The 576716-nt window shown below is 37.2% G+C and overlaps 1 protein-coding gene, 2 long non-coding RNA genes and 1 pseudogene across 17 annotated transcripts; 2 read left to right on the forward strand and 2 right to left on the reverse strand.

Moving 5' to 3' along the window:
* Positions 1–32981: 32981 nt before the first annotated feature.
* On the forward strand, positions 32982–65615 carry LOC122229328 (annotated as a pseudogene).
* Positions 65616–74809: 9194 nt separating this feature from the next.
* Positions 74810–279351, reverse strand: MBNL1 (muscleblind like splicing regulator 1). 13 transcript variants are annotated; one of them, XM_042903553.1, is made up of 12 exons: positions 255353–255522; positions 188770–188889; positions 185311–185864; positions 117029–117199; positions 106870–107070; positions 94431–94688; positions 93189–93242; positions 92131–92284; positions 84497–84532; positions 83713–83807; positions 80676–80750; positions 74810–78228 (listed from the first exon to the last, which is right to left on the reverse strand). In XM_042903553.1, exons 4-11 carry the CDS (start codon positions 117095–117097, stop codon positions 80694–80696), a joined length of 924 nt encoding a protein of 307 aa, XP_042759487.1. In that variant the 5' UTR covers positions 117098–117199; positions 185311–185864; positions 188770–188889; positions 255353–255522; the 3' UTR covers positions 74810–78228; positions 80676–80693. The 13 variants fall into 13 exon arrangements, with proteins under 13 accessions (XP_042759487.1, XP_042759478.1, XP_042759485.1 ...); XM_042903544.1 differs by lacking the exons at positions 185311–185864; positions 188770–188889; positions 255353–255522 and adding exons at positions 222962–224009; positions 279267–279351; XM_042903551.1 differs by lacking the exons at positions 185311–185864; positions 255353–255522 and adding an exon at positions 279267–279312.
* Positions 161451–172013, reverse strand: LOC122198770. Its single transcript, XR_006193157.1, has 2 exons — positions 166212–172013; positions 161451–164451 (listed from the first exon to the last, which is right to left on the reverse strand). It is a non-coding gene; the product is annotated as an uncharacterized LOC122198770 (long non-coding RNA).
* A 108575-nt stretch (positions 279352–387926) lies between the features above and the next one.
* Positions 387927–477085, forward strand: LOC122229454. Of its 3 annotated transcripts, XR_006206995.1 has the most exons (6): positions 387927–388234; positions 425883–425975; positions 426078–426193; positions 426519–426568; positions 447402–447589; positions 476754–477085. It is a non-coding gene; the product is annotated as an uncharacterized LOC122229454 (long non-coding RNA). The 3 variants fall into 3 exon arrangements; XR_006206994.1 differs by lacking the exons at positions 447402–447589; positions 476754–477085 and adding an exon at positions 430780–436347 and having other exon boundaries at positions 387936–388234; XR_006206996.1 differs by lacking the exons at positions 387927–388234; positions 447402–447589; positions 476754–477085 and adding exons at positions 420059–422673; positions 430780–436347.
* Positions 477086–576716: the final 99631 nt, after the last annotated feature.

Below are 576716 nucleotides of genomic sequence, written 5' to 3' on the forward strand. Positions count from 1 at the left end.
CACTTGTCACATTTCAAGCACTGTATAGGCACATGTGGCTATTGATACAAATCACTTCCAGCATCTCAAAAAATTCTGTCTATTTCCATATACCAGTTTACCTTCTCCTCCATACCAAGTGAACAAGTATATTGTGTAGTACTTGTAGCTCTGACCACTGTGAAAATTCTCCTTCACCACTATGGAGGTTGCTGACATGGTAGTCTGGACCACCCATTTATACAGTATTTGTGATTTCTGTTCCTGTTTTGCAAACCTATTTCTATTATACAATTAATTGCTGATATCCCTTGCCACCTGATGACTCCTTGGATTTGATAATATTCAATTTAGGGTATAAGCAGCTCAACTTTCATAATCACGTTTTACCCCTGGTATCATATGCTTAATCTCTATCAATGTCCATTAGTTTTTTTTTTTTGTTTTTTTTTTTTTAGGTTTTTTTTTTTTAAGTTTAGTTCTTTATTTTGGGAGCAGGGGGAGAAAGAGAGAGAGAAAGAGAGACAACATGTGAGAGCAGGGGAGGGGTAGAAAGAGGGGGAGAGCGAGAATCCCAAGCAGACTCCATGCTGTCATTGCAGAGCCTGACATGGGGCTCAATCCCACAAACCATGAGATCATGAACTGAGCCAAAATCAAGAGTCAGAAGCTTACACAATTGAGCCATCCAGGTGCCCCAAGGTCCATTAGTTTCTAAGGAACTGTTTTTTAAGCAGAATTAGCTCTAGAAACCTACAGGTCTGTCTACACTGTTACTTTCCTACTGGTGTTTGCCAGATACTCCAAATATCTACCATCTACCACTCTAGCACCATCAGATCTGCAGGATTTCATGGCCAAGTGTCAGAGAAGATTGTACCACAGCGGACTTGGATGCAGTGTCTCCAATCCGAACCCTAAACAAAATTGTAACATTCTCCCATAATCCAATAAATGGATGAGAGTCCGTATTCCCAAGTACAGGATAAGCTGACTCAAAAAAATCAAATAGGCCCAACCAAATACTATGCCTCTTTCTTAATGGAGGTCCAAGATGCAAAACTGTGTTATTCACTTTAGGAATCTCCTGACATATCACAGATCATTGATTCACTAAATGAAGTTTAATGTTTCAGGACCTCTGGTATATATGTATGTGACTAGAGTATCTAAGGTAATTGCTACATCCTGCTCACCAAGTCCAGATAGCATAACAACATCAAAATAGTGGACCAATATGACATTCCAGGAAAAGTCAAGACAATAAAGAGTCCTCTAGACTATATTACAACAAAGAGTGTTAGCATTCAGTTTAATTTGGAACCTTGAATCAAAATAGTGAATATATGCCACCCTGCTGTATGAAGTGAGCTCTCTTGTGTGCTTCCGTATTTAAGGGATGGAAAAGAATTCTTTGTCCAACAGCAGCCATAGGCTATGGTGACCTTTGCTTCAACAAAGATACCACATCTGGCAAAACAGCTGCAATTGGTCCACTGTCTGATTAAATTTGGCCATTCCTCCCATTACAGTACTTTTTCTATGAGACAAGGAAATGAATGTGAGGGTTGATTGCAAAGTGTTTCTTCCAATTATACATTCTAGAGCTGGGGAAACAACCACAAGTTGAGCCCATAGACCCACTGAACCTCCAGTGGAATGGACCTGAGACCACTCTCCATTTGCTACCAGGCATCGATGAGTCCTCATTCTGACCTGACAACCATGATGACAGCATCAGTCCATACCTGACATCCTTGAAGCATAGGTCTAGTCCCCTTTCTAGAGTGTGCTATTACCCTGCCAACACCAAAGGAACAGTGCAAGCAGTCATGAGCAAGGCAAGTGCACTGTATCAAGTAAGCTGAATTTTTCAATGATTTATTTTAAAACTCTCTATATTCTGTGGGTTTATCTATATCTCTACAAATGCCACAGTGTCTTAATTGCTACAGCTTTAGTAATATTTTGTTATCTGTTAGAGCAGTTTGCTCCTTTGGAAATGTCTTAAACCTTCTTGACCTTTTGCTCTTTCACTGAAATTTCAAAATCAGCTTGTTGATTTCCATGAGAACTTCTATTGTGATTTGGAATAAATCTGACTTCAGGAGGTCCATCATTTATATATGGGATAGCAGTTTGACATTATTGGTAGCTACAGAATAGATATTACCATGAGAGCAGGGGTGAATAAAAACCGAAGAGAGTATCTGAGAATGCTTTTCTGGCAACTGATATCTGTCACTACTAAATCTTTACTGTTTTATAATGCAATATAAACTCTTGTAATATACAGATCTTTTGAGAAGCCAAGTGGTAAACAGGAGGAATCAGAGAGGAATATACCTTGAAAATTAGACATGAAGGTTGAAGCAATCTATTTTGGGGGTTTATTTGCTATTGAGCTAGCAAAATTTGAAGTACTTATAGTTTCAAAAAAAAAAAAAGAGTAGAAAGATGGAGAGCAAAGACTAAAGAGAGAACATGACTGAGGTAGCAACAGCCCATGGTATAGGGGAGAATAAGAATATAGTCGGTCTCTTTCCTCTCTTGCGTGCGCGAGTGTGTACACGTGTTTCTGTACATGGTATATTACGTTCAGAAAACAGAATTTCAAGAATTCACAATATTAAAGAGGAAAAAATTCCAACAAAAATCATCTCCAAAGAGCGCCTTTATATGTGGTTGTTTTAATAAAATGGAGGAAAATCATTAGATTCGAGATTGAGGGACCATAGGAACAAAAGATTGTTATAGGCAACATGACCCATTTTAAGGGAAAACCCTAAAAAGAAAAATTAGATGTGACTTGAGAATTAATAGATCTGACTCTAGAGAGCATTCTGAGTTAATATTTCCTGCCAGTTTTATGATTCTTATATAATTCCATAAGAGCTATTAAGATTTCTCTGTATAGCTATAATTTTACCCATCTTATTTAGGAGAAAATTTCTCTACTCCAGAAGTCAAGAGAACACTTTACTGAAGTAAACCCTGGTTTTTCTTCCCGGAAAAAATAGAACTGAATGGAAAAAGCATTTTAACATCAAATCACTTTTTGTACAAATGCACACATACTTTTTGGAAAGTTTAAAATATGATAATGAAAGCAAGTTTTACAATCAAATGATGCAACAGAAATTCAACAATGAAAATACTAAAAATTCAATGGTGCTTTTAGTTTTCTTGAAAGAATGTTCAATTTTAGAAGCATAATTTAAGTTTCTGATCTAGCCAATAGTTTTAAGGTTATTGCTTATGCTTTAATCTAATTCTTACCCACTATACCTGAGAAAGAGCATGTATGATTCCATAGCTTATAAAATTATTTTAACAATGTAAACTGATTAAAGTAAGAATATGAGAGAATGTGTTTTCTTCCATGTTACTAAAAAAATCTGCCAATGGAAATGGTATGAACATTAATAATTCTACGAAGTGTTACACATAACTGCAGAAATATCAATTCTTCCTCCTATCTCTTCAATCATATTTGTTTTTAAATGGCCATATATGGTTTTGCTTTTGTTTTATTTTGAGGGGTTTTTTGGGGGGGTGGTGGTTTCACACTCCCACTTTTGTACACATAAACACTCCTTAATGATTTTGTAGCTCTCGGAAAAACGTAAACAGGTTAGAATTAGAACAGAGCTAATAGTTTAAAATCAGAACATAACTAGTTTGCTCGCTGTATGCCAGAGAGATGGAATAATTTTCTTTAATCCATTAGTGCTCTACTTAGACATTATGGTTCCAATATGAAGTATGACATTGGTGACTTGAGGGAGTAACAAATTTTAACACATACGGCATCTTGCTCACTCAACCAGATCTAATTCAGTGGCCAACTAAATTTTACAAAGTGTGAAAAAGACAAATGGATGCCGATTCCTAGATTTTATTATTTAATGTGCAAGTGGGGAGTTTGAGACAGAGTTATTTGCCATAAGAAGTCTGATGTCGTTCAATAACAAAGTTCCAGAGCTGAAATTAGTGTTAAGAGCTCTTAACTCTACCTGTTACACTCTAATCAACTGGTTGAATTTGTCTGGGTTAAAATAGAACCATAGATACAGCTTACAGTGTGGCAGTGTGAGGACCCAGCAGAACAACCACAAATAATTAAAAAATTTTTAAGAAGCAATACTTGAGGTGCACCTGCATGGCTCAGTCAGTTAAGCATTCGATTCTTGATTTCAGCCCAGGTCATGATCTCATGGTCGTGGGATCGAACTCCACACTGTGCATGGAGCCTGCTTGGAATTCTCTTTCTCCCTCTGCCCCTCCCCACGACATGCATGCATGCATGCTCTCTCTCGCTCTCAAAAAAAAAAAAAAAAAAAAAAAAAAAAAAAAAAAAAAAAAAAAAAAGCAATACTTGAAGACTCTGGAAACTGTTCTAATGAAATAGAGAAAATGGTAAAATATTCATCTAAGAAAATATACTAAGTCCTTTTAAGGACATCCAGAGTTGGTCACAATTTTGAGCCACAATCCACCTCCCTTCACTGCCCCCTCACTTCATCATCATGGAAACTCCTCTTCTGATGAGTGCATCAAGAAAACAGGGCTCCCTCTCCACCTGCCCCCCAGTCTGTGGCAATGGTATCTGTCCAGGAGGAGTAGGTGCCAGCAATACTAGAAGCTCCTGGCTTCTAGTTGTAGAAACTCTATTCCAGGAAAGGGCAGCTGAGGGATGTGGAGGTCCCTTCCTCTACCCAGCTCCCATGTGTAGGGTGGAAACACTAAACCTGTCATAACAGGCCAGGAATACTAGGCCCCAGTCACTCTTGTCCCAATTTGCTCCTAGGGTAGAGGTTTCATGCTGGGACAGTCAAGACCAGAAGACCAGAGATCACCAACATTACCCGGCATTTCACTTGTATGGCAAAGTTGTCAGAGAGAAGCTTGCCATTACCCCAATCTCTGATTCCTAACAACAGCAAAGAGGTCTTGCAATGGGTAGTGAAGCAGGTCATAAGAACAGATAGTTCCATAGGTCTCCCCAATGGAGCTGACTTTATCTGGAACAGATCTGGGGAAATTTAAGCTTATGGGCACTGTTGAACAATGGAGATTTTGGTGATAAGCAACTCAAAGTAGACTGGTAGCTCCTTGAGAACAATAAGCAAAACCATGGACCAGCTAGAAGTTCAACAGATAGAATCAGAAAGAAGAAGCTAAGAAGAGTCCTCTAGGGGTCAGAATAAGCCACAGTTTTAATTGAATGAAATCCAATATCCAAGGGCCTGAATTTAATCGAATTAAACTGAAGAGCAATTTATGTCCCAGGGTATTGCTGGAAACAATAAAGCAATCAGCTAGCAATTAGTGGAGGTTAGAGAGGGGCATATAACAACAGAGAAAAAACAGAGTTCAGAGAAAGAGATAAAGAGGGCCCTGAATATTAAAAAAAAAAAAAAAGATATAAAATAAATGTTGTCCTGAGTGTCTGTGTGTATACCCAAGACTGAGCCCTGTGAGGACTCTTATCAGAGGACACATGCTATGGGGAAATAGATTTCACTAAAATTAGGAGATATAAAGAAACAGGAGAGTATGATCTATATACAGAAAAAAGATTGTAGACAATAGAAACGGACTTTGAGAGGGCTCAGTGATCAAATTCTGCAGACCAAGATTCTAAAGCAGTTGCTATAAATATATTCAAATAACTGAATAAAAACATGCATAAAGAAGTAAAAGCAGGTATTATGACAATGTCTCATCAAATAGAAAATGTCAAAAATGAAATGCCAACCATAGAAGAACACTAAATGGAAATTCTGGAGCTGAAAAGTAAATTAACGGAAACAAAAATTTACTAGAAGCACTCACAGTAAATTTTAGCTGACCAAAGTGAGAGTCCGTAAACATGAAGATGATTGATATACTTTATGCAATGTGAATACACAGAAAAAAAAAGTGAGGAAAATGAACAGAGCTTCAGAGAACACAACATACCAAAACTAATGGAACGCAGCTAGAGCAGTGCTTAGAGAGAAATTTACAGCATAAGGACTTTGTTTTTTATTTTTTTTAATGTTTATTATTTTTGAGAGAGAGAGAGAGAGAGAGAGAGAGAGCGCACAAGTGGGAGAGGGGCAGAGAGAAAGGGAGACACAGCATCCACAACAGGCTCCAGGCTCTGAGCTGTCAGCACAGAGCCTGACGTGGGACTTGAACCCACGAACCACAAGATCATGACCTGAGTCAAAGTTGGATGCTTAACTGACTGCGCCATCCAGGTTCCCCTACAGCATAAATACTTTAAACGAATGACTATCTTAAATCAATAATCTAACCTTTCACCTCAAAATACTGGAGGAACACCTGGGTGGCTTAGTCAGTTAAGTGACCAACTCTTGGTTTCAGCTCAGATCATGATCTCGCAGTTCGAGGGCTCGAGCCCCACATCAGGCTCCATGCTGGAAGCCTGGGATTCTCTCTCTCCCTCTCTCTTTGTCCCTCGCCTGCTCGTGCATACTCTCTCTCAAAATAAATAATAAACTTAAAAAAAAAAAACGCTGGAAAAAGAAGAGCACACTAACCCTAAAACAAACAGAAGAAAGGAAACAAAAATTAGAATGGAGATTAATGAAATAAAGGATAGAAAAAAAAAACAGAAAAAAAAAAACAATGGAACAAGATGGTAAAATCATCAACATAACTGACAAATCATTAGCTAGTTGAGAAAAAAAGATTTTATATGAATAAAGAAGGAACCATAACTACTAAACTTATAGAAGTAAGAAGGATTTTAAAGTAATACTATAAGCAATTGCATATGAACAAATCTGGTAATTTAGATGAAATGAACAAATTCCCAGAAGGAAGTAAACTATCAAAACTGACAAAAGAAATAGATGTGACTAGACCTGCAATAAATAAAAAGAATGAATTCATTCATCAAAAACTTCCCACAAAAAAAAAGAGCCTGGGACCAGACGGCTTCACTGGTAAACTCTACAAAATATTTTAAAGAAAAATAAACACCAATTCTTCACAAACTCTTTCAAAAAATAGAACAATTCTCAACTTATTTTATGAAGCCAGTGTTTACTGACATACGAAAATAGGACAAAAGCATCACAAGAAGTGTATGGACCAATATCCCTCATGAATATAAACACAAAGATCTTCAACAAGATATAGCAAATTGAAATTAGCAGTGTATAAAGGATCATACACTTAAATGACACAGGACAATTTATTTCAGGATGGCAAAGTTGGTTTGACATACAAAAAACACTTAAGGTAATACACTACAACAATAGATGAAAGGCTGAAAAGTATGGGACTATCTCAGATGCAGAAATAGCATCTTTCTGATAAAAAAAAAGCACTCTGAACTAGAAACAGAAAGGGACTTCATTAGCCCTAAAGGAAGCTTCTATATAAAAACCTACAGCTAACACCACACACTATAGTGAAAATCCGAATGTCTTCCCAGTATCAGAAACAAGACAAAGGTGTTTACCTTCACCTTTTCTATAGCCAAAAGATTCTTGAAGAAAAAGAACAAAGGTGTAGGATCCACACTTCCCGGGGTTAAAACTTAGTACAGTCATCAAGAGAATGTGGTGCTGGCATGAGGGTAGACCTAGAGATCAGCGGAATAGAATGGAGAATCCAAAAATACACCCTAACATTTATGATCAATTGATTTGACAAGAGGGCCAAGACAATTCAATGAACAATAGTCTTTTCTACGTATGACACTGGGACACTGGATTCCCTCAGGAAGAACTAAGCTGTACCCCTTCCATATGTACCATACACAAAAAATAATTCCCAGAAGATAGGTATAGATGAAGAGCTAATTCCAGAAAACCCACTGAAAAAAACCACAAGATTAACTTTCATAACTTTGACAGGCACACACTCTCAGGTATGCCACCAAAAGCATAAGCAACAGAAGGAAAAGTAAGTCTGAGGTCACCAGAATAAAAAATATTTGTGTTTGAAATGATGGCATCAAGAGAGTGAAAAGACAATCTACAAAATGGAAAATGAATTATACCTCAGTAAAGAAGGGGAGCCTCGGTGGCTTAGGCAGTTAAGCACCTGACTCTTCATATGGGCTCAGGTCATGATCTCACGGTTCATGGGTTCGAGTCCCGCATCGGGCTCTGCACTGGCAACAGAGAGCCTGCCTGGGATTTTTTTCCTCTCTTTCCCTCTGTCCCTCCCCGACGGGCGCTCTCTTTCTCTAAAAAGAAATAAACATTTTTTTAAAAAATTAAGGGGTGTCCGGGTGGCTCAGTCGGTTAAGCATCTGACTTGCTACTTCAGCTCAGGTCTTGATCCCATGGTTTGTGGCTTCGAGCCTCACGCTGGGGTCTGTGCTGACAGCGTGGAGCCCACTTGAGATTCTGTCTCCCTCTCTCTCTGCCCCTCCCAAGCTTGCTTTCCCTCTCCCAAAAAATAAATTTAAAAAGCAAAAATAAATAAATAAATAAATAAATAAATAAATAAATAAATAAATAAATAAATAAGAAGAAAGAAAATAACTTTTTAAGAGAGAATGATCCAGGAGCTGTGGTGCATTTTGTATGGGATCTCAGATCCTTTAGCGTCAAGTCGTGGTCTCACTTTCCTCATTGATTCTGATACTTCGACCTCTCTCTATCGGTATAGTGGGAGAACAATGATGAAAGAGGAGAAACCAAGAGTATCTGCTTTTCTAGTAAACTTTAATGGGGAATATCTGTTTAGATCTTGAGAAAAATTACAAGAGTCCTAACTCAGAATGTTACTAGGTCTGGAAGAACAGCCTATCCATATAGCCTATTTTTTATACAAATCAAAATTACTTTACCTGGCTATGGTTGATAATTCCCTAAGACTTACAACAAATACATGTAAAAACATGCGTATTAAATTATGTCAAATTTTAGTAAGGACTCTCACCTATCAGTTCCTCCAAGAAAAATTTTGTAAAATTTTTTTTTCAATTTATTTCTTGGAGCTGCATTAGATGGTCTTGGGTAAATAAGATATACCTTGCAAAACAGTGCCTCCCAATGATAGCCAAACTGTGTTTTGGAAGTTAATATACATATTTTTTTATCGAGAGATAGTTAACACACAATGTTCCGTTAGTTTCAGATATACGACATAGTGATAGGACCATTTTATAGGTTATTGTAATAACGATACTGTCATCGTGTTACATGTTATGCTGGCTACCATCTGCCCCCACACATTGGAGAATATTATTCATCACCTACAGTCCTCATGCTACTTTTATTTCAGAGGCTTATTCACTGGAAGCTTGTGACCTCTACTTTCCTTCCCCCCCTTTTTATCCATCCCCTCTTCCCTCTGGCAACCACCAGTTTGTTCCCTGTATTCATGGGTCTGTTTATGGGCCTGTTTAAAACAGAATATTTTAATAAATTACTCACCTCGGAGTACCTAGCCTGTTGGCTTTTAAGTAGATTTCAAATTTAAATGATCCCTTAAATTCTTTCACCAGAATTACTAGTATTCCCTAAAGAACTATTCACTTCCTAACTTGTTCACTTTCATTACTTAGTATACTACTGGGAATACTTCATCTTGGGCCATGTCTAGACATACAGATGGTTTTGATAAATTTGAAAAAGAGGCTGAGTTCAGGAAAATGGCTAATTATTTTTTTTTCAACTAAACATTTTCTTTTAAAGAATTCCACAGAATCATCTTGATTGAATTATTCCTATTTCAACTGGTTATTTTGTCGATAGGTAGTTCAGAAGCTCCACTTTGGGAGTTTAATGGTGGGAATTTAATATTTAGCACAGAGATATACTAGTCCCCCCACTCCCCTCTCCATGGTTTCACTTTCCACTGTTTCAATTACCCACGGTCATCTGCAATCTGGAAGCAGATGGTCCTCTTTCTGACATATTGTTAGAAGGTCAATAGTAGCCTAACATGAAGTATGTCACAATGCCCATGTCATTCACTTGACTTCATCTCACCACATAGGCATTTTATCATCACACACCATCACAAGAAGCATGAGTACAATACAGTATTTTGAGAGAGAGACAGAGGCCACAGTTCCCTAACTTTCATTAAGATATAATGTTATAATTGTTCTATTTTATTAGTTATCATGGTTAATCTCTTACGATGCCTAATTTGTAAGTTAAACTTTATCATAGGGATGTATACGTATAGAAGAAAAACACCATCTATATAGGGTTCAGAACTATCTGTGGTTTCAGGCATTTACTGGGGGGTCTTGAAACATACTCCCCTTGGAGAAGGGTCTGAGATTACTGTACTTCACAGAGACATGCCTTTTGGAGCAGAGGACAGGGAGGCATGCTTTTAAGGACTACCAAGATAAATAATGCCAAGTAATATATGTTCAACATTTTCACAAGTAAAATCATATCCAAAATCTGAGGAACATTCTTATAAGGAAAAGAGATATTGCTGAGAACACCCAAGAATTACTCTTTGAACTATATACTGAAAAACATCTTCAACTCAGGACAAGAATAAAAAGGATGACCAAAGATGCAATTTTCCCACATGGAAGAAAGTAATGTTTTATTTACAACAGCCCAAAGATAAGGGTCAGAACCTAAGACTCACTGCTACCTCTTGACGGATACAGAAATGATTATCTCTGGTTTACCCTGTCAGACATCTTCTTGGATTCTAAATTGAGGAATCGGTGAGTACTGATCACTCATTAGGATTGTAGACTCAAGGTCACGATTGCTCCTTTATTCCTTCATTTATTCAACAAATGTGGGAATAAATACTTGTTGGGCATCTACCATACAGTAGTTCTAAATTAGCTAAACAATATATACAAGCCTTATATAATTCTCAGAGTAATTCTATGGCATGGAAAATGGGGGCCCAATGAAATTAAGCAGTTTATCCAAAGCCATACACAGAAGAGCCAGGACAGACAGTCCCTGCAGACCATAAGGATATTTGTTTTCTACTTTGCTGATTTCTTTAAAGACATTCTTTTAATCACAACATAGCTTATATATTTAAAAATAATAAAAATAACTTGGCATCCAACAACCAGATTTAAGAGAAGTTAACACTTCATGCTTTCGCTTCAGATTTTGTGTGTGTGTGTGTGTGTGTTACAGATCCAGGCATAACTCTAACTCCATTCCTTCCCTTCCTGATTGCCTAGGAATATCCACTACCCTAAAGATGCTTTATGTCACTGCTATGCATGTTATGGTATCTAGTGTCTATGTATTTACATGCAGTAATGCTTTATAGATTTAAACTTAAATAAATGCTATTATTCTACGCATCTGCAAGTTCCTTTGTCATTTGGTAGTGTATCTATTAGACTATTTTGATATGTGAATATTTATTCTTTAACCAATACATTAATATGCATTTTTAAATTTCCAAATGCCTATACTCTGTTGGTATCTCATTGTACCACCACTACTTATGCCTATTTTTGTTGACAGTTTGTGGTCCATGCATTTTCATTTTTAAAAGTATTTCATGTGCTTAAAAAAATGTGTTCTCTAATTTTTTTAATGCACATTCCATGTACAGCTATTATGTCAAGCTTATAAACTGTACTGTTCAAATCCTCTATATTGGTACTAAGTTTTTGTTGGCTCAAGCAACTCTTTTTAAAAATTATATTAAGTAAAATTATAAATCTTTATAATTGCCTATTTGTAAGTTTCTATTTCTAATTTTTGCTTCATGTATATTAAAGACATGTTAAGGTCCTACATTATCAAAATCACAATAACTTATGATGTAATACCCTATTTTTCATTATAATGTATTTAACTCAAAATCTATTTTGTTTGATAATGATCTTTCTGGAACACTGTTATTAGTGTGTTTCTTATAAACAAGGTATTGCTGAATGTTGGAGTTTGTGTAGAAAACAGAAAATTTCTATCTTTAACCCTGTGATTTCTGTGTGTGTATTGTGGTTCCTTATGTTAAATGTATTACCTTAAGGTACATGTATTCCTATCATATTATTATGTGCTGTTAACATTTTTCCTTTCCTTAGCATTTTCCTTTTTTCCTTGATTCTATTAAATGGCTGAATGTCCTTATTTCTATGTTTTTAAGTTTTAAAAAAATATGCATACTTGACCAAGCTCTAAATTAATAATTGCACACATCTACTGAATAATAAGGACTTCTGATTGCTTTCTGATTATACTCTTTTCCCATTGCTCAGATTGACCACAAACCATCATTTGGACTCTAAGTCAATACTCTAAGTGAAAAGACATGTGAAATAGTTCTGCAAAGATCCAATGAAGACAGAATCCAGACGGTGTTCTAGTCTACAGTTCTATTAATTCCTGAGTTCCTCAGATGCAATGAATTCTCTTCTTTGGCTCCATAAAAATTACTATCTTATGATAAATTCTGCTCCTTGACTAGATAGAGCAGGATATGAGTCACCTGGAACTAAAGGAGGTTTCTTTCAACTTATAAACTAAAACAGAGTAAAACAAAAGCAAGAAATAATACAAAATTAAAACTTTGATGCCACGCACAATTCCTGAAGATCTTCCCAAATTTAGCTCTATTGTTTCTTGGTGCTGGAATAAAGAAGAAAGCTAGATCATTTTAAATATGTATTAAGGCCTACAACATAAAACATAGTAGTTACTCGGGAAAAAGAATGCAGGTTCTCTCGTTACTAAGCCCTGGAAGAAAATTTTCTGTAGATCACAAACCAAGTGCCATGTGATGTGGTGAACTTTATAAACAACAACCTCTCTACAAATACCTCTGAGTTGTTACTTTGATCATTTGTGTGAAGTTAATGTGGTAATGTCTTAATGTGATCCGCATCAAGTGAAGTTAAGACTTAGAGGAAGAGGTCAACTGTTCTCGTACTGGAGTCTGCTACATTTGAAAAGACATTTGAGGTTATAATCGTAAAAAATATAAAGGCATAATTATGAGGTTGATGAACAAACAACATTGCAAAGTTTGAGTTCTGTCAGTAAAAAGTGAAATGTTTCATCAGGACACACTGCTTAATAAAAGAAAGCTAATTTTTATTTTTTTTTTTAGAAACAATTTTTTGGTCATACTAATACGCAGACAAAATGTGTGATTAGGGTTCCTAGCTTCTATTCCAATGAGCAAGTTCTCACAGGATTTAAAAACATGGGAATCTTTAACAAATCTGTCACCGGCGTGCCTGGGTGGCTCAGTTGGTTGAGCGTCTGACTTTGGCTCAGGTCCAGATCTCGCGGTCTGTGAGTTCGAGCCCCGCATCGGGCTCTGTGCTGACAGCTCAGAGCCTGGAGCCTGTTTCCGATTCTGTGTCTCCCTCTCTTTCTGACCCTCCCCTGTTCATGCTCTGTCTCTCTGTCTCAAAAATAAACAAACGTTAAAAAATTAAAAAAACACACACACCAATCTGTCACCTATCTACCTACTTACCATCAATCTGTATACGGCACAAGACCGTGTAGAGAAAAAAAACAGAGAGGGGAAATAATTTTAAAGTTTAAACACAAGTACTCATTTAAGATTATAAGAAAAATATTAGAATCTGTGTGAAAAGGCTAAAACAATGTTAGGAGGAGAATCCATAGCCTTAAATGATACTAATACATATTAGCAAAGAATGAGATTAGTTATGACTTCAACATTATTAAAACTGCTTCCAGGCACAGAAAAGGAATGAAAAAATTTAGATTTTTTACTAAAAGCTAGTGGAACATTTATTTCAAACTCCAATAAAAATAGTACTTAAATAGGAAAAGTGCAGACCAATCTCAAATATTACATCAAATAATGCACTAATTTATTAAAAATAATATATATCACATAAATCAAGTTTATTCTATCAGTGTAAAGATGATTAATTTCTAAGAAATCTATTGCTATAACTTTATACTAAATAAAATTTAGAATGACAATATCCAAAAATATTGAAACTTGACAAAATTCTATGTATTTTGAAGTTAATTGTTCAACAGAGGATATGGGGATATAGGTATCCCTTATGCATATATTCATAGGAATATACATTTGTATATAAATGTATATATGGAGAGAAATGAACACATATTCATCACTCTCCCATATGTACACAATTACCAACAGAAAAGCAACTACCTCTCAATCTGAAATGGGAAATTGTGCCATTCAGGTGCCCAAACATAATTAAGAACATTGGCATAGAGAGTGAAAATTCTCCAAGATTACCATAATATAACTGGATCTAAATAGATCATCTGAGCCTGGCAGAAAGTGCATTATTGCAGAAACAAATCCAATTTAACTTGTGTTATGGCTAAATGTCTGCCTCCCTCACCCACCCACCCAGCCTCCATCAAATTCATATGCTGAAATCCAAATCCTCAATGTTTTGGCATTAGGAGGTGGGGCCTTTGGAAGGTAATTAGGGTTAGAGGAGTTCAGGAGGATGGAGCCCCATGATGGGATTAGTGTCCTTCTGCAAAGAGGACAGAGAACTAGCACTTTGCCATGTGTGGATACAGTGAGAAAATAGCAGTCGGTAAACCAGGAAGAGGTCCCTTACCAAGAAACTAGTCTGCCAATATGTTGATCTTGGACTTCCCAGCCTCCAGAACTGTGAGAAATGCTGTTGAAGGCGCCAAGTCTATGGTAATTTACTGTAGCAACCTGGGCAGACCAAATCAGAAACGAAGTAAAAGATTCTAACCATAGATTCCAGGGAACTCAAAGTTTTTGTCGTCAAGAACTTTTTTGTGTCCCTTTCCCTCAGTAACTCAGACACTTAACCCAGACCAGCTGGTAGAATTCTGGATGGCCAGCCCACCAGCCCACCCTTATATTTGCCAAAATGTTTCCTTTTAGACCTGGAGAAGAGAATAATTATAAAATTACAAAGAAATCAGTGTTTAAGCCCTGATGTCTTCTTTCGCCATGGGAAGCCCATTACTTTGATCACTAGTGTCACTGGGTTTTCATTTTCTCTAATCAAGGATGAGATCTCCCCTATCCATTTTTTTATTCTAATAAAAGTTTTCTTTCCCATTTTTAATAGATCTTCCATTCATGATGGAACAGACAAGAAATTGTGAAATATTTGCTAAATACTTTGTTCTGACCCTAAAATACTGCACTAGTCAGAGTAATTAACACTAACTGCCAAAGCAAACAAACAAAAATCAACACCTCGAGGACTTGAAGATTTATTTCTCGCCTATGTCACAGTCATGGTCCAATGTCTATCAGGTAGTCTTTCTCGTTAGTATGGCTATTTTTATGTAAATTATCTATCTGTATTCATTATGATTATAAATTATATAAAAGGTATCAACTATATAAAATATAAGTACATATTATATGCATTATATATTGTTATGTATTATATATTTATTATACTACATTATATTTATATTAGCCTTATTATACCACTGGGAATACAAAGTCCCTGTGACAAGGGAGGAGGAAAATGTTGGTATCACACTGGCTCTTCATTTCCTTTGTCTGGAAGAATACATGTCACTTACAGATCCATCACTGAAGAGCCAGTCATGTGGACAAACCCCAACTGAACTTTGGGGGTAGATATTGAGGATATAATGGGTGTTTGGTGAACAGTACTGCAGTCTCAGTCTCCTACAGATCTACTCTTGGTTTAAAAGATGAAACTGACTTTGAGTGCCTTTCCAGCTTGTTAATCATCTGATAAGTTATCCTCAGAAGTCAGTGTTGACTTCTGTGGAGTAAATGGCAGTGTCTTCCTCTCGTCAGTAGTCTTCTCAACATTTAAACGTGAAAGTTTCTACCTTAAAAAAAATTAAACTCTCTCTCCAACCACTTAGTTCTCCAGTTACTGTCCCACCTACACCAGTGGGATATAATTAGCTAAGACATTTAATCTCATTATCAACTAAGGCGAAGGATTGCCTATTATGTGAGTTTTCAATTGTGCGTTCAACAAATATTTTTATATCCATTTTGTAAATAAATAAAGGCTTAGAATTTTAATCAATAACCCAGATGGACTACAGAACCAACACATGGAGGTCTTTTGACTTCAATTCCTAGCCTTCTACCATCAACATAGCATAGTAGGTAAATGGTCTATGCTATTATCTTTTTAACATTTATTTATTTTTGACAGAGACAGAGCACAATCAAGTGAGGGGCAGAGAGAGAGGGAGACACAGAATCCAAAGCAGGCTCCAGGCTCTGAGCTGTCAGCACAGAGCCTGACATGGGGCTCGAACTCACAGACTGCAAGATCATGACCTGAGCCAAAGTCAGACACTTTACCAACTGAGCCACCCAGGTGTCCCAAAAAGGTGATTTTAAATTTATTTTTTAACCTTTATTTATTTTTGAGACAGAGAGAGACAGAGCATGAACGGGGGAGGGTCAGAGAGAGGGAGACACAGAATCTGAAACAGGCTCCAGGCTCTGAGCTGTCAGCACAGAGCCCGATGCGGGGCTCGAACTCACAGACCGCGAGATCATGACTCGAGCCGAAGTCACCTGGCCACCCACGTGTCCCCATCTCTCTATGCTCTTAATGCCTTCAAATTTTCCCCTTTCACCTGGGTTCCTCTAGGGGTTCAATACTAGAGAGAGAGAGGTGCCTCACACTGGGCACTTCCTTTCATACCTGCCCTACCCTATAGTGCCCCATAGTCAGGAATAGCTATCTACTCTGACTAATCAAAATTTTCTGTCCATGTTCCTCTTCCAAAGAGCACTGATGTGAATAAGACACAACAAATACCAGTGCACTAACAAAAGCGTAATACAGTCAGTCATTTTCAAGAGCAAATTTCACTTTAAGAAACACTGACTCGACATTCTTACAGAGTAGAATTTGGCTTTATAACAGTGTGATAATTTGAGCAACCTACAAATCCTACTAGGTAAGCAGTTATCGGTGCTCTCTCTTTAGAGGGCATACCCTGAATATTAATGATTATCATATTCCCATTAAATAATTATACTACCTAACCCTCATATTACAGTAATTATTCTTAGATTATATAATGAACATGAGTATTAACATTTTAAATATTTTCCTATGAGGAAATTAAATTCGTGAAACATTTAAATGTACAAAAATTAATTACAAAGCTATCAAATATTTAGATTTTTAATTCATGGTAAACTCAAATTAACTAACCTGTGTATTTAGATTTTTCCAACGTAATTTAAAAACATGGTTGAAGTTATAAAAAATAATTTTCTCATGTTAATAATTTTTTCAAGTTTATTTATTTATTTTGAGTGAGAGAGAGAGAGAAGTGCACACCCGCTGAAGGAGCAGAGAGAGAGAGGATCCCAAGCAGGCTCTGCGCTGATGCGGGGCTCAAACTCACAAACCATTAGATCATTACCTGAGCACAAATCAAGAGTCGGTGGCTTAATCGACTGAGCCACCCAGGTGCCCCAATTTTATCATGTTAAATTATGCTTTTATTATAACAGAAGTAGCATCACGCAAAAATTCATTAGAACTGTTATTAACGGCAGGTATTAACGTGAGGTATAAAATTTTTCCAAGTCCTGTAATTATCTAATGATGCATTCCTGATGTTAATACATGTTTCCATATTTATCACTGACAAATTTTTAAATTTGTCATATTAAACTGATTTAATTTGCATATTAAACAGATACTATTTTTACATAGTCTAATGGGCTGCCAAAGTCCAGATGCAGGAAATAAAAACCCACTGCAGTTTGCATTGCCACCATTAGATGGCAATAGTTGTTTCTCCATTATCCACAAAAGAGTTTGTTTACTTGGAACACTTTCGCTTCTGTAGTGTGGAAAGGATATGCATCAATTCCCTTCAAAAGTCATTCTGTTTTAATGGCAGCTTGCAAAAAGAAAAGCAAAGGTGTTAAGTAGTTGATTCCAACCAAGATCGACTGGATTAGGGTTTTTAGAAGCCCCAAGTCACTGAAAACATTGTGGTGCGCTCAGTTTTCTGCCCATACTAAATACAAAGTCACAACAGTTAAATAAGACTTAGATGCACAGAGATAGTAAAACTTTCTTAGATTGTGTTTTCCAAATCCTGGTAAATTCTCTGATGCTAAATCAATCTCAATCTCTCCTATTTATCTATTTATTTGTGTCCCCCCTCCCAAGTTTTGATTTCAATTCCAGCAAATTATCATACAATGCAACATTAGTTTCAGAATTTAGTGACTCATCACTTATCAAACACTCGGTGCTCATCACAAGTGCCTGCCTTAGTCCCTATCACCCATTTAACCCATCCCCCTGCCTACCTCTCCTCTGGTAACCATCAGTTTGTTCTCTCTAGTTAAGAGTCTGTTTCTTGGGATTGGTTTATATCTTAGTGTTCCCTCTTTGTTCATGCCCAGAGCACATACTCACTCTGACAACTGGATAACTCTGTTCCAACCTAAAGAGACACACTATGGAAGGATAAGACAACTTAGTAATTCAAGGCTTACTCGTTTTTAATTCTTTCGTGGTTAATGTTACTCTTTAACCAAAGATTTTTTTTCTCAACGCTAAGCATGTGCATCACACACACAATTTCTTATTCCTTTTTAAATAGTAACTGCAAATAAAAATGTCACGGTACTTGATTATAGTTAGCAAAAAATTATTTTCACTGTGACTACATCCCAAAACACATCGTATGCAATGTAGAACAGTATTACTAATGTTACTAACTAGTATTGATCATACTAATAACATAGATAAGAACTTTATTTGATATAAGAAAAAAAAAACATAGGATCTCAGACTCTGGTACAAACTTGAGCTCTTATTCTGAAGGGTAGAGACTATGTCTGCCTTGTTCACCGTTATATCCCGTATGGTTAGCACTGTGCCTGGCACACAGTAGGCCCCCAATATGGGACTATCTGAATGGGAATCTATCAGGCTCCTGGTTTCCAGAACAGTGTGGAATTTAGTGAATATAGTCTTCGAACTCAAATGGAATGACATTTGAAACCCTAGCTTGAGACTAGCTGTATTAAACAATAAACTGACAACAGTTAGTATTTACATTTTAAAATTTATTCCTATTAGCATTAATTTAACTTAAATTTCCTCGTAGGGAAAACTGGAAAAGGATGTGTATAGAGCCCCTGATATAACAGGCATTCAAGAGGTGACTATTGTTATTTCTTACTCACACCATAATTTTTTTTCTGAATCCTGATAAAAAGAATTCATTTAGACAACTTTTTTTTCCCCCCTTGAAAGGCAGCATACTAGGACCCTTCAGCATTATTTTAACCCCCAGGTAAATTCACTGTATCCCTCAATTCTGATTCTACAAATCCAAGTTTAAAGTCCTGTTTTAACCACCACGAAGGCCCAAATTGCGGTAGGAAAACCTTGGGGATAATAGCAGCTGGACACATCAGAATCTGGGCTGATATTATACTTCAGTGCATTCACAGCTCAAGTTAAATACACCTTCTGCAACCCCTACTCTCATAATAGCCAGTAAATGGCGTGGCAGGCAGAATTCTAAAATGGCACCAACACTCCCACATCAGTGTGTACAGCCCTGTATAATCCTTACCCTTCAAGTGTGGGCAGGACCTATGAATGTGAAGGGTAGCCAGGCCTTTGTTTAGATTAAGTTACACAAGACTCTGTTGTGACAGACGGGAGAGAGCTATTCCAAGCAGCAGCAGATGCTGCTTGAAGAAACAAAGTACCATCTTGTGGAAAGAGCCACATGGCAGGGAATGGTAGGCAGGCTTTAGGAGCCCGGGCCTTGGTCCTACAAGCCTAAGGGACCAGACTCTGCAACAACCAGTGAGCTATGAAGAGGATCCCCTGAGCTTCCGAGGAGACACCTTGATTTCAACATAGTGATCTGAGCCTAAGTCCTTACTCCACCATACCTGGCTTCCGGCAAAACAGAGACTGCAAGATGGTAAATTTGTGCTGTTTTAACCACTTCAGTTGTTATGCAGTAATAGTCAACTAGCACAGATACATAAACAAAAAGTAGTTATCCATCTAGAAATTCAGAGTAATGGTAGAAAATACATGACGGCATTAACAAGTTTAACCTGGACAAAGTATCATTAACATGCAAAAGAAACAATGTTTAGCTAAGGCCAAATAGTAAAACAACAATAAAAACCCTACACTTAAACTTGATGCGTTGGCTTCCAATGCTGATGAATAGTTAAGAAAAGTCTCGTTATATTCTCTACCGCGGACAAGGAAGGTAGTGACGTGGCTGAACATCACCCAACTTACTGCGTTCAGAAGAAGTACTTTGCAAACTGAACATTCTGTTCGAATTTGGCTTCAGTATACATCAGTGTTCTGGGAGGAAATTATGGTCAAGTCTGGTATTTTGGTTTATTTGATAATTAGTCGTATTTTTCATTATAAAAGAATAAATTAGAATTCTCTGAAAGCCAAGCCTTCTCTCTGCAGATATTACCAAAGGATTTCATTCAGTTGCAATTTTAAATAAAGTCACAATGTGGTTTAAGAAACAAAGCACACATTTTATTTTCTTGTCCAGGATATGCACTTCCCCAATACTAATATACAATATTTGGCAAACTGTGCAATGTAATTTTTCTAAGCAGGTTTTTATCAGGTGATATGTAGGCCAAGGGCCAAACACTTCCATAAGGCAACAATATTGATCTTTTTGTTCTGATATTTCAGCATAGTTTGAGCAAAGTATGCCTGACAAGCCAATGTTTTGCAAGTCAATGTGTAATAATTGTCAAACAGTAGTATCTTCTGGCAATATATTAGAACCTTCTGTCCTCTTGGTGATTAGGTTTTGGGCTTTAAGTCCATAAATGGACTTATGTGTTTGAAATATAAGAACTGAAAAATGATCAGCAAGGTTAAAATCTCAACCTAAGATAACACGGACTGATTTTTCCATGTGTCAGGTGCTATGGAAAGCATTTTCTATGGAATTGTTTGCTTACTCCCCCAAACAACTTTATGATCTTAGCCATTAAATGGAAGAGGAAACCAAGGAATAGAGAGATTCACTAACCTGCCCAAATTTGTAGAGCTAAAAAACCATGGAGCCAGGAGTCAAATCTAAGCAAATATATCCCAGCTACAAAATACACCAGACATGCTAGATATTATATTGATTAAATGTATGATACATAATGTATAATCAATAAGTAAGGTGGTATCTATTGTCTAATGAAGGGATTTGACTATTTTTTTAAGTTTATTTTGATAGAGAGAGAGAAAGAGAGAACACAAGCAGGGGAGGGGCAAAGAGGAGAGAGAGAATCCCAAGAAGGCTCTGCACGGTCAGCATGGAGCCTGATGTGGGGCTCGATCTCACAAACCCTTGAAATCGTGACCAAGAGTTGGATGCTCAACTGACTGAGCCACCCAGGTGCCCCAGGAATTAGCCTATTTTTTAATGAACCAGGTTTATAAAATTGAACTAACATATTCACATGACTGAAAATAGCAGGCTGTACTCCAGCTCCCCCAAATTCATTGTTTCCTCCCTATCATGCGTATTCCCACATGAATATTCTGTGCACATATAAACAAGGATGTGTTCTATATATTCCTTTACACAATGGGGCATTTACACACTGTCTGCATCTTGAGTTTTCTTACTTACCAGTGTGTCTGAAAAAGTGCTTCATATCAGCACAATAGATCGAGGTTTATCTGTCTTTACTTACAAACTTATTAACTTATCACCATGAGAACCAGCAGAATTCTTAGAAGTAGCAGCCCCTTCTTTTCAGACTGCCAAAGAAAATAAGAGGAAAAAATTTTCTCCCTTTCCCACAGTATGGGTTTTAAATTTTCATTTTTCAGAGAGAATGATGAGGCCAGGAAACCCATGAGACTAGGTAGAAGTCTTATTTCTTACATTGAAATTATTTCTGAGGGATAATATTCCAATTTTTAGTTTTAAAGACTTCCATTTGTTTTATGAACATGTTGCTTTTTTATCCTTCACTTAGGACATTAAAAAGGCACATTCCTATCAGTCACCAGAAGGGTAAATAACAAATATTCCCTTTATCCTGTCGGCAACAAATCAAAAACTGGAGGGGACCTGGATTGCTCAGTCTGTTAACTGTCTGACTTTGGCTCAGGTCATGATCTTGCAGTTCATGAGTTTGAGCCCCTGGTCGGGCTCTGGGCTGACAGCTCAGAGCTGAGAGCCTGCTTCGGATTCTGTGTCTCCCCCTCTCTCTTCCCCTCCCCTGTTCATGCTCCCTTTCTAAATAAATAAATGCTAAAAAATTTTTTAAAAATTGGAATGCCAAGCTCAGCACCAATCTTCCGGAAATCTTAAACACAATGTATTATTTTGTATCCAATAACTGTGTGTGTATGTGTGTGTGTGTGTGTGTGTGTGTGTAGGTGTGTGTGAGTGAGTGAGAGAGAAAGAGAGAGAGAGAGAGAGGCAGGGAGAGAGAGAGATTGATTCTATACCCCAAAATTTAAATAACTAAGGCCATGTGGGAACAAATTAGACTGTTTCTTGGTTTCACTGGCTCTTGCTTGTTAGAAACTATTTCTCATACATTTTGTAATTTTTGGATCATGGACTCATGTTGAATGACCAGGCTTTGTAAGTGTAATTCAATGAGACCTCTGATAACTGGGCATCTCTCCACAGGATTTCCTTTTGCTACCAATCTGGAACTACATAACAGTTACTTGCATAATTTGGAGTTCCCTAGACCACGCAGGCAAGTGAAAAACGAATCCCAATCCCCCAATTACTTCTACCTAGAGCCTGCAATAAGACAGATGAATTTCCTTAGTTTTTTCTCTTAGCTGATAAGTGGATTTTACAAACCTATCATTCTCTGGGAATGCGGCCTTTCTTGGCTTTCAGGTTTATATGGAGTTTCAATTCAAAATCTGTTTTGAGTGCCCTCAGAGCTAATTTCCTGTCCCATGCATAGCTGTAAAAAGCTAAGGCTTCGGGAAACAGACATCAGACAAATTTGACAGGGATGATTTCAGCTGTTAGAGTCTTTTGCTTTCTTTTCCATTCCCTAGACTTGTACTTCTCCATCTCCTGAGCCAAGCTTTGCATTTAAAAAGAAGCATGTTATATTTTGCACCACATATGTAAGGGATTTTAGAGTGGGGAAAAATTTTAAAGTAATACAGTTACATAACATGCCTAGAAATATAAGATTCAAAAAGTCTCCAGTCTGCTTTTTGCATGAATCTGTTGAGTTCTGGGTATCAGATGAAGCTTTGAACATACCATCTTACTGTGCTCCTTGAAAGGAAGAATGATAAATAATCAATACTGTATACTAAACAATGGGGGGTAGGGAATATGAGAGTGTTCAGCAACTGAAGAAGAATTTCATGTATGGTATTGAGGAAGAATTAGAATTTGAAGTCAGAAGGCTCCCCAAGTTTGCATTCTCACTTCACCATGGCCTTCAGACCATTTAACCTTCGAATGGGGACAACAGATCTTAATCCATAACATTAAGAACTAAATGGAATATATTTTAATATTTATTTATCTTTGGGGGGGGAGGGGCAGAGAGAGAGGGAGATGGAATCTGAAGCAGGTTCCAGGCTCTGAGCTGTCAGCACAGAGCCCAACCCAGGGCTCGAACTTACAAACTACAAGATCATGACCTGAGCCAAAGTTGGATGCTTAACTGACTGAGCCACCCAGTCACCCCTAAATTGAGTAATTTATGAAAAATTATCTGAATACAAGCTACTCACTTATATGAAACTGAGCTAATAGTTCTTCATGTGTGAGCACACTGTGACGAATCAGAGGGCTAATAGAGGGGGGAAAAACACAACCATGAGATGGCAGTGATACAGTAGTAGCTTTAGTGGGTGGTGTTTGACAGGGTGCATAAGAGGCAAAGTCTTTCACAGAAGTGGACTGTCCAAAGAAAGGACGGAGTCATCACCCAGAGGGAAGAAGGCAACTAAATCCCTGGGGAAAGGAATCGCGTGGGCAGGATGGGGGGTGCTCACATGTCCAGGTGAGGCCATTCAGCCCCAAGGTGGGTGACCTCTTGGTGAGAAAGTTGCAAGGGGCAGCCAGCACTTGCAGTCTCCTACAGCCCCAAAGTCTGTCCGTCTATGGCTAGCAGATGATGGGTGCATTTTCCCAAGGCATACAAAGCAGGCAGTCACTGAACAGCTAAAACTATGCTCCCTTGGTCTATATTGAGAACAACTGTATGTGTAAACATTGGAGTCTGATGCTGGCAGGATTTGAGCTAATGATCCTGGCTTGCCATAAAGAAATCAACAACCCAGGGGCCAATATCCAGGTGCCATTTTTAACTCATTTACGTAACACATGGGAGTGGACCTACACACATGGCCAAGAGGCAAATGGTCATCCTGATATCCCATACAGGTTATTTTTCATTTGTTACCTAGATTCGTTTTTCTCCCTTCCCAGCCTTCCTTTGTCTTCCAAGAAGTTGACCGCACACTCCCCTAGGCTTCCTGGTTCGAGCTTCTGTTTGGTACTATCAGGAGAGTAGGGTGGAAAACCAGGAAGGTTGGGATATGGATTCTTCTAGTTCCTCATGGCCCCACTGTTTTTGGTAGTAGCTGCTTTGCGTGACAGCTCTTGCCCCTGCTATGCCTTCATGACAACTTTGCCCTATCTGCCCTTCTCTTGTGACCTAGCAGTGGTTCTGTCATCCTGTGTTTGCTAGTCCCTGAGTACCTCGCTCTCCTACACTGATTCCCTGAAATCAACACATCTCTACATATGTGTTGTAGATATGTACAACTCACTGAACTCCCTCACTGAACTCTCCTCCCCTAAACCTTTGAGTGAGCCATCTCAAAGCTAGAACTCGGTCTCAATATCGGGTTGAATAAGGTCTCTGCTGACAAAGGGCAAGCTTCTGATTCTTTAAGCACTGTATGCTGCATATACAGTTGAGTCGATTTTTAAAAAAATTTAAATAGAGAGTATGTTCGCATGGCTCAAAAAATGAGTAACTGTAAACATTAAAAAGTAAAGAAGTTCTTTTCCTTCCAACACTGTCCCTCATCTAGCCAGAACCTCCCTCCCTTCCACATATACATGTTTATTCTTAGATTCTATGGATCTTTCCAGAGTCATGCATATTCAAGATCTAAATTTAGATTTTTATTTTCACGTATTTTACACCAAAGGTATATTACATACACTGCTCAGATACATTTTCCCCACTATGTAATTCCTAGGAGTATTTTGTAACAGACACATAGAACACCACTATAAAAATAAGTCATAATTTATTCAGCCACTCTTTATCGGACTTTGAGTTGATTCTAACCATTTGCTAGGATATGAAAATGTTACAATGAATAAATTTGAACCTACAGCACTTAACATATGTACAAGTGTATCTGTAGAATATATTCCGGGAAGTAAAATTGCTGGGTCAAAGGCTATATGCATTTTCAATTTTGATAAGTATTGCCAAATTGTCCTTCATAAATGTCATATTAACTCACACTCCCCTCAGCAATAAAGAGTGTCCCTACAGAACCGCCCAAGAAGTAGGGTGTGAACTGCTTTCCCCTATAGATCTCTCCGGTACCATCTCAAACTCCGGACAGTGGGGCGGGTGGTTTGCACCCAATTGTAGAGAGCAAAAGTAAAAGCACCCAAGGTGAAAATGCAAAATTAGCTTTAATAGGCCTAACTTAAATGCCAGGTGTAGAAAAGGAGTCATAAATCACCCTTTTGAATGGTCCCCACATCATCTCTTGAATTTTCTGCTCAGCGTTGCATCTTTATTCCCCCAAAATGTCTAACTTTTTATTCCCTCCAAAGAGTGACAATCAGTGAGGCAGAATTTTTTTTTAAGTGCCTTTTTCTTTTCTGATGAGCATTCCAGGCTCAAAGGGACATAAACAAAATTATTAGTCCTTGCGGAAACATCGAACCATTCCTTTCCTTGCTTATCTCTCCAAGAGACTGGTCACTAAAGCTTCATTTTTCTAGCTCAGAGCTGAAGTTCCTGGCTGGAGTACAGGTGGTCCCCTGACAGTTGTCACAAGGCAAGAACAGATAAAGAGCAATTCCTTCCTTCTTCTAATGTGTTCACTAGTTAACCTTCTGGATGTGATTAAAACGTTAGCAAGGCATACTGAATTTGTCCCTATCCTGATTTCTTTGCTGGTCAGCATTAATATAGCTAACTCTTAAAAATATTTTAGTTACTAAAAGGCAGAAGTGTGCTCCTAAATGTTGACAACCTACTCTCCAGACAAAAGGGCCCACATTTTAGTATTTGTCAATTACCCTCCACGACCAGTTGTAAGCCACCAATGTGACGTCACTAAATGGGAACTGAGAAGAATGTACACCAGGAACTCAATATACAAGTTTCCATCAGATGATATTTTTATCATATGGATACATTAGATGTACATAACTTCAAGGGTGAGAATAATAGCAAATTATAGCAAATTAAGGACTTACCGGTTTTCATTATTTACTATTTTTGTTTCTAATACAATTTATTCAATTCTGTTTACATTATTTAATTTTTAGGTGTGTATATTGAATTACCAGCTTGTGAAATTCTTGAAAACTTACCAGTTGGCTCTTTGTAAGCTGGTATAAGCTGCCTTCACCACATTGCTGAATGGAAACATTACAGACACACAGAGAAGCAAACTACTGGAAAAGGACTCATTTATTCGTGGACCTGCCAATAATTATGATCATCATAAGAGTGTGAAAGACAGTCGCCTATCCTAGCCTTTCCTTCCTTTCTTAAGGACAGAATTTTGATTCTATTAGGTTTGGTAATGTATCCGGTAAAAATACATTATACATCTTCCCTGAAGGAAAAGGGCAGGCATGTGACTGGGTTCAGGACGATGACATCTGAGCAAAAGTTCTTGGCTGGGACTCTGGAAAGATTTCATTGAAATGGCAGATATTTCAATTGGCCTTCACCATTCTGCAAATTCTATTTTTCTTTTCTACCTGTATGTGACAGGTAGGATTATGGCAGCCATATTGTAAGCATTAGGTGTTCTGAGGATGTAAGCTTCTGCTAAGGATAGCAAAGCAGAAAAGAAAAGTATGCTACGATACTGGTAATATGAAAGAGCCAATATGCCAGCCCCTAACAGCCTATCTCTGGACCCCATTGTACATGAGACAAAAGTTCATGTATTTTTAAGCCATTAATTTTTTTGGTCTTTGAAACTCACAATCATATACCACTTCTAAATAATATAGTTAAGATGTATTGAGTGTCTGTCATGTGTTAGATACCATTCTACGTAATAAATGTTACTCCCAAAAAGATTAACACCTTTCTGTGCATTCGACATACCTAGTTTGTGATTTTTATAGTTTTGTTTGTCCTAGGAAGGATTAAATTTATAAATATCCATACCTTCCCTTCAGCAGAAAATAGTTCTAAGAGGGTTATCTTTTCATGCAATAAGGGGTACTAACTCCATTTCTGCTCAAAGAAGTATCAACAATATAATTAAGAGTGGTATATTTGAATTTTACATGCTAAATACCCAATTCCCTATTTGCAACAGTAAATATCTATTAACAATGACAAGAAGTAAAGTGAATATAGGAGCGCCTGTGTGGCACTCGGTTGAGCATCTGATTTCAGCTCAATTCTTGATCTCACAGTTGGAGGGTTCGAGCCCCTCATCTGGCTCTCTGCTGTCAGGATGGAGCCCGCTTCAGATCTTCAGTCCCCATCTCTCTCTGCCCCTCCCCCACTCGTGCCGGGCACGCTTTCTCTCTCAAAAATGAATATTTACTTTAAAAAAAAAAAAAAAACTTTTTAGTATTTATTTTGAGGCAGAGAGAGGCAGAGAGAGGCAGAGAGAGGCAGAGAGAGGCAGAGAGAGGCAGAGAGAGGCAGAGAGAGGCAGAGAGAGGCAGAGAGAGGCAGAGAGAGGCAGAGAGAGGTGAGAAAATCTGAGGCAGGCTTCTGGTTGTTAGCACAGAGCCCAACATGGGGCTCAAACTCACAAACTGTGAGATCATGACCTGAGCCGATATCGGAGGCTTAAACGACTGATCCACCCAGGTGCCCCCAAAATAAACATTAAGAAAAAAGAGAAGTGAATTTACAAAGTACTGCTTTGATGTTTTATAGTTTCCCATGAAGATTTAGCTGAGGTGACTGTTCCATTTTTCCAGTTTCACAAACTTCTAAAAATTTTATTAAATTAGACATAATATTCCAACATGGAATCCCTGAAAATGTAGACATAAGACACTTACATTTCTAGTTCTAGTTCCTTCCTAGGAGTCTATGACAGCACCTCAAAATATAACAACTCATTGAAACTGGCTCCTGGGAAGAACATTCTATAATCAGAAGAATGAAGCCCTTGGCATGCCTGTCAATCATTTCTATTGTTGCATCCTGTGAAGGAGGGTAATCAATTCTGAATAGTACCTCCTAAGAAGAAAACCTGCTTTTATTATAATAAGGCTTTCCCCTAAATAGAATTTGTGAAAAACATCTTAATTGTTCTTTTCTGAAATACTCAGAGCGCCCTTTTTGGATTGTTCAGGCTATAGTCCATCTCTTATTTTTTTAACTCTAAAATGAAAATGGAAGGATTTTGGGGTTTGCTCAGTCTGGGTTTTTAAGTCCTCAGAATGGAGCCAATGATCGTTATTGGCACCCATCAGCCTTCCCCAAATTATTCCTGACCTCTTCACCTTCATTCAGCACCATCTCTCGATTTTATAGCAGTGATCAAAGTATCCTGAACCAAGCCAGAATTTCTGCAGAAGATGTTAGGGACATGTTCCGAGACTCACACCCCACCCCACCCTTTTTTGGGGGACTACCATGAAATGTATTTTGAAGATAATCTTTCCTAAAGAACATCCATTTATTCCTCAGTGTATTATAATTAAAGGGGGAAAAAATCTGAGTTTATTGCACATTTTTCTCCTCTGTATTTCCCCCCCCTCACTGAACTGTTAGAACTTTAAGGAAATAATACCCATGTACACACAAGGATTTAGGCTATGAGGTTTTGTTGGTGGTGATAAAAAATTTCCAAGTTCTAGATATGTGGGAGTTAACTACTTTTAAAACGAACCGATATTATACACAATGGAATACTATTCAGCCACTCAAAAGAATGAAATCTTGCCTTTGGAACAACACGGATGGAGCTACAGAGTATTATGCTAAGCAAATCAGTCGGATAAAGACAAACATGAGAGGAATATATGTGTACTGAAGAAACAAAACAAAGGGAAAAAAGAAATCAAAAAACAGACTCACCTATGGAGTACAAACTTATGGTTACCAGAGAGCAGGTGTGGGGAATGGATGAAATGGGTTAAGGGGATTAAGAGTGCATTTACCACGATGAGCACCGAGTGATGCAGAGCATTGCTCAATCACTATATTGTACACCTGAAACTCACGTAATACTATTAATCTCACTGAGCTTAAGAAAACACAAATAAAGTGAACGGCTCCATTTCTGCCATCAATGACAGATAAGGTGTATTGAGTCTTGATTCCAGGCGCTGTGCTGAGCAGTTGAACGGATGTGACTTCACGCAGACCTCACAATAAACCTAAGGGCTGGTCATCGTCATTATCCTTGTTCCGAGGGTGAAGCAACAAAATGGCAAAACCTGAGGATCAGCTTTGTCTGCCTCCAGGGTCTGGGAACTTTCACCTCGGTGCCACCATGTGAACCTCAGCAGATGCTCAGTGCAGGCATGAAGATTTCATAGGGGAGCTAACAGCCTGCCATGCACACGTCCCTTTCTAAGTACTCTGGCTCAAAATTATTTCCCCTTAGTCCATTAATTGCAGCTGAACTGAACTCATCAAACCTCACGTAGCACTGCTTGAGACCTTTACCCTGAGAGTGAATTACTTTCATCTGTTGGTTTCCTACCTGCAAAAGATAAGCACCTCAAGGTCCTAGCTGTGTTGATCTTAGGGAAAAGAAGAAAGTGAGTGAAAAATGGAAGAATTTAGAGTAGCATCGGCTCTGCAATGGCAGGCCTACACTGAGCTGTGAGATAGCCCAGAGGCACTGAGGGATTCAGAAGAGAAAGCCAGAAGGCATTGAAAGGATATTTATTTTACTTTGTAAACGTGCCTGAGGCCCTTTTGGCTGAAACAGACCCACAGGCCACTGCTTGTCACATCTGGCTTTTCAGCAAACACATTACTAATATTTGTTCCGGGCCTTGATGCAAAGGATTAGTTAAAATAATTAAAATGCAGTGATAACCCTGTATATGCTCAACAAGACGCAGTGCTGAAGATCCTATTTTGAAGTCGATTCAAAAAGCCCTTTCAGATCTTGCTTGGAAACCAAAGTCACCATTCCAGAAATCCAGAAAGTCATTCTCGTTACACATGCTTTTGGTTGTGTGCAGAGCCTCAAAACTGCACAACAGAAGGACAGGGAAGCAATCCCACTGCACATCTTCTGCAGGACAATGCTACTCTAGACACTGACATTTGTGCATAGTGACACAAGAGCCCTTCTCGCAGGCCTCTTTCTGTCAGAGGCAACGTCAACAGCTCCACGGATGCTGTACTGCTTTCCTGTTGCCCCCATTACACACGACCGCAAACGCAGGGGTTTAAAACGACACAAATTTATAACCAGCTCTGTAAGTCAGAAGACTGACACGGGTTTCAGTGAGTTAAAGTCAAAATATCTGCAGGGCTGCTTTCTTTCCTAGGAGCTCTAGATGGAAACCCATTTCCTTACCTTTCCCAGCTTCTAGAGGTCCCCACATTTCTTGGCTCATGGCCCCCTTCCACTTTCTTCAAAGACTATCACGCTGCATCCCTCCAGCCTGTCTTCCGTCCCGACATTCTCTGACTGTAGTGGAGAAATGTGCTCGGCTTTTAATGACACTTGATTAGATTGGACCCACCTGGATAACCTCCCCATCTTAAGGCAGTTAACATCACACCTGAAAAGTCTCTTTTTGCCGAGTAAGGGGACATACTCGTAGATTCCATATATTAGGGCATTGGCATCTTTGGGGGCCATTATTCTTTCATAGATGGCCGAACTGGAACTATTTTGAGTAGCATTGCAATGGCCATTCCCCTTGGGGCAACCAAGGAAGGTCATCGCAGAGACAGCCTGGCAGGGCCTCACCTCAGAGTGACTCAAAGATTAATCCTCTCATAACAGCCTCAGTGATATCAAGTTCAAAAACAATTAAAACTTGCCGGTAGACTCTAGCTGGGAGCAATTTTTCTAGCACTGAGAGGGATAAAATTGGACAAAGTGGCTTTGATTCAACAGGAATATCTTCCAGTATAAATTTAAAACAGTCCTGACTCGAGGGGAGGGGTATATACAAATAAGCCATCAATTCCATTCCAGAATGAGAATGAGACATCACCTTTATTGTCCAATGCCGTAGTCGTCTCTGCAAAGCTTCTGACCAATGAATGATATCTAAGCATAGCAGAGGATGGTAATTCACTGCTCATTTGAATTTTGCACAGTTGTAATGGTTTGAAAGTTCTTCCCACCACTATGCTGAGATAAGCCCATCTGTCATGTTCACATATGGCTCTCCGTTCTCCTTTTTGGAACCACACAAGCAAAATTTTAATTCAGCTCCTACTTGCTGAATGGCTTTTGAGGGAGGCATTTAGAGCCATTCTAGACCACCATATAGAAGAGTTAAAGGAACCAATAAAATTTTCCTATTTTAAAATTAGAATCAAGAAAATGAAAAAAAAAAAACAATTGAGCTGATGCAGTAAGGAATCATTTGTAAGAACAGTTAGGAGAGATATGACATCATAGGTGCATTAAGTTGCTTTTAATCTATTATAATCTCCTTAGTCAGATTTGTTACAAGGGAAAATAATTCCACAGGAGACTTTCAGCCAGGCAGATTAAACTTGAAATTTATCTCCAAAATATTAAAAATCACCTCAATTGCTCACTTTCTTTATGAAATATAATTTAAAATTACAATATTTTGCCTTAGTTTTTAACTCACCTTAAAATCATCTAAATAACATTGCCTTTATTTTCTCTTAAGATATAATTTTACTCTATCAGCAAAAAGAACTTTAAGGTTGAAATTCTAAAGGAACAGAAGAGATACGGGTCGGCGATTCCAAGGTGGCTGTTAAACAGATGCTTCTGAATTCATAGATATGATTCTTGAAAAGCCATTAAGTAATGAGTTTTCTAGTATATCTCTCATTTTTCATCATGCTTTCCTCCTGTATTTCAAAACTTTTTTAAATCAATAAATATACACTAAAAGCTAAAAAATTTTACTCAACAAATAGAAGTATTAAACTGGCTTTTCTGCTTCAAGATTTAAAAAGAAACATTCTTTCTGATTCTTACAGTTTACTGGTTTAAAGCAAATAAATAAAAGAGACCGTTTATTAGTGTTTAAAATAAATAATACTGAAAAACACAGGAAGTTAGGGGGAGAGATTTTTAAGTGAGGGGATGATCTTAATCACAGAAATGTCAACTTTTTGACATGATGAAAAGCAACGTGTTCAAGCATTTGATTGACAGATGATAATCTGCACAAAAGCTTTGAGAGTTAGATCCCGGTCTTTTGTGAAGTTTTTGAATTACAAAAATAATGAACATACCATGTTGTTCTGAGGTATTTTTGCAATTTAAGTCTTATTCAGTTCCATTTTTTTCCTGTTTTTGTTAAATATAATTGCTATTAGAATGTCCTAAAACATGCTCTATGGTTTAATCTAAAATTTAACTTTAAAATGGAATGCAAGGCAAATGAAATACGTATTTGCCATTAGACTCTGATTCTACCTAGATGAACAGTAGTTGAAAAAATTCTAATTAATTGAATTAATTAATTGAATGCTCTTCTTTAGTGTTGTTGGAGAGTTACATTAAGTTATGTAAATAACACCAAATTCCATTGGATCATAGTAGGTCTATTACTTTAAAAAAAATTAAATCTTTATTCATGAATATTCACTTTGGTGAGACACTTGTGGCTTAAGGTGGGCTTCATAAAAAATAGATTCTGAGATGGATATTTGGGTGTCAGGTTTATTAGGGAATGCCCTCAGGAATACTGCTAGGGAGTAATGTGATGCACGTGTGCAAATTTTCTCAGATTGAGGCAAAGGATCCAGGCCTTATTACCCTTCCTTCACTGACCAGCCCACCGGATGTGAGCTGCCCACAGCGGAGAGGATGTGCAAGGCAGCCTCCTTCAAAGGAAGAGCAGTTCCCCAAGTATGATGCAACTGTGAGCTCTAACCACCCAATGCTCCAAAGCAGTGCAGAAATAACTACCTCCCTCCTGAAGGTGGTGGGTACACAACAGTAAGTGCTACAAATTTAAAAAAAAAAAAAAAAAAAAAAAAAGTCTTCCAGTATACCATTGGCATTCTGACCATGATATCATTAATACTGAAATTGAGACCTGAAAAGAATATAGGTCATCATCAAGCACCAACCCTCTCGGAGCATTAAGGGGGAAACCACACAGATACACTCTACAAATCAAACAACTTTGAAAGACACTGGACTAATGCCGTTCAGCTCAATTTCAACTCCTGTTTATCCATATTCTATATATTCCTCCTCAGGTTCCTCACTTGGATGCCTAAATGGCATATTAAAATAAAAATCAACCATTTGACTTTCCCTGCATAAGTGTGCTTCTCTCCCAAGACACCTCGCTTCAGCAAGCGGTACAGTCATTCTTCCAGGTGCTCAAATTAAAATCATCTGACTCAGTATACCTCACTCCCTGTTGTGCATCCAATGCATTAGTACATCATGTAGGCTCCTCCTACAAACACAAGTAGAATCCGAGCACGAACACAGTCACTCCTTTAGCATAAGCCTCTATCTCTGCTTGACTATTGCAGCAGCTTCCTAAGTGGTCTCTCCACCTCTCCCTTGCCTTGTAATCAATTTTCCACATATCAGAGTGATTCTTTTACAACTGAGAAAGACCATGTCACTCCTTTGCATAAAATATTCCAAACACTTCGTAATTCCCACACAGCCCCACTTACTATCTATCTTAACCACCTGCCAAATTCCCCTCATTCCCTTTGCCCTGCCTACACTAGTCGTGCTATTCCTAGAACACACCCACCAAACTCATGTCCGACCCCAACGGCCTTTTTCACTTGGCTTGCTCTGCCTTGAACTCTGGGCAGAGAGTTAGATATCTGCATGGATGTTTCCCTCACTTCTGTGGTTCACTGGTGATCTTTTCACAGCTTTTGTGATCTTGAAATTCAACTTTGTTCTAATATGGCTGTTAGTATTGATGGTAGCTTACTTTGTTGAAATACCTAGCACATAAGCAACGAGCACAGTAGAAAAATAGAAAAGGTAAAGATGATGATGGAGAAAGTAATTTTGCAGTTTTGCTCAAAAAAAGAATGTTCTAACAATTACTGCCATATGAAGGGGACTGACACAAAGGTGGTCTCCAATGTCCAAAGGGGGTCCACAAGGTGCTAGAGAATCACCTGCTGGTGATTATATTCATGGGCTTGGATTACGGATTGGCCAAATGAATCTCAGGTTATCTTACACATCTGAGTTCATATGATTTTATTAGAATTTTAAAGACCTTTTTGTTTTTTTACTATTTTTTGAACCCCAAGATATTTTAATTCATGGTCAGATTTCACTAGACAATCTATCTCAACATGCTCATGGTTTGCCATTAAGATGACTCTTTTGTAAATAAGGTAAAAAGCAGCAGACTTTTTTGAAGCATTCATTATGCATATGAGTACTTGATTAGAAATATGGCAACGGGAAATAAATAATCTCTTGAAAGTTCATTACTGAATGATGCTATCATGTTCTAAATAAGCACAGTGTGAATTTCAGACTGGCTCATTAATCATTAGAAGACAACTCTAATCAGTGGAATGTGACTCTAACTTTACTTTGGGGCAATTGTACTTGATTGAAAATAACAGCCAATTAAGAAAAAAAAGTACAAATGATTGGCAAGAAGGAAAGAGAGAACTTTAAAATCTTAGACATAATGACTCCATTGATTGCTAAAAATTGAGTTGTTTAAAACTTTCAGTTTGTTATAGTTGCCCTGAATTGATCCTGCACTATGGAGACTAAGAGAGTAATTTCTAAATATACTATACAGCATTCATTCTCTCCTTCCTTAGTTTAGAACCCCAATTATATCTGACACTACAATGCACACATGGAATGGGCCACATTTCTAGCGATCTGCCTTTATGGTTAGGTGACAAAATTCTGGAGAATGGGTTGTAACTTAAAGTGATGGGGAACTTCTGAGGAGAAGGGGCTATATTTTCTGACTGTTTTTCAAGAGTTGACTCAGCAGAGAGATATGTTATTTTGCCTTCTCCCTTCCTCCTGCCTGAAGATCAAATTTGATGGATGATGCTACAGAAGTCATCTTAAATGTGATTCTAAAGAGGGTAGCCAGTTAATGGTGGAATGGCCCTGGACAACTACCTCTCTTATGTGAGAAGGAAATAAACTTCAATCTTGCCATTGTTTTGACTTTTCAGAAACAGACAGCCAAACTGAAGAGGATAATGCTCTGATGCATGACATTATACTGAGTCCAGTGGACTTACTCTCTAGAGCACAACAAAGAAAAAATGCAGTGAGTACAGTAGTTAACGGTTATCTGTCATAATCTTTTGCCCAGCATTGCTTCCTCTGCTATAACAGTATCTCAGCTTTTGTAGAGCCATCTCTCCATCATTGGAAATTATTCTGCTGAGACTGTAGAACAAGATATCCTCTCTCCTGAGCAGGAGGTAGATCCATTAGCCAACCTTGAATGATTGGATTCCATATGCCCTAATCTTGAACCTTGAGCGACATAGAAGATGGACTTGGGAGCAGATTCTTCCACCATCATCCCAAAGGGGCAACTCTTGGTTTCTAGCCAACTAGACACTGTCCTTTATTAACTGTCCTAATATTAACTGTCCTTTATTAGTGTCCTAATCACTGTCCTTTATTAACTCTAGTTATATGTCTTTTTCTTCAATACAGTAGTCCTCCCTTATCCAAGGAGGATATATTCTAAGACCTTCAGTTGATGCCTGAAATCATGGATAGTACCAAACCCTGCATAGTATGGTTTTTTTCTATGTATACCTATGATAAAGTTTAATTTATAAATTAGGCACAGTAAGAGATTAAACATAACTAAGAAAATAATTATAATAATGTATTATCATTAAAGTTATGTGAATGTGGTCTCTCTCAAAATATCATATTGTACTGTACTCACCCTTCTTGTCATGATGTGAGATGATAAAGTGCCTATGTGATAAAATGGAGTGAGGCCAATGACACAGGCATTGTCATAGCAGCATTAGGCTACTATTAACATTCTGACAATACATCTGAGGGAGGATCATCCTCTTCTGGACCACCATTGACACAGGTAACTGAAACTGCACATAAAGCAGGGAGAGTACTGTAAATTATGAGCTACTAATACCATTTCAACATTCTTATTTCATCTTTGCTTTCTTTAAGGGAAGGGGCTATATTTTCTTTTCTTTTTGCTTATGTAAACAAAAATGGGTTTTTTTATTCCAAATTGTACCTAACATATGACTAAAGTTGGCCCAATACTTGGTATTAATTAAACTCAGAGCTCATGCCCATTGAGGTTGTCATATTTTATACAATTTTTAGACAGTGCTGACATCAGCTAATTCCTAGGACTTCTGAGATTCAGCATTGGTTCTACACCTGAATGGGATCTTAGGTCACTACTACTTAATGCAACTGGTTACAGTAGAGGTTTAATAAGATCAGTATAATAAGGCCACTTACATTTCTCTAGTTTATGACTCTGGAATGTACCCTTAGTTAAGCTAGCCATATTATAGATAATGCCACTGACCACCAGCAACATTTGGAGTGCATAAATTAATCTTCACTCCTGGAATAGCAAATCAAGGATAACATGTATGCTAACTTAGTAGAATTTGAACACATTTAGTACAACCCCAGTTGAGTACCATAGAACATGATCAACGTATACTGTACGTATTACTGTAGCAGAGACTGGTCTAGAATACTAAGCAGACTGACTCTTGTTTCTATGCTCTTTCCCCATGCATAATTGTGAGGTACAAGCTTTAGCTCTGGATTCAGGGAACTGGATTAGCGTCTACATTTTCTAATTTGATCAGCATAATTTATATAAACTAAGACTCTGTTTTCTCACTTCTCATCTGTAAAATGAAAATGATTGAATTAATGAATACATTGAGCTTGGAACAATACCTTGTACTTGGAAATGATATAATACTATAAATGTTGGGTATAATTATTAAGATTAGCAATAATTATTTTAATAATACAAAAGAATTTTATATGTTACTCATTTTATTTTCCACTGATCAATGCAGGATTTAGCATCAAAATTTATAAAGGAAAATAAACACAAAAACAAAACATAGTAGAAAGGTTTTGACTTACCTCCTTTAACTATGAAATATCAAGTGGATAAAAAAAATTGAATTTTTTTTTCATCTCTCAAGTTCTTAGAATATCAAACTTTTTCTTAGAATATCAAACTTTTAATCAAATATTTGGTTGAGAAAAGGTCACTTATTACTATGGTATACTGTCTAAAGCTGCACTCAGAGGAAGTTTCACAGTTTTAAATACGTACATAGGCCAAGATGAAAAAATAAAAATAAACTTGTAGAAATGCAAGAAACTGGAAAATTGCCAAATTCAATATAAGTAAAAAAAAATAAGAGAATTTAATTAAGACAGAAATTAATGAAGTAAGAAAATGAAAAAGTACTTGAAGTAATAACTAAGTTAAATAGCTGTTTAATTGAAAAAGTTATAACTTTTATTTAATCCAAAGGGAAGAAGAAAAAGAAATGAGAAAATGAAAAATAAATATGGGGAAATAATCACAGATATTGGAAAAAATTAAAATCATCAAAATGTACCACTTGATCAAACTACATGAAAATATAGTAATTAATTTCCTAGAAAGATATGTATTACTCAAAGTGACCTCTACAGTGGGAAGTTGTTTTTAATTGAATAACCATAGAAGTAATTTGTCAAAGAGCTATTTCCTTAAAATAATTTAGTAAGCAGAGTGGGTTTGTGTAAGTAAAACCATTCTGTTACACGGACCCTCCAGGAGAGGAAATGCTGACCAGTCACATTAGGCAACCCAGGGTGGGGGTGGGGTCCAGCAGACTGACTTGCTGTGTCATTCTTCTTCCTGACTCAGTCCTGACCAAATGACACAGTGACACCTGCTGGGAGTTGAGCTTTCCTCTGAGACTTTCCTCAATTTCTTTACCGTGGGTCTTCAGTTTTTCACAGGGATAAAGCTCACTCTGGACCTCAGGGTTTCATTGTCCAGTTAGCTTCTGCTCTCTGTGATTTCCCATCGTCTTTCTGATGTGCAGAAACAAAGTGAAATTTCTCATAAATGATGACTTCTCTCGACCCTAATCTCCACAATTCTTTTTTTTCTCTCTTTCTCTTTTAGGGAGAGAGAGTGAGCGCACAAGTGGGGGAGGGGAAGAGAGAGAAAGAATCCCAAGCACGCTCCAGGCTCAGGCTGGAGCCCCAGGTAGGGCTAAATCCCGAGACCCTGGGATCATGATCTGAGCTGAAATGCAGAGTCGGACGTTCAACTGACTGAGCTACCCAGGCACCCTCACAATTTTTTTTTCTATTATATGAGTTTATGTTTATTCACACATCTTTCTTCCTTTCGTTCAGCAAAATCTTAAGGGGCAGAGGGGCAAATGCACACACCTGTTCTGTCACCTTTAACAGAAAGAATTTGTATCATTGCTCAGAAGAGGTCAGAATGTAAGTATTGAAAGTACAGCATATACTTTTGAAATAAACAATTCCATGAAAGCATTTTACTGAGATATTTATACTTACAGAGGCAGTGAAATAGCCTCAAGCTGTAGCAATATAGTCATCAGATCTATTTAATGTCAACATAGTGGGTATCAATATACTTTAGCACACTACTTATTATTGATAAGAGTAAAGATCAAAAATATAAAAGGTGACTTGACTGAAATATATACACTATGTAAGTGTAGACTACATATCAGTTATATGTTTTAAAAAACACCTACACTTTCTCACTAAAAAAATACATCTCTTTTCCTCATTTCCCACTTTATTCTGCTGTATTGAAATTCTTATCTCTTTTTTTTATCCTCACCATTAGGGAAAAAAAAAAAAAGGATTGGATGATAGGAACTTTGAAAGACAGTCTTGGATTCTGCTTAGCTTTCAGCCTGATACTCATAACTATCAAATAGGTAAGCCATCCTTTAACAAAATTCTAACATTCGTGGGGTACCTCGATGGCTCAGTCGGTTAAGTGTCTGACTTTGGCTCAGGGAATGGTCTCACAGTTAGTGAGTTCAAGCCCACATCAGGCTCTCTACTGTCAACACAGAGCCTGCTTCAGATCCTCTGTCTGCCTCTCTCTCTGCCCCTCCCCAGATCACTCTCTCTCTCTCTCTCTCTCTGTCTCACAATAAGCAAATAAACATAAATAAATAAACTCCAACATTCTCATATTTCGTATTAAATCGAACTACAATACCTACTTATAATATCTGAGGATTTAAGTAATTTCTATAAAATTTTTTATGTGAGACTTAGCATTTATTTTGTTTTTAAATCTAGCTTCAGAAATATGGCATCGCCAAAAATCAAAGTGTTCTAGAATAAGTGCTAACAGGAAACCAACTTGTAAGATTTTTTCCAACAAGCTAATTTGAAAGACATCATTTACTTTATGAGACAGAGTAATCTGTCTAAATAAATGTTCTCAATTCTTTAATGAGTTGATCACAGATTCACACACAATGTAACTGTATATGTGAAAACTTCATGTGTATTAATTTCAATGTCTATAACAAATAAACTCAGGTGAGCAAGTTTTAAGAGACTCGGTATATCAATTTTATATTAATTGGATTAATATATTCTGGTTGTGTACTTCATAAATGACAAGAAAATGCATTATGGTGTTGACTTCCTGATAACACATTAAAACAATTGGTTTCTTAACATAAGGGTGAAAGGTGACCTCAGACCTAACTCTTGTTTGAACCGTCACACTGAGAAGTATTTCTTTCATAATGTAATAGGCTTATAACAATTTCATTAGAAATAATTTGGTTAATTCAGTGGGAAAAATAGAAAAACAAATTATTTGACATTCTCTGATCTTTCCTTTCCTGCTTCATCTCCCATACTGTCACCTTTAAAAGATGCTGACACTTGAATTACCTAGTTCTGCTCTCTGTGCGGTAGCTTACCGAGACTCTGAATGTCATGGCCACTGTCAACTCCAAGTACAGCTTTTCATCATCCTACGGCTTTGGGTGGCAACAATGAACAGGGGAGACTCTTTTGTTCCCTGCTCAATGGCATATGGTAGTAATTTTAAAAATATTTGATAAATAAGTAACTGAATGAAAATATAATGAATGCAGTAAGCACAGCAGACTTAACAAGATAAACAAAAATAAAAGATAAATAAAGGTAACTAAAACTACTATTTGTAGGAGACTTTGGGGGAAGAACTCTTCCTATCCTTTGTTCACCTTGTTATTTGCAATTTCTTGCTAACATCTGACATCTTATTGACATGTTTCTTATTTTGTTGACTTTGTCATTCAGAAGAGAAAATACAGCTCAGCATCCCTCTTTTGAATTGCAGAGAGTGAAAACACTCTGGGCCAAGACAACCAGGCAACTGGATATAAAAATCCTGAAAAGGAATTGGAAGTTAGACTTGAGTGACAGCAGATATACTAAGAAAGGGAGAAAAGTGACAGCAAACAGGAAGAAGAAAACAAAAGACCACTCTGGTAGGGAAATTAGAAAATGTTGCAAAATTCACCTTGAGAGTAACGTCTATGGACTATTTTGGTATTGAAATTGAAACAGGATTTAGAAAGCCACAGAGATAATAGATAAAATGTTTCATTTAACTATCAAGAACATTCCATTTGACCAGTGGCTTATTTTCTGGGAAAATGCAAACAGAAGGAAAATAGTTTACACAATCACTATGCCTATAAATTAGTAGAGGTCTTATTTACTTTTTGACCACAGAGGGGAAACAGAACTTTACTGTCAGAAGTACTGTGCATCTCATTCAATTCCTTAAGAGTCCAAGGAAAAAGTGACAATGCACAGCAGAGTCAAGCCACCTGCCCAAGTTAAGTGAAACTAGAACCTGTACCTACTGACTTCTAGAGAGATGGTCTTTTCAAGATTTATTTGATGGTGTTTTTTTTTGTTTGTTTTTTTTTTAATGATTGGACTTCCAGCTTCAATACCATTATGGTAGAGAAAGGCAAGGGCGGCCAGGGAAACCTGCCCACAAAGGAAGTGCAGATCAATGGACTGGGATGGGCATGGACAGATTTCTGAAATGGTAGCAAATGATGTCATATGAATCTTCCCAAAGATTCATTAAACAAACAAACAAACAAACAAACATTTGGGGCACCTGAGTGACTCAGTGAGTTAAGTGTCCGGCTTCAGCTCCAGTCATGATCTCACAGTTCACGAGTTTGAGCCCCATGTCAGGCTCTGTGCTGACAGCTCAGAGCCTGGAGCCTGCTTTGGATTCTCTGTCTCCCTCTCTCTCTCTGCCCCTCCCCACTAGTGTGCATTTGCTCTCCCTTTCTGAAAATTAAATTAACATTAAAATAAAACCACAACTGTTTCTTTTAATGTTTATTTTTGAGAGAGAGAGAGAGAGAGAGAGAGAGAGAGAGCGCAATGGGGGTTGGGCAGACAGAAAGTGAGACACAGAAACTGAAGCAGGCTCCAGGCTCTGAGTTGTCAGCAAAGAACCTGATGAGGGGCTTGAACCCAAGACCAGGAGATCATGACCTGAGCTGAAGTCAGATGCTTAACTGACTGAGCCACCAGGTGCCCCCCAAACCACAATTATTTAAAGGTACTAAGGAACTATGTAAGTGCAAACAAAAGACAAGGGAAATTGTCATCTCAAAAACTTGTCATTCAGGTTAAGAAATGCCTGAATATGCTCCAAAGAGCATCTATAGAGAAAACATTCAGCCTATCCAGCTCAGAAATGCAGAGAAAAGTGCTCAGCATTAGAGTCACAGCTAAGAATGTAAAAGGCAAATCTGTGAGAGAACTGCAGAAGTGCGAAGACCCAATATTTGCACATTAAATTCTGCAGAGGTCCCTCACCGCCCACTAAACTATAAATGTGCAAAGCAGAGCCCTGGGTATCTGGCAAAGAAAGCAGGGAGAGGCCAAATAGAAATAAAGTGCGAAAGACAGATTTATCAGGTGAGATCTGTGAGTTTGCTGCTTTCTTAACCAACTGCATTCCCCGACTCACCTGCCAATCAGGCTTACTGATTTGAAACATCAAAGAAAAGAGTCTGATGCTGGCAAAATATCGGAGTCTTCAGAAGCAGAGTAGCCATGATAGGTGAGTCTAAAAATGTGAAATATGTTTTGCCTGAGTCGGCAGCTTATCACTATGCCATCCCAGTGAAAACCTTCAGGGAATTAGGCTTAAAAAAAAAAAAAAAAAAAAAAAAGCAGCAGCTGTTTGCTGTGAGGAATAAGAAGGATTATCAGCTGCTTCATTTCCAATGGAAAGAACGAAGTTACAGTTTGAATCCAAGAAAATTAACCGACTGCTGTGACAACAAATTCCCAGAAGAAGACAACAGAGTCCAGAGTTGCTGCAACTTATTATCTACAATGTCCGCTTTTCACCAAACATTATTAAATACACAAAGAAAGAGGAAAGTGTCATCGATAATCTGAAAAAAATACATAACACAAGGCAAAGTGTTACTTTCAGTTGGCCAGATGATGGCTCTGTTAGACAGCTACTTCAGAGCAGCTTTTATGTGTTCAAAAATTAAGAAAAAATATTTTAAAAGAATTAAAGGGAAAAAAAGGTCTAAAAGAGTGAATGGAAAAGATATCTCAACAGAGAAGTGGAAAATATATAAAAATAGAAATTCTAGACTATAAACATTGAAACGAAAAATTCACTAGATGGGACTGGGGAGCCTGAGTGAGTCAGTCAGTTGATTCTTGATTTTGGATCAGGTCATGATCTCACAGTTTGTAGGTTCGAGCTCCACATTGGGCTCTGCACTGACAACAGAGCCTGTTTTGGATTCTCTCTCTCTCTCCCTCTCCCTCTCCCCTTCCCCCCTCTCTCTCTTTCTCAAAATAAATAAATAAACATTAAAAAAATTCACTAGATGGATCAACATCAGATTGAAAGTGGCAGAAGAAATAACTGGTGAGATGTATAAGAAGATGAATAGAAATTGCTCAGTCCCAAGAACGGGGGGGGGGGGGGGAGGGAGAAAAGTACTAAAAAAAATAAATAGAAAAATAAAATAGAAAAATAATAGTAAAATAACCCCTGGGATAATACCAAGCAGCCTAACACACAAGTAAGTAAAGTTCCAGAAGGAGAGGGGAGAGAGAGACAGGTATAGAAAAATATTTTAAGAAATTATGCCTAAGCACTTCACAGACTGGTAGACAATCTTAACTTTCAGATCAACAAATCAAAACAAATACTACACATATACATAAAGGATAAATATAAAGAAAACCACACTGAGTCAAACTGCTGAAAAAATTAAAAAAAAAAAAATCTTGAAAGCACCTGGAGAGAAAGAACACAAAACATATACAAGAAAAATGATACAATTAGTAGCTGGCTTTTTACCATAGTAAAAGGAGTCCAGAAACATATTCAAAGTGCTGAAGAATTTTTTTCCAGAAAAATTTCCTTAAAAAATAAACGGTGGATATTTTCAGATAAACCCACCATGAGGAAATTCATCTCCAGCTGATCTCCTCTATAAAAGAAAAAAAAAAAAGTGTTAAAGGAAGTTCTATAGGCTAAAGGAATTGTTCTCTGACTGCAAGATAATGAAATTACAAATGAATACAATACATCTAGAAAAGCCCCAAAGATACATAAATTAAACAAGTCAGCTCTACACAAGCTAGGGGTCAAAGAAGAAATCACAAAAGAAGTTAGAAATTCATTTGAACCAAATGATACCGAAAACTTTACAGGAGAGTGGGGTTCTTGGGCCCCACACCATGAAAGGAGTGCCAAAGGTCAAAGGCACAGGCAAAGTGTTAGATCTAGACTACAGGTCTAGCTGAAGGCAGACACAGTGTTAACAGAGTAGTTACTCAAACCCTCAAAAGAGAGCTCTGCTTAAGTGGAGAAAGCTCCAGCCCGGGTTCCCACTCTGGTCTAATACGTTAATGAGGGAAAGGGAGGAAAAAAAATACTCCATCCTGATTGGTTGGAAGGGCCTCATGCTGACTGACCAATATTGGCAGGTAATTCAGGCAGCTCTTTGACACTTTTCGGAGCATGAGTCCTCTGTTTTAAGTCCTGTTTGTCTATGGGGCCACATTCTGGTTCCGCTTTGTAAGAGAAATCAGTTTAGGGGCGCCTTGGTGGCTCGGTCAGTTAAGCGTCCCACTTCGGCTCAGGTCATGATCTCACGGTTTATGAGGTCGAGCCCCGCGGGGGGGCTCTGTGCTGACAGCTCAGAACCTGAAGCCTGCTTCAGATTCTGTTGTCTCCTTTTCTCTCTCTGCCCCTCCCCCACTTGTGCTCCGTGTCTCTCTCTCTCTCTCTCTCTCTTTAAAAAAAATAATAATAAATGTAAATAAAGGGGGGGAAAGGCAGTGTAATGATAACATCCAACAGAAAGTGCCCCCTTGCATAATGTTTTTTCACTTTGGGCTTGTTCCCTGTCTCAAAAACAGCAAATCAGGGGTGCCTGGGTGGCTTGGTCGGTTAAGCGTCCGACTTCAGCTCAGGTCATGATCTCACGGTCTGTGAGTTCGAGCCCTGCGTCGGGCTCTGTGCTGACAGCTCAGAGCCTGGAGCCTGTTTCGGATTCTGTGTCTCCCTCTCTCTCTGCTCCTCCCCTGTTCATGCTCTGTCTCTCTCTGTCTCAAAAATAAATAACATTAAAAAAAAATTTTTTTTTTAAACCGGCAAATCAACTATGTGGAATTCAACGGAAATAGGGAAAACAATATATGTTTCTATTACAAAAGAAAAAGGTCTAAAACCAAAAATCTAAGTGTCCACCTCAGGAAGATAGTAAATGTAGAACAAAATTAAGCAGAGGAAAGGAAAGAAGGAAGAAAGGGTGGAGGGGAAGAAGAAAGGAAGGAAGGTTGGTTATAATCGCTTTCAAGTCCAACCTCTGGTTCATTTCAGAGTTTCCATCTGTTGATCTTTTGATTATTTTCCCTTGAGGATTTCTCATGGTGTCCTGTCTCTTTGCATAGTGAATATTTGGGGATTGTATCATGGATATTTTGAAAATTACATTGTGAGACATGAGACATGGAGTCCTGTAACAATCCACTAGAGAATATTGATTGGTGGTGGTGGTGGTTTCAGAAGGCCGTTTACCTAGTTGAGTTCAAACCTGAACTTCTAGCTTCTCTTCCATGGATAGAGTTCCAATGTCAGCTGAACTTTCAAAGCCTTTGCCATGTTGCTTTTAGTGTTTCCTACAGATGCACAGCTCCAGCGAAGCCAGGACTTGTGTCAACTGATAGGCACACTTGGAGCCTCCCCCACCTTCCCTTCTCTCCTCTCTGCAAATTGCCACATATTCTCTGACTCCCAGGCTTCCCTTTTCCTATTCCTCTGGCTTGAACGTTGTCTTGTTTGGTTTTATGTTTTGGTTTTTGTTTTGTTTTGCTTTGCTTTTGGAGTTTTAGCTCCTTGCACCGGGCACTTGTGCGCAATTGGAGTCGCCCTTGGAGCAAAGAAGGGCTCCTTTTCCTGTTCCTCCGACTAGGGTTTCTCTCTGAAATTTTCTCCCTGCACCAACTGCACAGTTTCACAGTGAAGCTGCCTTTGATCAGGGCACAAAGGTAAAAGAGGGGGAAATAATCAGGAAACTCAACATTGTAAGGGTCATTTCTCCGGTTTGGTCTTTCTCCCCCGATTTATTTGCTGTTGTTAATTTTCCGAGTTCTCAGGTAGTTGTTTGGTTTTGGCATTCTGTCCAAAGTATTTGGCTGTAATTGCTGAGGAAGATAAAGAATAGTGGGCTAACTTCATGCTGATTAGCCCCAGAAATCTAGGGGTGATCTTGTTCATCTGCCCCTTTTTCCAAATTTTCTGTGATAAGCACAAGCATTACTTATATATTTAGGAACAAACATAAAACAATACAAAAAGTCTATGCATTAAGTTTTCTAAAGCTGCTTGTAATAGGAGTTGTTTTACAGAATTTCAGCCCAGCATAATTGAAAGAAATGGAATACTGTCACTTCTGTAGGATTCTGTTGTTTATATGTATTTGCCTTCTTACTAGAACATATGCCTGTTGTTAGAAACTGTCTCTTACCCATCTTTGTTTCTGTCCACCGTGCTCAGCACTGCATATAACCCACAGTAGATGTTAAATTGCTCTGGATTAGATTATCTGTTATCATAGCTCAGAACTTCCTCTGTTTATGTGAAGTGAAGTCCTCTCTGGCTATCTGCTGTAAATAGCTATGTGCTTTGTTTCTCCCTTCTTCCACCCCCACCCTTCACTATTTAATTCAAAATCCTATAGTGACTTACAGAGGAGCTGAGTTGAAAACAAAAGACTCTAAATATTTAATAATAACAGCTTTAAGAAGAAAAATTACTTCTGTCAATTGTATGTCAAATGGACTTAAAAATTATTTTTGCAAGAAAATAGCAAGATTCCTATTGTTACTGACCCTTCTAAAGGACCTTTCCAAAAACAAGAGATTATGTCTAGACCTTGAGAAAACAAATGACCAATGTCCATAGATATATGAAATTAAAGATATTGATCATTTGGGATAAATTTTAACATATCAAAAGACTGATACAATGATACCTTGCATATAATTAGTCCTAGATCACATATCTGACTCATTTTCAGAAAGTACTTATTTGATCAAAAATTTTTCTAAAAATAATGAGCAAAAATCAATGAAGAGATGAATTTTATTTTTTGTTTGTTTTATTAGTATGAAAACAGTAATAAATCAGGTTCTGAACTCAGATAATTGAATTAGAATTGCTAATATTACGTAATAATGAGGACAGTCACCATTCTACTGCATCACTCACACTGGTTTAATAAAATTATTTTTTCTAATATGCAATTAATATTGAAATTATAATTTTTTTAAATGTTTATTTTTGAGAGAGAGAGAGACAGAGTGCAAGCCAGGGAGGGGCAGAGAGAGAGGAAGACACAGAAACTGAAGCAGGCTCCAAGCTCTGAGTGATCAGCACAGACCCGGACATGGGGTTCGAACCCACGAGCCGTGAGATCATGACCTGAGCCAAAGTTGGCTGCTTAACCAAATGAACCACCCCAGGGCCCCTGAAATTATAATTCTTAAAAAGAGTACCATGATCTCAAATTCTGCCATCTTAACACAACTATGAACATTTTCAATTTTCTTGAAATCATTTTTTTTTCTGGGCATCTGTTTCTCATTTAGCTTTAACGAGTCTACACAATTTATACCACACTTTCCCTTTTTCTAAGCCTTACTACAATGCCGTATTGTCTTCATCACCTTAATTTTCACTGGTACTTAATATGCTAAAAAGAGATGGCACCATGGCTGTTGCAAACAGTTTTTTGGTAGGTAATTAAGCCCATCCCACTTTTTACTTAATTAAATTATACTGTTAGAGGGGCACCTGGGTGGCTCAGTCGGGTAAGCGTCCAACTCTTGATTTTGCCTCAGGTCGTGATCTCTAGGTTTGTGAGCTCCAGCTCCAGCCCAGGGTTGGGCTCTGTTAGCATGGAGCCCAACAGAGCCTGCTGGGATTCCCTCCCTCCCTCTCTCTCTGCCCCTTCCCCACATGTGCACGTGCGCATGCTCTCCCTCTCTCTCAAAATAAATAAACTTTAAAAAATAATACTGTTTTAAAATTGTATCCAATGTGATTTTCTATTTTTTGATGTTTTTCTTAGTGGGAATTCTCAGAAGTAGAATTGATGGTTTAAAATTAAAATTATTTTTTTATATTTCTGAAAATTGTTATTTAATTGGTGTTCCAAAATGTTTTCTTTTATCAGCAATATATAAATTTACTTCCTTTTTACTTTAATTTTTTTAATGTTTATTTATTTTTGAGAGAGAGAGAGAGAGAGACAGAGGGCAAGTGGGGAAGGGGCAGAGAGAGGGAGACACAGAATCTGAAGCAGGCTCCAGGCTCTGAGCTGTCAGCACAGAGCCCAACGCGGGGCTCAAACTCACGAACTATGAAATCATGACCTGAGCTGAAATTGGATGCTTAATGGACTGAGCCACCCAGGTGTCCCTAAAATTACTCTCTTTACTGTACTTTTTAAATCATTTAGTGGTATCTTTCCTTTTATTTTTTTTTAAGTTTATTCATTTTGAGAGAGAGAGAGAGGGAGCATGAGCAGGGGAAGGACAGAGAGAGGGAGAGAGAGAATCTCAAGCAGATTCTGCACTGTCAGCCTACAGCTCAATGCAGGGCTGAAACTCACAAACCGTGAGATCAGGACCTGAGTGGAAACCAAGAGTCAAACACTTAACTGACTGAGCCACCCAGGCGCCCCAAGTGGTATCTTTTTGAGGGTGATTGACTCAACAAATAATGGCATGCTGGTGTTATTGTGCACTTCTTTGATTACTAATTAGGCTTAAATGTTTTCATGTTTTTATTGTATTATCTTTTGAAGATTGTTTTTATGCCCTTTGTTTTTAGGAACGAGCTTCTTATAGATCTCTCTGATGCTAAGCAACAAGGAAATGTTTGTAATCATTTTTTAATAATCAAGGGAACAACGTTCTAAAGCCTTTGTAATCTCATTTTCACCAATGCTACTTTTGGCTCATGGAAACCAGTTTTTTTTTAAATTTTTTTTAATGTTTATTTATTATCGAGAGACAGAGAGACAGAGAGCGTGAGCAGGGGAGGGGTAGAGAAAGGGGTAAACACAGAATCTGAAGTAGGCTCCAGGCTCTGAGCTGTCAGCACAGAGTCCGACGCGGGGCTCGAACTCACAAACTGCGAGATCATGACCTGAGCTGAAGTTGGTCACTTAACCAACTGAGCCACCCGGGCGCCCCTGGAAACCAGTTTTTAATACGTCTAGTTGCTGAACATGAACTGAGCATATAATAGAGACTAGACTCTTTACACTTACTATCTCATTTAAATATTTTTGTCCGACCAGTGAGGTGGGTACTATTATTTACTGTCAGTTTAGAAGTGACTGGAGAGATTTTTAGAGAGGGTAAATTACCAACTATCACACAGCTGGCTACTGCTGAAGTCAAAACTAGACCCATACCCCACATACTTTAACCACCACAAGCCACCAAATAGAGGATGTGTTTTTGACACATCCTGTCGCACAGACGCTGTCAGAGAATGATCTGATGCATACTGTGGCATTTCTGAGCTCTCGCCTTAGCCTTGTAACCAGAAAATATGCAAATAATGGTATATAGTTTACCCCTCAGCATGACCAAAGAGCTGGAATTGCAGAGATATTTTCATCATTATCTGTGTGAGTTGAGGGGACCAGGATGGAATAAAACCTTGGCCTTCCACTAATCCTCAGTCTTCCATTAGCCCATTGAGTGACCCCAGGAGGTTATTTAAGTTCTCGAGTCACAATGGTCTCATCTTTAAAAACATCATTCACAAAGATTTCCTTGGATTAAATGAGATTATATATGTAATGGACCTGACAGAATGCTTGGTACATGATAGGTGCTCAGTAGACAGGTTTTTGTTTTTGTTTTTGTTTTTGTTTTTTTTTGTGTGTGTGTGTGCTTAGTTTGCAAGACTTGATTTGGGTGTGCAGTGTGTCAAATGACTCCAAATGATTTTCTCAGACTCTATCTTTCCTGAGAGTTACTAAACTACTTAATTCTTGCGAAGACTTTAATCGGAAGAAACTGATCCATTTTAGAACTTCTAACAAGTACTTACACATTGGAAACTTTCCAGCATAGACTAACTTAGCACATTGCTGGACAATTTCATGTCCTCCAGAATCTCTGTACCTTGACTATTCATCATGTAAATTCCTGAAATAGGTTTAAATAATTGATTGAGGGAAAGAATAAAGAACCTCATACCGTTAACAAGATTTAATTCTGACTCCCACAAGCCTAATTACCTCCCTGAAAAGTACTCTTCTGTACTGTGGCTCCTGTCTCTTAAAACAATTAGCCACGGTCTTGATTTCTGTTTCTGTTCATTACCTATAGTCTTTATCTTCGAAGTAGGTGTGGATAGTGGATCACTACTTTTTTTTTTTGTTAATATTTATTTATTTTGAGACAGAAAGAGAGAGCATGAGCAGGGAAGGGGCAGAGAGAGAGGGAGACACAGAATCCGGAGCAGGCTCCAGGCTCTGAGCTGTCAGCAGGGCTTGAACCCACCAGCCGTGAGATCATGACCTGAGCTGAAGTCGGACGCTCAACCGACTGAGCCACCCAGGCGCCCCATGATCACTACTTTTTAATCCAACACTGATATAGGCACCACTCTAAGATATCAGTACTTCTTTGGAAGCAATTTATTTTGTAGAGCCTTTTATAATCTAATTGTTCCTGATTCATGATTTAGTTTAAGGAGATTCTCAGTGAAACATGCTCTATTCTTCTGTTTGCTCATATCATATTGCTTTCTGCAGGGGGATGGTAAGCTATTTGGCCTTTCTCACACGATCACAGTCTTTCTCTTGGAATAACTAGGGTTATTGGCTTTATTAAATTCAAGAGAAGTACAATTTCCAAAGTATGTCTCACTTAGGAGCTGGGGCCACTGTATCTAATTTCCTTCACTCAGTAAAGACGGTGGAAAGAATATTTGGAGTATGCAGAGAATAAATAGGTTAGCTAGATATTTAAGTCTGACTGTGAATGACACAAAGGTTTCATTGTTTTAAACTGCTTTGCAGTACCTCCTATATTATAATTATTGTCTGTTTGGGCTTTAACAATCCAGTGCTCACCTAATTAAAATGACACTGTTAACTCTTATTCAGGCTGCGTGGTATTTCTATTCCTACTATGATGGATAAATCATTTGGAGGACATAACCCTTCACAACCTTTATCAAGACCTCACACTGTAATCTGTCAGAACTAATCCCTGAATACAGTTATTCTTTCTTCTGCTGCTGAACATTTATATAGCAATGAAATGTTAATAACTCCTAAGAGAGTTGGCTGGATTGTACTATATTTTAGAAGGAACAATTATTTCTCAGAGGCCCCAAGATTTAAATTGGATAGTCTATCCAGGGTCTTCAACCTCAGAGACTTCTCTAGAAGTAGAATGATCCAGAAAAGCCATTTTGGATAGGCTTTGAAAATTTCATCTTTTCTAAAGAAATTGTATTGAGGCCAATAACATAAATATGGTTGGAATATGGTTGGAATATTCCTTTCTTGACTGCCATATATTAAACGTTTGACTTCCCTGAATTTCCTCACTTACCACTTCACAAAATACATGACTCTTCTCTTGGCCATGGTATGATTAAATGCCATTCAGCACATCTGATCATAATATTTTGCACATAAAAACCTAGCTACTATGCACCAGAGTTGACAGGGGTAATCCTTACAATTTCTATGTAATAATGCCAAGTTCCCTTTCTGTGTATAGTTCACATTTGGTTTATCTATTTCTGTTCTTGATTTGATTCTGGCCAGAGCCATGCAAATGTAAGAACTTATATTAATCTACATCTCTGCCTGCCACAGTCATCTAAGTTTCCACTTTATCCTCTGTAACTATGGGTAGGGTTTTAAAATCTCACTGACATTTAGAAGAAATTTTAGAAGAAAAATGTGTGTGCTGGGTGGTGCTTTAATAGTGATTCTCTCTCTTTTCAGAAGCTCCTTAATTCCTAAAATGACTTTTTAGTGGCTTGACTATGTACTGTTCACTCAGCGTATGTTTTGAACATGGATGTTGGACAAATATTTGCATGGCTCAGTTTTATTCTTTCCTTCTGTGAGTTTTGACATTTCTTTCTGATAGTAAGTTTACAAGAAATTCAATCTCAATCTAAAATCTAATTATATGTATATCAAATGTACATGCATATTTGTTTTGGTCACTCCACAGAAGGAGATGAACCTATACCCAGCATTTGGTTTAAATGTTAAGACTGCTGGGCCGCCTGGGTGGCTCAGTCAGTAGAGCGTCCGACCCTTGATTTCAGCTCAGGTCATGATGTCACAGTTTATGAGATCAAGCCCCACACCAGGCTCTGCACTGACAGCTCAGAGACTGCTTAGGATTCTCTCTCTCCCTCTCTCTCTGCCCCTCCCCACTTGCATGCGAACACGCTTTCTCTCCCTCAATCTCAAAATAAAGAAATAAACATTAAAAAAAAAATGTTAAGACTCCTGAAGCCACACACACCAAGAGAGTAGGAAAAGGTTTGTTATATAATGAGGCTTTTGGAGGGAGCAGGCTGCCTCCTCAGCAGGTCCAAAAGTGATTTGGGAGAGCAGGGAAAGGAGACTAGTTCAGGGTTGGGGCTTTTTATTCTATTTAGGGCTGGGGCTGCAGCGAGGCTCCTGCATGTGGCTTGAACTTCCTGCGTGAGCCCAAGGAGGAAGTACCAGCCTTTCTTATCAGCTTGCCCAGATGTGGGGAAAAGAAGCAGAGAGGTTTAAAAACTATCAGTAAACAAGTATCAAAAACCAGAGTCAGACTCTCAATACAATACCACACCTGAATACACCCACCTACCCATGCTGCCTCCTTTATCAAATCTTCCAATAAGACTTCTGTGCAAGGACTTAGGTTCCTTGTCACCCCCGCTCCTAATTCCTGCTCCTTTGTGACTCTCACTTGCATTTCATCTCCCAAGGGGGCTTGTGTCTTTGCATTTGGGTTGATCAACATGCAGAATTCAGTCCTGGTACGTGACTGAAAAATCAACTAAAACAAAAATATCTCACTTACACAAGACACTTGTATTTGTGGCAGGCTACTCTAAATGTTTGATCACCCAAGGGGAGAGCGCAATAGGGAGATTATTATCCCCAACGACAGGAATTTGCCACATCTCTTAGAAGGCAGAAGTGCCTACTTAAGTTTGAACTTTAAATAATTAGAAGTGTTTTTTTTTTTTATTTATGACATAAATAAAGCCATTCCCCTGTGATTACATAAGATTTTAAATCTAAGTAATCTAGCAAGTGTGCATGTGTGAGCACTGACACACACACACACACACACACACACACCCCTACCCAATGCAAAAGAATGCTGATATGTGGTTTGTTGATCTCGGTGACTCCCTTGATACTGAATGAGGAAACTTCACACAAACTTGTCCTAGACTCAGGAGACTCAGAAATTCTGATATTCCCTCTGGAAAATGAAACTGAAGATCACAAAAGAGCTTTTAAATCAAATTGTATCATTTGTATAAAATTCATAAAGTGGAGTTCTTACAGAAAGTATCCAAATTCATTTTTCCTCTTTTTCTTCCACTGAAAATATTCCTCAGAAAAAAAAAAGGACTAGAACCACTTCTGTTTCTTCCTAAGATATATAGTCACACCTCACCTCCCCTAATGAAATGTGGGACTAGAGGTGAATTACTTTGAGGGTCAACTTGGCATCATGAGTTGAATTTGTGTGTGAACGTCAAGGCTCTTTTGCTCGCTTGTAATGACGTCACGGTATTTCCTGAGAGAGTTGGGTCTGCAAGCTACCGTGGGCTGCTTCCTTCCCAATCGAACCCCCAGCAAGATTCCTCCTCGAGAGGACAATCTGATGAATGTACTGGCTTGATCTTTGTATTAGAATACGAATAATTTGGATGATTCAAATATAAATTTCAAGGTGTATTTTTCCCCAGTTCTGGGACATATAGTTTTAGAAACAGTTTATCCATCTTTTATGGAAGCAAATCAATATTTTGCATAATGAAGAGTTCCATAGGGCTACCCAATACTAGAAAATATTCAAGATTAAGAGACGCTTGCCTCACCCAAATTTGCTAAAATATTAGGAGGTGATTTTATAGGGGAAAAATTACACATGTTCAGTTCTACATATGTCAAATATAAAAATCAAAACTATTACGTTAAGCTTATGATATTAGATACCTACAATTAATAATGTACCTATTTTCTCATTCAATTATTTTTTTTGCAAGTAATTTTCTTGATTGATATAATTCAAATGACTCAAAGTGGTTTCTTATAAAATGTTCTCAAGGATCCAAATGAATCAATGAATCTTTATACTTAAACATTTCACTTGCTTTCTCTCTAAAACAGAGAAATTGGTTTTAAAACAGATGATACATCCTGATATAGCCTTTGGCCCAAACTAATGCTGACTGAGGAAATCAGCTGTATAATTTCTATAATCTATTTTTGGATTTAAATCTTTGTGAACAAATTTATATTAATAATCAAACAGTTTTAAATCAGGCTAATTAGAATTTGAAAGTGATCAAGACCAGTGATATTTCTCTTGAAAATACCAAGGTTTTACCAAGCTCTCTGGAGCCAGAAAAGCCTCATTTGAGTTCTCAGTTAACTAATCATGTTGTTTTTGGCAAGGCACTTGTCCTCTTTGTGCCTCAGTTTCTGCATCTTCCAAATGGAGATAAAACTACCTGCCTCAATAGGCTAGTTGTGAGAACTGATGTAAATGAAATGCTTTTCAGAAAAAAAGCAGAGCCTGGGGACTTGTTCAGAGTGGCACCTAGGATTAGAGTAACTAATTTCATACTGCATATTCCGAATATTTTTTTCTTCCCTTCTGAAAATATATATTCCTCTGAACTAGTATGTCAGCTCCACAGCAAGGTGAGTTTTAAGTCTGTTTGGCCTGTGCATGTCTCAAGTGTATCATTTATACTTGCTCAGGTGCACATGATACAAAGAAACTGTCATACACACACACACACACACACACACACACACGGAAAATTATCTCTCTTCTTCCTGTTCTGAAGATGTTTATACTGCAGGAAATACAATATTGTATGAAGACTTTCTTTTATGTATAAAATACAAAGCTTTTATCCCAAGCTTTCTGCCAAATACAATTGAGCTGAAGAAAGCTTCCTTCTTACAAAAGCACCTGCAAATGTTTAACTGGCTAATGTGACAGAGGTTATTCTTACAACTTCACCGGTTTCTAGGCCCATTTTTTTAAAAAAAATAATGTGATGGGATAATAATTTGAGATGCTCTTTTGGGCTAAGAGATATGAGCTATCTTGCTCAGCAAAGAGGCGTCAGAGAAAGAGGAGAGATAAAAGATAGAAACTTCCTAGATTTTTTTTTAAGTTTATTTATTTGTTTGAGAGAGCCAGACAAAGCTTGAGTGGGGAGAGAGGCAGGGAGAGAGTGAGAGAGAGAATCCCAAGCAGGCTCCTCACTGCGAACACAGAGTCCGATGCAAGCCTTGAACCCACAAACGAGGAGATCATGACCTGAGCTAAAACCAAGAGTCAGATGCTTAACTGACTGAGCCACCCAGGTGCCCCAGAAACTTCTTAGCTTTTTGATTCAACCCACCATCAAGGTTTAAGACAGGGTAATTTAGGAGTGATCAGTTAGCCAGAACTAGTTTTTCCTACTTCCACTCAGCTCCAAACCAGGTAAACCTCCTATAAATTCAGGGAGCGAACTGAGAGTATCTCGGCATTGGTTTTTCTCTGTCCTGTATCTTACCTTCACCCCACAATGCATCTGGGTGGACTTTGGAGTAACAGTAGAACTCCTCAGAACAATTTTGAGGATGGTTCAGGAACGGAGAAGACCACCAGCCCCTCTGTATTCCAGTGATTACCAGCCTTGCTGAGGTCCTCCCACCAAATGGTGTGAAAGCTAGCCTCAAAAAGCCTGTAGGGGGTGTTAGAAACATGAATTGTAGCTTCTAGGCACCATAGAGGGCTGTGCAAGGGCAGCCAAGACTTCTCACTGTCCAAAAGAAAGGGTACAGAATTTGGATGAGAGAGGGAATGGTTAGGGCAAGCCTGGAGTTGGTTCCTTCAGCTGAGACGAGCAACAAATGTGGCAACAGATGTGCTGCTCTGTCCTTGCCCGAGGGCTGGTTGTGAATGCAGTTCCTTGGTGAGACAAAATTTCTCTTTGGTAAAAACTTGGATTTCTTTGAGAGACTGATATGTTTCTCTCTCTCTCTAAGTTTATTTTTGAGAGAGAGAGAGAGTGAGCAGGGGGAGAAGCAGACAGAGAGGGAGAGAATCTCCAGCAGGCTCTACTCTGTCAGCATGGAGCCTGATGTGGGGCTCGAACCCACAAACCATGAGATCATGATCTGAGCTGAAACCAAGAGTCAGACGCTTAACCAAGTGAGCCACCCAGGTGGCTTGATGTTTCTCTTGCTTTTTAAGACTTGAATTCTTTAGCGCAGTTGGAGGTTCACAACAAAATTGAGAGAAAGGTACAGAGATTCCCCATATGCCCTCTACCCCACACATGCCTCGCCTTCCCATTATCAACCTTATTTACCAGAGAGTGTTACATTTGTTACTATAGATGAACCCACAATGACACATCACAATCACCAAAGTCCAGAGTTTATTTGAGGGCTCACTCTTGATGTTATATATTCTTTGGGTTTGGACAAATGTATAATGGCAAGTATCCATCATTAAATGTTATGCAGAGTATTTTCGCTGCTCTAAAGAAATCCTCTGTGCTCTGCTTATCCATCCTTCCCCACAGTCCATCCCTGGTAATCACTGAACTTTTTATTATCTTCGTACTTTTGCCTTTTCCATAATGTCATGTATTGGAATAATATAGTATGTAGCCTTTTCAGATTGGCTTCTTTTACTAGTAATGTCTTCTTTGACTTTTCGTGGCTCGATAGCTCATTTATTTTTCATGTTGAATAATATTCTAATGTATGGATGTACCACAGTTTATTTACCCCTTCACCTCCTGAAGGACACCTTGGTTGCTTTGGAGTTTTGGCAATTTTGAGCAAAGCCATATACATCCGTGTGCAGGTGTTTGTGTGGATATAAGTTTGTCATTTCATTTTGGATAAATACCAAGAGACATGATCACTGGATCATATAGTAAGGGTATAGTTAGTTTTGTAAGAAACCTCCAAACCATCTTCCAAAATGTACAGATGTAACATTTTGCAGTCCCATCAGCAGTGTATGGGAGTTGCTGTTGTTCCATAGCCTCAATAGAATTTGGTGTTGTCACCTTTCTGGACTTTGGGCACTCTTTTTTTTTTTTTTTTAACTTTTTAATGTTTATTTACTTTTGAGAGAGGGAGAGAGAGAGAAAGAGAGAGAGAGAGAATCCAAAATCCAAAGCAGGCTCCAGGCATCACAGAGCCTGACATGGGGTTCGAACCCACAAACTGTGAGATCATGACCTGAGCCGAAGTTAGATGCTCAACCAACTGAGCCACCCAGGCGCCCTATTTCTAGGTGTTTTATGGTTTCATATCTTATATTTAGGTTTATGATCCATCTTTAGTTAATTTTTGTGGAGGGTATAAGCTCTGTGCCTAGATTTTTTTTTTTTTTTTGCATGTAGATGTCCAGTTTCAGTGCCACTTATTGACGAAATTATCTTTGCTCCATTGTATTACCAAGGGCCACTTGGCTATATTTATGTGGGCCTATGTCTGGGCTCTCTATCCTCTTCCATTGGTCTATTTCTCTGTCTTGACTGTAGCTTCATGGTAAGTCTTGAAGTTGGGCAGCACCAGTCTTCCACCTTGCTCTTCTCCTCCAATCTCATGCTGGCAATTCTGGGATGTTTGTTTCTCCATAAAACTTTAAATCAGGTTGTCAATATATATTTCTCTTTTCATGTGAGAGGTTCAACTCAGTCAATGTTTTCTCACTTTGGCTCCCTGCAAAATCAGTGTGAGATGTATCTGCCCAGGCACTGGAATGCTGTTCGTGCTTATAGTTGGGAATTTTTATTTTCTTTCTCTTTTTTAAGTATTTCTTTATTTTGAGAGAGAGAAAGAAAGACAGCAAGTGAGGGAGAAGTGGAAAGAGAGGGAGAGAGAGAATCCCAGGCAGGCTCTGCCCTGTCAGGGCTCAAATTCATGAACCGTGACATCATGACCTAAGCCAAAGTCAGTTGGTTAAACAACTGAGCAACCCAGGTGCCCCAAATTTGATTCTCTTTTTTAAGTCTTGTTTTCTCCACTTTTCTTTAATTTCATCTTCTGAATCATATCCCTTGGATAAAGTAAATCTAAACATGAACCATTCATAAACAGTCAATCCAAATTGAATGAGCCCACCATTCACCTGCCTCACAGAGATGGAGATCTCGTCAATAAATCTGGAAGATAAGGATATCATTCCCATTCTCTCTTCCAACTAATGCATTTCATTCTTAGTTGTGACTAATGAAACAAGTCATGATTCTTCATAGGACAAGAGGGAAAGCAGACTGCTGGGTGATCAGACTTTCACGTAGAATGTTGGCTTCCAAGATCCTATTGACAAAGTCCTCAATAACCCTGATTTTCTCTGCTTGAGCACAGTTGTTGCACTGAAGAGATTTCTCATGTTCTGCTCTTTAAGCCTGTCTTTTTCTGGGTGTGCTCTTGAACCTGAGTAGGTCCTTCACTGACAGCATGTGAATATGATCCAAAACCACACAGCAAGACGTGCAGAACAAATGCTTAAAGTGCCTGTCTCGATGTGATCTCTTTCTTAAAGGACAGAGCAAATTCGGCATAAATACCAAACACTGGTGAACTATCGGTTAAAAAAATGGTTGGTTCACGTATTTTCCTCATTAAAATCTGAGGACCTCTACTCAGTGTCAACTTTCTTGAATGTTTCTTCATGATTCCTAATGAGATAAAATAGCTATAAATAATAGCTATCATTTTGAGTACTTACTATGCACCACACACCATACTAAGCACTTTATATTTATTTCACTTAGTCTTCTTGACAATCTTATAAAGTCTTGATGTCGTTTCCATCTCCTTTTCAGATAAAGAAACTGATGCACAAGAAAATTACTTTTTTCCCCCCATATCAGGATCTAATAATTGGAAAGCAAGAATTTGAATCTAGGTAGAATCTAAACTCTGTGTTTTTAACTACTTTGTAAATGGCCTCCAGTCTCAAACTATTAAATACTTGAATATACTTCAAGTAGCCTCCAAAGAATCAGGACTATGATCTAAAATAACTTGTATGGAAGTTATCGGCACGAACAGCATTCGTCAGGATTTTGCACATCATTTCATTTCTTCATTTCTGAAGCACATATTCATCCTTCAAGGCTCCAGATCCCTTCTTCAATGAAGTCTACCTCTCTCCTCTAGGCAGTATTTGTTACCCTGTCTTCTGTCCTCTCTTAATAACTTGTTCATATCTTGTGATAGAACTTACTGCCATAATTAAAAGTCTTCCTTCAAGCCAGCTAGAATGTTCTATTTCCTGGGTACCTGGTAGGTGCTAAATATATTTTTCTGAGACAAACACATTGAAATTCCTCAAGCCAAAAAATCATCATTCTGGGAAGAAATTCAGAGAGAGAAATAGATAGCAAATATCCTTTTTGGAGCAAGAGGAAGAATAAATTCATACAATTTATGTACAACTAGAACAAGCTAAGTCTGAAAGAGATGGACAAATCTGTCGAAACTCTATTTCCCAACTCACAGCAATAGACTTCTGAAGAAAATATCCTGCAAAAGAACAGAATTCTCTATCTTTCCACACTTCACAAGAAGTGAGGATCTGCACAGAACCCTGTTCATCCTCAAGTAGGGCCCCCGGTTTGAGGCCTTCCTAGATCACATCAAACGCCAACACTGACATCTGCTGGAAATGCACACTGGCCACATTTTCTGCACTTGGTTAAAAAGGGGAAAAAAAAAAGTGCAAGATGATAAGAAACTACCTAAAAACTATTTCTGAGCCCAAACCAAGAACTAATATATCAAGGGAATGTGAGCTTGAGCAATCCGGGGCATTTCTTTCATTGAGAATATAATCTTGGCAAACAATATCATGCTTTTGGTGATAAGCATGGCCATAGATTTAGGATTCTGAATCACTAATTCTTTTGTAAGTAACCCTTAGCATGGCCCCCAAAATATATTTGCTGCTTTTTAAAAGCAAAATAAGATACGTATCTCTGTATATGAGGGATTCAGTTAATCTCTACTGCACATTTCATAAATAGCATGGGTTGTGCTCTCTGGTTTTTAGAAACCACTAACTCATTTTTGGGCTGCAGTTTTTACGGGTATGAAGAACAGAGTCTTGACAAATGAAATGGTGTGTTTCTGTGACTTGTATTCTCCCATTTTCCTATGTTTACCTTCTGCTGTCTCACTTGTGATACTACTTAGGTATTTGGGAAATAGTCAAACTGAAGAATATACTTTCCTCCATTTGTTTATTTATAAATGTTAAGGATAATCAGATGTAAAATATATTTTCTACATTTATTTCTCCTAGTTACTGAAACTTTTGGTAAAAGAGAAAAATTCTGTGACTCACGGAAACTATTTTATTTTTTAAAACAAATCTACCGAACTTGTATATTTAAAATTGTTATTTTTAGGGGTACTGAGTCACTTGGGTGACTCAGTCTGCTGAGCGTCTGACTTCGGCTCAGGTCATGATCTCACAGTGAGTTCCAGCCCCGCATCAGGCTCTGCACTGACAGTGAACGGCCTGCTTCAAATCCTTTGTCTCCCTCTCTCTGCTCCTCCCCTGCTTGCACTCTGTCCCTCTCTCAAAAATAAATAAACATTAAAAAATTAAAAATAAAATAATAATAAAATAAAATTTTTACCTGTAAACATCAGCTCCTACCTTCCTATCGTAACTCTTCATTTGTTAAGAGATGTTCCTATTTTCTTCTAAACTTACCTCATAAGTTTTCTTTCTTGAAGAAATAAGGTATTTATGGTTTTCTCTTTTTGCTTTTCAGTTTTTTATCTTTATTGTTAAACACAACAAGTAAGCAGAAAAGTAGACATATACCTCGGAGGTTTTGTAGGTTTTGTTCGAGCACACTGAAATAAAGCATATATCACAATAAAGTGAGTCAAATGAATTCTTTGCTTTCCCAGTGCACATAAAAATTATGTTTATACAATACTGTAGGTCAAGGAGTATGCAATAGCATTATATCTAAAAACACAATGTGTATATCTTAATTTTAAAGTGTTGCTAAAAAATACTCACCATCACCTGAGTTTTCAATGAGTCATAATCGCTGACCATAGATGACTGTAACAAATGCGATAATCATGAAGAAGTTTGACATATTATGAAAATTACCCAAAAGGTGACATAAAGACACAAAGTGAGCAGATACTTTTGGAAAAATGGCATTGATTGATAAACCTGTTTCATGCAGGCTTATTACAAAAAGTCAGTTTGTTAAAAAAAATAAATAAATAAAAAGTATCCGTGAAGTACAATAAAATGTGGCATGCCTATATCTCAAACACAAATGGACAGCTTAATGTATTTTAATAACACGAGCACCATGTTATAACCGCCACTCAGATCGAGAAAGAAAACACGGCAGGCGTGCTCACAAAAGCCCTCGTTGCTCATTCTCAGTGACAATCCACACCCTTGCTTTCCTTGCATTTTAACCTGTAAGTATACATATCGAAATACTATAGTGTTGTGGAATTTTAATTTTAGATCGATGGGATCATAGTGCATGTTTTCTTTTAGATTTGGCTTCATTCAGTAACCATTCTGTACGTTTTGTCTGTGTTGTTACTTGTAGCTGTGACTTATCTTCACTGATCAATATTATTCCATTTTATGAATATATCACCATTTGTTCATCTGATCTATCACTGATGGCTATTCAGGTCACTTCCAGTCTTGTGCTGTTTATAGTTCTAATGCTTCTACAAGCATTCTGTGCATGTCTTCTGGCACATTTACAGGCATTTCTGTTAGATATAAGCTCACACTGGGCCATCAGTTATATGGGCTTTCAAGGTCACCAACCTTGTCATGACGAGGTTGTACCAATTGTACTCTCTGCAGTCCTATGTGAGTGTTTCATTTACTTCACATCCTTGCCAACACCTGGTATGGTCACACTTTTTCATTTCAGCAAATGGGGTGGATTTGTGGTAATATCTCATTGTGTTTTTATCTTGCATTGAATATCCTCTTTTATAAGGTACCCAAGAAAGTCACTTGCTCATTTTCCTAATGGGTTGTCAGTCTTTTTCTTATTAATTTCTAAAATTAAAAAAAAATCCATGTATCTGACTTTTTTGAGCTTGCCTATTCAGTTTCTTAATATTATCTTTTGTTGAACAGAATTGCTTTAATACAGTTTTATAAAGTTGCATTACATAAATGACTTCAGACTGAAAGGGTTTTTTTTATTAAAAATTTTTTTTTTAATTTTTAGAGAGAGGAGAGAGCACACAAACAGGGGGAAAGGCAGAGGGAGAGAGAAAGAATCCCAGCAGGAGAGAGAGAGAGAGAGAGAGATTCCCATGCAGTTTCCACGCTCAGCACAGATCCAGATGCAGCACTGGGTCCCATGACCCCAGCCAGAATCATGACCTGAGCTGAAATCAAGAGTTGGCCACTCAACAACCACCTGAGCCACTCAGACACCCCAGACTGAATGCTTGTTAAATCTGATATTCTGGGAAGCAAATAGCTTCATCTTTATGGGCATCTGTATATATAATATATATATACATATACATATATATATATATACATGTATACATATATATGTATATGTACACACACACACACACACACATATATATACATATATATATACACATAAATAGAGAGAGAGACAGAGACAGAGATTTGAGGATGAGAATAAACATAAGGCCCATTGGGAACCCATGTGTCTTCAGACATATTTTCCCAGTTGTGTCCACATAGATATTCCATAAACACTTAAGATTCAATCTGATAAGGCGTTTATCTCCATCCCTATTAAATACCCCATTCTTTTGCCATCAATTGTATTGTTTTGCACTAGGTCGCACGGAAACTTCAGAGCCACCCTGAGTCCTTCCTCTTTTTCTTTTCCTTCCATATCCAATCACAAACCACACTTCTCCAGACTTCTATACTTTATATGTTCTTTCCTATCCCTGTAGCAGCCATGAATATGTACCTCTTAGATCTCCAGCTGTGCAGGTATCACAGTTGCCTGACAATCCTAGTTTCTTCCCCTCTCAATCCCCTGCCGCATTCATGCCAAGGCTATGTTTCCTCTGAGCTTCTTCACTTTTTTGGGGAACCACAGACTAATGGGAAAATAAAGATCTTTTAATTTTTATTCTTTTTATCACTGTTTTTAATGGAGATATAATTGACATATAACATTAGTTTCAGATGAACAACATAATGATTCAACATTTGCATACAATGTAAAGTGATCACCATAACAAATCTAGTTACCATCCATCACCACACAGAATTATATTTTTTCGTGTTATAAGAACTTTTAAGATCTACTCTTTAACTTTCAAAAATATGCATTAGAACTATAAACAGCACAAGACTAGAAGTGACCTCAATAGCCATCAGTGATAGGTCAGATGAACAAATGGTGATATATTCATAAAACGGAATAATATTGATCAGTGAAGTTAAGTCATAGCCACAAGTAACAACACAGGCAAAATTTACAGAATGGTTACTGGCTATTAACCATAGTCACTGTGTTGTACATTGTCTCCCCAGGATTTATTTTTTTTATAAGTGGAAGTTTCTATCTTTTGACCACCTTCACTCATTTTGCTATATTGTGTGGTAGTTCTATTTTCAATTTTTTCAGGAAACTCCATACTGTTTTCTGCAGGGGTTGTGCCAATTTGTACCCTCAGCAGCAGGGCACAACGATTCCCTTTCCTCCACATCCTCACAACGTTTGTTATTCCTTCTCTTTTTGATAATAGCCATCGTAACACCTGTGTGATGTTATCTCCCTGTGGTCTTGATTTGCATTTCCCTGATGACTAGTGATGTTGGGCACCTTTTCATGTACCTGTTGGCCATCTGTGCTTTCTTTGGAAGCATGCCTATTCAGATCCTCTGCTCACTTTTTAGCTGGATTTTTTTGTCAAGTTGTATGGGTTCTTTATGTATTTCTGGATATGAATTAACCCCTTATCTAACGGCATCTTGACACTTGAGGACTTCAAGATGCTGAGGAGGGTGGAAGATGTAAAGTGACAGAGGGCAAGGAGGAGGAGGAGGAGGGGGATGGGAGGGGCAGGGGAAGGGGGGCACAAAGACCAGTAGGATAAGAAGACCTGAGCAAATTACCACCATTCCGGTTCCTGGGCAGCCCCCTCTGGAGGAGGCTTATCAGACCCTGGCCCCAACTGGAGAGTTCCTGGTCACACTGGAGCCTGAGCCCAAGCCCAACTTGGCCTGGAGGAATGCCTGGACATCCTGGGGAATCTGCTATTTAGGAAGCAGACATTGGTCCCAGGCCCACCCTGCTGGAGCCACCCAGCCAAGGGCCCAGTCACTGCAACTGCAGCCCTCACTGGAGAACAGCAGGCAGGTTCAGGAGGAGCCAGAGCTGGTGTTAACCTGAGCTCTTATGATGTCATCGAGGCCCTCGACCACAGTGTACAAGTCATGGATGTGGGAGAGATGGTTATGGTCACTGCGGACTCCAAGTGGTCACTGGGACTCCAAGGCCTCAGACACCATCCTCCACAACCGTTCCCCCCAAAGTGGCCCTGTGCCTAGAGATAATCCTGAGGATTCCATTGTCAAGCCTGACCCAGAGATGCTCACGGAGCAGCGCGTCGCCCTGGCAAACTGGAAGAAGAGGAGCGATGTCAACTACCTACAGGCCAACTTGGTGCTGGCAGCCAACTCTTATGACCCCACCATCAAGGCCATCACCTCCAGTGCCAAAGTAGATGTGACATTTGAGGAGGAAGAACAGCTCTTGCAGCTCGGGGTGAAGCGTATGAACAAACTGGCAGCTTGGCATCTGAGGGTGGTCTCAAAGCCGGAGCGTTCCAACAGGACAGTGAACAGAGAGTCCTCCAGGCTGAGGAAGAAGCACATGGACCAGCAGAGCTCGGAGACTGCCCTGTGCTGGAAAATGCTGCCCCCTCCCCAGCCCAGTGCCCAGTGAATGCCTTGCAGGGGTGCCCGGCCCATCTGCTGGAAGTGGCCGTTTGGGGCCCTGCGGGTGCCCTGGGAGGTGTGGCTCTGTCTGTGGTCTTCGCTTCCAGGAACCAACTGCCCAGGTGGCTGCCACCTTCTCCACACCTTGGGTCCTACCCTGTGCTCCCTAACTTCCCTAGGCTCCCTGTCCACTGCCTTCACATGCCTAGCCCTCTCCTCTGCAATAGGGCACGAAGGTTTGGAGTCCATAGGGCCCAGGGAGCAGGCAGGATTGAGGTCCTGTAAGGGGAAAATGAGGCAGGGCCAGGGCCTCATGTCCAGCCTGGAGACAGGGTGGCCCCTCATTCCTCCAGGCCCAATTCCCATCCCCACCTCTCTAGGTAGGTCTCAGTAGGGGCTGGCCTCAGTTTCTCTTCCCAACAGGCCCTGAGGCAGCCCTTCCCCTGCCCAGTCCCAGTATAAATGCCAATCCCTCCTGGGTCTCCTTCTACCTTCTGACCAGGTTCCCCCACCCGACCCCACCCCCACCAAATAGTAAAATAAAGCCTCTCTCTCCCACACTCCCTGCCCCCCACACAAAATGCAGATGCATAATAGCAAAATACGGGGCTTCTTTAATAGGTCCCTTTGGTTTGGAGTCTCTTGGTTAACCTGGCTGAAACTTTCCAGTAACTGTGCTGTAGTCTGAAACTCTTCTTACCCTCTCCCCTTCCCTCCCCTTTTTCTCCACAGGTGTCAGATAACAGAACAATCTGTGGGCCTACCCACCTTCTCTAGCTTTCTCCCCACACGTTTTTTTGCAGGTTTCATCCATCAAGGCATCTGCTTTTGCAGGTTTCGTCTATCATGGCATCTGCTTCCTGGAAGGCCCTAACTGCTCTTTACCCTAATTCTGATCATCACGTTTTATAACTAAGAACTGGGTTTCCTGCTTCTAGTTTTACCTTCACAAATCCTCTGCCAGTGGCAACCAGAATATTCCATCTGTCTAGAGCTGGCCTCTGAATGTATACTGAGACCCATGAGGTCTCTATGTTCCCATTCCAGCCTATCCAGTTTTCCCATTTACTGCTCATCCAGTTGGCACTCCTCCAGGAGAGCTTCCTGAATCACCCCAAGTGAGATTTGGTGTCCGACCCCACCAATCACCCTGTCGCCTAGATGCTTCTAGGTCCTATATGTTATACCTTTGTACCTTTCTTCCCAACAGAACTACGATCTCCATCAGGGCAGGATCAGTGCCTATTTGTCTCAGCTCCATATCATTCAACAAATATTTGTTTTTAAGTTGAAAGTGTTAGATTCTAGTACTTCGTTAATTTACTATCTTTAAAAACTCTCAGAGTACAAAATAATTGATTAGTTTGTTCAAGTGTTTTTGCAATTATGAGAGGACAGGCTTGTAATTCGGGAATTAACAAGGCAAAGAAGCAACTGTCCAGACTTTCCTTCATTTCAGGATTCCGAGAACCTCCATCCAGAGGGTAGACAAGAGAAGAAAAATAAGACCAACTTAGAACCAATCCATTTTCTATTGATAACAGCGTTTGAGGAAACATCAAAATGTTAATACTAGTGACTAAATTGAGGTCTAAATTTTGTGGTGCTCTAGTTTACTCATTCAACCTTTAATATTCATATTTGAAATAAGACTGATAAAGAAGTCCGGTATTTTGGGGTTTTTGTAAAAAATGCAATGAGGTAAGCATTTTAATAATTTCTTTTATTTCTATTTAAAAATATTGTAACCATTTACCCGTACAGGTGGTGGGGATGTACTTCCTTCTGGCAAATCAGAGAATTTAAAAAGATATCCACATTAGGCCAACACACCAATCAATTCAAGTTAAAGAAACAGTATCATCGGATTTTGTGGGGCCCAAACTCAGGTGATTGTCACATCTTTGACTTAACAAACTTAAGGCTTGGATATTGTGCAACTACAGAAGGCAAATAATACTTTCTTTATCATAGGAGCATGATAAAGATTTTAGAAAGTTGCATGACACTGAAAACCACTGGGAAACCTGTAAAGTTGAGGACATTTGCATTGCACAGACTCATCTTCTGGCTCTTTCTTCTTCATTGCTCCCTAGGAATCAGGGATCTTTCTCTTTCTTTTCCATAGCAGTTTGCATGGTCTTCTAGGATTTCAGTTATTCATTTGAATTGCAGCTATTTGTTGACATCTATCTTTCCAACTTTTCTTTTTGTCCTTTGAGAATAAAAACTGATTCAGATTAATGATATTGTCCTCAGTGTCTATCACAGTGCATGGCACAGATTAGAATTCTCTAAATTCTTGGAAGAGAGAATAGGAAAAAGAAAAAAAAAAGAGTCAAGAAACAGTGGGAGAGAGGGATGAAGAGAGAGGAAGAAAGAAAGAAAGAAAGAAAGAAAGAAAGAGAAAAGCAAAAAGAAAGAAGGAAGGAAGGAAGAAGAAAGAAAAAGGAAGGAAGGAAGGAGGGAAGGAAGGAAAAAAGGAGGGAAGGAAAGAGAAGGAAATGAATTTAAGTCATTTTCCCATGAAGTCTCCTAAAGTATTTAAATCTCATTAAGTATAAAATGAAAAATTTCATCTCTTATTCAGAGGTTGTTAATTAGCAGTGAACAGGTGGGAAAATTGAATGTAGTGGCGTTCCAGACCCTTTCAAGTCACATCAGATGAAATAATATTTCAATACACCTTTTCATAGGAGAGTTCTGCTGGAAGCCGAGGAGCCAAAAATAATGATCAGAGCTCAGAGCCTTGTGAAATAATATAAAGGGAACAGGATGGAAGAAAAATAAACCAACTAATTAAAACAAGATAAAGATATTAAAAGCATTCAGACTGTAGGTGTATATTCTGCACAGATCAATTTCTGCTGCAATTCTTATAATTTGTTCACAAATAAGTGACTTATGTTCCTCTGATGCTCCGCTACTGATGCTAATTAACACAGGCTTGAGGAGCCTGGGAAAAGGAATACATAAATAAAAACAGTTCAGCAGATGATAGGGAAAGACATTTGCATGCAAGGAAACAGACTCTCACTCTCAGACTTAGAACTGTAAAGGCTTGTTCTCTCACCACAGACTCCTTATGAGAATATGTTCATGAGGTACACCACACATACTAGAATATTCCTTCCTACATTCTCCTCTCCATAGATAATGAGTTTGACAATCACGGTTTTTATTCAAGAAGGGAGGGAAGTTTTAATTAAGCACATTCTAAATTACTCTATTTAGTGGTACAGTTAAAGAGGTTCAGAGTGGGTTGCAGGTTGAATACCAGTTCTTTCCTCCAGACCATTTTTCAAAACAATGGAAGACACTGAGATTCTGTCAATCTTTTTAGATTCTCAGTGGTTGCATTGTTTTCCCGGCCCAAAGAGCTGAGGTGATAGAATGCTCCTGCTCTCCATTTTCGATTGAAGCTACGAGATAGACTTAATTAAAATGCAAGCAAATGAACACACTCAACCAGTGCCTCCCAAGTACAAAACGTGGTGCAATGCACTGAGTGCCCCAGTGGTGAGTAAGATTGGCTTTTCCCTCCTGGTAGAAAAGTACCCTTCTTTGGGGAGATGCAGATTTGTAAATAATAAACCTGTAATACCAGGAAGAAGGAAAGAAAGTGTTAAAATAGAGGGAAAAGCCCTGAGGAAATAGAGCAAGGAATAACAAATGTCCCCTTCATCGTGTCAGGAGGGGAGAAAAGAATGTTTCTGGATGCAGCGGCATTTACTGGAGCAGAAAGGATGGGTCAGCATTCACCAGGAAAGACTTCCGGGAAAGGCACGCCACCAAGGTAATGTCATGCCTCCTTAAGTCACTCAGGTCTGCTCAAATGCCACATCCTTGGAGAGCAGTACGTTGCCCTCATCTCCCCGGTTAATGTAGTTACCCTGCTAGCAGATTTCCCTAAGTAGAAGGATCCTTAAGACACTTAGCTCTTTTTTCAATAAAATAATATATGTTAACCAATTTTGATGAATTAGGGTGTCTTTTGGAGAACAGAAGAGTGAGGAGGTAACTACCCAGATAGACAAATCGACTGATTTGAAACAGAAATTTGTGTTATACATAAAATGGAAATCGGGGATGATAGAATCACGGAGACTAGTTGGAGTTTTAGAGCATTGTGACCCAAGATTGTACTAACAGGGGTTTTATTAGTATTCTTTTACTACTCTCCCTAAAACAGCATACATATTTTACTCACTTGGCAAGATATTTTATGTAATTTTCAACTAACAGTGATAGGTAAAGTGCGTGTTTTGTAAGACACGTTAATATTCTGGATTTGGCAAATTGAATCACTTAAATGGGTGGATGGTTTAAAAAACAATGTAAGTGATTCAAAGTAAAAACTAAAGGAAAAATATAGGAGGTAATTTAAGTAAAAAACAAATGTTTACTAAAACAGAGATTTTTAAACCCAATTTAAAAAGCCTCCTATAATCCTCCCACTAAAATCACTTTCCCATATAATTAAATCATTTTTGAAAAATGCTTTTCATTTTATTTTTCTAAATAGACTCCAGCCCAGCACGGAGCCCAATGTGGGGCTTGAACTCACGACCCTGAGATCAAGTTCTGAGGGGAGATCAAGAGTCAGATGCTTAACCCACTGAGCCATGCAGGTGCTCTGAAAAATGCTTTTTAACTATCTAACACTCCATTATACTTCACTTAGTCATTTTCTAACTACTGAAACAAAGACTGTTCTTTGGTTTTGCCATTATAAAAAAATGCTATAATTAGCATAATCAACCATACATAATTTTTCAATATTCAGATTACTTCTTAGGGATAAAAAGAATTGGGTAATGAGGAGAGCAGTCATATTATTCAAAAAGAGTAATTTTCATTTAATTTTATTCTAAATTACTTTGTGTTACAGTTAAAGGGCTCAGGACAGTTGTGGGAGAAGAGAAGTAAGAGATCAGGGTGTATTCAGTATCCTATACATCGTATTTTAGTTATTACACTGTGAACTTGTTGCCAATCAATCTAGTATCTCAGAGCCTCGCACAGTGCCTTGGCACATAGTTAGATTCTAACTATAGTGTGTGTTCACAGAGCTGAGCCAGTGCTAATGTAAGCATCTAAAATAAACCTGCAATGAAAAATGATATGGAAATACATTAGGGTCACTCAGATGTAATTGGAAATACTATTTTGATAAATATAACAAAATATTTTAAATGCATTGTTTAAAGGCACACTTTTTATGACAATTAATGCATCCATTCTGTTATTTGCTCTTGAGCACAATTTTAATACAGGGAAAATTCAAATAGTTAAGCTTAGATAGATATGTCTAAACTGTCACTTTCAAATTGACACGACTTAGGTACAATCTATGGTCATATCATGCTGGAAAATGACATACGAATTTTCAGAATGAGTCAGAAAGTACTTGATTCTAGTTTTGAAATATCCGCTGTATGTGCAGCAACAAACAGGAGCTGTGGTGAATTAAAGGAAGATAAAGTTTCACTAAACAGGGAAGACAGAACTGTAGATAACACAAATACATACAGCGTGTGCATGGTTCCTTGAAAAAAGGGCTGTGTGACCTAAGAACTAGGACAGAAAGTGAAAGATCATGTGTAGCAATTTGCAAAATTGATACTAATAAAATAGTGATCATAGTTAACATGTATCAAGTGCTTGCTATATGTTCAGGTGCTGTTCTATGCACTTTTTGTATATTAACCCAATAATTGCCTTCACAGCAATTAAATCAGAAGGTCTAGAGGTAGGAACCAAGCCTGAATACCTTTTAAAGATCCCCCAGGAAATTCCAAACTGCAGAAAAGTCTGGGAACAACTCCATGACCCTGCAAGGTAAAAATTCTTTTTATGACTTCTGTCTTATTAAGGTGATTTCTGTCTTATTTTGATTTCTCTCTTATTAAGGAGTCACAGAGAGGTAAAGGAACTCGAAGGGTTAGAAAGTTGAGAGATGGATCCCTGTGGTCTTGTACCAGAGCCCTTGACCACTGCTGAGCCACCCCAGTGCTCACTGCCATTTCCAATACATAGCTTTGACTTTTATGAATTTAAGGAAATTTTCAATGCATGTCCTAAAAATAGTCATTTTAGGCGATTATAACCTATTCCTACGTGCTATGTTTCCTACTAGCATCTGTGATGCTCTTCTCCCTGGCTAGGACCTATCTTCACCATGCACAAGGATGTGCCCCAATTCCTTAAACTCCTCCCACCCTCAGATGTGACACTTCAGAGCCCACTGAAGTCCGCAGGTGGGAACTGGTTGCATGTATGAAAAGAAAGGGGCCCAGGAGTAAAACAAAGCAGGGCATACACTACAGTTCTTCTTGTTACTAAGACCCTTTTCAGGGCCCAGATTTTGACTGTTAATTTGTTAGATGCTAATTCCTAAGGCTTCTTTTGTTCAGCCTCCCCTGCAGCCTTGAAGTTCCTCTTTCATCCTAAACCTAAAGTGATGTTATATTATGGGACTTCGGGGGTGGGGATGGGATCGAAGTTTTCTGCTTAACTTTGCTACTCTCACTATATGACTTCAGGCAAGAGACTTATGTCTTCCAGACCAGTGCACTGTGTGCCATTCTAAATGGACTTTGGAGATCCGCTTGGCTAAATTTTTGGTTCTCTGGCACTTCATGGCTCTAAATTTAAGTTCAAGTATGCTCGTCTGCGGACTGCTCACTGATTTCCAGACCTTCAGAGTCACCATGACCACTGGTTTCTATCACGAACTTGGGGTTCTCCTGTGAATAGATCCTGTCTACCCGGGCAATCTTGGTGGTAGCTATCCTGGTCCAAGCAAGTGCCTTTCAGTTACAACATGGGTGGTATAATTCAGTATTTAATACTCCCATAGTTGTGTATCTAGGGCCAGAACAGATTTAATAAACCAGGCACTTGGGCCTAAGGACTCACACCGATGTGGAACCCTCCTCCTACATTTTCTTCCATGGCTGCTTTTCTATGTCCTAGGAGATCTATTCATGACTGTGGCCCAGGCAATGGTTGCAACAGCTAAAATCTTCCTCTAGGGAAAATGCACCCATCTCGGTGGAGTCACAGAAGCCCACCTGAAGCTGTTTGACCCCCTTCATGGAGCTCTTCTAAGTTCCAAGGTCAGGGATTCCACCTAGAGGCAAATGGGACGGAGAGTAGTGGTTAGAATTTACACAAGGACCTGGTGGCTCCCAACCACCACGAATAAACCTCCTGGATTATCCCCTGTTAAAAAATAAATTCTACACTTTGTCCTTATGAAACCCAATCAGAGAGAAAGGAACTGGTCGCTCTCGCTTCGTTTGGTAAGTCGTTTTCTGAAAGACTGTTATCAGGTCACTAATAGTAATAGGTTTTATCTGTGTTCTACACTGCCACTGTTATTTGTTCCTAAAAAGGTGAATTCCAGGGGAGGCTATATTTTGTTCTATTTCCCAACATTTCATTAGCAAAAAAAATCCCCAAAAAACAAAAACAAAAACGAAACTACATGAGCACACTAAAAGCTCATGCAGCAAAAAGAAAATTGGGGGTCAGATTCCTTAAAATACACAAAGGGGTAGGCTCTGCCTTTGTTTGCCTGGGACCCTTGGCAGGGATGGGGGAAGGATGGGGTAGCTGAAGATGACAGGCATCCAGCGCAAGGGTTGACAACTCTGAGGAAGCGTGCCAGTAGGCCTTGGAAGAAGGAGAGTTCCAGAGCCCCAAGCCCAGGTCAAGCACAGCACACATCTGGATCTTGCTTTTCTGAAGGTCCTGGGAAAACCTGGAGTCTAACTCCCAAGAGGTTTGGAAGGGTAGCTGTGGCCCAGCGTGGCCTCCCACAGCCACAGTCTGAAGGAAGCTTCAGATTTACCACCCGTTCCAAGTGCTGGTGGGGCCAAGGCCCCTTCTAGGGATGGCTGGGCCCAATGCTGGCAATGGCCAAGGGTTTCTTTAAAGTCATTTCAATGAGGCCCGATGTTGTTTTGATAGATCAAGAGACAAATGTCAAAAACAAATCACTTGACATTTAAATCTCTCTGTTGCACATTTGTGGACCTCCATGATATTAATACAGTTCAAGTAGGTATCTTCTACCTACAGAGATACACAGGTATCTCTGTGTTTTCCAGAACACAGAGGACCTCAAGTATTTTTTTTATGAAATGTATTGCCAAATTAGTTTCCATACAAGTATTAAATTGACTGCCTCAAACTCATTAGGAAGTGGAGTGAAAATAAGTTAAAAAATAACAAAATTTTGTTGCCGAGTGTCCTACAGGTTTGCTTACAATGTTAAGTGACTATTTCTTATATGAAGGAAACTACTGGTCTGAGTGTGCCTCAGTGACATTATAGATTGCTACGCATCACTTACCTCCAGAGTAATTCCCAAGTGTAAACTCTGTGTCAAGGCTCTGTAATGAAAGAATGGCTCTAGCAAATGATTTTGTTCCCCAAAAAAGAAAGAAGTAACTAATGACTTCTAAGACAGGGTCCCATCCTGTGAGCTGAGGACCCCTAGTGGTCCTTGTCGTCAAAGATCCTTCTGAATAATAAGTGTTGTCTGGAAAATAACAAATATCTCAAAAACTATTTTTCTGTTGTGATTAATAAAACACAGCATCACTTAAAGGGCTGAATACTGTTGTGATTAATAAAATACAGCATCACTTAAAGGGCTGAAAACTTACAATGGCTGTTCATTATTGAAATTCTTTTTCAATTAAAAGATACCCAAAATACCAACACTAATTGCAGACAGTTGGATGTTTTCACGTTACTCAAAAATATTATAAACTCCTGCTTTATATAATCATCTCCGGGACAGCTACTCTAATTTTGATTAAGTGGCACCTCGAATAGTTGGATCCACTGAGAATAACAGGAATGTTCTATAGAACTCAACCAGTGGCAGAACTGTATTAATTATAAATAACGCACTTACTTTCGTTGTAGTAAGTTCTAGAGAAAAAAGCACCGATGCACAAAGAAAAATTTGCAGGCTTTGACCCAATATGGAGTGTGGCACCGTCACATAAAGCAGCACTAAAGGAACCAATGAGTTAATTTCTTCACTTTGGAACTTTGGCTTTCACTGGCTATTTGTGGAAACTGCAAAATGGGAAGCTGTATGGGATGCCAGACCTCACTGTAGCCAAATTTTTAACTTCTCATTTACAAAATTCACACACACACACACACACACACACGAGTTATGGCATGGCCTGGCTCAGCTGCCTATGTGTAATCTCTTTTATCCCGCTGAATCAAATGTCATCATTATTTCATTACTGAAATATTCACTTAGAATGCCTGATTTCCAGGTCTAGCCTCCCGAAGAAGCCAAAGAGAATTTCTTTAATAGACAGCGCTCTAGAACTGATAAGAGATTTTTTTTTCCTCCCTTATGGTTTTCCTCCTCTATACTCAAAATAGTATCCAACAGCAAGCACTCGAAGTGTCAAGGTAAGAGAGGGCAAGATGTTTCAGAAAATACAGGGCGATGCATCACAATTGAGATTCTCAAGGTTGGTATCAAAGGACAGTTGGTGAGAAGAACAGTGAGTGCCTTCCTTGCAATCAGTTAAAACCAGATAATGAATTTTCATATCAGTACGTTCCTTAAGACAGACAGGCATGAATACTCGAAACGCGCACAAATAATTTACTCTTCAGTCTCAGATACACAAATATACTTAAGAAAGAGAAGTTTTATTAGGGCAATTTCACTTTATTTTTCCATACAGCAAAGTCAACTACTGCAGTAATAATAAAATAAGCATAAAACAAATTGCAGCCCAAGACAAAATACATAATTTTAAGCAACTACAAGCAGAAAGTAAGTTGTGATTACATAATAGTAAAACCAAGCACATCTGTCCTTTCAGCAGATGAAAGCTGTAGGGTTGCTGATAAGTGCAGCCAGCGGGAGTGAAGGCTGGATACACGAATTCATTAAACAAGTGCCCATGATCACCTTTGCTTTTTTGAGTGTTTCTGAGTTGAAAATTAAAACCGTGAAATTTGAACTGCGTTTTATTTTTTCACCTGCTGAAAGAACAGGATCCTACAGCAATTAAAAAACAATCACATAACAACTATAGCTACGGTGTGCTGTTTGGTTTGCCTGTTTATGGTTTAAATTTTGTGAGAGTCAATACTTGTTTTGAAGATTTTTTTTTTTGTGAACAATAAACCACTGAAATTGGCAGAAACTGATTTGTATAATATATGTCCTTAGTATAGTTCTTTCTCTTTTTTTTTTTTCGTTGAAGTTTTAAACATGCAGTAGTTTTGAAAAATGTAAGGAATATTTGATCCATGATTTCACCTTAATGGTTGAAGTACCTGCTATTTTTGGTAATGATCTTCAGGCAGATTTGGCCCAATGGAGTTTTTGTCAGTCATGAGATCTCGGAAGGATGGCATATCTTTCCAGCTGAAAAAATCCTGGCAAACTACAAGCTGTCCACAATAAAGCAAAGCAACATGTTTGAAGGGGTATGGAGTGCTAACTCTGTGCCACTTTTGCAAGCAATTTTGCTCAGTCTGTCATTTTATTAGCCTTAACAAAACTCCTTGTAATTATAGACGTTTTTATTCAAAATAAGATCTTACTATTATACAGGTTTCTCTCTTTTGACTATATACAGAAGTGCAAAAAGTCAACCTTCTCTCTAGACGTTCCAACATGCTAAATTGCAGCATAATCAACCCTCAAGAGTTTGCACACACGCTATAATTCTCATTACGTAAACTTTGAGTATTTGGATTATCAACAAAAAAGTCCCTTGTTCTATTTATTGATTATGCAGCTTATTTATAACAAGGCCTGATATTCAGGGATTTCAAAAATATTAAACAATACTTTAACATTTGAAATGGATACAGTAGAAAATAAATTTTATTCTAATATCTAGGATCTAGATCTTCTTATAATAACTAATTACAAACAAAATAAATCATCAAAATATTACTCAATTGTCTGCCAGGATTGTTGCGATAGCAACAACTTAACTTCTTACTTAGCAATGATTATATATTTATAAGATATCCATATAAAAGATCTTTGTTCTTTTAATGAAAACTAGACAAGAACTAACAATGACTGACATTCTTACACTTTAATATTAAATCAGTAAAATATAAATCATTTAGTTAACAATAATACGAATATTCGTATGACACTACATGTAATTCAAAACTGAGTATGTTATGAAGGAAAAACTACTTTAATTTTTTTTTTGTATTTTGAAAAATTCATCGGTAAAATCTAATAAAACAAGAGTCTATAAACTGAAATGGTATTCAATTGTTAATAGAAAATGAAATCTAATAAATGTAGGAAATGAAAAACTACATTTTAACAAGAAAAATAAGTAATATTCTATAATGTAACTAACTACAATAACATGTGAAGTCACCATTACTCTCTTAACATGATTGAAATTACATTGGTATGGGTTCCAACCCGTAATGTAATAATCTAAGGCTTTAATAGATGTACAGTACAATCAGTAAAATCAACACATCAGTCTTATATTAGAAAGCATCTCTCTCAAGCATAAAAACTTGCAGTAAACTTGGAAGTATGGAAAGTTCTATAACTGAACTTTCGCTTCTCCCATTCCACACTATAACTACCAGTGACCTGGCCCCGACGTCAGCAATTTTTAGAACTGCCAATCAGAGCAAAAATATCCTTTACTAGCTGCAACATCCAAACCACAAAAAAGGAATTCCTTTGGATGAATCCATTCTTAAAAACTGAATGCACATCTATTTTTTTTTAATTTTGTAAAAGGCTTTCTAAGGCTATAAGCAGTTAATCTGAACAAAACAAAACAAAACAAATCACATATAAAATTCACCCATGTACTTAACCCACCCAATTACTAGGTTAATTAAACATTTCCCATTTTCATATTTTGGTTTATCATGCATCTGATGACAGTGCTGCTTTCTTCTTTGTTTAGAGTCACTATTTTAAACGTGACTGTGGTGAAGCATTTAAGCAAATGTGAAACCATTTTTGCAAAGCATTTATAGTCGTTTGACTTTTGACAGAGCTATAAATAGAAGCAAAATAATTTCCTCAAACATTTTTTTTTGTTATCGTGTCTCAGAAATGGCATATCCCTTTTGAATAACATGTTACACAGTATAGTATGCATAAATATTACACTACAATGCATTAAAATAATTTTATATATATATCTATTATATATATCTCCAGTATGTGTGAGTTTATCGGTATTGAGAGAGTTTGTGTTGTGCTGTCTATTGTTACTGTAGAGTTAAATTGGCCATTTCTGAGACAGCTTTGGTTTCCAAAAAAAAAAAAAAAAAGGAAAAAAGAATGGTGCCCTTTGACTGATTAGTACTAGCAAATAAGCAACAAAATGTGGCTCTGAAAACAATAACACTGAAGAAATAATACTCTAATTTGATGTACAGTCTATGGCACTTCATGAGAATCCTTAACAACATGGTACTTAAAGCCATGATGTGCTTTAAAAGATACACAGTTGTGGTTTTGCTTGGCACATTCATCTCTGTCAGATCCCTCCCTCACCACATCTTAAAATCTATTACATTAAAAATATTACTCTTAAACAAAAATGACTGTGCATGCACGCTCTCGTCTATAATGGCGATTTTAAATACAAGGTGCACCTTTGTTATTTGTAAACCTTGAAAGAAATAAACTTATTTTTAAAAAATTATACCTTGGTCTACAGACGTACCAATACATAATAGAATCATGGTTACACCATAGTCTGTCTTTTCAAGATGGCATGAATATATAGGAAACTAATTAGGTATGCATCTTTTAATGCAGAACTCTGTGCTAGAAAAGAAAGACAATGTTGTTCTTCTTTCAGACAGGAATATCACCTCAGCACAAATATCAATTAAATGTACAAAGTGTATAGGCAACAGTGTGCAGTGGATTTCCATGTTGTCTCTTCTTCTGGTTAACATGCAATATGTGGATGTCTTGTGGCTGAGGGGTTTTTGTGTGTGTTGCTTGACGGTATTTACAATATGGCTAATGACCTCGTCCTTTACGCTAACCAAGCACACTGTCCTTTCCTCTTTAGTATGATCTACAAGGGAAAAAGAGACAATCTTGGTTAAAACAGAGAGAAAGTCTAAAAAGAGAAGATGTTGGTTAAAACAAGGCAATTTCCAATAACTACTTCATCTGAAAACCGTATTGCTTGGTTTAAAGAGTAAAATACACGTATGTTGTTACATCTTCATATAGAAACAAAAACCACTCCCCAAGTACAAGTGGACCTAAATTTACAACTCTATGAGAATAAAATGACATGCACAGCCTAATAAAATTATGGGCTCTGCTCAAATATTACCCAATACTCAGCTAAAAGTATAAAATATGTTTGCAGAATCAAGGGGCATAATATAGTAGAGCTCTTTTTTTAGCACTATCATTGTGGGGCAGCATTTAAGCTCACTTTAATTCCTCTCTCCTGTAGTTTAATGGGTTGCAAGAATACTGGTTTGGCCCTACAAAATTAAAATCCAAGCAACAGTAAGTCCTATTAAACATGACTCACCATATATGGGTGCTTGATTAGCATAGCATATGTTTGGAAAAAATTTATACTTTAAATAACTGTTTTGGTTAATTTAAAGTTTGGGTTTTTTTTCCCCCCTAAAGCCAAGGGAAAGAAAAATCCCTTATGCTCCTGACAAATTAAGGTGGAAAAGATATTACAATGTACTTGTGAATTAATACTTTCAGTTTTTACATGAACTTTGTTCTCATCAGAGAATCTTTACATATTAAACGTATGCTTTACAGTACAACCTCGAGCATGAAAGAAGTCACCATTTTGCTCCACTCAAAAAGCAGTTTAATTATTGCAACTACGCATGAAAATGGGCAATCAGTTGTTAAACAGAACATTAAGAGCCTAAGATTCAATACACATAAGTCCACTGGTTTGCTAATTGATGAACTTACAGCCGTTTGGTATTATTTGTTTTCAACCTGGATTATCGCTCAGAAATAGAACATAGTTATATACACACCAAACATACCCAATTGACTACAAAAGCTTGAAGCAGGGTTTTAGAATCTGTCAAAAGGAGAACTTTTCATCCAAACCTACATATTAAAAGGAATGTGCTTATTAAAAAATGTGACTCCTGTTCAGGAGAATTTATTACCAGATTATTGAGAAAGCTTATGAAATAGACAAAAATCACTTTCAAGAATTTAATCCGTGATTGTAGCATGTCTTTGGTACTACTTCCTGGACTGCTCTCAAATTTTGTCTATCCTCTTGTCCTGCATGGGCTCAGCCTTTGTCCAGCTCTTGCTATAGATTATTATCGCAAGGGTCTCAGAACTGGTTCTCTGCCACCGTCTCCTCACTTGACACACTCACAGTCCCTTCTGAAAGGCCCTTACTCCTCCCTTCTCTTGAGCACAGCCCTCACTGCCCCAAGTCACTATTTTCTGACTCTGTTGGAAAAAGTTGTTCCTTCATCTTTGCTCCAAGAGAAATTTGTTCAAACCTCTCATTTTATTAGAGTGCGCTGAAATTAACATCTTTATCTCGTCTGTTCATCTTTATCTCATTGGCACGGTAACACACGGTAACACATAGCACCAAAAAATCATTTGCAAATGTGTTATTGAAAGGAAGCAGCAAGAAGGATCACCCATCTTATTTACGAGAGTCAGTTTCAAATACAGAGGCTCGTTTTAAATATAAAACTATAAACATGAAACAAATATCCTGAGCATATATGATAGCTTGAATGTGTACATACTGAATAAAGCATAGCCTCTGAGGATGAAAAATGGCCAGCTTTCCCAAGTGTCTAAGTCAAGGTGTTTGAAGGAAAATCACAAGACTTTCAAATTATTTTTCAACAATGACATTTTCAGAATTATACAATCTTCTAAGGTTGACTACTTTGAAGTACCTAAAGTTGGATATGTGGATATATGCATATGTATGTATGTGAGTGTGTGTATACATTGATTTAAAGCCCGACTCTTTATATCTGAATAACCCTGTGTGTGGTGAATCATGAGGTGAAGGGGGTACGTGTTCTCACATATAGGATTCAGCAAAACATTAAAAAATAAAACAAATGATGACCTACACTGGAGCTCAGCAAACTACTAGCTGTGAGCCAATCAGACCTGCCACCTAATTTAAACATATATTATAAATTTTTATAATAATATTCCTTACAACCCACCTAAGATAAAAACAGGAGACCTTTCTTACCTCCTCTCAAAACCTTCAGCACTGAAGCATACTCTCGGTTATAAATGTACTCATTTGTCTAAGCTTTAATTTGCTTGTACATTCTACTTCTAGAACTGTGCCAGTCACAAGGCAGCTGTTCAATAAATATTTGATGACGTTCAATTTAAAAATAATAAAAATAAAAGAAAATATATAAATATTTTCTCTGAAATTCTGCAAAACTTCCTGAAGTACATCATACAAATGGTAGCTCAAAAAAACACTACAAGTACACACTATATATTACAGAAGGAACTTACTGTTTAGTGATGAAAATTCTACATCTGGGTAACATACTTGTGGCTAGTCAGATGTTCGGCAGATATTATGGGTATCTAGCAAATAAAAAATTATTTAATGAATGATCCATGCAAGCAAGCCAACAACCAAGAGATGAAAACATTTTAATATTATTTTTTTTTTTTTTTTTAAGAAAAGTGAAATTCAGCTGTGAGGTGACAGTCCTTATCTGGCCAACATAACAGTAAGTTAATGTAAACTTAATGTCAAAGGAGCAACTCATTTTTAAAAATCTTTGTGTTAAATACTAGTCTATAAATGTTATCAGTTTTTAGGAAGTAAGAGAAGTAAAACTATCCAAAATTCATGCACAGCAGTAATTGAAAGAAGCCCTTTTTGTTGGCCTACACACACACACACCTGTGGTTTCAGTTATTTACTAACCCATAAATCAAAGTAGAAAATGCCTATTTTTGTGCAACCAATTTCTAACATTTTCGTTCAACTTATGGTTTCTAACTTTTTTTCCCCCAAATTAAACGTACCAGTTAAGAATTTTAAGAGAGTATTTCAAAAGAACCAGATAAGAGCTTAAGTTTATTTCGGAACATAGTCCTGAATCCTGATTGCACATTTGACTGTATTATAAATGGGCAAGAGCTTTAAAAAACTTGAGAGACAATACAATAAGAAATCAATATAGAGGTGACTTATTTCAATGGTCCCCAAAGCTATGAACTTCCAATTTGTAGCCTGACTCTCCTCCATGCCAGAATTTTTGCTGCTAACCTGGGAGAGGCAGTGCGGTAGACTGAGCCAGTCCAAGGACTGCAAGCACAGGTTCTCACGCTAGTGCATCCATTTCCTGGTGGCGCAAATTTGAGCCAAGCACTTAATTACTCCATGGCTAAGTTTCTTCATCTATAAAATGGCACTAGTCCCACCTCAGCAAGGTTGATGGGAGAAGAGTGAAATCACATACATGAAGGCATTTTGTTGTTCTTTCAATTTAGATGTCCTAGACTAATGCAACATATTACAATCCACAGTCTGGAGTGTAAATGAATATGTCTCTATTTTATTTCCATTTCTCAGCTGACATCTTTACACAATTTTACAGCATTGGCAAATGGCACGAAAATGTGCTCCAAGCATAATGAAGCTTCTCATACCATTTTTCCTGCTGCTGCAGGACAGGATGTTGCACCCAACAGTGTAGAAGCATCAAGGATGGGGCTGTCGAAACATACCAAGGACCTTCAACACCAATCGATGCAGATGAAGGGCCAGCTATAAACTTCTGCATGCATGCAGGCTGCATTTTGTGGCATCAGCTATTTCCAGCATTGCTAATATACTGTAGGCATATACATATGTATGTATATGTAGATATAATATATGTGTGTATATATATATCCATTTCCCTTTTCTTTCTTTTGGTTGTAAAACAGTATGAAGACCCAAGATTATGCATGAAATGGTCACAGCACAATGCAAAAAGTAAAGTGTCCCCTACAACCCAGGTGGCCCAGGGCATGTTGGAATTTGCTTTGCTATAGTTCTGCTTACACCAGCAATTCTGTCGTCATACATGGTACACAGAGAGCTCAGCATCATTGATTTGCCTCATAAATGGATTACGGTGAATCCATTAAGAAATTTCTGCCATAGATTACTTACTAACATGCCACATATGCACAATCTAGTATTCTTGTAAATGAGTCTGATGTGTTAGCATAAATCTGGGGCTATTTTGACAAGCTTCAGAAAAACTAATGGTTCTTTGCCAAGAAATGTTTAAAGCTTGTCTGAAACTTTAAAATACATCCATTTTGGCATGCTGCTTATGAAAGTTTTTAATGGCTACACTAATAGCTTGCAGTTCTTCAACAGTACATGATGTACTGTGGAGACAAGGGTGGTTACTTCTCACAGCAGTATCTACAAAGTCAGATGGCGCTTAACTGGCCTTCTCTTCCCAAGGGGCAATACGCTGATTCTCATCTCTTAGAGATTTTTTCACGTCATTTGGCTACATTTAACCTTAGTCTGTGGGTTATCTGAACTTTGATTTGGCTCCAAATGTTTTCACATGCTATTAACCTTACTGAACTTTGCTTTCATAACAAATATACTTATACATTAAGGCCAAAACCCACTTTACATAAATTTGACTTTGATTCAACCATTATTTTCCAGAATATAATTTAAAATAGGATCAGAGAATGTTGGCTGAATCAATGTCGATTTTTAAATTTTAAATATTTTAATAATCATTTTCTTTTAAATAGTCATTCTTGCATATCATAAAATTTCAAATTTCTGAAACAGATCCCATTTACTTAAGAGTAATCTGTGAAATTGTTACTCCATAAACTTCTATGGAACCCAGAATGACTCAATTTACCATATTTGATGTCTTTTTTCCCTTCATAACTCTCTAAAATCTATGCTGGGTAACTATAGAAATATGAGCACTTAGGGTTTTTGTTTCTGTGTTTGCTTTTCATTTAAAGCAGTGAGAATCAAACCTTGGACACCAATTTATTTTTAATGTACAATCTGCTTATCAAACAAAACTATAATGAATTTATAAAAACTCTATTTACAAGAGTGGTCATTTGTGGCATCTATAACATATTTAAACATCTCGCTTTTTATTAAGAATTTAGGAAAGAACTAAGAAATTGTACATACCAAATGTTTATCATAAAAACCTTAAAATCGCCTGCAGTTTTGATTGGTCAAAACACCTGAAGGATTGAGACCAAATGAGAATTGCTTGTGTAAATATCATTTTAGTAGCTTTAGAAATGGAGCCGCGACAACTTTGGAGCACTTATAAATGGCATAAAAGCATTCTGCTGCTCATCATAGAGAGAATGTGTAGGCCAACAAGAGGTATCTTTGAAACCCCATGCTATTAAAGCACCCTCTACAGCCCTCACGTACACACGATTCCCACTGACCTCAATGGGAAAGCCACGTGCGTAAGGGCTGTTGGATTGAGCCCTATTAGAGTTGGTTTTTAAGAAACAAAGCTGTAAATTAGCAAACCTGGTTGGCTGTGGCTGTTGCAGCGAAGGGAACACTTGTGGCAGATGTTGTTGCTGCGGACACAGTGGCTGGCGTAGCACCGTGCACCATGGGAACTTTCGGAGGGAAAATCATATAAGCAAACATACAGAAGAGTGTAGCAATATGGAAACCATGGCAACATGGAGGAGATAATTGGGCATGGTATTTATCACAGCAATAAGCCATGTGACGGGACATCATCACCAGCGAGTGACATGCAATCACAGCGCAAAGCAGGACAACATTCCAAGGAGAGAAGGGGAAGGGAGATGAAAGAGAAAAAAAAGGGGAAAAAAAGCTTGTTACCATCAAATCAAGAAAATTGACACAAACAGGCTTAATTTGCTACGTCAAAAACAAGAATTTTATATAGTGTTCACAGTCAGACATTCAAAATCTAAGTCAAAATACAGGTATTTACTTCATATATACAGTTATTTGTTTGAATGAAAGTATTTTTCTCTTATTTATTATTATAAAAATATACAATATATTACTTTTATGATATAGTTTTTTTTTTTACACACCAGAACTCATAGTCCAATCAAAATCCACCAAAGGTGACTAAAGGAAACTTGTGTGTAAAGAAAACATTTATGTGAGTCCATGTCAATTAAATAGAAAATGGCATTTAATTGACAGGTGTTAGTAAAAGGGAAATGGACTTGCCCAATAGATACAAGTTAAACTTAGCAGTGGATTTTGAGGGGCTGTGAGGTGCACCATAGGTTTAAGATAATCAAGAAACAAAGCTGGCACCTACCAACACTTGTAGCGGGTGTCATGCACAATATTGAGCCTGCCCATCATGCATTGCAACAGGAAGGTGGATTTGAAAAGGGAAAAGAATTAAAACATCCCATCACACGTGTAATTAGGAAATTCATTTGAACAAAGAAGAAAAATTGTTATTATGGGAACAGTGGCATGTAACTGTCAGCACAATCAAATCATACAATAGCACAGTGATCAATTAGAACTAGTCTCAAGTGAAGAATAAAAGCCAGTTTAACTGTGTGCTGGTACACTTTGTTTCTCCTGATTGCTGCCTATAAGTAAAAGTATTTTGGGAAAAGTTTAAACTCGCCTAATTCTTTTAAAAATAATATTGTAATTTGTTTTGTTTTAATCTGGTTACTAGCCATCTGGCGGCTTTGCTATTTCTGACTTTAACATATGAATGTATTAACATTTTCCTTATATTGAGCACATGTTAAATAATTAGAGAAATTACTTATTATTAAAATGGTAGGTAATCCAATGCACAAAACTGGCTTAACAATGTAATAAAACCAAAACATTCATTTTCATTCCCTTGGTTTTTATTTCTCTGTTCACTGTAGCAGCAACCACACAGACATGGAAGGGGTTGTGATCATCCATCCATACAGGAATTTTATTTGGAAGGATACCAAGAAATAAATTATGCATAAGGAGAAAGTGAAACTTCTGCATTGCCTTTGTTTGGAATTTAAATGTAGGCAAACATTTAGAGAAGATATACTTTTAAGTCCTGAATTGGTTTAATTAACAGGGATCTGGGGAAACAGACTGGTTTTCACTGCTGGTTTAGACCTTCAGGACTTCTTGGAATAGCAAATGTTCTCAAATATTTCATATAGAAAAAAAAAGTTAATTATATATATATATATGTATGTATATATTACACATGGGGTGTTGGCACTGATGTTTTCAATGTTCAACCATGATGCTAAAATATTATGTATGTAGTACCTGTTCTCTTTTACATATAAATATTGCAACATACAATTTTATGTTTTTTTCTTTTTACCGAGTACAGGGCACTTTCCCACATAAAGAACTACTGTTCTTTCTATGAGATTATTTTAGATTTCTAGGTTTTAAAATATCAAATGATTTTATATTTCTATCTAAATCTTGGCACATCCTATTTAAACACTAGCAGCATCTGGGATGAACATTTGTTAGACAAATATCTGCCAATTGAGTCTTGTCAGAGATGGCCCTACGAAACAAAGCTGCCATTGAGAAACAAGGATTACTGAACTGGCGTCCCTGGAACAGCTGCAATTAGTCTGTTATCACAATTAGACTGTGGGCACAATGATCAGTGATTAAACTTGGTAATGGAGCTAGGGAGGCATCCGCCCAGGTGGCATAATATTACCCTGACAGTCATTTGTTAAGATGCTTGAAGATCTCTATCATTTGCTACTACTACAGAGTCAGACTTGGGAAAGAGAAGAACAAAAACAGACCACTAATAACAAAGACGTTAATGTGAGACAGTAGAGCAAGCGAAATTTAATCCTGGGTCTAGATCCTGTGAAATCGTTATCCTCTCAAGGTGGGGCAAGAGGACTGACTGGGAAAGAGAGGATGAAAAGATGAAGGAAAAGCAATAATGTGGTATTCAAGGAATAGGAAAGCCGGTTTAAATACTGTATGGGTAGTAGGTTTTCAATTTACCATTCATTATTATGCTGTAATTTGCCTATTATATTTCATCCCATACATAATTTAGCCTGCACATGCGGAAAATGAATTAACCATCCTATCTGTCTAAAAGCCTAAAGCTTCTATGATTGGAATTTTAGTTTGAATTATCTTCCTCATTACCATTATAACCAGTGCACACAGTTTTGAGAGGGATTTGCAGCAAATAAACATAAGGCAGCAATGAAAATACTAGCCAGGTGCAATAATTCACAAAAACAAAGACATTATGCTGTAGGACCCACTTACCGAGACCAAAAATCACTTTGAAATGACCATAATATCCATCTTTACAACAATGGGTTGATTTACTAATAATGATGCACAAATTGCCAATTGAAATTTTTTTCCTTAATTTTCAACACAAAGAAATGTTTCAGTGAATGCATTTGTCAATTTCAAATTTCCCCTATGAAGATATTTGCATAGCAGAATGAAGTGTTTCTGAGGAATGCGTTCCTATTTGAAGATGCAGGAAAAACAAGTAGGAAGGTAATTTGTAAATGCGTTGTATGCACAGTTAAAACTACTTCAAGGAGAAGGGAAAGAAGTAGAAGAGAGAGAAAGTGATAATGGATATTTGGTTGGAGGTCTGAACTTGGATGTGGTAATTCAAGCCTACTGATTTAGCAGTATTAAGCTGATTTAAGATCTTCTAAAATTTGTATCATTTGGGACTAAAAGTACACAATCAATTGAAATTATTTTCGAAATTGATATCTGAAACAGCAACAGCTTCAGTTTATTTCTATCTGATGTTTTGAATTCTATTCCATTGCAGTACTGAATTTAAGAAATGACAAATAAAACCTAGTGCCTACTACATTCCAGGCTTTATCCTAAACGCTTAGACCTGCCTATGATAGTGCTTTAAGAGAATGTTTTATGAAACTATGTTTAAAACTCATTTAAATGTAACCTTATGAAATAATCACATTATCTACATTTTATAGGTGAAAAATAAAAGGGATACAGAGATTATAACTTGTGGTGGATCTGGATTTAAACTTCCAAGCCTGATTTATAATCCTATGCTAAGATGAAAGTAAACTGCATTAATTTCATTAATTATAATAAAAGTGACAAGCTGGGAATTTTTGTTTTTGTTTTTTTCTGTAAAAACACCCCCATCCCCTTGCCACCTCCCTTCTCACTCCTCCCCCTCCAGGAAAATTTCCTGGCCTTCTGTTTCTTTATGTCTGGTAAGTTGCAACACAAGCCAAAGCCAAAGTTGCTTAAAGCAAACTTATTTTTAGGTTTTTAAAAAAATCATCAGCCCACACTGAGGGCAATATGCTAGGAAGAGGGAAGAGAGGTGTGCTTCTGAGGGTAGAAAGCAGGCAAAAATGGTGAGGGAGAAAGGAGAGGAAAGAGGCAGGGAGTCTGCAGGGTCCGTGAGTAGTTGGGTATGTAGTCTATTCTTCCACCATAGCTCCATGGGCACAGGCTGCCAAGGGAGCGTATGCTGCTTATGAGGCTAAGGAGCTCAGACAAGCATGCCTGGACCTGAGGCAGTCACAGGAACCCTGGAGGGTGTAGCTTGCTGAGACCTTGTAAGCATGGGCCATGATCATACCAGCAGTGACCAGTGCTGACTGAAGAATGGAGAATGGGCATCTTATCTACCCTACTGGACGGCACAGGCCCTCACCTTGGGTGGGGGGTGGGGGGTGGGATGGGAGGGAAGAGAAGATGTGAGAAGGGGGTCCTGAATCCCGGTAATTAGACCCCAGTAAGGGAGCCTAATCTCCCAGTGAGATTAGAGTTTAGAGTTGGACTTCATTTGAATTCAAGAAAATGAAGTGATGTAAATACAAATGGTACTTCTTATTCCAATGTCAAGGGTGAACTCCATACCTACAATGTAAGTAGACCCTAGATTATACATAAACTGTATGAATAATTAATTGAGTTTTAAAGGGCGAAGATTTTTTAAAAAGTAGTATATCTCTAAAATTTAAAAAAGAAGCTTGGATATGAATTTACTCCAGTAATTGTATTTATTTTTAAACGAGATGGAGGGTATAAAAGCACCAATCATGGAGTCAGGGTATCAGTAAGGCCTAGTTCATTTTTTGGGCCAAATCATTTTTAAGGACTTGATATAAAGAGCTCACAGATTTTGAGAGACTGAGTCAAACCCACCTGACCTGATTTCAAGTTCTGTCTAAACCTTACATACAAGCCATGCAACTTGGAGCAAATCATTGGACCTGACTAGGCCCCAAATTACTCATTAGTAAAATGGGACTATTAATGCCAACCTTTTGGGGTCGTTGTGAGAAAATATGAGATAATGTATATAAAGTATCCAGTGCAGTATGGCACAGAGCAAATATTCAATAAAGGCAGCTGTTTTGAACACAATGTGTGAAACAACTGGGCCTGAAACCATTAGGGAGTTGTGGGGCTTGGATTGGACAGAATGCACACCTTGTAAAGGATTTACATTTTGATTTTATTTAAACATTCTTAGACACTTCTGGATTCTAGATTTAACCCTTGGGTCATAAATTTGCAATCTCCAATATGAATACTGGCATACCATGTGGCATACAATAGATGTGTGCTGATTCAATGAATGGATGGACATGGGTGGATGGGTGGATAGATGGATGGATGGGGAGACAGGTGGATGGATGGATCAATGAATGGGTGGATAGGTAGATGGATGGAGAGAAAACTGGGAAGGACAGAGGAAGGAAAAGAAGGAAGGGAAGGAAGATAAGAGGGAAGAAGAGATAGGTGGTTGGAAGGACAGATGGATAAATGATTGGATGAGTGCACAGATAGACAGGTGGATGCCACATAAACCTAATTTTGTTATTAAAAGTTATATATGTAATAATTGTTTTTAGCTAGTTACCTGGCTTGCCACTGAACCTTGATCTTTTGCCAGCAACCCAGTCTATATACATAGTTACCTCCTCAAATGACTTAACTATGCTTCACTGTAACTTCAATGTAATAGACCCACAGACATACCCCTTAAGTTATTACTGAAGCAAGAGACTACAGAGCTCTAAAACTCTAAGTTGCAAAGAATAAATAACTTCTATTTTCTTTTGAGTTCCAAAAGAGCCTTCAGAATATACCTTCCAAATCATTATATTGTGGGCAGATGGGAGGTTCTAATCAAGTAAGTCATCTGCAGAATAACACAGTCTTTGGAAAATGAACTTCCTTTTTCCCAGGTATTATATATGAGATTACACAGATGTGTGGTAGGATGGATTTCCTGTAGTTTTCAAAGGGCATTTAAAAAATTGAATTAGCTGTAAATTTTTTTTTTTTTAAATAGAGAAATTTCACATGCAACCATCCAAATGAGGTAAATATCTGGGAAAAAATCAAAAAGACCTGCAATACTGGACATCAGGGCCATTACATTAGATTGTGCAGGTCTGCACAACTAACCACGGGAAGCAGAGACACAACTACCCTAAAATGTAAATGGAGCCACAAAGGATGTGCAGTTTACAACAGGTACAACAAGCCAGGCAGATATTTCTCTGAGGCAATAGAAGCCTAAGTCAAAACACTCACCATCCTCTTTAGATTGGGCCTGTGCTCCCCAGTGCCTTCCAGACCTCACAGCTCCTAATTTATTTCTTGCTCCATTTGTTTATATATCCTTCCTGGCCCCTAAGGCATTTTAGTTTACATTCTTTGCATCAGATTTCTTTCTTTTCTGGCTGTCTGACAAAGTGGTTTGGCAGAAGTAAAGACGGGCTATCCATTTTAACCTTTTAATGTCATAGAGCCAAATTTTTGGACACAGGCACTTATGACAAATAACGACAATATTTTAAAAGAATGATGAAGGTATTATCTACTTCTGATTATGTGACTCATAAAGGTTAAGCCCTTTAAAAGTGGCTTACAAATAAATGTAATTTTATATTATTGTAATAATTTCATATCATATTGATTAGAAATATCAAGAATAGAATATAGACTATCTCTGATGCAAAATTCATCATAAAAACGCAAATATTTCTTAACCTTTTTAGCACATTGCAATATATTGTGACACATTTTATTTACATTAAGAACACTTCGTTTCTAGAAGAGAGAAGTGTGATTTTGAATTGCAAATGTGTTTGTTTTTCCCACACTTGATCCTTACCTAGAATCTTTTGCTGTCTTATCCACAGACTAAAAGCCTTTCTAGGGAGAGATTAGTGTCAGAAATATCAAGCAATTAATGGTTATGTTTATTTAGAAACGGCCTTAGTCATCTGAATATTGTTGGAGAAACTAACGTAAATCCCATTTAATAAGACTGAACTGTTAGGTTTCCCTAAATAATATATGGAGAGAGTTAGATGTTTTTATTTTTAGATTTTAAATAATGAAATTCACTTCTAATGACACTGTTTTACTGAATGAAATAAGCTGACAAAAATAATCTTTGGTTTCTTCAAAGAGACTATGGTAGTTACCCACAATCTCTTAAAACTTTGTTTAGTGATCTGACTATAGAAAACTTGATATATTTGCTGAAGACGGCATAAATCTAGGGGCATGGCAATTTATATAAAAGCATAAAGATTACATTCTGGAAATCTCTGAAAACCTGTATGTGTTGAGAAAAAAGTTTCAACCTTATAAAGTGTAAGAGAAATGTGATTTGCCTCAGAATGCAATAAACATGCTACAGATCAAAATGATGTAATTTGTATTCTAAAATGGACAAACTGCAAATGCACAGAGACTATTTTGTAAGTACAAATACTTTATCCATGGTGCCTAAGGCGTATGCATTGTAAGTCATGTAATATTCCACATACTCCAGTCCACCGAATCTTGTTACATATTCTACATACGGATGGCCAGCTTTCAGAGATGCACTGTATAGAAGCTGTGCTTGGCATTAAAAACTAATGTGAACATAACTTATTCTTTTGTTCGCTATTCAAAAATAAATTCTCACATTCTCTCGTGGCATTACGAACCTAACGCATTTAAGTACTGTCAATATAGCATAATATACTAATGGTGCTGGACCTCTGACATACATACCTCATCATTAATTAATTTAATTAGTGATAAAATTATTTTATTAAATAAATCTCTGAACCCATGGTAATTATCTTAGAAAGGTTAAGAGGTAAAGAGGAAAACAGGATTAGAGTCTCTGGTTAGTTGAATTCCAGACTATACGAAGTTTAACATGGATTTCCTGAAGTCAATGAAGGGTGCATAAAAATAATAAATTTTCAGGTAATTAAATGACTGATTAATGTTTCTAAATTTTATACCCTTGCAGATAGTTCTACAGTATGTTTATGTGACTAAATTGAAATCCACTGAAACGACAAATGTATAACTCAACAGTAGATGTAAACTTGTACTTCTATTAGCTCAAGAGAAAATAATGATTTTAAGCAATGTACTGATTGGCACACTTTTTAAGTGCTCTGGAACACAGAGTCAGCATTTGTTTTTTTGTGTTTTTTTTTTGTTTGTTTTTTTATTCTCCACCTCAAAAACAAAAAGGCTGAAAAATAAAAATCAAAACTGAAAGTGTCATTTCATAGAATTCAAATTTACTCTGGAATCATGAAGGCAAAGGGGTCTTACAGCAGAAGAGTGTCATAAAATAGCTTGACAGACATAAAACAGTGTTGAGGAAAGAGAAAAAAAAAAGAGAACTACATTTCAATTCCGAATTACACACACCAAAATAAATCTATAAAATACCACAATGATCTTTGATCCATTTCTCATTACACTAAGATTCTTAGTTTTTAAGGAGAACCACATGAGATACCTCAGTTCATCTGCTACTGCTGACCACCTTACCTTCCAACTATCTATGGCTAACGGCAAACTGGGGGCCTGGCTTATCTGCTCTACCAGCGTATCTATCTGCGGCTCCCCAGATTCGTTCATGAATAAGCTCAGACCCCTTACCTGGTGGGAGAAATGCCGTATGTTGTTGCAACTGCATGTTGGCTAGAGCCTGTTGGTATTGGAAAATACCAGTGTTAAAGACTGCGGTGGCACCGTTGGTTTTTTCAAGAGCAGGCCTCTTTGGTAATGGGGGAAGTACAGCTTGAGGAATTCCCTGTTTAGTGAATGAGTATAAAAAACAAATACCAGTAAAAAGAGAAAAAGAAAAAAGAAAAATCAGTTGAAGGCTAAAATTGTTAGGAAGCATGAGCAAGCAAGCAGCAGAGCACTGAACTACCCGGGGGGTGGGGTGGGATTCCAATCAACAAAAATTAAAGGGGATCAAAAAAAAAAAAAAAAAAGCAAGATAAAAGCTTTAAAGGAAGCATTATTTTTGTCCAAAACAAAACAAAACAAAACAAAACAAAAAAACAACCCACTAGGACGAGAGCACATGTTATAATGTGTTAAAGTGTTTTAAGTCCCATAATGCTTCAGGCTTTCTGTGAGAAGCCACTGATTTGGGGCAAGAAGAAAAGCTGCACTGCGAGCTCCATGAGGACTGACAAGTATAAGCAATGTTAATAGTTAATCGTACAGAGTGACCAGAACAGGTAAAATAAAAACTCATCCCACTCATCTCCTCCCCACCAGACCTACCTACACATGCAAATGTCCCAGAGCATGCAAGTTTTTTTTTCTTAAACACTGAACTATAAATATTAAAAAAAATAAATAATTCTATCACTAAAGCCATGCTAACCAAACAGGTACATAAATATACAGTCAAAAATACATTTTTAATGTCCTTAAAGTATTTCACTAGAACATTCTACAATGTAGTTAAACTGAATGTGGGCTGCTGGGCTTTCGGAATCTTTCATTGTATGATATCCGTCCAGGTACTCACAGTAGAGTCTTTCCACTAATTTTGTCAGGAAACCACACTCAGTTTTTCATTGTACTTTACAATTTTATAACAGAAAAAGGAATATATATTTTTAAATTGATAAAAAAAAAAAAAACTTGTATCTACAATAAAGCTACATGCCAAGCTAAAAGGTGAAAGGTCATAGTACCAGGTCAAAGGTTGCCTCGAGGGGTCGCTTCAGTGATTTGACAGCCGACTGAGTCTTAATTAGCAGGCAGCGAGCACATGATGGCAATGGGCCAGTGGGGTTCAAGCGCATTAACATAAACAGCAAGCAGAGGTGCATCATGGGGGCAGCAGTGCATTTTTGGGTAGGTGAGAAAAAACAAATAAAAAAACAAATCATCGGAATGCCATATACAACGAATAACAAGACTAAGCATGCACAATAAAGGCACTACTGAGTTGTTATTGGGAGGATAACTCCTCTTTGTAGTTAATTACAAACAAGATACTCTAACAGAAAAAAAAAAAGAGTGAAAGGTAGAGAGGAGGAGAGAGTCTGCCTTCTGTATTTTTGCTCAAGTATCCATAAACAAACACAGAAAAGACCTCTCTCGTGATTATTTTACTGTGCTGTGAAAACCACACAGTGTTTTTTATGACTATTTTCATGATTAAGTCTTTTATATATTTATGTAAAAAAAAGGACAACATTAAAACAGCTAAGCAAAGAACAAAGAATGGACTCATTAAAATCAGCTATTAGATCACATTAAAATTTACCTTCAGAATATAGGTGTTTCTGTTCTAAATGATCCAATTTCTTCCTTGAGTACTGCTGTCTTTCTCCTTTCTATGTAATGGCATAGTCAAGGTTCTCTAGCGTTACAATTATATTTATGCCACAATATTATTTAAGATGATCTAGATAGCACACTGTTCAAAATCTGGTAGCTAATCCTAAAAACAATTTTGTTTCAGCAACTTTCCTAAACAGTTCTAGATTATGTTATTGTTAAAAGCAAGATATATGTAGAGAAGAGCCTTGATGTGCAAAAGAACACACCGAAGGAGAACAATGGCTGATTAGATGGCACACAGAAAAATAAGAGGACTGAAAATGGCAGTATCGTTAAATTGGAGAGGAGACAGGTGTTCTTTACAAAGCAGAAATTTTAGAAACCCTATATCCAGAATAAGACAGAGTATTAAGAGTTAGGCCAAGGGTAGGAGCAATCTGAACCATTTGAGGAGTTACCCTCACTTCTGTGAACGGTAACTTCATTATGTATTGTCTGGGATACCTGAACAAACATATCTTCAGCAAAAAAATAAAAATAAAAATAAAAAAATTTAAGGTTAATAAATGAATAGCTTGTAGTCAGATCTAGTCATTCAGTTTGCTGTACTGACTGCTAACAAAGAGAGAGCTGATGTCTCTACTCACCATGGCAGCTGCGGTGGCTGCTGCCTGAGCGGCTGCAGCCTGGTTGACCTGGTATTGGGCAGCCTTGATCTTGGCTTGCAGATGCGCAGGAGGATGAAAGTATTTGCACTTTTCCCGTGAGCATCTCCCTTTGATGTAATCCATACACACGGTCACTGTGTTGTCATTGGTGTCAATCATTGTGCTGTCAGCGGGATGAGCAAACCGGCAATCGTTTTCTCCTCTGTTGCAGTTGCCACGCTGGTACTCTCGACACACCTAGGAGGTCATTAAGTGCATGGGACTTGGTCAACAACGTGGACAAATGCGATCTTTCTGGAGAGTTTAACTTAAAGGTGGTAGAGGGCTACACGCGAAAGGGGAAAAGACCATTTGCAAAAAAAAAAAAAAAAGCACAAAATAACTTGAAGAGTTCCTCCTTCGGTGCACAAGTTATAGCCCCATTTCAGTAAAATTTCTGTGAGAAAGAAAATACTAATACTAATTTAATACTAATTATGGTAAAGCATCTAATTTATACTAGGTTGATGTATTTATTAATTACCGAGAGAAAAAGAGTAACTTTACAGTGAAGCCACCACTTTAAGCAAGTGATCAACATGAAGATCACCAGTAAGAAGACATAATGGCATTGTGTATCTACTGATTGGTAGGACACACTGGAAAAAAAGGTCACCGCATCACTTTCATTGTATCGTGGCCGAGAATGCATAACCGGCATTTAATCACGTATGTTTTCGCTCTTATGTGGATCCTGAGAAACTTAACAGAAGACCATGGGGGAGGGGAAGGAAAAAAAAAAGTTAGGGAGGGAGGGAGCCAAACCATAAGAGACTTTTAGAAACTGAGAACAAACTGAGGGTTGATGGGGGGTTGGAGGGAGAGGAGGGTGGATGATGGGCATTGAGCACTGCTGGGATGAGCTCTGGGTGTTGTATGGAAACCAATTTGACAATCAATTTCATCTTAAGGCAAAAATCATGAGGAAATATTGGACAAACTGAAATGGAAGAATGTTTTACAAAAGAACTGATCAGTCCTCTTCCCAAGTGTCAAGGCCATGAAAGGCAAATAACGATGATAAACTGTCAGAGACTGAACGATCCCGGGGTCAGAGAGAGGAGGTTTGTAGGACAACTGGTGAAATTTGACGGCGGTCTCTAAATTGGTTAAGAGCAGAATATCAGTACTAATTTGTTTTGTAAGCGAGAACATGGCCATTCAAGTTGTTAATATTTGGGTAAGAAGGATAGGCAGGAACTCATGGTTCTGTTTTTGCAACTGCTGTGAGAATCTGAAATTATTTACAAGTATAAAAAGTAAAATCTTATAGCTTTGTAGTCAAATGTTTCCAAGAATTTTTTTTTTTAACCCTTAGAGATCCTTGGTAGCTATATAAAGCAGATGGAAAAAGATTCTTGTTTATTTGCTTTATACCTATTAATTTTGGATGGAGTCCCTGGGGAAAGGATGCAAATGGATTATTTCTCATGTGTTTGCTCCATTTTGACTCTTATTATTAAAGTTTGTCATGAGGGCTGCTCCAAGCAGGAGTCTGCCAGCGCTGTCTTCATCTGGGATAGTGTGACCTTTTTACCACAAGAGGGCCATCTAAAACACAGAATGTCCTTTTTACTATTTTCATGTTCCTACTTCTTGTTTCACACAAACAGTTTTTATTTTTCATGTTATCTCCTCACAAACAGAAAATACACAGATCCCAAGCATTTTATTTTGCAGTACAGCAAGGAAGTGAAATGGGAACCCTGTTATGATTTAAAAGGCACAGGTTTTCTTGGATATGTGTACATAAAATGATCCCATTTAATTCTAGGTAATTTTCTCTATTATATTCATATCCCATTACTGAGCAAAGAGCTTCTTTTAAAAAATACCACTATAATTTGTATCATGCCACATCTTAAAACAGCATTATAAATGACATCTTGCACTATTTTTAGACCTCAAGCTAGCTGAAGCTTTGTATTCCACATACACAGCAATGAGCCAACTTTATTCATCATCTCATTCACTTTCTTCAATTAAAAAAAATTACTGAATAAATGCTATAGGCCGGACACTCTGAGAGAAATTAAGACTACAAAAATGACTTAGGAGGTTACAGAAGAGCCTTTTTCTTCTTCTTCTTCTTTTTTTTTTTTTTTTCTCATTGCATTTGTCTTCTTAAACATAAGAAAACAAGGATAACCAGGAGTTGATAATTTGAAAGTGATTAAGCCGTTATCCAGAACTATTGTCCTCCACGCTGGCTGGGCACCAGTGTCAGTGGCAAAGCTTTCTACACCATAAATCCCCAGTCCCTAACCAACACTTACTGAATTAGGCTCATCAAAATAGACTGGAATAGTGACACACTTAAATGAGGATAAAAACTTTTCACGTATGTATATGAAATTGATGCTAAATTTAGACTATCGCATGAACAAAAAGGCTGTTTTTCCACATAAGCAAATCTACGTCAGTGTAGTCTCATGCAATAGAAAACTGTATGTGACTGCACACTTCTGGGGTGAGTTCTCCGGTAATTCCTGCTTTCTCGAACGTACTTACAAAGAACCTGGCAGCAGGTGAACTAACACCCTGTCTTTCAATTTATCTTACTCTGTGCCACACCGACAAGAAAGATCCAAAGGTGAGCTTTTTCAGACCTATTAAAATCTAAGATTTGTTATTTTCCCAAAACAAGTAGGCTTAGGCATGCCTGTGCCAGAAATTTGAGCGTCATTCTCCCAAAATAACAACCTGGGTGCTGGGCTGATTTTGACTTTTTATTTCTCTTTCTGTCTCAACATTATTTTTATTTTCAGTGATATAAACTTACATTCAGATTGCATACAAATGGTCTTCATTTAATGTTTTTATTTATTTAGGAGAGAGAGAGAGAAAGAGAGAGCACAAGGTGGGGAGGGGCAGAGAAAGAACGAGACACAGAATCCGAAGCAGGCTCCAGGCTCCAGGCTCCAAGCTGTCAGCACAGAGCCCGATGCAGGGCTCAAACTCATGAACTGAGAGATTATGACCTGAGCTGAAGTTGGAGGTCTAACCGACTGAGCCACCCACGTGCTTCTACAAATGGTCTTTCTAATACACCTTCTCATTCCTGTCCATCTGCTTTATACGTGTGTGTGGTTCCTACAGGTTAAGGAGTGGTTTCTTATCATTTTCTACTCTTTGTATCTTGCAAGATGCAATTCAGGAGAACTTTAAGTCTATCTAAGAAGAATTGATAGTTAGCATTCCACTTAGAATTTGTCCTAAAACTAACCTTTTCAAAGTTTCAAAGAATGTAGTCAACTGCTTTTGTACGATACACATTTTTTTTACTTGTTTTTATTTTTTTCTCACTTAAAGTGCTCCTGACATGAGAAATGGAACAGAAGAAATATACTGAGATAGCTGTTCTCCCATTATTTTTGCCCTTGAAAAAATAAAGAAAAAAGATGGAAAATCTCCTGTGAAAACTTGTACCGCTGAGAGTTGTATACCAGAGGGGCCAGAGGGGTTTGCCAAGTGCTGGATGTGTGTCTATATCATTGGTACCTACCTGAACAGAACAAACTTCCCAGCGCTTTGAAAACACCTTTTTCTCTAATAATCATCACCAATAAAACAGGATCCATCCCTGGACTGCTGAATTTGAGTTTGGCCTGGTTTCTCTGAGGAACTCAAGAAAACTTTAGACTATACTGATCTTCAAAAGAAATATCTTAGGTGTGGTTTCATATTAGCAAATTATAACTGGCGGACAAGCTTCAATAAACTTAATCTCGGAATTCAAATCAGGATAAGAAATTGTAGGATTTACCATATGGAGAATTTAAAACATAACAGGTAAAATTAAGTTTGAAAATCCTTAACAACATTGTGGTTCTTTTTGCTTTTCCAATCCAGTCTTCTGCATGCACACATTTTTCGAATAGTTATAATTATGGTATAGCTACTACTTGGTGACCTGTTTTTGTTCAACAGTGCATGTAAGCATTTTTTTAATTTTACTAAAATATAGTGTCTAGAGTGATCATTTTTGATGGCTGCATTGAATTCCATCAAACAGATGTGCAGAATATAGGTAACTCTAGCAGAGATCATCTAGATTATTTCCAATATTCTCATATTACAGATAACATTGCAAGGGATATATTTATGAACATAGGCATTTAAAAATCATTTTCTAAAGTTACATCTGCAGAAATGGCATTAGCGAGTCAAAAAATATAAGCACTTTTTATAGTTTGGTAAATGGTTTTCAAACAGATTAAAATAATTCCAGCTATTTAGCTAAACACATAATGTGTTTCAATCAAAAAAATGTTGAATCTTTTACTCTACAAACATTAAGGCAGGATTTGTCTTATAAATCAGATAAGTTTTATAAATTTTCATACGAAATAGGTAAGAGGTTGTGTTTACATTAAAAGCCATCATTTTAATGAAGATATTCACTGAACACTTTTATTTTTTTAATTATTTTTTTTAACATTTATTCATTTTTGAAACACACAGACAGAGAGAGTGTAAGTGGAGGAGGCCAGAGAAAGAGAGGGAGACACAGAATCTGAAGCAGGTTCCAGGATCTCAGCTGTCAACACAGAGCCCGACGCAGGGTTCAAACTCATGGACCAGGAGACCATGACCTGAGCTGAAGTCAGACACTTAATCAACTGAGCCACCCACGTACCCCTCACTGAACACTTATAAATATTAAAATCCATTTCCAGAACCATCTATTCCATAATTATGGAAAATTAAAAGTACTTAGAAAATCAAAAAAATCAAAAGTACTTAGAAAAATTCCCAAAGGAATATGACTTAATTCTATGTTAACTTTTTTTTTTGTTTTGTTAATTAAACAGCAGTGGTATAATGAAAAGAAAATAGAGTTTAGAATCAGAAATTGTGGGTTCTACTTAGTTCCTACATTTACCAGCTATGGAATCATGAATACCAAGAAAGATAATGTATAGATTAGCTGAAAACACACAATACAAATCTGGTTAAAATAAATAGTTCTGTTATTTGACCTCTAAGTTTTTTTATGAATGTGACAAACCTATTTCAAAATGGTCAGAATAATAACAGGTTTTATAACTATTATTAAATTCAGCAATGTTCTGCAAGTTAAGGCATTGAGCTTCTAAAGACATTAATCCCAATGTCTGAACTTATTCAAGGTGCGACAGTCATTTGCATGTTCGTTAAAGAAAGATCTGTTTGAAGTAGTATGTTTTGTGCTCGCCATATTTAAGGCAGTCATTTTTAGAAAACAACTTTCAAAAGCAGGAACAGAGAGCTTATTACAATAGGGAACAGGGACTATTTTAATATTTTGGGAAGTCAATTTAAAACGTAATGACAAATATGAAGGAGCTTATACATATAATATCATATAACATACAACACTGTATATAAATATATATTAATACTTAAGGAGCTTCCATATATATGTACCTATTGTTCAACAATAAGCATCACAGACTTTATTTTTCACGAAGCTTGAGCTATATGAAACTTTAAAAAAGGAGGGGTGCCTTGGTGGCTCAGTCGGTTAAGCGGCTGACTTCGGCTCAGGTCATGATCTCGCGGTCCGTGAGTTCGAGCCCCGCGTCGGGCTCTGTGCTGACAGCTCAGAGCCTGGAGCCTGTTTCAGATTCTGTGTCTCCCTCTCTCTGACCCTCCCCTGTTCATACTCTGTCTCTTCCTGTCTCAAAAATAAATAAAAAACGTTAAAAAAATTTTAAAAAGGAATACTGGATAAACAATGATTTTATCAAAGTACCACAGCATTAATGGTCATGAGTATATAATCTAATGCCAAAAAATTATCCGTATTTTTACCTCAAAAAGGATTATAATCTTCACATTTTAAAATTCTGGTGATTATGGACAATGATCTCAGTAGATTGTATAATTAAATTCCCAAGAAAGAAATCTGATGATGTGATACCTACTTTCAATGTTATCTAATAATTGTACAAAGTTGGCCCATCTGAACTTCATTTTCCTCCTTCTAAAAAAAATGAAAAAAAAAAAAAAAAAAAGACACCTACGTCAGCTACCTCAGAGGATTTCTGTTAAGATCAAATGGGAGATGTCTTTGAAATCTAAAGGGCAGAATCCCTCGTTATACCATTAGGGCAGAGAACACAAGCATATTTCTACAGATAATACAGCTCAGAATTTATCACTTTACCCCATGTAATTAAAAAAAAAATCAAACTGACCAAGTAAAAAAATCCTTCCATTTTCAGGTTTTCATTTATTCATTCCTATGAGAAACACGTAAACCAACAGGACAGGAAAATACAACTCTGAAACAAGGTCATCAATGTGTCAAAATGCTCAAGTCAACAGTTACTTTTACCACTGTTGCTAAATAAATGAAACCAGAGAAATGCTAGATTTAATTTGGAGGAAGCAATTAGTAGACGAACAGCAAAAGTGAGTGGTTAAGCTTAGGGAGTTAACGTATTTTAAACAACTTACAACTTCTTCATCTCCCAAACAAAACTCAAACTAGTCACAGAGAGTAACTGACAGACTAGATGTTTTAAATGGGGATATGACTACATTGTAAGGAGCCATTCTACAGCCTTAGTACAGATTTAAAAACAAAACAAAACAAAACAAAACTCCTTAGACCTGTGTGCACAAAACTCTCAATATTTCTTAGTAATTTTCTAGAGAAGTTAAAAAGTCATACAAGCAGCAGCCAAACACCCTCCACAAAAATACAAAATTAAAAGAATCCTACCAATAAGCTTCTCTTATTAAAAAAGTATCTGCTTTTCTAATCTTATTTTGAATCGAAGGTCTTCTATATGCAATGGATCATGCCAAATCCATTAAACACCTATAAAAATCTCAATCAAGGCATCACTTCCACTAATACTTGACCTTCATTTAGCTCTAAATGCTCTTTTTTTATATGTAGTCAATAGGTACCATATTGTCTTATGCCTGTATGAAAAAAGTCACTGGACTCTTCTGGGTCAATAAGTAGTAGAAGCTTTCAGCACCCAGTGGCCTGAATTAGACACTCACGTCATGATTCTGTCACTAGAATAAAACTTTCAGCACAAGAATAATCTATTTGAAAATACTTTTTGTAATGTTTATTTATTTATTTTAATTTTTTTTTTTAACATTTATTTATTTTTGAGACAGAGAGAGACAGAGCATGAACAGGGGAGGGGCAGAGAGAGAGGGAGACACAGAATCCGAAGCAGGCTCCAGGCTCTGAGCCATCAGCCCAGAGCCTGACGTGGGGCTTGAACTCACGGACCGCGAGATGGTGACCTGAGCTGAAGTCGGACGCTCAACCGACTGAGCCACCCAGGCGCCCTGTAATGTTTATTTTTGAGAGACAGAGAGAGAGAGAGAGAGAGAGAGAGAGAGAGAAAGCACACACGTGAGCGAGCGAGCATGAATGGGGGGAGGGCAAGGGGCAGAAAGAGAGGGAGACACAGAACCTGAGGCTCCAAGCTGTCAGCAACAGAGCCTGACGCGGGGCTCGAACTCACAGATTGCAAGATCAGCTAAAGTTGGACACCCAAGCGAATGAGCCACCCAGGCGCCCCAAGAATAATCTATTCTAGAACAAACAAATTCCAGCTGAAAAATATCAGAAGCCAAGGGGTGTGCCCATCTTTCCTGGAATATAGACTGTTGATATAGAACTGATGCCATAACCAAATAGCAATCTAATATCTTTGTCAGCCTCTGAAATGTAAGGTCAGTGGATTAGTTTTTTGTTTGATTAATACTAGTAGGTGGTATAAACAACCTTAATCATTATCAGTTTACTTGAACTATTTCATTATGTGCACTGCGTTCTTAGCAACCTAACAAAATGTAGAATGTTAAGTGTTTTGGAGGAGGAAGGTTTTTAATTCTGAGTCACAAATAACTGTACATAAGGTAAATGATGAAAAGCTAAGCCTTAAATAACAGGTGCTGGCATCCTGTTGAGTAAGTATTTTACAGACTATTTGTGTTTAAGATCACCTGGCTGATTTGTGAAAAAGACTCCCCCAGTGAAGGAAGACCTACGGAATCAGTCTATGGGGATGAGGCCCTGCATTTTTAGCGATCATCCCATGTGACTCTAATCCCATTAAAACTTGGAAACCACGGCTCTAGGACTAAGGGCAAGAACAAGATGCCATGTTTTGTAGCTGGAATGCTCAAAATGTAAACATGTTCCCAAGGAGAATGTTAACAAATGTTAAAAATTTATCCTGTGTTATCTTCTCTGTTGGATTACACTAAACTCTGAATAAGGGCATGTATCTTTTTGTGATTAATTAATTAACTGGTTGACTGGCTCATTTATTCATTTAACAAGTTATTGGGTTATCATTTGTGAGTATGGCAATATTCTGATGTGGATCTTTTCTTGCTATTGGTAGCCGTTGAAAGGTTTCAAAGGTATTCCTCACAAGTATTTTTTTACTTGAAAGATGTTCAGTAGTTCTTTGGATATTGTTGAATAAACGAGGGAATGAATGCATTCATGGATCCTTTTTGCACCATAAAAATTACTGTGTTATCATGAAAATAAGTCGAACAATAATTTCTTAATTACCAACTCTTGATAATAAAGTAAGGATATGACTGAAAACCTCAGTCCTGTCTAGTACCTGTAAATTTTAACAATTTCTTTTTTTTTAATTTTTGTTTATTTTTGAGAGAGAAAGAGAGCACGTGGAGGATGGGCAGAGAGAGAGGGAGACAGAATCCAAAGCAAGCTCCAGGCTCTGAGCTGTCAGCACAGAGTCCAACGTGGGACCGGAACCCACGAACAGTGAGATCATGACCTGAGCCAAAGTTGGATGCTTAACCAACTGAGCCACTCAGGCGTCCCAACAATTTCTTAAAACAAGCATTGAAAATAAACTGCTGCTTGCAAATTACAAAAAAGTATCCCAAAGTTAAAAATGTAATTTTAAAAGCCTCATTTCAGTGACCAATATTTAAGAGATTTGCTCCTCTTTAGAGAAAACCATGAATACCGAATTTTACAGTATAGAAAGTATACCGCTACAAAGTCTCTTAAAAGGTATCCAACAAAGATAGATAATATGGATATTGATATAAAGTTGATGTGTGTTTTACATCTATATATTTAATAAAACATGTAATATACATTTGTATATTTAAACTAATTTAATGTATTTAAATATGCTTATTTGAATGTTATATTTAAATAAAATTTTCAGTAACTTGTGGCTGGCATTAAAAACAAAAAGACAACTTAAATGTCTTCTAGAATATTCTAACTGGAGGTGATCTTACAGATTATCTGGTACAATCCCCTAATTTTATATGTGTGGAATATGAAGTTCAGAAAAGATCAGAAACTTGACCCAAGCTTACTCATCTAATTAGCAAAACTGCTAACACTAATTCTTGGATTCCTGTTGTTCGACTTAACATTTTTTGTAGTATCACAGTGAGTGCTGTAAATATGTGTCAGTTCTCCCAAACAGAAGAACCAGAAGGCTGATAATCTATGGTATTTTTAATTTCCTTATGGTCTAACAATTTGGAGCAGAAAGAGAGAAAGAAGTGGCAAGAACAGTTGGCCAATATTTAAACTGATTTAAACTTTTTTCACCTTAAAAGGAACTCAAAATTCAAACACGCACTTCAGAGTTCCAAGAGGCAAAAACAAGAGCATATAGATTTAAACCGAAATAACTACACATGTGGCGAACTGGTAAATAAGTGTGTGCACTTACTGCCATGTCTTTTGGATTGCGATATGTTGTGCAGTTAGCGTGAGAGGAAATAACCCGAAGACAGGAGTGTCTAAAATCACAGCACCAAGCAGAACGACATGCCCCTTAGCTTCACAGTGCAATATGCTAACAGACTGTAACTGTGACAGGGCAGCAGCTCCTGTTAACCAGAATAAGACAGGACGCTGCCCTACCACTATCAAGCACTGAGATAAGAGGAATTTGGGTTAAAAGGAAATGACAGTCATGTCACAGCAGCCAACTGCTGTCACTGTAGCAGAAGACAGACAAAATACACAAAGTAGCTCCTCACAAGAAAACTCCAGAACTAATAATAAAAGTACTTATTTTATTGTTTAAAAGTGTTTATTTATTTTTGAGACAGAGCGAGCAAGCACAAGTGGGGGAGGGGCAGAGAGAGAGGGAGACAGAATCCGAAGCAGGCTCCAGGCTCTGAGCTGTCAGCACAGAGCCCGACGATGGGGCTTGAACCCATGAACTGTGAGATCATGACCTGACCTGAAGTCAGATGCTTAACTGACTGAGCCACCCAGGTGCCCCAAAAGTACTTATTTTAAATTAAATACTAATCAAAATATAACCAATTACAGACTACCTAAAACTATGGTCGGATTAGTTTATAAGAGTTCGGACCACACAGCTCAGCCTTTAAGGAGATTTAAAGAGAGATTTTTAAGCTTCTTAAATATCATCTCCTATCAATAACTAATTCATTAAAGGTCATCCCAGACTGCCTACTTGGTTCCCATCAATCAACAATTATGCATTATGAACCGAGGGTTTGCTTGAGAAAGATCAGGGGAGGGGGAAGGTGACTCACACGTTAAGCATCGAGTGATTTTTTAAATATTTAAAATTCCTAAATTGCCTCCTAAGTTACCTGAAAACAGCATTAGTTAAATAATGAGCAAGTGCAACTGCACAACGACCAAGCACCCACAAGTCAAAGTGTGTCTCTAGCACACAGCCGTCCTTGGTCCACAGAGGGCACGCAACTAGGTCTCCACGTCCTTTCGGAGTTGTCCTTATGGGACCGGCTTCATCAGTAGCTTTTCCCAAAATTTTCGTGAAAGGTAAACGTGCAAACAAACAATACACTCTAAAGAACATACGGGCGCCAAAATGTCTTGCTTCCTCTCTGTACTATCACTTGTATGGAATGAGAGATTTAAACAGTGTTTAAAAATGGAGCTCTGAGCTCACACCCAACCGGAGCATCCTTTCCATGACCTTGAGGAAGTTTTGCCACAGCTTTCCCCTAAATCTCTTGCCCTATAAGATGGAGTTAACAGTATCTTCCTCAGCAGATTGTTTTGAAGGTTAACGATGCAATGCATGTGATGGGTTGATGCTGTGTTTGGTAGACTAAATCCCCAGTAAATACCAACTACTGTTACCACCATCAAAAAAGGTGGTGGCGGTTCCCACTACCTTGAAATCTGAGATCTTTTGCAATGAATGCAGTAAAGCCCTACCAACGAGAAACTGGTGCTTATTAAATAAATTCCTGCTAAACTGATTTAGGGTCAATTAGGGTCACACAACAGCCTTATTTTGCCTCTTTCTTAGTAACTAGTAACTTCTTCTAGTAACCAAAACTTCTCGGCCCCAACTACCTACTGCCTCATCCTAACCAGAGGAAAAGGAAAAAGTCACTTTGTTCCTTAGTTGAACATGAATGCCGGGTTTTAGAGCTTCAATGTACAATAATGTTGCCATTTTGTTTTCTTCATCTGAAGTTTACCAAATCCATTAATTTATAGCCATGCTCCAATTCTGAAACAACCACTTCAATGTAAGATTTACTTCTTTAATTTCTTTTTCATGCAGCAACAGCAAAGCATATAGATCTGATCATCCTCGACTCTGAGACTTGGAGCATCATACGCTTTCCAATTTAAACCATTTTTATAAGAGCACATTTCACAAACAAAGCTGCCTTGCTATTATTCCAACCAAAATACTGTGAGGCCTATGAGGAAATTCCCAATAATAAATTCTAAAATGCTTTATAGATAGTAGCTGAGCAAATCGTTATGAGAACAAAGTGTCAGGGGATGAACAGAATTGGTTGTTCTTTTTTTTCTTTAAAGATTTGAGACACAGAGAGAGACCAAGCACGAGCAGGAGAGAGGCAGAAAGAGGGAGACACAGAATCTAAAGCAGGCTCCAGGCTCTGAGCCAACAGCACAGAGCCTGACGTGGGGCTCCAACCTAGGAACCATGAGATCATGACCTGAGCCAAAGTCTGATGCTTAATGGACTGAGCCAGCCAGGCGCCCCTTGGTGGTTCTAACTAGCAACAACAACAACCAACATTTAGCAGGCATTTGCCGTGTGTCAGACACTCCTGGAGGTAAGGGCCATTATTATCTCCATGTTAAGGATGAGGAAACTGAGGTCCAATGAAGTAACGAGTGGTCTAACCCGAGAGTCCAAGTTCCTATCCGCTATTATACATACAGATGCTGTGGCTCTCGTAATCATTTCACTGGTCAAACATGGCATACCTAAATTCTCGCAAAATGCTCCAAACACCAAACCAAGATCTCTGCTTCAAATATTGTTTAACCTTTATGGCCGTGGAAGAAGTAAACAAGCAGCACACTCTGAAAATCAGAACGGAGTACATAAAGGAACCAGTGAAGCATTCCTACCTCAAGTCTGTCTGTCCGCATTAATTTCTGTGCAGCAGCCGCAGCAGCTGCAGGCACGGGGACCCCAGGATTCCCTGTGACCAACATTGGTGCGGTCGGCAAGATCTCTGCTGGAACCAGGCTTGGGGAAACAGGTCCCAGGTAGGGATTAAAGGCTGCTGATGCATTGGTGGCTAAGCTTGGTGCAACTGAAAACATTGGCTGAAAAATAAAATAAAAAGCAAAATTTAATATACAGGTCTTGGGTCAAATTTGATATTCTACATTATATAATCTATCCCTCATCCATCCATCCATCCATAATCCATCCTTCCTTTCCGCCCTCCCTCTTTTCATTTAATTCTATGTTTATTTACTCTCATTCAGGATAAGAATGTTTCTTGAATAAGCATTCCTCAAATCAATGCTTTTCTAGAATACAATAGGTAATTTACCCATTAAATTTTCTGCTGGGATTTTGAAACTTGGTGTCCATAATGCTTGTAATTTCTTTTTGAATAATAGATCAATTATTCAATACAGAAACTTCCTGGGGTCACCTAATCTCCATTTTTATCCTGATAAAATCCTAGAAACTTGTCTAAGAAATACATTTCATAATTGCTATGTCAGATGAACTTGAGAGATCTGTTTACAACTGTTAATGGGTTGCAAGTGTCCTATTATCTGGAATAAATAAAGCAGAACTCCCAGCGGATAACAGAGTTTCACAGTCAATATAAACTGGAAATAAATCTCATGGGACGTGTGAAAGATGATGATGACACCATTTCTCTTGAACACACGAGGTAAACTATTTGGCATATTCACTTGTTGCAGGTTCTTCCAAAGAAACTGTAAATATTCCAACAGTTTATCATCCTCCTGTGAAACATTTAACGAAGAATTTACCTTACTAGGGAGAAGCCATTCTGAATGTCTGAAAGTCTGAAACAGAAAACTTCTAAAGAAATGCTACACGGTTTAAAAAAAATACACATGGTATTTTGTGACAAGATAGAATTTCTGCCAGAAATGCTTTAATGGATATAGGAGAATGTGATATGAAGATCTGCATATCAGAAAATATATCTGTTCTTAAGTAGAATTAAATAATTTACTTGAAATCTACTTTAGTGATTTGCTTTTCCAGTTTTTAAAGCATAATCTAGCTCAACAATTTTCTGCCCGTGGGTGGTATCTTTTAGCTTCCTAATTCAATAGATTTTCAATTCTTGAAGTTTGATACTTTGTGTAATAATAACGTTTGTCTCCAAAATACAAAAACTCACGGACAAAATGGATCCTGTTTTTTAAGGGACTTTTTTTTAACAATTAATTTTCTTTACCCTGTGGTATAAGGAACAGAATCGTGGACAAATTATTTAGAATGAAGGGGACATTAGAATGTAGCTAATTCTTCCCTCCTATAGAAATAAGTTAGATGAACGCTGAGTTTACATAGTATTCAAGAGAGTTTTGGAATAAAGTCTTATATAATTAAGATGTAAGGATAATTCCCATAGCTCAAAAGAAATGTTTAAAATACACACACACACACACACACACACACACACACACACACCCTTATTTAGGCTGGCCCTGACTTGCCCCATATTTAGAAGGGTAAAATGGAACTCAAGAATTCTCTTTTTCTTAGGGCAGTGGTTCTCAATTACGTAGGTGATTTTGCCTTGTAGGGCACATTTGGCAATGTCTGGAGACATTTTTGATTGTCACAGCTTGGGGGCGCTGTTGCGTCTCATGCGTGGAAGCGAGGGATGCTGCTAAGTGGCCTGCAACACACAGGACAGTCCTCACAACACAGAAGGATCCAGCCCCAATGTCAGTAGTGTTTAGGTTGAAAATCCCTGTCCTACGGGATACACTTTTTTCTCGACTTCACAAATTGTTTTAGGACAGAATTTTTGCAGCTACTGTACACGTTCTTATTAAGACCATGGAAAACAGAATATTTCATACATAATTTGATTCACTAGGAAGAAGAAACAATATACCATACATTCCACTCATATTTTCAAGTTGTAATTATGCTTCCAAACGTGTTGGTTTGAATGCCATGGTTAGCTGCCCTGCCAGGTCGCTGCCTCCTGCCTAATGAAGTGGCCTAAAGTAATACCTCTGATCCTCAGCCCCGTCCCTGCCCAAAGCACTGACAACAGGAAACCACCTGAGCATTCCAGATATAAACAATCAATAATCTGTCAGAAACTGGGGCCCAGAGCAATCTCTCTCCATCAACAGTTACTTGAATAGCAGCTGATTTTATACTGCTCCACTGTCTACTGGCTGCTAAGGCAGTGCCAGGACGAGGGTTGACCTGTACAGTGAGTATGTGTTGAACTTGGACTTCTACTCAGAAATATCCAGGTTAAACATACGCTGTTACATATACACTGAATGTAATTTCAATGAGACCAACACTCTAATTTCCTATTAGGTATTTAAGAATTATAAGCAACCAAGCACAGAAGACCAGAAGACCTGTTTAAAATACGGACAACAGTCTGTATCATTCCTCTTTGTATTCTATTGCTATGAATTAACGTGTATTTTTCAGGTAGAACCTTCTTAATGAATGCATACTTTGGAAAGTTACTGAGATGTTTATGTCCCTGTACACAATCTACTAGAATTATTTAGAAGCAGAGGTCAAATTTACAAAGCTATTTGGAGGCAAGAAAAATCATTTATTTTTAAGAAAAGCATTCTTACTTGAAGAGAATAAGACCAGGGACGAATAAAATTCAGCTCTGTTAAATCTCACTGAATAAATTTATAATCCACAATGCATATAATGCAACAGTTACATATTACAGATGAACGAATACTTCTAACTAAAAATATTGATCTTATTAACTGGCAACAATTTTCCTGCTGGATTGTTTCTATTGAGTTGTCATGTGAATGGATTTTCTGACTGAATTCAGCAGAGCAAATTCAAATCTGAAGAATTTTAGGGCACTGTCCCCATGCGAAATCTAGCAGCTTTAAAAATCTGAAACAGGGGCGCCTGGGTGGCTCAGTTGGTTAAGCAACCGACTTCGGCTCAGGTCATGATCTCACAGCTCGTGGGTTCGAGCCCTGTGTTGGGCTCTGTGTTGACAGCTCAGAGCCTGGAGCCTGCTTTGGATTCTGTGTCTCCCTCTCTCTCTGCCCCTCCTTCGGATTCTGTGTCTCCCTCTCTTTCTGCCCCTCCCCTGCTCATGCTCTGTCTCTGTATCAAAAATAAATATTCAAAAAATTCTTTTTAAAATTCTGAAACATCAACTATTCAGCAAGCGTTCTCTCTAACTGTTCTCTCTCCAGATAAGTAGAGCTATTTGCTAAACAGGTAGCCGATCGATGATAATAATAGCTCTATACTGTGAAACTTGATTCCAAAGGCTGCTCCCAAAAAGTGCAACATTCCTTCCGTTATTTTGAGGTTTTACACATTTGTTACATTCCTTTTTCAAAGAGCACCTTGCTGGAGGTAGGTCACTGCTTGGCCTTATCAGTGCCCTAATCAGATTAGTCAAGCTGGGGAACTGCTTCACTGCCAATTCTCCATTCCCAAAGCCATCCTGCAGACAGTTCAGCAGAGTCGCAGGGATGGATATTAATGCTATGGTATTATCAAGTGCACCCTATTTTCTCTTAAATCTCCACAGGATAACATATAACTATGTAATTGGTGCATATGATACTGACTACATTCTTGTAATAATGATTTACGGGTATCTTTGTTCCTGGAAGGCATAAGGAAGGTTGACTTATGATTGCCTTTTGCCAGTGAACACCCTCAGCAGAGAAAAAACAAACTGCAATCTTATAACGTCGGTGCATTTATGGGCTAATCACTTGTTTGTTTTAAATGAGATATTTTGATTCCATTAAAGTAATCAGGCTTTATTATAAATTAAAATGTTATTCAATTTCACATTATGACCCTAGTTAAATGTGAGCAAACATGATTATTACTAGACTTCCCTCTATTTATTGTGTGCCAGGCATTGTGCTAAGTGCTTTACCTATGTTATTATATTTAATTCTCATAAGAGTAAAATATAAACGACATAGGGCAAAGGAAAAAAAAACCCTCCATTGTTTCTGTTTGGAGTTGGGGGAGGGGGGTGGGTGGCGCAGATATCTGTAGAGTTCACTGCCAAATCCCCAGAATCTAGCTAGCTGCCTAGAACATAGTAAGTACTCAATAAATATACACTGAATGAATGAGTGAATGAAAGAATATGTGGATGAATTAAATTATAGTCTTGTGGGGGGGGGTGGTTTCATTACTCCCTCCCATTCTGCAGACAAGGAAAAGTGCTCACACAGATTATGTGTCCATAATCATAAATGAGTGTGTGTAAGACTTAGGATTTGGACACAGGTGTGTCTGATTTCAGGTGATTCTGAAACCTGAGGTTCTCAGTGCTGGCTGGCCATTAGAATCCTCTGGAGAGCTTCAACCCCCGAATGCCCTGGCACTCCCCACTCATCACATTCTCTGCAGTACTTTTCAAATCTCTTGGGTAATTTCAATTCCATACATTATGTGGTCTTCTACCATTTAAACACAGAAATAGATTCAGACTTCTGATTCTGCCTAAGGTCTCTAGGGAGACACGTTCTCTTACGGCTTCCTTCTTAACATGGTTTTTCCCTCTACATTGAAGGTTGCTCCTGCCCAGTCCACTTGTTTAATTCCTAATCATGCTTCAAGAATCACGACTCTTTCTCTTGAAGCTTCCCCTGATCCACCCACATCTCCAACTCTGACGAGGTTTCTCCTACCCTCTGTTACCACAGAACTCCTCGGCACTGGAATTTGGCAATGATCACCACATGTGTTTACTTAACCATCTCTTCTACCCTGCAGGCACTCAGACTGCTGCCTTATGCAATGTGCTGCCTTCATTCTGCATCCAGCCTGTGACTGCAATCTACGTAGGTCCCCTACACACATTTGACTACACACAATGACTGTATTAATGGGTTTACTAACTGGTTTCTCCAGCACACAAACTAATCAGCAAATGCATTAAATGTTTTCTAGTATAGATGTTTGAACATTAAAAAAAAAAGATTTCATATTACTTCCTCCACACCTGAAAATTTAATCATTAATTTATCTCGTATGCTTGTTTGAAAAGTATGATTTATTTTTTTATGCTGAGCTAAGTTTTTTTCAGTAATATATTATTACCATGCTGTAATGTTGCAAATAGCATAGGGGCCCTAACTTATTTTAATACATGATGTGAATCACTGTTTATTTTGCATATAACGTTTGTGACTTTTAACAAAAAGTTAATGGAGTGCAAATAATAAATAATATCTAATCAGTGTCTGTTGCAATTTACAGAAGACAAATTTTGTCAGATTTTTCTCAATTTTACTTGTGCGTGCATGTGTGTGTGTGTGTGTGTGTCTTTGTAAAGGTTGATCCTGCAAGCAGTAAAAGAATAAACCTTTATTTTTACTCGACAGCACACAATCAAGGTGTATAAAACCATGTTTCTGGGTATACACAATCCTATACAGGAGCTACAGAAGTCTCTGTAAACAATTGTTTTGCATATAAATGGCCAAAAGCTAATGGAAATTCTCAACAAATTCACATTGCGATGTCTTTTTTTTTTTTTTTTTATAAGAAGGCAACATATGACTGGAATTAAAATAAGAAATACTACGTAAAGTCCGCTTCTAGACTGACTCGCTGACTGGGCAAATCACAATGACCACCTGGCTTTACTTTTAATTTTACCTTACCCTTCAATCAGTTTTAATGAAGTAATAACACTTAAAGAAGACTGACATCTGGCCCATCAAGTAAAAAGGTATCACCACATACTGCCTGGTCCCTAAGATTTGGGCCAATGTCAAGATGCTCCAGGAAGCACAGACTCCTTGACCGAAACAGCCACTGGAAGTGCAGGTGGAGGGAGCACGACTCAGGATGACGGCCGTGGAAAACATTTTACCAGAAACACTTGGTCATGAAGTGGCCTTATCTCAATCACTAGCTGAATACACTGGAAGGTAAAGCACTAAGAGCCAATTTAAGAACTCTAGGTGTTCCTGGACATGTAACAAATGATGACTTCAAAGCTTTCAGCACTCAACTGCCAGCTGCTGTGACAAAGAAACACCGTGACAGCAAAGGTGAGGCGACGGGAACTGCAAGGAAGCTTCCAAGATTTTGGCTAAGTGCAGTAACTCTGAATTTCTTTATCCCTAGACTACTTCAAATTCATGAAATGCACAGTAATTCAACTTGAGTTATGTACCTCAAGGCGGCTAGGTGTGTGTACCTGAAGGGAAGCTGCCATTGGAAATTATGGATGGCCAACGTTATCCCTGGAGAGCACAGAGAAAGGCAGATGAGGTCACTGCTGGTGGGACTCCAGAGCTCAGATACAGCTCTCCATAACCACTACTTATGCAGAGTTCTTCAAGGGCAATGACAGCTGGAATCAACAGAATTTCTGAAGACACCTTTCTGGGATGGACCAAAGAAATATACCAGATGCTTCCGAGTTGTGAGCCACAAGATACGGTCTATATTTGGTTAGGTTGTTTGGTTTTCTTGTTGGATTATCTTTACATCAGACAGTGCATGGCAATGCAATCATTTTTTAAAGTAGTAGTTAGAAAAAAATACAAATACTTAATTTTTAAAATTTGGGTAATCAAGTACTACAGGTCTTCCATTTATCTTCAAATATCAATATAATAAGGAGAAATGTGATCTTTTGACATTTTTATTAGGGGCTTAGAAATGATAATAGAATTAATGGCAGTTAATCATTTATTATGCAAATTTTAGGGAGGAGACAGAGATAAATTCAATTTGTTATTTTCAACTACTTATTTTCTCATCTTACAAAATGGGAACAATTGTGTTAGAAGATTGTTAGGAACTTGCAGAAAATATATTTTAAATGTTCACTGTATGTTGAAGAAGGCCAGAGATTTCCAATGAATCAACCACGGACTCAGAGCTGTGGTTGGTGGATGTCTCCCACTAGTGTTTCTACAGCATGGATGCCAGAACCTGAACAGCTTGGGATAAAATCCTTGTCCTGCTACACACGAGCCATGTACCTTATGCAAATTATTTAACCTTTCAGAACCTCTGTATCTTTATTGCTGAAGTTGAGATAATAATATCTACTTTATAGGACGGTTGTGAGGATTTTTGATACAAAAAGTAGTGAGTGCAGTAAATGCCCTTAGAGTGTTGTCTTTGCTCCCAAAATGTTAAGCCCTCTTTCTGGTTCTTGGCTTGGTGCATTTCATAACAACATCATAAAGTCCACAAAAACAGGAAACTCTCCTATAAATCCCTGAATTCCCCAAGTCAGCCCAAGGTCATATTCTGAAGATCTTAAATTGAGAGACCCGGTCTCTGAAAATTTATGAAAAGAGGAAAACCCAATTGAGGGACATAGTAGCTATTGCCTGGTCTCAGCGGTACTCTCACCAAGCCCCTGGCTGCCTCTGCTAACACATATCCGACCATATGCCCCATTCCATGCCACAGTCTCTATAATTGGGCTTGTACTCTGGCTCCTGCTCATGATTCCTTTGGAATCACAGGGGCAGGTAAACTAACACAAACCTCTGCTCTCTTCCTTGTATTTGGGGAAGGAAACTCCTTACTTTATTCTTTCACTCATCAAGAAATTTTTGATCTCTGTTATATGCCAGGCACGATAGGAGATGCTTCTGGATTTGATTAGAGCTTCCCAGCTCCTTCTCTTTGTGGTCCTTCAGGCTATGGTTTGGGGGCCAAACTGGTTAGCCCTAGAAAACTAAGATGCTTCACCTACTTGACTACAAATCCTGAAACTACTCAGACATTCCTACTCCTCCTGCTATTAAGGATGTGCTCACAGTATCATCTTTGATAGAACCACTACCTGGGTTGGATCCACATTTGTGCTCTGTCTTCAAACACTAACATCTGTCCTAGCAGCCATCCTGGCTGCTTCCAACCCTGTTATAATCCCTATTTGTAGACCCAGCATTAAAGTTCCAGTAAGCAGCTGGTTATGACCATCTCATTTATTTCCGAATCTCTGTATCATGACCCTCATCAAAACAGGGCTGACTACACAAAGAATCGAAAGTCTCAGGTGAGGTTTTGAAGGCAAATTTCCTGGATTAAAGCCTTCTCCACAGTCATTAAAGCCCCAAATACTTTAAAATTGAATAATTAAAACGACTTCTATATTTATTACCAAAAAAGTCACCCTGAACAGAGTCTATTTTTAGACTGTGATCTCAGGATGCCTGTAGCAGAAGGGTAATTCCACATTCAAATCTAGTCATATCAGGGAAAACTAACGCAAAGCCTGAATGTGCTCACAACTAATATAAATAAATGTTTTGTCGAAGCAGCGAACTTTCCACCAAAACCACCAGAAAATGTGATTTTTCTGATGGTTTCAGAAACTGTGATTTCGTGATTTCATAAACACCACGTTTGTTACTGTATTTCACAGACATGAGCATAAACATTGTTCACGGTTCGTCCCAGGATTACCCACGTGATGACCCTGGAATGGCCTTGAGGGTAGAGCTCAAGGACTAACTCAGGAGATGGGCCAAGGCTTCACAGTGAGCTGCTCACTGCCATGGCCAGCACTGGTTTCCACCGCGTGGGAATTACACTTGTTGACCTCGAGGTGCTCCCGGTCACAGAGAGGATAGAGACTGGTGCTAAGCAGGCTTTAAATGTTTAAGTGGAACAAAGTGTCTCACATCAATGAGAGATCTTCTATCAGCTAAAGTAGTAGCCACCCCAAGGATTTATCAGATCTTTGAAACTGTGCGAGAGAGCCAGTTGCAAAAGAGAGCTCTTATCCTATATTTTATGCTACCAAGAATGATCATAACTAAACTTCTTTAACCAAATCTTCATGCTATCCCAGTACAGATATAATATTAGCAGATATCACAAAAATAAATTTAAGATATCATATTTTTAACTGAGTTCCCAATAATGGAAAAAAAATCAGGTTAAAACAGACACAGAATTATAATATTCTCTCACCTCAACTGCATAGTACTGATAATTGGTATCACTGCCGATGTGATATGGAGATCCCTCCCACCTCGAAATGCAATCCCCCCCTCTTTTTTGGAATGATTGGTGCATTAAGTTCTAAGAGAGAATAATAATTACATTGAGTTCAGGTGTTAAAATGTATTTGGAAAAAAATTAGCACACATGCTTACAATTAGCATATCAGAAAACCAAGGGTCTTCACATTTCCATAACCCTCTAATACTGCATATAAGTTAGTGACATAATTACTGACAGATATATTCTCATCATTTCAGATTTTAACATGCATTTAAATACAGAATTACTAGATCACAATTAATATCAGGACACCTTTTGCAATCTAAAATTACTTAGGATATTAACCTTACATTTTTATGAGTAAATGTGGGTAAAGGTTATTAAAGTCATTTATCATATATATACTCCCCCGAACCCCAAGTAAATAAATATGTGCTCAGAATCAAAAGTTATTCACATATCCTGCTCAGGAAACATTAAATCTCTATGATCACCTACAGTTTAGAATATTTAGCTCTTTGCTTAAAAGCCCTGGGAGTTTCTTTCTCTCCCGATTAGTTCTCTTTTAATGAGACTTGCAAGTGTATGATATTGTTTCACCGCTATTAGAATTCCGCTAGCATTTGTAACTACAAAATAATTGCAATCTGAGTTTAAAAGAATCACAAGCTATGCAACAGATACTCTTCAAGGAAAGAAGGAAAGGAAGATTCTTCTCAAAATTAAAGATGATCTATACCAAATTTTAAAATTATTATTGCCGTTATAGTCTGCAAATGCACAGACTATACTGGTGAGTCTGATGACCATTTTAATACCTGCCAATCATAAGATTTAACGTAAAGAGAGTTTTAGGGGGAAAGCATGCTCTAATGTAAATTTCCACATGACTTGGCCACAAGATGAGTAACTTCACAGTGTGAAAACTGGTTCCGGGTTTGCTTGATAATTTTGCTAGAAAATGCTGGAGAACTGACACTGTTACCTATGTTCACTTGATGAAGTGCAGTCATTACTTTATACTGAAATTGAACACTTGGAATTACAAACCTAATGAATGAGAACTGAAAACATGCTTACCACAGGTTGTAATGGGGCACCAGGCATCATGGCATTGGCTAGTTGCATTTGCTGGGCCAACATGGCCATGTTCTTCTGCTGAATCAAGTTATTGCGCCCATTTATCTCCAATTGCGTTTTTAAGTGTGGGGGTGGATGAAGATATTTGCAGTTCTCCCTGGAGCAACGACCCTAAAAAACAAAAGCGGAAAATACCATCTTAAAAAAAAAGATTACAATGACACATCTTAAAAAATAAAAATTATGCAAACCTACCACTTGGATCTACCATGGGTTTCTAACACACTGCACTGTCCATATCAATTTATAGTACATCTGGAATAAGTAATGAATTCACCCAAATGTATTATCAAAATGAGGTGTTAGGACACTTGAAAAAGTTTTGAAGCTTACAGGAAATTATTTTAATATTAGCCCTGATATTTCTAGATTGGAGTTTAAAAATCTAAAACTGCCAGGGTAATATTAAAATAAAGAATATCAAATAAAGAATATTAGCTCTTTGCAAATCTTCTGGTTAATTTTAACGAACCCAAAAGAATCATGAAGTTTGAACATCTATTTTTACTCATATTGAGTTCCAAAGAAATGAACTGGGAGGATTCAAGGCACACTGACTCTTCAGTTAAATACCTTTACAAGTATCTGATAACCAAATTAAATTACTACTAAGCTTTACAAGCCCATATATTAAGAAACTTACAGGTGAAAAGAAAAAAATTCCCACATATTCTCACTGTATATACAGATGGCTAAGTACAATGAAACACTGGTGAAAATATAGCCTGTTTAACCTTTCAAAGTCTTGTCTCCACTGCCCAAGAACTAAACAACAATAAGAAATAGACATATTTACCCTCCAAAAGATTTACAAAGTAAAATGGACAGACAAAATAAGTTGCTATAAAGTAAGAAATGTGAAAAAACCCTTCCTTTGGGGATGATTCTTCTCATTGGAAATACGTATAAAATTGGGGCGCCTGGTTGGCTCAGTTGGTTAAGCATCTGACTTTGACTCAGGTCACGGTCTCATGGTTCATGGGTTTGAGCCCCACATCGGGCTCTCCGCTGACAGCTCAGAGCCTGGAACCTCTTCAGATTCTGTGTCTCCCTCCCTTTCTGCCCCTCTGCTGCTCCCACTCTGTCGCTTGTCTCACTCTCAAAAATAAATAGACATTACAAAAAATTTTTAAAAAAGAAAATATATATTAAAGTCTATAATATGCAATACTGTGAGGGATTTGTTTCCTATCATTTCAATACTATCCTCATTTCACTCTTTCCGTATTATTTCAATATGTTGTCAAGTCTTTATAGTAACAGGTCTCATCAATTATTACCTTGACAACTTCTCTCACCAATAAATCTAATTGGAACTGTTTGTGAGTGTCAAAGCATTATTTAACTGCAGCCGTCAACCACCTTGCTGAGCCTTCTTTGATTTTTCTAAGAAAAATCCATTTACCATAATTTGATCTTCAACTGTACACTGACTCAGCATGCTTATGTTTGTGATAAAAATCTGTTACAACCCTAATTTGAATGACCTATTTCTGGCTTGTTTTGATTCAGGTTTTTAGGAGTAAGTTTCTGCACAGGGCTAATGTCATAGGATACTGCTTCATGTTTTAACAAGCTTTATGGAATAAAGCATCACTAATAATACTTTTTAAACCAGAAGGCAGTAGAGGACAGTAATTGATACCAAGGAACGTACAGTTCTCAAGACTTGGGGTAGAGGCCGAGGTCTCTTACACATCAGCAGTACGAATTGCACAAAAAACTTTCTTTAAGTCTCAGGCTTTTCATCCATTTCAAAATTGCTACATAAGCTACACCACAGGTTTATTATGAAGACCAGAGAAGATAACGCATACGTCATGCCCTTGGTACTGCATGGCACTCTGTGAGCTAGGTAAAGGTCAGGAGGTGCTATTGCCATCCGCACCCCCACACTTTTAACTGTATATCCAACAAAAGAAAAACAACGTATTGACATGAAGGTCATTTTTATAATATCTCTTCGTTATGCACATTGATATGTTCACAAAGGAACATTTATAGATCTATGACTTATTCTGTATGAAATCATGCTTGATTGAGATCACAAGTATATTATCAGCTTGAAAGCATTTACACAAAAAATAACTTTTACAAAAAAAAACCAAAACAAACAAACAAAAAACTACCCAAAAACACACTGAGTCACAAGACCGACCACAGAGAATGACTGGCCAACATAAATCAGTTCATGGATAACAAACACTTAATTGATTTCAGGGCTCTCCAGGTGAGGTGTTCTAGAGAAAACCCGCTTTTTCAGGACAAAGAACAGCTTGGCTCGAGGGGAAATTCTGGTTCTCAGTATCTCCAAGTCATATTTCTTACTAATATTGGATCTTTACAAGTGAAAATAAGCAGAGTTATCTTCACCCTGAGGATTTAGTTATTGTCAATTCACTCAGATCAGTTTCTATAGCTCCATAAAAAGCACAGAGGGAGCCCTGGGCCTTGAATCAGGCCTTGCCAATACTAACACTAATCTTCATAAACTCTTCATTTTGAGCGCCTCCCTTAACACAAACCACCCAGCCCCTTCTACCTCTAAACACAGCACAGATTGAAATAATGAAGGAGAGAAATCGTATGGGCTTTATATATATTCCATGTCAGTAGAGGTCAAACCTTTTAAAAGAAGCTCAGACCTGTGGTTTGCATTTTGGTATTTACTACATTCAGGAAAAATGTCATTCTATTGCATTTCTTACATATGCTACCTTTCTATGCACAGCTTGATTCGATTGCACTAAAACCTCACTTTCAAAAAGCTATGTTCCTAAGAGTCAACTGAGGATATTTTGTGAAAAAGTATGCAGACAAGCAAGCCTCTTCCAGAGTCTGTGGCAACAGACCTAGGGGGCCTAGGGATCTGCATTTTAATAGTATTCCAAGTTATTCTGATGTAGCAAAAACAAAAACAAAAATACCAAACAACAACAACAAAAACCACTACAAAACACAATTCTGCAAAGCCACATGAATTTTTCATTGACATGTGTGGAAAAAAAAACAGAGTAGTCTCTGCAATTGACATTAGATAAACTCAGCTTCCTAGAGAGTTCAAAACGTGTTTAATGCTGACTGGGCTGCTGCATAATTGTGGTTTGACAAATAAAAAGGTCAAGAAAAAGTTAGAATAAACATCCTCTTCTAGAGGATTGCCTAAAACTCTGGAGAACATCACCAGCATTTCTGGTGAAATGAATTTTTGGAGAAAGAAATCTTTCGTTAAGATTTAAGACAGGGAAAAAATGGGGGGGGGGTACCTGGGTGCCTCAGTCGGTTAAGTGACCAACTCTTGGTTTTGGCTCAGGTCGTGATCTTGTGGTTTGAGTTTGAGCCCTGCATCAGTCACTGTCAGCCGTCAGCACAGAGCTCACTTGGGATTCTCTTTCTCTCCCTCTCCCTCTGCCCCTCCCCTGCTTGTGCTCGCTCTCTCTCTCTCTCTCTCTCTCTCTCTCAAAATAAATAAAATAGACCTTAAAAAAATCTTTAATAAAGAGTTAAGGTAGGGGCATCTGAATGGCACAGTTGGTTAAGCATCTGACTCTTGACCTCAACTGGGGTCATGATGTCACAGTTGAAGAATTAGAGCCTCGCCTCAGGCTCTGTGCTGATAATACAAAGCCTACTTGGGATTCTGTCTCCTTCTCTCTGCCCCTCCTCAGCTTGTGCTCGCTCTCTCTCTCTCTCTCTCTCTCCTCCTAAATAAATAAATAAACTTTAAAATATTTTAAAAAAAGAATTAAGGTAAGTACACCATGGGTACCTCTCCAGATTCATCTGAGTTCCCAGCAACAGACCTCAATAAGTATTTACAAAAGAATGAATGAACACTTCTTAATAAATCCTTAAAGGTGAATTCTACTCTAACTCAATTCTGGGACAATGAAAATAACAGAATGAAAACTAACTCTAACACCAAACTGATTCTTAGCTGCACTAATTTAATGATGCTTTTATTCAGAGGCCAGTAATTTCAACACCCCATAAAGCTTGCCACAATAAAGGGACAAAAGGTAATAGAAGGTTTATAAGTTTCACCAGAGATGAAACAAGATTTGTGTAGAGATTCCATGTATTTAGTGTCTAAAATCTATACAGTGACAATACATTCTAAAAATCTAAGAACAGAAATTTAATCCGCATCTAGCCCTCACACATGCAAATTTTTATAAAGGAACTATATTCTAAGTCATCAAGAGATTTCACCTCAAGATACATTAAATTGGGCTGCTAGGATTAATGCCAACATATAAATATAAAGTAGATTTTATTCCATTTTGATTGCTCTATGCAGTTTCACCTATTGCCATATAATTGTACATTTTATCCAACATAGCTTGGTTCAAAGAGCAGAAGAGCAGCTTTGTTAATTACGTGCTGTGTGACCCTGTGGGAGTTAAATTCTCTGAGTGGCCATACCTTTCCGGTGGAATTGCAACAATACCATTGATTTCATTGGTGATACATAAGGATCGAGCAAGACGGTGGGCCAACTTCATACGTGGTTCCTGATTTAACAGGCTGTCAATAAATGTTAATTATTTTTCTCTCTTTTTTAAAGTTCTCAAGCTAATAACAAACAGCAGTTGCTTAATTTCGCACTGTCTCCATTAAAAGTACTAAAAAATAATGCAAATAGCACAACCCAGTGACAATGCCTGTCAATCATCAATAATACAATATTAGCCTGGCCCTTAATGATCATTCTATATTTGCCACATCCAGTACGGAAAAAAAGCCATTCTAATACATTTCTTACACTGTTACGTCCCTGTGGTTTGCTTTTGTTGACTACACGGACACTTTATTTTCAGTAAGCTGTCCAGCTGGCTAGCAGGCCACTTTATAGAGTCCATGCCATAAATACCTTAGACGCCGTTCAAAGAGGCTTTTTATAGGTTAACTAAACACAGATTTCAAAGACATCATTGTAATGCATATATGGTATATTTTAAGGGAACAGAGGAAGTTCAGTAAAATATCGATTCAGATTGAGTCCATTTTTCTCCAATAATTTTTCTACATCTTTAAATTAAAAGTAATCTTCCCAAAAAAGTTAAAAATTTCCCCTTGTAATCTTAAAAGCCTGTATGATGAGATCGATAATGATCATTCAAGAGATCAATTCCTCAAGTCTTTAATATCTGAAGTTATAAACTGTTCAATTGTGAATTTAAGGATTTTCTCACTAGCTTTTGAAATAGGCACAATTTTGTGATTAATAACAAAGAAAGCCTATGTTTAGATTAACTGTGTGAGCTTCAAAATAAGTGCCTGATTAAACATTAGAGTTTAATAATATGTGCACTTTTAAATAATTAATAGTATGAGCATATATGGTACATACCTAAACTGATATGAATGTATATATACTATATGCTGCATATATTGAGATATAAAAATAGAATGGAAGAATAAATATAAAATTGAATGAAACTACAGATGGCAATTCAAATATGAGAAAACTATCAGCTATTTTTAATATTTAAGAAGTAGCTAACAACAAAAAAATGAAACATCTTACTTAAAAGCTGGCTAAACTTAAAACAAAAAAATCAAAATTCTATTTGAAAACTAGAACTAATTTTCTATTTTTAACTATACTTCTTCAATCTAAAATAAAAGGAATACTGTGATTTATGAGGTCAGAATGTAAAAAGACATCTTTTAAGCTGCCAAACGGTAACTATGTGGTAGAATTAAAATTATTGGGTCATATTTGGGTAGACTCTGGAAATAAAGGGGCAATGAAAAAATTATAGGAGTACCAGCTAATACACATAAGTCTTTTTCCAAATTTCACTGGAAATACTATTGGTTTCCAGGAAAAACTGTTCAAACTGTAACCATTTATTTCAATTGTTAAAACAAAATCAGTATTTCCTTTGGACAAACGATTTTTACCAATGTATCTGAAGCACTTTCCAGAGATATTCATTGCTCAGATATTGGCCAGAAACTCTGGCAAAGGAATTTGGTAGCTTCCTATTGAAAATTTTTACTGTTTTTTTTTTTTTTTTTTCAGTTAAGATGATACAAATATCTCACAAAAATTTTGCCAAAGGAGAAAAAATTGGCAGTCAAGAAATATCATTTCATGCATTTCCAAAAATGTTTCTTATGATTCTACCATGCTAATTTGTAATTATCAATCCTAATGCAAGGTGAATAAATTTACATATATAATATTTATTTTAAAATTACAAGCCTCTGATGGTAGGAAATTTATGGCAGTTTATTTATTTTCAATATTTATTTATTTTGGAAAGAGAGAGAGAGCACACACAAGCAGGGGAGAGGCAGAGAGAGGGGGAGAATCCCAAACAGGCTCCATGCTGTTAGCACAGAGCCCCATGTGGGGGCCTTGATCCCACAACCATGAGATCATGACCTGATCTGAAATCAAGAGTCAGATACTTAACCAACTGAGCCACCCAAGCGCCTGTACGTCAGTTTACAACATGATTAAGTTTTGAGAGAAAATTATACACACACACACACATGCATGTACACCCATATACACTGTTTTGTTTTCATTTAGGTGAATATGAGTTTAACTCTAGAAATGAATTTACTGGCTTGAAAATATTGAAAATAAGATAACTGTACTTAACACACAGGTATGTTGTGTTGGTCTTGGATGTATGTTTCCTTACAATCTACTTGCCTCCATAAAGGACTTGCTCTAGCTTACAGGAACAAATACAGAAACAAATACATCCTAAAAGGAATCTCAAGGTCTCCAAATCTCAGCACTATTGACATTTTGGATCATATAGGCTTTGTTGTGGAGCTGTTCTGTACATTGTAGGATGCTTAGCAGCATGCCTGGCTTGCTAGATGCCTGTCACACTCCCGTCCTCAGTTATGACAATGAAAATGGTCTCTAAATACTGCCAATGTTCCTGGGGGGTGAGGGAAAGGCAAAATCATCTCCAGTAAAAAGTCAACCACTGTTTTATACCTAATGGAATTTAATGGGGGCTATATTAGTCTGCTTTGGCTGTAACAACAAAATACCATAGATCAACTGAATTAAACAAGAGGAATTTATTTTCTCACAGTTTCTTGTAAGAGTGCTTTCTGGCTTGCAGACAGCTATCGTCTTGCTATTCTAATCGTACAGCCTTTCCTTGATGCACGCACAAGAAGAGAAAGTTTGTTCCCTGGCATCTCTTACAAGGACATTAATCCTATCAGATCAGAGTCCCACTCTTCTGACTTTAACCTTAATTATTTCCTTAGAAGCCCCATCTTCAAATATAGCCACAGGGGAAACAGAGCTTCAACATAAGAATTTTAAGGGGGCACAAACATTCAGTCCAGAAAAGGAACACACATAATTAAAACTGCCAACCCAAAGCTATTTGTAATTAGCTTTAAATATCTTCATACTTACATGTAAGTGTCTGGAAGCTTTCTCAAACATAAGATAATAGATTTTTACTATAAAACTGGACTCAAAAAGAGTGGGTGGCTGACCAGTTATTCCTTCTAATTTTGCCAAATTCTAATAGCTGCAGCTTCTAAAAATTCTCAAGGTATGAATATGTGAATTTCAGTGTTTATTTGTCTTTTATTTGAAATGGAAGCAAATACAGACTGTGGTATACAAAAAAAAAAGTAAATAATTATATTCCAAAATCATACTAATAGTGTCATTCACCTGTTAACTACAATACCAGATATGCTGACGTATATTTTTTAAAGTTTTACTTCCCTACAGAAAGTCCTTTCAGGATAAATGAAAGTGAGACATATATCCCTTACTTTGAAAAAGAAGCTACTGAGGAAGATAGATTAAGTAGCCAGATAACTCAGAAAAATAATTAACAATTTCTGACCACCACCTGAATTCTGGTGGACCCAGTGCTTAATGTTGTTTTTAGTCCTATGCAAATGTATACACATGTATGTAAATCATTATGTATATACACACACATATATACTCACTGCAATTATGTACCTATTTCTAAGAGCAGCATATGTATTACAAACTGGCAATTCTGCTCTTGTTGCAAATTTAAGAAACATAGAATATTAGATTTAAAATTTGTATTTCATGTTTTACTTGGAAAAACACATAAGGACTTTTAAATTTTTTTTTAAAGTTTATTTATTTTTGAGACAGGGAGAGACAGAGCATGAACAGGGGTGGGTCAGAGAGAGGGAGACACAGAATCTGAAACAGGTTCCAGGCTCTGAGCTGTCAGCACAGAGCCCGACGCGGGGCTAGAACTCACGGACCGTGAGATCATGACCTGAGCCGAAGTCAGCCGCTTAACCGACTGAGCCACCCAGGCGCCCCCACATAAGGACTTTTAGAAAGTGACAGAATAAAACCTAAAGGGACACTTAACTATCATTTGTATAAATTCCTAATGTAGTCGAAAGGATATTTTCATTGTTTTTCTTAGAATGTCTCCATGAAGATTTTTACTGATTTTATGTTATTGTTTTATTGTGTTGTGTTTCATAGAGAGTATACTATACTATATTATAAACACACATAGTATATATACTCTTAATAAACCAATATTATGTTTTACTATATTTAAGTAGTATATTTTAAATAGTAAATATATAATATTCACATATTAACAGTAATTTTCCTATTCACTTTTTATTCTCAAATATTATCATGCTTTAATCCAGAAAACAAAATGGGATTTTTTTTCACCCTGTATCTATTTCAGATTTTATCATGTGGAAAGGCAAGAAAATATTCTTAAGCCAAACACTATTTCTCCTGTTTGAATTTCCTCATTGGACTTTCAAGTAACACCAGGAACAAATGCTTAGAATTCTCAGAGAACATGAAAAAAGGAGTCAATTCTCCCTTTATTTTCCTAGGTATTTAATCAGTAGTCTTCTAAACTTAACATGAAGTAAACAGCACAACACTAATCAATATTTGAAGCTTAACTTTCTACATTCATCCAATCAACATAAGGCCAAATGCTTTGAGCTCAGGTCAACACAAGAGCTGGGAAAAATTTCTCTTATCAGTGAGAGAGAAAAACAGAAATTTATGCATGTATTTTTACTGAAATATTCTCAATTTCTTTTAAGTTATTTTACCCCATATACAACATATTTTCAAATGAAACACAACAGAAAGCCAACTTAAATTTTTCCCTTTTTTTTTTAATTGTTTTTTTTTTTTAACATTTTATTTATTTTTGAGACAGGGAGAGACAGAGCATGAACAGGGGAGGGTCAGAGAGAGGGAGACATAGAATCTGAAACAGGCTCCAGGCTCTGAGCCGTCAGCACAGAGCCCGACGCGGGGCTCGAACTCATGGACCGTGAGATCATGACCTGGGCCGAAGTCGGCCGCTTAACCGACTGAGCCACCCAGGCGCCCCAAATTTTTCCCTTTCTTGATCCCAGTGAAAGCTCATGTTCACATACACACTGACTGTGGCTTAACAACGTTTGAGACTGCCAGAACAAGAAAGAAAGAAAAATACAAACACAGGTACATACACAATCTATTGAGTTTAAATCTGTCATTTTGCCATGGCCTCAAAGAACGTGAAAGAATGTTAACAGACTGTTTCACTTGTGTTAAACACCTTTTCATCAAAGTCTAATGTGAACTCAAAGCAGCAATTTTAGGTTAGACACTTCTAGCTCATGTTCAGAGGGTGTGCTAGGCACTACTTCATAGAACATTCCTAAGTGTGATGCTGAAGATGCCTGGACATTAAAACCAATAGTGACATTTACAATATCCCAAAATATCCTGAATGCTGACGCAAACTCCGTGCACTCTAACTCAAACATCGGGATACTATGACTTTTTTCCCAGAGAACTTACGAGCTTTAATTGCACAACTCCCATTAATCATCTTGAAAACGGCCTAACTGAAACTCTACACATCTAGAGAAGTATTACGTAATGCCTAGGAGCCAGAGGAGGCAGAAAAGGGGAAAAAGGAAACAAAATCACACACATTCTTGTTACAAAAACACCACTCCTTTCTCCAAGCAGCTTTTGTCAGTGAGAGATCACGTATACGTACAACAGTGACAGCAACAGTATGACGAGCACACAGTGTTAGCAGATAGTCCTCTGGAGAAACTTCAGCCTCCCCAGTGAGGGCCCACAAAGATCTCATGTGAAGAAATGCTTACGGCAGCATGCCAGAAGAAGAAATGGGCTCACTTCTTCATTCTACCCGGGGCCTCCTCCACCTCACAGACTCCCACAAAAGTGTGTAACTTACTGCATGAAGTGCTATGAAGGGTTTAATTGGCACCTACTGTCTCCACCTATTCCACGGTCTTCCTGCGTTCCCAACATGGGTCTGGCCAACCTCCCTGAGTCAAACCAGAGTCTCCATGACCTTGTGAAAGCCCAGTGACATTTGGTAGGTGCCAGCATCATTAAACAGTCCAACATATCTTGGCTGCTTTTTTATGGCATCATAAAATTGGAAATGCCAGATCACTATGTTTCTATTATTTTTTCAATTGCTTCATTATTTTCTCCGTGCAGCAACTGTCAGACTTCTAAACTATTTGTAGCAGAAACACTTCTGAAGTTTTACAGCCTCCAAATCAGACACTCTCCAATCTTGGCTGATAATTAAAAACTCTAGCATTTACATAATAAAATTTAGTGCTCTATTTGTAGTGCATGCCTTTCAATTGAGAAACATAAAATGTTTTACAAATAGTACCCAATTCATCATACCATTGTTATGTGGATTACAACATGACAGTATGTATTTATTACATTTCTACGGACTTCCTGAGGGTTAAAAAAAAGGTAAATTTCTTAGGTCAAATGCCTAGACTTTTTCCTTAACAATCTGTTGGAAAACTTGTCTGAGCAGTCCTTTATAGACCTATTCCAGTTCCTGGTACACTGGCAAAGCAGAAGTTCCCATCTTTAAATACCCCTCCAAAGGTGTGTGGGTTGGGGGGGCGGTTCCTTGTCCAAGGGCACATAACTAGACGGAGGCAGTCTAACCACAGAGTTGGCACTCTTCACCACTATGCTGGAAGTATGCTTTCATACTGATGACCACTTTGACACGCTCAAGTACGTACGTATGTGCGTATGTATGTTTTTCGAATCACGCTGACACTAAAACATAGATGACTCTAACCAGAATAAGTCAGAACTGAAGGAATGCTTCAAACCCCTTTGAGTTCTACAAAGGAAAAGTTGTTTCACAGTATAAACCACTAATTTCTGAGAAGACGAATCCATGCAGTATTTCCAACGTGTAATGGAAACCAGGAGATTCCCTTATAAATTTCAGTTCATCTGTCATTCATTTTTTTTTTTCTCCCTCAGCAGGACTTACAGAATCAATAGTAGTAAACAACTGAACACCAAACAAGTTAAAATTTTACTTCACGCTATCCACTTCATTTAGACACCTAGAGAGGCAAGAGATTCTTGGATTATCTATGGAGTCCCCTGATGGGTCTCTGTGATTTGGATACATCGCAAATGGATATTTGGGTATATCAATGGATATACCAATGGATATTGGATATATCACAAATAAAGAAAAGGTGATTTCAATAAATTTTTAGTGTTTATTTTTTTGAGAGGAGAGAGAGAGAGAGAGCACATGCGAGAGCAGGGGACGGGCAGAGAGAGAGGGAGACACAGAATCCAAAGCAGGCTCCAGGCTCTGAGCTGTCAGCACACAGCCTGACATGGGGCTCGAATTCACAGACTGCAAGATCATGACCTGAGCCAAAGTCAGACACTTTACCAACCAAGCCACCCAGGTGACCCGAAAAGGTGATTTTAAATTTATTTTTTAACCTTTATTTATTTTTGAGACAGAGAGAGACAGAGCATGAACGGGGGAGGGTCAGAGAGAGGGAGACACAGAATCTGAAACAGGCTCCAGGCTCTGAGCTATCAGCACAGAGCCCGACGCGGGGCTGGAACCCACAGACCGCGAGATCACGACCTGAGCTGAAGTCGGACACTTAACCGACTGAGCCACCCAGGCGGCCCAACAAAAAGGTGATTTTATATATAGAAAAAAGGTATATATTCTTTATATACATATAAACATGTATAAATACATATTAATATAAATGCATAAATGTATATTTATACAAACATAAATGTATAAACATGTAAATACATATTTACATAATATGCATAAATATATATATTTATATATACACATATATACATAAATATATATATTTACATATACACACATATAAATGTATATTTATATAAATATACCTTTAAATATATAAATGTATATTTAAACATATATAGCTGTACACATATATTTTTATATATATAAATTATTTACATATATATAAAATGAAAAACATAAGTGATATTGAAAGGATGGCAGGTTTTAAGGGGCAAGTCTTCTTATTCAGCAGTATAACAGAAACTAAAGGAAATCAAAGAGGCAAAACATTTTGGTGAAGTCAGCTCAAGAATAACAACAACACTACCTTGTATTTATGAGGCATTTGCTGTATTTGTACTTTCTAGATATACGTGCCTACAAATATATTTTTACATATCTAAAATAAGCTATGTAAAAATATGTAAATATATTTTTACATATCTAAAATATTTATTAGCTATGATAAACTTTAAAGAATAATATCACGCGATATTTTCAAAGTCCCATTTCAACATTTCCTTTGCAAATCTTTCATCCATGTCCACTAGTTGGGAGAGTATATACTACGCATATGAGGAGTGCTTAAATAATTCTCTCAACTGTAACAGATGTCCAAAATTTTGTTTGTCAATTACATGCAGAAATTATTGCACTATACTGTTTTCTAATCTTTCAGAGATGTCATTGTCTTTGCCAAATATCAGACACCTTTTCTCTCCCCAGTTTTTCATTCAGACTCCTCTGTAACCTCTGGGATTCCCTAACTGAAAATGAATGCTGTCGTTTGCTGACCTCACAGATTTGGTTTCAAGTCCAGCGATTAAATGCTATTTCTTCACATAAACAACAATGACAGAGCAACGAAGAAAAGGTGAGGCGACAAAGGTCCTTACCACTGCTGACCACTGTCTCCTTCAGACAGATCAACTTTGTACTTGAACAAAATGTGCTCAATGACACTGGCTCTGTTCCTGTGGGTGAAGCACACCCCTCCCCCCACGTCCCCATGACAATTTGCTAAAATTGTGCACAGCCATCAGCCCTCTCTCAGACTTCAGGCTGCAGCGAGGAGAAAGACAATTGGCTCACGAGCCCAAAACACATCTCTATTGGATGCTGACTGCAGCAGCATAGGCAGGAAGGGCGAAAAAAAAATCTTGAATAAAAAAAGCAGTATCACCACACAGGTGATCTGAGCCTGTCTTCTTCTATCACCCTACTTCTACCCCCACCGAATTCCACTGGCTTTCTAAGGCAGGTCCCCAAATATCTACAAAGAAACGGCACTCAACAAAAGTTCCTTAAAAATTGCCACTGGGGATAAAATGGGAGAGAATTATGAGAAAGAATTTTGAGAGGGAATTCATGTTCTAGTATCCTTTGGTAGCTTTGTGAGAACGGATCCATGTTACCAATAAACAAACAAGTGAAAAGAGATGTCTGGGAACTATGGAACTCTTACAAACGTCTATAAGATGACTCTTTAAGACAGAAGGGTACTGAAGTCATCACTTAAACGCAGGCCCTTGAAAAAGCTTAATCATCACAAGGTTGCTCTGTTTTAAAAGGCGATCGGAGGCTGCAAAGCGTATTCTTAAGTGTTTATTTAAGATGCAAAGTATGGAGATGTTGGGCCTCCCAGGAATGTCAGCCATGGCAACACTGGTTTTTAATAAGCCAGAATGTGAACCTAAGAGGGAAAAGCACAGGCTGCTGTCACATGATGTTTTTCTCTTGCTATCATATCAACAACATTTAGGCCGAAAGCCCAGATCTGCTAAACTCCAGGCTTGGGTGCAGTGGAGTGGGTAAAGCAACGAATGCACGGATTTTACGCACCACCCCTGGCTAAAGCAAGTGGTGGTTGGTAGCAATGGTTGTTTACCTTCCTTGGCACTTCGTACATGCCTCTCTCCTAACAGCATCACACGGCTTTACTGTGCATTTTTACACACCTTCTTCCCATGCCCACTGCCTCCAGAAGGCAATGTCCTGACTCAACCTTGTGCTCACCAGCTAGGCCAGGCCAATAAGCCCAACAACTGTTTGCCAAGTGAATGAGTCCTGCCTATATTTCAGAATAGAAGATAATCTGTCCAATAACGTTCTCAAAGATTTCTTCTGCATCTTCTCCAGGACCTCTCTCAACTCACAAACTACAGTCCCATTTTCTCTTCATCAATTTATATTTCCCTTTTTCCCTAGTCTCCTCCCATCTGTTCCTTTTTCAGGTAACTTCTTACTACCGTTACCAAACCACATCTTTGTACTCTGCTCCCACCCAGATAAGATATTGCACTTGTTGGATTTATCTTTGTCCTTAGCTCGTTAGGCATAAGCTTCTCATCTACAGGCCTTAGAGATCTGCACACAGGAAATGTCCCAGGACTTGACATAAAAAAAGCAATTGAGCCCCGGCTCAATGGTTAACATCACATGAGCTGGAAATCACAGAGTTGTTTGTTCAAATGTCAACTTTGATATTTATTAGCAGTGAGATTTTGCATTAACTATTCAACCTCACTAAACCTCAACTTCCTCTTCTATAAAAATGAAGATAAGAATACCATCCTAGGCATGTTGTAAGTATTAAAGGAGAGAATGTACACAAGGGCCTCGACTATGTTCTGGTACTCAGGAAATAGAAATTACTTTCTCACTCTCCTAGCACGTTCTTTACAACCTTGCAGCCCCTGCTTCCTGTTATTCAGCCCATATCTCTGGACACGCTCGAAAACATCCTTTCTCTTCCCTCAACCTCCTCTTTTCCATACTCCGTCAGCTCACCATCGAGACAGAATCTCTTCTAAAGAACTCACACTAAGCCTCTCACGGCTGAAGATGGCAAATGTATAGTCCAGCCCAAAAACATCCAGGGGAGCCAGGGAGACCTGGATTCACTGGACCTCCCCACCCACTAGCTATGTGACCTCATGCAGGTACTCAACTTCCCGCCCAAACAGCGCCTTCATGTGTGAAACTGTATCCAACTAACATAACTCCTGGGTGGTTATGAGAAAGCTTTCCCAATGCCCAAGGTAAGATTCAACTACTGCTCATTTCTCTTACCATTAGGAGACTGGGCATCTGCATTTTAAAAGGAGTAGATAATAACAGCGAATCATTTTCCTAAGTTAAATTTAATTATGAGAGGTGACCCTTTCAAATGTCACTTCCTGGGGACATTTTCTCTCTCACTGTCCTTTCCTTCCTCCTCTTTACTTTCCTGCCAGATAGAATAAACTCAGTGTAGTGAATTCAGCACCTGTCAAATTGTATTACAGGTAATTTCTACAAGTCTGTTTACCCCTTTAGATTAAGAACTTGTTAAAGACAGGGCTAAATCTAACTTAGCAACCTAAGCATTTTTAGTAAATGTTTGTAGAATGAATAAGCAATTTAAGACACGGGAGGGCATTTTCGATGTCCCAGCTATCATCTCACTGCGACAATACTGTAAGGCCTAGGCCATTGGTCCTCAATCATGGCTGCACGTTATAAATAATAAATTTCTATACCCAGCATCCATCCCCAGAAATTCTGACTTAATTGATCTTGGCTGGATCCCAGGCAAGCTCTCAGATGATTCTAATGATTGCTACTCTCAGGACCATTGGTTAGTCTATATATACCAATCTGCATTCTCATATACACATCAATTACAACCTTTTCCATAGTTCTTGTAAAACCGGTATTGGCCAATAACTCCAGGACAACTGCTAATGTTATCTGACTATTCCTTAATTGACATTTCTGTCTCTAGACTGTTTTCTTCACAGCTCCTTTCCTATTCAGTGGTAGAAAGGACAAGGGACTGCACCAAAGGAGCTGCTGTCTTTTGTTCCCTTGGGCATAGGGTCGTAGGACGATGCCTCAAACCAGCACCACCTGTTTCTGAACACCTTGTTCACAGGAAGCAAAGAGCTCATAAGAAAAAGAGGCTCAAAGGGATCCACATCATCAATGTAACCATGAGAGCAGCCCTTAAGTATTATTCTCAACATTGATGGTACACTAAGGAAAGAGTGTACCAAAGATATTGATTGCATGGTCCTAGACATTTCCTTTCATTCTCATCCTTTGGAGGCTAGAGGTCTTAGGCGGCTCCTATGTTATCTGGACAGTATCGCTTTTGTGACTCAATTATAAGTCGCCTATGCTAAAGTTAAAGTTTTTATAGCTGCAGTAAAGGTTTATGAAGGTAAACTAGTATGTCATAAATTTTCAAATAAGAAGATAAGAGGTCTCCACAGGATTACTGCATTTTGCTTTGGAAGACCATTACAATGGATAGAATCCTTTCTCTAAGGGTGACCTCCTCTGTGTCCTATTCAGGGGTAATTCAGGGGTCTGTTGTTAACTTTCATAATAATACCCATCATTTACCCTCAAGGCAATCCCAAAAGTGATTCTTCTTAGCCTCCTATGACAAATGAGGAAACGGAAGCTCTCAGAGGTTAAATATCCCATGTAAGGCCCCACCAATGTGAAGTGGTGAAGTTAGGAAGTACTAGACGCGTCAGAGTTAGCATGCATCCGCCCAATGGGTAGGCGGGATGTAGACAATCTAGGGCCTGGGGGCAACTTTAATTTGTTGTTGCTGTTTGCCTGCAGATACAACACATGATTTTACTATAATCCAGGGATAGAAACTGGAAATTAATATGTGCTGCCCCCATTAGAAATTATCAAAAGTTAAACAGAAGGGTTTGTGTTTCTTGCAAACATAACAGAGCATAGAAGGACTATGAAATTGTTCTAAAAGAACTAGATTTATATCTTGATAAGAAATATAGTTCATGTTCACAGACACACATATGTGGACACAAATGAAAGGGAAAGCAGAAAAGAAGAACTGATCATTGTCACCTAATCAAACTGAAGAGTAAGCTAGAAGATAGGAAATGAATGGAGAAGGAAGGAAGGAAGGAAGGAAGGAAGGAAGGAAGGAAGGAAGGGCAAGCTGTTGCCTTGTCAAGTGTTATCAAAGTGTTACTTTGAATATACTTCATATTAAATCTTAATATCTTCTAGAATAACTCATTTAAACATTTATTCACCATCTATTTGCTGACAGCTCTCATATGTTCCATGCTATGGGCCAGCGGAGACAATAAATGAATCAGACATATTCCATGAAGGGACATAAGACATGTATGTAAACAACTAGGTAAGGATAGAAGGCAGAAAGGGTGATAAGGAACATTCAGATAAAGAGTTCTCATAACTTGAGGGAAAAAAAAGACAATGCTTCCATTTAGAAGAATCAGATAACAGCTTTGAAGAACAGGTGGAACTTAAACATGAAGCATTAGAAAAGATATCCAGGTAGAGGAAATAGTCTGAAGCATCAATGACAAATAATACATGCATTATCAAGTGAGAAATAAGTATGAAAAGTAGTCTGACTCTAGTTTGAGGACAGTTTTTAAAACTGAGTTACAGATTGTCTACTTCCTTTTACGGGCCAAGCAGAGCCACTGACGGGCCAGGGGTATCATCAGCGCATCAGCAAAGCTGTACTTCATGAATCCATCAGACAGGAGTCCAAGGGCTCCTGAAGTGGCCGAGGAGGGGACACCAATTAAGTAATTATTTTGACAGTCCAGGCAAGACTTGACACAGAACTGACCATTCTCCAGATAATCTCCCAGACTCATTTTTTTTCACAATCTCCCACCCCACTCCTATTCTAATGCGTGCCAACTCCCCCCCACCCCCTCCCAGCCACAGTAAACTGAACTGAGTTCAGTGACTGTCACAGGACATCACTTTGACCATGCAGATTCAGCTATTAAAATACTCTGCCCTTCCAGGTTTTTTTGGACTGGCTAACTTCTAGTTATAGAGTTAAGAGTCTCCAGTTAATGTCACTTCCTTCAGGAAATGTTTCTTTTTTCTTTATTTATTTTTATTTTTTTTAATTTTTTTTGCTTTTTTCTTTTTTAACTTCATCTTTGTTTAATGTTCTGGCTGATTCCACAGCATTCATTACACTTTATCACAATTAAATGTCAGCTGCCTCTTTCCTTCACCAGACCAGGCTCAATGAAGGTAAAACCAAGACTTTATCTTCCAAGTTGCATTCCCAAAATAAGAATACCTAGAATAGTGTCAGGCTCATAATAGGTGTTAAGTCAGATAGGAGTCTTACAAAGCAAAATATATATTACATAATATACATACAATACATGCTTAATAGACATAATATAAATACATGTAACATACCTTATCTATATGTCTAACTTCCAAACACAGCTAGAACAGTGCTTTTTTCAACATCTGGTAATGTTTTGAAAATTGCTTATTGACCAACTGCCAAATCAAGCTTTCTTATTTTACAATTTCTTGCAGCTTAATAGCAAATTTCTGGTTCAATCATTAGCCCATCATTCTGTTTCACTGTTTTGTTGTACCAAGATAAAAACTGGACTCCACACTACAATCACATCAGGAAAGAGTAAACAGTAATTACTCAGATTGGAAAGGTCACGTAGAAGTGTCAATTTGGTAGGTAGCTTGACGAAAATTCTGAAGCACTGCTCAAGAGATACACCAATAAAATGAAACTACATTTTTTTTCCCTGTTATAGTATTTCTTGTTGGAATAACCATTTTACATTTTTCCTGATTTTGTAAGAAACAAAGCAACAAAAAACAAAGTTCACGTTTGCCTCATTTTATTCTCCCAGTAGCTGATATTGATAACTTTAATGTAGGTTTTCTGAATGTGCCATATTCATCTTTAATATTTTAAAATAACAATCATGCTACCCACTCTAAGAGAATTTTACAATATCACAAAACCAAATATGAAAGCCTTTTGAAAATTAGAAGGAATTTTTCTAAATCAGTGTAGTAAACGCACTAACATAAAAAGAATAATCAGTATATATGCCTACCTTCTACACAATTTTTCTTTTTAAAATTTTTTTTTTAATGTTTATTTTTGAGACAGAGAGAGACAGAGCATGAACAGGGGAGGGGCAGAGAGAGAGGGAGACACAGAATCGGAAGCAGGCTCCAGGCTCTGAGCCATCAGCCCAGAGCCCCACGCGGGGCTCGAACTCACGGACCGCGAGATCGTGACCTGAGCTGAAGTCAGACGCTCAACCGACTGAGCCACCCAGGCGCCCCTTACAATTTTTCTGAAACTATTCCAGTGAGTCATAATCATGTGATTAAGTTTCAAATTATCCAAAATAAGTTTAAGTCTCTACATGCAACTATTTTTAGTTCTTTCTGAGATTACGTTTTGTTTTATTTCATTTCATTGTTAGCACTTACCTAAAAGTCAAAATAATTTCAGATTTCACTTAAAAAGTTGTGGTTCCCAATTTATAATAAATTTCTCTTGTACTGTAATTAGGGCAACTGTTTTTGGTTTGTTTTGATTATATTTTAAATAAATTGTGCTCTGACAAAGACCATTTAGCAAGGGAGGTTTTGTTGTTTTTTTTTTAATATTACTCTCTGGAAAAGAGTAAAATTGATAATCAAGTGGACTGATTATACAAACAAAAACTAATTCTATTTGCAATCCATATTCTACATTATAAACTGCCAGGGTTTTGCTGAAGTATACTAGCTTACATGGGGCAGGGGGTAGGTTCCCCTGCCCCCACCACCATGAGGGAGTGATGAAATTACTGGAGCCCACGCAGCACACAGCAGGAAAAGATTGATAATGTATCTGTCAATGGAGTTATTTTAAGGAAAGATTAAACAGAGCACCATGAAAGGACCAAAAAATACCTTAAAACAATTCAAGTAAAATTTTACAAATTATCAACAGTCTTATTTATGTTTACAACATTTTATCAATCATTTGAGATTGACCAGCTCTCAGAATGACAACGTTCTTGGGGCACCTGGGTGGCTCAGGAAGTTAAGCATCCGACTCTTGATTTTGGTTCAGGTCATAATCTCATGGTTCGTGAGTTTGAGCCATATGGCCATACGTCGCGCTCCATGCTGACAGCACAGATCCTGCTTGGGATGCTCTCTCTCCCTTCTTCTCTGCCCCTCCCCCCTCGTACTTGCTCTCCAGCTCTCTCTCTCTCTCAAAATAAATAAATTAAAAATAAATAAAAATAAAAACGAATGGCAATGTTCTCATCTGCCGGATTTTCTAAAGTTGGGGAAACTTTCAGATGAGATCATCCATTTTTAACAGTACATCACATACTATATTACATGGGCTTAACAGCACTGTCTGACTATATTTCCTCCTTGTATAGTCCTGCCAGCTCACTATTTATTGTGGGAAACTTTCTGTCATTTCTCCTTTTGTTGTCTTTCCAATGATACATTTATTAACATGTTATACCCCTCCCCATTCTCCACGCTTTTCTTCAATATATTTCTATGTGTCCACTAACGCAAAAACATCTGTCAATTTACCATAATTCATTTCTTATACCTCAGTTTTCATAAATAAAACACTGCTCACACGAATGAACAGATGGTTCATTTAAATAAACAGGTAATCCCCAAACTTTCTTTCTGAGAATTTTAATCCACTTCTCTCTCTTTTACCTGACGGCCTACCCAAAAACCCAAAAATCAAATGTGAAATTCGTATGGTAAGAAAAGGTGGGGTGGGCCAGACCATAAAGCCTAACACAAGGTAAACATCAGAGAACAGATGATCAATACTATGAAGTGTCCTTCATACTGTGAAGTGAACTGAAGTGGACAACGTGCAGAGGAAAACACTCTGGGAATCATTTCCACATGCTTTTTCAATTAACTTCACAATGATCAAACGAGTAGCTAAGTACTTAAGGCTCCCAAAGAGAGGTGAAATGACTTGCCCAAGATCACAGAAGTAGCAAAAAAAGTTTAAGTCTCAAATTCAGGTCTGATACCAAGCTGGAGGATTATTTCCTCTGTAACACAGGCGGCTTCCCAGTAATCCAAACAGCCAGAGGGTCTAAGTGGTAAAATAGCACACGGGTGGGATTTCAGGCCATTCAGCAGCCAGTGGCTAAACAGCCACTCTCTCACTGGCCTAAGAGAGATGAATGCTTTATTCAGGGGAGGTATATTCACAGAGAGTTCAGGCTGTGAATGTGAGAAAAGGAAACCTCATCCAAAATGGAGTCGGGAAGCCATTAAGGGGGAGCTCTCCTGCACTGTCACCTGGCCAGCCTGCATATTTCAGGAGGCAGAAGGAAGATTTCCTCTCAGCCTGGCAACAGTAAGCTGCCCTCGCCTGCTGCCAATGAGAAGCCGTCATCATTAGGAACTCTCATGTTCCTCCAATAAACTTTTGTTCAAAACAACGCCTCCCAGCTTCCTCCTTCCCTCTATAAAGGGATGCTCTCCTCCTTTTGTTCTCCAGACTTGCCAACGGTTCGCCAGAGTTTGCCTATTTTGAATTGAAATTCCTTTGCTATTTCCAAATAAACTAAATTGCTGCTCAGTAACCTTCATTGTTTAATTTTTAAGGTTGACAAAGCAAAGTAAGTGGAAGTAATCTAAACGCCTAGTTTGGAAATCTACTTTATAAGCAAGGTTAATCCATTCACTGGATGTCTTTGCTGAGGACTAGTTGAATTTCAGGAAGACACTCATGGTAAAGATGACCTAAGTCATAAGGGTATAGAAAGATCTGCACTCATTAAACAAATTCAAGAGTAATGGCGGTTCCTGTGGTTTTATGGTACCTAACAATCCAAGACAAAACAGTAGCACTAATCTGTTCAAGCGGGTTAAAGGTAAGCTAGCACACCAATGTGCTCCGTGAAATGCATTATATACCAAAAGGGCAGAGAAGAAAAACAGACTTCAACAACAATCAGGACTGCCATATGATACCTGAGTTTACAATAATTCATATTACCCTGTGAAGAGATGAAAATGTACCTACTCACTCTTATTAACCCTGGAGCATTAAATATCTGCTTGGAAATCTTAGATTTATAAAACAAAATAAAAGCTACCCATCCATAGTTTTTGTTTTATAAATTACGAACACAATGGTTACAAAGAAAGTAAGAAATAAACTGTGGATGATAAAGGGAAAAGACAGTATCATTCATTGTCTATGTGCTTCCAGACTGAGAAGTAGATAGAATCCACTCAGCTAAAGTCCTCCCAGAACCAGACTCCATCGGACTACTGCTCCTGTGTATTTCCCTCAGAGCACTGGTCATCCTGTTGTTATGGTGCTTATTTATATGTTTTCTTACTGACTGAATGATTCCACTAGGGATATAAGATCCATGAGGGTAAAGCCTGGTTTCCCCCAACACTGAGCCAAAGTGTTAAATAAATACTGTTACCCTCTTCTCCCATTTGCTGACAAGAATTCTGAGAGCCTGTGAAATTAAGTAATTTGTACAAAGTCACAGAATAATTAAAACAATGGAGACTCATCAGCCTGATTTCTACGTACTGTATAAACAAACTTGGCAGGCTGTATTTAGAACAAAGATAGTATCAAGTTGAAATTCAAATAGCCAGTAGTGTTTAAAATGCATCAGTTAAAAAAATAATCTCTGAGGACCCTTTTCACTATATATAAACACAGTCAGACTTCTCATAGCTGTCGCCACAATACACATTATGTTACACTATGGATTTCACATGAATTCACTATGTCAGTTGTTAATTGTATATCAATATGTCATAGTCAATTCGTGTGAAATCCATAAACAAAGTTGTCTTTGTTACCCTTTGGGAAAAAAAAAAAAACAACTCAATTTTGCCCCAAGGTATTAGTGTTGCCACTATAAAAATAAGAGCAGATGTCAATGGTTCTCACTTTGGATGATGTTGTGAAGAAAATCTGATACTCTTGATTTTAAAAGCTATATGTTCATCTTAGAAAACCATGTAGGATGAACTGGATGTTAGTAATAAAAACAGATTCATACTAAACTGGTTACTCTCAGTAACTGTTAAAGCTCTATAAATTAGGCACCATTTTTCAGAGAGGTTCTTAGGTAAAGCAATATTTGAAATCATTTTATGCCTCCTACTACGAGTGGTATTTATAAGAATTGAGGCCAAAAAAAAAAACAAAAAAAAAAACGATTCTTTTGAGAAAACAATTTCTACAAATAACTGATGTTTCTTTGCAAGTAACATTCAAATTTACTGCACCAACTGTTGCACATACATAGAAAAAAGGAAACTAGACCTACAATTTTGCTAATACCTTGTTTTTGCATCTATTAATGAATATATATTCATTGCCTATTAGCCTATCACTATGCTGGGTGACAGAAGATAGAAAAAGAAACACAAAATGCAATTTCCACTGGTAAAGAGATCAGATGTGGGAGTCATCAGTGGCATCTCACTTCATGAGAAACTTACTCAAAAAGAGGAAGGGATAGGGGCACATGGGTGGCTCAGTCAGTGAGCATCCGACTCTTGACTTTGACTCAGTTCATGATCCCAGGGTCATGGGATTAAGCCCCACATCAGGCTCCACACGTGGAGCCTACTTGGGATTCTCTCTCTCCCTCTGCCCCTCTCCCTAGTCGTTCTCTCTAAATAAATAAATAAATAAATAAATAGGAATGGTTAAAAAATTAAAAAAAAAAAAGGGGGGGGGGATGAATAAAGTTGGACTCAAATAGTTAAAGGAAATTTTTTCAGATCTGGAGAGGATTTTGTATTCCACCCAACCATTCATTCTCTTGAAAAAGAAAATAAGTCGGTGGCTTTCTTACCTAGTAGTCCAGTATGGTTCTCGAGACTTCTAGCTATTTGTTGCCATTCTGTGGTAGGTTCAACCCTAAGAAAATGAAAGGACTAGAATAATCATGCCCCTTAAAAATGTTCTGGAACCTGGGATCAGCCTTGGATCAAACAATCCACTAGGATAGAGTCCAGCTGCAAGATAACGTGCGTTTGTGATCTATGTCACTGATTTACAAGTCATTCAATGTCCAGGAGCCCCTTCTATACCTACTTTACTGGGAATATGATGTCACTGCTTGGTAGGATCTCAGAGCTATCAAGAAAACAGGCTCACATGAAGCGGATTTGAGGAAGGAATGACACAGGACAGGGAGACAGCCCAGTAAGAGCTGGGTTGGAAGGACAGCCTCATTTATTACATACAGGACTTTGGTCACCCTCCTCTGACATCTAGGCAAGGCATCCTGGACTCCTTTTAGGAGGTACCTCAAAGAGACAAGATAACAGCACTCTAGAAACTTAGAATCTCAGGCAACAAATTGTATATCACAGTAAAATGCTGGAAAATTCAACAGGCCATCTGCACAGGCATGTTTCCTGGTAAAAGCAGACAAAGGGCCTTGGGATTTTCTACTCGGATGAATTATCAGGCATACTTTTGCCTCTTATATGAAGTTTCCTTTACGTTACTGCAAAAAGCGGGAGCAGCTAACCTTTCAGAAGAATGTGACAGTATTGGTGGAACGCTGAAATATTCTGAAAGGCTACTTTGGTAATATATGTTCCTTCTTGCTGTGTATCTTATGTAATTTTGCCAAAAACAGAAAGGGACTGGGTAAGAATAAATGTTCAAGCAAACATACATTAGTCACAAATTAAAGATTAACACTTTGAATGCTTTGTATTTCTTGCTGCTGCTTAACAAAAGCAGAAATTCTAGGGTGGTTGTTTATTCAAAGAGGCAAAGTAGGTGTAAGTCTGGTTGGTTTTCAAAAGCATTCCATTCGTTTTCTGAGTTTTGAAATAGCACAAAATGTAAATATGTACAATGGACTCAATGAGTTCAACTCTGCCCCCATTAACACCACTGCACTAGATCTATATCAAGTACGGCTCTCAATTTTTGTCTCAGAAAGAAGCTCTGAAAGGTTTAATAGAAACATTCTGCAGCAGTAAGAAGGGAACTACTTATTAATATGGATACAGCATTACCTAAGGAGGGAACCATATCCTAAAAAATAAGGCCCATCTTTAAAGACCTCTTGTTGATATTTCTATCACACAGTGTCGCTACTTGCTATTTACAATGTAAACATACTTTCTTTTTAACCAAATGAAGGGACTTACTGATGCTCCCTATATTTGTAACCCATGCTCAGTGAAAGAAACTCTGAAGAACCATTTGCAATTCATTCAGATGATAAAAGCTAAGAGAATGCCAATCCTTTATTACCAATTCCCTGCAAATTTAGCCTTTCTACCCAAAATAGAATCAGAATTCATCAGAATTTTAAAAATATGCTTCCCTGTGAGTTGGGGATGGAAAAGGGATAGACAAACTGATTCAGCACGCCTGAGGCAATTGTATGCTACTTCTCACTGCTTCCAATTAGGATGTCAGCACTTGGCCGATCAAATCCGATTTTTCTTCCCTCAGATATACCCTGTTTTTCATCGTGAATTATGCCAAGGTGTTTTATATAGGAACACCACTGAAATAATGCCTGGTGTATGTTTAGCAGAATGCTAAACCAAACTATGTCAGGCAGGAGCTAAATGCCCGGGGAATAAAAAACATGCAAAATTACGCCCCCAAATACTATCAACTTTCAAAAGTCTTCTAGAGCTGTAAGAAGCATTGCCAGTTCATGTGTGATTTTTGGGAAAGTTGTATGAACCAAGTTTTCAAATGCAGATGATAGATAAGGTCAGAAGGATGAAGGTTTACAGGTATGAGGATCTGGAAGGAAAAAATGGGGATGTGGCAAGGAGGTCAGGAGTTTGAAGGGTAATGTCAGAAACCTGTGAACAGAAGCTTACACCGTTACGTAACACATTTGCTCCTAGAAGTGACGACTTCGTGTTTCAAATTTGGGACCATCATTATCCATTCTAGGAAATTCTTTAATTTCTCCAAGAAAGATTTCCTGTATGTGTAAAACGCTGCAAAATTCCTCCACAGTACTTAGATAGTGGGTGCTCAAAAAGCAGAAAGATACATTCGGGTTCAAATCCCACTCTGTCACTTACCAACCCTCGTTGGTGACCTCGTGAATACTTCATAAACCTGTGAATACTTCATGTGTGACCTCGTGAATACTTCATAAACCTCAGGGCCTCAGTTTCCTCATCAATCAAATGGGAATAACTATACTATCTACCTGCTATGTGATTTATGAGGAGTTAAATGTAAGTTTGTATAAAGCCAATTCCTAGCACCTAGAAAACACCAGTAGAATATAATTGTTCTTATTATAAGTTTATCTGGATGTGTTAGGTGAAAGTTTTCCAGTCTCTCTCTTACATAAGTGCATTTTGACGGCCTTGGTTTATTGTTCTGGTAAGTGGCAGTGGGGGAGGGGGGGTGGTGGCGGGGAGGTGGTTTTCCACAGTCACAGCTCATGCACTGCTGTTCCACAGCACCAATACAAGAAAGAAGGCAAAATGCCTAATTTCCACTCAGACCAAGTTACCAGAGGACTATCACCCATTTACATCCATTTATACGTATGTGTCTGTGTGAGTGTGTCTGTGTGTGTGCAGAGAGCGAGACGTGGACGTTTGTGTACGTATGTGTACACAAAGAGATCAATTCACAGAGATAAATAAAGGGCGGAAATTAATCCCCACTCAAGGTCTATAAAATATTTCATGTGAACTCGGAAGGATAAATGAAAGTGAATTAGGCTCTAAACCACAAAAGGTTTATTATTAATCTTTATTAAGGTCTACGTTCATATTTTCCAGTAACTCAGAAACGACTCCATTATCACCAAATTTTCCTCCCTTCCCTCATTTTAGAGCATGATTCACGAAGTAAAGATACTGTTTCCATTAGTTCATTTACCTATATACCTATGTGAGTAATATACATGTAGACTGTGAGATGTGCTAAAGTGAATACCTCCCAAACACTGTCAGTGAAACGTTTCCAGATTTCCGGCTTTAACTTTTAACTGCTAGGTCTCTGAACCAGAATCACTGGCCATTTCCCACAAAATTCTACGCCCCCTTCAGCCCCACCTTTTTCTCATAGGGTGTCTAGTCATACATCTTCAAAGACATAAACCCCGGACTGGATGCAGGTGGGTAGACATAAGACCTGAACTGGGAATCGGAAGCACCCGTGACCTAGACGGATGCTCTCAGTATAGGAACTGAGAGTAGAAAGTAGATAGAAGGAACGTGGTTCCACTCAATTACAAGACTGGGACTTCTAGGATTATGAAAGCTGAATCTAAAAGCCTTAACTAATCTTTGCTAATTTTTTTTTTTTCATTTTTCAAATCCTGTTTGTATAGTACTGGTATGAAAAGATCCTTGATATGTTAAAATTTTATGTCCCCCAGGCCTTTGGAAGTGCCCCCTTCATCAGACTTGCTGTTTATGTGAACAGTCAACAAGCATGTACTGAGGTGGGTGGCCAGTTAGGTGCCCTCCCTAGCTGAGTCACCAAGCCTACTCAGAGCACAGGGCTTTAGTTTCCTCCCAAGCAGCAACACAATCAAATACAGGGATTGTTCCTGAATATCCAAAAACTACATGAATGTATAGAGTCTAGGGAAATCCCGTTAGCCTATAAAACAATATTGAATGCCAACAGCTCAGAGAATGGAGCTCAGAGAATTAGGCAGCTATAGGCCACTTAATCTCTATTCTTACTGTTAACTTCTCTCATGCATTTCGGGAATGGCCCTGGCAAGTTGATTTACCAGTCTTTAAATAGATTAATAGTAACCTTTAATCAGCTTTCTGAGGCTACGGGAGACAAACGAGCAGGTATATGCATATACCTATTACACACACGGATAGCAAGTATTCATTATTTGTTTCCTATATATACTTAATTTTACTATTAGGAGAATCAGAATTGCACAGGAAACATATGTGGATTAGAAGGGTACAATGGTACTTTACCAAGGTGAGGCTGAACTATTCAGACATAAATGCTTTCTGTGACTTCTGATGAAACAACACAGTCATTTGTTAATGAAAAATGCAAGGAGAACACTTTTAGGAGACAAAGAGCAAGTACGAGAAAGGAACACTTTTACTGAAAATCTGCAACAAGAGAATAATTAAAAGGGGGTGACTAAACATATCATAGTGCCTGACTATATGAAATCACGACTTTTGAAGGAGGAAACATACACTGTCATTTACTCTTTTCATATTTTAATTTTTTGAAGACAAATTTAATTTTAATATTGCGAGTCTTCAATGTAGACAATTCCCTTCTTTCCAAGGATCTGCTTTCTTAGCTTTCGTTTAATAACAGTTTTACATTCGACACCAACTGCAATGCTGTCTTGTGCTTGGTGCAGGGTTATGCTACTGCAGTGATATAAAAATAGCAAAGGCAAAAAAAAAAAAAATACACAGCAGACCGGAATAGTAGACCAGAATAGCTTAAAAATTGAAGCTTTCAGATAAAGCTCTCTGAAAGAATTATAATAGTTACAACACCTGATTCCATGCTGTAAAAATCATTCTTCTTTCATTATATAATATTAAAATTACATTGGGGATTCATATTTCTTTCTCCCCAGACCGATACACTATTAAAGTTATACTGGGTCTCAGAAGAGTTCAAAATCCAAGCTGCACTGGCCTGCTGTGTCTGTTTACTTAATCTATTTTTATAACACTGCGGTAGCTGAAACCAACATACCAAATACCTGCTTCGACATTCTGTACCGCATTGATTCAAGAGATAAAATTTATGAGAAACAGGCAGCAAACTATGTTTGTTTTTAATAAATCAATCTACTCTATAGTATTAAAGTCAGGGCCATAAGGAACCACAGCTATACTGTTTTAAACGTCTGAAATACAGCCCAAAAAGATCTTAATTTTTTTTTTTTTCCAACTCTGTTCCTTCTGCCAGGTGAGACAGTTGCCTACTTCACCTCTGCGAAATAACACAAGTTGCAAGTCGAGTGTCTGCATCAATCCTCCCCAGGTTTCTTGATACACAACAGGCTCTCCGGATAGATGTATCATCTCTACAGCAACCTAGCACAAGAACATACTATAGCTAAATTATTAAACAAAATACACCCTTGACTGTGAACACCTTTCTTGCCAAAGAACAATGCCAAATCTAACTTGTACTTTGTGAAGCATTTCTAACAATTCAGTGTACCCAAGAAAAATAAGCTTGAGAGTAGTGACAGAATGGGATTTGCCAATTAAAAGTTGTTGCCATAGAAACAGGCTTTAATATGTTCTATGAAAAATATGAACATGTCATGCTTTCTCTTTAGTCATTTACATTTGAACATAAAATGTGAAAAACACAATTATAGAGAGGAGTGTAGCTCCCTAAGGGAGCATCAAACACATTCTCTTGTTCGTAAAAAAAGAAAAGTTCCTTTTCTCAACCAAAAATGAACACATACGCTGTTTTCTCAAAATTTTTTATAGATTATTTGAGTAATATATCACTTCAGTGTATGGTGTGATTTTTTTTTCCTAAAACTCAGCTCTTTTTTCCCCCCAAAGTACTCTCCTAGATTTATATTTTCTGAAAGTCTTCAAACACTGTGCTCTTTGAAAAATAACTTTAAAAATAGCTTTTGAATTACTCAAGGGGAAGATCATTACAAAGGATCCTTTGACATTCTAAACACTCTAAATACCACATGTTAAAAAGTATTTTAAGTACATCATTGAATGTTCCTGACTGTTGACTCAAGGGATTAATATGGGTTAGACTCTAGCCAGATGACCATAACCAGCCACAGGATATAAAATAGTGAACTACTTTATCACTTTTATTACTGTTTTACTAACATAGCCCATGACAAGAATTCTGGACATAGTGCTATCAGTCTTCAGGTGGTGACCCAGAAGATAAATATTAATGTTTTGTAGAAATTCTATCATGCAGTTCCCAGATTGTACTCATTTCAATATCACTGCACAAAAAGCAAGTGACACATTGAAAATTTGTCTTTTGAAAGGCTCAATCTATTATGATGTGACTTGATTCATTATGTATAAAATGAAGTCATCCTATGACTGATGAAAATTAAAAATTATTTATTCCTTCATCAGTTGAGCACAGAATTACCCATTCATGGGGGAAAGGAGCTGATAGAATACTTAATTAATACATTAATATTGTATGCCATTGATTATTCAGCAATGGTATGATTATTTATAACAGATTTTAATTGAGTTTTAGATGAAAGAGAGTAGTTAGGAAAGAGGAGCTTAAGTTTTTTAATCATAGAAGATCACCTGAATTAAAATATTACAAGGTATGTGAGAGTTCCAGGCCTATAAATTCTTCTCTGTCTTCCCTTTGTGAGTATATTCTCCCGCACCAAAGAGGGCTAGAGACGACTTTATTTCCTTAAGGCAACAACGGCTCTTGGAAGATTTAACCTGAGAAAAACCTAAATACAAGAAGAAATATTCTTGAAAAAAAAAGGCATTTATTTTAAAATACCTTACAAATTCATTTTTTAAAAAGCCTTAAGCTATTTACCTTTCCAATTAGAGTAAAGATGCAAATCACATCTTGAAACTAAGTACTGCCTGCTGCGAACCAGGAAGAGTTCTCTTTCTGAGATTCTCCTAGAGATGTATAACCTCTCTTGCGTTACATTAAAAAAGTATTAAGTAATTCTTAAAACTACACGATCGCTCTTTGGTCTTCCTTTCAGGCCTAAAGAGTAGATAACAACTAACTAAATAAGCTGTATGAGAACATGCCCACCAAAGAATCAAATCTGCAAGCGATACTCAGATAAACAATTGGGCAACTCCGGAAACAGCCTATCTACTGGTACAAAGTTCAGAATTATGAACACCGGACAGTATGGGCTTATACAATTAGACATTTCCCAAGCAACACAAAAGAATGTCTGTTTTATCGTGCAAGAAGGTCCTCCCTCTACAGATTTAGATTTCAAGTTTTAAAATGAAAAGTTGGAAAGCAAACATCATATAAAGTCTGCACCTGCCCGTGAGCGTTGAAAACAACCTGCTTCAGTGCCTGCCTGATGTGGTTCAACAACCAGCACTATGCCAGGCTGCCTGAAAGGATGTTAAACACTCAGGCTGTAATCTACTGGTTATTTAGTTTCTTTTTTCTAAGATGTGTTGCTTGTAGAGTACCGTCATTACTGTCATTCAGTTTAATGGGTTTTAAATTGACAATGAAAGGTAATTTTAAAAAAGGTAACTTCTAAAACTCATTTGAACTTAGTTCGTATGCTTTTCAAATCATATACATTTTGTCTTCGATTATTTTTCTATAACTCTCTAGCCAGGCAAAACAACAACAACAACAACAAACAAACAAACAAACAAAAAAACCTGGGAGCAATGCTCTTTGGGGATAAAGGGTTATTTTACATATGAAAGGTAATTTTTTAAAGTTTTTACTATACCCTGATATATGGACAAAATGTACCATGACTGGTAGCTACCCCACTAAGAAGCATTTTCTCTGGACAGAGTTTGCTAGCGCGGACCTCCATCCACCTCCCCCTCTCAAGTGTAACTGTTCCTAAAATAAAACATTATAAACTTCTCTTGCACACTAAGCATATGGTGTCTATAGTAATTCAAATATAAATGACGTACGTTTTACATTTTTAAAAGTGATATGAAAATGTTTGTCACTTTGTTTCCCAAATAACTAACACAGGCTGCAAAGTCCAATTCTCATTTAATCTAACGAAATGATAAATCTTAATAAATAATAAATCTAAACCGCCCTTTAATGGCCTGGATTTACTCAGGTGCTATGAGTGCAATACACATGTGCTCGACGGCCGTCACATAAAAAGGGAATCTGAAGGAAGTGAAGGTAAAATCGCTTTCTCTTAGTCACCAATTAAAGGTACACCCTCTAAATCATTTTCGTTCATGTGACTTTTCCCAACGTGACAGCAAGAGTCTTCAAGGTAAAAGAACCCCGATGTGTATCATACCACATCTGCAAACTAAAAATTTAGCATTCATCTTCCAGCCTCTGCATGAGTACAGTGCAAAACCGCCCAGAGGATTCCTCCAAAAACAACTCGGGAGTGGTCACTCGGGAATTAGTCCCGTGGCAGCTATTCCACAGGGATAACAAACCTTTGTTGATCTCGTTACAATGGATCCTTTACACCAGCTCATCTAATTTCATCTAATGTATTCTCTATTCATGAAACAGTATTCCTCTATAACCAAAAGTTTTCAGATCTATGCTATTTTCAGAATACTCTCTGGCTCTATACATCACATGTAAACAGCTCTTAAGCTGTGGAGGGTCACAGACACCTCTCTGTGCCATGCACTCAGTGTCCAGAAAACTGTGCATGTGCAATTAAAATAAAACATTGGGGCCTTTCGATATGTGCACCGAAATCAAGAACTTCTTTAGGAGTTCTGTGAACTCCAAAAGAATCCCCAGGTTAAGGAGGAATGCCACGCTGTACCCCGTTGCAGTGGGTGTTGCAGAAAGTGGGGCTTGTCTAAGCAGCCAAAAGCAAGTTGGTTTGTACAGAATCATTATTTGTGTTGTTTTGAGAGAGAGAGAGAGAGAGAGAGAGAGAGAGAGAGAAAGAATGCATGAGCATGGGGGAGGGGAGAGAGAGAGGAACAGGAGATGAAAGGGAGAGACAGAGACAGAATCCCAAGCAGGCTCCACACTGTCAGCGCAGAGCCCGATGCAGGACTCAGTCCCACAAACCAGGAGATCACGACCTGAACTGAAATCAGGAGTTGGACGCTCAACCTACTGAGCCACCCAGGTGCCCTACAAAATTATTATGTATAAGTAGTCTGAGGGAGAGGCTTTTAGTGGATAACAGGAAGAGATTTTAGAGAAATTTGGTAGAAACTTGCACTGAAACAGAACACTGATACCACCTGACAGGAAAGTCTTGTTACACGGGCTTCTAGAATCCAGAGGTGGCATCATGCAGGTCTTCCTTTCTGAGTGTGATCGGAAGGGTGGCCCGACTGTCTCTCAGGTGAGAACCACTCCTTGAAGGAGAGGTTACTGGGAGACTCAGTACCGTGCAGAAATCGAAGAAATCGAAGAGACATAACTCACTCTGCATAACTGCCTGGGATACATATCCAGTAACGTTCACGGACAAAAGAAGTGGTATAAAAATAAAAATGAGCCTCCAGAAAAACAGTTTTCCTGTTATTTTTGGATTTTTAAAGTTCCAATTCCTCTTTCACATTTCAAATTACTTGAAGCTTCAAAGAAGGTACAGTAAAGTCTTACTTCCATCATCTCTCTAGAGATCCTCTCACTAACACAATTTACTTTCTCCAGCTTTTGTCATCCCTGTTTTAAAATTGTATGGCAAGGGGCAAGGATTCTATCATAGATTCATAATGTGCTCTTACATTCATAAGTTCACATTATGATTTTAGGAAAGAAAAATGTTTCCTTGCCCTTAATAAATCATTGTCTTGAGTGGCATTCAGCTTAACTACTGCGTAAGACAAGCAGGGGAAGAATGGTCAGCTAGTTTTCCATTTGGCTCTTTCTACTGCCAAGTGGGTTTAAAGGCAAACTGTGTCATACTTATATTGCTTACTTGATTAAACATTACCACCTCTGCTTACTAAACAAGTCTAAATATACCTTCCTTGGGGTAACTAGGGAGTATGTTATGACTACTTCGTTACACTAAAGTGGTTTCTAAATCAACTGACAAATACACCAAATGCTTAATGTGTCCCTAGCCTCAAAAAAATATGATCCCCGTCCTGAAGCAGGTTAGGGTATCAAAGAGCAGTTGGAAACTAAAGTAGTAATAAGTCAATCAAACAATTATTTGACATCAAATAACTCAACCCTTCAAACTCTGACTGGGTTGATCACTTTGAAATAAAGTTAAGCATTTTAGAGAAACACGGATTTGAGTCTTTTCTCATTCTACTAAGTTACAAAGCGAAACTAGATCACACTTTAAATCAAAGAGATGAAAACACACCTCTCATAGAAACACATGTGGAAATTATCATCTGTGAAAGGAAAAAAAAATATCACTTGCCCAATGAATTAAGACACATTTTCATTAAAATATGAATGTAGAAAAATGAAATGAAATAAAATTTTGCTAACTACTGAATAAGCTAAATCAACAACACCAAAATGAATTTTCTGATAAGTGATTTTCCAGTAAATAGCCCATCATGTCTTCCCCTCTTCTGCTATAAAATTCCAATAAGTAACCAATCAAAATGTATCCATAGTTTTACATAGTATCAAAATTTTAAATATCCCAACTATCAGCAGGAATTTTTCTTAAAGCAATAGTGTGCATGTACAGGCAGGGTTTTTTATTTTTATTTTCTGGCAAGTAAGGATACATACTAATTCAACATGCCCTGGGATTTTTCTACACCCTGCCTAAAATATGTCAATGTAGTTGAACAAGGAAACCTATAAACTTCTGCCACCTTCCCATATACCCGTATTTGTATATATTTCCACAAATGTAGATGTGTTCATCTTTCAGTCCAGGCTTTGTAACAAATAATTTTGGGGGTGCCTGGGTGGCTCAGTGGGTTAAGCGTCCAACTTTGGCTTAGATCATGATCTTGCAGTTTGTGAGTTTGAGCCCCGCGTCAGGCTCTGTGCTGACAGCTCGGGGCCTGGAGCCTGCTTCGGATTCTGTCTCTCTCTCTCTGTCCCTGCCCTGCTTGCACTCTGCCTCTCTCAAAAATAAATAAACAATAAAAAAATAATTTTGAATGTGGGCAGAGTTTAGAGCTGTAAAACCTGTTACGATGAAAACATCTATTATGAAATCTTAGTTTGGGAAAAGATGTATGATTTCTGCCATTTGGATATGTCAAAAAGCAGGGAAACATTTTCTGATACAAAGCCACTTTAGTCTATCTTACCTCTACCCCTGTTTTATTTACTGTGTACTTCTTAAGTGCTATGGCATCAGAACTTGCTATAATATCTACATCTATCTATATATCTCTCTCTATATTTTTAAAAACTTGAAATTGGTTTATGAATATTTGACTATTCAAAGAATCTTCCTGTGTAATGCCAAACAAAAACATATCAATGTTCAAAGGGAAAAACAGTGGTACCTCAATGCTGGGAGCAAATGAGCAGGAGAATACATACACATCTGAAGGGCATAAACACTCATAAATGACTTAAAAAAAAAACCTCAAAACAGGAAAATGTGTAAAAGCCATATGAAAATACAGCATATGAAAATGTAGTAACTCCCATATGAAGAAGGGCTTAATATAATATTAGTAAGGTATTAGAAACAGTGCTTATTGTGCATACATTTAGCCAAGCCTTTGGGGCAAGGATGATGAGACAAAGCTATAAAACCTCTTTCAAAACCTCTTTAGAGGCTTACACCTAGTAATCAATTAATAATCTGAAAGGTCCCCCATGCACACTCTTGTTTTCCTGTTCATTTCCCTTATCTTCTTTCTCTCATCTGTTCTATCTGGCTCAGTGTCACTTAGACCTCAAGATAAACTTTGAATTTAGATGCAAGGAAAAAGTCCAATTTGAGCAATTTGCAAGATAAGGAGAGTGTCAAATTCTCAAATTATCCCACTTTCTTTCTTCCTCTGATCATTTCAGGCACTGTATTTTAGGTATTCAAGGACCAATATGTTCTACAACTGTTAATGCTGGATTTTGTGGGCACTTCCTATTTTTATACTTTATGACACATCTTTTAAACTTCAAGTGTGTAACAAAAGGAATCTTCTCAAACACAGAGAACATAGTAAGCGATGGATAGTGAAGGAATCTCTTCATCTCAAAGTTACACAACATATGTGCCACTGACCGATAGTATAAAAATCTTCACACCTAGAAATCTTTAAGACGAGTTCATTATTGTTTAGAATTAATATTAACTCACCCTGTCTGGGAATAAAAACCAGTCTGTGGTTTTTACGCTCTGTTTCCTTTTAGAAATGACACCTATTTAGAAGGTCTTTAATTCCCTTATAACGTAAGCATCCTATGTCATTAGCTTCAGTCTATCTCAAGGAAATTAGGGACCTTTACCAATTCAAATGGAGCAGAGGCAAGATACTTAGCCATCTTCGTCTGAATCTTTGACCAAAACAATTAACAACAACAAAAAGCCAAAATAAAACAAATTTTAAAACCTCAAAACAATAAAAAAGAAAGAAAGAAAGAAAGAAAGAAAGAAAGAAAGAAAGAAAGAAAGAAAGAAAGAAAGAAGCAAAAGCCCTAACAACCTTATTACAACCTCCTGGTTCTCTGTCACTTATTTGCAGCAATTATTAAAATGTCATTTAGAAAAATCTGTGTTCCGGTAAATTTAATGAAGACAACTCTGAGCAATTTGGAATGGGCCCAGGAAAGGAAAAGGCATCTTGCCAAAAAATATAAAGTACAATCAAAACAATAGTTTGAAGGAAAAGCTGAAATGATTAAATACTTAAGCTTCTAAGAAAAGCCACGATGCATCCACAGGTGGTTGGTTTGGGAAGGGAAAATGATGTAATTACTCGATATTAATGATCGCTAGTTGGCCAAGATGACACATTTTGATAAAATATTTCAGAAATAACCATATCCTACATGTATAGGAATTCCTGCTTCAGTGTATATTCTGCACATTTCCTAGTGTCTTCGATCAAAAAGTAACCCTCAAAGTTAATTATCAGAAATGTCAGCAGTACCCACTTACACAAGTCTTTACATTTAACTATCATCGTTTTCAACCCACATTAAGATGTTCAGTATATGTTACACATGACGAATAATCACATTATAAACCAAAATATAGTTGATACACTAGTCAGTCTCCTACAAGCATACATTTTTAAAACTCCTAATAATGATGTAACATAGTATAGGGTCTGATTTCTTGGTATTATCAGAATTATAAAAAGCTTTGAACATCCTTAAAGAGGAAATCTTTCATAAGCACATTTAACAACACTTTTCCAAAAAAACTCTCGTTATTATCTAAATATCAGGTGGGAATACATTTAAACAAATTCAGAGACGCTACAGCATTGAAAACACGTTTACATTATTTTATACCTAGTATATATCTTATGTCTATGTCATAGTAATAAAATATGAACTTAGCTCAACTAAAGTACAAAATATTATAATACATAATATACTATAAAACATATTATTTATAATATATAATTTTATGATAGTAAATAAATATTATAGGAACATGTCCACTACCACCTCATTTAAAAAGCAAGAACAGATGAAATATTCTTAATACTCTGTTCTTGTGCCCCTGCACTTAAAAACTGTGCATTTTATTGAACAATAAATTAATGTATAGTTCTCTCAAAATTTATGACAATTTTGATTATAAAAGAAATGTAGGGTACTATAGAAGATAGTTTACTCAATGTTAAAGATTTCTAAACAAGTAACTGCCAAAGATTCTGAATCATGAATGTGAAATCCAAATATCTGGGGTGTCATAGCACCATAGGTTTTTTGTTTGTTTTTAAGTTTATTTATTGAGGGGAGTGGATAGGAGGGGCAAGGAGAGGGAGAGAGAGAATCCCAAGCAGGCTTTGCTCTGCTCAGCCCAGAGTCCAATGCAGGGTTCAAACCCACACACCGTGAGATCAGGACTTGAGCCAAAATCAAGAGTTGGACACTTAACTGACTGGGCCACCCATGCGTCCTAAGCGTAGGTTTTAATTCTATCAATCTTCTATCTTAATTCTATCAATTACAAAAGGTGTAATGCTTCTGCCTTTTTCACAAAAAACTCTTGTTTGTAAAAACACACCGTTTCCCAATAAAATGTTACTTTAGATTCCTTGGGCTTTGACACTCCTCTCAGCTAGATCTAATATACGATCATCTGCATAACAATTTGACAAATGGAAAGTTTCCAACAACTATTAGTCAGCAAGTCGCATCTGCCATAAACATTTCTTTCTGCTCCTAAAACAGCTTCATATTTCAGGTATAAACCACAAATAACAATGGCACTCTCAAAGAATCTCTAATTTAAGAGATTCCAACTAGGAAGACAGAGCTGTATCGGGGCATTAAACAGAAGATTGAAACAGTTGATATGAACAATTTAGGTACAGTTCAGTTTATATCCTTTCAAGACAATATCCTTTCAAGACAATATGTGAGAACATTTGAGTCAAATATCTGTATACAGTCTTAAAAAAGGGCCTACATTTTTACTTTTACATTTTCAGTCATGAATTTAAACAGTGTTGCTGAAATAAATTAAAAAAAAACCCTTCTTTTGTAAACTGTAATTCCAAATTATACTTAAAACTATTAATTTATGGGGCCTCCTGGATGGTTCAGTCGGTAAAGTGTCTGACTTCAGCTCAGGTCATGATCTCGCGGTTGTGAGTTCGAGCCTCGCATTGGGCTCTGTGCTGACAGCTCGGAGCCTGGAGCCTGCTTCGAATTCTGTGTCTCCCTCTCTCTCTGCCCCTCCCTCTCTCCCTCTCTCTCTCTCTCTCTCTCTCAAAAACAATAAACTTAAAAAAATTTTACTATTAATTTATGAATATATTGATGTGTCCTATAGCAAGAATATAAAAATATGGAGAAATTTCTCCAGGAAACAAAGGGTTAATATCTAAACTTGGATTTTCAGTCTAAAGCGAAGTAAATGTGGCTAACATTGCATTTCAAAATACTTCTTAACCCTTGTTAAATTATATAATAGCATTAACTAGTTGGAAATTCCTCTAAGGATTTGAGAAATATATGGGAACTTAAGTACAAGGTCTCTATTATTATAATTATTATTTATTTTTATGAATTCATTACCCAAAATGTTGTAAATATTTGTATGCATAATTCAACAGTAATCAGTGGTGTTTATCTTGACTAACTGATAATCTACAGACTGCAATGCATTTATGATTTCAATGGAATTAATCTTCAATTCTCTACACTTCATTGTGAAAAGAGCTATAAACAGTTTGCCAAGAGGAGCCTTTTAGCACCGAGGCTTTATTTGCAGGAGGAAAAAAAAAAAAAAAAGTCCTCTTGGGCAAACCCATCTTTATTCACTGCAATATATAACTATTCTCAAAAGGAGCTAACAGTCTTAACTCCTTGTAATGTACATGTTTCAAAGATATCTTCTTTGCCATATAAGATATAAGAATAACAGACGTATTTCAAGAAGCAACACACGATGAAGTCGGTTTTTCCCTGTCCATGGGAAAAATAATGACAAGTCCTTTTCTGACCTATGAGAGTGCAGAGGATCTGTGGGCTGGAGGCAGGAGACGACAGGGTGGCAATCTGCCTTGTTAACAATTCCAGCATCCCTAAAGTCCTCCTCTGTTTTTTCAACTATCTTTCCATGTTCAGATATACACTGAACACTTCATTCCTGCTTGGCAAATTTTATTTAGATTATTCCACAAGTAATACATCAATTTCACTTTCCTGGCAATCACATCCTGCCCATTTTCAGTTGGCTTCCTTCGACGCCCAGTTGACACCCTTGCTTGAATGGTCACGGCGTGTCAGGGAAATGCCAAGGCCGATCTGTCAGCTCTATGGGTTTCAGCCACTGTAGTGGGGCTACTTAACGATTTATAATAGAGCTGGGAAGTGACCACTGGCAGTGCTGCTGGGAGACACTGGTGGCTGACACCGATTACAGAAAGCAGTACAGATGTTTTCCCAGCGAAGATGCCCCAAGCATCTCATTTCATCGCGTCATTGCATGTGCCCGCTATGCAAAAAATGAAGATGGATATTCAACCCCCTCTGCTTGCAAAAACAAAAACAAACAAACAAACAAAAAAAGCTAGCAACAAAACTAACCATGTCTTCGGTTGGGCTTTTAAAAATCGGAGAATTTTCAAACAATAAAGGAAAGAACGTGGTTTATAATAAAGAGGTGACTTTTATAAGTGCTCCTTCTATAGTCGGGCTACTCTTTTCTCCTAATTCATAGTTATCTTTTTTTTTTAAATTTTTTTAACGTTTATTTATTTTTGAGACAGAGAGAGACAGAGCATGAACGGGGGAGGGGCAGAGAGAGAGGGAGACACAGAATCTGAAACAGGGTCCAGGCTCTGAGCTGTCAGCACAGAGCCCGACGTGGGGCTGGAACTCACGGACCATGAGATCATGACCTGAGCCGAAGTCGGACGCTCAACCGACTGAGCCACCCAGGCGCCCCCATAGTTATCTTTCAACTTAAATGTTTCTAAAGAAGAAAAGATAAAGGAGATCCTTATTTTTAAAAAATTCTTTATATGTAGAAGAGACATATTAAATAATTTACACGAGATATGCCATTTAGGATTTGCTTTAAAATACTTGAGCCTATAGTGCCCCACACCCCAAAAAGTGGGATGATAGAAGCAACTAGATTAACAAATACCAAAAACTGTCAACACTGGATCGTGGTACATTATGGCATTCTCTCCACTTGTTTGAAAATCCTCATTTAAAAAACTTAGGAACCTATAAACATGGAGTTTCGCATTAAGTCACTACTTTCCCTAAATTAACCAAACCAATTGAGAGTCAAATATAAATTATGTCTAATGTTTTTTTCCCTGAGAATAAAGGCTTTAATTAATTTAAATAAATACACAATACATTCTCAATTTCATTATAAAATTAGGGACACTATTACTCAGGCTATCTTTGCTACATCCAACTCTTAATGTCTAATATTCTGCGAAGTATTTCTTGACTGTTAATTAAGGGCAAATGAGATGGTACCTTAAGAAGATCTGTGTTAATTCACCATCTAAACTGACATTAGTAAGCAATTATTTTGATGTCCCTCATTTTCATAATGAATAGTAAAACAACAAAGAATGACAATGACATTCAATTGCTTGCTCACTTTCCTAGTTGGCTCCCATGTTTGTCTTTTCATTATGCCTACATATTTAAATTTCAGCCCTGCAACTTGTCACAGTCTACCCTCCCAAAGCATCAGACTGCCGCATGTCTAAAATATAACAATAAACTGTTACAATTCTTTCATTAATCTTCCAACATGGACCACTTAAAAGTAAGTGAGGCATTATAGCCTAATTCAGTTACATTTTCCATAGCATCTACATTCAAATGGAAATGTATCTGCCAGCTTATTAGGTGCTGAGGATATTACATTATACTCTGTAAAGTTCAGCGAGATGACTCACACAGCAAAATAAAAAGAAAAATGGATTGAAATGGAATAAAATTAAGTGCTATAAAAATCAACTGGTAAAAATTACATGTGATAAAGATTTGTACTTTCCTTGAAAATTACATCTTGAAATCAGAGATATATTGGTCTTTCAGACCAGAATAAGACACTTCTGATGGTAATGAAATTCAAGTTTGGAAAGTTGTTACTCAATATTCAAACAACAACAAACCCTCCGGCTAGGATTACAGACCCAGTTAACAGCCTTTTAGCTCCACCGTGATCACTGAGACTACTGGTTTCTTCCCCCCACCCTCCCCAATTTTAATTTGGCAGTTAATAAATTATGGAATCTTAAGAGTTGAAAGAGAATTTGTTTTTTAAAGTGTTTTAAAAGTTTGTATTTATTTATTTTGAGAGAGAGAGCGAGCATGAGCAGGGGAGGGCAGAGAGAGGGAGAATCCCAAGCAGGCTCCACAACTGTCAGTGCAGAACCCGATGCTGGGCTCGAACTCACAAACTGTGAGATCATGACCTGAGCTGAAACCAAGAACCAACGCTTAACCTTCTGAGCCACCCCGGCGCCTGAGATGGAAGAGGATTTAGAAACAGTGTTTGGCCAACCACCTAATTTTGTAGATCAAGAATGAAGGCTCATGGAAGGTCATTCTTGCCGTCCTCCTAGGTTATAGCAAACTTAGCATTCCTCGACATGTCGGTCTTGACACAGGCTGCCTTGTTTGAGCTTTTGAAAGATTCCTTTATATCTCCGAGTCTAAAAATTTATCTTCCCTCTCCCTACCCACTACTATATATATACACACATACACAAAGATTTATATGTGTATGTGTATATATAAGAGAGGTATCTCTTAAGCTGACAGAATATCTCTGAAGAGAGAAAGTCCCTTGAAACTATCTTGGAACTTTCAGGGGGAAAAATAAAACACATAGACTTTCAGCCTTGTAAAAGGTGTTTAACAGAATTGCATAATTAAAATAATTTAGTCCTGTTGCCCTGTTACACCAAACTCAAGGCTATATCAATTGTTAAGAAACTGCTATTAAGACAAAGTAAAATTAAGCAAAAGCTTCTTAATTTTATTTTCAGAAGCTGTATTTAAAAGGAAAAAATTAACTACCTAACATCGCCAACATAAACTCTAATACATCTTTTTGGCAATCTCCATATTAGGGAAGATAAACTGAGCTGAAAGGTTCAGTTACATCCATCCGATTTGAGATCTCAAAATTTGAAAAAGGCTTTACGACTTCACACAGAGAACAAAAGATGACAATATTAATGTGCGAGCTATCTTGCCTCGTAGTGAAGCAAGGTGGGAACCGCGAACATTCAACCATTTTATCTCTTTGTTTGCTGGGACCTGAAGAGTTAAGTCATGTGCTACTTTCGCTTAGCTAATTACGTAACAAAAGAGACTTCAGAACTATAAAAAGTAATAGAAAATTATTTAGGCCACATATACATTTCCATTTCAAAACTTACACCCTGCTAAACAACACACTTTTGGGATTACTCTTTGGAAAATTTATTTCAACACATATTTGATAGGTTTTAAGATCACTGGTGATATGACACCCAGGTATTTCAAATTTCGAACATACTTAAGTGCTTGCTACCTAAGCCACCTGCCACCATCCTATGTGTGGCGGTGCATACGGTAAGTGACTGCTATCCTCTGAAGAACTTCCCAAAAGAATCACCAGTTATAAAAGGTTAACCTCAGTGTGACAGAAGACACTGCAGCATTCAGGCAAAGCAGTCCACTCCCGAGGAGCTTCTAGTACATTTGTAACCAAGGTCCTAACAAGGCCTGTCCTAGACCTTTCTTTAAACCTCAAAAGTGGTTACGCCTAGCCAAAGGCAGGACAAGTCAAAAAAATAACAAATTGGATTCATTTGCACCTTTGTAATAACAGATCTACTGTCTACTCGTCTGCAATCTCTCACGAGGCCTGACTTCTTTTTTTTTTTTTTCCCAGGTTGGAGGTTTCCGTCAAAACCTGAATACTTTAAAATATTTTATGAGAAGCTAAATCATGTTGGCAGGATCGGGTTTGGAAAAGAGTCTGAAGTTATAAATATGTTCCAAATAAAATGTTTAAGATATTTAGATTTTTACTTTCAAATTAAATCTGGTCGCTAAGTGGTCAATTTAGGCCATAAATATATAGTGCAGTTAAAGCTTCCGTTTTACAGTTCAGGGGACTTATCTGATTACTACATCATCTGGGATGTCAGACGGGTTTCAGCTTCCACATCAACTCTGATGCGAGGTGGATTTCTGGAGGGATGGCTGGCACATAATGAATTTATCCTTCCTGACCTCCGCCATGCTGTACATATGCTGGACATGTAAAAACAGTGTTTTACTAGAAATCACAAAGAATGCATTGTCCCCGGCAAGTGATCTCTTGCTGAGATAACAAAAACACAAAGTTATTGTAAGTCACACTATAGTTACATTGTACACAGATGTCTCTTGTCTTAAGGCATTTTAAATATAAAAGATGCAGGCACTACTAAACAAGGATGGTATTATTGTCTCTATCAGTTACATAACTTTGATCAAATCACAGAAAGAAGCAACTCTATTCCAGAAGTTCTGTGTGAAGAATAGGGGCATCTTGAATTTATAATGTACTGTGGGAGCAAAAAATTCACCTGACAGATATTCTCTTTACAGAACGATTTTGATGGAACATGGCTACTGTATCAACACAGGTTATGTTCCCTGGGGCTATCAGCTGCGTGAATGATGGATCTCATTCTCGATTATGGGAGAAAAAAAGCATGAAAAAGAATGAAGTGTGAGAGTGATCTGCTGAGGACTATTATCCACAAAAGGGCAAGACTTGACGTATGTGTTCTGCATTGCAAACTACCCGCTACCTTGTAGGTGCTTGGTGAATAGATACAGTGAAGAAAGGATGGTAACATTTAGGCCCAATCTCTGGTGCTGAAATTAACCAATTACATGACATGTACTTAAGCATGTAACGTTTAGTGTTCTGGAAAGCTGAACTATCAATACCTGCCTCAGTGGGCTGTTTACAGAACAAATAAAATCGCGTAAGTGGAAGCACATGGCCAGTCACCACAATGTCTGACGTATAGTCAATGTTTGGTAAAAGCTTATTGAAAAAAAAAATGCTAGTTTAATACTGGGCTAAGACAGAAATTAATTTCATTGGGCTTATTCCTTTATCTACCACTGTTATCCTACTCCTCTTTGAAACTTATTGATCTATGAATTTAGCTGGAAGAGTTCTAACACTTCTATTTAACTTAATGATACTATTATATCCCAACTAAATCCTTACTGCAACACCCTTTATCCTGGTATCTTGTGCCTCAATCTATAAAATTAACAATTGAGTTGTTAACATTTTTGAATAAAGATTGGGCTCTTTGGTGTGTAAGGTATGTATAAGTTACAGTTACTATTTAAATCTGTAGCTCTCAATGCTACCTTCAGATGCTAGTAATAACATACCAGAAGTAAAAAAGACATTAAATTTTTAGATGCAAATGAAATTCTAAATCAAATGCATAGTTCCACTATTAGAAACATGGCTGAAAAGGACTATCTTTTATCATGTTCTTACAAAGTTAGTCCTAATTCTGCTATTAATATGCAAAAATTTGGAATTTTTCATGGAACTTTACCTACTTTATTCGATATACATTTCTGTGATGCAGTTTCCTTTCCACCAAAAATATGGAAACTTCACAAATATTTAGACAATTCCACAGGTATTTCATACCTGTTCCTTCTGTAAAATAGTTTGTAAATCCGAGCATTCAGCAAAGTACCAAAAACATTATCTACTTCTTTTCTATATCTATATAAATACATAGATTTTTTTTTGAGGAATGAATACATGCAATTAGCTCATGGAAAGGTTAACTGAACTACTATTTTTGTTTTATTTTAACCCGTAAAAGTCTAACCCATAGTTCTGAGGAAGGGGTAATTTTGCTCACCAGGGGACATTTGACAACATCTGGAGACAAGTTTGGTTGTAAGAACGAAAGGCTGAGAAAAAAAGTGCTCCTGGCATCTAGTGGGTAGAGGTCAGGGATGCTGCTGAGCGTCCTATACTATACAGGACAGCCCCCAACAACAAATAACTATGAGGTCCAAAATGTCAATAGTGCTGAGGCTGAGCAACCCTAGTCCACATCAAAGTCAATGTAATAGCATGCCCTTCAGAAACTGACATATGCTTTTGTGGCATTAACCTTAAAGTAAGAACTATGCTATCTGTAGGAGTGGAAGACAAACACAAGGTGATATTTTAAAGTAATATGGCTAAGAAAGTTTTTTGAATCTACATCACAGACTTTACACATCTGCATCAGTGACCCCTCTCATTGCCATCTCTGACACAATCCTGCCAGTGGATCTCACTGCACTGGGAACAGAGAATTGGAATGTGGGCAGTGGGTGCTTTGTTAGAGCTGTTGCAATCTGCAAGTCAATCAGGCTTAATTGGCCCAATAAACAAAAACATTACATCAATTATAAAATCTCCAAAACCACTGTCATGTTTTCATTGATTAATTCCTACTCATTTACTCAACAGAAAGAGTTTTGCAGCAAAAAATAAAATGCTTTAAATCACATCCAGTACACTGCAAAGCCAGGTGTCTAATTAGAGCAACCCCTCCTCTCTTTCTCCTTCTGCTTCTCTGTCTCTCTCACTTCTTCTTGGGAGCAGTATTAGCTGCAGAGACTACTAACTCCTTACTGTGAGCTACATTTTAAAATTTTACTTGTCAGTTATCTTAGGAGAAAATGTCTGAATGAAAATAAAGTCGGTTCTTGGGTAAGAGGCATTGGTGGAGGTATCAGTAATTTGGTTAATGTATCAAATGCATAATAATTAGCCAACCCTGCCATTAGATCACTTTTATTCTTTGAGTTAATTCTTCTGTTACAGCAATAGTTGGCTTCCCCAACTTAAAAATACAAATATTTATCCATTTCCCTATTGTTTTCAGGCCGGGCTTACTAAAACACAAATCTGGTAGCTATCACTACCCCACCTGAACAATTCAATGGTTTCCCATAGCTTTTAGGTAAGCATTCAACTCTTCAGTTGAACTCACAAAGACCCTCACAATGTGGGCCTTAGCTTCCAGCCCTGTGCCTTCCCTTTTTTTCATAACTGCCCCCTAACAAATGCCATTCCAGTCACACGAAACTGCTAGCAGTTCCTCAGCCATTCCATACTTTTGCAATGCTTAACTTGAAAGGTACTAATGTTTCATCTCAAATGTGCTTTTATCTCTTTTTGTCTGCCTGGTTTACGCCGTCATCCTTGGGCTTGCTATCCAAATATCACTGGAACTACTCAGGCGGCCTGCCCTGCCTTCTCTCTCCTCTGTTTCCATAGTATCCTGGGGACCTCCATCAACGAACATATTCCAAAACGTGCTCTGATGACCTTCTGTGTCTCGTATGTGAGACTGAATCTTTAAAGCTAAGAAGCCTCAACTGTGAAGTCTCAGAGCCCCTGGAAGTACCTGGTATCGAACAGATTCTAAACATTGGTGACTGAATGACCGAATCATAAATCAACGAATGATGGTACTTTCATAGGTCTGGGCATATGGGTTATTTTCTCCCTTTACAGTGGTAACATTTTATCCTCTCCTTATGATCTAACCATCCTCAATTACATACATATTCTATAGTCAAGCTATCTACTCCCTGAAGCCTTCAAGGTTCAGCCTCAGTGTCTGTTACATAGTGGCTATTTAATAAATATGTGAGGAATGAACAAATCAAGAAATAAATCCTTAAAAAGTTATTGAGTATAACTAATCCAAGGACAGAAGCATCTCAGTCAGGGCTGACTAGCAAAAGGAGTGGATACGTGCAACTTATTTCCCTCTGGATTCAGGAAAAAAAAATGTACATTAACACATAAATATACTTGGCAAATCCACTTGAATGGTATATGCATATTTATAATACCAGTGTTGCAATTTTGCTGTGTTTGAAAGTTTCCAGAATAAAATTTGGGGAGGAAAATACCATATCAGTTGTAATAAATGCAGAGGTACTTACAGAAGGGTCAACAGAGTGGTATGGGATCCCCGAGAAGAAGAATGAGAGGAATCCCTACTCAGGTCTGGGAGCAGAGGAGGCCAATTTGGGAAGATGTCATAGCAAGGGTGATTCCTGAGATGAATCTTGAAGGAGAGGGGTAAGGAAAAGGAGAAGGGAAGGAGATCTGGGGATGAGTGAATGATTTAAATGGCAAAAGCAGGGAAGAAGTGTTTTATCATTGTGCTCTATCAATTAAAAAAACTGACTGTGAGTTAATATTACTACAGATGATTACTGAATGGTTGTACAATTTTTAGGTACCACTGACCTTAACCAACAGGGTGTGGGATATGGGCGTGGGGCTTAGAGTTTTATTATGTGACAATATAATACGGGGGCTGTCTTTGCTTCAAACAAATATGAAAAATCAATTGGAGGAGGGGAGAAGTAGTAGAATACTAATCTGACTATAAGCACAAGCCAAGGATCTATTTGAGAAGTGTCAGGGTGAAGATACTTTTAAAAATGACAGGAGAAGCATATCAGAAACTAGAGATAATTAAACATTTGGAAATCATTAGGGCCCTGGGCCAAGATACTTGGTTGCCATGACAAAGCCAAAAGAAGCTACTGAAAACTTGACAAGCAGGTATCCTGGGAGAAGTTGAACAAAGAGAGAAAAGGCCAACGTTTTCAAGAGGCAATAAGATTATAATTTTCTAACTCTCTCTTGGGAATATGCTGTGGGTACTACTCTGTCTTGAGTTTTACAACATGAGTCCAGTCTGACTGCAAGTGATGCAAAGGTAGGTACTGTACAACAAGGGTATTTTACTTAATGTCTGAACCTTCTTCTGGCTTTTTTAATTTGCCATGAATCACTAAAGAATTTGCTCTTTGGATCTCAGAAGGGACCTGGAGCACAGAGCTCTGCTCACAGAGAGCACTCATATTCACCATCTGGTAGAGGTCTCTAAAAGCATTGTTTATCTTGTACTCCATGCCTCTCTCAAACCCTAGAATGGAAATTTAGGGATTTGGAAATGCTGACCCCTTCAGGGAGGGCTAGAGCTAGAGCATGAGCTGATTATGGGAATCTCCTCTCAACCCCACTTTCAGTGACCTCATATTGATAGCTTGAAATTAGTCATGATACTACAAAAATCAGCAAACATGACAGACCAAGATGGTTCTTTCTTTCTCCTCCAAGAGCAGCTTGTTAAACAGTTACCAGCATACCACTAGATCCATCCCATGCAGACAGTTAGAGACCAACTACATGATAAATGATAGTTAACTAAAAATACTCAGCAACCTGTTAGTAAGCCAATCAGTTTGGGTCCCTCTTGTAAATCAGACGATTTGAAGTTTGCATTGTCATTTGTCCTGCTCAAGCGTCTAGATCCAAAAATATAGGTCCTGCTAATGTCAACCAAGAAGGAAGCAAAAACCATTTCTCACTGATACATGTAGTTGAAGCCAAATGACAAAACGGGTAGACAAATTTAAACTGTGTTATTCTTGGGATAGAAGACTGTGATCTCCAGGAGAATAACCCAGCTTTGTTCGTAAGTTCCAATTGTTAATTTTTGAGATTCAAAGTGTTTTCCCTCTTTTGAGCGACTGATCTCTTTCTATACCATATGTATGTGTTCGTTTAAAAAGCCAGATGATACCGGGACGCCAGAGTGGCTTGCTCCGGTGAGCGTCCGACTTCGGCTCAGGTCATGATCTCACAGTTCGTGAGTTCGAGCCCCGCGTTGGGCTATGTGTTGACAGCTCAGAGCCTGGAGCCTGCTTCAGATTCTGTGTCTCCCTCTCTGCCCAACCCTGCTTGTGCTCTGTCTCTCTGTCTTTCAAAAATGAATAAACATAAAAAATTTTTTTTAAAAGCAGATGATACCTTTTATAATTTGGAGACTAACCAGTGTGGATCGCTCAATTCTTTTGACGGAAAGGACAGCTAAACGAGTTCAGTCTTAGGCAATCCATAGTCAGGAAAAACAGTAAAATATGCTCTATCAGTGTCAATAAAAGGAAAAATGAAAGAACAAAAATGCCATCACTTGGATATCTCAGTTCATTCTCTTCATCCCTAAGAGCAAAGGAAAGACACCTATTTACTAAGGAGGAAACTAACAGAACATGGATATTTAAAAGTGAATGAGACACATATTTTTTTCAAATAGCTTTTAAGGTCTTTTCTATCCTTTATTCTAATGAGTCACTTAAATCCCAAAAGGTAATTTTCCACCCTACTTTTCTCCTCAATCATTTGTCTCTCCCCCCACTTTACGTCAGGCATACAATTCTCAACATTATGCTTACAATCTTCATCAACACGTGTTTAAATGTGAATAAATGACAAGTATCTTTAATCAAACATATTGGTAATCAGAGACAAGGACATATTTATAAGTAGTGAATAAACTTGTATACGATTTTTTAGGTTTTCATTTAAATTCTAGTTAGTTAATGAATATTAGTTTCAGTAGAATTCAGTGATTCATCACTTCTGTACAACATCCAACCCTCATCACAATATAAACTTGTATAGGACTCTGAAGCTCCTTGAATCACAATCTTTTTTAGAGTTTTATAATTCTTCCTTGAGGCACATTTTAACTTTTCACGGGATGCCAGAAGCCATCCTCACTGATGTGGCAGATGAAGTTGAATATTCTAAGCTAACAAATCCTTTTTTTTAAGTCCAGCCTACCAAAATTCTCCTTCCTTAATTTACACACATACAAACACACCTCTTTAAGAAGAAAGCTAATTGAACATGGACAACTTCTTATTTTTAACTTCTCAGGTGTTTTCATGGACCCTCCCTGCATCTCCATATTTCTAATTCCAACAGAAGCTCTCTTAGCTCCTCAGTCACCATCCCTACATGTCCTGCCATGGGCCAAGCTTATTTCTAACTCTTTGCATCTCATTGCTTTGATCACTTTTTGTTATCTAAATGAAGCTCAGCTTTCCCTGATCAGTAATGTCACTCTCGTTCAAACGTCAGCCTATAATCAGGATCCTATGGGAACAGTAACATAAAGAAGCAGGAATGAGAAGGTTAAATGAAAGACACCACTGAGATTCAATTTCTCTGACACTGTTTTCCACATATCCTTTCTCCTGTTCCACACCCCGCCCCCTGCAAATAGAGCACCACACAGCCTCCCAGAACCCTAATTATCACATTACTGAAACAAAAGTCGTCTTTAAGCATTCCTCCCACATGAGAGCAGGGTGACTCCCCTCCTCCTCTGAGACTCCCTCTCAGGGGTGGGAACTTAGCACCAGACAGAGCGTGTGAAAACTACCACTGTTTACGCTTACCTAACACATTATTATTTTCTATAACCCTCACAACAGTCATTTGAAGTCATCCAAGCAGATGCTGTGCTCTATTTCAGAGGTAAGGAAACCAGCTTTGAGATGTGAAATGGCTCCCCAGGAGCAAAGGTCTTAACCATAACCAGGTCTGCTGACCCCTTCCGGTGTTGCTTGTAAGGATAGTAAATGATGTAACTAATCCCAGATACCACTCCTGAGAGCCTCTGTGGGCAAAGCACTGTCCTGGGCTCTCTACAATCCCATTCTCCCAGCAGCCTGGACAGACAGACAAGGCATACTTTGTAATTCAGGACTGTATTATCTCCGCTTAGAAAACGTGGAAAGTAAAAGCCAGAAGCACATCAATAGTACGTGGTAAATTTGGGGCCAGACCAGGTCTTCTCTTTTCCTGGCTGTCTCCCTACCACACAACTTTCTATTTGGGACTATAAGCATAGTAATATCAAAGGGGAAATGTAGGAGTTTGTGTTAAAATGTATTTGGGGAACTGTAAGAACAAACACTTACATGCACACACACACACACAACACACACACACACACACACACACACCTCCTTTGGGATAAACAAAAAAATAACTGTATTTTTATAATTTTAAAAACTAAAAAGAAAATCGTTTCTATAATAAATCCCGTGTTCCGAAAAATACAGTAACATTATTTTATTCCATATAATAATTTCATTTTTCCAGGTAGCCATGCTGGAGGGCTCCACTTCTCCTAGACCAGATACCATGATCAGTTGAACTTCTAATCCTTAAAAATTACAGAACAAAAGGGGAGAGGTATCTGTAGAATATCTAAAACTAGGACATCTTCTAAAGGTGTCTGGCAAACCTTTGGGTTACTAAAATTTTCTTGCCTCGATGCACATTCTAGGATTCAGCTGTTTCTTTTAAGGAGCAGATATACCAGTCAAGATATTTTATAAAGGGGCAACAGGCTTAACGCACAACAGCTTAATGTGGCAGTGGCACAAGAGTAAGAAGGGCACTAACTGACCTCAGAGAAGAGCAGAGTAATAAATTCTTCAGGGAGTATGTATACATAAAAAGTATGCTGGAATATCTGTTTTAGTATGAGACTATAAAAATTGTATCTGTGCATAATAAAACATAATTCTCAGAGACTGTTGTCTTTCTTAGCACACGTTTTAATGAATCAAAAAGAAGGTTCCATCAAACCGTGAAAACAGGTGCTTGCCTCATGGTGATCAACCCATGCCGTTCTGCCCCACCAGATTACAAGGTGCATAACAAACGGAAGCAGAGCCTTTCCACTTCATACCATTCTGGAATTCTTGCTTCTTCCCATGAGAAACAACGTGATATGAAATTGAGGCCCCAAAGCAGTTCTGTGTATACTTAGGGGAAAAAACAAATGAGACCCAGGCAGGCTCTGCTCTTTGAGCTTTGGTGAGCTGCATAACCATCATGGCTAGTCCTATCATTGCTGTTAATCAATTCACTTTGACAAGTGGTAGGCTAAAGGGACAACCTCCATGGTGACTCCCTCATGCTCTGGAATGGCTCAAGCCAACACACGGCAAAAATACATGACGCCTTGTGAGGTTTCTCCCCTCTGTGCCTTTAATGAAGTGTATGTGAATACTGGACCCGACCAGAAAGGGATTAAAGAATTCTTGGAAAAGAAGTCACATTTGGTGGATAATTTTCTTTTTTAATGTTTGTTTATTTTGAGAGAGAGGGTGGGGAGAGGCAGAGAGGGAGGGAGAGAGAATCCCAAGCAAGCTCCAGGCTGTGAGCACAGAGTCCCAGGCGGGGCTTAATCTCGCAAACCATGCCATCACAACCTGAGCTGAAATCAAGAGTCAGAGGCTTAACTGACTGAGCTACCCAGGCACCCCTAGTGGGGTAATTTTCATCTTAAATTGGTTTTGAAATACACAGTCTTTAATAGAACAATAGGGGAATACTCATTTTCAGTATAACAGTCTAAATTTTGGCCTATATCTAATAACATAGCTCACCTAGCAGGACCACAACCTCCGTGATAATCACTAATAAATTATTTTTCTGACTGAATGCTCATCTAACAATGGAAGAAAATAAAATTTGGAAGAAAAGGTTAATTCTATCATCTCATAAAGTTTAAATGTTTTAAAACTTCATACTATCTCGAATAATGCACACTTAAATATTTCATGCTAAAGCTAAAATGTAAATTTAGTTTGAATTTCCAGGACTATCAAATGCATAGTAATAAGCCACATTTAAAAATATTTTGCTTCCTCTTATTCAGTCAATGTCAAATTATACTCACTCCGATTTCTTATATTAATCAAAAATTTTAAATATTAATGCGCTAATTACATAATCTTTGGGGACTTGAATTTAACTTTGTAAAGCACAATTAAGATGGACAGGCATGGACTCATTTAATGCTCACATAAACATTATAAAATAGGAAATGTCATTGTCAAGTTCCTTGATGCAGGAGATGGAGCTGGTAGGTGAACCAAGAAAGCTGGGCTCTGATATCCTCATTCCAACCCTGATGCTGTCTGGTATCTCAACAGTTGGCCCAGGGTGCCATTCTTTGTTTTGTTGACATACATACTTTCAGTTAGTTATCTGCTCACTCCTCCACTCAACGAGCATATACTGAGTACCCCAGTAAGTGCCAGGGTCTGGGGGGAATAATGATAAGTAAGAGAGAAGTTATGCTTTTTAGCATGTTCCAAGTCTGGTGGCAGCAGAGAATTTGATGAAATAATTAAATCCTTGTGACAAAACTGCTGAAATGATGGGCAAAAATTCCTATAGAAGCAAAGGCTTGGGGATCGTCATTTAAAAACTCTGAATCTCAACGACCTCAACTGTAAAACAGGCACAAACAACGAGTATTAATTCTGAAGAGAAATAATTCTAAAACCATGATTAAATTACATGTCAACTTAGTATCAACGTCTTTTATACGTATAAAATATGCCCTGTTTCACTCCATCAATGAAGGGCTATGGGCAGATACTTATTTTTCATATGGTAAAAAATGTAAAATTAGAGTGAAGTCATTAAGAATATAAAACTCTAATCTAAGAGCTATGCTTTATAATTTTAAAGAATAAAGGGAACTTGAGTACAGAGATGACTTATGGAGGTATCTTATAGTCTTTTCATTAATCTGTATGATCTTCCAACTGAATACATACCTGAAGTATATGCTTTCATAGCAAAGCAATGACTTCTTCTGCGGTGCAACAATTTAAACAATGAAAACTTTAATTCACTTACCATTAAAGCTTCCTACTGTACAGACTGGCAAAGATACTATGAATAAAAGCTATTGTGCATCCCTCAAGCAGCTGCCTCTCAATTATGCTTTTCATCAACAATTTTGTCTATTGTTTACATCTCTCTCATCAAATGACTCTATATCTAGGTAGCAACCAAATCACTTCTTTCACTCAAATTGGGGACTGAAGGTTTAATTTTAAAAGATCCCTAATGTTCACCCAGAGGTGGCTAAAATTTATTCCTTGCTGAGGTCTCATCTTCTCCAATACTTCCTATCTATATAGCATAGGCCAGGTACTCTTAATACTGACAGGGCTATGATGGGTGGGCTGCAGAGATTTTGTAAACCCCTGAATCTGCCTGCCAGATTTCAGGGTTAGTGCTCATATGCACTGTATTTCGGAAATTCTATCAGATTTTCAACATGAACCATAAGCTAAAAAAGATTAGAATGTATTTGGATAGAATCTTCTTCAGGAATTAATACACAGAAGATATAACAAGGACTCAGTAAAGAGCTATGGAATTAATATTTTCCACTTGAATTCACCTAGAGGCATCTACCTCTCACCCATCTACCTGTCTCATCGCGCCCCCCCCCCTCAAAAAAAAAAACACAAGAACATAAAAGGCAAAGCAAAGTACACAATGGTTTGGTCAATTTCTGTGCACTGTTCTGTGTAAATACCCTGGAAGCTTCCTTTTCTAGCCTCTGTTGTGATTAAGTTGGCCCTAATAATTAAGTTGATGCTAAGAATAATAACTAATTCCAGCCTAGGGACCCTGAGTCGTTTAGCTCCTGAGAAAAAAATTACCGGAAGTCAATGTCCCCTCCCTCCCCATCTCTCTCTGTCATAGCTTCAACTACCTCAGAAGTCACATGTTGGAAGAAAATGGAGAAACCTTAAATCCCTGAGTCACTCAATAAAGGAGTGTACCACTGAATTTGCAAGAACGAGGTGTAAATCTTTACTGGAATAAGCTGCCAAAATTGAGGGATAAGAGGACTGTTAGTAATACTGGCCTATCCTGATATCCTCAAATTGAAAATTAAAAAATATATATCTATATACCCATAGATATCTATCTATATATATGTAATAATATCTAATAATAAGCAATATATATATATATATGCAATATATATATATATATATATATATATATATATATTTCTCAAAGTTGAAATCTGCGCTAATTAAAAGGGGGGCTGCTTACTACAAGTACTATTTTTATATTTTTGTAAACTATTCATTACAAATTAAGCTAGTTGAGGGGCGCCTGGGTGGCTCAGTCGGTTAAGCACCCGACTTCAGCTCAGGTCACGATCTCACGGTCCGTGAGTTCGAGCCCCGCGTCGGGCTCTGGGCTGATGGCTCAGAGCCTGGAGCCTGCTTCCGATTCTGTGTCTCCTTCTCTCTCTGCCCCTCCCCCGTTCATGCTCTGTCTCTCTCTGTCTCAAAAATAAATAAAACGTTAAATTTTTTTAAAAATAAAAAAAAAAACAAATTGATTTAGTGACATACTACATAATGCAAGAATTGTATGTCCACGCACCTCCCTAATAAATAAAGATAAAACCTAGATTAACATCCAAAACAGGACAGATATGTGTGCATGCAGTCATGCAAGCCACACTAAAGAGCGTTTTCATGATGGTGCCAGCCACTGTGGATACGGAGCCAAGGGTCATGGTCCTGCTGCATCCCTGAGGACTCAAATCAGTAAACAATTATAGTAGCAGCCAGCGTGGGGTGCTATGGTGACATCTCCCACAGCCTGGGGGACAAAAGGACCAAAGGAGGCTCCCCAGAGGAGCTATAACTGGTATTGAGCCTAAAAGGACAGGCAGTGGTTAATTAAGAAAAGAAGGGTGGCACAGTTTTTGTTTTTGTTTTTTTGTTTTTGTTTTTGTTTTTTGTTGTTTTTTTTTTTATGAGAAGATAGAATGATGGGAAGGCACGAATGTGAGGCCGTTGAGATGTGTGTGAAAAACTCCAGGGACGCTGGAAAGGAGAGTCTAAACTGAAGAGTGAGTGGTTCAAGGTGGCCCTAGCGAGGTGGGCTAGGGCAAAACGGTGCTTCGACTTAGAAGTCCAATGTAACGGAAGGACCTTCTCATGCTTTCCTGGGTGCTTCTAGAAGACAGTAAGATGTCTGTGCAACTGCATGATAGTCATGATCAATCAGTGTGTTACAAAGTTTGGGACAATAATAAAAACACGAAAAGATGAATACATGAAATTTGCCATTCGCTACATTTTACTCACTTAGATCTGTTTTCTCACCCTTCAATTTTTCCTTCTTCATTTATCTTGAAGAGATATAAAATGAAATATTTCCAGGAGGAATTAAAATCAAGTGGCTTACATTATAAACTTTACAGCTTTACATAATTTGAAAATTTAAATAGAAATAATATTTTACTTTCAGGCTAATATGGAGTCTAAAACCATGAAAATCGTAAATCATAAACCAGTTCATAATCTTTCTGTATCTCTGGAGCTCTACTGTAAAAAATAAGTGGATCACTGATTATTTATGTAAAAGGTAAAGAAAGTTGATTAGTAGTTACTATAAAACAAATAGTAACGTACCATAAGCAAACAAAAACATGTACTCTGTTTTTTAAACGAGAGGCAAAGACAATCTTTCATTTTTTTGCTTCTGCTTAGAATTATTTTTGTTAAGAAAGAATCAAAAACATAATTTGACTATTATAATTAAGGGATCTGTGCCTAGAGTGTGGATCAGAACAAAGTTAAAGACATAAACCTAATCTTACTTGGTTGATACAAACAGCTGTATAAACCACAGCACTTAGCAAACATTTGCTTTGCAAATTTTTGTCTTTTCAAATTGTTTATCTGTCAAAGGCTTCCACTTTCTATAATAAAGCATGGTTAAAAATGTTGTCTGCCTTTATAAAGTATCCACTTTTGAGCTCTAAGCTACATTTTGTTACATTGTAACTTTCCCAACCAGGAAAAAAGAAAGCCTGATATAATAACCCGTCCCCTTCATTTAAAATTAAGAATTTGTTTTAGAAACTGTTTTTGAGGTTCACAAAGATAGCTAATTATAGCCTTCAGCCTTGTACTTTGATGGAAGGCCAGGCTGCAAGACCTTTCCTGATAGCACGGGTTGGTGGGGTTACTGAAACACATTAGGGGATCACATGGAATGGGGTCACATTAAGTAAGCAACGTATATGCTTACTTATACATGAATAAAACATGTTCCCACCCTCACTTAACATATAGTCAAGGTGGGACTATAGGGGAAGTAAAGTTAAACTAATGAATTTAAAAAGCAATATACAAAAGAGTGCAGACACAAGGCAGTGAGCCACCCACACAGCAAACAAGATGGACTGAAGGCACCGGGGAGGACCTTCTTCAATGTGACCAAAGGAAGTGTTTGGTTCATCTTCCTTAAGTCAGCATCTTTACCCACTTTTTTGACCCCTTCTCAACGTCTCTGACATAGGGTACCCTCCATTATCCCTACTTTAAGGAACCTTCATTCCTTTCCTCTCCAATGACTCCTGCACCTTCCTTTAGTGGAACAAAACATGGTTCCATTGGAAGAACACCTCTAGTCTTCTATAACAACCCTCTCTTCTCTGCTCATTTCCCCGACACCAACTTCTCTTCTTTGTGTTACTGAATCTCTTTATAGAGTTGTCTAAACTTGTTGAGTCCTCATGCATGTCTTCCAACTTACGAGTGACTCATCTTCTTGGAATCTGGTTTGCACTGAGGACTCTGCCTTCTCCCTTCCAATTCTACTCAAATTGCTTTCTCAAAGGTTACTGCTGTCCTCTTCACTGCCAGTCAGCGTATCATTTCTGGTTTCTTGTCCCCTCTGTAGCATCTGCAGCATTAACTATTTCCTTCTTTTCTCTTTTGCCCTTCTTGTGCCCTGTCACTTTCTTTGACTTGTCTCTTTTCTGCCTGCTGATTATAGAGAGATGCACTAGAATTTATCATTGCATCCTTTCTTCTCTGTCCATTGTCTCTCTGAATATAACACAGCACTATCTTACAACACAGCACTAACAGTGCTGAGGGAATGGCTTTCAGATGCTTTTTTGTAAATTCAACTACCCAACCAAATCCGTTATCTGCTCCCTGCTTATTCCTTCTCCAAAGAGAGAGAACACATCAAACGTTAGCAAATGGCAATGCCCCCTCCCTGATCATCCAAACTATGAACCTCAAAGTCATTTTCAGCAAACTTCTCTAGCTTTCCTGTTGATAAATGAGGGATAAAACAGCACAGTACAAAACATTTACGGTGCACACATCTTCTTTTTTTTAATTTTTAATGTTTACTTACTTCTGAGACAGAGAGAGAGAGAGAGAGAGAGAGAGAGAGAGAGAGAATGAGTGGGGGAGGGGCAGAGAATGAAGGAGACACAGATCTGAAGCACACTCCAGGCTCTGAGCTGTAAGCACCAAGCCCAACACAGGGCTCGAACCCACGAGCCATGAGATCATGACCTGAGCCGAAGTCGGACCCTTAATTGACTGAGCCACCCAGGCGCCCCATACGGTGCACACTTTTTAAGTACTATTTTTTTTCAAAGCATCACATCAATTTTCCTGAAATATCTTTGAGTGGGCTATATGATTTTATTGTTCAAGATGGGCTACTATGAAATAGGAACTGAATAATTTCCTATTATTAGGCTGACTAACAGATTAGTCAGAAACGATATTCAGCTTTTCTAGTTCAGTAATTGCCTCTAGGCTTTGTAGCAATAGTAAAAACCTTCTAGAGGCAAGCTCAGATAAAAATCGAAAGCCAGTGTTTTGATAAGCTGTTCATTCAGACGTGCAAGTGTCCATTCTTTTTCTTTTCATTTCTTAACATGCCATAGATATAACATTACATTCAGCGGTTCACTTACAAAATAATAAGAAACAAGTTGCCAGTTGTTTGACTCACTTAACAAAGCCACTGATGTTTGCATTTTTCTTAAATAGTGCTTGTGTACTTTTCCAAATTATGAAACAAGACACTGTGGGTAACTCAAGTCAAAAACTAGCTCTATAAATTAGTACCAAGACAAGTAAATGCAACAGCTAGCAATAATTAGATAGCAAGCCCTGAAGAACTGTTATTGGAGTATTTTCAAAAGCCTACAGTGTCTGTTTACATAAGTACTCTATTTAGCACAAGGGATACATTCCTGGGGAATGAGCCCCACGAGAGGGCATGATGGCCAGTACTTGGGCTGATGCGAGCTTGCTTCTCTGTCAGCAAGGCTCTTCCTTTTCTTCAAATTCCCACCCCTTTATTTCTGTAACCCCTCTTTCTGTTACCAGGCTGTAGTAAGGTGTATTATGTTCTCCATAATGTCCCAAGATTTCCAAAAAGCCTCATTTCCATGCTGATATTTAACCTGTTCCCTTAAACTTTTTCTTCAGCAGTTAAAAATCTGCCACAACAATGTCAAGTGCAGAGCTTTTTTAATACAGCAAAGACACCCAATATACTTCTGGGTGTTGCTGCTGCTGGCTGAAGGGTTCAAAATATGTAGTGTGTGCTCCTTTAAGAACAATTGCCATAAAATCCAAATGAAAATAGGGATAGAAAACACACTAAATTCTTCGAAGCCACTATAATTTTCTTAATCCATTTCTATTTATTTTATTTAGAATGCGATTACACGGATCAATGTTTATTTTTAGAAGAGTACTAACTGCCCTTTTGCTTATGATTTGTGTTTTCTCATCTACTGATTCCCCAAAGCTCTATAAATGTAGGGTAATTCAAACTACAAAAACAGTATCTTATAACCTAGAAAGTTCTCATGCTCCTGTAACAACTGGCTGTTACCACAAAAGAAAATGAGGAATTTCACCCAGTTGCTGTCAATGGATTCTTTGTAGTATTTCAAAAAAGTATTTTTCCCTAAAAATAATAAATAGGAAGAATGTGTTACCAATAAGCCTATGCATTCACTCATCCACTCGCTCTTTGATTTTCACCAACACTCATTTATTCAATAAATACACATTGGCTTATCCAGCTGTTTGGTGAAATACTATACTTTGTTGATACAGCAAATTCTATATTCTCTAGTGTTGAAAATACATTTTCTCCTCAGGGGAAGGTGCTTGTTTTCTGTACCTTTCCTTTCTTCCCATTACATGTGCTTTCTCTCCTGGAAAACTTTTTGGGCAACTGAAAGCAGTCTCAAAATTATAGAATAAATTTTAAATAGGACCTTGACTTTTATAATTTATGATTATCTGGGAGAAAAAGTAGAGTTTGGACTCTTCCCCACCCCTACCCTCAACCCCACTATTCTTTTAAGTAGATTAAAATTTATACAATTGTTATACTATAGAAACAAGAATTTTACTTTAGTGTTCATGAAAGCCCTACAGAAGTGTGTGATCGGTGGGCAGGATTCTGGAAAACACCTACTTTTCACAGTTAAGTTTTAAACTTGGATTTATAGTACTTTCTGGATAAATGAATTACTTCAGAAACAAGAAGAAGCAGAGTTTACAAACCATGCTGTGCTGTGCATTATCTCCATTAGATATCATTCAGTCCAGGGGGGCAGAATGGTGGGCATGGTCTGGAGGACAGAGGACACACAGAGTACGAAGGGCACTCCATGCAGACCTGTTTCAGGACACTAAACCAAGTCAAAGTCCAGCGCCTTGTCCACAGCCTTCTTACGTCATCTTTACTCTTGTAAAGCTCCTGACTCCCATCCAAAGTGCCCAGAACATTACAAACCTTAAGTAGAAACTGACCTGATTCCCTAAGAATTGGTGGATTTGAGTGATAGGTAGAAAAATGGCCCAGTTGGAGGCCTTAAAAATGAAATCTAACTTTAAAATATCTCTGAAATGGAACATTATTACTTAAAATTAAACGATAATTTTAACTCCATTTGAGGTTCTGTTACTAAAGTATCAATTCAATCAGTATTTTTTAAATAATTTACTTTCAATCTGTTACTTTTCAATCCACTGAAGGTACTTAAAAACAATTCTGGTTCTTTAATGAACCTAAAATCAAAGTTTCCTCTGAGTTGAGATGTCCTTTTTAAAGGGCTCTACTTCCTTGCAGCAACCTTATTTTTTTTTAACTTTTTTTTAAATTTTTTAACGTTTATTTATTTTTGAGACAGAGAGAGACAGAGCATGAACAGGGCAGGGGCAGAGAGAGAGGGAGACACAGAATCTGAAACAGGCTCCAGGCTCTGAGCTGTCAGCACAGAGCCTGACGCGGGGCTCAAACTCACAGACCGTGAGATCATGACCTGAGCCGAAGTCAGACGCTTAACCGACCAAGCCACCCAGGCGCCCCATTTTTAACTTTTTTTTAATGTTTATTATTTGAGAGAGAGAGAGAGAGAGAGAGAGACAGAGAGAGAGAGAGACAGAGAGAGAGAGAGAAAGAAAGCAGGGGAGGGGCAGAGAGAGATGTAAACAGAGGATCTGAAGCAGGCTCCGTGCTGACAGCACACAGCCCGATGTGGGGCTCAAACTCCTGAACCGTGAGACCATGGCCTGAGCTGAAATTGGACCCTGAACCAACACAGTCACCCAGGCGCCCCATGCAGCAATCTTAATATGGTACAATTAGGTAGGTACTCCTTTGTCATCTGAGAGTTTATTAAATTTTTGTTTGCAAATTTATCAACACAGTTTCAAAATTAAAATTACCATAAAAGAAAGTATAAGTGCAATTCCTCAATCCTGGACTCTAAAAGTAAAATTTGGATTACTTAAAGTCTTAAAGTCATTTTATTTAAATATTTGGTGTGGGGTCTAAAACAGAGTTTACCTTAACTATTGTGATAATTGCTAGATGTGAGGTTTCCAGACAGTTAATCAAGAATGGTGACAATGATTAAACACCACTCACTTTATTTAGAACATTTTCTCTCTTATTAGCGCTGACACTGTTATTTCCAATGACAAAATTCTCCTCAGGGAGAGATTGCACGGATTTTATTTGTACCACTGCCTTTTATGTTTTTAAAAGGGTAAAACAGAACAGATTAAAACTGCCAAGAGCATATCCGGGGCAAGGCTGAGGAGAAGAAAAACTGGTATTCAAGTATCTAAGTTATTTCATGTGTACAGCACTTTATGGGGAGTTGAATTTTTGCTGGTTAATACATACTGCTTCAATAATGTCTCTAGCTTATTACTTAATCAAAACTCACATGATGAATTGCCGAAATAAACTAAAATCAGGCATCAGGAAATACCAGGAAAAGAAAATAAAAGCACCTGCCACAGTTTTTCACACACAAAAAGTATGCTAGACCCACCATATAACTCAGGGACACAAAGCCATAAAAGCAACTGGTTAGAAAGGGTTATAAGGAGTTAATATCATCCAATTCCTGGTTCTGGTGTAAATCCTTTATGGTAAAAGCAAAAGCCTGTGTGTGTGCATTTCCATCTCTACACGTGTGTGTGTGTGTGTGTGTGTGTGTGTGTGTGTGTGTGCGCGCGCGCGCGCGCGCGCGCGCGCGCGCACAGAGAGCGGGAAGGGAGGGAGAACAAGAGGGAGAGGGCAAGTTTACAGACACACTGGAAAAGAAACACACAGAAAGACCCCGCTTTCTATAAAATACACGATGTATGTCAGTGTGATTTTGCCATTGTGTACTCCATTTTTTGTTTAGCTTCATATCAATGAGTACTTTGCCAAGCAAAAATGTTTTAATATGTAATGACTTAGCACTTGATTTAAGAGTCCGTTCTTGAGATACCAGGGACGGCTCCCCACTATCTTAACATTAGAGAAGCACGACTGTAGCACATGGTCTTTTTCAAATTAAGGAGACAAAAATGCTCATGGAAACATGTGGTGTGATGTTAACTCCCACTTAGGAGTTTTGTCACTTTGTTTTGTTTTATTTTGTTTTGTTTTAGGCTTCACACCAGCAAGGAGCCCACCACGGGGCTCGAACTCACAACCCTGAGATCAAGACCTGAGCTGAGATCAAGAGTCTGACACAACCTACTGAGCCACCCGGGCACCCTGCTCACTTGAGGTTTACCAAACAGCTATCTTTCAGGTGCCAGCACACAATATCCTTGTCCTTAAAGACAAGGAGCTAATGTATCTGGCCATACACTATGCAAAGTAATTGGAATTCTTATTTGGATTATCTAAAAAAACCTTTATGGCAACTTAAATTTTAACAAAAATGGTTAGGTGTAACAATAAGCATAGCTAGTTTTTTTAGTAAGTTTTGTGTTTTTAATATATACTTTGATTGAAAGATATGTTCATCTTATTATTTTAGGGAATACGCATCAAAAGAGTAGCAAAAATTTGTAACGAAAAAGCCTCAAAGTTTTACCCATCGTCCCCCACAAATATTCAGCTTTTAGAATGACACTGACTTCCCACATCATCTGCATAAACTCTTCGTTTTCTGACCATGTACTACAAATTACAACTTTACAATATGACATATTGAAAACCATATTTTGATAATTTCCTAATATAAGGTTTTATATATATCAACGATGTTATTTACAGATACATTTTTCCTCAAATCTCTGGCACCAAAGTTGAATTTTTAAAGCCAGAAACATCATTTTTAACTGCATGAGAAACCAATGTAAATGGATTCTAATAGATTTTGATTCTTTAAACTCTAGGTCCTCTGCCTGCAAAGTTTTAAAAACTTGGAATACTTTATGCCTACATCAATTAATCAGACTACACTGACAGTTTCAATTCCGCCATGTCCCTAAACCAGTCATTACAAAGACTATGTACATTCAGGTCCCTGGCCCACCCCTACATCTGCCTCAACTCTTCCCTCTGTCCCAGAGGGAGCCCCAAGGCATCCTGTTCTTCCTGCACTGTAGCCCTGCTTTCCAATCCCTTGGTTGGCCATGATACCCTTAAATGAGTTCTCCCTTTTTTCATTATCAAGCATGTATCAAGTGCCCACTGTTTCCTACACCCTATGTGAGGCACTGCCAACAACTAAGATGAACATCTCTGACTTCAAGAAGTTTGAGAATTTAGGAAGGAAAGTCCCTGGTCTTACTAGCATTCAAGGCTAACCCGTGATACTCAGCTTAGCCCAGGTTAACTCACTCTCCCCAGAATTGAGCCCCAGCTGCTGGTCTGGGTTCTGCTTCAAAAAAGAAAGAAAATAATCCCACCACATCTGCTTAACCAGGACTATTGTCATCACCTGGTTACTCTGATGCCACTCACTGACATCAACCCAGATAGAGAGTTCACCCACCTTCTGGATGGTACAACCACTCTATATTTGGGTCAATTCTGACCTTTGATGCCTTCTCCCCCTTTCTGCACTGGTCTGCCACTGGGAAAATAGCTTTGACAAGGAAAGCATATGGATTCTTGGAGAATGGAAAGTCATCTAATCACCGAGATCCTATCCATTTTTAACATTTTATGGGGTTCTGATTTTCATAAACCATGCATTTCATTTTGTGGACATGCTATTGTTTTTAAAGAAACATTTACATCTCTATCAATTATAATAAAAGTCACTTATTGGAGGTGCTCTTTAATTTCTATCACTTACTGTCTACAATAATGTGATATAATAGACACTATTATGTGATTCATACACAAAGAACCCTAGAGAGGTATGCAATTTACTTAATACCACACAGTTCCTATGAGGCAGGGCTGAAATTCTAATCCTTGGAAGACTTACTCCTAGAGTTTTCTCTAAACCACTGAACTATGCAACTTTCCCCATCAGCATACATGACATCATGATTTATGCATCATAAAAGGTATGAGTAGGTCATATGAGTAGGTATGAGAAGCAGTGTCAGAGTTCAGAGACAAGCATGAGTTTTTGCTTTGTGGTTCTTGATGCTATTGCTTATGGAAAGAGTGTATGTATTCCTGTTTCATTTGGTTTTCCCATCAGACAGACTTGGGTCTGAATCACTTTCTAGTTATAAAATCTTGGGAAAATTACATAACAACAACAATTTATTGGTTGTTTTCTACATGCTAGCCACTGTGCTAAGTGCTTGGCATACACTTTCTCATTAAATTAAATTAAATATTCATAAAAATCCTGACAAAGAGATTATATTCTTCATATTTTAGAGTAGGTAAGACTACAACTGACAAAGTAAGTAGCCTTTCCAAGGTCCAATAGCCAAGGAGTAAACAGACTGCAGTGGAAGGAGACTTAGGCAGAACCATCTTGATGGCACTATGCCATGAAAAGGTTAGGACTGAATTTGGGAACTAGCACTTACGGCCAGGTGTTACAACTAGTAAGGACCTGTGCTCATTGTCCACCAGTCCAGATGGTTCTCATTCTCTCCAAGAAAGGATAAAGAATACACAGGAAAGAGCGAACAGTGGAAATTGAGAGGTACCAGTCTTATGAGTTGAGTGACGGCAGAAATACTCAGGGATCATTATGACTGGGGTTAAGAACCTTATTTTGAGAACTGGCCTAAGACTTCAAGACTAAACTTTCAGTGAGTAAGTACTTCACATCTTTTCCAAAATAAGTGTTATAAATCTCTATTCCAAAAGTACTCCAGCTAGTTTTCAAACTGAACTTCCTAAAAAGAGCATTCAGAGTTTTCATTCTTAGTTTTGCACACATTTTACTCTCAGGTCCATCCATATTGGGCCTTAAGTCCATCTTGGGCATCATTCAAGGGGAATGGATTATAGTTACACCTCCCAAAAAATCGCATAAAGGGAGCCTGGGCATGGCCCCATTAAATGATGATAGATATTCAGTAAAGTCAGGGAGAATTTGGATTTTGAGGTAATAATTCTAAGTCAGGCAACCAGAAAGCATTTAAATTAACAAACATGTCAAATAATTCCACTTACATATAATTATTATAGCACAGAGAATGTGCACCCATTCACTTTTATGATATCACACATAAACAGATACCTTTAAAGATGCAAGCTGAGGAATTTTTCAACTTTGGAAATAGTGGAAGTCAATTAAAAATTTTCTGCTTAGAAACAGAAAATGAACTGCCACATACATACACACACACACATAGGTGTAATCTTTTCAATTTTAAGAACTTAAATTTTCAGAAAACTGCCAAATTTATAGGATCACACACTGAAATAAATGGCATGCCAGAAGTTTAATAGTCCATCCGAACAAAAATATTTTAATGATTCTTGCACTGTACTTTTGAAAATCCTAATATAAGTAAGGTAAGCCACATTACACGAGGCAGAAATAAAAAGGAAATTCGAAAGGCCACAATCAGGCTACACTGCAGAAGTGAGCTCACATTTATCAGCCGTGATCAGACACACTTGATACTGAGGAAAATCACTTTAACTCCTAGACTCCATTCTTTGCTCTGCAAACACTGGCAGGCTGAAATGTAAGGCAACTTCAGTAAACAGCATTGCCTAGAGTCAAGTGCCCTGGGTTAGAATTCAGTGATTTGTATTCTGGTCTTGGCTCTAGGCTTAAAAATTGTGAATTATCAGCCCTCTGTTCCCTTATCTGCAAAAGGGTCATCCTATTATTTATTCAATAGATTTTTTCTATTCAGGTAGTTGCTAAGATCTTTATGGCACCAATACTTTATATGATGTACTTTTTCTGTACATCCTAAAAAAGAAATCACTTAGGTCTTACTGTACTGAGTTCAGCTTATGTGAAGTTACTTTGTCCATTAAACATTAAATGCAGTGAATACCACTAACTCATTATGTTCCATTCAAAATATTGTAAGTATTTTTAAAGTTTTAAAGTAATTTTATAAATGTTTACAATAATTTCACTCACTCTATCTTAATGTTTAATATTTAATGATAATATTTTATTTATTATTAAATATTATAAATACTATTTTATTTATTAAACATTATAAATAACATTTTATGTATTAATAATTTAATATTTAATATAATCTATAATACAATTTATAACATAATATATAATGATAATTAAGTACATACATTGTTTCAATTCTTGTCCTAGAAGATTATAAGAATTCTAAATAAATAGAAAAAGGAAAATGTACTTCAGAAGCCAACCTGAGAATAATGCAACCTCCCGGCTTGAGACTGTGCCTTATATTTTCAAAAACTATAAACTCATTATAAATGTTAAGAATTAAAGCATTACAATTGTCCTCTTCTGTTTTTACACATGAAATCAATTACCCGATTTAATGCACTAGAAAGACTTCCATTCACTTATACTTTTGAGGTCTCGAGGAAATAAAACTGGGTTATTTTCAAGTGTAAATAAAATACTTTGTTGAACATCTTTTAGTTTAAAAAAAACAAGCATTCTAAATAAGCACTATCAAAGAGAAACCTTGCTTCATTTTGTATGGCTATTAGTAAATACTCTTTTTCATTTTTAAAACCTCAGTTACACATTCAGTTATTGAGATGAAGGAGTTTCAATGTGACAGCTAATAGCCTTGATTCCAACTACAGGGCATCAATTAACAGATTGAGTCCACATTGAAAAGAAAACAAAGGACAAAAAAGAGATGAATGAAAAGTAAGGCCACTGAGGATCTCATACTAGAAGAGCTGTCTTAATATCACTTCACAGATTACTGCTTACGAATGGAGGCAGGGCAAAGAATAAAAGTTGTAAATAATGCTGAAGAGATAGGTGACTGTGCTGTTCACGCCAAGATGCTGCTGATCTCTCTCTCCCTCTCCCCCTCGCCCCCGCTTCATCCAGGTTATTTACACCCATATGGAGTGATTTTTTTTCCCAAAAATTAGGGGCGGGGAATGATTCCCCTTTAAAAAACTGAAAATCAAGCCCTAAAAGAAGAGGAAATGCTACATTTAGAATGCTAAGCAGTAATGTTTGACAAAGGACAATATTGTACCCTTGAAGTACCACGATCTGAACACCTCTTCCCATTCCTTTTGAATTAATTACGGCTTTAGAAATTTGAGTGTAAATAAATTAAGGAAATAGTAATTTAATATTTCTAGTTTTAAACATTAACAGAAGTAAACAAAATACAGGCATTTGGAAACAAATAACTTCTACTTTATTTTTTACTGTTTTAACTGTTTTAATTCTCAAGATTTCTCTTACTGAATACACAATGTAGACTGTGAAAGAGAAAAGAGTGCTTCATAGATTCCAATTCAAAGAATGGAAAAAACATTTTTTTAATCTATTCAATGCCAAGTTTAATATAAATAAAATAGATTAGAAATGCTATCATACCAAATTCCCAAAAGAGGCATTTTAATACGTAGTTACCCAACCGAAGACTCATATTCTGGCTCTATCATCAAGCACAGAGTTCCCCAAGGATATTCTTTAGCTATTTAGTCTACATTAAATCCATGGCTGTAGGTTTTCAGCTTCTAGAACAGCTTCCTAGAGAAATCAGAATCTTACCTTTACATATCTTCTGCAGACGTTTCTTGGTGCTTTGAAAAGTCCTGAGGTCTATGTCAAACGGCCATTCTCTTGCTCCCAGGGTCTTAGGGGCTTGGAGAAATCCCAACACCTGCTGCTACCACTGAGTGTCGATGCTAGAAAAGCTTCAGGGTTTTGACAGCAGGATCACTGAGCCACAGCCAAAGCTTGGGAAGCCTTAACAACTGAAAGCAAGTGTAGAGGGCAATGTGGTACCCAGCACGGGCTCAATTGTAGCAGCAGGGGAAGGAATACTCCCGCCCTCACAAGGGTATAGAGGCAGCCATCAGGGAACCCAGGCTCTGTCGATGGACAGGGCGGAGGAAGTGGAGACATGACCACACAGCACAAGACCCTGGGGGAACGGAACAACTAGCACAGAGCTCAGGTAGCGCTTGAAAAGAATCACCAAAATTCCCCGACAGAACACAAGAAGCAATGGCGAAATGCAACAAAATACATGGAGACAGGCCATTCTAGCATCCCATAAGAGAGCCAAAAACACAGTTGAGGGGGAGATATGGAGCTCTAGTCTAGAAAGAAAAGTAAGGAAGACATATTACAGTATGCCTACTGTGTTTTAGCTTAACAATCTAGTAAGTGACATAAAATTCCTAAATCCTATCGTTCTAACATTCATATTAAGAAAACTCACAAATACAAAAAATCACAGGGTGCTAATCCACAAGGCAGCAGAAATTAAAAGGCAAAGCTGTCCATTATCAGAGGACAAAATGTAACCGAAGTTTAAACTGAACTTGATTTTAACTTGAGAAATAAAATTGCTTTTTAAATAAGAACAACAAATGTTTTATCAAATATACCACCTCCTATCCTGATGAGATGAGGAAGGCTGAAGGAGGAATTCAATGAGATGAGAGAAAAAGAATATGAAGAAAAAGAAGTGGACACAGAGTGTTCAGAAATTAAAAGAAGAAGGCACAGAAGAAGAGGGAGGAAGAAAAGAGGAGGAAGACAGGAAAGTGTGATTAATGTGCTAGGTGTTAATGCATGGTCACATAAACCGCTCGCTAAGACTCTCCAGAAGCTGGACTTGATAATGTTCTGTTTTCCAGAGAGCTCCTTCTAGCTTGTTAACCACTTTTCACAGCTCTTCAATGATTCGCAAGCCCTCAGGAGCTCATGCAAAGGAGCCCGCTGAATATTAAATATCAAAAAGGTACAAGAGACAGACCCTAAGACAATTCTGCTTCGAGGAGCTGGATAAAATCAAGTAAGGAATGAAATATAAACTCTGACAGGACTTTAATAATTCCTAATATGTGTCAAAATAAAAATAATCGGGTTAATTTAGGAACTATCATTTTTTCAAGACTAGAAACAAATTAACCATGGGTGCCGTTTTATGCTTGTTTCAGAAATAAATAAGAAGAAAATCTGCTGCTTGATGGCGGTTACATGTATGCAATTCTTGACTTCACATATTGACTTACCTATGTTTTTAAATTCAAGTTAGCCAAAATATTAATAATAATCTTTTACCTGGGTATCAAGTAGCTGAAATCATGCTGTTTTAGGAAAGGCTGATTTCCATGCCTCACCATATAGATACAGACATATAGTTAATAACACACACAATAAAAGCAGCTCTTGTTGGGCAAATTTACTTACATCCCTTACATCACTAAGGGTCCACCACTTTTATAAAATGAAATAATCCTTAGGCTACATAATACTAAGTACTGCCCAGGCAGCTAGTACTTTAAATTTGAGAGAATTGAGAATTTATGACGGAAAAGGATGGAGAATCTGAATTTCCCCCTAAAAATATTTTTTATTGTATAAACAGTGCCTCTAAGTTCAGATGTTGGTGTGAACTAAAACTTAATATTTTAAAACATAATATTTTCAGTATGATAGCTTTGGATAAGGAAAGACTGAGTGAGCCATAATGGTGGAAACCAAAGGGAAGTGGACTTTTAAAAAAATGTATAGTCTGACTTTGAACAAATATAAAACATCAATTACAGTTTGTTTTTCTGACCTATGTTGTCAACCCCACTCATGAAAATCAGTTTCAACAATCTAGCCAACAATAACTAAAACAAAAAAATGTGAACGAGTAAATGTTGCCAAATGCAAAATGGCAACATGGATTCATTTGCAAAACTCTTTAGATTACATGGTATGTCAGGATTATTTTCAGTGGAAATAGAAAAATCAGTACTAGCCATTTAAAAATATACATTCTATTGCTACTGAAGTATCTTACTAAAGTAATAAGATCAAATCATCTAAACCTGTGTTTTCCCTGCTGTTAAGCATCAGAAGGTGAGAAATTTTTGACAAATGTGCTCACAATTGTATCCCTGTACCTAGTTAGCCTGGAAACACAGCAGGTGCTCAATAACGATTCATTGGCTGAATGGTGGTACCACATGTGAAAAGGCACTAATCAAAAATGTGGCAGGAGGAGGGCACTTAGGAGGACTGTGATCAAGAAAATTTCTTAATAAACAGTTATCTTCCTACATGGCTTGTCAGAGCCTTTATAATGCTACTATAAATTCCTAAACTTAACTGTCTACTTTTTTTTAATGGAAAACCTATTAAACATAGATTAACTATTCTAGGAAAATTTGGCCTTCACCTTTGGAAAACTTCTTTCTATATCTTCCAATTGTTTAATGAAAGACATAGGTAAACTATTAATTGGCATATATTCATGTGTGTTCTAAATTATAAGATGGAAGAGAAATATATGTATTTTAAGTCATGTAGTAGCTTTTGGCAAAATGGGAAAAGAAAATTTTAGAGTGAGAAAAAGTGAGATACCTCACTCAAATTATTCACTTTACTAACAGAGAAACTTACTCAAAGAAACTACCTTGTATTGGTACATGGATACATTAGCAATGTTAAAGACTAATCTTGTGCAACTATCTGACTAATATAGCCAATAGCTTACTAATTTGCTTACATAATTATCTTGAATTGAAAAGAATATTCCTGGCAAGAATTATGCATACTAATTTCTTAAGTTAAAATTCTATAGTCTACTGCTGTTAAAAAAGGAAGTGCTCCTTTAGAATTGAAAGGAGGAAAACTTGCTTTCACATACTAAAAAGTCATTTTTTTTTAAGTCACTGTGGGTCAAGAGAAAAACAAGAGCAAAAATAAAATAGTGGAAATTACACTGGAAACCATGTTCCATGTACAGAGGTATCTAACAAACCTCAGGATTAGTATCTTCAAGTAGTAAAGCTAGGAACAAATAAGAACTTCATTTATGGAATGGATATAAGGTCACAGATCAGGTCACCAGTGGTAGAACTATGATTCCCTTCTAAAACAACATTCTGGTGTTCAGATTATTTGAGGCCACTTTCCAATGGGCGCCATGTCAGTCCTCGAGAGATCAGCCCTTCCCAAAAGAGATCTTTGCGAACTGGCTCCCCATTTGCCTTATTCACTCACCAGCATCCATTAGCCAACTCCATGCTTTATCTTCAATAGATAAGATACGGCTTCTTCTCGCCATGGTGCCATGAAAAGGATCCAGAAGGTTCCCCTTAAACAACATTTCCTGAGTGACTGCTGCAGCACCAAGAGTAAAGGATATGCCAGGTCAGCCACTTTTCCTTCCCAGCAGTATTAGCAGCAGCAGCAGCAGCAGAAGCAGGAGCAGACCATTTAGACCCAGCTCCTTGCAGGATGCTAGCCAAAGCACTCTTGTTTACTCTACACCTAGACAGAGTTTGCCCGTATGTTTGCACCTTTCCCAGAGTGTCAAAACAGGTGTTTTCCTGTGATCATGCTTAAAAATCTGCTCCCCAAACAAGGTGATAAATACACTGTTACTATGAAATTCTAAGTTTCTAATTCTATGGAAAACATGTTCTTAAAGGTTTACTTTATTATGAGGAAGCCTTGATGAATCCTTTTAAGAATTCGTTCACCCTCCTCGCTCCTAATAAGCAAGTGGATTGCCCTAAAATTTCCTGTTAATGAAAGAAAGGATGTTACTATATAAAATAAATGCCATCATGCAATTTTGGTCATTTCTTTCCTAATGTTCTATCTGCCTTCCTGGCATAGAATCGCTTTTTGCAAACGCTATGTTTTCATAATCTTTACAACCCTCCCAACAGATGGGGAAATATCGGGTCTTATGCTCTTTATTTTACAGAAGGAACAATGACTTCTCTTTGCTTCTATATTTCATTCCCATTTGGATGTTACTGATGAGCTGTTTTTCCTACCAGTACTGTTCAACTTAACGAGTGGCTAGAATACAGCTGCACAACAGAGTCAAGCAGATAACATCATTAACAAAGCATTTACTTTACTAAACTGATTTATCCAGAGCCAAAATCCTATAGATAGAAAAAGCACCTAGAGATCTTTAAAAAATTTAAATAGCTCAACCAAGGATAAGTGTAAAACAGATGATTATTTTCTTAGTAAGTAAATGCTATTTACTTACTAAGTAAATAATACTTATAAAGTATTATCATAAAGTATAAAAGTAAAATAAAAATACTTTACTTACTAAGTAAATGCTATTTACGTATTAAGAAAATAATCATCAATTAAAGAGTCATAAATACGAGAATACAGAAGCATTGTTCTCTGCACAGTAGAGAGTACAAATTCTCAGTGGCAAAAGTGAAACCCTACATTCACAGGATCTTAGTATATGTTTCTTGTCATATTACTACTTCACGTGTTCACCTTATCCTCAAAGCAATAGCAGGAACAATCACTAACACTTACTGAATGCTCCAGGAGTGCCAGGCACTGTTCTTAGTGCTTTACAAGAGTTATCCCATTTAACCTTCCAAACCACTACAGATCAGATGTAATCACCACCCCATTTTGCAAATGAGGAAAGGGAGGCTCAGCCAGGTGCCATCACATGTTCGAAGTCACAGAGCTCACAACTGACTTGAACCCAGGGTCGCCCAGTTCCAGAAGTGGGGCCCTTAAACAGTTTGCTAAAATCCAACATTCATTTTTGTTTTCACAGTTTTTTCTGTACTGCAAATGTACCTTTAATACGATAGACACTAGAACATGTTTACACAAAATTATAATTTGATAATAGTTAACATGCATGATGGTAGATATTATGGGCCATGAAAATTCCATTAAGTCCTTGACCTGTATTATTAGGTTCACAACACCCCAAAGAGGCAGATATGCTCCCATTTAGCAGGGTACTCTGGAAGATTTAGGGGCGTAGAGTGCTAAGGAAGTTGCCAAACTCATATGACTACTATGGAACAAATGTCAACTCTGGATCCAGGGAAGGCAGCTCCTGAAGTTGTGGTTTCCCCCTTATACCTACCCTCCACTGCCTCTCAAAAGCTGATGTCATGTTATCCTTAAAGAAAGGGAGTAAGAAACGTCAGGGCTGGCCAGAACCCTGGTGGGAGGACGTTTGGCTATTTCTGTCTCTTCTGAAAAACTTAATAATGCATCAAGTACGTCAGCTCATATGATACACAAGTCCACATTCACTTCTCTTAATGGTGTTTACTAACTTAAGGAATTAAATGCAACCTGCGATTCTCACATTTTAATAAAAGTCAAGGACAGGGGCACTTGGGTAGCTCAGTTAGTCGGGTGTCCAACTTCAGCTCAGGTCATGATCTCACAGTTCATGAGTTCGAGCCCCGGGTCAGGCTCTGGGCTGACAGCTCAGAGCCTGGAGCCTGCTTAAGATTCTGTGTCTCCCTCTCTCTCTGCTCCTCTCCCACTTTCTCTCTCTCTCTCTCTCTCTCTCTCTCTCTATCAAAAATGAACAAACATCTAAATTTTTTTAAAAAAAAAAAGGAGAGGACAAATTCAGTTTTCACATTTTTTCCCAAGTATATCTTATCTTCAGAAGCACTAACAGGGCAGTAACATTATCATCATCACAGTACTGGTCATCGTGTTTGGGGGATTACCATTGCTGGCAGCCATACTTCTATTTTATTCGCATCATTTAATTATACATTTAATTGTATGCAGGACCAAGATAATAATTGTGAGATCAGAGGAAGCTTCAGAAATCTGAGGATCATCCCTTGAGATATGGGCTGAACCAACCTTGGACCAAGGTACTTCCTTGAATATTCAGCAGCTGAAATGACCGTCTTTGAATGAGCTCTTGAGGACACAAAGCCATCTGGGTAATCGCAGACAGCTCAAATCGAGCACCTACAGTCGCAAATATAAGACTGCGAAACCAATGGAGAATATGGAAACCAATCTCTCTCTTTAATTTGGCAGCAGGCCCAACCCTCTGGACAAAGTTTGGCTAGCTTCAGCTTTTTCAGTTTTAACCTAATATAAATTAGCACAAGAAACTATGAAAACTTCAGAGAGAAAATACAGTTATGGTGAAGTCATATACCCTCTGTCAGAATTTAGCCATAAGCTGTAAGAAATACAGCCATTTGGTGGCATTTAGCAAGAAGAAATTTAGGTGCCCATGTGGCACAGCCTGAGGTGATACATTAGAGTCTATTTACTCTCGATTATTTTTGAAATCAAAAGTTTCCAAAGAAGGAAGGTAACAATTCTTTACCCAATTTCTAGACAATTATCTTCTCTGCAGAGTTCCTTGAGTGGTGGCATTATACATCGTACCCACATAAGCTTGATTCACTCTTTGGCTGACAACAAGATTTAAATTTATCTGTCTTCAATGTTAACACTAAATTAACACAAAAGTTATTCAAAAATTCTAAAAAAAAAACAACACATTCTGACATCTTTTGGATGAGGAAAACAAAGTAACCTCATAGGCTTTTACATAAGACAGATCATAACAAATGATTTCTATGACCTTGGCACTACTAAGTGATAGACTAGGAAGATCATGACTCATTTATGCAGTCATCCAGATATCTATATATCTTCCAAATATCTATATATCTCTATCTAAAAATATATATTCAAATATCTATATATAGATATTTCTAGATATCTAGATACAGAAAAAATACAGATATATATCTACATATAGAGATATACAGATATTTAATATTAAATATTTAGATATTTAATAGATTAGATATTTAATATTAAATATCTGTATATCTCTATCTCTAGATACATAGATACAGATACATAGATATTTGAATATATATATTTTTTGACTGTTTAAGTTATCTACTGCAGCAACAATTATTATTTCTTGCTGATGTTAATGACAGTGCAATTAAAAACAGAGAAATATAAGTTTGGGTCATTTTAAGACTTTACTTTAGAAAGATATCAAACAACAGAAGTCATATCTGTAGATGAATACATTAGCAGCTTTTTATTCATCAGCTTTTACTGGGTATACTCTCTTTTATTTAATTCCTTGAACTTGGCTTTATCTGGAAAGAAAGGGATTGATAAGCACCAACTCTAGGCCACACTTTGATCAAAACAGGTAAGGCTGCAGTGAGTTCCCCAGGTTGTCCTGAAAGTAAACAACACACTATTACCAATTCTTAACTAACACGAAGTCAGCCAAATATAAAATGGTGACCTAAAAGTGAAAAGCTCTAATTGTGCATTACAAACCCCTGAGTCATTCTGTCCTCACAACTTTATGCTTTAAATAAACCTAAATGCTAGCTAAAGAAAATCTACAAGCAACTCAGTGTGACTTAGTGTTTCCAAACCAGGAAAAGGAAGGACTTTCAGTGTTCGAGATAACATTTGTTTCCTTTAGTCTGGAAAATAAACATTTCCTATGCAGGTTATGCCCAGGGACTGTGTGTGTGTGTGTGTGTGTCAGTGTGCGTGTGTGTGTGTGTGTGTGTGTGTGTGTGTGTGTGTGTGTGTATCAGTATGTGTGGGTAAAGACAGAAAGGGGAGAGAAAGAGAGGACGAGGAGAGAGAAACAGGAAGATTTTTTAGTAGTATTTGGTGTTCAGACAATACCAAATTTTGTCCTGGAGTTAGAATTTATCTCAGCAAGTTATGTGCACATGAGCTATGAAAGAACTGGAATTTGTCATAAAATCAACAGGAAATGCTTTCCTGATTATATATCACATTTCTATTAATTCAATAACACAGGATGACATATTACATATAGTTACATAAAATAACAGAAGTCTTGGGTCTCTAAATTTGATTAATTTATCTTTATTTCAATATACATTAAGCCATTTTCTACATTTCAATAATACTAGTGTATCTTTCCTAATAGAGGAATAAGCAGATTTTGTCCTGATATCGTGCTTATATAACACTAGAGAGATCTACTTTAATACATTTATGCAGTTCATTGTTTACTGGAGTTAGTAAGCAATGGCCAAGAGAAATAATTCATTTACATTTGTCAAGTATGGATACATATGTAACCTATCAAATAACAGCTTAAGTTGTCAAGGGCATGAGTAAGAGCCTCTCCTGCACCGGTCCAACTTCTCATGTGTTAGCTGGAAATGCATCATACAAGCCTGTGTTCCATGCCTTGGGGACAAGATTATAAATTAAAAGAACAAAACGCCACCTCCGTGTTAGGTATATGAGTATGTCTACTAGTTCGGTTAATCCTCATTGCACAACTTTAAGGCAGGCATATTATTGTTCCCATCTGACAGATGAGAACACTCAGAGCAGTTGGAAAATGTGCCCAGCCAAATCTGTTCCACAAATGCCCCTGCTACCTGGGTAGAAACTAGGGACTAATGGGATTACACACACACACACACACACACACACACACACACACACACACACTTGTGAAGTTTACTTTCTTGTTTTCTGTTATAAGGATTGTTATATATTTTTTAAGATACATAGTGAGTTGCAATTTATATTTTTTGAGGATTTCCAGAAATAATTCTTAAAATGCTCGGGAGACTGCTACTCCTTCAGTAGTCAGATAAGGAAATGTGTAAGTGAGAATTATGTCAAGCCAAATAGCACACGTATTTTAAAATGTCCAGGATGCTTTCATTTTATCCAACCCCTGAAAAGAGTAGGACATGAAGTGTGTTTTCAAAGAAATACATTTTCTTTATGCGCATTTGGCATTGCTGGCTGACCTCAGCCAAGGCAAATAGGCTAAGAAGTAAACATCATTCTTTTACTACTTTTACAGGGTTCTCTCAGTTACCAACAGAAAATGGTCCCCGTTTTTATTTTTATTTGTTCGTATAAACTTTATATTGCATGATGAAATGTGACCAGTATTTTTCCTTTTTTAGGCTCCGTTTCACTCCTAAATTAGCTCCTATCTGTCTCTTCGCACTAGCACTTCCAGTTCTGCATTCCTGTTTAAAATATTTCTTCCCCCTCTCTCCACCTTTTTTTTTTCCCTTCCAGAAATGACTAATCTTCCTGTTATTCTACTCTTGTCAGTTTTTCCCCTGGTATTCTTTTCATGTTGCGTAACATTTACTTTTCAACAACTCCTTTTAGAATTTTACTACTGTATCCTTGATGCTAGCCTTCCGTTTTCAACAGATTAAAACAGTCAATATTTAGATATTAGTCTACTTTTTCGGGTCAGCTTTTGTGCTATACAGATTAAGCTATCTCCTCACGCCAAAAATGCAACTCTTCTTTCAATCGACATAATATAAATGCCCATTTGTTGATCTTCAAAGCTAAATTCAGTCTAATCCTCAGTTACCAGACATCACAATTAAAGGGCTTAGCTTTTTGTCTCCTTTCAAATTTCCTGATAAGTGCTAGCAAAGCAAACGTAATGCCACTTCTCTTAAAATTCTCTTGCTTCCCAGCACTTCTCCATAACATCATAAAACATGTTAGCATAGACTTACAAGCAGAATGTAAAGTTTTCCCAGCTACTGATTTTCAATTGCAAAAATTATTTTAATTACATGCCCAGAATTTGACTTCTACCCTAATTTTAAACAATCATAACAACTATATAGCTATATACTATCTGAACAGAAGTAGAGTTTTTATCTCAGAGAAAACCTCTGAGAAGCGTTTTAAAATTACAATGATTATTTAATATACCCAAAGTTTATAAGCTAATATGGCATGCCTAACAAAATATTAATCATAACCTCAGATTTACATAATCCACTTTTTGGTGAATCCAATATTATATTATCTCATAGTCATAGGATCCCATAGAGAGAGCAGTACCTTACTACTCCTATTTACACTGGCTATTCACACAAGAAAATGTTCACAAGGGTCTCCAGAATTGTACATTCCCTAAAATCCAAAAACATCTTTAAAAACCTGACAAAACAGACTTCAATTACAGGAGATAAATACATCCCTAAAATGTCACCTTCACTTTCTTAAAATAAAAGTCAAATAAAGTTCAAGTATATTTGCTTAAGATAAAATAGCAGAAGAGCTTCCCATTTACTTTCAGTTTTTTTTTTTTTGGGGGGGGGGAATCCCCATCATTCCCTCTTCTTACTTTTTCAAATAACAAAAATTAAAATTTCCTGGCTTGTCGCATACAATGCCCTATATGGAGACATGTCATTTTTCTTTGGGTCAGCACCAACAACTTAACTTTAAACCTCTTTATTATCCCTATTTTGGACTCTACGCCCAGGAACTCTAAAGTCAGTTAAAGCATTCTTGGTTCATATTTATAATATAGGACATCAAATATTATAGTAACCAAAACCAGATTCATATACATATTTTTCTTAATCACATCACATTATACATGGAAAATAAATCCAAACTATATAACTCTATGAAAAAGGCAGGGCTTGTGTCCATATGCCCAGCGACTCGCACAGTGCTTACCTGTCTTCCCCCCAAAAAAACATGCTCAATGAGTATCTTCTAAGTGGATAAATTCAATCATATAGAGGTATATTATGGTAAACACAAAAGGAAGGAGAAGAGACTTCCTGTCACCACAAGGGAAGGAATATTCTCAAAATGTAATAATCAACAAAAGAGGATTAAGAGAAATAACTCAAAGAATATCCCCAAGGGAAATTTTATCAAAATTTGTTAGAATACTTTGAATGTATCTATATTTGGGTCATGTATTAAGAAATTATATTCTGGAATAGATAAATAAAACTCATGCATTTTTCTCCACCTTTCTAATATAAACTATATGATGAAGGTGCCAATTAGTTACCAAAAAAAGTTCTCTATAGAAAAATTATAGGTAATGAATGCAGCAGGAATGATAGAATGAAAAAGGTCATCATTTGGCAATCCCTAAAAGAAATCATGAAGCTATGCAATAAGGAACAATGAGATGAAACACTAATCCAAGTCTGATAAAGAACTTTATAGGATTGGCCTAGGCTGGCCTGAACTTATTGATAGATTTTAGCATCATTAAATGTGAGTACAACAGAAATTATGCCCCTTTGGTGAGATGCAACTGAAAGTACACAGCACCATCCAGGAGGCATTCACACCAAATAATAAATAGCATTACAACTGAACTCAATGATAGCTTTAATTTCTAGTCTCCAGAAAACCAGGGAGATGGAAGAACATGGTCAACAATACACAGGGAAACAACTAGCTACATTCAGAATCTCAAATCTTCTTCAGGACAGTGACTAAAGTCTTCAACAGATAAAGGCATGGGAAGAAAAAAGGAGCAGAAACTATCACAGACTAAAAGAATCTCAAAAGACCTCACTTCCAAATGGAATGTGTAAATCTTGTTTAGATGCTCACCTGATCACTCCACCTGTAAAAATAGATCTTGCTCTGACAACAGGGGGAAATTAAACATAACGTGGGTACTAAGTAATACAATGAAATTATTGTCAGTTTTGATAGATTTGGAAACAGCATTATATTTAAAAGAAGTTCTAATCTGTCACAGACAGATGCATACTAAAGAATTTATAGGTAAACTAATAGGATGTCCGAATTTGTTTTAAAATACATCAGGGATAAAAGGTATGTGTGAGGTAAGAAACAAAACAAAATGGGCAAAATGTTGACTGATGCACATATGGATACATGCATACAAAATGCTGATTCATACATACATAGAGGTTGCTACAATATTTTCTCTAATTTTTGTATATGTTTGAAAATTGCCATAATAATTTTTAAAAGCTAAACAAAACAAAACTAAAACAAAACAAAACCACACCACAAACAGAAAGCAAAAGAGAAACAGTTACTACCTGGAAGAATAACTGAACTTCGTATTATATTTTTGAACCAAAGTCACAAAACCTACTTGACAAGCTAGACTTTGCTTCTAACCATCTGATCTGGCTGACCTAACAATTCATTTATATCTGTGAACATAAATATCTATATCTGTAACAGAAACACAACTGACTTAAACCTACTTACAAAAATCATCTATATCTGAAAATAAATTATAAACTTAAAAAACCTAAAAACATAGATACCATTATTAAAATGCTTTCTTGTTCACCTTCATTCCCCATGTATATGTATTACCTCTTCAACCAAGTAATAAGGTCTTTATGAGCAAAGTCCGTCTTATTTCTTCAGTCAACAATGAGTGAACATGTGTTCTAGTTGGTGTACTACATATCCAGTATTTCACTAAACGGTAAGAACACAAAGTGGTAAGTCACAAGCCATGTGCTCAAATTGAGAGAGGGAGAGAGGTACATAATTACAATTCTTCTGCCGAAGACAGACAGAGATGAATGGGGCATACCACAGACACAAGGAGACAGGACAATAACATGGCCAGGGCTGGGGTGAGGATAAGGTTATATGGAAAAAGTACACAAAACTATTTTAGGGGAGGAAAAAAATTCTAAGCCAAAAGACAGAAAGGACAAAAGACATTAGGTTGGAATAGCAAAAGAGGAAGTGTTTTGCAATAGGGCACTATCACTAATACTCACTGTTACAGGCATTGGGCCTCAATCAATAACCCAGTGGACTCAACAAAATGCTAAGTATTTAGTATGGGATCAATAAATATCTATTAGTTAAGGTACAGAGAGACAAGTTCAGGTAGTATTATTGGAGTGCTCATATCATGGAGTGCCTGTGCATCAGGCATTTTGCTAGTATACTGAGATAAATGTATTTCTCATTCAACCTCACATCAATCCCGAGGTAGGTACTATTATTATCCCTAACATAGACATCAGGACACTGGGACACGGAAGGCCTAAGTAACTTGCTCAGTCACTCAGTTAGCAAGTGGTATGCTGAGAAATGTTCTGAGTGTCGCAAAAAATGTGGGGAAAAATATTTGGAAATAAAATTCTACATGGTCAAATGATTTAAAGAAGAAGAGATGACACTAAAACAGCGGGTGCTGCTAAGTGCCTAAGTGGCTCTCTGGAGAGGGAAGGACCCTGAGTTGTCAATTTCCATGGTGTAAATACTCCTACCATGGCCAATTTCAAGATGCCAACATGACATCACTTAACCTGGAGTTGGAAAGAAGTCTTATGTGAGCCAGCTCCTGCATACCACTGGCCATAGCCTTCAATAAGCTATTCAGATAGAGAAATAACAGCCTGATTATATGGTCAAGAAGATAACAGGAAAATCAAAGAAAAGGTACACCTGCTATCTCTGATTACAAGACTCTGTACTTGAGTAATAGCCAATTTGTATGTGCAATTCATGAACACCTAAGGAATATAATATAATGTATGAAAGGCAATGAGGACAAACTAATTCATCGAGATTCCACAAGGAAACATACGTTTTCTAGGAGTGAAGAGTTGACATTTAAAAAAGTATTCTTTCTATGTGATTAATGAACTGTGATTAGTAAGTGATTTCCTGCTAAACTATTCCTCCCTCAGGTAACACATAAGAGGATTTATTTCAAACTGGAAAAGTTAAAAATGAAAATACAGTTGAAGGAAATTACTTGATGTGGGTCAGCAACAGACACTTCGACTAAAAAAAGGGAGATTACTTTTGCGTACCCTGTGTTTTATAGACTTCCTGACATATACAAGGTGTTGAATGATACTGATCAGAAGGAAGGAGAGGAAAAAAAAGCCAATAATAAAACTGGATTTATATATATGTATGTCTTATTTATATTTAAAGAATATGCAGGGTTGCCTGGGAGGCTCAGTTGGTTCAGCATCTGACTTTGGCTCAGGTCATGATCTTGTGGTTCATGAGTTCAAGTCCAGCACCGGGCTCTGTGTTGACACATCAGAGCCTGGAGCCTGCTTTGGATTCTGCTGCCCCTCCCCACTTGTGCGCTCTCTCTCTCTCTCTCTCTCTCTCTCTCTCTCTCTGTCACACACACACACACACACACACACACACACACACACACACACACACAAACATTAAAAAAATTAAAGAATATGCAGATATATGTATATAAAATGGAGTTCAAATGATTAATATGTGTATATTTACACCATTGCTTTAAAAAAATTCCTTTGAGTTACTCATTTAACAATAGCATGGAATGAATAAGCATAGTTAGATGAATTTTATATGTGCATAAAAGAGAGTTAGAATTATTAATATTACCATATTGATCCTATCTCTTTATGAAGTCCCTTTACCATTTAACAACAGTGTCTGATAAATAAATATATCTAGATAAAATCTTAATGAAATATTAAATCTATTTTTCACATAGAATGCAAATATAATGCTGAGGAGAAGCAAGTAGTGATCAGCAAAGCAAAAAAAGCCAAATTACATACAAATTTCTTGAGAGGTCTAGCAACCTTAAACCAGATGCCTCCATTTTTGGCATGTGGGAAGTCTGTTGCTGACCTGTTGCTGACTCTGGCTCTAAGGAACCTGCAGCCTATCCATTAGTTAACAGAATCCTGGCTTAAACAGACTCCAAAGAAAAAAAAATGCAATTCATTAGCACCGTGGATGCTATTTAATACATATGCAAAACAAATGCAAAAGATGCTTCTGAGCCTTGTTAGAGTCTGTATACTTTGTCTCCTGATGTTCTTGTCTCAACAGTAAGTCCCAGACATCTTTTATTGGGTCAATTTAACTATTGATTTTTTACTCATAATGCTTACCAATGGCAGAAAAATACCACTTTTTCAGTCTAATGCCATAGGGGAGAAAAATTCACAGAATACATATTCAAAGATGAAAAAATCAATCAACAACACTGTTTTCTAGTACATAAAATATTTTGACCAACCAATATTGTTACTTAACTAAACTGACATTTTTTCCAGTCCAGTTATCAGACTTAGATGAGAGTCCAGATGTATATTTTTATCTTTTTGATATCACAATTAGTTGAGAAGTGAAAATCCAAGTAAAATAATTCTAGTGTTCTGTACACAATGCTATTTTTCATTTCCTTGAATGAAAGAGGACTTTTAAAGAGGTGACTGTGTCAACTTGTGATGAAATGTATGGTCTAATTTATAACTGTAACATGTTAATTAGTTTAATAGTTTCTTTGTAAAGTTTGGAAGTAAGGTTAAGAAGGTTATGGCATAAATTAGGAGCTAAGATTTCAACTGGTATTCCACATTTTGTTCCATTTTCATAATAGTAAAGCAATATAATATTTATTGGAAGTCTACCACATGTTAGACCTATGGGCAGGCACCAAAGATTCATAGATGACCAAGGCACAACCTCTGCTTTTTAAAAGCTTCCAGACAGGGAACACAGCAGTTAAAACTAACTACAATGGTCTATGCCAGGAGTATGGTAGAATTCTAATGTGCGTCTACGGTCACTGCATTTTCATGCAGTAAAATAACCTTGTAACTAATGTATGAGTTTTCATATTTCTATATAATAGTAATATTACCTAACTTATTAGAAGCATATGAGTGACTAGGCTTTGGGTTAGTGATTAAAAGACTGCCTTAGGTGAAAAGTGATCTGTCCAGATTAAACAAACAAACAACAAAGCAAAACAAAAAAGTCAAGAGAAAACAAATATCACTATCTCTTCCAGTTAGTTTCCAAGTGGATCTGAAAATAACATTTTGAAATTAACATGTTTTGAAGTTAACATGTTACTAACTAGCTATACAAATAGGAAGCCTAACCTGAAAAAATAGATACGCAGTTACTGATGTAATACTCCTTGCAATTTGCACGATGAAGAATGGCATACCCGGCTCAATTTGCTATTTCTGGAACATTTTAATTATTTCCCAACTTGCAAGATTAGAAAATCAGACTAGCCTCATAATCATCAGCAAACAAAATAAATGCTGCACGAAGGTCTTCTCTAAATTCCTCTCTTTTGAGCAACGTATGAAGAGGCTCCCTGTTCCAGACAGTAAGTACTGCTTCATGCCAAGGGGAGAAACTCTATACAGCCCGTATCTCTTTAAGATTATTTTCAAGACCTTACCTTTTCTGAAAACACTCTGCAGAAAAGCATGCCAAATCTAAAATAATGGATCAGCAGAATTTATTCTCAAAGTAGATGACATTTACAAAATCATGAAGCTCCTTGAAGAGGGCCAATAAGTCTCAAGGAGTAATATATCTTAATGTTCAAGTGGAGATTGAAGCATTTGTTAACAGCTACATAATTACTCCACTCTAACCCTTAATGAGCCTAAAGTACTAAATTTTTAATCCCCCCTGATGACCCTCTTCGCAGTGGATAAATATAGGTTTCTTCTCAAACATTTAATTGCTAGGACTATTGATATCAACACATAATCCAAATCATTTTTGACCCTCTAGAACTTTTCATTTCTTTCTAAAACAGCTTATATCATACAGCTCCTAAAATAACTACTGGAGGGGAAAAGTAATGAGCAGGTTAACAAGAGGCAGGGCGTAGGCATTGATACTTTTCAGAAGCAAAGATGGTCTTTTCTGCTTCAGATTGAAGATCTACAATACTGTAAAGTTTTCAACACTCGGAAGACAAAACTTTTTTTTTCTTCTAAAATTAGTGTCGAAATTTAAGTGCAACAGAGATACAGAGATCTCCCTATAAAAATCTTTGCTACTATTAGTTCCATAATATAACAACTATTATAGTTGCTACAGTTGCAGTCTGGTTCCCAGGAAATTCCTCTCACAATAAGCATGAACACTAATCAAGATTCCTCTCAATATTCTCAATAGAGTTAAAAAAAAAGAAGGAAGGAAGGAAAGAAAGAAAGAAAGAAAGAGAAAGAAAGAAAGAAAGAAAAAGAAAGGAAGGAAGGAAGGAAGGAAGAAGAAAAGGAAGGAAGGAAGGAAGGAAGGAAGGAAGGAAGGAAAAGAAAGAAAGAAACAAACAAACAAACAAAGAAAAAGAAAGAAAAGAAAAGAAAAAAGAAAGAAAGAAAGAAAAGACTGATAATGTTGCTATCCTGGTAATACCACTTCTCCTGTGCAACTTTTGAAGGGTAAATATTCTACATAAACTTGACACTTTCCTAACAAAGCACTTTACTAACAGAGAGCTAATATTGTTAGAAAAATAACTGTATTGTGCCACTGCACCAACCAATTATCATTCTCCATTAGGGACATGGGCTGTATATACAGCCATGTTTCAGGAAGCCTGAGCAGTTCCCTATGTTCTGCATGTACAAGATAACATACAAAACATGGCATGAGGGCAAATAAAGGCCTGTTTCAGAAATTTACAAGAGAACACAAACAATCCACTATAATGCCAGAGCAACTTAACTGTTTGAGTCCCACCATAAATGAAGGATTCCTTACAGAAACAGTGTATATGTTGCTATCCAACAAACGTCCCATTCCAAGAAAAAAAATTCTCTAAAGTTGAATTTAAAAGCACATAAAGTCTGCTCAAAATTATTGGTCATGGTCAGGAAGAAACATTGCTTTCAATTCATGAAACCCTTAACAAATGCCAAGGCTATACCGAACACCATACGTACAGAGGTGATTAATGTAAGCTTCCCATGCCTAAAGAGCTTATAAGCTAGTGGGGAAAAAAAGAAACATGAACAAATGAACTGTAAAATCAGGTACAATGTGATTCATTCTATGATATGTAGAATGCTAGGGAAAAGTAGAGAAGAAGAGTTAGTCGTTTCATAGAGTATGTCTCTTTTGATAATTACTGTACAATGAGAGCCTCTTAGAAGTAAGAGCACAGAGGAAGAATTAAATTAACCTGTCAACTGCAACCACAGGTTGGGTACAGATGCAAGAGGTTAGCAAACAAACAAAAAGCGTCTGGAAGAATCCACTGGCTATTGTAGAATTTAAAACATAGAGTATTATATATGTTACTATAATTTTAAACCATGTCCTGTATATCCTTTTATTAGTTTTAGAACAAACTTGGGTATATACATACATACTTTTTTTTTTTCAAGATCCTGCTATTAAACAGCAAACACGGTAAACCTTTAATGACACCAGTCATCAAGGCATCAGAATAGTCAAGAAAGTAATCCACCTTAATAGCAGTAAAAAGCAGTGACCTGACCTGAATAGCAGTTTTCATCAATCAGGTGTGTCAGTAAGGCCATTTGAGAGAAATGGAAGACAAGATATTCCAGTTTTTGCTCTGACCTATTGACTAGTCATATTTAAAAGTTCCTGATGAGCTTAGGATCTTTATGACTATAATTGAGCCCTAACCTCACTGATGGCTCCTCAGTTTCCAAATCAGTAAAAAAAAAAAAAAATGAATTGTATGACATTGTTTCTAAAGACTCTTCTAACTGCAATCCTAAGAATCTAGGCATCACTAGAGTTCAATAGCGAAAATGACAAAGGAAAAAAAAAGCTTACCTCTAAATATCAAGCAAAATCCTTGAACATTATTACATAAACAATCCTTTAAAATGAAAAAAAATCTTAAATTTAGGCAACAAAAATGTCAGGTTTTCCATGGAAAAACCTAGCACCTGAGGTTTTCATTCTTAAAATTTTTATAAAGCTTCACTTGCAGTGGAGTCTTGACTACAGAGTGATTTGCCTTCACATAGCTTCTCTGGTCAAAACTTACTCTACGTGGAACTAAGGCTAAATCTCAATTTTCTTTCAAGTTACTTCAAAAATACTAGAAACACTTCCAACAGTACACATAAAAATGAGATTAGCAGGTTAAATGCCAAATTTTAAACATTAACCTCATATTGAAAAATGACAATAATCAAGGGTACTTAACTAGCCAGGATATTATAATTTGCAAGCTGGCTGCAGTCTGTGAATGACTGCAGAGTGTCTTTTATTTTTTTAATCTGTATTGATTTTATTTCTATTCTTCAAATTGACATAAGAGCTAGTCATGGCTTAGAAACCAGATTTGCAGCCTGTCCTTTCAAAGATCTATGCAGTAATGATAAACCCCGTGGTTGGAATCCATTCAAGCTCACACTGAGCCCTGTCACCCGGTGAAGACTTGCTGTTGGACAATGCATCTTTTCAAACCACCTAGAAGAGTGATTTTCCATAGATCAAGCCCTATTTTCATTCAAATATAGTTTAAAACCACATGGTGGAATAAATTTGCAGTAATTTTATTAACCTAAAACATTTGATCTTTAAGTTTATGATGATGCGGTGTTATTTGTGCTACTAGAATAAAAAAAACAACCGTTCAAGAAATAGAATGGCCAATGTTCTGCCACGATGGTTGAGCTAAAATGTACAATGATGTCGCATCATTTCTTGTTGACTTTCAAGATAATATTCATTAAATAATTGGAAATGTATGAAGCAGTATCCTTTTAAGGAGTTTTGTCATAAGAGAAACACATTTTAGTGATCAAATCACTTTCAGAATGTTGATAACTTGAGATTTCATTTTTCTTCCAACGATGACCTGTTTTTCTCTAGAACAGTTACTCAGAAAAATATTTTCAGCCAGTCATAAGAATAACTTCCTTAGAAGCCCTTTCCTTTGTACTATTAAACAGTCTGGAAAATTGCTTGCTTGACTCATTCATGCTGTCAAAATATACTACAGGCTAAGGCTGACCATCCATTTTCCATTTCCTACAACAACACATGCAATTTATGTATGAAGTTCCAAAGCTACAGCATTTGGGGTCTCAGTACCATTTTCATGCATTGTTAATTTGTAAAACTACATCCACACAGAACATATTTGCTATGTCTGAGGACTACCACTTATGCAAGAAAAGTTTCAGACATTTAAATCCATTTTACTCAAAGGTAAAAGGTCAAATGAACAAAAGAAGGTCCCTAAGTGATAACAGACTATCATCGCTTTTAACTTCAGTGCTATAAATAATTATCAATCAGAAATTCGAAGAGAACATAGAAGAGTTATTTGGAGATTACTCTGTTTGGAGTTATTTGCAGATAATAAATAAAATACGTAAGAAATACAAAATTCTGTACCAAAAAAAGGTTATGAAGTCAACCATGTGATCACTGAAACTCCACATTTGTGGACAAACATTACAAGGCTTAAAACTAACACTTTTTTTTTTTTTTTAACCAAGTGGTTATTATAAAAGACATAGCAACATGAAAAACACACAACATATGGAAACCTGCTAATTGTAATCAACATACATCAAATAGCATTTTTTTTAGGGAACAGAGATCATAGGGAATGTCATTTAGAGAGAAAAACTATTCTTGAATCTGAAACCTAATGGGGACATCAATGAAATGCAGCGACTCCATTTTCTAACTATGAATAAGAAATTACTCAGTAGGTGGGATTATTTTGTTTTTACCAATCATGTTTTAAAATTTATCTATGGTGCTAATCAGAAAGTAAAAGCCAGCTGTGTGTGAGAGAGTCTGGAGCATGCAAAGGTTTCCAGATGGTTCTATCCTTAGGAAAAAGAACACACATCTTCTATGTAGATTGAGAAGTCATGGCAAAACTACGACGTTCCCTGAATCTCTCAGCAATGTTAAAAGAGTGTTTGTTAACCAGGAACATAGAGCTGTTTAAAAATATATCTGGCTCTGTTTCTTGGTTTAGAGATTTCAACTGAGTAAGTCTAGGTGGTAGCGCAAGTGGTGGGGGGAGGAGGTGAGGAAGGGGGAATATACTTTTCCAAGTCTTTTTTGCTTTGTGCCGGAAGCCTGGAAAAGTACCCGAGATGCTGTTTGGCACACAGTGGGCATGCCACGTAAGCTGTTGACTCACATGCAATTAAGGGAATCCTACTGTTAGTATGGTCGATCACTAGGCAGGGGAAAGGTTTGGGTCTAGTAGGTATTTGAAGGGTAAGTGGTCCAACTGGCACCATCTTCTATACACTCTCTACATTCAATGCTGAGCTTTTCACATTTCTACTGTTAACAAGTTGTGAACTTGCAGGTCGTTTGAGGCCGGTATTTTAATAGGCATTTAAAAAAAATCATAATTGTTTATGTTTCCTCATTCTTCAAAAATCAAATGCTAGCCAAATAAACCAGAGGTAAGAAAAGGTTGTAGATCAAAAGCCCTGGAAGATATTAACATAGGGACAGAGTGGTCCTTCTTCAATCGTTCTGAAGTAAATATATTCTGAAAATGTAAGCAAACAAACTTTGAGGTCATAATGCGACTAGGAAGGATTAATAAGGAGCACCTTTATTGACACGAAAGTCACTTTCATTATCAGTATCTCAGTATTGTTTCCTGACCTAATATTTCTGTAAAAGAAAGAGAGAAAAAGAGAGAGACAGAGACAGAGAGAGAACGCACAAGTGCATGCTCTTCGACTGTTGGTATTATCTGTAGAGACTTGTCTGCTGGAAAATGTTTCTTTAACTTTGGTTTGGCTCCTACCTTGGAAGCTGATGGGAAATAAAAACTTTTCCATGGATTAGAGCCAACTGAGCTGCTAAAACAAAAGGTAACATTCATCAGAGAACCATGGTACTATGATCTCATTCTGAGGGTTAATTTTTTTTACATTAAGTGTGGGCTGTCTAAAGTTTAGAAAAGTCAAACAATTTATGTTAAAGAAACTAAGTAAATATCAGCCTTATCTTACATGCTGTTATATACACCGAAAAATATTTTTAACTATGAAACATGAAACAGTAGATTAAAAAAACTCATTTGATTCCCAAAAAAAAAAAAAAAAAAAAAAAAAAAAACTCATTGGTTCCTAGCTTGATTATTTCACTTAACTTTCTCTTTTCACAATCCTCCCAAAATGTGAGTACCCCAGACAGGTATACATCCTACTTATTACTTCTACTTATATTCAATAATATGTAGTTTCTTCATGAAACCATTCTTAAAGAGAAGTAAATTTTTATCAATAAAACTTGAACATCTGAGGGTGCTACCCCCCCTTAATTTTTAAAAGAAAACCCCAGGTTTTACACATCTGCTCACTAAATATTAGATGACCATTTAATTCCAGGAAGGCCTCAGTGCATAATTTTTGGCATCTTCTAAAATGCTGAAAACAAATTTTATTTTCCTGTCCTTCTGTACTTTTTCCTGATTGTTTCACATGTTAAAAGCCTAAATAGCCAACTCAATTAAATAGACTGGAAGCATCTCCTTTGAACATATATTTGATCCTTTTTCAACATCAAGTAATACAACTAACTCAATGCCACGTACTAAATCAATGCACAGAATGGAATGGGTAATAATCGATATCCTTAACAAGAAGGCAGTGGCACGGCTTAGTAAATCAAACTGTAAATGCACAATTCATATTCTGAATTATATATAACAAAAATGCACACACTACTGCAAAGGAAAAGCTGAAGCTAGCTTGTAGGAAACTAATAGGCTATATTATGCCTGAAGAACCAGTAAAATCAGGAGGCTGGGTTTTTCTCTTCTTCCTGCAAAAAGTGTATACTCTCCTATTTCAAACCAAAGTCAAAAGTCCCAGGCTTGTGAATTAGGCCAGCACCTTTAAAACCTTACAGAGAAAGAGACCATTTTACAGGGCTTGATTTGGATCCCTATCAATTCTGAGTCGCAGTGAAAGGGGGAAAATGAGGATGCGGTAACTAGAACATCATGGACTTGGCTACTTCTTTAAACCTTTGAGGAAGTAAGTGGTAGATATTTTACCAAGTAAGCAACTCTGTATGGGCATAGAACGAATAAAGTAGGGATAGTGCAAATCATGAAAAAAATGGGACTTTAATATTTAATCTGCTACTCTGTGCTGGTACGTTACTGAATAAACATCAATTTTATTTTTGAAAAAAAGTCTTAGGTGAGTCTTTTAAGAAGAAATTTACATAAATAATATAGTGTCTGAAATATCAAATGTGAATTATTTATTTTAGACCAGCATAGAGCTAAAGAGGCATTAGTTTTAAATGACATTAAATTTGGAAAAGCTGGTTACAACCACTTTTTCATTCATGGATAACTGCATTTAGAAATGGGTTTATATGCACAGACAATGATACAAACACTGTATTTCACTAATATTACCCCACTGAGTTCAACGTCAAGTGATACACATGTTGAGAGGTTAAGGGGTATTTTCTCTTGGTAACAGGTAAGTGAAAAACCTAGTATGTGATAATGCACATTTATACATCAAGATAAACATTGATTTTTAATTTTTTTTTATCAAATAATGGATAGATACCTTTGGTACAATATGCAAAATGGGTGACATTTTATTCTGACCAGAGGCACAGTTCCTCTTAATAGGGGCGGAAGGTTACGTAGACTGAATTTCAGCACCGAGATCAGAACAACACTAGCTGCTACCACTTATAGAGAATTTACACAGAGCGAGACACTGCATGAAGTGACCTGCATTATATAACCAATCTCACTGAATCCACACGAACCTTCAAAGCAGGTATTCTTAGCCTCATTTTATAGAGGAGGCGCAAAATGACTGACACAAAGTCAGTAGGAAGTAACTGGTGAAACCAAACCCAGATCCAGCTGAATTCACACTCTGAGCACTTAACCAGCTCTTACTCTTTGCCATAAATGTTTTTGTGTACAGCTTTTACAATTATTCCAAAGATCCCACTTTGATTCAAATTCCAACGTAATGTTGGGACTAAGTGAAAACCACCAATGGCCATATTCTCATTATTGCTGGCACAAGTATTTATTTGCTATAAAGTAATATTCATTATAAATTTCACCCCAAGGAAAAGAACACAGAGGCCAATCTCGACATTCAGAAAACACCAATCAAACAATCAATCAAGCCAACACTAAAGTCAATTCATGAAGAAAATGCCTAGAGAAATAAAATCAAAGGACAAAAAATACTGCTTTTTCCTGTGATCAATTTTGTTCTAGACACAAAATAAGTTTGACTTTTATGCCAAGTTTGAATTTATATATCAAAGACAATTTTGTCAAAAATCTTTCTAATTGGCTGTCTGACTAAATTCATACATTCAAGAGAACAGCCCAAAGGCTTGGAGTTTCTCTAAGGAAAAGATCCTTATAATACTAGGTATTGATGTTAAAGGTTGTCTTTTTGTGGGCGCCTAGATGGTTCAGTCAGTTTAGCTTCTAACTTCTGCTCCAGTCAAGATCTCGGGGCTCCTGACAGGCCACAGCCTGCTTAGGATTCTAGCTCTCTTTTTCCCCTCTGCCACTCCCCCACTTGCACCTTCTCTCTCTCTCAAAATAAATAAACTTAAAAAGAGAAAGGTGTCTTCTTTCTTTTCCCCATGCTATCATTCATCCAACTGAACTGCTCTGTGAGGATATGTATTTCCCACAGAGCCTTTTAAACCATGTAATGAACACTAATATTTGAGATGCATCTCTTAGAGGCACCTGGGTGGCTCAGTTGGTTAAGCATCCGACTTCGGGTCAGGTCATGATCTCACGGTTCATGGGTTTGAGCCCCGCATCAGGCTCTTTGCCGACAGCTCAGAGCCTGGAGCCTGCTTCAGATTCTGTGTCTCCCTCTCTCTCTGACCCTCCCCTGCTCATCTCTGTCTCTCTCTGTCTCAAAAATAAATAAACATTAAAAAGAAAGATACATACATCTATTAACAGTCCAGGATTACAATTTAAACTGATATATACTAAATGCCCAGTAAACCCAGGTATTTTACATTCTTAAATCCATGTTTTCCTGAGAGCAAGCATGCTTTCTGCAATATCACAAACAAAATGCAATCAGTGGTCCTAATATTCACAAAGTCATTTTTATTTCAATTACACAGAATGCAAAAATCTTAAAAAGAATACTGTGAAATATTTTACAATTAAGGTATACAAGGGCGCCTGGGTGGCACAAGCATCCAACTTCAGCTCAGGTCATGATCTCACAGTTCATGGGGTTCAAGCCCCGCATCGGGCTCTGTGCTGACAGCTCAGTCTGGAGCCTGCTTCATATTCTGTCTCCCTCTCTCTACCCCTCCCCTGCTTGTGCTCTCTCTCAAAATAAATAAACATTAAAAAAACTAAAAATAATTAAGGTATTCATATGAAAACATTTCCTCTCATTGGATCTAAATATTTCAGCAATATTAACATGGCAGGTATTAGGCAAATATACAAAAAACTAAAATGGACTACTAAAATTTCATTCCTAGCTAATTTTTAAAATATGATTGTTTTAAAAAAAGTTATTATAAATACCTTAAGTGACACATCAAACATATAGACATTACAACACAACCCATTGCAGAAGAGGCAGGTGAATGGTTTCCTCTAGATTTTAATTTTATAGAGCATAACTTATAAAGACTCATGAAGGCTTTTAAGCATATTTTTTGCACTTTTCCAATATTATCATAAATGCACAGTAAAACTCTTAGGAATGAAATCTCAGCCTCTCACAAAACAATGTCTCATATATTAGAAAACTATGACTTCTACTATTATTTTAAATAAGAAAGCATATTCTATTTTATGCAAAAAGAAAGGAGAGTTATGAAATGAAAACCTTACAAGCTTTGTCCTAGAATCCTGAAATTCTCATTTGTTTTTTCCCAAAGCATCCTATTATTCTGGTATCAGTCTGGCAGGGCTTACAAAATTCTACCTGATCTAAGGCTTATGTTCTCTATATTATCAGACTTCTAGTTAAAATTCTAATACAAATTTCCCATCTTAGGTGAAAAAATATTATTAGTGATTATTCAGGGATGATGGTTTTCTGAATTACGAAAAAGTGTGAGTGATCATGATTTAAAAAACAGAGGTGTCTTAAATGCAAGCAATTACAGTGACTCAACAAATACTTGCCCAATTATGTCCATCACTCTAACATGTGGACTCACAAATAACAAACGCTGTATTTCATACACATGAGATCACGGTGCCGTGCTTCATACTACTGCCAGCATAAACAAGTTCAAGTTAGAGTGAAGGCTCAAAGCTCAGCCTCTGAAGACAGGCTACCTGTGCGGAATCCCAGCTCAACTGCTTCCAGACTGTGCAACTCTGGACAGATTATTTAATCATTCTGAGGTCTCCGCATGTTATCGAATCAATACATAATGATCAAATCAGGAAGTAAAATTAACCATGTCTATATGTGTTCCCTAAAAATCAATCTGACTCTAGTTGATCTTGGTAAATGATAGATCCTGATGATGGATCCATGTAAAAATCAGTGGTAAACCCATTCTGCTTAATACAAACACACGGTTCCTCTTGCACACACATAACCATAGTTGAAACTTATCTGCTCTTCCTACGCAGACTATGTAAGAGTTTCCAATGTTTTTCTTAACAAACCTCCTCAGACACACATGAAGACATTTACTGTCTACTTATGTTTTACATGGGCAAATTTGTGGTCTACTGGGAAATTTTAAAGAACAGAAGAGTTAAAAGAATGTTTTATTATTCTATGATAATTTTAATCTTCATTGTACTTCTCTGAAGCTGAAAAGCTATCAACACCCAAAAAGGCAGGGGGGGCTTATGAGTCATTCACCCATGCAGCAGGATTGCCCGTCATAATGTCTGCTACAGAGCAGGCTATAAATGACGAAATGAGGAGGAAGAATGGATTGTTTCCCTTTGGTTGATATGCAGAAGTGGCAAAACCTGTGGTCTGCAATTTCTTTAAATTCGTAAACTTTCAGTATAAAAATATGTTTCTGAAAAAACATTTCTCCTCCAGCATTATTTATCCTTAGTGAAAAATACAGAAGCCAAGAGTAGCTCAGAAAGATTTTTTAAAATAACAATTTTGCATTTCTCACTACACATACTTAATCCATCGTATGTTACATGTTAAGCTACTATACGTTAATTATAGTTTAAATGCTTTGTGGGAGCTACCTAAATAAATTCCACCAGGCAAAAACCTGCAATGTAGATGACTCTTCTTCAGTGTAGGCAATGACTCGTTAGTTCATCTGAATGTAAGCTGACCTGTGTGTGTGTGTGTGTGTGTGTGTGTGTGTGTGTGTGTGTGTTTAAATATACTGGATTTTCTTATGTGGACATTTTGTTTTCAATTTACTACTCTGCTGTGATTCATGGAAGGCAATGTCTTGCAGTAAAAGTTCATAATAGCAAAGAAAAGTTCAACAAATAAAATCAGGATGATAATCTTTTCTCATAGCTAGATTTAGATTTCATGAGTTTCCACTTAACCATGAAGAGATATGAGATAACATGAAGAAAGATAGTTCATTCAGAATACAGATCTTTCTCAACAGGATTCTTTATATAAATAATGAATTCTTTAGTTACTTCTTTCTTCACGGTTCATTTCTGTGTTGTCTCCCTTAAAGGAGAAAAGGAGAATTGTTTTATGAAAAGCAATGTCATCTACCAAAGAGGAATCTTATTTCTGGCACAATAAATTCGGCTATGTTTTCTCAACCCCTTCCCCCCTTCTTTTTTTTTTTTTTTTTTTTTTTTTTTTAATTTGGCCCATTTGGTAAGCCAACACTCTTTAGTTTTAAAAGCTTCCTGGGATTGGGAGATGTAACTAGACTTATTTTCAGTCTATGAACGATTTTAGAATATTAGATGAGCAAAGATATCTGAAAGCAAATTATCGTCTGAATGCAGTAACATGGAAAAGAATGAATTACAGATGTAATTTATCCGTCACAAGCAGATCCTAAACACTGATTATGTCCGTGCTTGTGCAGAAAATTGAAAATGATAGAAAAGCTCCCCAGCTTTTCTAACTTTAATTTTCCATGTTTTACTTTGTGTAATTTACTGTCAACTATTAACAGCAGATGCTTCTTGCCTTATTTGAGAACAGCCTGGACATAAGTATAAGTGATTCTGAAACCCAGAAGCCTTACACAACAAGCCTGAATTTTATGCAGAGAGATCAATTCTAACTTAACTAAGGGCTGCTGGAAAGGAGGTGGGTGAGGGGTGGGCTAAAAGGGTGATGGTAATAAGGAGGGTACTTGTTGGGGTAAGCACTGGGTGTTATAGGATTTTAAGTGATGAATCACTAAATTCTACTCCTGAAACCATTACTACACTATATGTTAACTAACTTGGATTTAAATAAAATTTAAAAAATAAACAAAATAAAAATAAGTAAAATAAAAAAAAAAAAACATCAGCATTACTTCAATAATGTTAGAGTCTAAAAAAAAAAAAAAATTCTAACTTAAGGCACCTGGAGTCCCATGGGGTCTTAAGAAAACAGAGTACTGGATCTCAACAAACAGTGAATCTCAACCTAACGCAAACAGAAATTAAAAAGCAAATATGGTTGGGGCACCTGGGTGGCCCTGCCAGTGAAGCGTCCGACTTCAGCTCAGGTCATGATCTCGCAGCTCATGAGTTCAAGCCCTGTGTCTGGCTGTGTGCTGACAGCTCAGAGCCTGGAGCCTGCTTTGGATTCTGTGTCTCCTTCTCTCTCTGCCCCTCCCCACCCCCCTCTCTCTAAAATAAATAAACACTAAAAAAAAATTTTTTTAAGTAATGTGGGGCTAAAATACAGGTGGTTCCCAACTGGCCAATGATGATCCAGGAACAGCAGTCCCAGTTTGGTAGCCCATGGCTGGGGGAACGCTCTTAATAGAGATTCTTCTATTCATCTCTTCCCACTTGAGGTCTGAGGGTTAGTAGTTGTGAGAGGGAAGGGAGGGGTAAAAGGAAAGATAAATCACCAGAGACATTTCTGTCTCCCTCCCCTTAGTTCCTTTTTCACAGACCCTCCAATTGCTGTGGAGAAGTTCCCCCTCCAAATTCCATCATCACTAACATACTGGTTTCCTTGTTAGCAATTAGCCCCTTAAAGACTTTTTCATATCTCTCCCAAAGTATGACATAGAAGTGTTTCAATTATACTCCTTCCGGAATACTCGTCCCCAGACCTGCTATATGCCTTTCTTCTCATATCTGGGTCTTTATTGCTGATCCTTTCACTACACTCTGTGATAAAACAGCTAGAAAACAAAATATAATACATGTATTTTTTTTAGTTTTGATATTTTCAGGATCCACCAATGCTACTAGTAATTATAAAGCAACAGTATCAAAACAACGGCTACACTTTAGAAAACTTCAGGAAAGAAAGAGAAAGGGAAGTAGCTGGTCACTAACATTAAGTTCCACAGTGGACCAGACTCACAACCAACAAGCTGGGCATTTGAAAAGAAAACAAGTTGAGCTTTTAGGGTAGGCAGGGGGCAGGGGGAGGATTAGTTGGAAGATACTGACAAAGAAGTCTTCCCACCCTGAATAAACTTTGGACTATAGTTCCGCATCCCACACCATCTTTAGTCCCTATTGATTGTGAGCCACTGCCCTGCTGAAAGCCAGTCCTGGGGAACAGGAGCAGCCCAAATATGGAGCTGGGGAGCCTCCTGCACTGCCTTGCAGAAAGTGTCCCAGGAGTTTGGGGAAAACCATCTCTCCTGCATGAGGCCCAAATGAATTTCTGGAGTACCAAACTGAAATGTGAAATGTATCTTTCCCATTCAAACAGTTTGACAAGGCAGCTGAGGTCTTTGATACTGGTAGTACTTATGATGTCTGATAAGATGGCCCTCATAATGCTTCTGTGGAGCTTCCTGGGTTTTCTTATAACCATATTTTCCAGGCTATTCTTTGCACTGGACTATAACTGGAGCATCCTCTGGGTTACCTGGCTTCCCAGGGCTGGCCTAATCACTTAACCACATTGCTTCTATGGGGAAATGCTTTCTAAACAATGAAAACTTGGAATATGGCTTTTTTTTTTAATTTTTTGTATACATTGGGCGATGGCTATATAGTTTCTACAATGACGACTTATTTAAGATGATTAATTTAAAACCTTTTTCCTACATGACCACGTATTTGGAACATGTAATATTTGAAAGGTGGGGGCATCTGCTATCTTGTGCTATCTTATACTCACTCATTGATCTATTTTTTGACCTAAAATATAATTATTTTTGAGTATTTGCCATTTTAGGGTATATATTGTAAATCTGCCTTAAACATTAATTTTTATTCTTATGCACTCCTTTGTTGGATCCTTAGGGATATGGATATGTAAATTAAGAAGCAAAGTTTTACAGGAAAGTGGTCAAAAGTACAGGCTGTGAAATCAGGTTACCATGCTTGGAGTTCACATTTTACTAGCTGAGTGACCTTGTGCACATCACCTAACTTCTCTGTACCTTAGTGTGGTCACATGTAAAATCGTAGGAATATCAGTAACTGTCTCAAATGAGTTTTCTGTGAGGACTAAATACTATGAAAAGATAAAAAGCACTGAAAATACTGACCAGCATATAGTAATTTTCAATATTACTTCATTTAATTTCATAGAGGAAGTAAAAATAAAATATATTTGTGGAAGAAGCAGAATTAGATATTAGAGTAACTACAGATTCTTCTGTCAAATAAAATCACTTGAGACCTGTTCTTATGATATGCATTCCTGTTATAGTTCAGTTATAAATAACAATATATAAAAATATGTCTTGGCAAAGCAAAAATAAAAAATAATTTTGTTTTTCTATATAAGTAAAAATCAATCCATGTGTAATATGCCAGGTTTTATTGACTAAAAATATCATGACTTCAAAGGGGGGGGGGGGAAGACAACTCTGGTTACCCAGGACAGTAGACTGATGATAGGTTTGCCAATATATGAATATATAAGTTTCTCTTCAGAGGTGGCCTCCCTCAGCACCCCACCCTCCATACCTAGGTATTTTTCAGTGTGAGTTACTTGACTCCAGATTTTTTCTGGAAAAAAAAAATTCTGTAACTCTTCCATCCCAGGGACTGCCCTCCTGAACGACCATTCTCCCCTTCTACCTTATCCACCCAGAGGCACAATTTTAATCAGGACAACAGTAAAAGACTATAGTTCCCACAAAGGAGCAAAGGAAGAAAAAAAGAGAGGAGGGGCAACCAAGAAACAGACTCTTAACTATAGAGAACAAACTGATGGCTACCCGATGGGGGAAGGGTGAGGGGACAGGTAAAATAGGTAAATGGGATTAAGAGTACAGTTATTATGATGAGCATATAGAATTGTTGAATCACCATATTATACACCTGAAACAAATGTAACACGGTATGTTACCTGTACTGCAATTAAAATTTAAAATTTTAATTAAAACAAACAAACAAACACAAACAACTATAGCTCCCAGCTATCCTTGCTACCAAAATCAGCCACTGAGAGACAAGAATAAATCACTGGGAGAAGCTTAGAGGGCAGGGCCACTGTGCAAAGAAACCTCAGGAGGCTAAGCTGTGGTTTCCTTTGCCCTCACCTCTTTCTGCTTCCTGGAATGAAGATATGATGGCTGGTACTGTGTCGGACATCTTACAGTTTTGAAATAATCCTAAGATTGGAACCCATGTGCTCCTCACAACTTAAGGGTGAAGACACCCCAGTTCTAGTGACTGGGGAGTCATCACAGACTTGCACAACCGACTAAAAAATAAACCCTTTATCTGTTTATGTCACACGCCGGGGAGGGAAAGGTGCCTCTATTACTCAATGCTGGACACAATTCCTTAAAGACAAAATATCCAAGTAACTTCTCCATAACTCCATAGAGAAATATAAAGAAGGATCAGACCCAACAGTTCCGAAGCTGGACCATTAGGAAGCTGGAAAGAACCAGAGATAACACAAGGAGAATAAAAGCCAGAGACTGCCAAGGCCCAAAGGTATCCAAGAGACAGCCTTTCAATCAAATTATAATCCAGGAGGACTTGTAACTATCAGTATTTTTCAAAACCCAAGTTCTTATAATATAGAAAGTTTTATCTCAAACAACAAATCAGACTTTACTTCAAAGTGATAATCTTTCAACATGTGCCAAAAGAGAATGAATCATGCTGTAGGTGATGTGCATTTCAGGTTATTTGCATGAGAAATATATATTAGATAAAAACTCTGTAGTTGTTTATTATAAGTGACTATTAGAATAAGATATCCTCACCAGAATTACTCATTTATAGTGCAATTCACAAGGAAATCACTATTCTAATAATTGATTATACTTTCAAACAGCTAAGTAATTCTAAGGAGCCTTTGCTTTTAGTTACTTTTACCAAAGTTTCTGCATATTAACAACCATCATTAGTGCTAAATCAAAAACCATCTCTTTAGTTAATCCACTTCCACTGACTTAAAATTTTTGACCTGTTAATATAGAAAATTGGTCCCTTATCTAAAAGCATGGAATGTGTGTTTGCCAAAGTTAAAAAAAAACAAACTCAAAATTTCCTCAATGCTATGTCTTTGTAAGAAAATAAACTTTGCCTAAGACTGTGGGAAGGCAGATACATTGCTCAGCATGAAAGGTAACAGATTAGTGATGTTGATAGCTGAAATCCTCTACTTATCCTTGGCAAGGAAAATGACAGGATAAGCTTCCCAAACGTGGTCCCTAGGTGTCTGTGCTGGAACTGAGAAACATTCAATTTCTCACCTCTCGCGTGAACTGTGAGTATGTCACACACATCCTGGATGGAAGATTGGCCCATGCCACATGGACTGTTTTAAGTCCATCACAGCCTTATACATGGAATTGTTTTGAGGCTATTTGTGGAGACTCAAAATTCTGCATTAGTTCAGAAATCTAAATTACAATCAAAGATTGAACTCAATTCTTAGTGCCACATTGCTTTAGGTTTAAATTGTTTGTCACACCTAGGAACTGAAGGAAGGTTTAACGAGAAAAAGAGAAATAGAAGCAGCGTACCAAAATCTTATGAAAGGAAAAAAATAACTAGTTTTAGAATTAGTGCCTTAAAGTAGCATGACTCAAAACATGACTTGAAATTTGTCCAAGTTTAAAAATCTTAACTCATTTAAAAAATGTTTTTCTAAAAAAAAATTCTAACTATAAGAATATAAATAGGTAAGTGAATAAAATTGTAAGCACTATCAAAGCAGCTATAACTATTGAGAATTTCATTTAAAAAAAGATGCTTATCACCGTGCATTCACAGGGTATTCTTTACAAAGCTGTGAAGATTCTGCTCGGGGAATATAATTTGAACTCGTACATGATACGCATGGCTTCACACGTGATGCCTTATAGTTAGTTCATCTCCTAAGTTATAAGGGGAAACAAGATAGTCCTGTGTCAACCTGTCACTGAAAGACACTGAATATGTACCTACAGAGTTACATGTATACATAATCATCCATCCAAGTTTTTCATATCACATGGGAGATGCCATTAACAGAACAAACAGTAACAACAACAAAACGCTTAGTAAAAGTTACTCCAATTAGGAGCCTACTACATCAAAGTTTTGATTCAAGATTTGCAAATATCTGAAATTTGTCTGAACTTCGCAAAAATCACTTTGGCAGGATTATCAAGTAAGCCAGTTTAAAAGATATGATGAAAAGACTATGCCAAGAACTTAGAGCAGCAGCAACACAGGCAGTTGGCACGTTGAAAATACACTGTGCTCACAATGGAGGACCTCCTAAAATATAACTATAAAAACCTTCAGGACCACTTTATAATGTCCAGTTATGCCACCCTGTCCCTGTGTGACCAACTAGACACTTGATTTGCCTTACTGGCTCTAAATTTTCCAGTTGCTCATTTACCTGGATGTTTACGTATTTGTATATCTCCTAATAGCTGAATTCAATTATTCTGCTAGGTCGTTAGAGGCTCTTTAAATGTGTTCACTCAGGATCCTTGATTCCATGCTGCTCTGCAGTGGAATCTGACCCCTGATGTGTCTACAACAAATCTGATTGGCTGTGCTACCTGTATACACAAACGTGTATAATAGTGAAATGAATCCTTAATTATCTTAAACTGCGTAATTTGATAAGAAAACAAGTGACTAAAGTTTTCAAAGGTAAAAAAAAAAATTGCTAGATTTTCAGAAAATAGACAGTAAATATAAAGGTTACATAGCCCTTCCTCCAACACCTGAAAAATGGACGGACATTTGAAAAAGAATAATTCAGTAAGCAATAGTCATTTTGAGTTGATCACATGGTGAAAACATATTTTTGTGTTAGCATAAATTACTTGACATCACAATAAAATACATTCTGTAGAGTTTCTTTAAATCAACTACCTATGTTTTAGTTGAGCCATTATTACTGAACAAAATAGGTAACTTGCCAATTTACTGTTATTTGAATCATTTCTTAAATACAATATTCTAATGGCAGCTTTCAGGGTTGACATTTTTCTTTCAGTTTTTTTCTCTTTGGTATCCCTTTCACAAGTCATAAGGAAAAAAAAATCCTTTACAGCATAAAATAATCTCTTTTCAAATGTTCAGGGTGTCTGAAACAGCCAAAACACTCAAATCTACAGTGTGTAAGCAATCTAATTCTCAATCTGAATATATTCTTAGACTGTTGTAAATTGTTATTGCGAGTATAAAACCAAAATTAAGTTAGAACGATCAAGCGCTTAAAATATTGTTTAATTTATAAACTAACACACATTATTACAGCTTCTGCTCTCTTATTGTTACCATTCTATTCCCAACATACTTAATATATACATATATTCCTAATTATCATGTATTCTGACTTTACTTAGCAACACATCTATTATGACAAAGAATTCTGTTTTCATGTAGTAAATTTAATCTAATTACTTAAACTTTGAAATCAACAATACGCCACTGAAATACCATCAGCTAATTTTCTTCCTATTACCTTTAGTAATATGCCAACTTATTTCTTTTGCATAAATACTGTCTTGAACTGTTCAACTTCTGTTTTTAATGAAACAAATTCTCCTCTTCTAAGTAGAAGTCTGCTATGGACGTAAGTCACCTGGGAGCCTGGCCAAAGTCTGAAACAGCACAGCTGAAGGGTACAGCCATTTCACAGGGTCCTCTCAGAGAGTATTTGGTTTGCTTTCCTAACTTGCTAAAAATAGTAGATTACACAGGCTACCTCCATCTCACGGCTCAAGAAGTCACAAAAGGCTGGACTATGGATTGTAGACATACATACAACACATTTTATTAAAAAAGTGAGAATATTACATGTTTTCTAAATTCCTTCCATTTACTCTCCGAGACAACACAAATGATCTAGTGGTTATTGGCATGGAATTATGCTCCTAAGGCTTCCAAATTTCAGAACTTCAAGCACGAGTCATGGAGTTACCTTAACTGTTTTAAAATACGTTTTTGATCTATTTTAGTCACCAAATTGAATACAGCAAGACAGCTATCTAAAAGCCAGGACTCTAAATACTGTATTAAGAATCACAGAATGTGTTAGTTATAAATACGTGTCTACCAAAGGTGGGTTTGGAAACATGAATACTTAATTACATATTCAAAATGTGTTAAATGAATTCTTAATATAGTCATTTCACTAACATTTCAGGAGCTATTGTTCCTGCTATGAACCTCCACACAAAGTTGTGTTTATGTTTTTCCTCTTGTTCAAATCAAAATATTTTACCAAGTTTTAGACACTATAAATTAAATTTTAGTTTCTCATAGAAACAAAGAATGAGGACAAAGTTTGCATTGATTAGCTGCTATAATGCGTTCATTTCATAAGTAAATTTAAATCTTAAAATTACTTGCTATTAAAAAAAAAAAGTCCTTGATGTGGCAGTTGAATCTTGTTAACCACACAGCAATGCTGCCGTTTTACTCAAAGGGAGCCTGTTCTGTGTCCACAAGTGAGCAGCCACTAAAAAAATATTTTGAGATGGAAAAATAGCAACTGAATTTTAATGTTTCACAATGTTTCCAAATGCTGGGGAGGCAGGTCTTCTGTGAAACCACTCAATGTCACAGCCAAGTTTAATGTCCTTCATTTTGTAGCTACGAGTGCACCATCAACTGTCTGTAGGATTAAAAATTGGATTTACTAGTAATTGGGTCAAAACAAGGTTACTTATGGACACAGCTGGTTACCGACAAGGGTAATTAGCCCTTTGCCCCTCATTTTACGGGTCCCCGTCTCTAATTACACCTAAATTCAGTCAGCAGGAATTTAGGAATACATAGTCACAAAGGTACAAACCACTGTGCCCTTCATTGATGCCTTTCAAAGGAAAGAAAAAGGCCTCATGGTAATCTATAACTTCTGGCTTATTGATCTTTAGGACTATAACATTAACAATAATATAACACTATAAGATATCTTTGTTGTTGTGAATGCCTCCTTTGATATCCCACTCTGAAGAGAATATCCTTGAGTCTTTGGTGAAAACTTTAGCAAAGTAAGCAGCCCAACTGAGCCAAGAAGCAATTAACTGCAATAGACAACTCATAAGCTAACCCATATAACAAACACATCAGGGTGAGTTATGAGTTAACGTTTGGGTTGACTATATCAGTTAATTCACCCCATGTTATTAAAGAAAGCATTTTTATTACAATAGGAGGTTTTGTTTTGTTTTATTTTGTTTTGTTTTGTTTGCAAAAGACAAGATGGATGTACGAAAGTTTTACTTCCCTACAGATGCAGAAATGATAGTGACTCCTGTCTCACAGGTTCAAAGAGTGAATTATACTGACACATTAGTATTCAAAGCCAATTCAATTAAAACCAAGTAAGTAGAAAGTACCCAGGGATCTTCACATTTCTAGTCTTGACCTTGCATGTCAGAATAAGGATACAATATCATGCTACCTTTTAAAAAGCCCATTTTCAAACTTGACACCTGAACTACGAAGCAATGACATTTTTGAATGTCAAGATACACTAAAGTGGATCTCTCAGTACCATGGTGCCCACAAAAGCTTAACTTTTAATACTTCTAGCTGAGACAGTTACAAATTTTAAAATAATCAGGATCCAAAAAAAATGAACTAAGTTATTTTACATTAGAATTTTACAAACTAAAACAAAACAAAACAAAACAAAACAAGCCTCCAAATAATAGTACTTAAAAGTTTCCACTCATTTATAAAACTCAACATTCAACAAAGTTTATGCCTCAGATAGGGTACTATAGCAACAGCAGCAGAACCTTACTTCTATATTTTCCACAAAATGCATTGATTCTGGCTTTAAAATAATATGCTTATACAATAAAAAGGAGACCCATAATATTAAAATGTTAATATAAAAAGTCTATCCAAGTTTTACTGCCAGGAAATCTGTTCTTTTACAAAGGTAACAGCAACTTTACAAACAAGGAAAAACAAATCATCTTCATTCAGCTATTGCCATGGCCTTGTATAGACCATGCGTATGCTAACACACATATTTATCTACATTTACTATTCCTATAGAAATCGACATTGCTATGACTAAGTTAAAAGTATGCGGACACTTTCTGTTTTAGAAAAACATCATTACATCAAAGGACTGATAAAGTTATTCATAACAAACAAAGTTTGGCCAGAGTTGGTGCCATTGCTTCTCAATAAAGTCCCCCACCCCAAAAGCATCCATAAGAAGACACCATAGAACTAAACTATTAACAAAGCAATCCATAATTCCAAACTCAGTGGACTATGTGTCCATATCCCCTTGATTCAATCATTGTGTATCCTTAAAATAATATAATATTTACTCACTTTCAATGAATCAAAGCAGGCGATTACTCGTCCATTTTCAACTTGGCAGCTTTTCGAAGGATGTGCAAATTTACATTCCGTGTCTGGCCGTGAGCAAGTCCCCCTTTGGAACTCTCTACATACTTCCAGTGTTAGCCATTTTGTGTCCCGAATTGGTGTGACACTAACAGCCATGTTTAGATTTTACAGGTAGTTAAATTTTGCAGTGAAACCAACAGACCCAGCCCCCCACAAAAAAATAAAAATAAAAATAAACCCAGCAACAACCAAAAAAAAAAAAAAAACAAAAAAAAAAACCACCAAAAAAAAAAAAAAAAACCTCAAAAAGCTGAACTGATAAGACTGTAAAAGGCTGATGAAAATGTCCCCTCCAAAATACTTTTTTCCCCACTCCCTGCTTTAAAAGTACATGGAAAACTGTGTTGTCAATATCAAGGAAAAGATCTCCCACTAGAAATTCACAGCATGAAACTGTTAATTCAAGAGGTTTTGGTTTACAGAGAAATACTAGAATCGTAAGTAGATGAACGTTTAAAAGTAGGGCCTCGGATCAGCCTTGTGCTCTCAGTAACCCCTTCCCAGTGCCAATTTGGAGCCCAAAATGCAAGCATGAAAACGTGGCAGACCCTTTGACACCGAATTTCCAAGCTGCTTTCAGCAAAGTTGTCTGAAAGGGAATCTCCTCACAGCTGAATTTGCAATGGAGTTTGGTGGTGCAATCGGTATTGATTAGTTTGGCATAGACAGATGCAGCAGTTTAGAGCAAATCGAGAAACTGATTTTTTTTTTCCTCCTTGATTTCCTGGCAGAAGAGATCTGACTTTTTCAGCAAACTTTTCTTTTAAAACTAAAGCAGCCTAGGGCAATGCCAGATACTTAGAGCTTTTGTCTTGATTATAAGTAGAAATGGGGGTGTCTGGGCTAGAAGTGGAGGGTGGATGTGCTGTCGTCACAGTCTAGCTGGCAGCAAGCAAGGCAAAAGCAGAGACTGCTCTAGAAGCGGGTCCAAGCAGCAGAGACGTCAGGAAAGGCACTTCTTAGTACCAACCTGTAGAAAAAAGAGATAGGTTAAGATTTACTAAGTAGCACTTCACTGATGTCCTACAGTATCACAACCTTGCCATGTGCTACCAGACTAAGTAATATTCAAGTCAGCTTCTCTCTCTCTCTCTCTCTCTGTCTCTCTCTCTCTGTCTCTCTTTCTCTGTCTCTTTCTCTCTCTCTCTCTCTCTCTCACACACACACACACACACACACACACACAATACTTACAGTGAGGCATATTGCAGCCAGCCATCGTAGATTTATTAAAAAAAGGGGCCGTTTCCCCTTGTGAAGCAATGCATGATAGAGAGATAACCAATCACAGATAGTGTTGCAGCAATATTCTGGGCAGAAAGCCAATAGTGTGGGTTGTCTTATGAAAGGTCGCGCCTGTCAGACGTTCATTACTATGCTATAAGCACAGAAAATGTCCATCAGATGTGACTTATTCCACTGCAAGAGGACGAGCATGTGGGTTTTGAATTTACCCAACATGCAGTTAGTGGACTAAACCATGTTAGTTTCAAAACAGCTTCCAAGACAAGTCCAAGCACTTGAAGATCATCGCCGGGGAATAAAAAGCAAGGTTTAAAAATTGCAGCTGACTTCCAAGCTGCTTTTCCCTCCGGCTCTGCGCAGGGACGGGCACTGAACAGCCTGCTCCTGCTGTCCTGACACGTGAATAAAAAAGGAAAGGGGTGTTTACAAATGGTACATTCTCCTGACCTATCCAATTCACTTCCTTCTAAAGCCCAAGTCCTGCCCCTCCACTGAAAGCAGCACTCATACTGTAAAACTATTCCATTCAGCCGGCAGACACTTTGTCAATATATCACAGGCGGGCGAGATAGGAACAAAAGCATCCTTTATTTGAACATTTTTTAAGCAGAAGCTGAGGTCATGTGGGGGAAAAAAAGGAGTGTAGTGTTGTCAGTGTGTCTGGCAAATGTGAAGTCAACCTCAGGGGGGAGAGTGATTCCATCGCAGAAACATTAAATATTAAGTGAGCAATTTGATTTGGGCAGCGTGATGTACTTCAGAGGTACGGAGGAAGCCAGAGGTTGGGGGCTGGGGGATCCCCTGTTGCCTAATGATCTATGAACTGGGAAGTACAAGACTGCTCGTTATAGCAGGGTATTTTTGCTTTTAACAACTTACTTTCTTTTTCAGTCAGGATGGAAAAACTTTCAGAAAATGCTTAGTAGTTATAGAAACAAAACTACACGTTTCTTTTCCTTTTGAGTGTTACCAACAAAGGAAACAAAGCTTCAATAACTCCAAAAGTTTCACACTCCAAAGAGGCAATGGCACAATATAATAAATAGTGTTTGATCACACTTGCTTCTTCACAGGCCAAATACGGTCAATTGGAAACTGGAATATAGAATATGAATGTAGAAACGTAGAACATATATATAGACAGATAGATATCTAGCAGAATTTTTAAAAATTTATTTTAGGATTAATACAGCCACTCTTAATACTAATTAAAAAAACAAAAACAAAAAAACAACAGATACCAGGTAGGTGAAATACTGTAGTAAGACTACAACTTTTGAGAAAAGTTCTAAAGAACCAACTCATACCAATGCTCAAGAAGTACTTTTGTTTTCAAAAAACTTTCTGGTTCTAATTTCTGGTTGTAGAAAAACAAAGTTGAGTCAGTCGTAAACTCAAAGATTCACCCACCCTTCTGGATCTTTGCTCCACATTCAGAATTTCTCAACTATTTTGGACCTTCAGCATGTACCCATCTGTGGTCAACAACCCCTGTTGTCTTTCCTGCTAAAATTTTCAAGCACTTCACCTGCAACCATACACCTCCTTTGGAAGCCAGCTAAGAGATCACTTCCTCCAAGAAACTTCCAAAATGTCGCTTTATCCATCCCTGCCCACTCATCATTAACATGTCTTTTCTGAATTACTTTGGCATCCCTATACAGTGTGTTGTTTGCTTATATGTATGACCCACGAAACTATATGTTTCCCCAAACAGAAATAAACCCACTCACCTCATAACCCCAATGACCAGCACAGGCATGGAAAATGTATGGAGCTCCATAACTTGGGTAATTAAAGGACTGATTACTATATCTGTACTGGAATGACCTCTAGGGTACAAAAATATGCAAACACATGCATGAACAACCATATAAACACATGTGTAACACCACACATGAACACAAACACACACCTGAAAACACACACACACACACCCATCAGTGTCTCTATCAATTACTATATCGCAGGGTCACTTAGACCCTCCTGCTGTGTAGGAATCCTCCCCCAGCCCTGGACAGCTCCCTCTGACATTCCACAGGACAGCTTTTTGAAAACTTCAACACTTTCAAGCCCCTTCTCTTCCATATTCTGCTCACTAACAGCAGACAATGATCTTCCATGAAACAAATATTTCATAGTCAAAACAGGAGCCCTTAGGCATGAACTCCCTGTCACCTTCCTGCCACCCATTTTTACACTATCTTTCTGCATCTTTCTTTTGGTCTCCCAGTTGTCCCTCCCCTTGCACACGGTCAGGCTTCCACCTTCACTCGTTCCTTCTCAAAACATCTTTCTCTTCACATTCCTTCTTCTACCTTCGAATGACCTGCCTTACCTCAACTCTTTCTCTCGGTCCTCAACATGCTGAAGTAGCTCCAAAATAGAGGAGGCGGCAGGGAAGGAGAAAGGGACCCCGCCTAGCTATGCATCCTCCCCTCCCTAATACTCTTAATCAGCTGTTCCCAGACCAAGGGCTAAAGAGCCATCTACACATGCCGTTCTTCTGCTTCTTCCGTTTTGAATCTGTATCACTGTGACCTCCACACTCATTACTTTACTGTTAAGCAATGGCCGACAAAACTCCAAGTGAAGCCAAATCCAAAGACTATACTAGTCTTTATCTTTACTTGACCTCCACCAGCTCCCTGTTAAAGGTTTCCTCTCGTCTTGAACTGACACATTCTGTCCTTTTGGTTTCTCTCACTGCTGCCCCTCTAGTATCTTCCCACATAGAAAGGAGCTGCCAGGAGCTGGGGAAGGTTCTTGGCACATGCCATGCTGTTGTGGGCTCCTGGGACTTGTTACGTGCTAGCCCTTTGTTTGGTTTGACAGGTACGTCCTCACCCCTTCAACCTGGTAAATCTCTTCTCCTTGTTTAAGCTGCTATTCAAATATCACCCTCTCTCTAAGGCTGGGCCAACTATGCCAAACATTGTTCCATCTCAGGATATTCTCAGTACTTTTTATCTCGTGGTGCTTTTACCCCCAAAGTTATAAATTCCCTGACAACAGGATCTATTGCCATTTTTTTTTATCCCAGTTCCTGGAATATAATAGTTGTGTTTAAAATATTTGATAAATGAATATTTTATTCAAATTGACAGAATAGACATGTATATAAAGGACATGTCCCGAACAGCAAGGAAATATTTCATCATGATCTATGGGGACCAAACAACATGAGAAAGGATAATGGTACCCTCAGAAATACCTTCGCTGGTTGGTGGTTATGTCTAAAGACAACCACAGAATCAATTTCTAAAGCTGATTATTTTTCCTTTTTGATATGTTACAGGCTTAATCTCACGCATAAAATATCCTTTAATTAAAATGCTTGCAAATGGGTATTCTGGATATTTTTATTTTCTGTAGCAGAGATACTCTAGTCACTTCAAAAAGGGTTATCAACAGAATTACAGATATATACGTATTGGTAAACTGAAAATACTACTTACTTGTAAAATATATAGGCAAATGTGATAATCAAAGTGTTTACAGTTATCTAGGCACAGAGCCCGAGCAATCAAAATGGACACCAACCTTTATGATTAGTGTAGCTGCACCTGCCAATGTGGGTTCCAGTCCTTGATACAGACCACCAGGGGGTAATGACCTGAGATTATACCTAAATTGCTGATATCAGATTATGGTCTTGTACTCTTTCTCTTTATTCAAACAGAAGGGTTTCAGGGAAGACTGGAAATCTTCATAACTGAAGGTTTTGGTAAATTAAGATGGTATAGGATTTGGATCAATACTAAATTTCCAAAACACTGTTTCAACTAATAATGGATTTTTATTCTATAGAGAGAGACAATGTTTAAAAGTATGTGGGTGATGTCCAGATTGTGAGAATTATTACAAACATGTTTGCTCTAAAAATGTGTTGTTTGTAAATAATTACTGAAGAAAATATTTCTCCGGTAAAGATATTTACTAACAGATAAATTGCTTCTGAGGTAAATTTATGACCTATATTTTGACATATTATAATAAACTTCCCTGAACAAAAAAAAAAAGATTGGAGAATAGTTTTACTGTAAGAATCAAACTTTTTAAAAACCTACATAATAAGCCCTCTTATACCAAATGATCAAATCCCTAACACTAAAGAGCTCCTCATTATGCAACACGTCCTACAAATAAGTATATTCTGCCATAAGAACCAAGAACAGTGCACTCTCCTTGAGTGATTATCAGAAATCACATATACTTTCTACTTTAAGTTATGAAGGGAGAAATAGAATAGAAAGGAAAAGAAGAAAATATAAAGATAGAGGAAAGGAAGCTAAGAAAAGGACCAAGGATAAAGTAAAAAAGTGTGGGAAATTAGTAATAATGAATCTCACAGCAACTGATGCATATTAGCATTAAAAAACTGACAGCGGATGGCTTCATATAAATATCTATTTACGGGTTGCATACATACTGCAATAGAGGATAAGCAGACACAAGGCATGAGTATGAAATTCTGTTTTGGAGAACTGGATGGCCTCTATGAGCATGGTTAAATTTCTTAGTCATATATGTATAATAATCATTTCAGTTCTTCTGAACCAAATACAGGCACTTCGGTCCTACTGCATCCCAGACTAGTTAGCTGGGAATTTGGGGGACTTTTTTCATAAGCTTTTGATTTTGAAACAGCTTACATATTGAGGAAGTTAACAGAGTAATTACTTGAGGGTTTGTTTTTTTTAATTTATTAAGACAGCTTTAATCTAACTGGAAAAGATAGCCAACTTCATCATCTAATGTTCGAAGGTGACAAGAAGCGGCCCCTTGCCCCAAACCATAACTCCCCACCCCACCCCCACCCCAGGATCACTGATGTCAACAAGTCCATAATTAGCAATGCATTACTTCAGGGAATTAACTCCTGGTACAATTTTGCCCAGGGCTTGCCCCAAATATTAACAGAGATTTCAGTATACAAACCAACTAATCATTTCAGGAAGCTGTACAGCCATTTCTCTACTCATTAAGGTACTAAATAGAGTAACAAGGCCATTAAGTTATTACATGGGGAAAACTATGGTCCGAATGGGTTAATGCAGTCTTCAGCAGTATTCTACTCCATATAACAAAAAGCTGAGATCAGTGTTTCTCAGCAAGGGGTAAGCACAGTACTGGTAGCACCCATGGCAATTTTAAGTGATGCAGAAACAACATAATTTTAATAGATGCATCAGAATGCAAAAACTAGTTCATGAGCCTGTGATTACATGCGTATCATAACTTAGAAAGAAGCTAACATTTAATATAGTAATTTACGAGACTATTATAAAAAAAGCTTAAGTAAATATATTGACAACATCATGAAAGAGATACGCAAATAACTGAAGTTTTAGAAACACTGCCGAGAAAAAAGGTAACTTTCAACCACACATCCTCTGGAATGGCATGCCTACTGTCAAGACGGTCTGCCAGTCTGACATTGCACGGGCTTAGGGTCACAAAGAAAGGGAAGTTTACTAACTCAAATAAGTCATCTACTGTCTGTCAAAGCATTCCTTTAAAATTCTAGTGGGCTTGGGGCACCTGGGTGGCTCAGGCAGCTGAGCATGGAACTTTTGACTTCAGTCAGGTCATGATCCCAGGGTCATGGGATCAAGCCCAGTGTCAAGCTCTATGCTGAGCATAGTGCCTAAGATTCTTTCCCTGTCTCCCCTCTGCCCCCTCCCTGCTAGTGCACAGGTGTGCCTTCCCTCTCTCTCCCTCCCTCCCTCCCTCTCTCTCTCTCTCTTCCCCTCTCAAAAATAAATAAACAAATAAAATTCCGATAGGCTCAATTCCCTAATCATCAAGTGGTCCCTTACCAGAAGGATAATGAAGGAGTGCTGGTTAGGAAACACACTATTGCCAAAGATTAGAATTTCAAAAGCAACTCGCTAAACTGCCTCAAATTAGGAAATGATTATTGTCCCTTCTGCATTTTATATATAAGACCACCAAATAAAACAGGAAGCCTCTGTGCAATTAAAAAGCAAACTTTGATTCGATTCCCGTTTCAGGCAAAATTTTTAAAAAAATGAAAAGGCTTAAGATCATCAGAAGATACATATTACAACAGTGGGCTGTACTTTGTGTACATGGTCACTAGCTTCATACCTAATTAGATCCTCATCCAGTCCTTACTACAAAGTTATCTTCCTGGAAGCTTTTGCAGCCACTATCAATTTAAGTCACTATCAAAACTTCCCTGCTTCTCAACACAAGCCCAGACTTGCCAGATCTTTGCCTTGCTTTATTTTTCTTCATAGCACTTGTCAGTATTTGGTGTACTATTACGTGCCTATCTTTCTATTTGCTTATCTTCTACCTTTGCATTAAAATCTAAGCTCCACAAGAGCAGGCAGTTGTCAAGCCAGTCCTCCCCTAAATAGCCGGCACCAAAACAGTGCCTGGCTCAGAAGCCAGCAACCTACCGGGACACTAGTTTACAACTATGATCTACAAAGTTACAATGCCCATTTGATACATTGGCAATGTCACCTTTATAACTGAATGAAACCAGCCTCAAACTCCACTCACTGGAAAGAAAGCATCAGGCAGTGAAGTTAACACAAAACTGTATTCATATACCTCCTCAATTATGAACTTGATGGAAGATATTCTTACCCACAGAATAATCTGAAACAGTTACATGTGGCTTTGCAAATTTAAAACACGTAAATAATTTATCTGTGAATTTCTGACAGAATCAGTTTTCAGTTCTGGCAAAAGAAGAGAAAATCTGCATTTTGTTCCTGATGATATTCAAACAGGCAGTCTTTTAACATTTCCCTCTATTCTACAAGAAAGTGTAATGACATAACACTACAAATGCCTCTCCACCACGGTTCTTCAGGAAAAAACACTAAGCCTATTTAGTGTTTTGCTTACTCTACATATCACACAAAGAAGTCATCTTGTTAGCCTTAGGTAGTCATTTCTGATCTGTCCCTATCATTTAATATCTCAAAATAATAAACAGGAAATCAGAACACAAACTACAAGAAAATTAATAATGCTGGTATGTGCTCAGGAGCTAAACAGTAGAGAAAACAAATCTTACCATCCTGGCAATTTTCAGGAAGAATGGTACATTGACTCAACTGGAATCTATCAATGTGAAATTAACCTGACAAAACTGGGAATGCCAAAAACTGATATTGTTATTCCCCCTGCAATGCCGTAATTACAAACTTTAATTCTAAAGTTTATTCAGATGAGTTATATTTATCTGACATAGTAACTGCGGGCCAAAATCTTAGTTTTAAATTTTTAACATCTTTTGAGTAACATCACCTAGTTTCTTAAAAGACTGGTGGTACCTCTGCCTAAGACATTTTTAAATGTGACCTTCGCTGCATGAGAAATGGTAGCCAATTCATCTATAGGGTACCCTAACAGTGTTACTGCACAACTCAAAACTAACTATGAAGGTGATTAAGGAGAAAGCTGAGGAAATACCTCCCATGGCTCCCTGTACATCAGTGACAACTGCTGCGTGTGCACCTCCTCGTCCTACTGTCCCAACCTTCCTTGCAGGGCAAAACTCATTCTTACAACTGGTGGCCATTAAGGTCTTCTCTATAATTAACCTGCGCCTGTTTTCCATTTGAGCAAGCTCAATTATTTGAGCTAAATTATAAAATCAACATGAGAAGAAATGATAAATTGCATACACACACACACACACACACACACACACACACACACACACACATATATATGGTATATAAGGAGTGTTGGTTAGGATAGACACTATTGCCCAAGATTAGGATTCCAAAAGCAATTCGCTACACTACACCCTACTTAGGAAAAAAAAGATTGTACACACACACACACACACACACACACACACACAGAGGGAGAGAGGGGGAGAGAGAGAGAATATATATACACAGAGAGAGACAGAGAGAGTGTGTGTGTGTATATATATATGTGTGTGTGTGTATACATATATGTATACATACACACACACACATATATATATACACACACACACTCTCTCTGTCTCTCTCTCTCTCTCATATATATATATATATATCTGTCTCTCTCTCATATATATATACATATATATATGTATATATATGTATACATATATATATGTATATGTATGTATACACACACACACACACACACACACACATATATATATATATGGAGAGACAGAGATAAAGAGAGAACCAAAAATAAACTATACCTATTAGAACCCTTAATCATAGTTGTCACACTTTCCAGAATTTTTAAAATCTTAATGTGGCAATAGCTCTCAATACTATCAAGTATATCTGAGTACAAAAGCTTCACCTTATCAGATAAATCTTGAATTTCCAGGTAAGTCTGATTTAAAACCTAACATAGTGGCCTCAATCCGGGAAATTTCACCGACTTATTTCTACTGAAGACTACCCAAAATACATTGCTTAATTATTAATCATTCTGAGAAAATTAAATAAAATGTATGTTTATAGAGACATCTAAAATAATTATTCTTCAGACTATAATGAATGAAACCAATTATAAATATACTCTGGTATTACATGAGTGTATCCAATTAAATGAATTACTGGACTTCTCATGACACAACACAATACATAAATATCTCCTTTCTATTTCATCAGCAAAACTCCCTATCATTTTATGAATGTATCTCTTATTGCAAAGTTTGCAAATACTCAAGCCATAAAGGTTTAATATTATCATCCTATGGATTTTTCTATTGATTTCTATTGACCTTAAAAATTGCCTTGTATACAAATAATCTCAAGTTTACTCTTAATAATATACCAATGTTAAATGCATTTATTCTGAGTAACAATAAAATATGAGAATCTGTTTAACTTGAGCTTTTTTAAAAAAAAAATCACAAATTCACACAAACATACAGATAAGAATTGTATTTGCCTTAATTAATAGGGAGTCAAGATCCAGTTGTTTTTCCCTGATTTAAAGGAGGAAGACATGTGACAAAATGAGTTTATGCACTGACAACTCATATTTTCACTGCAATGTAGCTTAAGTATCATTTGAGAAAGGTTCCATATAACTTACAACCTTGACTAGGTCTGAGATAAGCATAACCACAAATTATGCTCATATTACTGTGATGGCTATGTAATAATCCAGAGCTTCATACTGTATTTTGTAGAAGCCTAGAATTCCAAAGGCAGCTCCCAGCTCCATAGTTCTTTAAAAGAGACAGGTAATAGGCAGGCATATTTTGTTCATGCCTATCTCAACATTTTTCATAAGGCTTCATTTACAAAATTTTTTATTTGAATGTAGGTGACACACAACATTACATGAGTTTCAAATGTACAACATAGTGATTCGACAAGTTTATACATTATACTATGTTCACCAAAGCATAGCTACCATCTGTCACCATACAATGCTATCATATCACTGACTCTATTCCCTATACTTTTATTCCCATGAATTACTCATTCCTTAACTGGCGGGCGGCCTGTGTCTCCCACTCCCATTTACCCATTTGGCCCATCTTCCTACTCCCTCCCCTTGGGCAACCATCAGTTTGTTCTCTGTATTTATAGGTCTGACACTGCTTTTTGTTTGTTTATTCATTTGTTTTCTTAGATTCCACATGTGAGTGAAATCATATGGTATTTGTCTTTCTCAGTCTGACTTACTTCACATAGGATAGTAACATCCCTCTAAGGTCCATCCATGTTGCTGCAAATGGCAAGGCCTCATCCTTTTTATGGCCTTGTAATATTCCTGTGTGTGTGTGTGTGTGTGTGTGTGTGTGTACGCACCCATGTGCGCAAACATATATGTGTATAAATACACCAACTTTTGTAAAAAAGAGAAACACACTGAGAATCTAGAAATCTGAAAACATAAGGTTAGCTGGATAAGAAGGTAATTTGTTTCCATGATATCTGCTTTTACATCTATATATACATTGCTTACCACACCTCTGTGTCACTCAATGTCCTTGAATTTGTAACATATTTAAGAACTTAAATCTCATTAAATATGCATCAAATGATAACGCAGACCTAGAATCTCTTGAGTCACTCACTCATAGGAACTTTTGCAGACATACATGAAAATGTCATGTCCTCGTGGAATTGATATTCAGAAAGAGATGTCCAATAAAGTAAAAACGTATCGTGTGCTGTGATTAGGACTATGAAAATCAAGGATTGTCATTTTAGAACTGTAAAGACTGAGGAACAAATTAAAATTTGAACCAGATACTGTTTAAATTTTGAGCCTCTTTTCTCCCTCCATACTTAGACTTCCATACCTCTAGTGACTACAATAATCTAAATTATTTCAAAGTCATATAACAATTTGCACTCATAACTATGGTTCTGCTTTTTTTGACATCCTGAGACGTATGGTATAAATTATAAGGCTATTCTCCATATAGAGATAGATGTTACTAAATAATGGAAGAGATAGTAAAATGCAAATTAAAATGGTGTACAAAAATCTCTAGCAAGTAATTTACATGAATCATATACATCAAGTCTGTCTTCCCTCCCTCCCTTCCTTCCTTCCATTGATTTTAGACATTGCTAAATGAATGCATTTTCAATTGTAATAAATTTAAACCATACAGAAGGGTTTTATTGAAAGTCCAACTGAATTCCCCCCCACCTTGCTCCGTTGCCAAATCAGACCCCCTATTATCCCAAAGGTAACCACTATTATTGGTATGGTATACCTAGTCCTTCATGCATTCACATACAGACATACACATCTACACACACACACACACACACACACACGCACACACACACACATACAGTTTATCGTTTTTACAGAAGTAACACATACTAAGCATATTGTTCTGAGGCTTGCTTTCCATGATATACGATAATGACTTTTCTTTGTCAACACACACGTCGATGTAAGTAGTTTTTAACAACTATGTACTGCTCCACTCTATGTCCATTCTTTAATAGCAGCCACCTAAGTTAATGCTCATTTTTCACAAGCAATGCTGCAATATATGTATAAAGCTATTCTTAGGTTTTGAGTGGCTTTAATAACATACTTAGAACATAATGTATATGCATATATTAACTCTGAAAAACAAATTCCGTCCAAGAAAACGTTTCCCAGTATGTACTTATACCAACAACGAACATTGCTTTTCTATATTGCTTACTCCCTAAATCTAGTCCTTAAAAAGATACAATCCCTAAATCTAGATTGCAAATTTCTATAGTGGGAATAGGGCAAAGGTATGACTGGTCTTTTCTCCTACAAATAGAACTTAAAGCCTTGTCTTTTTATTTTGCAAAATATTTCCAACTGTTAGCCCTTCGATGGCAGCTAATCAATGAGACATTTGTAAAATCAGTTTTTCAACTCCCATTATTTCAAAATAAACCATTTCATTGCTAAAACAATTATAACGTTTATATTTTGCAATTATTTGCTAAAGAACAAGGACTGGGAGTCTGAATGTTTGGGTTGACAGGAGTATCGAAACGGACAATATATAGTTTACCACTCTTTTCTTATTAATAGAAACAAACGTGTAGTTAGAAGAGTCTGCAAGGCATGTTATATTTGGACAATCACTGACAGCACAATGTCATGTGATTAAGGGAATGCTTTTTGGTTTTTTTACACATTATTTCTACAAATGTCAGAAATATCCTGCTCCCCCCTCTCCTTTTTTAGACACGAACTGACTAAAGGAAATGGTTTCTGACAACTTCTATAAATAAGGCAAGGCATTATCCAACTAGCTAAGGCACAATAGAACTCTGGTGAACTCATGTAGGCCTAAACACAGTTTCCCGTGTGGTCATTTCCCCAGAGGTTGGCATGCCTCATGTAGTAATTTCTGACCCTGGATCAGACTGTTCTCCTGAAGTGCCATGACCATGCAATTAAAACGAACAAGGTAAGTATATACTCCTGCATGATTTTGCCAATGGACAAAGGTCCTGTTAGATAATCAAACATTCTCCCCTCACTTTGCCTTCCTCAAACTCTTCCCCAGTTGTTAAATAACAGCTTCCAGGATAAAGAAGATGTAAGATGGCTCGCTGGCAAAATGTAGGCATTTCCAGTGCTTTTATTCCTTTGACAATGTGATTTTACCACGGTGTCAGAGTATACATAATTGTCACACTTCTCATATGAGATCAAAGAATTTAATGTTAGGATTTTGTACTTTCAAAAAGAGCATATGTACTGAACACACTATCAACAAGCTAATGTGGCAGCTGAGGTTTGGTTCCTTTGCTAAATAGAAAAAGGACACCCGTTTCTTAGGTACTTTAATTGCCCATAAGGTTCTATACATCCCAAAAAAAGCTGTAACACATGAGGAAATCTGAAGAGCCGACTACACCCTTCTAATAAGATCATGATTAAAGTTGCATGTGTTTCTGTCAGCAGCCTGTGCACTTAAAAAGCAATGACCACCTTTCCATGGGAAAGCACAACGCACTGACAGCTGCTAATAAACTCAGAACTGCCAACATTTGTTACCAGCAACACCTTCTTTTCCTGGGATTCTGATGCTCCAGAAAGATTCACTATCTGAATCAGTCACCTGGGGGTAACTGCTATAAATATATATTCCTAGGACCTACCCTAGACGTACTAAGGAGAAAGACCAGGAATCTACCTTTTACTTTACTTATTTATTAACTTAATTAATTAATGTATTTATTTTTGAGAGAGCGAGTGAGCAGAGGGGCAGAGGGAGAGAGAAAGAGAATCCCAAGCAGTCTTGTGCTGTCAGCGCACAGCCCGATATGGGGTTCCATCTCATGACAATGAGATCATGAACTGAGCTGAAATCATGAGTCAGACACTAAACTGACTGAACACCCAAGAACTCCAGTAATCTACATTCTAACTGAACTCCTTCAGGTTATTCTTAATGTCATTAAATTTTGGCAATTATAATCAACTGAAGCTAAAATATTACTTCCACCAAAGACTGTTTACTACCTTTGTACTAAATAATTTCCTTAAAGCTCAGAGTATCTGCCTGGAAAAAGATAGATTGAGATTTGATAACATGCTTTTTGAATATATTCTGTCAACTACTTCAGAAAGCTGACCTACCTGCAAAATGTTATACCAAAAAAAAAAAAAAATCCTGTTGTATTCATTTTTTAAAATACTATTTTAAATCAGGCACCATACATGCTCCTCAACATCATTCTAAGATACTATTCACCATATCCTACCACTCATCATGTCTCAAAGCACTTACGTTTTTTAATCCTGTTTCAATAGTTCACTCCGAGTACGCAAAAGCTACTTGGCTTATAAAAAATTCTCCCCAGTATATCTGAAGGAATACATTGGATACATTTAAAGAAGAATCATGTAGCAATCTTAAAACTTCCTATGGTTCCATCATTTAGATGTCAAACCATTACATATAAACACACACATGCTAAATTCTTTAAAGATAGTAATATTTAGATTCCTTATTTTTTATTTATAAGAATAATTTAGAATAGGAAAATTATTTTGCAAAAAGATTTTTAAAAATTAAGCACCTATTCTATCACTGCAGTATAAGATTAACTGTTAATAGTATATAGATAAATGTGAAATGAGGATTAATATATGAATAGGTTTGTGTATGTGTGTGTGTGTGTGTGTCTGTGTGTGTGTGTGTGTGTATCCAAAGAGTATGGAAATTTTTTTATCCGGGAATCAGTCAAATCATTTTCTTTGTATGTAACAAAATACTAGCTCTTAATTTAAAGTGAGGGAAAAACGTGGTACTAAAGTTAATAGGAGGAAAAAGAAATTCTTTAATCTTCTTGCAATAAGAACCACTTTACTTTGGATAAAACTACAAGCTGTGCTCCTTTGGTAAGTAATAACCCTTGAAGAGATGAACTTTTGAGAAGTTGGCTTATGCTACATTTCTTTTTGATTTACATATAAAATCTGCAAGGTATTCATCTGATTCTTTAAGCAAGTTTCTGCTGGAAGAGCCATGTAGAAAAATTTACTACCCCCACCCCAGAATTTGTAACATTCTCTTATTGTACAAGAGAGCAAATATTTTATATATTGGTATACAATTTATTTTTGTCTGGCTTTTGCCATTTGATCAACACAACTCTAAGAAATGGTGATATTACCTTGCCCGTTTGTGAACAAATAGATTGAAGCTTGTATGGTTAAGTGACTGACTCACCAAAGTCCCCTAAGCCAATTAAATGGAAGAATCGGGACCCCAAATCACGTCTTTTGATTCCAGATTTAAAACTGCATTCACAACACATGCTAGCAATTTAAAATCAAGCTTTGTGGAAATGATAATGACTGTGAATATAACAGGAACAGAGAGAGACCGGGACTGGAGAGGGATATGGCAGAGCAGTCACGACTGCATCACCTGTGGTTTGTGCTAGTATTTAGGTGGAGAAAGCCTTGCATACAGATTTTGAAGGAGATAACATGGTCCCTTACAGAGTGGAGACACGGATGCTATTGTCCTTGCATGTGCATGGGGTATGCACCAAACACTAATAATGCACACTTAGGGACGTGAAAATTATAAACCACGTCTATCAGCTTCTTCTTAAGTCTGTTAATCAATTTTAATCTAGTAATTAATACATTACAGGGTTGTAAGTGCTCAGTAACTGATTTGAAGTTAATTGTCGAGGAAGAGGTCTTTGAGCCTGATTTTATTCTTATTTGTCTGCCCTCTGAGCAAGAAGAGCCTACATTTTCTTCAGAGCTTTCATTAGAAGAACTTAAAACATATTAGCAGAAACCTTCCATATAAGTAAAATGAAATGCTGCTCTAAGTATAAAACTGAGTATGTGCTAAGCAAGTATGCATATAGTCAGGCTGATCTATATCAACTACTAAAACAGTGTTTGAAAACCAGTGAAGGGGATAGAGTAACTGTCTAAAACACTTCTAAGCCATGTAGAGTCAGATAGATTTTTTTGACAGCTGTTGAAATCATAGAAAAGTATACTAGAGAAAAAGTGCTGAGGGTTTGAAATGGCATTAATGATATGTTTCTTTCACATGTAACAAACCTGTTCTGTATTATATTAGTTACCTTACAGCACAGAGAAATGGTAATTATTAAGTTGCTTTCTAATCTGAAAGCACCAAGTCAAAGCAATTAAGAAGTTGCTTATTTATTTTTTTAAACATTTATTCATTTATTTATTTTTAGTTCTCTTTTTTTTCTTCTCTACTATCCTGGAAACAGAAATGTTTTCCCTAAAGAAATCCAAATACATCTGACACGTATCATAATCTTATTAAATGAATAAATATATTCATCAAAAATAAACAATACCTAGATAAAATTATATCTATGTATTGATTATATGAACAGTTTATCGACGACCTTCTATATGTAACCTAGACACAGAGGTAATACATGGACCCAGCTATGAAGAGTTTACTGCTTAATGGGGAACATGAAACAAACACACAAATAACTATACATTAAAAAAAAAAAAAGAAAATGAAAAGTACACAGCAGAGATAACAATAAAGCCTGGTGAGTTAAAGGAGAGAGGGGTCAGGGGTGGTTTGGTGATAAGAGAAGACATCTGTGATGGAAAGACAGGAGGATGAGTCTCATTGGGTTAGAGACAAAAAGGAAGGGCAATCCAGACTGCAGGAACAGACAGAGCAAAGACAGGGCCATGGGAAGGCCCAGAACACCAACACTGGGGGAAGTGGTCTATATGCAGCGCCCATGTGCAACGGGCCTGGCAGGAGATAAAGCTGCATTTGGGGACTGGAACCAAATCAGTGAGGGCCTTGAAGGCCAGGCTACAGAATTTGGCCTTCGCTTCTTAGTTAATTGGAATTCATCCATTCCAAGATTTCACCCAAGGATAGAGTCGGAATATTTAGCTAACTACTCTAAGGGCTAAGAATAAGGCTGCACACCGGGACACGACAAGATCTTATTAAATAAACTCGGGATTCTTCTACTTCCTCAAGCTTCTGCTTCGGTTGCCAGCAAGCTGAGAGATAAATTTAGTGCTCAATTTCATCTCAAGCACTTGGTTCATCTCTTTTCCTTCTAATTGATTTGTTATGTCTCTCATTTACAGTCCTATTTTATGCGCGCTTTACTGTTGTAAGCCGACTCACATCCCTTTTTGATGGAGCATGCGTCACACATAAATACAATTAAAGTAACGTTTGCCCTGCTACCAGGTAAGGTTGTAGATGTACTTTTAAGGTTAAAAGTTTCAGAAGAGAAAGGAGAAGTTAAAACTCGCCATCAAGCATAGCTCACGCTTCTAAAAATATTTCAATGAAAGATGGCCACCTTGGATTAGGATACCCAATGTCTGCAGTTGACAACTGCTCTAAAATCTACAACTGTTGGGTTCAACAACCTATTTTTTTTTTTTTTTTTTTTTTTTTTTTTTTGCCTGGCTGTCCAGTTTGACCTTCCCTGTGAATCAGTGTTCGCACCAGATGCCTCAATGACCTTCTGAAACTTACAAGGCTTCCAAGGCTACAGATATTTTCAGCTGTATCAGCCCTGGCTGTCACAGCATTCTGCATGATATTGAGTGGCAAAACTGGAGCCTCCTGTACGAGCCTGACCTTTTAAACTCACAATATTGTGCTGCCACTCAAAATTGAGTTTTCTCTTTCTGCATTACTTTGTGATACCATTTCCCTTGCGTAATTGTAAAATAGTATTCTAAGCATAAAACGGTACTTTTCTTTACGTGAAAATACTTCACTTCTACACAGGAAACCTAACACTGATAGAGGCTTTAAAATAAATATTTATTGACATCTATAAATAATTTTTTTTTAATTTCTAAAAAGATTATTTAAATTTTGTGGCAATAAGAACTATAATGTCATTATTTCTGCAATGGCCAATTTGAAATTTGAGAGATGTCTAAATTTTATAATTACACTTTCATAATTACATCTGCTTGTGTTAACCATTATGTATTCAATGCCTAGCACAGTGCCTAGAATATAAAGGAACCCAAATTAATATTTAAGTGAAGGTTGCAGAATCTTTCACATTTAATTATTCTTCATTTATCATAGAACTATTGGGCTGAAATACAGGTGCTTAATTTTCTTGCCAAAAAAATTAGTACATCAGCATGGGGTATTTCTCTTTAAAAATATGTCTGAGAATGCTTGGTACACAAAGGGAAAATATTTTTTGAATACATGAATGTCAGGTCACTTATAAACAGAAAACTGTTGCTGTGGGACTAGGTTAAAGTTTAACAGCAGTGGATGAAAAGAGCAGTGGAAATCAATTCATTAAGACACAGATTAAGGCTCTTAATAATAGTATCTATCAACTATTTAATCTCAAGCCTTCAAAACTATTGGAGTGATAATGTATTCAAAATGATACATGTATATTAGAGTATCTTTTATTTCCATTTCCTGCTATGTTTTCACAAGTCTTCCTTGTAGCCAGGGCAGAGAACCACAAAATGATATTAAATAAATATTTCAGAGCCAAATTCATAAACTAACATTGGTTGGTGAATGTATCCCTTAGCCTCATACATTTATTCTATTCCATTTTTAGCTATAACGTCTGTGCTACTTTGTAATCCTTTATGGAATATACATGTACATATGGATTAACACACATAGATGCACACAAGACACACACATGCACACACTCTAATTACCCTGATAGGGATTTGAGGGAACATGAGAAGATTTAATCAGAAGATTAATCAGTCTTCAAGTGACTGTCAATTTTCAATAACATTTGTGATTATTTTAAGGTTGGCAACAGATTTCTGTATTTTAGTGATGAGAGAAATGAAGTGAATTCCCTAATGCTTTCAATAATGCAGCTGAATAAATTGGGAGAGTGTCTGCAATACTGTCTTTGGGCTCAAGACACTTCTTAAAATGGGCCACTTAAAGCCATCCAACTGAGCCACTGGCAGTGTGCTATGTCATTCAGAAGTGACATCAGAAACTTCACAGGTGCTAATGATTTTGAGTCTAAAAGTAGATTTCGCTGATCTTGGTGAGTGCTGGGGCAAAGGGTATTAGGTGTGAGTAGAACTAATACTATGCAAACCACACTTGATCTAGCTCTTTTTCCCAAGCCAGCAAAACTCCAAAAGTCCACTTCCTGGTCTCTGCTGTTTTGTCTGACCGTATTGCTTCAAAACCCGTCTTTCACATCTTCCCTTCTTCGTTAGGTCTTTCCAGAACAAACTTGGGTTAGGCCTCAAATCTCTACTGCTGTCAGTATTTGTGTACTTCATTCACAGCATACTGAGGGAAACAAACAAACAGACAAGAAGCCAAGCTGCTGGGTTAAGATCTCAGCACTCGCGGTACCTTCCTACGTGACCCCTGAGCAAATTACCTGACCTCAGCCTCACCAAGCCTCCATTTTCTCACCTGTGAACCGGAGAGAGGGAAGGCACCGCATAAATCTCACAGTGCCGGGAAAGAACCATACATGGTCACATATGTAAAAGAATAAGTGCCTACCAAGTAAGTGGCTATTTTTGTAATTATGACGATCGCTAATGGTCTGGCCCTGTTGTGATTTTGGTTGTTTTTCTTTTTTCACTAAAAATGGACTTTTCTCTCTAGGCTATCAACTTCAAAAAAGCAGAAACCATATCCTTCATTTCTCTTGAAAATGTCAGTCAAAATCTCACGGTGGAGTTTTTTATGCAGAGGGCTCTAAATAAATGTTTATGATTAAAAATGAATAGTAGTAAGCCATGAAATAAAAATTCTGAGTCTTCTAACCCAGCCTGCAGATTAAATCCTGGAAACAAGGGATGAACACTTCACAGCTGAATGGGGTCGTACAAAATACGCACAGTTGCACTTTCACCATTTCAAAGTTTGGAAGCTAGCCTACAAAATACAGCTTTATTTCCTGCACACAAAGAAAAAGCTGGAGGAAAAAGAGCATCGTGTGCATATCCAAAACCCTTTGTCATTAAAGTAAAATACAACACACCTCTCTCTTACAGATTTTTCCTTTCTGTTAACATAAAAGTCGCAGGCTCTGAAACTTGACTGTCAATACTGAGTGATTTAACCTCCTACTCAAGGAGTTAGCATTAAGAAGCTTCGGATGAACTATGTGTCCCCATCTTTCTCCCAAAGTGCCAACATCCGAAATCAAGCCATCGTTTCTGTCTCATCTAGGATGCCACTACATTTGGGTCATGCTGATGTATCCAATCCTTACACAGAAAAACAAGCACCTTAAGCGTTGAATCACATAACTAAAAGGAACTGTGAGTCGATTTTGTCTTTCCTCCAACATACAGAGCACGTAAAGAGTTAACGTGTCTACTGGACGGTTTTAGGCAAATTCCACACTCTGCCCACAAGCAGCCTATTCTTGGCTCCCGTGCCCACTTTGTTTTGCCCGTACATTACTTGTGAATATTTCAATCACTACACTGGAAACTACTTTGAGAACAGAGCATGTCTTACCTCTGCCCGGGACAGGATAAAGGGGTACGACAAGCAGCACGTGGACACTGCGCTCAATCGGTATTTGCTACGTGAGAGGGTTTTCCTTTGAGGCCCAAAACAATGGCATGAGCCTTCCATTTTCCTTCCCTAGACATTATATAATTTCATTTGCTGTGTGTTCTAAACAGCTCTGTAAGAGAGGAATTTGTTAGCAAAGTGACATGTCTCCAACAGAACACGTCTTCAGTTAATAGCTTCTCTCTTGAAATCCTAAGCTGTGCCACACAGTGGCTGAGGGCACACAGACTGCTGTGTGAACATGATACAACACGAAAGCATGAAATAACCACATCAGGAAGATAAATGAATTTAGCGTGTGCTCTGGAGCTACCCCTATCATTTCTCAGTGAAAATTTTATAGCATCACATTATTGGTGTGAAACTAAATTATCTCCTGAAACTTCACAAAGCTTCCTTGGAGAGCCTCCCGAAACGCAATGTTGTAACAGGTCACACCACTGCAAGCCCTTTTCATATCTGCTGAAGACAGGAGGCCTAGGGTGTTTTGTTTTGTTTATAAATCTAAGAAAGAGATTATAAGCATTTGTCAAACTATAAGCCAAAGTCAAAGCAGAAAGACAAAAGTTTATTTGGCAGCCTTTTAAGTTAAATTTACGCCTTCCTGACTTGTGTCATTTGTGGTATGGGTGAAGTTTTAAAATTACTGTATCGTAACTATACCCCTTGCATCCCCAGCAGAATCATCAAGAGGTAACAAAAAAATTCTGTTCTGAAATAAGAAAAGACAGGGGTTCAGTTCAGTTTGGCTGCTCACCAGCTGTGTGACTTCAGGCAAGCAGGTTAACCTCTCTGCGTCTCTGTTTCCTCACCTCTATCAAGAGAATGATGGCTCCTGCCACGAAGGCCTGTTCCCTGTTTAACACCATTACCAGGTGATTCTTTCAAAAAAGAATATAAGCTGGCAATGTCTCACAGAGAAGACACTCGGATATGGTAGCTGGCCTCCTTACTTTCCCCCTGTTCATCCCGTTTCCTTACAAACGCTGAACAGATAGACAAATTTCTCCTCCACACAGCACACCTTGACTACTAAGTTCCACTAAGACTTCCTTTCTTTGGATTTTCTTCTTTCCTTGACTTTCCTCCTTTGGTACTCAATAGTATAGCACCAATACTCAACTGTACTATCCACTTTTCATGTCTTTCTCTTCAGCTCAATTACACGCCAACGAAGAGAAACTAAGTAATTCTCCTTTGGATCCTCTTCTGCCCTACTATATAATCCCTTGACTCTAATAGGTACTCAAAGTATGTTTGTTAATTGGTTATTTAGCATAACACAAAGGATGAACTGATTTCCCTGTATGGCCTTATGGTTAACATAGCAGAATAGCTTTTTACGTGCAAAGACCTCAGCACTTAGCAAACTTTGATCCATTACTGAGAAACAGACACAATATTTTCTCCCAACACAGTATTAATTGCTCCCTAAATAATATTTACTTTTAAAAACCCATCCTCAAAACTCTGTTTCTCTGAGTCATTTCCCACATGCAATTTTCAGTAAATGTAGGTCCCCCAGAAAGCGTCGTGCACAATTCTGCTTGAAGGATAGATTTTTCAACAGTCTCAATTCTTCTGGATATTTCAAATTAGTTTTTGAAAAGGTCATGCAATACCTCAGAGAGACTCTATACCTGGGTCAAAGATCTGCTTGTATTCCCTGTTGTTCACTTTTGCTATGCTCGTCGTATCTCTCAAAGTCTTCTGGATGGGGCATTTAAAACCAAATATTATCTAATGCCACTAAATTGACAATGCAGCTTTCCCTGAAATGTCTGAGCAATGAAATTCAAATAATGGCTCAAAATAATTTGGAGTAAATTTGTCTAGTTAAAATTAGCCCAATGAACAGAGAAAGCAAAGAAGAATTTCTAATTTTAACACCATTTAATCTTACTTAAAAAAATGAACATTTTGTGAACATTATCTTAACAGTGCAACTGAACAGATTTTTATCTTATCTTTATAAGCACAAGGCAAAAATCAGATAAACTAATAATAGAAAAAGACATCCTAAGTGTGGCTCTGACATAATACTAAGAGGCATAAAAACAAAAGCTGAAATAAAGCACTGTTAACATTATTTTCTCTAGCTCTCTGTAAACATGCTATAAAGACATAAACAGAGCAATTTTTATTATTTCTCATGGAAATACCCATCTAAAGAAATAATAAGTGGTAAATAGGTATAAATAGAATCTCCTTCTTGAAAACTGTCCTGATTTCATGGGAATCTGTCCATGCATGTTAAATACAACATAATCTATCATTGCTCTGACATTTTCTGCTTAAACTATGTTAAGCCATTTACTTGTAAAAAGCATGTAAGGACCTTAAGCAAAATGGCCAGTGAGAATGCCTCTAAAGCTTTCTATTCCATTCAAAACATAACTATCCTCGCAACACCAAGAAACTGTTAACTCAGTGTAACTGCTTACTTATTCCCATATGTACATCATTCTGTTTGTAACAGTGTCTGATTATTAAGGAGTTTTATTTCCAGGAAAGAGAATCTCACAGTTATACTGATACGTTCCCTAAAATAGCAAGGTCTGAGAAGCAGAAATGTCAGTGGCATTGAGCACATTGCAAACTTACTTTATCATGTATCTTTGTGACACCTGCTTTATCACAGAGGCCAGGTTACACCGGTGTTCCTTTAATGAGGGACCAGAAGTACCTGGCCAACATTGCAACACTTCCTAGCAAATAACAACATACGCCTAAAGAGGAAATTATGCTTACTTCAGAATTACCAATTTGGGATGAAGAATTTGGCGACCTTCTACAGCTCCTCAGATCCTGTGCTTTATTTAAAAGAGGTGGACACAGAAATGGCATGGTTTAAGAAGTTAACACGCAGCATCCACTTAATCGAGTTATAGAGTTCCTGATAGAACGCAATTTCAAGTGTTTTTATCTTTCTGATATTTAGAATAAAGTTCCTGATCATAAAAGAGCTCACAAGTAGCAACATAATGAACAGAATTAACATTAAAGATTGAAATTTTTATGTAAAACTTTTCTGATGAAAAGTTTAAACGATTCTTACTATATTTTAAGAATCATTTTTAACACCTCCCATTCCCTTTCACGTTCACATCTAGTCAGTTGCTACATCCTATGGACCCTATGCCTGTCACTTCTCCCCCAGTGAACATGTCCTCCTTGTCACTTCCCATCATTTCCCTCAGTCCTTCATCTCTTTCCTACAATCTCTACTGCATCCTGTGCATCCTATCCTTCCTCTAAATTGTCACTAAAATAGGTGCCTGTCGGGTTACACGCCTGGCCAAACGTCTCACGTTCCCAGCCGGGTGTCAAACTCGTACCACCTGTTTCTCAATGCCCCCCAACGCGTAGTGCCAACCTCCTTTCCCACCTAATTCCTCCCTTCTCCCTACTCTATATGCTGCCCACCTCCCCCTATGCCTTTTCTCTCTATCCTCTTTCTATTCATTCTTTTCGAGCCTCCCCAAACACTGGAGCAAGTGCGACTCTTCTAAAGTATTCCAAATGTCTGCGGTCTTGATCTCCCATGCACACTAACACAAGCATTCTTTAAATCTACTTTCATTCTTTCACGTACAAACATGGCTTCTAGAACTGGGCCACCCTGGTTCAACTCCTTGCTGTGCTACTTATTAGCGACGCCACTTGGGACTATTAACTTGTCAGTGCCTCGGTTTCCCCATCTGCGAAGCTGAGATATCAACAGTAACCATCGCACAGGGTTGTTCTGAGGAATACATGAATTGATTCATAAATCTTACCCTGGCACATAGGAAGCAGTCCAAAATGTAAGTAATCACCATGACAGTTCTTACCCTCATTACTATTCTTTATAGACCATTTCCAATTGGTTAAAAACATGGACATTTGAATAAAGACAGAAAACAAGCCTCATAATTCTACAAATGACAAAAAGAGCTGTCTAGCCATGATACTTAATCCTAAAGATAAAGGTCATAAGGCCTAGTTTACAGCTGCAGAAAAAGATTAAATGAGCTATTTTATAAAGAAATGGACAGCAAAGTACAACTTCTACTAATTATTATTTATATGTTTAGAACTTCACAGATACAGAACTTAAGGACTGGAAGGAGTCAATGGTTGTTCCCAGATCACATATCCAGTCAGATCTGGTATAAAATAAAGTCTATACATTGTGAAGCTTCTCTATGCCTACCCACCCCACCCCCCCAACCAACAAAGTCATTTGTTCCTTTCAAAACACAGACAAAAATGCAGTAAGTATATCCAGAACTGGAAATTTTAAAATGATAATAGTAACACTGATATCACCTCCTACATTTGCAGAGTGTGTTCCACTTTTCAAAAGTTCTCCCCCAGTGAGGTCTGTTTTTGTTGTTCTCCTTGCACTGCAACAAACACTGGGGCTTTCAAAACGAACTTAGAAGCTGTTTATAAGAACTGATGTATCTTTTCGTATACTACTTCCTGAAACTAAAATTTGGTAAAGAGAAATATCAATGAGGGGGCCTCCGGCTGAGGAATGCTGAGTCACAAGTCCAGCCAATGGTTCAGAGCTTTTCCCAACAACTTTTGCCGGACAGCAGGCCTCTATGCCTTCCTTTCTTTGTATCTGTCACCTATCCGGACTACCACCACCGACCCCAGACTATCTTTCTGCTAGGATAAGAGCTACCCAGCCACATGGAGTGCTAAAAGGTCATTGCAAAAGTAATTCTTTTCTTGCAATGAGAGAAGGGCAGAAACAAATAAAATGTAAATGTCTCATTACTACTACCATCAACAATGCTGGCAAACAGATTGCTAGACACAGGATTACAAATTGTAGATACTATAAGCTCTGACTGGTCTTGTAAGTTCTAACTCTAAATCAAGTTCAAAAAATGCCTTTAACGATGTTCTAAATATGAACTGCATAATGCCTTATTTTGGCATTCTTGCTATTTAACATGCTTGTGATGTGTTTTGACTATTAAACTGTAAAGTCTCTGTTTATATTTCCTCACACTCCCACTGCACATATTATTGTTACCACACTTTTTAGCATTTTCTGGAAGAGTCTGTTCAGTCACAATCACTGTAGACAGATGTTAGTCTGCTGCAAACTCAAATAAGAAGGTATAGATGATGTTGCCACACGTTCCACAGACTATCTACTTAAAGCATTTATTATTTTTCAAAACCCACAAAGCTGTACTCCTAATTGGGACAATTATACCTGTGTCTGAAACCATCAGTTAGAACTTTCTGCTTTTATTTCTTCATTTCTCTTTCATTCAATGTCACATTAGACTGGATACTCAGGCTGTTTCTGATTAAAATCTCCTGGCTAATATATACTTCTCTCAATGCTGCTCATCACGCTTTATGCATCTCTTTTCCCAAAAGGAAATCACTGCTTTTTCAATACATTTTAGCATTATTTCCACTTCTTAACTTTAATATATAGATTTTTAGAAAACAACCTCATTGTAAACAACCTCACTGTCACTGTCAGTTTACTTTCAACCTAGTCTTTGGCAATTTCTCTCCATCCACTGTTCAAATCCATTACCCATGCTGGTCTCCTGACACACAGTAACTATTTGGTGCTTCAACAGTAAAACTGATGGCAAAAGCTATCAATTATTCTCATATAGGACATTTGGAAATCCATATATTTCTACTAGAAAAATGAACTAAATAAATGGACTAGAACACATACAAAAATCCCGTGTCGGGATGCTAAATATAAATGCATGAGAAATATGGAAATATCACTGAATATATATAATTAAAACTGGCTTAATAGAATATTTTTCTATGGTTGGAAAATAAAGAATAGTTTTTTTCCCCATTATTTATGCGTTAGGACTGTTTCCTTTATTATATGTATTGGTCAGAGCTACATTAAGACTTAGTTTTCCTTATCTGAACTTCCAAAACCATGTTACCAAGCCACTGTTTATGAAATCTCACTTTCTACTTACAGTTATTTTCAAAACTCCTAACTTCTGCTACCAGACTGCTACTTCTTTGAACAAGCGTACTTTGGCTAAGTTTGGTAGATTTCACTGAGCCTAGCTTGCTATTTTTGCCACAACACATATTCACTTATAAATCAACAATACAAAATAAAATCTCTCAAATCGACTGTGATGTTTATTTCATATGATTAAACTTGTTCCCATGATCCTCGAATCTTGTTAGCTCTTTAAAACAAGTTCATTCTTACTTAATAGCTCCCAAGCTGTTTTAAAAATGAAAATATACTGTTAAATGTAAGTTCCTTTTAAAAATTCTTTGGAGGAAGAAGTATCAGTTAAAGAGGGACAGGAGTTGATATCTGCACTGACTTTAGATTATATGCTATTTAGCACAAATCTTTTTAATACTTTGATGTTATTTAACATCCAGATTATTTGAATAAATTATTAGCATTGTCTAGGGCACACCTAGCTTTCACACAAACACTCACATAAAAATTGTGTCCACATGCGTGAGTATGTACCTTATCAACTGTTATTCACCTCTTTGGATGTACAAAAGATATACTTGTCAATTTTTATTTAAAAATTTTTTTAATCTTTATTTATTTTTGAGAGAGAGACAGAGTGTGAGCAGGGGAGGAGCAGAGAGAGAGGGAGACACAGAATCCGAAGCAGGCTCCAGGCCCTGAGCTGTCAGCACAGAGCCTGACGCGGGGTTCGAACTCATGAACTGAGAGATCATGACCGAGCCGAAGTCGGACGCTCAACCAACTGAGCCACCCAGGCACCCCTATACTTCTCAATTTTTAAAACAACGCCCATGGAGATGACAGTTTTTCTTTTGCAGTATACATACTACTGGAAGCATAACAGTTATTTCAGAAACATCTCCTTTTTAAAAGAGTCGATCTCAGTGGAAAAGGAATTCTTCACTCCATGCAAGATGGCTACCTTTCATCATGAGATTATTACATCCTGAACTGTTTTAGCAAAGGGTAATCACAGAAACCTGAATAAGACCTCAAAAACAGTGGGAAAAGTGTCAACTATATAGTGCCTAATACTATAACATAAATGCTTTCAAGATTCTTCATTTTTATGGATGTCACGGGCACCCATGTTAAGATGTCTCTTGGAAAACGTAAATAATTGTCTATAAAAGAGGTACTAAAGTCATTAAAAACTAATAATATGTAAAAACCTATAAACATGTATTTGCTAAGTGTTTTTTTTCCAGGATATAGCTGTAATGTTTATATAAATATATATTTGTATAATATGAAAAACACTACATAAAAATCAATTTCCCTATCTCAAACCTAAAAATATAAAATATGTCTAGAGACACTTAATGCCACATGTCAATAGCTGTTCTTGAATTCTCTGCTTTGCAATCAATATCTCTCCAACCATTAGTGACTATGCTCCATGACTCATCAGAAATGATATGCAAAGTTAATGGGGATCGTTGTTCCCCCCACACTCCCTACATGCATCGACACTAATGGCAGTTATGCCTCACATAGTGGGAGACAGATTCAAGATGGCACCAAGCCAGGAGGCAACTCTTCTGAGGTTCTCTAAAACCTGCCCTGCCCGTGGAAAGAACCCACTACTACATCCATCCTGTCCTATATCTTTGGCATCCTTCAAGGAAATAAAAGTAAGCATGCTTTATATGGATAAAAAAAGAAGCGCATTTTTTCAGCTTAACACTCACTGTGTATGGCAAAATGGACTTCAGTTATGAAAATATCTGAGGGGAATGTTTCCAGGACCTATGCCATTGTGCTTTGTTTGCTAGTCAGATGCTTTCTCAAGAATGTGTTCAAATTATAAAGACAATGTCTCCGTGTATAGAAATTCCTGAAAGCCCGTATTACCACAGAAACTTATTTTTACGTTTCCTAATATTCAAAACAATGCCTTATACCATACAAGTGAAAATCTCATTCTTGTGAATTTATTAATTAACAATTCGGTCAGGAGTTTGTTTGGATTTACTTAATGTTTTTATTTTCTAAGGAAGGAAAGTCATAGGAAAGGAAAATACATATTAAGCATTTGAGGATAATTGCTATTTACCAAAAACTCTATTTTAAAATAAGTTTTAGTGACTCGTTTATGTTTGGTAACTTCAGGACAATGATAGCTATAGTGTCTCTAAAATGTTCCTAAGTAGCAATCATACTCTATTCTGGCCTTTGAGAGGTGTTAGGACTCATCCACTAATTATAAGCCTTTTCTCTGTTATTACTACCTCACCATTAAATCTCTAAACTAAATAGTAGTTTTGAGGAAATAAAAATAGATGTTAGGTAGTGTGTTTTCTTAGATTTTGGTTACAATGGATAAGAAAGACAAGGTATTTGTGTGTATAATATACTTTTTTAGCTTGTGAAAATAAAAGTCAATTTTATTATTTTAACCAGCAAACTCACGAGGCTTTCTCTCAGAATTCTGCTCCCCTGATCTATTTGAGAACAACACTGTCCAATAGAAATGTAATACAAGCCACATTTGTTATTTTAGGTTTTCTAGTAGTCGTATTTTAAAAAAGTAAAAAGAAACAGGTGAAATTAATCTAACTGAATATTCTACTGAAACCAATCTATCCAAAATATTATCACTGCAACACATAATCAGTATTAAAAATACGAATCAGATGCTTTACATTCTTCCCTTCTTTCAAAGTTTTCCAAATCCAGAAGGTATTTTACACTTAGAGCAAATCTCAGTCCCAACTAGCCACATTTCAAATGCTCGACAGCCACATGTGGCTAGTGGCTACCGCATTGGGTGGCAATTCTGGATTTCCAAAAATACGAAGCTCTTGAGCCTAAAAGGCCATCACTTCAAAATCTTCCTATGTAACATCTTCTATAATCAGCATTGCTGCTAGGATTTTATTTTGAGCCAAACATTTAAGTGAATACATTTTGCTTCCTTCCTTCACTCCCCTCACCCTGCCTTTCTATTGCGCACCCTGATAACTTTCTCTTAAGGGCGTAAGAAACCCCAGCGACCTAGTCTCTTTAGCTTCTTCTAAGCAAGATCTGAGATGTTCTCGAACCTGTGCATCTTCAGTCATCAAGCAGAAAACCTGAAGGTGCAGCAAAAGGCTATTATCTGTTTTCATAAATAGAGATATCAAACACAGGTCTAAAGAACGGCAACACTGATAAATGCCAAGGGCAACCTTTTTGCTTACAATAAAAATAGGAGATTTTATATAATAAAGTAACACGCCCTGGTTCAATGAGAAATATGATTTGACTCTTCCCCTCACCCCAGGAGAAACCTTGGGATACTCTGTTCTTGGTCTGGAACAGAACCCAGTGCTTCATTTCATAGGAATTCTGTGCCCAGAGGAAGAACAGAATGCTGGAAACAGAATTTAATGAATTCAACTTGGAGTCTTAAGTTTGCCTCAAATGTGGAAATGTAAACACAAGCAATAATATTTTAAACCATGAAACACTTTGGATTCTCCACTGGCATGGCTGCATTGAGTACCACACTCGATGTGTATCTGCACACAAATTTGTTCTTAGTAACATGAGAAAAAAAAAATTAAACTAGGCACATGCGAGCTTTTCTGAGTCTCTTAGTAATAATAAAACCTGATTATTATGTCTTAAGTGACACTGTAATTATAGACGGATGGATGAACAGGTTTTCTGGTGCTGACCTAACCTGTTCCCTCAAACACAAAAGGCAAACTTTTGTAGTGCTCGGTGAGGGAAACCCCCCATTAAACAAATAAAACTAAAAACTATGTCTACATCTTGAAAAAAAGCCCTACCAACACAATAATCCAAAAGAATTTCACCGCCATGCAAATACACCACATGGATGAGAATCAGAACACTGTCAGGTTCCTAAAAAAACAATTTCTAGCTATAGCTGTCACCCACCGACTTTAAGAAAGCAAAGATACAAGTGTCAACAGTGTGCTTTCTCAGGCTACAAAGTAACTTTATTCAGTGTCTCTGGCTATAACTCTACATCTAAGGCATTCTAAGTATTGAACTAAATATTCTCAAGATGAGTTTTACAGTCCTTGAACTTCCGTTTTAACCGCCTCAGTGATTTTTTTTTTTTTTTCCTATCTCAACAGCAAGACAAGGAGAGACACCAACGCTCTCAGGAACCCACACAGACAACATGGAGTGGATTACTTATGCGGGTATAGACTAGTTATGTACTAAATACCCTCTGTGTATAAACAGACACTGTGTTCAAACCCAGGAGGGAGGAACACGGCGTCCACGGGTGTAGGATTTCAAAGCGCCTTGCAGAGGGCCTGCAAATCCAAAGGGCATTAATTATGACTTCTCTCTTGGTGTATTAATTTGTTTAAGAAACGCCTCAGAGGACGGCAGAGTTTTACCATCCATCTGCTATCGCTTGTGCCTGTGCTGGTGGGCACACAAAGTAAAGACAGTGGCAAATAACCTTTCTGGCAGCTTCTTACTCCGTTTTAATCCCAGGGAAGCACACTCCACGGAAACACACCATCAAATCTCAGCAGCAGCCGTCTACTCTCAGGCCAGGGAGAGACTTAAGAACACAATGACTCTTGTAGCAACACCCCTGTAGTTGTAAAGTGCCGTGAGAGGGGCCAACACAAGCTCCACCATATACCTGCTCGTGTTACAAGCTCTGGAATCAAAGTATTCTCACATGACACATTACTACCAATAACAGATTCCGGCTCCGTTTCAAAAAAAAAAAAAAAAAAGTGTGGGGGTGGGGGGGGGGGACTACATATTTGTCCTGCTTTTGTCTAAAAACCAGAACCCAAGTACTAACTACTTTTCCTCCTCAACCTTTCGTGAAAGCAATTCAACCAACTGCGGCTCCACCCAGAGAGCGTCTATACTTACTTTTCTTACAGTTTTTGAGTGACGCACTACAAAACGATGGGGGGGGGGGGGGGGAGAGAGGAGCCCTCTCATGCAGGGCGTCTTCCGCCCTGTAAACTTGGCAAAAGGCAAACTGGACTGAAATACAGCACTCTCCATATAAGGAAGCCCAGCTAAACATGTCATGCGTAATTTATGGGTAGCAGGCAGAGAATTAACCTTTGCGTGCACATATTTGGCCCAGATGAAAACCGGGGCTGGATGGCAGCCCCCGGGGACAGGGATGCGGGATCTCTTGGGAGACACCGTGGCTCGCGTCTGATGGGCTCGCGTCTCCTCCTGACGAAGGTCATTAAGTTGTAAGTACACTTCCACGCACCTGTTTCTTTCATCCCCCCCCCCCCCACCACCGCCGCCCCCCGCCTCTTTCTCTCTTTCTTTCTTGCTCTTTCTGCCTCGGCTGCCAGCTGGAAGCTGGCTGCGCTCTGACAGTGTCCGCAGAGCCCCGGGAAGGGCGGCTCGGAGCTGGGCTGCAGCTGCAACCTCCCGCTCTCCCTCCAGCTTGAGCTGGTGTGCGAGAGGGAAGCCTCCACCGCGGCGAGCCAGCCGCTGCCGCTACGAGACGCAGCCGGCCGGAGCCTCCTCTCACTTCCTCCTTCAGCCATGTACAGCCCCGAAAGAGTACAAACAATGCAGAGCAGCGGAGCAGCGCGAGGAAACTGTGAACAGGGAAACTTACCTCTCACATTTTTTTTCAGAGGCAGCCCGACTGCCGACCGAGTGCCCAAGGCATTGTGGGAGTCCTGATTCCAAGAGGCCCGCGATTTAAAATTGAACTTGTCAGTTCCCAGTCACGGGAGCATTGTGAGCGCCACAACTCATTCAGCTGCAGTGGAAAGACTGTTGCATGTCGCTGTGCAGCCTCTTATCGCCGAGGTCTGGTTTCCGCTGCTGCTGCGCGGCCCCTCCCCCGCCAGCCCAGCCCCACCAGGAAGCCCGGGGCGGACTCGTCGAGCTCCCGGACGCACGCGGCCGCGAAAAAACGCTCTTCAACTTTCCGCCGCCCTCCCGCCCTTCCCCGGGCCGCCCTGGCGCCCCTCAACCGAACAAAGTCCGCAAGGGGTGGTCGTGGCCGCTCGCGGGTCGGCGCACCGAGCAAAAGGAAGCCGCAGCCGGCGCTGGCGAGGTGCATCCCCGCAGCCAACCGGTGGTATGTTCCATCTTACACGTTCAACATTATTGCAGCCGAGCTATAGTGCAAACGGGACGCACCCCTACTACTTTCTGCTCCTTCCGACCAGCCGGGCGGACAAATAGGTTCTTTTTTTTTAAAAGAGGCCGGTGGATGGGTCTTTTATAAGGAAGCCGGCAAGGTTAGGTTGAAGGTGAGAATCCGATCGGCATGAAACGGTAAGGATCGGATGGGGCTGCCGCCTTAAAATGCACCACACAGTTTTTGAACCTGGATGGCTCACAGGCGGGAAAAACATCTGCAAGGCTGCCAGTGTGTGTCTGCCTCAAGTAACGGCGTGTGCGCAGTTTTGCAGTTCCTTAGTAAAACTGATTGTCACACAAGCACAAAAACTCCTGTTCCAGCTTCCCGTCTAGCTTGTAAATAATATTTGGAATGTAAAACCCTTTCTTCCCAACTCTGCATTACATGATTTATAGAAAAGCACAGCTCCTTCTTTAAAAATAAAATGCCATTTTCTGAAATACTGGAATATTCTAAGGCACATAAGTCATATTATTGTTGGAGCAAAAGAAACCACAGCCCCCAATCATAATTCATTGGGTGTTGTAAGATGTAACTTGGCTTCCCTTTGAATGGAAAGAATTTGGGGTTAATGTGATGTGATAATGTTTTGGAGATTTGGGGGCAGAATTTCCTTTGGATTTAAGGAATTTTGATAACTTGTTCAATAATGAATCTAATTTAAACCATTGGTTCCATGTTTTGGACACAATCTGGAATGAAATGGTAGGTAAGGTGCAGTGTTCTTCCTACAACTTTATTAAGTTGTGTTAAAGAGGGTGCGGCTGGCTTCTGGAGGAGAAGGAAAAAGATCATGAAAGGTGCTAAGGTTCAGAAATAAGTCCAGAGGCACTAATAACAGACTTGAGTTCTGACCCTTGACTAGATCCACAAAACACTGAGTTAATACTGTGCACTGCTCCCTTCCATACAAATTAATTAATTAATTAACTAGTTAATTAATTAATTAGATGGCCCTACTTATCAGTGTTAATCATTAAAAAGTACCCAAGCACACACACAGTTGAAGTAGATTAAGAGGACACTGACACTTTCTCAGAGGACAGGAATGGGCATTCTCTATCTGCCAATTAGTAGCTATGAGGACTTCCTTCCTTCTAATTCAGCATTCACTGCAACAACTACATCGAATGCCTGCTATGCCAAAGCTATAAGAATGGGTAACACAGTCCCTACACAGTCAAGGATGATACTTCTACTAGGAAAGAGACAAACCAATTAACTCTGCCTGAGGGGTGAATGCTAAGATGGTGTAGGCAAGCCCAAGGGGGCCTGAGGAAGGTTAGGGAAGGCTTCCTGGAGGAGTTATTTTGAACAGGTGCCTTGAAAGGTATATAGGAATTAGCGAGATGGAAAGGGAGTTGGGGCTGGACAAGTGAAGAAAAGAGCATGGTCAATACAACGGGCCTACCAGCCTTCCTGTTAGAGGTGAAGGAAGGGTAAGTGTAGGGGAGTGGCAGGAGATGAGCCAAAAGCAGGTCTGTGTTAAGCCCAGGAGTCTCTACTCTGAAAACCATGATGAAATGGAAGAGTTTATACAGCAAGGGGATAGGTAGGTAGAGTTTGGATTTGTATTTCAGAAAGATCCTGTGGCAGCAGCTTGAGGGTGAATGGGAGTGCGGGGTGGCGGCCCATAGAAGAAGGGTGAATGGGTGTGGACAGACTGGAAAAATGACTCACACAGGGAATGAGGAAGGGAGGAACCTTGGGAGACTCCCAAATCCCTGGCTTAGCCTACTGGATTGTTTGCTACTTGCCTTTTAATGTCTTCAATTTGCCTTTCATTCTCCATGACAACGAACCCATGACTTCTGAGCTGGGCCACCTATGCGTCTGCTAACAGGTTGGTGCCCTAGCTGGCTTCCACACACACCTCAGGATGTCCAGTGGACCGCTAAGGACTAATCCCCATTGTGGGAATTTATTTTCAATTGTTCTCAGACCCTTGTAGACTTCCAAGTTAGCACTTTGGTGCTCTCTTTTCTTGTGGGTTAGAAAATTTGCTGTTTGGAGCAACATGGTGAAAAACAGGACTTTGGACCTGTGTATGGTGCAAGAAGGGAAATTATTTTTCCACTTCGGCACTGGAGAAGGGGGGAAGTTCTGGGAACAAAGAGAAATTGAAACTGAGACAGATTTTCTGCTCCACCGAACAGAATACAAAGAAATACAAGAAAGACCCTTGAATGTTAGAAACGGTAAAATAAACATCCTCGTAAATGACTGAGAAGAGAAAAAAATGTTATTTTACGTTAGATAAAGGAAAAAGGGATGGCTAACAAAACTCATATGAAATAATGGTCAATCTAGGACTCAAAAATGTGTCAAAATAAATTGTGATATAAAACTTCGTTGCCAGTGACTTTGCTTAATATATTATTACAGATGATAGTATAACATGAGTAATGATATTGAAAATTTTGAAGCACTGTAACAAGAACCAGATCACATGTTAAAAATATTAAATCATGTTGCTAGCTTTCAACTACCAGTAGCATTCTAACCACATTTTAAATTGTGGAAATTATTAAAAAATCATTAGTAATAAAAAGTAAATAGTTTCCCATTTAGAATACCAATGATAGTCCCTCAGTGCCAGGAGAGCATTAGCAGTATGGTTTCCTATGCTTCTGTGAAGTGTACTGACAGTTCACAGGTTCATGAGTGAGTAGATCCATAAGTATAAAAAGAAGGTCATTTGTGGATGGAGAGGGAAATTATAGAAAACAATTTCAGATGAAACAGAACTACCTTTTTAGATAAAGGAAAGAATGTTCACTGCCGGTTTCTGAAATATTTCAAACCATTCAAGTCTTAATTATACCAATGACTCCCAATAGAAATGCAGTTAAGCAATATGGTTTTTAGAGATAATATCAACTACCAGGTTCACCAATAATGCAGATAAAGGAAATGGTAGCATTTATCTTTTTCACTCAGATGGGAGTCTGTGAAGCACCTGTGTAAATGTGTGAGCGTGTGTATGAATTGTATCTTCCTTGTCCTACATACACATTTATAGCTCAGTAAGTTCTCATAGCCTCCCAAATGTGATTTGCCTTTCCTGGCCAACAAAACAAAACAAAACAAAACAAAAACTCAGTGAAAATATCCCAAAAAGGTATGTTTTTTTAAAAAATTGAAATATGAAAAGGTCTTGAATCACTGATCTAGGAATACTGTTTTTATTATACCAGGATAAAAATAATCCATTGCAAGATACTGTCAAAACTGAGACCCAGATGCAGATCTTTGCTTTCTAGCTCATGTTTAAATACATATGGTTGAGAGAAGAAGCTTCTGGAAGGCAGTGAAGAGTTGGAAACATTTTTGTATGGAGAATCCATTTTAAGCAGATACATTAAATGTATCTCTATTAAATTTCACAGTGGAGGAGGGAGGCACTCTTCTATAGCCTGGATTCAAATTTGTTCAAGTATCTGAATAAATATACTGGTAGAGTTATATGACTTTAGTTTACCTTCAGGGACCTTTTATATTTTACTTGCCAAGTAAGTTTTATAAATTATACCCAGTATTTAAATATAACATATTCTATTACATGTTATGTATATATAGTATGTTATGTAATACAACACATTGTATATATAATACATATGCCACTTAATGTGTAAATCACATAGGTGTGAAAATATTATGTAAAATCAACATATTTGTCTTAAAATGTTTATAAAGACTAAAGTTGGGTTTAAAATGTTAATTTGATTTGGACATGTCTCAATTAAGCTATTTTACCTAAAAGTTGAATCTAAATCTTCAATATAATTATTTTGGCATCTGGCAATAGGGCAGTATAAAACAAATACATTTCAGAATTAAAAGTTTAAAGCCACAGAATTTGAATTGGGAATCGAGCGTTAGAGACGGTCTGGCCCTGTTCCTTTGTTAGACCAGAGAACATTGTAGAAGTAAATTGGCCCCATGACAGAGCAGAACTGGCATCAGTGTCTTCTGACTCTCTCAGACCATTTATTGTCATTGTTTTTCTTAAAAACACTGGGGCCGTAACAGTATCTAATATAGACATCATGTTTCCCCACGTTCAATGGAAAGAAGGGCCACCCTAGATTTCAGTACAATTTTCAACCTTTTTTTTTTCCTTTTTTTCTTCTTCCTCCCATTTTTTTCCATTCTTCCTTCCTTTTTTCTGTCAGAAAACACTTTTCACATAATCGTTCTGTTCCTTTCACATATGTTGATTGAGCACCCACCATGCTAAGTCCTGTTCTGGGCAATACAGTTAGAGAAATTAGCACAGCTCAGTTACTATCCTCAAGGAATTTAGAACCTGCTATGGGGAACCAGGCACTAAACAAGTAAAGAATAAATAGAAAGAAACAGATAAGCATAGGAAGCAATTTCAGATGAAGATAAGTGCTATGAAGTAAGAGAAAGCAGATTAATGGGATGGGGGTGCATGTTAAACAGCGTGGTCAAGGTTTGAGGTGGTCAGAGATGGGCAGAGACCTCAAGGAGGGGCAGAACATCTCGAAAGACCATTCAAAGAGGTGGAAACTGCAGGTCTAGAGTCTTGAATTCCAGGTTCACACAAAGGCTAGAAAACCAACAGTGAATAAAAATGAATGGGGTACCCAACTTCAAGGAACTTACAGTCAAGTGAGAACAATGAATGCCAATCAAATTAATCACACTCAAAATGTATAACTACAGCCATGATGCTTGCGGTCAGTAACGACTATTGAAGTGTTCCGTTGTATTAGAGGTGGGATGATGCATGATCCAAGTTTGCTTTTCACAGAAAGAACTGAAGTACTGTCCTGACTGCTATGTGGAGGCTAATGGTCTAATCCCAGAACAAGGGGCAGGAAGTGTACCACAGGGACAGTGAATGGCTGAGGGCCAGCGGAAGTGAGATACAGTAAACATTAGAATCTTACATCTCAGAGCTAAAAAGAATCTCTAAGATGACCACATCCATGCCCCCAGGGAAGTAAGATTTATAGTGGATGGGTGTGTGTGTGCATGCACGCACATGCTTTTGCTTAAAGTCAACACAGTATAGGGGCACCTGGGTGGCTCAGTCGGTTAAGCCTCTGACTTCAGCTCAGGTCATGATCTCCCAGTTCGTGGGTTCAAGCCCCACATCAGGCTCTGTGCTGACAGCTCGGAGCCTGGAGTCCGCTTAGGATTCTGTGTCTCCCTCTCTCTCTGCCCCTCCTCCCGCCCCCCCCCCCCCCCTGCCCCGCTCACACACACACTCTCTCTCTCCCAAAAATAAAATAAAAAAATTAAAAGTCAACACAGTATAGAAAACTCAAAAGTACTGAAAATAGAATATTTTTATAAAAATCAGCAGTGATTCCAATTCCCAGAGAGAGTCACTGTAATACTGCAGTTTATTTCCTTTCAGGCTTCTCTCAACACATTTTTTACATTGATATTATACTATATATGCAACTTTGTGTTCCATTTTCTCTCCCACCTAATCTCATAGTATAACTTTATAAAACAAATGACATCTCTCATGTCATACATTTTAATCTTCATTTATCACATGAGGTAATGGGGACTGGAGAATTGCCCTTGACCAAAACCTCACAGCTAATGAGGGTTAAGACTCCTGCCCCACAGTGTAGTGTCTCACAACCTATAACCCAGATCCTGAATTAATGTGTCTAAAATTAATATATTTCTAAACATTCTACCTGGGACATACACCTGTCTTCTAATGAGAATTGTCACTAAGGAAAAGGAAATATACAACAGTGGTCTTTTAATAAATAAAGCAGTTACAAAATAAATATGAAACAGGTAGCCAGAAAGTCAGAGTGGATGTATTACTCATATATGTTTATAGGATGTAATTACATGTAATATTATGAAATGCTTTCTACCATCTCATAAAATTGTGTGTTGCAGCTTAGCCCAGAGTCCTCTTGTAATCTTTTAAAAATAGTGCCTAATAAGTCTTATAAATGTTCTAATGTAACTATTTTTATACTGCAATCCCAACATTTCTACGTATAATAAAAGCACCTGAAAATATGCCCATTGCTTTATCTATTCCTAAATGCAAACAAATTTCTGAAAATGCCAATAGCAAGGTTGATTTTTCCTTTCCTAAATGTCTATCTATCTACGCATTTTATTTTGGACTCCTTTCTTTGGACTCCTATGAGAGTTCTCTCTGGATCTTATCCACTCCGTTTATTCCTTATTACCTGTCTTTCCTGAAATTACCTTCAGACCATTTCTCAAGAGATGTCCTAAAGGATTTTTGAAAAAGAACAACTTTTGTCACATTAATGAATGATGGGGGATTCATATTCTTTTTCTCCTTTTCCCCTCTTTGCCTTGTCCAGTAGTGTGGAAACAGAGCAGTAGTCTTACATTAATCCTAATATCCTAATGTAGGCATCAGTATGCTGGCTATTGCTCCTTAGTTCATTTAACAAATATTTATTGGGCACTGATCATACGCCAAGAGTTTGCTTGGCACTGGGGATACAGAGATTGTTAAGATTTCTTCAAGGTACTCACAGCCTAGTCTAGCTGGTTGGGGTGGGGTGGGGGGAGGCAGATGTGGGAAAAAACCTCACACTCTTGGAAAAAAGTGTAGCCAATGAAACAGTTCAATTAAATCCAACAAACCCTTCTCACCATGTGCCAGGCAGATGGTAAGGACGACCGGGCTACACCAGGCCTCGCTCCTCACAGACTCCCAAGCAGCTGGCAAATGGTAAAATTACCTGACACATGGTAAGTGCTTCATGGCAGAAAGAAAGAAAAGACATAGGGGCGCCTGGGTGGCTCAGTCGCTTAAGTGTCCGACTTTGGCTCAGGTCATGATCTCACAGTTTGTGAGTTCAAGCCTTGCATTGGGCTCTGTGCTGACAGCTCAGCCTGGAGCCTGCTTCGGATTCTGTGCCCCCCTCTCTCTCTATCCCTCCCCTGTTCATGCTCTGTCTCTCTCAAAAATAAAAATAACCATAGGGCGCCTGGGTGGCTCTGTCGGTTAAGCATCCGACTTCGGCTCAGATCATGATCTCACGGTTCATGGGTTCAAGCCCCACGTAGGACTCTGTGCTGACAGCTCAGCCTGGAGCCTGCTTCGGATTCTGTGTCTCCCTCTCTCTCTGCCCCTCCGCCACTTGTGGTCTGTCTCTCTCCCTCTCAAAAGTAAATAAACATTAATTAAAAAAAAAAAAAAAAGGCTAGAAAAGACATAAAGGGCCGTAAGACAGACAAGCAACTTGATCGTATAAACGTCATAACAAATCGTTGCCCTGGCAATGAAAGTTTTTGTTTGTTTGTTTTTGTTTGTTTGTTTGTTTTGTTTTTTTACTGGGCGACTCAGTTGGTTGAGTGTCCGACTCTCAATTTTAGCTCAGGTCATGACCTCACAGTTTCTGAGTTCAAGCCCAGCATTGGGCTCTGTGCTGACAATGTAGAGCTTGCTTGGGATTCTCTCTCTCTCCGTCTCTCTCTGCCCCTTCTCTCTCTCTCTCTCTCTCTCTCTCTCTGAGTAAATGAATTAATTACAAGTTTTTAAAAAACAAAGTTTGTTTTTCTTCATTTTTTTGCTGCTATTAGCTTACCAAGGTGGAGTCTAGTTCCCAAACAGCAGGCTTGCTCACCTTGCCCTCTGTGAGTCCCAGGCTGGCCTTGCAACTCTCTCCTTGCTTCCCCCCAGGCCTTCAACAGGGGATCCTCAGCTAGGTGATAGGAGATTATCTGATTAAAGTCATTCACACTAAGGTGAGACTGAGGCTTAATCCTTCAAAAGTGATTGCTTTGACAAAAGATAGCCTGTTAACCCTAATGAACCGCTAACTGGCAGAGCTTAGAGGGCTCCTTTTCTCACCCTCTAAGCTGCCCACCGCCCACCCCACCATTATATCCTTCCCTCTCTATTTCCCCTCCTGAAATAAAGGAAGAAAGGAAACTAGTAAATTCAGGAACGTTAGGGACTCTAATCACACATGATGTCTCTCTGCCCTCTCCTAAGAGGCAAATGAGGTGGCATTTATAACCCCGTCCTAGAAACGGGAAGACTGAAAGTAGGGAAGTGGTTCCTGAGTTTGGCTTCACTTTGGATCCACAGAGTACAATCCAGACCAATCAAAACAGAATTCCTGGGAGTGGCACACAAGCATCAGTACTTTTTTTTTTAAGTTCCTCAGATGATTCCAATGTGCAGCCAAGGTTTCCTCCCACTGAGCTAGAGTTTAGGAAATGAAATTATCCAGAATCAGCGGCAATCCATTGACCTGCTCCATTTTCTTCCTTTGGTGAATAAGGTCTATTTGGCACAAAAGAAACAATGTTCTCTCCAGGAGACTCTGTTTCAAATAGTTAGCTTTGGGCAAACTGGTGCACATAGGCATCTAGATACGTGGGCATCAGGACTGGTTGCCGAGAGCTTGTACAGCTTTGCCATGTACCTGATGGGACACGGGGCTTCTCACGCAAACTAAATACGTTTCACCTTATACCAGGTAGGCATCAGTGGTTGTCCGTGCGCTTAAAAACAAACGAGATATAGTCAAGTCCACACAGAACATAACCCTACATGTTCTATAATGCTTAGGTTGCTGTTTGCTTAAAGTTCCATATCCTGTCTCTTCCTAAGAAACTGTGATCATGAGCGCCCCTTGAGAATGACATTAGGGCCACTGAGAGATCAAAAGTGCCCTAGGCCACTTCCTTTCGGATTTATTAATATTAAACTATAGAATATGTATGTGTGTGTGTGCATATCACATAAAAGTGTGCATATATACATATATGTGTATATAGGTATATCTGTATGTATAACTTTCTCGAAAATAAAAAGTTTTACAAATTCTTATCTATTTTATGAGTTCATTCAACAAAATAACATGGTTAAATCATAAATACAAATACATTAATAGGACATTTCTCATTTGCAGATAACATTAGAAGTCCTAATTTATGGTGTTTGTGAATGTGCCATTGGTCCCAATGGCCACACCTGGGTGGCTCTGAACGCCCATATTTCTGCCACAGCCTTAGCAATGAGGAACTACTGACAGGACCTGATCCCATTGAGCCTTCCCAGTACTGATGTATTTTTAGACAATGTTGAACGTTCTTTTCCCTTTTCAAACATTTCTGACCGTAGGTCACCAGCTCACCAGTAACTGCTGCATTTTCACTGTCTTTTTGCTGTCAACTTTCCTACCGAGTTCACAAATAGTCATTGAGCACCTAGCATAATTCCAGCCTTTCCTAGAATCTGAGGCTATAGAAGGAGCAAAACTAGACCTCAAAACCCTTGAAACATGCAGTCCAGCAGGATATAGCTATGCAATAGTAAATAATTGTAATCAGTTAAGTAAATAACATAAATGCGCAAAGTGTAGCGTAAGGGAATGAGAGTGTGAACAGGTGAACCTAACTCAAAAGGTAGACAATTATCATTACCTTTATGATCTCTTTCTTTTTTCATGCAATTCAAATGTCTAGAATTACAGCCATGTGAGAACCACCACAGTACTTAAACTGGATGTCTTCAGTGCCTTTTAATTTGCAAGACAATTCTATTACTAGTTGCATGAAATAGTGACCCTTTTTCTGTTAAGATGCAGGATGTCTACCACACAGCCCCCCAAGGGCAAGGTTTGGAGCAATCTGTGACTGAGCATTACTATGCCACCCTGGCTGTTCTTTGGTGTTTATTGCCCATTTCCTGGGTTTAATCTGTTAAGGTTATGACATCTCCAAGACAAAGCCAGCTTCTCTCTCATACTTTCAGAGAGTAGAGCATGTCAGCTTTGGAATTACTATATGAACATCCAAATGTATTATCTTTTGTTTTGTCAGAGTTAAAGGATCTTTTTAAATCTTTGTTCCTGGATGCAAAATTATTATTTTTTTCCGTTCCTGAATATAATAGGTAGCATGTGCTTTCACAAAATAACGTATCAAGTGCCTTTAATAGGAGTTTATTAATTCTGTTCGGGAGCCATTGTAAAGATGTTTATGCATGATTATTCTAGACTAGCAATAGAGCAGTAGTCTGTAACTCCTACCCACATGCTACTCCCATGCACAGTGTAACTTCCTTCTATAGCTTCAAGACTCCCACGTTCCTACAAAAGCTCTTTCCTACCTGTCACTTAGTCTTCACAATTAAATAAAGAACAAGTTAACTGTTTAAAGAGGCTGGCCACACTGGGCCTCTCTTTTCATGAAGTCATTCTTCTCTGAAGATACTCCAAATTATAGACTTAGCCAGAACAGTTTTTTTCCTCTTTGAGGACTTTGAAGTCTGTTTCTTCTTACGATATTCTGGTAGGTCTGTCATAGAAGAAACTGTAAATAGTTGGTCAGGTTCCCTAAATACCACGAGCTCTATGTGAGCCTTGGGAGGTGTTAACTTTGTTAGATTAGACTTGAACTTGTGGAAAAGGGCGCATCTGGCACCAAATATCCAACTTGTTTGAGATAGCCAAAATTAATTATTAAGAAAAAGGAGTGCATGGATGATACTTGGTACAAGTCTGGATAGTTTCCTTACTGTGATGCAAGAAGCCAGCTGAACTAAATCTATTTCATTTATGACTAAATTACCAGGTGACTAGGGGTAAAACACTGTCTCCTTTGGTGTTATTGGCAATAGGTATTCCTGTGCCAAATATGACACATGGGCCAGCTTCCAATGGCAAGAGTCATGCCTGCTACAACCTTGTCCTTCTGCCCATATTGTTGGCTGCTCTTGGAAAAAGCATAGCCACCTCTCCCCCACCCCGACTGGTACAATGGCCTATGTACGCACCTCACTTTTTAGAAGAATTAGGTTAAAAAATAAGGGGCTGTTACTTCAAAGGCTGTTGTTCTGCACATGCATGCCTTGGCTTCTATGAAATAAAGACGGTCTTTGGAGTCTGTCATTAGGCACATATTTCTAATCAATCTCTTCAACTCTTAGTCTTCCACTAACTTAAATTATCTCCCTCATAGAATTGTGATAATGATTTCATGGGAATTGACCTAACAGAGGTCACAGCATTATTATTATTTTAAATGGGATATTTAATATTAATAATATTTTATATTATTTTAAATTGTGTGTGTGGGGGGGGTTGTTTTTTATTTTTTTTTTATTTTTTTTTTTTTAACGTTTACTTATTTTTGAGACAGAGAGAGACAGAGCATGAACAGGGGAGGGGCAGAGACAGAGGGAGACACAGAATTGGAAACAGGCTCCAGGCTCTGAGCCATCAGCCCAGAGCCTGACGCGGGGCTCGAACTCACAGACCGTGAGATCATGACCTGAGCCGAAGTCGGACGCTTAACCGACTGAGCCACCCAGGTGCCCTTGTTTTTTATTTTTGAGAGAAAGAGAAACCATGAACAGGGGAGGGGCAGAGAGAGAGGGAGACACAGAATCCAAAGCAGGCTCCAGGCTCTAAGCTGTCATTACAGAGCCCAATGCAGGGCTCAAACTCACTCACCATGAGATCATGATCTGAGCCAAAGTCAGACACTTAATGGACTGAGCCACCCAGGCGCCCCCAAAAAACATAGGCTATTTTAAAAATAAGCTCATGTTAAACGGCAGATTTCTTCAAGATATGAGGATTAAAATCAAATTACAAGTTTAAGAAATGTACAGCTATTGTTTATAAGATAAAAGACAAATCCTCTTAGAGTTTTTTGAATGGACAGGTAGGATGTAATCAAAAGGGAATCCAAGATGTTCCCTGGAGTGATAAACAGGCACTTTTCAAACATCACTTTTAATTGACCAGAGCACATCTTTCTTTTGTCTAACTTTCCCCACCCACTTTACAAGAAAAAAAAAAAAAGAAAAAGACAACATGGGAAGGACAAGCCAAGCCAAGTAAAAGGCATCTTCCACTTTAAAAAAGAGTACATAATGCACAGTTGCATGGAAACCACATCCTTTGGAACCATATGTGATTTTTTTTTTTTTTATGCAGTCAGAGCTGTTGCCACGGGATAAAAATTTAGTTGTCTACTTGCTTCATTTAAGTAACACAAGTCAAGAGATTGTTCCAAGCATAGCTTCCCTCTTTTTCAGCTTTTACTCTTTCCTCGCTGAAAAAATGTATCTCTCAATTTCGTCAGAACAAACACCCTCAGAACTTTAAGCGGAGAACGTAATGATTTTGTGTTGCTAAGTACTATTTAGTAACAAAGGTTTGGGCCACAGGAATGATGACATCACCCACAGAAAGAGGAACATTTACACTTTTGAAAGAGATTCTTTTCCAATGTGATGGGTCACCAACCAGAGGAACAAAGCCAAATAAGGCAGGAGGAGAGGCCTCCTGGTTCTGGAGAAGGCATCTTTAGCATCCAATTCTGGAATCATGCCCCAAACCCACATGCTCTTCTACGCTCCCCTTCTGCATCTAGTTCATGTCAACAAATGTGTACTATTATTATTGTAAAAAGCCTGGTACTCTCATACTTCAATATATTTGCTTTTTAATTAATCTGTCCACCTATGGGCAGCAGGTCAGGAAGCGGCTTCATGTTTCAGGGGTGTTCCCTAAATATTCACACACTGCAGATATTCATGCATTTACACACACGTGCAGTTGGAAACCACACACCATCTCACACTTTGCAATAATCCAACAATACGGTGAGTCATCATACCCACATATTTACATGATTCAATGGACTGCATGGCTTAAATAGCACACAAGTCACCTGTGCTCCTCCATACTTCCCAATACCACCAACAAAATAGTTTTCTCTTTGGGCATTGACAGGAACACTCATAAGTCAGCTTGTGGCTCCTACAATATCATGTCTGCCTGCCTTGGGGAAACTATGACTGTGTTCCTCTCTACCCCACCCATTGTCATCCTTCTAGCCACACCCAGTCCAATGCCACGGGTAGATTTTTTTCATTGTCATCTCTTAACACAAACAGCCATACTCGTTGTCATTAACTTCTTAAGTATGTGGGGAGGCCATTTGTTCTTGTCCCTAATAAATATTAGGTCTGTTTAAATAATACTAATACTAATACTAATACTAATACTAATACGAAGAAGGAGAAGGAAAAGGAAGGAGAGGGTGAGAGGGAGGAGGAGGAGGAGGAAGAGGAGGAGGAGAAGTCCTTTTTAGTAAGATATTCTATATTCCTTTCCCAAATCATATTCAACCACCCAACTCCCCCTGCAAAAGTTGTATCCATCTAATTCTGGGATTTAAAAGGTAATAATTGGATGATTTAGATCTCTTGGGATAATAAAAATAAATCAGAGGAAATTTATAATTATTCTGGAAATGCAGAGTAAGTAATCGCTACTTATAATAGGAATTGGTTGATGTTGTAAGGGTCCCTACCATCAATGGTGCTGGCATTTGAGAAGAATAAATAGGAGAACATCTGTTGTCTTCAGAGACTAGAAAACAGCCTTTTCTCTAGTCTTTTCTGCTTCTTATCCATGCAGAAACTAACGTGCCTGGTGACCCCATTACCAGACATCAGAGTACCTGTTTTCAATGGCCATGACGAAGGTCAGTTATTCCATAAGAATTTTACTGAAAAATCTGAAATTGACACATTTAAATAATATTTAAGCCCTTTCACTTTCATCAAACCCATACCAATTATAAAAATGAGAAGGCAAGGGGCGGCTGGGTGGCTCAGTCGGTTCAGCGTCCGACTTCGGCTCAGGTCATGATCTCGCTGTTCGTGAGTTCGAGCCCCGTGTCGGGCTCTGTGCTGACAGCTCAGAGCCTGGAGCCTGCTTCCGATTCTCTGTCTCCCTCTCTCTCTGACCCTCCCCCGTTCATGTTCTGTCTCTCTCTGTCTCAAAAATAAATAAACATTAAAAATTTTTTTTTTAAATGAGAAGGCAAGAAAATGTAGTTAACCTCTGAAGATAAACTCAGCTTATTGAAATTTATCTAAATATAATAATTTACCACCTAAGAAAGCTTTTTCCCTATGTAGTAATCCCTGCTTCTCTTCAAGCAACAGTTTTTCTTGGCCTATGTTAAACACAGAGAGCGAATGGGTCACCCGTTGCACTCATTTCCCAAGTACACACACATGCATGTCTGCAAATATTTGCTCGCAGTGTACAACTCCTTGCCTTAGCCTACAACCTAAGGAACCTGGCCTTTTTTCAGCCCCAGCTTCTTAGTATCATCTCTCACTACCCCCATGTGACCTGGACTCCTCCTTTCTGCTTCTCAGATATGCCAAACTCATTCCTGCCTCCTCTGCACTCGCCCAGCACTCTTCCCAGGGTCCTCTGCATGGCACTCTCAAAGTCCCCATCATTCAGGTCTTAGCTTAAATATGTCCCTTTCGGAGAGGCCACCTGGAAGGCCAGCTAGGTACAGGAACTTTGCTTCTCTGCCTGTCTATCCTTTTACTTTGTTGAATGGTCTCCATGCTGCTATCTAGCATCATCGAAATTCCCTTCGTAAACATTTACTTGTTTACCGGCTTAGTCATTGTCTTGCCTCCCACTGGACTGAACCTCAGCTCCTTCAGGTAGAAATTTGGGCTTGGTCATCACTGTTTTCCTAGCATCTAGATGAGTGCTTCATGCATAATTCTTGATAGATGAATACACGAATAAATGCACTTCAAAATGGAAACAGAGGCCTCTCACAAGAATTAAAATTGTCTCTTCGCATAACCCACTTCTTGAGAAGAACCACAAAGGCAGGGTCACCACATCCCTCCTCTGGGAGGACCATAGAATAGAAAATAAAAAGTGGCTCAGTATAAATACCAGGGGCAGTATGTGAACATGGTAAAGATCCATTGTGGAGACAGACACACCGGGACCAATTTTGTGACCATTATCAAACTCTCTCTGAACCTGTCTTTTTTCCCCCCTTAAATCTGTAAAATAGTACTAGGGGTACTTATTTCACAAAGTCTATGAGGGTTTTAAATTCGTTAGTTAATCCTGTGAAGCACAATGGTATTAAATACAATGGCATTTTAAAAATGGCACTAAAACCTGGTACTAAAAATGATACGCAATGGTGCTAAAAACGAGTACTAAAAACTATAATAGTAAAGCTATTATTATTAACATTATCATCATCATCACCACCACCACCATCATCATCATTATTTAGGACCTAATAATCTCAAGAACCAAGTCATAGGTTTATAACCTTAAACTTGATATGTTGGATACACACACAAAACAACTCCAAACAATATTCCTAAAATAGCCTTTAAAATCCACTCCAAGATCAAAAAATAGAACCAGCAAATAATTACACAACAGTATGTGAACTATATGCATAGCCATGAGGCCAGAACAGGCAGATGGTGAATCAGGAAAGAATTCTGGAAGGAGATTGGTCTTCCATCTGGCTTGAGGGAAGCGATGAACCCTAGCTGGCAAGGAAGGGCGGGCACATGTGTTCCTTGGGGGTGAGGGCAGAGGCAGAACCAGTGCAAAGGCAGTGGGGCGGCAATGCAGAGTGACTGCCCCCAGGATTCTAAGAGATTAGTGGCACCCACTGTGAACCAGTCTCTTTTTAGCTCCATGGAAGAGAGCCAGTGCACACAAAAAAGAGAACTTCTCGGTCTATTTGTTGTCCCCAGGGACCACTTCTTTTGTGTCAGTTCCTTTCACTCAGTGCTAACAGAAGTATCCCACCTGACAATCGCATGGCAGTTTAGAACACTACGGTAATCATGGCCTCCTCCACATGACCTTGGGAGATAGCGGTTATTTTTATCATGCTTGTTTTATTTGTATCTAAGGTTCAAAACTGTTGAGGCCTTTTGCTTAATCATCATTTGAAGACCTAATATGTTTCAGGGATTCTTCTAGACACTGAGGATATAATATGAACAAAACAGACCAAACCCTACCCTCATGGAACTTACCTGTCAGTGGGAGGAACAGGGAATAAATAATTAAACAAAGAAACAAAGGTTTTGTGTGGTATTAAGTGCTATCAAGAAAATTAAAAGGGGGTAAAAGGACACAGTGACTGGGTTAGGGACACTATAATAAAATATTTAGTTGGTCATGGAAGACATCCTTTAGGAGGATCATCTGAACATCTAAAGAAGGAAGAGTTGTGCACAGTAATGTGTGGGAAGAACATGCCAAGAGAGGGAAGAGCATGTGCAAAGTCCCTGAGTCAGGAATGAGTTTAGGAAGCTCCAGAAGCAAAATAAGGAGTGGAGCCAGAGCATCGTGAATGACGGGATAAGAGGAAGGATGTGAGGGAGGAGATGTAAGTAGAGGATAATACATATAAGCAATAGTGAGGAATTTGGATTTTTTTTCATAATTAAAATAGGAATCCATTGAAGAATTTTGAGCAGGGAGTCACAGGATTTGACTTCTATTTTAAAAGGTCATGCTGGTAGGGATGCGAGAGTAGAAAAAGATCTCACAGTTGTGCAATCGAGCCCCGCGTTGGGCTCTACCCTGGGCACGGAGCCTGCTTGAGATTCTCTCTATCTCCCTCTCCCGCTGCCCCTTCACCACTTGTGCAAGCTCTCTGTCTTGACAGAGAGAGTAGAAAAAGAGAGAAACGTCCAGAACAGAGATGATAGTGTCTTTCACTGTGCTCGAAATGGTGGAAGGGGTGAGCCTGGTCAATGTTGGAATATATTTTGGAAACAGAACTGACAAGCTTGCTGATAAGTAGGATGCAGGTGAAGGAAAGAAAGAAACCAGTGACACTTTTGACCTGGATAACTGGGTGTAAGATCATGTCATTTACTAACCAAATAAGACTGGCATGGAGCAGAGAGAAGGGTGGGCAATGAGGGGCTTTATTTTGAACGTGTTAACTTTAAGATGCCTATTAACATCTGAGGTTTAATAATCACTTTGAGGTATGAGTTCATAAGCTGGCAAAATTTAAGGAGGTATAACTTTTTTTTTTAATTTAAAGTTATGGGGTTAGATATCTGGAGAGAGAAGTAACCATCCAAGATTCACAGGCAGTAAGTGACAGAATGGAAATTGAAAATGAGTCTTGGCACTCATCAACTCTCTCTTCCTACCACAAATATCAGGATGTGTCCATCATTATGAGGAGAATATGGGAGAGTACAAGGGACAGGAATGTTCTAGAATGACTCATAGAAGAGGGTGAGAATTTTTCCAGTGCTTATGGACTATACAAATTCATGGTTGCTTCTTTCCTTGCCTATTTTTCTGTAAGTGTGATGCTATATGCACATTTAATTTTAAAAATCCATTCTGGAATAATAAATTCATAAGGTTGACCAAAGACTACTGGTACTTACTTTCTTTATGGAAATTACCACTTTTTGGAATACGTGACAGATAATTAGCTTCAGACTAAATGTAGATTAAACAGAATTGAAATATAAAGCTAAAAGTTTAACCAATAACTCACACAGGTATTTCTGAGTTGTATCATAACATTTGAAATAGGACCATCAGGTTTGTTTAACAGAAATGGCTTGGGCAAGAGGCACTTAATCTCCATGGCTAGGAAAAACAATTAAAAGTCAATCAAGTAAAAAATAAAATTAAACCAATAAGAATGCAAAGGGAAAAAATTCTAAAACTGGAAACAAACAGAAACAAATCAATCTAATTGTATTTCAGATGAATACTATGATAACCTGAAATGGAAAGAAAGAAAACGTGTGAGGGATGGAGGGAAGAGGGAAGGAAGGAAGAAAGGAATTCATCCAAGTAACTAATAAACACAGTGTTTGGTGGGGAATGAGTGTGTGGAGGGAGAAGGTGCACACAAACCCTGAATTCTTTTTGGTGGGTTTATTGTAGTGATTTGGGTAAATTAATTCTTAAATTATTTAACAATTTTCTATTTATTTTTGAAAGAGAGAGAGAGAGAGAGAGAGAGAGAGAGAGAGAGAGAGAAAGAGCATGAGCGGGGAAGGGACAGAGAGAGAGGGAGACCCAGAATTCAAAGCAGGTTCCAGTCTCTGAGCTGTCAGCACAGAGCCCAATGTGGGGCTTGAACTCACGAGCCAAGATATCATGATCTGAGCCAAAGTGGGAAGCTTAACCGACTGCGTCACCCAGGTGCCTCTTAGATGCTTTATAGAATTGAGTAAATGAGTAAACACGTTGATGTTCAGATCCAGGGCTCACACTGTGGAAGAAGGGACACACAAACATGGCATAGGTGAGGGCAAAAAAGAACCTTCTGGGAATGGATTGGAATTGGAAATAGCAGGTGAATGCAGGATGTCCAAAACATATGTGTATGGATATAAATTTTTATGAATGCATGCATATGCATTTTTGTATGCATACTTGTATGTTTGTGTCTGTATGTGTGTATTTGCATTAATATATTTTTGCTGGAAGGGTCAAAAAAGAAAAGCACTCCAGTGGCAGTGAGAATACCTAACCCAGATTTGGCCTTTTAGACCATTTTCCATTAAAAGAAATGAGAAATGAATGATTCCAGGGTTGGGATGTGCTAGGTACCAGATTAGCCTAGAACATCTTTTTATGCCAGAAAGTAAGAAAGTGCGTACTAATACGAGGGAAGCTGGCCACAGGGACATAGAAACCAGAATAAAGAGTCTTCATTGGTCAGATGTGGACAATTTGAGCACCATAACAATTAAGGCAGTAAGGAATTATAACCCATTGGAAAGACAAAATTTCCTGAGTTAATATCGGGAACAGATATACAAATTAGTAATTAAATACAGGAGAGAGGGGAGATTTTGCTTACATTAGAGTACAAAAGGCTGACTGAAACGTGCCGGGAGTGTTGGAGCTGGAAAATAGTGATTTTATAACTGTAATGCATTACAGTCAAGACTGCATCAGATGAGAACATCAATTAATATTAACCCAAGAGGAAATTTTTCATGAGGAGTTGTCATTACAATGTGGAGAAATTAGGCAACACTTTGACATCTCAACCAAAATTAACAATACCATTGGCGGGTAGATGAGCATCCTGTGACCCTAGGTATCATCACCTGTGCAGTATTCTAGCAAACACTGCAAAACCACAATCTAATTGTGAGGAAACGTCAGACAAATACAAAATGAGCAACACGGTTAAAAAGAAAAAAAGAGGGGTGCCTGGGTGGCTCAGTCGGTTGAGCGTCCGACTTCCGCTCAGGTTAGGATCTCGCAGTTTGTGAGTTCGAGCCCCGTGTTGGACTCTGTGCTGACAGCTCAGAGCCTGGAGCCTGTTTCAGATTCTGTGTCTCCCTGTCTCTGCCCCTTCCCTGCTCATGCTTTGTCTCTCAAAAATGAATAAATGTTAAAAAAAGAAAAAAAAAAGAGTTGGTGGGTAGACTTTAAGGTTTTAATTTTATAAAAGACAAAGAAATGATGTGGAAATGTTCCAGATTAATGGAGGCTAAAGAGACATTGCAAATAAATGTAACACATGACTCTAAACTGGATGCTTTACTGGAGGGGGAAAATTATAAAGGACATTATTAGATAAATAGCAAATTGTAATATGGGCCAATAATAGATAAAAGTATGGTATCAATGTAAATTTATGAAATGGATATTGCAACCATTACATAAGAGACTACTTCTATATTTAGTAATTACAAGCTGAAGTTAAGGGTCATGTTTTTTATAACTTACCCTCAAGTGGTTCAGGAAAGAAAAAATGGAGACATAAAGATATGGAGAGAGAAAGAATGAAGCAACTATGCTTCATTCATTCATAAGCAAATTATGAAGCAACTAGAGTAAAATATTAAGATTAGGCAAACCTGGGTAAGGGTATATAGGTGTCCACTATACAATTCTTATTTTTACAATTCTTTTGAGCTTGAAATTATTTCTCAATACAAAAATTAAGTAAACGAAGTATAATAAGCATTTCTAGTGAGCATTTAAAAACTCCAATGGCATTAGATATATGATTTTTACTCAGAAGGCAGCCTAATTGTCTAGACGATGTTCCTGCCTCTCCTCTAATTCAGATCTGTTCACCAACACAGGAAGAGCATAAAGCATTCTGCTTCAATTTTTTTTCTTATGCAAAGTGAAAACAAATTGAACTGAGGTATGCTTAAAGAAAAACGCTGCTAATTTATTTTTTTTTTTCCAGAATCAGAACTGTGGTGATTTTTTTCAAGATCATATTACTATTTGTTTGTTTCCAAAGTGAAAAGAATTTTTAGACTGTGATAACCACTAAATGTGGAAAAAACTGAGAACTTACAATTAATTTCTATAAAAATGAGCTGGGACATTTTATACTAGTTCATGGAGTAAGAACAGTAATCTAACTTCATTTCTGCTTCACTGTCCATGGTTCCATTATGAATTAATGGTTTTAATGCTATTTTTCTTTAAATTTGCATTTAAAAATACAAATTTATTGTTTTCCGTAGCAATACTGGAGAATGTAAGCCCATTTTGCACACATGTAGAAAGATGAAAAGACAAAGCTGGAAAGTATTTAGAAGACATCAAATCTAAATGCCTATTTCTAGTTCATATAACATCATAAAAATATCACTGATGTTAGGGAAGCATTGGCAATGTAATAGTAATTCTCAAACAACACATAATTTACGCTCTAAAGATTTAAGCATTAAACAGTGTTTTTATTTTCTAGAATGCAGATGTATAAATTAGACCACATATAATGCTTCTTTTTTAAAGGAAATACTCAGAAATATAAAAGAATTTGCCTTTATTCTTTATATTTGCAGAGATTCTTTCTTGTGTGGAAATGAGATTCATATTCCCTCTTACAATCATATGTACTTCCAAAGCACATATTTTTGGGAACATAATAATTTTCCCATATAACACATCTTTTCATTAATAGAAGAAATATGAATATAGAAAATCAATGGATGTAAGTGGACACAATTTGCTTTTAAAAAGGCTGAAAAAGCCATATTATCCAGATTTAGAGGATTTTTGTTTCTGAATCCAAAACACGCCATCCCTCTGAGTCTGCCCTCAAACTATAATCTTTCCAGCAAAAAGCTCTCATCTTTACTTTTGCAAATGAGACAATGGCCAAAAAACAAAGAAACAAAAAACAAAAAACAAAAAACAAAAAAAAGGAAAACTAACCAAACAAGGGCATCAATGTTTCAAAAGTTCTTTTGGGAGTCAGGTCATCTATGTTAAGAACAAATAGCCTTATTGTTTCAAAGCGAAATTATTATTTGAAAGGTAACATATTAGTGAGGTGGGATAGAGCCCTCTAGAAATAGGTCATTCTCTTGCCCAGGTGGGCGGCTTTAGAAAGTTCCCACTGCGAAGGAGGGGACAGACACCCAACAAAACTGTGAGATTCGTTGGATCAACCCTGGATGGCAGCAGTCTGACAGACACCCAGCAAGAACACGCACACATCATATAGACAACCACGTCTTATTAAGACAGATACAAAATTTTGCAGCGCTATACAGCAGTCATCCAGCTTCAACTTTATGATTCAGTGAAGATTTATGTCTCAGTGTGTCATATGAATGTAATCTTAACGAAACACAGTACAATTTATGTCTGTAGTTGAAAAGTAAAAATTTATGTAATAAATTACTTACAATATTATATCAGTTTCACTTTAAAAATGTGGATGGGGGGGGGTCTTAATGCTTTTTCTTATGACACCATGTGAAATAAAAAGCCTATGCAATGCATCTTGCTGTTCTCCCAATAATGACAAGACCTTCTCCTTTAACAAACCATATAGCTCATGGAAACTCAGCCAGGTAGCACTCATTTTTTTTTTTTTTTTTTGGTACATATAATTTTGTCATGGAGCAAATTCTAAACTTAATCTCCATAATCTAGAACTAGACGGTTCATTCGGAGACTAAGAGTTCCCAACAAACACAACCACCACAACAGCAACACATCCATCATGCCAGCTAGATAGAATTTTCTCTACTTCTTTGGCCTTCATTTGCCAGTCTGAATTACAGTGTTGATCAATCTAGATCATAATTTCCTTGACTATGTTTTTGCTTGGTTGGTATCAGCTATTCAGTGTAACACCACACTACGTACAACAAACCCACAACACTTAATAGCTTATGATATCAAAATATCTCATATTTAAAATTCCAGACATTTAAGAATACTTCCATCATTTATTTTTAAAGAGAGGGGCATTAGACGTGGTGTTGTTGCAAAGGACACAACCAAGTTCTGATGGAAATAGTTGTGTGTAACTAGCGTGTGATACATAAAGAAGGACGTGCACAATTTTAATGGATTTCTCACAACTATCAATTTGATGGTAAATTTTTGATCTGGTTAAGAATGTCAAACTTGAGTCAACAGTTCGTTTCCTGAATTTCTAACACTAACAATCTGTTCTTCTTCTCTCTATAATCGAAAGACAGTGACTCCTGTCACAGCACATGGCATGAAAATAATTTAAAAAAAAAAAACAACACCTTATTTTCTAGGTAATGTAATAGAACCAGCGTGACAGCATCGTTTACCCAAATTGATTAAAATTAAATCCATTAATTTATGGAACAATGTGGACTTTCTTTTTCAGAAGCCACCTGATTAATTAAGAAAGCAAACCAAATTAAGTAAGCATTCAAATATATTATTTGCTTAAAAAAGATTTACAAATCGCTGCGTGATAAATGTAATTATATTAAATAGTTAATATGCATATATATTACTCTGGCTTGGCACAAATAAAAAAATTCTGTTGGATTTAGATTACTTTAGAATTTCCTAATGAAATTAGTTTCAGCTTATTTTGATCTGCAATTACGAATTCAAAGGGTTTGACTTTTAGTTTTTACTCCACTTTTAAGCATTATAACTGGGAATTAATCTTAAGACAAACATAAATTTCTAAAATTTGATTTACTTATTTACTTTTTTAAATACTACTATCTACAGTACGAATTGCTTTTTTCCTAAGTATTTAAATATCATCATAATGTGATGATATGAAAGATAAGACTGAAATGTCACATTTTAAATAATTCTCTATATTTTCACAGTGGGTAGAAAAAATGCAAAAATATCTTTATCCTGGAAAATGTCCAACTAATACTATGCAAAATTAACAAATGTAACTAGGATAACTTACAAATGTTAGGAATTTACTAGAGCTAAGGGAAGAAAAAGTTCTCAAAATTTACATTAGTATGAAAGTTCTTTTGGCACTAAATTGTGTACAAAATTATGAAAATAAATAATTTTTTTTTTACTTTTCAGTTAAAATAATTTGGAGATCAATAAGAACTTCAAAATCTTCCAGCTTTTTAAAAGGTTGAATGTGCGGTTGAAGCTGTAAATTTACTAAAGTTTTTCATTTAAAATATGGACTATTTCCGTAAGAATTGTCAGATTAAGCTAACCTATTTTATAATGCAGCCAACATTTAAATTGTTATTACATAAACAGCAATCCAAATAATAAAAATAAAAAATAGCAAGTTAACACTTTCTTCTTACCGCTGTGTTATTTTCAGTTGCTTGTTAAGCTCCTTAAATAGTTGAGTTAACCACCATCTGAAAGGGCTCTGACTCTCTGCTTAGCTCTTTTTAGTCATTTTTTTTTTCTCTCTGCAAAAGGACAGTCTACCAAAAGAGGAAGTTGTGAAACACCAGAGTCATTTTGCTTTATAGATTCTATGGAGAATGGAGTTATTCACAAACGTCACATTTGGAATCATGGTAACAGACTATAATTTGTGTGTGTATTCATATATAATTAACATATACACAAATGTATATGTGTGAGCAAGTTTTTGAAAAGTTAAGCTATTGAAATCTATACTTGATTATGTAATGCTCATTTACATAAGGAAACATCTCCTCTGTGGCCAAAAGATAATCATAGAAAAACAAAATTCTGCTCTATGCAGACAAAAACTGTCAAGCTGATACATGAGGAATTAACTTGCTTTTATAAGGCTAATTAATTTAAACTCTTCAGAGTATGACCTAAATGCTAATCTGACTGCAGACATATTGTACAAAGAAAGAAAGAAAAAAAAAAAACTTCAGTAAACGGACTTTTTTCCTGGAATCTGGGTAGTGGTTTTTTACCTACAGGCCTTAAACTTCCTTTCTCATGAATAGCTGCCTGTTACATACAGATAAAGAATTGCAAAACTGAAACTGTTGCTTATCCATAAGCTATGGTCTGTCTAAAGTTCGGCCACAAGAATAAAAAACAGGTGCTGGTCCTGCAATGCTGAACATCACTGGTTAAGTTTCTAACAGGTTGGAACGCTAATTGAAAATATTTACGGGGTAGTAGGGACAACGGTAGAAAAAGGACGTAAAAACAGTTGATCAAGGCCAATACTCCCGTCAACTTCAAATAGAACGAAATACTCATACACATTCTTCTCGCAGGTTACTGAATAATGGAAGCAAATGAATAGCCGCAATTTGTATGTGGCAGCCCCTCCCACCCTCCCTTGCTGTTGGGGAAGGGAAGAGGAAGCGGCTGGCGGATTGCAAGAATAACTGTAAATTGTCAAACCTCCACACGCTGCAAGAACCACTTTCTGGACTTTGGAAACTATCATGCTCTCGGGGTATGCTTTTTAATTAACCATAGTTTCGAAAGGGCAGTAAAGAGCAATTAGGGGATGATTAAAAATGGAAACGTTTTTCCATTTCACCTAAACTCCTGATTGATGTGAATTTGCAGGAAGTAAAAATAAAACAACAAACAATATTAACAAAGCTGCCACCACAACAGCAGCAAAATGCCAGAGTGTCATCAATATAAAATTTGATTTGAATTCTTTAGTGAGATACTTATAAGAAAATCCTTGAAGAAAAAGTTACTCGTGATTAATATTGCTTAGATTCTAAGTGTTTTGAAAACTGTTCAATATGATCGTACTTGAGTTCTGTTATAAACCATGAGGCCCATCTGCCCAACAAAGACCCAGGCTCGCTATTGAAGCGTAGTGCTGACGTCCGCAGATGATTTTAATGTCCTTGCCCAGTATTTGTGTTCCTTTTACCTGGATGGTGGATGTGGATTTCTATTTCTCTAATTATGCTCAAGGGTCCATCTTAAACAGCTCTCCTCTGACTACCCCTCCCTATTACTTTCCCATTTGAAAAAGTTGTCATTGACTTCCTTGAAGTCCTGGGGTGTGTGTGTGTGTGTGTGTGTGTGCGCGCGCGCGCACGCACATATACTTGTGTATATTGTGTTTGTGTATGCTTATGGTGGAATATACATAAAATAGACAATTTTTATCTTTTTTTAAATTTTATTTTAGATAGAGAGAGAGCACAAATGGAAGGGAGGGATAGAGGGAGAGACAGAATCCCAAATAGGCTCTCTGCTTGAGCCCAACAGGGCTCAGCAACACAGGGCTCAATCTCATGACCCTGGGATCATGGCCTGAACCAAAATCAAGCATCGGATGCTCGTCTGACCAAGCCACCCAGGAGCCCTGACAATTTTTATCATTTTCATGTGTATCGTCCAGAGGCATTAAGTATATGACATTATTGTATGACCATCACCACTATCCATCTCTAGATTTTTTCATCCTCCCAAACTGAAACTCTATACAATAACTCTACTGTTATTAAACAATAACTTCCCATTCCTCTTCTCTCCCAACCCCCAACCAGTCCCTGGAAGCCACCATTCTATTTTCTGTCTCTACGAATTTGACTTCTCTAGATACCTCATATAAATGGAATCTAGGACATTGGTCCTTGTGGCTGGCTTATCTCACTTAGGTGGACCCAGGTTGTAGCATCTGTGTGAATTTTCTTCCTTCTCAAGGCTGAATAATATTCCATTATATGTATACATCATCTCTTATTTATTTATTCATCCTTCGATGGGCATCTGTGTTTGTAGCCACCTTTTGGCTCTTGTGAATAATCCTGCTATGAACATGGATATACAAATATCTCAGTTCTTCGGGGTTATTCTTTTGGGTATAGACCCCATAAATAGAAATTGCTGGATGCAAGTGTTCTTTATTGTTCGACCATATCATAATTCTATGTGTAAATTTTTGAAGACTTGGCATACTCTGAAATTCTTCTGTCTTCCTCATGCTTCATCTCCCTGCATTCTGGTTTCTGCTTCTATTCACCAAGACTTTCTTGCCAAAGTCATCAAATGACCTTGGTCATTTGGATGTTACCAAATCCAAATGATACTTCATAGCCCCCTTACTTGACTTCCTTGCAGCATATGCCACTGTTGACCACTTCCTTCTTATAGAAGTGCTCTCTGTGCTCGAGTTCCTCACTCTCTCCTTCTGATTGTGTAACAATTTCTCCTTTGACTTTGCTAGAGGGTGCCTTAACTGTGTTCATCCATTAAATATTTCTGCTTCTCAGGATTCTGTTCTGGGCCTGGTCCTCTTCTTATTGACACTCTCTCCAGTATACTTCCATGGCATCAATTGGCAAATACTTATAGCTCCCATATCTGTTTCCAACCTAGGTATCTCCCTAGGAAAGTTTTGACTAGTACAAAATACAAGATCATTTGGGCTTATGATCTAGAGAAAAGCATCTGCATAGAAGGTCTAAGATGAACCTGAATTAATTTTTTATTTCTATTGTTTAGTCTTGGACAAGTCAGCTATTATTTCTTTTATTAAGTTCTTATTTATTTATTTTTGAGAGAGAGAGAGCGAGATAGAGCGAGAGAGAGAGAGCCCAAGTTGGGGAAGAACAGAGAGGGAAGGAGACAGAGAATCCCAAGCAGGCTCCACACTGTCAGCACAGAGACTGATGTGGGGCTAGAACCCACAAACTGCAAGATCATGAACCTGAGCCAAAACCAAGAGTTAGATGCTTAACCAACTGAGCCACCCAGGTGCCCCAGCTATTATTTCTAAGTCTTGTTTCCTCCTCTGTAAAATGGGGCCATAAACAACCACTTTGGAGGATTATTGAAAAATTATTTACCTAACTTTCAAAAATTATAAAATAAAAATACTTACTTTGTTGTGTTTATAGTGTAAAAATACAGATAAAGCAAAAATTAATCCTATCTCTCCCTATTGTGATTCTCCTTACATATATACGACACATTGAATGAATAATTCTGTGGGTTTTTTAACAATGGTTTTAATTTTTTTTTTATTTTAGAGAGAGAGAAAAAGTGCAAGCAAGGGCAAAGGGGAGAACAAGAGAAAAGAGAGGGAAGGAGAGGGAGAGAGAGAGAGAGAGAGAGAGAGAAGAGAGAATCTTAAGTAGGCCCCATGCTCAGCACAGAGGCAGATGCTGGGCTTGATCCCACAACCCTGGGATCATGACCTGAGCAGAATGCTCAACCAATTGAGCCACCCACGTACCTCATGGGGTTTTAAATAAATATATATATATATATATATATATATATATATATATATATATATATATATATATATATATATAACATCACAGTATACTTTCACTGTGATTTTTTTTAATTTACCAGTATAGCTTGAAGATATCGCCAAGTTCTTCTTTTGAATTGATTCACATATATCTAATTCCCCCAAGGATAAAATTTGTGTAACTTCTTCAGAATTAAAACAGTATAGCCAGTCAACAGCATTATAGATGACTCTTTGAAAGTATGTGTAAGTTTGGAGCACCTGGGTGGCTCAGTTGGTTAAGCATTTGACTCTGGCTCAAGTTATGATCTCATGGCTCATGGGTTCGAGCCCTGCATCAGATGATCTGCTGTCCATGCAGATTCTGCCTCATATCCTCTGCCCCTCCTCTGCACTCTTTCTCTCTCTCAGTCTTTCAAAAATAAATAACTTTTTTTTAAGTTTGTGCAAGTCTTTCTTTAAGGTAAGTATAGGAAAGTAGTATTGTTGGGCCAGAGGGTGTACACATTTGAAATGTTAATTGTTATGCCAAATTGCCCAGTCAAAAAAAGCTTTACCATTTTGAACTTCCAATACTTCCTGTTTTTCCGCTCTATTGCCACTACTCGATATAATCAAACTTCTAAAGATTTGCCAATCTGATGGGCAAAAAAATAAAATAAATAATGGTATCTTCATAGTTTTAATTTGTTTTTCCCCGATTACTATGGAGATTGAACATATTTTAATGTTTGTATCCCCTTTTATATTTTCTGTTTTGTAAATTGCCTGTTCATTCATTCCAGACATTTGTTTATTGGGTAAATGTCAACTTCCTATTGATTTGTAGGGTTAAATTTACCTTCTGTTTTAATGTATTGTAATCATTGTTCTTTTTTAATGCTCCAGTCATTGCTACTGTAGCTTTTTGAGAGGATCCCAAAGTTCTTTGATAAAATCCTTGCATTCTCTCACAACTAGATGGCCCGGGGCTCCTTTTGTTATATTTCCTATTCCAGACCTGACCTTAGCCCTTTTCTTGAAAAGATCTTGTTTCCTTTTAGTGGGACATGGTTTTTTGAGACCACAATTTAGACATTAGTGGTGCTTCTAGGTTATCATCAGCATTAGGAATAAACTAGGTTATTGTAAGCATTAGCAGTTAATCAACATACTGTTAGCTCTTTCTACATGTGATACGTATATATTTGCAATTTATATTTAAACATGTACTAGTTTATAGCATGCATTAACATTGCATCATATTTTGCATGAAAGTAACTTAAGAATAACATCTCTGATGCAAGAAAATATTTTCTTTTAAGTAAAAACTGAGCACTATTTTATGAAAGGATATCTTGATAAAGAAAGGCAATAACATGGTAATTTTCATGTCTTTCATTTTGACCTTTTAAAATACCCTCCAAAGAAATTTCAAAAATCATGTAGATTGGAAAAATATTACACAGCTTCCATATTTTTCATGTTTTTCATTCACATTTATAATTATGATTCTCAATCTGTTTCCTTTTTTTTTTTTTTTTTTTGCTATTATGCGCTTACCACTTAAAAGTAAGCAAGCATCTTTGCATTTGTCCTTGAAAAAAGATTTCAATTAAAATAAATACATTCATGGTTTTAGCCACCATTTTTTCCCAAGACCTATTTCATGGCCACTTTAAAACTACTGAAGTGGCAACCTTTCAGTTGCTATCTGCATAGCTCAGTGGTGAGAGGAGTACTCTCATTCACTGATTTTAGTTTTATTAAATACATGGATTTAATATTTAAGCATGCATATAATTGTTTTGTGCAGTTAGAGAATTGAAGAGGAAAGCACTGTCTGATCATTCTTTTTTTTATGTTTATTTATTAATTTTTGGTGGGGGGACGGGCAGAGAGAGAGAATTCAAGCAGGCTATGCTCTGGCAGCCAGATGCAGAGCTTGAACCCATGAACTGTGAGATCATGACCTGAGCCCAAACCAAGAGCCAGCTGCTGAACCAACTGAGCCACCCAGGTGTCCCAGCACTGTCTGATCATTTTCAAATACCTTTCACTCTTATCTGTGAAAGGGAATGAGAATATCAACTTCACTGGGGTGTTGTGAGCATTAATTGGCTATTACAGGCAAAAGGCCAAGCAGGTTAAGTTTCCTGATAAGTATGATGCTGATAATTCCAAATCTAATTTGAAAACACACAGTTGGACAAAAAAGTTCCTTTCAATTTGTGAACTTATTTATTTATTTGTAAACACTACAAAAGGTTTACAAATTAAATCACATCTAGTTTTACATTTATGGTACATTCATTGTGTTTGTTAAGAAAAGTGAATTAAAGAACCAGGAATATAGGAGATTTGTGGAGAGTCAATTACTCACTCATCCATTCAAAATTTATTATCTGATATATGTAAGGAGTTATACTAGGGGCTGGGGATACAAAAAGAATAATTGGACTTTGCAGATTACTTAGTCGTTGTTGCCCTTTCTTGCCCCACTTCTTTGCCTAGAAGCTCATCTCTACATACCACATACTAGCCTCCTCTGCCCTCTTCCTTCTGGTTACCTTTAGCCAATGGATGCATCAGCACGAGATGGAAAAGAGAACTGGGAGTATGATTTTGTATCCCCTTCATCCTGTCAGGGCATGATTTAGGAAGTGGCCACATTGCTCTCCCCACAGCCATGGCTCCTCACTGGCTGCTTCTCTCTTTTTCTTTTTTTAATATTTTTAATGTTTATTTATTTTGGGGAGACAGAGAGACAGAGTGCAAGCCGGGGAGGGGTAGAGAGAGAGGGAGACATGGAATCTGAAGCAGGCTCCAGCTCTGAGCTGTCAGCACAGAGCCTGATGTGGGGCTCAAACCCACAAAGCTCAGGATCATGACCTGGGCTGAAGTCAGATGCTCAAGCGACTGAGCCACCCAGGCACCCCTGGCTGCTTCTCTTTTGCAGCTATATCTTTGATCTAGTTCCAGTAACATGGCTCTTCTTTGCCTTTTGGGTCTATGGGTGGTAACAGATTTCCACCATTGCTCACCTATGGTGCTTTACCATACCTGGCTGACCCCTAATCATTTCAACACCCCTCAATAATCCTTTCGTTAAACGCACTATTTCAGGTAGATCTTACTCTACGTTAGTCCTGTCATTAAATCAAATTATACGTGTTACTTTGAAAGTGACATACAGGAAGGTATACAGTTTCTGGGGAAACACAAAGGTGGAAAATTATAAAAGATGTTGATCGGGGGACTCAGTTCAGGGGAAGTAACAATTGCACTGAGACTTGAAGGATAAATAGGATTTCATGGGTATTGAGCAGGGCTGGGTTTGCGGGGTGGGGTGGAGGGGGTGGGAGGGAATTAGAAAAAGAAACAGAAGTCAGTGAAAGAACATCCTAGTCATGGAACTGCATGTAGTATGCTATTTGGGAAGCATATGTTGGGAGGGTTGGAAAGGTGGGTGGTGAAGGTACATATTAGAATAAGCCAGACAGGAGGCATTAGAAGATGATGAAGAGCATGGTATTAATGATCCCTGAAGAAGCATAAAATACTTTTAGTGTGGGCTGATTCAGGGCTTTTGGCTTATCTGTACTTTTTCTTACTCTTTACTAATTCTCTTTCTTTTGGTAATAAGCCTCATGATTTTTCTCTGAGGAACATCTTTGGTGTCAGCTCACGTAAAAGGAGGCATTGATTTCCCTCACGTTCTAACTTGGTGTTAGCACATGACCAATGTCTGGGAAATAAGTGTAATTCTTTTTCTTTGGGACAATGATTGATTCAAAGATGGGTAGGGGATTCAAACTAGCCAATGAGACTTATTTATGGAAACTTTAGGCTCTGCTTTTGCTGGAATTGGCTAGCTATAAGACCAAGTTCTGATGACATCATCAGAGTCCCTGACTCCAAGTATGCCTGAACTCTTATCACTGTTCTTTTCTTAAAAAGAAAATTATTTTTCAATGTTTATTCATTTTTGAGAGAGAGGAGGGTAAAGAGCATGAGCCGGGGAGGGTCAGAGGGAGGGAGACACAGAATCCAAAGCAGGCTCCAGGATCTGAGCTGTCAGCATAGAGCCCGATGTGGGGCTCGAACCCACGGACCTCAAGAGCATGACCTGTGCTAAAGCCGGACACTTAACCGACTGAGCCACCCAGGCACTCTGTCACTGTTGTTTTCATTTACTAAGCCCATAAATTCTTAGATTTCTGTCACTTACAGACACAAAAGTCCTTTACATCAGGAAGAAAACTATGGAGGAAAAGACATGTTTTATTTGAAGTGTAAATGTCAATATCAAGAAAAACAAGCAAGCAATTTTTAGTTACTACATTGAAGAGAAACAGGTGAAATGAATTTTAATGAAGTATTTTATTTAACTCAATATGTAGAAATATTACTGTTTCAATATGTAGTCAAGATAGATAATTTTATCCTGTTTAATTCTTAAATTTGAACTTAAACTAATTAGAATTAAATACCATTAAAAATTCGGTCCCAGCCACATTTCAAGGGCTCAACAGCATCCAACAGCACAGCCCTACTAGGTCCTAACATACAGGAGTTGACAGGAGTCCATTTGAAAGTCAGTCTGTAGTCAAATTTTAGGACTGAAGGATGGGGAGCTATTTAATATTTTTGAGCGGGGAAATGATGTAAGCTAAAGAATGCTTCAATAAAAATAACCTGGCAATTACAGCATCCTCAAAGCTTTCCTGATTTCCCAGTCAAATTAATGATGCCTTTCTCTATAATCCTCTTGCACAGAGTCATAAGGACACATGTCAGACTCTCTAGGGACAGAAACACTTATCCATTTTGAGAAGGCAGCCAGAAAAATAATCTGTGTTGAGCAAGATTCTCTCAAGACATTGCCTATGCATTCTTTTGTCCCTAATGAGATGTGGAACATTCCCATCACATTACATAGTGTGCCAGTTTCGGATTCCTGCTTGTACGTGATCAGGTACAGTGGAATGATGAAATCAAATGTTAGGTGCAGAAATGACTAAAAACTCTTTTTTAACGTATGCATGAATTAAATGACCAATCCTGACTTGAGACCTATTCAAACAGGAAATGACAAAAATCTTAGAATCAAAAAAATACACTGTATACTATCAGCTCCAAAGAGCAAAAATAGGCCTTACTTTGCTGGTGTCCCATCCCAGTTTCTTGCCCGTACGTAGTAGGTTTTTTTTAAACTATATTTGTTTAATGGAACTAGTGAATTGTAAAATAAAAGTAAGAGTCTTTCAATTCTTCTTGGATAACTAATATAAAACCAAACAGAGCCATTTAAAAATAGTTTTTAATTTTTTAATCTACTTAACATATCTGAATAACTCCTTGATTGAGTTTTTCTGATCAACATTCCATTTTCTTTCTATTCTTTATAAATGTAAAATGATTTAAAGATACACCTTTCATTCCTGCAACATCATTGCAATTTCAATCAAATGATTATATCAACTCTAAGAATCTCATGTCCTGGCAAATTAATCACGTTACCAGAAACATTTTTTTTTTATAAGGAACATCCTTTTTCTGTACGAATGTTTTAAATTCCTGAACACAGGCATTTTATACGATTAGTGAAACATTTTGTTTCAGCCAACTGGGCGAGGGCTATGTTTGTTATTTCTGTGGTGAAACAAAGAAAGGATATGTTCTCCTTCCACAGCTTACAACTGCTACAACGGAGGAGCAAAATGGGGGTCAGGTCAGGAAAAAAGTCCTCAGAGGAAAGTTGCTACAGAGGGGCCACACCCAAACCTAGAGAATGCAACGCAATAGCCATTGGTGGTGGCCACAGCTAACCGTAGCTGCTACGAGTCACATGTGACTGCTTTTAGAACAAGACTTCTAGGAAACAAGGGTGTCCGGTAATGCTGGAAGCTCTCGTAAAATTGTATATTCACTTCATTTATTTGCTTTCTGTTGGTTTGGAGCGATGATGAGATGCATATTTCAGAATGTTGTGGGGATTCAGTTTGTGAGATTGTAAGCATCACAAAAGACAAATGTATGGACAAATGATATTTCTTAGGGGGGATTTAACTTCTGTTCTTTGAAGGCAGCTGTCTTTGTCAATAGACTTAACTAGTTTTGACTTTTGAAGACCAGTCCTGACAAGTGATGGAAAGTATGGATGTCCAGTTGTTTACCAATGAGCCCTTTGGTAATCATTACTAAAAAGCTTTACAATGTGCTATTTTGTTGTAAAACATTTGCATGAGCCTTAATGCATTCTGTTCTTCCTGAAAGCCAATTTTACCAGCAGTTACACAGCTTTTAGAAGGCTTCAAATGAAGTCACTTACGTTTCACAGTAACTGAAAATTTACAAAAATATCAAAGCTCAAATCTCTTATTCTGTGTGCTCAACTAAATCAGTGGCTTGCAAGGTTTTCTGAGTGTCAGGACATGATATGCTTTTGTTGCCTGGAAATCCTCTCCCCACCCCCCTTTTTTTGGATACACACACACACACACATAAATGTTACATGTGCACATATATACATACTACATATATAAATGGGGTTTTTTTGGTGGATGGGAGTTGTAGAAGCAATATGTGATCATCATAAATCTATAAGGAGGACAATAAAGATCACTGTTTGATTCAATTAATTGGGGATTATTACTATTTCATTTTTATATACATCCTTCCAGCTTCATTTATACGTATATTTTTTTCAAAAATGGATTACATAGAAATAAAGCAGAATCCTATATAATATATAACTGCATTTTCATTTTTATTAGTCACAGAGTGGGAAAATATGTAACAAATTTACTATCAATTCAATAATACTTCTTATTCACATCATCACCTACATACATTTGAATGATAGTAGCACATATTCTTACAGAATGTATATATCCAGGGTACTGAAATACATGTGGATGTATGATTTGGAAACTTTTCATAAAAAATATATCTCACACATTTAGAACCACTGGTTGAAATCTTTTAACAAGCCATGCATGTGTGGCTGTTTTTGATTGCTCTACGTTCAAAGCAATTTCAACTGCCAGAGCTTCTGTTGGTATCAACAAACACTCATGGAATATTTGCTACAAATCAGGATAGGCCTCAACTTGCACAAGAAGAGCTTGGGAATCAGTTTGTCTGATTATGTAATTATGTGATTTCAGGAATTAGCTATTAGTGTGGTTCTTATGCGAAAGGTGAATGAGATACATCAATAATTTTTCTCCCCCAAACCTGGGAAGACTTCTAAAAAGAGATAAGATCTAGAAAGTCTTAAAAGAGGGAACTACAATACTTGAGGAGGTTAGTTAGGCAAATGAAAGCTTCAGGTACATGTGTAGTCAAAATCTAAAAGGAACATCCGGTGAGTATTGTGTTGTGAAAGATCAAGAGGTCAAAATTCACGTAGAAATTTATATTAGAAACAGCAGAAGTGACATTTAGAAAATTAAAGTTTTTTTTTTTTAATTTGGAAACAAATTCTAAAAAAAGGTAAGTTCAGAAAACAATATGATGAACACGTGTGTACCCACTATCAGAATAAAAAAGTGATCTGGATATCTTTTTGTCATGTGTTTTCTTCTTTATATAGCTCTTATATATTTAAAAACCAAACCTTGGAGCACAAGGAGTAGTTGAGTTGAAGTGTTGGGGATATTGCAAAGAGACTGGAAAAGGGAAAACACCTTCGGGAGAAATAACTCATATGGAATGTAAGTGACACATACTCAAAAATCTTTTAGAAGAATGACTCACTGGAATTATTTAAAATTGCAGGGACTCATCAAAGAGGAGAGGTTAAGGATGACATGACTTAACATGTTCTGAGCAATTTGGTCTCCACAGTCATTTGATGACAACTCTTTCTGATTAAGTTCAGAAATACAGACAGACTTCGAGTTTTATAGGAATATGATCTGAAAGTTTCCTGGTATCTTGATTATCTGCATTTGCTTCCCATAGTTATGAGATTGTACTTTGTTGTTAACTTTCCCAACGGGTTCATAAAAGCCTACTTTCATAGCCTGGCAGCCAAGATTACCTGTTCTTTTAAGATCCTTCATGCACAGACACAGTACGTAGTGATTGTTAGATGTGATAATAGGATGGTGGTTATATTTAGGGAAAAAAAAAAGATTAGTTTTCTATGGCTACATAACAAATTACCAGAAACCCAGCAGCTTAAAATAATACAAATTTACAATCTCACAGTGTTTGTGGATCAGGAGTCTCACACAGGATGGCTGGGTTCTCTGATCAGGGTGTCAAACTGTGGAAATGAAGGTGACATTCTGGGTTGCTCTTCTCATCTGAGTCATAGGACCCAAGCTCACAGAAGTCATGGGAAGAATTCATTTCCCTGTGGTTTTAGGACTGAAGTCCCATTTTCTCACTTGCTGTTGATCAGAGGTTGATCTCTGCTTCTAGAGACCACATTCTTTGCTGTTGGGCCCCCTCTATCATTAAGCTGATAATGGAGACTGTCTTGCATGTCTAACTACTCTCATAGGGTGAATTTCTGACTTCTTCTGACTCTGACCTCTAGACCTAGACTCATGTGATTAGTCCAGACTCACCTAAATAAATCTTCCTATTTTAAGGTCACTGACTTAGGATCTTAATGACTTGGCAAAACTCGTTACAGTAGTGCTTAGGTTAGTGTTTTATTGCATAACTGAGAGAAGAGGTATATAGATACGGGCCCCCAAATCTAGGAGGACCACCTTAGAATTCTACTTACCATAAGCCCTATCAGCTAAAGATACATACTGGCATATGTGAGGACAGAATGACATGATGTGTGGGATTTGTATTGAAATAAGCCAACAACAACAACACAAAAAAGAGTGAGAAATAGCTGCAATAAAGTTAACAAAATATTGAGTTATTGAAACAGTGGTGGGTATTTAGGGAATTATTCTACTACTCTTTCTGCTGCTGCTATGTTTAAAATATCCACTAACATTTAAAAAAAATTTTTTTAACGTTTATTCATTTTTTGAGACAGAGAGAGACAAAGCATGAACGGGGGAGGGTCAGAGAGAGGGAGATACAGAATCTGAAACAGGCTCCAGGCTCTAAGCTGTCAGCACAGAGCCCAACGCGGGGCTCGAACTCACGGACCGCGAGATCATGACCTGAGCCGAAGTCGGCCGCTTAACCGACTGAGCCACCCAGGCGCCCCAACATTTTTTTAATAAATAAGTAAATAAATACCATGTCCCTCAGCCTTAATCCTGAGACCCACATTTTGATGCCTTTAAACTATCTTGTGACTATACACTAATAGCTTGGATTTTCTTCTGGGTTTTCTTTTCCTTTTTGGGCTTCTTGTCCAGTCATTCCTCAGTCCTTTAGAGCCATAAAGGAAATTGAGACTGAGTACATCACAAGGTATATCTGGGATGTCAAGAATGTTAGATGTTAGCACATGGATAAGGACTAGTGCATTTCCCATGGTGAAGATGAGAAGTATGTGTGAGATAGAGATATCTGGCCAAAGGGACAGTTGTGATCAAGTGAGCCCTAACAATGGTTGGAATGAGTAAGGAAATAACGAGGCTTGAAAAAGAGGAATTATATCCCATATATAGGAAAGTTAGCAATAAATGTAGAAAGAATGATAGAATTAGCAAATCACTATTATGCAATCCCCAATGTAACATGAAATTTAGATGAGGATATCAGAGATATGCATCTAACTTAGCGAAAGTTTATTAGAAAACAATATATTCACACAGTTGTAAAATAGCATCACACAGAAAGCCTTTTTTAATTATAGAAGGAAAACAGACCTTTATTATGGAAAGACCTTGTGATTATCACCTTACTCGAACAATCTAAGATCAACATTAGTGACACAATGTAACTTTATGTGACTCCTGATTAATGCAATGAGAGTTTTATGCTATCACCTATCCTAATATTTTGCCCCAAAATTTAACTTGAATCTGATCATAAGGAAATAATCACTCAACCCAAAATGTGGAGCTGTTTACTAGACACCTGACCTGAACTCAGGCAAAATTCAGTGTCATCAAAAACAAAAATGAAGAAGCATAGGGATTGTCTTTTATTAAAAGACTCCAATGAGACTGAACCAAATAGAATAAATGAACGTTGATTGGATCCTGCTTTGAAGAAAAAAAAAATAGTTATAAAAGACATGTAAGAGAAGGAAAATTGAATATAAATGGTACAGGTGATGTTATAATTGAATTACTGTACATAATCCTGAGGTTAAAAATTGTACTATACTTTTATAGGAGAATGTCCAACTTGGGGTGTGTTCTAAAATAGTTAGACATGATCAGTAGCATACTGATGTATATTTGGCATATATACGTACATACACAAATGTAGGAGTGTGAAGAGAAAGAGAACAGATTTGTCAAATGTTCACAGTTGGTGAAGATAATATTGGTGTTTATTGTTATATTCTTTCAACTTTTCTACAGGTTCAAACTTTCAAATATAAAGAAAAAAATCACATCATGTTTCTTGAATTTAGTTTCTGTTTCTGTAAAATGAGGGGGTTTAGAATAAACCATCAGGAAATTATTATTCTTTGATTATATGTAAACTGGAACAAAGGAGAAGGCAGCAGTTAAATTATTCAAGAACTTAACGAAACAGATTAAAAGGATAAGAAAGTGCTGTGGTGACATGGGCAGTTAATTTAAAATGATTTTGCACGTAATTAGTTTTGGTTTTTTGGTTTGTTGATGGAGTTATATTAAAACACTTTAATTCTTTCGCCATTTTAAATATAATAGCTCAAGTTACTTCTCTGAGAGAAAAAAAATGAAAATTAACTAAAATTCAGATTTTTTACTATTTTACTATATATAATGTCTAGTTAAGCATAAAAGCAAAATTGACATAGTAGGATACGATATATCCTGGTAAAGTTTTGGATAGAGTATCAATATTGAAATATTTGTTTAGGGTATGGCTTTTTAAAAAGGAATACCATTATGGGGTGCCTGGGTGGCTCAGTCGGTTAAGCGTCCGACTCTTGATTTCTGCTCAGGTCATGATCTCATGGTTCATGAGTTTGAATCTCATGTGGGGTTCTTCGCCGACAACACAGAGTCTGCTTGGGTTTCTCCCTCTACCCCTCTCGCTTCCCCTCCCCCTCCCCCTCCTCTCTATCTCTGAAAATAAAATAAACTTAAAAAAAAATACCATTCTTAGAATGAAAATGGCGCCTGCTTATCTTCTTATTTAAACTCTCATAGAGGCTCGATAACTAATCCCAGAATCTTGCCAGTTTGCCTTCATACTATATCTAGATTTTCTTGCTAAGCAAGAAGATCACAGTTCATGGACCTAAGCATCAATTGGCTGTTTTGTGGCTAAAACCGTTTTGCCTTACTTGAAAACATCCAAACTTATGGATACATTAATTTTTTAAGTTTATTTATTTATTTTGAGAGAGAGAAAGAGAGACAGAGAATCCCAAGCAGGCTCTGTGCTGTTGGTGCTGAGCCCCATGTGGGGCTTGAACTCAGGAATAGAGAGATCACCATCTGAGCTGAAACCAAGAGTCGGACACTTCACCCAGGCGCCCCTGGATACATTAATTTTTTAAGCATTGGTCATATCAGTACATTTTGAAATTATTCTTTATTCTTGCAAAACACAAATGTAAGTTTATTGAGAGTTAAATCCTGCTTGCCATATATTGATAGTGTCTCACTCTTACCTCATGGTGAATATTAAAATGGATGAATTTTGACTAAATGTAATTTGCAGCCCCACATCACATCAGCACATTAATTATGATATAGATATAGATATAGATATTTATACACACATATATTCAATATGTATTTGTTGAATGAGTGATTCAGTGAATGAACTATCCTGGTAACTTAGTAGGTACTCAAGGTGAAGGGATAAAGTTCTCAGGTAATAAATGTTTTTTTAAAAAATTAATATGAGCATCAGCACTTAAGACTTTAAGTTGAGACTACTAGGCCTTCCTATTTAGTAGATTTCCCAGATTTTGGTATCATATTTCTGCCCATTTCTCTCTTATTTTTTCTAATGCTTAATTTATTTCATATTTCAGAACTACCAAAACTTAGCAATTTTTACTGTGAAAGGATTACCCCTTGTTCAGCATAACAGAATATGTTTAATATTGCTTAACTAAACAAGGAAGAAACGTTAATTCTACTCTCTGTTTACTCACATGCCAAATTCACATCTTTGTCTGATTTGCCTGCATCTGTTTTATTTTAGCTTAGTCAAGAAAACAATAAAATCTTAAACTGCATTACAAAAGACCAGAAATGTGACTGAATCAATGAACTACCATCCATTAAAATAGTTATATTTGAAAGGGATATTGTTATAAGGAAGTCCTGTAACTAACTATAAGGGAGATGGTAATGTGGTGATACTTTATGCACAGTGCTTTACAGCTCTCCAATTCAGAGATTTCACGTTGAATAAAATAATTTGTGGCACCCTGACTCTTTCCAGGCAGTCTTCCAAATTGTCTAAGGCAAACTTACCACTGTTTATGCTGCCGAATGTTTGAAGTTTGAAAAAATCACAGGGTTATTGCACTCTGAAATATGTTGCAAAAAGGTCTTTGCTGTTTACCTGAATAAATTAGTAATTTTACTTAGGTTGACTTCCATTCATAAATGAGTATATTTGAAAATAGGGTTCTATGCATTTATAAGATTTATACAACCCACATTATTATTAAACTCTGGATGTCCTTGAATAAGTGTTTAGGTCAATACCCCAAATCATCTGAGTATTATTCTTCCGCTAGGGCTCATAGTATATCTTAGTTCTGCACTTGAAGATCATTTATTTTCAGTTAAATTATATTATGGAGATATGAGTAACAATATAAAAAAAACACTGATACAATACAATCTTTGCTCCATTAGCATCTCAAAAAAACTGTGAATTTTCTGATTCAAACAGAACAAAGTTATTAAGTTATATGTTCACTAACACTTCATGATGATTATTACATTAAGATCAATTTTGGTAATAGTGCTATATTTCCATCTTCTAGGGTAAAAAAAAATTATGATTTTTGTCTCACTAGATCTGTAGCTACTTCCTCTTCCTGACTTGGAATGAATAGTAATTGTCTAACTTCATAGTTACATTTAAAACCAGGTTTCTGTCAAATCATTTTGATTTTCACTGAAAAAAATAGAGGTACATAGAACATCTAGAATAGGAAATCAGCCACTAAGGGGATGTTTCCTTTCTGTTATCTTATAATTAATTATGATAAAAATCTATGTAATACACTGTTTTTTGAGTATTTTTTTGTTTCAAGTTTTTATCTAAATTCTAGTTAGTTAACATGTAGTGTAATATTAGTTTTAGGAGTAGAATTTAGTGATTCAACACTTACATATAACACCCAGTGTTCATTACAACAAGGTCCTCCTTAATACCCATCATGCATTGAGCCCATCCCCTGCCCACCTCTCCTCTAGCAACACTCGGTTTGTTCTCTATACTTACGAGTCTATTTTATGGTTTGCCTCTCTCTCTCTCCCTGCTCCATGTTCATCTGTTTTGTTTTTAAATTCCACATATGAGGGAAATCATATGGTATTTGTCTTTGACTGGCTTATTTCACTTAGCATAATATACCCTAGATCTATGAAATGAATGAAATGGCAAGATTTCGTTCATTTTTCTGGCTGATTAATATTCTATTGTATGTACCACATCTTCTTTATCCATTCATCAGTCAATGGACATTTGGATTCTTTCCATAATTTAGCTATTGTAATATCATAATTTTATTTTCATGGTGTTTAAAATTCATTCTTATGTCAGTTTGCAACCCCTGATACTGAGAGTGAATGGAACCCAATTCTGTCCTCCCATGCACCTCCACCTGACTCTCCACCTAGAGTAGAAATGACTCTTGTCCCAAAAGTAGTTTCATATAGTTAGTCAAAAATTTAGACAGAAAATATCTTAGAATCTCTTGAGAAAAGAGAAGAGCAACAACCTAAAAGAAAACACTCACTTATTCAGGAATTTTTATATACAAATGTTTATTCATTTTTGAGAGAAAGAGAGAGAGAGAGAGAGAGAGAGAGACGGCAAGAGTGCATGAGGAGGGAGGAGCAGAGAAAGAGGGGCACAGAGGATCTGAAGCTGGCTCTGCACTGACAGCAGCAAGATTATGACCTGAGCTGAAGTTGGACACTCAACTGACTGAGCCATCCAGGCACCCCAAAGAACTCTTTATTTTGTATACATATAAGCACAGTGGTGACAGAGGATCTTATGTGTTAAAAGCAATTGAAGTAAAATCACAAGCATAAAAGGAAGTCATGTTTGAAAAAGGATATTTCTGTTTTGGGCCATGAGGGAGTAACAGAGTCTAGAATTAACCTTAATCCATAAACAAGTAGAACACTGGGCAAAATATTGAGAGCAGTCTATTTTCAGAAACTGGAACATAGGCAGTACAACTAATGTTTCTGAGAAAAGAAACAAATGAGTTGAGCTTCCTGCCTGGAGGTCATTTCCAGTCTGTAGTATAGAAATGGAGAAACCAAAATGATATTGGCAATCGTATTGAGTTGGAGAGATATTCCAATTTGAGGGGGATGCTGAAGTTAGTTTGCAGGACAAAGTATCTGAGATAAAGAAACTATGTAGAGAAGGAGTTCCAGCCTGCGACTCTTTGGCTGAATACCAAATACATATGAGTAATATGAAACCCATGAATCCAGACTAGGAACGTCATCCAAGGAAAGAAAAATTATGTTGAAACTGTAAGATGAACAATTCCCAAAACCCACACAGAGCTGGGAGTTATCAGTCCCCATCAGCCAGAGAAAAGATGCTTTCTTAAATACATAAAACATTCAGTAGAATCTACAGGAGAACTTGGGCATTTTACAAGTGAGGCTAAAGTTGCACAGAGTAAATTTTGTTCTAGATATTCCCTAAAATGACCTAAAAAGAAAATTCAAAAGATCAAAATTCTAAAATGTGAACCAAATCTAACCATCTTTAAAAGAATATAACAAAATCCAGCACTCAGCAACCTAAAATTCACACTGTTTGGCACCTGATAAAAAATTATTAGAGATACAAAGGATAACAAATCGTTCCATAATCCAAAGAAAAATCAGTCAGTAGAAGTAATTCCAGAAATGAAAGAGATGATAAAATTGGTGACAAGAACTCTAAGATATCTATTATAAATATGCTTCACATTCTCAAGGACATAAAGGAAAGCATGAACATAACGAGGACACAAATAGAGGATATAAAAGAGAAACCAATGGAACTTCCAGAAATGAAAATTAAATATCTGAAATTAGAAAGTCACTGGATAAAAATTAACAGTAGTATATTCATTTCGGAAGAAAATACCAGTAAACGTAAAGACATAGCAAAAGAAGTTACCCAAAATGAAATAAAACAAAAACAAAAACAAAAACCAAAAGACTAAGTGACATAAAGCACCAGTGCTTTAAGGGACAATATTAAACAGTCTTGTCTATAGGTAACTGGAGACCCAGAACAAAATGAGGAGCAGAGAACAAAAATAATGAACAGAGTTCCTATATTTGTTAAAAACTATAAACTTTCAGATTCATGAAGCTCACAGTCCCTAAACAAAACAAACACAAAGAAAACTATCCCAACACATAACAAACAAATTGCTAAAAAATGCTGTTTGAGAATGAAGATGGGTTGAAAGAAAGAAAGAAGATGGAGCTAGGGTCATGACTGAGAAAAGCCCAGATAACTGAAGCATTCCATTGCTACTCTCTGTAGGTTGAAAGAAGGCAGAGATTTTTTTTTAAAATATAGTTTATTGTCAAGTTGGCTAACATACAGTGTATACAGTGTGCTCTTGGTTTTAGGGATAGATTCCCATGAGTCATTGTTTACATACAACACCCAGTTCTCATCCCAACAAGTGCTCTCCTCAATGCCCACCACCCATTTTCCTTTCTCCCTTCCCACCTCCCCCATAAACCCTCAGTTTGTTCTCTGTATTTAAGAGTCTCTTATGGTTTGCCTCCTTCCCTCTATGTTTATAACTATGTTTTTCCCCTTCCCTTCCCCCATGGTCTTCTCTTAAGTTTCTCAAGTTCCACATATGAGTGAAAACATATGATATCTGTCTTTCACTGACTGACTTATTTCACTTAGCATAATGCCCTCCATTTCCATCCATGTTGCTGCAAATGGCAGGATTTTATTCTTTCTTATTGCCAAGTAGTATTCCATTATATGTATAAACCACATCTTCTTTATCCATTCATCAGTTGATGGACATTTAGGGTCTTTCCATAATGTGGCTATTGTTAAAAGTGCTGCTATAAACTTTGGGGTACATGTGCCCCTATGAATCGGCACTCCTGTATCCTTTGGATAAATTCCTAGTAGTGCTATTGCTGGGTCGTAGGGTAGTTCTATTTTTAATTTTTTGAGGAACCTCCACACTGTTTTCCAGAGCAGTTGCACCAGTTTGCATTCCCAGCAACAGTGCAAGGGGGTTCCCGTTTCAGAGATAAATTTTTAACACTGACTTTAATTATTGGCATATTTTTTTAGTTTGTCATTAAAAGTGAACAAAATTGAGGATAATCAACATACAGTTAATAAAAATCTACATACTACATGTAGCCAAAAATATTTATTGGAGAGATGGGGAGTGTGGGTGAGGTCAGAGGAGTAGAATGGAGGGAAGCTATGGACCATATGTCACTTATTGTAATTTTTAGTTACTCTGTCAGGGGAGTCTTTCTTGTATTTGCAGAATAATGCCATGCTCCTTTAGAATTACGTTCATATTCAAGGCCACTCAATTAGCAATTTTATCCTGTAAATCCTCTCTTCTCTACCTTTCTCTCTCCTCATCTGTTCTTTATTAAGGATAAGACGTGATATAAAATAAAAGAGGAGAGAGGATATGAAATTTTACCCAACAGGAAGAACAATCCCAGATCTTTTAGGGGGCATCTTTTAGGGAATCAGAGAGAGAAATACAAGGAGATCCTAAGGATTCAGACTCTGACTGGGCCTCACAGTTGAGGACAGGAGTTTGGTGAAAAGACAAAATGTATGTATAGTTGGAAAGATCTCACAGAATAAAGAACCATGGCCTAATTCCCCAGAGTTTACAGGTGACAGGTCACCAAAGAATATACTGCGGGGCTGTGGTATACTTCAACAAAGATATCTTGAATTACAGTTGCCAAACTTCCCTCAATGACAAATGGTGGTTATGAATCCCAAGGTTCTTCATTTCTCTTTGGGGTGATAGGATATTGGTCATAAGGACACCATGAGAGCTGAGGTAGGAATGTACTGTCACAGTGAATAGATAAACTAGGGGTTAAGTATGGACATGGCAGAGACAGAGCATCCATTGTGATGAAAAGTGGAGAAGACATGGGTTAATGTCAGCAAGGGAGAATTACAAAGCCTTTACAACATCAAGAGAAAAGATTAGTAGTTCACTAGCTAGACTCAGCAGGAGCCATCAAGGGAACCCTAACATTGCGTTTAATGAAAAGAAGGAAGTTGACTATTTCTATATAGTTGGCCTTCAAAATATTTTAATTGGATGAATAAAATAATGCTTGAAATGATCCACATTCTGGGAGTTTTAAGTGGCTCAGCATATCTTTGATAAAAATGTCATTTAAAAATAACTAAAATTAACTCTAAGTTGGAACAGTTATGAAAAACAATCCTATCTGAACTATTTAATGTAACTGAAAATTAAAAAAAAAAAAAAAAAAAAACACCTAAAAGACATAGAGGAAAGTGTCAAGAAAGTGTATTTATTTTAGAATGTATATCCCTGATATATGTCATTTCTTCTATCTTCATGTAGTGTTTCCACCTGGCTCAAACTTGGTGTCATGCTTACTTCTTGGTAGGGAGTAGGATGTGGTTTCCAGAGACAGACAGCTGGGAGCAGGGCAGTGCATTCAAGATAGGACATATTTCAATATAGTAACTTGGAAAGATACTTTCCTTTCCTTGGATGGAAAGGAAAAGAACTTGGAGGTTTACATATTCCCAGGTGCCCAACATATGGTCTCATTATTCATTTGAGTATATTTATTCTTGCCATCTCAGACTCTGATGGGATCTCCTGGAGTACTAATTGTGACTGAGGCATCTGATGGAGTAGAAGGAGCCCTGGATGGGGGAACTGGGTGATCTGAGCTGTACATCAGTTTCTGCCATTGACCAGCCATATCAACTTCAAACCAGTGGGGCTTAGTTCTTCCACTCATAAAAGTTGGGATCGGGACTAATTATTTCCCAGGTTTCCATCAGTTCTGATATTTTTTGAACTTCTAAAAAAATTTCCAACTTATTTTACAAACCTAGAAAATCATATAACCAACATCCAGGTTTCAAAACTTTCAAAATATGATATTTAAATCAACCATGCACTCTTCTGGTAGTATTTTTGTAAATACTAATGGAAACATCACTTGTGAAGATTGTCCAAAGAATATACAGGATCTATATTCTGTCTACATTTCTCATTTCTCTTTTGTCCTGATTTCTTCTTTGCACACTTGCAGCAGGAGCCCTAGGAAAACAAGTCAAGGACACTGTGTATGTTCTCTCCCAAACCCCCACCCTACTTGCAATGTTTTTCTTTTCAGATTTCTTCCCTGAGTTTACATTGACAGGACAACCTGTTTTATCCATTTTCTTCTTCTCTTAAAGGAAGATATCTAATAAACTCAGTAATTCTAAGATACTAGTGACTTTATGATTAGTGTGATTCATTAAGAATATTTACTTTTAATATTTTAAAAATGTTTTACTTATTTTTTAAGATAGTGAGAGAATGCAAGCAGGGGAGGCGCAGAGAGAGAGGGAGACACAGAATCCAAAGCAGGCTCCAGGCTCTGAGCTGTCACCACCAGAGCCCGAAGTGGGGCTGGAACTCACAAGTACCATGAGATCACGACCTGAGCTGAAGTCAGATGTTTCACCAACTGAGCCACCCAGACACCCCTGGAATATTTACTTTTAAAAATATGTAATGCCTACCATTCCCCCATACACACCAATAAATTCCTAATGATATTTGTTAATTGTGGGCCACTAAAAAGACATATTTTTAAATTACCAAGTATATTTTCCTGGCTCTTAAAGATTTTCAAATTTTAAACTTTAAAAATATCACTTCTTAGTTTTACTTTAGAGCACTCAAATAAGAAACCAGGCAACCTGTTGTAAAAGAAGCAATCAAGCCACTGCATAATAAACCATAAACTACATCAAAAACACAAATTGAAATGAGCGTTGTGATTTCAGGAACTGTCACTATCAAAATATTTAGAAGTTTTCAGCCTGAAGATATAGAGTAATAGTTTTATTGTGTAAAAGTTTGATTATGTTCATTTATAGGAATCTGTGCATCATTCATTAAGCATTCATTGAGCACCTACTGTGCTCTTAGGTTTCTTGGCAGGTGCATATATAGTGGTTTAGATGAAATATAAAAGGCATACATGTTGCTAGTTAGGTGTAGCCCATGGTGGTCCCCTAAATGGGAAGCTCTGAGTTGGTGTACAAATAAACAGTAGATAGTGCTTTACCTAGGAAAAAAATGCATATAAAAATGCATACAAAATCTCCAAATCCCCAACCCATAAATACTTATAGTACTTATAAAATTATCCTTATGTGTCAAAACTCTAAGCTATGGCATTTAGATTAAAATGAGACTCACTTTTTGCATTCCTCCTTCCCTAAGATATGGACTCATAATCCTAGAATCAAAAGGATCTGGAACTGAAAGAAACTTTAGAAATCACTTAGTACAGTGGCTTTCAAACTCACTTGAAAGAGGCCAGGTGGCTGCCCCAGGTGGGTGGGTGGGATAATAGCAGTGTTGGGGCAGATTGGCTGAGCAGGTGTCTCCCTGGCATAACCAGAGCAGGAAAATACCTTGGGGGAGGGTGCAGAGCTCTCTCACTCATAGCATGGCTTTGCAAGTCACATATTTACATATGGCCTTGCCTGGACCCTGTAGACATGTGAGTTTGCAAAGCCTGCATTGTATCCTCACCTTTCTTTTCATTCATTCTGTCTTTTCTCTCAATGTGCAACCATGAAGGAGGAGGTCCGTGTCATTGACTGATGTTTTCCTAGAGAGCACATTCTCCCATGACACAGAGGAAACTACCATTTTAAATAATTTTTACTTTAATACCCTGCGTTATTAATACCGTGTTATTTACTTATTATTTACTTTACTACTCTGTGTCATTAATACCCTGTGCTATTTACTTATTTACTTATTATTTACTTTACTGCCCTGTGTCATTAATACCCTGTGCTATTTTATATAGTTTTTGAATAGAAATTATCAATGTACATTTTTGAATTATTTTTCTTTTTAATAGAGCTATTTTTGACAGCTGAAATTATGGATCTAGGCTTGGAAGTCTGATCCATCCCATTTGCTTTAGATTTATCACAGATAAAAGCTAAGTTTTACTAGTAGTTATATAGCCTCAATTTTGTTTTTGAGAGAGAGAGAGAGAGAGAGAGAGAGATTGTACATGCAAGTGGGGAGGGGAGGCAGAGAGAGAGAAAGAGAGAGAGAATCCCAAGCAGGCTCCACTCTCAGTGTGGAGCCTGACATGGGGCTGGATCCCACAACCCTGGGATCAAGACTTGTGACAAACTCAAGAATTCGATGCTTAACTGGCTGAACCACTAAGGTGCCCCCTAGCCTCAAATTCTTCATAATACTTTGAAGTAAAAACTGAACAAAAATTTATCTGACAGAAATGGAAGGGAAGGAAATGGTTCCAACTTCTATTTTGCCTGCTGCACTGTCCAGCATGGTAGCCATTAGCTGCATGGAACTATTTAAATTAAAAAAAAATAAATAATTTTAGGGGCACCTGGATGGCTCAGTCGGCTGGGCGTCCGACTTCGCTCAGGTCACGATCTCGCAGTCCGTGAGTTCGAGCCCCACGTCGGACTCTGTGCTGACAGCTCAGAGCCTGGAGCCTGTTTCAGATTCTGTGTCTCCCTCTCTCTCTCTGCCCGTCCCCCATTCATACTCTGTCTCTCTCTGTCTCAAAAATAAATAAACGTAAAAAAAAAATTAAAAAAAATTTTTTAAACATCCGTTCCACAGTAGTGCTAGTTACATTCAAGTTCTCAATAGCCCTATGTAGCTAGTGGATACTTTATTAGACGGCTGAGATGTAAAGAGCTAACGTCATTCCAGCAATTCCATTGGATAGCACTGTGGTAGAGAAATACCATAAATTGAAGAAAATTGCTTATCAGCTATAGACATGAAATGTTACTTTCCCTGTCTCTTGTCATAGTAAGGAAACTGTTACTCTGTGAAAAGAAAATCTGGTGTGTTTGTTTTCCTTCTGACATTTCTTTCAATTGTCATTTCCTCCTGTCTATACTTCTAATGTTTCATCCTTCCTGCTCAATCTGCACGTTAAATACAGAGACATCTACCATTTCCATCCATATCCTTCTTCCCTGCTAAATAAAGCAACTTTTCCGCTGTCACTAATATTGGCTATAAATTGTCATTCTGTGACTAGAAAAGATTGGATTATACAAACCTCGGGAAATAGATTTCTGCCTTTGATGGATCTCCAGGGAATATTCTTGCCCCCAAATACCTTCCAAGAATCTGGTCTCAGTGCTTGAAATCCCAGCATATTATTGAAATTTTTTAGGTTTTCCAAAGTTTGCCACGAAAATGCAAATTCCTGGCTGCTGTGTGTCAGTCTGGTTTCCACATGCAGGTCTCTGTTGATTTTTTTTTTAATGTTTATTTATTTTTGAGAGAGAGAGAGAGAGCAAGCAGGGGAGGGGTAGAGAAAGAGGGAGACACAGACTCCAAGGCAGGCTCCAGGCTCTGAGCTGTCAGCACAGAGCCTGATGTGGGGCTTGAACCCACAAACCGTGAGATCATGACCTGAGCTGAAGTCTGGGGCTTAACCGACTGAGCCACCCAGGTGTCCCCCAACATGCAGGTCTTTGTGATGTAACGGGTCGGTTAACCCTCCTAGGTGTAAGCAGCCTGGAAGGAAAGGGGCATTGGTAACTAGGGAGGAGGAAGTGTGTCAGCAGGGCCTTTCATGAAAATGCCGGCTTGCTTTTGAAAATGTAGAGTTCCTTGCAAGAAAAGATGAGGCCAGGGAACATAGGACGCTGGGTCCAGCACCATGAGGTAGGATAGACCTGGCTTTGATACTGGATCTATAGATTCTCCTTTTGCGTCCTTGGACATATGACTTAACCTCTCTGGCCTTTGATTTTCTGTCCTTAAAACGGGTCAAAAAGTAACTTAGGATAAGGAAGCATGTGTACCCGAGGTGCAGCTCTGTACAAGGCACACACTTTCTGCCCTAGGTACTTGAGAGTCGGTGGGTCAGATCTGGGGCTGAGTCCAGAAGATCTCAAAGAAGGTATAGTAACAGAGCTTCATCTATGTGGTGATGAACACAAAGAAATGGCCTACCGGGAGCAGAGAATCATTAAATCATGTTCCAGAGGAGACTGAATAAGGAGATTGAAAGTTAGAACAGAGATAAAATGTAGGGCTTGGTGGAAGTTGTGGGTTGTTGTTTTTGTTGTTCATTTGTTGGTTTTTTAATCTAGCAGATTCCCTCAATGACTGAAGCCAGCCAGAGTGAATTCTTCCTCATTGTCTCAGTTTCTTGCATCTGTCTGGCTTTACACTGACCTTAAATGTTCTTTTCAGTCACAAACGGAAAATAAGTGCATATTGGGTAAATATGTGTGTCTATAAAATAGGTCTATCTTTCCTTTTAGAGTTTTTTTTTTTTTAATCTAGAGGGACAGAAAGATTTTAAACAGAAATGTTACCCAAAAATGCATGAACCATGATATAGGACAGTGTAGAGTGAAATGGGAACACAGGGTATCTGCTCAGAAAAACGAACTTCCCTTTAACTGCTAGCAAAGTATCCAACGCTGAGCAAATGTCACTCCATGCAGCCACGAATCTCAAAACCATGGTTAACTTATTTAATTTACTGAGATATTTTTCCTATGTCCTTCCTATCATATCTTCTAACATAAATCACCTAGAATCAAATTTAAGTATTTAAGTTATGACTGTCTCAGAAAATGACAGCAATATTCCAATTATCAAGTAATCATCATTCAATAACCTTACCCTTTTGGAGTCAACATGAAGAATACCCATAAGGTGTTTCTGATTGCTATAGAGCTGTCACAAAGCAACCCTTAAGATCATCATTTATTTTTGACTTTTACTTCATGTGCAATTGTAAAAAGCTTTTTTGTTCATTTGTTGTTTGTTTTGATGTTTTATAAAGGCTGACTAGTGGCAGCAAATGAGAGAGCTGAAGAAATCAGACACTTTGGAGCTAGCAATGGCCAAATATGAGCCAGAATGCAATTTAAATTTTGAATAGGAGAATTAAGAAGAATGTGTTAATAATACTATTGTTCCAACAGCAAGGCAACGTGGAATGCATCTTAAAAGACTTCCTGCAGACTGGGGTTCCGGAAGATGGCGGCGTAGGAGGACGCGGGGCTCACAGCGCGTCCTGCCGATCACTTAGATTCCACCTACACCTGCCTAAAGAACCCAGAAAACCGCCAGAGGATTAGCAGAAGGGAGTCTCCGGAGCCAAGCGCAGACTAGAGGCCCACGGAAGAGGGTAGGAAGGGCGGCGAGGCGGTGCTCGCTCCACGGACTGGCGGGAGGGAGCCGGGGCGGAGGGGCGGCTCGCCGGCCAAGCAGAGCCCCGGAGTCTGGCTGGCAAAAGCGGAGGGGCCGGACGGACTGTGTTCCGACAGCAAGCGTGACTTAGCGTCTGGGAGGTCATAAGTTAACAGCTCTGCTCGGAAAGCGGGAAGGCTGGAGGACAAAGGGAGGGAGAGCTGCTGAGCCCCCGGACGGCAGAGCTCAGCTTGGCGGGGAACAAAGGCGCCAGCGCCATCTCCCCCACCCATCCCCCAGCCAAAATCCCAAAGGGAACCAGTTCCTGCCAGAGAACTTGCTCGCTCCTCGCAAACACCCAACTCTGTGCTTCTGCGGAGCCAAACCTCCGGCAGCGGATCTGACTCCCTCCCGCTGCCACAGGGCTCCTCCTGAAGTGGATCACCTAAGGAGAAGCGAGCTAAGCCTGCCCCTCCAGCCCCCGTGCACCTTGCCTACCCACCCCAGCTAATACGCCAGATCCCCAGCAACACAAGCCTGGCAGTGTGCAAGTAGCCCAGACGGGACACGCCACCCCACAGTGAATCCCGCCCCTAGGAGAGGGGAAGAGAAGGCACACACCAGTCTGACTGTGGCCCCAGCAGTGGGCTGGGGGCAGACATCGGGTCGGACTGCGGCCCCGCCCACTAACTCCAGTTATACACCACAGCACAGGGGAAGTGCCCTGCAGGTCCTCACCACGCCAGGGACTCTCCAAAATGACCAAACGGAAGAATTCCCCTCAGAAGAATCTCCAGGAAATAACAACAGCTAATGAACTGATCAAAAAGGATTTAAATAATATAACAGAAAGTGAATTTAGAATAATAGTCATAAAATTAATCGCTGGGCTTGAAAACAGTATACAGGACAGCAGAGAATCTCTTGCCACAAAGATCGAGGGACTAAGGAACAGTCACGAGGAGTTGAAAAACGCTTTAAACGAATTGCAAAACAAAATGGAATCCACGATGGCTCGGCTTGAAGAGGCAGAGGAGAGAATAGGTGAACTAGAAGATAAAGTTATGGAGAAAGAGGAAGCTGAAAGAAAGAGAGATAAAAAAATCCAGGAGTATGAGGGAAAAATTAGAGAACTAAGTGATACACTAAAAAAAAATAATATACGCATAATTGGTATCCCAGAGGAGGAAGAGAGAGGGAAGGGTGCTGAAGGGGTACTTGAACAAATTATAGCTGAGAACTTCCCTGAACTGGGGAAGGAAAAAGGCATTGAAATCCAAGAGGCACAGAGAACTCCCTTCAGACGTAACTTGAATCGATCTTCTGCACGACATATCATGGTGAAACTGGCAAAATACAAGGATAAAGAGAAAATTCTGAAAGCAGCAAGGGATAAACGTGCCCTCACATATAAAGGGAGACCTATAAGACTCGTGACTGATCTCTCCTTTGAAACTTGGCAGGCCAGAAAGGCTTGGCACGATATCTACAGTGTGCTAAACAGAAAAAATATGCAGCCGAGAATCCTTTATCCAGCAAGTCTGTCATTTAGAATAGAAGGAGAGATAAAGGTCTTCCCAAACAAACAAAAACTGAAGGAATTTGTCACCACGAAACCAGCCCTACAAGAGATCCTAAGGGGGATCCTGTGAGACAAAGTACCAGAGACATCACTACAAGCATAAAACATACAGACATCACAATGACTCTAAACCCATATCTTTCTATAATAACACTGAATGTAAATGGATTAAATGCGCCAACTAAAAGACATAGGGTATCAGAATGGATAAAAAAACAAGACCCATCTATTTGCTGTCTACAAGAGACTCATTTTAGATCTGAGGACACCTTTAGATTGAGAGTGAGGGGATGGAGAACTATTTATCATGCTCCTGGAAACCAAAAGAAAGCTGGAGTAGCCATACTTATATCAGACAAACTAGACTTTAAATTAAAGGCTGTAACAAGAGATGAAGAAGGGCATTATATAATAATCACAGGGTCTATCCACCAGGAAGAGCTAACTATTATAAATGTCTATGCGCCAAATACCCGAGCCCCCAGATATATAAAACAATTACTCATAAACATAAGCAACCTTATCGATAAGAATGTGGTCATTGCAGGGGACTTTAACACCCCACTTACAGAAATGGATAGATCATCTAGACACACAGTCAATAAAGAAACAAGGGCCCTGAATGATACATTGGATCAGATGGACTTGACAGATATATTTAGAACTCTGCATCCCAAAGCAACAGAATATACTTTCTTCTCGAGTGCACATGGAACATTCTCCAAGATAGATCATATACTGGGTCACAAAACAGCCCTTCATAAGTTTACAAGAATTGAAATTATACCATGCATACTTTCAGACCACAATGCTATGAAGCTTGAAATCAACCACAGGAAAAAGTCTGGAAAACCTCCAAAAGCATGGAGGTTAAAGAACACCCTACTAACGAATGAGTGGGTCAACCAGGCAATTAGAGAAGAAATTAAAACATATATGGAAACAAACGAAAATGAAAATACAACAATCCAAACGCTTTGGGATGCAGCGAAGGCAGTCCTGAGAGGAAAATACATTGCAATCCAGGCCTATCTCAAGAAACAAGAAAAATCCCAAATACAAAATCTAACAGCACACCTAAAGGAAATAGAAGCAGAACAGCAAAGGCAGCCTAAACCCAGCAGAAGAAGAGAAATCATAAAGATCAGAGCAGAAATAAACAATATAGAATCTAAAAAAACTGTAGAGCAGATCAACGAAACCAAGAGTTGGTTTTTTGAAAAAATAAACAAAATTGACAAACCTCTAGCCAGGCTTCTCAAAAAGAAAAGGGAGATGACCCAAATAGATAAAATCATGAATGAAAATGGAATGATTACAACCAATCCCTCAGAGATACAAACAATTATCAGGGAATACTATGAAAAATTATATGCCAGCAAATTGGACAACCTGGAAGAAATGGACAAATTTCTAAACACCCACACTCTTCCAAAACTCAATCAGGAGGAAATAGAAAGCTTGAACAGACCCATAACCAGCGAAGAAATTGAATCGGTTATCAAAAATCTCCCAACAAATAAGAGTCCAGGGCCAGATGGCTTCCCAGGGGAGTTCTACCAGACATTTAAAGCAGAGATAATACCTATCCTTCTCAAGCTATTCCAAGAAATAGAAAGGGAAGGAAAACTTCCAGACTCATTCTATGAAGCCAGTATTACTTTGATTCCTAAACCAGACAGAGACCCAGTAAAAAAAGAGAACTACAGGCCAATATCCCTGATGAATATGGATGCAAAAATTCTTAATAAGATACTAGCAAATCGAATTCAACAGCATATAAAAAGAATTATTCACCATGATCAAGTGGGATTCATTCCTGGGATGCAGGGCTGGTTCAACATTCGCAAATCGATCAACGTGATACATCACATTAACAAAAAAAAAGAGAAGAACCATATGATCCTGTCAATCGATGCAGAAAAGGCCTTTGACAAAATCCAGCACCCTTTCTTAATAAAAACCCTTGAGAAAGTCGGGATAGAAGGAACATACTTAAAGATCATAAAGGCCATTTATGAAAAGCCCACAGCTAACATCATCCTCAACGGGGAAAAACTGAGAGCTTTTTCCCTGAGATCAGGAACACGACAGGGATGCCCACTGTCACCGCTGCTGTTTAATATAGTGCTGGAAGTTCTAGCATCAGCAATCAGACAACAAAAGGAAATCAAAGGCATCAAAATTGGCAAAGATGAAGTCAAGCTTTCGCTTTTTGCAGATGACATGATATTATACATGGAAAATCCGATAGACTCCACCAAAAGTCTGCTAGAACTGATACATGAATTCAGCAAAGTTGCAGGATACAAAATCAATGAACAGAAATCAGTTGCATTCTTATACACTAACAATGAAGCAACAGAAAGACAAATGAAGAAACTGATCCCATTCACAATTGCACCAAGAAGCATAAAATACCTAGGAATAAATCTAACCAAAGATGTAAAAGATCTGTATGCTGAAAACTATAGAAAGCTTATGCAGGTAATTGAAGAAGATATAAAGAAATGGAAAGACATTCCCTGCTCATGGATTGGAAGAATAAATATTGTCAAAATGTCAATACTACCCAAAGCTATCTACACATTCAATGCAATCCCAATCAAAATTGCACCAGCATTCTTCTCGAAACTAGAACAAGCAATCCTAAAATTCATATGGAACCACAAAAGGCCCCGAATAGCCAAAGTAATTTTGAAGAAGAAGACCAAAGCAGGAGGCATCACAATCCCAGACTTTAGCCTCTACTACAAAGCTGTCATCATCAAGACAGCATGGTATTGGCATAAAAACAGACACATAGACCAATGGAATAGAATAGAAACCCCAGAACTAGACCCACAAACGTATGGCCAACTCATCTTTGACAAAGCAGGAAAGAACATCCAATGGAAAAAAGACAGTCTCTTTAACAAATGGTGCTGGGAGAACTGGACAGCAACATGCAGAAGGTTGAAACTAGACCACTTTCTCACACCATTCACAAAAATAAACTCAAAATGGATAAAGGACCTGAATGTGAGACAGGAAACCATCAAAACCTTAGAGGAGAAAGCAGGAAAAGACCTCTCTGACCTCAGCCGTAGCAATCTCTTACTCGGCACATCCCCAAAGGCAAGGGAATTAAAAGCAAAAGTGAATTACTGGGACCTTATGAAGATAAAAAGCTTCTGCACAGCAAAGGAAACAACCAACAAAACTAAAAGGCAACCAACGGAATGGGAAAAGATATTTGCAAATGACACATCGGACAAAGGGCTAGTATCCAAAATCTATAAAGAGCTCATCAAACTCCACACCCGAAAAACAAATAACCCAGTGAAGAAATGGGCAGAAAACATGAATAGACACTTCTCTAAAGAAGACATCCGGATGGCCAACAGGCACATGAAAAGATGTTCAACGTCGCTCCTTATCAGGGAAATACAAATCAAAACCACACTCAGATACCACCTCACGCCAGTCAGAGTGGCCAAAATGAAGAAATCAGGAGACTATAGATGCTGGAGAGGATGTGTAGAAACAGGAACCCTCTTGCACTGTTGGTGGGAATGCAAATTGGTGCAGCCGCTCTGGAAAGCAGTGTGGAGGTTCCTCAGAAAATTAAAAATAGACCTACCCTATGACCCAGCAATAGCACTGCTAGGAATTTATCCAAGGGATACAGGAGTACTGATGCATAGGGGCACCTGTACCCCAATGTTTATAGCGGCACTCTCAACAATAGCCAAATTATGGAAAGAGCCTAAATGTCCATCAACTGATGAATGGATAAAGAAATTGTGGTTTATATACACAATGGAATACTACGTGGCAATGAGAAAAAATGAAATATGGCCTTTTGTAGCAACATGGATGGAACTGGAGAGTGTGATGCTAAGTGAAATAAGCCATACAGAGAAAGACAGATACCATATGGTTTCACTCTTATGTGGATCCTGAGAAACATAACAGAAACCCATGGGGGAGGGGAAGGAAAAAAAAAAAAAAAAAAAGAGGTTAGAGTGGGAGAGAGCCAAAGCATTAGAGACTGTTAAAAACTGAGAACAAACTGAGGGTTGATGGGGGGTGGGAGGGAGGGCAGGGTGGGAGGGAGGGCAGGTGGGTGATGGGTATTGAGGAGGGCACCTTTTGGGATGAGTACTGGGTGTTGTATGGAAACCAATTTGACAGTAAATTTCATATATTAAAAAAAAAAAAACAAAAAAAAAAACTGAGAACAAACTGAGGGTTGATGGGGGGTGGGAGGGAGGGCAGGGTGGGTGATGAAAAAAATAAATAAATAAATAAATAAACATTAAAAATTAAAAAAAAAAAAAAAAAAAGACTTCCTGCAAAGTGACTGAAATGGAAAAAGGAGGCATCAAAAACGATAAGTTTCCATTATTTTTCACCTATGGAATATTACTTTTATTGGTGACGATTGATAAATGAGGTGTTATAAAACCTTTAGACACAGTACTTATGTCTTCAAAATATTGCCTCTTATTTCTAAAGCCTTACAACAAAGCTATTATAAACTTTTCTTTCTAAACTCTGGTTCTGATGTCAGATGAAAAATCTACACTTTAGGAAAGATTTTAAGGAAAATTAAGATCCTCTCTTGCATTAAGTTCATGTGACAGAAAATGGAAATAGAAATTAAAGGGTCTGAACTCATTTAAACCAAGTTACTAAAACTTTCATACATTTAAAGAGGGACTAGTGATTTATATCTAATTTATCTCATACTGGAAAGAGTGACCTCAGAGTCTTTATGGAGCAAGGGGTGAAGAACTAAAACACTAAAGGAAAAACAAAAAAGAAAAGTCCCTTCAGATCAGCTTTTCCAACCTCATGCTATGCTAAAAATCTACCTCCCAGAACAATTACAAAGTTTCCATTTCTTACATGACAGTTAATTTTCAAAGAGTTGAAATTTAAAAAGACAACAAACTTTGTGTGTTTAATGTAGAAGTAATAGCAACAGGACTGTTGGGAATGTGAAATTAAAATAGGGTTCTCGGTTCTCTTATCAGAAAATAAAATTCCAATTTAACTAGAGTGTTAATGAATACCTCATTCTCCTCCCCCAATTTTGGGCTCAGTCCTTTTTGCACTATTGCAACAGCCTGCTACTTAAAAGATCTCCTTGTCTCTAACCTTTTCTTCTTCCAGTTTATCACTTTATAAGATTCATTTGACAAGATTCATCTTTCTAGACCAGTGCTATCCTATGTCATTTCACATTAAGAAATCTTCAAAGGCTCCCATTTTTAACTGAGTTAAGACCCCTGTCAGGTTGTATTTCAGATGCCTCTATCCCAGTAGTTTTTCAAATGAATTCTCCGGAATCCTAATGATCCAAACAGGTGCTTCGGGAGTTACATGAGATTTTGGTCCAAGTGCAGTGGGCGCTGAGACTGCAACTATTGTTTATTATCCTGGGCTTTCATTATCTACATGTCATTAGACCAGAGCACTATAGAAGTAACTGCACTACATTTGAATTTATAGAATAACTTTAGTGATTACTTTGAAATATTTTACATAGTAGGGTTATGCATAAAATTTTCTTTCTTCCTTTATTTTTATTTACTAAAAGAGTTTGGGAAAAGTTTCTCTATAAATGCTACCATTTTTTTTTAATTAGGCTTCACCCCAGCACAGAACCCAATGTGGGGCTTGAACTCACTAGACCCTGAGATCAAGACCTGAGCTGAGATCGAGAGTCACACTTAACTGACTGAACCACTCGGGTGCCCCTAAATGCTACACTGAAGTATAGTTGACATACAATATTACATTAGTTTTAGATGCATGGCATAGTGATGCAACAATTGTATACATTATGAAATGTTCACCACTATAAGTATCTTTTTATCACCAAACATGCCAGTTTCCTGTGTCAATTACCATGCTGGTTCTTTACCAGAAATTCCCTCCTCCTCATCCCATTCTCCAGGTCCCCACATTAAATCTTTCCAGTGCCATCAGAGCCTTTGCTGCTCCTTCGATCTATCCAACTTTCTCTTTACTCTGTGTCACATTTACAGCACCCGCTGGGGTTTCCTGCTCGGTTTCATCTACACTCCATGCTAGGTTCATTTTTTCTTTAAGGCAGGAATTATCTTATTTTGCATTTATTAAATAATCAAATATTTAAAGAAAAGAATTAAGGTCCAAGATTCTGAAAATGATCACCATCACCACCATACAAAGTCCATACTTTCTATGCTTTATGAGTGCTACCTTTTGAAAAGCCTTATCCAATGACAGATGTTCTTTAATTAGGGAAGTATGTAACGTATGATAACTTCAAAGAACAAACACAAAATCACTAATATTTTAGAGTGAGTTCACGATTTTGGTAAAATAAAATCACTATGGCAGGGATAATGAAAACAATTTGTTGAAAGCCTATCATGTGATAGATCTTTTATCTATGTTCTCCTATCACTCTAATAGCTCTCTAAAATGGGTAGCATCTCGCTTTTATAGAAGAGAAAACTGCTACTCCAAGATGTTAAGTCTTTTGCTCAAGGTTACTTACAACTAGAGTAAATGGGAGAGTCAGAATTCAAACGCTGTCTGCGTGGCCCAAGAAATAATGTGCTTTCCAGTTCATCACACTATCACTCAGAATGGAAATAAGGAAAATAATAATAATAATGGCATATGTATGAATTCTTCCCACAAGGAGATTTGCATGTAATTATTCTTATTATTCAATGCATAGACCTTGAGATCTTTTCATGTCTGTTACAAAATTCTTGCTTGAGGGTTTCCCACGATAAAACACCCACTTGGACTGAAAATTGCCTTCCTCAGTTAGTGAGCATTTCACTCTTCCTGGCTGAGATGAAAAGTTCCCATCAATACAAGTAACAACAAAAGGAAAAAAAAAACCTGAAAAAAAAAAGAAATGTTCATATTCATAGTTATAGATGTGAACCCAAAACTTAGGCTGCTTCTAATGGTACAATAAGAATGAAGAGGGGCACCTAGGTGGCTCAGTCAGTTAAGTGTCAGGTCAAGATCTCACGGTCCGTGAGTTTGAGCCCCACCTCGGGCTCTGTGCTGACAGCTGGGAGCTGGGAGCCTGCTTCAGATTCTGTGTCTCCCTCTCTCTCTGCCCGTCCCCAGCTTGCACTCTGTCTCTGTCTCAAAAATAAATAAACATTAAAAAAAAAAGAATGAAGAAAAAAAATACACAGCAAGTGTTAAATAAGATTTGTAAGCATGTCTAGTACAGCTAATTGAGTATGGCTAAAGCTAAATAATCTAAGAGACGGAGACAAACTTCCTATCACAGCAGAATGGAGTGGAAGTATTGATCAAGATGCTCTTGGAGTATATAAGAGTTTCCAACTTGGAGTTTACACCCCTGCTTGCCTTTTGAACCAATGCCAGCAAAGAGAGTCTCCTTGAGAGACCAGCCTCTCACTTCATGCAACCAGGTATCCTTTGTTGGTCCTGTTTCTCCCTTCTCCTCCTACTTGGCAGTCTTTCTGATTTCAGTCTTAGCATGAAGCCCTTTGGCTCAAAACGAGTGGCCTCATTTGATAACACTTAGCAGTTCAAAACTTACCCATAGGTCACTGAGCTAAATTTTCACTGTGGCAGTTCCTAAGCAAGCTTAATAAACTTCATAACTTTTACTTTTGTCCTTTCTTCTTTAATTGTGATCCTAGAGAGTTCGGATTGCTAAATTATAAGTAGTAAGATGACAGTAGCTGTGATATTTTGAAAGTCCCTCATGTGACTATCACCTTGAGAGAGCCCTGGGGGTACTACTAGGAAGAAAAGAGCTTGAACAATAGCAATGCCCAGTGGAGGGTGGTCTCGGGGGAGCAGGGAGCAGAGGTACAATCGTTAATGAGCTCCATGGCTGAGGGCAAAACCTTCCTCCCCCTCTTCCTTTCTTTCTCTTCTTCCCTCCCTCCTTTTCTCATCCATTCCTCCCTTCCCACTCCTCATCCTTCATACTGACTTTCCTGACCTCATCTTTTCTCTGATCCTGTACTGATTGATCTGAAGTATGACTTTTCATTTCACGGGAACATTTCTCCAAAGTAGCAGAGCCATGTTAGACCATAATACTATCCGGATAATGTTTTTAATTTGAAAATAAGAAACGCTGGATAATCACTACCCACTTACAAGATTTCACTTCTATTTAGAAGATTAAAGGTGATTTATATCTTTTGCAACTAGCCATCATTTTGTTTCAAAATGGAAAAACTAGAACTTGGACCTACTGAATTCTCGTGATGTGCCAGGCACTTGGCTAAGTATTTTAGATGAACTTCCTGGCAATAGGTACTATTATTATTACCCTTACTTAACAAGAGAATTGAGAATTATAGAGATTAAGCAATTTGTTCAAGGTCGCACAGCCAGTAAGTATTCTGACTCAAGACTTGAAACCCGATGCTTCTAAAAAAATAATAAAAAAATTATGCTCCTAACCACTTATACTGTCACAGATTTTCAATTATTAATTTTAAGCCATATCTGATACCCTTTTGGCCAAAACTACTTCTCCTAAAGCTATTAGACAATAAACTGAATGAAGTACAAAAAAGTAGGCTGATCGAATTTCACAGAGAATTAGTTTGGGTCAATCATAGAGTCAGTTCCAACAATAAACTCTGCTTGCATTATATTTCACCATATTATGATAAAAATGTTTTTCTTCTTGTAGAAACCTTTTCATGTAGTGTGGTAAAATGGTCTAGACACCATTCACCAATTCTCCAGTTAAAGCCTTTCTCCAGAAATGTTCTTACAATTGGAAAAACAGGGATTTGTGGTTTTTTTTCTTTTTGGGGGTTGGGGGGGAGAGGAGTGATAATCTTCCAAGTGAAAACATCTCTTTAAGAACATGGAAATGGTATTTTTTATATTCAAACACTATGGTGACCTTTGGGTGTGTATTTGGAGCTGCAGTGTTACAGAGGATTTATTTATATTTCATCTTTTTTATTATCTCCTGTGAGCAAAGGGTCTCAGACAATAAAAAGGTCACCTAGTCTAGTGTCAGATGTTACTTGCTCCAGCCAGGCTCACCATGATAAGAGACTTGCATGTGAAGCTTGACCGCTTTGTTCCTGAAGCAATCTGATCAGGATCATCACCCCCGATTCAGGTAGAGAGTCAGAGAACTACTTGTGCAGCCTCAGACCAAACTAAACTATGGCTTCGACCCATGACCTCACAACCCAGGTGACTTTGGCTGTCACTATTGCCTGGGAACTCTTACTGCTGCTCCCTGTACACTAGACTAAAATCCTGTAAATCCACACTGATCGGGTCTAGGTTTGCAACTTCTCTCAGGGCATTGCTTTTTTGCAGCATTGAATACTTTTCGGGAGCTCATCTACTTGTGAGAATCAGTTCCCTTAGCCATAGTCCTCACTTGGCCCATCAGGAGGAGATCCCAGCATGTTTTGAGATGAATCCATGTAATTATGACAATTAATTATTAGAACTGGAATGAAACTTTATCACTTTATCACTGTTTTTTTTTTGAATCAGTAGACCTATTTCTTCAAGCGGAATCGAACAGGAAGTCTCAATTTTAAAAAAAAACAACTAAAGAGAGGTGAAGGTAAGGTTGAAACAATAATACAAAAATGAGGTCTAAGATTCCCCCATGCACTGTTCCCCCCCACCAGAAACACACTTACTCAACGTTGTTAGAGCACAGCTTTGACATCCCTGATTTATTTAAACTAATTTGGAGTCCCAGGTACTTTGTCCAAAGTCACTCAAAAGTCTGGTACCCAAAACTCAAACCCACTACACTAGTCAGGGATCTTCAGAGAGACAAAAGCAGTAGGGTGTGTGTGTATGTGTGTGTGTGTGTGTGTGTGTGTGTGTGTCTATATCTGTACCTATATCATCTATATCTATATCTATATCTATATCTATATCTATATCTATATATTGAGAGAGAGAAATACAGATTTATTTGATTTATTTAAGGGATTGGCTCACAAAACTGGGGGGACCAACAATTTGTAAGGCAGGCTGGTAGGCTAGAGACCCAGGGAAGAGTTGATTTTGCAGCTTGAATCTGAAAGCAGTCTGGAGGCAGAATTTCCTCTTCCTTGGGAGAAACTTCAGTCTTTTTCTATGAAAGCCTTCACCTGATTGGGTGAAGCCCACCCATATTATGGAAAGTAATCTGCTTCACTCAAAGTGTCCTGATGTAAATGTGATTTTAATCATATTTAAAAAGTACCTTCACAGTGACATGCAGCCTAGTGTTTGACCATATATCTGAGTATTGTGGCCTAGACAAGGCCACATTTGTTTTTGACACATAAAATTAACCATTACACACAGGGTTCTTAATCCAAAACCTATGCTCTTTCTGTTATGAATAAAGGCTTAGGATCCAATAGAAGAGAAAGAAGTGTAGTATGTGCTGCTTGTTGCTTACCTAGTACTCATTCTCCTTTTCACTCTCCTAACAAAATATACAATTTTGGGGGGAAAGCCAATAAACCTACCTAAAATATCAAGCTTTCTAATTTCTTCTAGAGTAGTTGTTGGCCAGTGAAATCTAAGTAGAGGTTACTGGATGCAGTTTTGGAAGAGTTCTTCCTTTCTTTATTTTTTGACCCAACGAATTGTTCAACTTTATTTCTTGTTTTTAATTGACATATAACTAATATACAGTAGTATATTAGTTTCAGGTGCATAGTATAGTGATTCAACAATTCTGTACATTACTCAGTGTTCATCACGGTAAATGTACTCTTAATCTCCTTCACCTACTTCACCCATCCCTCTCCCTTCTATTTCCCCTCTGGAAAAGTTCTTTAAATAGATGAACTGATTTTGCTGGTCTATGGCCACCTGGCCTTTCCCTGTCTTCCTTTGTTTTGCCTGGAATTTGGACTTGGTGACTGAAGCTAGAGCAGACATCTTGTGATCACAAATGTCAAGAGGATCAGAGAGACCTAGGTCCTAACATTTTGGAGCCAATGAACCAGTACTAATAACTATGTTCAGATTTCCCTGTTACATGATAAAATGAAAAAAGAATCTTTTTCTAAGCCTCTGTTAATACAGGCAGTCTAAATCCTTAATTGATACAGACAGGGACACAGATGACTACAGTGAAGATCTTGAAAACTGAATAATGATGAGATCCTTGAGACTGCGCCTAAGGAAGCAAGGCAAAATGAAGAGGCTAGACATAATGAACACGTCAAATACTATGGGAGACCTAATTAGGCAGGAGCACTGGGCGACCGAATGGCTGCCATGAATTCAGCAAAAAGGTAAATGGACAGAAGTGGCTATATGAAAAAAGGAGATGGACATTTAAAAGACTAAACTTCTTACCCGCAAGATGAGGGCAGGCACTGGCATGAATGACAGTGAAAGCTGTGTGACTTCTTTCTCTGAATCTTTCTGAGAAGTGAAAAGTCAAGAGAAGGGCAGGAACAAATTAACTGCCTTCATTGGCAACCTCCACTCTAAGATGTGTCCTCCTGACAGACCCTTTGAAGAACTTTACCTTGACTGGTTTATCGATACAAGCACTTCCTCATCCCAAGGTTTTTTGCACAAAGACTTAGTTAATTAAACCCTCTATCTTGTGACTATAAATGCCCATCTTAGTGCAAGAGCTGAAGTACAGATCACTTTTAGACATTATATTTTAGAAGAGTGGGGTAGAGAGGGAGAGAGCGCTAGTCTGCTTGAAATGACTTAAATTAACTCCTACCTTGAGGTAGAGAGATAACTCTGAACTGTCTGTAGCCATCAACAATCTTTCCTAGAGATACCCTTCTTACGAGTGTCCGGCTTTGTGGAAAGAATGAGGGGTTCACAGTAGTGGAGAAGGTATAAATGGGAGGATTTGATGATCAGATTCTCCAGACAGAGTCGAGGTAGGGACACATAACTATGTATTGGATGACCTTGAGCATGAGACAGTCATTGGCTGGACATGAGCACAGAATATCTTTGGGGAAAAGAGAATGGAATACAACAGGTTTTAGTCAATTTGAAAGCCAGAGATAAATGAGAACAAAGATGCCTCTGGCAATAAATGGTCACATCAGCAGGAGTACTAAGCGGCAGGACAGGAAACAGGCGGTTAGCACATCCAGGGTGGGAGTTGTGGCTAAAAATCCTGACAAAGGGATGTATAGCCTCTCCTTTTCTCCCTCTCTTCCGTGTTTCTGAGACATCAGAAGTACAGCACTCATTCTCCTAGCCAAGCTCATTCCACCCTATTCTCTCAAAACCCAGGAAAAAATGATTCTCCTTCATAGTTCACTTTTAAGAAATCTTTTAGGAAGCATAAAAATACAAGGTATTTCCTTAAGCACATTTGTTACCCCTCTTCCCCTCATTTGCTGTCAGGAATAAATTTACTTTATGCAAAAATTCAGCATTAAGTATGATTTTTGACAAGGAAAGCTACTTGCTTTTAAAATTTCCAATGCAATAGGACATGAGACTCAAACCTTATTATAATGTATCCATAGGCTATCCAAATTCTTCCATTGAAGTAATCTTTTATTAAATAAATATATACGCCTGACACCTATTAAATTAACAAACATATATTTAAAATATTCTGGGAAGAGCCTATCTAATTCTCTGGGTAAAAGTCATCTGAAGGAACTTTATTGGTCCAATACAACTAGCTGTATTTTCTCTTTATTTATTTATTTTTTTCTTATACCCTTCAATTCTCTGTACTTTTGCGGCCTCAATTTCCTTTTGGCCAAACAGCAAATCAGTTCATTGGAATCTAACATTTGTTCAGTATCTGCTGTACAAACGTGATCTCATTTAATGTTCAAAATAAACATCCCAATATTTTTTTCCAGAGGTTAAGCCACTTGTTCAAAGCCATTCAACTGGTAAAAATGTCAGAGAACGTTCCTTTTCCTTAAATTCAATTATCAGCTTAAAAAAAAAAAAGAATCTTATTGAATGAGGCTAAATCTGGATGCTGCCTCAATTTGTTTTCAAAGGACCTGGGTGGGGAAAATACGTATAGGCAAGAGTTAAAACCGAGAGCGTTTAGGCAAAAACGGATGTGAATAGAGTTGTTATGCCAATTTAATAATGAATACCTGGAACCAGAGGAACTTTGGTGATAAAATAATCACAGAAAATGAAAAATTAGCATTTTTGTTTTGCAATTTTCTTCGTTAGCAGAACCAGCAGCCCACATAATAATGAAAGAGCTTCCTTAGCAGTCTTCACAGCCCCTCACCATTGCTTCTATACCTCTTTGTGCCTCTTTGGGATTTGCTAGCCACATACCTGTAACTTTCCAGAAAGGCAGAAAAGGGTTAATGAGCTGTTTGGTCATTGTTTAATCATGAACCGGTTTCCTGCTTCTTCCCAATAGGACAATTGTATGAGCCAAAGATTGCTTTCCATATTCAGCACAATAAAGGAATACATTTCAAAACTGTTTTTCCTTTGGTGGTTCAATGACTTTGTTTTTTAACTTATAATATTCTGGAAGCTGAAAATACATTAAATCTTCAGATAATATGAAAACCACAAAAAATGTATAGAAGTTGAATACAAGACATTAGAGGTGTGCTCTACCTTCTATCCAAAGGAACTAATTTCTGAATATTTATTTAGTTTATAAAAACGGTAATAATTACAAAAATGGCACACCCAAGACTATATTTTCCAAATCTTCTCAGAGCATAAATACTTACATTCAAAATGAAGTGCTTTGGAGTTAAGACTTTTATGTGTAAGAATTCATAGACAACCTAGTTTCACTATATTTTAATGTTTTAAAATAGTGCCATCATCTTTCAAAATTATTTTGTTCGAACCACTTAAATATGCCTATTAAAAAACGTTAAGTTTCAAAGTAATCTATTTCTAAATGCTGCAAAATTTTCTGATTATATTGAACTATTATTTGCATACTTGACAAAATTAAAAATAGTTTAATAGTTCAGCATTCCTAAAAAAAGGGGTTATTCTCTGATGACACTTCTCAGCATCTTCTATCCACAGAGTACCTCGTATGTATTTTATACTCAGCAAAATTTAATAAACTGCTAAATTTACTGAACTACTGTGAATCATTTTATTATCTGTTAACAGTTTTCATTGTACATTAGAGGAAATCTAGGAAATGTTTAGCATCCAAATATTATGACCTAAATTACAGCATAAGTCAATAATCAAATTAATCCTAGGCCAGGACCTACTGGTTATAGGATACTTTCTGAGATGTAAAGTTATTTTACAGGATTCCATGAATGGCAGCAGTATATTTAGCTCCAAATACTGTGCTTTCTAAACATTTTATGTCTTAAAATGGTAACCTCTGACTGGGAAATGATTTCTTTCAGTGTTATATTCCCTTGGTACATATTTAACATTTGTTTACTGTGAGCAAATTCATTCACCTTACAAACTTTGCCTAGAATGCTCCCTCTTCCTTTTGATCTTTATTGGTTTCCCTTTATGATACCATTTCCCTTCTTAAAAGGACATCTCTACTTGTCCTACTGTCCCAAAGCAGAAGCAGGAGACTGAGAAGTTATTCCTCCTCCCCACTCTCATTCAGGCTCTTGGCTCTACAACCAGTGCTCACCAAGCCCTTCTCCTTTAAAACCTTCGTGTTGTTACTGCTTTCCTTATAGCACCCATTTACTGACCTCTAGGAGACTCAGTTTCTAGAACTTTAACACTTGGATGGAACTCTATCTTTGCCTAACCCCTACCTCTGCCATCATCAGCAGTCCTTCCAACTTTCAGCCCAACTGGTCAACTCCAGCAGAGACACCCTGGTCATTGCCCAAAAGTGATCCTTCAAGATAGCAAATTCTGAAACCTGCCTCTCAGTCCACAATGTCCTCCTCCTCTCATCACGAGCTGTTATACTTCTGTGGAATCTGTTGTTTTGTTCCTGTCATGACTCTTGGGTTCTAATCCTTTTGTACTGTTTTCAGGTATGAAAAAACAAACAAACAAACAAACACTTCCTTGGTCTTATTACCCAGTTAAAGATCCCATGGTCAACCATGATGGATCTCCTTTCCTTAGCACCTTCACACTATTCCCCAATCCTGGACATATTACACAATCTATTTCTTCACTCCCATCCCAAGGTGGCATATTGTTCAAGGATGTCACAAAGTTATATGTCTTACAGGGACTATGAATTTATGCTCCCTGACCTCAACTGGGTTTTCAGTGTTTCTCAGTAATATTTTTGTGATTTTACTGTTTTATTTTCTATTAACTTGCCCTTACTTGTTAGCTACCTAAAACTTACTCCCGACTGTCTCCCTGTTAGCAGGTGATCTTTATACCCCTTTCACTGGGAGGATTTAGGCTGTTAAAAATGAACTTTCCACTTGTCTCCTAATAACGTCGTATGGTCTCATCTCAGCTGACTTTTTCCTTCTGCTTTTATTTAAGAGGAAGAGAGATTGCTCCATTTTCCTTGATAAACCTTATCACTTATATTTTTTAGTCTAATTCTTCTCATCTCCCAAGCATACTGTCTCCCAGCTCCTTTATTTCCCCTCACTTGTTCTCATTGTTGCATTCAACTGAAGTAGTCTGCTCCTTCCATGCTTTCTTTGTTTTTTTTTAATTTTTTTTACACTTATTTATTTTTGAGAGACAGAGACAGAGCACAAGTGGGGGAGGGACAGAGAAAGAGAAAGAGACACAGAATCCGAAGCAGTCTCCGGGCTCTAAGCTATTAGCACAGAGCCTGACGCGGGGCTTGAACTCACAAATGGTGAGATCATGACCTGAGCTGAAGTAGGACACTTAACCGACTGAGCCACCCAGGCGCCCCTCCTTCCACTCCTTCTTCCTGCCTTGGCATTCTCTCTCTCCAGCAACTCAGAGTCTAGACTTGCCCTCACTAGTGCATTGAGCAGTTTTCCCCAGACAAGCACACAAATGCCCTTATCCGGTGTCTCTCCCTAAACTACTCTTCACTTCTCATCGAACACCACAGACCACTCTCCTTCTCAAGTGTCCAAATCATCTTATTAACAATTATTTAAACTGCTGTGCAGTACATGCAATACGGAGATAAATATTATATGGTCCCATTCCTTAAGAAGCCCACAAACTAGAGATAGAACATACTGCTGAAGTCATAAGCAAGAGCTACTGTAGCAGAGAACAAAAGAAGTGAGCAACTCTGCCAAGGAGAGCTGGGAGCAGCTTCACCAGTGTGGCGTCTTTGCTCCGTGCCAGGACTGGTGCGTGTTTGCTAGGTTCAGACGAAGGCGGGCACTGTAGACAGACACATACACCCGAGGCGCCTGCTTTGGAGACGGCAGACACTTTAGTATATTCCAGTAGATGTCGAACATCAAGCCTGCAGGGTGCTGTCTAGAGACTAGAAATGCAGTTTGAGTTCTTACGTTAAAGGACTTTTCAGACCAAGTAGAAGAGGTAAAAAATCTCTCCCATTGGTATCAGTTTCTACGACTGAGCCAATACAGAGTTTTAGAGTAAAACTTCAAGATGTGACTTGTACAAAAGAGAACAGATGATAGATCCTCTGAAACTAACTCTTCATTTACTGAAATTTAACTAAGGGACTCTATCTTTCTCAGCATTCAGTCTTTAACGCTTAGACATCTATGTCTAGTCTGCCCCACCCCAATCCTTCTCTATATTTTTGCTACCAAGTCCTGCTCATTTTACTCCGCATCATCTTCTGCAATTTGGATTTCCATTGCTTCTGTCCTCCATGTCCAGATTCAAGCCTCATCTATTAGCTCTTGCATAGACATTGGGGTCTTTGAAGCCATCATATATTGGGATCCCAGCCTCTAGTATTTCTCCCGTACTAATATATTCCCCACAGTGTTGGTGTTACGGAAAGTCTGCAAAGAATAAACCAATATGCCAAACACTTTCTCCAGTTCCACCTGATATCAGAAGGCGTTTCTTTCCTTTTACTAAGTCTTTGTTAAGTACCTACTATCTCAGAACCACAGTGCTGGTGCTTTGTTATCTTATTTTACATTTGCATCTAAGAGCATGATTCACTATTAATAGTAAAACATGTCTTAGCTGTATATGCAAACTCTGCCAGTATCTCCCTCTTCTGAATTCAACTTTCATTTGGTAGTTTTGTCTCTAACCACATGGGATAGGTTAATCCTTATGACGTGTCACCTGTATAAATCAGAGGACTTGCTCATTGCTGGCACTAACTCAGAGTAAACAAGATTCCTACTGCCTCAAATAAACCACTAAGTTAGCTCCCTCAAAATGTTGGTACGTGATGTATATCAATCTGAGCCTAGAAGCCACTGAAATTTGTGCCTAACTGCTGGGCTATGGGAGCATTTAGAAATAGCTTCAGGCCATGCTCCATTTTTATAACTTTGATAGTAAAACCAATGTCATCACAGTATGGTTTAACTCTGCTTCGTTTAGACTTTTTAAATTAAGAACTCATGCAATGCCTATTATTTGATAAAATTGATTTGTTATCGTTGTGCCTATGTGCATATCCTTTGGTGCTAGAAAAATCCGGAAGCACAAAGTGGTAGGTAGTAAGTTACGATCACCAGATGTTAGGGTGCAGGCCATCTAAGTGAACCTCTCCACAGAGCCTCTTTGTTCTGAAAAGTTAAAAAATGGGTAGCTAGACTGACAACTGCCATCAGGAAGAACAGAAAGCAGAAGTATCCTGATGGTAGTGCCCTTAGGATATTTATCAAATCCAGGATAAAAGTTGTAAAATGATGTCATTGGGCTGAATTGGCTCAACGCTGTATTTCACTTAACCTGCATCATTTAAGTACACATTTACAATTTGGGAGAAATCACATAGAAATTAGGTTTTATGGCTTCTGTTGAAACATGAAACATAGAAAACAAAGCAGGATCAACAATTAGCTGGCCCTAGGTAGGGGAGGAACAAATTCTTGAAAAGGCACTACATGTTACTACTGCCCTCATTTGATTTCTGTCCCTTAATTCTACTCCACAACCAGGGTGGAATGAAGGGAGGCAAGGCAGGCAGTAGTGCCTGTGGTTGAATTTCCTGTCATTCCAATGGAAAGAGTTCTTTGAGTCAAAACTAATTTTTAAAATAATTATGATCATAAAAGAATGGGCAATTTCTTGAATACTTGAGTATGTAGATTCACACTAGCTAGGTATAACACCAATTAATTCTCTTGTTTGAGATTTAAAACAACTCCTTAATGTCTACTTATATCATATGCTCTCATCTTTTTAGGAATCATGGGCATCTGATGAGTTGATAGATGCAGTAGAGAAGGAAAATACACAGGACATGGATGGTCTTTAATACAGAAATTCAAAGCAGTAAATTAAGGTATATCATTGGTGGAAAGCCAAGGAAATGAAAAAAAAAATCATGAGCAACTGAGATTGAGAAATTCCTAGTGTGAGAAGCTATTACAGAAACGAAAGCAGAGGTCTTGCCTTTTCAGGTGTTTGAAGACACCAGGAAATATCTCCAGACTAAAGCTGGAGAGCCTGTAAAAAAGAAGTCTAGAGAAGTCCTGAAACCCATAAAAGAATGTACTTCCCCAAATAGTTAAAGGGTGTTTGCCTTTGGTTAGCCAAACCACTAAAATAAGGAAGTAGGCAAGGTCAAGATTTTCTCTTCTAGGTTCAGAAGAGCCAAGTTTTGCTATTCTGATTCTCAAGCAACTATATTTCCCTATAGAACATGGAGCTATACACAAATTTACTCGTTGTCTAAACCTATTCCACAAACATGTAATTTGGAGACAGTATTGGGAGACAAGGTATTTGGAGACAAAGAAGCCAGCTGGTTCATAGCACTGCATCCGTACCTTTTATTAACATGTATCCAAAGAACTCGTTTGCATAACATTTATATTGCCTTAGCCTTGAACAACCCATAAGGCAAATGCAAGATACTTGATCTAGGGAGGATATAGCATGTGGATTTGTTGATCAGAGGACTTGTTGAAGTGTATGTGAGTGAGGGTAGTGGAGAGGAGAAGAGAGACATTAGTAAATCCAGTTAACACAGAAAGATTCTTTAAAACTACTTTTCCCACTTTAAAACTATTTTGGGACATATAGCCTCAATAGTAGAAATTGTTCTTACAGGGAACAAAGTTCTCTGAAAGAAAAAAAAAAGTGCTAAATGCATATCTTGGCAAAAGGCTTTATATTTGAATTTAAATTTTAAGATAAATTTGTTTTTCAGATCGTATAAGCAAGCAATCCCAGAAAAAAAAGTCAGAACATTTTAGTTTTCTTTTTATTAAAAAAAGAAGCTACAGAGATATAAATTGATTTGCATTCTTGTTATGTGCCCTTGGATATCACACAGATTGAAAGATTATAATTAGAAATGAAACAAAAAATAATTCCATAGTGCTTTCACATTTACACTTTAAAATCCAGAAAAATGTACTGACATAATTTAGTAGTCAGTATAAAGAGTCATTTTTTAAAGCGAACTGAAATGTGCAGCATCAGGGAAAAAAACCAAGGCTGACACTAATTTTTTTAGGGTTCTAGCAAAGTGACATTTTATTCAAACTTTCCTCACAATTCCACATACAAATCTATAATTCAAAGCTTGTGAATCTTGCAAACTATGTGCAATCTGTATAAACACATACACGTTATTTGAAAGGGTTACATTACTAAAGCCACAGTCAATGAGTCACTTTTAAAAAAGAATAATTCACTGTATGAATCAGCCATTTCTTACTAGAAGTGTGCTTTACCTAACTTGCATATGCTAACATTTGCTTTAAAAAATTCAGAATTTATGAAATCAGCAACATACAGTTTTATTGCCTTCTAGTCTATCCACTGGAAAACTAAGCGAATTATTTCAAAGATATTACTTGAAAACCATATTATCATACTTGAAAACTAGACTTTTGGAAAAAGTCTAATTCTCATCAGGGAGTAAAAAATGAATTACCATAGATCAACTTAAAGCTAAATTTTATAATTCTCCATATCACCAGATGTAATACATTTTGAAACACGTATTTAGATCTTTCTATGCTACTTAGTTGTTTTAGCTCTAAATAATTTTCAGCTAAATAAAAGCTTCAATTCCTATCCAGCATAGTTAATAACACAGTAACTACAACATTTTTACAATAACTTACAATCTTCTGCGATGATGTTTCACAACTCCTTCGGTTAGAGCTGGCAAATATGATTTCTGTTACTATTCTATTTTAGCTTTTCAGTAAGTGCCAGCAAACAAAATTATATTCCTTCCCTTTTATGGCTTTCTGCAAGGCCCTGGCTTGTAGAGAAGGCATTTGCGAGGTTGCTAACATTAAATTTAATGTTAAACAGCTTATATTTTAACTACAGCTATTTCGCTGGTTGGATATATGCACGTTTGACTCTTTGCCACACATTTTGTTAGTTGGAAATAGTAAATGACCAGGCTTTCTTGTTTACTGAAATAAGTGGCCTCTTTATACCTTCAGGAACATTAGCTCCTATGAAAAGAAGGTCTGGAACATCAATTAATGTGAAAATGAAAGTCAACATTTTTGTTTGTTTTAAATAATTTAGAAGCCAAAAGATAAAACTAGTTCACTTTGCCAAAATGCAAGGCATTTTAGGCTTTTATAAAAAAAAAAAAAAAAAGTAAACACTAACATGAAAATCAGCAAACTGCTTAGGAAAAAAAAAAAATGTGAAAGGGCGATTTTTGTTGGAGGACAAGGTAGCTTGCCATTAAAAATGGTGTCTGTTCCAAGAAGTCTGTTTGGCTAACGCCAGAGACTCTTTACCAGCAAAATAAGAGAAGCATGCTGTGCTTCACACATGTTTCTACACATTTCCTGAGAAAGTCTGAGCAATCTTTGAAATAGGAGTCAAGAGCAGAAGCCGTTCTGGTCAGAGTCACCTTTGAAGTGATTCTCTGGTTATCTCCATCACTACTCTGACCACGCCTCCAGGCCCCTGCTGTGTTCACAGGACAAAGGTAAGCCACAAAGGATGCCTTCATCTGCATTGTTCAGATATAAACAAAGACAATGAAAACTGATTTAGGTGAAAGAGTCAAAGGCAAGTATGCACTTTATAATTTGCCTTCGTGTGATAAAGATCCCAACTCTTAAAGTACTCCTCCAAAATAACTTTGTATGGAATGTATGTATTGAGCCAAGGCAAAAAATCCTATACTATCGAATACTTTAAACCATTGAAATTCTGGGATAATGCATACTTTCCTATGTAATCCTTTATCTTACAAGATAAAGGAATATTTTCTTTCAATTGTTCCTTATAGAAATCGCAGTCTTATTAAACCTAATAGTGCTCCGACAATAGGATTCTTTTTTTCAACTAAGCAAGTTTGTTTTTTGTTTCTTTTTTAATTCATGTTTTGTGCCTATACCTGATTGTAAGGTGGTGTATTAGATTAGAGCTATTTAGTTAGACTTCTTTGATAACTGGCCAGGTAGATTTATACTTTTTCTAGAGCTTTTTGTTAGAACTCAACAAATATTTAATAATGATCATTATAATGAATTATGGAAACACCCACAATATAGTTCTATATAATCAGTCACTATAGTTAACCATGATATTTGTGTATTTTTTTAATTTCTAAAGTTTTGATATAGCTAATATATAAGTGAGTCTGAAAATAACCTAATAAATCTTTTTTTAAATGTTTGTTTTTGAGAGAGAGAGAGAGAGAGAGAGAGCGAGAGTGAGCACATGCACAAAGGAGGAGAGGCAGAGAGAGAGGGAGACAGAAAAACTCACACAGACCGCATGCTCAGCATGGAGCCTGACGAGGGGCTAGATCTCACCACCATGAGATGACCTGAGCCGAAACCCAGAGTGGATCACTTAGATCACTTAACCGACTGAGCCACCCAAGCACTACCCCCCACCCCCGCCCCACAAATAAACCTTTTTAAGCATAATCTTTTCCATTCTCAAAAGCAAGGCACCTAATAGAATTTTATTATGCTTTGATATTAGACATCATATTAAGTGGCCTTTCAGAACACAGAAATTCATGATTTGAGGGATATTATGGGCCTAAGAAATCACCTGATTCAACTGCCTTCATTTTGTGGATTGGAAAGTGGAGAGTCACCGAATGAAAAAGTGCCTGCATTCATATAGCAGGTATGAATACAGAGTAGATAGAGCAATTTGACTATGAAATAATAAAATAATTACAATCTAAAATCTGACATTCTCTTCTTTCAGTGAGTCAAAAGCCCCTATTCATCTATCATTTATATTATTTTGTATAAGATTAGGAACTAGAAAAAAAGGGGATGCCTGGGTAGCTCAGTCTGTTAAGTGTGAGGTTCCTGAGCTCGAGACCTGCATCTGGCTGCCTGCTGTCAGCACAGAGCCCAATTCAGATTCTCTGTCCGCCTCTCTCTATCCCTCCCTCACTTTCTCTTTCTCTCATCCCCGGCCTCGCCCCATCTCAAAAATAAAATAAACATAAAAAAAGATTAGGAACTGGTATTTCCCTTCTTTAAAAATATTTTTTTATATTATAGAAATATAAACATACAAAAGTTATCTTTATTTTCAATTGCCTCAACAGATATTTATAGAAACTGATGACCTTCCAAAGAGTAACAAAAATGGCATGTCAGTGAACATTTTCATAATAACAACATATAACATGAATTTATAAAACCATTCCTTAATCACTGAGTGATACTAAATTTTTGAGACTTTAATTAATTCTTCTGTTGCCAAATCCATAGCTGCACACCTTACACTTTTTCCAAGTTATTAAGTAAACAATTATGAGATTGAATGTGCATTCCACCATGTCTTTTCTCATGAGTGCTATTTTTCAAGCAATGGTAATTTCAACAGGTTATTTCTATTGTGGCTCCTTTCATGTGGGAATTATAAACAAACAAATATAAAAGGCAGGGATAGCTATATGATAAATATTACGCTATTATGTCATTAAATTATAATGACCAGAGAAAAAGAATATGATATAATTTCAAGTGAAATAAGCCACAAGAACTTAATTATGTACACACACACACACAGAGTGAATGCAAACCTGTAAGAAAATACTTGAGAATATTAAAAATGTAGGATTTTTCCTGGATTGCAGGATTTTGAAGGACTTTTCCTTTTTTAAAATAAAGATCTGTATTTTTAGGATTTTCTACAATTGGCATATTTACTTCTATAATCAGGAAAGATTAAAGCTAATTTCACAGAAATAGACACATAAAAACTAAATTATGGAATATGAGGGTGCACGTACAATTTCAGGCTGCTTAAACTTCGCATTCAGATGGCATCTTTCCTCCAGAGAATGTTACGATCTCGGCTAGTGTGTATTTTCTAAGGAGGCAATGAGACAAAAGACATTTTTTTACTCACTGAAAGATTAGAAGCATTGCAAAGCGGAAGAGACCAGCAGAACAGGAAACAAAAGTAAAAGAGTTAAGATAAGGGACTGCTGAGAAAAACAAAAGAGAGCTGCTAAGGAGTAGTAAAAACACTTTCTGAGTGTTTTGGCTTATGATATTACTCAGAGAAAAGCAGAAGAAACTAGTATTTCTGTAAACTCTGCAACATGGCAGTGATTATGCCTATGTCACTTGGTTCCCAGTGGGGTCACATTGGTCTGATTATTCTCCTGTATATTACCTATGATTGACCTCACCCTGGTATGTCACCCAGAAAAAAGAGTGACAGCATTAATGAAACCACAATGCACACTGAGGTTAGTTGGCCCCCCAAACTTCAGCTCTTTGCATTTCACCCCACTTTCTCCAGAGTAATTTCCATGAAATAACTAAACATACCATCTCTCTTCTAGGACGGTAATGGCTGTGTTATTTGACGGTAAGAGAAAGAGGACTTCAATCATTTTATTTTCAGATAGGCAAGTAGGACAAGGGAGGGGGTTGATAGAGAGACAGACCTCTCAGAGTCGTCAATTCTGTAGCTGAGGGAAAGGCAGTGATGGAATAAAAAACAACATGGTCATCAGACGAAACCAGATCGTAGTTCCCAGATCCCGCATCTACTAAATATGTGACATCTGGGCAGGTGTGCTAGCCATTTTGAGTCTCAGATTCTTCATCTGTAAATTGTTTTAATAATATCATCTTTGGGGCGTCTGGGTGACCCAGTTGGCTAAGCCTCCGGCTTCGGCTCAGGTCATGATCTCAAGGTTTGTGAGTTCGAGCCCTGCGTAGGGCTCTGTGCTGACAGCTCAGAGCCTGGAGCCTGCTTCGGATTCTATGTCTCCCTCTCTCTCTGCCCCTCCCCTGCTCATGCTCTGTCTCTCTCTGTCTCTCAAAAATAAATAAATGTTAAAAAAAATTTAATAATATCATCTTATAGCAGCTGTACCTACATGAGAAAAACAGTTAAAGCGTACTTAGAAGAGATCATAGCACACAGTAGGCTCCCAATAAAAGGTTCCCTTTGCCTTGTGTCCCAGCCATTGGACGCACATTACAACACGCTACTCATTGCCGCAGACTTTTATTAGCTGTTCCCAAGCTTCCATTAGCTGGTGACAGCCTATCCCTAGATTCCTAAGTACGGGTAATTTTTTTTAAAGCCCCACCCCCCTTGTTGAGATGTTTCACTGTGGTTTTCCTATTACTGCTTTCTCATTTTCTCATGAACTTCAGTTTTCTGCTATCAAAATATACCCATGAAATTTAATAAAGCCATAATCATGGGGTGCCTGGGTGGCTCAGTCAGTTAACTGTCCTACTCTTGGTTTTGGCTCAGGTCACGATCTCACAGTTCAAGCCCCACATCAGGCTCTGCGCTGACAGTAGGGAGCCCGCTTGGGATTCTCTTTCTCTCTCTCTCTCTGGCCCTCCCCTGCGCGCTCTCTCTCTCTCTCTCTCTCTCTCAAAATAAATAAATAAACATTAAAAAAAAAAAGTTATAATAGACTTTGTATTTAGAGTTCTTAGAATCTCAAGTAGTACGTAGAAGGACCCTAAAAGATCTTTGAGTTCAAGAAGCAAACAGGATGAGCCAAGCTCATATCCTTTTAGTTTAGCTAGAACAACACTCATTATTTCCTTTCCAACTTGAAGGCTGCAGGCAGGGTGTTATTCCTCTCTACTGTGGGTTCTCTTACTTCCTATTGTGGCTGTTTCTACCTTCACTTTCCTTCAGTGGCCCTGATTTCATTCAAACCCTCTTTTAGTGGTGGTCTCGTGAGAAACAGGGGTGTCACTCAAAGACTTGTCACAAATTTTTGGGCCCCACCCTACACCTAATAAATCAGAAACTCTGCAGACAGGGCCCAGCCATCCATGTTTGAATGTGTCATTCAGGAATACTTGCTACATTTTGAGAATATATATTACAGAGACTAGCTCGATCAATGCCAGCACTCAGCTTTCTTGACAATAACCCAGCTCCCAGCCCCCACCGATCCAGCTTTGGTTTACTGCATGTTTGACATCATTACTTTGTTCAGGGCTTTTCAACAACTTTGTAATCTTCCAGGTTAGTCTATGAGGGAGAGGTAATTTTTGCAATAATCTTGAAAAATGACATGCGAAGCATGTCTTTACGCCTTGATGACCTTCCTTTTAATCCGTTCCCTGTGTACCACACCCTTCAGATTTCCAGGGAGGTGAGCAGAGTGTGTAATAATTTTTAAACATTAACAATTTAATCTTCTCTGTTTTAAGGAAACTGTGACTCACTTTAAAGATTAAAAAATAAAAGCAAAACAAAAACAAAAGCCAAACCTAACTGAAACAATCAAAGCAAACAAACAGAAACCCCTAAAACCAAGTCCTGAAAGCAGCAGAGAATTTAAACGGTATGTAAATACTTAAGACCACCACTGAGGGGGATGCCTATATCACACAAGCATATCTGATGTCAACCACTTTTTGATTGACAGAGCAGAGCGGCACAAAGTGTGGCCAAGCTTCTTCAACCTCTAACGTGGCTTGTCACTGTGAAATGAATAGGAATATCCTCCTAAAACAATAGAAAATGATAGGAGACTATGTTTCATTTAGGTTAATATTGATAAACGTTGCTTTGTTCCCCTTGGTTTTGTTTCTCTTCCACAATTTTTTTCCAGGTCAGGGAAGCTGTTAACATTATTGCCCCAAATTCCAACCTGCCTCTTAAGGATGTGGGAAATTTGGGGCGCCTGTGTGGCTCAGTGGGTAAAATGTCTGTCTCTTCATTTTGGCTCAGGTCATGATCTCGTGGTCCGTGGGCTCGAGCCCCACATGGGGCTCTGCACTGACAGTGAGGAGCCTGGATTCTGCCTCTCTCTCTCTCTCTCTCTCTCTCTCTCTCCCCCTTTCTCTCTGCCCCTCCCCTGCTCTCTCTCTCTCTCTCTCAAAATCAAGAAATAAACTTAAAAAAAAGATGTGGGAAACAGGAGTCAAACTGTGGACTAAGCAGTCAAAAGCTAAATTGTTTCACCTTGTCTGAAGATTGATGGCATTATCATTGATGCAGGTGCTCATTAAAATTTCTGAGCGTTTACTCATTCCACATGGTAAAATCCCTTTCAACAAATTTTCTCCTTTATCTAACCACGAATATTTCTTCTAAGGTCAAACAGACCTTATACCTTCTATGCCTCGTTGTTTTTACCAGAAACTGAGGGGGAATTTAGAAACATTTTGCAAATTTTTTAGATATAGATTAATAAAAATCAAATGCAAAAAGTGAACACAATGCAATTACTACCGTTTAGACAATCTCTTTGTAGAAGGATATCTATTCTTCTATTCTCTCCTCACTAGCTTGCAGGAAGCCAATCTTTTCCCTCCAGAGCTATGAAAAGATACCTAGAAATATTGTTTATGTTATCTGTGGTGCCTGTTTTGCTTTATTCAAACCTCAGAAATAGAATCCATGAGCTTCTTGGTGTGAGGAAAGAAATATTTACCGTTACCTCACATACCCAGACCAACCAAGGGGTCGATATTCTTCCAAATACTGCTCGAAGTAGAAGACAGAGCACTGAAAATTATTTCGGGGTATATCATTGTATTATTCTTTGTATCTTCAGCCCTTGGCACAGTTCTTTTCACATTATAGACAATTAATGCATGTTGAAATCATGAGTGAATAATTACTAATATACATTGGCTTGATTAATAATTTGGGCAGTTTGAAAGAAAGTCTCAAATGGATGAGGGATCTGCACCAGGCTATGATTCATCTCCATAGATTAACTAGTAGGAGCTTAAAAACTGAACAGCAACAAAAAAAATAACCCTATTAGGAATGACATCTGAGCCATAAACCCAGTAATAGAAGCCTTGAGTTTTAAAGCATGTGTTGTAATCATTAAATGTCAACAATCCTTTTACTATCATCCAACCTCACATGCCACGTTCGGTAGCAATATGTCAAGATGTGAAATGCCAGCCTGTCATGGATAGTACAGGGATATAATTTCTCTTCCACATTCATCTAGCATTTTGTTTTCTTTTAGCGGAGGTAGTGGGTGTGTGTTTGCCTTACATCAACACTTGAAAGCACTGCAATAAATATGTTTGATAGAAGCTGATGGAATCCCCATTTTTGGTGCATTTTAGAAATGATTTATTTGGTTTCCACGTCACACATCTAGTTTAAATACAAAAGTCTTTTCCATGAATGGGCATATTTTTACAATTTTTTTGTTGGGTCCTGAATTATTTTTTCTTTGAGGAGGGGTGGGATTTTTTTCTACTTGAGCTTCCATTTCACAACATCTTTCGATGCTTCGGAGTAATACGAGTTCTAGTGGATGGCAATTTTTCCATCATCCCTTTAAAATTAACCTTCTCCCAAAAGTGACGGTATTGAGGATTCAGTCTCTCTTTGCAGTTCTGTAAGTTAAAATGACTAAAAATGAAACTTTGTATGTGGTTATTGTAGACTGAGCTCACACATGTTTCTCAACTGAAGTTCCTTATTTTAGGCAAATGTACTACAGTTAATAGTTTCTCTATTAATTCAACCAGGGGTTAGAAAAAAGGAGAATGCTCGTTTTAAGAAGTGCTTCTCAAGAGTGACACGTTAGATGACTAAATTCACTCTGCTAACAAAATGTCAAGTGTTTTTCTTGTCTTCATATTTGTTTCCATATGCCCTCCCCAAATCCTCTCCCTCCATTCAGATTCGTGCCTTACCTTTTTAAAAATCTGCTCTTTAGACATTTACCTCTTCCAAAAAGCCCACTCCAATAAGCCTGTAGCTTGCTTAGAAGCACTTGTGTTTCAAATACTACTCTATTTTTTTATTTTCTTATATTTTGCTAAAAAAAAAAGTGATTGGGTTTAAAGAATCCAATAACAACCTTTAGCCATTCCCCATTACTTACACTTCTGCCCAAACTCCTCCATTAAGGTCTCTGGCATTTCCACAATATGACCCCATCCACCTACCCACCAAGCCCTTCAATTGCTCGATTTCCTGCCATCTGTCAAGCCACTCTCCAGTCAGAGGGGGCTCTTTGCTGTTTTAAAATTAGACCTTGCAAGTTTGTTCAACCCTTTTATTTACATTTTCTCCCTCTCAGCTTATTATCCCTCCCTCCACCTCTGTTAGGATTGATATTTACTAGGCATTTATTTAACAAATACCTATTAAGTGTGACCAGTCCCTGGCCTCGAGCTAGGAAGGAGACAGATGCCAGTGAACAAATGAAGAACTTACAGTAAATGAATATCAAATCATCAAATTAAATACAAAGTTAAAAATTTGTGACACATGCTTAGAAGGAAAGATCCAGAAAGCCATGAGAGCAAAACAGGGGGGCCTAATTCAAATTGGGGTTTTTTTCAACTAGTAATACAGTGAAGAAAGGAAGAAGCAGGATTAGCCAAGCAAACATTAGGTGGAAATCAGTTTAGTCAGAAGGAATCATGCTTTCATATGCATTGAAGAACTTTCAGAAAACAAGTGTGAGCATTGCATAACATGAGAGAGGGAACTGCACCTCGATAGACACACTTCCTGAGGAGCAAACAGGGGTATGCTCCTCCATTGCTTCTTCTGATCCAAACGGTGGACACATTTAATGTCATTAGCCATCCTTGATATCCTTGACTTACAGACTTGGGACATGTCTTATCTCCACTACTCGATTTTAAGCTCCTTGAAGACAAGAACTACATCCTATTCATATTTTGTCCTCTGCATTATTGGGTACAATCCCCAGTAGGTAATGAGCATGAGGCCAGCTTCTCTGCAACCATACAGGGCCCTAAGCTTTGAGAGGCCCACTCTTGCTTTAATGCTTTGCTGTCACCGTCTCTAATTTCTTAGTAATTTTTGAAGAAAGGGCTCCAGCCTTTCATACTTCACTGAAACCCTCAAATTAGCTAGCCAATGTTGAATGAATAGAAACTTTCTGAGTGAATGAGTGACTCAAAGGTTAAAGATATCTAATTGGAATAGGTCTGCAGGGCATTTTTTTCTTCTAGAGTCTATCTTATTCCAGGAACACTGTATGATTCTCTGTTATGTGATGGATGCTTAGGGAATGGGCAAAGTTTTCCTTTAAAAGAAGTTTACAGGGCAGCTGGCTGGCTTGGTCAGTTGGGCGTCCGACTTCGGCTCAGGTCATGATCTCGCGGTTTGTGGGTTCAAGCCCCGTGTCAGGCTCTGTACTGACAGCTCAGAGCCTGGAGCCTGCTTCAGATTCTGTGTCTCCCTCTCTCTCTGCCCCTCCCATGCTCATGCTCTGTCTCTCAATAATAAATAAAAGTTAAAAAAAATCTTTTTAAGTAAAAAAGAGAAGTTTAGTCTTCTAGCATATTATTTACTTATTTCTATTTTTTATTTATTTTGTATTTTAGAGAGAGAGAGAAAGAGAGAGAACATGAGAAGGGGAGAGGGGCAGAAAGAGAGAGAGAAAGAATCCCAAGCTGGCTCCACACTCAGTGCAGAGCCCAACACGGGACTTGATCCCACTACCCTGGGATCATGACCTGGGCAAAAATTAAGCTCCCACCCAGGCACTCCTGTTTTATTTCTCAAATATTAAATTGAGCTCCATATTGACTGGGTCATCGTGCCTTATTTAGATATTCCTAGAACCCCATCAGTTGAAGCATACTGTTTCATGATCATGGCTTTTCGAATCTCCATCCCCATCACTAGGAGATGAGTAAGTCAAGGTCCCAGACATGGTTCTCTAGGCCATTCATCTGTTTGCATTTTGTGAATTCTTTGTGTCCTGCTGCATGTCACAAGTATGAATGAGAGACATCAAAGCGGAGAAATACATGCCATTCAGGCTTCTGCTGCTGAGTCTATAGAAGTCTGCAGAAAAAACACGAGCAGCAAAAGACCTTCAGTTATCAAGGATTAACGACTGAAACTGGATCTTCTAGAGCTCAAGTCTTGTAACTTTGGGGGCCTGAAAGAACTAGTGTGGTTCTTAGTCCAGACAAGTTCGGGGCTGGCAAGTATTTGTGCAAAGCTGGGTTAAATATTAAGTTATTTACTGACTTACTTTTCCCCTTTGAGAAGCCCCTTGGAGAATTCAGAAGGCTTTTTAGCTCATCCACCAGTCACCAAGCTACAATCAACACTTATTACTGAGCTTCCACAGGACAGGCTGATTTCTCACTATCTGTCTGGTCAATGATCCATAGATTATGGCCTCCTTCGTGCAGAAGGAACTTAAACTATCTTAGCTCGAGAGTTTTATAGTTACTTATAGCAGTGAGTCAAAAAGGTGCCTGCAGAGTAAATAGGACTTAAACAGCATATCTTTCAATTCACTGTCTGATGATACGGTGCACAGATTCCAAGTTTATTTTACCTAAGCCTATTATTTATTTATTAACATTTATTCAGTCTTGAGAGACAGAGCAGGAGTGTGGGAGATGCAGAGTGAGAAAGGGAGACGCAGAGTCTGAAACAGGCTCCAGGCTCCGAGCTGTCAGCACAGAGCCCGATGCGGGGCTCAAACCCACGAACTGTGAGATCATGACCTGAGCCGAAGTCAGATGCTTAACTGACTGAGTCACCCAGGCACGCCTTACCTAAGCCTTTTAAAGACTGTGGTGGACAATCTTATGCATGCCCTGAGCTTGGGCTCAGGCTCTTTTTCCCTCCTTTGTTAAAAGAATAATGAAAGAGAACTCTTCCTTAATAATTATTGCAATACTTTATCATATTTCAAAAGAGCTAAGAACAGACTGTAAAATTAGTGACTAAAAATACTGTTATGAGAGCAGGTGAAATTTAAACCTATGCAACCAAGCAGGACTGAATAAATCCAGGATTATGTCTACTTGGTGATTATTTAGAGACATAGTAGAGTTATCCATTCGCTGAGAGAATGCATTCTCCTTGTGGTGGTAGAATAGAGCAAACCTATATTATTTATGAACAAAATATCATCCCTTTTATTTTCTGAACCCCTCAGGGAGAATTCCTCATGAGAATTCTTACTCATGCATTGCACACCTTTCATGGCACCTCTTAATTTTTCTGTATTTATATATCTTTTCACCATTTTATCTCTTTCTCTCTAGCTGAAATCTCCCCAAGTGAAGGGACCTCTTGATATCTTTAGCCACAGTTCCTGGTAGATAATAAATGCTTATTAAATGAACAATGAAAGAATGCACGGACCATTCCTCTTTTAAATTACACTATGGTTATCTGTATCTCCTTAGCCCTGACACTTAACTGTCAAGCCTCTAAAAGGCGGTGTGAACTGATGGGAAATTTATACCGGGCCCAGGAGCTGTAAAGACCTAGGAGAATGTGCCCATGTATGATGCTAGAGAAGAGGTCTGAAAAGCAGAGTGATTTCTGGCCTGGAGGCAAGACTATCTGGCTCAAGTAGCAGGGGGAGGACGAGTTTCAGGAGAGCACACACAGCACAGGGTCTGCTTTGATGCCTCTGCTCCCAGTGAACCACATCCTTGCCCTTGGGGTGAGCGGCTCTCTCAAGTGCCTGGCTTGTGCTTTAACATCTGAAAGGAGGCGCTCATTTTTAACTTCTGCCCCCAAAATATTGGGCCTCCAGGGGGAATGAGGGACAATTAGAGCCCCTGTCAGACATTTCTTTGTAAATCAGGTGATAGAAATATCTGATTTAATGAAAGCAGTTAGGAAGAATTCATTTCCATACATACATTTCAAATTTACTACATTCTGTGGAGCAGAGGGCCAACACATTCATTTACAGAGAGAAATATTTCACAGGTGTGTATAAAAAGCATCTTGTAAAGAAAGTTTTTTATAAACAAGATCCATCTAGATTGGGCGCTGCTTCCCTCCTGACTCTCTAAGTACCAGTATCAGTTCTTAAAACAAATTTTTATATACACATACCTTGTGTGGATGTGTATATATATATACTCACAAAGTAGCCAAATTAACTGCAGAAAACTTTAATCTCTGAATCTAATTAAGTACATTGTCTAGCTGCCAGATGGAAACCCATTTCAAAAGGCAGGCAGGAACGTTGACCAAAATTGTGCTAATTTATATAGCTCTCCGTCCCCCTAATTTAGCTGCAGAAAGGTGTATGTTTCAAGCAAGTGTTGCCTTTTGAGTTTTCGCTGTAGACGTTTTCTCGCAACATTATTTCTGGCAACAACATAAAAGGCAGTATTATTTATTTATTGACAATTTTTAAAGTAATTTGTATTTTGATTTTCCTCAGATTATTTTAAATTTATATTTTCTTCTTTTAAATTGTTCTTTCCTTTTTGTAATTATGTACTGGAAAATTTTATTTTCAAGGGACTTGTGGTAAACACGCTGCTGTCCTCAACTCCTTCCATGTTCACACAGAAGCATGATTTTTTTGAAATATTGGGAGATTACTCTGTCGGATAATAGTGGTTGACTGAAGACATTTATTCATTTTTCCAGGAATACAAAAGGAGATGGTCACGTGATGCACTTCTAGCCAAGAGAAGGCCTGCTGGGAGGCACCTGGGAAAATTGTTATTACTATGAATAAGAGGCACCAGGAAAAGATACAGCCTTTTGTATATGGCGAGGATGCAGTATTTAGGTCTGGTGCAGCCAATTTGCAATTAGGTGGAAGAGATAAGCCTGAGGGCAAAACTGATGAATTGGAAAGAAAAGATGGGGATGCTGAGGTGGCTCAGTCAGTTAAACATCGGACTCTTGGTTTCTGCTCAAGCCATGATCTCACTGTTTGTGAGTTTGAGCCCCCCAGCAGTCTCCACGCTGCCCATGCAGAGTCCCCTTGGGATTCTCCCGCTCTCCCCATCTCTGCCCCTCCCCTTCCCACCGCTTTCCCCCCAAAAAAAGAAAGAAAGAAAGAAAGAAAGAAAGAAAGAAAGAAAGAAAAGATGGACAGGTTCTGAGTCAGTGATAAAATCCTTGTGAGCCACTATATCATCTTATACTTTAAGCCACTTTAAATAGCATCCTCTACTTACCTCCATTGAAAGCATGCAAACAGATACATCACCACTTTGGGGACTCATGGTTTCTACTGAGAGTGGGACTGTGAGTTAGGAGCAGAAGATGCTATTTAATTCAGCATTTTTTCATTGAATGTGCAGACGCAGCCAATTAAGATGAAGGTCAAGTTAGATTTACGCTGAAATGCCACCATTCCAAATATCTATCTTTCCGAAAATATTTTAAGGTTTAAAATTATATAGTCGCAGGGTTAAGCAGCTATGGTCTTCTTGCCTTCAGAACATGACTTACATCTTGAAAACTTCCTTTCTCAGTCTCTCTTTTTTTCTCCGGTAGATTATTATACAGTGAATATGAAGTGGTTCCATCGGTCATCATATTAAGATAACAAAATCATCATGGTGTGATGGCTGAAAAATTAATCAGCAGGACATAGGTTTGGGCGGGGGGGGCGGGGGTGGTGCTTCACACGATCCTGAACATTTTGCCAGGCTCTTCATGTACAGAAAATGCAATTGATAGTCACTGTCTATCAGTTGAGAATACTGTCATGAGAATCAACAAAAGGACCATTAGCTAGAGTATCTGGGGAAAAATCCTCTGAATATCAAAATTAAAAAAAATATATCATAATGTACTTGGTCAATTTATGCGTTAATGCTTAATTTCTCTCTCCAACATCATTATAATTCTAGTCTGGTAATTCTCCTTCTCAGTGTCACAATTTATTGGTATGTAAGTGACATTTTTTTTGTGTGTGTGGTTTCTTCGTGACTATGGCTGAAATTAATAAAAATAGAAAAATTAACTTCATATGTTTGATTTTTTCAAACCATGTTTAATTGAGGTTTGCCAGTATTTTGTTTTTTTTTATAGTGAAGCTTTATGAAGAGTGTATTAAACAGAAGTCCCAATCGAAGCAGCCTAAAAGGGAGTTTGATTGTGTTGTGTCTACTGTAGGAGTATTCTACCATGAGGCAGGCTGTGGCCGCCAGCAGGTCTGGGCTCACATCCTTATACCTTGGTAAGCCACAAATCTTGCAGCGACTAAAACGTTCCAGAGCAGAAGGTAGTGTGCCCTGCTGTCTTCCCCGGGTGAATAGCAGTTTCATCAGCTGCATGTGGGGTGGGAGGAGGAGAAATGCCCCAACAGTGGGGATCCCATTACCAGAAAAGGATGGCAGAGATTCTGAATAAGACAACACATGTCCTCTACATGGGGGGGTATTTAAGGCAGAATGCAGAGTTTCCCAAACTAATTTGCTCGGGAACTCTTTCCACTCAGAACATCTGTTATCATTTCTGGGAAGTGAAGTTTTGATTTAACACTTTGAAAAGTTATTCTTTAGAGTATGCAAAACATTTCAATATAGATTAGCTCCCTGAACCTTCACAACAATCCTACTGGGTCTGTCGGCTAGGTATAATCAACCTACCTTAGGAAACACAGACTCAGAGAGATTCAGAGACTTGTGAAAAGTCACATGGTCTACTGGAATACAAATTCAATTCCAGTTACTTGTCAAATGTTGTGAGATGGCCTTTGGACTGTAAGGTGGCCAGCTTTGTAAGTTTTCTCTAATTTTGACAGTACTTCATGTCAGGCTCTGCACATAGGACTGTCAGTGACACAGGATGACTTGATTACAATGGCATTTCATGATCCACTAATGCAATTGTATACTGCTGGCTTTGGTATCAAACCACTTAGGTGAGAATCCTGGCTATTACTTTTGCTAGAGCTGTGTCCTTGGGCAAGTTACTTTCACTTGGGAAAATTGTGTCAATGGAAAGGCAGGCCCTATACGGTTTTTGCTGTTGTGATTAATAAAGATAATGAACGTAATCCTTAATATAATGACTAGGACATACTAATTACTCAGTAAGTCTTATTTATGCTTTTAGGGACAAGTGTCACAATTGAGTCATTGTATAGTAAAAGATTCTAGAAAGTTTCAAATTAATTGTTTATTTCTATTTAAAAATTTTTTAACGCTTATTTATTTTTTTTAAAGACAGAGAGAGAGACAGAGCATGAGCTACGGAGGGGCAGAGAGAGAGGGAGACACAGAATCCGAAGCAGCTCCAGGCTCTGAGCTGTCAGCCCAGAGCCCAACATGGGGCTCGAACCTACGAATGGTGAGATCATGACCTGAGCTGAAGTTGGACGCTTAACCAACTGAGCCACCCAGATCCCCTGTTTACTTCTCCCTTCATATATGTATTGACATACAAAGTTTTATCTGCAAAAGAATTCCCTCTCACCCCCCTGAATTGTATCTTCTAATATATTTTGGGCCAAAAAAAAAAAAAAAAGGCGGGAGAGACACACACACAAGTGGAAATCAATTAACCCTAACTTGAAACAGATGTCACTAAAATGTGCTGTATGTTCTTTCACCCATAACAGCTAACACATCAATTATGGAAAGGGAGAAGCATCCAAAGCCAGATGTTTTGCATGTCTTTGGAATTTATACACTTTCTTAACTATGGCCAGTTGAGTTATCATATGTTGATAATTGAAATAGCTTCTCCTTAATTGCACACCATGGTAATTTCAAAGACAGTTCTTGGCCTTTTAATAGTCACGGAGGTGCTTCTGCTCTATGTAAAGCAAATGCCAAGACAGAATCGGATCAGGTGCAGAACACATAGGTAACATTTTTCTAAATTATTCCATCAGTGAAGTGATTCAAACATATTTCCTTTTGCCAGTCTTACTTTATATGTCGGTGTGGTTGACAAATCTCAAAGGAACTCACAACCATTCCACACAGAGACTTGTTCCAAGTCAGAGAGAAGCACATACAGTGTATTATGATTTAGAGTCTGTTGCTGAAAATAGGATATTGTGGCTTAAAGAAATATTTAGACATTACTTAAGCTAACTATTATGGGATTGAAATGAAGGTCCAAATGTTATGACTGGAACTGCACTCATGTTTTCAAAGCTTTTGAACCAAGCTGGTAGCTCGCAGAACAAATGTCACTCAGGAGTAGGAAAAGGGAGCGTGTGCACGCGCATGCACACACACACACACACACACACACACAAACACACACAAACACACACAAATAATAACATTAATTTATATGAATACAACTCCTTAATTTTCTTTCAAAACAACTGGTACTGCTTAGCTCATTAACTATGGGTAATTCATACCTAAATACTCCAGAACCCTGGTCACCGCGGAGAATTTCAATTATGAACCTGCAGGTCAGGTTGTGTTGAATATACACTGTGGTCATATACTATTTCAAATTCTGACTCACTTCATTACTGAACTATAGTTGTACAAAATTCCCCTCAAGGAACTCTATTCTTAAATAGGATCACTCTTGAGTTTGTGCCTATCTGAAGAAATCCAAAGCTTCCAAACTCTAAGAAACAAGGAAATTTGGCGGTGGAGGGAGACAGCATGGAGGAAATGGAGGAGGAATGGAGGACAGTGGGGGAGTGGAGAGTGTGGGGTGGTTTGGGACTATAGCTTCAAGTTGCCTGCTTCAAGTATAAAATTACTTTGAAGCATAAATTCCTATGAATTTAAAAGTGATTTTTATTCAAGTATTTTAAAGTATAATTGATTTGGGGAGGTAAGTGTTAGTGGGTGATTTCTCACACTTGCTGGGCCACTTTCACATATGTAATAACTCCCATCATATCCCAATTGGGAAGCATGGAAAAAAGTGGGGAAAATGTTTACTGTTATGAATCCAAAGTAAAATCACATGCAGAACTCAACTCTTATGCAATTTTCCTGCAACTATTCTTCGGTAGTGAGCAGAGGACCATGTTGGCAACCAAAATCTTCAGGGAAGGCTCTTGGTTAACTCTCAAAGACAAAGTGGAAGTAGGAGGAAGTGGGGCCACTGCTCTCTGTCATACAAGACAATGGCGATAGTCCCTTTTAAAGATGTGGGGGGCAAAATAGATTAAGTTCTTAATAGGAGGAATAAAGACAAAATAATTAGACCTATGTAAGTACCTTTGTTTTCTTTCCTTTAACATAGAGAATGGGTTGTTCCATATGTGTCATATAAAGGCTTATTACAGTCTATATCTTAGGAGATATAAATAGGACAAGGGGAGAGGACACTGTAAAGACAAAAAGCAGCCAGAAAGACTTGGCCCAGTGGGCTAAATATTTAAATATAACTGTGAAGGGGCACCTAGATAGCTCAGTTGGATAAGTGTCTGACTTCCACTCAGGTCATGATCTCACAGTCTGTGGGTTCGAGTCGTGTCAGGCTCTCTGCTGTCCGCATGAAGCCTGCTTTGAATCCTCTGTCCATCTCTGTCTCTGCCTCTACCCTGTGCTCATTCTCTCGCTCTCAAAAAAAAGAAAAAAAAAAAAGATTCTCTTTCTCCCTCTCTCTCTCTGATTGATAAGTAAGTAAGTAAATAAATAAATAAATAAAATAAAGCTGTGAAAATGTCTTCCTTCATTGTCTGGCTCAGTTCATTAGTATAGCTAATGAAGATGTGGAGGCAGATTTGGTTATTGAATTAATTCAAAGTAGTTTTATTCTAGAATATGTCCTGTTTTATTTCTTTTTTCAGGAAGTTGAAATGGAGGAGCAAGTGATAGGATGGGATTTTGAATCTAATAGATGAGAAAGAATCCTAATATAATGGGAGTCAAAACCTAATTTCTACTGTAACTCAGCTGGGCCAAGATAACCCCTACCCACCAGGGATTGGGTAAAGAAATTACTAAATACCAATCCAATTTTAAATTTCACCCAATTAGATTTGTATAATTCCTTTAGGTAATTAATATTCCATTTCTCTGGAAAAAGAAATAGCTCAGTTCGAGTCACCCCTTTTCCTTCGCTTTTCTTCTAAAGTGATAACTAAGTATCTAGGGTGAAGGGTAAGACAGGGAGGCATTGCTATCTTTGGGCACAGCTTGTACCACCCCCACCTTTCTCATCCTCAGTCTCTGCGCAATGTCCTCTTTCTACCTGTTGCTGCTTATCTACTTAGCATTCCACACCAATTTGAGGCTGAGGTAAGGTGCACACCCTGGTCTTTCTGACAGTTTAGTAAGAGTCTAGTGGATGGAATATAGAAATGAGTGATCTAGTCCCACGTCAGTCTCTGATGGTGCCATAGACCCCTCTGATAGGGTCTTACTTGGACTCTATGTGATTATTTTGTAGCTCGTTCAGTCACATGTCCTTGCGCAAACCATCCCATTTGCCAAACTCCACACCAGGTTCTCAACCATGTCAATATCCTTTATATCATATAGAAACCAAAGATGATGAGGAAAGATGCATGCCCTCTCCATGCCAAGATTCCTGTAGACATCAAGTAGATAATCAAGGCTCAGGTCTTGGAAACATGTCAACTTGCTCTCAAGTCAATCCATATCTCTTCTCTCTCCTCTTCTGTTATCTTTCACCTGCCCTTCTTCCTGCAATCTCCTGGGAGCTTTCCCTTCTAAATGCACTGTCTCTTATGACTCTGACCTCCTCTCAAACCTTAATGAAGACAGGGGTATTTTCTCTACACTGGGTGAAAACTGATCCTCCAGGTGAAGCTGATTCTCCAGGCTTGGTTATTAAAATGCAAAAGGATGAGGAAAACAGATGAAAAAAAGTTTGAGAGATCATTTTTCAAGACAATATCTTGGCTTGCAAGGCACTTTCCTACTGTATCATCCTATTTGCATATCAGAAGCAGAATATCTCCTTCCTTTTTCATGCTCACTGTAATAAATGGTTTCCTTATGTAATAAATTCTAATCTTCCTTCAGCAGATGGATACTTTAGGTCTATTAGCACCAAGCTTATGAGTTCACATATTTAGAAAGGCAAAAGTGGAAAATACATTAATGTTTCCAAGAGGTTAGATGCTCTATCTAGACTTCTCTCTCTCAGCTTTGACCCAGAGAGAAGCAGTATGTTTGATAAATGATGGTAATATCAAGGGCATTGGTATTACCTTACTTCCCTTCTTGGTACCTAAGGAGGAGAATGCTGTGTAGGATATCTCACGCTACCATGGGGGCAGCCTAGTTCATTTAAGAAGGCAGAGAACCATGGTCAGATGCATAGAATTGCTAGGGTGAGTCCAGAGCCTCTTTCATTTCCCATGTATTATCGCCATTGAGTTGAGAGCAGAGGCAATTGGTGGCATGCCAGGTAGGAGGCTATATTTGGGATAGGATAGGAAGATGGTGCATTGGTCCATATCCAGTAGGAGTTGAGAGGCAACCGACTCAAGAAGGTAGAGATATAGCATGCTTCACTATAGCCAAAAAATGTGCTGAGTTCAATAGCTACAAGCTTTGGCCCTGGGAGTCAACAAGATATCTAGGTAGCAGGATGTCAGGGATTGGGCATGGGAGACCTGTGAATGTCAGCAAAGACCTACCATGAAGTCAGGGGATTACACTCCCTGGCCAGAGGTACCAACTCACCCAAGCCATATACTTTTTCCAGCAGATTACATATCACCTTAGATGTAGAAGGAGGAGGAAAAATCAATTGTAGAAGACTGAGCATTAACAAGAGTGGCTTTTTAGGAAATAGCCACATTAGACAAAGGCTTAAGAGAAGTTGGTCATTTGCTTACTAGATCATACTCTGTTTCAGAGGAACCCCAAACCCAGAAAGGGGCTTTATTTCTTCCCACTTTTGCTTCTTCCATGAGCCATCTTTTGACCTTAAAAATTGAAGCCTTATTAAAGATGGTGGAGCTAAAAACAAAAAACAAAAAAAAGGAGCCTTGGCTCTTGATGACTTCATGGAACCATCATACCTATCCTGGAGAGTACTCTTCAGGACTTCCTTTAATGAAAGAATAAATCCTCCAAATTTAAGTCACTAGAATCAATTTTTTGTTACTGGCAGTCAAACAATTCCTAACTGAAACAATTAACTTATTTTTTTTCTCTTTGAATTTTTTCTGCTAAGAATTTATCATTTTCCCCTATACATATGTTATATACTCAGGGCAAAGGTTATTTTTATTTTTCAGAGATACAAAAGAACACATTAGAAAATTTTAAAACATTATCAGAGGAGCCAATGTGTAGGACTGACCGTCAAAATTAAATGTCTTTGCACATGAAAATATGCGCAACATCACTCATCATCAGGGAAATACAAATCAAAATCACAATGAGATACTACCCTCAACACCTCTCAGAATGGCTAAAATTAACAACTCAGGAAACAGCTATTGGCGAGGATGCAGAGAAAGGGAATCCTTTTGCACTGGTAGGAATGCAAACTGGTGCAGCCACTCTGGAGAACAGTGGAGATTTCTCAAAAAATTAAAAATAGAATTATATTATGACTCAGCAATCATACTACTAGGTACTTACCCAAAGGATATAAAAATACATGTTCAAAGGGGTATGTGCACCTCAATGTTTATAGCAGCATTATCAATAATAGCCAAACTATGGAGAGAGCCCAAATGTCCACCGACTGATAAATGGATGAAGAAGATGTGGTATGTATATATATGTATATGTATATATATGCACACACGTATACACAATGGAATATTACTCAGCCATCAAAAAGAATGAAATCTTTCCATTTGCAATGACATGAATGGAGCTAGAGTCTATTATGCTAAGTGAAATCAGTCAGAGAGAGACAAATACCATATGATTTCACTCATATGTAGAATTTAAGAAACAAAACAGATGAATATATGGGAGGGGAGAAGAAAAGGAGAAGGAAACAAACCATAAGAGACTCTTAAAGATGGAGAACAAACTGAGGGTTGATGGAGGTGGGGGGGATGGGCTAGATGGGTGATGGGTATTAAGGAGGGCACTTGTTATGATGAGCACTGGGTGTTGTATGTAAGTGATGAATCATTAAATTCTACTCCTGAAACTAATATGTTAACTAACTAGAATCTAAATAAAAATTTCAAAAGAAAAAAAATTAAAAAAAAATTGTCTTTGTTTTGAAAACCTATGTTTAAAGGGCATAGAGGGGTGCCTGGATGGCTCAGTAGCTTAAACATCTGACTCTTGATATTGGCTCGGGTCATGATCTCAGGATTTGTGAGATCGAGCTCCATATCGGGTTCTGCACTTGACAGCGTGGGGCCTGCTTTGGATTCTGGGTCTCCTTCTTTCTCTGCTCCTCCTGCTTGCTCTCTCTCCCTCTTAAAAAAATTAAATAAATAAATAAAGGGCACAGAGATAAGATGTATGTGTGCGCATATGTGCTTCTGTTTTCTTGGTTAAATGAAATAGAAAAAAAATAGTAACAACTGGGGGAGATTATGACAATAAGGTGAGTTCACAGATAAAATTACTGTATTTACTTTATAAACGTTTTTTAGGTAGTGGCATCCTCATCAAAGAAAAAAGAAAAGTACTTACTCTATGACTCTGAGACCTGACCATATGAGAACATTAGATAATGTTTGGGGAGGTGTGGGTACCCAAATCCCAGCACATAAACTGTCTGTATTGAGACTGTTTATGTCTGCCCTCTGAGTCCCAGAGACAAGGCCCCAGGACAGAGACTTATCCTATGAAACTCCAGGGGGCACCCTCCACAAAGCAGGGGATGCAATAAGAGATCTACAAGAGGCAGGGAGCTATTTTGAGACTCCAGTGAAAATCTCCACACTAGAAATTTAGAGCTGTAAGTTCAATTTCTTTTTGAGTAGAATATATGAAAGTTTTCCTGTTCCCAAATATCTTTTCCACACTATTTAAAACTTTTACTTGCCACATTGCCTCTATTTCTTTCAAATAGTACATTCCATAATTGCACAAACTTATCTTTTAAACTGAAACTGTTCCTGGAGGGCAGGTAAAGTGGTTATTTTCTTAGGGAACATACATCTTGTTTGAGAAAATAGAAAATAGATGGTAGAATGGGAAGAATGCGGAGAATGGAAAGGTAATTTTTTTTTTAAATTTTTTTAACGTTTTTTTATTTGTTTTTGAGACAGAGAGAGACAGAGCATGAACAGGGGAGGGGCAGAGAGAGAGGGAGACACAGAGTCTGAAACAGGCTCCAGGCTCTGAGCTGTCAGCACAGAGCCCTACGCGGGGCTCGAACTTACGGACCGCGAGATCGTGACCTGAGCCGAAGTCGGCCGCTTAGCCGACTGAGCCACCCAGGCGCCCGGGAAGGTAATTTTAATAATATAAGACCTGGCAGGGGTGGGAAGCATTAAAGTCCTGCTTAGCAGAGGTATTTGGGGCAACTTCTAAATTTGTATTAAGACACAGGTGTGTTTTTGTTGTCGTTGTTGTTGTTTGTTTGTTTGTTTGTTTGTTTTTACCTTGGATCTTACCTAGGATAACTGTATTTCCTAGGGTGCATGTGGCAGTCCCAGTTTATACCAGTTGTTTTGCAGTAATTATTTTACTTTCCTTTTTTAAGTTTTTTATGGAGAAATTTTATTTTCAGAATTGTCCCAGAATGCATGATAAATCTTTAAAATTTTTTTTAAATGTTTATTTATTTTTGAGAGAGAGAGGGGGAGAGAGAGAGAGAGACAGAAAGACAGACAGCATAGCTGGGGAGGGGCAGAGAAAGAGGAAGACCCAGAATCCAAAGCAGGCTCCAGGCTCCAAGCTGTCAGCACAGTGTTCGATGTAGGGCTTGAACTCATGAACTGTGAGATCATGACCTGAGCTGAAGTTGGATGCTTAACCAACTGAGCCACCCAGGTGATATTATGGAAAATCTATTCTTGTCCCATTTTTCCTCCTTTAGATAAGAGGGAAAGCACCTCTGATATTCAGAGGCAAAAGGTAACTGTGATTTCTTTTTCTAGGAGAGCTACCTGTCTCACTCCTCTGTTCTGGCATCTGTGTCTAGGTTATAGGAGACAGGACAAGGTGTTGTCTTAGGATAAAGCCCTCCTATGTACTGAGTGGTTGAGAGCCTCAGAACTGAAAAGGGACACAACTAATGAAGTTTTCTCTCTCTTTCACGTGTGCCAGCAAGATGGATTAGGGGTGAAGTGATACTTGAGGTGGTTTTGAAAGCCCACGGGTAGTGATGTCTGTCCATGTACAGTCATAGTGTGAATAATCACCACTGCGCATATAAATATGTTGGGGGACATATAGACAATGCAAAGTGTCTTAAAATGGATTTCCCTAAAAGCAGATTCTGAGTACAAGTAGTTTATATGGGAGGTGATCTCAAGAAATGAATACAACAGTAGAACATGGTGAGTTAGGATAGGGAAGGAAGCCAATAAGTGTTTGTTATTGAGCAGGCTACCTCTGTGGATATAGTGGCTCAGTCTTGCTAAGGACCTCGGTAGGCTGTGTTTCATCTCAAATGACTTGTGAGGTAGCTAAGGTATTTATATACCAACTTCTGACAGTCATTAATTGAGAGCTGGTCTCAGGGGGCATAAAGTACCCAGATATTCTGGCCTACTAGCAGAGGAGAATAGTCTTCCACAGCCCAAAGCCCTCAAACAAAGAATCACAGGTGCTTAAATATGAAAGCCAATGGTTCTGCACAAATGTAATTACCAAATGTAGATAGGGATTTGATAGTGTCTGGGGCACAGGCACAGGGAAATCAATTGCACATGAAATATAATTTCAGGGTCATCAGGAAAATCAATCGTATAACTGAATGATGCCTGAAAATCAGCTGTATAACTGAAAACTCTTTCACTGATGTTGGCAACAATACTCAATTATGATCTTTTAGTTGCAAGTTGTTTGATAAATTAATTTATTAATTCAATATAACAGAAAATTTCAGGTCTTTGGCTTCAGACATGACTGGATTCAGGCTTTCTGGCTATGTCATCATGCATGTTTCTTTCTCTTTCTTTGGACTGTTTTCCTCTGTTTTGGCTTCATCCTTAGGTAGACTATCTCCATTGGTGGCAAAATTGACTACCAGCTAGATTCAACCTGTTTGGCAAGCCAAGAATTAATAAATCACCTACTTTCCAAAAGTTCCAGAATAAGTCTAAGAAGGCTTTCACTGTACACTAAACTATGTTACCTGTACATCTCTCTTCCAGTTATTATGTATGGGAAGAGAAATGGGATTTGATGATTGGCTGGACTGAGTTCATATAATCATCCCTAAAACTGTGGAGACTGGGTAAACCTTGGCTGCATTCCATAGCATGAGGTAAGGGCAGAGTAGTTCCTTAGAAGAAAATCAGGTTGCTGTTATTAGAAGGGAAAATACTATGTGGCGATGAAAAAGAATGAAATCTTGCCATTTGCCAAAATGTGGATGGAACTGGAGGGCATTATGCTAAGTGAAACAAGTTAGAGAAAGACAGATATCACATAATTTCACTCAAATGTAGAATTTGAGAAATTTAACAGATATTCATAGTGGAAGGGAAGGAAAAATAAGATAAAGACAGAGGGAGGCAAACCATAAGAGACTCTTAAATACAGAGAACAAACTGAGGGTTGCTGGAGGGGTGGGGGGGGGTGGGCTAAATGGGCGATGGGCATGAAGGAGGGCACTTGTTGGGATCAGCACTGGGTGCTATATGTAAATGATGAATCACTGGGTTCTACTCCTAAAGCCAAGACTACAGTGTATGTTAACTTATTTGAGAATAAAACAAACACACAAGAAGGGAAAATGCATAGCAGACAGATTGCACACACACACACACACACACACACACACACACACACCACAGAAATATACCCATATCCATTGCCATTCCACTGTTTAGCTTTGATCTCTGAAAAAAAAAATGCACGTTTCTTTGGAGATTTATTAACTTAATTTTGCAGCCAGGTGACAATTTCCTTTTCTGGCTTTGCAACGTGCTATTTGTGTGATACTGTACAATTCACTAAATAAAATGTAAAAGTGGAGTGTTTCCTGTCTTGGCAGTTTCAGGTGAGGCCTCCAAGCTGAAAGTACCAGGTACTAAGTACCCCTGTGTTCTAATGGGAGGTTCTAGGCCATCTGAATAGGAGTTAGAAATAAGAGAATTCCAACATTGGTTCTTTGATCTTTAGCCCAACAAACCACAAACCATGTGGATTCTATAGGAGTTTATCAATGATCATTTCCTTAAAGGAATTAGGATCCTGGTTATTCCCCTCTGCCCCGTGGGGGAGAACAGGTAGTATTTTCCACACAGATGGGTGACACAGGCCCCCATGAGATCTTTTCAGAGCCTAGCATGTGCTCCTTGGTTGGGTTTCCTGATTTGTGATTGGAAAGGACTGGAGCAGCCTCAGCTGAAGGATGAGGAGACCGAATGAAGAAAAAAGAAGTGCCCTAGGCTCTTCCCTCAATGTGCTATAGTCATTAAGCGCACAGGCTCTGAAGCACTCCTGCTTTTGTTCAAATCTCACCTCCACCAAGTATTAACTGGGTGTTGTGTGGTTGTGTAGCTTCATGGAAATAGTTTAAAGGAGCATTGTGAGAATGAGATGGACTGAAAGACATTAAGTGCTTAGAAGAGGGTTTGGCACATAGTAAGAGTTAGCTTTGATTATTACTTCTTTCTCACAGGCTGAGGTAGATATTTCTGAGTCCCCACAGAAGGAAGCCAGGTTTGAGTTAGCTGGAAAGGGAGCCCAAATAAGAAGGTCGCTACAGGGCAAGGTGACATAATAGACATAATAGGGAGAGTCTCCGTGGGACATCTGGAAGCAGGGATGGAGGGAGATGTCATACGCAGGCAACTAGAGGAGACATCATGCAGCATGGAGTCTCAGCAGTGTCTCTGATAACAGCAGTTCTCTTTGAAGAACCCTAAAGACACCCTAAAACTACTAACTTAAAGATCTACCCAGGGGCATGGATAGCTGAGAGAGCTACATGGTACAACTTCTTTTTTTCTCCGTCCTTCCTCCACACCACAGAGAAGAGGAACAGCTTTGTGAATGGGGGAGGGATGCAAACGCCAGGAAGAATAATAAAATAAACCCAAACAAAGCTGATCTTTTGCAATAACTTTAAAGTAGATAAGAGAGTGAAGCTTTGATATTGCTGTGGACTGAATGTTTCCCCGCTCTCCCATTCATATGTTGAAGAACTAACCCCCCAATGTGACTGTAGTTGAAGAGAGGCTTTTTAGGAAGTAATTAAGGCTAAATAAGGTCATAAGATTGGGGCCCTAATCTGAATGGACTGATGATTTTATATGAAGAGGAAGAGAGAGATCTCTCTTTTTCTTTCTATGCCATAGGAAGACACTTCAAGAGGGTGACCATCTACAAGCTAAGAAGAGAGCCTTAACTAGGAACAAAATTGACTAGCACTCTGATCTCAGACTTCTCTGCCTCTGGAACTGTAAGAAAACAATTTTTGTTGTTTAAGCCACCCAATCCATGGTAACCCCCTTTGACTAATACACATATTAAACTTTACAATGCCTGAAAAATTAGGCTATTCAGTGACACTATTCATTAGTGTCTAATAGTGGCTGGAAAAGCAATACTTTCAGCCCAAGATTTCATCCCATAGCAGGGAAGAAGTTTTTGCTGTAATAGACTTAAAAGGGCAGTGGTGGGAAGGAATGGACACATTTTTCATGAGTCTAGCTTTTCAGTAATTTGGTTGCACACTTAACTACTTTGGACTCTGTTTCATTTCTTTGGGAGTATAAAGGAGTTGGACTAGATGGGATTCAAGTCCCCAGTGTGGCTCAGCCACATTACATTCAATGATTCATTTCCATTCATGTGAAAGGGCTTCAGATATTTTCCTGAAAGCAGTTTCTAAAAAGTAAATGTGTTCAGTGTATTTCAAAAGGAAGATGGAGAGAAAAAGAACACATTTTAGAGAACTAGAAGCCTTAGGGTTTCCAACCACAAACCATACTTTTCTGAGGCCCAACACTATAGCCAGTACTAGCCATTTCATTTAAAAGAACCTTATTAGGGTTGGGTGCCTGGGGGGCCCAATCGGTTAAGCGTCCGCCTCTTGGTTTCATGATGTCACCGTTTGTGAGTTTGAGCCCCGCTTGGGGCTCTGCACTGATAGTGTGGAGTCTGTTTGGGACTCTCTCTCTCGCCCTCTCTTTCTGCCCCTCCTCTGCCCACTCTTTCTCAAAATAAATAAATAAACTTAAAAAAAAGGACTTTACTAAGAACAAATATCGTTTAGTAAAATTCCAATGATACCTGACTAACAAGTAGTCACCTGGTGTTCTCAAAAATTTTTCTTGGTAGCCTACAAGTAATTTTTGTAAATGTGAATTATAATGAACGTGTGCACACATGCACACACACGCACACACACACACCCAATGTCTCAACTGTGATGAATCTAGAACTCTTGAGCTTCTGGTTAATAAAACAAAGCTCCTAGTTTCAATCAAAAATGTAGCTAATCATACAAGTTTTGAAAAGTCGCTGTGGTATTCTGAAAGATGAGTAGAGCATTTCATATTCACTCTCAGGCAACTCATCCCAGTAGCTTTTCTTTAAAGATAATTATTCCTTTCCCACACCACATATGTCCCTAAGCTTGGGGAAATTGCAATTCCAACTTTAAAGGTCTGCCATGCACCGATGGCAGGTTTAAAGACATTCCCTTCCAACGTGTCAAAGTCTTAGGTTTCTGAGGAGGAGAAACCAATGAAAATGTACACTGTAAATTCCCAGTGAAAAAGTGCCTGCCTGCGTGAGGGCATTTTCACATTTCAGTGTTGCCAACGATATGCAACTTGCAGCCTACATGTATAGAAATCTTCCCTGGTAGGCCTGCCCAAATCTAGAGCCAGGGTTATTAAAAAATCTTTGTACCCTTTTCACATAAATCTAGTGCTTCTTATACAAACATTTTTTTCATGTTGGAGTGATTCTAAAGCCTCTAATCCCATGGGTGTAATAGGACACCTCTCAATTATGCATCCTAGGGATGAGTAATTTCACAAGCTGAGGGAAAGAGATAAATGCATTAAAATGTTCTTGCAAAACAAATTTCTGGGAGAGAAAAAGATGAAAAAGGAAGTGAATATAGAAATTGAAGATTTACTTCATTGTGCAGAAAAGAATATTAGACCTGCCTTGGCAGAAGTGCTTAATTCATGATTCTGCACAAACAATCTGGGTAATAGCACTGCCAAAAGCCTTCCTAATATGCATGTACCTACCAAAGCTCTGCTCTGTCTCTGGCAACTGTAGAGGAGGAGAAGTGTATAATAATCACATTCTGTAGTGAGTCATGGGTCAGAGAATCTGTGAGGAATTATCTCATTATATCATTTCATTCAGGATTAGTTCTATTCAGAGGCAGAGTAGTTGGTCACTTCTGGGCTTTTTGGCCTTGTCAGAAGCTATGTATGGAGGCCCTGATCTGGTAGCTAGATGTAGGCTGTGTTATGACACTCATAAGAGCCAGGGCTTCTATAGGCAAAGACAAATTACCATATAAAAGCAATATCTTCTGTCCTGGGTGAGAAATCTTAAAGATATGCAGAGGTAGATACAATCAGATTGTTGGCATGATTCAAGAAGGCTTCGCGGATGAGTAGACAAATTGAGCCTAAAAAAAAAAGGTAGATAGGCAGAGGCGAAGAGTGTCCTGGAGAGTTACCTCATGTGGGAGAAATGGAACCATAAGTGACCAGAGGTTTAAAGCATGGTTGGAGAAAACTTATATTATTAGATGTAGCAGTATAAAATTGTTTTTGTGGACAAGAAATGATCAAATATCCCCAGCTTTGTAAGACACAAAGCTGCCATACCAGCACACTGGAAGACAAAGGTGGATATGTGGGTAGGAGCCACAAATCAGGAATCAAGCATGTCCTGGCAAGGCCTTTTCTAGTGAGGTATTTCCTTTAAACCTCATTAACAACACAGCATTTGCAATCTGAAGAATTATGAACCTTAGAATTTTCTAAGGAAGGGGACTTAGGAGAAACTTAGTTTAACTTCCAAACCCTGAATGACCCTTCATTGTCTGCTTTTATCATTCCAGTGACAATGAATGTCCACCTAATTCAGTTAATTCTCTTTTGAGACAACTCTAGTGGTTTATTTCTTTATTCTTGTGTGTGTGTGTGTGTGTGTGTGTGTGTGCGCGCGTGTGTGTGTTTAATGTTGAACCAAAGATTAGTGTTACAGGCGACATTAAAACTTTAGCTCATCCCACTGGGTGTTGTATGGAAACCAATTTGACAGTAAATTTCATATATTAAAAAATAAAAATAAAATTAAAAAAAAAAGGAAAAAAAAAAAAAAAACAAACTTTAGCTCATCCCTTCAAACATTTGAATACACCAGATTAAATACAGCTCTTCCTCAGTTGATGATGAGGTTATGTCCGATAAACCCATTGTAAGTGGAAAATATCGTAAGTCAAAAATGCACTTAATACACCTCATCTACCAAACATTATAGCTTAGCCCAGCTACCTTAAAGGAGCTCAGAATACTTACATAATGTACAATTGGGCAAAATCATCTAACACAAAGCCAATTTTTAATCAAGTGTTGGATGTCTCATGTAACTCTGAAAGTGAAAAACAGAAGAGTTGCATGGGGCACAGAATGGTTGTAAAGGTATCAGTTATTTATCCTCCTAACGACAAGGCTGACGGTACTGTGGCTCGCTGCCCAGGATTACCGGAGAGGATCCTACTATATACCACTAGCCCAGGTAAAGATCCAAATTCAAAATTCAAAGTACAATTTCTACTGAATGTGCAATGCTTCTGCACCATCATACGGTAAAAAAAAAAGAAAAAAATTTAAGTCGAACCACCGTAAATCAAGGACTACCTGTGGTCCCTTTCTTTTATTGCTTAACTTTTGTGATTTAATTTCAGGCTCCTCCTTCACTCATATGAGGACTTTAAGAGACAAAACAGATGAACATAAGGGAAGGGAAACACAAATAATATAAAAACAGGGAGGGGGACAAAACAGAAGAGACTCATAAATACGGAGAACAAACTGAGGGTTATGGGAGGGGCTGTGAGGGGGGGGGTTATGGGGGGGCACGAAGGAATCTACTCCTGAAATCACTGTTGCACTATATGCTAACTAATTTGGATGTAAAATTTAAAAAAAGAAAAAAAAAAAAAAAAAAAAGAAAAAGAAAAAGAAAATTTCAGGCTCCTCACCTAGTTGGTCTAATTTTGACATGCTCCAATTTGTGAAAGTTTCTCTGAAAGTTCAACATTTAACATGACACATTATTGGGGCACCTGGGTGGCTCAGTTGGTTAGGTGACCGACTTCAGATCAGGTCATGATCTCACAGTTCATGGATTCGAGCCCCACCTCGGCTGTTTGCTGATGGCTCAGAACCTGGAGCCTTCTTCGGATTCTGTGTCTCCCTCTCTCTCTGCCCCTCCCTGGTTTGCGCTCTGTCTCTCAAAAATACATAAATGTAAAAAAAAGTTTAACATGACACACTATCTAGAAATTGTATGCCTATATCCAGCCATCTTCTAAATAGGTTTTCTGATTAATACATAATAATATAATTAAATTTTCTTGGCAATTGCTATGCAAAGCAGAATCATATTGAGTTTACTGTCAGCTAATCCTAATTCATTTCCTACCCAGGCTAAGCCATGAAACCCATATTGTATAGCTGTACAAATGTAACACATTTAGGGCTTTTTATTAAATTCCTGTTAGATGACATGTAGGCAGAGTTAGTCCCTTATTTTGACCTGTAAGTTCACTATTCTTTCAGTCAACATATTATCTATTGCTCTCCAATTTTTCTTCTACAGGTTTGATCAACATACAACAATGTCCTTTAATAAAACTACTTAATAAGCTGGGGCTCTGAAATACACCACCAGATCATTAGCTGGTTTCACACAAACTATTTAGAAAATAACATTTATGGAAGTCACCTAATCTTGCTGTAATTTAGCCAATAATAATTTCTTAATCTCAATTATAGGGATAACAAGATATATTTGTCAGATATCTTGCTGAAATACGGGATGTATTTCCCGTGCTTTCAGTATTCTCCATTTTCTAAGTTTCCTTTCAAAAGTATTATCACAACTTTTGCTGAATGGGTTGTTTCTACAATGCCTTTGTAAAATGAAAGTGGGATAGAATATAGGGCCACCTCCTATTACCCAGTAGGACCCTTTCAAACCAGTTACCATGTGAATTATGCCTAGGCCCCAACACCAATGATACAAAGGTCAGCAAACTTTTTTCTGTAAAGGGCCAGATAGTCAGTATTTTAGACTTTGTGGGCTACCTGGTTTCTGTTGCAAATACTCAGCTCTGTCATTGTGGAGCACAAGCAGCCGTAGACAGTACTGTCTACTAAACAAATGGGTGTGGCTGCATTCCAATGAAACTTTATTTACAAAAACAGGCAGCAAGCTGGATTTGGCCCAAGGCAGGAGTTTGCTGACCCCTGTATTAACATATTAGTATTGCTGGAGGGGAGGTGGGCAGGGGATGGGCTAAATGGGTGATGGGCATTAAGGAGGGCACTTGTTGTGACGAGCACTGGGTGTTGGATGTCAGTGATGAATCAATGAAGCTGATATTACCTTAGAGGCTAACTAACTGGAAGTTAAATAAAAACGTGAAACAAGCAAAAATATATTAGTATTAACACACTGTCAGCGATCATATCTGTAATATCTGAAAATACAGAGAAGTCTAAAAAATGACAACTATCGGTGTAAAAAAATCAGGAAAATAATCTGAGGATGATAATCTTTCTGTGCAGAGAGCTACCCACTTCAAGGAGTCACTATGGACAGCTGAGAGCTTTAAAAAGGAAAGAATGGATGATAACATCCATCTGCAAGAGAGCAGGCCCAGCAGCAAATGTAAATTTAATCTATTTTGCACTTTTGCTGAGGTTTGGGACAGATTTCAGTATTGGTATTACCCAGATATCACATTCAATTCTCTAGAGGCCTGATTTGAAACAAAGAAGCAGACAGCATTCAGCTACCACCAGCTTGAGGTATTTTTTTTTTTTTTTTTTTTTTTAATCTTGGCTGGTGACAGTTAGAAGGCCTTGGGCATATGTACGTAAAAGAGTATTTAAAGAAACATGGCAAACTCTGTTCAGTAAAGCTTGACCTATGTGCTCACAAAGTACAATGTGAATATAAAAATAAACAAATGGAACTTCCTCCTGGGGGAAGAGTTGGCCCGTCACATGAACTGAAACAGGAACTGAAAGATTCTTTTGGGAAGGACATTTTTGTTCTCTACACTTGTATGGAGTGCATATACCATCTTTCTTCAGTTTATAAAACACCATAGATTGTAAGCTGCACAGCTGATTTAATAATGGCCATACAGGAAAGAAACCCAAGCAAACTAATTAAATGTTCCCATCAATTGTAGACTATATCCTGGCTTTAGAAATTTAAAGAGTGAAAAAGAGCATTATAACATGGAAGAAACATCTCATGTGATCTCTCCACTGTCCCCTCCCCACCCCAAACCAAAAGCACACACCTTGGCTTTAGGGAAAAATAAGACAAGCAAGAGCCTATCACTCATCCTTCAGGAATAATACAGCATAAATGAACCTCACTGCTTTGTCCTAACTTGTCTATACTGAGATGAAATCTTACATTTGGATTGTTTTTAAGTGGACATGAAACTATTAAAGATTTTTTAAAAATGAACTTTTATTTTAGAACAGTTTCAGATTTATAGAGTTATTTCAAAGATAGTATAGAGGGTTTTAAGGTACCCCACACCCAGTTTTTCAATATGGTTCTTTTTTGTTGTTATTGTTAACTTTAAGAGTTGTTTGTAATTTGAGATACAAGTTTTTTGTTGTTGTTGTTTTTCAAGTAATCTCTGCACCCAATGTGGGGCTCAAATGTACAATCCTGAGATCAAGAGCTCCATGCTCCATCAATTGATTGAGCCAGCCAGGTGCCCCTAGATACAACTTCTTTATCAGAGGTATGTTTTGCAAATATTTTCATCCAGTTTGTGGTTTGTCTTCCTTTTTCATAACTGTGTCCTAATTTCCTTTTTCTGTTCTAGGATCCCATCCAGGATACCACATTAAATTTAATTGTCATGTCTCCTTAGGCATCTCTTGGTTTTAACAGTTTCTCAGATTTCTCTTGTTTGCGATGCCCTTGACGGTTTTGCAGATTATTGGTCAGATATTTTCTACAATCTCTCCCAAATGGGATTTGTAATACATTAAAAGTCTTCTGCTGCTTTCTGTGTTCCATTCTAGGATCCTCCACACTCTGAGACGATTTCTTAAAAATTGTATACATCAAGATTGAGTCTTTGTGCTATAAAAGTCAGTGGGTTTTGACAATGTTAACATCTTGTATTCACCGCTATTGCATCATACTTTACAGCCCTAAAAGTAGCTTTGCTGCCCTAAAATTTCCCCTGTGTTTTACCCAGCCAGAAGACCTTCTCTGCCACCTACTGAACCCCTGGCAACCACTCATCTGTTTATTAGCACTACAGTTTTGCCTTCAAACTGTCATACACTTGTGGAAATATACAATAAGTAACCTTTTCAGACTGGTTTCTTTTATTTTGCAATATGCCTTTAAGGTCCCTCTATGTTTTTTTTCATGACTTGATAGCTCATATCGTTTTGTCCCTGAATACTATTCCATTTAATGGCATACCAACTTTATTTATCTTGTTACCCATCGAAGGAAATCGTGGTTGTGCTCAGTTTTGGGTGATCATAAGTAAAGACCTTCTAAACATTCGTATGAATGTTTTTATGTCAACGTAAGTTTTCAATTCATTTGGGTAAAGACGACGTAGGAGCGCAATTGCTGGATCTTATGATAAGCCTATGTTTAGCTTTGCAAGAAACCGCCAAAGTATTTTCTGAAGTAGCTGTGCCATTTTGCATTCTACAGCGAATGATAGCTCCTGTTGCTCCGTACAAACTATTGTCGTTGCCAGTGTTTTAAATGTTTGCTATTCTAATAAGTTTGTGGTGATGTCTCATTGTTGTTTGTAATTCCCTAATAATAAATAATACTGAGCATATTTTCACATGCTTATTTTCCATCTGTATATCTTCTCTGGTCACATGTCTCTTCAGATTTCTTTCTTTTTTTTTTTTTTTTTTTTGCCTATTTTTAAATTGAGTTATTTCTTTTCTTCTGGTTGAATTGAATGTTCTATTTGTGTATTTTAGATAAGAGTCCTCTATCAGAAGTATCTGTTGCAGATATTCTCTCCCGATCTGTGGCTTGTCTTCATATTCTCTTGACATTGTCATTCACAGAGCAGAAGTTTTTCATCTTAATGAAGTCCAGCTTGTCAATTATTTCTTTCATAGATCGTGTTTGGTGTTGTGTCTAAAACATCTTTGCCATACCCAAGGTTATCTAGATATTCTCCTATGTTATGTTTCAGGAGTTTTATAGTTTTGCATTTTATATTTAGGTCTATATTATTTGGAGTTAATTTTTTGTGAAGTGTGTAAAATCTGTGTCTTGATTCCTTTTTTTTTTTTTTTTTGCATGTAGATGTTCAGTTGTTTTGCATCATTTGCTGAATGGATTGCCATTTCATTCCCTTGATAGTACCATTCGATGAACCAAAGTTTTAAATTTTGATCAAGTCCGGTTTATTTTATCTTTTGTTCCCTGTGCTTTTAAGATTCCATTGCCAAATCCAAGGTCCTGCATATATGCTTCTATATGTTCTTTGAATAATACTATAGCTACAGACTTTAAATTCGGTCTTTGATTCATTTTGAGTTAATGATAAAGGTGCATGATAAAGGTCTAATTTCATTCTTTTGCATGTGGATATACAGTTTTCCAGAACAATTTGTTCAAGAGACCATTATTTCCCATTTGGATGGTATTCCCATTCTTGTCAAAAATCAATTGACCATAGATTGATAGACCATTGAGTTTATTTTTATATTCTCAGTTCTATTCTGTTTGTCTATTTTTATACCAAAACTACAGTTTTGATTACTGTAGCTTTTTAGTAAATTTTGAAAGCAGAAGTGTGAATCCTTCAAATCTGTTCTTTTTCAAACATGCTATTACTTTCTGGGTCCATTGAAACTCCATATGAATTTTAGCTTGGGATTGTCCATTTTGCCAAAAAACATCACTGTGATTTTGAAAACGGTTGGTAAAATGCTGACATTTTACCCTGTTAATTAGAGAACACTCTAACTGGAAGCTGGGGAGAAAGGAGGATGACTGTGCTCTCAGATGCACCAGCCTGGAGTGGCATTTCTGTTCCACTAATCTGGAAGAGGGAGGAGGGAACCTCAGATTCTCGTTGTTCTTAGTGAGTTTTAGTAGATTTTCTTGAATAAGTGTTTCTTCATTTGCTGTGTGCCCTTAGGACCATTTCCACAAACTTTAAATGGTTGTTTCTTTTAAAATATTTTTTTCCAGTTTTACTGAAAAGTGGGTCCACAGTGCTCCTCACACTGTCATGTTGCAAGTGGAATTCTCTTTAAATATGATTTTAAAACATTTATAATTTATTAAGCTCTCCAGAGAGCAGATTTATCCCTTCATGGAAAGCCAGTTTGAGTTATGAACTTGTTTTTAAAAGAATGATATGTATAGCCCCTCAAGTAATCACACATCGGCCTGTGGCATTTTTTTCAATAAAATCAAAGCTTTAAGTGTTTTTTATAAAATTTGTGTCTTTTTGGTGAATTGGTTTGACTTTTGTAATTCAAACATTTTAATTGAAGCACTTTTTTACAAGGACAGAAATGCAAAGAAAAGTAATTTGATTAATTTTATAAAATATATTTCCATTTTTATTACATTTATAACACATTAATATATATTTGTTATTAAAGGTTTAAACAATACACTTCTGTATCCCTATAGAACTTTAATGCATTTATATATATTTACTGTATGTGTAATCATAAAATAAATGCATCTTTTTTTCTGCAACTTATCTTTTTCACTTCATAAGAGATCTTAGAAAATTTTGTTATTTGATATAGATCTTCCTCATATTTATCTTTAATAGCTGTAAACTATTTCATAAGGTGGATTGCCTTTTTTTTAGTTAAAATTTTTTTAATGTTTATTTATTTTTGAGAGAGAGAGAGAGAGAGAGAGAGAGAGAGAGGAAGGGGAAGAGAGAGAAAGACACAGAATCTAAAGCAGGCTCCAGGCTCCGAGCTGTCAGCACAGAGCCTGATGCAGGGATTGAACCCAAGAATGACAAGATCATGACAGCCAAAGTCAGATGCTTAACTGACTGAGTTACTCAGGTGCCCCTAAAACACTTCTCTATTGATAGACATTTAGTTTTCTTTTTTTAAAAAAACTTTTATTATAATTATTGCTAATTAGAATTTATTGAACACTATTCACCTCTGTGTATTTGGGTTCCACTACATGTAACAGAAACTTCAAATAATAAGGTAAGTTCTATGTCCTTCCCCCTGCTTTACCTCTAGTATACACTTACCAAGATGCTCAGAGGTAGGGTTAGCTGATGATATTATTGAAGTTTGAATAGGTCTGGGTTAAAGATTCTGCGATTTCTTAGTCTTTCCTTCAGGGTCACAGAAAGGCTGTTCCAGCTTCAGACCTCTCCTCCATATCCCTGGCAGAACAATGAAAAAATACAACATGAAAATAGGGCCTATGACCTGTTAGGTGCTTTCCTGAACACCCTGCTGTTGTTGGCTGAATTGTGCTTCCCCCTACAAATTCGTATTTTGGATTCCTAACACCCAATATCTCAGCATGTGACTGTGTTTGGAAACAGAGTCTTTAAAAAGGTTATCATGTTAAAATAAGGTCATTGTATTTATTTTTATGTGACTCATTTCCTTATATGAAGAGGAGACTAGGACAGACACACACAAAAGGAAGGCCATGTGAAGATACAAGGAGAAGTATCCATCTTACAAGGCAATGAAAGAGGCCTTGGTAGAAACTAACTCTGCATACACTTTCGTCACACACTTTTAGCCTCCATCATTGTGAGAAAATAAATATCTGTTGTTTAAGCCAGCCGCTCAGTGATATTTTTTTGTTTGTTTACATCACATTAACTAGAGGTATGTCACCTGGCTATCCTTAGATGCAAGAAAGGCTGAGAAATAGGATTCTTTTCTTATTGAGTACATTGCTTCCCCTATCTATACCAAGATTCTGATACTAAGGGAAGAGAGCCTAATAAATAATGGGTATTCACTGCTTCTGAGTTCCAAGGTCTTTACTTTTATAATCTTACTTAATCCGTGTAAGTCTAAAATATTTTACAGAGATATAAATCAAGGAGTCAAATAAAAAGTCACCTGATTGGACCACAGACTGTCTGATAGAATGCTCAATCTAAGTTATCTCAGTATTTTTCTCCCCATTATAAGTAATATCATTTTAAAATTCCTAATACATACACTTTTTTGTATTTGATAAACTCGATTTTTAGAAACTAGATTTTTAGGATTCCTAGGATCATAACTACTATAATTCATGTTGTTACTCTTTAAATAAGAATGTGCTAGTTAAATTGCTTTCTTAAAAGGCATTGTCAGATGATACTCCCACCAACAGTTTATAAGTGTCCGTTTTCTCTCCAGTGCTGGGTATTAACAATCTTATAAATATTTTGCTAATCTAAAGAGTCAAAAAAGGATATAACATTATTTTTAAATCTCCCTTATTATCAGGGAGGTAAAACATCTTTTCATACATTTATTGACCATTTGTATTTTTGTTCTTTTATTCATTTTTCTATTTGGTTATCCTTTCATATTTATTTATAGGGGCTCTCGATATATGCTGAGTATTAATCCTTCTTATATTTGCTTCTTATATTTGCTTCTTATATTTGCTTTATATTTGCTTTTATATTTGCTTTTATAAATTGTTTCCCAATTTATAATTTGTCTTAACTTTGTTTAAGGAATTTTTCTCATAACAAATACTGAATATTTTTATGATGAATTCTGATAATGTTTTTCCTAGGAAAATCTTCTCCAATCACAGTTATACATATGTATATATACCTACGGGTCATCTTAGTTTTATAGTTGTTAGTTTGTGGTTTTTATTTGAGTTTAACACTTAGCTCTTTTACCTACCTGGAATTTTTTTATATGCATTGCCTGAGGCAGAAGTCTAACTTTATTTTTTTACAGACATTTGGCTGATTGTCCCAGTGTTATTCTTGATGTTGTTAATCTCATAATTTTTACAAAAATATAAAGATAATTTTTATCTACGTAACATGCTCCTTATGATCTTTTGCTATACAGGAATTTTTGTACCAAAACATCATAATCTTATTTCATTTACACGTAAATCTGAAGATGGAAAACATGTTTGGTAGTTTTATCACTAAAACGTTTGTACTCTTTCCTCAGTTTATGGCAAAATTCTTTTTCACCAGTAGTTTTAACATTATGATTGTATTGTTTATGAGATACGTATTGCCTTTGGGGGGATTCTCAAGTGGTTGGCGAAAGTGCCTATTTGACTTTTCCACTGAAACTTTTATACCAGAGTTATTTTTGGTTCCCATCTGTCAGCAGATTGAGATGTTTGATGGAAACCACTTTATCTCAAAGATTTATTCAATCCCTTTAGCCATTTGAAAAATGAAGGTTAATCACAAAACACAAAGAGTCAGTATAGTTTTATTACTTAAGAGCATCCCACTGGAAGGGTTAATATTTCCACATTACAGAAAAAAGAAGGCTCATAATTCCTAGAGAATTAGCTGGAAGAGAGGAACAGCCTGACCCAGAGAAATCCCTCCAGGGTCCTGGAGAAGTTCCAGCATTTTGAAGGTTGATACTCAAGCTAGCCTATGTTTTGAGCCACTTTATCTGATACTTGAAGTTGGAAGAATCAGTATATATTTAATGCTGCATATCTAAAAATACCTTTCAAGTTTACTTAGAAATTTAGGCAGGAGAATGACTGTTTCGGGAGAAGGGAATTAGGGGATTCTTTTAAAGCAATTAGAAAAATGAAATGAATAGTCAGGTATAAATGTTCCTCAAAGTTAATACTCACTAGAACCTGGGAAATTTGGCTGTAAATATCCCTGCTTTTTTGATAAATTGAAGTCTGCTTTATCTGCATTAGAAGGAATGCAATAGATGTTTCTACAATGAAAATAAAGGATAATTTGTCTATTGTGTAAATGTATTGTGTAAATACATGTATTGAACATGTATATATTTGATTTTCTTTTTTTTTTAAATTTTTTTTAACATTTATTTATTTTTGAGACAGAGAGAGACAGAGAATGAACAGGGGAGGGGCAGAGAAAAGAGGGAGACACAGAATCTGAAACAGGCTCCAGGCTCTGAGCTGTCAGCAGAGAGCCCGACGCGGGGCTCGAATTCACGGACCGTGAGATCATGACCTGAGCCGAAGTCGGATGCTTAACCAACCAAGCCACCCAGGCGCCCCTATTTGATTTTCTTAAGATGAGATTTACTTGTATATGTTTTTCTGTAAACTTGGGAACATTGATTTATTTTGTTAATACTGCTGGTTACAGACCAATCTATCTCCCTAACTTCATACTAGTCTATTTCTTTTTTTTTTTTTTATTTTTAATGTTTATTTTTTGGAGAAAGAGAGACAGAGTGTGAGTGGGGAGGGGCAGAGAGAGAGGGAGACACAGAATCTGAAGCAGGCCTCAGGCTCTGAGCTGTCAGCACAGAGCCCCATGCGGGGCTCAAACCCACAAACCGTTAGATCATGACCTGAGCTGAAGTCAGTCGCTTACCAGAGCCACCTAGGTGCCCCCACCCTACTCTATATCCAATGTATGTGCATTGTTTCAGAGTCAAGGTATCTGACAGGAATATCATGTACTAAAAACAAACACATAAATATGAGTTAAAGACTGTTACTTAGAATGAAGAAGTAATTCACATTTTTTAAAATGGTTCTTTATTTTGAGACAAAGAGAGCAAGTGTGAGCAGGGGAGGGACAGAGAGACAGAAAGAAAGAGAGGGAGATAGAAAATCCCAAGCAGGCCCCTCACTGTCAGTGCAGAGCCCTATGCAGGTCATGATCCCACGAACTGTGAGATCATGACCTGAGCCAAAATCAAGAGTTAGATGCTTAACAGACTGAGCCCCTCAGGCCCCCTGTAATTCACATTTTTTAAAAGATGAATTATGAACTATTAGTGTGAGCATTAGGAATTATATTATGTAGATGAATTTGTGTGAGTTTCTGGGATAGATACCTATTTAAATTTTTAATAAGCACTTCCCATTCTGCCTTTTATTTCCCTGATTGTCTTTATCCCACAGTTCATACTTTGCAAACTCTCTCCTTATTGCTGGGGTTGCAAAAAACTATCATGAATTAAATATGTTGTCTATGGAGTATAGCTAATCCATAAGCCAACATCATGTAAAACAGCTTAATCTTGACCTTCTTTGACAGTTGTCATAAAAATTGCTTCAATCCAGTCCTCTCTGATCACCACAGCCTGTACAGCTTCTCAGAGCAAATCCTTTCCTATGATTTGCATAAGGAAGGTCTAAGCTCATGGTTATATGTCATGTCTTCTACTTTCAGATAAGTGAAAAGAATAGCTAATATAAACCCCTTGCTTGAAAAACACTAGGTGTTCCTATACTTTTAAATGAAAGTCAACAAAACAAAAACTGAACAACTCAACAACTTTCTACAGAAAACCCACATCTCAGAACAAGCACTCTTGCAAGAGAGTGGTATACTGAAAAGATCCTAGACTTCAGGCTATATGCATGTTGGGTTGAATCCCAGGCCCCCACCTGTATATCAAGGGAATTTGGCAGCAATGGATTTAACTTTTCCGTATCTGTTTTCTCATCCTGAAGTGAAGTTGCAAATGCCTAAGTCATAGACTGTTATATGTAATAGGAGATTTACCATATAGAAAGCCCCAGGCATAGTACCCAGCAAGAGGGCCTTTCAATTCTAGAAAATCCATTCCCTGACTAGCTTTTCCTCCCTCGGTTTTTACTTAACCCTGAGTTTTGCAGAGTTTTTAATACTGTAATTTCCCAAACTGTACTGAAATAGGTAGGACTCAGGATAGAGGACAGTAAGGCAGATAGCCTAGGGAGGTTGAGTAGGGAGGATTTAGCTATCTGTAGAGAAATATGGCTTTATGGAGTTTTTGAAAAGCGAATTACAGCATGTTGTTAGCAATCATGAACACTTCTAAGAATACTGGTGATTTTATGTGTCAACGTGAACTTGAATGCGCTAAGGGATGCCCATATAGCTGGTAAACATTATTTCTGGGTGTGTCTGGGAGCGTGTTTCGTGAAAAGTTTAACATTTGAATCAGTAGACTTGGTGAAGATTACTCTTACCAATGTGGGTGGGCATCATCCAATCTATTTAGGGCCTGAATAGAACAAAAAGGCCGAGGAAGGATGATGTTCTCTCTCTGACCTGAAACATCCATCTTCTGCCCTTGAACATTGGAGTTCCTGGTTCCTGGGTCTTCTGTCTTACACTGGATCTTATAACATTGGTTTCCCCTATTCTCAGGCCTTCAGACAATAACTGAATTATACCACTGGCTTTCAAGGTTTTCCAGCTTGCAAAAGGCAGATCAAGGAGTCCCTAGGGCTCCATCATCATAGATAATTCTTTTTTTAAGTCATTCAATCAACCTCTTACTATGGAAATAAATTTCAGCGACTTGGACTCTCGACCTTGATTCCTCTAAACAAAAGGCCCCATGACTTGATAGTATGATTTAACCATAGGAAGTGTATTGCACAAAAAGCTTTATGCAGTACAACATAGAGAACAAGCTCTAGTTAAGGCAATAATATAGGGAAGGATGGTGTGCATATACATTTGTCCAGAGAAGCTCCTTAACTTTAAAATTATGCGTTGGAACTAGAACATTTAAAAACTTCAAATAGACTCCAAATGAAAAATAATGACAGAAATTAATTAGAGCTGGAGAAAAACTAATATCGCTTATTCAAAAAGCATGTACTAAGAATGCAAGGGAACAGATAGTTTACACATTCAGACTATGTTTAATGAGGTTTCTTTAAAAATTGGTAGCCTGTTTTGGTTACATTGGCAGAGTGTCACTCTGGTGTCTTCTTTTTTAATCTGACTGCAGATCTAATTTTTGCTATGTCAAAGAGACCCTCAAGTGCTTTTTAAATCCTCTTCTAAAAATATTTCTTCATTTGGCTCTAAATGTACAGTTGACCCTTGAACAATGGGGTTTGAACAGCGCAGGTGCACTTACACCTGGATCTGTGTGTGTGTGTGTGTGTGTGTGTGTGTTTTATAAGTATGGCACTATCAGTGTGTTTTCCTTATAATTTTCTTAACATATTTTCTTTTTCATAGCCTACTTTATTGTAAGAATACACTCTACAATACATAGAATATACAAAGTTCGTGTTAATCAAGTGTAATGTTATTGGTAAGACTTCCAGTCAACAATAGTCTATTAGTAAAGTGTTTGGGGAGTCTGATTTAAACTCAGATTTTCAACTGTGTGGGCAGCTGGTGCTTGTAAGCCTCATGTTATTTAAGGGTCAACTGTATATACAATCAATCCAAAGTACACTGCATTTTAGGAAGAGATAAATTATAGTATGAGTATCTATTATTTTAAATCTACTGTATTTACCAAATATTTTTGACTCATTATGTTTTCAGGCATCAATATTTATTAATACGAAATTTTATGTGTATACTACTGTTAAACTTTTACATTATGTTGTAATATGTTTGAGTATAATTTTAAGAACATAAGAAAAGATTAAGACAGGTGATGTACTCTGAGAAAGTTTTCTCATTTCATATAAAGGGGAACTTATGGAGGTCAAGCTTTTCCAACAACTTCCTCCTCTACATAGATAATGGCTTTGGGGCATCTGGGTGGCTCAGTCAGTTAAGCTTCCAACTCTTGGTTGCAGCTCAGGTCATGATTTCAAGGGTTCGTGAGTTTGAGCCCTGCATCAAGCTGTGTTCTGATAGCATGGAGCCTGTTCGGGATTCTCCTTCTCCCTCCCTCTGTGCCCCTCTCCTGATTGCTGTCTCTCTCTCTTTCAAAATAAATAAACTTAAATTTTTTTTAAATAAATAGATAATAGCTTTTCTGAAGTATAAGCTGAAGTATCAATTTTTTAAAATAGTTCAAAGCTGGTGAAAAGTAAGTTGTTATTTTCACAACCTCACCACACAGAATTTTATATTATACTCCATTACTTACCCATAATCATATAACATTAAAGAAGAGAAGAAAATGGACTAGCATCTTTTAAATATTTTAATTAAAACTTAGGAGGCTGGGGGCCTGGGTGGCTCAGTCGGTTGAGCGTCTGACTTCAGCTCAGGTCATGATCTCACAGTTTGTGAGTTTGAGCCCCACGTTGGGCTCTGTGCTGTCAGTTCGGAGCCTGGAGCCTGTTTCAGATTCTGTGTCTCCCTCTCTCTCTGCCCCTTTCCAGCTCATGCTCTGTCTCTCAGGAATAAATGTTAAAAAAAAAATTAAAAAAAAAAACCTTAGCAGGCTGATTTCTCATCAGAAGAATGAAGAATGTGAGTCAACGAGAGACTCTTAAAGACTTGCTGTTACTTCCTCCTCTATGTTCCCAGAGAATTATCTGTACTTTGTATCTAGACATCATGTACATCATACTAAAATTGTTTGTATACCTACCAATTTCTCTTAAGAGAATGCTAGGCCCTCAAAGAGAGAGACAATGTTATTATTTTTTAATACTTCTGGTGTACTTAACATGTTGAATGAATGAATGAATAACTCTACTTATGAAGGAGTATAAACATGATTTTGATAAATTACAGAAAAACATATGACTATGATCCACAGTAAAAAAAAAACCCACAATTTTACATTAGGATGCAAAATACAAATGTTTATCTTGCTATCTTTCTCTGGTTATCTATCTAAAACAAAAGAGTTGCCAATAAATACTCCTCCTTACTCTGGGCACCATTCTCCTATTTTCTATTCTAATCTATTTTATTTTTTAATAAAGTTTATTTATTTATCTTTGAAAGAGAGAGAGCATGCGTGAGCATGGGAGGGGCAGAGAGGGACAGAGAGAATTCCAAGCAGGCTCTACATTATCAGTTCAGAGACTGACACAGGACTCAAACCCATAAACTGTGAGATCATGACCTGAGCTGAAACCAAGTGTGGGACGCTCAACCAACTGAGCCACCCATGCACACCTCATCTATTTCATTTTTTAAAGAGGATTGTCAATGAACTAAATTGATTTTATAAACCAAGTGAGTCATGACCTGTAGTTTAAACAGATTTGTGGGGGAAGAGAAAAATAAAAGTATCAATTTATCCCTAATTTAACTTACATACAGGAAACTAATGGAAAACAGGTATATAGATGTTGGGCGTTTCATAAAATGTTCTGGAAATTCTGACAGAACATACAAGATACTTGAGTGTAAATTTCTGGAGAAGGCTTCAGAGAAGTTTAATTCCACTTGAGCCTTAGTATTTTAGAATTTACATGTAAAGAGAGAAGCTGAACATTCTAAGGTGTATAGTAGATGAGAACAAGAGCAGAGAAAGGAAGCAGAGAGCAAACAACTATAACCTGAGGAGATGTGACCACAACCATAAGGATCTTGACAGATGGTCTAAGAGAGATAAAATGGATTGAACACTGGACTGAGGACTCCATTAAGATTTCAAGCCATATACTTTCTATATTTACATATGTAAATTTAGTTTACATTTACAATGTAGCATCATTAAGCAACATAGCAATATTTTTCCCTTTGGTGAAAAAGAATATATGCAGGGAACACAATTAGCCTTTTGAAAAAAAATTTTAAATACTTTTAAAAAGTTTATTTATTTAGAGAGAGAGAGTGCATGTGCATGAGTGGGAGAGAGGCAGAGAGAGACGGAGAGAGAAAATCTCAAGCAGGCTCCAAGCCGTCAGCCCAGAGCCTGATGCACGGCTGGATCCCATGAACAATAAGATCATGACCTGAACTGAAATCAAGAGTCAGACGCTTACCTGACTCAACCACCAGGTGCCCCTAGCCTATTTTTTTAATGTTTATTTGTTTTTTAGAGGGGGGTTGGGGCAGAGAGAGGGAGGGACAGAGGATCTGAGGCAGGCTCTGTGCTGACAGCAGGGACCCAATGTGGGGCTCAAACTCAGGAACTGTGAGGTCATGACCTGAGCTGAAGTTGGATGCTTAACCACCTGAGCCACCCAGGCGCCCCAGAATTAGCCAACTAAAGTGCCATGAGGAAGGTGATAAAGATCAGGCTAGTTCAGAAACAGTTGTAAAAAAGGTGCTTGATGATTTCTGAAGCTGAACAATGAATGGAATTAACCCTTACTGGTGTGAGCCTGGCTCACTGGAGAAATGTTAGCAGCAATGACAGGCATGGAGACATTGGGAATAATAGTCTGTTTTAGTGGGCTGATTGGAGTGTTTTTGAGGTTCCCTCATAATTGTATATTTCAATATCCAATCTTCTTCTACACTGGAATGATTAATAGTTATTTTTAGCTAAAAGTTTTTAATCTCTTTGACAATTGGCAGTTTGTTCACCTCTGGCATGACATAACATCAAGATGTAATTTTAAAGCTAAGAATGATTTCTATTTACATCCTTGGAACAAGGCTAAACTTCAGTGTCTAGGTAGTCTGTTAGCAAATAGGCAAATTAGATAAAAACCAGATTGCTCTGGATATGGCTCTCCCAATCTCATGGTTGACCATCATGGAGATTCAGCATATAATCCTAGGCTCAAACAAACAAACACCTTAGCTCCCCCAAAATAAAAGAACAAAATAATTCCAACAAAACCAACTATATCATGGAAATATTTAGAAAACTATACGAAACTGGACTGAAGTTACTTCTTTCCTTCACAATAAAAAAAAATTACTGGCCTTGAGCATGATTTTCAAAGACCATTATTTTTCTATCCATTAGGTTTCAAGCTTCCTCTACAATACTGTCCTCGTCTCCCACCACTTCCACTTCTTTCTTTATTTAAGTCACTAAACCAAGAAAACACAAGAATTGCCTCTGATAGATACATTTGGCAAAAACTAAATCCAACAGATACAGAAATGTAACAGAGAGCACTGTTTTATTTTAATTCTTTAAACACTCAAGTCACACTCTTGTTGAGCCACAGAATATTCATTGGGTGCTATTTGCATGACTAGTTTTATAATTTGGGATCCATCCATTTGAACAAATCAGAAGTTTTATAAATAATACCTTTCTATGCTTGAGTCACTTTAAAACCGTGATTTTATGTGAAATGGCAATATCTATTTGGCTAATTTGGTTTTTTTTCTCAGAGTGAGAAGACAACCATGATGAAGGTAACAGTCAATACAATAGAATAAACATTAATATTTACAGGATTACTGTTATAGTGTGAATGGCAGTATCCTACACAGAGAAGAAATGCACATCTTACAACCTTAGAATGTGTTCAGGTGTTTGGGGTGTAGGACATATTATAACACTGCATAATTACAAAGTACCTTTCTTGATAGAATCTATTTCATATGTTCTCCTAGTTTCTTCGGTGTTGGTACAAAGATACATAACTCTATTTGTGAGGTGATGTGTAACTCGGCAAATTCCTGCTAAGTCCATGTGAGTTGAAGAAAGGAGAACAAAAACTAAGTTAGCTGAGCAGATGTTTGCGTGTGAGAGGCCTCTACTGTTCGTGACCTGCAGGACTAGTATAAAGAAGGATTTCAGACACCAGTGTATAGCGTTACAATAGGTTCTGTCCCATTGCAGGAGTTAATATTTCAAAATATCCTTATTGAACGTCAGCTGATGTTCTGTTAAGAGCCACCTTTTTTTTTCTAGGTCCTCTGAATATAATTGGGAATAATGACAATTATTAGGAATGCAGGAAAAACTGAGACACCAGTTATGGATGCTTAAAACATTGCAAGAACACATTTACTCCCTTCAGGTAAAACAAAATTGGAACTCAGAAGCGTTGTTACTTCCGTAATCCCATGTAGATTACGTAAGATTCCCATGTGGGGAATTTACGAATCCCATGTGGATTCATAAGAACATCTAACATAGTATTCTTCCCAGATGACAATAAATCCTATAAAGAACTAATTATTCCCAATCTAGTCACTCTCTCTGCAAGTTCTTTCCAGTAAGTTTAAAGGATAGAAAGGGAAAAGGTAGTGCTAACTATGACAGATTCCAAGACCATAACATCATGAAAGTGGTTTAATTTTAGATAAGAGTCTGAAAAATGCATTCGAATCATGACAAGAGAAATAATTCCAAGGCGCTCGAAATGTGATACTACCGCTGATTGCTGAGAATGTAATTATTATAAAGACTCAACAGTGAGTCTGCACTAAAATGTGATTTAGATGATCTTCCCGCATGAGTAACACAAAAAGGAGAATAAAAAAACAACTTTGCTAAGACTCCTGGAGAAAATATTCAAATGAAGCAACAACAGCAGTGAAAAACCAAATAGCAAACAGGACAAATCACAAGGGGACATTTTTGAGTCCTTAGACATTTGGGAATTGAAAGCATATGAAAACAACAAAGTTAGCAGGGTTTGGGAAAGCCAGCAGTGATGAAATCCACATAAATCAGAGTTCAAGAGCACTCACAGCACTGGCTCTACATAAATTTGGGAAGTAGGTGGATTTTTGCTTTGGTAGCACCCAGTCATCTTTCAGTTCAACGTTTGGTGGTTGGCGTGTGTGGTAGGATTGAATTGGGTAAAGGAAGAAGGAGGATAGGGTGTGTTTTCTCAAATTCCTTCAAAGTTTCCTGCTTTAGGCACCTCTTTTTTTTCTCTTTAATGCTTATTTATTCTTGAGAAAGAGAGAGAGACAGAGTGTGAGCAGGGAAGGGGCAGAGAGAGAGAGAGAGAGAGAGAGAGAGAGAGAGAATCTGAAGCCGGCTCCAGGCTCCAAGCTGTCAGCATGGAGCCTGAGGTGGGGCTCGAACTCACAAACCACAAGATCATGACCTGAGCTGAACGTTAGACGTTAGCTGACTGAACCACCCAGGTGTCCCAGGCACATTTCTTAACTACTGCTATCATTTTAAGTATCCATTTTATGTGCCTCAACCCAGAAGGCTGCCATCAGGTCAGCTTTTACTTCCAAGGACTTTTCACCATTCATCTCAACTAAATGCTCCTCCATATTTCTGTCTGAAATATGTCTGATAGGCCCTGTGAGCAATAGGAACACATGCTAAAGCCTTCTTTTTGACTTAGCTGGAAGATCCTATCTTACACTATCTCTCTGAGTTTTAGTAAAATGGAACCGATATACCAACATTATAGGATTGTGGTAAAGATTTAATAGAACTGCTTCTATAGTTGCTGGCACCCAGGAGTTTGGCACAAAGTTTGGGCTCAGGTGCCCTTCATCTTTCACATCATGCTCCTAAAGACTTGAAAGATAGTGTGTAGTAGTTCTAAAATATTATGTTTCTTTCTTTCTTTTTAAAATCCAGTCCATCTGATAACAGTACATTCTCATGAGTCACAGGTGTATTCACCATAAAAAGGATCCTCAAGGTTGAAGTAATTAATTTCAAAATCTGGTGGGCATATTTTATAAGCGGATCAAAAAAAGCCCTACAAGTGGTGTGGTACATCTGGGAGATAAACCTCTGCCCTGCAATTCCTAATGCCACTGCTTTTGGGGGAACGGCTTCTATTTGAAAACTTCCCTGGTACAGATAAAAACTTCCCTGTGGCCTAGACCATAGAGAGAGACTGAGGGGGATCAGGAGTCCCTTCTGCTCTGTAGTATTCAAGGCAGCACCAAAGAACACATGCAGTGTTAAGGGGGAAAAAAAAAGGAAAATCATTTTTGATGTCTGATCTGGAAACAATCATTCTTTTCTGAGATTTACCTGTCCATTTTCACAGAAATAAAAAAGAAGCCTATACATGAAGGCAGGATCTCAGTAACTGAGTTTCTAGTAATAAAAAAGGAATTCTTTAGCTTTTAGTTGAATAAACAAAAGCTGGCTTTTCAAAAAACAATACCTGTATCCTGTTTTCTAAAATTTTCCTAGAAAATACAGCCTTTGCTTTTTTTTTTTTGGGGGGGGGGGGGCGGTGTATATGGCTCCACGCAGAATTCAGGACCTGAACTCAAGACCTTAAGATCAAGACCTAAGCTGAGATCGAGAGTTGGACGCCCAAGTGACTGAGACACCCAGGTGCTCCAAAGCCTTTGCTTTTAAAAGGTGAAAGATTTACATGATTTGAAGAGAAACCAGACTACAGAAACTTTGCTTTAAAGAAATCTAGCATTACATGACTATAAAACCCATACATCTTTTATACACTTGATATTTGCACCCTTTAGACTAAGATGTACATTAAATTACTATAAATTAAGATATAGACATCATTATGAAAAATATTGTTATTCAGAAAACAAAGTGTCATATATACAAGGAGGTTGAAATATTAAAATTGCAGATTTCTTCAATTTTTCCCTACAGGCACTGGTTTTTAAGAGATACACTACTCTATTATAATTAAAAAATACTTTATAATTTTAGAGAAGAGCTTAAATCTTCTCACTTTTGCAGATTTCTAATATATATAACTTATTAGTGGCATTTAGAGCATATGCCACTTTGGGGATCTAAAATGCTATAGCCAATGATAATGTGCTATTTGTCATAATAATGAAATCATGAAATCAAATCATTTTACAATTTAACAGGTGGCATTTCTGACATAGTTGTATGTCAGTGTATTTTTAATAAGTTTTATCTAATTGTCCACCAGTTTTGTGATTTAATATTATTTAAATGACTATTTTTCAACATAATTATTTTTTTGTCAGTCAATTTTTGTGCTTTGCATTTCTTTTCAGTTTGATACAGCGCTACAGCTAGGAGGCTAGATCAACACTCCATCCTGCTGTGGGCTGTGTCAGAGAAAGGACATAGGTAACTCATCTGGAGAGAGTATGCTCAGGTTCCTACATCCATAAAAATTGGTATAAGTCACTCCTCTTTTTATTTGGCACACATCATAAAGATAAAGAAGATAATTAAAAGAAACGGAACATATGAGAATAAATATATAAACCTGAGGCAGGACTATTCTCATGATGGTGATGATGATGAAGAAGAAGATGATGATGATGATGAAGAAGAAGGAGGAGGAGGAGGAGGGGAGGAAGAAGAAGAGGAGGAAGAACAATGATTATATTCAAGCCTCAATAATCAACCCAAACTATCCAAGACCATTTCTTACATTGCATTCATAAGGAAACTTGGAAAGGGGAGAGGAATCACAAACTGGGCAGTTGGGAAAGTTGGAGAGCCTGAATCCTGCCACAGGTACTGTAGGGTGTGGTCACTTGAGACAGTCTTGTCTGGCAACTCCCTGGTGAGTGCATCATGGACTTGAGTCTTTCCCACCAGGCATGCTCCCTCTCATGTCTGGCAGGAGCAAAGGCCAGAAGCCTGATGGAACAAGCAACTTTTCTTCTCTGATCCCAGAAAATGTCCATTGTGTTTGGAATTGAGTATTGAACCCTCCTGTGGCACCTTATGAACGAGGCAAAAACTTGCAGCCTCTGGTTGCATCATCAGTGAGATGCCAAATGAAAAAGACAGACGCACTGGTTAGCCCCTGAAACAATGCTTTCTTTCTGAAGTGTTCTACATCATGGTGAGCAGTCAGGCTTTCTACTACTTATACCATTTTAGTTAGACACATCTCCCTGTAGTATAAAATTGCCATTTAAAAGTAAGGATACAGAGAGATTGAAAGGGTACATGCACCCCAATGTATATAGCAGCATTATCAACAATAGCCAAACTATGGAGAGAGCCTAAGTGTCCATTGACTGATGAATGAATAAAGATGTGGTAATATACAGTGGAATATTACTCAGCAATCAAAAAGAATGAAATCTTGCCATTTGCAACGATGTGGATGGAGCTAGAGTGTATTATGCTAAGTGAAATAAGTCAGTCAGAGAAAGATACATACCGTATGATTCCTTTTTTTTTAATTAAAAAATATTTGTTTATTTTCAACAAAGAGGGAGAGAGTGGGGGAGGGTTAGAGAGAGAGGGAGACAGAGGATCCTGAAGCTGACGGCAGAGAGCCTGGTATGGGGCTCAAACTCCTGAGGCATGAGCCGAAACCAAGAGTTGGATACTCAACTGACTGAGCCACCCAGATGTCCCTAAATATCATACGATTTCACTCATATGTGGAATTAAGGAAAGAAAAAAGATAAACATATGGGAAGGGAAAAAAAAGAGGGGGGGAAGCAAACCCTAAGAGACTCTTAACAGTAGAGAACAAAGTGAGGGTTGAAGGAGGGGAGGTTGGTGGGAGATGGGCAAGATGGATGATGGGCATTTAAGAGGGCACTTGCTGAGATGAGTACTGGGTTTATACATAAGTGATGAATCACTGGGTTCTACTTCAGGGACCAATATTGCACTGTACGTTAACTACATAAAAATTAAATAAAAAATTAGAGGGAAAAATATATAAATAGCATAAAAAATAAAAGTAACAGTGTTCGAGCATCTCTGTTTCCTTCCCTATAGTACCCCAGGCCCGTTGTCACTTGCACTTCCATTTATCAAGTTTTAACTTGAAAGTCTTCCCTGATGCCACCTTCCCAACCAGGATTTTCTCCTGATTATTTTTTCCTTTTATAGCTCTGTGTTTGTCCTTGGTAACACTTGTCGCAGTTATATTTTTTCATTTACATGCCAAATCAGTGATTAGTATCTGCCTTGCCTACTGGACTTCAAATTATAACAGATCAGGTATAATATTTTTTTTTACTAGGGCTGTCATATTTAACATGCATGCAAGATAAAATAAAATAAAAATAAAATAGATTACAGGACACCCAATTATATTGAAATTTAAGGTGAACAATAATATTTAGTATAAGTATGCTGCTGATCTAAAATTCAAATTTAACTGGAAATCCTGTATTTTGTCTGGCGACATTTTCTAGTTACAATTTTACCTTCAATGCCTACCATGGTGTTAGGACCATTGTAAGAGTTCAATTAAAATTTCTTGAATGGGTGTATGAAAGATTGCAGAAGGAAAAAAGTACCATAAAATCTGAGACAGTTGCTAATATAGGAGAAGGCTTACTTGTATACTTGTAATCCATTCTCCCCAGAAACTCTCTTAAAGTAATATTTCAAAAATGAGGAATAATCCATCAAGCTTATAGATAAAAGACTTTCACAGTTATTGATAAAAATGTCATACTAGAATTCTGTCCCTCTAAGTTTTGACCTGCTGAGTCCCCCTATATCAGAGGTAACAAAAGTCACATACACACCCTAGTATGAACTAAAAGCTGAATTTGAGGCAAAAAGTTTCTACTAATTTTTTTTTTTTTGCAAAATTGATTTATTATAGCAGATGAAACTAATATAGTAGACAGAGGTTGTGAACGATTCACTGAGATCAAGTACTACAGAAACAAGAAAGGAAACTGGCAAAGAGCCCTTACGAGGTCTTGGGTGAGCTTAGGTGAGCTAATTCCTGAACATTATAACTGTTTGACAGAATTGTTTCCTTTAAATTACAAAGCGGATCCCTGTCTGCTCAGATTTTTATGCTCATCTTTTCTTTCTTGAATTTCAGCAAATACTGAATGCCCGTGTAAGCAAGACAGTGTCTATAACAGATGAGAAGAATTTGTGTTACTGTATTGAATATGAAAACGTATATAGAAAGCATACTTAAGTGGAAATACATACATTCTTCATAAAAGCAAATTGCTACATTCCATAAATGTACCAAAGGCAAAGGTTGCAGAGTGCAGAAAGAATCAATTTGTGTGAATACAAGTTAAGACATGTACTGTGATAGAGTTCATTCCCTCTAATACATATTTAGTTTGGCTCCTTATCCTCCATGATTCATACAGCATTAGCCACTTCATTTGTTTGAATACTCTGTTTTAAAACATCACTAATAAAATAAGTTCTACTACAGGTTTAAACTGCTACTAATGTATGTAGGCACACTTCTGCTTTTCTGGGTTTTGACATGCTCCTCCTTATCACAATATTTTAGAAAAACACTTTGTGGCAGATTAAAGATGAGCTACAAATTCCTTGCTATTACTTCCACATGAAGTGGAGTCTAATCCCCATCTCTTTGAATCTGGGCTTTAGTGATACATACACACACACACACACACACACACACACACACACACACACTTTGGAGCAGAATGTGTAAGACTGAAGGTTTTGTTATTGTTGTTTGTCTTGAGTGATAGTGATAGAACTTGCTGGAAAAGCCATATCTTTTGATTTTGGTTTGTGAGATCTTTTACTAGAAATTCAAACACTTTGTTATTAATGGGACTCTAATGTTTCTCTTTTTAATTTGGTTTTGAGGAATTTGACCAATTATGTAAATATTCAAATTTATTGGCATAAAGTTGTTTATAATATCCCTCTATTTTCTAAATTTTTAAAAATGTTTATTTATTTATTTTTGAGAGAGAGGGAGAGGGAGAGTGCATGAGCAGGGGAGGGGCAGAGAGAGAGGGAGACAGAGAATTCCAAGCAGGCTTCTGATGTCAGCGAAGAGTCCTATGAGGGGCTCCAACAAAAGAACCGTGAGGTCATGACCTGAGCTGAAATCGAGTCAGATGCTTAACCTACTGAGCCACCCAGGTGCTCCATTATATTTTTTATTTTAGAGAGAGAGAGTGAACAGGGGAGAGGGACAGAGGGAGAGAGAGAGAGAGAGAGAGAGAGAGAGAGAGAGAGAGAGAGAGAGAGAGAGAATATCTTAAGCAGGCTCCACGCTCCGAGTGTGGAGCCCGTCATAGGACTTGATCTCATGACCCTGGGATCATGACCTGAACTGAGATCAAGAGTTGGATGCTCAACTGAAGGAGCAACCCAGGCACCCCTCCCTCTATTTTCTGTTTAAGTTTTCACATCTGTTATGCTCTCCAATATTTCTAATGGTAATTCTTTAAGCACCCTCATCTCTCCTCACCGCCCACTCCATCTTCCTCTCCTTCTTCATCAATCTTGTGATAGTTTTCTCAAAGAAATAGTAATGTATTTTAGCTTTGTTCTTTTTAGGTGTATTTGTATTTTATTTCCATTATTTCCTAATCTATTAATAAGGGGAGGGGCAGAATGGATATATCATGGTCAGCTAGCAGCATGTCACATTTCCACCTGAAAACTGCATCTATGTTCCATAGAGGGCTAAAGAAAAAAAAAAGTAAATTTCAGAGAAGTACAACTTCAAAAGTGAAATTCTATGCATTACCCATTTCAAAATGATACATTTTGTAGTAAAGAATTTGGCCTTGCAGAAAGAGAGATCCAGCCTTATCCTTGGTTCCAGGGAGGTAATCTCCAAACTCTTGGAAATACCCTCAGTGATAGGAGTACCTCTGTTATTCATGGTAGGCCTTTGGAACCACATCTGCCAGTTTATGCTAGTGAGATGACGGGTGGATCCCTCTGACCATATCTGAGACTTTATGCTAATTATGATGACTTATGGCGGACCTCAGCCCTGTGTTATCAGCCTGAGCTCTGAGAGTAAGGGCTGGAGACTCGCGTGCAGCTTTGTGGGCAATCATCCAGTCAGACCCAAGTAATGAAACTTCAGTAAAAAGTCTAGGCACAGAAGTTAAGATGAGCTTCCTGGGTTGTCAAGCCTTCACAGGTACTGTCACACATTGATGCCAGGTAGAAAATGGAAGTCTTGGGTTTGGAACCCTCCCAGAATCTGCTCTGTGTTTTGCCTTGGCTGATTTTAATGTATCATTTCCTTGTAATAAACCATAAATGTATATATAATAGTTTTCAGAGACTTCTATGAGTCCTTCTGGCAAATTACGGACATTGAGGATGGTCTTGTGAAACATCAATTTGGACTGCCAAGTCACATTGCATCAGACCAAGAAACACACTTCATAGCTTCTATGTCCAACAATGGGCAGAAAGCTTGTGTCCCCAGAGCAGTGGCTAGATATAGAATTAGAACGGGTAATAGGAATAGTTGTTGTTTAAAATGGGTAGATAAAAGCAAGAGTAGTTGGCTTCTGCACCTTCATGAGTGTGTTCTCACACTCAACATGAGGGGAGGCCAAGGAAGGATCTCTATCAGATAGATTCCCCTGCTTTTCTGAGTAATCTGAGAAGAAGGAAGTGGGGAAGTATTCTGGTATGACTGTATAATTCTTCCCATGGGGGGAGGATGCTGTTATGACTACACTGTTTCTTTTTTGCTCACATCACCTCAACTTTTTTCTTACCTAATGCAGTGGTCCTAGGACCAGGCCTGTGACTATTGGTGCCCGAAAAGCAGAGATAATCCTTAAAAAAAAAAACAAAACTGTACCTATATCTTTAAACTTTTATGTCAGAATTCCTAAGGGCCTGATAGGTTGGATTATGCCTTTACCCCATCTGGCATAATTGGGGTTGGTGGGAAATGTAACACACGAGTTGCTTAGTGTCCGAGAGCCCACTAGCTATGTACTGCGTAATCCTACCCTGTATAATGGGAGTGCATTGCAGAGAATGCTTGCTGGACCAGTATTGCTACTGGCAATCTGGACCTCCTCAACAGCCAAACCTGCTGTCTCTTCCAAAGGTGAAAATGTTTGGGTAAAACTAGGCAGTTAATGAAGCTAGGGAAAATAGTAGCTGAGGCTATGGGAGGGCATAAATCGGTTTTATAAGGGGGGAAAATAAATACTACATTACTACTTTGAGAAAGGCTAAGAACAAGAGATGATATGGTGTCATTGCTCAATTACACCAGTGGGTGAAGGCCACGTCTGCTTTTGCAACCTGACAGCATTGACAGGAAACCTACAAAGCTGAGTGGCATCACTCTGGCAGCCATTTTGGTTAGACAATATGATGATGGACTGTACTGTTAATGACTGAGTGGGACTCTGGTGATGTGCCAGTATGTTTTGATTCTTATACATTAAGAATCCTATATATAAGAATATTATACATTCTTGTATATTAAGAATATTATATCACATCTGCTGCCATAGTGTGATAGGGTATGACACTGGCCTTGTTGTTAAGGTTATAATGTTGATGTTGATGATCAATTTGGGAAAATGAATTAAAGCCTCCTCAAACCATAATACTGATGGAAAATGATTGGCTTAAGGAAGAACTGAATTTAGCCAATCATCAGATAATCTCTATGCTAAGTAACATTGCATAAGTTTACCCTAAAGTACACATAATGGTAAATCAAGGAGTAAAAATATAAATGTAATATATATAATGACTTTATAGAATGGATTAGTTTTTTCCTAAAAAAATTTTTAATGTTTATTTTTGAGAGAGAGACACAGAGTGTGAGTGCGGAAGGGGCAGAGAGAGAGAGAGAGAGAGAGAGAGACAGAATCCAAATCAGACTCCAGGCTCTGAGATGCCAGCACAGAGCCCGATGTGGGGTTTGAACTCATGAACTGTGATTTCATGACCTGAACCAAAGCTGGACACTTAACTGACGAAGCCACCCAGTCACCCTTAGGATGGATTAGTTTTTTCTTTAAACCTGTCCCTTCCCCATACTGGCTCCTCCAAATGTGAGGCACATTCATATGATAGTACTGTCTCTACCATATATAAGCTATACTAAATGTATTTGCAGGTGAATATGATTGTTTTGCTTTAAGACAGACTTGGCCAAAGGCCAGAGGTAACCTTTATAGGATATCATTTGGTTTGGCCAAAGGAAAGCTCTGGCCTTTGTCCCTAGCCACTGGGAGGGAACTTCTAAACTTTCTGGATTTCTTAGATGATAGGAGTATCTTTGTTATTATGGACCACATCTGATACTTTATGCTATGGAGGTGACTCACGGTGGGCCCCTTGGGCCACATGGTATCAACCCAACTTCTGGGCAGTAGGGGACTAGGAACTGAGTGCGACTGCATGGGTAATCAATCAATCATGTCCACTTAATGAAGTCCCCACAAAGCTGTGGACACCAAAGCTTGGGTGAGCTTCCTGGTTGGCACTAGTGAGTGCATATTGTCGCATGTCAGGGCTGGAAGTGAAATGCATTCTGAAGACAACAGAAGCTTCACATTTGAAACTTTCCCAGGCTCTGTCCTATGTGTTATTGGCTGACTTTAATTTATTCTTTCCCTGTAATAAACCATAGGCACGTGTATATTAGCTCTAAGTCCTGTGAGTCTTTCTAATGAAATATCAAACCTGACAGTGATTTTGGAAATCCCCTCAAACTTGTAGTTGGTGCAGAGGTCCCAGAAACGTTTGGCAACTCAGAGGATTGTGCCCTCAAACCTCACATTTTAGCTACCTTTGGAAGTTGTAGGTATATTTAAAAGGGAGAAACTGGACCAAAGAAAATACTCTGTCTCCATATACCTCATTTAAAAATAACTGTAACTAGGGTGGGGAAGCCAAGGCACATCAAATTATTTTTAATAAATGCCACAAAACAAATAAGTCACACCAGATCCTTTACAAAGAAGAAGGTTTCTGTTATGCAGCACACTCAGGTAATGACTTCACTCCTCTATTTAAAGGAATTTACATGGTTTAAAAGACCCTCGTGGTGGAGCCCCCACTGCCTCCTCACCTGCAGAGGGTTGGTGGTACTGCCTTGCAGCCCTGAAATGAGTTCCCCCAAATGTCACAGCCTCTCAAAATACAGGGCATGGATTTTCTTCTGCCTTGAATGCTTTCCATCAAACCTGCGCCTGATTTATTAGTGTTTATCCTTCAGACCTCGGCTTAATTCTCTTTTTCCAAAGGAAGTTTTGCCTGCTTGCCACAGAGTAATTTTATACCTGTATAGGAACATGCACTTCTCCTTCATAACATTTATGACAGTTGTGATAATTTGTGTCTGTGTCTCCCTTATTAGGCTGTAAGCTCCATGATAACAGGCTTACCTGTTTTGCCCACAGTTGTGGAGTGGTGGTTATGAGCCAGGTACTGTAAGGTGCAGTTATTTTACTCAATTCATACTATTCAGTGAGTCAGATGGCTTCATTGTGGCCCCCATTTATAGAAAAAGAACGTTTGACATGAAGACCTAAGTGTCTTCATGTGTGGAGACTCTAAATGTGGGGAAACCATGGGGCACCTGGGTGGCTCAGTTGGTTAAGCATTCAACTTCAGCTCAGGTCATGATCTCGCAGTTCGTGAGTTTGAGCCCCCTGTTGGGCGCTATGCTGACATCTCCGAGCCTGGAGCCTGGAGCCTGCTTCAGATTCTGTGTCTCCCTCTTTCTCTGCCCCTCTTCCGCTAATGCTCTTTCTTTCTCTCAAAAATAAACATGAAAAAAATTAAAAAAAAAAAGTGGGAAACCAGGATTGGAATTCATGAATTTTGACTCTAGGCCCTATATTTTAAAAGCACCATATTACAGTAGATGGTTAATAATACTTGCTATATAAACAACAGAAATTAATAAAATATGCCTAGAATACTCTGTTATGCTTTACAAATACTACCATTTCCAAAAATTTAGATGATAGTCTCTCATACCATAATTGTATTTAACTTTTGTAATCAAGAGTATACTCCAAAATCTTACTGAGCTATAGAAATATTAGTGGGGGAATCACTTATTCCCAGTAAAAGCATCAGGAATACTTTTAATCATAGGAAATTTATTCATAGGAAATTGGTTCAATATTCTGAGTCATAGGAAATTGCAACTTGGAAGCTGTAAAAAAAATACAGCTCTGAAGCTTTGAAAAAAAATAGCTCAGTATCAGTAATTTTATATAGCTCAATCCAATCAAAACTTTTTGTTGTTGTCAATAGAAATCCAAATAATATTTCTTTTCTCCCTAATTCAACAACACATGAGGCTGGCGTGGCATTTCCACAACGTGAAACAAGATGACGAGGTTTATGTCATCAGGAAATTTATTGCCTGAAAATACAAAGAAAACCCGCCCAAAGAAGTTTTGCAGACCAAGTATCTGAAAGGAAAGCACTGCCCCTTGTTCCTTTGTGCTTGCTGAGACAATTGAGATATTGTTATTGGATGCAGTTGCACGCTCCAAACCCTGGCACTTCTCTCTTCTCCAGCATCTCTGAAGAAATTTTAACAGAGCTTTAAACCTTGATCTCACTTCCTTAACCTATTTGTATTTCCCAGTGATGGAAAATAGTCAAAACAAACAACTATACAAGCACCGCCTCCAAAAACCATGATAACAAAAAACGGAAACAAACTGAAACCCTTTGACCGAAAAGGCAAAAGGCAAAGCAGAACAAAACAAAACTGAGATGCTTATCTATATGGTGCAGTCTACCTAAATTCAAAATCTGTTTCTTTTGTGGCTCATACGGATTCTTTGTTGAAGTACTTTCAGTGCAAAGCTGAACCAAACGAAAGTGGAGTAAATGCTCACGACCATTATTTCCCATGAAATTACTGCTGGCTTCAAAGCTTTTACCACCTCACCTTTCTGGAGAACTTGAGTTCTAATAGTGTCACATCGCAGGACCTCTCGTGCCGTTTCTGGAATCTGAAATTGACCTGGACATCTGGTAAGGCATTATTATGATTTTCTCTGTTTTGTGGAATGTTCTGAAGCTTTACCCTAACTATGAAGATACTTGTAGAGGGATGAAGCCCACGGATGTTTCCGGCCTTGCTTTTGAGTTCATGAAATGACCAAGATCTGGCAGCCATAGAGTTATAAGGCTTTTCACATTTTCGTGCACTTTTGCAAATTCTTCAGTAGTTTGTTCATAGCATTCTGGGTGTAGTTCACAGCTCATACTTAGGGACCATATGACACCCTCCCTCCTTTAAAATTGCCTGCAAAGAGCATGGATTTGGGAGTGAGATAGATTAACATGACTTAATGCATAATATTATTCAAGACAGCATCATGAGGATTAGATGAAAATACTTCTACAAATTTTACTTTATTTGTTTAATTTTTAAAAATGTTTTCTATTTATTTTTGAAGAGGAGGGGTAGAGAGAGAAGGAGACACAGAATCTGAAGCAGGCTTCAGGCTCTGAGCTGTCAGCACACAGCCCAATGCAGGGCTCAAACTCACCAACTGCGAGATCGTGACCTGAGCCCAAGTTGGATGCTTCATCAACTGAGCCACCCAGGTGCCCTGCTTCTGTAACTTTTAAGTGCAAGGTTTTGAGGCCTAATTAGACATTCAATACGTGTTCATTTTCTTCCTCATCTCCGTTAGGTGTCCTCTACCCTCCACGATGGGCCACTGGTGTCTCTAGTTGCCGGCCGTGTAGAGTATCATCTTTTCTTTTCTCAGTACTTACATCTGGATTCTGTGCTCTGTTCCATAGGTGTAACAAAAACTCCCTGGCCTTTCTTCAGCTTTCTGTTTCTTGGGGAAATCTTCTGGAACCTTTCAAGTTTAGCTTGGTTTCAAGTGGCACCATTCTTAACCACTGGCACAACTGTTGGCATGTAGGGTTTCTTTAAAAAACCAGCTGCCAAGACCATGATTTTCTTCTATTTTGCCAAGAAACTTCATTAGTTTTATTTAGAACTGAGCCTCCCATGAAATGTGAAAATTACCCAAGAGAATGTGGAAGTTACCCAAGAAAAGAGGCTTGTGAAACTCTATTAAATTATACTTCAGATCCTTCATGAAGCAAGGTTAATCACTGGCCCCACAGTAAACTTCATCTTAGGGTGATATTATACAAGTCTTCTGGATAGTCCTTAGAGGATATGGGTGAGAAGTGACCAGTCTGGGTCTCCCTCTGATACATACCTACATACATCCAAAAAGTCTAGCAGCAGTCAAAAAAATTTTTTTTGCCTACTCATTAAATAAACATTTATATAATACCTACTACTATTGTTCACCTCGTGACAAACACTGAAGATTCAATAATAAATATGGTTTAAATTTTTCTTTAATGTTTATTTTTGAGACAGAGAGAGACAGAGCAGGGTAGGGACAGAGAGAGAGGGAGACACAGAATCTGAAGCAGGCTTCAGGCTCTGAGCTACAACTCGTGTCAGTACAGAGCCCAACACGGGGCTAGAATCCATGAACTGTGAGATCATGACCTGAGCCGAAGTCGGATGCTTAACCGACTGAGCCACCCAGGTGCCCTAAATATGGTTTAGATTAATAAATTTATTTCTTGTCTCAGACAAAAATAAACTAACAAATAACTCTCACCATATGAAGAGCGGTATTCTAATTATTGTGCATCATATCTCTGATAATATATAATACAACAAGCCTCTGAAGTGGGTGAGTACTATAATTATCTCCATTTTACAGATGAGGAAACTGAGACAGAGAGGCTAAGCAACTGACTCTAGGTGACACAGCTAGTACGTGAAAGAGCCAGAATTTGAACCTTGGCTATCAGACAGTTTTTGTTTTTGTTTTTTTAAGTTTCATTTATTTAATTTGAGAGAGATAGAGAAAGCATGAACAGGGGAGGGGCAGAGAGAGGGAGAAAGAGAATTTCAAGCAGCCTCCATCTTGTCAGCACAGAGCCCGATGCAGGGCTCAAACTCAAGAACCTTGAGATCATGACCTGAGCAGAAATCGAGTTGGATACTTACCTGACTGAGCCACCCAGGTGCCCCTTGCTATAGGACTGTTAATGTCCTGCCACATGGTCCCTTGGCTTACTTCTGAATTCATCTGTGGGAGAAGTAGTAAGTTTCCACATGCTCAGAGCTTCCCACCACAGGCCCCTGGTTTGTATACTTGTCAGCCTGAGAGCTTTCTCTGATTATTGTTTGGGGGCTTGCTCAGCGTTTGCAGGGTAAAGCTTAAAGGTGCCAGGTCTTTAATGCCTCCAGAGAAAACTCTCTGTGGGTGTTGGGTATGGTGGGTAAAATACCTTGTCCCTCATCTCTTGGAGACATGCCCCTTAAAGTTCTGAGACATGTTCCTTAAAGTTCCTCAGAGGGTTTTGAATGGTATGGCGCTCCCAAGGCTCTCAGGGGTGACCTGCTCATTGGCATGTTTGATCTCTTTGATCTCTTTTTCCCCCTTTCTTTCTCCACTCCTTCATCTGTGGTTACTGGGATCACCTCTCAAAACAAGTACCTGCACCCAAACCTTTACCTCAAAATTTGCTTTTAAAGCCACCCAAACTGGGGCAGATACAACGCTCAACATAATATACTGCCTCTCTACAACCTCTGGTTCCTTAGTCTGCTTGGTCTCTGCTCAGAAAGGCCTGCCTTCACCATCTAAATTAAAATATTTATTTGTTAGGTTACAGGCTTAGCTGCTGAAACAAAGAGACCCAATACTGAGATTTAAAAAAATGAATTGCACTTATCTCTTGCATAGCATTCCAGAAATAGACAGGGAGTCACCTCCCCTTCCAAACATCTATATTCAGGAACATAGATTCCTTCCATTTGGAGGCTCTACAATTCCCTAGAGTCCCTGTTCAGGGTGGTTCACATTTCTACCAAGAAGGGAAAGGAAAGAAAGGTATCCTTTATTAAGTATGTATCTTAGCATCTGTACACATTGCTTCTCTTCACATTCCATTGGTTAAGACATTGTCAGATGGCCTAGCTACAAAGGAGGCTGAGGGATATAGTTTTATTCAGGTAGCCATGTTTCCTTGTATCATTCAGGAAAATGGATATTGAGGATAATTAAGAGTTTTAAGCAAAAATAGCATCAACCCAAACAGCATTTATATATTCTTCTTCCTGCTTTATTTCCCATCAATTCACATATCACTATTTGATGACTGATATATTTCTCATATGTCTCCCCCACTAATGTATAAATGCCTTGAGGGAGAGGCTTTGTGAGTTTTGCCCACCTATAAATCCAGGCTCCAGCATGGTGCCAGAAGTCTGAAATCACTAGGGCTATACTGTCTCTGAGGAATCAAGGCGACAACTTGTTTCTTCAGCTTTTGGTGGCTGACCTGGCTTTCTGGGCTTGTGACCACATCACTGCAGTTTCCAACTCTGTCTTCACATGACACCCTTTCTTTATATCTGTATCTTGCCCTCTTTTGTCTGCCTCAAATATCCCTCTGCCTTTTATCTGATAAGGAAACTTATCAGTGGATTTGGGCTCACCCAGTAACTCAGGATTATCTCAAGACCTTTAATTGAATCACGGTTGAAAAGGCCCTTTTTCTGAAAAAGGTAACATTCATAGTTTCTACAGTTTTTCTGTAAATATTTCCTTTTTGAACTAGGGTAGGGGGTCTGGGCGTGTGGTACATTTTGCAGCCTACCAGTCCCTTCTCTGGCCCCAAAGGTTCATATCCATCCCACATGGGAAATACAGCCACTCCATCCCAACATCCCCCAAAGACTCCATGTATGACAGCATCAACTCAAGTTCAAAATCTCATCTAGCTCTCATCAACCCCCTAATCCCAAATATCATCATCTAATCAGATACAAATAAGACTCTGGGGATCTACCTAGAGCAGAATCTCTCTTCATTTCTGGACCTGTAAAACTAGAAAGTGAACTGTCTGCTTCTAAAATACGATGATGAAACAAGCATAGGGGAAAACAAACAAGCACAGATTCTGTAGACCAATAATGCATCTCTGTGTCAGATTAAATCTTGAGGCCACCTTGTTGTAGACCTTTGCTGGGGGAGGATGGCAGAGTTCCTCCAGGGAGAAATGTATATACATTTGGTGGTGTTAGGGTGGAGATCTTGAGACATTTAGTTAGGGAAAGAAGATGAAAGAGATGGAGTTATTGAAAAAAGTCCTGTAATTTTTCTATAAATTTCAATAGATAGCTGTATAGAAAAAAGTATTATTGTTTATTATTTTAGCCCATCCTGATAATTTTAATCTTTTTATCTATGCCTATCTATATTTATCTACCCTTCTGTCGATTGAAATTTATAGAAAAATTGAAAGTATGGTGCAAAGAACAATTTCATTTTTCCTAAAGCATTTGAGAGTAGGTGGCCAAATACGTGCCTCTATCACCCCTAATATTTTAGCATTTCCTACAAACCAGAATATTCTTCAATGTAACTTCAATACAAACAGAACCAAGAGATAGATTTTGACACATTACTACATCTAATCAGATTCCATTCAAATATTGTCAGCGGTTCCCACAAGGTCCTTACCTCACACTCAAACTTCCCAATTGTCCCAGTGATGCCTTAGTAGCAAACATGCTTTCATCTGTTCACATTTAGTTGCCATGCTTCTTCACATTCCTGGAACACTTTGTTGGTCTTTCTTTACCTTTCATGGCACTTTTGTAGATGACGGGCTATTATGTTATAGACTAGATATAGAAAGATATGTTTATATTTTCTAGAATTTTATGTGAATAGAATTATACATTATGTATTCTTTTATTTTTTGCCTGTCTTCTTTCACTCACCATGATGATTTTGAGATTTAACTGCCTCTGTAATTCATTATTTTGGGTGGGGGGTACTAAATGCCTGTAGTTGAAGGCATGATACCAATGAAAAAACTTAAGTAGATATTTTGGTATTTCTTTTTTTTTTTTTTTATTGTTGAGCTGTACTCTATTATATGGTTATACCACAATTTGTTTATCTACTCACCTTCTAGGGAATATTTGGGTTGTTTCCAGTTTTAGGCTATTACAAATAAGCTGCTGTGAAAATTTGTGTACACATCTTTGTATGAACATATGCTTTCATTTTTCTTGGGTAAATACCTAGGAGTGAAATGGCTTGGCCCTATTGACTTTTAAAAATGTGCTACCCCTTTCCAAAAAACTATACCATTTTGCATTCCCACCAGAAGTGTGTAAGAGTTATGATTGCTTCACCACCTCACTGATACTTGAGTATGACCAGTATTTAAAGTTTTAGACATTGTAGTGAGTGTGCAGTATTATCTTTTTGTGGTTTTGATTTGCATCTCCTTAATGACTAATCATGTTGAGTATCTTTGCATGTACTCATTTGCCATCCATATATCTTCACTGGTGAAGCATCTGTTCACATTTTTTTTTCCATTTGGGATGTTTTATTCTTATTAAGTTGTAAGAATGCTGTATATATTCTAGACTCAAGTTCTCTCCCTAATTTTGAAGGAAATTGCTTCTAAAGTCCAAATTTTTCAAAAACTTTAAATGATTACTACTATGCTTTGCTTTGTATTTAATAAAACCTTCACTAAACTGAAGTTCACTCAGTTTACTCTATGTTTTCTTCTAGGAATTTGGTAGGTTTTGCTCCTACACATAAGTATATGGTCCATTATGATTGTTAAAAATATGACGTGAAGATTTAAAGTAAGAGTTGAGTCAATATATATATATATATATATATATATATATATATATATATATATTGCAAAACTGTTTTAGCATCTTAACTGAAGAGGTTATACTTTCCACACTGAATTTTCTTGCATCATTGGTGAAAAACAATCAACCATGTATGTTTGCATCCATTTCTGGGCTCTTTATCTGTTCCATTGACTTCTACATCCATTTTTATGCCAAAAGCATAATTTTTCCTCAGTTGGGTAATAAATATCCTTCAACGTTACTACTTTGTTCTTCTGACATGTTTCCATCATTTGTTTTTTGAGCAATTCTTTAGTTTCTGGCACAAAAGGATATTCTGTGTTCATCTTGTATTGCCTTAAGACCTAAAATTGGCCTTTCCTCCAACAAGCCCTATTTCCTATCTGTGGCGAATGGTATTTAGAAGCCAAGATCTGAGTGGGAGTCATGGACATTCATGACTATTAAGAGTATCACTAGTCCCATACCACTTAGTGGACAAGCTAGAGTATACATATGCATGCATTTGAACACACATATGCACACATAATATACACGTATACACATGATACATATATTTACATCCATATTTCTCCATTTTTATCTACCTATTGAAGACCACTATTTCACATTGATGCCACCAATTACAAAACAAGGTTAATTCTAATGTTTTTTCTTTCTATATTTGAACTGAATTCTGTTGCAATGCGGAAGCAGGATCCTCTTATCTTAAATATATTACTTATTTGATCAACCTCCCTTTATGCCATCACCATTGCCACCTTCCTTCTGCATAAATACCCTTCTTACCTTATTAGGCCTCTTGTGCTAGACTCTTCCCTATGTGAAATCCTGTTTTACATCCTGGGTTGTGATACTTTATGCTTGCCTGTTGTTGGGGAAGAATGCCCTCCTTACCGTGCTTGGACTCAGAACACTACTTTTCAGGGGACTCCCTTTCTTTCCTATCCCTGAAACCTGTGCAAATATTTACCTTCATCACCTACATTGAGTGGCTTTAAGATTGAACTGTTTTGGAAAGAAAAGGAAGAGAAGAAGAAGATGAGAAAGAAGAAAAATAAAAGAATGACTAGTGGGATTGGATAAAAAGTAATTACATTTTGTCTTTAAGTGAGTGATAATGCAGGGCACCTGGGTGGCTCAGTTGGTTAAGCATCCAACTTCAGCTCAGGTCATGATCTCTTGGTTCGTGAGTTCAAGCCCCGCGTTGGGCTCTGTGCTGACAGCTCAGAGCCTGGAGCCTGCTTTGGGTTCTGTGTCTGCCCCTCTCCTGCTCATGCTCTGAATCTCTCTGGCTCTCAAAAATAAATACATGTAAAAAAGAAATTAAGTGAGTGATAATGCAACTCTACTATTGATTTTATAGGAAAGACACAAATCACGTGTAAATAACACATTGATAAATGGTACTTTTACTTACATTGTATCTTTAAATTTAATTGACCTTTATGGACGTCAAAGCTGCTACAGCTGCCGTTTCACATATCCTCTCCCCTCTCCTGCTGGGGAAAAGACAAGGTGCATTCTTTAGTGTGATTCTACTTTTGAAACTCCAACTCAAGAGTAATGGTTGAGGAAATTTAGAAGTGATATCTGACATTCAATTTTAAGTGACTGTGTTTTTTTTTCTTGAATATTTGACAAAATTCCACCTTTTGAGATGATTTGATCAATAAATGAGATGACCTGCTTCAAAGCTTGGTCAGGGGACATAGAGAAGATGAATAGTTAGAGAGGACAGGCTACTGGGAGGGGAGGGATTACTGAACTAGCAACAGCAACTTGTATACAGATGAATCCGTATACACAGTCAGTAGAAGAAAATACCTGAGGTCAGAAATGAGCTATGGAGGTTAATGTTAACACAAAGTGCTGTGAAATTAAATTTCATTAGTTACCGTGGCATATATGTAATTATTGAATTCCCTGCAATTCAGTCAGTGATTCACATTTAATATTTCATTTCATATGATAAAAAGCCAATGAAGTAGTGAACTATATCCACTCTAGAGGGGAAAAAGCTTAGAGGTTTAAAGAAAACAAAACAAAACAAAAAAGAAAACACTTACTTAAGATCACCAAATTGGTAGTTAAGAGAGCTAGGGTTGAAACTTTATATCAGGAACTCTTTTTTTTATGTTTATTTATTTTGAGAGAGAGAGCGTGAGTGGAAGAGGGGCAGAGAGAGATGAGGACAGAGGATCCCAAGCCAGCTCTGTGATGACAGCAGCTAGTCCGATGTGGGGCTCAAACTCATGAACCATGAGATCATGACCTGAGCTGAGTCGGATGCTCAACCAACCGACTGAGCCACCCAGGAGCCCCTAGATCAGTAACCATTAACAAATATGGCTACAGTCATTTTAATCTATATCATCTTTGCAGTCAGTTTTTTCAGTAGCAAGAAAAGGCCTTCAAGGCCTTAAATTGATGTTAGATAAACATTCATACCTACAACAAGGATTAATCACAGATGACATTCTGTCTGCTGCATTTGGTGCAGTATATAGAAAGCTGCAATGGTTCAGGAGGGCTTTCTGAAGGAGGTATCCTAAGAGAAAACTCAGAGATGAGTATTTACATTAATCAGATGAAGGATAGAGAAAGGGTGGAAAAAGAAACACTTGTACTGATATAGAAACAAAAGAGGACATTCTGGAAACTGGCAAGGTCACTAATCATTGTTTTATAGAGAACAACAAGTATGATCAAAGGTGAAGGCAGAAAGGTAGTTAGTGGATAGATCCTAAGTGCCAGCAGACACCAAGCTAATTATCTTTTCAGTTATGCGTTCTTATTGAACTCTTTTCAGCTGGGAAGTAAAGAAATCAGATTAGTTTTCTAAAGATCGATCTCAGTGGTGTGGAGAATGGATCCCAGTGCATTGGTGAGAAAGTAAGCATGAGATAGAATAATCAGATAAGTGATATTGAACAGATCCATTTGAGAAATAATAAAGGACTCGAGCAAAGGAGTAGCAGTGAGCAGAATATGTAGGTTATGGAATCCAGAAATATTTAGGCACTAGCATTTATAGGATTTGTTCAGTGTCAGGTGTCTATGTGTCGTGCCATTCAGATAGAGCCTTCCAGTACTCAGGTAGATGTATGGGTCTCAGCTTAGGACATATATCTGACCTGGGAAACTAGATGTGGGAATGGTAAGTGGACAAGAGTGTCGCTGAAACCATGGGGCCAGATGCTATCACTTAGAGCAAAATGTACAATGGAGAAAATAGAAAGCCAAGAACAGAACCCTGGCAAGAACAAAGGCACAGATACAAGAGGAGAAGGCCACAAAGGAGATGGAAAACTTGAAGCCAGAAGGATAGGAGGGCAGCCAGGAGATAGAATCATCGAAGAAAAAAAGAGGAAACTATTACATTTAAAGTCTTAAATAATTAGGGGCGCCCGGGTGGCTCAGTCGGTTGGGAGTCCGACTTCGGCTCAGGTCATGATCTCACGGTGCGTGGGTTTTAGTCCTGCATCAGGCTCTGTGCTGACAGCTCAGAGCCTGGAGCCTGCTTTGAATTCTGTGTCTCCCTCTCTCTCTGCCCCTCCCTACTCACACTCTGTCTCTCTGTGTCTCTCAAAAATAAATAAACATTGAAAAAATTTTTTAAAAAGTCTTAAATAATTAAATATAAGGAGGCATGTTATCAAACTGCACAAAATGGCATGTGTTGCAGACATTTAGTGATAGGCCAAGCATCATAAGAAGCAGTATTACTCATAGAAGCTTGCAAGGCATTATTTTTATGTACATAGATGTATGTAATATAGAGCTAATTTATGCTTCAGATGTGATATAGGCTGAAAATCTCTAATGTATTTAGATGGAACTTAGGTAAATTTCTGGATTTATGAATTCATCTATTCATTTATCTATTTGACCAATATTGATTGTGCACAGAGCACTGAGCTGGAATATTTGATAATCTCTTTTCTATGAAACCCTGAAAGAAATTCTGGTGGCATTTATTTCTTCTCCTAGAGTAGAGGTATCTCTTTGTCCCAGAGTAGATTGTGGTTTTTTTTCTCTTTATTCAAAATTATTTTGAGAGTGGAGGGAGGGTCAGAGAGAGAGGGAGAGAGCATCCCAAGCAGGCTTTGTGCTGTCAGCGCTAAGCGCAACATGGGACTCCATCTCACAAACTGTGAGACCATGACCTGAGCCAAAATCAAGAGTTGGATGCCTAACTGACTGAGCCACCCAGGTGCCCCAGATTGTGATTTCTTAAGAACAGGTGCTATGACTCAACCGTCTGGAAAATGGAAATTAGAATGAAGTCTTGCACATAATAGAAGTACAGATAATATTTAGTGACGGGATGAAGCATGAGAGTGGGAATAGAGGATTTTGTGACTGATTATATCCATCAAGAAAATGTTCCTTGGCACTGCTGTCAGAGAGCATTTCTCACTAAATGGTCTGACTCAGAACAACTTTCCATACGCTGCTTTGGAGAGATGGTGTAAAGTAATGGATAAGGACTATGCTCCTGGGCAATATGGTAAATATGTATTACAACTTTGGTAAATGTGTATTACAACAAATATGTATTACATCCTTTCTTGTGTAATGAGATTGTGTTTGCTATTTATTTAAGATTGGTTCTTAACACTTGTATGACTACCGAGCTATTTTTAATTTCTCTCTAAAATTTCTTACAATCCTTGTTTCATTTTCCATATGTTTTCCCCATGGCCATGTGAAGGTTGGGGGGCATTGGGTCCATTCGGTCATTCTGGCTATCACTATGTCAACATAAATGTCGGTGTATGTCTCAAAGATGATGTGGTCTGTTCAGAATATGCTTTCGACCTTTATCCGATCCAACCAACAAAAATTTGTTGCCATTACTTTCTACCTAACTAATCCATTACACCAGTTTTGGCTACTTAAGTTATTCCTGGTTATATTCTAAAAACAGTATCTCATCTTGCCTTCCCACTCTTTAAGAATGTTAATATACTTTAAGCTATACTCTTTAGACTAAATTAGTCTGTGTTAAGATTTTATTTTTGATTTCCTTTGAATTACTATCCTTGACCTTTTAATTACTGTAATTACTCTTCTGAAGTTACAATAAATAATCTATATTATTTCAATATTTGGATATCAAGATCTGAATACCTAATTTCATGTAGTTTTCCAAGTGGCATAAGAAAATGCATTACTATTTGCAAAAGTCATAGAGATTTTAAAGCAAATTTTCTAAGTAGACTCTCTTAATATGTTAGTTGATAGAAAAGTATTTTTCTTTTTGAAGAAATTCTCTGTCATTTGTGAAGTCCTCTGTATTATATAGACTGTGGGTGAGACTTCTATTATATTAGGTTCCTTTTAGTTCCAAAAGGCCAGGCATACTTCTTTTGAATTTTACAAGAAATAACTAAGAAGAAGACATTTTTCTCCCTTTCATTTGCATTCTCCCAACATCACAGATATGTATAACTGTAGCCACATATCATGTAATACATATAAGGCACCTTGCTGGGTATTGTGGGTGAAACTGGGGTGAATTGTTCACAGTTCCTGCCCTGCAGCCATGCACTTTAGTGTGGGAGACAGATCCTTTAAGAAGTATCTCTAATTCATAAAAGAAAAAGAAGCTGTTATAGTGGAGATGCAATATATAATAGAGATATGCAAGAGTCCTAGACAGAGAGTTTTCAATATTGCCTGACTTCATGGTAGAGATGAGATCTGAGTTGGCCCAAATGAATGAAAAAGGAAGGACCTTCTAGGTAGTGATAAAGGCTTGAGCAAAGATATGGAGACAGAAAAGTAAACGTTGTTTAGAGAAACAATGATTAATCTCTTGTGTTTGGAACATGTGTTTAACATGTGTCTCAAGAATAGTTCAAGATGAGATGAATAAATTTGTGGAAAATTCAAATGCCTGGCTGTCAAGTTTTGACCCTGTTAGAAAGGGACACTCAGAACAATATTAAGGAAAGATGTAGTATTTCCTTTCTCTTTTCTCCACAGTATTTATAAATGAAATGATGGTAATATATTTTGATACATCTATTCATATGATGTTTCTTTTTAATATATTATCCTTTATATTGCTTTACTCTGCCTTGAGGAAGATTAGCATTACTACATCAGAGAATAAAACAAGAAAAGAGTGAGAGAACATCAGTACTAAGTTTTGCATTGCAAATTGTATTTTTTATTCTTAGCAAGACAACAGCCTTAAAATTTTAGTATTGCTGCAATATAAAGGGAATTTCCAAATCTCTATAGCTTCCACAGAGGGATCTGGAGCCAGAGGTCTGACTAGATCTTTTGCTCCTTCCCTGGTGTGTGGAATGGATTCTGTTTTGAGGCTAAGCCCTTCAGAAGAAGCAAGATGTGATGCAGAAAAGAAGGGGAAGTAGGGAGCCCAAGCTATAAGCTCTGTCAGATTGTGGAGAGAGAAGACAAAACCTGGTGAGAGGATAAAAGAACATCTATGGCTAAGAGATATTTTCCTGAAAACATTGTGCTTTTGAACATCCTTCTTTGTAACCTCTGCCAACCTTAGAAAGTTCATTTATTTGTCTCCAAAAAGCATGAGGGAAGAGAGGGCATCCAGAAACCTTAACTGAGAAAGACAGAATCAACCAGAAGAGATAGTTTAATAGGGAAGAAATGAGATATTATAGTTCAGGAATTGAAAAAAGTGTTTTGTTTTCTCATTTACCAAAGAGATGAAGATCTCAAAGGAAAATCAGATCAGTCATAGAAAACAAAATTACATTTGCTTTAAATATCTGAATGTTGTTATTGTTTTCCTATTTAACAAAGTGCTTCATCCATTTATGAATCATTATTTGTTTCTCTTAATTAAACCACGACAATTGTATAATAAAGGACTAAAACATTTCACACTGGTTTGCCAAGCCTTATAGCAACTTGGTTCTCTCACTTGCTGGCTGTATCACTGGTCAGAACAAGCAGTTCATGACCTAAGATGAAAGGTGTGTGGAGAGTCTTAGGTCCCCCAGGAGGAAGGTAGCAGGGAAGCTGATAGACAAGGAGGAGAATAGAGGAGGCTGAAAGTATCATGTCTGGAAAACAGAAGACTTATGATCCCATGACTCTGCAGTCCAGATTATCTGGACCTAGTGATCACCCTTCTAAGGCAGGTATTATTACTTTGGTGCACCTAAGACCATATTAAATTTATTAACACTTTCTGGGATTAATTTTTTACTTAGTTGACTTTACAAAACAAATTTATATGCACTTTTCCTCCCCCCCCCCCCATTGCCATTGATCCTTTGGTCCCTAAACTAACTGCTGTATTATCTGGTAAGGTGTTAGATTTGGTAATATTATCTGATATTAACAGAAGTACCGTATTGTTTCAAGTTACTGCAGAAGACGAAGAAATGTGGATTTGGCATTTTGTGGTAATATTGTCTTGTTAAACAGAACATGCATGTAATAAAATAAAAAAATTATATCTAGTTATAGAAAGCCTATGAATGGAAGAAGAAGGGAAGAAGAAGAGGTGGCATATGGTACCAAATGGAACTTGTGGGGATGGTGGAAATGTTCTGTATCTTTCCCGTAATGGTGCACCCATTTGTCGAAACTCATTGAATTGTACACTTAAAGTGTATATAGTTTATTATATGTAAGTTATACTTCAATAAAGTTAATTTTTTAAAAATAAAATAATACAGTAAGCATAATAATTTTGCCAAGCAGTGCTTACCTAGGTTTGAATTCTTGCTGGGCCCCTCACAAACTGATTGACCACTCACAGGGGTAAATGATGACCCCTCTGAACCTGTTTCTTTATCAAGTAAGAATAGCAGAAATATCTATTCCCTAGGATCCATATTAAGAAAATATGGTAATATATGTAAAGCACATAGAAAAAAAAAAGCACATAGGAAGAGGTTCAGGAATGCGTATCTTTACCTATACTTGTATAACCTAGTGAGAGCTAATAAAAACATTTTCATTAATAGACCTGAATAATGCAATCTCAATTATAAGAGACAGCTCTTTGCTAAAACACCTAAAATAAAAAAGAAATATGTGTGCTATTATTCTAGTTTTTTTCTAATATAAAAGTATTCTTTCCCTATATTTCATTATTTCAGGAGAAAATATATTCAGTTCTCCTGACAAAAACCGAGGGAAAAAAGGTTTTTAATATGCTTTTAGTAAGAAAGATAACTATAGTGTGCTCATAATGGTCGTATAGCTTTCTTTCATTGCTGGGGCTCTAAATTACACTACACCAATAATGTTATGCCAATAACAAAAACTATGAAGTTTGTTAGCTAATGTTTTTAAGAACCACTTCCTTTAAAAGTAAAAGATCTCAGTCTCTTGGCTCCGTAACCATTTTTGGAATGTTCTGGCTGAATTCTTTTAAATCAGCTTAATTTATGGCCCAAACTATCATGGTTACTTCAGTATGAAGTTAATTCATTTAAACACAGACTAGCTTCTGATTCTCTCTGAGATTTACATTGTAGCCAAAGATGGTATAAAATAGATTCACTCCCTCAGAATAAAATGATAAGAATTATTGCTCTTGGCCTCTCTATGACTGCTTCAGTCAACAAACGTGTTGGCCTTGTAAAATAATGACTAAAATGCTCACCATCTGAAAGCTAGGAAAGGAATGACTGTACCATAAAATATTTAAATGAAATTTGCCCAGAGACTGAGGAAAACCAGAGAAAAAGAAACTCCCTTATTTCTTATTTGTTTGTTTGCAATTTACATCTCACTTCTGCTTCCTTATGAAAAGAATTGGAAGACAAGACGTGTAGTCTTGCACACTATAGTCACTTTAAAAGGTTTGGAAAGAAAAAAAGAAATGGAATTGGGGGGTATTCAATTACTCTAATATATGCTAAATGTCTTTAATTCGCTGTTACTGAACAATGGAAAGGAGCTCATCTTTGTTGCACTGTAGTGAAATGTGAACTATAATTGGGAACCCATTTAATTACCGTTTGTACTCCAGCATACTGTTTTGTACTATAGCCCATGAATTTAGTGAAGTTTACGACATAGTAGGTAAGAGTGCATGTTCTAGGGTCAGGCAAATCCGAGGTTGAACACCAGTTCTCCCATCCAGTGGACAAGTAGTATGGCCTCAATTCCTGCCTCTCCAACCTGATGATAATCATAACCATCTCATGAGTTTTTGAGAGGATTAAAGTCAAGAGTACATGGCAAAGACCCGTTTCTACACCTGGCATACTATAGGTTTGACCAATCATCCCTGGCACCTTACATACAAAGAGCTTCTGTGTCATGGGTAGTTATTACTATTGTAAATACTACTGAGAGCAAAATTTAAAATCTTCTCCTTTTGTTTCTTCTATGCAAGATGGATGGAGAAAACCTGAACATCATCTTTTTACACATTGCACGTTATTTCTGTTTTAACCAGCTCCACAGTCTTTTCTTGACCTTCTATACTTGAGTATATATGTCTTCGCTACTTGAATATATACTAGAACATATATATAAAACAGTTCTTTTTCTAAATGTTCCTTTTCTGAAGATGTGGCTATATTTTTCCAGGCTTCCCTGATAAATGTCTGCATTCTCTTTGGTAATGGATTACCCCAGGAACTTCTTGTCTTCCTGTTTTGCTGTGTTTTACCATCACCAGCTGTCAACTGGACAACTCCATATGTAGAATAACTGCATGTGAATACTGCATATTGAACACTAAATTCATTGTGTCTTTCCTCATCAGCCCTCCTTCCCTTGCATTCTTCCTTCCGTATTCCTACTCCTAGTGGATGGCTTGACCAGACGCTTGGTTTTCTAATTATACATCTTGGAGGCTTTCTTGATGTCCCATTTTTCTATCTTGCCATATCTCACTGATCCAGTTCAATTCTCTATCCAGCTCAACACCCAATTTTTCTCTGATACTACCCTTTACACATTTTTCCATCATATGACAAGATGATTCTTTCCTCCACATTTGTATTCATGTTGTTTTCTCCATCCAAATGTTCTCTGAACAAGCTACAGTTTCAAAGCCCAGTGACAATTTCAACCTTTCCATGAGGTCTTATTTCTTTGCAAGCCATTTGGACTTTGTGCCATCAGCTCTCTTACTTTCTGATATAATAGCATCACGTATATGCTTTGTCTTCTTTGAGGAGATCAATGGAAGGCAGGTAGGCTCTGTGTCAGATGCCCCAGATTTCTTTGCCTTAACATATCAGTTTCCTTTTCTATAAAATGGAGTTAATGTAATACTAAGAAATCATTGATATAATTACATAAAATGATGTAACTAACAATTCTTTTACTGAAAATTGGCACCTACATAATAGTTACTTTCATTATGATTTTCAATTTCTATTTGCTATGGCCTAAACCAAAAGGAGTTACCTACATTGTTTGTTTAAAAATTGCTTGTTTATTGACTTTTTGGATCTGATATTTAAAAAGACATTTATTGCTTCATCTAATGAAGAATATTTAATGTTTCTGATGAAGGATACATCAAGTCATTTATAGGTTTATGATTTTTTGTAATAAACTTAGAAGTAACTTAGAAAATGACAACCTTGAATAAATGCCTGTGTTTACATGAAAATGAAATTAAGAGTAAAACCAAGCAAGAAGAGACTAAACCAGAACTTGGCATATAGTCCAGCCATATTGGCCAACTTCTATAATCTCTCGGGTTTCTTTGCCTCTGACTTTCCCTGCTTTGATCCCTGCAATGCCCAACCTGGAGATAAATCTTCTAAAAATACCATTCTCATCATGTTGCTTTCTTGCTTAGAAATCTTTAGCATCTCTCCATGACTTAATGAATCAAGACCCTAATTCTTTGTCAGAAATTCATGGTTCTACATAATCTGGGCCCAATTTATGTACCCAACTTCATCATCTATTATTCTAGCAGATGTGATCCATAAAATCTTTCTATCTTACATATTCAATAGTTTATGACCTAGGATCTGACACTTAACAATGCCTCTAGGGCCATCTAAATAATGTCTTCTTTAGGGTGGTTAGGTGGCTCAGTGGGTTAAGTGTCCAACTCTTGATTTCAGCTCAGCTCATGATCTCGTGGTTCATGAGACTGATCCCCACGTCAAGCTCTGCGGTGGCAGCATAGAGCCTGCTTAGGATTCTCTCTCTCCCTCTCTGCCCTTCCCCAGGTTGTGTGCACATACTTTCTTTCTCTCTAAAATAAATAAACATTTAAAATACATACATACATAAAGTTTTCTTTACTGAAAACTTCCTTAACTATAAGAATCCATATTATTAGTACCTGAATTAATCTCAAATCAAAAGACACTCATTGTTGCTTAGAAAGTGTCAAGCTCTATGACAGAAACTTTGAGGAGAATAAAGACAAATTAGTTACACTCTTTGACTTCAGTCTATTACTAAGTTCAATGAAACCCACAGAATGTGTTTCGAAAATAGAGGAAAGAAAATGTAAGGCACATGGTGTGTGTGTGTGTGTGTGTGTGTGTGTGTATTGGGAGTGTGCTCAGAAAATGTTTTCAACATGAGTTGATATTTAAACTGTGCTTGGAAGAAGAACTATCCTAAAGACACAATAAACAAAATGTCTAGGACCCATGATACTTCTAGGAGTCCATAGATAAAATACTTTAACTTATTTTAATATCATAAAAATTTAATATAACAGTAATGAATATATAATAACAAACTCAGCCAGGATTGTGCTTGTTTTTATACAAATAGAATAATTTTTAATATTTTGATGGTGGAAGGAGCTCCTGAAGACAAAGTGACTTGGGTTCTCAAAAGTTACGTTGTCACCGTGCCTAGAAGAATAGATGTGATATGAATGGGTGTAGATGGAAAGAGGAAAACATATGAGTAAAGGTCATGTTGTAGGAAAAAATAGGGTATATGTAGGAGATTCCTGCAAAAAGAGTGTTTAATTAAATATGACTAATGATGGCTAAGAGATATAGGACAATAGGTAAATACAGAATGTGGAATGGATCCATATTATGGAAGCCATTATTCATGGCAATTTTAAAGAGATTTGAACTTGTTCATGTTTATATAAAACGTTGTCGAATAGGGGAGTGACATGATAACAGTTTTATATATCTAGTGCATTCATTCAACAAATATTTACTAAGTATCTAAGATGTGCTAGACATTTTGCTAAGTACTAGGCATACAGTAGTATAAGAGGGAGTCCCTGTCATTATGTAGCCAACATTCTAATGAATTCCAGAGACAATAAATACACAAATTATCAAATAAATAATAATTTCCCAAAGTGATAAGTGCTTTGAAGACAGTAGAGGAGGAGAACAAATAGAGTAAACACAGAATACTGTTGTAGTTGAGAGGGTCAGGATTCTAAGCTGGAGGAACATAGCAAAGAGAAGACCAAGTTCAAATAACTGGTAGTTGACAAATCTATAATGAGGTTGTATGACTGGATTGAGTGTATCAGAGAATGAATTCAATCAGAGAATGAATGCGTGGAATGAGGTTGGGAAGGAAGTTTACATTTTTGCACTTGGTTATAAAACATTTTATGTCCTTGTGTCCCTATCATTTTTAATAGTTTTTTACATTTATTTTTAATTCATACTAACTTATTTCTTTTTTATTTATCTGTAAAATGGCATTTTGAATCATTTTTGGAATGCAATGGTGTGCTTAAAATTCTCTTCTATTCTGTGCAACATCTATCAGTGAGTTGAGATTACGAAAGGCATTCAATAAACATTTGTATGACTGGTTTGTTAGACAGCAGATATATTCAGATATCATATGAAATTCCACTTAAAGGAGCCAAGAATTCACTTTGGTCTTAGATAAAATAAATTGTCATTTAGTTTACAGAGTCCTATGAACATCTAAAATAAAATAAGAAGTATCGCATGGTGCTTTAAGTAATAATGGCCTTCTTCTTTGATAAATTCCTTTAGTACTGTTACAAGAGCACATCAGGTCCATTATTCAATTTGGAATCTTATTTATTGTCATGGTAAACCAAGAAAAATGCTATCTAAATGCAAAACTTAGAGATTATTTGTGGAAGTTCCACAAATATATGCATATATATATGCATATATGCATATAGTTTCCCTCAATATCTCCAAAAAATTTTAGCAAAATTAAATGAAAGCAAAAATTCAATTTAAAAGAAAGATTCTATTAATTGATATAAGCTTTGGAAGATTCAAGAAGTTGTGTTCAGAGTAAACACCAATCTATATTTATGGAATAGTTAAGGAAAACAATATTATATAATTGTAAAATAAGGATGCAACAAGTCTCATAGATTTTGGTATATTCTGTATTCTATATATTCTGTGTTCTGTATATTCTGTATGCTATAATGTCTCTAGATAAAACAATTTACTAAGGACTGTAGCATAATATATTTGTCATAATCATTGATCTTAACTGCTGCAACCTTTGGAGGGATTATTGGAATCTTACATTTTATTTCAATTTTTGTTAATAGAATTAGTCTCATCCCACTTGTAAATGAAAGGTTGATTATAGGGAGTTTATATTTGTGATGGGCTTGGCTTTTGAGAGTGGTGAATAAATATTAATAATATTGTATTTGGGTAACAATTTTCAAAGGATTAAACAAATGGGAATTAATCCCTCAATTAGTCTTCCTTCAATTAAAACTGATAACTCCCATTCTCCAAGAGAGCAAAGTGAGTCAAAGAAATTTAATCCTTTGATTCTGTGTGAATTTCATCACTTTCCAAAGAAACATTAAGCTGTAGTTTAGAAGAATGGGGATTTTAAGGTACAAATAGATTTGTGACTCTTGAAGTTAGAGTGATTTATTATTAATTACCTTCCTCTTATCCTTAAGTGTACATCAAGGCATCACTCCTGTGCTAAAATCCAAAGAATGTTTATATTAGATCTTCATTTATAATCAAGTTTTGTAGACTTAATTTGGGAATTTTATTACATAAATATGTATAGACCATTCAATTTAGCCACGTATTTTTGAGTATAATATCATAGATAGCAAGTTTAGAAAGGATTAATGTGCAAGACAGAATTCTGTATGGAAAAACACTTTCTTAATTTTGTCCACTTGGGGCTTATATATGACCTTCTAGTCCAGGAATTTATATTGAAATATATATTTGCACGTATTCCGGTAATATGTGCACCTAGGGGTTTCATGGAAGGCTTAGGATTTTTTAGAAAATAATATGGTTTAGAATCACTGCACCCCATATTTTAGGAGAACAACATAGAATTTACAATAAACTCTAAAATCTATATGGTAGTATCTGATATGAATTTCTAATTCCTTCACACTTAGGATTAGTGGCCTGCTGGGGACCACCTATACCAGTACTGATAACAGAATGATCCTATCAGAGTGAGCTTTCCAGGTTTGGGTCCGTGATATCCTTTTCATAACACTTCTGTGATTTGTGCTGAGATAGCTTCCTGATGCTGCATAGCTAATTACAAATCATAACTTTTACTCTTATCTTGTTAACACTGAGTGTTGCTGAATGATTCTGCAGTTGTAACTTTTTAAAAATGTTTTTATCTCAAAACAGTCTCAAACTTAAAAAATGTTAAGAATCATCCAAATAGCTGGCCAACAGGCACATGAAAAGATGTTCAACGTCGCTCCTCATCAGGGAAATACAAATCAAAACCACACTCAGATATCACCTCATGCCAGTCAGAGTGGCCAAAATGAAGAAATCAGGAGACTATAGATGCTGGAGAGGATGTGGAGAAACGGGAACCCTCTTTCACTGTTGGTGGGAATGCAAATTGGTGCAGCCGCTCTGGAAAGCGGTGTGGAGGTTCCTCAGAAAATTAAAAATAGACCTACCCTATGACCCAGCAATAGCACTGCTAGGAATTTATCCAAGGGATACAGGAGTACTGATGCATAGGGGCACTTGTACCCCAATGTTTATAGCAGCACTCTCAACAATAGCCAAATTATGGAAAGAGCCTAAATGTCCATCAACTGATGAATGGATAAAGAAATTGTGGTTTATATACACAATGGAATACTACGTGGCAATGAGAAAGAATGAAATATGGCCTTTTGTAGCAACGTGGATGGAACTGGAGAGTGTGATGCTAAGTGAAATAAGCCATACAGAGAAAGACAGATACCATATGGTTTCACTCTTATGTGGATCCTGAGAAACGTAACAGAAACCCATGGGGGAGGGGAAGGAAAAAAAAAAAGAGGTTAGAGTGGGAGAGAGCCAAAGCATAAGAGACTGTTAAAAACTGAGAACAAACTGAGGGTTGATGGAGGGTGGGAGGGAGGGTAGGGTGGGTGATGGGTATTGAGGAGGGCACCTTTTGGGATGAGCACTGGGTGTTGTATGGAAACCAATTTGACAGTAAATTTCATATATTAAAAAAATAAATTAATTAAAAAAAAAAAAAAGAATCATCCAAATAGCATTTTCCTGGGCGATTTGAGCATGAGAGGCTAACACGATGCTCCATCATCCCTGCACACTTTACTATAGAACGAAGATAGTCTCTTATATAACCCTAAGACAACTACCCAGGAAATTTATATTGATACATTACTACCATATAATCCTTGGATTCCACTCAAGTTTTTCAAATGGTCTCAATAATGTTCTCTGTAAGAAAAGGATCCAGTCCGGAATCATGCATGCTATTTAGTTGTCATAATCCTTTAAACAACTTCAGTCTGGAATAGTTCTGTGGTCTTTCTGAGACTTTCACAACCATGACAATTTTGAAGATTATAGACATTATTTTCCAGAATTCTTTCAGTTGGATTTTCTCATGTTTCCCCATGATTAAATTTAGGTTTTCAACTTGAGCAGACATACCACAAAAGCGACTCTGCATTATTCTCTTTCATCCTGTTAGGTGACACATGGGTTTGTTCCGTTACTGATGATGTTAACTTTGATCACTTGTTTTTGGTGGTATCTTGCAGGCTTCTTACCATAAAGTTACTTTTTCCCCCTTTATAATTAAGTATTTTATTGGAGCAAGTATTTGAGGCTAGGTAAATATCTCATTTTTTGTTAAAACTTCAATTTATTCATTTTTTTAAATCAGTGTGGATTGATAGATTCTTGTTTTATTTAATAAGTTGCAGTCCAATATCCTTGTTATTTACTTTAATGTTAAACTTGTCCAAGACTTAGTCACTGGGTCTCCTTTGAAGGCACTTTTTTGTCCTTTGGACATTTCTCCATCATTTTTTGAGAATTTCTTTCTTTCTGACACATGATTGTCCAGGTTCATATTGCAATATTCCTGCCCAGTGATAGATTGAGTTACTTGTCCAAGGAGTTCTACTTTCCTTAAGTGGACAGTGATATTTAGAAACTAAGATCTGGGTGCTAGGTGTTCTCATTACTATTGGAGGTTGCTGGTTCCAAGCTGCTCAGTGGAAAAAGATAGGAAATATATTTGTATATGTTACATATACACACAAATATATTTTATTATTTTTACATATGCATATTTATTTAGGTGTGGGGGTAGAGATATATGTTTACATATAGATTTATACTTATATCCGTATGTAGTTTATCTATCTAGAATACGAAGAGTTCACATTAATATCTCCACTTTAAATGCAACAACATAGAGTTCATTCTAGTTTTTGCCCCTTCCCTATTTGTAACTCCTTAGTCCGACATTGAGAAACTAGGCTCTTACTATCCTTAACATCACTTATTTTATCAATTACCCTTATGTATCTAATCATTGCCACACCTAACCTGGATGTCCAGTTAGAATATACTTGAGATAATTACAGCCTTAGCTGACATCTGCCTAAAACTACATATACGGCTGCAAGTGAGAACCACCCAGTTAGATCCAATAAACTCACAGAATCATGAGAGATAATAATACATTATTGTTTGAAATGACCAAGTTGTGTTGTGGTTTCTCATGCAACCACAGATAATCAGAAAAATGAGATCAGCAGGACAGAAAAGAAGGACAGCAAGTACCAAAGCACCTAAGAAAATTACCTAACAGAAATTTGGAGGATGATAAACACTAGTATCTTCTCATTTTACATCACAGCTTTGCCTAGAAGTAGCCCTAATACTATCTAGAGGGCAATACGGACATATTCAACTACTTGAACTATCACGTTTACAAATGATTTCATAGGAATTGTGACTGCATGATCTACACAAAGCAAGATTCGTAAAGACAGATTAAAATAAGAAATGTAGAACTAGTTTTGTCTTCTTAATTCTCTAAGGTATCTTGAAAGGTCAATTAAATTGTACCTCATTGTTCTTATCTCGAAGGTCCTTTTTTAATCTGTGTATTTTGCCTTCCAAGGAGCTGCACTATAAGGTTACATAGAGAGTCTTAAAAAATCATGAATGAAGAAACCACACAGAAATTTAGTTTTCCCTCAAACATCTTTTAATCCCCATCTTGTTTTAACAGTAGAATCTATTCTACTGCAGCTTGCCTTCTCTTTGTGGCTTGGCCTGCTTCTATTCTTGGATGTTTGGAAGGCCAATATATTGCAAATTTATTGCCAAACGAAACTTTGAGCTTTGCAAAAGATACAGAATTCCATGGAGACCATGAGAAGGATATTAGAGAAATACTTAGATCTCATGTGAAGTCATTGGCAAATAAGCAATAAACAATGGGAGAAGAAAATGTTAACAAAAATAAGGATAGGCAGGGGTTTCAAAAGAGAATGATCGTTAAAAATCAAAGACTTAAGAGAGAGCTTTGCAAAGACTGATTAAGCATGTGTGTATTTGCAAGAATAATCCTCCTTATTATCATACTGAAAAAAAAACACATTTTGTGCAGATATGATATCATGCAATAGTACAATTTTGTCAGTAAATTGCACCAAGAAGAAAACAATATTCTTTGTCTTTTCTAAATATTGAACCATGTTTGCAATTGTAAACTAAATTTAGTTAAGTATTAGATTATATTTAATCACATTTTTATAATTTTGGTTTTATTTTTCAAAATAAAGTTCCAATCACAATCTTTTCCTCTATTTTTACAAATGAAATTATAGTGTCAATTTAATGTTGATTCATTTCAAGTGCCTTTTCTCCCTATATTAAACATATTAATCATCCCCAGATGAGGAAGTAAAACTCCAGATGAGTAGCCTCCAGATTAGTAAGAAATAATTTTTTGGATAATGGTTTTCATTATCAGTTAAGGGAAGATATTTTCTTAAGTAACTCAGAGCTTGCAAGCAATGGGTAAATAGACTTTAATATAATAAGTTCAGGTATTAGTTTACATGAAACAAACAACACTAAGATAATGGAAAACTTCTCTCAGGAAAGGATATATTCAAAGGAAATTTTGTATTTGATTTTAGATATTTTAAGAGAATACTAAATACAGCACAAAATGTTAAATCCCACAGTCTTTCTACTCTCCTTTCATTCATCCAGGCATTTGGTTGAAAATAAGTGATTTCAAATGAATTTTAGGCACAGAATTCTTTTCCCTTTTCTTCCCTTTATCCCTTCCCTTTTCCCACATTCTTTCTACCTTAAATTCTTTTTCTCTGGAGCTTACAAGAAAGGCATATATATAAAACATATACAAGTATACAGCTGTAGTTGAATAAAGGGTTCCAAACCCAAAGTCAATTTATCCAGTCTCCATGTACCCTCTTGCTGTGTTGGCATCTGGGATTCTTCCATGATTCCCTAAGAATTAAGCTAAAGATGACTTGAAGCCACTGGACTATCTTCAGTGTTCTATCAGTTTAGAATCCACAATTCTATCAGTCAGATGATTAATTATGGCACTATGTGGTCATATTTTATAGTGTCTGTATCATAGCGTTTGCCGTTCTTTTAGAAATTCCTTCCTGTGGTGGGAAATAATTGTCAGATTTGTACTACATGGCTCTTCAATGTTTGTTCTTATCAACTGAATGAAAAGAAACAAATGGCCTAAGAAAGGTCAATAAGGTTTAACTCCTAGGAATATGTTACATCGATCAAAGATGTTATTTTGATGTGGAATGGTTGATCGAATGAAGATACACAATCAGCTGTGTTGTAGATATTTTAGACCATTCCAAAAGCTGGAGAGAAGGAAGAAGGGAGAGGGAGAAAAGGAGAAAGGGAGAGGGAAAGGGAAAGTGGCGGAGGGTGGGGGGAAAGAGAGAGAGAGAGAGGAATAATACACAAATTCAGAGACAGGTAAAATTTTACTACTAACTAATTTCCTAATGGCTTTTGAGTTCCCGGTACCATTTCTTTATAGTCTTGAGTGCCTAGGACTCTGTGAAATTTTCTTTTATGTTTCATAGACATACACATATATAGATATAGATATTCCTTATTGAAATAAATTAAGTTTACTTGAAACCAAGGAAATTTTGATGGGCATACAGGCTTAAATTGGAAACAAGAGCCCCCCAGTAAGTAGTCTAAAGCATTTGTTATATATTTCAGTATATATAGAGAATACTTAAAATTGTTTATCTTTTGACTTATATATATTATACTTCCAAGGGTATTCCTTAAATGAATGAGCAGAGAATACAAATATTTTTGCACAATTTCACATAGCATTATTTATAACATCAAAACTGGAAGCAAGTTTAGCATCAAACAGTAGACTAGTAGCTAATAAAGAATGGAAGAGTCACGTAATGAGCAATTATGTAGCCATTTCAAATGTTTTCTAAGAACATTTAACATAGGCTGTCACATTATACAACCCTAGGAGGTGTGTCATAGTCTATGTAAATGATGTCCTTTAGGCTTTTGCAGTGTCCAGACGATACTTATATACACAATATATGGCATATTAATGATATATTAAACATTAAGCCAGGTTTGACATTATGTTACTGTCAAATAAAAAACGAAGTATCATTCACCCAAAACTCTTTGGTATAATCCCAAATATATAATTTATAGATTTAAATGAATATATATACTATTCATTTAGATAGATTATAGAGATATATGTCAAATTATTATAAATTATCTCTGGATGTCAGAATTATGAATGATTTTTTTTTAATTTTAACATTTTCTTTTTTTTCTATAATGAATTCATATTGTTGGAATCAGAAAAAAATGACAATTATAATTTTAATGCTGCTATCTGTTGGCCTGTTAAACATCAAACACTGGGTTTATAAATAACAAAATCTTCTATTATATACCACATCTAATGTACTCAGGTATCACCTTCATGGCAATTCTGTGGCTATGCTTTACATTAACACTCAACTATTAATTTTTTTTTATTATTCAATACTATCTGAGATATCCACTTATTTATGAATTGCTAAACTGGGCACTTTTCTCTAATAAGGATCTGACTAGACTTAAATATACTGAGAAACAAACTCACATTTAGTACGATCAGTGATTTTGTTGACATAATATGTAATTAGTATTTTGCAAGTTCCTAAACTATAGGAAAGACAGAATTCTCCAGGATTTTCCAAATCAGTAATAGGCTTTGATTTCTCTATACTATAAATGGATTTAACCTCTAGATGTACTGGTTTTCCCATTTGCAAATTGATGATATATAAGCTTGCCTAAATGTCCTCTGGGGATATGATAAAGATTGGTGTAATTTAAACTAACAGGAAACATTAGATTTAACTATGGCATAAACAGGAAAACAAATCTGTGAAATGTTTTAATACCTTTATAGAAATGGACATATTAAAGAGGTCTGGGGACACTTGACAAAATATTGACAATAGTAAAGTCCCACTGTGGTGGAAAAAGTGACCTAGCTCACACATTGAATACGTGTATCTTCTACCCAACACAACATAATTTTCCAGTAAGTCTCAAAGAAGGACCACAAGCAACCTTAATGTGAGAACTGAACTGTGTGGGGCCAACCAGTCAGTTAGAACCTAATCCTAAGAAGCAAGTGGTCACAACTTGGGTCCACACCCAAGCACCATGCCAATATCAAAGGATGCATTCCTGTTGTCAGTCTGCTCTTTCACCTTGAAGGTACTAGTCAAAGAACTACTAACCATGAATTATGAAGCTCCAGTCCTGTGTGCCCACTCATGGTTTTAGTATTCTACATATATTATTTCTAATCTTCAGAAAACTCTTTAAGTAGATTTTCTTATCTCCATTATACAGAACAGGAAACAGAAGCACATAGATTTTAAGTGATTTGCCCAGGGTCATTCAGTTACTTGGGGTTGACTCAGCATTCAAATTCAAGGGTGTGAAACACAAATTGTTCTTATACTTTGATGCTTCCTTCCTGTTACTGAGATTGTAAGTGTTGAGACCCTCAATGTTAATGAAAATATATGTCTTATCTAGAAGACAACTCATAGATGGCCAATAGCTTATTTCTGTTTGTGGATATGATATGATATGATATGATATGATATGATATGATATGATACTATATAATACTGCTTTCTAATAGCTTCCAAGATTTATTATTTTTCAAGTGATTTGTATTATCTATTACCGTATAACAAGTTACTTTAAAATGTAGCAGCTTAAAACAGCAAACATTTATACTCTCATGGTGTCTGTGCATCAGAAATCCAAGCATGGCTTAGCTGGCTGCCTCTGGCTTAAAGTCTTTCATGACATTGCATCAAACTGTCAGCTTGAAGCTATGGTCTTATCTGAAGGCCTAATTGGTTTGGGGAATGAGGAGAAGATTTGCTTCGAATTTCACTTGTGTGGTCCCTCACCAGGTGGGCCTCAAGTCTCATCACTGGCTCCACCCAGATAAGTGTTCCAAAAGAGAGTAAGACAAAGCATCAAACACCAAAAATACAGTCTTTTGTAACTTAATCTCAGAAGTGAGATTCCATCTCTTCTGCTGTATTCACTTCATTAAAAGTGAATCAGTAAGTTCAGTTTATACTTAAGGAGAAGAGGTTGCATCTTATACTAGAAGATGAGGATCACTGGGGACTATCTTAAAAACTACCTATCACATGATCTAACACAATTGCCCAGACAATAGAAGATTATGATATCTACTTACAAGTTTTCTATAACTCCAGGATTGTTGTAGTCAGGACTCTAATATTAACTAACAGAATGCCAGTGTAATCTGGCTTAAGCAAATATAGGATATTTATCAGGTAATTCAAAAGTTATGTATGGGTCAAGCTTCTGACAGACTGCATTGAATGTTTAAATATTAGCAGGTACCTGTCTGTCTTGTCTCTTCTCTCTCTGGCCTTATTTTCTTCTGAGTGCCTTTATTTTCTGGCAGACTCACTCCACATTGTGTAAAGGTTAATTCTAGTGACCCTGGGGGAACATGGTATATAGTGGCCACTATCTTTTTGCCGAGGCCAAACAAAGTTTTTCATTGGTTCTCTGAATAATTAGGACTATGGCATGTGCTATCCCTGGTGTGGGGTTGTGGCTACCCTCATATGAATCATATGAACAAAGTGTTTTAGGGAAATTTGGTTCTAAAAAGTAAAAGATTACAAGAATAAGGGGTCATTTTATGGGAAGACAAAAATTTTAAAAATATCTAAAGAAATAAAGAAAAATAATCACAATGTTATAGGCTGAATCATGACCCCTGCCCCCGCAAATTTATATGTTGAAATCCTAACACCCAAATGACTGTATTTAAAAATAGGGCCCTTATGGAGGTGATTAATGTAAAATGAGGTCATAAGCCTGGGACTTGAATCCCCTTGTCATCTACAAAAAATCCTGAAGTTGTCAGTATTGGTTTCCTGGGTCTCCCATAACAAATTACTACAAACCAGGTGACTTAAAACAAGGGACCAGAAGTCTGAAGTCAAGTTGTTGGCAATGTTGTTACCTTCTAGAGTACTATACACAGACAGGTAATTACAAACAACCTGTTAAATTGGGCTGAATAGGAATTATAGGAAATTCCTTAATGGAAAAGAAAATATTTTTTCAATAAAATTTTCTACATAGAGTTCAAATGTAAGCCTCAAAGATTCCTTAATGTAGTGTAATTTGTAATAATATCATAAAAAATCTTTGTTAACTTTATTGAATTTTTATGAAACCTATCACATAAGAACAAAAAAAGTCTTTTAACAATTATAACTAAGTATATTAGTTTTCTAGAGCTACTGTAAGAAATTGCCATAAAGTACGTGGCTTAAAACAGTGGAAATCTATTCTTTCATGGTTCTAGAGGCTTGAAGTCTGAAATCTAGGTGTCAGCAGGTGCCTGTTCTCCCCAAAGGCTCTCTGGGAGAGTCTTTCTAGCGTTGCTTGCTGGCTAGTCTTGGCTTACAGATGTATCACTCCAATCTGTGCCTTTTTCATCACGTGTTTTCTGTATGTGTCAATATCCAAATTTCCCTTCTCTTATAGGGACAGCAGTAACTGGATTTAGGGTCCATCCTAATCCAGCATGAATTCATTTGAACTTGATTAATCTGCAAAGACCCTATTTCCAAATGAGATCACATGGACACATACTGAGGTAGGAATTCAACATATCTTATTGAGGAATACAATTCAACCCGCAATACTAGGTCTTAAGATTCTTTAAATAAATTGCATTAGAAAGGAAAAGAACATTAGACTCCCTTATTTCACTTTATTGGTTTCTATGAATAAACAAGAATAATTTATAGGAGGAAAGTTAAAAATCATAATTTTGTTAGGACTCCCACTGTACTAATCTAGTATTTCATGAATAAATCTCACATTGTAATTGGTTTCTGATTAAAAATGTACTGTCTGCATAAACTATTAAAACTTACCCACCTTCAAATTCATACTTACCAAATGATCTTTTCTTCAACTAGTGCATAGTCTGTAACTTTGGCATGGGAGTCACATGCTTAATATCACTCCACTGTGCTGAAGAGATCTGTTTAAACAAATCACAAAGCTGTGATACAGGACAGAACACCAAGGCAAAAACATTTCAGCTTCTTCTATTTAAAGTCATCATGGTATTTAAGAATGCAGGCAAACTACAGGTTGCTTCAAGTTTTAGATCATCATTCTCCCACAAACCTTCAAATCATGTTCTAGGTAAGAGCTCTGAAATTCCAGCGTTCACAGTGACGTTGCACCTGCATGTAGAATTCTCTACCTTCCCTGATTCGGCAGCTATTCTAGAACTGAGGATCCACATTTTGTTACTTTTCCTTCAGCAAGACCAACAGTCTCTGATAATATTTCTCCAGGTTCTGTAAATTTGGGCTAAATTTTCAACATGTTAAATTAAAATGTTTTTGTTTCTTCATTTAAAATATCCAGAGAAAATTTTACATTTTTTGTGTGTAAAAATAGAGCAAGTAGGTGTTATGTAATGGGATGATTATTATCTTTCTTATATTCTCTTATTTGCCCCACTCTCATAGCCTGAGTACCCCAGAAAAGAGTCTGAACCAAAATGTATATATTAATGCTCTTTGGTAGGGGTGAAACATTATGTGCAAGGGCAGTGAGAGTGAAGGAAAAAGGGAAATGAGGCAGGAGTGAGGAGGAGAAATGAACCCAGTTGTCTGTGATTTTACAAGAAAATTCAGTCAGTTATTATTTAGTCATATGGGATATCTCTGGACAAGCTTCATGTCTCTTAGGTGGGCGTGGGGTTTGGGGAAAAGAGTAATTCATCTGATGGTTCTACTATTTCTCACTGGTCACATCTGCTCCAGGGTCTATGAAGTCCCCACACTCCTGGGTTGTATGATCTAGCTCTTCTACAGAACAACAGAGAAACCATACCCTTTACAGCTTTGACCCGGCCAGTGGTTTGGAGACAGTGGTCACTACCAGTTGGGGGGTTCTTGATCTATAGTGATGATGGCAGCAGTTGGACTTTATCATCCCCAGAACTGTGTATGTCAAAGCTAGGGCTGCTCAGGCCAAGAACAAAGTCAGGAAGTTGAGGTCTGGAGAGTACACGTCAGTGCTGCCTATTGGGCAGTACATAACTGGGTCTACACACAGCTGGGTTGATCTTTAAAGGTCATTTATTCCAAATGTGACTTTAAAAATATGAGGAGATATTTTCGTCTTCAGTTAAAATGGAGTAATAAAGACTGAATTTACCCTCCCATTGGAGACAATTCCCCCATAAGGCAAAGTATATAAAACAACAGTTTTCAAGACACACAGTGTCAGATGATGAAGGAGAGTGCAACCTGAGAAATAGGAAACAAAAAGGTGAGCCTAACAAATGCTTCCTTAAGACTTTCTGGGCTAAGGGGCGCCTAGGGTGGCTCAGCTGGTTAAAGCATTGGACTCTTAGTTTCAGCTCAGGTCATGATTTCAGGGTTCATGGGTTTAAACCCTGCATTGGGTTCTGTGCTGATTGCACAAAGCCTGCTTGGGATTCTCTCTCTTCCTCTCTGTCCCCTGTCCCCCCCACCACTTATGCTCTCTTTCTCTCTCTCAAAATAAATAAACTTTAAAAAAAGTTTCTAGGCTAAGAGAGCTCCAGTAGGAGCCTAGTGTATGGAGGACATGGAACTGTGTGTGTAAACTGAGGTAGCTAGAATTTACAGTGCAGAGTATCAGGAAGAAGAGAGCAAGAGAGAGAGAGAGAGAGAGAGAGAGAGAGAGAGAGAGAGAGAAAGCAAGCAAGCAAGCATGCTCCAGGAAGATACCCCTTGAGTATGCGACTGGATACTAACACATGCATGGAGACTACTCCAGGCTGAGGAAAGAACCATCTGATAGTTTTAGAAGTAACAATGCCTAGCACTCACACAGGATTTGGAGTAATGTTTGTTACCACCAGCTGAATTGGAAAACCTCATGATGAAATGGCACTGGGTAAACAAGAGACTTCCCTGAATCGTGGGAATCTTTAGCCTTACCTAGAATTGCTCTGATCCTAACAAATATAAAATCAAGACCCAAAAAGAACAGGGGCACCTGGGTGGCTCAGTCGGTTGAGCGACTGACTTCGGCTCAGGTCATGATCTCATGGTTTGTGAGTTCGAGCCCCATCAGGCTCTGTGCTGACAGCTCAGAGCCTGGAGCCTGCTTCTGATTCTGTGTCTCCCTCTCTCTCTCTGCCCCTCCCCTGCTCATGCTCTGTCTCTCTCTGTCTCAGAAATAAATAAACATTAAAACAATTTTTTTAAAGAAAAAAAATTTAAAAAGACCCAAAAAGAACAAATTGCAAGTAAGTTAAATGCATCATAGAACAAACCTCATGAATATTTGTATAAAAACAAAACGATCCAGAACTCAATAGAGTAAAATTCATGACTGGCAAAAACAAAAAACAAACAAAAACACCCCCCAAACCATTATACCCTTGCAAAGCAATAATAAAATATAAGCCACATTGAGGAGAAAAAAAAAACCCCAATAAATTGAAACTGGACTAGAAGTAATAAAATGTTAAAACCAACAAATGAGGACATTGATACTGCTAGTACAACTATATTACATATGTTCAAAGAGTTGAGGAGAGGCATGGAAGATATAAATCCACCCAATTTGCTTCTAAACAGAAAAAGTTTGATGTGTGACATGAAAAAAAAATCTGAATGTGATTAAGCAAGTTAGGAGACATTAAAAAGGAAATATTTTAGAATGGTTAAACTTGAAAATGTTGACCACACCAAATGTTGATAACAAAGTAGAGAAACTGGATATCTCGTGAACTGCTTATGGGAATGTCCAATAATATAACTACTTTGAGAGACTGACAGTTTCTTAATCTGTTTAACATATGTGTGCAATATAATCTAGTCACTCCACTCCTTAGCATTTTCCCAAAGACAATGAAAGCCTACATCCCTACAAAGAATTGGGCACAAGTTCACACAATAGCTTTATTTGTAATATTCTACTAAAAAGACCAAAATGCCTATCAACAGGTTAATGGGTTGGCAAACTTTGGTATGCCCATGTAATGGATACTTGTCAGCAAGAAAAAGGAATGAACTATTGATATATGCTACAAAATGGATGAATATTAACATCGTTATACTGAGTGGTAGAATTGAGACAAGAAAGCATACATACAGTATGATTCCAGTTATATAAAATTCTAGAACATAAAAACTAATCTATAGTGACAGAAAGCCTATTAGTTGTTGCTTGGAGAAGGGGGAGGAGGGACAGAGAAGGTTGAGTGGGAATGACTGCAAGGATCCGTTGGTGGGTATTGATATACTCATGATCTTGATTGTGGTGATGGTTCACGGTAGGTACACATGAAAACTAATCAAATTGTATACTTTAAATATGTGCAGTATATTGTGTGGTGTTAAAAAAAAAAAGAGGAACCTGGAGAACAAAGGTTTCACAGGGAGTCATAGGTAGACCGATTAAAGTCGTATTTCCTTTTTCTATAATGCATTTCCTTTATTCTTAAAAGTATTTGAAAACAACATTGATTATTAGACGTAGTGTCATGTGTAAATGCAATCCATAATAATTTACAGTTCTGTCCTACTTCTTCCAAAATCAAAGAACCACAACTGCAACTGTTATTCACATGGATGTTGAAAGGCTGGGAGTCCACATGTTGATGGAGCCACCATAGCCATGGTTACGATATTGCTTATTGTGGACTCCATAACAACAAAGGATGTGCGATGAAAATTCACTAGTCTATACAGTAATATTCACTTCACACAGTGTTTGGAGTTTCTCACATTTTATCTTAGAGCCACCTGCAAGCTCATTAAACACAGATATCTGGGACCCATTACCAGTTTCTGACCAAGTAGGTGTGGTAGGGGGCTGAAAATTTTACATCTCTACCAAATTTACAGATGATGCTGATGCAGTTGCTCGAGGGACCACACTTTAAGAATCACTAAGATAAATGCGCCAGACAAAAAGAAAAGGAATCCCTTCATGCAGTTGAATTTAATTATTCATTTGGGTTTGGATTTAAATATGTCCAGGTGGCAGAGAGCAAGCAAGCATCTGAGCAGCCCAGTGGAAATACCCCTGTCAGATGCTCATCCGTCCTTTCCTGTTTCCTGGATCCATTTAGCTCACCACAAACCTATTTTGTAGGTGTAGGAGTCACACACAGATCTTTCTACTTTTCAAATTTAAAATGTTTAATGGTAGTCAAAGGTAGCACCGTGTGCAGTTGAAGCCTCGCAGAACCAATGAAGATCATTGTCCACTTGTAAGTTCAACAAGGTGTTTAAACGCCTGTCCTATGTCACACTCTGTGTCAGGTACTTGATATTCAGTGGTGAGCAAGTTGGGCATGGTCTTTACCCCTTGGAAATTCCTGTCTATTGGAAAAATTGTCATTACATCAATAATCATACAAATAAAAGAGCACAATTATGACAAATGTACAGAAGGAGAGCTGTAAATATTATTGACGATCAGTACAAAAATAATGTTCCTGTGAAGACAATGCATGTAATTCTATAACTTGATTGGATCTGTATCTGCCTCCAATTCTAATGATAATTTCTGATATAGTTTGCACCGGACAATTCTAATAGACAATTTTAAAGCGTATGGCATTCCACCTCCCATTTACACTTTCATTGCCTTTGGTTTTATCCCTGAATTTGTATCTTCTTTCTCTTGTAAGTTGATTTAACTTCTACCTTTTATTACTTTTATATTTTTAGAAGTTATGGTGTCAGTTTATTTAATGTTTATCTTTTCTTTGACTGATTTCATCTCAACCAAAATAGATCTCTTGTTTAATTTGTTATTGTACATTTGGAAGAGAATCAGATTTTCTGAGCTTCACTAAATTACTTCTTCTTTTACAAGACAAATGCTTCACAGGAGACCTTAATGTGAGTATTCAATAAATACTTTTCCTCCATTTCCCATTTTGTTTCCTTTATTCTTGCATGCACAGTAAGCTTGTGAAATTCATGAATGATAACTCTCAAAATTTTCTTGAAACCTGAAATTTAAGTATACCACAATGTTTGCATAAGCTTCTAGCTTTCACCTAAATGCCAGTATAGTTCCTCTTATCATCTCACCTTTTAAACTTACATGAAGAGTTTTATGCAATGCAATTTTCACATTAAAAGGAAATTTTTAATTCCTTGTGAAGGTTACCGTGTAACTAATGATGAACAGAAAAAAATCAAAGTTGCCTCGAGAAGTAGGTGGGGAACAGTTGACCAAATTGGTGCTTTTTTTTTTCCTTTTCTCAGGTCTCAGGACATTTAGAACTTTACAGCATCAGAGCTGAGGGCCAAGCTCTCAGGGATCACAGCTTTGACAACATAATTGCCTGAGACATTCAAGGCTAGGCTCTATCACCAGCTGAGTGACTCACCAGCTCATGTAGAATACATGAGATTCAAATTTGTGACGGAGCAAAACTTCAAATAATTCCAAATTATGAATGCCAGGGTTGCTTGGGAATTGTTCATTCTGTCTTCCAGCATTTGTAAAATATTTATTCAACAAATTATAAGATCGTGGCCAGTGATGAATACCAAGCCTCTATACTTCATGTTCTATAATTATGCCAAGTTGTATAAAATCATAGACCTCAAGATCCTATGACATTATTTACAACTTGTTTCTTATTTCTCTGATAGCTGCAATACCATTTTAGATCCTTATCCCATTCATCCATTTAAGCATTTTTGACATCTACTATGATGTAAGCACTTTGCCTACTTCTTCATATGATAGGCTCTACTCACTTAAAAAGCCTATAGTTTGGGTAGAAAGAAACACAAACAGACCATTACAATAAAATGTGAAGAGTACTGTATCACAGGGAAGCCCAGAAAAGAAGAGGAAGAAGGACACATCAAGTTTATGAGGTTTAATCCAGTAAGTTTTCCCATTGATTTTCCTCTCATTCTGAACATGGTTCATGAAATAACATCATAAACATGTCCAGAGTCAGCAAGTACCACCCAGCACCTATGTTTTAGGCCCCACTGCAGCTTTCATTATTAGCAGATCTGACACTTGCCTGTTCTAGTAAGTTATTATGGTTTCTATCAGGACATAGAAAATAGATGTGAAAATAGATGTGATAGACTTGGAATAGAATTTAGTCATGGGAAAAATGTCTGTTTTAGGTTAAAATATCATATCAAATAAATAGTTGCTAGGTGACAACACAGTGTGATTCATATTCTGCAAATGATATAGCTGTAAAAAAATTAAAATTTAGTTTTTCTTTAAAGCATTTTCTCATATTGTCTAACGATGCTAGGTCGGGGACTTTTTTTAAAAATTTTTTAATGATTATTTTTGGCACAGAGAGAGACAGAGCATGAGTGGGGGAGGGTCAGAGAGAGAGGGAGACACAGAATCCAAAGCAGGCTCAAGGCTCTGAGCTGTCAGCACAGAACCCCACATGGGGATCAAACTCACAGACTGTGAGATCATGACCTGAGCCGAAGTCAGACGCTTAACCAACTGAGCCACCCAGGCACCCCTAGGTTGGGGACTTCTAATACTGTAGGACAAACATATTGACCATTAAATTTTTATTTCAGGAGGGAGTTACTGATACCCAAAGTCCCTGCTGAGACACGGTAGGGTTTTATGATGTGAGATTTGAGGTAGATTTTCCCACGACTTCCATTGTCTCAACTTACTCCAAAAAGGAAAAATAAAAACCTATATTAAATGAAAGCCCAAAGAATTATTAGAATTGTATGGTTCCAAACAGGGCAAGAGAGTAATATAAGTAATGGGAACATATGTCAGTAGAAACTTACTTTCTCTTTTCCAAAGATAGTGTGCCCCTGTAGGGAGAGACTATCATTTGTTCTTTGGGCTGGCAATACTTAATTCTCTGTTCTGTACTTGGTAGGCACTCAATAAACATTCGGCAATGATTATAAAAATAATGAAGATGAAGTTATTTTAATTTTAAATTAAGTTAAATTCTAGGAAGGTTTTGTAATAAAAGTAAATTTAATATTTCTCCCAGCTCTATTCTTTGTTCTTTAGGACATTTCATAAGTATGTCTTGCCTGTTCAGAATGACACTATGCATTATTCTCAAAGGCATGAATTTTTTCAATCTCTGGAGTCATATTGATTTGGAATAAACATGTCCTTAAAATTCTAATTTAATGTTCTCAGAAAATTTTGCCATTATGGAAGTCACTTTCATATGTTCCTGTGAGAGTCAAGGGAGAGATTTGAATTTCTACTTGATTTCTTGCTTCTATTCAATTTCCTATCCAAGGTGTCAAATTTATCTCTCACTTGTGACTTTCATAGGAAGATATGAGGGCTCCAATGGCAGAACGGAAAGGACTATATTTATAATTGTCAGTATTTTTATAGCAACAAGCTGCTGGATCAACAAAAGATAATACAGATTGAGCCATTTATATTCTTACAGCTATAATTTAATTTTACGTGGGAGAAATACATAACTTTTCTTTTATGTTTACTTAGCTATCTGTGTCTTGGAGCCCCTTTTTTGCCTTTGAATTGCCAGTTATCTTAATACTGTTTTTATCTTTTATTTTCTGTGAAAGCAGAAGAAAAAATTTTAAGTGTAATGACTATAAAAGGAAATGACACCTTATAAAAGGCATTGTTAAAATGAAGTACTAAATGTCAAGATTCTTAAAGCACAGGAGAAAATTTACATTAGTTTCTAATTATACTCTATCAGCAAATTAAAAAATACAGAGTCTAAAACTGGAATAAGTCTACAAATGAATCAAAATTGCATTTAAAATGTCTTTTCTTTACCAGATGATCAAAGTACCTTTTTTTTTTTTTTTTTTCTGTGTGAAATGCCACCTGTTCTATACAGCTTTCCTGATTGGTTGAAAATGAAATTGAAAATTCTGTGCTTTTTCACATCCACCTCAATCATATCTTTTCATTTTGCATTTTGTAGTTTCTCATAATTTCTCCTTTAATAATCAGTTTCTTATCCATCTAGATGTGCATGTCCTGTGACAGTCTTTGAAGAAAATATATACGCTATTGTAGTAGAATGAATGCTGCTATTACATTAGGTAATCACCCACTCTGCTTCTCTATTTTCCTTAAGAGTTCATGAAAACAAAAGGAAAACAAATCTCCTTATTGACCGAAAATTACACTAACAATTCAACAGACGAGCTTCAACAGATGATGAGCAAAGGTGAAATCATATAATTTTGATTAATCCTTCCATTTCAAAGCAAGTTTGACTAAATGTGTAGTCATATTGATCATAAAATCTGTTTTGTTTGATTATTTCCAGTTGCTAATTAATAAACTGTGGAGTTTAAAAAATAGAGGGGACTATAAACTAAAAATCGAGCTACATTCCTGACTTTGTACATGACCATGAGAATGTCAAGTCTCAACTATCCTCAGGTGAGTTATGAAGAAACAAGCCTCTAGAATTTTCTGAAGATTGAAAGCAATAATCCTTCCAACAGTTTTTTTTTAGAAAGTTAAAAGAGCATAAAATTGATATGCAAGCTAGATATAATGACTTTTTTCAAACTACTACATAGAGACACTGGTTAATTAAGCTATGTTTAATTGGAATTTGATTATTACCATGAAGATGAGTATTATTTTTTTCATGTGTCACTAAGACCATATGTTTTCAATAAACTCTTTGAGACTCACCTTAACAGTTACTGCATGAGAACAAAGGAAAAAATAAGTTTCATTTCTGTATTTCTCTATTTAGAATTATTGAGGAGAAAGGCCAATGACCACATCAAAATATAGTTCTTTGAGGTAAGTACCTTAGCGTTGTCAGCACAACATGAAATATTTAAGATTTCTGCAACAGGAACTAAAATGGGCATTTTGTCACACAATACCAGATATGCCATTTCAGTTGGAATGCATAGAAGTGAAGCATGAAACACACCAGATAACCTTATGAAACTATAGTCTCATATCTAAGTTAAAATCATGCAAGAGTATCCATAAAACTTGTACTTCTAAAATTCTAGAAAAGGATTTATCTTGTTTTTTCATTATTTAAAAAAATTTTCTTTTATATTTATTTATTTTTGAGAGACAGAGGGAGACAGAGCGTGAGCGGGGAAGGGGCAGAGAGAGAAGGAGACACAGAATCCGAAGCAGGCTCCAGGCTCCGAGTTGTTAGCACAGAGTCTGACACGGGGTTTGAACATGAACCATGAGATCATGACCTGAGCTGAAGTCGGATGCTCACCTGACTGAGCCAGCCAGGCACCTGTCTTGTTATTTATTTTTAATGTTTATTTATTTTGGAGAGAGAGGGGAGGGAGGGGCAGAGAGAGGATAATGTATGTCATTTTTAAGATTCCACTATAGGAATATGCATTCCCTATCCCACTACCCCACCATCTTTCTAGTATAGTATGCACACTACATTAGCAGGAACAAATATTCCTTCCTTTGGATCTTCTCTTCAACACTCTGGACATTTTAAAATAACGATTTGTCTTCTATAAGACAAGTCATCAACTAAAATATACAGATATAAATAATCTATTTATAGAGAGGCTAATTATATCAATCCAAATAGAACCAAAATTCCTTCATATTTGGACTTGTCCATTGGCAAATAAATGTAAGAAGCTGGCCAAAGTATAATTTAATCCCAATGGGACTGCTATTTAAGGAAAACAAAACAAAAATTCTTAACTTTAACCAATTCTCTTCTATACTCCCCTCTGGGCACATAAATAATAAAAACAACTAATCCCATAGGGATAAATCCATGTCCCCTCCCCAACTTCTTCTTCCTCTTTAATTAGGGACAAAACAACTAAGTAGTACAGTTTGAATATAAACTTGCCAGTATTTCTAAAATGTTACATAAGAAAATTGTCACTAGTATATTAAGAAGAATTCTAACTTGGTACAACATAATCCACAGAGTAAGAAGTCAGGCCTAGAGGGAAAATGAAAGGTCAAAGAGTTGGTTCCAGAAAATCTTCCAACTCTAATGAAATAGTTTGTATTACACAAGGTCTCCAGTCAAAAGCTACTATAAAACCTCAGTCTAAAAATTTTCAGCTTATTTAGGCATTAGAGAGCAATTAAAGCAGCCATGATTAGAGGTACAGATTAAAAAGAGAATGGAAACACACTAAAGGGAACTATACTTGTTTAGCTGCTTTCTCCCATTGAAACATTTACTATTATTTGCCATTTCACAGCGGGACGCTCAGAGTTTAAGCAGAAAGTCTGTCTAGAGTGTTTGTCAAACTTGGGATGTGGTAAAAATATAATGGCTAAAAAGGTAGGTCAGACCCAAATGAACAAGATCTAGAGAAAATGACTTTGTAAGGAAGTGAGGACAACCTTTTTTTGCTTGAGTCATTTGTCAAGCATTAACATTTCAAGGTGTAAGAGACTGAAGAACTAAGAAGGAAGCAGGTTAGAAGGCAAAAAAAAAAAAAAAAAAAAAACAAAAACAAAAAAAACCTTTTAGCAGTCTCACAGCACCAAAAGAACACAAATTGGAAATTAGAATCTTCCAAGACAGAGAGGCAATGGTAAAACTCAAATTTTTCAGGAATATGGGCAAAGTAAAAATATTACAGCTTCTACAAAGCTTCAAACCAGTTCTCAAACTTTATTAATCCTAGCTTAGACTGAGAGAATCTGCCCTTATACTAACTACTCACTAGAATAATTAAATATTCTTTGATAAAGATAATGTCATATAGAGCTTCTTGTCTTGGCAGTCTTTTATATACAATGTTTAGAATTCAAAACAAATCTACAATAGTACCAAATGATCAAAAAACAAGAGAAGGAATAAGTACTAGAAACAGACCCACAGATGATCTAGATAGTGAAATGATAAAACAGAAATGTAAAAATAATTGTAATCAATAAAATAGATGACAAAATAGTTTCAAAAAACATAAGAATATATATATAACATATAACATATATATAACATATAACATATAGAATATATATAAATATAAATATAAATATAAAATATTCAAATGGTAGTTCCAGAACTGAAGGATACAATAACTGAAAAGAATATTTGTGGGTAAATTACCAGCATATGAGATATAAGAAAACAAAAATGTAGGTCAGAAAATAACCAGATTGAAAAACAAAGAGAAAAGAAGGTTGATCTAAAAAAGAAAAAAAGATTAGGAGACATAAGTAATATCGGAAATGGTAAAATGCATATGTAGAAGAAAAGAGAGAAGAGAGAACATGAGACTGAAGCAATAGTTGAAGAGACAATGGCAAAACATTTTCCAAGGCTGTAGAAAGATATCAAGATACAGTTTTTTTTTTTTTCATTTTTTAATGTTTATTTATTTTTGAGAGAGAGAGAGAGAGAGCATGAGAAGGGGAGGGGCCACGAGAGAGGGAGACAGAATCCTAAGCAGACTCCAGGCTCTGAGCTGTCAGCACAGAGCCTGACATGGGGCTCGAACTCATCAACTGTGAGATCATCATCTGAGCTGAAGTCTGATGCTTAACTGACTGAGCCATCCAGGAGCCCCTCAAGACACAGTTTTACAAAGAACTGCTACTCTCCAAAATTATAAATACCCAAAACATCACATCCATACACAATTTAGTAAAACTGATGAAAAAAATAAAGGGAAAATAAAATCTTGAAAACAGCCAGTGTAAAGAAAAAAAAATCCCACATTATTTGACTTCTCCAACTAGCAGTAAAGGGCTCTTATTCTTACATTTTCTTACATTCTTACAGTGATATATTTCTCTAACTGAATTCATCCTAATGCCCCTTATCTTAGAAATTCAAAAAAATTCAAAAATAAATGTGTATAGCTTGGTAATTTGAATGACAAATAGTCACATTAAAAAAATCAGCTTGAGGACATTTAATCATTTCTCCTTTTCCAGCCTGAAATCTTTTCCCTTTATAATTTTATTTTGAAATTTAGGAGGTGACATTTGTTTCTTAATTGGAATTTTAACCTTGAGACCAACTCTTCAACTTGATTTACCATTTTCTCATGAGCTATCCTCCACTGACTCACTCAAAATACAAACTTCGAAGTTCTTAAATTCACAGTGACCATGAAATTTGAATCTTTGTCTTTTGGTCATAATACCATTATACAATATTTATAAGGATGTAGGAAAGAATTATTTTACATTTAGGAAGATAAAACTGTATTCTTTAAGTGGTAATTCTCTTATTTTCCTGTGTAATTCCCTGATGATGAGTGATGTTGAGCATCTTTTCATGTGTCTGTTAGCCATCTGGATGTCTTTGGAAAAGTCTATTCATGTTTTCTGTCCATTTCTTCACTGGATTACTGTGTTTTGGATGTTGAGTTTGGTTAGTTCTTTATAGATTTTGGATACTAATCCTTTGTCCAATATATCATTTGCAAATATCTTCCCCCATTCTGTTGTTGCCTTTTAGTTTTGTTGATTGTTTCCTTTGCTGTGCAGAAGATTTTTATTTTAATGAGGTCCCATAGTTCATTTTTGCTTTTATTTCAGAAAAATGAAACCTTGCTATTTGCAACAATGTGGATAGACTAGAGTGTATTATAATAAGTGAAATAAGTCAGAGAAAGACAAATATCATATAATTTCACTTATATGTGGAATTTAAGAAACACAACAGATAAACTTAGGGGAAGGGAAGGAAAGATAAGATAAAAACATAAGAGAGAGGCAAGCCATGAGAGACATAACAATAGAGAACAAACTGAGGGTTGCTAGAGGGGAAGTGGGAGGGGGGATGGGTTAAATGGGTGATGAGCACTAAGGAGGACACTTGGGATGAGCACTGGGTGTCATATGTAAGAAATGAATCACTGGGTTCTACTCCTAAAGCCAAGATGACACTGTATGTTAACGAACTTGTATTTAAATTAAAAAAAAAAAAAATACACAGTAGCCCACCATGCTGGTTTCTATTTAAACCAAATTTGAAAGAAAAATCATCATTTCTTTTGGATTTATATTTTGTTCATTTTTCATTGGGACAGACTTTCATCTAAACAAGAAGAAACACGTGAACTACAATGGTCAATATGAGGAACAAAGACTGATGGAAGAGGAAGCAAAAAGGCAATGGAGGAAATAATTTAGGAAATTATGGTATAAAAAGTAGAAAAGAGAGGTAGAAAGGAATTATTCAAGAAAATATAAAAGGGAAAGAGTCAGTATTAGACATTCAGATTCAACAGATATTTTTGAACCTCTGTGGGCTTGCCTGTGTGCTGGGCTCTGAACAAAATGAAAAAGGCCTCTGCTTCCAAGGAACTTATATTGTAGTTGTTGTGTATCAGTTAAGATTAGGTGGTCTGTATGAAAAAAAATGTGTGAAAAGATTTTAAAAGTCACATTGTTTTTCTTTAACCCAAAAGAAAACTGAACTTAACCCAGTGTCGGTTAAATTCTACCCTGAAGGCAATTCACTGTTCAAAACAGCTGCTGTGGCCCCAGCTTCCCCATCCATTACCAGACAGCAAGAAAGGGGAAGAGAAAATAAAGCAAAAGGGAAATATTATCCCTTAAGGAACCAACCATGCTAGGAGTCTCTTCCCAAAACTTTTAACTTCTAACTCATTAGTCAGGGCTTCGTCATGTTGAAACCTTTAGCATATATGGAAGAGAGGGAAATAAAATATTTTTGTTGGGCATATCGCTGCTCCAAATAATACTAGTTGTTTGCTCTTAAAGCAGAAAGGGAGAATGGATAGCATGTAGGGATCCAGTTGGCTCTGCCATGGATAGAAATGTGAACAATGTGATCTTTGATTATTATTTTATATTTATTTGCTTCTTATGGTCTTCAAACCATGGATATATTTATAATGATAAAAAAAAAATAGAGACTTATGTTGCCTGAGTCTATTTTCTCCTAGTTGGCCCTATCAGTTATTGTTCATCTAAATCTACTTTTCCTTTTTTCCATTCCCTAAGAGCTTACTTGTTTTTAGTGGAACTGGGAAAATTGTTTAAACTCCAACGTGACTCACAGAACTACTTGCAGATGTTGCCTTTGAACATTTGGAGACTAATGAGAGCTGCACACTAATCTCATTAGATTATTCACAAATAAAAACAATAATTTTATATTCTTAATAGTTTAAGATCCAGAGATTTGGCACAAGACACTGCCAATTCAACCCTATTTCCAGTTACTCATACTGAGGACATATCTAAATAAGTTCCAGAAGCACCTTAAAGTTTCAATCCCATTATAATTCCTGTGGCTAATTACTGGTGGCAGAAGGACTGAGTCTCTCTTTCACATATTAGTTTTGGAAAGTTAAACTCTGTTAGAGTACTAATAAGGAGTATGCTGATTGCTTCTCAGCTCCTACTTCCCTCCCTCACACTATTAGAAAATAAATGAATGGTTAAATCTTTCTCTGAATCAATCATGGAATTTCCTGAGCACAGGAGCTTTACAATTTGCAGTATGCTTTTACCTGTAGTATCTCACTTTATTCTCATACTTTCCCTGTAAAGCATAACAATTTGCAGTTATTACCCACATTGTACCATATCTGAGGGTCTGAGGAGTGACCTGAATTGTTCAAGTCACTTGGCCTGTAAAATTTGAACTATGACCGATTAAAAAACATTTTTTCACTATAATTAATGTCCTTTTAATCTACCCACAAATTTTCGGTAAAATTATTTTCCTATGTTGCTGTTACCAATACAGAAGAAAAAACAAAAAACCAAAATTTTTCTATGTTGCTTCTGCATTCCCCTCTTTTAATTACATTCATACACACTTTCACATCTCTCCCTTTTCTTCCTTTCCAGAGCAATTTGTTTTGTAGCTATCCCTTAATTAATGCCCGTTCTTCACCCATTGGTATAAAGGGCAGGAATGAAATATCAAAACTTGCTTTGTAATTGTAGATTCACTCCTGCTGCGAGGCTGAATGAAAGGAATAAAATTTCAATTAAGCAATTACGGAGGAGTGCCGCTGAAAGCCTCAGGGGTGCAACTGTTCCTCTCCATGATTTTTGCAGCCCTCATTGACCATATGTTGAATTTCCATTTTCCATGGTTTCCTCTCAGGCGGAAATCTCCACATATTGACATGTGTGTAATGGAGGAGCACCACGTGAGGCCCAGTTTTGTATTTATCCAAGCCCACTTGCTTCAATGTCTGTGACAAGAGTAGAATGGGTACCAGCAAGAGGCCGGACATTTTCGATGCCCTGTCAAAGCCTGGCTGTTCTTGGTCCTGTGATGATATGGAAATGGCTCCCTTCTTATTGTGCAAGCCAAGCTCACATGTGGATTAGCCCTTTGAACACCAAGTCCATTTCTTTGCTTTCATTGCTTAGTACTTGTAAGCCAGAACCTGCATAAAGAGTAGGCATTCCCGTTTCCAACCACGTAGACTGACTTCAGAAAGCCTAAGAGAGGCGAGCTCATAGAGTCACGTTGTCTCCAAGATACCAAAGAAGCCACGTTTGATTGTGTTTTCCTGTCTTTCAACTCATAGACTTAAGGTTCCTGCGACTTGTGAGCACAAACTATCAGTCTATAGATACTCAAGGCACTTGGAATCAGTCACCACATGTCTACCCACTGGAATTAATTTGGAGTAACAACATGTTCTGTGGATATTTCTTAGTTGCTTTTTTTCTTCAGTGCCTTTGCTCTGAGATTATAAAGCACATATTTAAAAAATTCTAATAGTTCTAAATGTGAAAATAATGCTTTAATACTAATGTAATATACTAGTACTACTAATATGCTACATTTACATTACAATTCAAATTTGTCATGTCATTATTGTTTCTTTGCATTGCTGACCTTGATGTTAAGAAACAGAAACACGTGGAAGCAGTAGTGATCTTTTGTATCACTATTTTATGAAAGGGGATCTAGGATTCTGAAGCAGAAGTATTCAGGAGTTTGTTTTTAAATGTTAATACCATTGTCAATATACTCTAGAACTTAAAAAATGTTACAAAGAGTGCTGAAGAAAGAACTTTATTTTTTAAAAAACATGAAAAATAAAAAGGAATATTCATTGAATCTTCTCCAGTCCCTATCCCTAATACCTGAGCCTGCAGAAGTGAACACAGACCACACTATCCTTTGCAAACAGGGTTTCGAGGGCTCCCTGTAGGACCAAGCCCAGTGTCCTCACTGGTGCATTCTAAACTGTAATGGTCTGATCCATGCTTTGTTTAACTTTTCTATTTCCACTGTCTCACTTAAGTTCCAGTAATAACATTTTACTGAATTTTCCTGAATAGTTTTAAGCCTCTACATAATTTTCCTAAATTGCTTCAGCCTACAATGATCTTCCTTTCTTATGGATTGAATTGTGTTCCCCCCAAAAGATATGTTGAAGTTATAACCCCCAGTATCTCAGAATGTGACCTTATTTTGAAATAAGGTTAATGTAGATGTGATTAGTTAGGGTAGGTGGGCCACTAATACAGCATGACTTGTGTGCTTACTCATAAGACAATGGCCATATGAAGATTCAAACACACAGGGAGAAGTGATGTATCTGCAATGACTGCCAACCATCACCAAAAGCCAGGGGAGAGGCATGGAACAGATTCTCCCTCATGAAAAAACCCTTAGAAAAAAACAACCCTATAGACACTTTGATTGTGGACTTCCAGCTTCCAGAAATGTGAGAGAATACATTTTTGGTGTTTTAAGCTACCCAACGTGTGGTGTTTTATTACAGCAGCCCTAGGAAATGACTATATTCTCCATTTCCAACTGCTATTGTCTGCCCATTCTATGGAGCACAGTTTAAACATAATCGCTATTCTCCCTAGTTCCTCCCTGAAGGAAGGCTATCAGAAATCTCTTACACCTACCTCATTTCCTCTCACCCTACCTTGTTACTCTAGCCATTTCTATGCAGTCAGCTGCCTACAGACACAACCTGACAGGACCTCATTCAATAACAGGGCATGTCTTTACTTTCTTCCCCTAACCTTCTCTGCTTCCACCAAGTGGGACTTCTCTAGGCTGCAGAAACTGCTCAGTCATACTAACACACACCAATCTGAAAGAGCAAAGGAGTTAATATACTGGAGGGCTGTGAGCCAGTAAACTAATACTCCTCTGTAATGTTCCTTGGATGGATGGTTCTGAGACACATTTTACCCAGTAGCTTGCAGGACTGAGCGGAACCGAGCCCACAGAAAACCAGCTCATCACTACAGCTTTAGATTGCCTTTCCCTTCATTTCTGTGTCATTTTTTTCAGTTCTCTACTTTTTGAGGTCACATTCTGAAATAATTCAGTGTCACAAAAGCTTTAGTCTTAAGTTCTGCTTTGGGGGTAGAAGGTAAGCAGGCTGAGACATTTTTCCACCATAGATTGACTTTGCACTGTAAATATTCGTGTGGAAAACCCTGCTTTGCACTTGGTTATTTGTGAATGCATATGAATGTCCTGATTCATCAGGAGGCTCTGGCTGCTGTGGCTGTGAGGGATGTCTGTGGCCTTGCTTTATCTAATATAGGACCCAGGGCAAAGAAAAAAGTGAAAATAACAAACAACCACCAATAGCAGTTTCTAATACTATATATTTAAATATTTAAAGGTAACAATTCAACCTAATAAATTATCAAATAAAATAGGTACCCTCCTTCCACTTGACAAATACGTCTTCGTAATGACCTGGAAGGCCAGGTTAAATTCAGGAAACTTGGATTTTTTTCTGGTATGGGAGTCCCATACCAGAGCACAGCAGGGAGAGAGGGAGCCAGCACTTGGCCTGAAGCCTGTCCAGCTTTTCTTTGTATCACACCCCAAATACCATCCCACTTTGTCCTGTACATGTGGACTCCCTATTCAACTCTACTGCCTTGGGTCTAGGGATTACACATAATGGTTCAGTCTGCCTTTGATGGGATAAAGCCTGGAAGAAAAGTCAGGACCACTGGACATGGAATTCCGAGATCCTGAGGATCTAGATCATGACCCACAAGGGGCTGTGTGATTTCAAGGTGGGCATATCACAAAGAATGGTCAAGAAGTTTGTTCAATAAGGAAGGTTTGTTTCATAAAGAATTATCTCCAAGCTAAAATGGGCAGTAACAAATCCCTGAAATCGTAGTGCTTGTGAACAAAAACCATAAATAAAATAAATACAACCACACTTTACAACATCAAAAGATCTTTGAAAATAGGGCTTATTCTTATGTAAAGTTGATGAAAATCATAGAGTGCTTCAGGGAGCACTGAAAATCCTGCTCATTGCCCATTGACAGTTCTAGTAATCCTTTCATTATCCTTGAGAATTCCAGAATTCCACATCAAAGAGAGAGTATGGTAATCCCAGAACCCCTGTGGTTAACAGGTAAATACAGAGGGCAGCCCAAAGGCTTATCACTTTCTCTGCCATCTTCTAACCCCATCCCAAACTTTAGTTATATCCCCTACATTGGCAAAATTAGCTGGATTAAATTTTCTGACTGAACAAGTTTAATGATGATGTTTCCCTCCAGTTAGTTTACTATGTTTTATTTTATTTTGTTTTGTTTTCCTATTTGTGTACTTATTTATTTGAATATCTTCTTTAAAAACCCTATCAAGTAATTTGAAAATAGCTATATGGCTACAGTATTAAGCAATCCCATACACCTGGTTTTTTTTGATAAATGGTATATAATAAACAAATTTTTAAAAAGGCTTTTGTCTTGCACTCAAAGGATGCACACTATAAAGCTATGCAAATTCAGATTCTTATTACATTATTTAGTACTGAGCAAACTTATTCATCAATTGTCTTGCACATGCTCTTTTCCAACAACTCATGGTATTTATAATTCATCCATATCAAATAGTGTTTACTAAATGTCTCTCTAGATAACACATTCACTGTTTAATTCTTGGTGTAGCTATTAAAGTGTTAGCTTTATTTTTTGGCATTTTATAGTGAGTGGAGGTATCATGGAATGTCTTAAGTAGGGTGTTTTTACCTTCATTTACCTCTCCCCATTCCTACCCCTGCCTTGATATTCTTATAGTTTCTAAATATTATGGAAGCATGAATAGCACCATGAAAATTTTTTATATGTATTGATGTATAATATACAGCCTAAAGGAAAAAATCACAGTGTGCACACTACACAGTAAAGACCACTTTCTCCATTCCAGCCAGACTGTACCCATAAGCCCCTCCCATATAGAGATTTCTGAATAATTTTGTTTCTAGATTAAACAAACTTAAAAAAAAACTTTTGACATTTATTTATTTTTGAGAGACAGAGAGACAGAGCACAAGCAGGGAGGGGCAAAGAGAGAGGGAGACACAGAATCCAAAAGCAGGCTATAGACTCTTGAGCTGTCAGCACAAAATCTTATGTGGGGCTTGAACCCATGAACTACCTGAGCTAAAGTTGGATGCTTAACTGACTGAGCCACTCAGGTGCCCCACAAACTTTTTATTAAAATGGAATGGTACACTAAGATAACTTAAGAATTTTCCCAATACAGGAATGCTAGCAAACTATAACGAAAATTTTTTCAAATGTGTAGTTGAACACACGGAAAGAAAGTAAGATCCTCAGGTGCTAACTATATACAAAGTAGAGAAAACAAGAATTGTAAGTGAATGGGTGCTGTGGCTGTGTGGTAGGAAACTGGGGCAGGTGACAAGCCCTTGGACTCGTGTGAGGAAGGGAACTGTACGTGAAATCTTGACCTTAATCCAGAACATTAAAATGACTGTACCTTCAAACCAGAACACCCTTAGGCTCAGAGGGAGAATGCATGAAGACTTTCCTAATGATATTTGGCAGTGGGTGGCTTTAAAGTAGTTAATTTCCAATTCTCAGCTTCCTAAAATTGATCTTTTATAGAATATCTGAGATTTTTAAAAATGCTTATGCCTAAAGTGAATCCATCTGGCATATGCTGGTTCTCAGTGTACCTCTCTTTTCATAATCACCCTTTCCCAAATAATAAAAGACACATTTTATGTTTCCTCTAACAGTGACCTTACTAAGGGGCTTTGGCCAAAAGTGTAACGTTCTCCATGTCAAACACAGTGGCCATGGGAAGACTGATGATGGTGTTGGGCAAATGAGTATTTAATGACTGGTTAACTGATCTTTTCAGAAATCAGATAGTATCTAAATTGCTCTTAATTAAATTGAAGCAGGATCTACTTGGCATTTAGCTTAACATTAAAAATAAATATTGATGACAGTGTTTTCTGCCATATAACTCAGATTAAATTAGTTCAATTATATGTCAATGCTGCAACAATTCCCATCTACTTACTTATGTAAACATGAGTTTTCAGCATTTATAGCTATTCAACTTATAATTATGAATAAACCCAGTTTCATATTAGAAATACAAAACATTCATCAATGGATAAATTCATAAACTAATTTTAAAAAGACTTGCACATAGAGCAAGTGTGTGTAATAATTAACAATATGTTATTTTGCTACTGGCTTCCAAAAAATAGCTGTAATAATAGCTCAAGTGATGAGAAAATAATAATACTAAGAGCCTTATGATTTCAAGAAATACAAAATGAAAATATAAATTTGTAATCTGATTTTGCCCTATGGAGATATGTTAGGGTAATCAATTAAAGATAAAGAATTCTGACTTCAATCCATTCTGAATCATTTTCTCTTCATTCCAAATCTTTTTACATGCTCTACTCTCTAATGGAATGTCTTATGTATGTATGTATGTATGTATGTATGTATGTATGTATGTATGTATTTATAGCTACCAACAATTTTTAAATTCCAAGTACAGGCTAGGAACATGTTCTGTTTGGCCAAATACCAGGTTCGGTAAACCTACATTTATGCTGCCAATGAGTTCCAATAGGACCCTTGGGCTATAATGTAGGGACTGAAAAGTGACAACTGAATGGACTGAAAAGTGACCACTGAAAAATAACAATGCATTTCAGAGTTTAAGTATGATTGCTTTAGTCAAAAAGTAGAATTTTACTAAAATTCAACTTTGCCTTTATCTAAATATCTAGCAATGCACATAATGGCACTGGCACATATATTTGGATTTGACCCTGAGTCACCGTAAAGGTACAATTGGTGATGTTCCTTACATAGACAAGTGTATAAATATTTCATTCCAATGACTAATGACTACATTCTATTATTTACTCTATAACATTTAAGTTCTACTCTTCTATACCTAATTGGCTAAAGAATGGCAAGATAACATGACTGATACTAAAGACGATAATGTAATGAGCTTGTAAAGAGCATCAGAAAGTACTATACAATTTGTTCAATTTACCTTGCATAATTTAGATTTGTTCTAGTTTGTCAAAAAGTGACTTTCATGCATTTTTTTCCCTCTGTATGGTCTTTAGACTGGAATACAATGCATCAGATTACTACATTCATAAGGAAATTTTACATGTAACTCTCTATAGTGAAAGAGTGTTGTCCTTAGTCAACTTTAGCCAAGTTTCCTGAAGCCTGTATCATGTATTAATATGAAATAAACAAAATATGCAATAAAGGCTAAGGAAATGTTGATGTTATCATGTATTCTATATGGAAATATACCTTGGCTGACATTTTAATGACATATAAAGATTTTTTAAAGATTTCTGAACTAGTTGTTTTGGCCTATATATACAGCTTGCTCAGTTTCAGGACATTTTGACATGATAATATCTCATATCCTGTAACTGATATAGCAACTACCCAACTAGACGAGGTTTTCATGGGTTAAGCACAGTTAACTAACTTACATTTCTTTTTCCAACCTAATTAAGTCAAAGAGATAAAATTCCATGGGGAAAAAAAAAAACACAAAAGAGGCCAAGGAAAATTTTCCAATAATTCATCAGAGTTATTTACAACGCAATTATACATAAAAACAGTTATTTAAAAATGAACCTGAAAAATGTTAAACTCCTGGTAAATTGGGAGGGAAAGATGTCAAATACTCCACAAGTGTAAATCTTATGATGTGAGTTCTTAAATCATTTTTGTTTACTCATTGGCAGCTCATGTTTTCTCCAAGGAAACTAATTAAAAACTAAGGAACAACTTGGGATGGCAATGTTTAAGAATGTTAGTGCTACTCAGCTTAAAAGTTCTAACTGGTATAAAAACAGAAGAAAATTGACCTATAATTTTTTTAATGTCAAATCCTATTAAGACAATATTAGTGACATAAAATTTTATATTGCCGTATTTTTATAATTATAAAAGTAAGCAAAAGTTAAAATCCAAATGCTAAGGAAATGAATAAAGTGAATAAAAGTCCTCCATATTCCCCCATTAGTTTCTGGCTATCCAGTCCTTCAGATTTTTTTCTATACATATTACTAATAGTGTTTTATTCTATTTTACAGAAAGATATCAGACAATACAGACTGCTCTCAAATTTGACATTTTTCATTTATCAGTGTATTGTGAACATTATTTCATGCTGCTAAGTTTAAGTCTATCTCATTATGTTTAATGGCTTCATGTTATTCCATTAAATGGGTCTATTATAGTGCTTCTCTACTGATGAAAATTTGAGTTCTTAGCTATCAAAACAATATAGAAATGGAAGTGTCTGGATGACTCAGTTCGTTGAGCATCTGATAGCTCAGGTCATGATCTCATGATTCCTGAGTTTGAGCCCCACATCAGACTCCATGGTGACGGTGTGGAGCCTGTTTGGGATTCTCTTTCTCTCCCTCTCTCTCTGCCCCGCCCCTGCTTGTGCTCGCTCTCTCTCTCTCTCTCTCTCAATAAATAAATAAATGAGTACTTAAAAAACAATATAGAAATGTACATATGTTATCATACTTTGACACTTATTTCTGAAGGATAACTAGATGTGAAAATGTTATGTCAAGGATATGATCACTTTAAATTTAATAAATATTTCTAAAATATTATTGAATTAATGTACTGACTATAATAACCAAAGCATTAAAATCTCCCTGTGTTTTATGTTTGTTTGGCAAGTTTCACATATGGAAATTGAATACATAAATTTGTATAATCCCATACAATTTATATACAAAGAATATTATCACTAATTGGTAAACTCTCATGTTTTGATTTATATTTTGTCTTCCAAGCTTTATTTACATAACATTTTGCTTATTAGATTGTTCTTTTTTAATATTAACATATTAGTATTAATGTAGACAACATAGAAGTCTTTCACATTTATCTTTGTGTTCTAAGCACAAAATATAATGTTTGGCATATACTAGGTGTTCAATAAATTCTTATTGTATAAGTTAATGAAAATTATTTACCCTTACTTATGAATAAAGAAAACAAGGAAACACTAAATGTTTCCAAAAGAGGGTGAAGCCAGGTTTCTTGCTGGCCTACCATAATTACTTTTCTTTCCATTGCACTGCACTTAGTTATGTGAAATATATCTCTAAGGGTTTATGCTGTAGATTTTGTTTTTTGGTAGTTGAGAGGCATCTAGCCCATTAAAAGGCTACATCTTTGGCTGCTACCTTTCTGTTTCCTCTCCAACTCCTCTCTCCCTCCCCATGTATACAAGTACTACTGAACAAGCTGAAAATATGAAGTCATGCCAGGATTTGTTTAAAAAGCTAAACATTTCAGTGAAAGATCTTCCTGAAATAAGAAACTAAGGATAATTTTCATGAACCTCCAATAAAGATCTGATAATGTTATTCACGCTGCAATTTGAAAGTGAAGCAGGAGGAAAATCAGCCTCGCTCTGCCACTGCATAAATCATTCCCCTGGGAGTGAGAGAAGTGCTCAGAGAATGGGAAATGGGAAATTCGTGACTCTTCCTGACGAACGGTTTGGTCTAGAGTGAGCTGCAGTCGTGATTTTCCAATAACAGCCTCTCCCGAAACCAAGATAAATTCCAATTCAAAAATAATGCCTTTATTGTGTTCAAAATGGTTTGTTTTGTGTAAGACAGTTTATTAAACTGCTGAAATTTGTCATCGAAAACAGGGTTTTGTACAGATAGGACTTGGTAGGATCTTGCTACCGGGAACTGACATGAACTAGAATGTGGATCCCATAACTGATTCTAAGGGAGGAAGAAACTATTGATCTAAATCCTCTGGCAGGAAAATAACACGTTTTAATTGAAGAAAACAAATACAAGCATACTCCTAGAGGCATTTCAACCCCCTGTTTCTTTCCTGCCATATGTATTTGATTATGGAATATGCTGTAAAGGTAAACTAAGAATCGATTAGCTTAGATGTCATCAGTGATAATCAATGGGCTTCCTAGCATTAGATAGCAGGTGGTGCAGAATGTGCAAACTGGGAAGCCTTCATGTTCCACCACAGCAGGGGTTCTCTCCGGCGAATGTTTCCCTCACTCCACCATCCCCGTGTGTTTGGCAACCTCTGGACCAAAGTTTGGTTGTCACAACTGGTTTGGGGTGAGGGAGCAGTTGCTACGGCATCTACTGTGCTGTTAAACATCCTATAATGCGCAGCACAGTCCCCATAACACATGATTATCCAACCCACATGTCAGCAGCACTGCTATTATGAAACCCTGTGCTAGGTAAATGGACAAAATTCCAGGTATGTCTTTGTAATATACTTTTGATTCAGAGTGAGATGATTAAGGAAAAGATAAAAATGGCTTCAGACATGTATTAAATTGCAGTTAAAATTACACCTTTAAGTTACTTTAAATCATATTTACAATGAATGGTGGATTAACGTTGACTAACATCGTTTAAATAATGCTATGAATGTAGGGTAACAATTCAGTAGGATCAATTTGCAGGGTTTTGAGTAAAATTTAGTACCTGCGTCTTACATAAATTAGGTACCTTTTTATTCAGACTTTACAGCAAACTTCCGGAAAGGGAGTTTTTTTACTATCCAGAATAGATACATAGATTCCTCTGAAAACTATGGATACCAAGAAGATTGGGCTCAGTTTCCCAGAAACTTTCTGTAGAATATGGTCCTAACTGGTTCTTTATTAGGTGTCCTGCCTTCAACTTTGGTGCTGTAGGTGAAATTAACATGGCTTCCCTGACCACAGCTGCCTGGATCAGAAAGAGGGGCATGTGCCATAGGCCTAGTCTCACCAAAATATCAAGGTGGCAGTTAACATAATAGATTTAGTGATAATACCTTTCTGCTCCATTTTGATGTAAAGTTTTTTTGTTTTTATTTTATTCCAGCCAACAGAATTATAATTTGGCTTTAATAATTTTGTAAGTTGGCTTCATACATTTTAGATGGACTATTATATTTCTTAATCTTAATTTGCTTTCCATTTTATCATGAGTTTTTACGCTTTTGTGTGGGCTATGCTGGAAAGAGAGTAGGGCAACTCTTCCTGAACAGCTTGGCAATAATTCTGCCTAACAGATGCCCCCCATGGGAGCAAGAGGCAACTCAGTCAAATGCTGTTTTGTAAGAAGGATAAACTCTAAGGTGAGCAAAAGGTTAAGTCTCTAAGGCCATCATATGCTATTCCTAAAGCTATTTGTGAATCCCAGGAATCCTGAGACTTCGGTCACTCTGGAGCCAATCAGACAAATCTACCTTACATTTCTGTGCATTCTTTCAATTTTCTTAATCACTGAAGATGCAGAACTTCTTCTTGTAACTCCAAGAGACTTCTTTTGTAGGAGCTGAATCTGCAGAACTGAATTTGAGAACTGGAACCCACACAAGTCCTCTGCTCTGTGTTCAGACCATACTGGGCCTAAATATTTTTCTGCACACATCCTAAAAATTCTGTGATTGAACACACTTTCCTAGTCATATGTAAACAGTACTAAGAATAAACAAAAACACTTAGCTACTGCCTCCACAAAAACTTATCCCTCCTAGACAAGAGTACGGAACAACTAAGACAGTATACTAATCAGACCCTGAGCTTTCTCAAGACTTGCTTAAAGAATGTTCTCTCACCTTCACTTGCTATGTCCACCAATCCAAAGTCATTGCATCATAAACTTTGCCTGATTACAGCTGTTTTCTTACCTTTCAAGATTCAAATGATAATGATCCAACTGAGGCCCTAAAACCTTAGATTTCCTTTGACGTTCCCCTCTGAGACACTTTTAAGGCTCTGTCAAGGTAAAGTTCTCCCTTGCTGTAGCAGGGACCATATACTTAACTTTGCTTGGCCACCGTACTTTTCATGTGGTCTTTGGAAGGCAAGTAATAGCCAAGTTAAGATATTGCAACAAGGCTAAAGAAGAATGAGGGGCCAAAAAGATATAGATCTCATAAAATCTATAGATCTCATAAGCTGCTAGGCCTTCTTAAAAAGTGATTTATACCAGAACTGGTTTCTAAGAAAAGAGGAAGACTAAATAACTGATTATCCCCTGTGACCACCTCAAAGGTGATTTAGGTGTTTATCAAAATAGTTGTTAAGTCTCCAAGAAAGAAGAGAAGTTTATAAATACTTTCTTGAAGCTGGCATTTCATGGACACAAAAATCTCACAAAAACAATATATTTGACTGCACATGGAACCAGAAGAAGTCCTGGTATGTAATTATAAAAGCAAACATATTTTGACTCACCATTCTTTTAAATCTGATTTAGTGAGCATTATCCTTTCTCTCCCCCTGGATTACCAAGTGAAACTAAGTGCTATTTCTTTCTGACCATTCCTTTATGTCGCAAACCTTTAAAATATCCAGTCCTATAAAATGATCAAAACTTTGAGGTTGATTTTTCTTTCCCTTCCAGCTGGAGTTTCCTTTGGGATGATTACTTTCAGGAGGAAGAGAGGGCACTCAATTGTCTTTCCCTCCTTCTCACTTACCTCTTGTTCTATGTAGCATCTCTTAATCTAACATCATCAGAGTGGGTGGGGTTGGGAGGGGAGTAAAGTATGAAAGAAGAGGTAAGGCAAGTAGGATAACTCATGCTTGACAGATATCATCATGATTTTGGACAATGCAGGTATTTAAAGCCAACTTTTTTTTTACATGTTGGGCACTTTTGTGTGTCTTCTGAAGATTTCTCTGTGGAGTGCCTTTTTCTAAAACTCCGGTGACATGGCAGTATCTTTCCTTTGTCAGGTCTACCTTCACCACAGAGGATTTTCTTCTGGATGGACACCCCATATCCCTTTCCAGATGATATTTTTTACCCTAAAAGGCAACCCTTTGGGGGTGGATCACAAATAATTCCAGAATGACATTTCTACTTGGGATCCATATGTAGAGTCACCATGGTTAACCTACATTTGACCTACTTTCAGAGAAAAAAGTAACTTCCCAGTTTCAGCCTTCATTCAAAGATCACTTGAGCTCTTTTAGGCATGAGCCACAAATCTAGGGGGACACGAATAAAGCTTCTAAGTAGTCCCTTCAAAACCTCCTTCATTATACTCATGGTGAGAATCAGACACTGTCCAAATCTTCCCTACTACAGGATTGAGATTCCTAGCATGTTGGTAATACTCTCAGAATTTCTTTTCACAAAGCCTTCTCTTTAATATAAAATTTCAAACATTTCAGTTCTTAATAAAGGTGTAGGGCTTTAAGAGTTGTGTTGCCAGTTTAGGGATATTTTCATTGTAAATCTTACATGAGGTATAACACCTACTTTGGAATGGAGGAATGTCTAGCACATTATATTTTATCTTGGTGCTTTGTCAAAATGTCAATTTTAACATTCTGTTAGATACTGAAAAAATTTTCAGAGTAGTTCTTCTTACATGTATTAATGCAATGGTAAATAAATTAATCCCAGATAGAATCCAGAGGCATATTAATTGAGTTATACTCCAGTCAATTGTATTTGATCGCAGCAATGCAAGGATGGCTAATATTTGGAAATCCGTTCATTTTTTCTTCATTTTATGTCATCAAAGATTGCAACTAAAAAAGCTTTTGCTAGAATTCAACTTTCTTCCTAGTACAAAATTTTAATTAACAAAGATGAACACTTTCTTAACATGGGAAAAATGTATTTCTGAGAAAGATGGATTGTGCTTAACTGTAAAATACTGAAAGCAGCTCTGTGAATATTACCAATAAATTTAATATTGATCTGTTAGAATGTTCAACTTAATTAGAAAAGAGAAGAGTGGGGACGCCTGGGTGGCTCAGTCGGTTAAGCGTCCGACTTCGGCTCAGGTCACGATCTTGCGGTCTGTGAGTTCGAGCCCCGCGTCAGGCTCTGGGCTGATGGCTCAGAGCCTGGAGCCTGTTTCCGATTCTGTGTGTCCCTCTCTCTCTGCCCCTCCCCCGTTCATGCTCTGTCTCTGTCTCAAAAATAAATAAACGTTAAAAAAAAATTAAAAAAAAAAAAAGAGAAGAGTGGGGAAAAAAAGAAGAGTGGCATTAAAAGTGGAAAGGAGAAGATGAAATTATTTGCAGGAAGTTTGAATATATACCTAGAAACTCAAAGAGCAATACCTGAGAAAATATAAGATATAATAAAAAGAACTTAGTAAGATAGGTGAATTTAAGAAGAAATAGTTTTTCTTTATATGAAAAGGAAATAACCTATCCTGATATCTTAGGCAGTTCAGGCTGCTATAACATAAGTGCCATAGACTAGGTGGCTGCTTACAGTTCTAGAGGCTGGAAGTCTAAGATCAGGGCACCAGTATGATCAGGTTCTGGTGAGAGCTCATTTCCAGGTTGTAGACAGAGGACTTCTCATTGTATCCTCACAGAGTGGAAAGCACTAATTCCATTCATGCGGGTCCTACCTCATGACTTAATTACCTTTCAAGGTCCCACCTCCTAATAACCACCACATTGAGGGTTTGGATTTCAATATTTTTCACCATGCAAACCGACACTGAATATATGTAATACAGCCAAATAGAATTTTTCTCTAAATGCCTCTTATCTAAAAGTATATTTAGCAATCTAATGTTTTAAACAGTGGTATCTTGACACATCAAAGGCATTGATTGACTAATTTCACAGTCAAAACTAATGCTAAAAAAGAAAACAAGATTTTTTCTCTACTAGATGCCTCTTTGATATTAAAAACTTTAGCATTCTTTCAAAGTTAAGTAAGAAACCTCTTTAATTGTTATGTCAGAGTTTTTTACTTCTACATATCATATCTTGAGCACCATTCCCTATTGCTTTCATATTAGATGTACATGTATAGTTTTAAAAACATTGTACAATATTTATCTACTTTATCCTTTTTGGTACTTCACTTGTACTGTGGAGGATAAGAATTATGTGGTTTCATCAGCTACAATGAAAAGCATAACATTTTAGCAGATTTCTAAGGAAAAAATAATTAAAGAATAGTATTAATTCTTGGCCTTTGTGAGTTATAATACCGAGTAGACCCATGTGTATTAACTTCCTATGAGATGTTTATTGTGTTCCTATTAACATATCATTTTGGTAATCTTTAAATGCATTATTTATAAAAATATGTTTGTGGCTTTGATTTGGCTGCATAGTACCCAAACTAGCAAAACTTGAACATAATTATAAATTGGAATTCAAAGTAGTTTTTATTTATTCATCTGGAAAGTAAAATTGCATATATTAACAATAATGATTCAAGCTGATGTGATCTTCAGTTAAAGTTTTTCTGTATAATTAGAACTCATATTTTTGTATTTACTTCAAATATAGAGTACTTTTAATTCAGATAAAACTAGAAAACACATCACACTTAGTACACCCACATAATTTGTTTTTTTATTATACTCTTTTTAGTGCAAATTTCTGTGACATGGAACATGAGAAGAAAGTGCCTCGATCCTCAAAAGTTCTTTAAGAAAGTAAAAACTGCTTTTAATGAGGAAGCAAAATGGATTAAGAATCAAGTATTAAATGAATTCATGTGAGCAGGAGGACCTCTGATTCTGCACTGATCTCAATGTCTAAAGAGTGAACTTGGGCATGTAAGTACTGAGCCTAGCCGCAGCCTTGGACCTGGAAGCTCTGGAATATACAATATGAGGTCTTTCCTGTGTAATGTTTTGGAAGGAAAGACAGTCAGCTTCCCCAAAAAGTCCAGGGTATTAAAACATATCATTAAAATATGCAAACATTTATAAGTGTAGCTGTTAAAATTATTACTCCACTTACCTATACTTAAACTTGCTTTTCTAATAATTCCTTTGCTTTTTTCCACATCTTTTGCTTTTTTAAAGTTTATTTATTTGGGGGGGGGGGAGAGAGGCAGAGAGAGAGAGAGAGAGAGAGAGAGAGAGAGAGACAGAGACAGAGAATCCCAAGCAGGCTCTACACAATCCGTGTAGGGCCCAATAAGGGGCTTGAACTCAGAACCACGAGATCATGATCTTAGCTGAAATCAGGTGTTTTACCTACCCTCTCTACTTTGGGTTGTAAGATCTTTATGACAATCTTTCTGAACAGTCCCCTCTTTTAGTTATATTCATATATCTCAATTTAGAAATTGGACAGGCAGATTAAAGATCGGTGGATTAATTTTAATTTGCTTAAAAGAGGAGTTCGCATGTGTCCAGGTATTATTGGAGCATTCACATACCCATTTGATCAAACATTAATAATTGATGTTTCGGTACTTGCCTTATATATGTCAGGCATCATGCTAAATGCTATACACACTATGGTAAATATGATAGATGTGATTTCTACACTCATTGAGTTTTGGTCTCTTGAGACAGACTTATATTAAATATCTGTGCGTGTATATATATATATATATGTATGTATACATATATATGTATACATATACGTATATGTATATATATGTATGTATACATATATATGTATACATATATGTATATGTATACATATATATGTGTATATATATGTATATATACATATATATGTATACGTATGTATACATATATATGTATACATATATATGTGTGTATATATATATGTATATATACATATACATATGTGTATATATATATATGTATATATATATATATATGTATATATATATATATATATATATATAAAAACAACAGAAGGAGACTCTTTTTGATGAGTCTAATAGGAAGATCCAATTCAGGGAATGTTGCTTTATTGAAGTATCTTTTAGTTTAGAACTGAGGATAAGCAAGAGTTTGCCAAGCCAAGGATGTGGAGCTGAGCATGTCAAGCAAAAACAAAGGCTAAAAGAAAGAAAGAACATGGTGCCCATGAGGACCTAAAAGGCCAGGAACTGTGGTATAGTGAGCAGAGAGGGAGATTGCCTGGTGGTAGGACTAGAGGGAGTGGGGTTCAGATCATAAAGAACCCACAAGGCCAGGTTAAGGATTTCAGCTTCTATCCCGAGTTCAACAGGATGCCATTTACTGCTTAGGGTTTTGAGTAGAATAATAGCCATATTTTAGAAAAATTAGTTTGACTTCAATGTGAAAAACAATGAGTGAGAAGGAGCAGAAGCAAGGAATCCAGTTAGGGATTTGTTGTAATAGTCTGGATAACAATCCAAACTGACATATCTTAATGGGGGCAGGGCTTTGCAATCCCTGTGCCTAACACAATAAAAGACATTAAAATAATGGATTAAAGAATTAATAAAGGAATAAGTTTGTCTGGCCTGAAATTCTAATGAGCCATTTGCAAGAATTCACTGTGAATACCAAGTCTAATAACTACATACATATCTTTGATATCGATTAGGAGCTTAACTCATCATCATATAAACTTTTAGAATTCCTATGGATTACCATAGGAAGTTATTACCGTAAATCCCCAAAAGTAAGAGTTCCCCCCAAAATTTTTGTGTGTGTGCATGTATGTGTGTGAAAAGGCCTTCACTGCATAAATTTTTTTTCTATCCATCTCTTTTTATTTTATATGCACCAATTCAGATAAAAATTACATCTTGAAGAGACAAGAAAAAATATAATCATATAATATCCTAGAGAAGTGATTCTTAAATCTTCCTTTTTTCCCTCATTAATCATTTGATAAAATATTTTGTGAGTTCTTGCAACCAGTGGGACATAAAACCTAAGTTTTGAAGGTCAGTGTGTTTGGCCCTGGGAGAGCTTGGAGGGCATTGAGGCTGCTCTTGGAGAAAAGACAGGAGGGCAAACAGCCGGTGGACATACAGCATGGAAATGATCTGAAGAGCACCAAGGTACACAGTGGGGAGGTTAGCTGCTCATCTCAGAGTATGTCCCAGAGAGGCAGTGCTTATGGAGAGGACCCTCCAGAACTAAGGACCTGGCAGGAAGCATTTCCCTCCTCTGCCCCTCAGCATAAACACAGAGTACCCTGTGGGAACCTGTGGGCACAGATACTCACTACCTAACTTGCTTACACTGGCCCTGCTCTGCCATCAGAACCACTCTTTCCAGTCACATTTGCCTTAGTCTCAGCCCCTTCCCCCAAAAGACTGCCCCAAACCCCTGCCAACACGGGAGTTTTGTGAGGTGTCGATTCTGGAGGCAGAGGACAGAGGTCTCATTTCACAAGCACACCAGAGCAGATCTACTTAAAATGCACCATATTCAGGCCAGGCCCCAAACACTCCCCACAAAAGAGAGACTGCAGATGACTGGCCTGAACTGCAAAGAGAACTGCAGGTGACTGGCCTGAATGATGAAGTTCTCAGCAGAGCACATACCGCACACATTGGAGATACTCAAAGAAGCACCAGACCCTGGGGAAAAGGGGACACTACACTACAGGGCACTATAGGAACTCTTCTTCATAAGCCTTTACCCTCAAGAACAGGAGACATAGCTGACTTTTCTAATGCAGAGAAACAGGCACAGAGACTTAGACAAAATGAGAAAACAGAGAAATATGTCCCAAAGGAAAGAAGAGGGCAAGGCCATGGCTGGAGACCTAAGTGAAACAGATATAAGTAACATGCCTGATGGAGAATTTAAAACAATGATTATAAGGATACTCATTGGACTTGAGAAAAGAGGGGAGGACATCAGTGAGACCATAACACAGAGATAAGGAATAACATAGCAGAGATGAAGGGCTTAATAAAAGAAATAAAAAATATGCTTGATGGAATGAATAGCAGGCTGGAAAAAGCAGAGGAATGAATTAATGACTTAGAAGATAGAGTAATGGAAAGTAATTAAGGCAAACAAAAGAGAGAAAAAGAATTATGCAAAAGGACAATAGACTTAGGAAACTCAATAACTCCATCAAACATAATAACATTTGTATTACAGGCATCCCAGAAGAAGAAGAAGAGAGAAAAGGTGGCAGGGAACTTATTTGACAAAATAATAACTGTAAACTTCCCTAATCTGGAGAAGGAAATAGATATCCAGATCCAGGAGGCACAGAAAACCCTCAACAAAATCAACAAAAGCAAAATTTTATTATTCCAAAAATTATTCCAAAAAAATAGAAGAAGGAAAACTTCCAAATTTATTTTATGAGGCCAGGATTACTCTGATACCAAAACCAGATAAAGACACCACACACACAAAAAGAGAACTACATGTCAATATCTTTTATGAACAAAGATGTAAAAAATCCTCAACAAAATACTAGCAGACTGAATCCAAAAACACATTGAAACAATTATTCACCATGATCAAGTGGGTTGCAAGAGTAGTTCAATATTCACAAATCAATCAATGTGATACATCACATTAAATAAGAGAAAGGGATAAGAACCATATGATTATTTCAATAGATGCAGAAAAAAACATTCGACAAAGTACAACATCCGTTCATGATAAAAACCCTCAACAAAGTAGGTTTAGAGGGGATATACCTCAATATAATAAAGGCCATATACGAAAAACCCACAGCTTACATCATACTCAGTGAGGAAAAATTGAGAGCCTTTCCCCCAGGGTCAGGAATAAGATGGGGATGTCTCCTGTCACCACTTTTATTCAACATACTACTGAATGTCCTGGCCACAGCAATCAGACAACAAAAATAAATAAAAGGCATCCAAATTAGTAAGGAAGAAATGAAACTTTCACTATTTGCAGACAACATGGTATTCTATTTAGAAAACCTGAAAGACTCCACCCAAAAATTGCTACAACTGACAAATTCAGTAAAGTCACAGGATGCAATATCAATCTGTAGACATTTGTTGCATTTGTGTATACCAATAATGAAGCAGCAGAAAGAGAAAATAAGACAGTCCCATTTATAATTGTACCAAAAATAATAAGATACCTAAGGATAAACCTAACCAAAGAGGTAAAAGACCTATACTCTGAAAACTATAAGACAATGATGAAAGAAATTGAACAACACAAAGAAATAAAAAGACAGGGCACCTGGGTGGCTCAGTTGGTTAAGCATCTGACTTCACTCTGGTCATGATCTTATAGTTTGTGAATTCGAGCTGCACATCGGGCTCTGTGTTGACAGCTCGGAGCCTGGAGCCTGCTTCGGATTCTGTGATCTTCCTCTCTCTCAGCCCTTCACCTGGTCACACACACTTTCCCTCTCTCAAAAATAAATAAACATAACCCAGTGAAGAAATGGGCAGAAAACATGAATAGACACTTCTCTAAAGAAGACATCCAGATGGCCAACAGGCACATGAAAAGATGCTCAGCATTGTTCCTCATCAGGGAAATACAAATCAAAACCACACTCAGATATCACCTCATGCCAGTCAGAGTGGCCAAAATGAACAAATCAGGAGACTATAGATGCTGGCGAGGATGTGGAGAAACGGGAACCCTCTTGCACTGTTGCTGGGAATGCAAATTGGTGCAGCCACTCTGGAAAACAGTGTGGAGGTTCCTCAGAAAATTAAAAATAGACCTACCCTATGACCCAGCAATAGCACTGCTAGGAATTTATCCAAGGGATACGGGAGTATTGATGCATAGGGGCACTTGTACCCCAATGTTTATAGCAGCACTCTCAACAATAGCCAAATTATGGAAAGAGCCTAAATGTACATCAACTGATGAATGGATAAAAGAATTGTGGTTTATATACACAATGGAGTACTACGTGGCAATGAGAAAGAATGAAATATGGCCCTTTGTAGCAACGTGGATGGAACTGGAGAGTGTTATGCTAAGTGAAATAAGCCATACAGAGAAAGACAGATACCACATGGTTTCACTCTTATGTGGATCCTGAGAAACTTAACAGAAACCCATGGGGGAGAAGAAGGGGAAAAAAAAAGAGGTTAGAGTGGAAGAGAGCCAAAGCATAAGAGACTCTTAAAAACTGAGAACAAACTGAGGGTTGATGGGGGGTGGGAGGGAGGAGCGGGTAGGTGATGGGTATTGAGGAGGGCACCTTTTGGGATGAGTGCTGGGTGTTGTATGGAAACCAATTTGACAATAAACTTCATATATTGAAAAAAATAATAAAATAAACATTAAAAAAAATAAAAAAATTAAGAATTAAAGAAGAAATAAAAAGACATTTCATGTTCATGGATAGAAAGAACATGGATAGAAAGATAATATTAAAATGTCTATACTACCCAAAGCAATCTACACATTTAATGCAATCCCTATCAAAATACCACCGGCGTTTTTCACACAGCTAGAACAAGCAATCCTAAAATTTGCATGGAACCACAAAAGAACCTGAATAGTCGAAGCAGTTTTGAAAAAGAAAAGCAAAACTGGAGGAATCACAATTCTGAACTTCAAGTTATGTTACAAATCAAATCAATGTATATTATAATCAAAACAGTATGGTACTGGCATAAAAATAGATACATTGATCAATGGAACAGAATAGAAAACTCGTAAATAAACCCACAATTTTATGGTCAATCTTTGACAAAGTAGGAAATAATATTGTATGGGAAAAAGATATTCAACAAGCGGTGCTTGGGAAAATTGGATAGCAATATGCAAAAGAATGACATTGGATCACTTTCTCATGTCATACACAAAAATACATTCAAAATGGATTAAAGACCTATATGTGAAACCTGAAACCATAAAAATCCTAGAAGAGAACATATGCAGTAAATTCTCTGACATTGGCCTAAGAAACATTTTTCTAGATATGTCTCCTGAGGCAAGGTAAACAAAGCAAAAATAAACTATTAGGATTATGTCAAAATAAAAAGCTTCTACACAGTGAAAGAAACAATCAACAAAACTAAAAGGCAACCTGTGTAAATAGGAGAAGGTATTTGCAAATGACATATCCAATAAACGATTAGTATACAAAATATAAAAAATATAGTATATTAGTATACAAAATAAAGAACTTACAAAACTCAACACCCCAAAAATGAATAATTTAATTACAAATGGTGAGAAGACATGAACTGACATTTCTCCAAAGAAGACATACAGATGACCAACAGACACATGATAAAATGCTCCTCATCACTTACCATCAGTGAAATGCAAATCAAAAGTACAATGAGATATTACCTCACACCTGTGAGAATGACTAAAATCAACAACACAAGAAACATCAGGTGTTGGTGAGGATGTGGAGAAAAAGGAACACTTGGGTACTGTTGGTAGGAATGCAAAGTGGTGCAACCACTCTGGAAAACAGTATGGAGGTTCCTGAAAAAAGTTAAAAATAAAACTACCCTGTGATCTAGTAATCACACTGCTAGGTATTTACCCAAAGAATATAAAACAAAGGGATACATGCACCCCTATGTTTATAGCAGCAGTATTTACAGTAGCCAAGATATGGAAGAAGCCCACGCATTCATTGGTATATGAATGGATAAAGATGATATACTATATAGATACAATGGAATATTATTCAGCCATGAAAAGAATGAAATCTTGCCATTTGCAATGACATGGATAGAACTAGAGAGTATAATGCTTAGTGACGTAAGTCAGTCAGAGAAAGACAAATACATATGATTTCATTCATATGTGGAATTTAAGAAACAAAACAAATGAGCAAAGGCAAAATAGAGAAAGAGAAAGAGAGGGAAAGAGAAAGAGAGAGAGATCAAGAAAAAGACTCTTAAGTATGGAGAACAAAGTGATGGTTACCAGAGGGAAGGTGGGTCGGTGTATGGGTGAAATAGGTGATGGGGATTAAGGAGCGCAGTTGTCATGAAGAACACTAGGTGACTAAAATAAAAAAAAAAAAAGAAAGAAAGAAATCAGTTCTATTGCTAACAGATGTGAAATGCTGGGAAAATTGTAAAGTCTCTGGGTTTTGAGTGACAATCTGTGAAGTATAGATGACATTGATTTTTTTAGTAAGAATTCATATTCCAGCAATATGCAAATTCCATAATTCCATTTTATTAATAAGTTGCAGAATGGTGTGTACCTCAGTAAGACTCAACATCAGAAAAAATAGTGCATTGAGAAATAACACAACAGACTATTATCAGAGTCGCCACCCTTCATCTATATGAAGAAGTATAAAGGAGATGTGGGAAAATGTGTTAAAGTTGAATATCATAATGGCAGGATTTTCGTCAACCTTTTCTGATTCCCAAAATGGACAAATTAGTGATCCCAGTAAAATGAAAGTGTTGACTCATTAACCCAAGATTCTGTCATAAGCCCACTGGCCTCAAACTGTTTCCTCCAAAGTACTGTCACACTTCTAGTTTCTCTTGGCTCAAAGCAGAGGTTCAATATACATTTATTGAATAAATAACCAACACACCACCTTCCCCTTAGCTTACTGGCACTTGGATCTTTAAAGGTGAAAAATATAAAAATTTTAAATATGACAAAATACACTATCTTAAAAAGTGCTTGCTTTATTTATTTATTTATTTATTTATTTATTTATTTAGAGAGCACAAGTGGGAGAGGGGCAGAAGGAGAGAGAAAGAGAGAGAATCCCAAGCAGGCTCCACGCTCACCACAGAGCCTGACATGGGGCTCGATCTCACAATTGTGAGATCATGACATGAGCCAAAATCAAGTCAGACACTCAACTGACTAAAATATACTGGTATTTTTAACAGATTAGGTAAAATAAGTGACACGTGAAGTCTGCTTCTGAAAAATGATAAGGGAAGATCATATGATTTCAGAATGATAATTTGGGTGATGTTATGGAGGGCAGGGTTAGAGGAGCAGGCACAAAAAATGAAAGCTATTAGTGCACATATTAATTACTTCCACATTTTCTTCTAGTTAATTTTGAAAATTAGTTTATTAAAAAAAGAATAAATAACAGCTATCTATCTATCTATCTATCTATCTATCTTTATATCCATATCTCTATCCATATCCATTCAGATCATTATAACTATTCATCAGGGTCCTAAAGAGATGCTTATATCAGATGCTGACCACTATGCCAGACTGGTGTGCACTGGACAAATAACAGTGATTCTTCTGGGATGATCCTTGATAGAATTTTGATAAATAGAGAGATTATTCATATCAAATGCATTTTCATTTTTTACCGGTCTTGGATGAAAAGGTCATCTCATTCCCCAGAGCTCTTTATCCTGCTAGGTGAATAAGGAATAGATGTTATGAATAATGGAGAATGAAAGCAGTTAGGAATATATCTATATATTATTAGTCACTCATTATGTATGAGCTACAACTGCATTTTCAAAATAATACGAATGCAATTAATAGACCCCAACAATGGGGAATTTGAATAAGAAACTGAAGTATCATGTGTCCAATGTTTGATAGCAAAATCAATCTAAGGGAATTATTTATTTTGGTAGTTGGTTTTGACAGCCTGAAAGATGTACCTTTTGTTCTTTTTTTGAAGTAAAATTTAAAATGTTCCCAAGTCTGGCCAACTAATCTGCTTTGGTGGAACAAATGTCAAGATGCCATTCTTTCCATTCCCTAAAGTAATGTTGACTACATGAACTGATATGTGTATTAACAACTAGTCTTTCCTTAGAATCACAAACTACTCAATTCAGACAGCTGCTACCAAACCAAGGAGGCTGCAAGGCAGTTGCTCCTCCAGCAGGCCCAAATCCTCTGTGCACTTCTGATCAGATCCCATAGAGCATTTAATGCCAATTCCTAATGAGCGGGATGAGGAAGAAAGCAATGAAATCAGAAAAACAAGACGTCATCCACTCTGGGTTTTGTTCTCTCACATTCTCTGACCATTTATTGTAGTTTTGTTCTTAAGATTTAGTTTGCTTAATTGGGAAGGACTTGCTTGCCAACATTATGCTCTATTCTCCAAAGGCTTGCCTTTAAGCTTGCTCTTAAGTACATGATGCCTGGGGTTGGAAGCCTGAGTGAAGAACAAACACTTTTGTCTTGGCTTGGTATTTTACTTACTGCTTTATATAGGCAATCTGACACCCAGAGTTAAGCCTTAGCAAACCTTCACTTTAACACATGTTAATCTTCTCCTTTAACTCAACTGTAGAACTAAAAGCTCAGCCAATGAAATTACCACCTTTGGCAGTCATGTATGTGTAAGTGTTTGTGTATTTGAGAATGTTTATCTTAGGCTGGTTTTTACAGGCATTATAAATCATGACTATGGTTGTAAATTAACAAAAATAGTTTAGTACTTAGAGGACAGAATTTGTACACTATGTACCACAATTATGTAGAATTTTTGAAGAAACACAGGCTTCATTTAGTTGACCATATTGGGTGCCATTTGAGACTATGTCTCCCTCTGCTTTACATGCTTTCATTTGTGACACGAGTTTCTAACCAAAATTAATCTTTCCTTTCTCTTTTCTCCTATAGGCACTTTCTTGTACCTCTAGCATTTATAACCTGACTTACAATATTATTATTTGTTTCTTTGTCATTCTCAGCTCTACAGAGTAAACAGCTTGGTGTAAAGCATGCACACATAAACAGCTTGGTATAAAGCAGGCACAAATAAGAAAAACACAGTAATAATCTCAGCCATGCCATAGATCACATAAGAAGAACACAATAATTTTTAAGTTGAATAATTTGTCTAAGACATCCGATTTAAATAGATTTCTCATCATTTTAAAATTTGCATACTAAAAAAGAGCCCATTTAAAGTCTATAGTCAATATTAAAAAATTCTTATTTTTCATTCATGAATATTCATATATTCCTTCTCTGTACCAGACCCTAAGTGAAGTTCTAAAGGGGAAAATATAAAACACACTAAATTGTCCAAATGCTAATAAATAAAACAAATAAAAAACTGTAGGAAAACCATGAGGTGCTAAAAGTATTATACTGAGTTAAGGTCAGGTAGGTAAGATTAATTTCCTTGGTGATGTAAAGTGTTAAGACAGTCTTCTCAGAGAAGATGAAATTTGAACTGGGTCTTGAGGTAAATCCAGAAGGATAAGAAAGATTTTGCCAAATAAACAAGAGTATAGTTAACATTGATGTATACAAAAGTCCAGGAGAATGAGTAAATAAATATAATTTATGAGATTAAATAAGGTTGTCTATAAATAGTGATGGGATTCTCTGGATGAGGAGGGACCAGACATAAAACTGGACCATTTTAAATCTGTTCTATAGGTTTCAATGGCTTTTAAATAAAGATGTGATGTGGTCTAGCTTCATAGTCTAGTATGGACAAAGACTGGAGAAACAAACGATAAAGTCACAGATCCCAGAAAGGAGGCAGGAGATGAGGGAACATGAGAGGGTGATGGCAAGAGGCCTGGAAAATATGCATCCATGAGATAGCTCAGTGTTAAAACTGACTGACTAGAAAATGATGGAATATAGACAGGACAAAGTCAAAGACAATTCAGCAATTTCTACCTTGAGATCTGGTGATCTCTTCCCCTTTCTTTCAGGAGATACGGCTGAGTTGGTAGTTGGTGGATAAAAATTAGTTTGGCACATGAATTTCACCTGCCAAGAGGGTGTTTGTATTAAAAATCTATTATTTATTCTAGCCAAGCAAATCTTATCTCTTATCTCCTGTTTCTGACACATGTCTCTTCTCACATCACATGGTTTTGAAGCAGACATCATCTATATAATGGACATTTTCCTGTGGCCAGAATGGACTTGTTAGGGTAATATGTTCCTAGGATGGGCCACTAAGAGTCTATGTTTCTACAGAACTGAGAAAGCAAAGTAGATCTCTTTCTGGATGATCTGAAACTGAGAATGTGTAAGCTTGGTGACCATTAGCTGTCACATTCCAACATGTGGGTTAAAGAGTACAAAATGCTGGTTGCCAGTGTGAGAGAAGGCATAAACAGACACTCAGAGTACAGATGAGAGAAAGAAATTTCCTGAGTTTCTCTGAGGACTCTGGCCTCTTGTGGAAGCCATAGCTTCCATCCTGTAGGCTCCTTGAAATTCCCCAGTAATCACTCCAGTAAGCCTCTCTTTCTTCCTTTGATTTTGCATAAGCTAGACAGAGTCCATGTCTGTTGTTATTTTGTTCTTTAAGCTAAAATAGTCTCATACTATGTTTGAATGATGTTCAATATACAAAGAAAAATATTCAGAAAACAATGTTAAGACTTGTAGATTAGACACCATCATCATAGATTTGGGAGCTGAGGCTCTATGAGTAGATGAAAATGTCCAGAAAGAGCAAGTATGGTGAAATGAGAATAGGCCTAAGGACAAAACCTTTGTAACTACAAAATTTAATGGTAAACATAAAGAGGGAGAGGTTTAGCAGATACGAAGAGGATAAGTATGAAGTAGTTTGACAAAAGCCATAGGAATTTCAAAGGAAAAGGGAATTTAAAATATGAAGTATGGATAACTCTGCTAAATATTACCCGGAGGCAAACAGGATGAGGACTAATAAAAAGTTACTGAATTAAGCAAAAGAATGATTATTGTTCACTTTTGTTAGATATAGACAGTTTTAATAAAATGAGAAGGATGTTGCCCCAAAACGGATAAATAATGAAAGAGAGAAGGTTGCTTTTGCAAGATGTGTGGAAAAATGGAATAGAAACAGGCAGTAGTTAAAAGGAAAAAAGTGCATTCAATCCAACACATATTTGGTTTTTAGTATGTGCTAGGTACTAAACTAAGCTAAATGCTAAGATAAATTTTTTAAGCTTATGTATTTATTTTCAGAGAGAGAGTCCACAAACAGGCAAGGGGCAAAGAGAGGGAGAGAGAGAATCCCAAGTTCACTCAGCTCTTTCAGCTCAGAGTCTGACACAGGGCTCCATTGCACAAACTGTGAGATCATGACCGACCTGAGCCAAAGTCAAGAGTCAGATGCTTAACCGATCGAGATGCCCAGGAATCCCTAAATGCTAAGAGAGATATAGTTTCTGACTACAATTTATAGTTAAATTTCGATTATGAGCCCATAATTTAAAGGACTGGGAGAGGCAGAGTTAGCAAAAAAGGCTTTAATTCCTGAACAGTTACTAGGTCATGTTGTATTTGATGTCTAAAAAACATATCAATTTTGTATGCCTGTGCATGCACATGTATATGAGAACACACATACAAAACACATAGAGACTGAGCTAAAACAACTAGCTTGCGGGGCACCTGGGTGGCTCAGTCAGTTAAGATCCGACTCTTGGTTTTGGCTCAGGTCAAGATCTTGAGGTTCATGAGGTCAAGCCCCACATCAGGCAATCAAGAGTGAATTTTTCTCTTACATGACAAAGAAAGGGTAGCCTTAAACATCTTCCTCTCAGACAAAGTGTGGCAATTGTGTTTGTAGAAAGAGAAAGTAACACTCAGTTGAATTATATTGATATCATTAGTTTTGTTTGTTTTGTTTACTTTTGGAACAGCCATGAGAACTATACCTCTCTCATTTGTTTTCTCCACATAAAGGTAATTATTTCTAAGTAGTACTACTAAACTTTCCACAAATGGAAGATTTTAATATTTTAAAGGGCACACCCCTAAGTATCTAGTTTTTCCAACAAAAGGATGCCAAGACTAAAATTCTTTAGAGGGGAGTCTCCTGTTTATGAATTACCCCTATTCTAGTCACAAATACTGAAGAATTACTCTTCACTGTCTACAATTTTATCCCCTAGCCAGGGCTTCTGACCTTAGCAACCTCAAGTACTCCTTCCCAAGAGCGTTTGAAATCTGCCAAAATCTTGTGATAGTTAATCAGCCTTGACACATTCTTATTCATATTTTTCTAAGATTATTTAACATTGTAGACATCTTGTTCCTTCTATTACTATATGGTAGAGAAAGGAAATCCAGCTGATGAGAATGGAGATGCACAACACATAAAAGCACTGCAATAGCACTACCACTTTGAATTAACTTGGTGTATTCATCGAGCCCATGTATGTTAGAGAGAGAAACCAGAGCAAGAAATACAGTCTATCTGGAAGATTGTGGCTGGTTCGCCCTTCCTTCCTTCCTTCCTTCCTTCCTTCCTTCCTTCCTTCCTTCCTTCCTTCCACCCTTCCTTCCATCCTTCCTTCCTTCCTTCCATCCATCCTTCCTTCCATCCTTCCTTCCTTCCTTCTTTTCCTTCCTTCCTCCCTCCCTCTCTCTCTCTTTCTTTTTCTTTCCATGGACTGGATTTTGATTAGATCAACCCATTGTCTGGTTGTTTTCATTAGAATTTAAAAGCAGAATTGCCAAAAATCTCTCTAACTTAATTCTTGAATACATCTGCCTCAATTCTTTTCCTCTGTTATAACCTTTCCCCAATTTGGTAACTTTCCTCTCAATGCATTCAGTTATTCCAGCTGCATATCTAGGCATAATCCTTAATTCGTTTCCTTGTGTCAAACCCAGTCATGCAGTATGTCACATTCTTATAATTCCCATCCCCAAAATATGCCTAGAATATATTTGCTCTAGCCTTGCTGCTAGTATGCTTGCTCAAGCCCCCTCTTCTTTGCCTGTAATTCTGCAGTTGCTCTCTTGCTGTTCCTTCTCAAGTTTACAGGTCATTCTCTATGCTACAGTGATCTTTAAAAATGAGAATCAGAACACATGACTGTCTTGTGTAAAACCTTCCTGGTTCTTAGAATGGCATCCCAACTCCTCATCATGGCCTGTTCTGCTCTATATGATGAGAGGTCTCTGACATGCCTGTACCACTCTTCTCTCTCACCACACTCCAGCCATATTGGCCAGTTTTGGGTTCCTCAATCCCTCCGGACGTGTTTGTACTTCAGGTTTTTTATACATGCAGTTCTCTCTGCTCAGAATATTCTTACTTAACATTATTGCAAAATCTTATCATAGCCATGAAAAACAATTTAGGTCAAATTAAAGAAAAGAGGTTTTAGAATATGTCACGTAAACCAAAAAATTCAAACACTGAAAATGTTAATGCACAAAAATGCAGACTGATTGGTCAGGAGTTATTAAAGAAAAATTAGGATTCTAGGGACACCGTATTGTTTCAGTTACTATAGCTGCCTAATAAACAGTCCTGACTTTAGTGACATAAACAAAAATTTTATTATGCTCATGGGTTCTGTGGAATTTTAAGGGTTCAGAAGGGATGGCTTGACTGTGCTCCATGTCTGAATTCTCAGCTGGGAGGTCTTGAGGGCTAGGGGAAGTGACTTGAGAGTAGGAGATTAGAATGGTCTGAAGGCTCACTTAGTTGTTTGATTGGTGTGTGGATGCTGGCTGTCAGTTGACATCTCAGTATGGCTGCCTGGGCTTCCTCACGGTATAGTAATTGCATTCTAAGAGTGAGGATCCCAGAAGAAACAAGCAAAGGGTGTATGGTCTTTTAAAAATATAGCCTCAGAAGTCACATAGCATTACTTCCACTGTTTTTACAGCCTGCCCAGATTAAAGGAAATAAACATAGACTTTACCTATTAGTGGGAAGAGTGTCAGAGCCACATGGTAAGAAGAGAATGTGGTATGGGAGAATTATTGTCATCATCTTCCAACATATTTTACCATGAATTATGGTGTCATGGACAGCAATGGAGCAGTTGGTTGCAAACAACTACAGGTGTCAATGTCAAAGATAGAACACTGGGTATAATGGATCATTAGTCTCACCCAAAGGAAATGTTTATGCTGCTGGATATTTTGTATCAGCTAGCTTTAAGTCACATCCCTTTAAAAAAAATGCTTCATTTCAATGGAACAGGATGATTTAATGTATCAAGGAGAGATTTCAGCAATGTAGTTTAAGGTATAATTTATTATATTTCTTACCAGATAATGCTGTGACACTTACAATAAACAAATAAAAGAGATTGCAAACCACCGTACGAAAGATCAAAAAAGGTAGGAGAAATCAAAAGGAAACTTTTTAAGAACTTTTCAGACTTGGCAATGCCTCACTTCTCTAGGCTATATTGTACTTTGATTTTTTTAATCACTCTGAGACAAAAAAAAAAAAGTAGGACATCAAACCACAAAGACCCACAAGAGCATTTTCATCTACACCACATTCTCTATCAAATACAATGAAGAAACTGTTTAGAGATATTTCCCTCATTACTTTCAAATGCCTGCCTAAATATAAGGAACGTCAAACATGCATTCCTTTAAACTATCCTAACTGACCTTGGTTGATGATTAGAAGCTGAAAATAGAGGCAAATATTCAATAGGTGAGAAATTATTTTCTTTTGTTAAAATATTTTTTAAGGTCTATTTACTTTTGAGAGAGAGAGACAGAGTGTGAGTGGGCGAGGGGCAGAGAGAGGGGGACACAGAATCCGAAGGAGGCTTCAGGCTCTAAACTGACAGCACGGAGCCCAACACAGGCCTCAAACTCACAAACTTGGAGATCGTGACCTGAGCCAAAGTCGGAAGCTTAACCGACAGAGCCATCCAGGTGCCCGAGAGAAATCATTTTCTTAAAGGGTTATGTATATATTATATTCTATTTATTAAACACAAATTGAAAATAGGGTATTATGATGATATATAATATTTTTGGAAAAAGGAAGATTATATTTGTTGGCAAACTGGCACGGAGTGTGCACACACACATATACACACTATAGGAACAGACAGTGCCAAGGACATAACTTAAATCATTATTTTATTAACAGAATTTGAATTTGCAAAGCATGAAACCCTCCTGCTGTAGATAATTTTTTGACATGAGAAATTCAGGTTTGTACAACGGAAATGTATCTTTTGAACATATCTTTGACCGTTAGTTGGGTACTTACAATTCAGTCTTGAAAATGTTCAGAATTTGGCTCTTGCAAAAAAACCTGAAGTTAAAATACATTATCCAGTGTTTATGCCTTTGTGATAGTTTTCTCTGCAAATAATTCTTTTTATTGGATTGGCAATTTAGTAAAAGCCTATTTATCTCTCAAGATCTAGTGCAAATATTTTGTTCTGTGTTTTCATAACACTAACCTCTGTACAACACTCACCATATTCTACTGTATAAGTTGTGTTTCCTCACACCTCACTAGCCATAAGTATCAATGGGGTCACATGAATGATAACAATGAAAAAATGCCTCAGGTTTTGTCTCAATCTGCTCAAGTAGTAACTCAGTACCCTGGGACTTGCCTGTCAAACATTTTTTGTAGTACCCAGGGTTACTTCTGTGACTGGGGGCACTAAAAGCTCATTCTACAAGTAACATCCACTGTTTCCCACCAGGCTAACTCTGGGTGCTGATGGGTCTACTGGAAACGTCCATCTTTGGTTGAGCATCATTGCTCTGATGCAGCTGCTCTAGACAATGCTGAAATGTATCATACTGAGCCTTCATGGTACCAAGGAGAGGGATGTACTATGCCTAAGTGGGAATAATTCACATCTCTGTCATCCTGTTTTATGCTTTGTCACTGAAGACATGAACAGCTCTGCTTGTGTTTCCATATCTCAATGGTTTCTCGTGACAATAACTCTCGTAGCCCCTCTTTCCACTGGATCAGGTTCCATTCCATGGGGGTTATCTTCATTTTCTGGTCCTTACAATCATGCAGATAGTAATCTCTACTCTCTTCATTTCTGCCAACAGGTAAGGTGAGCATATGTCTGCATACAGTTGCTTTTTACTCTCACTTTTCATCCCATTCAGCTCTCCAACCAGGTCACAGATGTGGTGAGGATGATTGAGTCTCACTTGGGCCGCAGGTACAGAGCCAGCCACACTTCCTTACATTTTCAGCCTCAGAAGGTTGTCATCCTTTGAGGACATAAAACAAGATTCTTTCTACATTACATCAAGTCAGAACTAAAAACTAAATCTAAACCAGCTCACAGACCAATTCCTTAACTCTAAAGATAAGCAAATTATGGTATCTGTTAAAAAATGTGAAGATTTTACTCTGCTTGCAAGCTAGCCAGTTAACCCACCACAGTATTATGGGAACGGGTAGAAGTCACAGACTCCGGGGGTCAGAAAAAAACAGTCCATTACTCACAACACAGCAAGAATAAACTTCACGTTTACATCAAACTACTTGTCCCATAGGGGCCAAGTTTTGTGTCACAGTTGAGAAGTCCCAAGCTGAAAGATTTCTACTATATTATAATGGGTTACAAAGCAATCTGCCCAAGTTTTACTCAGAGGAAAACATATTTATTATACTGGTGAGTAAACAAGCTTGCTCTCTGCTCTGGGAGAAGACTCGACCTCTAACTTCCAAGGCGACTCACTACACAAACATCCTTGGAAAGATAATCTTTTCAAAGCTCAGCAAAGGCTGTCAGTACCTTTGCTCACAAGACGCAGAAACTCAGGAGACCACTCAGAATTGTCTCCAACCACATCATGAATTAAAGTGCCCTACTCAGTTAGTTTAATTTAGTTAGTAGATATCAAGGCCAAATATCAGGTCATTTGGCACATGACCCAGTAATTTCTCCAAATTTAACAGCAACTGAAAAGGAATACTATGGTATCAGTTTAGTTTCATTGATTAACATAGCGAAGGACAAGTGAGGCATATTTTAAAAGTTCTACTATTACTGTGGTTATCCACATTCTGTAATGAGTATTAAAATAACTGTATAAATTCTGAGCTCCTTTTCCAACTTCTACAGCCTCGATATGCTGACAAAATGTAAAACAAGCAAACAAAAAAACACAAACAGTTAACAGCAAAGATAGGTATTACCTCATTCCTATGTATGTAGCTAGGGCATAAACAAGATCTGCCTTTAAATCTTCAAATCAGCATATACTGGAATTTATAGATTTTTTTAATCAGAGATTTTCACACCCAAACCACAATATTTCTAAGTCCTGAAGCCTGAGGGCCTTAGCTCTCTTTATCTGCAGCCATATTTTAGAAATTGTCAGAACAAAACACAAACTCATTAATTGAGGAGGTCATATTTTATGAAATAATGTCTGGAAAAAACTGCACCAAAGTTAAACAGCTAATGTTACTGTGAACAACACACTCTTTTCAGGGGTGTTATCCAAATTGCTATTGGGTGTAGCCTCAGTATTTTATTGTATGATGATGAAAAATTATTGACACGGTCACTAAGAGGTCTTCATGTAGTGTTAACTCATTATGGCCCAATGTGAAGAACTATTTTGTGATCGCTCACACTATAATTCTCACCTGTCCCTTAAATTATATCCTTCCAGATACTTTTCAGAGTCACTCTATGTGTGAAATCCAAACAATGAATAAGAAAACAGGTACAAGTTCATAGATACCCACAGATGTAGTGGAAAGGACTCTGGACTAAGAATAAGGAATTTAGGGGTCAGTTTCCACTTCACAAAGCATGATAAGCAAAAACAAAACTTATCCACTTTTCCTATATGAATTGTACCTAATTTTAACTAAAGTGTTGATGAATGCTAGGAGTTAATGAGCATGTTAATTGACACCATAGGATACAATCAACAAAATATGGAGTGTAGGATGCTCTACAGAATGTAGATAACTTGCTGTTTTTTTTAATCAACAAATGATTTGCCAGGTGAGAGAAAGAGAGAAGAGATTAAGAGATTTGTAAAACGTTAACTTATTGCATTGTATGATCCTCATTTGGATCTCAAAAAATTAAACTAAAAATTAAAATTTAATGAGTCTCTTGGAAATTTTGATAGAGTTAACAAATTACTGTCATTTTAAGATATTATAAAATTGTGGTTAGATTTTAAAGAATCCTTGTTTTAGAAATACAGACTGAAATGTTTACATATAAAATGTCATCTGGAATTTGTTTCAAAATAATACACCTACCACCAACTGCCCAATTAATTACAAATGTCTCAGGCTCCCTTCTACTTTTTGTATCCATTGATTCTGGGAGGCAGGGAATGAGGGAACCCAAGTCCTTTTATACCTGTGGCTTCCTTAATGAATCATTGTATCTTCTGCATTCAGTGACAACTAACTTAGAAACTTTTACATTATAAGTGGAACAAAACTTAGTATTTATTTTTTTTATTTTTATTTATTTTTTTGAGAGAGAGAGACAGAGCAGGAGCAGGGGAAGGGAATAGAGGGAGGAAGACACAGAATCGGAAGCAGCTTCCAGGCGCTGAGCTGTCAGCACAGAGCCGGACGTGGGGCTTGAACTCAGGAATCAAGAGATCACGACCTGAGCCAAAGTCAGACGCTCAACCGGCTAAGCCACCCTGGTGTCCCACATTTTAGTATTTATTAATAGAATCATACCAAACTCTAAATGAATGGTATATGAATGAAGCTTTCTGTATTCTACAGAAAATTACCAACAACATATGCATATTAAAATAAACTAAATACCTGTTGGGATGAGCACTGGGTGTTGTATGGAAACCAATTTGACAATAATTTCATATTAAAAAAATAAAATAAATAGGGCAATTGTGCTATTGAAATATTGTGAATTTATGAAATGGTTAATTGTCTCCTGCCTAAATTTTTATTGAATTACATTAATGTTGATCCAAGGACATAATTGAAACATAACTGCCTTTCCAGACCATATATCAGGCCCATGCTAACATAAGCAATCTACATACCTATGAAACAGAGCAACCAAGACTCTGTGAGGGAGCACTAACAGACCTCTATACCTATAGAGTCCTTCAGGGTGATCTATAAGACATTGCAGAGCAAAATACACAGATGATACAAATTTTACTTTTGGCAATAGTTGGGAGTCATTTTTGAGTTGTTATTACCAACATTTGGTGGTCTCACTTTGCCTAATTTTTGACCCCTAAAGAACATAATGTATTAGAGGAACACAAGGTAATCAGCACTGTAGGAAAAAATAATCAACATTAAAAATGTATTAAATTTTTAGCAATCCCTATCAAAATAACTCCAGCATTCTTCACAGAGCTAGAACAAACAATTCTAAAATTTGCATGGAACCAGAAAAGACCCAGAATAGCCCAAGTAATGTTGAAAAAGAAAACCAAAGTTGAAGGCATCACAATTCCAGACTTCAAGCTGTATTACAAAGCTATAGTCATCAAGACAGTATGGTACTGGCACAAAAACAGACACATAGAACAATAGAACACAACAGAGAACCCAGAAATGGACCCACAAATATATGGCCAACTAATCTTTGACAAAGCAGGAAAGAATATCCAATGGAAAAAAGACAGTCTCTTCAGCAAATGGTGTTGAGAAAACTGGATAGTGGCATGCAGAAGAATGAAACTGGACCACTTTCTTACACTATACAAAAAAAATATCAAAATGGAATAAAGACTTAAATTTGAGATATAAGACCATCAAAATCCTAGAGAAGAAAACGGGCAAAACCTCTTTAACCTCAGCTGCAGCAATTTCTGACTTGGCATGTGTCCAGAGAAAAGGGAAACAAAAGCAAAAATGAACTAAATGAACTATTGGGGTCTCATCAAGATAAAAAGCTTCTGCACAGTGAAGGAAATAATCATCAAAACTAAAAGGCAACCGATGGAATGGGAGAAGATATTTGCAAATGGCATATCAGATAAAGGGTTAGTATTCAAAATCTATAAAGAATTGTCAAACTCAACACCCAGAAAAGAAATAATCCAGTGACGAAATGGATAAAAAACATGAATAGGCACTTTTCCAAAGAAGCCATCCATGTGGCCAACCAACACATGAAAAGAACATCACTCATCATCAGGGAAATACAAATCAAGACCACAATAAGATACCACCTCACACCTGTCAGAATGGCTAACATTAACAACTCAGGCAACAATAGATGTAGGCAAGGATGCAGATATTGTACTGTTGGTAAACTGGTGCAGCCACCCTGGAAAACAGTATGGAGGTTCCTCAAAAAATTAAAAATATAACTACCCTATGATCCAGCAATTGTACTACTATGTATTTATCCAAAGGATACAAAAATGCTGATTCAAAGGGGGCACATACACCTCAATGTTTATAGCAGCACTATCAACAATAGCCAAAGCATGGAAAGAACCCAGATGTCCTTCAATTGATGATGGATAAAGAATAGATGGTATATGTATACAATGGAATATTACTTGGCAATCGAAAAGAATGAAATCTTACCATTTGCATCAACATAGATGGAACTAGAATGTATTACGCTAAGCGAAATAAGTCAGTCAGAGAAAGAAAAATATTACATGATTTCACTCATATGTGGAATTTAAGAAACCAAACAGATGAACATAGGGGAAGGGAAGGAAAAATAAGATAAATACAGAGAGGGAGATAAACCATAGGAGACTCTTAAATACAGAGAACAAACTGAGGGTTTACTGGTGGGTTGTTGGGTGGGGGGATGAATTAAATGGGTCATGGGCATTAAGGGGGCACTTGTTGGAATGACCACTGAGTGTTATATGTAAGTGATGCATCACTAAATTCTATTCCTGAAGTCATTATAACACTATATGTTAACTAACTTGGATTTAATTAAAAAATTTTTTTTTATTTGAAAAAAAAGTATTGAATTTTTAAATAAAAAAACAAAGGTAATAACTCTTCTAAAATAGTTAAAATTCCTCTTGTTTATAGCAAATATAAAGAAGATAAATGGGAGATCCCTATTATGCTCAAATTGAGGGTGGTGTAACCATTTTTTTAAATTAACTTTGAATTAGAAAAGAGTTATTCTCAGGAATAGTCTGAGCTCTTCCATGACAGAAGACTGAAAAATCTATAGACTGTGTTCATGTTTCTCAGAGCTCTATCAGGTATATTATTCAGACCAAGGTCAAAATGTAACAGGATAATGCTTGTTATTACTGGCTTCTGATTACCCCAGAGAAATCAGAAGTGATTATTCACCTCAAATGGAGGATTTCCTTTTGTAAATGAGTCAGGAGAAAACAATTACTCATTTTGATTGTTTCAGCTGGTGATCTGAACATGGAAAACCTTCTATCTGGAATGAACAATTAAGAGATAAAAAATAAATTGGTATTTTGCATGAATTCTGAGTGTCCCCAAGTGTTTGACTTAAGTTAATTTGGGGTCTGATTATAATAATAGCAAGTAAGGGTCCTGCTGCTTAGTGTACACAAAAGTCAGTTACTAAAAATCATATGGTATACATATTGGGTAACATATAATTTACTACCCAAACTGGGACACACTTGAGAAGGAAACTGGGGGCTATTCATAATTTTGTTGTGACTGTCCCAGGCAAACCCTGATATATGATCACCTTTGTATATGCAATTATCCCAAATGCATCTACTAAATGTTGAGATAAATACATCGTACAAAGTTTTACCCATGTTAGAATGTATTTTCTTTAAATAGAAATGAAAATAAAACGCACTTAGAGTCAATATTGTATCCTACTTGATGTAACTGGAGAATATTTTTTATGCCGAGTGCTATAATTTTGGGAACAAAATTAGATTTTTTGATATATATTACCTAATAAAATCTCATTAATAGAAGTGATCATCAGAGGTAGTAATGGATTGGTCAGATAGGCTAAAAAATGAGGTTACCTGCCAAAAATAATTTTACTCCTTAAATTGATTTCTCTCTTCTTTAATTGCTTTTGCATCTATTACCAGTGCTGTACAATTTAACACTGGCATGATAAGATCCAGCTTACTCATTTTACAGATGGGCAAGTCACTTAGCTTCCCCCTAGAATTGTAGAATGTAGACTGCACTGGAAGCCAGGCAGTTCTTTTCCACCATGAAAACTGCCTGTCTCATGGTACTCTATCATCAGATGGCAGTCTTCTGCACACTGTACTCTAACTGTACCTAAAGTGGGGCTTCCTATACCTAGTTTGTGCTCCACTTGTATGCAGAGCTCAGCACCTCTCTGAGTCCCTCTAAAGAATGAGAAAAGTTATGTATTTCATTGAGGGTTCCACAGGGGAGACAAATGAAAAGTTTAATAATGGATACTGCCCGCAAACAAATTAGGACTCCTCTATTAGACATGTCTTGTAGTAGACATTTTTGGAACTAACATCTCATTCTGAATATGTGGAAATTCTTAGTTCCCAACCCGCTTAGGTAGGCTGGGATCATGTGACTAGTTTCAATCAAGGCACGGTGATAGAAGTGAATGAAGTGTGTTGGGGCACGTGGGTGGTTCAGTTGGTTATGCGACCAACTTAGGCTCAGGTCATGACTTCATGGTTCGTGCATTTAAGCCCCACATTGGGCTCTGTGCTGATAGCTCAGAGCCTAGAGCCTGCTTTGGATTCTGTGTCTCCCTCTCCCTCTGCCCCTCCCCCATTTGTTCTCTGTCTCTCTGTCTCTCTCCCTCAAAAATAAACATTAAAAATCTTTTTGAAAAAGAAGTGAAATGTGTTTATTGCAGATATGAGACCTTAGACTCTCTCTCTTCCCCAGGTATAGCAATCATGAGAAAACCTTTGGTTTTGAGGGTAGAGACAAAAGTTTGAAGTGGCCTATATTGCCAAGTGTCCACTTAAAAGGCAAGTGACCTGAGTAGCTGCTCAGACCCCTGGGATGAGATGTGGAAAAGTTTTTCATTGTGTTAGGATAAGTAAGGCACTGAGCCTGTGAGGGTTGTATGCTGCCTCAACCTAACCTAGTTCAACCCTCCAAGGACTTGTCTCTGCTCCAGACCTTCCTCTGCCACATCACTACCAGGATCTTGTTTTTCTGTTCTTTCTTCACAGAGGCCAATAGCTCCAAGATTCTTTCTTTTAGGTATCTTCCTTAGCAACTTACATTTCTTTTTCCTTTATGGGCAGTGCAATTTTCCTCTAACCATCACTAAGCTTATCTAAACAAAAGGGACCTCCAGTTTCTTTCTGAGAGTGGAATTTCTCTCTCTCTCTCTCTCTCTCTCTCTCTCTCTCTGTGTGTGTGTGTGTGTGTGTGTATAAGCAATATAGCATTCTGTAAGATGATTTGGTGATTATCTTTTCCTGAATCAGGTGGCAAGTCTCTTGAGGATGAGAGTTCCTAAGTGAGAGTCTATGGATAAGCTTCAAGTTCTAACCCTTGAAATGACATTTTTTTTTGTTTCTTAGGCATACGTCACACTTTTAGTTTTCATCAGATTTTCAAAGGGGTCCTTTAAGTGAAAAAAAAAAAAAATTAGGATCCACTGGTATATGAGCAACATAAGTTTGAAAATAAGAAAGAACTTAAAATGGTCCTAGTTTCAGCCCTGATACTAATTGTGATAAAGGTTCTTACCACTGTCCTGGATTTAGCATGGTCAGAAGAACTGGTTACTCACTCTAGCTAATTCACAAGACTCTGAGATATATAAGCCAGAATATAATTAATTTAATCAGAACTATATCTATAAGGTACATAGGATAATTTCAGGACAGGGCATTGTCCTACTCACTTCTTCTTTCCACTTAAGCTAATTGTAAAGACAGATTATTAATTTTTTTTTCCCTAAGGAATCTGTCTTTGCAAGAGATATTGCTGTCAGAGGACTACAGTTCACTTGGCTTGGAAGATACCATCTCAGGCTGGTCAACACTAATTCTAGGAGACTTAGTGTATAGTGTATAGTCAGACTTTGAAAGGCCTGAATACCATTCTATTATTTCAAGATAATCTCTGCTTAGATCTCATGAGCAGACTTAAAATTCATCATTTAATGCTCAGACATTTGCTTAGGCATTTATGAGGCTGCATGCTGTGGGATAGGTGAGAGAAATGAGAATGAGAAGCAGTCCTGCTTGAGAAGGTTGCCCAATATCTTGACACCAAGGAAATCTGCTTGATTTCTTTTGTGAAACTTATCCAATTTGGCTTCCTCTCATTTTTATTTAGAATTCATCTTCTTTGGTATATACCCTTGATAGTATATGACCTTGGAATACACAATGAGTAGCCACATCTATTGCTACTTTTAAACAATAGTCATTGGACTTTGGTAAATGTACTGGAAATCGTGTATCTTTTTACAGGAAATTGAGATCATATGAATACTATGGATATCTTTAATATGAGCCAATATCAAGATATTTTTAATTATTGTCACAATTCAAGAGATTCTTTTTTTTTTCATACAATTTTGAGCAATAACACTACTTCTAAGCCTCAGAGTCCTCATCTATGAAATGTAGATAATAATAACAATAATCTCCAAAGTTGTTGATAGTAGGTCATTGGCTTTATAATTCCTTCAGTCCTCTCTTTCCAAATCTTTGTAAAACAGGAGACTAGAGCAACTGTCAGGTTAAATTACATTAGATTAGATTAGATTAGATAGATTAGAGCAAGTATTAGTTTTATTTCTCCAATTTTATAACTGGTGTTCTTAATCAGCAGAATAAAGGATTTTGCAGATGGTATAGTGTTGATCTTCATTTATCAGTATTTATAAGTTTTAATTCAGTATATATTACTGAAGAGTAAAAACCATTTCCCTTAATTTATGTTTAAATTGCTAGATTTTTACTTCTTTACGATTTGGGCATTTGCTATGATAATGGGATAAAGTGAAGATTATTGAAACCTTTTCCTGATCCTCTGAAGTTCATAATTCTATTTTAGGTTTTCTCTGAAAACAGTTCAAGGCTAAGAACAAAAGACTTTAGATTCCAGTACAAAAGTTTGCTAAAACACAGCAGTGCTTCTAAGCCAACTATACTAAAAGGAAAAGATACCAGAAAGAGAGAGAGAGAGAGCGCACATTTAGGGGTGAACAGAGCTCAAGAACACATAACTATTCCTTCCTTTCTCCTTCACAAGTGGAGTATGGGTAATGGGTAAATTATTTCTCTGCTTTCTATACAGTTATGGTCAGGATCTCTTCTACCACTACATCTGGATTAATGACTTTTTTTTTTTTTATTCTGAAAGCTGCTTAGCCCAGAGCTAGACTTTAGTGTTAAACTTACAGGTTACAGGGGCGCCTGGGTGGCTCAGTCGGTTAGGCGACCGACTTCAGCTCAGGTCATGATCTCACAGTCCATGAGTTCAAGGTCCGCGTCAGGCTCTGTGCTGATAGCTCAGAGCCTGGAGCCTCCTTCAGATTCTGTGTCTCCCTCTCTCTCTGACCCTCCCTCATTCATGCTCTGTCTCTCTCTGTCTCAAAAGTAAATAAACATTAAAAAAATTAAAAAAAAAAGTTACAGGTTACAGAGAAGTAGGGTAGAGAAGAGATAACAAAGTTTCTGAAGTCAATCTACAGGGTCATGGATTGAAGCAACATGGATCTATGAGATCCTATGGATAGAGTGCCCAAGGCAGCAGAGGCTTTAGCTATCTTGCAGGTACCACAAAATAGCTGTCCACAGGAACAGCGAGAATAACCCAGGAGTAAGAGTCTATGGGGTGGACCATCGACTGGGGAGTGAGGGAGAGGAAGAGGCTTGCAGTATCAGAAAAAGCATCAGTGCAAACTCTGAAAAACAAGCAAATACAAAGGGCTCATAAAAGGACTAGGATTTGGGCATTGGTCACACTGTGGCATCCAAGGTCAGCTGTAATGATCAAAAGAGGGCTGAAACTCTTGCTACTGATAGGGATGTGCTGGACATAACATAAATTTCTTCCTTATCACCTCCAGCTTATCACCAGCAAAGATGTGGGTACAGAGAATAAAAATTAATATGATTAAGCATGCAAAATGAAGTTTAGATTTTAATAATCTATTTGTACTTGAAGTTACTGAACTGACTGTATCAGAACAGTCTGAAAATCCACTAGTTAGCAAAGTTAATTTCTCTCACCACCCATGCCCACTATATCTAACTCTTAGAATTGAGGGCTCATCAAAACATTATTATTAGTTATTTGAGATAGACGAGATCTTTCCGTCAAACCTCTAATACTTTTAAAAGATTCACTTTCTTGAATATAAATTCAATTTTCTATGTAACATTAACTTTAATGTCAACTTACCAAATATTGCTTTACCTAGTACATATTTTCTGAAAGAGCTTGGTGTTAAAAATATTTTTGGGTTAAAAGAAATCGTGAGTAATATTTTATAGAGTCAGGGACTATTTGGAAATTTGTTATTCAGCTCCTTGTTGGACAGCTAGGTCTCTGTCATCCTCCAACTCCTTGCTGCAACTAGGAAGTCAAGTAGACAGTATGGCACAGTGGTTAAGAGTACAGTTTCAGGAGCCAGACTGTCTGAAATTGAGCTGGTCTCAATAACTTCTTAACTTTGGGAACTTGGGCAAGTAATTTACCCTATCTGTGCATCACTTTCTTCATTTATAAAACAACATTCACCTGATTAGGTTGTTATGATAAATATGTGAGCTAACATAGGCCACATCCTGAAGTCACTGGAACTTAGCAATGTTAGCTGCTTTTTATTATGACTATTAGTAATATTATTATCCTACAGGCACTTATGTGATATGAAGATCTGATTGACATTTTAAGTCATGTCAACATTTAATTCTCTCTCATGTAAAAGTCATATTTTTCTCCAGTCTCTCAGTTTATCATATGAGAGGAAATCATCTGCTGCAATATCCTCAACTAATTGTTCCGCAAATATGAGCTGTTAATAACCAAAGAGGGCTGTAAGACACAGAGACTGACATCAGACTTCTCTTTCTAACTTTTGTTTCTCTTATTTCTCCTGCCATAGTGAACCAGTCTTTCTGGTGGTGATGAATCATCAAAGTTAAAGTTAATTTAATTGAAGTTGTTTGTCACAGTTAGAATTCCTTAGGTTTTCGTCTCTATGACAAATTTCCTTTTGGTATTTTGGTATTTTACAGCTCCCTATTTGCTTAAACTATTTTTCCTTGTGTGACAGATAATTTCTGTGTCGACTTGACCAGATCAAGGGATGCCCAGATAAGTGGTAAAACATGATTTCTGGATGTGTCTGTGAAGGTGTTTCAGGAAGAGATTAACATTTGAATTGACAGTTTGAGTAAAGGGAATTGACCTCCTCAATGTGGGATTGTCTGAATAGAACAAAAAGGCAGAGGAAGGGAGGATATGTTCTGTCTCTGTGAGTCTGTGTCTGTGTCTGTCTGTCTGTCTCTCTCTCTCCTGACTGTTGGAACTGGGACAATCTTCTGCCCATGGCACTCCTGGTTCTCAGGCCTTCAGACTTGAACAGGAATCTACACTATCAGCTCTCCAGCTTTCAGCCCTTCAAATTGCAACACTGGATTTCCTGGGTCTCCAGATTGCAAAGGGCAGATTGTGGGACTTCTTAGCCTCTATAATTGCATTAGCCAATACCTTGAAATAAATCTCTCTCTCTCTCTCTCTCTCTCTCTCTCTCTCTCTCTCTTTCTAGATATCTCTATCATCTATTATCTATCATCTATCTATCTATATCTTTTTTTTAATGTTTATTTATTTTTGAGAGAGAGAGAGACAGAGTGTGAGCAGGGAAGGGGCAGAGAGAGAGGGAGACACAGAATGTGAAGCAGGCTCCAGGTTCTGCACAGAGCCCGACATGGCTCGAACTCATGAACCACGAGATCATGACCTGGGCCGAAGTCAGACACTTAACCAACTGAGCCACCCAGGTACCCTTCATCTACGTCTGTCTGTCTGTCTGTCTGTCTGTCTATCTATCTATCTATCATCTATCTATCAATCATCTGTCATCTATCTCTAGAAATAGAGAGTTCTGTTTCTCTGGAGAACCCTAAGACACCAGTTTTTCTCCTCACAAATTATAGCATAAATTGTAATTCCCAGATGTCACATTTGTCATTTTTATAATTTCTCTGCTTAATCTCTAGGACATTGCTTCCCAAATTTTAATGTGCATATGAATCCATCTTGAAATCTTATTAAAATGAAGATTCTTAGTAATTCTGCATTTGTAACAAGTTTGCAGGTGATGCTGATGGTCTAAGGAACATACTTTAAAAATCATTATTCTGAAGAAGTAATAATAGTAAATAATAACAATAATAACAACTGCCAATACATTTCCTAGCCCTCTTCTATGTGCTTAGGCATCTTGACTTACTTAATCCTCTAACAATCCTATGAGGTTGGTAACATTCTACTTCTGCTGTTTTACAGATGAGGAAACTGAAGCACAAAGAGGTTTACCAATGTGTCCAAGGACATGTAATTGAGTGCAAAGCAAGGAGGTTTTGAACCTAATGAGTCTGGGTTTGGAACTCTGCACACTTAACCACTGAACTCCTGTGATGTAAAAACTGATCATCAGCTTCTTTGTATATATCATGATAAAATGTTCTGGATCTGCTAAACTGTTCACAGTTACTCAATCATTTCTTTTTATTTGGGACCTGTGTAGGTAAGTGAAGAGGCAATGGTGTCAAACTGCCCAAAACACTAGCTGCTGGTCTGAATTGAGATGGACTGTGAGTGTAAAATACACACTAGGTTTAGAAGAAATAGGGAAAAAATAAAGTATTTCAACAATTTTTTTTATAATGACTGCATGTGAAACAATAATGTTTTGGATATGTTGGATTAAATAAAACATATTTCATTTTATTTTTTATTTTTTTTCAAAAATTTTTAACATTTATTTATTTTTGAGAGACAGAGTGTGAGTGGGGCAAGGGCAGAGAGAGAAGGAAACACAGAATCCGAAGCAGCCTCCTGGCTCTGAGCTGTCATTACAGAGCCTGACCCGGGCCTCGAACTCACAAACCATGAGAACTGAGCCGAAGTTGGTGCTTAGCCAACTGAGCCACCCAGGCACCCCTCATTTTATTTTTTTAAGTTTTTTTTTTTTTTGAGAGAGAGAGAGGGAGAAAGAGAGAAAATGGGGAGGAGAAGAGAGAGAGGAAGAAAGAGAATCTCAGGCAGGCTCCATGCTCATTGCAGAGCCTGACGTGGGGCTCAGTCTCACAATTAGGAGATCACGACCTGAGCCAAACTCAAGAGTCAGATGCTTAACCAACTGAGCCACCCAGGCACCCCAAATAAAACATATTTTAAAATGTATTTTCACCTATTTCTTTTTACTTTTTCAAAATGAAGCCAGGAGAATATTTAAAATTCTATTTCTGACTTAGATTATATTTCTACTGGATGACACTTGGGTGGAACTTCCAATACAGGTAGTTGAGCATAGCCCTTCTCCACCATTCATTCAACGGTGAGACGCAAAGCTTCTGTTACATCGGGAAACAAGGCATATGTCAAGCTCAGGGAACGTAGGTGGTCAGGGGTGAGACCTGAGGGCAACCAGATGGCTAACCATGGGGGCTAACCATGTCTGCCTACCTGCAGCCTAAACAGTAGTCCTTGTGACGGTGTTCACAATGGGTTTTCTTGAACCCTTTATTACTAAACAAATGACTGAGTTAGTGTGTCTGATTTTAATGTGAAAAATTCTTGATTCTGGCCACAGAGTGAATTATGTGTTCTTCCAGGATTTTAGTTTTGTCCCACAAAATGAGTGAGTGTAACTTCAAGATTCCTTCAAGATTTAAAATGGTATAATTGTTTGCTGATAAACACAGGAAAATCAAAACTCTAGAACAGGTGATATGCTTTAAACGCCATGCAGCCAGGGCAGGGGGAAAGCCATCTAGCTCCTAAATACATGAACGAGCAGAAGAGGCAAACATTTTATACTGGTAACTTCATGAGCTGTAAATCTGTGGCAACCAGGTTTAGTTTTCTTTGCTTTCCACTTTTGAGAGTATGTTCAGAGAGCCTTAGTAGTATATCATGTCCCCCTTTAATTGCTAGAGTTATAAAACTCAAAAAAAGTAATGAAAAGATTTGTTTTATGCTTTAAATAAGTCACCAAAAGACAGTCTAATGGATCATAAATCAAAGGTTCTAAGCTACCTTTACTTTTCTTGTGACTTCTGAACCATACGTGGAGGTGGAGAATAGTTGAACTCAGGCTTATTCTTTCCTTTTTGAAGTTCAAAGTTAATCTTGTTTATTTAAAAAATTCCCATCTCAGAATTTTAAAAATGTTTGTTTTTCAAGAGTGACATCATGGGACATGTGATTTTTAACAAATTGTCTCATATAACATAACAGATATTTATATCCAATCTTTGGAGAGTGATAGCTTTGGTCAATATAATTACTGGCTTAAAGCTTTATTCCGGCCTGATCAAATACATCAGCACATTTTTAATCTCTTTGGGGTTTATGAGAATATTAACTTGTTTCTTTAAATGTTTTTGAAAACTATTTATAATAATACATCCTAAAATCTTTGGAGTAATTTGTTCAGTTACTAATTAAGTGTTCTCTGGCAGAAGAGTAGATAATAAAACCTCAGAAAAAGAATGTCCTGGAAGGTATTCTTCCTTGGGTCCCCATTAATTTCAGGTTTTAGTTCTATGCTAATTTGCACATATGTCTGTAATTCTTAAGTCCTTACCTTAATAATGGCAGGTCATTTTAATATCAGCTCATTAAATAGAGTATGAGAAAAGCAAAGGCAAATAAGTTTTTGGATAACTTTTAAAACCTTGAACTTATTTTAAATATCAACCTGACATTTTGTACTTTAGGGTTTGGCCTCAAATACAATTTAAACCAGATGGCAAAAGGGCACATTAGATTATGATGAATTCTTAGCAAATCTTAGTGAAGCACCCAAGATATAATATGATATAGTTACCAAACCATTTTATCATATATTCAATTTGGTTGAATATTTTAAAAAGCCAGTTGGTAGTTTCAACAAATTTAACATGGTAATAATTTATCTGTTAAATTTTTTGAAATAGACAGTCAACTCTTAAAACATATTTAATAATATTAAATAGTTTGGAAATAGGCTTAACTTTTTTCTGCAAGGAGTTTAATTGCGGTGGACTTTTCCACTGAATCATTCATGTTCAGACTATCATGCCTCTCTTTTAAGTTAACTACTTTGGCATTAATTTCTTTGCTTACTTAAAAAGAGAGGACCAGTTTATTTCTAAAGTATTTTTGTTTGTTTTCCTTAAAAGAGCAGCAAACTTTCATTTTTAAAAGGGATCCACTAACTAAGTGGAAACGATCTCATCAGAATAAGTGCAAACCTTTTAGGAAGAATAATCATGGCACCAAAGTTATTACAGTAATAATTTATTCAGAAAGCAGCACTTGTGTTTGAAGATGGCTACAAATGGGAATGGAAATAACAGAGAAAGAACAACGCATATTTTGAGGATGAGATGCCATTTCCTTTTGTAAGGATTTGTCATGCCATAGGCATTATTTCTTTACACAATCAAGTTAAATTTCTTTATGTGTGGTGGTCTGCCCTCTCCTGGGCCAGAATAATATACAAAAGATCCATTTGACTTGTAAAAAGGGAAATTCAGCTCCAAACAACTAAAGTATCTTTTAAGTTAACCTAGTATTGAAATCTTAATACATATTTATTAATGTAATAACTTCTCACGGACTATATCCTAGTTCAAATATTTGAGAAGTTCTTAAGGTGTGGTTGTTCCACTAATTTCCATCTTATCTCCCTTTACCCCTTCTCTCTATTACAAAATAAACACAGCTTGCCACTTGACATTTTCCTTGACCTCTCTTTTTAAAGTATTTTAGAATCAACTCACAGGGAATGAACAGAATTCCCCCTCTTTGCCTACAGATTTTTCCATTAGAATTTTTACTCTGAACATAATTACAAATTTGTTAAAGTAGAAAAAGAGAATAAAAATAAACAAACCATTAAATATTACCTACAATTTCTTTCATAATAACCACTATTAATATTTGGGAGACTAATCCTCCAGACATTTATGATGTACGGTTATATATGTAATACACTAACCTAAAAAAGGGAGATACAGAATACATACTTTTGAAACCTTTTTTATTTTTTAACTGAATACATGAAGAAAAGATTTGTGTTTGGCATTTGAAACTTTTTATATTGCTATTTAATCATTGTAGAGTTCTGTGTCTCTTTTGCTCAATTATATAGTAATTTCCTTTGGGAGAATGGCTGTGCTGAATTAACTTGGTATTTCTATTGTTAAGCAGAGCATTATATACAAAACTATATACTCAATAATTTGGAACGGTCTCCTGACAATGAGTTGCTTTGGAAAGTATGCCCAGAGCAAAAACGGAAAACAAGTAGACTCCATCCTCTCAGTATATTATTAAGATAAACCAAGCAAAATGAATCTCAGCAGTGGATAACATCAGGATTTCAGTTACAACCACAATTAGAGTAAGTGATATTGTGTATACAAAGTCATTTGATAGATATGATAAAATAAGTATTTGAAATTAAATAGATGACTTCAAGGAAATTTTATTGCTACAGCTTATTTACGGTTCTTTTGTGATTTTCTGTTTCATTCTCGGCAGTTTTGAGGTTATATAAAATGTCTCCTGAGATGTCTTCTCAGCCCATGAGACCTCTTTGGTGTGACTTAGGAGAGACCTCCTCACTGGTATAAAAGTTAGATCCCAAATTGCATTGCTTAAATACACTGAAAGATTTTTATCTTCCAAGTAACAGTACCGTATAGTTTGGGAAGTTTGGCAAGATAGCTCAGCTCCACCTAGTCACTTAGAAATCCAGGCTGCAGAAATTCTGCCAACTTAACAATATGGCTTCCAAGGTCTCTCTGTTCCAGTCAGCCCTAAATGGGGGGTGGTGGTGGTAAATGAGTTTTATAAGAACCTATGCCTGGAAATGGCACATGCCATTTTCAGTCACATTCTATAACAAAAACTCTATCATTTTGCCATACTTAGCTGTAAAATAGACGAAGATATGTAGTCTGTGTTCCAAGAAGAAAATGTAGATTTTGGTGAGCTACTTGCTAGTACCTCTAGTGAGTCTTTGCTGTACCTCTTTTATGAGAATTGCCTCTGTCTTCCAGGGATGAGATGCCCTTTCCCATTATATTAGTAACATATAACCTTCCTCCCCACCTTCATTGATTTATTAATGGTGAATACCTGACATGTCACCAATGGGGCCAATCAAATTTAGATTCTCCTTCCAGAGAATTAGAAAGTGAGATTCAGAGGCCTTTTCTGTGTGTCCTTAGAACTAAAGCCATTAAACTTGTGAGGTCCCAGGAAGAAGAGGGGGAGGAGTAGAGGATGGGATGAGGACAAAGCAAAAGAATGCAAAAAAGACAAAAGACATACACTGGATTTCTGATGATGTTCCTGTTGCTATCTTAATCCCTTCCAAAAGTCTGACTGGCTACTCTGCCTAATTCATGAGATGAACTTATATCCTGTTCATTAATTCTTATTTTTTAAGTTGACTCAAGTTGATTTCTGTTACTTTAAACCAGATTTTCAACTAACATGTTGGTGAGAAATTTCTACTGAATAGGAAAGAATTAGACAAGATCAGTTTTTAATCCTATTCTCACACCTGTTAAGTGTCTGCCTTTTCAGAAGTGATAACTAACTGAGCTTTCCCCCATCTGCAAAATGTGAACAATAATTCACACTCTTCAGTTCCCTTACAGGCTATTAACAAATAAAGCACAGAATACAGTGACAGACATACTGTGTATGCTCAGTAATTGATAGTTCTGGTAATGATAAAAAGGATGATGATGATAATATTTACAGATATCAAACAACACTTGTCTGGTATATTTATTTCAGAGGAACCAGTGGCTAACAGCTGTTCATGAGTCCATGAGGTTGTGTTTTCTCAGATTTCCAAGTAAGACAAAAACCAAGTGAAATGTGGTACATCTAATTAAGGAAGCTGAAACTTTGTGCCAACTTTTGTAAGCTGTCTATAGCTAAAAATCTCCTAAAGACAAGAAAACATTTTAGAAAAACTCATCCTAACTCAAATAGTGCCAATCATATAACGGGGAAAGTATTTTATTTTCTCAGAATATTTTGGCCAATGTTTTCGATTCACTTTCCAGAACATGATTATATCTATAACTCTACAATGTTACAGTTGCCCTAAAAAAATAGGCAACTAAAAGATTTGAAAATGTATCTGTCATTTCTAAGAAATGTAAAAATGGCAGGTACAATTTAAATGTGTCTTAATCTAACTCCACCTAATCAACTCACTGAATTAACCGTCACTCTCCATGGCAGATGCAGTTGAAGTATATTTAATTTAATTCCACTTAACCAAGTCACTGAATTAACCATCATTCTTCATTCTTACTATATTACACATGGATAGATGCCTACATAATCTTGTATGATCACAGCTACTGGGCTATTCCCTAATACATGCATAAAATAAATGCTTTTGAGTAAGGAACATTAAATGGTTGTGATGTAATTGAAAATTCCAGAAGAGTTCGGCACTCAGATGCTTAAAACACACATAGACACACACGCAGAAACACACACAGACAAACACACACTTTAAATAGACCAAACAGGAAAATGTCAATGCAGCTGTATGAGTATGGTTTCTGCAATAAGATGGCTAAATTTTAATCAACCAAGCAATATTCAAAATGAAATTCCTTAGTCATGAGTCAATTGGGATGGATATATATATATATATATATATATATATATATGTATATATACACACATATATATGTATATGTGTACATATACATATATATGTATATATACATATATGTGTACATATACATATATATATGTATATATACATATATGTGTACATATACATATATATATGTATATACATATATGTGTACATATACATATATATGTATATATAATGCCTATCTCATTCAATCATGTTAACTGAGAGGGGACTTAGGACTTACTATCCTGTTAGTTGATGTTTTCTGTATTGGATTCTTTCTCAGTTTCTCAGTTCATAGAATATCTATTGATAATACTTAGACTCCTGAGGAAATTGTGCTCATTTTTTTTCCTTCTGTCTCAGACAGACCATGCTAATGGAAGAAGAACTACCAACTGCTCCAGGAATGCTGTGGTGTATTTAAATATCAGAGAAATGAAGTGCAGTTGCGTAAGCATGCATCTTACTCAGGACTCTTAAATTACAGATGGGAGTCTGAAAAAGCACATATATAAAAAATGAGGCAAATAGCCATAGATATCCTGAACCTATGTACTTACAGTTTCAGGAAAGGAACAATAGTAATGATAAACTTGATTAAAGAAAAAAAGTAAGTGGCTCAGTCTGCTGAGCATCCGATTTCGGCTTAAGTCATCATCTCTCACGGCTCATGGGTTCAGGTCCTGCATTCAGCTCACTGCTGTCAGCCTGTCAGCACAGAGCCCCCTTTGGATCCTCTGTTCCCCTCTCTCTCAGTCCCTCCCCCATTCATTTTCTCTCTCTCAAAAAATGAAGGAAAGAGTAAGTAATGCTGAAAGTGCAAATTCCTAATACCCCAAGTTAGAAGGCTTTCCCAATGTTGATGTATAATCCAGAGGCAATATTTTATCTCATTAAAATGCTTCTCAACAATAACAACAACAAAGTAAGAAGACCAAAAACAGAAAAATAATATTGCCAATTCATATCACAGACCATGAGCTAAAATATAGATCAATTTGAAAATGACCAAAATCCAACAGAAAGGGAGCAAAGAGTATAAACACAAATATGAACATAAAATTTGCAGAAGAGCTATGAATGCTCCTTAAACATATATAAAGACTTCATCTTTACTTAAAATATGAGAATAGCAAATTAAACCAAAACTGATATGCCATTTTTTTATCTCTAAAGACTGGCCAACGTCAGTTTGGTAACAAATATTCTTGTTAGAGTGAAGAGAAACAGGTAATTTAATACATATAATGTTATACAACCTCTAAGGAGAACAATTTGTCAATATATATTACAGTGTTAATGCATATAATCCTTTGCACCTGTAATTCCAAAACTTTTTACTTGTATACTCCTATTCTGTGAAATGACTTTTATAGCCTTGTTTTCATAAACATTGGAAATAAAGACTGTGTGGCTACATAGATGATGTTACATGCATACAACTGAATTCCATTTGGCCAGATAAAAAGTGATTGTCCTCTTCCTTAGCCAAGAAAACCCTCCCACTATAAAACAACTAAACATCATGCATTAAAATTAAAACATTTCATATACTTGGCTAAGTTTGCAATTAAATAAGGAAATGCCTTAGATGTCAAAATAAACTAAAGCGCAAATTGAGAGCCAAGTAGGTGCGCAAATTCAAAGGTAAGTAGGTGCTAAAACTAGTGGTTGCCTAAAGAACTTACTATTCCTTGACTTCAGTGTTAACAGCCATGTAAGAGGAAAAAAGGTGAGACTGGTGCATTGTGGGAAGTTGATATATCATGTTCATGTATGGATTACTTAATATTGTAAAAGTATCAGTTTAATTTATGGAAGTGAAAAAGTCCAAAGATAGCTATAACACACTGTCAGAAGAATATAGTGGGAGGCTTTACCTTAATGGATGTCAGCATGTTTTATATCAAGCAGTAAAACTAAGACATGCAAGAAATAGGCTACTGAAATGGAAAGCAAACACCCAAGCAGACTTACACAATATAGACACTTGATTTATAAAAGAAGTACATGGAAAATAATTGGGGATCAAATGGACTTTTAAGTAAATAACTCATACAATTAAGTATACAAATGGAAAAGAATGAAATTTGATCCCTACCTCAAGCCATAAACAAAAACCAATTCTGGATGGAATGTGAAAGCCAATTTTGTATGCTAGTTTAAGACAATTACTTTATGACCTCATGATAAATAAGGATTTTAAAAAATAAAACACTAAAGCAAAACTAAATATAAATAAAAATACTGACAACTTTTACTACATTGAAATAAAAAACTTCTATATATCAAAAAGAAATCATGATGAAAATGAAGAAATAAGTGATTGAGTGGGAGAAGATATTTACAACACATCTAACTGCAAAGAAATCAAATCTAAACTATTCAAATAGTTCCGAAATTAGTCATTAAAATGATAATTCAAAATGGCATTTCATAAGAGAAAATACAAAAATCCATAAAAATAATTTTTAAAAGTCATGCTAAAAAGGAATATAAAAACGGAAACTACAGTGATATGTCATTACATACCTACCAGATTGGTTGGGAAAACAACAAACAACAACAACAGACTGAATCAAGAAGTAGTAAAGATTTGGAGCAGTAGAAACTGTTGCAGACTGCTGTAGAATTATAATTTTGATACAACCATTTTTGAAAATAATTTGACATCATCTAAATGAGTTGAACATAGACATATGCTATGAACCGGCAATTCTGCTCCTGATATATTTGAGGTCATCTCTTTTTTTCTGTGTTTCAGGAAATACAAGAATATTCATAGAGGACTGAAATAGCTAAAACTAGAAATAACCAAAATGTCCAAAAAAATGGAATGGAAAAATGAATTGTTCTATGTTTCTTTTGTGGAATCCTATACAGCATTAAATAGGAATGAACTGGAATTACATGTAAAAATGTTTACAAGGCAAGATGGCATGTTTCCATTTATATAAGAGTTGTGCATAGACACAACTAAGCTCTACTGACTACAAATATATATATGAGTGATAACAAACAATAGCAAGAAGACTATTAACATAAAAAATCAGGACAATGGTTACCTCTGGGAAGATGAATAAAGAAATACTGGGAATGGACATGAAGAACCTTCTGAAATGTTGGAAATGTTTTGAATCTTACCTGAATTATAGTTATACAAGAGTCTGCTTTATAATTACTCTTTAAATTGTGCCTACACATTTTATACTCTCTTCTGTGATTATATCAAATGAACACATATTTCTGATATGAAAACACATATTTTCCCATGAAAAGATTACTAAGTTAATTTTTAATAATAGAAAAAAAAATGAGATGCAATTTTATAGTCACAGATTTGCAAAGACTAAGAAGTATGGTAATGGCAGTGTAAATCCATATGAGCACTTTGGGAAACAATTCAGAATTATCTTATAAATTTGATGGTGCTCGTACCCCTGACTCAACAGTTCCACTATTAGATACCTCATATGCAGGAGACATACCCAAGAAAGTTCATAGCATATTATGTATAAGAGCAAAAAATTGGAAACAATTCATACATCTTATAATAGAAGCATGAATAATCCTATGTGGACTCCTCTGTAATGATGAAAATTAATGACCTATCATTATGTGCATTAACACAGATGAGTCACACACTTGATGTAAAAAGTATGTTGTAGAAAAATATATCCAGTATTATTGTATTACTGCTCAAATACATGCAATGTGAAAATAAGAAATCATAAATATATATGTATATATAATGCACATTTTATATTATAAATTATAATTTATATAAATATATATACATATAAATCTCTGATAAAACATTAAAGAGTCAAATATAAAGCTGAATTAAAAAAAAAACCTGGATGATGAGAGAGAAGGAAATTTGATTGGAGCGTTATACACAATGGGCTTCAAGTTTATTGGCAATGTTCTATATCAAGCCATGAGGTAGCTAAATGAGTAGCTATTTTATTATTATTCTATATATCTTTCATATGCATATACTATATACACACACATGTATTAATGACTTATGTATGCATGACACAATCCTTAGTTTAAAAGAGTTATGGGGAAGGAAAAAATAATGAGGTGATATTTTTTATATTGAAATGGAAAATGATTTAAAAAATTAAGTGGATATGTGTATAAGATGCTATGATTAGTATGAACAAAAGGGAAAAAATGAGAATAAACACATGTTTTCCTTATTTGTGTATGAATATCTTTAGAAAGTTACACAGGAAACTGACACTGGGTTGCTACACAGAGGAACTAGGTATTTGGATGACACTTAAGTGAAAGGGATAATTTTTATTGATAATGCCCTTCTGTAACTTTAAACTCTTGTATGAAGCAAATACATTGTAATTATTGAAATAATTACAATTTAAAAATTTTAAATAAATGATAGTATCCTACTCACTCTTTTTTAAATTAAAAGTGTGTCCTATGATATACCTAAATGGGTGGGAAAGAAGAATCTGATTTATATCCTACTAACAAAAAACTAAAGCATTCCATCCCTGGCCTTCTTGCCTACAGGGCATGGCACAAGGAATGGGCATACTCTTCTGTTGCCACACAAAAAAGGAGGAATAGGGGAAAGCATGCTGTGATTATTATTTTTATAAATTGCAAATCATAAGCGTGCAATAGTAGAATGGGACAAAATTCAGTTAATGTCAAGCCAGAAAACCATACCAAATGTGAAATTTTCACAGACATTCTCATTAACAACATTTATGCCAGTCACATACATTGGTTTCCACAGAGACCAACCAAAATTTCCAACTGTTACTGGCTTTAAAATCTAACTTTCTAACAAAAACTGGCTTATTATATCCCTGCAAAGCCCAAGTTTGAGCAACATAGAATAGCAACAGCAAAGAACAAACAATGTGAGCCAAAGTAAATCCATTTATTTATGATGTGGCTTAATCCATTTTTCGAGGGTCATATTTTATAGCACCACCCATGATTCTGGAATTTTCCTTCAATTAAAAACTGGTAAATTTGCTAAATATATCATTTAGGTCTCTGAAATTGACAAAGCCTTCATTTCAAGAAAGTGATTATTCTGTAATTTAACATTTAACTAGTAATTTAAAAAACGCTTCTAAGTAGGGGTGCCTGGGTGATTCAGTTGGTTAAGCGACTGACTCTTGATTTAGGCTCAGGTCATGATCCTGTGGTTTCTAAGTTTGAGCCCCACATAGGGCTATGTGCTGAAGGTGCAGAGCCTTCTTGGGATTCTCTCTCTCTCTTCCTCTTTCTCTCTCTGTTCCTCCCCTGCTTGTGCTTGCTCTCTCTCAAAATAAATAAATAAACTTTAAAACATTTTTTAAAATGCTTTCAGGTGAGACAGAGCCAATTTATTATTATTTTGTTTGTTCTTCAAGTTTCTGTATTGCCATGAAGTTTGTCACTTTAAACTTTCTAAGTAGTGTCTAAAAAAAGGTACTGAAGTTACCAATATTGATATATTATACAAGTTAACCAACAGTTGTGTATCTACTATATGTAAAACGCTCTACCAAAAGGTAAAAAACCTAGATGGCTGGGACAATTGGGTGGCTCAGTCAATTGAGCCTCCCATTCTTGATTTCAGCTCAGGTCATGATCCCCGTGTCAGGCTCCGTGCTTAGCATACTTAAGAATTTTTTCTCGCTCTCTCTCTCCCTCTGCCTCTCTCCCCCACTCGCATTCTCTCTCAAAAGATAAATAAAATAAAATAAAGACATAGATGGAAAAATAATAGACATAGATGGAAAAATGTACTGTGACTGGATGATGAAAGATGGGCAAGGTATATAAATTATTTGTGGTGATATGTGTGCAGCATTTGGGTTTATAGAGAAATCTGCTATTACTTGGAGCTATTTGAATTGCACAAAACTTAGAGGCAGAAGGAATACTTTGTATGAATCTTGGAAGATGAGAATGACTTTTATAAGGAGGATGAAAACAAGGAAGGGACTTCCAAAAGGACAGAAGAGCATGAGCTAGCTAAGATTGGTAGTACAAAAGTAGTGACATATTTGGAAAACCAGAAACTATGCCTCAGATTAAACAGCCAGTTGTAAGATCTCAGAGAAAGAAAATAAATTGAGAGTAGAGGCCAGTGGAAGATATGCTAAGTCATTTACATTGTGTTGTTAATCTGTTCATGGGGAACCTTTACATGTTTTTGAAAATGGTTACTTAAATTTGAAACATATTTTCTATCATAGAAGAAATATTTGGCTACAGTATATTGGCAAACAGATCTTTTTCTCTCTCCCTCTCTCTCTTTTTTCCAGAGACAGAGTGAGAGAGCAAGCAGGGGAAAGGGCAGAGGGAGAGGGAGAGAATCCCAAGCAGGCTCAGCACGGAGCTCTATGGTGGAGCTTGATACCATGGCCCTAGGGTCATGACCTGAGCCCAAATCAAGAGTTGAAGGCTCAACTGACTGAGCCACCCAGGAGCCCCAAAACTTTTAAAAAAATTGTGATGAAATACACTTAATATAAAATTTACCATCTTAACCATTTTTAAGTGTGACATTGCTGTGCAATCATCACCAGTATCCATCCACAGAACTCTTTTCATCTTGCAAAATGGAACTCTGTACTCATGAAATAAAAATTCCTCATTCTCCCCTCCCCAGATCTTTTTTCTCCTTAAATATAAAATAACAGGTATGTAAGAGGCAAAAAAAAAAATGTCTATGGGTGGTGAGAAAGATACAGAACTTAATGAATGAGTGTACTGTAAATGTCTATCATCTATCTATGTATCTATGTGTGTGCAAATATCTATCATATATATGTGTAAGGATGTGTGTGTGTGTGTGTGTGTGTGTGTGTGTGTATTTCTGTAGATATCAGAAAATAAAGAGGCTAAGGAGGGAATATGACTGAAATGATCAAGAAGAGGATATATTTCATTAGGAAGAAACCTTTGAGGTTTTCCATCATGAGCCTTGACCAGTAATATTGACCACTGAACATCAACCATAATGGCTTTGGACGCAAAACTATCATTTAGGCAGAACACAAAAGGGTTGTACTAGATGATATAGTAATAGGGAATACAACCACTTTTATGGGTCACCTGGGTGACATATTAACATTGCCAAGACCTAGGGGCAAAGAATCTAGTATTCATTTATGGTCCCACAGACAACTTCCTGGCCAGTAGCACTTTCATGGTGCCACTGCCTAACAGGGGCCTCAGATGGCTGAGGAACTGATGCAAGTATCCAGTTACCATATTTTAACAAGCTTCTGTGGAAACAAGGAAACAGGAAATTTCAGATGAGCCAAGAGTCTTTGTTGAGCACGCCCAATGTATTCAGCCTGGTTCTAGATTTTACAGATTACAATTAAGTTTTTACAATGATGTATAGTTAGGAAAGACAAAGTTTTACATGTTATAGGAACATGTAGTTGTATATAACCACAATATTATGATATTTCCACATCTTATGGTATTGCCATGGGAAAACACACATTTGTTTTCATGAGTTTACTGTAAAATCAGCTGTCATATAGGCCTTAATTTAAAGATAATTAGCTTTTTTGGTAATTGGAAACATGAGGAAGAATACTGTAAAATACCCCAAAGTAAACAAACCCAGTTGGCAAAATAAATTAGTTTTGATTTACATGAGATTTTATATGCTTAGAGATTTTGGTTTGAAAGAAACAAATTTTTGAATCCTAAAATAATTTTAGTTCATTTTATTTCTTAATGTTTACCTAATTTTGACTTGACTTTATTGCTTTTTATTGCTATCATCAACTTCCCCATGTCTTAAAAAAGTTGCATTTTCATATCTTTATGGTCATTAGACTTTTTAAAAGAAGAATTCAGGGGCACCTGGGTGGCTCAGTCAGTAAAGCATCCAACTTCTGCTGAGGTCATGATCTAGTGGTTGTTGAGTTCAAGCCCCACATCGAGCTCAGAGCCTAGAGTCTGCTTCAGATTCTCTCTCTCTCTCTGTCATGCCCCCACTCACACTCTGCCTCTTTCTCAAAAATAAACAAACATTAAGGAAAATAATTAAAAAATAAATAAAAGAATTCAATTCTACTTGGTAGAAGATGTGTTGGTGATCTGCAAATTATGTTGCAATAACTTCATTTTGTGAAAAATTTAATAATGAAAATCATTTTCATTGGATTGGAAAAATCATGGTTTTTGGCCACAGTATTGGCCATTATATTTTCTTGAACCTGAGGATGACATTTCTGTGTGACCAAATAATCCCTACACTGGATTCACTTTACAAAGTCTTGAATCAACCAGTTAGGAGAATAAGCTGAGGAAAAGTCAGCAGAGTGTGGAAAATTCTGCCCAAGTTTTGGGATTGTTGTTTTTAACACCACGGGATCAAGAGGAAAAGAACTCTGGGCTCTCTGCTTGTTCCTCAAATTAAGATTTCCAAGCCCATGTTCTTATAATTATTTTATATATTTTAGTTACATTTTGCTTATTATATTTATCAGAAGCAGAGACAACTTTATGCTAGTACCACCGAAGTTTGTTTGTTTTTAATTTTTTTAATGTTCATTTATTTTTGAGAGAGACAGAGACAGAGTAAAAGTGGGGGAGGGGCAGAGAGAGAGAGGGAGACACAATATCTGAAGCAGGTTCCAGGCTCTGAGCTGTCAGCACAGAGCCCAATGTGGGGCTCGAACTCGTGAGCCATGAGATCATGACCTGAGCCAAAGTTGGATGCTCAATGGACTGAGCCACCCAGGCGCCCCACCCTGAAGTTTTTGATTAAAGTTTGATGACACTCCTTGTTTAAAAAATGTCCATGGCTAATCATGGACTTTAGGGCAATGTTTCTATACTTTGTTGTTGTTTGGCAGTGTTGGTGTAAGAATATTATGGTCCTTTTCAGAAAATGAATATGACAGGCACTTTTCCTAGATAAGTCAACATATGTATATATTCACAATCATATGCCATTTCAAGGGGTCCATACACTCCCGGAACTATATCTATGTACCTCTAATTTAGAACCTAAATCTTGAAGCACCAAATCTGAACTTTCTAAACTTAATTCTCTACAACTAGATCATCTCCAACTCTGTCACAATCTCTTCTCCCACTATTTCATAAAATTAAGCTGCTTATGATTTGCTATCAAGTCAATATGATTTCCTTCCTATCTTCCAAACAGTTCATACTGAAAACTACCTATACTCTACTACTGCCATTCTCACCTGGATCATGGAGAACAACTGTGTTCTTCTCCTTATATTTCCAGTTCTAAAAAATCAAAGTTTAAAATAAGTAAGTCTCTCCTAGAAAAAAAAAATCATATCAGCCCACAGGGAATTCTCACTTCTCTGCAATTTTAATTTGTGACACAGTGAATGTTGTTGAATATACTATAGTAGCTCTTAAAGTAGCAACATTTTCCTGAGAGTGTAGTGGAATACCTTAAGAAGATTGAGAACTCCTGTAGCATAGGGTTATATTCACACTTGGATTCTTTCAAGTACCAACTATCCAATGAAGAAAGATCCTGTTGGGGAAATGCTATTGACTTTATTGTAAAGTGGTCTCTTGACACTATTGCTATGGCAACATTCTATCCAAGTGTCGCCCTAGCAATTGACTTGCTTTACCTTAGGGTATTTAAATCCCATACCTAATTTCCCTTTCCTCTTTCCTAGAAAGCAGGGAGCCAAATTTGTGGCTAGCAGTATAGGACTTCATGACATGTTATCATTTTGTTTTACTACATTTCATTTTCATTTTATGCAAATTTTATTACAGTATTTATCTTCTGATAATATATCACATTTTTTGAAGCCATCTAAATATCCTTCTTGGAAAACAGCAGAAAAATACACAATAAATAAAATACATTATTTGTTTCTTACACTGTGCAATGGCAATGCTTAAAGAGAAAGACTGATTACTAAAGAGCAGGTGAAAAAGGAAGAATAGAAAGGAAGGAAGGAAGAATGTTGGCAGTGAAGGAAGGAAGGAAGGAAGGAAGGAAGGAAGGAAAGACAGAAGGAAGGAAGGAAGGAAAGACAGAAGGAAGGAATGAAGGAAGGAAAGACAGAAGGAAGGAAGGAAAAAAGGAATAAAGACATCCATAGATCAGAATATTAGTTTCACTAACTTCTAAAGGAATACTTTTTCCTTTAAGGTTATAATAATTTGAGTTAAAATAGAAATTCTCCATCTCAAGCACTCTCTATTCCTCATTCCTGTTTTATTTGTCTCCATGAAACTTGTACTTGGCATATCTCTATTTACCCATTGTCTGTATCTTCCTACTGGAACATCGGTTCCATGAAGGTAAAAATTTGTTTTATTCCTTATAGAGCCCCACAACCTTCCCCTAATTAGATACTCCAAAGATACTGAATGAGTAATAATAATAAATCACAATAATATCATATAGATACAGAGTAGAAATAGACTCACTAAATCTGTGTCTTTCACTTCTACATTTTCCAAAACCAGTTTTGGATTTGGCCCAATTATAATATCTTCCAACTTAATTTTCTTCTTGTATTTCCCTCATGATGATTTAGGATTGATGAACTATAAGATACAATGTCAAGTACTTTTCCAAATTCTATTAATAAAGACTTTTAAAGTGTTTATTAATCAATTAGAATCCATGGGGCAAAGGGTGGTTTCTGAAAAACGTTCATGTTCTCTTCCATGACCCTTCTGAAAGGGCCTTTATTTCTAGTCCAAGAATTTCTCTCTTTTTTTCCCACTTTTTAAAGATTACAAAACTTCATACATGCATACCTGCAAACAAATTGATAAGACAGATCTTAATAGCTTTATTCTGTGACAATTTTGAGTAACATTTCTTGATTTGAAAGACATTAGCAATGTCTCTAAGGGTAATGAGAGTCTCTTAGATTATGAAGTCAAGTAAGAGTAGATGTGGATCAATTGTTTGATGATGATTTTATGAAGGCGAACAGTTGTGTTCTAAAGTTAGGATAAGAACAATTTATATCTGTAATTCCTTATCGTTACAGATAGACTTTCACCATTTACATATATTTACATGTATAAAACTTTCACCAGTTACCTATATTATCTTTACATGGATAAGACTTTCACCATTTACCCATGTTATCTTTACATGGATAGTTCATTCCCCCTGCAGCTTTATATAATAACAGCCTGATTCAGTTATGTTTTCTACATATTCTTCAAAAATTTCATCGTTTTGAGCTAATTTTCATAGCAGAAAATAAATGAGTTCTTTCAGGACAATCAAAGACATATGATGTAGGCCATATTTACTCTCTAAAAATCCATTTATATCCATTTATATCAGCATTCTTCCTCATTTACTATGTGCTAGGCTCTAGTTTGGGTCTGGAGGTGAACAAGGCTTTACAAAGTTTAATCTAGTGGGAAAAATAGACACACATATATCTCTATAGCTAAAATTATGAGGTGGCAGTGAGTACAGTGTGGAACACAGAGGAAAGAGTGACAAATATCAGCAATTTATGAAATAGGGGAGTTGGACAGAGAAAGAACTTGCAAGGTCATAAAGAAGGTTTGGAGCACAAGAAATCATACTGTGTTGGGTATAAAATGCAGCTAGAAATATATGTTGTAGCTAGAATATGAAGGGCCCTACTTTCCAGGTTAAGTTGTGTGCAATTTTCCTTTTGGATAAGGAGAGTCTCATGGTCATAGTAAGTAAATGTCAAGAAAATGGTCCTAACTCCTGAGACTATGTGCTTATTTGAGAATGTTTAGCATCATAAAAGGATCTGAAATACCAGAGGAACAAGAATTACATATCTTAAACAATTTTTGTATAAAAATTGATAAAAGGAGCAAATTACATACAAAATTCAATTAATTGGGGCACCTGGGTGGCTCAGTCAGTTAAGCATCCAACTTTGGCTCAGGTCATGATCTCGCGGTCCATGAGTTCGAGCCCTGTGTCGAGCTCTGTGCCAACAGCTACAAGCCTGGAGCCTGCTTCAGATTCTGTTTCTCCCTCTCTCTCTGCCCCTTCACAACTTCCACTCTATCTCTCTCTCTCTCAAAAATAAATGCACATTAAAAAAATTCCCTTAATCATTCAACAAATTCATTTTACACAAGAGAATACAATGTAAATTGAGTTTCCCTCCTACTTAGACCCCAATCCTTTTTTTCAGAGATAACTACTAGCAGAATTTTATGATTTCTCCCCCAAATCATAAAATACATAAAATCATATGCAACCTCTAGGATTGTGTCATGAGGCTCTCCATGACGCTTAAAACAAACAAAATTGGCTAAACTATAAAAAAGAATTAGAGCCTCTAAAAAAGCCTTTAAAGTCATAGGATAAGTAAAGAAACATTTATTTAAGAAAATTATTAAAATTAGATTAAAACAGAGAGAGTCTGTGGCATTTGAGATACATCCTTTCCCTCCTTCTTTCCCATCTCAACTCAGCATGAGGCAAGTTCCCCTCCTAGCAGGTGTGGTCTAGCACAAGGAACTCCCTCATCTCAGCTCCCAGTCAAGGGCTACTGTGATTGACAGCTTTAGGAAGGGGAAGGCCACCAGTATTTCTTATCCTCTCCAAAATGAGAGAGGCTAAAGTCCTGGTGAGTGTGTCTAAGAGGTGAAGGTTTCCTTTTTTTTCACTCAGTCCCTACCAGTAGGAAGAAGCTGTTCCCCAGGCTGAGAATACTGGAAAGTGACAAAGGTCCAGATAGATGTCTTAATAAAACAACATGACTCAGATTTGTTTATGTTTTATATGGCCCAAAAGAATTAAGCCTTGCTACCCTACAATCCATTTTGTCTCTTTGATATGTTTCTTCAAATCTGTTTCAGACTTTGCTATATAGCTGTGTTTCTATTTGATTCCCAAATTCTGAGAAAAACCTCACTTTTGATCTACATATTGGCTATTTTCAATAATTTTGAAATTATTTTTCTTACGTCCATGTTTAATCCATCCTGAAGCAAAGAGTACAGATTTCACAGGTTAACTTCTATAAAATTGGCTAATATTGCTGCCTAATGCTAGTTGAGCTATTCTTGGTTTACTGATTAATAATTCTTCTCATTATCCAAGTTAAGGTTTGGATCCTGAATGATGGTAAATTTACTAAGACCAGTGTGATCTTGAAGGTCCTTATGAAGGTGGTTAGTCCTTCTTTCCCAAGTTATACTTATTTATTTTACTATGTATAATTAAAATAAGTTATTGATTCCTATCCAACTTAAATTAGTTGAAAATTCCAATGCCATGAAAACTTTATCTCAGGCTACTATGATAATTCTCAGATATGTTATTACCACACTTGTAGTATAGTCTTGTAATCTTCATAATATAATATAAGAACTTTTCAGAATATTGGTAATTACAAATAATGCCCTGATTTTCCAAAAGGATGTTCTGAAAGTTGACCTTAGACTATTTTAATGTGTAAGTCCAGAAAAATTCTAGATAGGATTTTGGAAATAAATGTTATCTAAAGCCCCAAACACTCATCAAAACAAAATATATCTGATGCAGACGTAGTAAATTAAGAAGTGTTAAAATGGGGTATAACAAGAGCCATCGCCAAGAAGACAACACAATGACTAGTTATTTGATCAATCAGGGGTAGAGGATAATAAAATAATTAGGAGAAAGAAAATGATAGATATCAGCTTTTATGATATTAAGCAATTGGTCCATGGGTTGTCCACCTTAATCCCAAAAGGAGCAGTATAAAAGAAGCTGAGATTCGAGGAATCTGCTGATAGGGTATTAAGTGAGAATTACTATTATAATTATAAATTGTAAGCCTCTTAAATGCCAATCTGGAGTGGCCTCAGAAAACTTAGGTTATATCAAAAGTTTCTTAAAAGGTCAACATAATATAAAATTGAAGAGACAAAGAAAGGGGGAAAAAAGCCCTAAATTTATGTACACATGCAAACTGCATAAAGACAAACCAGGGGGACATGGACTTACCTCTCTAGAGAAGAGGAGGAGGAGGAACAAGACGAGGTCATCTAGTCCCCCAAATGCCACTGAAAGTGAAGTTAGTATTCACAGAATTGTAGAACTAGAATCTGAGTCTAGGATTGTAACTATCACACGCTACTTTGGGCAAGAACCCTGTGGGAAAGGTTACGTGAGATTGTAAGTGATGTGATTTCAAAAGACACCAAGACTGCTGTATGTGTAGAGAAGCGGAGTAAACCAAGTGGTGGAAACTTGAGGACCATTTTGCAGGAGAAACAGCAGAGAGATCAATAATACTTCATCTTGAAATGAGACAGTTTTTAATTAACTATGAATTTAAGATACTTAAAGACTTTTCCCCACAGGAGAACTATTGACTTTTGTAATATAAATTTAAAACAAAACATAAATACTGCCATCCAGAAGATCTGCAAAATGAAGGCTATTTAAGTGTAAGACACTGAATTATTTCTATTTTGCAGGGGGGTGAGAGAGATACTGAGCAATTTCTAGTCCAAGAAGCAGAAGCAGCATCTGGAGCAGTGCACAGGCTATGCATCTTTCAGCCTCTGCTTTCTACCAATTTGTAATGCAACAATGGAGCTAAATCACTTCCTCATATAAACTAAATCACTAGACTTAAAATTATTGAAATATCACCAGATGAATTAAAATTTACTTACTTTCCAAATGAAGCATTCAAAATGCACAAGCAAAGCTAATGTTTCCTTCTCTTTCAAGGTTTTACCTATACCTCTCCTACAGCAATTATCACAATCTCCTAATTAATCTCTTGGCTCTGAAAATAATGATTCTTATCTTTTCCATATTGCCAAACTTTTATCACAGGAAGTAAAATAAAATATTTTAAAAATAAATTTGCAAAGTTACTTATAAAAGTTGAAAATACTGGATACTGTTAAATGAGCAAATGTTTTTGTTAATACCCCTTGTGTGCCTTCATTAAAGCTTGCTATTGAGACTTTATAAAAAAATTTAAAGTTAAGCGTAGACTCTGAGCTTATTAAAAGTATGATTTCTTATTCATATCTGCATTCCCAGGTTCTCTTACCCTTTCAAGTACATATAAAAGAATTGGTGCACAAAAATGGTATAAAATACACAACCTGATTATTAAAATTATCTGATATAACTACTGCTAATAACAACTAAAATTTAAAAAATAATTGTCAACATTTCTTAAGGTCTTTTTATAGTTAGTTCCCTGTGGTAAATACTTAAAATGTACTTATTTTATTTAATCCTCACAGCAAATCTATGAAAAACATATTATTACATATTGTGTGTGTCCCTTATAAGGACATTTGTTATTGGATTTAGGGCTTATCCATATAATCCATCCAAGATCCATAAGTTATTTACATTAACAGAGATTCTTTTTCCAAATAAGGTCATATTTTGCAGGCTTTGCGTGTCAGGAAGTAGACGTATCTTTTTGGGGTCATCATTCAATTCACAACACTGTTATAACAAGTATAAACTGAATAGCTTAAGACAGAAATTTATGGTCTTACATAAATACATAAGGTTCTGTATGTCAGAAAGTCTGATACTAGTCTCATTGGGCTATAATCAAGATGTTGGCAAGACTATGTTTCTTTCTGGAGATTCTATGAGGGAATCTGCTTCCTTGCCATTTCCAACTTCTAGAAGCTGCCCACATTTCTTGTATTATAGTCTTCATCTTCTAACGCCAGCAATGCTGCACTTATCTGACACTTTTTCTGTCATTACATCGGACTCTAACAGCTAGGGAACGTTTTCTACTTTTAAGGACTCCTAATAAGATCGGACCCACTGGGGTAACCCAGGATAATTTTCTCATCTCAAGGACCTTAACCACATCTGCAAAATTCCTTTTACCATGAAGGTAAATTATTAAGAGGTTTCAGAGGTTATGACATGGACATCTTTAAGGGGCCTCCTATACAATGCCTAGGACCTGGTATTGCTTTAGAACCATGTTTGAAGACATATTTGAAGATCAGTGATACTACTGCCCTCACAGGAGCTCAAGATAGCATCTTTATCAATAGAAGCCAGGAGACAAGCCTGGGACAACCAGAAAGGTGCTCTTAGTCCCTGCTCTACTGGTAAGCTCTGCTCACTGCTGTTTCTAAGTTCCAGACCAGGCCACAATAGTTCCTTAAGGTGCCATGATGGCAGAAAATTTTTCCACAGGATCATGATTACCCACAACAAATTTACTCTGTACCACCAGTATTATGGTTCTATAAATACACTAATATAAATATTTACCTAAGGGGTAATATGGCCACCAGGATGGGTGAATTCAGACAGACTCTTGGTGTCCCCTAACTCATAGACCCTAAGCCACCTATTGTCCTTCAACTTGGTTTGTTGCCAGGGCAAAACAACAGGTCCCATTTTTTTCATAGAAGTGGCATTCCCTGGTGAGGGTCTTTGGTGAATTTCATCCTAGTCTAACTGAACAGCTTTTAAAAGCTGGATTTATGGTAGATCATATGAAGCCAATTCCCTTTCAAAAATTTATTTTAATAATTTAGCCAGAATCGATTTCTGCTGCATGAAACATAGAAAGCTAATACAGAAAGTTTTTCAGTCTGTTCAACATGTTACACGTTATCATATAGAAAGCTTAGTCTTTCAGTGTGATGTTACTTCTTTCAGATGCTTTCATTTTGCCCCCAATGTTGAAATATTTTAATTATAATATTGCTATTTTCGTCAAGTGCATGACCTAATATGCCATTTCTCTTTGATATCTAGTTATTATCTGACCTAACTAGACCAAAAACAGAAAAACAAGATATATTTACTTTAAAGAATGTGAATAAATAGATGGTCTATAGCGATCTTAAGAGAGACGTCATGGTCTATTACAACGACCTTCAATTTGATTAACCTCTCTGTGCATCAATCTCTAATTTTTTTGTGACAAATAAGGGATATGAAATCAAATATTGTATGTAAAAACATGCATTATACTTCTGATTTAGCAGGTGACTGTTAAATGTCTAATTGTTGATATAACATAGATTTCGATGAAATTTTCATTTTCTATAATTGTAAACAGTTGTAAATATGAAAGAATATTTTGAAAGAGGTGAAAATCTTATGCAAAAATCTATCTGGTTCAGAATGTTTACTGTATGTAGTTGGGATTTTATGAAGGACAAGCATAAAGCCATTCTAAGATCCAAGTCAGGATGGATCATTACTGGTATAGTATATAAAAACAACTCTTTTACTCTTTAAAAACATTTCTGTTTTGGAAAAAAGGAACTATAAGTTCAAGGGCTGCCTAGTGAAACAAAAGAGCTCAGTTCTTAATTTTTTACACCATTGCTTTTCTTAATCCATAAAGAGCACCTCTTGCATTGACCTAGAAGAGTAGAGCCAAGCCCATGTGATGCAAATCTTAAACATTTATAATGATTAGTTCCAGATTTGGGCTTTGAGGTCTTTATCACTCAGAGTCCAAAGAGGAAAACTGAAACCTCTCTAAGAACTTAAACCAGAGGAGATTTGGTTACACAAGTGATGAGGTAGCTAAGAAGTTGAGTATATAAAGGCAACCCAGAGGTTAGAAATAGGAGGAAGCTATTATCAACCTACCATGCAAAAGGTAAACAACCATATGTGGGAAACAAAAGAAAAAGAAAAAATCAAACTAGACCCTTACCTCATACTATATGTAAAAATTAACTTGAAATAGATGCTACACCCAAATGTAAAAGCTAATGCTGTAAAACTTCTAGAGGATAACAGGAAAAATATTGAATGGAGGAGGCATTATGATATTCTAGGGGCTGAAGTCACTGGAGGAAGCAAGAAAATATATCAGCCCTGTCTACTGTCAACTACTGCCTTAGAGAGAGAACTGGCTGGAGTTCTACACCAAGGCAGAGAAAGTGAACAGAGAGAGACAAAGAGAAGAGAAAGAGAAACACAGCAAAGCCGAGAAAGAGAAAGAAAGAAAAAGAAACACCATCCAAAGCAGAGAAAGAGGAAGGTGAAAGAGAAAAAGAGAGAAAGAAAATAGAGAGAAAGAACGGAACACCACCCAAGCAGAGACAGAGAAAATTACCTTGACTTCCTTCTCCCACCCTTTCTTCTCCTGCAAGGGCCTTATACTAGCTAAATCCAAACAAAAGTCAGCTGAGTAAATGCAGTCTGCAAGGATCAGCCACTGTGAAAAAACAGAGGAGAACAGACAAAAAAGGAAAGGGGAAAAAAACCCCAAAAAACAAAAAAACAAAGGATCTGAATGTTATGAAACCTAGAACTGACCTAGGCCTAGAGGGGTTTTATCTGGTTTCAGAATGGACCCAGTTCTTACAAAACATTCAATACAATGGAAAAGGAAGTAAAGGTATCAAGGGTATTCCTAAAACTTCAATAAGCATGATACCTTTCTCTGTCTGACCCTTTGTATCAACTCCATCATGAAATCCTATTCATTTTATTCTCCACTGTTGCCTTTCTAAACCTTTATTATTTCAATAGCTTCTTAAATAAGCTCCCCATATTTTAAATTGTGAAAAACGTGATGGAGCTCATCAGACAAAAATTTGTTACAAAGTGTGTCACTACTCACTCATCATTTAACTCCTCTATGCCTTCTTGTGACTCCTGGAATAAAGATCCCTATCTATAACTTATTTTTTTTTAAGTTTATTCATTTATTTCGAGAGAGACAGAGACAGTGTGAGCAGGGGAAGGGACAGAAAGAGAGAGAGAATCCCAAGCAGGCTGAATACCTCCAGCAGAGCCTGATTTGGGACTCGACCTATGAATTATGAGATCATGACCTGACCTGAAACCAAGAGTTGAACGCTTAACCAACCGAGCCACCCAGGCACCCCTATAACTTCACTTACATGGCCCTTTGTGGCCTGGCCTCTGTTTGCCCCCCCAGGTTCACTTTTGGCTGCTCTCCTTCTCACATTCTGGAACGTTTTAGTTAAAAGAAGTGTGGGGCACCTGGGTGGTTAAGTTAAGGATCCTACTTTGGCTCAGGTCATGATCTCAATGTTCTCCAGTTCAAGCCCTTCATGAGGCTCTGTGCTGACAGCTCAGAGCTTGGAGGCTGTTTCAGATTCTGTCTCCCTTTCTGTCTCTGCTGCTCCCCCACTCATGCTCTGTCTCTCTCTCAAAAAGAAATAAACATTATTTTTTTTTAAAGAGACGTACTATTCTCCCTTTTTTTAGATGATCATCACATATGATATTCCCTCTACTTGGAATTCCATTTACCCAATTAACCTTTTTTTTTTTTTAATAAGTACTTCCTAACTCCTGGTTATGTCTTTTTAAAGCACTGTGTACTTTTCCTCATAATTAGTTACTGCATATTATAATTAGATGTTTAAAATGGGAGCAGTATGGGTGCCTGGGTTGCTCAGTTGGTTAAGCATCAAACTTCAGGGGCACCTGGGTGGCTCAGTCAGTTGAGCGACTGACTTCGGCTCAGGGCATGATCTCATGCTTCATGAGTTTGAGCCCCACATCAGGCTCTTTGAGGACAGCTTGGAGCCTGGAGCCTGCTTCAGATTCTGTGTCTCCCTCTCTCTCTTCCCCTCCCTGGCTCATTCTGTCTCTCTCTCAAAAACAGATAAATATTAAGCATCAAACTTCAGCTTAGGTCATGATCTCACAGTTTGTGGGTTCATGGGTTTGAGCCCCATGTTGGGCTCTGTGCTGACAGCTCAGAGCCTGGGGCCTGCTTCAGATTCTGTTTCCCTCTCTCTGTCTGCCTCTCCACTGCTCATTCTTTGTCTCTATCTCTCCCCAAAATAAATAAATACACATTTAATTTTTTTTAAATAAAATGAGAGCAGTAATTCATCAATGCCTATTTTACCCCAGAGGTCCAAGGGAATTTCTCTTTCGTACTACCAATGTCTTTTCCTGGATTTCCTTTCCTGTGCAAGTCTTTGTCAAAGTTTACCTCACTGAAGTCACTTTGAGGAGTTCCAACTGTCTCCAGCTAGGACCTTGACTGGTACATACTTTTCTAGTTTTGCAAAGCAGTGTGTTTCTTCTCTGGTATGTGCACTAAATTCCCAGAGCGTGAATCAGGGACTAGAATAGAAAATCTAGACATATATCCATGCATACACAGCCAAATGGTTTTTGACAAAAGTGCCTAAACAATTCAATGTGGGAAAGGATAGTCTTTTCAATAAAAGATGCTGAGAAGTTAAACAACTTGTGTGAAAAAAGAAAAAAGTAAAACTAGACCCTTACCTCATACTGTATATAAAAATTAACTTGAAATAGATGCTACGCCAAAATGTAAAAGCTACAACTATAAAACTTCTAGAGAAAAACATAGGGAAAATATTAGTCACTTTGGGTTTGAGAAAGATTTCTTAAATGTGACAGAAAATATATGAACTATAAAAGGAAAGTTAATTGGACCTTATCAGAATTAAAATCTTTGCTCTTCAAAATACACTCTTGAGAAAAAGAAAATGTACACCATGAACTGGGAGAAAATATTTGCAAAACTAAGAACTGAAAAGCACTTATATCTAGAATATGTAACTCTCTGTGCTAAACATTTGAATAGACATTTCTCTTAGTAAATATATGGGTAACAAATAATCACATAAAGATACCTTCAACTAATTCATCATTAGGGAAATGCAAATTAATGAAGGTCCACCATACTCAAAAAAAAATGGCTGAAATTTAAAAGACTGAGCATACAAAGTCTTGAAGAGTATTGGGAGCAACTTAAAATCTCATACACTGCTGATAGGAATGTACCACTTTGGAAACAGTTTGACAATTCCATAAAATGTTATACATACATTCACCACACTATCTTAAACATTGTTCTAGGTATTAAACCAAGGTAATTGAAAGCATGCGTCCATAAAATCCCTGCATTCAAATGTTCATGACAGTTATGTTTGTATACTACAAGTCTGGAAGCAATTCAAATGTCCATCAAAAGATGAATGAGAAAAAAGTTGTTTATATTACAATGGAATACTGTTCACTAATAAAAAAGAGTCAACTATTGATACATACAACATGTCTAAATCATGAAATAAGTATACTGAATGAAAGAAGCAAGACTAAAAAGACGATATACTAAGTAATTTTACATATACAAAATTCTACAAAATGCATGCCCATCTATAATGGCAGAAAACAGATCAGTGACAACACAGAATGGGGTGAAGGAGGGTTGATGGGAGGGAAGAAGAGATTAAAATGGAGCATGAAGAAATTTTAGGAGGTGACAAATATGTTCATTAACTTGGCTATGATGATGTTTTCGTGTGTGTATATATTTTCCAAAATCCATCAAATCTTACACTTGAAATACGTACAGTTTATGTATGTAATCATATCTTAATAAAGCTATGAAAGAGTTTTACACTTAAAAAATCTTAACCATTTGAGATAATTTTATACCAACACATAGAAACATGTTTTCTTTAAAAACCATTGCTTTGTAATTCAGTGGATGAATATATCATAATTTATTTAAATAACTGCCCATTGATGTAATTGCTTCTAATCTTTTGGTGTAAATAACATTCTGGTAATAAAGAAAACTGTATATAAATTATTTAACATGTGTATAAGAATATCATAGGACAGACCCACAGAAGTGGACTTATGAGATCAAAGATTATCTACATATATAATTATTTGTCACACTGACCTCCATAAGGTTTGAACCAATTTACTCTCCCATAGCTTTTTATTTCTCAGTTAGTTACATTATACCTCAATTTCCTTCTTTCATACCTGACAGCCTCCCCACATTTCTGAAAATGCATCCCTTCCATCAATTTGTCCTCTTAATTCTGTGACTAAAGTATCTCCCAAATTCCAGTGGTCATGCTTTAATTAAGACTTTTGTTAAGATACTCAGACTTTTGTAATAGAGTCTTAATTAGTCATTCTGGCACCTCTTTTTCCTATCCATCTTTTACCACCTGGCTCAAATCATAGACTGGCCACACCACTGCTCTGATGAACTCCCTTTGTGTTTCCCCATTAACCATAGAACCCATATATAAATATGTACAGCTTTATACAATCTGAAGTCAGCTAGTCAGTTACATTTCTTCCTCCAACAGGATTTCTACCACCCAGATATGTTGCTTTTAACCTACACCAAAATGGTTCTCTCTGCCAAAAATGGCCACTGTGTCACCCTCCTCTGTCTTCAACATGCATTTCTCTTTATGAGGATGCCTCCTCCCACTCCTTTTCTCTGACTAGGAAGTTCCTATTCTTCAAGAGAAATTATTTGTGGCTTCAGTGATATTTGACTAGTCTTCTTGAAGTTGCCCTTCACACTATTCCTTCAAATAATCTCTCTCTCTCTCTCTTTCTCTCTCTGTCTCTGTCTCTCTCTCTCTCTCTCTCTCTCTCACACACACACACAGACACACACACACACACACAGACACACACACACACACAAAGAGGAAGAAAAGAAGGAAAGGAAAGGAAAGGGGCAAGTATCAACTCTGAAAAAAAGAAGAGGCTTGGAGGTAATCCTATTCACTGAAAGATTCATAATGCTGAGTTGAGAAATCACTGTTCCTGATCAATAAAACCTTGGTTCACTGCATTAGAAAAACCACATCATCCTTCTAAGACACAGCTATCAGAAAACCAATGGGTAAAAGATAGTGAGGGATTTAGTGGCAAAAAGAAGCTTCCTAGTTGGCATACATGCTGGGGAGTGTGGTTTTGCACTTACTAAATTTTACTTAAAGTGTTGGAAAACTGAGATTTAAGAGTAAAATTTATGTCAGTTTACTTGCAATCTATGCATGCTCATTAGACTCTGGAAACTGGGCCTTTTGTTTAACTGTAATTATGTGAATTTGTTTTAATCACCATTTATACAGAGTATTTAGATCTAAGAGGAAAACCACAGTGTTTTGAGCAAGTACTGGGCCTTCATAGGTCTCTGTTCTCTGATGAGTAAGTAGAAAAATAATTAACAATGCTCCTATTGAGGAAAAAAACTACAGATAAAAGTAAACAAAAATCATAAATGACATTCAGAAAAAAAGATACCACTCAGATTTATTTACTATATATACCAGAATATATTTCAGATGTTTTAAAAGAAAAAAAAATTCAGGGGCACCTGGGTGGTTAAGTTGGTTGAGCGACCGACTTCGGCTTGGGTCATGATCTCACAGTCTGTGAGTTTGGGCCCTGCGTCGGGCTCTGTGCTGACAGGTGGGAGCCTGGAGCCTGCTTCGGATTCTGTGTCTCCCTCTCTCTCTGCCCCTCCCCCACTCGTGGTCTGTCTCTCTCTGTCTCAGAAATAAATAAACATTAAAAAAAATAAAAAAAAAAAAGAAAAAATTTCAGGATAAAAAGAAAACAAATTGAGCTCTTTCAAGGAAATTAAAACTTTAAAGTAGAATTAAAATCCATGGTGTTGGCAGTAGAGGAGAGAAGTAACCTAGCAAATGGGACAAATCTGAAAGAGTTTAAAAAAAAAAAACCTAAAAATTTATTCAGAAAAAAAATTTCTGAAGATGAAAAATATTTGTCTTTTTAAACAAAAGGGTATATACGGGCCAAGACCAATTAATTAGGAAAGTTATAGCTAGATAAACCCTAGCAAACATTTGAATTACATAGATACAAAGGAAAACAAAAAGAATTAGGACAAAGTTTTGAGAAGGAAGCACTGAGACCACACCCCAAAATTTTGTTTCCAGTTACAGGTCTGTTCATATACAAATGGAACAATTCTCATTATCAGGTAACCCATAACCAAAAATAAAATAAAAAATATGCATTCTAATTTCATTAATACTTATTCTGAATCTCTTGGCTGGCTCAAAAAAAAAAAAAAAAAAGATTTTTCCCCCCTATAAAAGGAGTTATCATTACTAGAAAAGAATTAGAGAAAGTACTATTTTCAAATACATTATGTCTGCTAAACAGAATTAATAAATATTCTTCAAATTAAACACATTCCGTGAATTGGGAAACTAAAAAATATTAAAATTTAATTTCCTTTATATCGTGTCTACCTAATTTATGCATCATTTTTTTATATTACAACAAAAAACCAACAACTAGGAATTATAAAAATAAACTCTAACTAGAAGGGAGGAAGGGAAGAAGAAAGAAAGTCAGCATTTTGTCATCAGATATAAAAAGACAAATCATATTTCTAAATGGTACACTGTCAAGTAAATAGTTGAAAGATATCAGATAAAGAATTATGAGTAAAAAAACATATAGTATAGTAACTATGTAATTTTAAATGATTTTAGGAAGAGGAACAACTTCCTAACACGAAAGCAATTATAGAAGGCAACTCTGGGGGCCATTAGCAGCCAACATTCTTGGGTAGAAGAATCTGTGCCTAAGTCCTGAAGGGAGGATTGAGACAGAACACTATCATATCCACTACAAATATTGACAGAGCTCTAGTTTACTGTACATGAAAATCTAATTCAAAAAAATTTTGTAACTTGGCCAACAGAAGAGTGATGAGAACCCAAATAATAGACTTCCTGCCCAATGGTGTGCTTTAGATAGTATTTCCTGGTGATTAATGACTTTTCCCCTCATGTCACCAATATCAAGTATTAAAGACACTTATTATTAAAATATCTTAAGATTTCTTCTTGCTAAAGATTAAAATAATAATGGAGAAATTTTAAAGGTAGTTAATGGTTCTACATTCTATTTTTAAAAGACGTTACTTATGGGATAACTGGGTGGCTCAGTCGGTTAAGTCTCAACTCTTGATTTCGGAGCTGGTCATGATCTCACACTCATGAGATGGAGCCCCACATCGACTAGGCACTGAGCATGGAGACTGCTTGGGATTCTGTCCCTCCCTCTCCCTCTGTACCTCCCTAACTTGTGGTCTCTCTCTCTCAAAAAAATTAAAATTAGAAAACCATTTTTTAAAAAGTGGTTAATTATAGTTATTGATCAACCATCAATTTATATGTTAATTTGATTCTTGGAATAACTCTGACTGTATTATAAGTTGTGGCTTTACAGCAAGAATTTCCATATGTTTATTATTAATGTAAAATAGATATCATTCAATAAATCAACAGGACCTAAAAGATATTCAAATTTTATCTAATTTATGTTTAGAATGATTAGTTTCAATGAAAACTAAAACACAAATGTATTTGTATATAATAAAAACATAAAGGAATGCATATTGACATACAAGATTTAATGAAGAACAATGTGTTTTTGAGAAATTCAACAATTTCTAAAAGGATGATGATATATATATTTTTTTCATTAGGGAAAGTATTATTATTTCTTCATTACAGAAAGTCTCTAATTTCCTTAGAGAAAGTATATAATATAATAGAGAAAGTAATACAGATAAAGTACAAAATTTTCCCAAAGAAGTATTTCTCTGAGACCCAGAAATATTATTTCAAAACAAAATTAAAAATGAAAGGAGATATGGTAACAATGGTAGGAGTAAGGGGTCATGCGAAACCTCTCACAAACAACAATTTAAAAAGTTGCGTAAAGAATCCTGGGAAGATGGCGGCGTAGGAGGACGCTTGGCTCACTTCGCCTCCTGCTGATCACTTAGATTCCACCTACACCTGCCTAAATAACCCAGAAAACCGCCAGAAGACTGGCAAAACTGGAGTCTCCGGAGCCAAGCGCAGACGAGAGGCCCACAGAAGAGGGTAGGAAGGGCGGAGAGGCGGTGCACGCTCCATGGGCTGGCGGGAGGGAGCCAGGGCGGAGGGGCGGCCCGCGGCTAAGCAGAGACCCCGAGTCTGGCTTGCAAAAGCGGAGGGGCCGGATGGAGTGTGTTCTGACAGCAAGCGGGACTTGACATCTGGAAGGTTATAAGCTAACAGCTCTGCTCGGAGAACAGGAGGGCTGGAGGGCAACGGGAGGGAGAGTTGTTGAGCCCCGGACGACAGAGCTTAGCTTGGCGGGGAACAAAGGTGCTCGCCAGCGGCTTCTCCCTTGCCCATCCCCCAGCCAAAATCCCAAAGGGAACCAGTACTTGCCAGGGAACTTGCTTGCACCACGCAAATACCCAACGCTGTGCTTCTGCAGATCCGTCCCTCTGGCCGGATCTGACTCCTGCCCGGTGCCGCAGGGCCCCTCCCGAAGTGGATCTCCCAAGGAAAAGCGAGCTGAGCCTGCCCCTCCCGCCCCTGTGCACCTTGCCAATCTGCCCCAGCTAATACACCAGATCCCCAGCACCACAAGCTTGGCAGTGTGCAAATAGCCCAGATGGGCCACGCCACCCCACAGTGAATCCTGCCCCTAGGAGGGGGGAAGAGAAGGCACACACCAGTCTGACTGTGGCCCCAGCGGTGGGCTGGGGACAGACATCAGGTCTGACTGCGGCCCTGCCCACCAACGCAAGTTATTCAAGACAGCACAGGGGAAGTGCCCCGCAGTCCTACACCACTCCAGGGACTATCCAAAATGACGAAACGAAGAATTCCCCTCAGAAAAATGTCCAGGAAATAACAACAGCTAACAAACTGATCAAAAATGACTTAAACAATATAACAGAAAGTGAATTTAGAATAATAGTCATAAAATTAATCACTGGGCTTGAAAACAGCATAAAGGACAGCAGATCATCTCTTGCTACAGAGATCAAGGGACTAAGGAACAGCCAGGAGGAGCTAAAAAATGTGATCAATGAACTGCAAAATAAAATGGAGACAACCACGGCTCGGATTGAAGAGGCAGAGGAGAGAATAGGTGAACTAGAAGATAAAATTATGGAAAAAGAAGAAGCTGAGAAAAAGAGAGATAAAAAAATCCAGGAGTATGAGGGAAAAATTAGAGAACTAAGTGATGCACTAAAGAGAAATAATCCACACATAATTGGTATTCCAGAGGAGGAAGAGAGAGGGCAAGGTGTGGAAGGTGTACTTGAAGAAATAATAGCTGAGAACTTCCCTGATCTGGGGAAGGAAAAAGGCATTGAAATCCAAGAGGCACAGAGAACTCCCTTCAGACATAAGTTGAATTGATCTTCTGCACGACTTATCACAGTGAAATGGCAAAGTACAAGGATAAAGAGAAAATTCTGAAAGCATCTAGGGATAAACGTGATCTAACATATAAAGGGAGACTTATAAGACTCGTGACCTATCTCTCTACTGAAACTTGGCAGGCCAGAAAAGGAATGGCAAGAGATCTTCCATGTGATGAACAGGAAAAAATATGCAGCCGAGAATCCTTTATCCAGCAAGTCTGTCATTTAGAATAGAAGGAGAGATAAAGGTCTTCCCAAACAAACAAAAACTGAAGGAATTTGTCACCACTAAACCAGCCCTACAACAGATCCTAAGGGGGATCCTGTGAGACAAAGTACCAGAGACATCACTACAAGCATAAAACATACAGACATCACAATGACTCTAAACCCATGTCTTTCTATAATAACACTGAATTTAAATGGATTAAATGTGCCAACCAAAAGATATAGGGTATCAGCATGGATAAAAAAACAAGACGCATCTATTTGCTGTCTACAAGAGACTCATTTTAGATCTGAGGACACCTTTAGATTGAGAGTGAGGGGATGGAGAACTATTTATCATGCTACTGGAAGCCAAAAGAAAGCTGGAGTAGCCATACTTATATCAGACAAACTAGACTTTAAATTAAAGGCTGTAACAAGAGATGAAGAAGGGCATTATATAATAATTACAGGGTCTATCCATCAGGAAGAGCTAACAATTATAAATGTCTATGCACCAAATACCGGAGCCCCCAGATATATAAAACAATTACTCATAAACATAAGCAACCTTATTGATAAGAATGTGTTCATTGCAGGGGACTTTAACACTCCACTTACAGAAATGGAAAGATCATCTAGACACATGGTCAATAAAGAAACAAGGGCCCTGAATGATACATTGCATCAGATGGACTTGACAGATATATTTGGAACTCTGCATCCCCAAGCAACAGAATATACTTTCTTCTCGAGTGCACATGGAACATTCTCCAAGATAGATCACATACTGGGTCACAAAACAGCCCTTCAAGTATACAAGAATTGAAATCATACCATGCATACTTTCAGACCACAATGCTATGAAGCTTGAAATCAACCACAGGAAAAAGTCTGGAAAACCTCTAAAAGCATGGAGGTTAAAGAACACCCTACTAAAGAATGAATGGGTCAACCAGGCAATTAGAGAAGAAATTAAAAAATATATGGAAACAGACGAAAATGAAAATCCAACAATCCAAACGCTTTGGGACGCAGCGAAGGCAGTCCTGAGAGGAAAATACATTGCAATCCAGGCCTATCTCAAGAAACAAGAAAAATCCCAAATACAAAATCTAACAGCACACCTAAAGGAAATAGAAGCAGAACAGCAAAGGCAGCCTAAACCCAGCAGAAGAAGAGAAATAACAAAGATCAGAGCAGAAATAAACAATATAGAATCTAAAAAAACTGTAGAGCAGATCAACGAAACCAAGAGTTGGTTTTTTGAAAAAATAAACAAAATTGATAAACCTCTAGCCAGGCTTCTCCAAAAGAAAAGGGAGAGGACCCAAATAGATAAAATCATGAATGAAAATGGAATTATTACAACCAATCCCTCAGAAATACAAGCAATTATCAGGGAATACTATGAAAAATTACATGCCAACAAACTGGACAACCTGGAAGAAATGGACAAATTCCTACACCCACACGCTTCCAAAACTCAATCAGGAGGAAATAGAAAGCTTGAACAGACACATAACCAGAGAAGAAATTGAATCATTCATCAAAAATCTCCCAACAAATAAGAGTCCAGGACCAGATGGCTTCTCAGGGGAGTTCTACCAGACATTTAAAGCAGAGATAATACCTATCCTTCTCAAGCTATTCCAAAAAATAGAAAGGGAAGGAAAACTTCCAGACTCATTCTATGAAGCCAGTATTACTTTGATTCCTAAACCAGACAGAGACCCAGCAAAAAAAAGAGAACTACAGGCCAATATCCCTGATGAATATGGATGCAAAAATTCTCAGTAAGATACTAGCAAATCGAATTCAACAGCATATAAAAAGAATTATTCACCATGATCAAGTGGGATTCATTCCTGGGATGCAGGCCTGGTTCAACATTCCCAAATCAATCAACGTGATACATCACATTAATAAAAGAAAAGATAAGAACCATATGATCCTGGCAATCGATGCAGAAAAGGCCTTTGACAAAATTCAGCAACCTTTCTTAATAAAAACCCTCGAGAAAGTCGGGATAGAAGGAACATACTTAAAGATCATAAAAGCCATTTATGAAAAGCCCACAGCTAACATCATCCTCAATGGGGAAAAACTGAGAGCTTTTTCCCTGAGATCAGGAACACAACAGGGATGTCTACTCTCACCGCTGTTGTTTAACATAGTGTTGGAGGTTCTAGCATCAGCAATCAGACAACAAAAGGAAATCAAAGGCATCAAAATTGGCAAAGATGAAGTCAAGCTTTCACTTTTTGCAGATGACATGATATTATACATGGAAAATTCTATAGACTCCACCAGAAGTCTGCTAGAACTGATACATGAATTTAGCAAAGTTGCAGGATACAATATCAATGTACAGAAATAGTTGCATTCTTATACACTAATAATGAAGCAACAGAAAGACAAATAAAGAAACTGATCCCATTCACAATTGCACCAAGAAGCATAAAATACCTAGGAAAAAATCTAACCAAAGATGTACAAGATCTGTATGCTGAAAACTATAGAAAGCTTATGAAGGAAATTGAAGAAGACATAAAGAAATGGAAAAACATTCCGTGCTCATGGATTGGAAGAATAAATATTGTCAAAATGTCAATACTACCAAAGCTATCTACACATTCAATGCAATCACAATCAAAATTGCACCAGCATTCTTCTCGAAACTAGAACAAGCAATCCTAAAATTCATATGGAACCACAAAAGGCCCCGAATAGCCAAAGTAATTTTGAAGAAGAATACCAAAGCAGGAGGCATCACAATCCCAGACTTTAGCCTCTACTACAAAGCTGTCATCATCAAGACTGCATGGTATTGGCACAAAAACAGACACATAGACCAATGGAATAGAATAGAAACCCCAGAACTAGACCCACAAACGTATGGCCAACTCATCTTTGACAAAGCAGGAAAGAACATCCAATGGAAAAAAGACAGTCTCTTTAACAAATGGTGCTGGGAGAACTGGACAGCAACATGCAGAAGGTTGAAACTAGACCACTTTCTCACAACATTCACAAAAATAAACTCAAAATGGATAAAGGACCTGAATGTGAGACAGGAAACCATCAAAACCCTAGAGGAGAAAGCAGGAAAAGACCTCTCTGACCTCAGCCGTAGCAATCTCTTACTTGACACATCCCCAAAGGCAAGGGAATTAAAAGCAAAAATGAATTACTGGGACCTTATGAAGATAAAAAGCTTCTGCACAGCAAAGGAAACAACCCAACAGAACTAAAAGGCAACCAACGGAATGGGAAAAGATATTTGCAAATGACATATTGGACAAAGGGCTAGTATCCAAAATCTATAAAGAACTCACCAAACTCCACACCCGAAAAACAAATAACCCAGTGAAGAAATGGGCAGAAAACATGAATAGACACTTCTCTAAAGAAGACATCCGGATGGCCAACAGGCACATGAAAAGATGCTCAACATCGCTCTTCATCAGGGAAATACAAATCAAAACCACACTCAGATATCACCCCATGCCAGTCAGAGTGGCTAAAATGAACAAATCAGGAGAATATAGATGCTGGCGAGGATGTGGAGAAACAGGAACCCTCTTGCACTGTTGGTGGGAATGCAAATTGGTGCAGCCACTCTGGAAAACAGTGTGGAGGTTCCTCAAAAAATTAAAAATAGAGCTACCCTATGACCCAGCAATAGCACTGCTAGGAATTTACCCAAGGGATACAGGAGTACTGATGCATAGAGACACTTGTACTCAATGTTTATAGCAGCACTCTCAACAATAGCCAAATTATGGAAGGAGCCTAAGTGTCCAACAACTGATGAATGGATAAAGAAATTGTGGTTTATATACACAATGGAGTACTACGTGGCAATGAGAAAGAATGAAATATGGCCCTTTTTAGCAACATGGATGGAACTGGAGAGTGTTATGCTGAGTGAAATAAGCCATACAGAGAAAGACAGATACCATATGGTTTCACTCTTATGTGGATTTTGAGAAACTAACAGAAACCCATGGGGGAGGGGAAGGGAAAAAAAAAGAGGTTAGAGTGGGAGAGAACCAAAGCATAAGAGACTCTTAAAAACTGAGAACTAACTGAGGGTTGATGGGGGGTTGGAGGGAGGGGAGGGTGGGTGATGGGTATTGAGGAGGGCACCTTTTGGGATGAGCACTGGGTGTTGTATGGAAACCAATTTGACAATAAACTTCATATATTGAAAAAATAAATAAATAAATAAAAAATAAAAAGTTGCATAAAGTATAAAAAACATTTAAAGGAACTCAAAAGAGTCTAAAAGCAGAAAGAGGCCGCATGAGAATTTACACTTGAAAATATGCACCTGGGAGGTGTAAGAGTTATGAGAATGTAGGATTCTGGCCTGAGGGCTCTGTCAAATCTCCAGGGCTAGAGGAGCAGAGCATGGGCAGTAGAAAACCTCATGTTTATCAGTTCAAGATACCAGAGATAACAACACAGGGTTGAGAGCAACAGCAATAAATTTAAGGGGATAATTTTAGCCATAAAAGAACTATAGAGGTAAGATCTCAAATCGGAACATTAACTCTTCCCAAAATACTAGCTGAAAGTTGAACTGTACATTCACAGCTAATACTCCAGAGCCTCTCAGGAGAAAGGACAAAGTATATAATTGCACTGAGACCAGATGTGTAAATTTGCAACTTTTTTTTAAGCTGAGTACATTTCTGAACAGTGTACAGATTGAGCAGCAGAAAACTGAAACCTTTTAAGCTAAGAGAACAAATGAAATCAGTGGCTGTGTGCCATGAGGAAGACAAAATTTGCAGTTGAAATTCAAGTAAGTTAGTTAACTGCCTGTTAGAGCATTAAATCAAAATCATCATAAGAACACAACACAATCCGGTTGCTACAATATGTCTCCTACAATATTCAGTTTTCAACTAAAAATTTCTAGACATGCTAAGAGACAGGAAAATGTAACTCATACTCAGGATAAAAGGCTGTCATGAGAATATGATTTTGATTGGACCCAGGTATTGGATTTAAAAAGATGTCATAGTACCTAATATAAATATTTGCAGAGGATTAAAATATTTTCAAAGAACTGAAGGAACATTATGGTATCAGTGAATGAACAATCCACAATTGGTATCAGAGAATTTCAACATTTCAACATTTCGACATCAATTTCAACAATTAAGAAAGAAATATTAAAGAAGAAAATTTCTAGGGCTGAAATGTAAAGCTAAATGTAAAACTAGACTTCTTGGCATCTTTCCTGCACACTGATAGTCCCTTCACAGTTCAGGAAATCATCAGAAATTTGGAAGAGCTTAGGAGGAATTTAAAATTCCCTATCAGTAGATTCCTCCACCCTGAAAAATTTCTCCCTCACTTTTCATGTTGACTCTTCGTACAGAAGTCTGCCATCTTGTTTTTTATATGAATAAGATTGAAATTTTCTATTAGAGTTCTAGTGAATCCTATGGCATGGACTAGATGCATGCTCTCAAGTAGTGTTGTTTTGTTTTTTTGTTTGCTTTTTTATGAGGATGTTTATAACTTACAGTTATCTGCAGGAGGGTTGGTATAATAGGAACTACTAGGCTATCATGAAAGCAAGCAGAATCCTTTTGGTCTATTCTTGACATACATATATTTATTCAGTTATTCACGTATGCAATTATTCATTGAATTAGTCAATAAATATTTTTAAATATTTCATTGAATTATTCAACAATGTATTTGTTAATATTTGGTAACAGTGTGTGTCAAGTGTGTTTAAAACTCTGGAGATGAGGTTGAGTCAGAGAAAGACCTTTTTCATACATTAACGAAAGAGAAAATAAATAAGGATACAAACTTATTAATTATACAGAAAAATAAATTCTAGAGAGAAAGTAAAAGAGGGCAAAGGTGGGGGGTGAGGATGAATTTTATACTAGATAATAAAGGAAGTCCTGTATGAGAAGATGAAATTTGAACTGAAGCATGAACAAAGAGAAGAGGGAACATATGATCAACTGTAGAATTACATCCTACACAGAAAGAACGGTAAGAACTAACGCCTGAGGGAGGCCTTGAAAAAGGTGGCCAGTGTACGAGTGAATGGTTTTAGAATTGCAAGCCTTAGTAAATTAAAATACAGTGTGCCCAGTTAAACTTGAAAAAGTTCTCATGAGACATGTTATTTAGTTTTTTTTAATTGCAATGGAAAGTACTGGAAGATTTCAAGCAAGATTGACAGAATCTGTAGTTTTTTTCAGTTAAATTTTAAAAGATGAAATTACAGAATTCAGATAAAGACTCAACTGGATAAACAAAAATCTGGATGCCTTTTGGCAGCAATTGTTTTTTTTAATTCATTTGTCAGAGAGGTAGAAAAGCAGGAATGTATGTGGTAGGTTCAGGCAATGGGAAGTCAGGAGGCTTGAGTCAAAGGTTTATATTAAACTGAACACAGAAGTAGGTTTAATGTAGTCTAAACAGGGTCTTGAATGACAATCGAGATATACTTTATTTTGGTAGGCACTGGGGAGACAAAAGTATTGTAATATATCAATTCCGGACCAAGGCTGTGGAAACTGCGATAAAAACATCAAGACTTCAGTCTCTCACAATGTGGTAGACTGGAAATTCTGACAAGCCTATTCCATATACATGCAGGGGATGAAGAGTGGGATAAAGATAATTTTGATTTGCTGCATTTTGGGTGCTAATAGAAAATTGAAGTGAATTGCTTTGTGAAGAGTTGGAGATAAAAGTCTAGAGTTCAGAAGTTAACTGGATGAATATGGAGATTTGGTTATTAAACCTACAAAAGTGGGTTTTATCACAAAAGATTGTAGCAGTGAAGAACAGTGGTCTGACCACTAAGCCTTGAATATATAAGAACAGAAAAAGGAGTTAGCAAAATTAATACATAAGATATAGTAAGAAAATGGAGAACACAGACACTTCAGACAGAGTTCTTTACAGGAAGGCACTAAATTCACATTCATCATCACTTCATTCTCTCAGCCTTGCACTTGATAGGTGCTTACTTAGTATTTGTTGAAAAGGTTATAAGATCCTCCTGGATTGTAAATTATTCACAGAATAAAAATTAAGTTACGACAACTTTTAATTTGACACGGTTAAAGGGAATTTTCAAACTATCAACAATTCTTATTTAATACCCAGTAAATTCAGGTCAGTAAATCTTACAGGATTTATTTTATCTATAAATAACATTCAAAGATTCTCACATGAAAGTATACACCTCTCATCTAGATCTTATATTTTATAGGTCATAAAACACAGAAATGAGGTAATAGTAGAATAATGTCTTATAAATTAACAAAGTACACAATTTTAATGAACGATCTCAGCTAAATTTGCCCATGTAAGAACAATGACTAGAAAACCAGACCAAAAAATTTAATAATTGGGGATCTGATTTGCTGAAAGACAATTACTGTTTTTATTCTATTTTGACTTCTATATTCTAGAAAGTCTGTGAAATAATCCTAGCATCACTTTGAGATTATGCTTTATCCATCAGGGTTGATTTTAGAGTTGATATCCAGAGTTCTCAACAGGAATAATTTCCCCAGCATGGGACATTTGGCTCTGTCTGCAGATTTTTTGTTTGTCCCATTTAAGAGGGCAAGTGGGGGTGCCTGGGTGGCTCAGTCGGTTAAGTGACTGTTGATTTTGGCTCAGGTGATGGTCTCACAGTTTGTGAGATCAAGCCTCCCATCTGTCTCCATGCTGACAGCATGGAGCTTGCTTGGGATTCTGGCTTTCCCTCTCTCTGCCCCTCCCCCAACTTGCGCACTCATGTGTACAATTGCACATTCTCTCTCCCAAAATAAATAAATGTAAAAAAAAAAATAAGGGGGCAAGGGAATGGGGTAGGAACAGTGCTGCAGGTATTTAGTGATAGAGGCCAGGGATGCTGCTAAGCATCCTGCAACACTCAGGACAAACCTCATCAGAAAGAATTATCCTACCCAAACAGTGCCAGCATTGAAAAGCCTTGTCTATCAAAGTCTGTGGGTCCAGAGTCAGTCAAAAAATATACGTAGGTTGAAACCCTCTATATAGGGACAAATGTTTTCACCTAGTGCATGTTCTTGCATGCTCAAAAATAAACTCTCTCTCAAAAATAAATAAACATTAAAAAAATCTTTAAAAAAAATAAAAGGTAAAGTTCTAAATTTTAAGGTGATACAAAACAAATTATCTTTGAAAAAATATGTGGCTTTTTGTCTATCTAAAGCATCTTTAAAAGTAACCACTGTAAAGCTAAGGTTAAGTGATAATTTAACCAAAAGAATGCATAAAGTAAAAAGAGATTACCAATAAAAGAAGAACTAAATTCAATTTTAATTTTCATATTAACACCTTTTTTTCAGGTAAGGGGTTTAAAAAGAGTACAGCCATCCAAGACCTCTGTTTTTGTTTTGGTGCTCCCCTGTCCTCTCCACATTTTATATAACCTAATTCCTTTGTCTTGCTTCTTACCTGAAAGAGCAGAGAATAGTCAAGACTGAAATATCTATCACTAAGACATCTCTTTCTTTTCCAAAGACCTTTGATCATTTGTCAAATATGTTCATTGACAAACATATTCATTTGTCAAATATGTATATTGCATATGGTGGGCAAGATGAAATAAACTGTAAGATTCCTGTATTTAACCAGTATAATTCAGCACCTACATTGGACCTGGCACTGTTCTAGGTATCTGGGTACAACAGCAAACAAAATAGCATCCTGCCCTCATGGATTCTAGTGGAGGGTATAATTCCTAGTAATGAGACACTTTCAAGAAAACTTGGAGAGAAACAGGTATGCAGACAACCAAAAATAAGAAGCTGTGCCCCTCAGAGTTACTCCTCAACTGTACATGTTGGTATAATGACTTAGTCAATTACAATTATCTGTTTATTTCCTATTTCCTTAATTAGAACAGTTTTCAGCCTTTAAAAAAAGCAGCAGAACCCTGTATCTTAGGGTGTTCTCTATGCAAAACTGATAAAAGTAAAACTGATTAAATTGGAAAGGAAGGGCCATGTGTCACCAGCATCCTGGCCAACTAAAATGATCCTTAGGTTATCCGCAAGAACTCTTTGGGGCACAGATTAAAAACCACCATTGAAAATTCCGTGGGCAGAGAATATAGCTTACTGTGGGTGCAAAGTGCCTGGGAACTCAAATACTTGCTAAATGAATAAGTGACACTCTCAAGAAAAAGCTTTTTGTATGTAGTAGTCTAGAAGTTTTCATAAAGACATGAGACATATCCTACTCTGATACAAGTAGGCTTTAGTTTGATGGAAAGAAGAAAAGTAAGTTTGTCTTGAAAAAGAGCATAAAGAAATGGGCAGGGAAGCACAAGGTGAATGGTGAGGGGGGCAGACGTACTTCATGGGGCAGAAGATGTGGACAATGTTGAAAACAATATGTTGTTACCCTATAGGTAACATGAAGAACAGATACTAGCCAGGAGGAAACGGAACTGCCCAGAGATGAGACAACTTCGTTAAGGTTAGTCTCCAAATCTGTGCTCTCCATCATGACTATTTAAATATATTTTATAACAGGTAAGGCACTGTGCATGCTTTACTTATGAATCGTAGGTCATTTTACAAATCTGTGCAGTTTACAGTCAGATCATTTCAGCCAGAAGCACTTAGCTACAGTCAAGTTCTCTTCTAACTCAAAGATTTATGATTTTTAAGCTTAGAGATGGGTAATTGTTATTGTGCATATATTTATTCTTAGTTAAATTAAAAATAAACATTCGTGCAATTGTTCCTTTTTTGACTGGTCATACTAAAATAATCAAACTTATCTTTTAAAAATAGAATTACATTAACAACGTTCAATAGTACTTCCATTCTATTGGAAAAGCCATAACTCATGAGGAAAATGGACTTCAAGAAGCACTTAGGAAGGACTAGTACAGCAATATAAATCGTATACATGTCCTCCTTGGAAAGCAGTTATGTTTAAAACTCTTACAAATCATGGTTTATAGTGGTTGTTTTAGAACGAGAAATGAGTATATTACTGTACATATATTTTTATGGCTTCATAAAGCTAAGCGCTGCTTAAATGTATAAAGGGGTCATTATGTCAACTAAATGACTTCTTTTTCCCTGGAGTAGGTTTTAAATATCTGAGCTTAGCAAACACTTGCTAGCTTATCCTTGTTCTGAATTTAGACAGAGAATCCTGAAAGAGATATTTCACAGTGTTTGATCAATAATAATTAATATAAAAACACCCTTCACTTTTTCCTTTGAGCACCAGCAATTTGAGCTTCAGTTAATTAAAAAAAATGAAAACTTCATAATTACTGACTTGAGAAATTTTCCAAGCAGGAATAAGGAATTACTCACCATTAATGAATCCAATCTATCCTCTTCCAACTAATTCTTCTCCTCTTAAAATTTTTCCATAACACACTTAAAAGGTATAATCTGCCAAGTAAGTAACTAAATGATCATTATCTATGATGATGCATATTGACTCTCTTTCCAAATAACTCAGATTTACCCAGAACTTCTATGCCTTATTTTAGTTCTATTGGACTCAACAAATACTTGCTACATCAACTACTGTATGCTAGCCATTGTAGAGGTGACAAAAATGAAATTATGTCTTCATTTATTTCCTCAAAGAGTTTCCAATCAAGAAGGGTAGCAAGAAATATATAAATAGCTAGCCAGAATCCAGGCCAGAGGAGAGGTATAAACAAACTGCTCTGGAGAAGCCAAAGGAAAAAAAAAATACATTCCATTGTAGACAGGCAAGGCATTTAGGAAAGGATTCATGAAGGTGGCTATATTTTAGTAAATTGGGTTTCAATAGATAGAGAGAGGCTAAAAAAGAAGCATCACAAAGTGATAGAAGAATAAGAGCAAAAGTCTTGAGATATTATACTTCAGATTTTTCTTTAGTACTGCCTGATCTTGTGGACTTCCTCCCTGATAAAGAGATTCAGAATGGGTGAGGCTTTTCTATTTGGCCACAACGTCAGTGGCAAGCTCTGTATAGAGGTAGCAAGACTCGTGCTTTTGGAGTCAGATTTAGGTTCAGTTTCCAGATCAGTTGCTTACTGCATACTACTTCTGAGCCTCTGTTTTCTTATCTGTGATGTAGCACTATTAATACTTACCTTGAAAGCCAATCAGGAAAATTAATTTTAAAAACGCCATAGAAAGCAACCAGTAAAGATAACTATACAAAGAGATATACTACAAAAACAGTATAAATAAATCAAAATTGAATCCTAGAAAAGTGCTCAGTTGACCCACAGGAAGGCAAGAAAGGAAAAACAAACAAACAAACAAACAAACAAAAACAATAAGGAAATGGTAGACTTAAGCTAATAGCCCAAAACTTGAATCAGTTCAGATATCCTTGAGCAGATGAATGGTTAAATGATCTCTGGTACATTTATAACATGGAATACTACTGACCAGTGAAAAGGAATAAATTATTAATACAAGCAACAACTTGGAAGAATCTGAAAAGAATTATGATGAGTAAAAAAAAAGTCAATCCCAAAGGTTTTGTATTGTATGATTTCATATACAACATTGTTGAAATGACAAAATTATACAAATTGAGAACAGATTAGCAGCTGCCAGGAGTTAAAGATGTGTGGTTATAAAAGGATGACATGATAGAGCTTTGTAACAGAAATGTTCAATTTCTCGAATGAAATGGTTGATAATGTAGAGACACACATATGATAAAATTGTACAGAACTAACTACACAAACAGATATACACACAGGTAAAAGTAAAATGGGTAAATATGAATAAGACCTTTGAATTGTCTCAATATCAGGATCTTCTTTGTAACAGTGTACTCTATTTCTATAAGGTGTTATAATTAAGGGAAACACAATGTAAGGCACAATTGCCTATAAATCTACAATATCTCAAAATATAAAGTTTAATCCAAAACCAAAACAAAACAGAATCCCACAGACCTTGTGTTAGTTTGCCAGGGCTGCCATAATAAAATACCATAGAGTTGTTGGCTTAAACAGAAATTTATTTTCACGTAGTTCTGGACCCTGCCTGATGGTCTAAGATAAGCTGTCGAAAGCTTTGGTTTCTTCTGGGGTCTTTCTCCTTGGCTGTGTCCTTATGTGGTCTTTCCTTTGCATGCCCATGTCTGTATCCAAGTTTTCTCTCCCTTTTTAAAAAAACTTTTTAATGCTTATTTATTTTTGAAAGACAAAGAGAGGCAGTGAGAGAGCCAGTGTGAGAGGGGGAAGGTCAGAGAGAGAGAGGTAGACACAGAATCCAAAGTACTCTCCAGGCTCTGAGCTGTCATCACAGAGCTTGATGAAGGACTTGAACTCACAAACTGAGATTATGACTTGAGCCGAAGTTGAACACTTAATGGACTGAGCCACCCAGGCGCTGCGAAGTTTTCTTTTCTAATAGTGACACCAGTTATATTGGATTGGAGCCTACCCTGACGACCTTATTTTAACTTAATTACCTCTTTAAAGACTTTATCTCCAAATGTGGTTACATTCTGAGGTACTGGGGTTTAGAGCTTCAACAAAAGAATTTTGGGCAGGATGCCAATTCAGCCCACACAAACTTAAAACAATAAAAGTCTTAGCAGAACACATTGGAGGAAATCTTTTGGGCATAAGATTTGGCAGTAATTTCTTGGATATGACACCAAAAGCACAGGCAACAAAAGAAAAATAAGATAGAATACATCAAATTAAAAACTTCTGTGCATCAAAGACACAATCAACAGAGTGAAAAGACAATTCACAGGATGGGAGAAAATACTTGGAAATCATAAATCTGATAAGAGGTTAATATCCAGAATATATAAAGAACTACAATTCAACAAGAAAATAAGCAATCCAATTAGAAAATGGGCAAAAGACTTAAATCAACATATCTCCAGAGAAGATATATAAATGACCAACAAGCACATGAAGAGATGCTTAATATCATTTATCATTAGGGAAATGTAAATCAAAACCACAAGGAAATATCACCTCACATTTATTAGGATGGCTACTAAAAAAAAAAAAAAACAAAAAACAGAAAAGAAAGAAAGAAAAAAATAAAACACTCTTCTCCCTCCCACCCCCCGCCCAAATAATGCTTATGCACTGCTGGTAGGAATGTACAAAGGTACAACTACTGTGGAAGTTATAGCACTTTCTACAAAAATTAAACTTAGAATTATAATATGATCCAACAGTTCCACCTTTGGGTATATACTTTATACTCTAAAGAATTGAAAACAGGTATTCTAACAGATATTTTACACTCATATTCATAGCAGCATTATTCACAACAGCAAAAATTTAGAAGTAACCCAAGTATCCATCAACAGATGAATAGATAAATACAATGTGATATATACACAAAATGGAATATTATTCAGTCTTAAAAAATAAAGAAAACTCTGATATATGCTACAATATGGATGAACTCTGAGGACATTTTATTAAGTAAAATAACTCAGTTACAAAAGGACAAATACTACAAGATTCCATTTATGAGTTACTTTAAGTAGTCAAATTCATAGAAAGAAAGTGGAACGGTAACTACCAAGGGCTGGGGTAGATGGGAGCATGTGGAATTATTATTTAATAGGTATATGGATTTCTTAATAGTTTCTTTCCAGGACCAGCCTCTTTCCTTTCTTCTTCAATAAGAAGTTTGAATTTTACTAAGGAAGATATTAAACATCTAGTCAGACTGTGTCTCTATCACTCCACTCCTTTACTCTGTTATGGCTCCAAAACTGGACAGTTGGTTAGAGACCTATATATATAATCTATCTATCTATCTATCTATCTATCTATCTATTCAATTTAGATATAAGAAAGCTGTTTCTTAGCTTAATACATCTTTTTTTAATATGACAGCAAATTTAATAACACAAGTATGATAAGATAATAAGTGTTCCCATCTTGTTGCTTGGATACACTGGCATTTAATATTCTTGAGGTAATGAAAAAAAAATGAAAGCAAGATATTTTTCCACCATAGTGAGAATTGCATCTAGTGGAATGTCTTACGTTCTATTATTTTAACGTAAAATATACTCAGTGTTCTTCATATTATGTATTAGCATTAATATGCCTTAATCAAAAGTACTTAATATTCATACATGTTAAAAATAGCCTGGACATTTTTCCCAAAAGAAACTCTTCATTTCTTACCCTTGAATTTCTTGAAGAATATCTTAAAGTATGTTAATACATAGTCAAATCATTCTATTGTTAAATAAGTTTGGAAGACATTGAAAAAGCACAGATAAACTTTTTTTTATGGTTGAACTTCCTATGCAATAATTTGTACCTTTTCTCTTCCAATAGGAAATATAATAAATGGTAGTTTTCAAACTTAATTGACCATCCTACCACGTATTATTTTAAATTGAATCATCTCAGGACTTTTAAAACACCTTTTGGGACACAGTACAATTTGGGATTTGGATGGATGAGGATGAGTCATGCTGCCCATGAGGAAATTGGACACTTCATACTGGCATTTCCCCCCAAAGAGGTGGGAAAGACAAACGATGATTTTTCCTTCTTTAGTAAAAATGTTGCTGCTCTAAGGTTGACCCTAGGAAAAATTTGAGAATATTGGCAAGGTGAAGTTGCCAATGACTAGCATTTAACAAGTGCCTGCTGAGAATCAAAGACTTTGTCTTATTAGAATAGGATACCAGAGTGGTGAGAGGGAAGTACAGAGGATTGGAAAAGCTTAATTTATTCATTTGGATCCAGCAGGGTTAATTCTTATAATTATAGCTTAAAAAAAGAGCAAGTGGTTTAAAACCAGATTCTTCAAAATTGAAAAAAGTAGACACAAGAAAATATGGTTATGGCCATTGGAAAATATAACCTAAAGACATCATTTTCACTAGTTCCTAGGAACAAGTGAAACAAGAGATTCAAACAAGAGATATGCAGGAATTATTCATAGAAAATATAACATTTTGATGAGACTTTAAATAAAACCTAAATAACTAATCAAATATCCTATGTTCTTATGTAGAAAGATGATATTATGAAAATGGCAATTTTCCTAGTTGACCTGGAGGTCTTATGCAACTGCAGTTAAAATCACATCAGGAATATTTTTGAAACTTGATAATATGATTCTAAAATTTATGTGGGAACAAAAAGGGCTAGGAATTGCCAGCATACTTCCAAAGAAGAAAAATGAGCAAAGATTTATTTTTACCAGATATAAATACTAAAAGTAAAGCTACAGTATTTAAGATAATATAGTGTAGATGCAGGGATAGACAAAATAATCAGTAGAACTTAGAAAAGATCCAAAGATAAATGGAACTTTAAGGTGTGAAACTGATGGCATAGATCAATTGAAAAAGGAGGGACTATTAAAAAAATAGAGCTGACACTTAGTCATATGGTTGGGGGGATAGGAGTGGGAACAGCATTGAATTCATGATATGCAACCCAACCAAAAATCAACTCCATATGTATTAAGGTAAAATACGGAATTCTAGACTTTTAGAAAAAAATATAGTTTAAATCTTTCTGGTGGTGGATAGGGCAGGCATGCTTAAACAAGCTAGAAAAGCTAATCAGAAAGAAAAAAAAAACCCTGATAAATTATTTTATCAACAAATATTGTTCATCCAAACATGCCTTAAAGAAAGTGAAACAGGAGGCTGGGAAGATGGCAGAGTAAGGGGACCCTAAATATAACTCATCACATGGATACAATTAGATAACACTCACATCAGCATAAATAACCCAGAAAATTACCTAAAGACTGGCAGAACAAACTATGCAACTAAAAACAGAGAAGAGGCCACATCGAAGATGGTAGGAAGATGAAGATGTGGTGGGAAGCTAAAGTGACCTCAGCTATCTGTGGGAGGGAGAGAGCCACGGCACAAAGAGCAAGAAACAGACTATCACATCAGAAGCCTGTGGGAGGAAGACCAGTCCCCATATACTTGGCTTTGAAAGCAAGAAGGTCAAATATTTTGAGTTCTTACAATCAGTGAGACTTAAAGCCTAGAATTTTAAAAAACAGTGGGTTAAGTTCTGGGAGAGGATAGCAATAGGAAGCTGAGTCCCAGACCTTAAAAAGACACAGTGGGAAAATGGGCTTCATGAGCCCACGGAGATACAGCATAGAAACAGCCGTTTGGAAAATCCTTAGGACATACAGGAGGGGGAGAAACTCACTCAATTCAGAGCAAGTCCTGGATTCTCCTCCAGGAACAAAAGAGGTGGAAGTCTCCATTTCCCTCCTCTGCCCCCCAGCATAAACACATGGTCACCTGAGGGAAACAGAGCAATGCCTACACTCACTAACTTGTTTACACCAAGCCCCCTCCAATGCCACCATTGTCCTTACACAGATCTGCAATTTCCAATCACACCTGCCTGCCTCCATCTCAGAGCTGTGGATTTCCTCCTTCAGAATACTGGCACAAATCTTGCCAACACCACATCTCCCAACCCATGCATTTTATGGAGCCTTGGTCCTGGAAGTGGCAGTAGTAGGTCCTGCTAAAGCCCAAGGCTTTCCTTGATAAAACTACGCTCCCTATCCCAGCCAGGGACCACATACAGCCTATAACAGGCAACAATAGCCTCTGCAAATGACTTCACTAAAGGAAAAAGTGGCCAGGACAAAATAGCATGGCACATGCAACACACATAGGAGACATCCCCTGAAGCTCTGGGTTCTATGGTACATGTGACCCTGCACTGCAAGCCACTACAGGACCTCATCTTCATAAGGCCATTACTTTCAAGAGGAGGCAAGATAGCTGACTTTCATAACACACAGAAAAAGACATAGATAGTTATGCAAAATGAGGAGACAGAGGAATATTTCCAAAATGAAAGAACAGTTCAAAACCACAGAAAGACATCTAAGCAAAACAGATAAAAGAATGCCTGATAAAGAATTTAAAGTAATGATTATAAAGATGCTCACAGGACTTGAAAAAGGACTGAAGAACATCAGTGAGACCCTTAACAGAGAGATAAAAAAGAGTAAATCAGAGATGAATAATAGAAGAAATGAAATTAAAAATACACTAGATGGAATAAATAGCAGTCTAGGGGAAGCAAAGGAATGAATTAGTGACCCAGAAGACAGAGTAATAAAAAGTAATCAAACAGAGCAGGTGAGAGAAAAAAATGCAAAATTAGAAGTCTACGTAGGAACTCTGTGACTCCATCAAGTGTAATAACATTCACATTATAGGGATCCTAGAAGAAGGAGAGAGAGAAAAGTGGGTAGAAAATTTATTTGAAGAAATAATAGCTGAAAACTTTCCAAATCTGAGGAAAGAGACAGATATCCAGATGCAGAAGGCACAGAGAATCACTACAAAATCAACCCAAGAAGGTCCACCTCAAAGCACAAGGTAATTGAAATGGCAAAAAGTAGTGATAGAGGGGAAGGAAAAAAAAAAAAGAGGTTAGAGTGGGAGAGAGCCAAAGCATAAGAGACTGTTAAAAACTGAGAACAAACTGAGGGTTGATGGGGGGTGGGAGGGCGGGGAGGGTGGGTGATGGGTATTGAGGAGGGCACCTTTGGGATGAGCACTGGGTGTTGTATGGAAACCAATTTGACAATAAATTTCATACATTAAAATAAATAAATGAAATAAATAAATAAATAAATAAATAAATAAATAAAAGAATGAGCGATGGGAAAAAAAAAAGTAGTGATAGAGAATTTTAAAAACAGCAAGAGAAAAGAAGACCATTACATACAAAGGAAACCCCATAAAGCTATGAATGGTGTTTTCAGCAAAAACTTTGCAGGCAAAAAGGGAGTGGAATGATATATTCAAAGTGCTGGAAGGAAAAGATCTGCAGTCAACAATACTGTATCCAGCAAGGCTATCATTTTGAGTATCAAGTAAATAGATAGATAGATAGATAGATAGATAGTTTCTCAGACAAATAAAGGCTAAAGAACTTCATGGCCACTAAACCAAACCAATAATAAATGTTAAAGGGAAAGAAAAGACCACAGGTAAGAGTATGAAAAGTAGGAAAAACAAAAGCAATAAAAATAAGTATATCTGTAAAAATTATTCAAGGTGTTCACACACACACTTACACACACACACACACACACACACACACACACATACACACACGGATGTAAAATATGACACCATATACCTAAAACGTGTTGGGGAGAGGAGTAAAGAACGGGTTCAAACATAGCAACCATCATCTTAATATAGACTTACATATGTGGAAGATATTATATACAAACCTAATGGTAACCACAAATCAAAAATTAGTAAAAAATATGCAAACAAAAAGAAAGGAATCCAAGTATATCACTAAAGAAAGCCAGCAAACCATGAAAGAGAGCAAGAAAAGAAAGGATCAGAGAAAAACTATGAAAACAATAACAAGTAACAAAGTGGAAATAAATGAATATCTATCAATAATTACTTTGAGTGTAAATGGACTAAATGCTCCAACCAAAAAACGGAATTACAGGGTTATAGAATGGATAAAAAAAATCCATCTATATGCTACCTACAAGATGCTGAGACCAAAAGACTCCTACAGATTGAAAGTGAGGGGATAGGGAAACATTTTTATGCAAAGTATTGTTAAAAGAAAGGAGGGGAGGCAATAATTCTCTCATACAAAATAGAGTTTAAAACAAAGAGTGTTATAAGAGACAAAGAATGACACTATATAGTAATAAAGGGAAAATCCAACATGAAATTATAACAATTGTAAATATTTATGTACCAACATGGAAGCACTCAAATACATAAAACAGTTAATAACAAACATAAAGGAAGCAATCAATAGTAATATAATAATAGTAGGGGATTTTAACACCCCACTTAAATCAATGGACAGATCATCTAAGCGGAAGGAAACAGTGGGTTTGAATGACACACTGGACCAGATGGACTTAACAGATATATCCAGAGCACTCCATCCTAAAACAGTAGAATACACATTCTTTTCAGGTACACATGGAACATTCTCGAGAATAGACAACATGTTAGGCCACAAACAAGTCTCAAGAAATTTAAATCAATCTAAGTCATAACATCCACCTTTTCTGATCACAATTCTATGAAGCTAGCAATCAACCACAAGAAAAAATCTGGACAGAGCACAAATAAATGAAGGTTGAATAACATGCCACTAAACAACAAATGGGTCAACCAAGAAATCAAAAAGAAATAAATAACATGAGGGAAATGAAAATGAAAACACAATAATCCAAAATCTCTGGGATGCAGCAAAAGCGGTTCTAAGAGGGAGTTTTATAGCAATACAGGCTTACCTCAAGAGAAAAAAGCTCAAATACAGAACCTATCCTTACATCTAAAGTAGCTAGAAAAGAAGAACAAACAAAATCCCAAGTCAGCAGAAGGAAAGAAATAATAAAGACTAGAGCAGGAACAAATAATATAGAAATTAAAAAAAAAACACAATAGAACACATTAATGAAAGCACTGATGGTTCTTTGAAAATTGATAAACCTCTAGTGAAACTGTTCAAAACACAAGAGTGGGGACTCAAATAAAAGCAGAAAAGAAAGAGGAGAAATAACAATAAAAAGCATAGAAATACAAATGACTGTAAGAGGTTGTGAAAAATTATACACCAACAAATTTGACAACCTAGATGTAGTGGATAAATTCCTAGAAACATAGAACTTACCAAAACTTAATCAAGAAGAAATAGAAAATTTGAGCAAACTGATTAACAGCAATGAAATTAATTCAGTAATGAAAAAATTCCCAAAAAAGTCCATGACCAGGAGGCTCCACAGGGGAATTCTACCAAACATTTGAAGAACATTAACACCTATTTTCTTCTCAAATTATTACAAAAAATAGAAGAGGAAAGAAAGCTTCTATTTTTTTTTAATTTTTTAACGTTTATTTATTTTTGAGACAGAGAAAGACAGAGCATGAACAGGAGAGGGTCAGAGAGAGGGAGACACAGAATCTGAAACAGGCTCCAGGCTCTGAGCAGTCAGCACAGAGCCTGACGCGGGGCTCAAACTCACGGACCGTGAGATCATGACCCGAGCCGAAGTCAGCCGCTCAACCGACTGAGCCACCCAGGCGCCCCAAGAAAGCTTCTAAATGCCTTCTATGAGGCCAGCATTACCCTGACACCAAAATCAGATAAACCCCACAAAAGAGAGAGAGAGAGAGAGAGAGAGAGAGAGAGAACTAAATGTCAATAATCTCTGATAAACATAGATGGAAAGATCCTCAACATAATATTAGCAAAACAAATCAAGCATACATTAAAAAAAAAAATCACGCACCACGATCAAGAAGATTTATTCCTGATTTTCAAGAGTGGTTCAGTAATCATAAATCAATCAATATGATACATTACATCAACAAGAGAAGGGATAAAAACCATATGATCATTTCAATAGATGCAGAGAAAGCATTTGGCAAGGCACAATATAAATTCATGATAAAACCCCCAACAAAGTAGGTTTAGAGGAAACATATATCAACATAATGAAGGCCTTAGATGAAAAACTCAAAGCTAACATCATAGTCAATCGTGAAAAATAAAGCTTTTCCCTAAGATTGTAAACAAGACAAGGATGTCCACTCACCACTTTATTTCAACATAGTACTGGAAATCCTAACCACAGCAATCAGACAACAAAAAGAAATAAAAGGTATCCAAATTGGTAAGGAGTACAACTTCCATGATTTGCAGATGACATACTATGTATAGAAAACTCTAGGGGCACCTGGGTGGCTCAGTCGGTTAAGCATCCGACTTGGGCTCAGTCATGATCTCATAGCTCGTGAGTTTGAGCCCCATGCCGGGCTCTGTGCTGACATCTCAGAGCCTGGAGCCTACTTCGGATTCTGTGTCTCTCCCTCTCTGTCCCTCCCATGCTGATGCTCTGTCTCCCTCTGTCTCTCAATAATGAATAAACTTAAGAAAAATTAAAAAAAGAAAATTCTAAAGACTCCACCAAAAAGCTACTAACTAGAAGTGATACATGAATTCAGTAAGGTTGCAGGATTCAAAATCAATATATAGAAATCCACTGTATTTCCATACACTAATGAGTAATAATAACGAAGAAGAAGAGAAATTAATAAGATAGTACCATTTACAATTCCACCAAAAATTATAAAATACTACAAATAAACTTAACAAACGAGGGGAAAGACCTGTACTCTGAAAACTATAAAATACTGTTGAAAGAAAATTGAAGATGACACAAAGAAGTGGAAAGATATTCCATGCTCATGGTTTGGAAAAACAATTATTTTTAAAATCTCCTTCCATACTACCAAAAGCAATCTACATATTTAATATAATCACTATTAAAATACCAACAGCATTTTTCACAGAACTAGAACAAACAACCCTAAAACTTGTATGGAATGACGAAAGACCCTGAAGAGCCAAAACAATCTTGAAAAAGAAAAACAAAACTGGAGGTATCACAATTCCAGAATTCAAGTTATATTACAAAGCTTATATTACAAAACAGTGTGGTACTGGCACAAAAGTAGACACATAGATCAATAGAACAGAATAGAAAGCCCATAAATAAAATCACAATTATCTGGTAAATTAATTTTTGACAAAGGAAGCAAGAATATGCAGTGGGAAAAAGTCCCTTCAAAAAATGTTGGGAAAACTATACAGCTATATACAACAGAATGAAATTGGACCAGGTTCTTATACCATACACAAAAATAAACTTAAAATGGATTAAAGGACTTAATTGTGAGAACTGAAGCCCTAAAAATCTTAGAAGAGAGCATAGGCAGTAATTTTTCTGACACGGCCATAGCAACATTTTTCTAGGTATGTCTCCCAATGCAAGAGAAACAAAAGCAGAAATAAACTATTGGGACTGCTTCAAAATAAAAGGCTTCTGCACAGCAAAGGAAACCATCAAAAGCTAAAAGACACCATACTGAATGAGAGAAGATATTTACAAATGACATATCTGATAAAGGGTTAATATCCAAAGATATATAAAGAACTTATACAACTCAACACCAAAAATCCCACAAATAATCCAATTAAAAATTGGCAGAATACATGAATAGACATTTCTCCAAAGACAGCATACAGATGTCTAACAGACACATGAAAAGATGCTCAACATTATTCATCACCAGGGAAATGCATATCAAAACCACAATGAGATTTTGTCTCAAGCCTGTGAGAATGGCTAAACTCAAAAACACAAGAAACAGCAATTGTTGGTGAGAGTGTGGAGAAAAAGGAACTTTTGTCCACTGTTGGTAGGAATGAAAACTGGTATACCACTGTGGAAGACACTATGGAGGTTCCTCAAAAAATTAAAAATAGAAGTACCATATGACCCAGTAATCACATGGAGTATTTACCCATAGAATATAAAAACACTAATTTAAAGGGATACAATCACCCTTATGTTTATTGCAACATTATTTACTGTAGACAAACTATGGAAGCCGCCCAAATGTCCATGGATAGATGAATGGATAAAGAAGCAGTATATATACATGATGGAATATTACTCATCCATAAAAAAGAATCAAATTTTGCTATCTGTAACAACATGTATGGAGGTAGCATGTATAATACTAAGCAAAATATGCCAGAAGAAAAGAAACATATGATTTCACTCATGTATGGAATTTAAGAACAAAACAAATGAAGAAAGGGAAAAAACAGAAAAAAACAAAAACACAGACTCTTAACTAAGGAGAAGAAACAGATGGTTATGAGAGGGGTGGTTGGGGGTGGGGGGATGGATGAAATAGGTGATGGGAAGTAAGAATACACTTATGATGAGTACTGAGTAATATAATGGAACTGTTTTAATTATTATGTTGTACACCTGAAGCTAAAATAATACCATATGTTAGCTCTACTGGAATTGATTGTTTTAAATGCTAAAAGGAAAAGAAAAGGAAAACAAAACAAACAAGGGACAAACTACAGGAAGATATTTGTAATATATGTAACCCAAAGAAGTCTAATATCAAGAATATGTGAATCCAATGTATATCCAATATTTGAATGGCAAAAATTAAGAAGTCTTAGAATGTGGAGAGATGGAAAACATGGGGATCAAACCAATTTTTCTCATTGATATTGCAAGTTGATAACTTGATACAACTTCATTGGAAAACAACTTGGCATTGTCTATAAAGCTCAAAATATGTATACTCCACGACGCAGCCATTTATTTACAGTTTAACCCTAGGCATTTGGACATCTGCACAAGAATATTGATTACAGTTCTCTCTGCCACAGGAAAACAACCAATCTGGAATCAGCCCAAATGTTCTTAATGAGGGAATGAGCAAATTAATGATGCTGTATTCACAGAGTGGTATATTATACAGCAGTGAAGACTTAATGAACTAGATGCAACATTAAGTGTGAATCCTGGTACACTAAGTTTGAGTGGAAAAAAAAGCAATCACACTAGCTTAAACAGTGTACATAAAAATGCACAATATATTCTTTAGGCATGTATATGTACGAAATGTAGCTCACTTTTATAAAGTAAGAGCATAGAAAAGCCAAAACACTCAAGAAAGTGTTTCGCTATGACAGGAGGATGAATGGGTAAATATGGATCTAGGTTAGACCAGGAAAACCAAAATGAATATGTAGGTTACGGGCAGTATTGTAGTTCCTGGGTTGAGTATTTACAAGTTTCATTTTCCTAACTAACTGTGAATACGTACATACATAGAGACAAGGGCTGTCAATGAACTATTTATATTAGTCCATTTATGATTCATTCAACTTTGTACACCTGATTTCCATGAAGAAAATAAAATATATAACCTTATTTTTACATTGTGATGGTCCCACTGCTCCCACAGAAGCCATTATTAGAGTGGAAATCACTGGGACCCAGTGCTGAAAGAGACTTTGTGTTCTGTTTCTACCATAAAGAAAACCAGGAGGTGTTTGGGGACGTCCAATGCAGTTTTAGCATCACTACCTTTCTTGATCTGTGTGGAAATAGAATTCTTCTAAACAGCACAGCAATGCCTTCCTGCGTGTCAATGGGGATCCTTCAAATGTGTCTAAATTATCTCCTTCTTTAGAAAATCTTATTTTTACAACTATCAGCCACTCTTTATTGGAACTTGTCAATCATTAAATCTAATTTTTCCATTCTTCAGATGGCAAAGGTCAAACCCTTGGAAATGGACTTGCCTTCACTAATGATCAAGTTGCTGAAGTGAAAGTCAATAAAAATGCCAGTTCTGATTTTGTCTGTGCTGATACTTGTGACTTTCCCCAACCAGTGTAGGACATCAGTGATCTAAATCAGTAGCAGTAGCTGAAAAGTAAACTGAATTGTGGTTTTCATGAGTCATCCATGTGAATCACAACTGGTTTCCAGTCAAACTCTAGTGGCAACTCTGGCCTGGATGGAATGCATTGAAATGTTTCTTTTTCTGACAGCATGTATGCTCACTTTCCTGTACAGTCACTTTCCATTGGGCACTTTCCAACCTCAGTGGGTTAGCATTTTAATAGCTACCTTCCTCAGCCAGGAAGCAGCTTAAGCTATAATTCATTCAGGTTGGTAAAAATAGATCTTTCTGGGGACTACAATCTCCAAGTTAATTGAAGAAAACAACTAAGCAGCCGAAGGATGGAGGGAAAACACAATAGCTAAACAAAACAAAGTATTTTATTTGATTGGGAGATGACTTGCAGTCTAGCTTTTGTCTTGGTCTGATCAATTTAAAATAGAAGTAAAAGGCCAACTTTTTATTTCATTTCAAAGTTTTTATTGCATTATAAAGTTATGATCATCTTCTGCTCAAACCTTGGGAGTGTTATTTAAAAAAGAAAAACAAACTAGCACTGTGGAGGCTAGATGAGACGGCATTTCCTTAGAACACTGATGAGGGAGAAGGTCATTTTGCATGCATGCATCCATCCATCCATCCAGTAATTACTGGGTATCTTCACTGTAGAAGACACTGAATATTGGTACAAATCAATTTGAAGCACAGTCCCTTTCATTAAAAGGTTTATATCAAATAGGATTTAATCCCCTGTGGTAAAGATAAATCAAGATTTAATCTGTCACTGAGTACAAAAGATTTTTTCTAACATTTTTCAACATATTATTGAACTTTGAATACCAAGCTATTATTAAAAATAAATGTAGACATTCATTTTTCTTTAGGACTTTTGCCATATGCTTAAATATTATATCTATACATCAAACTGCCTTATATTTCAAAAGACTACTAAAGAAATGAAGTCTAGAATATCTTTGTGAATCAACATTGCTGAAATATGTTTTTAATATTTCTTACTTATCCCACAACATTTTGTACTAGAATTACCTTTAAAGCCATGAAAACCAATCAAATTGAAACAATGCATTTAGAAGAAGAAAGGCTGAAGCAGGGCCCATTGTAAGTGTGATTCCAATTTTATTCTTATGGATAATTAAATCTTTGGAAGTCCCTTACAGAGCCCAAATAGTGACACTTAATTGTGAAGACAGTCATATTTGTCATGTATTTATTATTATTGTTTCTTTACCTTATGATTTTCTCAAAAGCCTGCAAACACCTCACTGCTATTGAAGAATGTGTGTGTGCGTAGTCTTGCAAATTAACAACAACAAAAAAATACAAAATAGTAATACAGGTCAGAAGTATGGATTCTCTCTAGAGGTTTGACTTCTTGTAATTAATTTAAGAAATTTTGCAGAGTATTTTTTATTTAAAAAGACACTGCTAAAACACCACTTTTAGATACAGTGTGTGAAAATAATGAGACTATAGACCATAACACTTTCACCAGTGAAAGCCAATTTGATTATACTTTTAAAAACTATTAAATAGAAAAAAATGGAATGTGTAAATCAAAAAGTTTAAGAAATAATGGAAGGTTTTAGGAATACCTACCAGTCTTCCTATTTTGTTTTCTTAATATTTGTCCATATATATTACACTCAGATTTTGAGTTCACCATAAATTTTATGTTATGAAAGAAATGGAAAGTACATTGAGGCGCCTGGGTGGCTCAGTTGGTTAGGCAACTGACTTCCGCTCAGGTCATGATCTCACAGTTTGTGAGTTTGAGCCCCAAATCGGGCTCTGTGCTGACATCTCAGAGCCTGGAGCCTACTTCAGATTCTGTGTCTCCCCTCTCTCTACCCCTCCCTGCTCACACTCTGTGTCTCTCTGTCTCTCAATAATAAAATAAATGTTAAAAAAATTTAAAAAAAGAAATGGAAAGTATAAAAACAGCACAAACACCAACAAAGATGAGAGAAAACCCCAAGAATAAACCAAAAACATATACAAAATAATTAATCTATTGAATACATATTTATTGAGTCCTTTTTGTTGAAGATACCATATTTATTGTTACATGAGAACATAAACATAACAAACTAAAAGCTTCCACCTCTGGTTTATAATTCTGTTGAAAGATAAGAACAAGAAACATGTAGACATAAAGTCCAAAGGACACAGTTACTTACAATGTCTCCTAAAACTGAAATAAATATTAGACCCCCTAGTGTACTTTCTCAAACTTTATAAATTTCTTTTTCCTTAACACAATTTGTGATTATTGACTGTGTACCTTTTAAAAATGTCTATTATCCCTGTTAACGGGAGGTTCCATGAGGATAAGAATCATTACTATTTGGCTGGTCCCTATTTCCTTAGCGCCTCACGTAATGTATAGTACATGGAAGCACTCAATAAATGTTTATGAATGAATGAACAAATAAATCCAAGAAAAATAATTACAATACATTTATATGAAAAATATCATGGAGGCACCTGGGTGGCTCAGTCAGTTAAGCGTCTGATGCTTGGTTTTGGTTCAGGTTATGATCTCATGGTTTGTGGGTTTGAGCCCTGTGTCAGGGTCTAAGCTGACAGTACCAAGAATCCTTCTTGGGATTCTCTCTCTCTCTCTGTGTGTGTGTGTGTGTGTGTGTGTGTGTGTGTGTGCCCTTCCCCTGCTCATTCTTCTCTGTCTCTCTCAAAATAAATAAATAAAGTTAATTTAAAAAATAAAGAATATATTATATAATATTATAAAAACTATAGTAGTGGTAAGGGAAATCATGTTGAAAATATTCAGATCATAACATTTAGGGAATAAATCAAACAGTGAAAGAAAATTTTTCATAAAAAGTAATCTCAAAAGTGAACAGATCAGTGAAACCAGGAGCTGGCTCTTTGAAAAAAATCAACAAGATTGATAAACATTCAGCCACATTCATCAAAAGAATCTCTTTTTTTAAGAGAGATGATTCAAAACATTCAGAAACAGGAGAAATAACAATCTGCAACACAGAAATACAAAGTATTATCATAGAATATTATGAAAAACTGCATGCCAACAAATTGGACAATGTAGAAGAAATGGATAAAGTCCCAGAAACAGAGAACCTCCTAAAATTGAAGCAGAAAGAAATGGAAAAATTGAACAGTGATTACCAGCAATGCAGTTGAATCAGTAATCAAAAAATTCTGAACAAACAAAAATCCAAGACCAGAGAGCATCACAGTTAAATTCTACCAAACATTTAAAGAAGAGTCAATACCTATTATTCTCAAACTGTTGCAAAGTATAGAACAGGAAGAAAAGCTTCCAAGTTATTCTATAAAACCAAAATTACTCTGATACCAAAGCTAGATAAAGAGATCACAAAAATAGAGAACTAAAGGTTAGTAATTTTTCACAAACATAGACACAAAAATCCTCAACAAAATATTAGCAAACTTAATCCAACACACACAAAATCATTCACCATGATCAAGTAAGATTTATTTCTAGTTTGCAAGTAGAGCTCAATATTCACAAATCAATCGACATGATACATTACATCAATAAGAGAAAGGATAAAAACCATATGATCATTTCAATAGATACAGAAAAAGCAATTGACAAAGTACAACATCCATTCATGATAAAAACCCTCCACAAAGTAGGTTTAGAGGGAACATATCTCCATATAATGAAGGCCTTAAATGAAAAACCCACAGCTAACATCATAGTCAATGGGGAAAAAGTAAGAGCCTTTCCCCCAAGATCAGGAACAAGACAAGGATGTCCACTATCACCACTTTTATTCAACATCATACTGGAAGTCCTAGCCACAGCAACCAGACAGCAAAAAGAAATAAAAAGCATCCAAATTGGTAATGAAAAAGTAAAACTTTCACTGTTTGCAGATGACATGATACTATACATAGAAAACTCTAAAGACTCTACCAAAGGGGTGCCTGGGTGGCTCAGTCGGTTAAGCATCTGACTTTGGCTCAGGTAATGATCTCATGGTTCATTAGTTCAAGCCCTGTGTTGGGCTCTGTGCTGAAAGTTTAAAGCCTGGAGCCTGCTTCACATTCTATGTCTCCCATGCTCTCTGCTCCTCCTCCAATCATGTTCTGTCTCTCTCTCTCAAAAATGAATAAATGTTAAAAAAATTTTTTTTAAAGACCACCAAAAAAGCTACCATAACTGATACATGAATTCATTAAGGATGCAGGATTCAAAATCAACATACAGAAATCCATTGTACTTCTATACACTAATGAATAGTAATAATGAAGTAGCAGAAAGAGAAATGAATAAAACAGTCCCATTTACAATTGCACAAAAAATAATATCTAGGAATAACTTAACCAAGGAAGTGAAGTCCTATACACTGAAAACTATAAAACACTGATGAAAGAATTAAAGATGATTCAAAGAAATGGAAAGATATTACATGCTCATGGACTGAAAGAACAAATACTGTTAAAATCTCCATGCTTACTACCCAAAGAAACCTACAGATGTAATGCAATCCCTTTTGAAATAGCAACAGCATTTTTCATAGAACTAGAAAAAATAACTAAACTTGTATGGTACCACAGAAGACCCAGAAGACCCAAAGCAATCTTGAAAGAGAGGAACAACACTGGTGGTATTGTAATCCTGGATTTCAAGACCTACTATAAAGCTATGGTAATGAAAATGGAATGGTACTAGCACACACACACAAAAATAGACACAGATAAATGGAAGAGAAAAGAAAGCCTAGAAATAAATCCACAGGAATGTGGTCACTTCATCATCAAGAAAGGAGGCAAGAATATGCAGTGGGAAAAGACAGTCTCTTCAACAAATGGCGCTGAGAAAAATGGACAGCTCCATGCAAAAGAAATGACACTGGACCAGATTCTAATACCATATACAAACAGAAACTGAAAACAGATTAAAAGATGTAAATGTGAGAATTGAAGTCCTAAAAATCCTAGAAGAGAGCACAGGCAGTAATTTCTCTGACATGGCCATAGCAACATTTTTCTAGATATGTCTCCCAAGGCAAGAGCAACAAAAGCAGAAATAAACTATTGGGAATTCGTCAAAATAAAAAGCTTCTGCAGCAGAGGAAACCATCAACAAAGCTAAAAGACAAAATACTGAATGGGAGAAGATACTTACAAATGACATATCTGATAAAGGGTTAATATCCAAAGATATATAAAGAACTTATACAACTCAACACCAAAAAACCCACTAATAATCCAATTGAAAACAGGCAGAAGACATGAATAGACATTTCTCCAAAGACGACATACAGATGTCCAAAAGACACATGAAAAGACACTCAACATCACTCATCATCAGGGAAACACACATCAAAACCACAATGTGATATTATCTCACACCTGTGAGAATGGCTAAACTCAAAAATACAACAAACAAGTGTTGGTCAGACTGTGGAGAAAAGGGGCCCTCTTGCACTGTTGGTGAGAATGAAAACTGGTGTGGCCACTGTGGAAGACACTATGGAGGTTCCTCGAAAAATTAAAATAGAACCATCATATGATCCCGTAATTCCACTACTGGGTATTTACCCAAAGAATATAAAAACATTAACTTGAAAAGATATATGCACCTCTATGCTTACTGCAGAATTATTTACAATAGCCAAATTATGGAAGCCGCCCAAATGTCCACTGATAGATAAATGGATAAGGAAGAAGTGGTATGCATACACACACACGCACACACACTGGGATGTTACTTAGCCACAAGGAAGAATGAGATCTTCCCATTTGCAACAACAGTGGTGGATCTATACAGTGTAATGCTAAGTGAAATAAATCAGGCAGAGAAACTGAAATTCTACAGATGATGAAATCATATGGTATTTGTAATAAATAAAACAAATGAACAAAAGAAAAAAAAGAGAAAAACCAAAAATACATAATCTTAACCAAACTGACGGTTACCACAGGCACCAGATGGTGCCAGAGGGGATGTTGGTAGGTGGATAGGTGAAAAAGGTAATGGGGATTAAGAGTACACTTATTGCGATGAGCACTGTGCAATGCATACAATTGTTGAATCACTACATTGTACACCTGAAGCTAACATAACACTGTATGTTAGCTATAGTGGAATGAAAATTTTTAAAAAGTAATCTCGAATATATAAAAAATGGATTCTAAAAAGGAGAAATAAAATGTTTTCTGAAGGTTTTCTTTGGCAAACTTGAATTTCATTCTCTTATATTCTTTTCTATATTTTTCTAGTTTTCTAAAATAATATAAATTTGTATTCCAGATAATGAGTGACAAAAAGATACCTTAAATGTTGATAATAAATCCTTCAGAGAATTTGGGGGGGAGGTTTTAATAAGATTGTGGATGGATTAAAGGAGATAATGGCTGATGAGAATATGATCATTATGCTAATCTATCATCTAGGGGAAGTGCATAAGATTGATCCTCACTCCAGATGGCGCAAACCTTCAATTTTAGGGTTTAAGGCTATCTTTTAAACTTTTATATTTTTAATAGTCTTAAAAAGCTATTTAGGTACCTAGTCATTTTACTTGGTAAATTTTAAACCATAAGGAAAATTAGACGTAATTCAATGACCATTGGATTTGGATTTATTTCAGTCAAGTTTGAATTTTTCATATAATACATAATAAGTCATTCTAAATAGTAGCAAAAGTTCAAATAACAGATTTAACATTCTTATATTCATATATCTAGCATCCCGATTTTCCTGAGAGATACTGAGAATTTATTTTGTTTATAAATTTACCATAAGCCAAAAAAAGTAATAGTATGTTCACTCAAATTTTAGGAAATTTAGTGAGGTTTACTAAGGAATAAACTACCCAGACAATCAGCTGGTGCTCTCCTTTCCTCCATCATGGTATCACAAAAAATTTCAAACACACCACAAAGTTGAAATCGTTTTACCGTGAATACCTATGTACCTACACTTATATTTTCCATTAACATTTTATTTTATCACCTACCTAACTAGTCATCTTTTTAAAATCATCAATCCAACATATATTTTTGATGCATTTCAAAGCAAATGGCACACTTCTGTCTACAGATTCAGCATAAATTATTAACAAGGTTTGAATATTTGTATTTTTATGTAAAACTTGCACACAATAAAATGGACAAATCTTAAATGTACATTTGTTCAGTTATGAGAGTGAGTGAACTTCTGAAATCCATATCCCTAGTAAAATCTAGAATATTACCATCATCCCTTATGTCCCTTCCTCATCAATCTTCACCTCCATTCCTTGAGGGAAACACTGTTTTGATTTTTTTATATGCCATAGATTAATTTTGTCTGTTCTCAATTTTTATATAAATGGAATGATACAGTGTATACTCTTCAGGGTAAGTCTTCATTCACTTAGTATAATTGGTTTTGAGATTCATCCATATTTTTATGGATCAGCAACCCATTCTTTTTTTTCTGAGTAGTATTCAATTGTATAAATATACCACAGTTTGTTACCTCATTTTCCTAGGTTTGGATCCTGGAGTATTTCCAGTTTACAGACATTGTGAATAAAGTTAGTATTGAAGCTGGTTCATGGGAGTTACAGTAATGATGCCTTTTAATAACAAAGTGCACTCCAGTGGTTTGACCTTTAAATAACAAACATGAGGCAAGTGCACTAAATAATAGGTGAGGAAAGGTGCACCCGAGTGGCTCAGTCAGTTAAGCATCTGACTCTTGATTTCAGCTCAGGTCATGATCTCAGTTTGTGAGTTCAAGCCCCACGTCTGGCTCTATATAGGCTGACAGCATGGAGCCTGCTTGGGATTCTCTGTCTGCCTTTCTCTCTGTCCTTCCCCTACTCACTCACTCTCTCTCTCTCTCTCTCTCTCTCTCTCTCTCTCAGAAATGAATAAATAAACTTAAAAAAAAAAAAGAATGGGTGAGGATTGCTGCACGGAGAGGCATAGATCCCCAAGGGAAAATCTTTGACATGTTCAGAAGAGAAACACAAATTAGGTAACAGGTTTCTGAACCTCTGAACGTAAATCCTTCCATCCCTCACTTATTGTTCTCTAAGGGGATTTTGTGAGGAAGCAATAAAACCAAACAAATAACAATAATAAAAGATGTAGGTGAACATGTGTAATTATAAAGTAGCAATCCTTGGGATATACATTATCCAACTTCAGAGGTATGCTGCTTTTAAGAGAAGGGTTCTCTACGAAAGCATCCTAAGTATAAGATATTTCCTATCATTGGGATATTCACAACTCCTAGCTTTTGACATATCTTTTATCACCTATTACCAGAAAATCCCAAAAAGGCTTGACTACTTAACTGTCAGGGAGCTTTGGGGTCCTTTTGATGTCTGCTCTCAGCATGCCAAAGAGTAACTTACACAAAGATAAAAAGCATTCACTGCTCTAAAAGGCTACTCTTAATAGATTAAAGCTTCATAGCTGGGTCAATGACAAAAGTCTTTCAACATATATTTTCTTTCCTCTCTAGAGTAAATATGCAATCATCCTGTGTAAATAATAAGAGAAAATTATACCAGTAGAAAGGGAACCACAGAGTTTTATGGAGTCAAATGAAACAGAATGAGGTGAAATGAAATGCCCAAGATCATAGGAACAGAAAAGTTATTTTGCTAGAATAAATTTAACTTCTTATCCCCAATATTCTCTTATAAAATTTTAAAATAACATATGTGTTTCCCATAGGCTCTTGTTTTGTAGGTGGCCTAGGTGTTGTTTACTCCTGAAAACACTCTGCTCCTTCCTTGACCTCCTTCTATTAGCTATAGACAGAGTTATCACCAAAAAGGAAATTTAGGTATTTTCTCATCTTGAGGGGGAATGTGAGGCAACAGTGGAAGGTCTTATTTGGTTTCCAAGAGAGGCCTCAAGCAGAGTTACAACCGTCAAGGAATTGACAGTGTCGTTGAGACCAAATTGATATAGCTGGGACCCTGAGAAATGTGAAGAAGGCTGGATAAGAGTTAAGTGGCAGGTAATAAGGCATAAACTGTGAGGAGGGTCAGAGGAAAGTCAGACCCAAGAAAGTGATCAGATTTACAATAGGCCTTAGAGAATGAACAGGATCTGATCTGACTAGGTGGAGAAAGGAGGTGGGGGAGGCAGAGAAAGAGAGAGAGATCATGGTAGAGGCACGATAGAAAGGAGAGTGGATAAGAGGATAACAACCTTTGGCTATAGTATTTCCTACTGTTCCCATGCAGTCCGGAGATTAAATGTTAAAACAGGTGCACAATATTTATTTGTGGAGGTTATCAGGTAGTCTATTAACTTGTACGTTTACTTTGCTCTTTGTACTATAGCTTCAACAGAATTTTACAGTCTTTGGATAATTAAGCAATGTTTATTTCTGAAAGACATCAGCACCTATATGGGTATTATAAACTTAATATTTCTTGTTAAATGAATGTCTGAAATGTTTTGATCTCACTTGATATAGGATTTTTCCCCCCTTAAAGGATTTTGATTAAGGAACTCAAAAATGTAAGTGTTATGTTTGCTTTTACCTGAAACAGTTGTATGCATATCTTGAAAGTGGATTTTTGAGTTCCCTGATCCTATTCATCTGAAATAGTTTCCTTTACACATTACTAAAGAGGGAATGTTAAGGAAGTGGAGAGGAAGGAAGAAAAAAATTAGATAACTCTTATGACAAGTCTGAGTCCTTTCTTTAAATTTGTTATTGTTGGACATACTCCATTAAATCAGTCATTTCACATGATCAAATATGGTTCTTTATAAAGTAATTGGAAATTTTACCATCCTTTAAATTTTATACCTCCTATTTCTTTTGTTTAGGCAGTTGTCCAAAATTTAAGAAAAGAACCTATTATCCTTTCAAAAGTTCATTTTTAATTTTTGACAGTATTAGTACATGAGCAGAAAAGATCATATTAAACACTATATTGAAAAGGATTACCAGGTAGGAGAAGAAACCTAACCTTCAGAGGTAAAGCTATCGCTCTGTCTCCTTTTCCTGTTAAATCCAAATTCTACCTCTAAATATTTATGTTTAATCCAGGAAATTAGATAACCTAATTGAATCTCGGGTTTTTAATCTGCAGAATGAATGACACTGTTTACTGCATAATTTGTTTGTTTTTAGTATTAATATTTTATTTTTAATAATCATCTAAATCAGTATAGAATCTGACTATAAAGTCAGAGGATTAAATACCATGAGGCCATGGAACAATGATTATAGAGCTACTTGATGCAAAAGTGAAAAATACAAAGAAATTGGCACAGTATTTTAATGTTTTTCACATTTTTTCTCTAAATATAAAAATAAGAGACTGAAATAATATTGTTAATCTATTCAAAATTGTTAACCAAAGTTTAAATTTGGCAAAAAAAAGACCTTATTATATTACTTAAATAGAATGAATTCTCCCCTAAATTTCCCTAAGGTTAATTGAACTTATTGGGGGGGGGGGAGGAAGGACATCAACAGCTGGGAATATTCCTATGATTATTTTTACCAAGACAAAAAATATTATATCTTTTTTAGTTCAAATGTCTCTTATTTCTAATGTCCCATAAAGATAAATATTCACTGGATTATGTGTTCTTCACTTACAGGAAAAGGGGAAAATGACATCAAGAGCCTTGCTGAAGTCTTCTTCTAGTTTTATACAATTTCATGTTACCAGGACTAGGAAGTGCTACATAACCTAAATGTCAATAGCCCAGGAAATAAATAAAAAGACCATAGGGGGACTCAGAGGGGAAGATGGCAGCATAGGAGGACGCTGGGCTCACTTCATTCTGCTGACCACTTAGATTACACCCACATCTGCCTAAATAACCCAGAAAACCCCCAGAAGACTAGAAGAACAGAATCTCCAGAGCCAAGCATAGACAAGAGCCCCATGGAAGAGGGTAGGAAGGGCAGAGAGACTGTGCACACTATACAGACTGGCGGGAGGGAGACAGAGCGGTGGAGGGGCAGCCCACCGGGCAAGGCAGAGCCCCCAAAGTCTGGCTTGCAAAAGTGGTGGGGCCAGATGGACTCCATGAGTTCTGACAGCCAGTGGGACTTATCATCTGGAAAGTTAAAAGGCAACATCTCTGCTTTCGGAGAGAGGGGAGGGCGAGAGGATGCTGGGAGGGAGAGTTGTTGAGACCTGAAGGCAGAGCTCAGCCCAGCGGGGGGAGCAAAGGTGCTGGCAAGAGGCATCTCCCTCTTCCATCCCCCAGCCAAAATTCCAAAGAGAACCAGTTCCTATCACTGAACTTGCTTGTACAGCGCAAATGCCCAATGCTGTGCTTCTGTGGATCCATCCCTCCAATAGGCCTGCCTCCCTCCTGGTGCTACAGGGACCCTCCCGCATGGGACCACCAATGGCAAAGCAAGCTAAGCCTGCCCCTTCCACCCCTGTGCACCTTGTGGATCTACCCTGGCTAATACGCCAGAGCCCATCAAAGCAGCACCACAAGCTTGGAAGTGTGCAAGTGGCCCAGACAGGGGCCACACCACTCCACAGTGAGTCCTGCCCCTGGGAGAGGGGAAGATAAAGCAAACACCAGTCTGACTGTGGCCCCAGCAGTGGGCTGGGGGCGGACATCAGGTGTGACTGCAGCCTGCCCACCAACACAAGTTACTCCAGACAGCACAGGGGAAGGGCCCTGAAGTTTGGGGCCACTGCAGGGACTACCCAAAATGAGGAAATGGAAGAATTCTCCTCCAAAGACACTCCAGGAAGTAGTGACAGCTAACGAATTGATCAAAAACTATTTAAGCGATACAATGGAACAAAAATTTAGAAAAATAGTCATAAAATTAATCGCTGGGCTTGAAAAAAGCAGAGAGGACAGCAGAGAATCTATTGCTACCGAGATCAAGGGACTAAGAAATAGTCATGAGGAGCTAAAAAATGCTATAAATGAGGTGCAAAAAAAAAAAAAATGGTGGCAGCCATAGCACAGATTGAAGAGGCAGAGAAGAGAATAGGTGAATTAGAAGATAAAATTATGGAAAAAGAGGAAGCTGAGAAAAAGAGAGATAAAAAAAATTCCAGGAGTATGAGGGGAGAATTAGAGAACTAAATGATGCAATCAAATGGAACAATATCCATATCATAGGAATTCCAGAAGAAGAAGAGACAGAGAAAGGGGCTGAAGGTGTACTTGAACAAATCATAGCTGAGAACTTCCCTGATCTGGGGAAGGAAAAAGGCATTGAAATCCAAGAGGCACAGAGAACTCCCTTCAGAATTAACTTGAATCGATCTTCTGTACAACATATCATAGTGAAACTGGCAAAATACAAGGATAAAGAGAGAATTCTGAAAGCAGTTAGGGATAAACAGGCTCTGTCTTACAAAGGTAGACACATAAGAGTAGTGGCAGACCTATCTACTGAAACTTGGAAGGCCAGAAAGGAATGGCAGGAAATCTTAATTGTGATGAACAGAAAAAATATGCAGCCAACATTCCTTCATCCAGCAAGTCTGTCATTCAGAATAGAAGAGATAAAGGTTTTCCCAAACAAAAACTGAAGGAATTCATCACCACTAAACAAGTCCTACAAGAGATATTAAGGGGAACTCTGTGAGTGAAATGTTGCAAGGACCACAAAGGACCAGAGACATGAATCCTACAGACATCACAATGACTCTAAACCCATGTCTTTCTATAATAACACTGAATTTAAATGAACTAAATGTTTCAACCAAAAGACAAAAGGTATTAGAATGGATAAAAAAAACCATGACCCATCTATTTGCTGTCTACAAGAGACTCATTTTAGACCTGAGGACACCTTCAGATTGAAAGTGAGGGGATGGAGAACTATCTATCATGCTTCTGGAAGTCAAAAGAAAGCTGGAGTAGCCATACTTCTATCAGACAAACTAGACTTTAAATTAAAGGCTGTAACAAGAGATGAAGAAGGGCATTATATAATCATTACAGGGTCTATCCATCAGGAAGAGCTAACAATTATAAATGTCTATGCGCCAAATACGGGAGCCCACAAATATGTAAAACAATTAATCACAAACACAAGCAACCTTATTGATAAGAATGTGGTAATTGCAGGGAACTTTAATACTCCACATACAACAATGGATAGATCATCTAGACACAGGATCAATAAAGAAACAAGGGCCCTGACTGAGACATTGGATCAGATAGACTTGAAAGATATATTTAGAACTCTGCATCCCAAACCAACATAATATACTTTCTTCTCAAGTGCACATGGAACATTCTCCAAGATAGATCACATACTGGGTCACAAAACAGCCCTTCATAAGTATACAAGAATTGAGATCATACCATGCACACTTTCAGACCACAATGCTATAAAACTTGAAATCAACCACAGGAAAAAGACTGGAAAATCTCCAAAAGCATGGAGGTTAAAGAATACCCTACTAAAGAATGAATGGGTCAACCAGGCAATTAGAGAGGAAATTTAAAAATATATGGAAACAAATGAAAATCAAAATACAACAATACAAATGCTTTGGGATGCAGCGAAGGTAGTCCTGAGAGGAAAATACATTGCAATCCAGGCCTATCTCAAGAAACAAGAAAAATCCCAAATACAAAATCTAACAAGCACACCTAAAGGAAATAGAAGCAGAAGAGCAAAGACACCCCAAACCCAGCAGAAGGAGAGAAATAATACAGATCAGAGAAGAAATAAACAATATAGAATCTAAAAAAAAAAACTGTAGAGCAGATCAATGAAACCAAGAGTTGGTTTTTTGAAAAAATAACCAAAATTGATAAACCTCTAGCCAGGCTTCTCCAAAAGAAAAGGGAGGGGACCCAAATAGATAAAATCATGAATGAAAATGGAATTATTACAACCAATCCCTCAGAAATACAAGCAATTATCAGGGAATACTATGAAAAATTATATGCCAACAAACTGGACAACCTGGAAGAAATGGACAAATTCCTAAGCATCCACCCACTTCCAAAACTCAAACAGGAAGAAATAGAAAACTTGAACATACCCATAACCAGAAAGGAAATTCAATCAGTTACCAAAAATCTCCGAACAAATAAGAGTCCAGGACCAGATGGCTTCCCTGGGGAATTCTACCAGACATTTAAAGCAGAGATAATACCTATCCTTCTCAAGCTGTTCCAAAAAATAGAAAGGGAAGGAAAACTTCCAGACTCATTCTATGAAGCCAGTATTACTTTGATTCCTAAACCAGACAGAGACCCAGCAAAAAAAAGAGAACTACAGGCCAATATCCCTGATGAATATGGATGCAAAAATTCTCAGTAAGATACTAGCAAATCGAATTCAACAGCATATAAAAAGAATTATTCTCCATGATCAAGTGGGATTCATTCCTGGCCTGCAGGGCTGGTTCAACATTCACAAATCAATCAATGTGATACATCACATTAATAAAAGAAAAGAAAAGAACCGTATGATCCTGTCAATCAATGCAGAAAAGGCCTTTGACAAAATTCAGCAACGTTTCTTAATAAAAACCCTCAAGAAAGTCAGGATAGAAGGAACATACTTAAACATCATAAAAGCCATTTATGAAAAGCCCACAGCTAATATCATCTTCAATGGGGAAAAACTGAGAACTTTCCCCTGAGATCAGGAACATGACAGGGATGCCCACTCTCACCGCTGTTGTTTAACATAGTGTTGGAGGTTCTAGCATCAGCAATCAGACAACACAAGGAAATCAAAGGCATCAAAATTGGCAAATATGAAGTCAAGCTTTCACTTTTTGCAGATGACATGATATTATACATGGAAATCCCAATAGACTCCACCAGAAGTCTGCTAGAACCGATACATGAATTCAGCAAAATCGCAGGATACAAAATCAATGTAAAAAAATCAGTTGCATTCTTATACACTAAGAATGAAGCAATAGAAAGACAAATAAAGAAACTGATTCCATTCACAATTGCACCAAGAATCATAAAATACCTAGGAATAAACTTAACCAAAGATGTAAAAGATCTGTATGCTGAAAACTATAGAAAGCTTATGAAGGAAATTGAAGAAGATATAAAGAAATGGAAAAACCTTCCATGCTCATGGGTTGGAAGAATAAACATTGTTAAAATGTCAATACTACCCAAAGCTATCTACACATTCAATGCAATCCCAATCAAAATGGCACCAGCATTCTTCTCGAAGCTAGAACAAGCAATCCTAAAATTTATATGGAACCTCAAAAGACCCCGAATAGCGAAGTAATATTGAAGAAGAAGACCAAAGCGGGAGGCATCACAACCCTAGACTTTAGCCTCTACTACAAAGCTGTAATCATCAAGACAGCATGGCATTGGCACAAAAACAGACACATAGACCAATGCAATAGAATAGAGACTCCAGAATTGGACCCACAAAATATGGCCAACTAATCTTTGACAAAGCTGGAAAGAATATCCAACGGAAAAAAGTCTCTTTAACAACTGGTGCTAGGAGAACTGGACAGCCACATGCAGAAGATTGAAACCAGACCACTTTCTTACACCATTCATAAAAATAAACTCAAAATGGATGAAGTACCTGAATGTAAGACAGGAAACCATCAAAATCCTAGAGGAGAAAGCAGGAAAAAACCTCCTTGACCTCAGCCACAGCAATTTCTTACTTGACACATCTCCAAAGGCAAGGGAATTAAAAGCAAAAAGGAAGTATTGGGACCTCATGAAGATAAAAAGCTTCTGCACTGCAAAGGAAACAATCAAGAAAGCTAAAAGGCAACTAACGCAATGGGAAAAGATATTTGCAAATGACATATCAGGCAAAGGGCTAGTATCCATAATCGATAAAGAACTCACCAAACTCCACACCCAAAAAAACAAATAATCCAGTGAAGAAATGGGCAGAAAACATAATTAGACACTTCTCTAAAGAAGACATCCAAATGGCCAACAGGCACATGAATAGATGCCCAACGTCACCCCTCATCGGGGAAATACAAATCAAAACCACACTCAGATATCACCTCACTCCAGTCAGAGTGGCTAAAATGAACAAATCAGGAGACTATAGATGCTGGAGAGGATGTGCAGAAACGGGAACCCTCTTGCACTGTTGGTGGGAATGCAAATTGGTGCAGCCACTCTGGAAAGCAGTGTGGAGGTTCCTCAGAAAATTAAAAATAGATCTCTCCTATGACCCAGCAATAGCACTGCTAGGAATTTACCCAAGGGATACAGGAGTGCTGATGCATAGGGGCACTTGTACCCCAATGTTTATAGCAGCACTTTCAGCAATAGCTAAATTATGGAAAGAGCCTGAATGTCCATCAACTGATGAATGGATAAAGAAATTGTGGTTTATATATACATGGAATACTACTTGGCAATGAGAAAGAATGAAATATGGCTTTTGTATCAATGTGGATGGAACTGGAGAGTGTTATGCTAAGTGAAATAAGCCATACAGAGAAAGACAGATACCATATGTGTTCACTCTTATGTGGATCCTGAGAAACTTAAACGAAGACCATGGGGGAGGGGAAGGAAAAAAAATAATAGTTACAGAGGGAGAGAGCCAAACATAAGAGACTCTTAAAAACTGAGAACAAACTGAGGGTTGATGGGGGTGGGAGGGAGGGGAGGGTGGGTGATGGGCATTGAGGAGGGCACCTTTTGGGATCAGCACTGGGTGTTGTATGCAAACCAATTTGACAATAAATTTCGTATTAAAAAAAAAGGACCATACACCTAACTCAGTGTTCAGTTACATTTTATTTGGATTTTGTGGTGCACACTCTGATATGCTGTCAAAATTGCTCTTCAGGAATGAAGCACTTATTTCCCTAAGACCTGAGAGTGCTACTATAAGATGGCCCCCTGTGGCCCATCCCCTTTGGAAATTTTCTTGGCCAAAGAAAATCCCCTCATCCAAGACAACACTTCCTTCCAAGGAAGTCAGCATACAATGACTCATCAATGCAGAGAACAAAAGTGCTCAGCCCCCTCACTTTTACTCATGATTCTTCAGGGTCATCCTGGCTGATCGGCTCACCAAGAAGTCATTTGAGGATTTTGAAGGGACTTCAGGAGAGTTAACCTTCTCCCTCTCCTCAGTCCTGCTTTAATTCCCTCTCTCATACAGGTGTTGATCCTCAGAGTACTCTTTAATTAATGTGCTATATGCTAATATCCATCTCAGTGTCTGCTTTCTGAAAAACTGAACCTATGAGAGGTGATGGTCCACATTAAGATAGTACAAGAAAACAAATGCTATTATGGGATTTTGGAGTTAGGTCACCTAAAGCCTAGCAGGCAACAGGCACTCATTATTCATTCAAGAAGTACAGATAACCCTGGGGTAATGTAGCAGTGCAATTGTTCACCATCGGTGAACTCTGTTGAGGGGGAAAATACATTAGCTGATGTGATATATTAGGTGTTTGACCCGGAGAAAGTGGTATCTATGAGGAGAATGGAGTTAAATGGCTATTACTAAGCTCAGTTGAAGTCCTGGACTAAGATAACAAAAAGTCAAAAGTGATTAACCAGCAATAAAAATCTAAGTACAAAGGGTGCCTGGCTGGCTCAGTCAGAGGTGCATGGAACTCTTGATCTCTGGGTCATGATTTTGAGCCCCACTTTGGCTATAGAGATTATTTAAATAAAAACTTAAAAAAAATAACTAAGTACAAAAGCCAGAGGATCTTCCTGGCAGCATATAAGGAAGCTCATACATCTCATAGTGAGAAAGTAGAAAATGCTGAGGCCAAGGCCTTAAATGTCAGAGTAGCTGAGCTCCAAAAACGGTTAGAGGTATAGCTAGGGTAGGCCTGCAATGTCATGTTCAGTCTGTTTTGTGAAAGAATACAGTCCTGTACATGGAATGGGCACATTTATGTTAACATACATGAAACTTGAATCCCAAGATTCCTCTGGACTCACCGAGCCTACAGAAATGTCTTACATCTCCCTCGTAAGTTCTCCTATTATCCTCTCCTTGAAGTTCCTGCAGGTGTCTCTCCTTTAAAAGATAACATTTTACTCCCCTCTCCCCACCTTGCCTTAGGGTCTTCCTCAACCTCCTTTCCTGGATGCTAGGCCAAACACTAAGGTTATGACCCAGTATCACCTGGCTTAAATATTCTGGGTCCACTAAGGAAGGAAAGGATGAAAAACCTTCAGGAACTAGATATTGTGTATTGGAAGGATCTTGGAGATTATTCATGGGTCTAGATTATCAGGCTGATGGACTAAACTGGGGCAGAACATACACTTTCTGGAATACATAATTTCAAACCCTAGAAAGGTCTGGAGATGGTACATATATCTAGATGGCTTTTAGAAACATGGGAAAAGCGACAGATCACTTTATTTTTTTTCAACTTTTTTTTTTTTTTTGGGACAGAGAGAGACAGAGCATGAACGGGGGAGGGTCAGAGAGAGAGGGAGACACAGAATCGGAAGCAGGCTCCAGGCTCCGAGCCATCAGCCCAGAGCCTGATGCGGGGCTCGATCTCACGGACCGCGAGATCGTGACCTGGCTGAAGTCGGACGCTTAACCGACTGCGCCACCCAGGCGCCCCGCGACAGATCACTTTAAATGAGACAGAACATTGCCATGATAGATGATGACAGAAGGGGTTTAAAGGCCTAGAGATGTATACATTTTAGAGTGGATATACTTTGTATAGCTATAAACCTCTCAGAAGACTCTGTTCCACACACTGACCCAGAGGAATGTGCTCTTGGCATCACTAAGTTCAGTAGAGGCTCTCCTTTTTAGGCCAAGTTTTCAAAGAACTGGGCTCATCATTTGCAATGCGGACAATAACAATTGGAAATAATAGAGGCCAGGTGGCAAGGTGTAACTGTAAGAATACAAGTGAGTGCAATTATAATAATAAACAGCAAGGCTGACATGGCAGCAACGTGAGGTCCAGGGTTTTGAAGAGTTAGATAGTTAAAAGCACATGTTAGGAGTCCGGCTTCAAGCGAAACAGTGTGAGGAACTTCATGGACCCACTCCATAGCTCCTTGTGCTAAACAGGCAAGAGGAGTCAACATCAGGCCGGGGGTAATTGACCCTGATCACCAGATGGGGGCAGAGCAGCAGTTATAGTGGGAGCATGGAAGAATGCTTTTGACACCTTCATGATCTACTTGGGAGCTTCTTGGTACTCCCTTTCACAGTTAATAGACAAGTTCAGCAATACTGCCCTAAGGAGGACACGATGGCAATGAACTCAGTCATTCTAGGGATGAGGGCCTAGAGACCAGAAAGGAAATTTAATCAAAAAATGTGATAAAACTGCCTAGGAGGAGACTATAGAAGATGCATAAACACTACCTACCACTTGAAAAAGTTAAATCCACAAAAGCCACAAATCTGGAGCAACAGAGACTAGCGGAAAAAGAAGGAGTCTTGTATTATTGCTGGAGGCTGTCTTCTTTCTTTTCCCTCACCAGAGTTTTCCTGTCCTTCCACTTTGTCCCCAGACAACTGGCTTACTTAATCAAAGCCAGATGCTACACTATTCTAAATGCATGGGAAAAGATTCATTTCTAAAATGGACATGTAAAATCTTCTGGATTTTAAGAGAGCATTATAAAAATTATTTTCTGCATCGTCTTCCTATATGCCTTTAAACTCCTGTCCACAGTTCACATGGATAAGAAAAAAAAAAACAATACAAAATGATTCTTCATAACACTACAAAGAAATTATTTCTATCTTCATTATCTATTTTACCTTCTATTTTATAGCAGGGCACTGAGTTTCTCAGTTTAGTTGTTTGTTAGGATTGATCATACTCTAGTCTCCATGAGTAGTTCTGATTGTGTCAAACAGCCAATGTCTTTGATATAAGAGAGAGCTTGATTAAAGGAAGATGCATGACTGGAATCAGGTCAGTTAGGATTACTCATTACTCTATCTCCCAGTTCAGAGAATAGGAAGTTTAGAATCATTCTCAGGAGCATGAGTTGCGATGTTACATGGACTCAGATTTGATTCCTGGCTCCAGAATTTGTTGTGTGATACTTTATAGCTCAATATCTTAAAGTCACTTTCCTCTTACATACGAAAGAGTTAATATTACTACATAAAATCATTGGCTAATTTAAAGAGAGAATTTACTAAAGTTTGTCTAAAAAAATTCTTGGCACATCCAAAATGTTTAATAGCTATTAGCTTTGACGCCAATGCCAAAAAAAAAAAAAAAAAAAAAGGAAAGAAAGAAAAGGAAAAAGAAAACAAAACCTAAAACAACAGCAACAACAACAACAACAAAAAAACACCTTCAACTTCTCTGAATCAGCACCACTGATTAGAAACGCCTTAGATGTAAGCAGGCAGGGTGCTGCACTGGAACCCATTCCTCATGGTGCCACATGATTTTGAATGCCTTCCTCAAATATTGTTTTTAGTGTCCCTCTACTGTGATTGAGGCCAGCTTAGGTTAGCAGTGTGAGTGGGGGTTCTGTGAGCCTAGACTGGTCATGCATGAGTCTGGTTGTCACACACAGCCAAATTCAAAAGTTAACATCCTTCTCCAGTAGCTTGGACTGCCTAGAACCTGAAGTACAGTCTGGGTTAGGTGTTCCAAGCCTAGAACAGCTTCCTATTTCTCCCTTTTTGGTCATCTCTGGCAATTTACTTCAGATACAGGATTGAGTAGATACCCCCAAGGAACTCTGTGGATCATGCATAAAGGCCAAGAGGATAGCCTGATGGGAAAATACCTCCCCTTGACTGGTGAGGTATTTCCTTTATGGGATAATGCAAGATTGGTATACCATACCAATGCTAACATACTGATATGAGGTGACTCTTGCTTATGTTGGACATCAGATTTGTTCTGAGCTACCAATCATCCATTTCTGACCTTTAGGCTTGAGCCCTGTGTGTAGATCTGTTAGTTGGTTCTAAGCCATTTATGTTCCCACCACAGCACTGCCTCTGGTCTACAGCACCCAAATAGTGGCCAAAACCCTTTACAATATGTAGCCCCTCATCGCTGGGACCCAAGATGATCATCCCATCCCCACCACATGCTCTGTGCCATGTTCAGAGAGACCTCTTGGGTAGCTACCACAGCTGTCTCCTCCAAGGGCTTTTAAGACTGGGAAAGGAAGTACTTTTCAATGCCCATGGGCCTTTCTTATTGATGTTCTCTTTTGTCTCTGACTGATGCAGTAACATTATATTCTCCTGATCAGTCTTCAGCTGTAGTGCATAAAGGATGGACATTCTTTGTGCAAAGAGGACTGCTCCCTCACTCCACTCCTGGACCCCTCACCTATCTTCTTTGCTGGTAGTGATGTGTGAATGGCAAAGGTGTAGTTCATAATGGAAGAAATAATACTCTAGGAATGCAGAGATGACAGCCTAAAGAGTTCGAGAAGACACGGTTGGAAGATGTGTTGTTCAATATCTACACTATAAACTTCTGAATGATGCATTTAACATGATTAGAAAATGAATTATCATTCATGTTTCACCATACCCTGGGTAAGACTTACATTTGTGGTCTTCATCAAAGAAGCAGAGTAGCAACCTCTGAAACAATCAATAAGAGCCAACATTCACAGGAAGCACAATGACTGATTTAGCACCATGAGTAAAAATGTAGCCAACATTTAAAAATTTGTATTATAGAACTGAAGAAAATCTTTATTATTTCCATACAAAAAGGTTGGGAAGAACCATGGCATTATGAGCAACAGCAGCATTGTTCATTTCTAACAATGGAAGATATGAAATTAGCCAGAAACAGCAATTTATACACTAATGAATCAATTTGATAATAGAGATGGTCATTAGACCTGACAGGAAGAGGTGGTGGCTAGGCACTATGAAGAATCTTTATGGGCATTGATTGGATAATAACTAGGTATTTAAGTACTCTACTCCACTCTTTATTCAAATTCTTCATTGATAAATCACTGTACCTTGAGTGGGCCCTTGAGTTCTATAATACATTTTGAGTTGTTTTTATAGGCAACAGTCCCTCAAAATTTTGCTCTAGCCTCAACACACCTTAGGTGCTCTACTCTTGACTGCATCTAGCCATGCAGGTTGTACACATCCAATTACAGGGGCCCCATTCTCATAGACTTGAAAGAGAATGACACCAAACTGTTCAGTGGAGACTGACTTCTCTAGCCCTCTGTCATGTATTTCTTCTCAGCCTTAGATTTTTTTTCTCATCTTCAAAACATTTTTTCTTTAACTCTTGGATATTCTGAGGACACTATCCAACTTCTTTGTCACCATTGCTACAATCAAAGAAGCCAAAAACCCAACCTCAGCCATGGTTCTCAAATCCATTCCACCCTGTCCATTTTCTTCATTAGCAACTAGATTACTGAAATAGGTTCCTCTTCTATATCTGTCTCTTCCCCCCTCTAACTCTTACATGGAGGACCAGGTTGCCCTCAAGTAACCATTCTATAATGGATACCAGAGTTCTTCAAAGCTTCAGGATAATATTTGAATCCCTCAGTAAGTACATAATCTTGTCCAAACATCCATTTATTATTTAATCTTTTAATGTTAATACCACACACTTGACACTTCATTCCCATAGACATCCTCTGAACATAAAATAAACCTTAAATGTTTCATACCTGCTGACTCTTTCTTCCTGAAAAGCCTTTCCTTACATTGTATACATGACAAGACCTAATCACTTCATAAGATGCAGCTGAAAAATGTGTTTTTCCATGACATTTTGCAGCCTCTTTGGGGCAAATTAGCAGCCCTCTCAACTGTGGCCCCTACTGTTATGCATTTATCACATTACATGTGGAATTACCTGCTTGCATGTCTGTCATTGTGCTAGATTATGAACCCCGTGAAGCCTGGGACTCTGTTTTATCCATATTTATATTTACAATGCATGATTAATAGGCTTTCATTAAATATGTATTAATGAGCGAATAAATCCCCCTGGATTCTCACATGCATTTTCCATAACCCCTCTTTTTTACAAAAATGTTGTTTTTCTAGCCAAGTTTATAGTAATTTTTGAGTACTTTTAAATATAACAAGTTTTTAAATATAACTCAAGTTTTGAATTATATTTAAAAATAATCAAAAAATTATTACTTTACAATTAACAAAAGTTGTAAGTGAAAGAAAGTTGAAAGAGACAAAATGACTATTTTATAAAATTGCTTAAATTACATACTTTTTAATTGTGGCTATTCCTGAAAGGCCTATCATTGAACCTTCTTTATCAGCTTTTACCCATAATACTGAGCGGGTTGAGAGAAGTGAGGCTAGGAAACTCATAAGCAGAAGCAGAAATAGAACGTAAATTCTAAACACAAACATACAATTAAAATTCTAAAGTGAAAAAGTATGAAAAGCCTGTTATAAATCAAGAAGATAAAGCAGAAATCAGGTCACACATGAATATTTTTTAAAAAATTTTTAATGCTTATTTTTGAAGGAGAGAGAGAGAGACAGAGTGTGAGTGGGGGAGGGGCAGAGAGAGAGAGAGAGAGAGAGAGAGAGAGAGAGAGGGAGAGGGACAGAATCTGAAGCAGGCTCCAGGGTCTGAGCTGTAAGCACAGAGCCCGACATGGGGCTCGAACTCACAAACCACAAGATCATAACCTGAGCCAAAGTCGGACACTCAACTGACCGAGCCACCCAGGCGCCCCAGACATGAATATTAATGCTTAAAGTAAGCAGTTACTTACAAACCAGAAAGGCAGCTAGAAGATCATTTAAAAAAAATGGAAGGGAAGCAAATTAAGAAATTTGGATGAGAGTCTAACAGATTCTAAATGATCCATAGGAAACAAGAGGGTAGGAAAAGTAGTAAATAGTACAAATTTAAGGCTCAAATATCAAACACCAATTGCATTTAATGACAACCTTCTAGTCCTGCTTTTTATGCACTTCTAAGACAATGCCAACAGTGAACATATAGGTGAGTAGGTGCACTAAAGAGAAAGAGAAAGTTGCTAAATTACCCACAGTTAGCCTTAACAAGAGCAAAGGAATCACCTCATGTTTGTATTACAGATTTCTTTTATTTATGTACTTAAATTTAAATTCCAGCATAATTAAGATAGAGTGTCAGCTTCAAGTGTATAATATAATGATTCAACAATTCTATACATAACTCAGTGCTCATCACAATAATTGTACTCTATATCCACTTTGGCCATTTCACCTCCCCCCCCACGGCCTCTCTGGTAACCACCTGTTCCCTATATTTAAGTGTCTTTTTGTCTCTTTTTCTTTGCTCATTTGTTTTGTTTCTTAAATTCCACATGAGTGAAATCATATGGTATTTGTCTTTTTTCTGACTTACTTATTTCACTTAGAATTATACCCTCTAGATATATCCATGTTGCTGCAAATGGCAACATGTCATTCTTTTTTATGGTCAAGTAATATTCCATTATATATGTATAATTATATATAAAAATATGTATATTTATATATACACCACTTCTTTATCCATTCATCTATCCATGGACACTTGGGCTATTTCCATAGTTTGGCTACTATAAATAATTCTTCAATAAACAGGGGTGCAATGATCTTTTTAAGTTAGTGTTTTTGTATTCTTTGGGTAGACACCCAGTAGTGGAATTACTGGATCATGGGTTAATTCTATTTTTAATTTTTTGAGGAATCTCCATATTGTTTTCCAAGTGGCTGCACCTGTTTACATTCCCACCAACAGTGCATGAGGGTTCCTTTTTCTCCACAGTCTCATCAACACTTATTTCTTGTATTTTTGAGATTAGCCATTTTCACAGTGCATCTCACTGTGGTTTTGATTTGCATTTCACTGGTGATGAGTGATGTTGAGTATCTTTTCATGGTCTGTTGGACACCTGTATTTTGTCTTTGGAGAAATGTGTATTCATGCCTTCTGCCCATTTTTAACTGGATTATTTGTGGATTTTTTTGTGTTGAGTTATATAAGTTCTTTATATATCTTTGGATACTAACCCTTTATCAGATATGTCATTTGTAAATATCTTCTCCCATTCAATATATTGTCTTTTAGCTTTGTTGATGGTTTCCTTTGCTGTGCAGAAACTTCTTATTTTGATGCAGTCCCAAGAGTTTATTTTTGCTTTTGTTGCTCTTGCATTGGGAGACATATCTAGAAAAATGTTGCTATGGCCATATCAGAGAAATTACTGCCTGTGCTCTCTTCTAGGATTTTTAGGGCTTCAATTCTCACATTATGCCTTTTCATCTGTTTTCAGTTTATTTTTGCATATGGTATAAGAACCTCGTCCAGTTTCCAACCACAATTTGTTGAAGAGACTGTCTTTTTCCCACTACATATTCTTGCTTCCTTTCTTGAAGATGAATTGACCATATACTTAAGGGTTTATTTCTTGCATCTGTGTTCTATTGATGTGTGTGTGTGTGTGTGTGTGTGTGTGTGTGTGTGTGTGTGTCTGTGTGTGGTAGTACCATTCCATTTTCATTGCCACAGATTTGTAATATATCTTGAAACCCAGGATTGCAATGCCTCCGGTTTTGTTCTTGTTTTTCAAGATTGTTTTGGGTCTTCAGGGTCTTTTGTAGTTCCATACAAATTTTATGGTTATTTGTTGTAATTCTGTGAAAAATACTGTTGTATTATATCTGCAGATTGCTTTGGGTAGTATGGATGTTTTAACATTTGTTCTTCCAATCCATGAACATGGAATATCTTTCCATTTCTTTGTGTCATCTTCAATTATTTCATCAATGTTTTATAGTTTTCAGTGTAAAGGTCTTTCACCTCCTTGGTTAAGCTTATTCCTAGCTATTGTCATTTCTCGTGCAATTATAAATGGGACTGTCTTGTTAATTTCTCTCTACTACTTCATTATTAGTGTATAGAAATGCAATGAATTTCTGTGTATTGATTTTGTATCTTGCGAATTTACACAATTCATTTATTTGTTCTAGTAGTTTTTTGGTAGTCTTTTGCAAAAAGTAAAAGTTTTACTTTTTCTTTACCAATTTAGATGCTTATTTCTTTTTGTTGTCTGCTGTGGCTAGGACTTCCAGTACTATGTTGAATAAAAGTGATTAGAGTGAACATGTTTCTTTTGTTCCTGATCTTATGGGAAAAGCTCTCAGTTTTCCCTGTGGAAATTGATGTTGTCTAGATTTTTCATATAAGGCCTTTATTATGGTCAGGTTTGTTCCCTCTAAACCTACTTTGTTGAGGGTTTCTATGATGAGGGAATGTTTTCCCCTGTCAAAATACATCTTTTGAAAGTACGTCTATTAAAATGGTCATATTGTTCCTATCCTTTCTCTTATTGATGTGATGTATCACATTAATTAATTTGTGAATTTTGAAGCACACTTGCAACCCAGAAATAAATATCATTTGATCCTGGTGAATAATTTTTTTAATGAATCACTGGATTCAGTTTTCTAATATTTTGTTGAGAATTGTTGCATGTATGTTCACCAGAGATATTGGCCCATAGTTTCCCCCCTCCCCCCCCCCCCCCCCCCCCCGCTTTCTCTCTCTCGTGGTGTCTTGATCTGGTTTTTGTGTCAAGGTAATGCTAACCTCATAGAAGGAATCTGGAATCTTTCCTTTCTCTTCTGTATTTTGAAATAGTTTGAGAAGAATAGATACAACTGTTCTTTAAATGTTTGGTAGAAGTCACCTGTGTGGTCCTGGACTTTTGTTTGTTGGGAGTTTTGTGGTTTTTTTTGTTTGTTTTGTTTTTTTATTACTGGCTCAGTTTCATTGCTGGTAATGAATCTGTTCAAATTTTCTATTTCTTACTGCTTCAGTTGTGGCATATTTTATTTTTCTAGGAATTTATCCTTTTCTTCTAGGTTGTCCAATTTTGTTGGCATATATATATATATTTTTACAATATTCTCTTATAATCATTTGTATTTCTATGGTGTTGGTTGTTATTTCTCATCTTTAATTTTTGATTTTCATTTGAGTCTTCTCTCTCTCTTTTTAATGAGTCTGGCAAGGTTTATCAGTTTTGTTGATTTTTTTTCAAAGAACCAGCTCCTGGTTTCATTGATCTGTTTTTTTCATTGTTGTTATTTTGTTTTGTTTTGCTTTGTTTTTGTTTTTACTTTAGTTTCTATTCTATTTATTTATATTCTAATCATTATTATTTACTTTCTTTTACTGTTTTGGGTTTTTTTTGGTACTTCCTTTTCTAGCTCCTTTAAATGTAAGGTCAGGTTGTATATTTGAGCTTTTTCTTGCTTTTGAGGTAGGCCTGTATTGCTATAAACTTCCCTCTTAAAACATATTTTTCTGCATTCCAGATTTTGGACCAATTCATTTTCATTTGTCTCCATGAATTTTTTTTATTTCCTCTTTGATTTCTTGATTGACCCATTCATTGTTTAGTAGCATGTTATTTAACCACTATGTATTTGTATTGTTTCCAAATTTTTCTTGTGGTTGATTTCTAGTTTCATAGCACTGTGGTCAGAAAAAAATGCATGGTATCATTTCAATATTTTTGAATTTGTTGAGACTTCTTTTGTGACCTAACATGTGATATATCCATGGAGAATGTTCCATAAGGAATCACAGCATTTAAAAAATTTTGCAACTTCACATTCAGGTGATTCAGAAAGTTTGCAATTGGGTAGGCACACTCAAATATATTACATGTCAAACATGTAGTAAAATATATATAGATATAGATATAGACATAGATATAGATATAGATTATTGAGTATATATAAAAAATATATATATAATCAAAATATCACAACTGGGCTATAGATAAAATAAAAATGTATGAAAACTTAAAAAATAGAAAGGGAAGAAAAAAGCAGAGTTAAAGATGAACCTAGCTTAAGGTGGAAACATGAAACAGGTAATGCACCTTTGGTCAGAAACTCCACAAGATAATGGTGACTCAATCATGAGAGATTGTGGTGTGTATTCCAGGTCACTGGAAAGTAGGAGATGGAGGGTGGTGGAGACAGTCTGTCACTCTTATGAGGAGAAAAACAAAAAAGCTTGTTGGAGTTCTGAGTTACAGAGAGTTAAGGACCTGGGAAGTGAAAGAACTCTGATTCACTCTTACAACAGGCAGCTGAATAGAGTGAGTGACAGCCACAATTTAACCAGAGATAGTGTCTTGAGTCATCATTTTAAGACTTGCTTGTGTATTGAGAAACCTTGGATCTTGCCACCACAAATCTGCTAGCCAGGGTCAGGTATTAGAGGTATGGGGGTAGAATATAAAAACAATAATAAGCCCAAAATATTCAAATAAGTTTCCACACAAAATGAGCCTACAAAGTGAATATTACAAAATACAATAGAAATCTAATAAGAAAGATAGCATTCACATCAATTGGGATGGCTATATTATTAAAAAAATAAAAACATCTGAAAATAACAAGTATTGCCAAAGATATGGAGAAACTGGAACACTTGCACATTGCTGGTGGGAATGTAGAACGGTATAACCACTTTGGAAAACAGCATGAGAGTCCATGAAAAAATTAAACCTAGAATTACCATTTGATCCATGAACTCCACTTCAGAGTATACATACAATTGAAAGCTGGGATTCAAACAGATATTGTATCCCCATGTTCAGAGTAGCTTTATTCATAATAACCCAAAGTGGAAACAACCCAAATGTCCATTGACAGATAAATGGATAAACAAAATGGAGTATATACATACAATATAACATTATTTAGCCTTAAAAGAGAAGGAAATTCTGTACATACTAATGAAATGTGAGGAAAATTACACATCAGTCAGGACAATAAGTCAGTCAGAAAAGGACAAATATTGTATAATTGCAATTATATGAAGTACAGCAGTAGTCAAATTTATAGTGACAGAAAGGAGAATGGTGGTTGCCAGCAGATTGGGGGAAGCAGGAATGGGTGTTAGTGTTTTATGGGTACAGAGTTTCAGTTTGGGAAGAAAATTAAAGTTCTGGAGATGAATTATAGTAATGGTTGTACAATGTGAATGTACTTAATGCCACTGAACTATATACTGAAAAAATGGTTAAAATGATAAATATGGTTTGTACATTTTGCTACAGTAAAAAGATAGCAAACAAAATTGCCTATAGTATGAAGTTAGTCCAGATAAAACAACATTTAAGTACCTGAAAAAGTCTAAAATAAGCATAATAAGGGGCACCTGGGTGGCTCAGTTGGTTGGGCTCAGTTGGTTGGACTTTGGCTCAAGTCACGATGATCTCGTGAAGTTTGTGGATTCGAGCTCCCCTATCAGGCTCTGTGCTGACAGCTCAGAGCCTGGAGCCTGCTTCAGATCCTTTGTCTCCCTCACTCTCTGCCCCTACCCCTCTCATGCTCTCTCTCTCTCAAAAATAAATATTTTAAAAATTAAAAAAATAAATAAAATAAGCATAATAAGGATACTTACACACATTTCAGATAGGAATATATTTGGATACTGAAAGATGTTGGTAGGACCCAAGGTCTTACTAGATTTCTGTAACATAATCCTTGATATAATGTATGTGTGTGTGTATATGTATCTCCTTCTGGCCACAAAATGGCTGCTGCATTTCTGGAATAATTTCCACATTGGATGCAAGAAGAAGGCTGAATGAGGTAACTGGCTTTCTTCATAAGACCTTTATCTTAATCTGGGTGGGGGGAAGACCTCCTTAATTATTATCCTGATATACATCTCTCTCCACATTCAACGCAAATGCCCAATTTTAGACTAATCACCAGCAAAGGGAATTTAATTATCCCAACTGATTTAGATTGGTTGGGATTAGTTTCCTGATTTGTAATTTGGAAATGAAAAGGTGCTTAGCCTTCAGCCCTCTGCCCATCCTCCTCACCTTCTGGATAAATCAAGGGTCTGTTTGCATTTAAGGGAAGGGGAAATTGTCTTGACACATAACACATTTAGCAACAAGAGAAATTAAAAGAGGAGAAATGAACCCAAAAGAAAGTTTTGGGATACAAGAAAAACAGTGAGCAAAGACATTGGTAAATTATACTAATAAACCTAATTTTTTGGTATTAAAAAATTCCACTTTGTTGGGTTTGTTTACAAAAATAGCTTAATTACTTTGTAACAGAATAATAAGAGGCTTATTAATTGGTAGTTAAAATATGACAGAGCCCTTTTTATGTTTAGGAGAAAGACTGAAACATTGAGTTAAAAGATCTGGTTAGAAATCTAGAAAATACTTGGTTAGAATACATCTCCTAAGAATTTAAGAATGAAATCCACTGATTCTAAATGAGCAAAGAAAAATCAAACAAATCTGCCTTGAGAAAACTGTCACTCCAAAGAAGTCCTAACAGCAGAAAAAAAAAAAAAAATCAAGGAAAAAGAAAAAAAAAAAGAAAGAAAAGAAAAAAGGGGGAAAAAACCCAGGAAATTTACCTATTAAAAGGCAGAGATTATCAACTTAGATAAATGTAATAATCCAGTTAATAGCTCTCTCTGCTAGACTAAATTGAAAACCACACTTTCCACACTCAAGCTGGGAGTATTATTATTGATGGAGGTGAAACCTGTTTATGGAAAGTTCTGCTAGTATGCTCCTTGCAATCCCTCCGTCCAATGAAATATTTGTTCAACCTCTCGGTATACTTCTATGGACTTTTATTCATACAGATGCATCCCTGAACAATATGCTTATCATCTCCATATCTTTAAACTTTATATGGATTAGGACACAGTACCTAGTCTTTTGTAACATCTTGCTTCAGTATCATGTTTGTAAGATTTATCCATGTAGAATTTTTTCATTTCTACTGCTGACTAGCATTCTATTTGAATAACCCATTTTTTACGTTGGATATGGAGGAGGTTTTCTCCAAGTGTTTGTAATTACAAACAATGATGCTATCTATTTTCTTGTATAAATCTCCTTGGCCACATAGTTAAGAAATTCAAATACATACCAAAGAGTGAAATTACAGGTTCATGAGACATGTTTATACATTTAACTTTACTAAATTTCATCACATTGTGCTCCAGTGTAGATGTCTGTCCCAGATTATATTTCTACCACCAGTAATGAGAATTCCCATTAATCCACATTCCCATTAGTTTGGCATTACAAGACTGCTTAATTTTTTACCAATCTTACTAGTGTGCAATAGTTTCTAGTTGTGATTTTAATTTATATTTTCCTGCATTTCAGTGAGCTGGAACATCTTTTATGCTATTGTCAATTTGGTTTATCATAAATTTGCTTTTCCTATTTTGTGAATTTCCTTTTTGTAACCTTTGTCCATTTCCCTTTTGGTTAGGTTTTTTTTTTTTTTTTTTTCCTGATTAGTAAGAGTTCACTACACATTGTGTGTAATTCTTTGTGGAATATATGCATTTTGAATAACTTCTCCCAGTTATCTTCTCACTTCCCTTGTGGGATCATCTGAGGAACAAAATTTCTAATATAAGCATCATCTACTTTATCAATTTTATCTTTTTTTAAAAAAAAATTAATGTTTATTATTTCTGAGAGAGAGAGAAAGAGAGAAAATGAGCAGGGGAGGGGCAGAGAGAGAGGGAGACACAGAATCCGAAGCAGGCTCCAGGCTCCCAGCTGTCATCACAGAGCCTGACACTGTGCTCAAACCCACGAACCAGGAGATCAAGACCTGAGCTGAAGTTGGATGCTAACCGACTCAGCCACCCAGGTACCCTAATCTTTTCTTGAATATATATTACTTTAGCATCTTTAAAAAAATTATTCCCCATCAAGATCATGAAGATATTTCGCTACATTTTCTTCAAAAAGGTCCAAGTTTTGGTGTTTTACATTTAGGTTCCTTAATATACCTGGAAAAATGGCTGATGCTGAGTCCTTACTTTGGCAGACATGAGCACAGAAGCCAAAGGAAGCCTTTGGCAGTTCTTTTGGGGAATAGTCTCCTCCAGCCTCTTACCAATCTGAGTTCAAAACACTGCAGTTCTCAGCAACCTACTCTCTCCTTTCTTACCTAGGTCTGCTTTCTAGAGAAAACATGCTTCTGGAGCTGTTGGTTATTGCAAAAGTTTTGCTCTCTCATAGACTCATATCCTTAGTAACTAATAACTGGCCACTGTTACAATGGCATCCTCTTTTCTTCACGGCAACCCTCTGTACTGTCCTTCTAAGAAAGATTTTACTCAGAGATTTCCAGGTTCTTTTCTGATCTTGCCCTTAGTGTGGCCTATCCAGCAACTTCATCCACCAAATAGAGAGACAGAGAAAATAAATCACTAGTTTAAACTCTAGAGTGATGTGCTTTACAACCATGCATGTTTTAGCCAGCTAATAAATATTTGCACTCGGTCAGTCCAAATTTTAATGGCTCTTATTTTCTTGCTTTATCTACTAAATCTATAAATATTAATAAAAAAATTCCTGTTAAAATGTTTGAGTTTTTTGTAACTTTGTAACTCAATATGGCTATAGATAGCAAAAAAATAAAACTCCTAAATTGAGGCCCCCAAACTGATGCTTTCCCATTCCCTCCTACTAATCAGTAGTTCATACTGGGCTTCTCTCTACTCTCTTACATAACTCCATCCCTATCTGAAGGGTCTTCAGATGTCAAGCGCTTTGTGCAATGAACAGAGAGGGAGATCTGGCTATCCATACTCTTGCTTGAACCCTGTGTGGACCTATTATTTTATGTAATATGTTTATATAAGATTACAGTGTTAGAACATCAGGGAAAGAGAATGAATCCTTCAACCCCTGTCATCAGAAAGTCTTTACCAGCAAGAGGTGAGGAAAGAGAGTCATAAATAGTGAAAGTGATTCCAAACTGTGCCCAATGAGGAAATCATATGTGATGCTTGATAGAGTGTGGAGGAGAAAGACAAGCCTAATATATACCTTACTGATGCGCTTCCCACTGTGTTTATGGTCAAACAAGTAATTGGAAACACTGGAATTCGAATCCCTGGTTTTACCAAGTCAGGTCATTCTAACTAATGCCTTTTGTAACCAACTGGGTGGGTACACAGGAAACAGAGAGTAAAAGGGGACCTGACAAGGCCAATGCTTATGGAATTGGAGGCTCTTTGAATACAGGAGAGGAGGCCTAGGGAAAGGGAGTTGAAAAAAAAAAATCCTTAAGTCTTTTCACTCAAATGAGGAAAACCTCAAGAGCTTTATAGAAAGTGTGGAGTCAAAGATATGCATCTTTGGGACAAATGCAGCAAACTGATTTTCAGTACACTGTTAGGTGGTTTCTTGCAAATCAGGGTGGGGAAAATTTGTGCAATTTAGGAACATCTGCTTTGAGGGCAAACACATTGTAGGTTCACCTTAATTCACTTTACATTCTCCCCAACCTTTGCATCACTTACAATTCAATGTTATGAAATCCCAGAAAACAGAAAAGAAATAAAACTTGGGTGGAGACACTTGTAAAGCAATTCTGTAAGAGATTCAGAAAGAATCAAGTAGGAAAAAACACTGCTCAAGAGGCAGGGTAGAAATTGAAGCTGCTTTCTTAACTGGCCTGGAAATTCCCTTAGGACCTAGAGGAAAGCTCCTGCAAGTACAGATAAAAGACATTTCGTTCTGTTACTGCTTCTGTGAGAATATATTTGATGGAGGTGAGAATAGTTACAGAAGGAAAAAGAGATTTTTTTATGTAAAATAAAAGAAAATGAGGCTGAACAGCAAACTAACTCTCAGAATGCAAGTGCTTAGTTATATTGAAAACAATTCCTGTTGGAAGAAAATTGATGCAGATACACATGTCTGAATCTTCAGAAGAGTTTGTATTATAAAATGATGCAATAAATTAACATCTCAGGCAATGAAACGGTAATTTGCAATCTCTTGATGAAGGTAAATTTTCAATAAAGGAAAATGAAGCCAGATGAAAAGAAAAAAGAAGAGTTGCTTGGTGACTTGGGCAGCATACTGAAAATATATATAATAACTTAAGTGGAAAAAAATAGAAAATGAAACAGATCAAGAGAGTAAGTGATAAATATAAATGTTACTTTCTAATCTCAATTTTATAATATGCAGACTTAATGTCTAGTTAAGATACAGTAATTCTCTATAACTTGCAGTTAAAAAAACCTCTCTAGAGCATACCTACAATATGTTATGAAAGAAATACACACTTACTTAAATCTCTCTGCTTGTGTTGAGAGAAGCTCCCTCGTTCAGACAAAAATAACCACTTCTGCATATGCAGCAGATTCAGATAATATTTGTAAAAGATGTTCTAAGATAGGCATATTGGATTAATTTACTGACCAAGGTGTTTCACCATGACAAGGGAGACATTCTGCAAAGGTTATCAAACCCATTTCCTCATTTTATTTTTTGAAAAATCAAAAGATTAAAAGCCTATTAAATGAGGCCTTGGTTCAATTTGTGCTTCAACTGGGTCATGAGACACTTTTCAGAGATCAAATTATCGAAAATGGAGAAATATACAGCAAGTGAATAATACTCTTTCCATTAAGAAAATCTCTCAAACATCTGGTATGTATTCTCAAAGCTGATACATGGCGCCTTACAGATGTAAGTTCTATTAAACTTGAATTTAAATTAAAAGGTCAATGGACTTCAAACAATTATTATTCCAGCAGTAACAGAAAATATCTTTTAACATCTTCCTTTAAACAGGTAGACTACTGTAATCATAGTTCTAAAGTGGTTTATTGTCTCATTACATTAACAGTTTCCCACAGACTTTTGGTGTCTGGTTTTGGCGTTGAGATGTTAGAGGAAAAGCATTTAAAAGTCTTATGCTCCTCCTGTTGAAAAGCAATTACTCCTTTATTTGTACTTATTTATTCTTATTTGTAGCAAACATCCCTTTATCTTTCCCTTACTGGCTTTCTGTAGCTAAATCTACATAGGAATAAATTAGAGTTAAGCTTTCTTTTGATTTAAAGCAAATGTTATATCTATATTTGGCTATATCCCAATGGGTATTTCATTAGTATATAAAATCTATCTTAAAACATGGCATCTTACTAGCAACTTATATTTCTTATGTTTGTGATGAGACCTTATACTATGGAGAGTTACTTTAAACAATGCAGCCTGCCCTCAAATTCTATTATTAATAATACTGTAGTAGAGAGATTGAGGAATCAAAAGAAAAACTGTGTTAAAATTCCTGTTTTGCTTGCTTGGAGAAGTACTGTTTTTATAAAATTAAGGGCCCAATAAGGGAATTTTTTTTTCACATTTTGTAGCAGGAAAGTCAAGGAATTTGCGGGCTTAAAGAACAATTGTATGGCACTTGTAAAACTAAAAAATAACTGCACATTCAGATCCCTGCTTTTGATCAGTCTAGACTACTTTAATGGACCTCATTCACTTAAACTAAAAATCACATTGTGGCATAGAAATGATTACAAATATTTCCCAGAAAAGCCCGAAATGAATATTTATTCTTCTTATAGTCCACTGATTGTAAACAGGAGAAAAGCATCAAAGAGCTCTGATATGATCTTTTTTATGTACATTTTCCATGGTATATTAAAATTCTAAAATTTGATTCATTTAGGAAGATAAATAGGAAAGTAAAATGCCATATGAAAAGAAATAAATACAACTAGTCCTATTTTCCAAATGACAAATAATAATACAGTTAAGACCTGTAGACACCTAGTGCTATTTATCAAACTACACGTAAGCATAGTATAAGAAGAAAGCTCTTATGTAGCACGTAAGCCAGCCTTTGACCAGCTGTGGCGCCTAACCAGAAGTCATATTTTTGGAGGCACAAATGTCTTCTGCACAGATAGTGTTCTATTTAACACCAGGGGCGTGTCTTTTTCTACTCACATTTCCTGGAAAATAAGTACATATTTTGTAACCAGTTTATGAATAATGAAATACCTTCTCATGAATGGCTGACTTCAGAAGGTTCAGGGTTCCAACCTGGGTAAACAAGTATATATTTGTATGTCTGTCTAGGTTTATGTGTACTTATGCTGCATTCCACAAACTGTTTCACAAAAAGGTTTCTGAAGGCCTCTGCTGACTCCCACTTCCCACATTTCATGAAGGGGTCTGTGTGTAGAGGGGGTGGCTCTTCATAGAAGGTTTCAAATCATGTGTTTTGTCTTGAGATCAACCACAGTCTACCTCAGCAAGTAGAGAATGTATGGTCTCAAGATACTCCCCAAATCAATAACATTCTATTGGAAGACAGAAGCGAGTAAGTGCTCTTAGTTTATCTGAGAGATGCTAGAGAGGCTTCTTGCCAGTGGAAAAGAGTCAAAGAAGACTTTGATGATTGTGAACTAGAATGAAAAAGAAAACCCCTCTGTCTGAATAAAGGAAGAAATAGAGATGGAAACCACTTGTGTGTGTGTATGTGTGATGTGTGGTACGTCAGGGTAGGGTGATGGTCAGCCATAAGGACTCTGACTTCTAGATATCAATTCATCTTGTTTCATTCAGCATCTATATTTTTGATTCCTTCAGTTATGTCCAATGCAGCTTAATGAAAATGCTGAAACCTCCTCTCTCTACTCCCCCCCTCCACCCTGCCACATACACACACAGACAGACAGATAAACTCAATGGATAAAGAGAAAAGCCCTCAGGGTTCCTTTCTTGGAGACCAAAGATACAGTGGGTTTACAAATCGCCCCAGAGATTACCCAGGCAACTTTCAATTACAAATTGAATGGGTTTCTTTGGCTTCTCAGAGCCTGGGTGAGATGAAAACTACAGGGATAATTAAAAGTACATTAAAATTCCATTTTTGTTTAAAGAAAATTATGCAAAATTGTGAAAATAACTTATATGTTACTTATCTAGAAACTTAGATAAGTACCTGTCACATTTACTATCCCTTTGAGTTTTGATTTGCAAAGCAGATTCTGGGCTTTACTTTTTCTCTTAGGTAATTTGCTTACATTTTTATATCAGTTAATAAGTAGCCATGATGCTTTATTAAGGCATCCTTGTCTGAAAAGAATGTAAACCATGCAATTAAAAATCCCAAATCATAGGCAAAAGATTATTTTCTACTCAAACATACAACTGCTCAAAATGCAAATAGATTTTTTTCCTAAGTAAGTACGTGCCTTTTATGTGCATTTGACTTGTATGAATTTCATTACCATAAAATTATTTCAATGTCTGTATTTATTCATCAATTTAAAAGTGATTTTAGTCTCTGCACCTCCCAATAATAGTTTGAAAATGGTGGTGAGTTGCAAATTGTGCTTCTAATGGTGGCGCCATTGTAGGTGTTAAACAGAAATAACAGCTCTGCTTTGTTGGAATGAACCTTGAATTTTTCAAGTATTGTTATGCATGAGTTTCAGAGATGCATCCATTGCATAAAATGTGACCACCCTGTAATTATACAATCATTGTGAAATATTCAGACAATCAAAACACATAAAGAAGTAAAAACCATCCATAAGCCTAACACTAAGAAATACAATTAAAGTCTTTCAAAAAACAAAAAAACAAAAAACACATAACTGCTAAAATGTTTCAGCAAAACATTAACATATTTTCCTTATGATACAAAATTAGAGTAAGGTTAGAAGGAACACTACATCGGTTAAATACCTCAATTGCATAAGTACTAATGCTACATAACTTCTGTTTATTTAGATGTATCTGCACCTCCATTTACGCTGTTAGATTTGAAGAGAACGCAGCTGAATGTGTTCAGCTACACAGTAGTCCTCCTCAATCCCTTTCATTCTCAAGACCAAGTCCCTTTGACTATACTTCCAAAATACACCTCCATTCCTCTATCTCTATCACTCCCCCTGTCTACTCCTCCATCATTCTGTACCTAGACTAACACAAGAGCCTCCTACTGATCTCCCTGCTTCCTTCCGTTTCTGCCACTTTAAAATAGTTTCTTGGGGCGCCTGGGTGGCTCAGTCAGTTAAACGTCCGACTTGGGCTCAGGTCACGATCTCGCAGTCCGAGAGTTCGAGCCCTGCATCGGGCTCTGGGCTGATGGCTCGGAGCCTGAAGCCTGCTTCCGATTCTGTGTCTCCATCTCTCTTTGCCCCTCCCCCGTTCATGCTCTGTCTCTCTCTGTCTCAAAAATAAATAAACGTTAAAAAAAATTAAAAAAAAATAAAATAGTTTCTTATTCAACAGCCAAAAATGGCTGTTAATAAATAATTGGATTTATCTATTCAGTCGTTCATGGCCTTCAACCTACTCTGTGCCCCATACTTTCCTATGAACAAAACAAAGTTCCTCTCTTTATGCAACAACTTACAGGTTCCAGGATTCCCCAGGCCTTCTTGGGCCTCCATGCTCTTTCCCAGGTGCCTGTTAGAGGAAGACTTCTGTGTACCCCACTCCACCGCACCTGCCTGGTTGGATATGCACATATTTGTGTTTTCAGGGTTTCCTGTGCATTCCTGCCTTTCAGCTGTTACCTACCACTGTATCATCATGGTTAATTACCTTTCTGTCTTCCTATGTTAGATTGTGAAGTCCTCCTAAGAAGGGACTCTGTGTTTCCACTCTTGTTTATTAGGTTATATCATGACCTTACGATCTAACTACCAGTTATTGGAATACTGTTGGGGAAAAAAAAAGGCCCAGAGAATTTAATTTCAGTATTATATAGATATGAAGCAACAACAACAACAACAAACCAAGAATGATGAGTATCAGGTTCAGAAATCCATTCTGGGCTTTTCTTTCTTATATTTCCTGGACAGTTTTTAGAATCTGGTTGGTTGAAAATGACCACAATAAAGTAGGGATCATCACATAAAAGGGGACAAGTTTGTGGAGACTGAAAATACAGCCAAAATCAAACCCATTTTTAACCTTCCAGCTGGGTGATTCTCTACAAATTACATAAATGCAAGACTTATTTTTCTCATTTCTATCCCAATAATGAATATGTAGGTCATGAAACATCTCATCAGTTTTCCTCCAGGTAGATGAAAACATGGTATGATGCTAACAGTGAGCTATATCCATCAAGTGTGAATTTTTATTTATTTCAGTCACTGGGAATTTTCTGACTCTTCTCCTTGAAGTCTGGGCCTATCCCTTAGGCCTACTCATCTCCATTCCTTCTATTTTTCCAGGGATAGGAATGTGGTAGGGTGTGTTAGACAGTGGTTTACAGTCAAACATAATTGGTCAGATCTCTCAGAAAATATGTTTTTCTGAGATTCTGTCTGCAGAAAGAACATTGAATCCACATGTGTTGTTTTCTCTTGTTGCCATTGACATCCTGCAGTCAACATCTGGTCTGTTTTTAGTTTTAAAAAAACTTTTCTTTTCTTTTCTTTTCTTTTTTTTAAATGTGGCTTTCCTATTTTTCTAAACTGACCCCAGATGCCAAGATTGTCTAAATTCTAACCTTTTTTCCAGGGCTTTATTTTGTATGGATAATTGTTCGGTAAATGAATATTATCACTTTCTTCTGCAAAATGAAGGGTGAGAATCCTTGTTTATGTTCTCTTTGGCTTTTCTAAAGATGAATTGGCATTTTAAAGCAAAAATGTTTTAAAGTTGAATTTTGTGCTTTTCTAATTAAAGGGGTATTTTTAAAATAATTGAAAAAAGCTGGCCTAATATATCAGAACAATAATATATTCTTCATCTTGGCTCAGGATGAATTGGCTTGATTTTGCAAAGGCCAAAGGATTCATTTTTGCCAGTGCTGAATTCGTTCACCTTCTTAATCTTGGTTTAGAACATATTATGTTGTGTGGGTAGTGGAGATTGGAGAACTAAGGACACCCTTTCAAGTTTTAATAGGAGGAAATAAAAACTCACATTAAGACTTGTCTTGGAATGACTCATAGATTCAACAGTGATCACTCTCCAAAATAAAATGACCCTATGTTTAGGGGGGAAAAGGTAATTAGAGGCTCTGACCAGCCCAAGTTTCAATTCTAAAGAACCAAGATTTTCTGTTCAACTTTAACCCATGTGAATTTCTTGAATTTCATCTGCTTTTATTTTACAACTGGAAAGTATCAGGACCACCATGAAAAAACAGACAGCAATTTGGTCTTAAAAATTATTAAGTAAATATTGATTTCTCAGGAGAAAAGCTCAAACCACAGACATCCACACCCAATAATTAGCTAATCTATTCTAAACGCCAAAAATGAATAGAAAAAAAATAGAAAAAGAAACGACAGTTCTTATCCACAATTTGACAGGTATATGAAATACCAAAGGCAAATTTCAGTTTCCTAGAGCTTAGATTGCCAAATACTTTACCTCTTTGGTTTTACATATTTAATGTTTTTTTAATTAAAATATTTAAAGTGTTGTTTAATTCTACTCTTTTTATTCCTCTTTCCCTATAACTAATGACTGAAAAGGCATGGTCATTTTTACTCAAAAATTACTTGCACATATTTAGCTTCTTTTTAAAATTATTTTTAAACATTTTATTTATTTTTGAGAGACAGAGTGCAAGCAGGGGAGGGGCAGAGAGGGAGGAAGACACAGAATCTGAAGCAGGCTCCAGGCTCTGAGCTGTCAGCATAGAGCCCGATATGGGGCTCGAACCCATGAACTGTGAGACCATGACCTGAGCCAAAGTCAGACACTTAACTGACTGAACCACCCAGGTGTCCCATTTAGCTTCTTTACCTCAAAAATTAGCATAAATATTGCTGACCACATATCTTATTGTCTTCCATTAAGAACACGTAGCCTGAGAAGTTACAAAAGGGGATACAAGGCATTCTGTTGTGTTCCTATTTCAAGTTGAAGATTAATCTTTTCAAATGTTTCAAAGTTAATATGTCTAGAAACCATTCTCTGCTGTATTTTCTAATTTATGCCACCAGATAGTACTAGGATTTTTTTATGAAGCTGATTTCTATATGCAGTATTATGAATATGATTATTATATGTATGATATTCATATATATGAATTATGAATTCATATATATGAATTATGAATATGATATTATATGTATGTATTATATGTATGATACATGTATGAACACATGATCTTGGGCACATCATAAGAGCTGGTGTGTATTGACTGGTACAATTTAGAAATTTCACATTGGGGAAAAATAGTCATAGTGAAATATGCTTTGATGATAAGGATGAGAGTTTTTCTCAGAAAATTAAGATAACACCGTCCTAAGATGATTTACAAAACACATCATTGTCCAGAAGTCAGCTCCATAAATACTATAGATATGTGAAAATTATCTCCCTTGGTCTCTAATAATGAAGAACCCCTCTATAATTTCAGGGTTGGTTATCTGTCAAAAGGGTTGAGTGGCAAGAATCATCACTAAAGACTGGCTTCATTATTTCACTTTAGCCCACTGTGAGTTGCCTTTTCAAGCAAACTCTACTCAGGATTTCAGGATTTGGGGCAGAGATGAAATTAGAATCCAGACTTCCAAATATTGTAACTTTCCATAAAAATATAGAGTCACATGATTCCTGGTCTTGTGTTTTCATTGAAATCACAAGATTCCTATAGCAAACAATGAAAGATAAATAGACGTAAGGTCAGAGAAACATAAGAATCCCCTCAATATTATGTCATAGACAGGCACTCTGTTATACATTATTAATTAGTTTGAAAGTAACTTCTGGATATTGAATTCTTTTCAAAAATTCTTTTTATTGCTCTTCATCTTCAGAGCTTCTTGGGATTTAAAAAAGGAAACTTCATATTTTGGAAGTAACAAATGAGGCATTAGGAATCAAAGCCTGCCAGATGATGCAAATGACAACAGTGATGATATTAATGATGCCTAAACAAATACAGCCCTGGCTTAAAAGAGGTCTTGATTCCACCTTGCTTTACCAGAACAAATCCTGTTTAAGATAATGCCACCAGGTAGTGGTAGGCTTGGATTAGATCTTGGATAGGGAATAACTCTTTGTTATACATCCATTGGGTCATGCAGCTCTTTCTCTTCTTTATCATTTTAAGTGTTTATTATGTAGATGTTGTTGAATAATGGCCATTTTTCCCATCTTAACTGAATAATATCAACACACTTTGCCCTGGATATTGGTCAAGATGGCATTATTGGTGATGTTGGCTGCCTGTCATATGTTTCCCCTTCCTTCCTGGGCAAGGAATGGAATGAGGAATTACCCACTATTCTCAATGTCCAGAAAAGGAAGAAATGGCAGGTGTTTGATTTTGCAGCAGCTAGGTTAGAGGCATATACAGTGGACACTGCCAGTCAGACACTCTCAGGC

The sequence above is a fragment of the Panthera leo genome, chromosome C2, assembly GCF_018350215.1.
Source record: "Panthera leo isolate Ple1 chromosome C2, P.leo_Ple1_pat1.1, whole genome shotgun sequence".
Classification (NCBI taxonomy): Eukaryota; Metazoa; Chordata; class Mammalia; order Carnivora; family Felidae; genus Panthera; species Panthera leo.

What these genes read in the sequence shown, in the direction of transcription:
- MBNL1 (XM_042903544.1), bottom strand. Translation starts at nt 223,135, where the DNA reads ATGGCTGTTAGTGTCACACCAATTCGGGACACAAAATGGCTAACACTG. An exon ending in TCGAGGCAACCTTTGACCTG is followed by an intron (nt 92,285 to 93,188) that starts GTACTATGACCT and finishes TTCACTAAACAG; the next exon opens with GGAATTCCTCAAGCTGTACT. An exon ending in GACACCCGCTACAAGTGTTG is followed by an intron (nt 83,808 to 84,496) that starts GTAGGTGCCAGC and finishes TCCCTCCGAAAG; the next exon opens with TTCCCATGGTGCACGGTGCT.